The following is a 439,142-nucleotide window of genomic DNA, read 5'->3' as shown; positions in this document are numbered from 1 at the left end:
GGGTGTGGGAATGGCAGACATTGTGTGTGTGTGTGTGTGTTTGTGTGTGTGTGTACACAGACGCACATACATACAGACACATAGACACAATAGCTATCTGTTTGTGACTCTCTGATTCTATCTCTATATCACACTATCACTCTGTCACTCCATTACTGCATCCATGTATCCATGCACAATATATATATTCTTTTTATCTCTCTCTGTGACACACACACACACACACACACACACTGTTAGAGAATTTTAATTTCTCTGTTGGTGAAAAATAAATCAGAAGCTCTCACAGTTGACTGCATTTAGCTGATTCAAATAAATTTCTTTATATTCATATCAAAATATTTACAATACCATACATTCTTCTTTACAGCAACATAGCTTAATGAAGACTTCTTACAGAGAGATACAGAGACAAACCTGAGACTGAAAATTCAGCTTCTAACTCAATACTCTTTTTGCACAGACTCAGTAGCACTTTCTTCACATTGGCTGACTGAGTTACCACATGACTCTTCCTGCTCATGAATATTTCAACACACACTCTATCCACCTTCTAACTATTCCTCTCTGTCATCTCTATCATCTTTCTCTCTCTCCTCTCTGTTTCTGTCTCTATATTTATTGCATTATACTTCAGCTTCTAGACTTTATCCTCTATTTTTTTAAGTCACTGAATATTTTGCTGATTTCTTCAAGCCCTTTGAAGGAACTGGTTCCTGTCTTGGTAGCTATTTTCCTAACTGCAGTGCTATGCAACCTGCCATTGTCTCTTCCAAGGCCTTTTCTGTTGTTCAAGTGCAGTGAAGAACAGACTTGTGAAAGGAGGGCACAGATCATAATTGATTGGTCATCTTCAGTCTGTCATTCTTTACCAACCAATCCAGGTGGACGACAGTGCCTTTCTCCACTGCTGACTTAAAATTTTATCCACCCAATTTTAAAAATTAAGCCAGCATGAAATTGGCTGTCTCCATTGTCAAATCCCTTCCTTGCCTCTATCACTTCTCAGCTCTATCCCTGATAGTGATTTGAATTCCCTGAAAGGTAATGGGTGACAAAGTTTATTAAACTGCATATATCTTAAGGTTGCCTTGGACAGTATCACAATAAGGATAACTTACGGCAGTCAGTTTGGTATCATGGTTCAAGGCATGGCTAGAAACTGGAAGACTGTGAATTCTAACCTTATCTTAGGCACAAAATCAACTGGGCAATTTGTGGCCAGTTATCCATGCTCAGCCTTGAGTAGAAAGCGTTCTGAAAAATGTCAAAAAACCTGCATGAACTTGTCTAAGCAGTCAATAGGAATCAAGACAGAGTTGAAGGCATATAAAAAAGAGGATAATTCAACTCTCACTCATAGTTGAGGAAGAGCTCAAGGCAATATTATGAGAACATGGCAGAAAAATAAATTGTCAGGGCAGGTTTGGCTGTGGTTAAATGCAAGTGGGGAACAGACCATAGTGAGAAGTGGGTCAAGCAACAACTTCTTGAGTATTTTGTACAGAAATTAAAGTTATTTTAATTTTAATATTATTATGTGTGGTAAATCTACAGTTAGACTCACAATCTAAGACTGATGGAAACTTAATAATTCAAGTCCTAACTAAGGACAGGATGATTGTTTCTAACAAAGTTTGTAAAATTTTTTTTGTAAAATTACTTATTACTACTACTACTATTATTTACTACTAAATCCAGCCAGCAAGTGAATGTTCTATTTCTGCAAAGAGAAGGCAATGTTATCCTTTCAGATCTTTTTAAATAATTCATATTTCCACTGAATATGAATTCAAGGCAACTGAAAGAAAACACAACCAACTGTAATACCAAGATTAAAAAAATGACACAATTCTGCAAACATTATTATAAAAATAGAATTAACCCCCTGAGATATGTCAGTAAGAAAATCAAAACAAATCCATACACTTGAGGATAATGCAGTTTTTCGGGAAGCTGTTCAACAAATAGTGCTTGGACCAATTAGTTTTCCAGCACTGCTGTCCTTCTACAGAGAGTGCCAAGCGTTATGTTGCTATTTCTAGCTTACTTTATAAAGTTATACAAAAGCATTGAAACTCAGACAAAAATGCTGCTTTAGAGTTGTTTGAATTTGACCCAAGAAAAATGTATGGAAGCCCTCTTACAATTATTTTAAGCCAGAAATATTTGTGTTGTCAGTCCAAAGAAATCTAATCAGAATATCAGTGGAGGCAAAGATTGCTGACCCTTTGCCTGTGGTCTATTTCTCCATTTAAATTTGCTCTTTGCTGTTTATATTATACTGGAAAACACAAGATAGTGTATTTTGTCTGGCAAGAAAGAAGACAGCTTCGTATGTCATGGTTCTGACAGACAGAGATGAATAAGGAAAAACTTTACAAATGAGCATGGCTGCAGTCATTTTCCTTCTCATTTTAGGTTGCCAGCTTACAGTACATGTGTAGATGCAGATGTGTGGGTATTGATCAATGGAAAAAGCCTGCAGAAAGGAGTTACTGTATTTTTCTGTCTATAAGACGCACCCTTGTATAAGACCTCTGGCATGCGAGTATCTCCGCGCCAATCAGCTGTTCGGCGAAACGCCGAACAGCTGAGCTGGCAAATCTGGAAGTTCGGCCAGCCAACAATCTTGCCCCCTCCCCCCTCCCATTAGTGGCAAGCCCACAGGGGCTTGACGCCTGCACCAGGCGGCATGGCAGTGGCATGTAAATAGTGTCTTATACATGGAAAAATAGGTAATAACCTCCTCAGATTAGGAGCGCTCCAATTACCTCTGCAATGCTTTGCAGCTGTATTTTTGACTTAGGAGAGGGAGGGCTTTTAAACAATGCTTTGTGAGAAGTTTTATATCAAAATATATTTTATTCTTTATACTGTTTCTATCTTTCCTTAAAACATTAACAGAATCCATAATGGTCTGAGAATCAGAATCTCCATTAGATAATTGACAGCCAAGCTGAAACTAAATTAATCAAGTAAAAATAAGGAATGGGGGAAAATCTTTTACTTCCTCAACCCCTCCTAAAAGTTATCCAGATCTAACCCACATATCAAAGATAAAGAATAAGATCTGCAAACACAAATAGAGTTAATTAAATTAGGTCTCCCAGCGGAAATACATGTTTACAAGAATAAACATCATAAATATACCTACACACACACACATATACCTCAGGTATCACCCTAGAATCAGCACGTAGACACTTCCACACCAGGACAAGCTCCCCTAAAATAGTCTGTTGCTGTACCCTACTTCTCTGCAGCTGCCTCTAAAGGCAAATTGTTTGCTTTTAGGAATAAATATTTCTTCTTTCCTCACATCTGTCTGGATCTCATTTTTATTCTTGTGCAACCCCAATTCGAGTTGGAACCCCAAATTATCCTTCTGACAACTTCTTGAACAAAGTTTGTTAAAAGTGTATATTTCTTGTCCTATTTTGTTTAGCTCTGATATTTTGGTTCCAGTGACTATGTAGATTGTGGGTAGGAAGCCAATGTATTCCCCAGACCACTGGAAAATGTAATAAGAAAGCTAAATGAAACTCTTGATGTTTGTTGATGATGAATAGGATTTGGGATCTGCCATTAAGGCTGAACTTGAACAAGGAGCTAGAAGAATTCAACACAAATGAGATCACCTATGTTCAAAGTCAGAGGAATGGCTCAAGGTTGATGCCTGTCCCTGTCTGGACTCTACTTAATTTCTACATGCTCTATTTTCCAGAGAACAGCTCTGGACTAGAGCATCTACTTGTAAAGTGGCCCTTTTTTCACTTAACTGATATTTTGAGAAAGGATCTTATTAGATCACTCTCATGTAAAATTTACATGGCCAATATTTTTAACAGAAATATTAGCTTGGTAGCAGAACAAATTTTCTTGGGCAGAGGTCAGCTGGCTTCCAGTTGGATCAGTCCAACTTTGCTATCTGATGGGGAAGGAAGGGAGGGAGGGAAAAAGGGAGGGAGGGAGGAAGGAGAATGCAATCTTTTTAATATTCAAACAATCCTGGATCCATGCAGAGAAAGTCTCTGGATTCTTGTGTCAAATGAGTTTATCCCCTGTGATTGATATTCTGACATGGGTAACAATCTTTCATTCTAGCTCAGGTATTGAGGTAAGAACAAAGCCAGCAACATTTCCTTACTCCGATGGAGGTAATAGATCATTATAGTTAATTCTCAGGATATTACAAAATTAGTAATATTCTACAAGTTGAGACTGAAGGGGACATCAAAAGAGGAGATGCCCACTTTCTGCTTGCTTGACTAGTTATTTTATTTGTTTATTTAATTTATATGCTGCCCATCTCGCTTTTACATAACTTTGGGCACCTTACAACATGATGGCTCTGGGCAGCTAATAACAATATAGTATTGTATACACCTTTTCCTCTTGCCCTTTAGAGCCAATGGAGTTTTGGATATTGTTTTCATGCCCTTGAAAGTCAGAGATATTTACATACCAAAATTGTCTGGCCTGAGAATCATTGATTCTTGCATTGCCAGCTTCAGGCCTTACACTTGCCAGCTCCCATTTGCCCATTTTTAATTTACTATAGTTATCTAAAATGAAGATGATTTAAGATATCCCCAATTTATCCTGAAAAGAAGATTGTATTAAAATATGTCTACATTCTTTGCCAGATTCTGAATGAGTCTAGATTATTAATTCATTAGTTCCTTTCCCTCCACTCATCTGAATATCAATAACTGCTGTTGAAATGAATATCAAAGATGAATATTTAAATGTTTGTAATTGAATGATTACACGGGAAAGAAACTTTGGTTGCACTGTAATGTTGGATCATTGGGCGAATTTGTGGAATAAGGGATTGAAATTTACATTTGAAAGACAATTTTTACAAGATGATGTATCATTGGTACTTAACACCTGATACATTTTCAAATATGTAAAAGGATGTATCAAATGTATGCTGGAAGTGTAAACAGTCTGAAGTGTAAACAATTGGAATTGTAAACCATCTCTGGTGGACATGTAAAAAGGTTAAAAATTATTGAAATCAGATATGTGGAATATTGTTTTTGTATATGATAATACGAGCAAGTCTTCTCTGTACAATGGGAAAACTCATAATGGAAGAATGGATGGCGAAATTAATGGAGTTGGTGGAGATGGAGAAATTGACTGTATGGATTTGCAGAAAAGCTTCATCCTTGACCTGGAAGCCACTCTTGGAAAGAAATTTTTTTTAAAAAAATTGTGATTTGATTAATTAGATTGGTTTATTGATTGTAGAAATAGTGTATGTTATGATTTAATGATGTTCAAAAGATTTTTGTATTTTATGTTTATATCTGCATCAAAGAAAGTTGGAAGGCTTATTTTGCAGCTCTGTATGTCCAATTTTGCTTTTTTTGTTTCCTTACCCTCAAGGTTGTTCATTTTTTTTTGTATTTTATACTTTTCCTGAAATGCAATATAAATTAGAAAAAAGAAAAGAAAGCCAGCTTTGCAATTTTGTTATATAGTGCTTGAGACAAAATCCATCTTGAATTAGAATTTGTTTACTTTTTAATATTAGATTATACTTATAATTAATTTTGTCATATGGCCATCACTTTTCATTAATTTTTTCTACATATGAAATTTAAGGTGACAGGAATGACGTAATGTCTTTCAGACATTTTAAAGTGGGGACTGAATTACTATGCTTGAATTGTTTTAATCTCTATGGCTGTAAATTCTTGTACAAAGTCATTTAGCCATAAAATAAGTCAAATAAAAAATGGAACCTGTTACTGATATTCTCAAAACTGTAAAATAAAGTTTCTCAGTTATTTGAAATGAAAATGCATGTGGCAAAGAAAAACAATCTAACAGTATCACTTTCTGTTTGGTAAGGAAAAGCACATTTTTAATTTGTCATATCTATCAGATACAGTTGCTCTAGTTTTCTTGGACCAAATACTAAAGAACAGAAATATTTAAAGCTTTCTTTTAGATTTTTATGTAATGTAATACTCAGGAGACATTACAGGTAGTCCTAGACTTACAACAGTTCATTTAGTGACCGTTCAAAGTTACAATGGCACTGAAAAAAGTGACTTATGATTGTTTTCACACTTACAGTCATTGCAGCATTCTCATGGTCATGTGATTAAAATCCAGACGCTTGGCAACTGACTTACGTTTATTAAGGTGACTAACTTTTTTACAATGAAAAGGAGGACACAAATAAATTGAAGAAAAAAATATCGTAAATAAAAGAAACATTTTATTCATTGCAACAATAATACAGAATACACTATAATATGATAAATGCATAATAAAAACATTTGTAACAATAACATTTTATATTGTAATTATGCTTACATGCCATGCCCCCGCCCGCAGCCACCCTGCCAGCACTGCTGCCCCGCTGTGTAGAGTGGGCCCCGTGGCTCCCAAATCACCAGCTGCGCCGACTCTGGCCCCAGGAGGCAGCCCGCCATCGACACACCCTGCCTATAGCCACCCCGCCACCATCACCGCCCACCCTGTGCAGCCCCATGTAGAGCAGGCCCTGCGGCTCCCACAGTATGGGGGGCAGCTGGCTGCCGCCGCCCCTCACACTCCCACCCACAGCAGCTCCGCCGCCCCTGCCTCTTGCGCTGACAGCCATTATTGCCCTAGCAGGGCCGAAGATCAAGAGAAACTTACCGTGGCGTCGCCATTCCAGTCTCCTCAGGTATCTTCGGGACTAACTAGGAGATGGTGTAGTTGGGTAGCAGGGAGGGATGCAAAGTTCCTGCCAATTCGCCTTCGCTGCAGACAACTTGCATGTGCAAAGTTTGTGGGCCAGGTGTTTTGCCGCGCTCAGCAGCAATTCCTATTGGCTTTTGAAAGCCAATAGGGGGAGTAGCACAGCTCATGCAAAAGTTGAAAAAAAACCATCAAAAAAAAAGGTGCCGGATCGCCGTTCTGAGTGTTCTATGAGAAAAAAAAAGCCCTGCAGATTAGTCTTCAAATATCGAAAAGGAGGACATGTAGGAGGACACTTTTCGAGGGAGGACAGAACTTACAAAAGGAGGACTGTCCTCTCTAAAGGAGAACGGTTGGTCACCTTACATTTATGACGGCTGCAGTGTCCCAGGGTCATGTGATCCCGTTTTGCGACCTTCTGACGAACAAAGTCAATGGGGAAACCAGACTCATTAAAGAACCTGATTACTAAATTTACAAATGCAATGATTCACTTAGCAACTATGGCAAGAAAAGTCATAAAATTGGGCAAATTCACTTAACAAATGGTTCACTTAGCAACATAAATTGTGGGCTCAATTGCGGCTGTAACTTGATTAACTGTATAACTAATAGGAAAAGGAAGGATTCAGGGTGAGAGAAAGAGAAAATGGAGAACGGTGACAGTGCTAATCTGAAACTGTTGTGCAAGAACGAATTTATACTTATGACTCTCTTTGCAATCTGTGTTGAGCATTCTCTGAGGAAAAGCATAAAGAACTGATGACAAAGGTGGGTTCCTGGAAATATTACCCACCTGATCCAGAATGCAGTGGCCCGTGCAGTGTTGGAAACATGCAGTGCAAGTAGTTGGACTGAATTACACCTATTTTACATGAGCTGTACTGGCTCCCAGTTTGCTTCTGGATGCAATGCAAAATGCTGGCTATTATCTTTAAAACCCTACAAGGCACAGGACCCTTGTGACTACCTCTTCTGCCTGTCACACTGGATCAGATAGGATGGGTGTGCTCCAGGTCCCTTCCCTACCATAGTGCTATCTGATGGGATTTAGGAAATGTGCATTTTCTGTGGCTGTCCCTTCCTTATGGGACACTCTCCCCTGGCAATCTGCAGCCCCACCCTCCAGTCTTCTAGAAGGCTTTAAAACCTGGCCATTTACCCAAGCCTTGGGGATACATGAGGGGAGTCAGTGGATGATTGTGGGGCACTCTGAGAGGATGTTTGAAGCACTGGGCTTTTATGGTTTTTGTAGTTTTACTAGTTTTATGCTTTTTGTAGTTTTACTAGTTTTATGCTTTTTGTAGTTTTACTATTGTTTTGAACTGTGCGGCATTAAATAAATAAATAGATAATAAAATGAGCATGACTCATTTTGGTCTTGCTGCTCCCCATCTTCTGAATATGAATCCAGATATCCTATGTAGAAAATATGTGGATGGATGACATAAGTGTCTATGAAATTTGATAAGGAAGAAAATGTTGTTCAGAGGTTACAATGCTGCACTGCTAGGGAGCTAAGAAAAAGGAGAAGAAACTATCTTTTCACAAGCTGTTCACCAAAGCACCTGAGGGAAGGATGAGAAACAATGTTTGGAAACTGATCAAAGAGAGGAGCAACCTGGAATTAAGGAGAAATTTTCTGACAGTGAGGATAATCAACAGTGAAACAGCTTGCCTCCAGAAATTGTGGGCGCCCCATCACTGGAGATTTTTAAGAAGAGGCTAGACATTCACCTGTCTAGTATAGGTTCTCCTGCTTAAGCAGGGGATTGGACTAGAAGACCTCCAAGGTCCCTTCTAGCTCTATTCTATTATATTCAGATAACCTAGCTTCCTTGTTGTTTGGGGACATTTAACTGAACAGAGAACAGCTGGCAACAGAGAAAAATATTTTGGCATACTTATTACAGTGTGAGAACTTAATTGTTTTGAAACCTGTTGACCTTCTTGGATTATACAGAGCTCTGACTTTTAATCTTAAGAACTATTTGGAGAGAAAGAAAAAATTGACTTCTGGCTATGTTTGTCTGGGGGAGGTTTTTGAATTGTTTTTAGGGTGGTTGAACATTTTGAACACTTTGAACATTTTGGATTGCAAACTTTGGCTGATTGATAATTTCTGGATGCCTGAGCAGAAGAACTACTACAAAATATTGCTTTCAGTGGTGGACTTATATCCTGGAACCTATTGGATTATAAATGCTATATATAAAGACCAGAAGAACTAGATGAGATTTTGTCTATGGACATTAAGATTAGTGGTATTAGATAAGACTAGTATTCGGGGATCACAATAGTTTTGACAGAATATCTAGAGGGGGAAATAAAATTGATCCTTTATATATAGCCCAAACTGATAGAAAAACATACTTAATACTCCCATCTGAAGCCCCCAGCCAGGTTTACTTGGGATCTGCAGGAGCGATGCCTTAAGGAGAAGTAAACATTTTCCAGAAGGAAATACATTCTATATTACAATTAATTCAGGAGACAATTATTTCACATAAAGAAGATGCAAGAAGAAACCATGATGAGATTAAAAACAATTCTGATTATATAAATGAGCAAATCTCTAATTTAAACTTACAACTAGAAAGTTCCCAGAAAATGATTACAAAGAATGAACAAATAAGTCAGAAAACAGAAGATGAATCAGAGGAAACTGATCCAAAGCCGCAAGAAGGAAAACATAAATCAGCACAGAAAAATAAAAATCTGCAAGATTTAGTTACAACAATGGAAATGGAAAAGGTACCCTATTCTTTAGGTTTTCAAAATATACCTGAGGATAAGGAAGATTTTTAAAAATGGATTATAAAGCTGTTAGAGGAAATGCCAGAAATTGGAAGACAAAAAATGAAAAGAGAAGCTGAGGGAGAAGGAAAGTGAGAGTTGTTTAATGAGTACAACTGGGCAGAATTCCCCCTCAAAAATACCCTACTTAAATTGTTTTTCCCATCCCAAGCAATATTCACAAAAATAGAGGAAGAATTTTTTTGTCAATCTAATTACTTTGGCCTGGAAAACCAATTGGCAAAGGAAGAAAGCTAGAGTTAGACTCAAAAAACAGAAGATCTGACATACCAGATGGGGTATTATATGATCTAATATTTGATTGAATATGGTCAAAAGAATAGATAACCCATAGATATAAATAGATTTTTATAATAGGAAAGATATGATTTATAATTATTATAGCACCTTTTTTTGGATATGGGAATTATAAAAACACTAGGATGGCTTGTATAAATGAAATTTCCGGCTACACAAATGTAACTAATTTTGAGAAAATTATAACTGACAAAGATATTTTGAATACTGATGGGAAATTAAATTTAAATAAGAACTCAAAAAACAGGTCACTGATTTAATAAGGAGACTTTAATTGCAAATACAATTTAAATATAAAGTGGTTAGAAAAAAGGTTATAAATTGATACTATTGTTATTTGTATAATACTAGAAAAATATGACGAGGACGTGTATATCTAATTTTGTATGTAATAATAGTAGTAAGAATTGTATTTGTTCAATGTTGGGAAAATGAAAACACTGGGAAGATGAGAGGATCAGGGAAAAAAATACTGGATTGTGTAACATTGAACAGATTTATATTGAAGAAGTTATGATGCAACATTGAGTAACAAATGTACCCAGACATCATGTTGTTTACTAAGCACTTATGATTTGTAATAATAGAAAATGAATAAAACATATTAAAAAACCTAAACAAATAAAAATAGGATATTTTGTGAACACTAAGGAAAAAATAATGTAATATTAGTGGGAAACAATGACAGGTGGTGATTGATACAGGGAGTGCACAGAGTATAAAATATATTTTTTGCTTTTATTCAGTCCAACTATGCCTCTGTTATCAGACTGATTCAAGAATGTCAGTTAAAGGTTAAGTACAAGCCAGGTCCACAAAATATTGGGTATCATGTCTAGCCTTCTATGTTAAGCCAGTGGTAATGTCTGGTTTTCTATGAGAAGGCTACCGAAGAAAGACCTATCAGCTATTATTCAGTTTTAATATTTGAAAAAGTACACTTTAAATATTTGATGTACTATTTCTCATAATGTAAACTACCATGTGGCTTGCAACAATATAAATAAAATGCTGTGAAATAAAAACAATATATTAAAATGATTAGCCATAGGTGGGAATAAATGGCCACAGAGACTCAGTCAAACTCAGCTCTTTTCCCCAGTATAAATCAGCTTTCCAGACACTATCTACCAATAGCTTTCCTTAACATTACTTCACACTATTGTGTTTCACACAGCAACCCATAGTTGTGAGAGTTGGACCATGAAAAAACTAGACAGAAGTAAAATCAACTCATTTGAATTGTGATGTTGGAGAAGGCTCCTGTGCGTTCTTGGACATCAGAAGTGACAAACAAGCAAGTAACAGAGTGTATAATACTAGACACATGTTGGAAGGCAAAATCACAACATTACTTATTTTGGCCATGTTGTGAGTTCGTCATTGGAAAAGGCAGTTTTGCTTGGAATATTAATGGTAAAAGAAAACAAAGATGCCAAAAAATACAGTGGCTAGACACCATCAAAGTTGACACAAAACCAGCCAGAGCATAAAAGCCGAAAGAAGCCATACAAGATCAGAAAGTATGGAGAAAACTGGTCCACAGAATTGCCAAAAATCATACATAATTGAATGGATAGTATCATTATCATCATCAATTATAATTGTGAAGATTATATTATATCGCTTGCAAATCCAAAACTTTATATTTTGCTATGGACAGGGTTTGAAGCCAAGTAGAAACTTCAAAATCTTTGATGAAACATTTGCAAAGATCACTTGATAGTCTGGCCAGTTCAAAATTAAATCACTTGCTGGAGCTCCTGTTGATATAGTTTCAGTTTGTCTATATGCTCTTTTCAATGGAGGCTTAAGCAACCAATGATAAGAATTTTGTGAGTGAAACTTTTAATTTCTTTTTTAATACAAATGATGAAATAGAAGTAAAACAAAAACAAAACAAAACACCTGATTACAAATTAAAAAAAACCCCAAGGATATAAAAAGCAAATAAACCAGACAAGTAAACAATTAAATAAAATATAAAAATAGAGCAATGTGAAAACTGCAGATTACAATCTGAGTCAGTCACAGGCACCAAAGGTTTACTCTTCCAAACTTTTGGATTCATGCTAGAGCCCATCTTTAGGAAATTTTTCTCTCTCAGTGTGTACCCAGTGCACATATTCTGGAGAGAGAGAGACGTTCCATGAGAATGGTCTCCATCATGAATCTAAAAGTTTGGAAGAATAAACCTTTGGTCCCAGTGATCGATTCTGATTGGATCCTGCAACATTATACTGGGACACATGCATGTACTTCATTCGCAATTTGAAAATTACTTCACTTAAAAACAACAAATTGACTTAAATATTAGACATCTAGGAAAGTTCACACAATGTTTAGAGCCAAACGCTTGCCAAAATTTCAAAAAGTCCAAATGGATTTACACAGTGTGAGCTATAACAATCTACATTAAATATAATTTTAATTTCAGTGAGTAATAGCCAAAAGTGCTCAATGATGTGACTGAAAATCAGGAGTAATTAATGCTCCCATCCTATGTGAATGTTATTTTTGTTAAATAAAGTTATTATTTAAAAAAGCTAAGTAATTGCTAATGGGTGAATCTGCACTTGAATTTTGAAGTGATATATAAAAATACAAACCCTGAAAATTATGCATAGCCTCCATAAATCCCTTGTCATTTCTATTATATAATTAATTTGAAAGCTACTCTGCCACATTTCCATCAATAGGTGGACTTTGCAACCCTGTCATACAGCAGCACAGTCTGGTTTAGAAGCATCACTACTTCAGACAGGAAAGCGGTGCAGAGAGTAGTGAGGATGGCTGAAAAGCTTATTGGCAGTTGCCTCCCTTCCATCCAGGACATAGCACAGAAGCGTTGCTTGAGAAGGGTCCGTAAGATTATCCAGGACACTACACATTCTCTTCACAACCTGTTTTCCTTGTTACCTTCTGGGAGGAGGCTCCATGGTATCCGAAGCAGAACATCCAGACTCAGTCACAGTTTTGTTCCGTACAGTATTAATCTTGTTAATTATGTCCATTATGTATTCACGATGGACAATGATTAATATTTATAAGTTACTTATGTGTAAGGGTGTAGGTCTATACATATGTTGTACATAGTATTTATTTATTTATTTATTTATGAGACTTATATACTGCTTTAAGTGCAAGCACTCTCTAAGCGGTGTACACCAGTAAGCAATGTATATATTTTATTTATTTATTTATTTATTTACAGTATTTATATGCCGCCCAATCCCAAAGGACTCAGGGCGGCGTACAAAGTTAAAAACAATGATAAAACAGTAAAATAAAGCAGTCATACCACAGTCATACCGCGAGTCCGATCATATCCCGCCCCCCCCGGGGACATCAGCCCCAGGCCTGCCGGAACAGGAGGGTTTTAACAGCCTTCTTAAAGGCCGGCAGGGTGGGAGTTGTTCAAACCTCGGGGGGAAGTTGATTCCACCATATATTTACATTGTCCCCAACAATCTGGGTCCTCATTTTACCTACCTTGGAAGGATGGAAGGCTGAGTCAACCTTGAGCTGGTGAGATTTGAACCGCTGACCTGCTGAACACAGTCAGCTAAAGTGGCCTGCAGTACTGCACTCTAACTGCTGCGCCACCTCGGCTCTGTTTATGTTTAAATGTGTGTTATGTATGTGTACACTTTGAGAGCAAGCAACTAAATTTCATTTTTAATGTGTGCCATTGTGGCCACAGTAAAAAAATGACAATAAAAGTTATCTATCTATCTATCTATCTTATATGGGACTCAAATGGACACATCTTTGGAAGACATGAAGGACCAGGTTAGGACAGATTGCCATGGGGAAAAATCTGTGGTTGCTAAGAGTCAACATCTTGATAGCACATAATCAATTATACTGTTTCAATTTTCAGATGGGAACCTAACAATTGCCCTGCTTTCTCCCCATTCCCATCATGCCCATCTGATGACACGTCAATGAGGATTTTATATCTTCATGGCATGGGACTGGGTTATTTGAAGGATCACCTCTTCATGATTTCATATGCCTCCAGCAGCGAAGACATATTATAGGTTCTGTTGCCTAGAGAGCTACATTTGGGTGACCCTAGGCAGGGGACCTTTTCTGCTGTGTCATCTTGGTTATGGAATTCTCTCCGCCCTGAGGTGAGATTGACTTTGTCACCATTGAGCTTCTAGAGGTCTCTCAAGATCTGGTTATGCTACCAGGCTGGGGAACCCAGGGACCATATAAACTTGTGAGGTGGCTATGCTATTTTTAAAATCCATCTGTTGTTCTTTGTTTTAGTTTGGTTTTTATATTTCTTAATGTATTTATTAACTATTTTTAGTTCTGTCCAGAGTCATATGTTTGTGAGTTGGGTGGCTATATAAATTGGTTAAATAAATCAGTAAATATCTAAAGGACACAAATGATCAAATGGCACCTTAACAGGTATAAAGGCAGTATACAAATTATGATAAGTTTCCAAAGTATGATTTTCCTCATATATAGTAAAAGCTTTCTTTACATAATTTTCTGAATTAATATGGGAAGGTTCTTTCTTTTCCTTCTTCTGAGAAGCCTGAAGTATAGCCCTATTCTATGTAAAAGCTTTAAATGCATCCCAAACTAATCTCAGATTTGTTGATCATGTTTTTAATTTCAAAAAACACATCAATCATTTTGCTGTTTGTTAACAAACTATGGATCATCCATTACTTTATAATGATATATAAAAATATCACTGTCATGGTTCCGACTAATGAAACACTTCAAAGAACTTCCAGGCATGTTTATCCTAAAGTCTTTATTAACAGTGTAACAAATCGACGGCACATCATGGATGTTTATGCCAGAATCTGAATTTCTCTTGCTTGCATCTAACTTTTCTTTCTAAACCCCTCCCTTATTTTGCAGTCATAAGTCACATCTTCCAATTAGCCCGGAGGGCAAAGATTCACTTCCGTTCCTTTTTCCTGGGCTTTCCTTATGAATCTCCTCCCTCACTCTGTTATTTGAGTTAACTCTAAAAATACCAGACAGTTCTGTATATCTTGTCAAAACAATAATATCCTATGTTAACAGTGTTGACAATCACTTTGTACCAGTTTGGCCTTTCTTACAAAAAACCTCCCACTAATATTATAACTAAACATAATCAGATAGTGTAATGTAATTCATAGAACAATTAACAGTTAACACATTCACAATCGATTAAGTTTTTTTTAAAAAATAATCTGAATGGGAACAAATGCCATGAGGACTTAAAAGAATTTTGTTTACTCAAATTTAACTGCTCCCCATAGATCAGCCAATTTAGATTTCTGGATGTAAAGCCTGGAGGCCAATTATTATTTCTCTTGGACATGTTATTTTAATGTATTGGATGAAAGGCTAAATTAGACTCCCAGCCACTATTACATATTAGTTGATAACACTGGTAGCTAATTGTAATGGTTTTTGGGAATAGCCTTGAAAACAGGAAAAAGAAGAGTTGCAGCCAGGACAATGATTAGATAAGAGATATCTTGGTCCACAGAAGGAATGGGTTGTGGAAAGCATCTCAGAAGAGTGCTGTCAGGGCCCTGGAAAGTAAAGAAAAAGTGGGGGAGGGGAGATGTGCTTGTAGACTTGCAAGATTCTGCTACTGTAATCTTCCAATAAAGGTAATATTAGTACTCATGGTATCGGTTTCTTGTCTGGACCACCTTGAAGGCTTGAAAATAGTTATATTCTTTTGGGTCAAAATTAATTTAGCATCTACTGGGCTTCTGTCATTTAATTGTATAGGACAAGTTTAAATAACAAACGGTGGATTACCATCACTAGTAGACTGGACTTCTATGCTATGCTAGCTGAAGTTTTGGTACCTCCCTTTTGATCATGAGATGGAGACTGAGGACATTGAATTTCAGAATATGCTAACTCAAAACACAAGGTTTGGAATTATAGCAAAACAGTTCTTCACAGGCTGACAACTTCTGCTTTGGTTTCATGCTTTGATATCCTTTTTCTCAATATTTCTTAAGTTCATTATTTTTTTGTATTGCATCACATTTTCTTTCGAGCACCTTTTTATTATGCATAATTTTTAATTTTTTACATATTGATCCCTTTATGACAAGGAGCTCAGAACAGACATTTCTCTCTCTTGGCTCAATTCCAGATGCCGACTTGGGAGTTAAAAATGTTCTTTATACATCTCATATTTGATATTGAATCAGGCTGTCACCCTCAGAAGAATCTTCAGAAACAGCTAGATCAACAACTGGCAGGGATTTTTCTGTCTCCACTGAAGAAAGCATCACTGGAGTGGGTCAACGTACAGCAGGGAAGCTTGCAAGTCATATTATCTCCCCCAGATTTCAAAGTAGATAATGTTTCTACTTTCCAATAAGTGGTCTATATAATGGTTTTCAACACCTCACAGAGAAAATAATAAACTGCAGCTCATTAGGAAGTCTTACCTCAATGAAATCTAATTATAAACAAAATTGGAAAAGTTATACTGGCTAGACCTATGAGGGAGGAGCTGTATCTTACTTGCTGATTGTAAAGCTTTGGTATGCTAAGTAAAGTTGCACCTATTACAATAAACCCTACTATACAATATTTGCAGTACATACAGCTGACAATGGGAGATCTCTGTATAAATGTGTAACTCTTTATGAGGAAGAATATGAATGAGAGAGAAGCTATCTCCAAAAAGAGGGCAAGGAGAGAATTCCTTGTTTCTATTAGTTTGTGGAAAGGTTGGATTTAGTTCAAGTTGGTTCCATCAGCAGTTCCCCTCTCAGAAATGAAAAATGAAGAAGGAAATTTCTTACATGCCTAATGTAATGGAAACCCCCCCCTTTTTAATCCAAACTAGATATCAGTTTGGGACATTTTATAATGGGTGTCTATTTTTGTGACTGGGAGGCATGTATCAAGGCATTACTACAGTGTTCTATCTGTGGCAGGTCTCATTGACTATTCAAGTATACACACTAAATCACGAACATTTCCCTCAGAGTCACCAGGAATCAACTTGACTTGAGAAAGATTAATAAACCAGAGTTGTCCTGTGTTGCACTTCGATGGGAGACAATCAGGAAATTCTTGGGTGCAAACTAAGCTGGGAAGTTGAAAGATTACCAAAAAAGACAAGGACAGACCACTCCTGTATTGTTGCCAAGAAAACTACAAACATGCTCATGGAGTCACCAGGAGTTGAAGGGCCAGTTACTTTACGTCCAAGTTAGGTAGGATTGCTTGGTATTACAATGGCCCTGTGCCCTGTGTTTGAACATATCATCTGGTATTTGAAGGCATCCTTTAGTTTAAGATTTTTTTTTTAAAGAAGACAGAGATATTGAACCTTCAGTCAGAAATAAACACAGGGATAGTAAACTGGATAGATCTGGTTTTCAGCAAAGAGAAACTTGGGAGATTAACTGACTCACACGTAGCATTGCAGCTTCCTAATGAAACAACTTCTCTAATAGCTATAGGTAGCAAATCCTTGAAATGGGACAACCCACTACCACTAATAACTAATTCAGGTATCAATATGATATTTTGCTGAGAGGAATTCTCTAAAAAAAGGCTAAAGGAAACATTGACTATATAACTGTTTCTTAACCTTGGTAACTTGACCATGCTTCCAGGGGAATTCTGGCAGTTGAAGTCCACACTTCTTCAAGCTGCCAAGGTTGTGAACCATTGGACCATATCTGTAACACAGCTAATATGACTTTTTCCCGAGTTTTCATGGGGAAACTCTGTATGTACTTAGATGCATTTAAAGGCATTGTTTCTGAACTGGCTGACTGAACTGACTGTGACACTAACCTATGATTTTTCAAAGTTATTTGTAAAATTAACACTATTTCAGGTGAATATAGTATGCTAAACCATAAACAAAACCAACAATATTCTGCCTTAGAATCCAGACACTATTTGAGTACACAAAGAAGTAAGCACATGCTATACTTCAAGAGGGAAGGGCCCATTGTGTAGCGACCAAATAAGAACAAGGTGGGGGGGATACGATAGGGAAGAGTGATGCTAAAGGAGCAATGTTAGTCTGGAGTCAGCCCTGCACATTATCAGTTAAGACCCCCACCCTATGAGATCATTAAGATTTTGCAAAATATGGTTAAACTTTAAATATGTTTTTAATTATGTTTTAATAGTGTTTTAATTACATTGTTCTTATTGTCTATGAGCTACTTTGAGCACCATATGTTACCATAAGGATGAGACATAACCACCATAAATATATACGCTGAGATTCTGGATCAAGTGCGTTACTTGACATAGCTTTTATCCCTAGGGCTGTAGCTGTGTCTAGAGACAGCTGGATAAAGAGCCAGATAACCTTTTGCCTTTTTTTCTCCTGCATAGCACAGGTAAAGACTCTATTGCTACCTGTGTTGGAGGAAGTGGAGGAATCTAACCGGGGCAAAGACTAGCGAAGCAGGCCATTGCTAAAAAGTTATAGAAGGTTATTCCTGTAAATACATGGAACGGAGATGTAGAGATGAACAGACAAGGCTTAGCTCTTACCTAGCTGCAGCCCATCAGGTAGAAAGAGAGAATGAACATATTGTGAAGATCAAGGCAGCAAGGAAGCACCATGAGAATACCTAGTTTACTGACTCAGAGCAGGCAGAGTGAGATGTAATGTTAGCATTTGAGGCACTCCAGACAAGAAACACAACCACGAGTACTATCTTTATTGTAAGGTTACTTGAATAGAATCTTACAAATCCAAAAGTACTCCTCACATCTCTCACTTTTACTCCTCTGAAAATTAGAGAGGGTCTCTTCAGAGGTGATGCTTCTGTCTCCCTTCCTTCGGGCTCAGATATCATTATTTGCCCTTCCTTGTTTCCCCTGTAAATGAGGTGCTCTTAGTCTGGAAGATAATAACAATTGTTTATTGTGTTGGTATATGGTCTTTATCCCTGAATGAATTCCTTTCACTAACGTTTATAGTTTGCATCTTTAATCTGTTCTGTAGCCTAGTTCAAATAAGACAATAACTCATAATCTGTCTTGTTTAGCTTTGATTTAATCTATTGTATGAAACCAGCCATTGGTAGCTTACAAACCATAGTTTATCAAAGTATGTTTTGTGAACCATCTATTTGTGGTTTATTTAATATACCATGGTTAAATAAATTATGGCTTAATGTGATATGTGAACCTACTGTAGTTCATCTGTACATATATATGATTCATTTAGGCAATGTCTCATTTTCATAGCAAGCATCCACTCTGCTGTGTTTCTCCCTGTTAGGTTGCTTTTGAAAAATGAAAAGCAAAGCAAGCCCCCAAATATTGTATAAAAATAAAATGCATTAAGCCAAATAGATTCAGTAAAAATCAAAAGTCAGAAAGAACAGGACAGCTGAATGACATTCCAAAGAAAACTGGAAAGACTAAAGAACATGAAGAGCAATCCTTCATTTCACTCAGGTTTTGCAATGGATTTCTGACTGTGCCTAACCTTCAAATGGAAAGTATTCAAATTATTGTTTGCAGTATTTTATATAATTTATATAATGAGCTGTTTCCCCCCCTGTAAGTGCTTAATAAATACCAACTACATGGGGTACATAAATGCAGTCTATAGATCTGTTTGTTGCTTTAGCTGTTTAGAAAATTATTCTTTGGGAAATTATAGCTATTTGATGAATAATTCAAAGGAAGGAATAAAACAAAATCTAATAAAAGCTGTCTATGATTGAACTTTGACATTAATTCAGTAATGTGTATATATAAACTCCATGTTATCAGAAGATATATATTAAAGCTTAAAAAAAAACTAATTTCTTTATGGAGATGAGTAACACTTTAAAATTAAGTCATAGTTAATCCTGGGAAAGCTCCAAAGAAAACTGCTTTACAGGAAATATTTTTGAAAGGAAAGATATGATTATAAATCAGGGAATTATTTTGGGTATATATGTTTTTTTCTTCCTTGAGCTGCACAATAAAACTACAGTCTTCTTTGGTGTTTCTGCTCTAGGCTCTGAACTGTTATATGAAGTCCCCCCATTCAGACCTAGAACAAATGGAAATGTGCAGCAAATTCCAAACGCCCATAGAAAGATATTTTTAATATTAGTGATGACTACACATTAACATTTCAATATACATTCCATCCAATGAATTTGCAGTCTGATATGGAAATTAGCCCCAATATATAGAACATTAGAAACTGAACAAAAATAAATGTCCATCCACTTCCCAAACAATCTTTCAGGTATATAAAAACAGTTAGAACTATATTAGTCCATGTTTTTTAAAAAAATCAAAATTCAAAAATTCAAAATCAATAGTTGGGTGGTATCTTTATTAGGTTCAACCAAATTAACTTAAAAAAATTGTATAAGCTTTTAAGATGTTGAGAACTTTTCATTAGTCCAGTTGTTAAAAGAACAGCAATCTTTAAAAACTTGGCTTTTTCTGCAGGTCTTGGGTTAGATCAGGGGTGTCAAACTGCCGGCCTACGGGCCGGATGCATCATAGTGAAACCGCGCCCACCCCATTGCCGGCAATGGCAAAAAAGTCACGATACGTTGTGACACGTCACATGATGTTGTGAGTTTGACACCCCCCCGGGTTAGATCAGTGGTTCTCAACCTTTTTAATGCCACAGCCCCCAACCGGTCGTAAGTTGAGGGCTACTCAACCGGTCGTAAATCGAGGACTACTCAACTGTGCAGCACCGTTTGCAGAATGGGACTTTTGGCGGGCTCAGCAGTGCAGAGGCAGCCTGGACAATTCCTATTGGCTTTTGAAAGCCAATAGAATTAGACTCTATTCAAGAGAGTCTATTCTATTGGCTTTCAAAAGCCAATAGAATAAAAGGGAGTAGTACAGCTAAGGAAAAGGGGGAAAAAATGGCGGACTGCATTGTTTGGCGACCCCCATGAAATGGTCATTCGACCCCAAATGGGGTCCCGACCTACAGGTTGAGAACCACTGGGTTAGATGGATAGACAGGTCCTGTGATCTGCAAAAGATATAGGTGGAAGCCTTTAACTCTATGAATGACTGTAGTTTTTATTGATGCTGTTGTTTTGTACACTTTTGTTTTTAATTCTATGAGTTACCTACAGTCTTCTGAAATACAGCAGCTTACAAATTCAGCTAACTAACTAACTAACTAACTAACTAACTAACTAACTAACAACTCACTCACTCACTCACTCACTCACTCATTGGGAAGAAACTAGAAAGTCCAAAAATTAGACTAGATTTTTAAAGTAAAGGTACACAACATAAAGCCAGTCTAAGATAGAGTTTATGATCTTTTGTATAATCAGAGCTAAGTAGAGCCCTTTATAGATAGATAACAAACTTTCTTTAAGGAGGTTTTTTTAAAAAAGATGTCATTATTTGAGGACTTGTTTGCTTAAGAACACATAGCTTTTAATTTGCTGAAACAAACTCTACCTAGACTTAAAACAATTTATGCTGGGGATAAATTAAGTGCTAGATTTTTCATGGCGAGACTGTTAAGAATGTAAACAGCCAACTGCTACCATAAATTGAGTGTGGGAAATTTTAGATTAATTTACTGCCACTCTGGGAAAACTGAATAAGAGATGATACCTGATTTGAATAAGGAAATGTAAGTAGCACATGCAGCTAAGGTAAAAGATAATGGCTTTTTTAAAAAACTGATATTGGGAGAAGCACAACATAATAGCATCTGTTTTATCTTATTGCTTGCCATTTTCCTTTACAAAATTTAAGAACAAGATTTAAGTATATTGCTTGTGCACAAGAAAGCTTAAGCTCAGAAAAAAGGGAACATCAAAACATTGACACAGGGAACATCCTTATGAACTTCAGTGGTCAGGAGAGTATCCCATCATCAGTAATTAAGGATAGTGCTAGGCTCAAGCAGCTATTGTACTCATTGAATTATAGGCATTTAACAAGCCTTAAGATGTATAAAGAGAAAGAAATTCAAAGACTGAATATTTGTAGTCAGGCCATTTTTTTTATGCCACACCTGGGACATAATCTATTTCAATTCTCCTCTCAGGATGCAGCTACACGTATAGAGCATTGCATGCCAAAACAACTAGACTCAAAGATAGTTCCCCACCCCCCATGCCATTACTCTGCTGAACACTTAATTCCCACATCACTTTCTCATCTTTTCTCATTTTCCCATCTTTCCTACTATCTATTCCTATTGGTTTTTTATGATTTATCAATTATTTTTTTAACTTATGATTAATGATTGTAACTATCATTTATGATCTATGACCTATGACTTGCTGTTTATATGTACACTTTGAGCTTATTCACCGGAGGCAAATTCCTTGTGTGTCCAATCACACTTGGCAATAAAGAATTCTATTCTATTCTGTTCTGTTCTGTTCTGTTCTGTCTCGTTCCATTCCGTTCCATTCCATTCATCTTTGCTGAACTCCATCTGCTGGACTTAGTGTCTTCAGTAGAGGGGAAAAAAAATCCAGTACAGTTGGAGATTCATTGGAATAATAATGGAAAAATGAGGGGAGAATTCAAAGCTAGAAAAACAAGAAGGAAGAAAAACAATAGGGAACTAGCTTTGTTCTTGCTGCTGGGGTTGTTGGGCTTTTTTGGGGTAGTTAATTGCTTTATGCAATTAACTACCCCAAATAAGTTAATAATAATAATATATTATTATTATAATATAAGTTAATAATAATAATATATTATTCAATATTAGCTAGGTGCAGCCATATTTGTACAATATGAACTAAAAATTGTTGGCACTATAATAATTTGGATAACTTAAACCTTTATTGATAAGAAGGAAAAACAAAGTTTATTTCAATTAATATAATTCTGAGATTTTAATGAACATAAGATTGCTTAAATTATACAATGAAAACTAAATGTGGTATTGATAGACTACTGCAAAATGCATTTCATTTTTTTAATATAAAGATTTCTATTTCTATCTTTAGCTTGATACTTAATACAGAGATATTATTATTGTTGTGTAGGACTATTAAAAAGAGGGAAGAAGGATAAAATGAAAAATTAAATTAAAAAGCCACTTGGAAAAATAAATAACTTCCCTTAGCTTTATACTTTAACAGATATGCAGTATTTATAATTTTTTAGAGCATTTTAGAAACCATTCTGTAAGTGTATTGAGTTTCTGTGGGATATATTGTATATATGTTTTACAGATGGTATACAATTCCATCGATAATTATACAGTAACAAATGTTGAAAATGCCATGAAACAGAAGGAACATTTTACCACATGTTGTGGACATGTTTAAATACTCAAAAGTATTGGAAAGATATACATAGCACCATTCAGAGAATTTTGGAAATTAAATTTGAAATGAAACTACAAATTACCTTACTAAGTATAATTCCAGAATATATCAATAGAAAATATCACAATTTACTGCAGCACATGCTCAGGGCTATGAGAATAAACATTGCCCAATGTTGGAAGAAAGATATAACACCTCTGATTAGGAACACAATCATAAAAAAATACGCAGCAATGGCAAAATTAACAGCATATATCGACAGCAGAAGTTTAACTAAATGCTAGGAAGAATAACTTTCCCAATATTATAGACTTGACAGGAGAGCTCGTCTTTGCACTATAAATCCAAAATATGATAATTTGAGTCTGACCTTTATGCCTCAGGTGAGAACTCTAGATTGTTTTGTTCCATAATTTATATGTTTATTTTCTTGGCTACCCATGGTATTCTCAGGAGTCTTTTCCAATACCAAAGTTCAAAAGCATCAATTCTCATCCTGTTCTTCAGAGTTGAATGCTTCCATAGAGTGTCGCAGGGAAAAATATAAAAAATATCAGAGCAGATATAAAAACCAGAAATCACAATGAGATGGTCCGTGGGCCTAACAAATGTCATATTATTATTATACAGATTATAAGAGGATGCATGCATTTCATTTTGTAATATAATATATTCATATTTAACTTCTTAATGTTCCAACAGTATAGAAGACTGTTTTATTTATTCCCTTATGAATCCCTGACTTTAGGGGATTCAAAGCAATAATTCATTTCTTTCTTTAAAAGCCTTGTACGGTGCCCATCTTATGTGTCATAACTCAATGGCTCACAAAACCATAATCAATCCAAAGATAAAAATAAAAGTAATGCCCAAAAACATCCAAAACAAAACCTCAGACATAATTGTTGGAGTCCAGCTTCACCTTATCCTAGTTACCTGAGGGAAGATCAAGCTTCTTAAGCCTTTCAGAAGACTAGTACTGTTATGTCCCGAGCCTTGCAAACGGCTCGGGCGTTTGCAGGCAGTCCCGGGCAGGTGCAAAGCTGCCCGGGACCAGACAGGCTGTCGCCAGCGCCATGCACATGCGCGGGTGCTGGCGCGGGAAAAGTATCGCATTTACCCGGGAAATGTCTATATAAGAAGCTGGGAGGTTTTGGGAGCTGCTGAAGCCATCTACTTGTAAGCTGAACGCAGAATAAAGAAAACTGAGAACTCCAACTGCTTCTCGTGTCTGCTTTCCGCCAAGGACTCAACACTGGCGACGAAGGTGGGATCGCCTTACACCGCCTGGAAAGGAAGAAGTGTAAGCTTACCCAAGTGAGTCCGGCGGAACGGTGTCGACTCGGCAGCTACCCGCCAATCCAGTGCGCATTCGGGGGTAGGCTGGCTGATAGACCCGTCTCCTGAAGATGGCGAAAATCGGAAGGCTTTCGGAATTCGACGTCTCACATCCAGAGCGGTGGGAGTCATACGTAGCCAGGGTGGAGAACTACTTCAAGGCAAACCAAGTGAGGGAAGAGAGCTTGAAGGCTGCCACCCTGCTTTGTGTTTGCGGTTAAGACACCTTCGACATCGCAGAAAACCTTGCAGCACCTGTTCCAGTAGAGTCTGTCAGCTACGCAGATCTGAAGAAGCTACTGAAGGAGCACTTCCACCCCAAGATGTCCGTCATCGCATGGCGCCACACCTTCGAGCAGAGGGATCAACGGCCCGGTGAGTCGGCCAAAGAATTCATCGCCGCATTACGGAAGGCCGCCAAGCACTGCGAGTTCAAAGACCTCGAAGAACGACTGAGGGACCGATTCGTGTGCGGGTTAAGGCATCGAGATCTACAACAGAGACTTTTCGCTAAAGAAGAGTTGTCCTACCAAGATGCCTTAAGGGAAGTCACCGCAGAAGAAGCAGCAGGCGGCGCTGTCAAGAACATGCGGCCGATCAGAAACAGTCCAGAGGTTGCATCCGTGCACCAGGAAGACGTCCAAAGAAACTCTGAGGAGGATCCGGACGAGGAAGTCGACCGTCTCCACCCCACGAAGGAAGAAAAACAGAAGGGAAGCTCTTCAGCTCTGCTCAAGTGCATCGGCTGTGGAGGTCGCCACAGGAGAACCGACTGCAAGTTCCGCTCCGCTACCTGCCGGGCATGCGGCAAACAAGGACACATGGCAGCTGTGTGTCTGGGCCGACGAAAGGTACAACCTCAGGAAGAACTGCGCCTGAAAGGTACCAGATTCCCCAGCCAGAATAGGGTAGGGTTTTGCGCTTCGCGAAGAAGCATCCTTAGGACAGGCACACACAAGCCCATTAAGAAAAAGCTGTCACTCAAGGTGAAGCTACAAGGGGTTCCATTATCTATGGAACTAGACACAGGGTCTGCCTTTTCAATTATCTCCTTGCATACATTTAGGAAGATTTGTTCCGGTAGTGGAACTCAGGCCAAGTTAAGGCCTTCTGACATTGTGTTAACAGATTTTCAAAATTCAAGAGTGTGTGTTAAGGGGGAGGCCACCCTTAACGTGCAATACAAGAGTTTTGAAGGTCCACTAGACTTATTAGTAGTAGGGGTGAACGAACGAGTCTCATAGGACTCGATTGGTTTGAGGCCCTGGGGATACACGTCACAGGACTCAACAGTTTACAAACACTCGACCTACAGGAAGTCTGCAAAGAATTTGCAGATGTTTTCAGCCCCCAGCTGGGCACATTCAAAGGACCCCCTGTGTCCTTAAAGCTAGACCCCACTGTCACTCCCATTAGAATTAAAGCAAGAAGGGTCCCTTTTGCTTTAAAGAGTAAAATTGACACTGAGTTAGACAAACTGATTCAACAGGGAATCCTAGAACCTGTTGATTCCAGTCCTTGGGAGACCCCCATTGTCACGCCTCTAAAGGCAAATGGGGACATTCGCATTTGTGCTGACTACAAATGCACTCTGAATAAGGCATTGCAGCAACATGCCTATCCTGTTCCTGTGGTCAGTCATATTCTGGCCTCCCTCAAGGGGGGCGCGTTTTTGCAAAGCTTGACCTAGCTCAAGCGTATCAACAGCTGCCTGTTGATGATGATGCTGCTATAGCTCAGACTATTGTGACCCACAGGGGAGCCTTTAAGGTAAAAAGGCTGCAGTTTGGAGTGAATGTCGCTCCTGGGATTTTCCAAAGCGTAATGGAAAACACACTGCGGGGCATACCGGGGGTTTGCCCCTACTTTGATGATGTCTTAATTGCAGGAGACTCCACACACATTCTAGCTGAAAGGCTAAGGGCTGTTCTGTTAAGATTCAGGAAAACAGGCCTCAAGCTCAAAAAAGACAAATGCAAGATTGGGGTGCCTTCTACTGAATTTCTGGGGTTCAAAATCGATGCTGCTGGGATTCACCCTGCTGAATCCAAACTAACTGCTATTTTAGAAGCACCTAGGCCACAGGTCGGCAACCTGCGGCTCCGGAGCCGCATGCGGCTCTTTGAGCCTTCCCCTGTGGCTCCCAGCCTCCTCTGCCTTTGCAGAGAGAGACAGAGACAGAGAGAGTCAATTGCGCTTCCCTGCTCTCTCTCTCTCTCTCTCTCTCTCTGTATGTGTGTGTGTGTGTTGTTGTGTGTGTGTGTATGTGTAAAAGAGAGTGCACTCACATTGTTCTCCGAGGAGCTGAAAAGCTTACTGGGCGGAGCTCCTCCCTTTGCTGCGTCTCTGCAGGAAGCAGGAAGGGCAGGAGAGAGCTAGCTAGCCCAGCTAGGCTGACTCAGGAATTCTGGGAGTTGAAGTCCATGAGTCATAAAAGAGACGAGGTTGCCTACCCCTGAGATTGTTGGAGAACAACTTGAAGCTTGCCAGGTGAGCAGCAGATGGGGGGGGAGAAAGAGAGAGAGAGAAAGAGAGAGAGAGAGGGAGGGGGAGAGAGAGAGGAAAGAGAGAGAAAGAAAGAGAGTGGGGGAAGAGGAGTGGCAGACCAAGGGCAGAGAGGGAGGGAGGGAGAGAGACAGAGAGAGAGACCCTTTTGACATCTAAAATGAAGATAACACTGCATATATCCTTTTTTTACCTGTGTGTGTATGTAATTTTATTCTCTTAAAGCATTCTCTCGGTGATCATTGTTTTAATAGTATGGATATTCCCAAGAGTCATATTTTTACTTTTATTTTTAATGTGTGTGTGTGGTGTGTGTGTGTGTGTGTATACACACACACATACACAAACACTCTCTCTCTCTCTCTCTCTCACACACACACACACACACACCTATAATAAAGATAAAAAAGGATATATGCAGTGTTATCTTCATTTTAGATATCAAAAGGGTTTTGCGGCTCCCGGTGTTTTGTTTTTGGTGGGAAACGGGTTCAAGTGGCTCTTTGAGTGTTTTGGGTTGCCTACCCCTGACCTAGGCCAAAGTCCAAGGCCGAACTTCAGGCCTTCCTGGGCCTCCTGAATTTCTACAGCTAGTGTAGCTCTTTTCTTCCACATAAAGCTAGTGTAGCTGAGCCTCTCCACAGGCTACTAGACAAGCAAGCAGTGTGGCGGTGGTCACAGACGCATGAGGCCTGCTTTAACAAAGTCAAGGCCTTGCTCACTTCTAACAGTGTACTTGCACATTTCAACGAGTCCCTTCCTGTGTGCATCGCTTGTGATGCGTCCCCTTACGGGGTTGGAGCTGTCCTGAGCCACCTCAGGTCTGATGGAACTCAGGTTCCTGTTGCATATTACTCCAGAACATTGTCTTCTGCTGAGCGCAACTACGCTCAGATAGACAGGGAGGCTCTGGCTGTTGTTGCTGGAATTAAAAAATTCCGTGACTTTCTATATGGCAGGCACTTCATGGTCTTCACTGACCATAAGCCTCTGCTGGGACTGTTTACCACACGTAAGCAGACTCCCCAAATCATTTCCCCTAGAATGCTTATGTGGTCTATTTTTTTGTCTACATATGATTTTTCTTTACTCCACAAGCCTGGGAAAGAAATGGGCCATGCTGATGGCCTCAGTAGATTGCCTCTGCCAGTAGTAGAAGCTGACCCTGCGCCAGCTGTCAACATTCTATCAATCCAAGCCTTGCCCAAGCTCCCTCTTAGTGCCAGGGATGTTGCCGCTGAAACAGGTACAGATCACACACTTTCACGTGTCCGTTCCTGGGTTTTGTCTGGTTGGCCTGAGCACTGCCCTAGTCCTGAGTTTCAGAGTTTCTGGTCCAAAAGGAACGAGCTGTCCCTTTCTCAGGGTTGTCTGCTTTGGGGAAACAGAGTTGTCATTCCCACCTCAATGAGGACTAGGGTCTTAGAATCCCTCCACGAGGGTCATCCTGGCATTGTTCGTATGAAGGCTCTTGCGCGCAGCCACTTGTGGTGGCCTGGTTTAGATAAAGATATTGAGGCTAAGGTGCATGCATGCCACCTGTGCCAACGATCTCGCCCAGAGATGCCCCAAGCTCCCATGCATAGATGGGAGGAAACACAGTCCCCATGGTCCAGGGTGCACATTGACTACGCTGGGCCCTTTCAGGGCCAGTTCTTCTTGGTCCTTGTTGACAGCCATTCGAAATGGCTTGAGGTTGTACCTGTCTCATCCACCACCACTGCAAAGACTATTCAGGTACTGAGGGGGATTTTTGCTGCACACGGGCTGCCAGATGTCATTGTGTCCGACAACGGCCCTCAATTCACTTCCTCCGAATTCCAAGCTTTCTTACAGGCAAACATGATTCGTCATGCCACGTCTGCACCCTTCCACCCGTCCACCAACGGTATGGCTGAACGTATGGTGCGCATCACAAAGGACGCATTGAAAAGACTCACCTACGGGGACTGGCATCACAGGTTGGCTGACTTTCTCCTTTCTTATCGCACCACACCGTCCACTTCTACAGGGAGAAGCCCAGCTGAACTTCGTTGGGGGCGTCAACTTACTACTAAACTTGACCGGTTGCATCCGGACAGACTGCCTTCATCTACCTCACATCCTAGGGCACCTAGACAACTACTTGTGGGTGCCCCGGTTTGGGCTCGCAATTACGGGCCTGGTCATACATGGGTCCCCGCTTCTATTTCCAGGGTCACAGGTCCTCTCTCCTACGAGGTTGCCCTGGACAACGGTCGTGTCCTGCGTCGGCACATCGACCAACTCCGCCCTAGGCGGGACTTTTCAGATGAGACTCCTGGGTCTTTTCCAGGGGGGGAGGGGGACCCTTTGGAGCAAAGGGAAGGGCACGAGCTGCTGCCCATCTCCACTGATGGAGCCACAAACGGCCCATCCCAGGGTTCCGCGAGAGCTCCGAACAAGAATTCTATGAGCCTACCTAACTACCAGGCATCCACGCCTACTCCAGCCAGGGAGTCACCTCGGGGGCATACTCACTTTCCACACACATCACACAGCACTCCAGTCATGGAGGATACCCGGGGGCATCCCAACAAATCATTCCCCGAAAGAGAGCTGGCACACAATCCACAAGGTTGGCCTGACCTTACCCCAAATCCTACAGGGGGTCAAACATACAGGGAGGTGGTCGAGGAACCAAGTCCCGACTAAAACACCTCTAGCCCAAATCAGGGAGTAACTGAGTTTTGGGAAAGTACAGAAACCCACACAAGCCCGGACACAGAACGGGGTTCAGGGAATGGACAGCCTCCTGACAGGTCTTGGACGGACCTAGGAGGTTCAACAGAGACGCCCAGCAGTGGCTATCACTTCAAGGGGCCCGAGGGTCTACAGCTAGGCAGGTCAACCAGGTCACAAAGTGACAGAAGCCCTGGCCTGACGAGCCCGGTGGGCGAGCAAGCAGGCCAGGCAGCGGGGCACAGTCCTTGGAAGGCACCAAGGCAAAATAAGGAGAACAGGCTCACATCTCCCTCCAGTCCGGGAACTCATGCTAGTAACCCAGAGCTGAGAAGGTTACAGAGAGCAAAGAAGTCTCCTAAATACTTAGAGGATTACATAACATTGCTGGCTAAACAAAAGCCAGGTAACGATAGGAGCACTGAGAAGCAGAACACTGCATAAAATAAATGATTATATGTTGGTAGTAGTTTTAGCCCGGGGGAAAGGGGTGTTATGTCCCGAGCCTTGCAAACGGCTCGGGCGTTTGCAGGCAGTCCCGGGCAGGTGCAAAGCTGCCCGGGACCAGACAGGCTGTCGCCAGCGCCGTGCGCATGCGCGGGTGCTGGCGCGGGAAAAGTATCGCATTTACCCGGGAAATGTCTATATAAGAAGCTGGGAGGTTTTGGGAGCTGCTGAAGCCATCTACTTGTAAGCTGAACGCAGAATAAAGAAAACTGAGAACTCCAACTGCTTCTCGTGTCTGCTTTCCGCCAAGGACTCAACAAGTACAGTGAGGATTTCTGGATCTCAGGGCTCCCACTAGGTGACAATATTTAAAGAAAGAGACCTGGAGTTCACCCACCCATTCCTTGATGGAACAGATACCCTTCAGAAGAGGTGGTCCCAAATTGCCTAGCCTCATGCTATGCAGGGATCTAAAGAAGATGACCAGCACCTTAAATATCTGCATCCATAGTTTAGTGACCATGGCTACTGGATTCTCTTTCTGAATCCAGAGTGGCTATGAAATGCCATGATGAGATAATATAACATTTGAGCCTGTTATACTGTGCATTGTACCTGGTGCATTGTAAATCAAATGACAGCCCAGAACGATGTTCCTCTTTTATCATATTTACAATGATACTTCTGGGTTTACCTAATACTGGGCATGCTATTGGATATCCAACACCATACAGGTTGGAGTCAGTAACATTGTTAGACATACTATTGGAATGTTTTAATGAAAATTCTGTGTGTATCATCGCATCTCTGTTAGCAGCTCTCAATATGGTGCAGCTCTTGGATCATTATCATTACCAGATTTCACATACATAATGAGATTTGGTATCTTAGATCTTTAGTTCTCTTGTTACATTTAAAATTTAGAATAACTTCTTCCCACTCTGACTACTGAACAAATATGGAAATTTAAGTGTGCCTGCAAATATATTCAAATCTAATTTCATGCTGCTTTTTGTTCTTACTTTGGGGCTTTGGATATTTAATTTCTTTCATGCCACCTGAGAATTAATGTTTATTTCACTGAGCTGTGAGAATCAGCCTGCTTATTAGAAAAGGACCTGACATAAATGAAAATACAGTAAAATGCTAAGGAGGAACTGGCTGGCTTTCTAAAATTAGTGTTAGAGATCTCAGCCCAAGCGGATAAGTAAATGTTATCTTTCTTTTTTCTTTTTGGCTGTTGGAAATCCTAGAAAGCTCTAATTATAGTGAAAGGAAAAGGGTGGTCGAACAAGCATTAGATTAGAGATAACATAGTTGTCCTATTTTAGTGCTCCTTAAGATCAGGTCCATTATTTTTTAAAAAAACATTAAAGAAAGTCAATATTTCCTTCCTTGCAAATGGACTTTAAACCCTGGCTGTGCAGAAAAAAGATGATAGGAAATATTACAAGTGGGAATTCAATCCCATTTTGGGTTATGATTTAGGATGAGAGTATAAAAGGTAAGATTTGTAATCTAATTGTTGCCTGACAAGGCATGTGTCATTCATTTTCTTTCTTTATAGAGGCTAAGTAATGTTTCTGTAGTCCCCACCTTGGCTGAAGATGGGGACATTTTTCACTTTGAAATAAACTGTACATTTGTTATGTAAATTGGTAGACATGTAATTCGCTTCAGCACCTGTATGTCAAGTACTACTTCATTCAGCATGGTTAGTCCCACAGTGGAATACAACAAGTAGTACAGTATAAGCACCATCATCTTCTGAGTTTGAGAGGTTGCTTGTAATTAGCTAATGAACTTCCCCCCCTTTCCCTCCATTAAGAAGTGTCTTCAGGAATAAGACAAAACATATGAATACAACAGTTCCAGAAATGAAATAGTAATAGATGGCTGAGTTTCTCTACGAAAACCTTATGATATGATGTTGATAGTTTCCTTAGAAATTTGACTAGAACACATTCTGCTTAAGTGGCCAATAATGCAAAAAAACCCATATTTTGGCATGAAAGTTGGAACAGGCCAGGAGCCATCTCAGTCCAGTATTTTCTTCCTCATAATGGCCATTGAGATGCCTCTTACATATTTATTTATTTATCCATTCATTCAATTTCTATATCACCTGACTTCCAGCTTCTCTGAACAACTGGGATTAAGAGGCAAGCTTAAAGATTAATAGCTTGTGACAGACCTGTCATCTATGAATTTCAACTATCCTCTTTTAAAGTCATCTAAGGTAGCAATAGCAATAATACTTAGACTTATATACTGCTTCATAGTGCTTTACAGCACTCTCTAAGCAGTTTTACAGAATCAGCATATTGCCCCCCAGCAATCTGGGTCCTCATTTTACTGACCTGGGAAGGGTGGAAGGCTGAGTCAACTTTGAGCTGGTCAGAATCGAACTGCTGGCAGTTGGCAGAATTAGCCTGCGATACTGCATTGTAACCACTGCGCCACCACAGTAGCTACCATGTATTATGCCAATGAATACACTAGTTAATTGAAATCTTTGAAAATGTATAAGTCTATAGGAAAAAGTAAATCTTTAGCATGACCACGATGATATAATCATGTATCATCAAATGCAGGAGGATGTTACATCTCATTGTGCCATATCAAAAATCTTAAATAATGTTATCTAGTTAGCATTTTGGAAAAATCATTGAACTAATGTTGCTTTACTAATCTGTAGAAGATTTGATTTTTAATAGGCAACTTCTTCCACACACCATTTTCTTTGGGGATGCATTTTTAATCAGCACAATTATTTAAGTTCCAAATCAGAGGCCTCATTTCAGTTAGTGCAAAAGGGGGGAGAATCTGACTGTCTCGGCATTTGACAAAAAGTTTTATTTTGTGGCTTTGCTGGGAATCTGCAGCATCTGCATGATACACATGGGATCAGTTAGCTTCAGAAGAAGCTCCTTAATGTAAACTAAAAGCTGAAATGATGAGCCTACATCTGTTACATGGATATAATCTTGGGTGACATTACAAACTGAAAAGGGCACCAGGTTTTGGTTGATTGCCTGTATCATTTAAGAAATTATTACCAGGTGGAAATGAAGGTAAAAATGTATATAAATTGTACCTAGATGGCCTAAAGAATGCCACACAGGCTGCCTTGTCAGATGTCTTTAAATTAAGTTGCCCATTATTTATTTATTTTAAAACTGGATATTATTTTCAGTATGAATTAGCAGCTTACTTTAAAAAAACCCTATTTACATTAACCTTAACCCTAATCTATGATGAACATTATCTGAAATTGCACAGATAACTCAGACATTCCCAAAGAAAAGACCAGGATTTTCCTAAACCAGGGGTTCCCAACCAGGGGTGCTTGCACCCCCTGGGGGTATGAGACGATATTCTAGGGAGTGTGAAAACTTGGGTTTTCAAAATTATAGTGTATATGTATAATTTGTTGCCGTTATTTCAAACTTTTGTAAGGGGTGCAAGAATATATCAGAAGCATTTTAGTGGTGCAGGGTATAGAAAATCTTGGGAACCACGGATCTAAACTAGGGTGGAAACTATCAGAAATAGCACAAAGACAATCTAATGCCCAAGTATGAAATATTTGACTTAGGACATCCCACAGAAAATGCTAGTGTTCTTTCAAGCATAAACACTCATTTGAAATTGTACTTACTTCTTTTATGATCTGCATATTGCACTGGACTAATAATAGGTTACCCTGCTATTATTCCACACTGGCTCCCTTTGAAACTTTTATTCCCCAGCCTTTCAAAATGCATTTCCTGGTAGACTTTTAATATCAAAGTCTTTACATTTTCTATTTTGGGGGAGAAAAAACCCCACTTGCTTTATTTGATGACATTTCCAACAGGTGAAATCTGAGCTCAAGCGTAGGTTTCCCCAGGTGACTAGCTCAGTTAAGGTTCTCATCACTATATAATATGAATGTGCTTGATTAAAATCTTAAGTTGTAGATGGTATCTTGTCCTTTTGGAGCCTGATCTTTATATAATCTCTTCCAGGGAAAAATAGAGAGGCAAGCTAAGCACAGCAAGTTCATTTCTATTATGGTTTATGTTACCCCCCCTTCATATTTTAATTTTACTTTCTTTTCAAAATCGTTTTTAGCCAGATGGAGGCTATACATATTTGATTAATAAATAAAATGTTTTAAAATGTTATTTTTCCTACTTTCTTATCCTTAACAAAAGGAGCTGCTTTCATAGCATCCAGAACTAGATTCCTAACAGTTAAGATTTAACAAGCTAGTGACTGAGAAGGGGAAAAAAAAAAATCATATAAGCCCATCTAAACGAGCTGAACTGTGAACTGGGAAAGATACAAGTCAAACAAAACAAGAACATTTACGCTTACAGGTCATATGGGATGCAGACTACATGACAGCTCTTCTTTCAGCATGGCAAGAGCTGTGAGAAAGAACAGTGAGTGCAGGAAAATTTAATTTCAGGAACCCAAAGTATGTCAATCACAAAAGACAAATGCTTCTCGGGGTTCTTTTCCACTGCCTCCCATTAAGCTTAACGGGATGCAAAATACATCTTCACTTTGCCTGGTTGTGATAGTCTTCTCGAAGACAGAAGGGATGTGCCATGATCCTCTCAAGCCTGACCCAGGACGTTTTGCTATGTGGGGCAAAAGAGAGGATGGCTCTGCTCTCCCTCCTCAAAGGCATCCTCATAGCAGAAAAGACATTGTGCTTCAAAAGCTGGGGATTTTATAGCTCATACCAGTTGTGCAAATTGCATGATGCATGACATGCTTGCGTCCCATGCACTCTCCACACGCAGAGGCTGGCACTTGGTCTCTAAAAGGTTCGCCATCACTGATTTAGAGCATCAGTATGGCACATTTCAAAACAATACAACAACACCTTTAGTAGCACCTTTATTTCCAAAAAAGATTTCTGGACTCAAACAACTGTTTTAGAGAATAAAAATGGAGGGTGTCTGGATTTCAGTCTTTTTTATTTGAAAAAGAAAAAAGTCCATACATCCAGAAAGAGGACAAAAATAAACATGGGGGGGGGACAAAGAAAAAACTACTTGACAGTTGGCTAATTTGTGCTTTTGATTGGATATGTTTCCCAGGGCAACCATTTTGTGACTGGTCAAACCTCAACTCCATAGTAGTTTTCCAACAGTACAAAGAATAGGGTCTCAAAATCCCAAACATGCTTCCAATCCCCAATACTGTAGATTTTGGTTGTATTAGATATTTATTTATTAGATATTATCAAGGGACTTGTGGTGGAAATTATTTGAGAGACTGCCTGTCCCTGGTTACATATCCTCATTCCATCAAGTGTAGCAGGAGTTACTGGCCCCATCTAATGAGGAGTGTCATCTCACAGGACCCAGGAGGAAAACCTTTTCTACTGCAATGCTTCCCCTTTGGAGCATCATTCCCCACCCCAAAGTGTGATTGGCATGGCCCTGCTTACCTTGCAAAAGTTTCTAAAGACCTGGTTGTGTCAACCTGTCTGGGAATCTGGGGATGGCTTGGAGCTTCCAGACAGTTATATGGATTGACCCATGACTTTTTCTTGCTTGCCTTTTATGTTTCTTGGTTTTAATTCTAATTTTTAATTTGGTTTTTAATTTGGTTTTAAAGGGAGTTATTTGCAATTGATTTCTCTATTTTATTTACTATTTGGCTGTTTTTAATTATGTGAGCACCCCACAGTCACAAATAGGTCTAGTTAGATTTTAATCTTCTACTAATACAATAGTTACCTTGTGAACATATTGTATGTACACACAATAAGATATATTCATATGTTACAATTTTGTATGTATTATTTCTGTGACTATTAGCTGGAATACTCTTCTGTAGAATAAAACAGGAATGTGGAAGGACCCCTTCCAAAGATGTATATTTGGGAGGAAATTGCTAAGAATGCTGAATGAAATTTGCATCTCTGCCATCCTGTGTTGGATCAAACTTGGAGCTATAATTACTTTGGTTAATTCTACATGGAATCCAAGTGGATGGCAAGATTAGAAACTTAATTGCAAGCTTTGTTAAGGAGTGAGATTTCAGTGCATAAAAGCAGGCAAGGGTCTTTGATCAAAAATCTTCTTCTGTATTCATTCAAGATTCTATTACAGGCAATATATATGAAAACATTTATAAATTTATTCACGATATTTCCTTAGCATGTTCTCACTGCCCATTTGGTGAATCATACATTTTAACCAATGTTTTTTTTTTCTAGCTTTTTCATGGTTATTTATTTATATTTATTAAATTTATCTGCCACCCATCTGAATGTCAAGCAACTCTGGGTGGTTATTAAATTAGTCCACTGTTAAAAGACCAATGCTCTAATAAATACTGTTATCTTCTGTGAAATTTTGTGATAGGAATAGAAAAAGATTGTCAAGCCTGACATATCCCCTTTTGGGGCTTTCTAAGAAAAAGAGTCAGCTGTAAAGGCTAGTCGAGATCTAGTGTCAAGTTGTATCAGCTAAGAATAGTTCCTGATTCAGAAGGAAATTTTTAAAAAATCCTACGGCTTTTTGGATTATAGATTTTGAGCTTTTAGTTTTACAATAATTCTGTACCAAAAAAAGGGCTGTTCTTTCCAATGTCCTGACTGAGATTAACCTGGAACATTTAGAAATCCAGGATAAACGAGAGGAATGGACGTTGCAAACATTATTTTGCACTCATGTGAACAGAGATGTTTAGCAGCAGCGGCAGTACATTTCAAAAGAAAATAAAAAACAGTTTATATATCTAGGGAGTTGGATTTATACATTTTGATTCTTTTTTTAAAAAAGAATGTAGAATATGAACATGTTTTGAAGATAGAGATATCTGTTGCTGTGACTAAGTAAGAATCAAACCGAGAGGCAATTTGTTTTCAGTTTTTGATTTGTATCTGATTACAAATTCAGATGAAGACAGATAGAAACACTTCCAATGTGGGTTTATTGGGCTTTTTCTTTACTCAACTGTATTTCCTTTTCTGTTGTTGTATTTCATGGATCTCAGAATTAGGTACCATTAATGATAATTTTTTTAAAACTTTACTTCTGTTACAGAAATGCCATGATTATCTGGTTTAAAAATAAAGTCATATTTCAACTGTCTGACTAGATTGAATTTGGTCTTTATTTTCCTTCTCTGTAATCACGATCCTTCAATATTAAATCCACCAGTATCCTGCATCTTTTATATCAATGTGTGCTGTTTCCCAGCAACAGAATATTTGCTCTTTAAAATTACCAAAGATATCTACAGCCAGCTTTCTGTGTAGTGAGGAAGAGATAGTGTCCTCAGTGTCATTAAAATATGGCCATATTTTATTTAAATGATTAATTAATAGTTTCTAAAACTGGGTTCAACTAAATAGATCACCACCTCTGTCCCAGCATTTTATTACAGCTATTCGCCACTGTTACTTTTCTTGATTTGTATATTTGGTAACTGAGAACTATTCAGTTCCTGGATTTTATAAGAGCCATGATGGTTCAGTAATTAGAGTGCAGTACTGCAGGCTAATTCTGCCGAGTGCCAGCAGTTTGATTCTCATCGGCTCAAGGTTGACTCTGCCTTCCATCCTTTGAGGTTGATAAAATGAGGAGCCAGATTGTTGGGGCAATATGCTGACTTTGTAAACCGCTTAGAGAGGGCTGTAAAGCCCTATCAAGCTGTATATAAGTTTAAGTGCTATTGCTATTGCTATTTTGGAGGCATTCTGTAAGTTAGCTCATTTGAGGCATCTTGGTTCAGAAAATGTTCTCCCATAATGCATTGTTTTGCCCAGTTAATGATTACAGACACAATAATTTCAATAGTATTACCTGTTTTCTTGCCTATTCTACATTGTAATGAACCATCTTTTTTGTCTTTATATTACATATTTGCATCTTATGTGAACTTGAAGGGACCAGAGATTGGCTTCTGCTAAATAACTCCTCTTGCTTTTCTGCTGTAAGGAGGCTATTTTGAAATATATGGCATGAAGGAAAGAACGATAATGACTGTTTTCTGCTTGTTTTGTGACCATCAATAACAAGAAAAGATAGGGCAGGCAAAAGTAGAATAACCTTCACCACCAAGTTCTATTTGCGTTAGGAAAGCAATATCTCTTGATGCTAGTGGAAGGTTTCCTTCTCATCCCACTCAATGAAAAGAGCAGCAGGGTGGGGATATGGGTTGTAGGAGCAGGAAAAAGAAGAAAAGTCAATCTCTTCTCACCTTCTTTTACTAGTAAGCCTGATCCCTTTTCTTGGCCAACAGTAGATAAATTGCCCTTGCAGGTTTAATGTCAAGCCTTGCATGGCTCTAGAATGTTCTGAATTGCTTTTAGTATTCTTAGAAAGGGGGTTTCATAATGTCACACATGGCTGTGGTGGTAACAGCAGACTGGGTGGGACTAAAAAGTTCAATCAATCAATTCCACCTTTGCAAGATCTTTTTTTTCCTGCGAGAAGTTGAAATTGACTGATTGATTGAACCTCTTTTTTTTTTTTTTGCACATGGCAGCGGAGGCCTAAAGTGAAAAGGTTTTATAAAACCCAGCTGAAGGCCTAGGAATGGGGTGATGGCATGCGTGCCCACAGAGAGAGCTCTGAGTGCCGCCTCTGGCACCCGTGCCATAGGTTCGCCACCACTATTCTAGGATGTGTAATTCAGCGACACCCATGTTCGTGAGTGTGAGTATATGTGATGCTTCTGTAAATAAGCAGAGTTTGGATTGCGTGTCTTTATATTCAGCTTTAAAGGGATATGGAAGAAAGGTTTCATAAGAAAAAAAAGATACCAGGAATGTTAAATATTTCCATCATGTTCTTCTGGAACAGATCACACTGAGACTTCAAATCCTTCCAGGCTGTGCTCATTTTAAATGTAGGAAGCTAAAATATTTCCTGACTTGAGTTAAATGTTTTGTTGCTGTATTTGTTTGCCATTTTTTATGTCCTGAAGCAGTTATGAAACCAGATTGGAGACCAAAGAAAAATGGCCTATTGAAATTTAGTATATTATTAAAGACAATCACCAGTGCACATATAAGATTTGTTAATTGGACCTTAGAGGCATATTTTAATCACTTTTCAAGGCACCAATCTGTATTTTCAAATTAATTTTTAATTAAGTTTTTATTTATTTGTTTTATAAACTCCCTAGAAAGAAATTCCAAACTTGTTTTTCTAGTAACACTGTAACAAATCAAAACAAATTCTTATTAGAAAACTCTTTGTGATGTTTTTGAACACATACAATTATTTATCATATACCCTTTTCTTAAAATAACATGCATGTCTTACTGTACAGGGATCTTGCAGATAATATTGGGAATATACCTGTATTTTGTATAATTGTATACACATGCTTGATTTTTTAATCTTTTTTAGGTCATCTGGGGGAAGAGAAGTTTACATTATACAACCACAATCTGCAGGGGAGATTTCTCAGAAGGAATTTGTTTTGGAAACAATTTGTCCAGAAAGGAATGCTAGTGCCACCATTTTAATTCCCTTCTGATGTAAAGTTCAGACACCATTCCACTCTTCTGGGCAAAGTGAAAATAGTAATACTGAATTCAGCCACAGAAATCTAATGCTTCAATCAGTATAAATAAGAAAAAAAACCCCAAACAGTGATCTGTGTTGGCCTTTGCTGAGATTTTAGGGCAGGCCTGGTCTCCATTAGTTTAATGTATGTGATTGCCAGTAGCACTGATTCACCTAAGGAGAGTTGAAAGCTTCTGAGGAGTTAAGGGGGAGCTTGGACAAAGGACATTTAATGTTATGTTTTTTATTTACCTTCCTTTATAAGACCACCCTTCCTCTAAGTAGCTCAAGTTTGTATTCATGGAGGTTGTTTTATAAGTAGCTCAAGTTTGTATTCATGGAGGTTGTTTTACCTTGTTCCCCTTATAACTGTCCTGAAATGCAGGTAAAGCTGAGAAATATTGAATGGTTAAAATTAATTTACCCCAAAGTTTCCCTATTGCTCTCTTAATTTGCAAGGACAGTAATATGAACAATCTGAGAAGGATGATTTCATGTGGAAGCTGTTGGAAGGAACAGCAAGAAGGAACAAGAAAGGGTTTATGGAACTTTAAAGGAAAAGTCTAGATGATATTGTCCCACCATATGTTGGACTGCATCACTTGGATCTGTTACCTCCGCCATCTTTGTTATTTTTTATTTTCATGTTATTTTCTTGTTTTAATGATTTTTAAAATGATTTTTAAAAATTTGTAAACCATTCAGAGTCGCTGGGAGCTGGGCGTCATATAAATTTAACATATAATATATAAACAAATCACAGAAACCTAAATTGAGATCAGTTGATCTACTCCCCAATCTACTTCAAATGACTGCTGTGGTCTATATTGCTTTAGTTGTCAGAGAAATTATGGAATATAAATGTATAACAATGGATGATGATGATGTTTCAGGAATGTCCCTCTTTTTCCATATTATTTGCTTATTTTCTGTTTCAGACGAGTGCAATATAAATTAGTCCCTCAAGTAACAAACAATTTACTTTACGCATTTTGAAACCAGCCTGTTAGAGATTCTCATTATTAATGGGAAAAACAATTCAGAATAAATACTGGATCTTCCAACTTCCTGGTGAAACATGAAACTATTATGAGCAATAGCAATCTTCTTCTTTCATGTTTTTCAGGACACCTTTGATTCTTTCCATGAATAAAAAGAGGGACCATTGCAAACTTCCCAGTTAACCTAAATCTTATCAGAGTTACTTAAAGCTGGAGTTTCTTTTTATACCCAGTGTGATCTCCATGTAGTTAGCAAACCCAAGAAGTGAAAACTAAAACTATTTTAGAAGTATATTGAGTGCTAATCAGCATTAAAAAAAATCTTGAAAACGTTAAGAGTAAATTCCCAGGTGGACTAATAGAAAGCCAATTAAGTCAGAATTTGTCTTTGTTTACTTCCCACAGCCTCCACATTTGGTTGTGCTGTATCTTCTCACATCACTGAACTCTTTCTCTTCTATCTGCTTCCCAGAGTCTCTCTAACCAACTTCCAAAGTTTTGGCTCAACTCAATTACAAAATATTGCATCATCATCATCATCATCATCATCATCATCATCATCATCATCATCATTTTATGGTAATCTCTGTTCGATTGTTGCGAGCTGCCCCAAATCATTGAGAGTTGGACAGCATACAAATTTAATAAATAATAATAGTACTGGCTGATTGTGCAACAAATCATCATCATAATGTACTAATTACTAATGCTAATAATAATTATGGCTTTTTTTGTTCCACCTGAACAATGAATGATTATAGGAAGCATACAATGAATGATTGTTGGAAGGGAAATCAGCTTCTTGCTACTTTGCCTTCAGTCTTTAGGAAAAGGAAATTGATTGGGGAATTCTAGGAACTGAACTCTTGAGAGTTGTCAAGGTTGAGAAACACTGTGTAGACACTGCATAGCTACACAAATACTTTATTCCTCAAAGATACTGACAGTCCATTGCATTTCCACTTGCATTTTTGCAGCAGAATTGCAGAGAATGCTCAAAACAAATTATTCTGTCTGGAAGTTTTACCAAACTCAGTTAATATTTTGTCACAATGATTCTGAGTCAGCTATTCATTTGAACAAAGTTCTTCTTCACACTTCCATATTGCTTCTGAGTTCTTTGTGCATTTAATATTGACGGAATTTTTTTAAAAAAACCTCTGCTTTGCTCTTAGACACTCACATCCTTTTAATACTACAAAAAATATCTCCCTGCCAAGTTTGTGTTTCTATTCGCATAAATTGTCACCTCAAGTTCCATATAAAAACTGAGAGAAACATTTTTGGACCAAGTAATTAACAGTTTGAGAATTGGAAGTCATAGCTGAGAATTGGGAAACATTTTGCAACATAACAAAGAGCTTTGCTACTTCCTTATTGTTGGACAGACATCACAGTTCCCTGATGTCATCCAGACAAACATACCAATTCTTAAGGGACAGTAGGAACAAATACTAATTGTGAACATTACATTTTCTAAATAGATTTGAATGACTAAATCTGCAAGTTCCCTGTTTAGACAGTAACAATGAATTCTGCACAGATTCCTTCCAAAATTTCTTATGCATATGGAAATGAGACACATTTACATGCAGAGGAAGCATATAGCAATGATCATGATGGGATTAGGTGAACTTTCAGGATAATTCCTCCTGAATTATTTAATCTGTAGATTAAAATAAATATGACAAATAGTGATTAATCTCATTGAACTTACTCTGGATCCACCCTGTAGCTTCAAAAGTACAAAGAATTCAATTGTTCCAGGTCTTTCAGTAAAACACAACTAATTGGCTGCTTTAAATGCTTTACTAGCATACAAAAAGGATGATAGATAGGTAGGTAGGTAGGTAGGTAGATAGGTAGGTAGATAGATAGATAGATAGATAGATAGATAGATAGATAGATAACCTTTATTGTCATTTTTTACTGTGGGCACAATGGCACACATTAAAAATGAAATTTGTATCTGTACAGTTTGCTCTCAAAGTGTACACATACACAACACACATTTAAACATGATATATAAAACATATGTATAGACCCACACCCTTACATATAAGTAACATATAAATATTAACCACTGTCCATCTTGAATACATAACAGAAGGAGGACGCTTTAGAGTTCACAAAGTTAATACTGTATGGAACAAAGCTGTGACTGAATCTGGATGCTCTGCTTCGGATACCACGGAGTCACCTCCCTGAAGGCAACAAGGAAAACAGGTTGTGATGAGGATGTGTAGTGTCCCAGACAATCTTACGGACCCTGATATTTTTTTACAATTTAAAAATATTTTGTTTAATGTAGTTTTACATATAGGCAGGCCTCACTTACTGACTGCTTCATTCAGCAATTATTCAAAATTATAACAGTGCTGAAAAAAATAACTTTATAACCAATGCCCACATTTATGACCTTCATCATGTCCCTCAATCATGGCATTACAATCAGTATGGGTTGTCCTGTGCCTGATTTGTTGTTTTTGTCTCCTTCCCTTTCAGAGCAGAGAGATTTGAGATTGAAATATATGCCTTTTCATAGTAAGAATATATAACACATGTTTTAGGGTACACATGAAAATTCGCATGCTGAAATGTTGCAGCTCTAATCATATGGACAATAATGAAGTGCCAACTTTCAGTCCTTTATAGATGTTTTACATACTTCTCTTTTTTCCTGTGTTCTTTTTGAAATTCTTTTGCTGTTGCTTTCTTTGGTTTCACTATGAAGTCCTCTTGAATATATTTCCAAATAAATACCAAACCTCAAAATAGAGTATTCAGTACAATCTGTTGAAAAATTCTGCTAGGATTGAATGCAGATTTTCACCAGTGCTTCTCTTCTGTACTTCTTTAGGACTTTCTCAATAGCATCTTGGAAGGGAAGCAAAACAATAGAACGATATGCAAATACAAGCAAAGCCTTTTTAGAGACATATTCTCAGAATTAGTGTAGGTTTTTAAGATAACATAAACTTCAAGATTGTTAGATGACTATGTTGATTGATAGACAATGACGACGATGATGATAATGATGATTCTATATAGACAATAACCACAGAGCTTTAGAACTACTGGGACTAAAAAAATGTAAAATGTTCTTGATTTGACCTTGGTTGCTAATTCATTATACGCAGATTTGTGGGCAATACAGAAGGAGTCCTTGTTCACTGTCTTCTTCCAGTATGTTTTTTGAACTTTCCAGACTAGGTAAAAGTGTTTCACCCAAGCATTAACCAGGCCCAACTCTACTTAGCTTCTGAGAACCTTCAGAGATTCCTACCAATATCTAAACTTCTAAAAGTCTCCAAATGGAAATTTGTATTGGTTTAAATCCATACATCATATCAAGTCATCCATATCTTTGTTGTAGCTTCCCAAATAACAATCCCATCAAACAAAATAGATTGCAGTAAAGTTGATGCCATGGAGATCTCAAAGCTTCCAGGCTTCAAAACTATCTCACAGACCCTGTAAGAGGCATAGCTGACATAGCGTGTGTCTACTGCATTTTATATGGCATATTGCTGAGGACTTAATAAAGCACTGTAAATTCACTATGGTCCACATGAATATACCCTACTTACCAATATAAACTGGGGTGATTACAAGGGTATTTACTTGATGTTGGGCCAATAAGATAGACTGTTGGTGTACCACACTAGTTATTCTGTTATCTAGTAACCTTTCTAATTAAATTAGATGTGGTGGGGTCCCTAGCGTGGTATTGAATAACTTCAGTATGGTGATCTTGATTGATTGAACAGGGCCAATTCAGGACTTAATATCATTCATGATAATCACAGGTCTGTTCAAGTTGTCCCATAGAGCCAAGAACATCCTTGATTTAGTGTTTGCCTCAGACCAAGAGGAAATTGGCCTGGATAGTGGGGAAAAGTTATTGTGAAAAAGAGATGGATTTATGCATCCTCAAGAAGCCAAACATTAAGAAATTTGTAAATAAGGAAGGAATTTGCTGTCATCTATCAGATATCTGCTGTGATAGATTTGCAAGGCATTTTGAGGGTAAAAAAATCACTTGTCCTAATAATAATTTGAACCCTCCTTTTAATACAGAGTTATAGATGTGTCTAATGTTGTTTTCATCAGGCATTGGGCTAAAGTGTTATGTGATCCCACAATGATTGAATATTAAGTTTGAGTTGTCAACTTGTAATTTTCTTTGCTGGCTTGACACTTTTGATGCCATTGACCACATGAATTTCTTGTATGAGTCTTCTGGGACTTGTATGTGTAAGTGGTGGTGGTGGGCTGTGTGATAGTATCAGATTAATAGTACTGGATGACTGTATCTTTTGATCCTGGAAGCTTTGATGTGGGCTACACTGGGCACTATTTTGCTCCCAATGCTATTTAGCATCTGTATTAAACTGTTGCGGTTGACCTTTAGGAATCTGGGAGTCACCTATCATTAATAGGTTGAGAACACTCAGCTCTACTTTTCCAATAACAATAACCTGACCAGGGCAGTCTAGTGATGAAACTGTTGGTCTAGGATTGGGGCTCAACCATGATTGTTTCTGACTCAGGGTCCAATCTGGTTTCAACCATAGAAATTCATTGGGTAACTTCCAGGTAGTTGCTATCTTGCAGCCTAGTTATATGAACTCTCTTAAATTCCTGGAGAAAAGGCAGAATATACCATAATAGCAGAGACTGTGCATATTCTCAGAAGCTGTTCCTGGAATTTGGAATTTGTGACCAAAAAAGGTTGGATTAGTTCCTTCATTGTTGACTTTTTGCCCTTTAAGACTCTTCTTTTTAGGCAGACATTTAAATTCGTTTGTGCATTGATGTACAGTAGCTTTTAACAGACTGGCTGCTATTTGTTTTTTTGGTTGATGTGTTTCATACTTCTTTATTGTTGTGCTTCTCGCTGTTTGGCTTGATTTATTTCTGCTTAGTTTAATGCTGTTTTATTTTTATCAGCCACTTTGAAGCACCACGGTGGGAGAAAAGTGAGCTATAAATCTAATAAACAAACACAAGTCCTTTTCCTGGCTTCTTTTCACCTCTGTAATGAATTTTAGACTCAGCTTGCAGGCTAATCCTACATTATGGTCTCAGAAGCCTTTAGAACAGTGTTTCTCAACCTTGACAATTTTAAGGCATGTGGACTTCAACTCCCAGAATTCCACAGCCAGCAATGCTGGCTGTGGAATTCTGGGAGTTGAAGTCCACATGCCTTAAAATTGTCAAGGTTGAGAAACACTGCTTTAGAAGAGCAGTGTACAACAATACTGCCTCTGTTCCAAGGCAGAAAAAAAGGGTTCAACCAAGAAGAGAGAGAATCTCTGACTTAATGCTCTCCTTATGCATATTCATCTTGGTTCCCTTCTTCCTGAAAGGCCTGTCTTGCTCTGAAAGTGGTTGTGTTAGCAGGGAAGTGGAGATTTTGTTTCTTTTTTGTTTTTTTGCTGTGAAACAAAGTTTTTGGGAAGGTAAAGAATAGTAGATAAAAAACCTGTTGTGGCTCCTTTTCAAATAAAACGTCAGGCATATTGGCCTTTGAAAACTCTTTTGTTATTACCAAAAGAATGGAAACCCAGAGCTGACCTAAGATGATCCACTGCCTGTCTAGATTAGAGGATTCAAGAATGCCCAAATTATTTTGTCCCCTGAAAGAGAAAAAAACTAATTAATGTAGGAATTAAACTGTAGCAAAATAAATATAATACCACAACGTGACTGAACTTCTGTGATACTCTTAACCTGCTCTCTGAAGTGTCTCCTTTATCCTATTAAAAAATACAATAAAAGTGATTCTCATAATGATATTGCCAGAGAAGACTGTTAGCTTATAAATACAATTAGTCCTACCTGATGAACTTTATTATGGAAAACAATTAGGGTTTAATGTGTAATGGGAGGATGCTGAACAGTTTACAGCAGAGAGGCTAGAGATTATAAATGATTGGCAAGGAAATCCATTTTTAAAGACCAATACAATTATATAGCTGAAATATACTAAGCCAATACATTCAGGCCAATTAAATCTGGGGAATGCAAAAAATCATTTAAAAAAAGGATTTCTACACTGTTAACCTATAGAATACACATTCGTTTTGAATAAAACTAGTTAAAAATCTCATAATTTCTAAGCAAGCAATAAAAATTGTCATCATTAAGTGATCAATCTATAGCTATTTGTTTTATTGAACATTAAATATTATGTTCATGGAGAAAATCTATATGGTCACTAAGACTGATGGCACATAATCAAATACTATGCAGAAAATATCAGCCAAATTCAGGGTTTTTCCATATACACAGAACCATGTATTAGCATCCACCATTTTTTCCACATATAACTATTTTTTTCTCAAATAGCATGTTCAAACAAGATAATTAGCTGAAATATATATCCTCCCACATTTCAGCTTGTTATCTATCTTTTAATGCAAAGAACCATTCAAAAGTGTTAAAGAATGATAGCTTCATTAAAGCCACATTTAACTGGGGTTCTCTGAGATGTCACTAAGATTTCCACAAGAGATTGTGATTTAAAAAAAAATCTGGAAGACAGTGCAGCTTGTGTAGTGATACAGGATGGACAAACTGAGAGGTATCCAACACTAGATCATATGTCACTGCATTCTGGACCAGTTGTAATTTCTGGGTGGTCTTCAAAGGCAGCTCCGCATATAATGTATAATGTACACCTGTCGACTAAATACCTACGCCTGGGAGTGTTCTGTAAAAAGCTGGGCCCGAAGTACCTAGGGCCCTTCCAAGTTGTCCAAGTCATCAACCTGGTAACCGTGCGGTTGCGGCTATCCTGATTCCTGGGGAAGGTACATCCAGTATTTCACAGTAGCCCCCTGAAGCCAGCAGGAGGTTCCCAAGTAGGCCTGTGGGTGGGGCACCGGGTCCGGTCTCTGGGGAGCACTTTGAAATACAGGAAGTCCTAGACTCATGGACCCGTCATGGGCGGGTACAATATTTGGTCCGGTGGAAGGGGTACCCCCTCTCAGAGGCATCGTGGGTGAGGGAGGAGGACATCCACGCACCATGAGTAGTGCAAACATTCCACTGCTGACACCCTGGGAAGCTGGGAGGTGGGCCAACGGAACTGTCCACCGGGGTGAATGTACACTCATCTGATTCTCCTTGCCTTCTAGGTGGAGCCTTGGTAGAGGGAGCCACCTGTCAATCCCCGTGGGCTCGACATTCACAGGAGGGGGGACCCAAGCAGTCAGCCGCCAAGACAAGCAGCCAGTTGCTGGAATTGTAGCCGGCCGCCGAGGCAAGCAGCTGGCGCTGGAATCATCATGCAGGAGGAACAGCTGTTCTGGCCTGCACAGCAGCCCACTGGGCAGTGTGGGAGACTTCGGTGCATACCAGGATGGCCCGTTAGAACCTGGCTAGGTTGGCTGGTCGGTGCTTCGTTGTAGTCGGCTCCGGTGGCAGCAGAGATTCCCTGGCGGTGTGGGACGTGGTGCAGAGGCATCACTGATGGGCGGGGCATCCCGCAGAGGCTCCGCAGCCTGTGGCTCTTGCAGCAGCACCCGGATCAGCTTACAAGCGTGCGGGAGAGCTGGGACAGCCCAGGAGTCCAGATTGGTGGCCCAGGGTGCAGGATGCGTCCATCGGTGGCAGGGAGTCGGATGACGCCATTCCAGGCCGGAGCAGCCCGGAGTCGTCGGCACAAGGAATGGCAGGAGAGAGGCTGGGTGTTGGAATGCGGCTTTTCACCTCCAAGAACCGGATGCTGGCTTGCTGATTGGGGTGAAACTGCAGGGTGGGGGAGGCTATGCAAAGCACTGGGAGCAGATCACTCCCAGCGCTGACTTTATTACTGCAGAGAATAAACCTGCTTGTCAACTCGTTCCTGTGTTCCTGGATTTGTTCACACGGACGAAGAAGTACATCTGACAGTATTACATAAGCCCAGCCAAGAATTTGACTAAGTCATGAGTGAAGAAGAGCAAGGCCTATTGGTCCAGAAATGGATGCAGTTTGGTGCATGATACAAATTTATTCAAATCACAGAGTTCCCCACCCCCAGCCACAGCTGCCACTTGCTGCTCAAGCAACAGCCATGAGTCGAGCAGGATCCCCAAATTGCCCACCAGCTTTGTCCGAGGAAGAGTTGTCCTATCAAGGATTAAAGATGACATTTCATTAGACCCTAGGAAGCTCAAACTCCAAAGCTACTTTGAGAGAGTTGAGTCTGAGTCAATTCTTCCCCATCCAGACCCTTGTAATCTTCAGGCACTGGGTCAACATTGAAACATCATCACCTGACCAGGGAAAAGTATATACAATTGATTATCACCTGCACATTGATGATGTTGCATCCTGTACTGATAAATAATGTCACCCAAAAATTTCATGCAGAAATTAAAGAGAAATGAGACATGAGCCAGATGAGTCACATGTAGGCCACTCCCACCCTGGCTCCACAAAAGCAAAAAACATTGTGATACATCATGATACATCACGTGACCCGATCGAGTTTGACAAAATTAAAGCAAAATTAAAGATTTGGCTGACCATGCTGAATAAATGTGGAAACTAAACCAGTGGTTCTCAACCTTTTTAATGCCGTGACCCCCCCAACTGGTCGTAAGTCGAGGACTACTCAACCGGTCCTAAGTCGAGGACTACTCAACTGGTGCAGCACCATTTGCAGAATGGGACTTTTGGCGGGCTCAGCAGGGCAGAGACAGCCTGGACAATTCCTATTGGCTTTTGAAAGCCAATAGAATAAAAGGGAGTAGCACAGCTAAGGAAAAAGGGAAAAAAATGGCGGACTGCATTGTTTGGCGACCCCCGTGAAATGGTCGTTCGACCCCAAATGGGGTCCCGACCCATAGGTTGAGAACCACTGAACTAAACGAAGCCCAAAGAATGTTAGCCTTGCTGCTATGAAGGTTCTGAATTTAATGAGGTAATAAATCTCATGAGTGTCTGGTCACTCATGTCAGTATCAGAGACCTATCACACTAGTCAATTCTGAAAGAAAAAGAAAAGTTGCAATGTTGTATATTATTTATAACAAGCCCAGAAGCAATAGAAAAGCACCAAATCTGCAAAGTGCACCAAAATACTAAAAAGCCCTTAGAAGCCTCAGATTTGATTCTGCTTTGAAGCAGATCCCCATTTTGATTTGTGAATCTATTTCATAAGTGTGATTCAAACAAAACGTTAACACTTGTATTGCCTTATATTGTAAGTTAAGCTGTTGGTTATCCCTCATCTATTTGGTAGATTGTAGTTATATCCCACTGTAATCTGAAGTTGGTGAGGAGAGTCAGCCCGAATTGTTGTATAAATACTGAACACATACTCCCAATTTCAAGGGTGGGCAAAAAATGGCTAAGAGTCAATTGACTTGAAAGGGCAGGAAGAAAATATATAACATTTATGCTGGGGTTGACATTCCTATATCAGTATCTGTATCACTCAATTTCTGTGTTCTGTAATGGATAGATCTTCATATCATGATTTCTTCACTGACTGTAATAAAACAACTTATCAAACCGGTTTGTGTCTGAGAAGATTTTGCTGTTTTTTAGTTCCTGGATGTGCAATTCTGATCAGGAAGAGGTGAATCAGGAAGACTAAAAGGATGCATGCTGAAAGTCCAAGCTATACGCCTACTAAATGGCATAAAAACTTTGTCAGGCATAAAACTGATGTAGCTAAATTCCTGCTCTCAAAATGGGACGGGAATTCTTTAAAAAATAGTCCAGAGGAACAGGAGAAATTCTAGTACTGCCTCTTTCTTTTTGGCTTTTGCACCTGGCTGTAGGAGGGATTTTAGGAATGGTGGGACTTTTAACGTGGAAAGAATATCTCTCCTTCATTGTGTTCTCAACATATACTTTTGCAGATTTCTACTTAAACGTTTAGCTTTAGACACTGAATGATTGACTGTTTCCTTCTATTCCATGGTATACATGTAGAAATCTGCATGCCCAAAGACATACATACACCCAAATTTATGTGACTAAGAAAGTCCCCAGAAATTCAGAGTCCCTTAAGGCTGAAAAATATCCCTGCCTGACAGCAAGTTTCTAGACACTAAATTACATTTGGATTATAGCTTGATCCATCCTAGTGTCAAGACCTTTCTCAAATCCTTTTATCTACACTATATTTCACCTCAAGCCAGCTCTTCTTCTTGTCAGTTAAATCAAAATAATCAGCAGTGGCAGACAGGTGTCAGATTCATCTGGGTAATTTCTTGAATCCCAGTATATTCCATAGAGATTATTTGAATATGTTGAGAACATATTGAAGGAGAGAGAGGGTCCTATTCCTAGATATTAATGGAGTGTATGTGTGTATATGTATGTATCATCATCATCATCATCATCATCGTCGTCGTCGTCGTTGTCGTCGTTTTAGCCATTGTCCACTGCAGGATGAAGGCCTCTTCTGCATGTTTCCAACCAATATGGTCCTGAGCTTTCTTTTGCCAGTTGGGCCCACAATATTTGCTGATGTCATTGACCCATGTGCATGTGCATGTATATGCATACTGTATGTATATAGTTATAGTTATATTTATACTTGGTTTTTTTTTACAGGTCACATTCACATAAAGGAACTCTGCATGTTCACATAGTGTCATTCTACATTTAAAAAAAAATCAGCAAGGAGCTGATAATCCCCACCACCCTTTGCTTGTTGATTACACATGGACATGCTGTATGCACAGGACTATAATTAATTAGAGGCAAACAATATGCTAATAGACTGTAAACGTGAGACATTTTCTTTTATTGTAGAGTTTGGGGATACCATTGTTCCATTTTGTTCAAAGTGGCCTTGAGGTGGCCATGACTAGAAAACTTTTAATATTTTTTTTTTCATTTCCAAGTTCATTTGAAGAGCATCAGGAACCCCAGGTTAGGATCTAAGGCTGCGTACTGGGATTATTTATTCTTCACCTATTAAGTTTTGTTTTCTTTAAATCAGAATTCAGTCCCATTTTCTCCATCAACTGGCCTCATGTGAAGTCATTGTTCTAGTCAGCAAATATTGACCTTCAGTCAAATGGCATAAATGGGTTTTCCTTTCTGCCAGATACCAGTCTGGCTTTTCTCTGTGTTGCACACATCCAAAATACTTCTTCTACAATGGCTAGCAGGATGCTAAAGTGAACCATGTTTGGATCAATTCACCACCACTGAGCATGAATCTTATTGAGTGTTCTAGTTTCCTGTATAGAATTCTCACATGTGGCATTTGATTTGTGATTGAACTTGAATGTGCTCAACTTTCTGACTTCTGATTTCTTAAATATCCCCTTTCCTTGGAATACTTATTCCATAAATCATTGTATAATCAACTCAATTAACTATATTGCCATCTGTCAGGAATTACCCTGTGATTGGACACAGCTACAGCAAATTTTGATAATACCAAAATGTAGTTGATGTTGCCGTTGTCATCATCATCATCGTCATGATCATCTTCATTTTAGCCATTGTCAATCCACTGCAGGATGAAGGCCTCTTCTGCATGTTTCCAACAACAATGTCTGAGCTTTCTTTTACTAATTGAGCCCACAATACTTGCTGATGTTGTTGATCCAGCTTGTTTTAGGTCTCTTTCATGGGCACTTTTTTTGGTCCATTCTTATTGCTATATGACCAGCCCACTTCCATTTCAATTCTTTTCTCTTTTGATGATACCATATATTTTTGTTTATTCTCTAATCCATGTGCAGGTCTTTCTATCTTGTCTTGTAAAGCCAAGCATGTACCTTTCCATGGCTCTTTGTGCCACTCGTAGCTTTTGTATCGATTGTGAGGTTAGTGTCCATGATTCACCTGCATAAAGTAGAGCAGGTTAGAGCAGGTAGCACACACTGATGGAAAACTTTTCTCTTCAGGCTTAGAGAGAGGTTGTTCTTCAAAATTATGCTTAGCTTGCTGAATGCCTGCCAACCACATTTAATACACACCGTTCAATTTCCTTTATTGTATCCCCCCACTATGGAGATCCGTTGGCCAAGGTATCTGTAGTGGTCTACAACAGGGCTTTTCAACCTTTTCACCCATTGTACCACTTTTAGGATATGGCAATATCCGAGTACCACTAGTCGCCTAGCAAGGTGTCAAAAACTTGATAACCCCTCCCCCCAAAAAGGAAAAAAATGATTAAGTACAGATAGTCCTCGACTTACAACAGTTTGCTTAGTGATTGTTCAAAGTTACAATGGCACTGAAAAAAGTGCTCCCAAGCCACAGCCGAGGAAGACACCTGCCTGCCCACCCGTTGGCACTCTTCCTCCTGTCCGAGGTTTTCATTGTTGTGAGCATTTCTGTTGAGGATTGGCAGTGGGGGTGGGGTAGGGGGTGTTTGGTTTTTATTCCCTCCCATCTGCAGACAGTGACCCTGGGACACTGTCATAAATATGAATCAGTTGCTGAGAATCTGAATGTAAATCACAAGACCCTGGAGATGCTGCAACATTCCACCTGATTGGTGCTTCTTCTGGGCTCAGCAGAAGCACCAGGATCAGTGCTGCTTTCCAGCTGATTGGTGCTTCTTCAGGGCTCAGCAGAAGCACCAGGATCAGCGCCAAGCTCCAGCTGGAGCCTGGCGCTGATCCTGGCGCTTCTGTTGAGCCCTGACAGCCGTGTAGCTCCAGCCATCTCTCGCTCAGGCTTGTGCGGTGCTGCCACTGGTACAGCTCATTCCCCTCCCCCACTACCACCTTTCTAGGATGGTTGCGTACCACCTGCCAGGTGCCAATGTACCACAGGTGGTACCTGTACCACTGGTTGAAAAACCCTGGTCTACAACATCTAGTTCTTCTCTAGATATAATTTTTCTTTCTTTGGTGAATTTAGTAAACATAACTTGGCTCTCTTTCAGATTTATTTTTAAGCACGTGGCATTTGATTTGTGATTGAACTTGACTGTGCTCAACTTTCTGACTTTGATTTCTTAGATATTCCCTTTCCTTGGAATACTTATTCCAGCAAATTTTGATAATACCAAAATATGTGATGCTATAATTGTGCAAATGCCACAATTATGCACTTGCATCAGGATATCTGACACAGAGACATAATTCATGGCATTTACATGATTAGATTAGTTTGTACATATCATCATTGGGGCCCTGGGCCCCCATAGGCCCCCAAACCTCTATTTGATGTTATCTCTTTTATATCTGAAAGTGTATTTCAGATAGGTTGTAAAGACAAATGGCATTCAGATATAGGACTCCACTGAATCCAGAGGGAAAATGCTTAAAGGTCTGGAAATTTGCAATTATTCTTAAGACCTGCTACAGAAAATTAAAGGTTAACCTGATTTATATGTCAATCAGTCATAAGCAAGTACCATATTACCCAGAATAAAATAATTGATAATGAGTTTGTCTTTTCATTTGTCCATCAGGAAAAGATTTGCAATCTCTAATTTGCAATCTTTATGTGTAAGTTTCTCTTTGTAGTTCATGGTAAATGGTAATCTATTCTCTGTTCATAGATGCCGTATGCAGGAAGTACATATAAATTAGTAACATATTATATGTAAACACTGAACCTTTCACACAGGCAAATATTGTTATGTGCATTATCAATAAAGCCCATGCATCAATTTATATTTATGCACAGGTATTGACATAGGTGAGATATACATGCAGAAATTATCTACCGCTATCTAAAAATGGGGAGAAATGGCGGAGTAACCACCTACAACTTCAACTCATCCAATTTCTTTTTTTAAAGAAAAATACTTTATAAAAGCAATGATGCTGGGTTAGAGTTGTTTGTTTATTCCTCTCCTTCATTATTTTTATAAAAAACTCAAGGTAGTGAGCATATCTAATATTCCTTCCTTCTCCTATTTTTCTCACAATAACCACCCTGTGAGGTGGGCTGAGCTGAGACAGAGTGAATGTTCCAAGATTACCCTATTGGCTTGATCTTGGATATAATATTTGTAATATTGGAAAAGCAGAATGGAAGAAGACAGAGATGGAAACATCAGCATTTATGGAATCAGGAATGGAGATTGTGCTGTGGAAATGGTAAGCAGGACCTGGAAAGGCTGAAATGGGAGATTTTTGTGCTAGTGCAGGGGTAGGCAACCCAAAACACTTAAAGAGCCACTTGGACCCGTTTCCCACCAAAAACAAAACACTGGGAGCCGCAAAACCCTTTTGATATCTAAAATGAAGATAACACTGCATATATCCTTTTTTACCTTTATTATAGGTGTGTGTGTGTGTGTATGTATGTGTGTGTGTGTATATATGTATATGTATATGTATATATGTATGTGTATACACACACACACGTAAAAAAAAGGATATATGCAGTGTTATCTTCATTTTAGATGTCAAAAGGGTCTCTCTCTCTCTCTGTCTCTCTGTCCCTCCCTCTCTATCTGCCCTTGGTCTGCCACTCCTCTTCCCCCGCTCTCTTTCTTTCTCTCTCTCTGTCTCTCTCTCTTTCCTCTCTCTCTCCCTCCCTCTCTCTCTCTTTCTCTCTCTTTCTCCCCCCCCTCCTATCTGCTGCTCACCTGGCAAGCTTCAAGCTGTTGTCCAATAAGCAACCTCGTCTCTTTTATGACTCATGGACTTCAACTCCCAGAATTCCTGAGTCAGCCTAGCTGGGCTAGCTAGCTCTCTCTTGCCCTTCCTGCTTCCTGCTTCCTGCAGAGACGCAGCAAAGGGAGGAGCTCCGCCCAGTAAGCTTTTCAGCTCCTCGGAGAATACTGTGAGTGCACTCTCTTTTACACATACACACAGACACACACACACACACACACACACACACACACACACACACACACACACACACACAGAGAGAGAGAGAGAGAGAGAGAGAAGCAGGGAAGCACAATTGCCTCTCTCTGTCTCTCTGCAAAGGCAGAGGAGGCTGGGAGCCACGGGGGAAGGCTCAAAGAGCCGCATGCGGCTCCGGAGCCGCAGGTTGCCGACCTGTGTGCTAGTGGAATGAAAGAGGAACAAAAGCTTAAAAGAAACAGAGTTATTTACCATAATTATTACTTTGCACCAATTCCCCCCACCACCAAATATTATATATATAACTTTTGCTAAAGATGCTGGGGGGCAACCATCAATAAATGGACAGAAATCAGTTCAATGAATCGATAGCTAAAAACTAAATTTAATTTAAAAGAAATTGATATGGATCACTAAAATTTACAATTTATAGCAACTTTGGATAGGTCTCTGGGAGCTATAGTCAAAGCTTGTAAGATCACAGATTGTGAACCTCTGCTTTTGACCTTGACTTGAAAAAAAGTCATTAAAAGATGTAATGGGACTTGGAAACCCATTCTGAATCTTTTGCTGAAAAAAGAGGAAAATGAACTTGTAATTTATGGATTTGAAAATGAGAAATGGTAGCTTATGGAAAGAAGGAAATTATGAAGTTATGAGAAAGGGTAAAATATAAATGCATTTATAACTGCTGTCAAAAAGACCGGAAGCCTCTCCTCTCCTCCCCTCCCTTCCCCTCCCCTCCCCAGCTCAGGAAAAACAGAGGATTCTGGTTAAATGCTAAAACAAAGCAGAAAAGTGTTATAATAAAGAATGGACTTAAAAACCAAGCAAATCCCCAGCGATTTTTATAGTAAGCAAAACAATAAGTCCCAAAGAAAAAGAATATATGCATGCACACATGCATGCAAAAAGAACAAAAAGTGCTAGGTTTCCAAACTCAAGGGTAGTTACAGATTTCAAAACAAAGGCAGCCAATAAAATAGCCAGATACTTCAAGGAATAATTCCACTGAGTTCCAACTGGCCATGCATTTGGGAGATAGTTAAGCAAAGTATACAGAATAATAATAAAAAAATAACCTTAAGAGTTCTTAAATGATGCGTTACACAGATGATAGACCTTGCAACAGTATGGGTCATATGCAATTAATGAACAGAGCAGGATTTGTGTCAAGCTGCATCTCTGGAATGAATCCCTTCTGAGATACAAATGGTCCTCATGTATTTTTAAAGGCTCTAGAATAGAATAGAGTTGGAAGGAACCTTGGATGTCTAGTCCAGCCACCTGCTCAAGCAGGAGAACCTATACCATCTCAGACAAGTGACTGTCTAGCCAGGGGTAGGCAACCTTGGCTCTTTTATGATTTGTGGACTTCAACTTTCAGAATTCCTGAGCCAGCATGGCTGGCTCAGGAATTCTGGGAGTTGAAGTCCATGAGTCACAAAAGAGCCAAGGTTGTCTACCCCTGGTCTAGCCTCTTCTTAAAAATCTCCAGTGATGGAGCGCCCCCAATTTCTGGAGAGAAGCTGTTCCACTGGTTAATTGTCCTCACTGTCAGGAAGTTTCTCCTTAATTCTAGGTTGCTTCTCTCTTTGATCAGTTTCCAACCATTGTTTCTTGTCCTGCCCTCTGTTGCTTTGGTGAATAATGTGAACCCCTCTTCTTTGTGGCAGCCCCTCAAATACAGGAATACTGCTATCATCTCTCTCCTATTTCTTCTTTTCTTTAGACTAACCAAACCCAAGTCCTGAAGCTGTTCTTCGTATGTTTTAGTCTCCAGGCCTTTGAATTCTTTGAATATTTTCCAAACTCTCAAATCTTTTTTGGGATATGGTGACCAAAATTGGCTGCAGTATTCCAGGTGTAGTCTTACTAGGGTTTTATAAAGTGGTACTAATACCTCGCATGATCTTGATTCTATGCCTGTTTATACAACCCAGAATTATATTGGCTGAAATGCGACTCTTTGTCCAGGCCTTTGGCAAAGACACCTGAGGGTTCCTTCTTTCTTTTCCTTGTTTTACCTGGATTTTGGTCCTTTGTTGTACTACTTCTTCCAAGATATGAACTGTGATGCCAATAAGAGTGCAAGTCAGAAGTTACATGTATATGCACAACAGTCTAAGCTTTGTAATCCACGAAAAAATGAATTTTAATTGCATTTTCTTTAACTACTTTGCAGCATACTATCTGAACTGTCTAAAGCATGAAGAAATGTTATTAGAATTTCATATTCTGGATCAAATTAGTTTGGTCTGTCTGATCATCATGGTAAATGAACAAATAAGAGAGTGTTCCTTCATTTTATTAGATTCTGAAGCTCTCAGCTGTATGCGCTCTCATATAACTTAGGCAATTGTAATTTCTGACCTCTGAGAGCCACTGCTTATTATTTCATAGAACTGACTTAAACTGACCTGTGGGTGAGAAAGGGAGACAAACATAAATTGCTTGGGAATTAACCCTCTTCTTAAATCATTTTATACTGGAATGAAACAAGCTCTATTATATCTTATTTTGTGCCACCTAGTACCTAGCCTGTACCTCTGTTAATCAAATCAGGTAACATTAATTTAAGGAGGGATTTTTTTGCATTTCCCATGGGCTTATTCTGCTTCACAAAATAAGTGTTCTGCTTAATGGTATTTTATTCCCCTAATCCATTACTAGTAGAAAATCAAACTACTGGCCTTTATTACTTGTTGATATATTTGTCTTGAGATTCCCCTTTGGGGAAGAACTGAAATGTTAGAATCTTATTGATAATTTTGCTTGGCTCACCACCAATGTAAGTCAAGGTTATTTTTTGCTGTAAAAGCAGAGACTTCTTACATTATTGAATTGTTTGCGACGTACCTCATTGTAGCCCTTAGTTCTTGATCTGCAAGCTGTCTGCCTGAGTAGCAAATCAACATTAAGCAAAATTTAATTTGGTCTCTTCATAGTTATCATTTTTCAATATTGTGTTCTGTTCAGGGATTCCTTACAATAATAATGCAAATAACAAATGAACTACCCATCCCTATCACTAGATGGGGATGTATTCTCTCATTAGCTTTACTTTTTTGTTTGTATGCCTTCATGGAAGGATCCATGCAGTTATCTTGGCAAAACCGTGAAAGTAGCGCACCCTTATTTTTTTAAAAAAATCGTGCTTGGGAGGTGAATTTACATTTGTGTATCAAAAAAATATGAATTAGCTGCCAGTTCTTTCCACTACACTTCAAAGTTTAAAGTCTTGAAAATGGTTGAAGGAATACCAGACTGCCAGCTCATCTGTTTTTTTAAAGTTTGGGGCATGTTTAGATGAATTTGGAATATTTATCTCTCCCCCCACCCCAATTTTTCTGATATGCTTATAATCATGAAGATGTCTTCTTTTTTTCTGAGTTTAAACTTTAGCAAATCAATATTAACTCTAGCTGCATCCAAACTGGCCAACAGTTGAGTATCCTGGAAGCTTGTTCATTGGCTCTGCAAGCAAACAAACAAAATCTCTTGTCCACTTCCACCTCCATATCCCCTCTCTCTGTGTTTTGCTAGATTTGTTAAGAGCTGCAATTACAATGATAGAAAAGTCTTTCATTCAGAAGCCCTTGGAATGGCTGCATTCAGAGTAAGTCTCCATTATGCAGGTAGTTCTCGACTTATGACCACAGTTGGGACCAGGATTTCCTTTACTAAACAAGACAAATTATTAAGTGTGTCATGCTCAACTTTACGACCACTTTGTCATGCTTGTTAAACAAACAATTGCGGTTATTATGTGAATTGTGTGGTTGTTAAGTGACTCCGGCTTCCCCATTGACTTCATTTGACCGAAGCCAGCCAGGAAAGTTGCAAATGGTGATCGCATGACCCCAGGATGCTATAACCATTGTAAATAAATACATGCCAGTTGCCAAGTGCCCAAATTTTGATGATGTGACAGTGGGGATGCTATCACATTCATGAATGCAAGGATTGGTTGTAAGCCACTTTTCCAGTGCCATTGTAACTTTAGCTACTAAACAGATCATTGCAAGTTGAGGAGTGCCTCTACATGTCCATCTGAAGATGTAGAGCAGTGGTCCTCAACCTGTGGGTCGGGACCCCATTTGGGGTCGAACGACCATTTCATGGGGGTCGCCAAACAACACAGTCCGCCATTTTTTTCCCCTTTTCCTTAGCTGTGCTACTCCCTTTTATTCTATTGGCTTTTGAAAGCCAATAGAATAGACTCTCTTGAATAGAGTCTAATTCTATTGCTTTCAAAAGCCAATAGGAATTGTCCAGGCTGTCTCTGCCCTGCTGAGCCCGCCAAAAGTCCCATTCTGCAAACGGTGCTGCACCAGTTGAGTAGTCCTCGACTTACGACCGATTGAGTAGTCCTTGACTTACGACCGGTTAGGGGTCACGGCATTAAAAAGGTTGAGAACCACTGATGTAGAGGAAGGGATAAAAGAAGATCACGTATGAACAATGCATACATGACTATACAGATTAATGGGAGCTCCATAAATAAGATGCCAAACCTGCAGGGGGTAGAGAACAAAATGGATAGCAGGTGAAACAAAAAAAAAATCTCTTTTTATTGTGAAAGGAAATGCCAAGAGAGGGAGGAAGATGCAGTGATCACACACAGGAAGGTGTCTGTAGCCACATCTATATTTACGTTAATCACAGTTCAGAGAAGTCCGTGTAATCTCTGAATTCCGCTGTGGTCCCAACAGGTTGCCTTGGCTTTGTCCTCAGCTAATGAGCACGGCAATATAGATTGTCTCTGCTGTTCTAGTTTTAAGCCGGCAGTAAATGATTACTTAATAAACACAAATTAATAAATAAACAAGCAACGATGAACGTTGTATAAGATAATTATTATGTGGAAAATAACTGTTTTCTTTTGGGTAAATGTGATTGTTTGTTTGTTTGTTCCAGAATCAGATCAGTGAAATTGTTGTATATCAGAGTAAGAGCTAATAAAGGTTTTGATTCCTCATTCTTCTAAATATGTTGAAATGGTTCTTCTGGATTTATGACCCAGCTTTGACTGCCTCTAAAGTTGATTTATTTGTGCTTATGCATACAGTAGCACCCCATGCTGATCTCTCAAAGCAACAACTTCTTTTATATTTTGCTACCATGCCATAAAATGTTAAGCTTCACATTTTATTTCTCTTTATTATGAACCTGAAGTAAAATCTTACATTCTCTTTCTCCCCTATATACTGAAATCTGCAGCTCATTAGTAATATATTGCCATTTATTTCACAAAGTGGGAGCTCCAAAATCTTATCTGATGGCTCAGCCAGAGTATCATCCTTACGCACTGATCATTTAAGAGGTTGGATATTGTAAAAGACAAGATAGATTCTCTGATCATTATTGAGTGAAAGTGAAAGCTCTTGGCCATTGGTGTAAAGCTTCCAGCAAATCTGATGAACGACTGTGATCTTGACCTGGATAAAGGATGAATAGAATCATAGAATCATAGGGCTGGAAGGGACTTTGGAGGTCTTCTAGTCCAACCCCTGAAATACTGCTCAGTATTATCAATTTATGGAATTGAACCGTTCAGCTATAGATGCAGTGGGGAAAATATCCATCTGGTCCTCTGAACTTTTTCTATTATGTATATCAAGGTCTACAGCTGCATCCAATTCTTTTTGTATTTCTGGCCAGGGACGGGCCTGATATATAAAATCTTGATTCAGGTATGAAGATCAGGATTCAAAGATTTAAATAACAGGTTACATGTGTATTTAGGACCTTTAAATATGTATGACTTGAACATCACCCTTTCCCCCTCTCCCTTTGATGTACAATATTTCAGAATACAAAGGGGATGCCCCATAGGGTATAGCCTAATTTTTCCAGGGAGAGCAAATCACGTCTTGCTTTATCCGGGGCTCGGTCAGTCATAACAGGAGAAGTAGTGAAGTTTTTCTCCCTGTTGCAGATCAGGAGGCGAAATAAACTAAAACTTCACAGGCAGATCAAGGCTAATTATGGCAAACTGTCCCTAATCAGGCTGAAACACCTAACACATCTTTGTTCATCTACCTCAGTGTTTCTCAACCTTGACAATTTTAAGGCATGTGGACTTCAACTCCCAGAATTCCACAGCCAGCATTGCTGGCTGTGGAATTCTGGGAGTTGAAGTCCACATGCCTTAAAATTGTCAAGGTTGAGAAACACTGAGCTAGCTGCAGTGTTTCTAGACTTCCTACAAAGGACCTCTTTCTTCAGCTCAATCCTGAAAAGAAGTACCGTATATGCCAGCGTATTAGGCGACCCGGCGTATAAGACGACCCCCATCTTTATCGCCGAGCCGCATTCCTAGAATGTCGTCTTATACGCCGGAAACTACCAGTATTTCCAGCGTATAAGATGACTCGGCGTATAAGACGACCCCCTTCTTTGGTGCCGAGTTTAGCGCTTCCGGAAGTCATCTTATACGCCGGCATATACGGTATTTGCAGTTCCCAACCCAAAGGTTACCAGTACAGACTGGAGCAAACCTTGTGCCAATCCTAAACTACAAAGGAGATATGTCAAAGCATATATGTAAACACTTTTGAATATAGAGATGTTAATGATAGATTCACTTACAAAACCAAATTGCTAGATATAAATGGGAACTTACTACGAAAAGAAAAATAACTTCAAAAGACAGAAGGCAACAATTATACACAGACTTGCAAATGAAATCAGTACATTCATACCAACTAAACTAATTATTTAATATCTCCTTGAATTAACTCATAGTTTTCAGTTCATAGTCAGAGTTCATTGCAGAGAAGATGGTAGGAGGGTGACCTTCTGGGCCTCTCATTTGTATATTGTTAGGCAGATCCTTTTTGCTGTTTTGCTCCCCCACTTCCTTTAACATTTCTCTTTAATGAAATATTAATATTGCTTTGTAAAGCCTTTGTAAGACTGCACTTAAATACTGCATGCGGTTCTGGTCACCATATCATCATATGTTGAGACTCTGGAAACAATGCAGAAAAGAGCAGCAAAGATGATTAGGAGGCTGGAGGCTAAAACATATGTAGGTTGGAGGACTTGGGTATGTTTAGTCTAGTGAAAAGAAGGACTAGGGGTGATATAACAGCAGTGTCCCAATATTTGAGGGGCTACCACAAAGAAGAGGGTGTCAAGTTATTCTCCAAAGCACCTCAAGGCAAGACAGGAAGCAATGGATGGAAACTAATCAAAGAGAGAAGTAATCTAGAACTAAGGAGAAATTTCCTAACATTGAGAACAATTAACCATTGGAACGGCTTGCCTTCGGAAGTTGTGGGCGCTCCATCACTGGAGGCTTTTGAGAAGAGACTGGACAGCCACTTGTCTGAAATGATATAGAGTCTCCTGCTTGAGCAGGGGGCTGGACTAGAAGACCTCCAAGGTCCCTTCCAACACTTATTCTTTTATTATGAATATATAAGATCATTAAAAATTAGCCTCTTTGGGGGCTGCTTTGCCTGATTGAGGAAAATGTTCCGTCTCTGATGTCCTAGCTCTTATCAATCAGAAATTGTTTTACCGGTTAAACCCAACTTCCCAAGGACCTTTAATGGACTTATGATGATGCAGATTACTTTTCTCCAGAGCTGCCACTGTATATACAAACACTTTTATTTCATTTAATTGTTTCATTTATTCAGGCCTTTCTGCAGGAAGCCATGGACGTTAGAAAACACTGTGGGGCCATGGCAAAAGTCTCAGAGTCAGTGAGCTTCATGATTTAGTGAGGATTTTGAACCTGGTTCTTCATAGTTTGAGCCCAAGATTTTAACACTTAATTAGGCTGGCCTTTATGTTTCTTTCAAAACAGACTATTAATTATTTAAAGGAAATACCAAGTAAGTACAGTTGCAGATTTCTTCAATAACAACAACAACAACAACAATAATCCCCCAGTGAGGCACTATCTTGATGTGGTTGTAGGGCTTGTGTACTGTGAGGAAGATGAGAGCTATGCCAGAGGTTCAACCATACTGGACAGGTCTCATCAGAGGAATCAGACAAAGAGTGTCTCTCCCATAAAAAAATATGGTGAGACGTAAATTTCAGAAAGCCATACTGCTCGGATGTCGCCGGGGTTGATGAGGTCTGCACTAGATGTTGGAGTTCATGGATATCTGGTGAAAAATAGGCTACAGGACTCAGGACTGTTGGCTGAGCAACCAGGGCCAGCAGCTGCAGAACTATTGGAAGAAAAGGTGTTTCCTGTCACAAATACACAGTGGCTGAAAACAAAGAAATAATAATCTGTTATTACAGATCAAGTCCAACAAGAAGAGGATATCTGAAATGAATGCACCAATTCTGAAAAGAACAACATCCAGAATCAGAAATAACAGAACAGAGACTAGCAGATCAATGTTGATTTATATAATATGAAATAAAGTATTCACAGAAACAGAAGTGGATGAACTGCAAAAGTTTACCCAGGGCAAAGAAATCAAAATCCTGCCAGAAGTAACTCAGAATGTAGAGGCAAATCAGGGGGAGTTGGCAGTAGAGGAATCCAGCAGAGATATACTGTTTTCATTTGGAAACCAGGCATCTCTTCCTCAGGAAGAACAAAACCCTCTAACTAAAGAAATAAAAGAATTGAAACAAAGAAGAACTGAGCATCTAGAATAGCACAAAAACATATAAGGCTATCTGAATTGAAGCTTGTTCCAAAGAAACAGCTAGCACAAGCATTAAAAGATGCAAATACTGCAATAACAAGCATAAGCACCAATTCATTGCAAGAAACAAACCAACTAACGTACAGCAGAGCTGCAGTTATAACTGAATACCTGGGATGCAAAATCAACAAAGAAGGAAAAAACAAACAAACATTGCATCTCAAAATGGAAGCAGTTCAACAACATACTACAAGGAGGAGAAATTGAAAAGTTGCTAACAACTGGGAAAATCTGTCTGACAAAGAAAGATCCAGCAAAAGGGGTAGCACCAGGCAACTACAGGCCAATTACCTGCTTACCAACAACTTTCAAGTTGCTAACTGGTGTGGTAGCTGATGCAGTCCAACAACATCTAGTTGAAAACAATCTCTTTCCACTTGAGCAGAAAGGAAACTGCCCCAATAGCAGAGGAACAAAAGATCAACTCCTAATAGACAAAATGATCTTGGAATAGTGCAAGAGAAGGAAGACCAACCTGAAAGTGGCATGGATTGACTACAAAAAGGCATTTGACTCTCTGCCACATGACTAGATAATCAAAAGCCTAGAAATAACAGGAGTCAGTAGAAACATCAGAAAGTTTGTGCAAAGATTGATGGCACAATGGAAGACACAGTTGCAGTTCAATGCTGAGAGACTGGGAGAGGTTAACATCAAGAGAGGAATATTTCAAGGAGATTCACTATCACCACTACTATTTGTTATTGCACTGTTTCTTCTGTCAACATTACTGAATAACTCAGGCCATGGCTATCAAACATCAAAAACATCTGCCAGACTATCCCACCTCCCACCTACATGGATGATCTGAAGCTGTATGGAAAAACATCATCTAAATCAGTGGTTCTCAACCTGTGGGTCGGGACCCCATTTGGGGTCGAATGACCATTTCACGGGGGTCGCCAAACCATGCTGTCCGCCATTTTTTCCCTTTTCCCTAGCTGTCCTACTCCTTCTTATTGGTGGTCACACCTACTTGGGGGTCACCACAACATGGGGAACTGTATTATGGGGTCACGGCATTAGAAAGGTTGAGAATCACTGATCTAAATAGAATTGTTGCTCAACACTGTCTGAATATATAGCCAAGATATTGCTATGGAGTTTGGCTTGGACAAATGTGCCACGTTTACTATCAAACAAGGAAAAATAGTGAAAACTGAAGGAATCAAGATGCCCCACGAAAATAACATTAAGAATCTGGATTTTTTTAATAATGTATTGAATGTATCAAATGTATTGAAAAATGAAAAATAATTTTTTTTTTCAAAAAAAAAAGAATCTGGACGAGGAAGATTACTACAAATACTTGGGTATCCTTCAACATTGACAACATCAAGCACACTGAAGTCAAGAAAAAGATTAGAGATGAATACATCAAGAGAGTGAAGAAGATCTTAAAGTCCAAACTCAATTGAGGAAATACCATGAAGGCAATCAACACCTGGACAATTCCAGTCATTAGATACACAGCTGAAATAGTGGACTGGACTCAAGCAGAACTAAAGGCAATGGATAGGAAGACAAGAAAAATAATGACAATGAATCATGCCCTTCATCCACGCAGTGACCTTGACAGACTCTATCTACCAGGGCAAATAGGTGGACATGGAATGTTGCAAGTACATCAAATGGTTGAAGAAGAAAAAATGGTTTTGGAAGAATATCTGACCACTGGAGAAATCAAATTGGCCTACAAGAAAGACCAAATGAAAAACAGAATGGAGGCATGGGAAGACAAAGCACTACATGGCCAGTACATTAAAAAATAGCTGGGAAAGCAGATAATAAGACCTGGCAATGGCTAAGAGCAGGAAAGTTGAAGAAAGAGACCGAGGGACTAATTCTGCCTGTACAAGACCAAGTCTTAAGGACAAATGTATACAAAATCAAAATTGAGAAGACAGCAAGTGCCGTCTATGCAAAGAAGTTGAAGAAACAGTGGGCCACCTGGTAAGCTACTGCAAAATCAAACAGACTGACTACAAGCAGCGGCATGACAAAGTAGCAACAATAGTGCATTGGAAGATCTGTGAGAAATATCATTTGCCTGCAAACAAGAACTGGTGGGACCATAAAATAGAGAAAGTCATAGAAAATGAAAACGTTAAATTGGTCTGGGACTTTAGAATTCAAACAGACAAACACCCTGCCACATAACACCCCAGGCTTATCAACTGTCGATAAGAAAGACAAAAAAGTTTGGATAGTGGACATGGCAGTACCTGGAGACAGGAGACTAGAAGAGAAAGAACTGGAGCAGATAACAAAATACAAAGACCTACAAATAGAACGACTGTGGCAAAGGCAAGCAAGGGTAGTACCAATAGTAATAGGCGCCTTGGGTGCAATCCCAAAACAACTGGAGCCCCACTTGGACACCATTTGCATTGACAAATTTGCCATCAGTCAATTGCAAAAGGCGGTCTTACTAGGAACTACTTCCATCCTGCGACGATATCTGTAATACCATCAATTCAAACATCCACATCTGCCTATCCCAGGTCCTTGGTAAGGACTTGATAAGTAGACAAAAATGCCAAATCAAGTCTGAACATCTGGCTGACTGTGCGATGATGATGATGATTATTAATAATCAGTGCTTTTTTTGTCATAGAACACACTGGAACAAAGCTCCAGCACCTTTTTTCAATGGATTTTCCAAGTTTTAAAAGTACCTTTTGAAAATTTGATGTTTGGTCTATGTGGGCTTGAATCACCCTATCGAGTGTAGCAGGTCGGTGGCAAAATCATTAAAATGGGGCATGTGGGCTGTTTGTGTGTCGAGTCCGATGCATGCGTACTTTGTCCGCGCTGATTGTGATGGCATTGCTCAGCTTGTGGCACTGCTCAGCTTGTCATTGGTCGTGTGGTTGCACACTTATTGTGGGTGGCGACCATTATGTTTCGTTACACAACTGACATGTGTGGATGTATGTACAGTGATTGATTATGTGCAAAAGGTAAATAATTCCTTATTTTAAAAAATCTGTGAATTGAAAAATTTAGTGTAAAAGTGTGACCCCAAATTTAAAAATGAAAAAAAAAAATACTAATTACTTCTCAACCACCGGTCCTGCTAAGAACTGAATATATAATTTTTTAAATAGAAGATTAACAAGATGTGAGTTCCATCACCGTTTTTCTTACTAAAAAAGCACTGTTAATAATAACATTAATAGTGATAATAATGACAATGATGATGATAACAACAACAATAATAGAGGTAGAAGGGACCTTGGAGGTCTTCTAGTCCAATCCTCTGCTTATACCATTTCAGACAAATGGCTGTCCAGTCTCTTCTTAAAAACTTCCAGTGTTGGAGCATTCACAGCTTCTGGAGGCAGATTGTTCCATTGATTAATTGTTCTCACTGTTAGGAAATGTCTTCTTAGTTCTAAGTTGCTTCTCTTCTTGATTAATTTTCATCCATTGCTTCTTGTCCTGCTTTCAGATGCTTTGGAAAATAGCTTGACTCCTACTTCTTTGTGACAACCGCTGAGATATTGGGGCTTAATGTCCTTTCCTCCTGCTTTAATAGCTACCCTTTTCTAAAGTTCCTACTTTCTGATTTATTTTCCAGTTTTCTGACCAGCAGATGGCAAGGTAGAGCAGGGAGGATAGGTTGAAAGATTTTTTTTTTTTTTTTAATGTAGATCCAAAGTTTGGTTGTTCAAGTCAAATTGCAAATTCTGCTTTTCTTTATCAAGGGAAAAATGTGCAAAATCCCTTTCTGTTTAATATATACATAAATAATATGTGATCTAATGGCATGAAAAATAGGGATGCATATATAAATACACACACAGACACTATTGTATGTTAATCTAGGAATGAAGATTTGCAAGGGAGAAATACATATGTTTAAACATTGTTGTTATTGAACAATTCATTTCTGAAGATTTTTTTTTTAAAAAGTAATACAAGTCCTCACAAATGAAAGCAAATACAAGTTGTACTCTTTTATCTAAACTGGTTTGTGCAACATCTATTGTTTAACAAAAGCAATATAAAAGATACTTGTTATTCTTTGCTTTTGTTCATCAAGGAATAGCACACTCCAAAAAACAAACAAAAAGAATCACATTTTGGATCAGCGTTCTTGGGAAATTTGAATTCCAAACAGGAACCTGGGAATTATCCAAGTAGTATTGCAAGTTATAACATATACACAGAAAAGTTTATATGTGTGGAGATTGCGAATCTGCAGCTGATAGAGTTGAAATATTTAGTTTCTGTAAACCTTTTAATCTGTTGTTATTCCATCTACTGTGCCAATAACTTTAGGAATAAACATTGCAAGATCTCTTCCTATTTTAATTATTAGATCTTTATATTTTATATTTTCCCCCATTGTTTTTTCTCAATTCTCCTGGTGTGTTGAATTATTGTCACTGTTGTTACCTTTAAGAAACCATTTATTTATTTAAAATACTTAAAATTTATTTAAAATATTTTATATAGCTGCCCATTTTTCAGCAAACTCTGGATGCTCCTGATCAAAGATTTAAAAAAATATAAAATCATTTAAAAAACTATTAAACATATAAGCTAAAACATAAAATATTAAAAATAACAAAAATCTGGTGACAATCCCAGGCTAATGTACCATCATTAAATGTCTCAACGCTTGAGGAAAAACCAGGCCTTTAAAGCAGAGTTCCCCAACCTTTCTGGGTTGGCGGCCTGAAAGGGGGAGGGGGGAAAGTGGGGATATTGGAGGGCCAGGCGCTTGCACGTTGCTTGCGTGAGTAGGGGTCCGAGCACTTGAGACAAGTGAGGCATTGAGTGCCCACAATGCTCACGCAAATAAGGTCCCACAATGCTTGGGCGAGTGGGGCTATGCATACATGCACATGTGCACAAACCATTCAGCCATTCATGTGGCCTGGTTGTGAATAGGCCATGGACTAGTAGTGGGCCGAGGCCCCCAGGTTAGGGACCTCTGCTTTAAAGCCTTACAGAAGGCATAAAGAGGGGAGTCCTGTTGAACTTCTGGGCCCGGATGTTCCATAGGGCAGGGGCTGGATGGAAAAGGCGTGTTTCCTACAGGTAGTTCCCATTACATGATAATATTTGGGGGAAGGAACCAGGAGCATTCCCACCCTATCTAAACTGGATAGAAGTCCTTAGTGAAAGACAGTCCTGCAAACTATAGTTTTTAGCACGCTATGAATAGTTCTGCATTAGTGAGTACTCATAGGCTATAGTAATTGAATCCTTTTCTCTCTCAACCTCCACATTACAACTTCACAATTTCCTTTCTCCTGCTGCAAATAAATAATTGTGCACCATTTCAGCAGAGTAAACAATTCACCTGACTTAAGGACTAAGGAGGGAAACTGAAGATTGATTCGGCTAGGGCAGCGGTTCTCAACCTGTGGGTCAGCAGGGGTCGAACGACCATTTCACGGGGGTCGCCAAACAACGCAGTCCGCCATTTTTCCCCCTTTTCCTTAGCTGTGCTGCTCCCTTTTATTCTATTGGCTTTTGAAAGCCAATAGAATAGACTCTCTTGAATAGAGTCTAATTCTATTGGCTTTCAAAAGCTAATAGGAATTGTCCAGGCTGTCTCTGCCCTGCTGAGCCCGCCAAAAGCCCCAGTCTGCAAACAGTGCTGCAAGTTGTCTGCAGCGAAAGTGAGCTGTCTGGAAGCTTCCACCCCTTCCTGGTGAGCAACTACTAAAAATGTAACTAAAAGAGGGCCAGGGGTGGGAGGTGGGAGGCCGGCGGGTGCAGGGAGAGTTGCTGGCCCGCGTGGGGCCCGGGGGTGCCTTACCTCCCTTCGGCTGGGCCAGCTGGTGGCCCAGCCAGTGGTCGCCCTGCGCCGTCGCTGCCCCTTGCCAGCTACGCCTTGGCCGGCACAGGGGGCGGCACCACGGATGCGCGGTGCTCCCAGGCAGGGAAAGTCCTTGACTTATGACCAGTTGGGTAGTCCTCGACTTACGACTGGTTGGGTAGTCCTCAACTTACGACCAGTTGGGGTCATGGCATTAAAAAGGTTGAGAACCACTGGGCTAGGGATGTCAAACTGCTGGCCCGTGGACTGGACACGTCACGAGGAAACTGCGCCCATTCCATTGCCGGCAATGGAGAAAAAGCTCCGATATGTTGTGTGACATTACATGACGTCGTGAGTTTGACATGTCTGGGTTAGGATGTTCAGAGCTGGCTTGCAAAAATCCAGAAATTCCACTAGATGGAAGCAAAGAATTACAGTTTTGGTATAGCTTTGCTGATATCTAATGATTCTTTGAAGTTTTGTGTCCCAGATATGGTAGTTCTAGCCTCTGGCCTCTATAGTTCTAACACAATTTGCAATACTAAGCATGAGGTAGTCTGCTAGAAAAGGTTCTCTTTCTGTGGCCCATTTATCTGCAGGGCAGCATGAGGCTACAAAAAAACAATTTATCAGGGAGTTAAATATTTCCTCCTTTTTGCTTCAGAAGTTGTTAATGCAAATATTCCTATGTTTTAAATACTTTGAAGTTAATCACAGCTCTTTTCTGAGACATTCTAAAATTTATCTGGTCTGGCTATATCAAAGTCCTGTAGACAAAATTCAAGGATGATGTGATTACTTTCTTTTCAATGCATTTTGACCTTTGGTATTTAGGGAATAGAATTATTAGGCTCATAAGCGGATCCTGCATGTCAGAAAGTTAGATTTTGTCTGCAGCATGACAAACATGCTGTCTGATATTTCTCTCATACAGTCTTAAAATCTGCCACAAAGCAGAAGCCAGATAGATCAATCAGATTTTCATCAGCTTCCTGAATTTGAGAAGGGGCTGATTGCCCATTGGACAAAGTACTTTTCCAGAGGAGAGGAGCAGTGACTAAAAAGGCACACATACATGGCACCCAAAGGTAATAGTCCAATTAGGGGGACATCAAATGAGTCTGCCCTATTCATAGGGCAGGATGGTTTTGGAGGGGAAAGGTGGTCCTGCAGATTCAGGCTTTGAACCATGAAGGGCTTTAAAGGTGACAACTTATGCATCTATTGGAATACAGGTGCATCCAGAATTTCCTGAGCTGCTACATTCTGGACCAATTGCAACTTCTAACTTTTCAAGGACAGCTCCAGATAGAGTGCTGTAATGGTATGGTACAGTGATTAGAATGCAGTATTGCCGGCTAACTCTGCCCACAGACTGGCATTTGATTCTGACAGGAGTCAAGACTGACTCAGCCTTTCATCCTCCTGAGGTCAGTAAAGGAGGGCGCAGATTGCTGGGGGCAATATGCTGATATTGAAACTGCCCAGAGAGTGCTATAAAGCCTATGGCTGTGGTGGTGAACCTATGGCACATGTGCCACAGGTGGCACACAGAGCCCTCTCTGTGGGCATACATGCCATCACCCCAGTCCTAGGTCTTCAGCTGGGTTTATAAAACCTTTTCGCTTTAGGCCTCTGTCGCCGTGTGCAAAAAAAAGAGGTTCAATCAATCAATTTCAACTTCTCGCGGGAAAAAAAAGATATTGCAAAGTTGCAATTGATTGATTGAACTTTTTAGTCCCACCCAGTTTGCCGTTACTATCGCAGCCACACCCACCCAATGGGCCATGCCCACCCGGCACCCAACGATACATAAGTGGATTTTAGGTTGCAGTTTGGGCACTCGGTCTCTAAAAGGTTCGCCATCACTGGCCTATGGTGAGGTATTTAAGTCTAAGTGCTAGTGCTATGTGGGAATGGCCTTGGAAGACAGGGAAAAGTGCTACAGTCAAGGCAATTGGATAAACATAGGCCTGGCAAATATCCTTATTTCTTGGGCTGTGATGACAGAGAAGAAATGTATTTCAGACTTGCAAGATTCTGTTAATGTAACTTTAGAGGAAAGTAGAATTAGTGTGCTTCTTGTATGAACCACCTTGCAAAGCTCACATCAGTCTTGGAAGTCTGAAAGCACATTTCTCCCTGTTGCCTTTATAGCCCAAGAAACTAAGGATGGTCCCTTTCGAAACATTTGACATGTCCATATTCATGTTGTGCCTAAGATCCCTTTTATCTTTTTTTTAAATATAATGTTTTATTGATTTTCTAATTTTACATTTAAGTATTTAAAAAGCACCATGGCGGCTGAGTTAATCGATAATTCAATGACATACAAGTATCTTTACTACAAGTCTCAAACTACCACATTAAATATTTCCTCTCTTTTCCCCTTAGTATTTACTGTCTCATGTTTAAACTAATACAATTCTTATTATATCAATTAAATAAAAATAACATTTTTACATTTATCAATAATTTTTAGCTTATACATATCCTGGTTATTTTAACATTCAGTCTTTATAGACAATCAATGTCCTAATTGGTTTTTCCCAATTTTTAGTTTCCCATTAATATTTAAATTTAGTATTTAATATATATAATTTCCAAGTTTTAAGTAACCAAACTTTCCTTTATCACAATTCATCACAAAGTCTAATATTCGGGATACACGTCTTATCTATTTGAATATATTCTATTTCTCACTATCTTACATCATCTAATTAATAATACAGTATAACATTCTTATTTTCTATTAATTTCCAAATGTCTTAAATTTAGTAACCAAAATTTCTCTTGTTTCAACATCAAATACTTCCTCTCTTTTTCTCTTAATGTCAACTATCTCATATTTAAGCTAGTACAGTTCTTATTATATCAGCTAAGTAAAAACATGCTTATTACATTTATCAATAGATTTTTAGCTTATATATATCTTAATTACTTTTGCATTCAACCTTTATAAACAAATCAATATTCAAATTTTAATATTTATACTTCCAAGTTTTAAATAACCAAAGTTTTCTTTATCTCAGTTCATAACAAAATCTAGTGTTCAAAGTACACACCTTGTCTATTTGAGTATATTCTATTTTAAAACCCCAATTTTCTTCAGCCTTATTCTAGCTTTCTTTCTTTGCCAACTCGCCTTCCATATCCGTGCTTTTAAGTCATCAAATAGATATCCCTCTGTTATTATATATATTGTTTGAGATAAAAGAGGCCATCCAATCACCATTTTTTTGGAAGGTGTAACAAATCATCTCTCTATTTTTCCATCTTGCCGTAGTTGTCCTGAAATGTTTATCTTCCCTTTGGTCTGTTCTTCTTCTTGATCCTCAGGTTTCTTCTGGTTTATATAGAACATCTTTTCCATTTTCAGTGTTGTCAGTCCATTTTCTGGGTTTTCCGTTAACTATGTTTGTTGATCAGTTGAATCTTCTATCATAGTATTTGATTATTCCACTTATTCTATTATATTCTGTGTAGTTGATTTTTTAGTTGTAATCAAAGTTTGGGTTCGTATATCTAGGCTGACATCTTGCTCTTTTCTGTAGCTTCTTATTTCATCAGAAGCTGTAAGAATAGTTTTATAAATTGCTTTCAACATAAAAAGAATCTGTTCCTTATCTTCATCCATGTTCTCTTAAATTAAAAGCTTTACAATCAGAGAATGAAAATAATTTTGTCGCTGAGTATAGAACACAGCCGGGCTTCTCACAGCTGATATCTGCCAAGGTTGCAAAAGTCTTATCTGTAGTCTGGGCTTCAAGCCAAGTCTCTTTTAGACAATAACAAGTTGTAATATCAGGTTTAGCCACAGGATGTCACCCATACCATTTAAGATTTTTTTTAAGTCCAAAATTTTTATAATCCTTTTTCCAATTTTACTTCTTTTTTGTAAGTAAAAACCCAAATATTCAATAAGAATAAGAAATCTTTTAGTCCTCAAATTTTAGAAACATGGAAATCCAGTTAGAATCTGGTTATTTTTTCAGTGTTTTAAATCCCCCTGGATAGTCAGTCACTGCTGTTTTTAGAGGGTGGGATAGAAATTCCCTTCCCTCTCTCCACAGGGGGGAAAATACTTTGGGCAGCATGTACAGGTGGAAAAAATAGTTAGGACTGAAGAGAGGTTCAGATCTCACCCAGTCTCATCCGTGCTGCTTTATAGGTGCCTGGTGGTAAATTTTACTTCGGTTGTCTGCAGCCTAGTGACAGGCCATATTTCTATGGCTGGTCTTTCGTCTGCCGGTTTGGAGGGTTGCCCCAGATCGAGCAGAAGGGCTATTGCCCTCCTGCAATCAAGCGGGGGTCCCCTCCTTGCTTGTCACCCCTACAGGGCAACTGTTGACCATTTCCAGGGTCCCCCAGCGGTGTGAAATCGGATGTAAAAAACGGAACTCGCCTTCCAGCGGCCACGTCAGCCGTGTCGGCAAACTGGAAGTCAGCTGCCTCTTATCTGACTGTTGCCATGGCTGCAGCTCTTCTCCGTGTTTTAAGGTCATTCCCTCATCTTATTACAAGTGCAATCAGCTACAACTGATATCTGCTCCTTGAGCAAAAATTGCAAGTTGAATAGGACTCCCAAATTGTGAGCTGATTCCACACGATATTATTAACTCAGAGTTAATAATGAATGGAGACAACCAACCTCTGAACCCATAGTGACTTCAGCTTGCTGGAATTGAGTTTCAGTTTGTTCCTCCTGTCTTGACCTAGACAACCACCTAGATTGTCTGGACAGCCATAAAATGTCAAAACCACAAAGCAAGGCCAACCTGGTAAAAATGTCCAAACTGAATATTGATGTTCTGGGAATCAGTATGCTGAAATGAACTGGACTAGGTCACTGCACATCAGAGAAGCATCACTTTCTACTGTGGCAAGAAAAAAACATAGAAGAAACTAAACAACCCATGCCCCTTGGGTAATTGTTTCAAAGCTATTTCCTTACCTAAAAAGAGAAACAGAATTACCACAGCTGGGGCAAAGAGCAATGGGACCAGGAGCAATTTTCAACTTCTTGCTGGTTTCCCCATTGAGTTTCCTTGTGGCAAGCTGCCAGGGAGCATCAAAAAAAAACCTTACTCCCTCTCTCCTCTCCTCTCCTCTCCTCTCCTCTCCTCTCCTCTCCTCTCCTCTCCTCCCCTCCTCTCCGTTATTTTCCCTCCTTATCCATGTTCACAGGATTCACTTGTCACATAGTCCCAAATATTCTGTTTCACATTGACAATCTTTAGTAATTCTCTCATTCTTCATTAAAACAGTTAAATCAATCATGCTGTTGATATATTCTTTTCTATCTGTACAAATGAATAGGCTTACAGTAAGCTTTGAATACACACACATATATAATGAAACAAGCCTTTTCCTAAGCAAATTCACCAGTCACCATTTGAGTATGTTTTCACTTTTTCTGAACTCCCCCATTTCATTCCATTCTATTCCACCACACATTCATATCATTTAACAGAATCAATATTTCCTCAGGATCAAATTCATTGAGAATCTTGCACAATTTTCTCTAAAGCTCAACTCTGGCTCTTCTATTATTACCATCCATTTGGGCATAACATATTAATACAAGCAGCCCCCAAATTTCTACTTTCACATGCACCACACTAATCTATAGGACATCAATTAATGTTTTCTGACATACATTTTAACCTTTTCATTAAGCATTGAACTTACTGCTTAATGAAACTTAAGGTCAGACCATCTCCATTGAAACTGAGTACACATTATTTGCTCTAGGATGAAATCTCTGAATAACAGCATTTGTCACCCTGAAATAAAGTAGATTGTTTGTATGTATGTATGTATGCAGGCATGTATGTATGTATGTATGTATGTATCTATCTATCTATCTATCTATCTATCTATCTATCTATCTATCTATCTATCTATCTATCTATCTATCTATCTATCTATCTATCTATCTATCCAGTATATGTGTGTATGTGTATGTGTGTATGTTATAGCCACTGGTAGAAACTGGTTGTTCTTGTGGAATGCTGAGCCCATCAATCTTGATCGAATAGGAAACACTTTTATTCTGCAATTTTGGAAACATTGTGCAGAGTAAACAGATGGTTTCTAAAGCAATCAAGACACTTTGGTTTAGAGCAGTTAACGTTATTCAAAGCAATCGAAAGTTTTGCAAACAACTCATTATAAATTTATACAAAAGTGGAAAAAAGTTATCCACTGCTTAGAGGAAGCAAAATCATTTGGATTTTCAAAAGAGTTCTGAGTTCATTGCTGTTTTAAAAGCAATCTAGCCAAGGTGACACTTAACCTTTACTTACCCAAACTATTGTTTGGTTTGTAGGGTTTCTTATTGGCTCTGATGCTGTTTGTTGACCCAGGGATTCAGTATTCATGCTGTTGCTGGGAAACTGAGAGCAAGCAGATGGAAGAAATGTTATAGGTGCTAGCAACTTTAGAAAAAAAATCCTTTTAATAAAGCTTTTTGATGTTATGTGTATGGGAAGCCTGCACTTGTTCAAGTCTGCAGACCTATGAATACCAGGACATTTACAACACTTTGGATTTGCTTCAGGGAGAGTAGGAACACCTGTTTGCAACACCTTAAAGCTGCTATGTGATCTTAGGAAAAGATCCAGCTGCTTTAGGGTGGTTGCAAACAGGTGCTTAACATCCATTCTGTGCACCCCAAAGAACTATTTGGTGAACATATCTCCAGAGTATTGCATGGTGATCACAGACATGGAAGCAAATCCCGTCAAACTCAACTGGAGTTTGTAATGTAGGGCTGTATTTGCACTACACTCTGAACCATTAACATATTTTAGCCAAGCGTATGGAATTAATTTATGATTCCAATTCAGAAAACTGGTCTAATCAGATAAATCATGGTTCAGAAAACCACGGGTAACTCTATTCTATGAACATAGCCTATATGTAATCTATAATTACTGTTTCCAGGAAGATTTGAGAACTTAAAGATGCACATCTATGATTGGTACCAAAAAACATTTTAAAAGAATGTACATCTTGAAGCATCTGGTTTTGCTGGTTGACAATTGCTGGTTGATAAAACCTCACAGAAATTTTCCAAAATATTACTAAGAGTTAGATTTTCAGGATCCAATCTGAGACAGTCATCAGGGCCAGAGGTTTAGTCTTCCAAGCTTTTGGACTCATGGTAGATCCCATTCTTAGGGAACTTCTCTCTTTGTTGATTGGGGTGTTGATCGCAGGCTATTAAGTCATTAGCTATTGTTTCCTTGTGCTGCCAAGTTCCTTGGCTCCTAACTACCTGATAAATTGGTGGTAAATCATCATTCCTGTTGACTTATCTCAAAACCACTGTAACATATCTTTCAAAAATCCTGGAACACTGGGGAATTACCTGAGGATTGGAAAAGACCTGATGTGGTTCCCATCTTCAAAAAAGGAAAAAAAAACCAGATCCTGTAAACTACAGACCAATCAGCCTAACATCAATACCCAGGAAGATACTGGAAAAGATAATAAAAAAAACAGATCAGCAAACATCTAGAAATAAAGTTACAGCTAAAAGCCAGCATGGGTTTGTTAAAAACAGATCATGCCAAACCAATCTTATTTCATTTTTTGACAAAGTGACTAAATTAATAACTAGTGAAATGCTATGGATTAGTATACATAGACTTCAGCACGTTTACAGATTAGGTGAAATCTGGCTCAAAACAGTAACTGTGAGAGCAACCTTGGAGTCCTAGTGGACAATCACTTAAATATGAGCCAGCAGCCAAAAAATTTAATACAATTCTTGGTTGTATAAACAGAGGCATAGAATCAAAGTCACGTGAAGTATTAGTAATAGTAGTAAAGTTGGAAGGGACCTTGGAGGTCATCTAGTCCAACCCCCTGCTCAGGCAGGAAACCCTATACCATTTCGGACAGATGGCTGTCCAGTCTCTTCTTAAAAACTTCCAGTGTTGGAGCATTTACTGCTTCTGGAGGCAGGTTCTTCCACTGGTTAATTGTTCTAACTGTCAGGAAATTTCTCCTTAGTTCTAGGTTGCTTCTCTCCTTGATTAGTTTCCACCCGTTGCTTCTTGTCCTGCCTTCAGGTGCTTATCCTGGCTTAGTAAAACCATACCTGGAATACCACAGAAGTGACATGACAGCTGTACTCCAGTATTTGAGAGATTGCCACAAAGAGGAGGGGCATCAACTTATTTACCAAAGCACCTGTAGGCAGGACAGGAATAATGGATGGACACTAATCAAGGAGAGAAGCAACCTGGAACTAAGGAGAAACTTCCTAACAGTAAGGACAATTAACCAGTGGAACAGCTTGCCGTCAGAAGTTATAGGTGCTTCATCATTGGGGGTTTTTAAGAAGAGACTGGATAGTCACTTGTGTAAAATGGTATAGGGTCTCCTGCTTGAGCAGGGGGTTGAACTAGAAGAACTTCAAGGTCCCTTGTAGCTCTATTCTGATTGATCATTGGCTACAAATATCTGGGTGATCACTAGATAGCAGCGTAAAGTCTGTTTTTTATATTCCTTTACTGCCAGTTAGGTATGTTCCAATATTCCAAATGCACAAGTACAACATAGGTGGCACCATGCTCAATAGTAGTAACTGTGAGAGGGACCTTGGAGTCCTAGGGTACAATCACCTAAATATGAGCCAGCAGTGTGCTGCAGCTGCCAAAAAGGCCAACACAGTGCTAGGCTGCATTAACAGAGGGATAGAATCAAGATCACGTGAAGTATTAATACCACTCTTCAATGCCTTGGTAAGGCCACACTTGGAATACTGCATCCAGTTTTGGTCACCACGATGTAAAAAAGATGTTGAGACTCTAGAAAGATTACAGAGAAGAGCAACAAAGATGATTAGGGGACTGGAGGCTAAAACATATAAGGAACGGTTGCTAGAATTGGGTATGTCTAGTTTAACGAAGAGAAGGACAAGGGGGGACATGATAGCAGTATTCCAATATCTCAGGGGCTGCCATAAAGAAGAGGAATCAAGCTATTTTCCAAAGCACCTGAAGGGAGGACAAGAAGCAACGGGTGGAAACTAATCAAGGAGAGAAGCAACCTAGAACTAAGGAGAAACTTCCTGACAGTGAGAACAATTAATCAGTGGAACAGCTTGCCTCCAGAAGCAGTAAATGCTCAAACACTGGAAGTTTTTAAGAAGAGACTGGACAGCCATTTGTCCGAAATGGTGTAGGGTTTCCTGCCTCAGCAGGGGGTTGGACTAGATGACCTCCAAGGTTCCTTCCAACTTTACTACTACTACTACTACTACTACTACTACTACTACTACTACTACTATTACTACTATTATTTATTTAGTGTATGTCTAGCCTAAATTGCTAGTTAATTCTGTTCAGCACTTGCATGCTCTCCTTGGTGCACCACAGGGGGCAAACTAGCTTACACCAGCTGACTAGCAACACTTGGGTAGCTGGTTTGTCCAGGCTTCTCTATTGATCTTGCCTTGTCTTGCCTTGTGTGGTGTTGCCTCATGTCTGATCAGGTCTGGCACTGGCTTCAATTCTTTGTACACACAAATACAGCTAGTTTTTCCCCACCAAAGTGGTACCCATTTGTCTACTTGCAATGTTGCATGTTTTTGAACTGCTGGATGAGCAGGAGCTAGGGAGCGAATGCTGGCAGCTCACCCTAGCTCACAGAGCCTGACTCAAACTGCTGGAGTACAGACCATTTCTGCCAGTATTTCCAGTGACATTAAGCAGCTGCGCCACTGTGTCCCCCATGTTCCAATAGAACAGAATATATGTAGCTCAGAATTAAACTGTAGAGTCCTTGGTGCTTTTTGAGTTTTGTTGTTCGCTTGTAAACATTTCATTTCCCAACCAAGTAACAAAAGCAATACTAGTGAGTGTGGAGTTAGCTGCATGTTTATATACAGTAGCTTGCTTGCCAGTTTTGGTGGGGGTGTGGTTTTCTCCTTGGTAATACCTTGATTAGGGCACTGTTTTCTGCTTGATTGTTTTCCTGATATCAATTCTTCCTTATATGGGTGTTTGTTGCTGGAGAGGATGTGTTCTGATCTTTTTGTTTCCTTCTTAGCATTTTTATCATGTTCTTTGAATGGTGTGCAAATAAGGTTTATTTCTGTGTCTATGGATGGCTGAAGTCAATGTTTGTCAGCTTCAGCAATGTTAAGTGGTGTGGATTTCAACCCTCAGGATTCCTCAGACTATTCACCCAGATTAGACTTCAGCTATATACCCTTAGTGTCACTAGAACTCCATAATTACTCACTATTCATGCATACTCACAAACTACCATCCATTCACTAGGATGATGGATTTCATTCTAACTGCCCCACCTGCCAACCCCGTATAAGTAAGGACAATCAACCTTCCTGTATAAACTGTCTAGGAGCCAGCTGGAGTTCATAAAATTGATAAAATTAATTCATAAGGAATTATATTTTGAGCTGTACAGGTCTTCGACTTACAACCACAAATGAGTCCAAAATTTCTGTTGCTAAGTGAGATACATGTCCAGTGAATTTTGCCCAATTTACAACCTTTCTTGGCACTGTTGTTATGTGAATCACTGCAGTTGTTAAATTAGTAACATGGTTATTAAGTGAATCCAGCTTCCCTATTGGCTTTGCTTGTCAGAAGGTCAAAAAAGATGATCACATGACTTGGGCCACTGCAACTGTCATAAATATGAGCCAATTGCAAGCTTCCGAATGGTCATAAGTGTGAAAAACGGTCATGAATCATTTTTTCAGTGCTCTTGTAACTTCAAACAGTCACTAACCGAATGGTTGTAAGCAAGTACTACCTATACTAGATTTCCAAACTTGGAGCCAGTGGTGGGATTCAGCTGGTTTGCACCACTTCGGAGAACTGGTAGCTACTTTTTTGTTGCCCAGGCCCAGAATGGACTTCTGGAAGCAGCATCCACATAGAGAACTGGTTGTTCACATATTTGAATCCCACCACTGCTTGGAGCGTTAGGTAAACTGCTCATATGGTGTTGCTAGTAGACTCTTTCTATAGTCAGGTTTAATGTATTCTTCTTTATGCTCAAAGAAGAAGAAATGTAAAGAAGAAAACATAACATTCATGGTGTCTTCTGTTATGCATGGTGAATAGAGGTCAAGGATAAACATTTTAAAGGCCACCACTTATATTGGCTGTATCAACCAGCACAAGGAAATGTCAGTGGAAAAATAAAGATTTTAAACATTAATAATGAATTCTGAATGATCCAATTAAAGATTAATCTCATTCTGAAACAGCAGAAAACAACTATCTGTATGTGAAGGGTGTCTTCATTTTATGAGTTTTCTCGGTATTTGCTCTTTTTTATCAGCAGATCTATAATATATGTTAATTACCATAGGTGATTTCAGCTTGGTAGCTAATCCAGTACTTTATATATAAAGCTGTTGTAAACATCAAGAGTGAAATATACATGAATATTCTGAGTCTCCTAAACAATACAAAGAAAGCTAAAGAAAAACTGCACTGAGGTACTTTTGTGTGACCCACATTCTAGCATATTGTATTTTTCAGAAAAAAAAACATGAGAAAAAAATCTCTTTGGTCCATACTAAGTTGGATGCAAGTAACCACATAGGTTGGAACAAAGTGTTATGATAAAATAAAATGACAAAATATGCCTTATGACATCAGTTGCAAGAACCATTGTGTACTGATTAAATGTTGAACGAGGAGTGGAGAAACAAAGTTCCAGTCCACTCTCTGCAACAGAAACTCCCTCCTTAATTGATGGCTGATTTCTTTTTCTTAGCCTAACTTACCACACAAGAAGGTGGTTGTTATGGGAGAAAAGTAGAAAGACAAAGCAATATGGAGGCCAGTTTGGGCTCCTGTAAAAGATATGCATCAATACATAAATAAAATAGCTGCAGGTTTAAAAATTATATGGTTTGACCTAGTAAGATCTGAATGTCTTAATAGCTCTTAAGACCTTCATGAATTGTGTTATTGCTGGAAAATTTTCCATTTGAAGGTTATCAGAAGCTGTGAAAAGATGTCCTGGTTTTGCAATAAAACCAGCTCTGAAACACAGGGTGGCAGTTCAAAAGAAAACTGGGAGGCTGAATTGTGGTCATCAACCCCTCAGAAATCGCCCATTTCTGCACTAGTCCAAAGACAAATGGTTGGCTTACAGGAATGCTATAGTATGGAATGCAGCTTTTGTGGTTTTGGGGATCATGGGAACCCTTGAAATTCATTCTGGGAGTTTCAGTTCAAGTTAATTTAATGTGAAGGGAGACTAAGAAGAAGATGCTTATTTGGTCCAGGTTGATGGTGAGAGAAAGAGAATGTAGCTGTACCACCAGCCACCTACCTGTCAGCTTGCTTGTTTTCTACCTGTTGAAAACAGCTACCTTGCAGGATTTTGACTGTGTGTTCACAGCAAAGGCCATCAGCTAGGGAAGAGAAAACCAAGTGCTGGAGAAAAATTGCGTTGGAGTCCCAATACTTTTCAGATTAGCCTGGCTTCAACAATATCAGTGGTAGATGAGATGGAATTTTCTACAGACAAATTCAGGAAATCAGAGTACAAAATGTGGGTTGTTGACCACATCAATAAATACTAATATTACCCTTAACCAGGGTTTTTTTTACTGAAAAGTTTTATACAAGTTTTTAACAATATCCCCCCTAAAATAACCCCTTCCCTCCCTCCCCCCCTCACTTCCCAGAGCTGGTTACAGGGTTACAAATAAACAAACAAATTCTAAATAAACTTATCCAACTATACAAATAACAAAATCAATAATGTACTTTAATTCGAATACAAAACAAATTTAAGCAAATAAAATATATATAAAAAAACAAAACAAAACAAAACAAAAATAACAATATAAGCAATTCCAAATTAAAAAATTAAAAATTATTCATAATCTAAATAATACTTTTTAATCCCATATCAACTCTATTTACTCTACATGTAATTTATCCATCTTCTCCACGCTGAGGTGTATATTTCTTTTAAACAACCATTCATCCATAATAAACACAAAATTTTCCTTCCAATATAACCCAACCAACAAACTTACATTCGATAAACTTGGCTATTTGCTTTTTTTCCCACCCCTAAGTAAATCTATTAATATCCTCCTGCTTAAGAAGTTTCAACAAACCATTCATCTTAATCATTAAAATTCTCACCAACAGAGATCATTAGAATTTCTTTTACACATTTACCCATAATATCTCATAATTATTTTTATACACTTTAAATTAAAAATTTTATAATATATATACTCCCAAATATTTAAACTTTTCCACTAAATCGTCACCTTCTATTATTCTTTTTCTTTACATCTACATACTACACAAATCATTCACTATTCCTTTAAAACATCTTCTATCTCAAAAAACTACTACAAAAGTTCATCATTTCCTTTTCTTTATTCCAACATCCGCCTTCTGCTGTTCTTTTACTTTACGTCTATAGGCTGCACGAGTCATTCTCGGTTTCTTTAAAAAATCTTCTGTCACAAGAGACTGATGCAGAAGTTCAGCCTGTATGTCTCCTACATCCAATAACATAGCACCTTCAACCGGCTGCCCTTCCGACTTTTCTTCTGTAATCTCAGGTTGTAAAGATGATGGAGAGCCCGCCTTCAAAACAGAAGTGTAAAAATCTTTCGCCTTTGAAATTTCCGTCTCTCTCAGTATTTCTTCAGGCTCAGCCCCTAAAATGAAAGCTATATCTTTTACCATCACTTGTCTCAAATCCTCTTGCGTGTTTTCCTTCATTCCCCTTATTCTTAAAGCAAATTCCATGTCTCTATATTGTAACATAGTAATTTCATCCAGTATTATTTCCACCTTATTTTCTATTTTATCAATTCGATCTTCCAGTTTTTCAAAATTTTCCACAACATCATCAGTACGATCATTCAGTCAATCTATATGACCAACAAATTTTGAAACGCAGACACAATATCCTCTCTCAGTTCCCTAATTTTATTTTCAAGAAATTCCTCCATCTCTTCTTTAATCTGTCTTGCCTTATTTCCAAAGCCTCCTGTAAATCTTTAAGTATAGATGCTGGTAACGATGGAGAAGATGGTGGTAACTTAAACTTAGCTTGCTGAGCTGTCTGCATTACCGGGAAGATCGAGGCTTTAGAAACAATAGAAGCTCTGAGATGCTTTGAAGCCATTTTATTTTTAAGACCACTTGTTAAAAAGTCTACTAAAATCTTATAAAATCAACAAATACCAAAAAAGGGGGAGGAAAAAAGACAAAAGCCCCCTTAAAAGTAAAAAGAAGATTCTTGCATTTTATATAAATACAAAATCTGTTACATTGTTTCAAATAGAAGTTCCGGTCCTTTCACTCAAAGAATCAACATCTCAGCGCCATTTTTCACCACTCTTAATTGAAAAAAAAAAGGAAAAGATAAATTCTTTTCCAGAGTTAAAGTCTTGAAATAATCACCATTTTAATCTCTCCTGGTCTGCTCTGTCTGCTTTAAATTTTACTCACAAATTCATTTTAAGCGCAGATGTGGAAGCAGCATCTAGCTTTGCCCTGGATAAAATCAGGGCAAAGGCATCCTGGAATGTGGAGGACACCTCAGACTCCGTGGGAGCTCTCACCCTCCGACCACCAAAAAGAAAGCTTTGGGGTCTCGGGGAGCTCTACCACTATCTGAGGAAAGCTCACCTCCTCCCCTTTGCCTGGGGAGAGAGGTTCCAAGCCACGAGACAGCTGTTGCTCGCTGTCTCAGCTGGCTTTGACACATCCCAGGGCGGACGGCTGAAAAAAGCCACCATCGGCGCGGCCATCACCACCGGAAGTCAACCAAGGCTTTTTTTTTGTCATAGAACGCACCGGAACAGAGTTCTGGCACCTTTTTTCGATGGATTTTCCAGAGTTGCCTTGAACAAAATCCTAGTCTTTTAGATATACTAAAAATTGAAGGGTTTTTTTTTTTTCAACTACAAAGATAAAACTTGTAGGTAGGCAAGCCGGGTTGTATGATGTGTGTGAGTTCCGGCATTTTTTTTTTTTTTTTTTTTACAAAAAAAGCACTGCCCTTAACTATTAGTCTCTTACATTTTGGTGCACACTCACATTTATAATGTTCTTTGCCTTTCATCTCTTGACAGATTCCCAAATTAAAAATAATTTCAGAGGTAGGTAGTTAAAATTAAAACCCCTTCATGTACATATTTTCATATGGACATGTGTCTAATACTGTACATGTGGAAAACAGCAGAATCAGCCTGAGAGAGATAGCACCGGAGAATATTTTCTTGCTGGGCAGCCAAATCTAGGGAAAGGTATAAAGCTATGCCAGTTGAAACTTACAAATTAAAGCAATGTTTAAACCCAGACTTGATTTCAGTAACTTTCAGAATATTTTCAAACTTGGCATTCCCATATTACAAAAGAAGCTTAAAAAGATAGAATAGTTTATTTCACCAAGTCAATATATTAATATCCAAGCCAAGATTTGTACTGTTGCATTGATACCTTCTTAGACTTTGTGTTTTTTAAAAATATTCCTGGTCATCTATTATTCTGTTATTAAACAAGGAATACTATTACAGTACTTGTTTAGCTTCAAATATTTTCCCTGTACAGACACATTATTTTTTTTTTCAATAATTGATAAATGATTTCGTGCTGTAAACAAACTAAATGAACTGGAAGATGTCATCTGCTATATTAATCTATTACCATCAGTTAATTTTTAGCAAGAAAATCCACACCTTGCTTGCTTTGAGTGCTGACTGAACCTTTGGTCTCTTGATTTGTGTAACCTTTCCATTCTTTTCAAAAGAGACTTGCTTCTCAAGGCGTCTGTGACTGAATGTGCACATAGTGATTCTCTGCAGACCCTGGAAATCCCATTGTTTTATTGGCTGTCCTTGGAGAGCCTTCTTGATAACCTAGAACTTCCTCTGTGAACACTTGGAGACAGATTTTGCTTAGTTAGCAACATCAAGCAAGAATATGCTTCACTCACAAGAAAAATAAATGGTACTCTGGCTCTCTCTAGATGACACGTTTAGCTAATTAATTGAATGTAATCTGCCGAATATGCAGAGGTAAATTAAAGGCTATTTCTTAATTGAGATGCAACTCTTAATTTGCATACACAGAGTTGCTTTTCTCCAGGGTGAATTTTGAGCAAGCTAGAAGATTTTTATGGCCTTTGGAATCTTGCAAATGATTAGGGAGTTGTGGTACAACTGTTGCCCAAAATTGTAAAATTAAAAATTTATGAAAAATTAAGTCAGGAGGAGAACTTTTAATTTGCTTCATAGCAAAAATGTTGCCCTGTTCATGATTTTAAGGGGATGCATGTAGGTTGACAGCAGAAAGGGAAAATTCAAAGACTCCTTTTCTGTTCTGCTTATTTCATGACTTGAGATTTACATGTTTAGCATGAAAATTGCAGTGGGGGTTGTGCCTTAAGTATCTTTACTTTAATGCCCTTAGAACCCTATAAGGTTCCATCTGAAAAAGATGCCGGAACTCTGTTCTGAGCGTTCTATGAGAAAAAAAGCCCTGCTGAAGTGTAATATATATTGAAGCAAGTAGTTCTAACCAAGCTGTTAAATAGACCTCTCAGCACCCAGAAGGAGAAATGCAGATTGAAGCTTGGGAACTTTGTTGCATTTAACCAAATTGCACAATGTTATTTGTAGGATTTCTTAGAGCAGTGGTTCTCAACCTGTGGATTGGGACCCCATTTGGGGTCGAAAAACCATTTCACGGGGGTCGCCAAACAACGCAGTCCGCCATTTTTTCCCCCTTTTCCTTAGCTGTGCTACTCCCTTTTATTCTATTGGCTTTTGAAAGCCAATAGAATAGACTCTCTTGAATAGAGTCTAATTCTATTGGCTTTCAAAAGCCAATAGGAATTGTCCAGGCTGTCTCTGCCCTGCTGAGCTCGCCAAAAGTCCCATTCTGCAATGGTGCTGCACCAGTCGAGTAGTCCTCGACTTATGACCAGTTGAGTAGTCCTCGACTTACGACCGGTTGGGGGTCGCGGCATTAAAAAGGTTGAGAACCACTGTCTTTGAGGCATATCTCCTGTCAGAGCTGATCATTGTGGAAAAGGTTCTAAGGGACTTTCCCAAATCCATGGTTAGCTTGAAGCATATTTTACACATTTAAACTAGTAAGTAAGTAAGTAACTAGGTAAACAAACACATTCTCAAGGTCTACTAAGAGTTACCAGAAATAATAACATATATATTTTAGCCTTAATCAAATAAATCAACTTTATATTTCTTACCTTCACTATTGACAATCTTGATCCTTAATCCAAAATAATAAAGTGATCTAATCTTCTGATTTGTTATTTGTTACTTATTAAGACATCAGCCAGTTTCATTTGTACATCTAACATAACATCTTTTTTCATATCATTCTTCTAACCTAATATTTTTAAACCCACCATTGAATCAAGCTCAGTCTCAGTTGTGTCCAGTGAAACTTCTCTTCTATAACCTCTTTTAAATTCAGTTTTATGAGAATAGACAACCTTAAAAACTAACTTCTGAGTGTATTGTTTCCAAATATCATTCAATTCATCCAAAGTTGGAATATTTTGCTCTATTTTGTATTAGTGGGCTGAATTTAAGTGTTCTCCTTTAATTAAAATGTAGTTCTTTCTGGTTCCATCCAGTTTCCAATTTTCAAACTCCCATCTGATCATTTTTCCCCTAAGCAACAGAGTTTTCCACAAAAAGAATTGTTGTAATTAATATACAAATCTTATTTCTAGTCCATATGACCCTTAGTTCAGTTGCAACTTTCCAAAATCAATATTCTAATTACCCCTTTGCTGTTCATTTCAAAATAGGATTTTTTAAAATCCTTAAACTTGTATAAAATGTCTTTTGCTAGGGATTGAAGGAGATTCATTTGGTATAGTAAAACTGAAGGTTCTTAATATCCAAAAAGCTGTTTACAAGGAATTTCCAGAAGTGATTAAGAAATGAAATATTTGAACCCTTTGTCCATAAAGGCTCTGAACTCTGGCTTGGGCAATGATGGGAATCCGTTGGCTCCCAGATCTCTAAAGAGATTGTCTCTTATGGGGAAGTACTGTCTGGAATACATGTGGCTGATCCCAAGTCCTAACCAGAGAAGAATTCTGAGTAACAGCTCCAGTTGCTGACTTCTCGTTCTGCCACAATTGTCAGCTCCATTCACAGCAGAACTGTCTTCAATTCACCATTGTTTTCCTAGAAGTCTCCACAAGGAGAAGTTCTTACCATATGGGATCTTGCCAACCTTGTCCACCTTATAAGGAGGAATTAGCAGTCCTTTAGACCATTTCCATCATTTTACAATTTGCTCAGCTGCAAGTATTTGACTGGATAGTTTGCTGGGTTTTATTTTACTTGGAATGCTGACTAGTAGATTAAACAGAATATTATAATCCCCTGTGCTTGTGCTGTGAACCATTTTCATCTGTTAAGATAATTTTGTTGTCTATCATTATTGTTTTTAATGAAAATGGCAGGATGTAAATTATGCAGCCTTACAAGATGGGCTTAAGGGACTAAAGCAGTGAACATCTGTTGTAAAGGCAAACAGAGTGGAACCTAATTTTGTATTGGCAACAGGATGCTGTGTGTTTGTGTATTCTTAAACTTTTACATTTGGTAGAGTTGTATAATGCAAGCAACAAAAGTACAGGAATTAATAATCATTTGTCTTTTCTACAGCTTATACGAGGGCTATTTGGAAATAAACCTCCATTTGGTTATAAATGACAGACACTCGCAGATACAGAACTTTTATTATACACATTAGAAAACTAAATTACATAACTTTTTGACATAATCGCCATTCAAATTGAGGCACTTGTCATAACATCTTACAAGTACTTACAAGATGTCTTAGTAGTAATTGCTTGGCACCAAATCTGGGCTATAGGGGGAGAGTGATCAAAAACATCCCAACAGAACTGCTTCAAAAGTTCTTGGGTGCGACTAGCAGTGTGTGGGCGAGCATTATCGTGAACCATCATCACATTGGAAGTCAGCATGCCCCAATGCTTGTTATGGATGGCTCATCTGAGTTTTCGTAATGTTTCACAGTAGACTTCTGAATCGATGGTCGAACCACACTCCATGAACTTCAGTAGCAGTACTCCTTTGGCATTTTCACATTTGGAAGGATTTTCTATGGCACCACTTATGGTGTGGTGTTAGTTCACGATAATGCTCGCCTGCACACCACTACATGCACCCAAGAATTTTTAAAGCAGTTCCGTTGGAATGTTTTTTTTCACACGCCCCCCCAATAGCCAAGATCTGGCACTGAGCGACAACTACTAAGGAATTTTAAACCTTGTAAGACATTATGATAAGTGCCTCAATTTGAATCGTGATTATGTCAAAAAATAATGTAATGTTGTAGTTTTCTAATGTGTATAATAAAGGTTCTGTATCTGCGAGTGTCTGACATTGATAACCAAATGGAGGTTTATTTCTGAATTGCCCTTGTATATGGCAATTGCAAAAATCAATTGCAGGATGAACTAAAAGGTTAGTAGCATCTAAATATAAGGGGATGAGGGATGAAGCATTCTGCCTCTCCTCTGACCTTTGATTTCAGGCTCAGACATGAAGAAGGAAAGCCAATTTTTTTACAAAGCCCTGGTGACGCAGTGTTTAGAATGCAGTATTGCAGGCAAACTCTGCCCATAGCCAGGAGTTTGATCCTGACAGGGCTCAAGGTTGACTTAGCCTTCCATCCTTCTGAGGTCAGAAAAATGAGGACCCAGATTGTTGGGGGCAATATGCTGACATTGTAAACCACCCAGAGACTATTGTAAAGCATGAAGGGGCAGTATATAAGTGCTATTGCTATTGCTATAAATGGTATGGGAATATGGAAAAAGGAAGACCAAGTAACTTTAGTTTCATAGATTACCTAGTTGTCTATAGTGACCAGAGGAGTGATTTTATTTAAGGCTGAATGGGGCATTGACCGTGAAGCTATAACTCACATTTTATACCTAGGAGAAATCCCATTCAATCACTTGTCTAAGAGAATATGCGTAGGGCTTGCCTGTAACCACTGCTACCAGGATTTTAATCCATGATGTTTTTCTCCATAATTTGAAGACCAGACAGTCTTTCTTAACAAGATAATTCTAGACAAAATATGAAAATCAAGGAAATTGCAGCGTATGAAAAGTCCATCTCACTAAATTTAATGGTTTTAATTCTGAGCAAACATTCATAGGATTGCACTATAAAAGTGCCAGCCTCACTTCTATGGACCTGTGAGACTTGTTAGCATGAAAGAAGTGTGTGATGCCTTAGCAAGCTGCAAAAAGTCACAAAGGGGATATTGCAAAGCCTTGTCTTCTGAAAAGAATTGGTGCAAATGTTTTATCCATTTATGTAAATCCATGCTTTGTTTTCATTAATCTGTGAATTTGATCCAAAGTGCTTTAAATGTTTTGGGGGAAATGGCATTCTCAGATTACTCGGACAGACTAATTTGGATCTGTCACTTGCTGAATTAATTTTGCCTTTAACCTCTGGACAAAATCTATACAGAGAATATTCTGTGATTAATAAGCTTAAATAAATGGCTCCATAAACAGGTTGTGTGGCTTGGCTGGCCTTTTAACAAGCAGAGAAATGGGAATTCCCATGCAGCTAATCTTTCTAAAATTTCCTATATGTTTCTGAGTTTCAGAAGTAAAGCTAGGACAATGTTTAAAATTCTGACAGTAAAATTCCTTGTGATTTCAGAACAATATTGCCATGAACCCACACTTGTTTTCATTTCATGCTAGCATTTATCATTATGAGTAACACATTCTTTCCATCCTGGTGATTGATTATTTTTCCCGTGGAATATTTTAAAAATGCTCCATACTTAACTGTTTGTTCTTTCTTTGATTTCAAGAATTTGAATAAGACATCTCCAGAAAATAAGAATCCAATCCAATGGTAAGAAAAAGAAGCAATGTAGCCTCTGTTTGATACAGGAAATGGCACTGTTAGAAGTAAGTCTTCATCCTGGTTCATCCAAGCCGGGAATAAATAAGCAACATGGCGACTGCTTTGGGAAGTTTATTGAAGAAGCAGAAAGATGGTTCTTCAGGAAAGAGCAGAGGAGAGAAGAGGCAGAGCACATGGGCAGTAGGTTTTTTATACACTCTCTAGCCTTTTGTTTGGAAGTTTCCTGTTCCTGTGGCATGAACTTTGAGGCTATTTCCTGTGTCACATATTCTGACCTGAGCCTAGGTGTGCCTCTCTGGTATATTGATGGTAATGGGTTAGTCCTATTATGTCCCAAAAGTCATATCTTGCTTCCCTGGTGATGGGACTAATGACTTCTAGAATTTGGGTGGGGTATGCAGATTTTCTCTTTGTCTTCTGGAGTTCTCTGGCTCCAACTTTCTGATGGTTCTACATTTGCATTTGTATAGGGCTGGCTACTGCTTGGGGGCAGAGAGAGATTTGGGGCCAGGTTTGGCTTCTGCTTTTAAAAAGTCCTTTTGAGGAAAAATATTTTTCTGCCTTTTTAATATTTCTTTCTCTGGGGCTCTGACTTCTCTCAACACTTTAATTGAGCAGAATAATCTTATATTCAGTTGTGAAGGTTTCTGACTTCAGAAACTATATGCTCTCCAGAGAGTCATTTGTGATAGAATTTGCAGAGATAAACAGTGCGCTGGTTATTTCTATAGAGAGCTTGATGTCCTAAATATTGTGTTGTCAGTGACCTCATATTTTTCAATTTCAGAGTTCACTGACAAAATGCCCTATCTAGCCTTTCACTGCACAGTTTACCCAGGAGGAAGTAGGTTGCAGGTGGCCACTGTGATTCTTAGTTTCTCATCTGCTACCACCTCTCTGTCTAGAATAATAGGGGTCATCTGGAGAAGTGTCTCTATATCTCTCCCCTGAGTCATTTTATTGCACTTTGTTGTGAACTTTGATCAGTACTCTTATGAACCCTATCTACTTTTTCCTTTATTCTTAGCATACTAGTAATGGAGAATACTCATTTGTTTTATTGAAAGGTTGATTTTTCTAATCAGATAACTAAGCAAGGGAAATTGAGCTGATGTTTACAAAGGAGGTACAGGTCCTCCTCTTTGTCTCCCTGAGGTGGATGCCAATGGAGAAGAATAGAATATAGCTAGTTTCTCTTTGGTCCAATGGCTTAGCCACTCAGTGGCTTAACTCTTTCCCTGGCAGCAAGAGTTACATTTCTACTAAAATAGTAGCATGCTTACTCTAATATGTAGCTGCGATTAACCTCTCCAAAGAGTTAATCATGAGCTTCATTTAAAATTTGGCTGGCTACCTCTTAACAACTTCGAAATGACAGATCTCATGCTGTGTTGCCTTCCTTGCATAGTGACCTTAAGTGATCTTAGATAACCTTAAGTCTCCTTGGAATTTATGTCTGTTTAGCAACCCAAGATTGCCTAATTCCCATTTTGCATGCTGACCATCCAACTTCTCCAACTTCCCCAATCCCATGAGATACCCTCTCTGTGTGAAGCCCCTTTATCTGGTTCTTTTTCCAGGTTCAAACTATTAACCTACTGGTACAATTTGTATATCTGGAGAGTCAGTTGACAGGGTGGCAGAAAGTATTTACCTTTTCCATGTCCTAAGCATGAATACACTGGTTGCATGTGAGGATGAAGCTAGTGCTTCAAAGTGCCAGTTATCAGAGATATAGAAGGAACCCATGTTACGCTGGAGATGTGCCTCAGAAAACACAATAGCACAACAATGTTTTTCTCAGATGCAGTTATCCTAAAATATTTGTGGTGGGCAATGCCCAGTGTTCAGGGGGAAAGTGCCATGCTAGCAGTTTTATAGAGTGACAAGTGGGAGTGCAGCCGATGCCCAAGTTGACTGAAGTGCACAGAACCTGCAAATCTGGGCTTTCCCCCAGGACAAATCAGAAAACATCAATTTTGAAGCCAACAAAAGTCCATCACTGGCTGCCTCCTTGCCTAGAAAGGGGCAAGCTGAGAATGACATCACCCTTTCAAGTCCTCTCAATGCAAATGCTAAACTGCCCAGTTGCCATTAATAGGTGTATTGGGAAGCAGGAATAACCTTGAGGGACAGGAGTAAGAGCCATGGCCCAGAAAAATGGTCAGATAAAAGAAAGTTGAGTCTGGGGCAGAAATGTAAATTGAAAAAGCATGACTCTCCCTAGTTCTCATGAAGATAAAGGGAGAGGGAAAGCCCATTTAAGATTTTGCTTTGTAACTCTATAATAAAAATAGTAATATCAAACTTCTTAGCTTTGGTTTCTTAGTCAGGTCTACCATGAAAGACAGACAGTGGACCAAGAAGAAAAACTCATAGAGAGTGAAAGCTCCATATTGTCCATGTCTCCAAAGACAGTGTTTGAAATGGCACAGAATTGTAGTGAGAATCTAGGACTGGATTTCTTTCACTGTACCGTAAACACATAGAGGCTAGATTGAATTGGGAATACCACGTATGAGGAGAGGTTACATTAGTACTCTCCCAGCCCCCTTGGTTATAAAAAATCAGTTGCCATGCAAGATGGTAGAGTGGCACTTATGAATTAGTTTTACAGTAAATGTGGTTGGCCAGGGAACAATTTCTGCTATTGGCTTCATACATTGGAAACATGTAAGCTAAACCATCTAGAGTATTTTAGCCAGCTGGGAAGACAGTGACATGACCATCTATAATGCCTGTTAGTTTCCAGGGAGTCATGGCTGGTCTGGGATTGTGGAATGAGCCATTGGTATCCATGTGTGTGCTTGTGTTTGTGTGTGTATGTTGGAGGATGGTGGTCCTGCACTTGAAATCCCAGGTTTTTTGTTCAACATGGATCCAGGAGAGGAACTTCAACTATATTACATCTTAACTTTTTTGATCTCCTGCAGATGCTGTTAGAATGAGCTCAACACTTAACATTTCCTTTTTGCTAAGATCTGAATTTCCTGAATTCTTCTCACCACTTTCCAGCACCAGTCAATTATGTCTCAGTCAGGCCATTGTCTTTTCCTCTGAAAGGGTGACTAAACACTGATTAGGATGGTGAGTAAAAATGCTCTGTAAAACCTCACATGCAGTATAATTGTAGATAAAAATAGGTTTCCTCAAAGAAGCTATTTCTTCTTAACCTTCTAATTCTCCATAACAATTCATTAGAGATTTTTTGTGTTCTCAAAGAGTTTACTTTACTTATTTAACAGCTCAGTGTTACATTCTGTTGCAAACCTTTAGCAATGGCACATCATCGTATATATGGTCCTATGAATGTTTTGTGAAAAATCAAGTGCTGTCTTTCTACTGTCACACAAATTCTATATGGCTACTATATGTTCAGGACAATAGTTATGCTTGAATCCTCACTAAATTGAAGATCATCCTAGTAACTTCATGAACTAGTCCATGATGCTAATGGAAAACCTGTAAGGCATTAGTGGTAACAAAACCAGCAAACCATAGCTAGCAGAAACCAGTTTAAATCAATTTTGTATATTGTAGAGGACAAGTGCTTGTTCGGATACCCGGGATCAAAGGAGGGAGGACATGGGCTGAAATGGTCAATAGGAGGTGGGCCGATTCCAATCCTTGACTTCTGCAGCAAAATCATTATTGGTGGAATATGCTGAATTATAAATTTTGTTGGGAGAAAAGGGGAAATACTACTTTAAAACTGGAACAACTTAGGACATGGGTGTCAAACTTGTCGTGTTACGTGACGTGTCACGACGTATCACAACTTTTTTCACATTGCTGGAGCTAGGATGGGCATGGCCTCTGCATGATGCAACCGGCCTGTGGGCTGGCAGTTTGACACCCTTAGCTTAGGACAACTTTAAATTGCTTCAGCTACAGGTGGGAATGAGGCAAAGATTATATCATGAAGACTTTCTTCTTCTTCTTTAAATGGAGAAATAAAATAGAGTTGCAACAAAAAACCAATAGAAAAAGAAAAAAGAAACAAAACCAAAACTAGAGCCACAACCCAATTTTTATATAAACACAAATACACAGAATTCTCATACTTGTACATAAAATTTTATAAGAATAAAAATTACCATATTTTATTGTAATCATCTGTGCAGTTGCTTCCAGATGTGGAATATGTATGGAAAATTACATCATGATGATAGAATACGGGGATAGGGAGAAAGGGCTGTTCCAGAGTATTTTTTTCATTTCTCAATCTTGTCGATAGTCCAGCGATTTCCTACAGCTCCCCATAAGTGCTGCCCTAAATGACTTTGTCAAGATTGGCTAGCTGCTGTTACCCATTCTCAATAGCAAGTTTTACATATTCTCTCATTATGCTTCTGACTTTACATTAGATTTGTTGAGTATTGTTAGGAAGATAGCCCTAGTTTGGTAAAGAAAGTATTCAAATCCATAAAAAAGGTACGCTCTTTCCTTATCCATTCATGAGAAAAGGAGAAAGCTGTGGTTCAAAGACCTATACAATATTCCAGGACACAGGTATGAATGATTATGAAGAGCAGTTACATCCATTGGACTGTTCCTATAGCACTTTTAGTAGGTCCCCCCCAATATAAGAGAATAGAGTTGGAAGGGACCTTGGAGGTCTTCTAGTCCAACCCCCTACTCAGGCAGAAAATCCTATACCATTTCAGACAAATGGTTGTCCAGTCTCTTCTCAAAAACCTCCAGTGTTGGAGCAATTACAACTTCTGGAGGCAAGCCATTCCACTGATTGATTGTTCTAACTGTCATGAAATTTCTCCTTAGTTCTAGGTTGCTTCTCTCTTTGGTTAGTTTCCATCCGTTGCTTCTTGTCTTGCCTTCTGGTGCTTTGGACAATAGCTTGACCCCCTCTTCTTTGTGGTAGCCCTTTAGATATTGGAACACTGCTATCATATGTTCAAACTGACCAAGGCTATGCTCATGAATGATAGAGAGTTCCACTGAATATCATGCAACTTAGTAAAAACACAAAGAGCTGAGCACTCACAATAGGCAAGATTTTTAACTATATTACTTCATCAAATTGGTCAACTATTGGCCAGAGAGACAGAAGGGGCTGGAAGATGGAGATCTGCTTGCATAGATCTCCAATAATATTCCTCTTATGTTTCTATATGCTTATGATGGGAATGGAATAGAACCTTGCATGAATATTTCACAATGCTTGAATTGTGTTATACTAATACTAAGCAGGGATAAGATTGGCTGTTTCTTCAAAGGGCCTCATGGAGATTCTGAAGGTTTTGAAGTATTCCAACTATGATAGCAACCAAGGCAGATTTGGCTCAAACAGTTCCATTTTCCTTTTCCCTTTCTCTTTTTTTCTCCTGGATTTTTAATCAACTGGTCTTCTGAAGAATTCACAGCAGCTGAACATATATGCTATTCAGTACAGATTTTTTTTTTAATTGGCTCAGTGGTGATATAGCTTTAATATACATTTTAGAAATATTTTCTCATGATCAGCTAGGATGCCTTTGCTTTTCATACATCCTTTAAAAGTTTCTGACAGTCATTCAATATCATCCACATGATATTGAAGATGGCAGGCACAGATCTGAGAGATAATGACTTGTTGAAGAAATTCACTGCATGAGGAACTGGAGTAAAGTTCATGGCAAAATGGAAGATCTGACTCAAACAAGGTATGATTGCATTTTTCTCATTATTTGTTCCCTCATATATTATCATTTTCATACAGAAGTGAAAAATGGTTCCCTGAAAAATACAGAACTATGATAGTACAAGCAAAAGGGTAATGTGGAGAAAGGATTGCATTTTATATATTGATTATGTCTGTACCTCACCTTATTATGTAATAACAGCAAAGGTTACTGCTTTTTCAGAAGTCCTGCCTACTGCTAATATTGAAAGGCTGGCAAATAATATATATATGAAGAAGGAGGACAATCAGTTAAAGAACAAGCAGGTAATTTTATTTCTTGAAATAATTTTATGATATCCATAATGAAGTCACATCATTGGATGTTTTAGCAAAGTTCATATAAAAATTGTTACAATCCATATCAGTTAAATTCATCCCCTCCAATATTAGCAGCACATCTTTTGTATCTTTCTTGCAGTCATTGCAATGTGGCTTGTTTCGTTACATGCTCATTTACATCAGTCAGCAGAAAATAGATTTTTGTTTGTATGTTTATTCAGTTGGGTTAACAAAGGCATGATGAATCTAGCTCTAGGATCCTGATATAATTTGCAACGTATTAAGTAATGCATGCTATTTTCCATCTATGGATTATTACAAATGCAGAAAAGATATGTAGTTGGTAATCCTTTACATCTTCTATCCAAATAGGCTGTTGGCATATTGGAAGTTATATGAAAGCTTATCCACATGAAATGGGATGTAAGAAACTAAGTAAGGTATTATTCCTTTTCTATCTTTAAGAAATCAGTATCACTTAGCCAACCTGTGTACATGCTCCTTGGCTTGTTCAGATTTTTTTTAAAAATAGTCCCTCAATAGTGTATGGTCATTTATATTGTTCAACAGTTCCTGATATAGTGAAAATTATGAGAATCCTTTTAGACACATATTCACCCATCCATTACTGCTAAATTGTTTTTGGATATGTTGTTTTGCCAAATAAGTATCAGTTATGAGAAGTAGTCTCCTATAATATAACATTATTGCTTTCTTTACCCTTATAATAATTGATGGAAAGTCCATTTTTAATCTCTGGATGACTGCTTATATACGTGGGGGTAAGGCTAAGATTAATTTTATGAATTTATTCTGGACCATCTCTTAACTATTTTAGTTTACTTAAATGCCATCTGTGGAATTGTTTCAGCACAGGCTGAACTAACCAGCCTTCTTTTGAATAGAAAAAAGGAGCAAATGGCTCTCATTGATGTCATAGTTGTGGTTCTTGCTGATGTGTTTTCCATTATGATGTTTCAGTAAAACAGATGCCCAAATACTTGAAAGAGCTATCTTGTTCTGCCAGCTTACCATTTAAGGACCATCTATGGCCTTCTAGCAAATAATACTCTCTTGATTTTGGAATAATTTATTTGTAAGAATTCTTTTTAGCATAACTACCAAATTTGGTTAGGGTTCTTCTTACTCCAATTAAAATTGTCAACATGAGTACCATGTTGTCTGCATACAGTAATGTAGGACTTTTCTATTTCCGGTTGATGGAGTGCGAAAGAAAGGATTATTATCTACAATGTTGTTTATATAAAAGTGAAGGAGGAAGGCAGCCAGTATGCAGTCCTGGCAGCCCCCTTTTGTGGCTTTAATCTGCTTTGTTAGGGCACTGCTTTGACTTGAGCCATTGTTTTAATCCCCTGTAATTTTAACCTGTTTTTATATTTATAATTATTTTTACTTCCATGTGTTTTATTATGTTGTAAACCCCTCAGTGTTGCCTCGCACCACAAGAAATGTGGCATATACACTTGATAAACAAATAAAAAAATAAATATCTGTATTTGTGTATATCTTCATATCATTTGTATATTAGGAAATCTTTTATCCAGGTCAGTGAGTTAAAAACTTCTCCCGTCCGTAATTGTCCTCTATTTATTGTATCAAAGGCAGATAATAAGTCTAAATTACAACACCAGAGGCGATCACTTGGATAGTTGAATTGGACATCCAGTTATGAGGCAACTGCCATACCCCTGTAGAAGTTTTGCATATAATTATGCAGGTTGTGTATATATGTTTCCTTCTCATCTGTCGTGTTCACATAATACACTAAATAATAAAAGTTTAAATGACAGACATTTAAAGTCATTTAAGTTAGTAGCCATCAAAATGCCTTTTAATGAATCCCACAGAGTAATTACATACTGTGTGAAGAAATACTTTCATTCTGCCCTTCATCAGCTTTATTGAATAGTCCTTGGCCCTACTGTTTAGAGAAAGGGAAAAATAATTCCTGATTCACTTTTTAAATTAATTAATTAGACTCATGCTGCCATCTTGCCTTTTTCTAGGTTCATGCAGGATTCCATAGAGTTTGATCATATTCTCCACTTTTTTCCTAAGATTTCTTGTTTTTTTACAAGTGGTCCTTTGGGTTCAAAGAAGACACTGCATTGTGCAGTTCACCTGTGGACACAGAGATGACTATGCAGTCCTAGTACGGAACCCCAGAGCCTAGCACAATAGGGGAAATCCATTGTTGTAGTAACTGTGGGTGTTATTTTGTAATGCCACTCGTGGTTTTTTGACACTTTTTGGTGTCTCCTCTCTTCAAATCTGGTGGAGACTTCCTAACTCAGGGCGCACCAGGGGGTTCTATGTGCAGTTGCAGCTTCTACTTCCCTTGGCTGGAAATTCTTCCTGGAATCCAAAACTCTAAAGAGCAATTGGTGAGATATGTGGCAGTTATCCATTCAGATGACATGTCCTACCCATTTCATCTGGGCTCTGATAATCAGGGACTCAATACTGATGAACTCCACACAATCCAAGACTTCCATGTTAGATCCTTTTTACTAATTTCTTTTCCCTAATATTCTATTTATTCTAATATCTAGAATAAAAAGATTAAATATTCTAGTCTTTTTTTCATGTGGAAAGTGTTAAATTCCCTTGATCAATTTGGTGGTCCGCTTTTGCTCTATTACGCAGTATCCTTTTTCGAATAGGGAAACTCAGGGCAATGCCTAGTCTTTTAGATACAGATACATCATATATTTGTATGTGGACAATGCAATATTAACAGTTTTATTTTCAATCCACCTTAATATGCATTTATCTTTTTTATAGCTGGGACACACTGAATTAATATCTTCACTGAGTATCTTTTATGATAGGGGTCCCTAACTCCCCAGCTACGGCCCTTTGCCCGGCTGCAGCCCATTCAAAACTGGGCTACAGAAGTGGTGGGCATCCACAGACGTAGTTGTATTTGTGAAAGCAGTTCATGCACACTGCTCTCCCCTCCCCCACACTGCTGCCTTCTCCGCCTGTCTGCCAAGCTGGAAAGATTGAAGAAAACTGCTTTATGAGACCAAGATCATTTTACTGGCTAGTTACGAATGATTCAGACCATCAGTCCATATGTGAAGTCATGGTTTTTCATCTAAATGTACATCCCTTTACAATGAACCTTGCCTATTTGGTTGAATATTCACCAGTTTAAAGGGGTTCTTCTGGAGCGCTTTATAATCACTTTTGCTTTTCATTATCTTTTGTATCATCCATAAACTTGGCCAGCTTACTGCTTACTCCTAAGATCATATATGAATAGCTTAAGAAGGGCTGGTCCCATCACTCAAGCTTAAAAGACTCCTCCACTAGGAAATTGTCTATTTGTACCTAGTCTTAACCTTCTGCAGTTTAAACAGTTACCATTCCATAAATGGATGGATCTTCTTATTCCATAATTGTTAACGTTATTCAACGGCCTTGATGAAAAGCTTTTTGGATGGCCAGATATACAGTGTCCAGAGAGTTATCTCTATATGCCTATTAGCATTGTTAAAAAAACTCTAGAAATTTGATGATGATTTCCTTGGCAAATCTATGTGATTTTTTTTTTGTCAGCAAGGCTTATTCCTCTATATCAGTGATGGCGAACCTTTTAGAGACCGAGTGCCCAAAAACTGGCCCCGCCCCCGCTCTACCTCCTGCCCTACCCACACCCCGCCTGCCCGCAGGGCCACTCACCGCGTCCAGGGCCCGCCGCAGATCACTCAGGCAGCCCAGCAGCGCCATGGCAGCCACGCCTTCTCCCCGCGCCCTGCAGCATCAACTGTGCACGATGGGGCGTGAGGGCAGAGTCTTGTCTATCCTGCCTGGCTGCCATGTCCTTGGTTGCACTGCTCCGTGTGGGCCATGCTTGGGGGGCAACTCTCCTCCAGGGGGGCTGCTGGTGAGGGGGTCATGGGAGAGGCAAAGCTGGGGCAATGGCACGTGTGCCCACAGAGAGGGCTCCGAGTGCCGCCTCTAGCACCAGTGCCATAGGTTTGCCACCACTGCTCTATATGCTTAGCTATTATTTCTAAAGTCTCCTCTAGGTCCTTGATATCATTGGTGTCACTTTGGCTACCTCCCAGTCCTCTGCTACTAAGGCCAACCTGAGGGACAAATCAGATGTCTTTCCTTATTGGTTAGCAATTTAACACCACAAAAACTCTTAGGACTGATCAGGGTCTAATGATTTGTTTGTGTGAAAACATTTGCTTTAGTTGGTTTGATTCGCTCCTCAAGAATCCTTTCAGGCCCAAGCATCTATCCTAAATTGTTTGCGCAAGGGCAGATGTACTCAGTTTCTTTGTAATTTCCATATCCTTGTGTATTTCTTTTACTTGTCATTTAATGACTGAATTCTTCTCTTGATCACTTGTCTGCTTCAGACATTTGTCTTATATTCCTCAGGTTCTTCTACTATTTGTTTTGGTTTTGCATTCCTTATTATGACTTCTTCTGCCAAAGTTCATTCTTGTTATAACAGAATTTCCATTTCTTAAATTTATCAGCTTCCTGGATGATGCAGGAAAGTTATCCTGGCCTCTTCCTGGACTTGGATGACCTTTACTTGCATTGTGCAATATATTTCAATTGAGCTTCAATTATTGCAATGTGTTTTTTTTTTTAAAAAAACCCTCCAGGTATTATGAAAATATCATTTTTTGAGAGGTTTTTCCCTTTTGAAGTCAAATGTGGTTGTGTCAGGCCCTGCTGGCTTTGTTTGCCCTGATCTTGCAAAATCATTTGCAGCTTTGTCTCAAAGCTGAAGGGATATTTGAGTGTGATTCTTTTCCCCCAACTAAATCAGAAAGGGTGAATCACATCAGAATACACTGAATACATTCCAAGTATTAAATAAGCTTGCCTTTGAGTATATATCTTTTCCAAATTTTGAAAAGAATTTTTTTTAGATCATAGCATTTTTGGATAGATTATCTTGACTTCTTAAAAACAGTGGTTGACCCATAAATCTTTTCTCTTTCTCTTGGTTTCTGAGATAAGCAGAATGGTTATGCCACTGCAGTGTCTATTATTTTCTGTTGCAGCACCAAGAATATCAGATCAAAGACAATGGCACACAATAAAGCTTCTCCTGAAAAGTGCCTTTTCCTGCTAATGAGAGCTTCTGACACCATTTAGCAACAAAGGTTGCAAATTTGACAGCTCTCAGTCTCTTTTTGTGTAGTTTTTTTACAACATCACCTTGCAAAATGCACAATGTATAATTTTATCTGTGGGCATGCTTTACAGAATTGGCATGGAGATAAATCTGTTTCTGAAAATTTTATACTTCTTTATAATTTGTTGATCCAAGATGAAAAACAGAGAAATATAATGGTGAGAGTATAATGTACTGCATAGGATAATAGACTTTATGGAAGCAGGATCTTGGTTTTCCTAGTATAAATAGTGACTAGAACAGTGGTTCTCAACCTTTTTAATGCCGCGACCCCCAACTGGTCGTAAGTCGAGGACTACTCAACCGGTCATAAGTCGAGGACTACTCAACTGGTGCAGCACCGTTTGCAGAATGGGACTTTTGGCGGGCTCAGCAGGGCAGAGACAGCCTGGACAATTCCTATTGGCTTTTGAAAGCCAATAGAATTAGACTCATTCAAGAGAGTCTATTCTATTGGCTTTCAAAAGCCAATAGAATAAAAGGGAGTAGCACAGCTAAGGAAAAGGGGGGAAAAATGGCGGACTGCGTTGTTTGGCGACCCCCGTGAAATGGTCGTTTGACCCCAAATGGGGTCCCGACCCACAGGTTGAGAACCACTGGACTAGAACATATGACTCAGAATGAGCGTTCAGTTAGACCCACCATTCAGAGATACCTGCCATTTATGTTTAAAAAGTCATTCATATGATTTAGTTCCTAAATCAAACAGATATGTATATTAATGCAGAGATGTGCTGCCCCGGTCCCCCTTTCGTGACTTAAAGATGTCACCTCTAAAATAGAATATTAGAGATCTATTCTACAGCAATGTAATACAATACGAGTAATAATATATTCTACATAATAAAATTTATTAGAGATAAAATAGATAAGTTCTGATCTATTTTTTTCCATTAAAAAAAGTGCCACTTAAGGAAACTGAATCTCTTTTCACTCTGAGAAGTTGTTTGCAGATAAACTGTGGTTAACTTCACTTCCACCAACTTATTTATTTACTTATGTGCATTTATATGGCTATCATTGTGCATAAAGCAATCTCCCAGAGGATGAACTCAGTTAAAAACACTGATATAATAATACAAAATGAAAATATAATAAGGGCACATAACCAGAATACTTTAAAAAATAACAGCTGAGGATAGCTATTAGGAATCAACTCAGAGTTACCTAACCCCCAGACCTCCTTGCCTGGGAGAATAGCCAGGTTTTAAGGGCTCTCTGAAAAGCTAGCAAAGTTGGGGCCATTCTAATCTTGGGGGAAATGGTGTTTCAGAGGGCAGGTGCAACAGCAGAAAACTTCCTAAGCCCCACTATATGACAGTCTTCAATAGATGTGACCTGGAGTTGATCCTCCTGCCAGGTCTGATGAGGCAGGTAGAGACAAAGGCTGTTCCTGAAGCAATAACACTTAGACTTATTTATATACAGTTTCACAATGATTTATACCCCCTCTAAGCGTTTACAGAGTCAGTATATGGCCCCCAACAATCTGGGTACTCATTTTATCAACCTCAGAAGGATGGAAGGCTGAGTCAACCTTGAGCGCATCAGGATCGAACTTCAGGTTGTGGGCAGAGTTTGCCTGCAATACTGCATTCTAACCACTGCACCAGCAGGGCTCAAGGCTGACTCAGGATCAAGGATCCTGGCCCCGCCACAATATATGCTCAAAGGGTGACAATCGGATATTTGGATCCAGGGCAGCTCATTTAAAATGTGAAATCACTTCTGTTACATACAGAAAGTAAAGAAAAAGAAAACAGTGGTGTGGCTTTTTTTTCAAGGCAGCTGCTGCTTCTTTACTAAAGAGAAGGCCTAACTGAGCCATTCCATGTTGCACTTTGGAGCAACCCTGCTCCTTTTTGTTCCCATGATGGCACTCTCTTCGGAGAGCTGACATTTTCTTCTGTCTTGGCTGCTCAAACTCTGAAATCTCAAGATTTGGGTTCTGTAATTTGAGACACTCAAACTCTGGGAGGCAGCATTTGCATCTTTCTTTGGCCTGATGTTTCTAGGGCACCATGGAGCCCACAGCTGGGCCTGAGAGCTCTTTGCTTCTCAACTTCTTTTCCTTTTCTTCACCATTTGAGAATTTACCACACAAATCCAGACCTACGCTAGGTTCTGGGTAGGAGGATGCTGGAAAGAAGTCAAGTGGTGAGCTCAGAACAACATCGACAGTTCTTGTAGTACGGCTAGCGACGATAATTGCGGGCTATCTGAAGAACATGCTGAGCATTGGAAGAATATTTGTGGTAATAGTAGTTATGTGGAGGTGTCCTGACAAAATTATAATCTGCACTCCATACTTCGTTGGGGCTATTGAAGTGATGCCCAGACTCACCTTGAACCATGAGATGGGCAGCATATAAATTTAATAAGTAAACAAATTTTGGTGGAGACTGTTGAAACACAGCACAAATGCCCATCTGGAAGTGTTCCTCAGGTTTTAATTATGAGGAGATTTCAGCAAGGTTTTGCGAGGTCAGCTAAGGTTTTTAGACGAATGAGAATTTGGGCTGGTTATCCAGCAACTTGACCAAAATAATTTTTTCCCATTTACTACTAAGGGAAGCGGTATGGTTCCAATAATTTGTGCTGCAGCAGATGGAGAAGTGGGCGGTAGGTAAAAAGTCTGGATATATTGCAGCGGCAGAAGTTGAAACTCTCAAACATCTTCTCAGTCATGAAAACGACTCTTCACAAGTAGAAATTTGGAAATACTCCTCTTGAATTTTTTAGACCAGAAATAAAGATATGTTTGAAAGGTGATAGTTTAAACAAATAATGATATTGCATAATAGGTGTATAAATCATGTTTGTACAGTAATGAAAAAATACAGGAAAATTTGTGCGCTCTTGTACAACATTATCTGATAAAACAGTTTTCTTTACAAATCCCATCAAAAGAGGTACTGAATTTTCCTCAAGGAAAACAATTTCTAAAGTAAATGGAAATTTCATTGAGTAATACATTTTATGTTATAAAATCTAATGTTCATAAAGTACTTCATTAACCATCAGGGACATTAGTGTCCTTTAAAACTGGGGACATGAAAATAATGGTGGATACTCCTTTGGTACATGTCTGATTTGGACAAAGTGGAGCACAAGGACTGAAAACAGCTCTATATTTCCAATTTTAATTAAATAAAAAAAATGATAGAAGATTTGACAATCAGGTGGATCTCCAGATATCCTGCTCCTGAATTATTTAGAACTTCAAGACTAAAATAATCTCTCTCTCTCTCTCTCTCTCTCTCTCTCTCTCTCTCTCTCTCTCTCTCTCTCTCTCTCTCTCTCTCTCTCTCTCTCTCTCCCTCCCTCCCTCCCTCCCTCCCTCCCTCCCTCCCTCCCTCCCTCTCCTTTTCTTAAATATGACAGTCATAATTCTTGAATGTCCAGCTCTTGGAGGAAAAAAAAATAAGTTCCAGGCACCTCTCTGTGTCAAACAGTTGCTTGTTCTTTCAGAACAAAAGCTTTTGAAAATGATAATCTGTCTCTGTACCTGGGAGCAATTTATGCATTTCATCTTCCAGATCAGAAAATCAGCTGCTGAAAGACCTTAATAAGCCTCCAGCTCTAGTTGAAGAGATATTTTGATTGTATGACAGAGAAGCCATTCAACAAAATTAGATCAGGCTAATATCTAAGTGATGTCGTCATAAAGTGGAAAATCAAATGACCATAACTGAGTTTACAATTTTATTTCAGTTTTCATTTCCCCCCATTCCTTATAGCCCTTTGAAATGCACCACACAGCTCTGGGATAATTAGCAGGAAGGGAATTCCTGCTAATTCACTGGAGAGAAAGAGATTACAAGAAAGTAAATAAGCCCACAATGGGGAAAACACATTGAAAGAAATGTAGTGATGCTGGCAGCTCTGAGCATGCATGGGGCTTATGGTACTTATGCTCATGTCATTCATTCATTCATTTATGATTAGTTTTTTTATGCTGCCCATCTCACTGATGCAATGATTCTGGACAGCTTACAATATAATAAAGAAATACAAGGCAATTAAAATTAGGAGATTTAAATAGGAAAGCTAAAAATATAGATGTTGGGCAGACTGGGGATGGGGATCTTCTCTACCCTATCAGTCACCCCAAGGCAGCACTTCCCTATTGGGACCTCAGACCAGATGGCAGAGCCAAGGTATCAGGTTCTTCAGGGAGACCAGGACTGTGATAGTGGACCTTACCTCTAGTGGGAGAATATTCAGGAAGGTGGGGGAGGGGGCACAGCAAAAAAGGCTCTCCTCCTGCATCCTGCCAGCCAAAATGCTTTGGCAGATGGGATCTGAAGTAGGCCTCTTCCATTGGAACAAGTGGAACGGACTAGTCCTCAAATACCCTGGATCCATAGTATAAAATAATCCCTTCCTATCAAATCTCTCCGCTCTGTGAGGGATTAAAAAAGAAAGGAAAAAACTGGTTCAGGCACAGGAACTGGTGAACAAATAACAAGAGGCTGCAAAGGTCATAAATGCATGCCTTGGTCACAAAGTTATTTTTTCAGCACCCCTGTAATTTCAAATGGTCACTGCATGAGGCAGTCAGTAAACAAGATCTATCTATATATGGAGCAATGTAATAATATTTATTTATCAAATTTATATAGCCACCCGTCTCACAAAGAAGTGACTGGGCAGCGAACAACAATGAGAAACTGACTTGAATTGTACCTTCTAAACAGGGGCAGAGAGAACGTTGTGAGAAAGCTATTCTCTGTGAAACAGAAAAAAAATAGGTATATAATAATTGGCAATTATAAATAAGTGCCACACAAGATGACTAGCTTTCAATCTGCTTAGTGGAGCCAAATCATACCCCTTTGTCTCCTGATATGCTTTCTTTTAAACCTGAAAGTAGTCTGAAAAAAAAACACAGCAATTTCAGTATCTTTTATTCTTATTATTAAATTAAATTTATTTGCCACCCATCTCACCATGGGACTACTCTAGGTGGCTTAAGACAATTAAAAAAACCCCAAAGCAATAAAACATAGGTTTAAACAAAGAGAAAGTAAAATAATAGAATAAAATAAAACAGAACAATAAAATAAAATAAAACAAAAACAGAGAAAATACATCAATAGGACTAGTTCAGTGTTAGGCAACCTTGGCTCTTTTATGACTCATGGACTTTGTTGTGTCCTGAGCCTGTGAAGGCAGGCTCGGGACGTTGCAACAGTCCCAGGCAGTTGCAAGCTGCCCAGGACCAGACTGGCTGGCGCCAGCACTCGCACGCATGCGCGAAGTGCAAGCGCGCCAAATGTTGCTGTTTGGTCCGGGGATCGTCTTTAAAAGGAGCAGAGGAACTTGGGCGTTGTTGGCGTTGTAACCAGTATGTTGTATTCCAATAAAGAGGCTCCTGAGAACTATCAACTGCTTCATGAGTTATTTGCCATTCGCTGAGGACTTAACACTGGCGACGAAAGTGGGATGCCTTACAAGACTGAAGACAAATTGTAAGCTTACCCTGGAGTCCTGAGCAGCAGGAAACGGCGTTAAATTCAGCAGCTGCCTGCCAATTCAGCAAACGTTGGAGGTAAGCTGGCTGATAGACCCTTCCTGTACTACTGAAAGATGGCAAAGATAGGTAGACTTTCCGAATTCGATGTCATGCACCCAGAAAGATGGGAGTCTTACGTGGCCAGAGTAGAAAACTATCTCAAGGTCAATCAAGTGAGAGAAGATAGCTTAAAAGCCGCCACCCTGCTGTGTGTTTGTGGTCAAGATGCATTCAAGATCGCTGAAAACCTAGCAGCACCTGCACCTCTAGAATCTGTTACCTACACAGATTTAAAGAAATTGCTAAAGGAACACTTCCAGCCCAAGTTGTCTGTCATCGCTTGGCGCCATACTTTTGAACAGAGGGACCAACGGGTTGGCGAATCAGCTAAAGAGTACATTGCTGCATTGAGAAAAGCCGCTAAACCGTGCGAGTTTAAAGATTTAGAAGAAAGGCTGAGAGACAGATTTGTATGTGGATTGAGACATAGAGAATTGCAGCAGAGACTTTTTGCTAAAGAAGACTTATCATTCCAAGATGCCCTGAGAGAGGTTACTGCAGAAGAGGCGGCAGGTGGCGCAATCAAGACTATGAGGCCGATCAGAAGTACTCCAGAAGCTGTGTCCGTGCACCAGGAAGGAGTCCAAGGGAGCTCAGAAGAGGATTCTGATGAAGAAGTAGACCGTCTCTACCCAACGAAAGAAGGGAAGCAGAAGGAAGGCAAGGAAAGGTCTTCAGCTGTCCCCAAGTGCTTCGGGTGTGGAGGTCGCCACAAGAGGACCGACTGCAGATTTCGCTCTGCTATCTGTAGAGCATGTGGAAAGCAAGGCCACATTGCAGCTGTGTGTCTGGGCTGTCAGAAGGTACAACCCCGAGAAGAATTGCACCTGAAAGGTACCAGGGTTCCCAGCCAAAACAGGGTGGGTTTCTGTGCTTCGCGAAGAAGCATCTATAGGACAGGCACACACAAACCCATTAAGAAAAAACTGTCACTTAAAGTGAAGTTACAAGGGGTTCCATTGGTCATGGAACTGGACACTGGGTCTGCACTTTCAATCATTTCCATACATACATTCAGAAAGATTTGTTCTGGTAGTGGATTTCAGGCCAAGCTTAGGCCTTCTGACATTGTGTTAACAGACTTTCAAAACTCCAGAGTGTGTGTTAAGGGGGAGGCCACCCTTAACATACAGTATAAGGATTTTGAAGGTCCATTAGATGTATTGGTAGTAAGGGGTGAGCGAACGAGTCTCATAGGACTCGATTGGTTTGAGGCCTTGGGAATACATGTCACAGGGCTCAATAGCTTGCAAACAGTAGACCTACAGGAAGTCTGCAAAGAATTTGCAGATGTCTTCAGCCCACAGCTGGGCACATACAAAGGACACCCTGTGTCCTTAAAACTAGACCCCACTGTCACTCCTATTAGAATAAAAGCAAGAAGGGTGCCTTTTGCTCTAAAAGGGAAAATTGACACTGAATTGGACAAATTGATCCAGCAAGGAGTTTTAGAACCTGTTGACTCCAGTCCTTGGGAGACCCCCATTGTCACGCCTCTTAAGGCTAATGGGGACATTTGCATCTGTGCAGATTACAAATGCACTCTGAATAAGGCATTGCAGCATCATGCCTATCCTGTACCTGTGGTCAGTCATATTCTGGCTTCCCTCAAGGGGGGCGTGGTTTTGCAAAGCTTGACTTAGCTCAGGCGTATCAACAGTTGCTTGTTGACGAAGCTGCTGCTGTAGCACAAACCATTGTAACCCACAAGGGGGCATTCAAGGTAAAAAGGCTACAATTTGGAGTAAATGTGGCTCCTGGAATTTTCCAAAGTGTAATGGAAAACACACTAAGGGGTATACCAGGGATTTGCCCCTATTTTGATGATGTCTTAATTGCTGGAGACTCTACCCACAACTTAGCTGAGAGATTAAGGGCTGTTCTGCTGAGGTTCCGGAAAACGGGCCTCAAACTCAAGAAGGACAAATGTAAAATTGGGGTGCCTTCTACAGATTTTCTGGGATTCAAAATTGATGCCAATGGGATTCACCCTGCTGAGTCCAAATTAAAAGCTATCATGCATGCCCCTAGGCCAAAGTCCAAGGCCGAACTACAGGCTTTTCTGGGCCTTTTGAACTTCTACAACTCTTTCATTCCAAACAAGGCTAATGTAGCTGAACCACTTCATAGGCTCCTGGACAAACAGGCAGTGTGGCAGTGGTCACCAAAACATGAAGCAAGTTTCAATGAGGTTAAGGCCTTACTCACTTCTAACAATGTGCTTGCACATTTCAATGAGTCCCTTCCTGTGTGCATCGCTTGTGATGCTTCTCTTTATGGGATGGGAGCAGTACTAAGCCACCTTAGGCCGGATGGAACTCAGGTTCCTGTTGCATATTACTCCAGAACCTTGTCTTCTGCAGAGCGAAATTATGCTCAAATAGACAGGGAGGCTTTAGCTGTTGTTGCTGGAATCAAAAAGTTCCATGATTTCTTGTATGGCAGACAATTCATGGTCTTCACTGACCATAAGCCTTTGTTGGGGCTGTTTACCACACATAAACAAACCCCCCAAATCATCTCCCCCAGAATGCTGAGATGGTCAATCTTTTTGTCAGCCTATGATTTTTCTTTAATTCACAAACCTGGGAAAGAAATGGGCCACGCTGATGGCCTCAGTAGATTACCCCTGCCAGTAGTAGAGGCTGATCCTGCTCCCACAATCAACATCCTTTCAATTCAGGCTTTGCCTGAGTGACCTTTAGATGCCAGGGATGTGGCTGCTGAATCAGCCACAGATCTCACACTCTCTCGTGTCTTGTCTTGGTTTTTATCTGGATGGCCAGAGAGTTGTCCAGGTGCTGAGTTTCAGAGTTTCTGGCTTAAAAGGAACGAGTTATCCATGTTCCAGGGTTGTCTGTTGTGGGGCAGCAGAGTTGTCATTTCTACCTCAATGAGGACTAGGGTCTTAGGTTCCCTCCACGAGGGTCATCCTGGCATTGTACGTATGAAGGCGCTTGCGTGCAGCCATTTGTGGTGGCCTGGGTTAGACAAAGACATTGAAGCTAAGGTGCATGCATGCCACCTTTGTCAACGCTCACGCCCAGAAATGCCCCAGGCTCCTGTGCATAGTCTCCATGGTCTAGGGTGCACATTGATTATGCTGGGCCCTTTCAGGGTCAATTCTTCTTGGTCCTAGTTGATAGTCATTCAAAATGGCTTGAGGTTGTACCTGTCTCTTCCACCACCACTGCAAAGACTATTCAAGGGGGGTTTTTTGCTGCACATGGGCTTCCTGATGTTTTAGTGTCTGACAACGGCCCTCAATTCACTTCCTCCGAATTCCAAGCTTTCTTACAGGCCAACATGATTCGTCATGCCACCTCTGCACCTTTCCACCCTTGCACCAATGGTATGGCTGAACGCATGGTACGCATCACCAAGGATGCTTTAAAGAGACTGACATATGGAGACTGGCATCACAGGTTGGCAGATTTTCTACTTGCTTACCGCACTACACCTTCAACTTCTACTGGGAAGAGCCCGGCTGAACTGCACTGGGGGCGCAAACTGACTACTTAGCTTGACCGGTTGCACCCGGACAGACTGCCTTCTAAATTCACACAACCAAGGCACTTAGGCAACTGCTAGTGGGTGCCCCGGTTTGGACCCGTAATTACGGGCCTGGTCATTTGTGGGTCCCTGCCATAGTATTCAAGGTCACAGGTCCCTTGTCTTACAAGGTTTCCCTGGAAGAGGGTCGTGTCCTGCGACGACACATCGACCAGCTGCGCACAAGACTGGACTCTTGTACTGAGACTCCTGGATCTTTTTCAGGTGGGGAGGGGGACCTCTATGGGCAAAGGGAAGGGTGTGGGCTGCAGCCTGTAACCAACGGGGAAGTCACAGATAGCTCATTCCAAGATTCCGCGAGTGCTCCGAACAGGAATTCGTGGGGACCAGCTAGAACACAGGCACCAGTGCCTACTCCAGCCAGGGAGTTACCTCGGAGGCATAATCACTACATACCAGCACCATTCAGTACTCCAGTCAGGGAGAATAACTGGGAGCATCCAAATAACTCACACCCTGCAAGAGAGCTGGCACACATTCCGTCTAGTTGGCCCAACGCTGCCACTGTTCCCAGAAAGGGGCAAGCACACAGGGAGGTGGTTGAGGAACCGAATCCCGATCACGACACCTCTGGCATAACTCAGGGGGCAACTGAGTTTTGGGACAGTACCGAGACCCCAGAGAGCCCAACTATGGAACTGGGAAGTGGGGGAAGACAGCCTCTTGATAGGTCTAGGGCAGACCTGGGAGGCTCTACAGAGTTGCCCAACAGTGGCAGCCCTTTAGAAGGGCCAGAGAGCCTGCAACTAGGCAGATCAACCAGGTTAGGTAGAGAACAAAGTCCTGGCCTGACGAGCCCGGTGGGCAAGCAAGCAGGCCAGGCGTTGGAGCACAGTCCATGGGGACCATCAGGGTCAAACAAAGGGGGCAAACATATAGCACCCTCTGGACAAGAGGTGCTTGGAGGGTACCAGGAAATTCGGAGGTCACAGAGAGCTAAAAGATCTCCTAAATATCTAGAAGATTTTGTAACTCTGCTAGCAAAGCAGAATTAATAAGAGAGTCTTCCTATGTAAGTTGGGAATAATGAACACTGGGGGATGGAAGCCAAAAATTGATAACGTGGTACATGGAGCTAGTGTGGCTCCCACGCTCGTGTTGAGGTCGCGTGTGACTATTCATGTAGTTGTAGTTTTAGCCGGGGGGGGGAAGGGATGTTGTGTCCTGAGCCTGTGAAGGCAGGCTCGGGATGTTGCAACAGTCCCGGGCAGTTGCAAGCTGCCTGGGACCAGACTGGCTGGTGCCAGCACTCGCGCGCATGCGCGAAGTGCAAGCACGCCAAATGTTGACGTTTGGCCCGGGGATCATCTTTAAAAGGAGCAGAGGAACTTGGGCGTTGTCGGCGTTGTAACCAGTATGCTGTATTCCAATAAAGAGGCTCCTGAGAACTACCAACTGCTTCATGAGTTATTTGCCATTCGCTGAGGACTTAACAGACTTCAACTCCCAGAATTCCTGAGTCAACATAATTGACTCAGGAATTCTGGGAGTTGAAGTCCATGAGTCATAAAAGCTGAGGTTGCCTACCCCTGGATTAGTTAAAAATAGATGGGGGGGGGAGAGAGGAGGCTGCTGTCAATCTAGCAGCCGTTTCCAGAGTACAACCAGACCATTGGTCCCTAGGACAACTGGCAAAACCAGACTTTAGGCTCTTAGAGAAGATAGAAGGTTGGGGGTAGATCTTATTCTGGAAGGAAGTGAGCTTGTCAGTGAGGATAAAGGGTGCTACCAGTTTACATAAAGATTACTTCAGATTATTTTTTGACAGTTGTGTAGCCAGCACGTTCTTATGGAAAGAAGACCAGTTTCCAGAGGCAGAAGCTGATTTGGAATACAGTTAACAGAAGGGACTAAATATCCCAAGGAAGAAGCTGCTGCTAACTGGTTCTTTGACCACAAAGAGAATTATTTGATAACACATTAAGGTTATAGGGAGGAGGGGAAAAACAGAATAGCTTTGGAACTGAATAGCTGCACATAAGTGATTTTATTACATTTTTTGGAAATAAGAAAAGGTAATTAGAAAGATTCAGCTATTTCCTTTGGTTCCCCAGGGGCCCAAACTGCTTTCTGCATATATTTGCATCCTTCGAGAAGAAAATGCTTAGTCTGGGATGCTGCCTGGGTGTCAATTACTTACGATGCATCTTTGTATATGTTTCCTTAAATTTTAGCTTCCCATCAGCTTGCCTCATCATTCCGGAGAATGCCCCATCTTTCATTTTCCAATGGTTTGCTTATTTAGAGAAAAGTTGTTAAAATCCTTTTCAGTCCTTAAGTAAAATTCCTTTTAATTTAATCTTTAACTCTTTAAATAAAGCATTTTATTAATTTATGAAATGTACTGGTGGCTACACAGAGATAATCCCAGACTGAGAAGGTTTTTGAAGCAAATTATTGGACATTTCCCATCTTAGTTCTCTCCAGATGTTGTGGACCGTAATTCCTATAATCCTTGATGGCTTGATTGGAGAAGATAGGAATGGTTGGATGAGGCTGGATTAGACAAATTCCCAGGGAGAGACACATCCTGCCAATGCACCAAAATACAGGATGAAAGTGTATATGCCAAGGGTAAAGTAGAAAGACTGGTGCTTTTGCATAACTTTCTGAGACTCCATGTGGATGTGGTTTGCCATTGCCTTCTTCCAAGATTTTTTTGTTTTGAGTTTCCAGTTTAGCATGCAATCCTGACTTTTCCATATGGTTTCTTATCCAATCACTAACAAGCTTCAATTCATCTTAGGTTTTTGAGGTCAGATGAATTGGATTTTCATTGGGATGGTAGTATATGGGAAAGAGGTTTGCTATAATTTTTTTGTGTCCTGCTGCCATAATGCCACTTAAAATCACTCCCTTCTCCTCCTCCTTGTGCAGCAATTAGCATACAAAACTAAGCTTTTATTAGCACAATATCACAATGATATGTGAAATCTCTATAACCTATTTTTAGAACTATGCCTAGTTCTCAAACTCTCATCGATCAAATGAAGATATAATTACAAACACAGCAGTATGAAACAGCAGTGCCAAACCTATATTGGGGAAGATAAGCAAATGTTTCACTGATAATTAGTTAAATTAATCTAAGTAGTCATTCAAGGAAAACAGGTATTTCTAGAAATTTTCTAAGTTAAACCTCAGAATGTGTACATCATAGCAATAAATCTGATATATGTATGGTACTTAGTAGAAATACATGTTTGAAAGCTAAATCAGTCACTAAAAACCAATTAAACTTATCATTAAACACAGATGGCTAATGAAGAATGAGGTAGTCATAACAGTTTTATGAGCTATGATAGGAGAGAAAACCTGGAGGGAGAATTAAGATTAAAGATTTGCCATGGATTGACAAACAGTTTCCAAGCCAAATACTTTGGAAACAGAAGAGGAAGTGTTTCAAGAAATGCCCTTTTGGAAGACGTGCTGGGACACAAATAAAGCACTCTAGGAATGTCAACATGTTATAGATTAGGGATACTGATTAGAGCATAAGCGATTTAGGGATTTATAGTGACAAGCTAGAAGGGTGAAAACAGACACATAGCAGCTATGATAAGAATAGCAGAGTTAAAGCATATGAGTCCACCAGAGTACCTCTGGCCTAATCAATGAGAATCAGAACTTGAGAAGTGACAGACCAAACTGTAGCCCATGATGCTAAAAGTTGCAATTATTCTTTTATTGTTTTGCAAAATATTTTGAAAGTTTAGGAAAGAATCATGAATATGAAGCCATTGGAAGCATGATGTACATTGATTTGGCTGTGGGTATGTCTATCTATCTATCTATCTATCTATCTATCTATCTATCTATCTATCTATCTATCTATCTATCTATCTATCTATCTCTGTCTGTCTGTCTGTCTGTCTGTCTGTCTGTCTGTCTGTCTATCTTTCAAGTTTTAAATTGAAATCCAGTGCTGTTTTTCTGTAGAGGTAATACTTGCATCATTGAAAATATTTCTTCAGTTCCTCAATAAACTCCAGAGTCAGCTCTGAGGGTGAACAAGAAATTCCATTGCATAAGTGTTGAACTACCTTAATTTGCACTTGAGGCTTATTTACCTGTATTCAGAATGCTGGAGAGCAAAGAGCTTGAACAAGTATTTTGAAAATTATTTGAATTGACAACAACTGCCAGATGAGATTCATTGACAAATAGGATTAATTGTAAATAAGTGATACAGCTGGAACAAAGTATGTTAGCTTTACTCATGTACACAAGTGGTGCCTGAACTGACAATGACTAATTAAGCTATAGTAGGTCAATCTGTAGTAACTACAGTGAGCTACTGTATATGTGCAGGTGTGCAGGTGTAAGAGAAATTAGGAAATGATTGAAACCCCAAGCAAAGCAAGTGATTTGAAATGATTGTTTTCTATTTAAAAAAGAATAGGATCTGACTGCAGAAGGCATTTGTACATAAGACCAAGTGTTAAGTACTGAAAGGAGCTGGAACAGTAAAACATAGCAACAGTACTGAAAACCACCACCACATCATAGCAATGGTATGGCATGATTAGGGTTTGAATATGTCTCTGTTTCTCTGAGCCTCAACAGTTGTACAAAATAGATATTAGGATAGAAAATTGTAGAGTAAAAGGAAACTGATCAGGATTATTTAAACACTGATATTCCCTCTAAACCAGTGTTTCTCAACCTTGACAATTTTAAGGCATGTGGACTTCAACTCCCAGAATCCCACAGCCAGCATTGCTGGCTGTGGGATTCTGGGAGTTGAAGTCCACATGCCTTAAAGTTGTCAAGTTTGAGAAACACTGCTCTAAACCAAGAGTGTCAAACTGCCAGCCCGTGGGCTGGTTGCATCATGCAGAGGCTGCGCCCACCTGGCAATGTGAAAAAGGCCACGATACGTCGTGACATGTCGTGTGACGTGATGAGTTTGACACCAGTGCTTTAAACCGAAACCAGATGGAGCCTTGCAACTGCCTATAATAGGATAAAAGCTATGGAACAAACATTTTGCCAATATTACGTTGTGTTGATCTGATATCCCTGGAACTAGAATAGCTCTTTCCAGTTTCATCCTGACTAAATGGCTGGGAAGGCTGCTCAGGTTGAGAAATTATATTGAATCAAACAAACCAAGAAGGCTGGCAGACATTGCTTTTTTTCTGTATACCATAATAAGTAAAGTGGTTCAATCCAAAAAACAAACAAAACAAAAGAAAAAAAAACAGGCCATAAAACACATTCTGAGTGAATAACCACCATTAAATGCAGAGGTACTTACCTCTGAGTAAACATGAAGAATGTGATGTAAATTGTTCTTTCAATGGAATAGCCCATGCAGTGCTGGTTTTTTTTTCTTCTGCTTAGAAAACAAACCATCTTGGTGGATTTCATTTTTGTGGCACTTCACCCAGCTAATTTGAATGAATTTAAATGGATAAATTCTGTTCAGTAGAGCTGAAGCAATTTTTAAATATAAAGAATTTAGGGTTGACCTAGACTAGGAATCTGGCTGTTTTGAATAGTGATTGCGCTGCATTGGATCATGTGGTTGGTGAGAAGTAATATTGCAGCCCTCCTTCAATCTTCCTCCAAGAACTGGTTAAAAATAGTTGGCCTGAGACTATCTATCAGTCTGTTTTTCTTGTCCAGAGGCTTTCTCACCCAGAACACTTTCAAATCAGCATCTGGATGTGAAGGTAGCTTGGAAGTACTGTAGGCTAAGAAGTAGGCAGAATCTTGACAAGATAGAGATTCTATGGATGAATGATTCTTGGGAGTAGCAGTCCACCTGTTGACTTTTTTTAGTATCTGGCAATATTAATAACTTCCAAAAAGTGAAAGTGGGTTACTCTTACATAGGGGTCTTCAAACTTGGCCCTTTTATGACTTGTGGACTTCAACTCCCAGAATTCCTCAGCCAGGCACGCTGGCTGAGGAATTCTGGGAGTTGAAGTCCACAAGTCATAAAAGGGCCAAGTTTGAAGACCCCTGCTCTTATACTTGGATTACAATCTTACACATAAAGATGTGTGATGTTTTCTGGATATAATGATGTAAATTTATTTATTTATTTACTTCCTCCCCCTTAGAGGCTTTGTGAAGCAATAGGAATACCAAGCCTTGCCTGTCGGGTTGTCTTTGAGGTATGGTAAAAGATCCTCTAGAATGCAGTCTGGATATACTGTATTAATTTCATCTGAAACTATTCAAAAAACTATAACAGAGTATGTCCCTCTGAAATTCACCGGGGTGACAGGACTGGGCTCTTACTGTGCTTTCATTGTTCCTTTAGGACTGGAACTTTTGCAAAATCACCTCAACCATGCATTATTTTTCATTGATGTTGTGCATTGCTCACATAAAAGAGGAAAAGGAGATGTAAAAGGCTTGGAAATACTAAGGGTAAAGGGAATAGCAAATAATTTATTTCTTCTCTTTTTAGCTTTCCGATATTCTTCAAAGTTTTTTCTTATTTCTAGTAGTAGGAAGCTGCATAAAAAGGGAGGTGGTTTATATGGATCCCTGGTAGGCTTCTTGGTGCCATAAATGATATTTAAAGAGTGCTGATTCCCCAGATGGAGCTATTAACTTAAAGAGATTAATATCTACTCACAGTTAATGTTTATGGCTCTTTACAATGTATTTCCCTTTTAGGCATGCTGATCTCAGAATTGTTGCCTGCTTCATGTTATTCTTCTCACCCATCTACTTTCTTGCTCTATGTTTGTCTTTTTCTTCACAGAGAATTTTTTTTAAAAAAACCATGTCCTTCTCTAAGTTATTAAACATACCTGTAAATTCACAGTTTTCCCTAACACTCCAAAATATGGCACCACTGCTTTCAGTGTTTGCTTGCTTGTTTGTGGGATTGAGATGTACAGTTGGGTATCATCCATACATTGATAATACTTGATCCCAAATGATGGATCACTGCATCATGTAGATACTAAGCAGAAAGGTTGAAAATGCTGAATGCTTCAGATTTGACTGGCCCTGACCACAGAGAAAGGAGTAGAATCACCACAACATTGTTCTTCTCACTCCTAATTCCAGGACACAGGTCAGAACAATGTTATTATTTTTTAAAAAGATATTTTATTGGTTTTTTAATTTTTAAGAAAAAGTACTCAGGACACCCTATGATGTTTGGGTAATTAGACATTCAAAAGTAAAAACATAAATAAACAACTTAATACATTCACTGTCCCCTCTCTATTTCCCTCAAATAACATAATACGTTTAAAATATTCCATTTCTAAATTAAATTTCTATTATTACTAAACCTGTTTTACAGTTTATCAGTTTACAATTACCATAATCAAATTTAACTTTAAATCAACAAGTTATCATTTCAGGTATCCCTTTCAGATGTATTCTAGTTCTTAATCTTGCTCATCCCTCCTTTTATCACCAATCTCATTTATTTCTTCTTCCACTACACAATAGTTATCTTAATTAAAAAATAATGTTAAACCTTAATTTATTTCAATTCATTACACAAACTTCAAATTTCATCCAATTAATTATCATACCTTATCACATCTATGTTATTGTACAAAAAGATCATCTAACTAATTTAAAACACTCCATTAATTATTAAAACCATCCCAATCTAAAAAAATATTTTTTCAATTCCAATACATAATTTTCATCAAAATAAATCTATTATTTATAAATCTAATATATTTATATTTTTTCTAGTTTCTAACTCTAAATCATAATCCTTAAAACAATCCATAAGTCCAACATTGTCTTTTAATCCATTACACAATTTTAAATTTATCTTTTCAGTCTAATTCTGGCTTTTTTTCTGTGACAGACAGGTTTCCATAAAGACGCTTCCCTTTCAGCCAGTAGATCTATTTTTGTTGCTTGCAGTAGCCTTTGAAAGGATAGAAATCCCATCCTCTGCATTAGAGATCTATTTCTCTCCTCCTTGAAGCATCGTTGCTTTGTAGTTTGAAATCTCAGTCTTTGCTTCTTCTATTCCTCTAAGTTGCAGATGGAAGGTTTATAAGATAGAATAAGTTCCTTTTTTATCTCTGTTGATTCCTCTTCTAGTATGTTTTGATTTATACCATAGTCCGGTGTAGCCTGGACATCCATTTGAACGTTTGAAGTGAAATTTCTTGATCTTAGTTCTGTAGTAAACTTTTTCATTGTAGCACATATTTCTGCAGTAGCCTCATAGATCTTTTCCAATATAAGCGTAAAGTTTAATTGTGACTGAGGTTTCTCCATTTTGATAGTGAGTAAAAAGAGTCTCTTTTTTTCTTTTTTGTGGAGGCTATATTTGATATAATTTAGGAAATATCCACTCCCACAGTTCCCACAGCTGCACAGCTTATCTTTTCTCTTCAAAATTATTTTGAAGGTCAGGTCTGTTCCATCTTTAAACCAAGTAACTAGAAGTTACAGTATTAAATTTTCACCATTGGATGTCCTCAGTAAATTAAAAAAGGTCTTTTCCAGACACCATTTCCTTTTTTCTATCTTTTAAAGTATAATGTGAAAAAGAAATAATCTTCCAGCATAGGCTGATAGTATAGTTCTTAGAAAGAGAGGAAAAGAAATTTTTTTTCTGTACCCCCAAAAACATAGAAGTAAAATATAGTCTTTAAAATTTTGTTCTATTTTTATAGAACACCTTTCTTCCCAAAGAATGTAGAAGCTGCCTTTTCAAGCCAGGGAAATAATTCCAACAACGCTCTTTCAGGTACCAAAACCAAAATAAAATAGAGAGAGTAGCAAAGAAAAATCTCACCTGATTCACCACGGGGGCTCTTACAGCTTAGATGTTCTTTGACTTGCGGTTTGAAGCAGCAGGGTGATCGGCCATTTTACTGGCAGATCTTCTTCTCCGTCAGCCCTCAGAGATGGCTCAGATAGCTGAGGGAGCCACCTCTCCTCATCAGCCAAGCAGAGCCTCCTCGACAGAAGTCGCACCCTCCAGGGTGACTTTTGACCCACATAAAGGTTTACCGGTGGAGGGAAGGCTAGCCGACGAGGAGACGAATCTATTTGTATGACTAGAGACGCAATGAACCGGAACCGGAAGTCAGAAAGACTTATTATTTTTGATGGAACTGAAAGATTTTGAGAGATCAAGAAGAACCAAAATACTTATATTACCTCTGTCCCAACTCTATCAGAGTTCATCAATATATTGAAGCATCTGTCCTTTCCTATAAATTGACAATGGCGACTGCGTATAAAGAAAATATGTACAAAATGTTTTACAGATGGCACATGTCTCCTGAAAGATTAGCTAAAATGTTTAAGGACAGGTCTATGAAATGTTGGAAATGTCATCAGATACCAGGTTCCTTCTACCATATGTGGTGGACGTGTGTAGAAGCTAAAACTTATTGGAATATAATTAGAATATGGATAGAAAAGATGATACAACAATGTATAGAACTAAGACCAGAAATATTCCTGTTGGGTATTCTACCAGAGAAATACAATAAAGAAAAAACATATTTAATTATTCATGTAATTACGGCAGCCAGGATTGTGTTTGCACAAAATTGGAAAGCACTGAAAGCCCCCCCCCAGAGGGAGAGGTGATTGGGAAAATATTGGAATGTGCAGAAATGAATAGACTAACAATGACAATTAAAGATAAGACAGAGTCAGACTACTATGAAATTTGGGGAACTTTTTATGATTGGCTGAAAAGAGAATGCGGTTAAAAGATAGTTAACATCAATTTAGATGGAAGAAGAAGGAGCAGATAAGGAGGGAGACCCAGGCGACACAGTATTGAATAACTGCAGGCTGTATAAACGTTTATAGAAGTATATACCGAGAAGGTTAGATAAATAGAAGTATTAATCTTATTGTATATAATACAGATAGGGAAAGTTGGAGAGAGAAGTTGCTCGGACATTACCCCTGAATTGTATCTGAAGAGGGATGAAGAAAGGAGAGGAGAGAGAAAAGAGTAAAGGAGGGGAGAAGGAAGTAGGAAGGTTGGAGGAAGAGGAAAGGGGAGGAGAGTGGTGAAGGAGAGGAGAGGAAGAAGAGGGAAATAGGGAAGAGAAGAAAGGGAGAAAGAAGGTAAAGAAGAAGGAGTGTGGATACGGTGAAAGGGGAAATGGGTGAGCAACACCAAAGTTATGTGTATGTATTTATTTCATTTTGTTGAAAGTATCTGTATGTGAGTGTGGAGGGAATGTATGTTAATATCTGATAAGTATTACAGTATATGTATGGGGGAGAGTTTGGAAAAATAAAAAATTATTAAAAAAAAATATTGAAGCATCTGTCCTCTGGAACATCTTAACCTCTGAGGTTAAATGTCTGTTAGAATGGGCAGCTAGAATAAATTTAATGAAATAAATAAATAGGTGTGGTCCTGATGGCCTTCTGCAAAGCACTGAAGATCTGAATGTGCTCCAGGGATATGAGGATTGGTAGGTTAGATTGCCCATGAGATGTCATTGTTAGTTGTAATAGTGTGTGGGAATGTCCTTGGGAGACAGCAGGAAGAATTGCAGATCAGACAGCCGTCATGCAAAATCCCACAGAAGAAAAAGGGCAAGGGAAGCTCCTCAGAAGGGACCTTCCCTAATTTTTTTAAAGGTAAAACTAAAGGAGGGGAATAATGCTTTTATGTGTCTTGTCTGTACTATCTCAAAGAGCTGACATTGTTGAGTGTTGATTGGATTTGTTCCCAGTGACCATGCCAGGTTTTATACATTTACTAATATTGTTTTATGTATTGTTTCTAAGGTTAGCTGTACAAAATTGCATCTGTAAGATGGGCAGCCATATAAATTGATTAAACAAACCAATAGCATGACTGATGCTGTTTGAGAACTATACCCTGGCTTGAAGTCTGTCTAAAAGAGGTCTACCTAATCAGAAATTATTTTGCTATTTTAATTACCAATAAGGTATGAACTTTTGGTCATGTCTGGTTAGATTCATTCTTTGTCTTTCTCCAACTGTGTTCTAAGTAACTCTCTGATGTTTCATTTCCTGGCCTTCTTCAAAGAGCAGCAGAGATCATAGTAAGAGGCCATCTAGGAGAAATGTGATCTAAAGCCCTCATCTGCTCATTCCAATCAGCCAACAAGGCTATAGCTGAACTACTCACCAGATCTTCAGGATAACTTCCAGGTTCTCTCTGGAACTCAAAGGGTCTGTTAATCATCTGTGGCAACCAATCTAATAGGTCCTGCCTCATAGTGGTGATGGGGGGGGGGAGGAGAGAGAGCAAGCCCCTAAATAATCAAAGTATCTGCATAACTTAAAGGGCATTATATTATAGGAATATAATATTTACTTATTTCTAATATGGCCACCCATTTCATGGAAAGTGATTCTGGGCAGCTTACAATAATCAATAAAAAGAGTAAGTAAATAAGACACATGATTTAAAACCATTATATAAAAATTATTTAAAAGAATAAGAAATTATAAATGCAGAGCTAAAACAGGAAAAGGGAATGATAGATGGAGGGACATTAATAATAAGGGAGTCAACTCATGAATTCAGTCATCCCCTGGCATCCCCAGGCCTGCTGGCATAACCAGGTCTTGAAGGACCTTTGGATGTTCAGGAGTGATGAGGCCAATGTTATCTCTGCGGGAGAAGATTCCACAATATGGGGGCCACAGCAGAAAAGGCCTGCCACCTAAGGCCTGCCAAATGTGGCTCTGTAGATGACTGAACTGTAATATGCTTATTCTGTAAGATCTGGTGCTAGCTATTATATTTGAAGTAAAGGACCTGAACAGTGAGAATTTCATGAAGAATTGCTTCATTCAATACACAGCTAAACTGATGAGTTTGCTCTGTGTTATATGCAGACCAGTACTTTGTATGATTATAAAGATTGATCTACAGTATGGTTAGTAATTATTGATCATAACAGCAGTCTATTGTCAACAGACCCATTCTTCAGAAAAATGGATAAAATGATGTGACTGTGCTTGTCTTGCTTGTCCCCCCACTCCCGAGGGAAGCTTGATGGCTCTTGTGGGAATAGAATGCCTGACTCAGTGGTGCCTTTTGACTTAGGTGATGTCTGAATCAGCAGAGCTCTTGTTACACTCTTATGAACTGCACCTAACAGAATAACAGAGTTGGAAGGGACCTTGAAGGTTTTCTAGTTTCTGCTCAGGCAGGAAATAGTATACCAAATGGTTGTCCAATCTCTTCTTAAAAACCTCCAGTGTTGGAGCACCCACAGCCTCTGGAGGCAAGTCACTCCATCAATTAATGGTCAGGAAATTTCTCCTTGGTTCTAGGTTGGTTCTCTCCTTGATTAGTTTCCATCCATTGCTTCTTGTCCTGCCTTCAAGTGTTTGGGATAATAGGTTGACCCCCCCCCCTCCATTACCTCCTTTGATGAGTGATTCAGTTACCACTCAGAAATATAGAGAATACACCGACTTGCTTTACGGAACTTTTAGGCAGAATACAGTAAACAACTGAGCTTAGTTGTTGAGGTGGTGATGTTACCTAGTCTGGTAATGAAACATCTGCAGGCAAATAACAAGCTCAGAAAGTAACTGCACTCAACCCTGAGTTACATGTGTTCTCTTCTATTGGAATAAACAATTATTTGAGTACTTAATTAAGCCCTTGCTTTTTCAAAGCAATGAGACATCAAGTACCTCCTATCAGCTGGACCAGGCTCAGGGTATACATTGAGAAAGAAAAACAGTTAAGAGTGTATTACTTCATTCAAAGCTATGATAGTAAAAACGTTTTAAAAGACAACCGTGTTTGCACCGACAAATTCTTCTGCTGCAGATTTGACATCCAAACATTTTGCAAATCCAATAATTTGTATTTGTTCAGATCTTGTCTCTAGATGTGGAATGACTGAGGTAGGGTATTGTGGGGGAGACACGAGATTTCTTTCATCTTACTAATTTCGAGAATGTAGATGGAGTTCTGGGCAACTTAAATGTGGAAAGCTGCAGGCTGAATCCCTTCTCCAGCTTGCTCTTTTGGGCAGTAAAGTGTGAGGTGGGCAAGTGGATTCAGGGCGTGGTTAATGCTGTCAGAATTTGGCTCAAAAGAGGAGCTGATACAAACACATTCGACCAATAGTAAAACATTGAGGGGGTCTTATCATCATCTCTACAATACACTAGTGAAGTAGTATGATTTAATATTATATACACCGGCTTGCTTTACGGAGCTTTTAGGCAGAATACAGTAAACAACTGAGCTTAGTTGTTGAGCTGGTGATGTTACCTAGTCTGGTAATGAAATCAGAGTATTTTTCTATGTATGTATAGAGTAGTGCAAAAAATATAAGAAGTCAAGGCTTACCCTACTTAACTTTCTACCCTCTTATGTCCTTTTCCTTTACTTTCTGCTTGTAATTGTTGTTGATTATTTCCATTGGAACCTGCTAGGAGGGAGCGAGATTACTGCAATGTGTACTCTACTTGCTACTAGAAGTCCATCTGGACACTTCTGCTTGTGCAAAGTGTAGCGCCATGCACGTTGGCATGTGAAAGCCAATATTATGGGCACGGCATTGACTGTCAGTATGTTCCTAGGAACAATTCAAAATTATCCGGCATGCATCCTGGATACTTGTAGACTGTTTTCTCCAGAGAGAAGCCACCCCATCCTGTTCCATTAGCCCACAAAGGCATTCTCAGGTTTTCCTCCCTCTGTGAGATCAAGGAGGGATGGACATGGAAAAAAGTTTCTCTCTGGACTTCTTAGGGCAGTGGTTCTCAACCTGTGGGTTGGGACCCCATTGGGGTCGAACGACCATTTCACGGGGGTCGCCAAACAACGCAGTCCGCCATTCCCCCCCCTTTTCCTTAGCTGTGCTACTCCCTTTTATTCTATTGGCTTTTGAAAGCCAATAGAATAGACTCTCTTGAATAGAGTCTAATTCTATTTGCTTTCAAAAGCCAATAGAAATTGTCCAGGCTGTCTCTGCCCTGCTGAGCCCGCCAAAAGTCCCATTCTGCAAACGGTGCTGCACCAGTTGAGTAGTCCTCAACTTATGACCGGTTAAGTAGTCCTCGACTTACGACCGGTTGGGGGTTGCGGCATTAAAAATGTTGAGAACCACTGTCTTAGGGCCTCCATACCCCTCTCATTTCATAAGGACACAAAGATCTGGCACTTTAGTAAGGCCTGCGTCACAGGTTATTTTTCCACTTCAAAGATTTTAATGGGTATTATTTACATTTTAATGATGTGGGTGTGCTTTATTATTTTATTGTGTTCATGTAAACCATTTGGAATGTGGGAACAAGGTAGGTTTATTTATTTGTTTAAAAGATTCATATCTCATCTTTGCTCTAGAAGCCAAAGTGGAATCCACATACACATATAGGATTCCTTCCTCCAATTTCTCCCACAGCAACACTGTGAAGTAGCTTAGACTAAGAGTGACTGTCCAGAAGTCACCCAGACTGTCCCTGGCTGAGGATGGATTTCAACCTGGATCTTCCCAATTGTAGTCCAACTCCTTAACCACCATACTACACTGGGTTACATATAATTGTTATATATAACAATATCATATGAAACATTCATATAATCACTGGCTCGCCAGAAGTGCATTTCTTTTTTAATAAACGCATTTTTAGTTGTTAAACTAAAACAAGGAGTGGAGTCCAAAACAGGGCTAGGATGCAAAAGTCATTAGGATTAAGGTAAGATTTGCATCTAGATTTTATGATAATCAAGATAATAAAAATTCAGGAATTTTTAGTTCAGCCAGAGAGGGGAGGCTTAAGAATAATCTAGCAATTACATTTTGATCCGGAAGGATCCGATTCTGCCTTTCTGGAGTGGAAACCATGATATCACGAAGTGCTATATGGATATAACACACACAGAAAGCAAAAGCCGTCTCCAATTAGAGTTTAGGGGAGGAAAAAAAATCAGACGACCACTCTCCTTTTTAAATCAGGAGAGTTCAAGATACGGTACGAGATTTTTTTTGCAGAAGAATCCTGAGCGATTCCAAATCAAGCGACCTGTGTGCCGGGTCTCTTTCTAGATAGAAGAGCAGGATTTTGAGCGTTGGGTGGAGGGAAATGCTCAGGATCCCTCAGGAACCGCCTCTTAGCTGGGCTGAGGGAAAAGTGTCCCGAAACCGGAGGAGGCTGCAGAGTTTTTGTCTCGGCCGGCAGCAGCTGCTGTTGCTGCTGCTGCTGCTGCGAGAGTTTCCAGGGAGAGCCGCCGCTAAGCCCGGGCGAGGCGAGGCCGTGGCAGGCTCGCGAGCAGCGGCGGCGGCGGCAGCGGCGGCAGTTCTGTCAATCAGGCGGACTTCCCTCCTGCACGCCCCGTGCTTTCCAGCAAGCCGCCTGCTGGTGTCTCTGCTGTCTTCGTCGAGGCTGAGCGCTGGAGAGGAGCGGATGAGCCAGGGCAAGGAGCCGCGGGGCTGAGGTTGCCTGGTGGTGGGCTAGAGGGCGGTGCCGGCCGCCTTCAATGTGGCCGGAGCCCCCTGCAGCCAAGCTGAAGGCTGGGGTTGGGCTGAGCTACGCTTGCCATGGCTCCTCTGGCGGGGATCGCCTTGCTTCTCGCCTGCTGGGTCCTCCTTTTGGCCCCGGGGGCCCCGCAGAGTCCCGGGGAGAAAGGTAAGTGGGCTGCTAGGGTTCCCTCGCCTTAAACTGCCCTGGCCGGCCGGCTGGGATTAGCCAGCCGCCCCCCTCTTTGCCCGCCTCCCCTTGAGGCTGCCTGTCTAACTTCACCCACGAGCGGAGGACTTTTTGCCCTCTAGACTTCTCCGCGCCACGCCGGAGTGCTCGGTCCGAGGGCCCGAGCGCCCTCCCCGCCGCCACGTGTGGCGTTGTTTTCCGGAGGGTGTGTGTGTGTGTGTCTGTACTTTCTTCGATTCTGCTGAGCTGGCGGGGGGGGGGGTGCCTTTCAGCTACAAACCAGGGAGGCTGGAACCTCGGTTGAACTCGGACGCGCGGGGCAGAGCCGCCTGTCGAATCGCCTGCGTCCAGCAAAACCACCTGGCAGGGACTAAGTTTTCCTTCGGTCTGTGTTGCTTTGGAGGAAGGAAGCGAAGCCAACGGAGGCAGCTCTTCTTTAAAAAACAAAACAAAACAAAACAAAAACAAAACTTTTCCAGGGCAATCGACGTCCCCATTCTTCAGGTTCAGGAGTGACTGAATTTGGAGGAGCGTGGCTGGTGGCAGAGTTTGAAAGTTGATGCGCCAGGTGTTCGCTCCCGATATCCTCAAGCAGATTGCTTTCAGAAACCTTGTAGCTTAAGTTGGATTTATTCAGCTGAGGGAGCGCGCTTATGTTTCTAGTCCCTCTTGCCCAGTTGCAGGGAGACAGCATCTTGACCTGTGTCCATCCCTAAATACCTTGCCGTGCCTGCCACCTGGGCTTTCTTAATAACAAACTGGAAAGTAAGGCACCAAGTGTCTGCCTTAGTATTTTCCTTTCCTTAACCTCGCGGACCAATGAAGTATATGTCCCCGGCCAGTAGTAGTCTTAGGAGTCAGGTATTCAGCCCGACTCTGATTACTCATGATTTTCTTTCTTTCTAGATTCTATTTTGGGAAATCTAGAAGAATACAGGCTGGTCATCCCAACTAGCACAGACTCAAAGGGCAGGTTCGTCTCCAAAGTCGTGTCGGGAGCACCAAAGAGGCGCTTCCCAAGAAACACCAGGGATCTTCCTCTGGATGCTGCAGGCAAGGAAATTTTTTACAATGTCACTGTTTTTGGACAAGAATTCCACTTTAGATTAAGGCCAAATTCCCAGCTGGTGGCTCCTGGAGCAACTGTGGAATGGCAGGAGGATTCAAACATCACCTACACTGAACCGCTTCATGGGGATTGCATCTATGTGGGGCATATCACGGACTTGCCTAATGCTTCTGTTGCCATCAGCAATTGTGATGGGCTGGTAAGTCTTTCTTTTTTTTCTTTCTCTCTCTCCCTCCCTCTCTCTCTCTTTCTCTCTCTCTCTCTCTCTTTCTCTCTTTTTTATATTATCCTTTCCCCTTGGGGAAAATTTGCATTTTCAGCATTTAAAAAGGACAGCAGCAAATCACATCTAATTTGCTATGTTAATTGTGAAATCAAATAAGGAAATGTTCTCTTACATGATGCAAAGTGTGATGAACCAGTGAGCCTGTTGTATAAAGAATGGAGAAGCAGATTCACCCTGAACTGGCACATAGCTGCTATGACAAATCACTAATTATCAACATGAAAGTCTCGATCGCCCTCTTGAAGCTTTTCAGTGCGTTGAAAAATAGTGACCTACGTCAAAAACAGTGACCTAATGCTGTCACCTGCATGTTTCTTAGCTGTCTTCTGTTTAGTAGAGCATCTGGAGACCTAAATGTGTTTTAAAAAAGAGATGGTATTCAAAACTAGGCTCCACTGCCAATGGATTGGCTCTAGTTGTTAGAAATTAAAAGTGTTCAGAATTTTGGGGTTACCTTTGAGAAAATGTGTCTCACCCATGATGCCACTTCTCATATTTGTGCCAGCTTCCTTAACTTTGAATGCACTCCCATCACCCCAGCCAAACAGAACTACTGAAGGGGATGATGATCTTCTAGTCCAGTGTTTCCCAAACTTGACAATTTTAAGGCATGTGGACTTCAACTCCCAGAATTCCACAGCCAGCAATGTGGAATTCTGGGAGTTGAAGTCCACATGCCTTAAAATTGTCAAGGTTGGGAAACACTGTTCTAGTCCAACACTTTGGGAATGAGCTCCAGGGCAAGGAAAGCTCATTTTAATCAATCCTGGACAAATCTGAATGATAGAAGGGTCATTGTGGATTTTCAGGGTAAGAACCTAACAAGGTTATTTTAAGAGTTCTTCATCTGGAGATATCTATTATTCTGTCTGTCTGTCTGTCTATCTGTCTGTCTGTCCCTCTCTCTCTCTCTAATTCACTATTTCACTCCAGACCATAGCAAGAAAAGTTGAACTACGTCTCTTAAATACTATATTTTAAAGTCCAACTGCTATGTTGCTGAAGTGTACTTTGCTTAGTTTTCCTTTAGGGAATGAACATCTAATTATATCCAACATCATCTTATTTATATTGTTTGAGAGAGAAAACAGCTTGCTAACATACAGCTGGTAGCACTTATAAGATAAATGGATTTCAGTTTAGATCGTGACCTTTTTGTTGCCTGAATTCTGTCCAGATTCTGATTAAAAAATAAGAGGCAAGATGGGGTTGCCAACTTTCTCTTTTTTTGGGCAGTATTCCAGTGCCTCTAATAATAGCTTGGCCTACAAGTACTCAATAAACAAAATTTTTGATACCATTTCATCTATTGTTATATTTCTGCATTTTGGGTAGTTGTTAATACTACAGATGCTTGCCAGAAATTAGTTAACTATCTTAGGTTGAGGTCTTGGTCTTGGTGATGTCCAACAAAATAGCTCTACTTGGACTTGAACTCATGCCCTTGTTCTTTCTATGTGCTGATGGCATCAATCAGCCACATCAGGTTGATTCATATCCAATCAATGATGGGAGGGGGGAGGGTTTGATGCATGTCTGGGTGCAGAGTACAGACTTATAAGACAACAGAGAAATATTGGAGAAACTTGTCTCTGGTGTATTTGCTATACTTCTCATCCTCCCCAGGCAGTATTATGGAAGTTTTCATCCAAAACTTCCATCAGAAGACAGAGCTGAAGAAAACTGAAATCAAGAATGCATGCACAACTAGTGTATTCTCAAGGGACATTTGGTTCTCTTGACAATGTCCTTGGGGCTAGAAGTCCCTTTTGCTATGGCTCTATGGCTATGCAGCATTTCAGATTTGAAGACACAAAAGCTGTTCTGGAGTGCCTGGGTGTGTGTGTGTGTATGCGTGCACAGAGCCTGTCTGCAACCCCTTAAATCAGTGGTTCTCAACCTGTGGGTCGGGACCCCATTTGGGGTTGAACGACCATTTCACGGGGGTCGCCAAACAACGCAGTCCGCCATTTTTTCCCCCTTTTCCTTAGCTATGCTACTCCCTTTTATTCTATTGGCTTTTGAAAGCCAATAGAATAGACTCTCTTGAATAGAGTCTAATTCTATTGGCTTTCAAAAGCCAATAGGAATTGTCCAGGCTGTCTCTGCCCTGCTGAGCCCACCAAAAGTCCCAGTCTGCAAACGGTGCTGCAAGTTGTCTGCAGCAAAGGCGAACTGTCTGGAAGTTTCTACCCCTCCCTGCTGAGCAACTACTAAAAATGTAAGTAAAAGAGGGCCAGGGGTGGGAGGTGGGAGGCCGGCGGGTGCAGGGAGGGTTGCTGGCGCGCGTGGGGCCCGGCGGGTGCCTTACCTCCCTTGGGCTGGGCTAGGTGGTGGCCCAGCCGGTGGTCGGCCTGCGCCATCTCTGCCGCTTGCCAGCTACGCCTTGCCGGTGCAGGGGGTGGCACCACGCATGCGCGGCACTCCCGGGCAGGGAAGTCCTCGACTTACGACTGGTTGGGTAGTCCTCGACTTACGACCGGTTGGGTAGTCCTCGACCTACGACCGGTTGGGGGTCACGGCATTAAAAAGGTTGAGAACCACTGCCTTAAATCAAAACATATATTTTTCCTAGACTTATTCTGCAGCCGGGGAAGGAAGATGTGCTTCCAGAAAAAGATGCAGCTACTTTAAGGAATTGCAAATGGGCTATGGGAGCAGCTTGGCAGGTTCTAAACCACTTTTTTTTTTTTTTTAGATCCAAGGTATCACAAAGGCACTGGGACCTCCACCCAAAGGTGGTGCCATGTAGCATGTAGTTGCATATCATGTGATGTGTATGTGATCACATTCAGAGTTGCTAGGGCCTGGAAACTCTGGGTTGGGTTCTGAGGCTGATTCCTCCTGGTCTTCTTTTGTGAAAGAGTTTCGAGACAAGACATGGGAAAACGCTATCTTTGTATGCTGCCTTAGGAAGAAAATTATCTTGAAAGGAGACTAAGAATTTGATTTAGCTGAATAATAAAACATGTAAATAATGCAATTTTATGGAGTCATAAAACATTAAAAGGATTCCCAGGACTATCATATCAAGAAAGGTTTCAGATAAATAAATAAATAAATAAATAAATAAATAAATAGGGAAGGCTATTGGACATAGGAGGATGTAGAGGCATAGTGGCACAGTGGTTAATGTGCAGTATTGCAGGCTAATTCTGCTGACTGCCAGCAGTTTGATTCTGAGCAGATCAAGGTTGACTCAGCTTTCCATCTTTCTGAGGTCGGTAAAAAATGAGGACCCAGATTATTGGAGGCAATATGCTGATTCTGTGAACTGCTTAGAGAGGGCTGTAAAGCACTGTGAAGTAGTATATAAGTCTAAGTGCTATTGCTCTTGGTATGTAGCTTTGGTGTTTTTTTTTGAAAATGTAAAATATCTCCCTCTAGTTTGGCATAGTTATCAAGGTATCAGGCTAGAAACCTGGAGACCATGAATTCTAGTCCCATTTTAAGCACAAAGCCAGTGGGGTGAGCCAATTACTCTCTCTCAGCCTTAGGAAGGAGGCAATGGTAAAGCACTTCTGAAAATCCTTGACAACTGCAGCAACTTGTCAAGCATTCTCTGAGAATCAAACACATTTCAATGGAAGGAAAAAAAATTGGGCTACCCTCCTTGGGATGTCCTTCCAGAAGTTACAAGAGTGTATGGGGAATGATATTGGCATTGGGATGTTTATTTATTTACTGATTGTGCTGATTTGATTTTGATTAAAAAAACTGTACTTTGGTAAGTCACCAAGAGTTGGCAGCATATCCATTTTAACGACGACAATCATCCTGTTTTACCAGCTGTTTGATCCACATTCATTTGTCCTATATATTTAGTGTCTTCCGCTTTCCATGACTTTGGAACCAAGCGAAAAGGATAAAAGCCTCTTAGTATAACTCATAACTTCCTAGCCACTGCACGTACCATTTTGGAATTGTGCTGGTTTCTTTGTGATGTTGTTTATGGCTTCATTATATTTGTTTACAAGAAATAAAAGGGGGATGCTGGCATCCTTTATTTAAAAAACAACAACCACAACCCTCAAGTAACTAAAAGTGAAGTAAAATCTGAATCTGTTTAGATTAAATTGATTTGAAATTCAAAGAAGGCTCTACTTTTCCTACTTTCTCCTCATTCCTGTCCCTAATACTTTGAACAAATCATAGCATCTACTAATCTGAAATTTGGACACAGAAGTCTTGAAAATGACAAACAAACAAAAGATACAGTTTGATGATTTGAATATACTACACTATACTCCATATAGCATATATGGAGACTCAGTATACTAAACTAAGCTTTAGATTTTGCTGCCATTCAGATGAGTGGCCTTTAAATCAATTCAAAGTAAAGTGGCTTATGTTTTAAATTGAAGAATGTTGTTTATTTATGTCTGGTATAAGTTGGATTTGAGAAACATTCTATTCAAATACAAATAGAATGAAACATGGAAAAAGCATCTTATGATGCTCACCTAGTAGTTAAATGGCATCAGTGCTATAAGTGAACTTAATTGGAATGTATCCCATTGATTTTCCTTTAAGTGAAGGAAGTTAAGCAAGAATGGGGCTGAAAGCTTGCTGGTTGCCTTTCCCATTCAGGTTTGCTTTGCAGATAATCTTGCTTCGCTCCTATCAGCTTGTGAGAGTAAGTCTTCTTTTAATAATAATAATTTTTATTAAAGTTTATAATTACAGTGATAAAAAGCAATGCAAACTAAAAATATTAACAAAGGAAAAGAACAGTAGAAAGTGCAGAAAAGAATATAAAGAAAAATAGAAAAGGAAAAATAGAAATATAATAAAGAAAACTAAAAGAAATATACAAAGAAATGAGTTCCTCTTTTATCAAGCACATATAACTCCAGTAACTTATTACCAAAGAACATGCAACAAAATATCTCTTCCTCTTATATCTCATCTTTTATCTAGAAACTACTTCTTTAAACCTCACTTTGATTCTGGTTAGCAAAAGTCCATTAAAGATTACCAGAAATAACAAAATATACATTTTAAACTTGACCAAATAAACAAACTTTGCATTCTTTCCCTTTGCTTTTAACAATCTTGATTTTTAAGCCCTATAAATAATATCCTAGATTTCTTTTTATTTTCTGCTTGTCTCTTTCAGAAAATTCTTCAAAACTTTGACAAATCTTTTTTTTTTGTAAATCCAAAATTATAAAGTTATCCAACTCACTCTTCTAGTTTGTTATTTTTATATCCCTTTTAATTATTAGGATATCAGCCAGTTTCATTTTTATATCCAAAGTAACATCTTTTTCTATATCATTTTTATAGCTTATTTTTACATCCACATTCAAATCAATGTCAATCTCAGTTTTGTCCAATGAATCTTGTTCTTCTTCTATAAGGTCTTTTAAATCCAGTTTGTTTATAACAATAGAACACAATTCTAAGATTAATTTTGAATGCATTGTCCCTAAATAGCCTTCTAGTCTACAAAAGCAACAGTATTTTGCTTCATTCTATTCAGTCAATTTTAATTGTTCTTCTTTAATTATAATGTTTAGTTCTTTCTGCTTTCCTTTAGTGTTCAACCTTCAAAGTTCTATCATTATGTTTTTTCCCTAAACAACAGCATTTTTCCATGGGAAGATACCTTATAATTAATTTCAAAATCTTCATTTTTTAAATAAAATTCAGAACAATGACATTTTTCCACAGGAAGGATTTTTATAATTAATTTCCTAATCTTCTTTCAAATCCATCTGGATCCTTAGTCTATTTTTTCCCCAGAATCAATGTTCTGATTGCCCTTTTGCCATTTATTTAAACTTGTATAAACTGTCATTTGCTGGACATTGAAGAAGATTCCTTTGGTGTGATAAAACTGATCAAGAAAGGAAATATGCAACCCTTTTATATATAAATGTGCAAATTGTAGCTTGACAAAGATGATGATCTCTTGTCTTCTAGAGCTCTAAATCCACTGGAGACCACTGAGCTACTGTCTAAAGAACTTGGTGATCCCAAATCCTTTTCATATCCAGAGAGGAATTCTGAGGAACTGGTCCATTTCATATTTGCTGCGTTCTCAGTGAAGCTGTCTTCTCCATTGTCTATGGAGATTCTCAGTCATCCAGGTCATGGTTGTCCCAAAGATGCTTTTTTCCATGAAGCAGCTGGATGTCCTTGTTTTTCTTTGAAGATGTTTTGCTTCTCATCCAAGAAGCTTCTTCAGCTCTGACTGGATGGTGGGGAATGGCAGGATTTATACTCCTTGCAGACAGCTGGTCATTTGCATTCTTTTAGCGAGCCATTGAAGCCCTTGGAGGCTTATCTCTGTCGTCAGGGTCACCTGAGTGGTGCAAATGGGTGTGGAGCCTTCTTCAAACTGTTGAAAGGACGGTGTTGTATTCTACAGATAGATGATGTCTTCTCCATTGCTTCCCTGGAAGTCCTATGGAAGTAAGTCTGATTTCTTGTATGCTTATCTTCAAGTGGTTTGCAATCACTGCAGCAATCGTTCCAAAACCAGCGCCACAAGACAGCATAGTTAATTCCAACCCAAGAAAATTTCAGTGGGATCCATCCAATGAGTCCTTAAGGAGAGGCCTTGAGGTATCATCCTGAGAGGCTTTCTAAATTCCCCCCTCCCCCAGGTTAGGGCTTATGAGAAGTAATATGCCAGACATCTTGTTCAAGCTGTAGTATCTATCTGACCATAGCTAATCTTGGGGACTAGGCAGGATGGAAGCAGATCTTTTTAAAGAACATAATGCAACATAAAATAAAAACATTTTAAACAAATAGCTTATTCTTGGCTAGATTAGGAAGTTGAAAAATATCCCAGAAGAAGGTTTTGGCAAACTACTTTGTAACATTGCCAAAACTCCACATGGCTGTACAGCATGCATATATTAAAACAGCTCACCCAGAGCAATTGGCCAGCACAACACTTTCTTTCTTGGCTGTTGGTTGTGGTGAGAAGAGAAATGGAGGAGTGATAGTAATGAGAAATAATGGTGGCTGTGATTAGGAAAAGGGGCAAGATGTGAAGCTCCAGGGCAATCAGATGGGTGATTTGAATGTGATAATAGCCCCAAAAGAGATATCTGGCCTTCCATGTTTTCTGGCCCGAGTCCCCTCAAATCCAGTAGTGTCTTTCTATTTCTGTAATGGACAGAAAGAATAGTCCTGAGACCATAAGCAAGGCAAATGGTTAGATAAAAGAAATTTGGGTCAGGAGAAGAAATGCAATTTGAGAAAGCGTCTCTGACACGGCCCTCCTCAGTTCTCATGAAGATAAAGGGAGGGGGGAAACGCACTCAGGCTTGCAAGATTCTGTTACCACAACCTCGTAATAAAGTAGTAGTAGCATTCATAACTCTGACATCCTAGTCTGGTCTTCCTTGAAGGACTAACACTTTCCATCTCTTTCTTTAAATTCCACAGCTGGTAACGAATCCCTTCACTTTTCACATGATCTTTTTTTTAAATCTAGTAATAATGATCTTTGTGCCTATAATGAAGTGAAAAGTGCCCAGCTTTTGTGGCTGAAGAAGTTGATCAGGAAATAAAGAAGTAAAGAAAGGAATGAATGGCCATTCGTGTATGGATTGAAAAGTTTAAATGTTTGCCTTTTTTTATTCCTTCAGTCTCCATAGCTATTAGTTTTGTGGTTACCACTTACACATTTTTGGCACCTCCATACAATGGAAAGGTCAGATTTCCACAGCTTAATGACAGGTAAGATTAGCCGCTATATTAAAAGCTTACAAGAGGAAACTATAGGATGGATTTAATAGATCTCATTAAGGTCCTTCTATATGTGGATGCCCCCTTATCACAGGAGAGGGGCTTAATGTAGATTAGTTTGGTCTATTGTGTTCCCCATAGCTACCTGTGGTTGTGGAACGTGGACCTTAAAAAAACAAGACAGGAAGAAAATCGACTGTTTGAGCTGTTTATTAGCAAAGGTGACTAATAAGCACTGGAGCACATAATATCAGACATGTCACAAAAGGCAAAATCACAAAACTTCATCTAAATTTATTTTGGCCATATCATGCAGGGGAATTCACTAGACAAAGCAACCAGTTTTTTGAAAGAGTTGGTAGTAAAATGAAACCAGGCCATCAGAGGACATGAGGGCAGTACACTATCAAAGCTGACACCAGCCAGACCATAGAAAAATTCAAAGAAATGGTGCAAGTTCAGAAGGTGTGGAGAAACCGGGTCCAATGAATTGTCAAGAGTCAGGCTCATCATCGTCATCATCATTGTCATCACCACCATCATCTGTCCTCTGCTAATTTATATTGAGCCAACACATTTGAGGAGGACTCCCAGGGCCTGTTTGGGAGCTGAATTTTCTTCAAGGATGACTCTGTCATTTCAGATTGTTGAAGAAAGCAAGCCACTTGCATCAATGCAGGCAGGAGGGGAACTCATCCTGCAGCTACTGTTGCACAGCCTCTGACTTTCTTTTTGCATATCTCACATGAGTAGGGCAGGTGGGCAGCAGAGATTTGAATGCTGCTTGTTCCCAATCCAGGGACTGTCCAGTAGCAACAATGATCTTAAACAGTGGAAATTTCATGGCAGGAACTAATGTGACTGTTACCTGTTTCAGTAGCAAGTTGAAGTAGATGGGACATACTTGATGCCAGTCTGGAACAGAAATCAGAAATCAGGACAGTAGTTGCACTTTCCATAAAATGCACCATCATAAATCAAAGGAGAAGGTGTACACCTGTATATAATTTGCATGTGCTGTTTTGCAGATACTCCATGTAGTCTTAGACATAGTTACTGTAATTTAAATACAAGTAAAAACCCTGTATCAAATAAGACTATGACTCAGTATCTTATCTGTTTGATCCCTCTGTTTGACAGGTACTAAAATGGTTAAAGCTGTTAATAACAATGATTTTCCATATATGCCGGCTCTTCTGCTTAAGTTAATACAGTAGTCAAAGCTGCTAATAGAAACACATCTATTAACAATAACATTTGACTGGGGAATAGAATAGAATAGAATAGAATAGGAAAGGACCTTGGAGGTCTTCTAGTCCAGTCCCCTGCACAAGCAGGAGAACCTATGCCATCTCAGACAAGTAACTGTCCAATCTTTTCTTAAAAACCTCCAGTGATGGAGCACCCACAGTGTCTGAAGGCAATCAGATCATTCAGACCAATTTGGTTGAGAAACCTGTGATCTTACAGAGGTTGCTGAACTGCCTTTCCTAGTAATTTCCATTCTGGATACAAAGGTTTGTTGCAAATAAGGCAATCTTCTTAAGATGGAAACATGTCTATCTAAAGCCAGCAAATTGTTCATAGTTTGTTTTGAATGATGCTTTCATTAGTAATCACCACATAGAACATTTTTGTAGCACTTCACACACGTCTGTCTATCTGTCTTCAGGTTCTCTGTCGCACCAGTACCATTTTGTACCACACTTTTCATGTATTCAGACAGTTTCTTCTTGTTAATATTTGGTGAAATTCACCCAGAATACTAGTTTGCAATGTGAACTTTTAGAATTTACAATAAATGCGCCTCGTGCTCTGTTTTGTATTAGCACTCTCAGATTTTTCCTTTGCAGTAAAGGAGTATATGTCAAAGGCTGTCTCATGATTCTAATGGGTATTTTGTTTCATGCCCGACATGTGGTATAAAGTGTACATAGTTGTATCAGATGAGAATCATAGGGTGAATGCATTTCAGCTTGTCAGAACTTCGTACATCTCTACTTTTTTCTGCTCACAACAATCACTGGAAAGAAGTGGAAGCCTGACTTTTTTTGTCATGGTAGTATAAAGCTTTGAGTTAAGCTCAACTTGGTAATTCTGTCCATACAGTTTTTTGGGGCAGCATTGTGAAAGTGCTTTGTCACTGGCTTCTTCTGGAGTGGTTTTTCTCCCCCAGCTTTCTACTCTAGCCTGAGTTATTAATGGAAAAACACTGATCTGGAACAGAATTACAGATGAGGCTTCCCGCCCTTCAGGTACCTCTGTGGTGGATGTATTTGTGACACGTGCATGCTTATGCATCTGCTTGGTCTTTGGACATTGATCTGAAAGAAATACAGCTCTCACGCCCTAGATGTCCGGCCATACAAGGCTTTAGAGTCTAACCAGGTGGAATAACAACGAACTGTATGCTAGTATGCAACTTGCACAGAATAGGTGAAAACTGGAGAAAATTTTAGGGGTGTGAATGGTGCTCTGGATTTCTCTCCTGCCTATAATCAACTCTCCAACCCTTTATTTTTCTTCTTGTACATTTCCTTCTGGTCTTTGAACCTGTCCAGGAGAAAATCCTGTGACTGTGTGGAGAGATATAGAGATAGATAGATAGATAGATAGATAGATAGATAGATAGATAGATAGATAGATAGATAGATAGATAGATAGATTAGACCAGTGGTTCTCAACCTTTTTAATGCCGCGACCGCCAACCGGTCGTAAGTCGAGGACTACTCAACCGGTCGTAAGTCGAGGACTACTCAACTGGTGCAGCACCGTTTGCAGAATGGGACTTTTGGCAAGCTCAGCAGGGCAGAGACAGTCTGGACAATTCCTATAGAATTAGACTCTATTCAAGAGAGTCTATTCTATTGGCTTTCAAAAGCCAATAGAATAAAAGGGAGTAGCACAGCTAAGGAAAAGGGGGAAAAAAAGGCGGACTGCATTTTTGGTGACCCCTGTGAAATGGTTGTTCGACCCCAAATGGGGTCCCGACCCACAGGTTGAAAACCACTGGATTAGACGGACAGATGATGAATGAATGGAGTTTCCAATGAAAACACTGGGGAGGGGACCTTTTATGAAATCAGACTTAGCTTTTACGATTTTTTGGGCAGTGATATTAATTTCCCCAAAGATGTGCCTTTATCACAAGGAATTTGATTTACAGATGCAAAAACAGCTTTAATATTCTATCAAACATGCTGCCATTGTGATCATTGGTTTCTAAATTAATAAATGATAGTTTAGACGTACAGCCAAATGTTCAACATGAATTGAATAAAATAAAAAAAGACGAACAGTTTCTGTTTTCATTCAAGCTAGTCATATTTTCTTGGTGTTGGAGATTTGGGAATTAGCCGAGAAATAAAAAAAAATGTTAAGTTTGAGACCCTGAAAACTTGTTGTTTGAATTAATTCAGCATCACTGCAGATTCTAAAATGTAGCTTATGATTTAAAATCAGGCACTTCTTTATGTTAAATTAACTTAACAGACTCTGTAATTACCATGCTTGATCATGGTCATAATTTTTTACTTCAGTGCAGATTTGTATGTTGGTATTCCAGAACTGCAATTAGATTTGTTACAGAAGAACTGCTTTTCAAATTCATATTACCAGGTATTTCAGGGTGATTCTGTCAATGATTCTGTCAATGAAATATTAAGCATGCTTACTCAGAGTTAATCCCATTGAATCAATAATCCTTACCCTCTTGTAACTCTTGTAAGAGTAGTTAGGGTTGCATTTTAGAATCAGCGACCTCGGCATTTGAGTTATGTGATTATTATTAGTAATGCAGGTAGGAAGGGAGCATGCCAACCCTGAAATAAAGGCCACATCAAGCAATGTAAGTTTCACAACTACATTCATGTGAAAATAGCTTTGACAATTAGGGTTTCATCTGTGTCTAACAAACCAATCTAATGAACTGTTTAAGAGAGAAGTCATGTGAAAGGACAGAAACAGAACCATTTATTCCCATGCTCCAAAGTGCTATGTTTAAATGGCCTAGGTTTCAAACAGAAAAGATTGTTCAAGTGAAGAGCAAGGACAAAGCCATTAGATACAGTGCTGGTTTCTCACCTTTCATATTGGAGTTCACAGTCCTGGGGCATTTACTAGAAATATGTGCCATAATTGGAGTCTCCAGGAAATGCTAACTGCCCTGTTGGCAGCAATGGAGAAGGTGAAGCTGATGGATGAAGTGGGTATCTAAAAGACAATGAACATTGGGAGACTTGTTGAAGGTACTTCCACAGTTCTTCTCTCCGCCAAAGTAGTGGGAGACTTCCTGGCAACTATTAATGAAAAATCATTCTTACCATGATTCATACTGATTAGAAGTGATCGCAGGATATTGCTCCTTCTTCCTTTTCCAGCATGATTTTTCTGTTTGAAAAATCTCCTTTTATTGTCTCAGGTTGTGTTAAGAAAAGTGGTTTTTGTATGGGGCTACTGAATGTTTGCTTCTATTTTAAAAGCACAATTGGGTTTGTGCTTTAATTTCAATTTTAGACTGACTTGTAAGATTGGTTCACACACTGATAAAGAATCAAATGACTACTGGGTAAGCAACCAGCTGCAGTTTTCCTCAATTTCATTTAGAAGAAGCTCTTCCTCTTCATTGCACATAGGTTATGAGAAAAAGATTCAGAAAGTCAAATTTACATGAAGATAGTTCACTTGCTGGAATTCTTCCATTGTTATTCCTTTCACATTAATAAATCTTGCTAAAGAGAACTTTGTTAAAGTTGTGCTCAGGAAAAATAAAATCATTTTCGATTCAGGCAGCTAGCTGCCCTCAGTCTAATGTGGATTCTCTTCTTGTGACAAAATGTTTATATATTGTTTGACACACAGTGTCACAATGTGCTTTGATTTATGATGTTTAACTATTTTCCCTGCAACTAACATGAAAAGTATGAAGAGCAGATCGACTGGCAGACCTTCTTATACTAGCAGTAAGCAGTGAATGGGTAGTAGGACACATTCCCATGTTTGGAATGTGCATCAGCCCTGAAATTTTAATTTTCAATTAACTTAGTAACTCAACATCCACAGCCAGAGGGATCAGTGTGCAGACTGGCTAGAATTTTTGGGATTATAGTTCTATTCCATGTAGAGGGCACCAGATGCTGGAAGGTACTGTAGATCTGCATGTTTGCTGAAGGGAAAGGTTGATGTAGCATCACTGTAGCTGTGGTAAATAAGATCGCCACATAAACTATCAGGATATTGGGAATAAAACCTAGAAGGGCTTGCTCTTTCATAAAATCTAAACTTTTATTTTATTTTTATGCTCTAACAGATCCCTTAAAGAAATTTAAGGAAAACTAAAGGTTTGGCTGCTTTCCCAGATTCTAATTTGCCTAAAAATACCAGTAACAGTAGTGCTGTTTCAACTTCTCGAATAGGAGAAGTGACTGAATTTCAAAGCACATTATGACAATTTAATGACAATCAGTGCTTGCAACCACTCATTAATCTTTAGAAGGAATCTGAGGGGTGGTTCCTCTGGCTTTAAGCTTGTATGTCCAGATCTCTAACAAAACCATTTAATGTGTGATACATTTGAGTGCATCTTCCTCTTGGGAAGAAATAATACAGAAAAGGAAGAAACAACAACTTTAAGTTGTTTCTGAATGTTATGAGAAGTAGCAATTGCATTTTAGTGAAGTCATTGGAGAAATGGATTTGAAATATGCCCTTCCCACTGGTGATTTTTGGTCATTGTGTACAATGTTTTGGGGGGACAGGTCTGCCTACCATCTTGGAGTGATGATGTCCATTTATAACAGTAGATAAGAGACCGACACACCTGAATCAGCCCTTGCAATGAAATGATGTAGAAGGTGGTATTTGTGTGATGATATCATTGTTTTGGTGTCATTGAGGTGTGCTGTAGACCAGTGTTTCTCAACTTTGGCCACCTTAATAATGTGGACTTCATTCCCAGAATTTCTCAGCCAGCCATGCTGGCTAGTGAATTCTGGGAAGTTTAAGTCCACAGAGCTTAAAGCAGCCAAGGTTGAGAAACATTGTTTTGTAGACTTAAAACTGAATTGAATGTAAACTGACAAGAATACTTCTAAGATATTAAAATGATTTCCCTTTTCAGTCATAGTTCAGTGACAACATTTTCCCCTGCTTGGATAGGGACTTAATTAAGACTTTTGGAAACAGTCTAAGTTTGTATATTTTCTGGTTGAGTTATTTCCCTAAAGTTAATGGAAATCTTCTAATAAAGAAGAAGCTGGTGTTCCTCTGAAATGGAAATAATCCTTTGTTGCCTTACTTATATTTCTTGTTGATTTTCAACTTTGCTGCCCTGGGCTGAAACAAGCCAGATTGTAGCCATATTAGTAGACTGTTACCATTTGGTGGTTATGCGGTCCTCATTTTAATTTGATAGAAAGTCTTTATGGATTAATTTATTTTGTCTTCATTTGCCTAGCTAGCATTTCAAGACTTCAACTAAGCTGTTAAAATGTGTATCTGCTTGATGTTTCCCTTGTTCAGCAATGCATCTTTCATGACATTTATTCATGAAAAAAAAAAGAGAGATGACTTTCCTTTTTAGGGTTGCTGTGTTGCATGAAAAACAACAACACCAATTGTCTTGATGTTTTAGTTAGTACAAAGAGTCTAAGGTGAGCATGGAAACATTGTTTTGAAAATGCATGTCATTGCTTTGTAAAATGCTGTGGGTTATTTGAAAGTGGGGATCACATCCTTGGTTTATGACTCCCAGAATGCTAATAAGTTGAATTTATGACTAAAAGAGAAAGTGAGCCTTTAGGATTCCGGAAAAGAGAATCCTAAATTATTATGTCTGCATGCATATGTGAGTAGAATAACTAGGAATTATTAAATATTTATTTCTTGATTATGTCTCTTAGAATGCCTTTTTATACAGAGAGTTTTTGTTATTATTATGGATATTTCAAACACCATATGTAAGAATATAAAATATAGAGAAGAGGATTGTGCAGCAATTTCAGAGGACCTTGGTGGAAGTGAATTATCTGGATCCCTTTCAGACAGGGTTCAGGCCTGGGGATGGGATGGAAATGGCACACTTTTGGGTGACTTCTGGCAACGGTGGGATGGAAACCCACATGTTTCCTTATCATGCATCTTTGGTGCTGGTTGGGGTTACATTGCCCCATTCTGACCCATTGTAATGGAATGTTTCCTGGCTAGTTTACTAGGAGGGATGACACCTTGTGTACAACCTGGGACTCCTCCTAGATACACAACTCTAGCTAGATGAGCAGGTGATAGACATGGCTAGGAGGACTATTGCACAGCTTTGTCTGTGTGCCAGTTGGATCCATTCCTGGATTGGCAGGCCTTGCTCATAGTCACATGCCCAATGGACTATTGCAATGTGCTCTACATGGGGCTGCCTTTGAAGAGTATACAGGAGCTTCAGCTGCTACAGAATGTAGCAATGTGGGCAGTTATGGATGCTCCTATAACATGCATTTATACCTCTGCTCTGCGAGCTACATTGATTACCATTTTGCTTCTTGAGTCCAATTTGAGATGCTGTGTTTTGATCTATGAAACCCTTTATGGCATGGGACCAGACTATTTGAGGGACTGTCTCTCCCCAGCTATATCAGCTATCACTTCATTATATTTGCCACAGAAGGCATGCTACGAGGGGTGTGTGTCTAGGACAACTCACTGTGGCCAACTCACCATGGCCAACTTGCCATGGGACAACTCACCATGACTAGCTCACTATGGGACAACTCACTGTGGGACAATTCAACACTATATTAATCATTTCATTCAGTTATTTTTATTATTGGTGACATGTTTTTGTCAAAATTATTGTAACTCTTGTATTTCTGGATTGACTTTATTTTGTTATTATTGACCATGGTTCCATCAAAATTAATTTAACTTTCATATTTGTTGAATTGTCCCATGGCGACTTTCTTGAGATGAGTTGGCTGTGGTGAGTTGTCCCATAGCGAGTTTCCCATGGTTAGTTGGCCGCAGCAAATTGGTTGTGGCAAGTTGGCCATGGTTAGTTGTCCCTTTCCGTGCTGTGGGTACCATTAGTTAGAGCAGGGCTTTTCAACCTTTTCACAGATTGTACCACTTTTAGGACATGACAATATTTGAGTACCACCAGTGCTTAGGAAGGTGTCAAAAACTTGATAACCATAAATAAATAAATAAATAAATAAATAAAAAGGGGGAGGATTTGGGGTTTTACTGATTAGATTCATTTGTTGTTATAGAAATGGCTAGCTTATAATATTGTGCAAAAGTAAAAAGTTGAGGTTCAATGTTAATACTTCCTTCTGCTGCAACAGAGGAAGTCTATTCTTTTTCCCTTCTCCCCCTCACTCCCCCCCACTGTGTCCCACTATTTGCGTTTGTATTTTATTCTATAATCTAATAAAATGTTACAAACTGTAGAAAAAAAGGAAAAAAAGTACCACTTTTAAATTTCTTCGGTGGCAGTTCCTTTGCTGAATCACTTTCCCTTTGCACTGATAAATGTATGATGAATTTATCCATATTTATTAATATGTACCACTACCAGCTGGCTGGTCAGCCCTTCTTCCTCTCCCCTTCTCCTCTTCTTCCTCCTTGCCTTCTGACCTCTCCTTCCACAGTGTAGTAAGAATGCACCCCCTCAGTCCCTTCACCGTACCCCTAAAGACACAGGAATCAAGCGCAAAGCAAGAAAGACTTACAAAAGCCTCCCAGAATAAAGAAACACTGACTACGTTTTTTTTTCTCTTTAAGCTGCCTCAGGTGTGTCTCAGTTTAAACAATGTAGCAACCAGGCTCCGGCAATTGTGAACAGTGATAACTTTAAATTAAGCCTTTTTACCTACAAAGAAAACTTGCTAAAAGCCATAGACAGACTCAAGATAGACAGACTCCAGTTCACCTCCAACTGCTTCCAGAAGTGCCAATCAGCTGGATCCAATCAGCTGGAGCCCTGCCAGGGCTCCTGGGGTTCCTGCCAAGCCCCGACAGTCCTGCAGCTACAGCTGCCTCTCCCTCAGGCTTGGGTCGCTTCAAGCTCATTCCCCTCCTCCGCTAAAACTTCTCTAGAATGGTCGTGTACCACCTGTCACATGCCAAGTACCACTGGTGGTACGCGTACCACTGATTGAAAAGCCCTGAGCTAGAGACCTTCTCAGCTGTGGCATGTGCCTTATGGAACATTCTTCTCCTACAAGTTAGATTATCTCCATTCCTTTTGATATTCCAGTTGACCCTTAAGATCTGAGTATGTCATCAGGACTGGGACTCCCGGGGAATAAAAGAAATGTTTGGATGGCTATTTTGATTCCAGGGTTTGTATTTCTGTTTTTAATAATACTTTTATTGTTATATCTGTGGTATTTATATGTGGTTTTACCATTTGTGGTCCTCTGCCCAGATGGGATGGGTGGCTATATAAATTTCATAAATAAATGTTATAAGCTACTGTTAGATAAATCATAACTTAATGTAATATGTGAATTCAATCATATTTTAGAATGATGCTTGAAAGCCTAATTAGGATGATATGTGCTGTATTATGCTATGTAAAGTCAGCTGAGGTTTAATTTTCTTAAAGCATATGTTTAAGTAATATGGCAGTAATTGTATATGAGAGAGAGAGAGAGAGAGAGAGAGAGAGAGAGAGAGAGAGAAAGAGAGAGAGAGATTGGGAGAACACAGTGGCAAAACACTTTGGTTCTAGCGCCAAGAAGACAGAATAGATGTATCCATAAATGCAGATGTTTGTATATGTGTGTGTGTCTGTATCTTTAACCAGTCATTTCCATTCTGCTGAGGATGTTTCTCAGAACCCCAAAAGCTTGCACGTGGGGTTTCAGTTTTATTAAATTAATCTGCTCTAATATCATCCTGGATAAATGCACTTTCAGGATATTAGGCTAAGGGTCCCACTATTCTGATTGATCAGATATATTAAGTTGATACCTGCCCAGCATCATGTTTACATAAACACATGATGATAACCACAGTAGCTATTCAGTTAAGATTCTGGCTGGAGCATTTTATTCATTGTATGAAAAAAGAAGACGACTGCATCTTGTTATTTCTGTCAAGCTGTAAGTTTTTTTGTGTGAGTATGTTTTGAATGTATCATATTCCCACCGGCTTTTCATCTGAGAATGGGATGGAATAATTTCCTACATCGAACAGGTGGATACCATCTGGACAGACTGTTCTAATGCAATCACACTGGATATCTTAGCATTATGCAGCGAGTTTTTGGATAAAACAGTAGGTATTTGTTACTTCGATATCCTTCTCTTGTGTTATATCACTATGGTATCACAAATTGACCTCTAAGCTATAGAAGAAGTAATTCTCTATCAAACATTTTGACAATTATCATTGTTTAAGGCCTCTCTCTATAGCCTACTCATTATCAAACTAGATTCAAGGTCTTCCTAATTCAAATACTTCTAAAGATAAATATTTGCCCTTAGTCAGAATTACCACAGTAGATAAACAAAATATTGGCTCCAATCTTCAAACAGCTCCTGCTTTAAATTTTGTTGCATTTATTTTGCTAAGTAGGTTGTATTTTTTATGTATTGAATGCATTTATATATTGCTTCATATGCTGAAGCATCTTAAAATAGTTAAAATATATGATAAAACAATATAAAATATTGTTTTATAAAAATATAAAAACAATACCCAAATCTCCAGTTTATGTATCTCTATAATGCACAAACTTTTAAAGGTAAAGATATAGAACAAAGAATTAGTATTCATACCAGGAGGAAAGTGAGGGTGAATAAATTCTTTTTTAACAGCGATCTAAAAGATAGTATCTATAGCAGGTGCCTTCCGAATTTCAAGAGGAAAGAGAATTTTAGAGTTTTCAGAAACCATTTGGCAGCAATATCTCTCCAGATGCTCTCTGTGACCAACTATGTGAAAATCAACCTAAACAACCTACTACTTGATAAGATAGAAAGATGAGGGTTAGACAGCATCACCACCAGATGGATTCATAGCTGGCTGACTGGCTGTACTCAGCGTGTGGTCCTGAATGGAACCGCATCTACATGGAGGGAAGTGTGTTGTGGGGTGCCCCAGTGCTCTGTTCTGGGCCCAGTGCTCTTCAACATCTTCATCAACAATTTGGACGAGGGGATAGATGGGGAACTCATAAAATTTGCAGATGACACCTATCTAACAAAATGAAATTCAATGGTGAAAAAGTAAGGTTCTACATTTAGGCAAGAAAAACCAAATGTACAGGTATAGTATAGGGGTACCTTGCTCAATAGTAGTAACTGTGAGAGGGATCTCGGAGTCCTAGTGAACAATCACTTAAATATGAGCCAGCAGTGTGCTGCAGCTGCCAAAAAAGCCAACACACTTGGAATACTGCATCCAGTTTTGGTCACCGCGATGTAAAAAAGATGTTGAAACTCTAGAAAGAGTACAAAGAAGAGCAACAAAGATGATTAGGGGACTGGAGGCTAAAGCATATAAGGAACGGCTGCTGGAATTGGGTATGTCTAGTTTAATAAAGAGAAGGACGAGGGGGGACATGATAGCAGTGTTCCAATATCTCAGGGCCTGCCACAAAGAAGAGGGAGTCAAGCTATTTTCCAAAGCGCCTGAAGGCAGGACAAGAAGCAACGGGTGGAAACTAATCAAGGAGAGAAGCAACCTAGAACTAAGGAGAAACTTCCTGACAGTTAGAACAATTAACCAGTGGAACAACCTGCCTCCAGAAGTGGTGAATGCTCCAACACTGGAAGTTTGTAAGAAGAGACTGGACAGCCATTTGTCTGAAATGGTATAGGATTTCCCGACTGAGCAGGGGATTGGACTAGATGTCCTCCAAGGTCCCTTCCAAAATTATTTTATTATTATTATTATTGTTGTTGTTGTTGTTGTTGTTGTTGTTGTTGTTGTAATTATAATAAGGCTGTTCTTCTCTAGGAAAAGGTATAGTTGAGATACCAACTGAAGCTGCAATAAGTATTCCCAACCATGAAGGTTATCTGGGTCTTCAGTGACAATAATGAGCTGGAAACAGTTTCAAACTACCAGCATGTATAGTTCTTTTTAAGGAACTGCAACACTACTTAGAATGGTGACATTTCTAATTCCTGAACCTGGGATCTACTATCCATAAACTGTACTGGGAACAAGATAAAGGATACAAGAAATTAGGACACAAAGATGTAGGCAACAGATGGTAGAAGCTTGACTCTCAGCCATGCAAAGGAATGGCTGCTTAAGAAGCTGGACTTTAGAAAGCAATGGACTCTTTGTGAATAAGTTCCTCCTCACCTATCACTTTTTTGATTGTTTGCAGATAAGCTTTAAACTAGGAATGAAAAATTCTTTTGGATTTCAGGTGCCTTTTTCTCTTGCTATGTTTGACTCTTAAGTTTGTGGGTCATCATTTTTTCCTTTTGGCAGCAGTGGCATCCCTTGTCTTCTGCCATTCTTCACCCCAAACTGCAAATACGGCACTACCTTGCACTGTAACAATTGGAAGATCTATTTCAGAGAGGTACTTTGGGGGCAGCTGCCTAGTATGGTAAGCTATTGCCAGGAAATTGTATACCTTGGGTGCAATGTGCATACTTTTCTGGGTGGTGGGTTGATAGCAATATGTAAAGCTTGTCCTAGAATCCAGTCAACTATCAGTTGGAAAGGATGTGACATCTCATCCAATCCAACCCCCTGCTTAATGTAGGAATCCATTTAATCACCTCTGACAGGTGATCCTTCAGCCCCTAATTGAAAACCGCCATTGAAAGGGAGTCCATTGCTCTTCTAGTATTATTATATTGCTTATTAAGCTTTATAATCAAAACTTCATATTTTACTATCCTATCCAGTATATTTTAGCTCTCTTCTCCCCCTCCCCATTGCACATCCTGTTGTCCTATTTTGAGATTTAAACAATTCACTCTTGGATGAATAAGGCTACAACTTTGTTTTTACTGACTATGCCTTCTGCATTTTTATTTAAAAAGAATCCACTTCAGCTAAGAAGCTGACAGTTCAAGAGAATTTAGTATAACAAGGGTATATTCAAAATTCCCTTTGCTCTTCTCATCAGGAAGCATGGATTATTCACAACAGTGCTTGTGTTTTTGAAAAGATTCACGTAAAATTTGGCAGCTTCTGTCCAGTGAATTTTTACCAGTGGTTTCTGTTGTTTCCCTTCTTGTTATCATCTTCTTGAGCCTCTTTTTTATCACTTTGTGAAGATGTCTTCTAGACCAGAGGTCCCCAACTTTTGGGCACCAGGGACCGGTTCCATAGAGAAAGGTTTTTCCGCGGACTGGAGGGTGTGCGGTTTTGTGTGCTACCTGCATCCTGCGATGGGGCTTTGCTTGTTTGTGTGGACTGGTTGCTGGCATGCCACGGTTGGGAACCCCTGTTCTAGACCTGTTACCTAGGCTATGTAGGATAGTAGATAATATGGACTTAGAATGAGAACCTTTGCTCAAATATACACTTACATACCATTAACTCTCAGTCTAACATACCTCACAAGATTGTTAGCAGCAGAAAATGATGTAGTTTCACAATGCTTTCATGCACAACTTATAAAAAAGGATATGTTTGAAAGTAATTCTAGGTTATTTTATTTTGTTCACTGACCTTTTTATGAATGAGGTTTATTTTATTTTGTTCACTGACCTTTTTATGAATGAGGTTCCTTTTGAAGGAACCAAAGCAGAACTTAGTTGTGTTGTAGCTAGGATCTGTTACAACAAGAAAAAAAAACATTCCAAATTGTCCACATCCTTAATAATTAAGTAATGACAGATGGAAAGAATATGTACAGAAGTCAAATTCACATATAAATAAATGAAATTATGGGGAAATTTTCTGAGAACATTGTTATCTGCCATAGGAATTTTTATGCTGACTGGCTTTTTAAAAATCCTGTTTCATTTAAGGATCTAAGACTGAATGTTTACAAAGTTGAAAATAAACAGGCCAAAAGTTTAAATAATGTTCTTTCTATGAAGACTTTAAAGTTGGCTTAAATGCAAACAGATACCTATCTGAAGAATATTATTTGAGAAAGAAAATCTTTCTGCTTATTAAATGATAGGAGACTTTTCAATGTGCAGAAGTAAACAAGGATTCACGGATGTTTGGCTCCATGGTTTTAAGTAATCCTTCCTTAATTGGATGCCCTCAAGACGTCTTGTTTAGTTTTGATAATTCTGAGCCTCCAACACCAAAATTATAATTCCTTGTATTGTAATCAGCTGCTGTCTTTTGAAAAGTCAGCATGTTTTATAAGAGAATGGAAGTTTGAGGGTTAAATTGAGGAATTATGATTGGGTTAAAATGGTCTTCCCCAATTAAATACTTTTCAGATGTGTTACATGTTATTTGGGAATTATGGTAGATAGTTCAGCATATCTTAAAGGCATCTATTTGCTAAGGATTGATTAGGACTATTAGTGTGATGTACTGAGTGCATATCCTGCATGATATAAATAACAATGTTATATTTTAAGACTTTGTATGTTGGCATAAAAGTAAGATCTATTGTAGTGTGAGGATGGGTATTTGTGAAAAGCAGTAAAACTGGCTATGTATAAGAATGTTCTTCCACTCACATTATATGAAAGTGAGAGTTGGGTATCGCTGGAAAAACATGAAAGTAAGTAAAATACAATGAGAATTTAAAATGTCTGGTAAAACAAGAAAATAGAATCAGGAATACTGAAGGAGTATGGCTTGAGTATAGATAGTCCTTGGCTTACAACAATCCATTTAGTGACAGTTCGAAATTACTATGGCACTGAAAAAAGTGACCTATGATTGTTTTTCATACTTGTAATCATGTGATCAAAATTCAGATGCTTAGCAATTGACTCATATTTATGACGGGCGCAGTGTCCTGGGGGCATGTGACCACCTTTTGTGACCTTCTGACAAGCAAAGTCAATAGGGAAGCCAGATTCACTTAACAACCATGTTACTACCTTAACAATTGTAGTGATTCACTTAACAACTGTGGCAAGAAAGGTTGTAAAATGGGACAAATATCTCACTTAGCATCAGAAATTTTGGGCTCAATTGTGGTTGTAAGTTGAGAATTACCTGTACTCATGTGAGAGATTAATGTGAAAGAAGTACATTGAGGTGGATTGTCCTACAGCAAGAAATAAGGAGAGCTGAATTACAAAATAAAAAAAAACATACAAAAGAAGAGGGGCAAGAGGAAGACAAAGACTGAGAAAGTCTTGATTAGATGGAGTTGATGAGATCCTTAAAAAAAGAGAAATGAAAAATTAAAGCAATGTATAATGTGATGGAAGGATGGGTTGCAAGAAATAGAATAAGGAAGAGTGTTGAAGTAAACTAGATTTATTTGGTTTTTCTTTTTTAATCTTTTACTGCCTATCTTTAAATGATTTTGCTCATTACTTCCTAAATCAACCAGCAGACAATAGTCTCTGCCACCCACTCCAGGTAGCCATGAAAGGGGTTTATGTCTGAGCAGATGAATTAAGGCCTGGGGTGCTCTCGTTCTACAGAGCTGCTGCTGCTGCTGTTTGAATCGGTGAGTAGCCAGATTTCAAGGTAGCCAGATTTTGTGAGAGAAGTACCCACATGGCAAGGTCTGGCTCTGAGATCACAGCAGCTGCTGCCAGTTTTATCCCTCTCAAAGGGCATGATTTGTCTTTTTGTCCCCTCTTCCTCTGAACACATCCATTCAGACAAAGTAGACTACAATAAAGCAGCAAGTGGGCCTTGCAGTGGAAAAGAACAAGGTATCCTCAAAGGACCCATAACATAGTAATTTTTCCTTGTTCTTTAAAGGAGTCAGTTTGATTTGGTCTGCAATTCTCTCACAGGAGCTTTGGAGTTAAAGGTTTTGAAAAGCTATCAAGTGTAACAAAAGGACATGCCCTTTTGAGATCTCTACCATGCTAACTACCGCACAACATAGGAGAACAAACCCATCAGGACAAGATTCAGCAGTCCATCTCCATTTAAAAGACAAATGCCACTCTTTTGAAGACAGCAAAGTCTACATTTTGGACAGAGAGAACCACTGATTTGAAAGAGGGGTCAAAGAGGATATCTATGTCAAAACTGAACAGCCCTCTCTCAAAAGAGTGGGAGATATACGACATCATCTATCTTCAGTCTACAATACAGTCCTTTCAGCAGTTCCAGGAAGGCTCCACACCCATTTGCATTACTCAGATGACTCTGACACAGATAAATCTTCAAATGGCCTCAATGACTCTCTAAAAGAATGCAGATGACCAGTTTCTGCAAGGAATATCAATCCTTCCATTCCCCAGCATCCAATCAGAGCTGATGAGAAGTGAAACATCTTCAAAGAAAACCAAGAAAGTCTTGTTGCCTCTTGAAAAGCACCTTTGCGACAACCATGACCTGGATGACTGAGAATCTTCATAGACATCATTACCAGCATTTTGAATTGTCTTTATCTGTTTTCTTTCTGATATATTTAAAATTACAATCACGATCAACTTTGAAGGAACACTGACAGCTTGAAGAGGCCTGCATGATACTGGATTCTGAGTGATAAACATCAGTTTTATATTACATAAGGGGCACGATGATTCAGCAGTTAAAGATGCTGAATTTGTCAACTGAAAAGCTGACAGTCTGTGTTCGAGATATGAGCATTGTCCGATGGAGTACCCTCCCATTATTTGCCCCAGCTCCTGCCCATGTAGCATGCAAATGGAGTAAATAAATAGGTACCACTTCAGCGGGAAAGTAACAGTGTTCTGTGCGCCTTAACATATAATCAGGTTGGCTACATGACCATGGAAATGTGTTCGGACAACACTGCTTCCTTGGCTAAGAAATGGAGGTGAGCACCGCCCCCTAGAGATGGACATGACTTGACAGGGGAAACCTTTACCTTTACACAATTTATGAAAGTTTATCCTGTCTTACCTTGCATCTCTGTTCCTGGTTCAGTTTAGCTTCAGAAAGAACTCAGTTGTTGGTCTGAGAGATAATGGCTGACCCAGGAATATCCTGTGAACTTCACAAGAGAGAGAACCGATATTGCCTTGGCCCTAGTTTAATTCTCTAACCACTGCATCTGCTAGTGCCATTTGGAAGTTGGTTCTCATTTCAACTGACCTTGTAAAACCTACCCTGAGCAGATAGAAGGAAGGTAAAAGGCTGTGTAACCAGACTGGCGGGCGGTGCTTGATTTGAAGCAACATTATTTCAGCACAGTAAGATAGCCAGAACTAGCATTCATTCCCAGTTAGCTTCAGCAATTAAGCTTTTTTCTGTGCTGTGCTTTCAAACCAGAACAGTTTTTTCCCCCCTACATCCACTATGTGGGTAGGTGTAGATTCAAACATTTCTTCCATAATTAATTTGTTTTTGATTAAATACTAATCTGAGTAAGAGTTATCAACCATTAACCAGCAGGCTTTACATGAAATTGCTGACGGAGGGTATCACCTCTGTTGGCAAGAGATTGTATGCCAGGCTTCCTTCAGCATCTAAATAGCCAGCAATGTTATCACCACTGCTATTAAGTAGAACGTGGCTTTGGGAGAATCTGAGTCAATTTAAACTTGAAAAGAATGGCTGAAGATAGGCTTGTTGCGCATATGGGTGTACGAGTGAGTTAGTGTGAAATAATAGAATGGATTTTTTTCAGCACTAGAGGTGTAATCTTGAATTTTTATGCCCCTCCCCTAATGCATATGAATGTAAAAAGGATACTTGTTGGATCCTATCTGAATGTCTCAAAGGTGCTTTTTCAAGAGGCAACTGGACTTTCTTGTTTTTCTTTGAAGATGTTTTGCTTCTCATTCAAGAATCTTCTACTTTTTTTAAAAAAATCTGTTTTATTCTTTCATTGAGAAGTTGGAGCTATGCTTTCTGCAGGATGTTTTCTGCCCTGTGTCCCTTTACTGTTGAACACAGGTGCAGGCTGTTGGGTTGAGTCTGTGTTGTCTGCATCTCAAACTGAAGTGCAAATGTTTTCAAAGAAAAACAAGAAAGCCCAGTTGCCACTTGAGACAATCATGACCTGGATGACTGAGAATCTCCATAGACACCCTGTTTCAATGTTTACTCAGGGTTTTCTTTTAGGGTTTATCTCTTCTCCCCATCATAGATTGTGATAATGTATTGTGCATGAAATTTGAAGATTACTACTTCGAAAATGCAAGCTGATATAATTTGAAATATTTTTTATGGAACAAATACTGATCTCATTATGATAAGGTGACTAACCGTCCTCCTTTAGGGAGGACAGTCCTCCTTTTGTAAGTTCTATCCTCCCTCAAAAAGTGTCCTTCTACATGTCCTCCTTTCTGATATTTGAAGACTAATCTGCAGGGCTTTTTTTTTCTCATAGAATGCTCAGAACGGCGTTCCGGCACCTTTTTAATGGTTTTTTTTTCAACTTTTGCATGAGCTGTGCTACTCCCACTATTGGCTTTTGAAAGCCAGTAGGAATTGCTGCTGAGCGCGCCAAAACACCTGGCTGGCAAACTTTGCACATGCAAGTTATCTGTATTATTGTTGCAATGAAAAAAATGTTTCTTTTATTTACGATATTTTTTTCTTCAATTTATTTGTGTCCTCCTTTTCATTGTAAAAAAGTTGGTCACCTTAATTATGAAGACTTTTAACTTGAAGTTAGGTAGATAGATAATGCCTAAAACATTTTTGAAATGCATATTCACTTTAAAATTAGATGTTTAGCTAGGATGGAACAAAGTAGAGTTTTTGCAAAACAACATGGAGCAATACAGCAATAATCAGATTTATGGGATACTCCAAGATTTGTTTGGAATCATCAATTTAATGTAGTATTTTACTGCAAAAGCATGAAGCATATTATACTACCATATTAATTTGCAAATTGTAAGAATGGATATGTACTGAGGCAAATTAATTGTAAATTGTGTGTGTGCGTGTGTGTGTGTGTGATGGAAATAGAGAAACATCAGTAGACAACCTGACATCCATTAGATATTTTGTCTACAGCTTCTATAATCTTTTGTCATTGTATATACTGGTGGCTGATGGGAATATCCCAAACATATGGAAGACAACAATTTGTCTGTCCTGGACCAAGTTAGTTATGACTTACTGATTCAGGTAAGTATGTATTCTACTCTAGTTGTCTCTAAAAAAGTGTCGTCCCAAAGGTTTTGATGACAAAGCCTGGGAATTCAGAAGCAGTAGTTTCTACTCATCTGGGTGTGAGAATGGAGAAAAGTGGGTTATTGGAATATGAATAATTTATAGTTTTTGAGATGCTTTGTGTACCGTCGGTATTATGTAGCCAGCTTTGGAAGAGTGGTACCTTGCATGCTAAAAAGTATCAGCAAATAAAATGTCTTAAAGATACAGAATCTTCTCTGATTGAAACCACACTTTACACTTGATGTAGCAAATATTTGCGGTACATGGCAGCTATGTAGTTGGATAATGACTAACGCTGAAAAGTACACACGGGGCAAATCAGTGCTTGGGAGCCAGTGATGGCTGTTCTTTTCCTTAGTGGCAGGTTTCTTTTAGAATTAATTAATTAATTTCTGTGTTTAGAAATTTGTTTTTGTATATTGTTTTCCAAGCATTTCCTCTGTAATGTTAGTATTAACTTCTTTTGGCTTCTTTTCTTTTAATGCCATTTTCACAAGATGAGCTACAGGAATGCTATGCAGTGGTCTGGAGAATTTTATTTTGGGGTGTTTGGTCTGGCTTAGTCTGGCTGGCTGGGTGCTGAACTATCTCGGGGCAAATGAATTGCACATAATGTGGGAATGCAACTGAGTGATTTGACTGAAGACAGAAATTTGCCTATTTGGTAGACAATCTGATGCCGAGCAGAGTTCTCAAAAACTCTCTGATTTCTAAAGGATTACAAAAGGGAAGTAGTCCAACTCAAGTATAAACAGTATATTCCTGAATTATATGTTTTGCCCCTGAGTTAATATTTGCTGGGATTTTATAAGGATGATCTGTTTTTGCTCACACTTCATGGGCTGTAACAAAATCTGTGAGACCAGCTAATATATTTCTATAACATTGTTATGTGAAATATTTTTAAAATTATACTTTGCCCTCATTTCTGTTCTTATGTGTTTTTTGTCTGCTTGGAAAAATTTAGCCAAATTAATTCATAGAGAAAAATTCTGGCAAGATCAAAGCTAGATGCTAGCAGGAAAAATAATCTCCTGCATTGTTTAAAAAAAAAATAATCAAAACAGTTGCCTAAATCCTTGCCATTGCAGGTAGCTCTATGGCTTTTGATAAATTAAGGCTGTAGCTCCCATCATCCACAAAGAGCACTGTCATTGCTGATCAAGTTTTGTGATGCTAGGAGCTGCAATCCAATCATCAAAAGGAAATTAGTTTGGAAAAAGAAGATTTAGATCAGTTAATCCTCCCTAGTTCCATAGGAACTTCAATAATTTACAAACCAAAATCAAATATATAGCAAATATGAGCAGGGAAATTATTATTTATATTATATTGGAGAGATTTCAGTGGAGAGTCTATTCACAGTTAAGAAAAGGTCTAGATCAGGGGTAGGCAACCTTGGCTCTTTTATGATTCATGGACTTCAACTCCCAGAATTACTGATCCAGCCATGCTGGCTCAGGAATTCTGGGAGCTGAAGTCCACGAGTCATAAAAGAGCCAAGGTTGCTACCCTTGATGTAGATGAATACAGTTGGAATCCTTAATTTGCTAACCTTTGAATGGTCTTCAGAATAGACCTATGTAGAGAAGGACTGTAAAAGAAGCACATAGGCATTTGGCTGAACAGAATAGTACAATAGCCTTGGTTGCATAACTGAAATCTCTCCACTGTAAATGAAACAAAATGATGTTTCTTTTATTGCGAGAGTGCTTGCTGAGACTTTCCACCCTTCATGCCCCTCAAGAAGTAGGGTGGGAGAGACTCAGAGGCAAACATTTCCTGCAAGAGAGTTTCCTCTTTCAGGAATCCCCCACCACTGGTAATAGATTCTGTTAGAATTTTCAAGGGCCTTCAGGTTGATGGAGTGAGGAGTAATGTATCCGGAATGTAGGATGCCACTATCCGTACCAATGCGATTAACCGTTTGTTATAGTGGATGAATAAGATTTTTTAGAGAGATTATAGATTATGGCATGGATAGTATTTTGGGCATTTTTGACATTATTATAATTCTGTATTATACTGGTTTTTTTCATGCAAACCATTTAGAGTCAAAAGGATTGAAGCAGTACAGAAGCACTTGAAATAAAGTACAGTATAACGTACATGAAATAAAGTACAAATAAAGCAGTACAGAAGCAGTACACTCAAGCAGTACAGAAGCACTTGAAATAAAGGGAAGAAAAAGAAATGGAGAATATTACATTCTATATAGTTAACCCTGTGTTTTTATTCTTTTTGTTTTGTTTTGAGGAAAATACATTAGGCTTCAGCTTTAATGGATATAATTTTACAATATTGACAAAGTTTTAATTTCAAGGCTGCTGGGGGAAGCTAACTCTGCCCCCAAACCTAAGAGAAACCACAGGAAAATATTGGAGGATAGGAATCATATTTATTTTCAGATAGCTCCTCATAGAAATTAAACCTCTGCATCTATATCTGTATTATGGTATTTGCCATCATTTGTCAACAATGCTTAACTAAACAAATTGTCCAGCCTCTAAACAAAATGATCAATAGACACAAATCAGACATCAGAAGAGACAACTTGTTGATGTTCTCTAGAACATTCCAGTGCTGACCTTCTTGAAATAAATAAAGAAAGGACTAACAGCAGAGCTAGAATTGAACACTATCAGGGTTAGATATATTTAGTGATGGGATTCAGCTGGTTCACACCATTTCGGCAGAACTGGTAGCTAATTTTTTGTTGCCCAGGCCCAGAATGGACTTCCGGAAGCAGCATCCACACAGAGAACAGGTTGTTCACATATTTGAATCCCACCACTGGATATATTGGTAAGTTAAAGTTCTCTATGGAACCACAGCTGAAGGGCCAATCAACATTAATACAAACGCACTTCAAGGAGTGCTTGGCACTTGTGAATCCATCTGCAAGGTTTACTCAGAAACGTATTCTGTCCAATACAGCTCCCCAATTGTTACTGAACTGCAAGCCTCATCATTGACTACAGTGATTTGGGAGTTAGATGTGAATCCATGCTTCTCATCTATCCCAGCCCCTCTCTAAGCAGCAACAGTCAGTCAATACTTCCTTCTAAAAAAGTATTGCTTAGTAAGAAATATTAACCCAGCAAGAAGTATTACTGAGCTGAAAATAGTAATTTAAAATTGTGTTTGGACGTTGTTCAGTTGAACAGGACAATGTTATTTGTAGTTACTCCTCATTAACCGAAGGTGACCTTGCAATTCTGTCTTGGAAATGGGGGAGGGGGAATGATTGAGTTCAATGTTCAAGGACCTTATTGAACATCTTGTTATATAGCTGTCTGCTTCATTGTAGTGTTGCCCTTAGGAGCCAGACCACATCCATTTATATAAACCTCAAATTAACTAAGCATGAAAACAAGCTCCACATCCTTTTATTGCCTGTTGCCTATAGTTGTTAGCTTTTGTTTGGCAGAATAAGCTGAAAAAAATATTTACTAAAGGAGATTCCATTACCTGCACATTTGTTTCACTGGTATATGTAATGACAAGGAAACAGAATCATCTCTTTATATAACTTATTGGTAACTGAAGCCTCATTCTTAGATTTATTTGTGCCAAGTGGTAAGATCTGTACTTCTGCAAGATGAATGTTGAGCATGAATACACTGGTGTGTGTGTGTGTATTATTGTTGTGTCTTGAGCCTGCAAAGGCAGGCTCGGGATGTTGCAACAGTCCCGGGCAGTTGCAAGCTGCCCGGGACCAGACTGGCTGGCGCCAGCACTCGCGCGCATACGCGAAGTGCAAAGCGCACCAAATGTTGCCGTTTGGCCCTGGGATTGTCTTTAAGAGGAGGAGAGAGGCTTGTGTGCCTTGGTGTTGTAACAGAGCTGCTAGACATCAATAAAGAGGCTCCTGAGAACTACCAAATGACTCCTGAAGTTATTGCCTTTCGCTGAGGACTCAACAATTATCACCTGATTATTATATATGAATATGTCCATTAGGGCTTCACAATGCCTTGAACATAATTCAGAAAATGGCTGGTTCTGATGTTTATGTCATTTTCATGATAGCAGTGTAGAAGTGATTGACCATTTATTCTTACAGATGTTCTTCCTGATATTTGCTGCTGGTCTTCTCTCTAAGTGGCAATTAGGTCCAAACCTGATTATCTTTTTGAGACCATCCACTGTCAGATAGATGCTGCCATATTGATAAATATAGATATCAAGGTAATACATTCTGTGATTTTCAGCCATATTATCCTGACAATGACTAAGTATTAGTCTATAGTAAAGGCAACTATGTTTGGGTCCAACCTGTAGTGATTCTTCAAATTCCCCTGATTTTCCCAGTTGTTGTCTAAAAATGTATGGTAGATGAAGACCTTAACTATAATGTTGGAATCCCTGAGCATGTCTTGCCACATTAAAAAGATTTGGACTCCTCATATATCCAGTGTATCCAGCTTTCTTAAAATAATGTTTTAAGAGCTCCTTCCTTTACCATTAGCCGAAAATAATTATTTCACTGAAAAAGAACAAACTGTGGTTTCTATAGAACAAGGGCAAGCAAAGAATTTGAATAATCAAAATATGGTGTTTGCATGAAGTGCTTAGAGCACAACATATTGGATGTTATTCCTAGTTATGTATACTAGGCTAAAGGGCAGCAGAATTCATCTGTTCCTAGCATATGGCAGGACCTTCAAGGCTATTGTGCATAAGTCTCCTCTAGCCTGATGTATTTGTGACTAACTTCCAGAATGCTCTCTAGTCATGCTGAAGGGAAATCCTGATAGTTAGGGTGCCATCACATTGGAAGGACTCCAAACTAGGAAGGGCATACATTTACCAACTTACCTAAGTTAGCAACTTAGGTATTTATTTCCATGGCTTACTCTTCTTGGAGTGTGCTACTGCCATTTGAGCAAGGATCGGTGGACATCTCTTTGTAGCGATGATGGGATAAATGGATGTCTGCAAAGAAGCAGTTTCATCCTCTTAAGTAAACATAGACCCAACAATCAGAAATACTTGAAAATTATTTAAAGGGACTTTAATATTCCCAGACCTACTGGTATATAGGTCTGACTGGTCATTCAAGAGATCCTTCTTCTGCCTGGAACTTAACAGTAGAGATCAAAGAGAATGTCTTCTTGAAGAATGTCTTCATCCCAACCCACTTACTCCTCCCATGTACTGCTACTGCATGTTTCATTCTGAAAACTGAGTGATTATAATGATATGTCATTGACCTTGAAAGGCAGGAGGAAAATTGCTACGAGGGCAATCAAATAAAAGTGGTCTGAATCTGGAGGAACAAAATAACTCAGACAAGCCCCCCCTTTAGTTCACATGGAGATGAAAGGAGGGAGGGGAAAACACATTGAAACTTTCATGATTCTGCTGCTATAGCCTTTTACAATAAAAGTAGCACTAACTTATATGACATTGGTTTCTTAATCTGGACTACCTTATAAGGCTAATGTTAATAATTTTATACGCATTACAAATATGTTGATTAACAAGTGCCTTCTGGTTGCCAAATTGGGCATGCTGTGTTTCAAAAGGTGACGGTAACCATTCAAATAAATTGGGTATATTGAAATATGGCTTGAGGGAGAAGGAAAAGGTGTTATGAGTCAAAGAACAAAAGTTCTAACAGTTATACATCAAACCAGTGTTACTATCTTAACAATTATGCAACCTTGTACTTTCTTTATGTCCACAACTAAGCCAGCATGGATTTTGTTTTTGCTAATATTTGTATTAATTAATTTGCTATTAATTACTGATGATGCTGAAATCTGCTAACATTTGAATGAAATAAGCAGAGCATGAATAAATGTTAATTTTTTTCCAGTGGGATCAAGATAACTTCTTCCAGGGTAGGTGTACTAAAGCCCTCTATAGCAGTGGTTCTCAACCTTTTTAATGCTGCGACCCCCAACCGAGGACTACCCAACCGGTCGTAAGTCGAGGACTACCCAACCGGTCATAAGTCGAGGACTTTCCCTGCCTGGGAGCGCCGCGCATGCGTGGTGCCACCCCCTGCGCCGGCTGAGGTGTAGCTGGCAAGCGGCAGAGACGGCGCAGGCCGACCACTGGCTGGGCCACCAGTTGGCCCAGCCCAAGGGAGGTAAGGTACCCGCCAGGCCCCACGCGCGCCAGCAACCCTCCCTGTGCCCGCCGGCCTGCCACCTCCCATCCCTGTCCCTCTTTTACTTACATTTTTAGTAGTTGCTCAGCAGGGAGGGGTGGAAGCTTCCAGACAGCTCGTCTTTGCTGCAGACAACTTGCAGCACCGTTTGCAGACTGGGACTTTTGGTGGGCTCAGCAGGGCAGAGACAGCCTGGACAATTCCTATTGGCTTTTGAAAGCCAATAGAATTAGACTCTATTCAAGAGAGTTTATTCTATTGGCTTTCAAAAGCCAATAGAATAAAAGGGAGTAGCACAGCTAAGGAAAAGGGAAAAAAAATGGCGGATTGCGTTGTTTAGCGACCCCCGTGAAATGGTCGTTCGACCCCAAATGGGGTCCCGACTCACAGGTTGAGAACCACTGTTCTATAGAGTGTTTTTCTATAAGTATTAGATGAGGCATGCTATTGTTGGGAAATTACTACCGGAAATTTTCAACATACTTCCAATCAGTCCCTAGATCCAGTTCAAAGCAAGCACACTTTCCACTCAGTTAAGCTATAAAAAATATACCTTGATTTTATTTTGTATTAAACAACATGCAAGAATGTATTCTATCTATCTATCTATCTATCTATCTATCTATCTATCTATCTATCTATCTATCTATCTATCTATCTATCTACTCTCTATCTCAGGCACAACATTTTTCAGAACCATGGGAAACAAAATTGTGGGTAATTGGTATGGATCTTCCCAATGGGAAAGGCCTTTGGTCATTCCAATTTTAATTTTCTTCTGTATTTAATGGCCACAGAATAGAGAAAGAAAATGGGATATCTGGTGATCTTTTCTCTGTTATCCATCATTAAAGTAACAATTTGAAAAATGGGGCTGATAGATACTGATGCAACTAATAATGTAAATATTTTGTGAATAATAAAATGTAAGCACTGATTCCCACCAGGATTGAAAGAGCAAAGGAGAAGAACACAGGATACGGAGTTAAAGAAACTCTAGTTTGTTATCTATTCTCCTTTCTAAACAACAACAGCAAAACTTTAAAATATTAAAGCAATTCACAGAGGGGCAGCTGTGCTTTCTGCCCCTGTTCTTCCTTGGCCTGTCTTTTTTAGCCATTTTAGCACTTACAAAGTTACCAGCTAAAGGGAAAACAGAAGTGTGTTAAATAGCATGAAAGCAAGTTTTGAGACTTGAGTATTGTATCTTTCAGTTATAGTACAATGGGAAAGCACTCCTTGAACCCTTCTTGCCCTACTTTACCAGGAATTTAAAGGACATAAAGGGCAAAGTGAGACAATTGATCCAAGAAAAGAGAATTACTTGTTGAAGTCAGTTATGCAAAACTTATAACATAGTTATCTGTATAAGATAGAAAACTAAAAAAAAAAAAAAGCATTTAAGTGCCCATACCAAGCTAGACTACAGCAAGCCATAACTCTTATATAAATCCTTTCCCAATCATAATTCCTATTTAACCTAGTGGGGATTACCTCTGAGTAGACATGTATAGAATTACACTATAATTTGACTATTACTAGTAATAATAAAGTATACGTCAGCCTAGGCCACCTAAAGGTATAGGTGCACACTGTGGCTAAATTCTTCTGAATTTCATACCTGTGCTTGCAGGGCCTAATACACAGAAACATCCCATAATCAGTCATTCTTTTCTGTGCAACAAAAATTCAAAGAAAAGGTCCAAGAAAAATGTTTTTAGTCGAATCTAAGAGAAAAACTGGCACAACGCAACTGCTTTCTGCATAGTATATAGCAGGAAGTGAGGCTATTCAGATCCAACTGCCAAAAATTACTGGATACTGAATGCTAATTGAAATGTAGGTGATTGTATTTTTTGACCTTCCAATAGGCCTTGAGGGGACCCGGGGTTAGCAAAGCATTTGAAGCTGAAAAGAGATTAGGGATTTTAGCAAGGAAATAGTTCAAAATATACTTCCAAGAATCTATAAGAAAGAGAGAAAAGATTTGGAATGAAGTTTACAGTTTCCAGACTGGAATGTTAATGAAAATCTATGAGGACTCTTCAAACTTGCAGTTCATGCAAAGAGGCCTAAGAATACTTCTGAGTGACAAGACTTCTGCAAGGAAAAATAGAGGAAAAGTCTAAAAGTAAGAACAGAAGGACTCTTAACTGGCCAGAGGAAATATTTAGAAGATATTATTTCTGCCAAAGGAGTTGTTGTCAAAAACTCACCAGAAAGATGTCCAAAGCTCTGTGCCTGTCATATTCACTGTACAGGTAGTACTCAACTTATAGTACTTCATTTAGTGACTTATGACCCTTTTTCACACTTATGGACTGTTACAGCATTTCCAGGGTCACGTGATCAAACTTCAGACATTTGGCAACTGATTCATATTTATCCCAGTGCAGTATCCCGGTATCCCGGTATCATGTGATTACCTTTTGAGACCTTCCGACAACAAAGTCAATGGGGAAGCCAGATTCACTTAACAACAGTGTTTCTAATTTGGCAACTGTGGTGACTCACTTAACAACTGTGGCAACAAAGGTCATAAAATGGGGCAAAAATCACTTAACAAATGTCTCGCTTAGCAACATAAATTTTGGGCTGAATTGTGCTCATAAGTCAAGGACTATCTGTACTTAAACAATAAATATGCATTCAAATTTCAGAAAGATTTAATATTGAAATTTGTATCATGTTAAGATTGTGTCCTTTCTGCTCAGTGAGAGATTTCACTGAAACATACAATTTGACCTAAACTTTGCATCCAACTAAGGAGCTGACTAAGGATTCTCCATTATTATTATTTTTAATTCCATTGATGAACTAACTGTAATATTTTTAAAATCAACCATCAGAGCTATGTATTTGATCATTCTCAAGAGGTTTCAGAGGTTCCAGAGGTTATACTGATGGAGTTTATACTGATCTGTCTACCAGAGATGCAGTATGCTTGCCAGGCAAAGCGTTACTAGAGCTGTGTAACTGATCGCCCATTTGCATTCATACATAGAGTGTATGTTTTGGTTTTTCTTTCCTAAATTAAGACAGTTTTGCACAAACTCAATATAGTCTATATAACAGGTACCAAAATTTATGGTGTTAATATTTTAATAATTTTTCCCTGGTAAGCTGAATTTTAGGTCTCTGCATATTGAGTGTAGGTTCTCCTTTTATAATCATATTGTGAATTTCATTTAAAATGAACTTTCACTGGAATATATATTTACTTAAACTACTAAGCAGAATACTAAGGGAGATTGAATAATATTTTAGTATTTTAGCATTATGGAATATTTCTGGAATTCAGCAAGTGAGTTGCCAAGGAAAACAGTATTTTTTTTAGGCTATCAACACAATGTCTAAAGAGGGCAATCTTTTCTTTTTTGGAAAACTATGTGAAGGATGTTTGCATTGTAATCCTTGATTTTTTTCCTGATATTTCAATATCCATCAGCCTGACTCTCTGTTACATAGTACCTCATATTATCACTTATGAAAAAAGGAGTAGTTTTACTGTCAATAGAATAGAAATTCCTCATCTTGTTATGTATGTTGAATAGTTAAAGCATATTAAAAGTAAAAAAAATGTTAGGCAATAATATGTTTGTTCTTTTAAAATCTTTTATTTTAATGTTTGCTAGCTTTGCAGGGTCATATATGAGTGGGTTGGCATATAAAATACAATAAACAAAAGTAAAAAGATGACTCACAGGTATTATTTAATCTTAAGAATATTTAATTGACCAGTTTCATCGATATATGACAGAAGCAAAGGGAACTGTGCTTTCCCCCCTCTCCATCCAAGAGGGAGCAGGAAAATATTTTGAAAATATGGATCAGTGATGGCGAATCTTTTAGAGACTGAGTGCCCTAACTGCAACCCAAAACCCACTTATGTATCGTCATGTGCTGGGTGGGCATGGCCCGTTGAGTGGGTGTGGCCAATTGGGTGGGTATGGCCCTTTGGGTGGGTGTGGCTGCGGTGGTAATGGCAGACTGGGTGGGACTAAAAGGTTCAATCAATCAATTCCAACTTTGTGAGATCTTTTTTTCCCCGCTGACTCAGTATCCTGCCCATTGATCTTGTGATAGGGCCATCCGTCCTAACTGGCTGTAATTGCCTCAATTGTCCCGCCTCTCCTTGCTTGCATTCCAGTTTTTCAACTTTCTTTCCTCCCGTTGTTCCTTTCCTTATCCTTCCCATTCCTGTCAGTCTTGCCTTTCCTTGCCTTGTTCCTATCACAAGATCAATGGGCAGGATACTGAGTCAGCAGGGCTTATAAGAAAACTCCCCAGCTCCAATACTCACTCTGATGACGCTGGCAGTGGACCAGCGAAAGCTAAGATTATTTTAGATTTGTCAATAGTTGTTTTGTTGTTTTTCATTGTTTTAGCAATAAACAGCTGGTTTATATAATCCCAGAGTTCGAATGGAAGGGACCTTGGAGGTCATCTAGTCCAACCCCTGCTCAGGCAGGAAACCCTATATCATTTCAGACAAATGGCTGTCTGAATATATAAAATATCTGTTACCTGATTGTGGCTTTTTTTCCAGTTAATTTGTTCACTTCTAAATATGGAGGCTAGGTAACATAAAAAGGATCTCTAAGCGAATTCTCCCCCCCCCATGTATCATTTTGTGCTATTGTGAATTATTTTCACATTTCTTTTCTGGACTAGATATTTTCCTAGAGACCTTTGTGCTGTATAAAAAAGGACATTTCAGCAGGTGAAGTTGCCGTGGCATTATGATCCGTTTATAATCGACCCATCTCTTTCTACCACTGTATATATTTCCTTTATCATTGCAAAGAAGAAAAAACACCCTCCAAAACCTAAAGCAAAGGGAAACAATAGACCAGCAGGTCAATTTTTTAGGAAGTGTGGGATCATGTGGATCATTTATTGGAAATGCTGTAACTTTCTCTATCAATTGCTGTGTGTTTTGAGTTCAACAAAGCAAATTCCTTATCTGGTATTTTCTGAATTATTGAAAAAGGAGATAACCTTATTGAATAAATAGAACAGTGTGCACAACAATTCTGGGCAGCTGACCATAAAGAATATGAAGAATAAAAACAAAGATCAAATAGTGCAAGAAAACCACTACAGGTAGTTCTCAACTTACAACAGTTCATTTAATGACCGTTCAAAGTTACAACGTCACTGAAAAAAGTGACTTATGACTGTTTTTCACACTTAGCATTCCCATGGTCACGTGATAAAAATTCAGATGCTTGGCAATTTATGATGGTTGCAGTGCCCAGGAGTCATGGGATCACCTTCTGACAAGCAAAGTCAATAGGGAAACCAGATTCACATTACAACTTTGTTGCTAAGTTAACAACTGCAGTGATTTATCTAACAACTCTGGCCAGGAAAATTGTAAAATGAGGCAAAACTCACTTAACAAATGTTTCACTTAGCAACGGAAATTTTGAGCTCAATTTGGTTGTAAGTTGAGGACTACCTGTATAAGCATCTACAGTGTTGGGCTTAAAATTTACCTCACACATATTAACATATACTGATGGCTCCCACAACATCCTAGCCCAATTGGGGGAGGGGCTTTTAGATGCCAGCAGAGCTGGACCCATTTGGATCTCTGGGTAGGGTAGGCAGGGGGATATGCTATTTTCCAGGCAGGTGCACTGTCATAAAAGGCACACATCACTATTTTATAAATAGGACCCAGTGTATGCCAATCCTGTTTGATCTTATTAGGAGGTAGACTTGTAGCCAAAAGCCTATTGGTAGGTAGCATAGCTCATGCAATACTATTACATTGGTGAACAGAGGAGTATTCATAACTAGTTTTAGCTTCTGAGTGTTCTTCAAGGGCAGTCTAATGTAGAACGTATTGAATGACTTACAGATTACTAAAATATGACTGACTTGTGAGTATCACCTACTGATCCAGCAATTGGTATAACTGGCACGTAAGATGAATTTTGTGCAAAGATTCTCCTAGCTATGGTTGCCAGCTGCTCCCCAAGCAGAATCTATGACTCCAGGAGAACTCTCAGATTGTGCCTCAAGGGATAGTTCATGAAAGGGATAGTTCAGTCCTTTCCATAATTAAAGATGGAAAATCTCCAAAATCCAATGACTCCCAAATGTATAGTCACTTGTTTTTGCTAGGGTTGAGACTGAGTCTCTTCCCCATCCAAATTTAAAATTGCCACTTTTATTGCCCCATTGTAGATCTTAATATAGGCTATGTCTGAATGAACTTGATCACAGTCTTCCTCCATTGGTGCTCCAGATCTATTTTGCCATTTCATTTCCCTGATGTCTTCTGAGAATCAGAGGAGTCCATGGATCCATGAGCAGGGGAAAGACTCACTAACCCAATACAATCTAAGGCTGATGTCATTTTTTCATTTTAAGGCAACTCAGCTGAATTGTGTATTAGATTCTGATGGATTTCTCTAATTCTCTTTGAAACTGAATAGCTTCCATTAATTCAGCCCAGCCTTCTTATAGTAGGGAGTAGCAGAAAATATCTCCAGGGCAATCAGGTTATAACAAAAACAAAGGCAGATGTTAATATCCTCCCAAACCAGATCATGTCATCACTGCTCTGAGATAAAAGCAAGATCTAATACAGTTGTGATTCTGATGTGTGTCAGGGCCTCAATGATCTGGTCATGGTTCTATGGCTATAAACTCTTGAGATGCTACAGACTTCATCCCTAAGGAAGGTAGATTAAGTTCCTCAATTCTGTAAGTCTGGGAGTCTATGGAGATTCTCAGTCATCCAGATCATGGCTGCCCAAAGGTGCTTTTTCAAAAGGCAACTGGACTTTCTTGTTTTTGTTTGAAAAGAAAAACAAGAAAGTCCAGTTGCCTCTTGAAAAAGCACCTTTGCGATGTAAGTTTGGGAAACTCCACTGCCAATCCTGATACATATCAAGCAGCTCTGAGAAAGAAACCAAGATGTAAACCTACAATTCTCTTCCCATGGCTAAGTTTCTTTTAACTGGATGGTAAGAGCTGTCAATCAATGGAACAGATTATCACATGGAATGGTTTCTTCTCCTTTACTGGAAAGTTTCAAAAACTGCCTGGATAATCATGTATTAGAGATAGCAAATCTAGTAATGTGCAGGGAGCTGGACCTGATGACTTTGTAGAACTCTTCCAATTCTAAAATTCTATGACTTTAAGGGACTAATCACAATTTATTTTATTTTATTTGTTTGTCAATTTGACATTCTCCTTAAAGCTGAATTGGCTATTTCAAACATGATCAGAATAGATGGCCAGGTCAATACAATTTCTGTTTCATATCATAGCTAAATCAGACAGTATCAAAGTGAGAGTAGGTTAAAAGCCCATTTATATATCAAACATGTCAGTTACTGGATTTATCTTAATATAAAGCAAAGTGCAGCACTTGCTTCAGGCAACAGAGAATGTTCTAACTCGTAACTTTCAACCTTCTGCCAGGTTTCATTAAAAATCACTTGGGGATGTCCTCTCAAAGGTTTGCTTCAAATAGAAATACTTGGAATAATATAAAAGATTAACTAGAAACCTATCAGATGCTGTTGCCTGACCATGATGCTAGCATAAATGTGCTGTTGGCATGCATTTCTGGCCTTTATCTTCCTTTCTCCCCACCTGGGAAACATTTCTCGCTGCCCAGTCCACTGTCTGTCTCTGTCCTGCATTCCTTTTGTCCCAAAGACACTGAATACAGGTATGTCCTTTCTTCAATATCGTGGTTCTCCGCTCAACCCCAACTATTCTGAAGGATTCTATTTGTTATATGATAATTACATGAAAATTAGCCTTCACTGATCATTGTATATACATTTTCCTACCAAATGTATTAATTATGTAAAAAGGCAGGATAATGTATTGAAATAATACAATGAAATCAATTACCCAGAAATCCTGCTTTATTCACAGTATGAATAAAGCTATTAGGTTTTGTTTATAATGCCAGTATTGCGCCTTTTGGACCCCTTTAGAGTTCTACTAAAATAAACCTAAATATATTAACAGCATTTTAATACAGTATGAATTTTAAGGTTTTTTTAACACGGGGGGGGGGGTTGTTTTTCAGGACTCTTGACATCTTTAAGCCCCTAAGATTTGAGGCACGCATTTTTCTAGATATGGCTCCAACTGGGTGCAATAACACTCTAGTCACATTTACTGCACATGCATGTCATTGAAGGTAGAGCTGAAGTCACTTAACCTGAGAAATCTTAATTTCTAACCCTTTCAACAGATTTCTTAGGAAAAAGTCGTATCTTCTTAGTTGAAAGGAAGGTTTTTGTATTGCTAGGCTTTTTTTTTCCAGGTTGTAACAGAGGGTATGCAAGGAAGCACATCCGAATCCAAGTTGCCACTTGCTTTTTCGCTCTGAGCAAAGATTTACCATTGAAACATTTTCATATTCAAATTGATAATGCTGCTTATTTGGATCAATCGATCTCCACTGGCTTTTAAGTCCTGTAGCTGACTTATGGTATTCTGGGAATGTTTGTGCATAAGTGGGTCAGTCATAAATGTAGCCCCAAACTTAGATTTGCATTCACTTTCTCAGCTTCTTTGTAAGGTTGTGCCAAAAGAACACCAACAACAAAAAGTTCTGAGCTCAGGACAAAACTTTCATACCCAGAAAATGGTTTTGAAGTTACAAAGCTCAGAATGTTCTCAGTATTTCACCATAGGGAACAACAGGAACTTATAATATTCAGACTGCCTGGTTTTTGTGTCTTAGGGTCACAAAAGTAAGTGGGAACGATAGTCATTCTGCTGCTACCCATTGCCTAACTTGCAGAATATTCCTATAACAAGCAATATAATTGAAGACCAAGCACACTTTCTACATCCTCCACCTGAACAAACCACCATAAGACCGAGCCCAATAAAGAATCAACAACAACAATGGATTCATTTCGCTACTGACCAGAAACAACATAGTAATAACAAAAATAAGTTATGTATCTCAATAACAATTGCCACAAACCACAACAAATGCGACGCTTGGGTACTTTGAATCTGACATTTGGCATCACCGCACATCTTATAACTTGCCCCCTTGCAGATCCTCACAGAGATTGGCTTGAGGCTTCTTTGCTCTGCACACATAAAGTGTACACTTGGCACTCTGTCAACAACCCCGGCCTTTCTGTCAAATCTCCTTCTGTTGAATGTGGGTTCCAGGTAGTGCTTTAGAACGGGGTCCCCAACCCCCATCCGTGGACCGGTATCGGGCTACCAGCAACCAGTCCACACATACAAGCAAAGCCCCATCCACGGGATGCAGGCAGCATACAAAACCAAGCACCCTCCAGTCTGTGGAAAAACCTTTCTCCACAGAACTGGTCCCTGGTGCCCAAAAGGTTGAGGACCTCTGCTCTAGAACTACTCGCTGGTGTGGAAAGCATGTGCTTCTGGCTAAGCATGTGTTTCTCATCTTCATGGACACTTCTTTCCTTAGAGTCTTTCATGGAGAGAAGGATGAATAGAAAAATGAGTCCAGTTGGTTCTTCACCCTCATGACTTTAATTGCCTGTCCTTCATGCCAGTTGCCCTATTTTGAATAGAAGAATTCAGGTAATAAAACTCCTCACCCAAAGGTAAGAGTGGTGCAATGAGCTGCTTCACAGCATACCAGACTACATCCTCTACTTTGTGTTTGAACCAGTAAACCTTTTTCTCTTCTTCAAGGCTTCCCTGGCTGATTTGAAAGCTGCTCCCAGGGGTCTTCACAGGTACATTCCTCTGGAGAAAGAGGCAGCTGCTTTAATGTTTTGAAGAGAGGTGGTTCATATATGCTTGTACAGTCCTGGTAAAGGATTTCTAGATTGCTCATTTAACATCCTATTCTATTTTGAAAGAGGCATCAACATTCCAGATACCTCATGGCATTTGTTCCCATGAATTGTTTGCTAACGTTGTTCCCAATTGTTCAGAGCGAATGTATTGTTTCTTAAAAGTGAGATGCTGGATCATCATCAGCAGCACCATCATTGTCATCATCATCCCAATACCTGATAAATGTTCTTCGTTTGTTCGTGTGTTTTTAAAATGAAAGTGACTCCTGCTAAAGCCTATAATTTCTTCTGCAGAAAGCATACTGTGTTTCTCAGTTAGAACTGTCTGACTTATCTCATTCTTGGCATTATCCCATTTTCAACTAAGACGTGGCAGTAAAGTATTCTGTGGCTTTTCCAAAGAGAGATTTTTGTAGGAAAACATGTTTCTTGCATGTTAAGTTAAACGCTTTGAGTTGCTAGTGAATTCAACTATATTTGTGTAAAACGTTTGTGAGAAAGTGGTCAAATGAACATTTCTTTGATAGGATTGAGTTATCTGCGAACTTTAAATGTCAATTATTAGAGAAAAGCAATGCTGGTCTGTAAATTTACAGTTACTTCTTAAATTTTAAAATTATAATTTTCAGCTAAACTCGGGGATACGTACATTTAGCCTTAAGGGTAAAAGCATTATAAGATTGTTATTCTTAGACAAGTGACTAGAGCATAAATAGATAGAATTTTGAATCATCTGATAATCATTCTCATGGAATTAGTCTATCTTGAAATTCTCAAGAAATTAGTACTCTTAGTATTTGCAATAAAAATGAAAGTACTATTCATTGCAGTTATAACCTCCCTTCTCTCTGGGACTTGAAGGTGGCTTGCAAATGGTGATTTCACCTCCTTTTATTCTCACAACAGCACTCTGAATGAGGTTAGACCAAGAAGATCTTATCCAAAATCACCTTGTGAGTTGTATTGTTCAGTGAATAGAAGCTGATTCTTCACAATTTTAGCTGAGCATTTAACCACTAAAATGTATTTAGCAAATAAATGCTAACTTTATTAAGTATTTAAAAATTATATATAATTGATATTAGGTAACATTTCTATTCATTGAACTGCTTTCAACTGAAGGTCAAAAAACAACTTTAATGGCTTGACAGACTAATCAATAACTTTTTAAAATTATCAATGTTTTTATAGTCATTAGGTTTTTCTCTTATTTCTCAACTATGTAACTACATTATCTTGTTTTTATTATCATCTTTCACTGGTTTTGCTTGCTAAATGATGGAATCATTAACACTAAGCTTACTGTGTTTATGAAATAAGAATTGAAAGAGTAGGATGGGTTATAGGAAATTGGGGCGGCAGAAAAAAATTCAGAGAAATTGGAAAATAAACACATATTTTAAGTCAAGCATATGTTTTTGCTCATAAGCAGGCATTTTGTAGAGCTGATTCACACATTGTCAAATGGGAAAGGATTAAAAGCAGATCTCTGTTGCCTGCTTGGACTTCGTAAAAAGTGGGAGAAGGTTCAAACTAAATGAGACATGATAGACTCTAGTTCAATCTCTTTAAATATTTGCAGCTGTTGGGGCAAGGATTCTGGACTGGTAACCTGAATCAGTCTCCTTCAGCAGGATTTATCTTTTTTTTTTTTTAAAAAAAAAATGAGTTGTCATATTCCATCTGAAATTGTAAAAAATATGGTTGCTTGTGTACATGTAATTTTTTTCAAATTAGCCAGACCAAAAGTGGCACTAAAGAAAGGATTAAGGTCTCAGTGTCATGGCATTGATTTGAGAATTGAAAGCTGAGCTCTGAAGAACAAATAAACACATTTCTTTCATATTCTAGAGCTGCTATTATGGGATGCCAGATCCGGGGGAGTCCATAGGGTGGGGAAACAAAAATGTCAGGATGCTAGCTAGATCATTTTTTTTAAAATGTTGCTTAGTTCTAACATTCTCTTTGTACAGATATATTGGGATCAAAGACTATAATAATCCTCATTGCTTTTCTGCCTTTATGTGTTTGTGTTTGAGGGAGAGAACAAGAACAGTTATAGGTGAATTTATATTGTTCTTATACTGTATATGTGAATTTCTTCATGCATTCCTTGATTAACGGCTTTAAAGTTTGTACATATTCCTCTTCCATTTAGCGGATGTTTTTCAGCAATTTAAGAGTTTTAAACAACCTTAATTAAGATCAAGTTTTAAAAAATGCAAAAAGGCTCCAATCTTGCTAGTCAGCCAATTCCTAGGTTTTTTGTTTTTTGTTTTATTCTGAGGTCCTTGCAAAGAAAAATAGCATTTCAACAATTCCCATCTCTCATGAGGTCTTGTAGAAGATTGTCTCTTGCAAGATATCACAAGACTTGGGAACGTTTTCATTCCAGTTTCATTAGAGTTAGTGAACTTGTGGATTCCCTGTATTTTTGGACGAATGGAAAAGTTGCGCTGTTGTATGAGTTTACACAGTGGTATCCAGGACTGAAAAGATTGCCCAGAGTTCTTTAAACACTGTTTTTTAAAATAGTCTGTAATTGTCGTTTTTACAGCTAACAGACTTAGGTAGCATTTCAAATGGCAAAAAAAGTATAGCTGCAAAACAGAAACAAGGAGAGGTCTTTGAAATAGCTTATACTTGACTCGGGCAGATAGCAAGAAACCCATTCCATCTCCTCCAGGGCGAGAGATGGGAGGGGACTTTATACAAACAATCCACTGCTTGGAGGGCCAGAAGTGAGCTTCCCAATGAAAAGGACTCAGATGGGGGAAAGAAGAGAAGAGTTCAAAGTGCTATAGTATTTCCAAACATGTGGATTTTGTTAGATACATACAATCCAACAACCATGTGGAAAATAGGGAAGGGCAGAAAGCACGTGGAAGGCAAAGCAGAGGAGAAAATTGGCCTTGAGTTATCAGTCACTGCATTTGTGGCTGGAATTTTTTTTCTTCCTTTTGAAAGGAGCTTATCAGAGAAGTATTCCTAAGTAGTGTTTTCCCATCATATTCTTAAATAAATGCTGAGTTTGGGATGGTCTCTTATGTTGATCTCTGTGGGAGAAAATGACCATCCTCCATCTCGGTATGCAGGACCCAGAGCTAATGACATATACAGAATGTGGGATTTGGGTTTATTTAATTACTAAGTTTTGCAACACATTTGTGAACCATGAACTTCAACTTCTTGATAACAAAGATTTTTTTTTTAAAGCACCAGCAATAACTTTTCAGGCAGGCAAGCAGCTGTGAGCAGTCTTCTAGCTGGCCACACACTTCAGTGCTGTTGTTTCTCATTACATCATTCCTTCATCCCTTCAGCCAGTCTAAACCAGTAGCAGCAGAGATGTGACTGATCCATGTTGCTCTGCTAGATAGGCTGGAAGTAGGTTTTTTTGGGTGGAAGGGAGGAGGAAACTTAACTCACTCATAACTACAAAATGAAAGACCTTCATAGTATTGAAACAACTGAAATATTCATAAGAAACCCACTGGAAGTGGCCATGAATCTGTTATTTAAAGCAAGTTCAGAATACTTGAAACAAGACAGTTTGACCATGAAATATTGCAAGGTTTCACATCCTCATGCTTTCTAATGAAGAGTTCCCAATATCGTGCCCTTTGGGTGCATTGGGATTACAGTTCCTATATTTCCTAATAGAAGAATTGCAATAATTGCCAAGAGTACTATTCAGCTATCTATATGCTGTTGTTGGTACCAAATAAACTGAATGATTGGATGGGGTGTAATTATTAGGAATTACTAGCATACCAATAGAAATGTTATTGTTGTTCAGTTGCTAAGGCATGTCCGACTCTTTGTGGTCCCATGGACCATAGCATGCCAGGCCCCCCCTGTATGCCACTCTATCCCAGAGATTGCCCAAATTTATATGTATTACATTGATAATTAGATAACCTTTATTGTCATTTTTTCCTGTGGCACAACGGCACACATTAAAACTGAAATTTAGTTGCTTGCTCTCAAAGTGTACACATACACATTTAAAACATACTATATACAACATATGCATAGACCTACACCCTTGCATATACTGTAAGTAACATATAAATATTAATCACAGTCCATCTTGAATACACAATGGAAGGAGGAAGCTTTAGAGTTCACAAGGTTAATACTGTATGGAACAAAACTGTGATTGAGTCTGGATGTTCTGCTTCGGATACCACGGAGCCTCCTCCCAGAAGGTAACAAGGAAAACAGGTTGTGAAGAGGATGTGAGTTTACCAGACAATCTTACGGACTCTGCTCAAGCAATACTTCTGTGCTATGTCCTGGATGGGAGGGAGGGAATTGCCAATGATCTTTTCAGCCATCCTCACCATTCTCTGCACTGCCTTCCTGTCTGAAGCAGTGATGCTTCTAAACCAGACTGTGATGCAGTATGACAGGATGCTCTCAATCATCCCTCTATAGAAAGTGGTCAGGACAGGGGAAGGAAGATGTGCTTTGCTCATGTGATGCAGAAAATACAGGCGCTGCTGTGCCCACTTCACTAGTGTTTCACTGTTGAGCGACCAAGCCAGCCTACTTGTTAACTGCACACACAGGAATTTGATGCTGGTAACTATAATACTATTGGAAGTGCTATTGGGCCCATTATATTGAACTGAGAACATTTTAATGTTTATTATTTATTGCGAACATTTCACTTTGATAAAACTAAATGAAATATTTTATATTTACTGTAGATGTTTTATATTGTTGCATTGATGATGCACATTTTATTTTTTATAAGCTACCAAGAGTCAAGTTAAATTGGTAGCATATAGAGATGATAAATGAATGAATGTTTGTTTGTTTGTTTGTTTAGGTGTATCCTGTTAAGATGAACACACATTCTAGAAAGTTTCTCTAGCAGTTTTTAAGCTCAGAAAAATACAAGATTTAGAACATTTTCCATTATAAACTGTTAATGTCAAACGGGGCTCTTAACTTCATTTAGGCAGATGTGTCTTGAGATAAGTAACTTTATCCATTTAGCTATTACAGAAAATTAATTTAAATTTACTTAAAGAATAACCTTCAGGAAGGCATCCAGTGTTGATTAAACTTTGGATGATGGAAAATCCATGGCCTGTGCCAATGCTCAATCATTGCCCCATTAACAAAATAATCACTCCTGTTTCTCATTTACATTTCTCCACCCTATCTTTAAGCCAACATTTTTTCTATATTCACTGTGGAACTTGGACTTAAATAGAACCCAGTACTTTAATACTATAAATATACGTATGCCGTATCATTTTCCTTCTCTGAACTCAGTTTAGTCAAAGGCTGAGTTAATTAATACCTTTTTCCTCTCCAACAGTGGTGTCCCAAATTCCAGGGGTTTTGCATAAAGTAGTGATGAGAGAACTTGCCCAGGCACTGTTTGAAAGAAGGCAAACAGGGAATGGTTAAAAACATAGTTTCTCTACCAAGAATTCTGAATTCTATTATAATAGCTGCTGCATATGAGCCTTTAAATTCCCCCTTCTTGAACCAAAGCCTCTGATCATCTGGCATCTGTTACTGAAATTACTGCCACAAATACTTGTATTTGACTGATGTGGTTGGACACCTCTTCCTGCATCCTTCCCTTGCAGAGGTTATTTCCTTTTCTCCTTCCCCTTTCCCATTCTCATCATATTCTGTGTTTTCCTCTCTTGATGCTTGAAGTGTTTAAAGAAATGTCTCAGGTTCTGCATACTGTAATATACAAACACACACACACACACACACACACACACACACACACACAAACTGGCTCCTGGAACCTAGAATACTACTATAAAGGGAACTTCCATAACGCCACTGTTTTCATTCCCCAAACAGGAATATTTTGAAGCTAACCTGCATTTGTTTTTCAAACCCTTCAGCACTCCCTCCATAGGCCCAAGTGTTTTTCTTCGGTGGGTAGTTTGTTTGTTTTAAAAAATACCACGATTGTTGTGATGACCATTCCTTTCTCTATTCATTGCAAATTATTTTCAAAAACTCTGTAAGTGCTCACCAAGAGTGGCAGAAAGTGCCTCCTGAAGGGAAAATGTCCTATCCCTAAGCTGGGTGGACTTGTAGTTGTGAATGCTACAACTGAGCTGGAAACAAAGTGTCACAGTGGTAAGGATTAGAGCTGTACAGTGCTGACTTGGGAGCAGTGCCAAAAGCTTGCTGGAAGCTTGGCTTTGGATGAGGAATAAGCAAGATCAGAGGAGAAAGAGAAGAGGTACACCTTGTGCCTCTCAGCTCTACTGTAGTAGTAGCAAGTTGGGATGGGGGTGGGAGCAGGAAGAGAAGAAGAGAGGACTTATTTTCAGGCTCTTATTAAAACTGGAGCTTGCAATTTATTTGAAAGAACCAGTTTGGTATAACGCACCGTGTAGTAACTGGGAGACTTTGAGTTTTAGTCCACCTTAGGCACAAAGCCAGCTGTTACTGTCTCTCAACCCTAAGAAGCAGGCAAGGGTAAACTATTTTCAAAATCTTGCGATGAAAAACGCACTGACTTGAAAGAGTGATGACTGACTTCAAGGGACAGAAAAAATTGTCTCTCTCCCTCCCTCTCCCCTCTCTCCTTCTCTCTTCCCTCTCTCTTCTATCTCTCATATCCATCCATCCATCCATCCATCCATCCATCCATCCATCCATCCATCCATCCATCCATCCACAGATTACTTGATTTATTACAGTCCCAAAAGCAAAAATTTAAAACATATAACGAATCCTTGATTTAGTGAATTTTAGCAGACTAGGTGCAACAGAATAAATTCTGTTTGACAGTCTTCTCAAACAATGGACATGTTCACTGGATCTTAAGTACTTGGAGTGAGACCGTTAAATTTACCTCAGTGTACCATAATTGTATGCAGTAATATCATTATGCAGAAAATGCAAATGGTATTATTTGTGCAACGACACCTTTACACAAATGACCTAATATGCTGCAATGATGTGCTTTTGAGTGAACAGTTATTAGGGACTAACAGATACCAGATTTGTCTCAAAGAATTGTTAAAATTACTTTACTTGATATTACTAATAGAAACAATTCAAAGGAGAGCAACAATAGTTCTCCTTGGTCTTGCATCTCTTCTCAGCTGCCCTTTTTCATTTATTCACTATCACTCAAATCATGGTGGGAATGTGAAGTAGTTTTATTAGACAATTTTTAAATTTACACCTTAAATTTGAGCATTACAACAGTCTGCATAATTCCCAGATGCCTGTATAGAAGAGTTGGTTGGCAAAAATAACATGCATTTCATAGAGCATGCAGGGAGAATGAAAAACAAACAGTGAAGCATCCATTCTGAATAAAGAATTACCCTTGCAAATCCCGTCTTCTTTGTATACCAGTTGTGTGCAGCTGATCGAAGTGGACCAGTTTTCTTTCACTGATCAAAGTCTCCTGTCTTTGGTTCTTACTGGCTTACTGAGGTCCAGGGGGATCTCAATATGTGTTCACAGTTATACTTGATGTGTCTGGCCATTGGGATGGCTTGATAGAGATTCCTGGAGCTTACTCAGCTAGTAAAAAATAGAAGTGTGTGGATAATAATGAGCTTAACTGCCAATGTAAGCTTTATCTATTGCTACACAGGATTTTACTAACCAAAAAGCTAAGAAAACCAATCCAATTTTTCAGAAGCAAACATTTAAAAACAGACTAACCTTTACAAAGCCACTCACAAAACTGTGATAATACATCCCCAAACATGTAGATGTCCAAGTCCATCAATATTTCCTGTACTCTATAAGGCTACAGTGCCAATATTTTATGGGTCTCTGCATCATAATGGTGCTGATCTGGGCTACAAAAATCTGGATCACCACAAGATTTCCTCTATCACTTTGTTCGCACTGAGCCATCTTACAGCCTAATCTCAGAGCAGTAGGGGAAAGTAGTTGGTTGATTGGACAGTAACCCATCCTAAAGCTTCTTGGATTAGAAGCGGAACGTCTTCAAAGAAAAACAAGAAAGTCCAGTTGCCTCCTGAAAAAGCACCTTTGGAAAACCATGACCTGGATGACTGAGAATCTCCATAGACATTTAGCTATGCATTTTGGGATGAACACCCTTTGAATGATGCGGGAGTAGGAATGGATTTCCAGAAAACATTGCAAACTACAGAAACAGGGCAGAAAACATCCTGCAGCCAGAAGGCTCCGCACACATTTGCACTGCTCAGATGATCCTGAGAATACAGATAACTTCCAAATCGCCCCAACAACCTTTAAAAGTATGCAAATAACCAGCTGTCTACAAGGAATATGAATCCTTCCATTCCCCACCATCTAGTCAGAGCTGAAGAAGCTTCTTGAATGAGAAGTGAAATGTCTTCAAAGAAAAACAATAAAGTCCAGTTACTTCCTGACAAAGCACTTTTGAGACAACCATGACTTGGATGACTGAGAATCTCCATAGACAACCCATCCTAAATGCTCTCACTGAGTAATATACCATATTTTCTGATCTTTCTATGTCAACATTAGCACCTTATTAAAACATGGCTAGCCTTCCTGCAGTTATTTAGGATAAACATCCTAGAATATCTAATTGCATTCTCTTTCTCTACAATAATAATCTGTTCTCCTCCCCCCAAAATTGCTGTGTGTGTCACTGGAATATCAGGGAAGAACCACAATCAAGCTTATGTTGCGAGTGACTTGCAAAGCTGATGTGGGTTGTACTGAGAAGATATCTTTAGCTGAAGGAAGAGCATTTGTATATCGTATTTCTTTTTTATATGATATTCTAGCAATTTGTCACATAAAGCCAAATAACAATATGCAGATTACTCTTAGTTGGAAATACAAACACGTAAATATTAGCTATGTTGCATCAAAATGTCAGTTCTGATATTAAAAGAAATATCACACAAAGGTTTTTTTAGGTGTTTAATTTGGTGGAGGAGAAAGGAAGGATGGGTCCTTAATTAGCTACTTGTAATCCTTATGACTCTCTCAATGGGAACTAATCTTCTTAACAAGTGATTTGTAGTAGTGTTGCTGGGTGGCAACAGGTGATAAAATACAGTAAAAGGGCTAATAATGTCATCTGCTCACTATCAGATTCCCAGTTGCTAATTCTTATTTGGAGTAATATTTGGTGAACCCTCCTACCTCAGGAATGTCTTCCAACAGCGTTACAAGGTGGCAATGGTTTGAGAGAGGAGTAAAGAGATCCATTTATCCAAAGTGGAAAATCCTTCCCACAATAGAGTTGGAGGCCTCAAACACAACCTGTCTCCCATTTTTTATGCTGTTCCAGGGAAGATCAAGAGCAGTTCAAAGGTTCACCCCACATAGACAAAAGGATTTAGCAGCAACCACACTTAAACACTCTTTGCCTACTCACCTAAGGAACCTATCCAGATTAGGGGAGAAATGAAACCACCCTCAAGGACATATATATATAGGGTCCCCCCCAGTGGTGGGATTCAAATATGTGAACAACCGGTTCTCTGTGTGGATGCTGCTTCCGGAAGTCCATTCTGGGCCTGGGCAACAAAAAACTAGCTACCGGTCCTGCCGAAGTGTTGCAAATTGGCTGAATCCCACCACTGGGTCCCCCTAACCAACATACTGAGACTGAAGAAGCTACTTGGATAAGCAATAAAATATTTCAAACCAAAAAGAAGAGAAGCCCAGTTGTCATGACTCAACTTGCAGACATACAACTTATGATTATTCCAAACTTGCAACTTGGCAAATAAAGACAGTCCTATTTTTCTCAGTTCTGAAATTCTGATTCATTGTTTTAACCTTCCTTGCTATGAAACAATGGTATTGCTCACTTACTCATGTTTGATGTGGTATTGGCCACAACTAAATTTCATGTGTTGAATGCAGAACTAACTGAAAATACACCCTGCTCTTTTATTTCTATTTTTTTTAGTTGAAATTTTTATAAACATTTTACAATAAAATCCCTCCCCACCTCTCTCCCTTCCCCTCCCACTAACCCTCCCCCCTTCCCAGAGCTGAATACAGAGCTAAAAACAAAAAAAACATAAAAAATTAAATAAACATCAAACAATTATACATAAATCCTAAAAAAATGTTAAACCCCTTTAACTCCATTACAATAAAATCAACAAATCTAAACATAACAACTTTATACAATAAGTTATTCAAAAGCTAAATAATACTTTCTAATCCCATATTTGTTCTGAACAAAATTTACCCATCTTTTCCATACAGAGTTGTATCTCTCTTGTGAGTGGTCTTTCAGATAAGCCAATATTTTTGCCATTTCTGATAAATAAGAAACTTTAAGAAACCATTCCTCTAAGGTAGGCAAAGAGTCTTTTCTCCAATATTGCCCAATCAATAACCTTGCTGCCATAATAAAATTCAACATTAAAATAATCTCTTTACCATCACAATCTTCAATAATACTTAACAAAAATAATTGTGGTGCAAATTTTATCTTTCTATTAAAATTTTTTTGTATATTCCACCAATTTTGATCCAAAAAGCCTTTATATTTCTACAAGACCACCAAATATGATAATAAGTTGCATCCATACAACCACATCTCCAACATTTGGGCTGTAATTTAGAATACATACGAGACATCTTTTGTGGATCAAGGTGCCATCTATAAAACATTTTATAAAAATTTTCTCGTAAATTTTGAGCTTGGGTAAACTTAACATTCCTAACCCAAATTATCTCCCATGTATCTAATAGAATCGGCTCTTCAAAATTTTGAGCCCACTTAACCATACAATCCTTAACTAATTCTGTTTCTGAATCCAATTCCACCAAAGCATTATAAACTCTTTTTATATGGGCTCGATTTTGATCTCTGATTTGTTTCACCAAATTGGCGTCTTCCACAATAAAACCCGTTTTTTGATCTATACTCCATCTTTCTAATAACTGCCTATACTGAAACCAAGAATAAATAATGTTTTCTTGCAATAAATCCTCCAGCGATTTTAATTGCCACTTATTCCCTTCCCACTTAATCAATTGCTTATAAGAAATCCTATCCATTTTCATGCCTTTCCTTATCCCTTCTATAGCGTGTCCAGGAATTCCCCACAATGGTATTCTAGAATTTACCCTATAATATTTCTTCCAGACACGCAATAGAGCAATTCTTAAAACATGGGACTTAAAGGCCCTATCCATCTTTTTATTATAAATTAAATACGCATGCCATCCAAATAATAAATCCCATCCTTCCAATTAGAGTCTATCTAAATTTGTTAAGTTAACCCAATCACTAATCAAAGTCAAAACCACCGCATTATAATACAATTTTAAATTCGGCACCTTGAGTCCACCTCTCTCTCGAACATCTTGAATAATTTTGAGTTTGACTCTTGGTTTTTTCCCAGCCCAAATGAATCTATTAATCCCCCTCTGCCACTCTTCTAAATTTACCTCTTTCTTTAAAATAGGTATCATTTGAAACAAAAAAAGAAATTTAGGCAGAAGATTCATTTTCACTGCAGCAATTCTCCCTAATAAAGATAATTGCAATTTCTTCCAATCATTCAAATCCTTCTGCATTTTAAGCCATAATACTTCATAATTATTTTTATAAAGTTTTGCATTAGAAGCAGTTATATAAACCCCCAAGTATTTTACCTTTTTTACAATTTCAAAACCTGTCAAATTAACCAACATTTCCTTATCCAAATCAGATATATTTTTTGTTAAAATTTTAGTCTTATTGTTATTAACTTTAAAACCAGAAACTCGCCCATACTGGTTTATAATCTGCAACAATTCTACTACTGAGTCAACTGGTTGAGACAAAGTTACAACCAGATCATCTGCAAAAGCTTTTAATTTGTATTCTCCCTTATTAATCGTTATTCCCTTTATTTTAGATGATTCACGAATTTTAATCAGCAAAATCTCTAATGTTAGAACAAACAACAATGGAGACGGAGGACACCCCTGTCTTGTGCCCTTCTCAATTTGAAAAACCTCAGATAAGCCTCCATTAATTATAAGTTGCGCTGATTGTTTTTGATAAATACTTCTAAAGGCTTGCAAATTTTTTCCCCCAAAATTCATTTCTTCAACCAATCTCAACATAAATTGCCAATTCAACTGATCAAAAGCTTTTTCCGCATCTAAAAAGATCAAACCCGCAGGGATCTGGTTGTTTTTATCCAAATATTCAATTAAGTTAATAATTTGTCTAACATTATTCTTCATGTACCTCCCAGTTATAAAACCAGTCTGGTCTGTGAACACACCCTGCTCTTTAATTCCTTTTTTTTTTTTTTTTTGCTTACATGGTACGGATCAGTAATCATTTTATGCAAACAAAAACATGATCAAAAGTTTTGTTGTCCCAAGGAATTAATACACCCTGCTCTTTAATTCCTTGGGACAACAAAACTTTTGATCATGTTTTTGTTTGCATAAAATGATTACTGATCCGTACCATGTAAGCAAAAAAAAAAAAAAGTAAAAATTTGATGCAAAAAATAATGAACGTGGAAAGTCTGCCTCCTACAGATCTTAGACCTTTTTCTCTTGTGGCCTTTTAAAAATATTTTTGCTTCTTGTGCCAAAAGATTAATTTAGGCATTTCTTTATTTGTTTTATACATGTACTTCAACAAAATCCAAAAATAACTGTCAAAAGTAAAATAACACGAACATAAATTACAGCAAGTCTAAAAAAAAAAATCACAGCATATAAAATAAAAACAGTTAATTAAAGTAAATAAACCCTAGGCTACATTAAAGGAAGGAGATTAAAATGTATAGAAGATTAAATAACTAAGAACATTAGGTTTTTGTCCATTGATATCAAAGGGATTATCATCTTCCCCCATTTAGGAATGTGTATCATATCTCTGATCTTAATTATCATTTACTCTTATACTTCTAGGAATGTTTAAGATATGCTTTGCTCCACATTTGGAAGTGAATCAAAATGAATTGTATCACCTGAAGGACAGGGAAGATTAGAACACAGTTAGCTTTTTGATGTCACACTTCTCTGAAACGGGATAAAGTATTTGTTAAATAAAATGTATCTAAAATTGTTCATTCCATGGGGATCAATGTGGCAATAAAATGAACAAGACTGAGGAACAAATAATGTACAAAATGGAACCTGGCCAATGTTAAAGTGATTTATATGTCCTTAAGTATCTACATCAATAATCAGTATAATTTAATTAGTCCTAAATTTGTAGTCTTTTTTGCACAGAAATTAAGACCCTGGGATTTTTGCACATATTCCTCTGTAGGTTTCAAGTAGTATATGCACATATGGATTAAGAAAGTACATTTCTCAATGGGAAAGTGAAATACAATACTGATATTTTTAAAAAGATGTATTCATTTTATAATGTCCCAGAGAGTATTAGAGATTTTATATTTAGAAAACTAATTTTAACCAATGTATTTTTGCTAACTTAATGCAAGTTTAAGAAAATCTATTTCTTTTAAGATCTATTTTTCTTCTGGGTTATTAACTTATACCTTAACAATGATTGAATCATTTCCATTAATGATTCCCATGAGACTTTCATTCTCAGTTTCAGGCAGACTTTTTTTCAGGTGTGGCTGATCAGAACAATTGTCTGGGGTTATCCAGAATGTTGAATGCTTTCCTTTTGTTGAGAAAAAAACAAAACAGTTTAAGAGGATCCATTCTTAGCAATTTGATTGCTAAGGACTCACAGGATCCAGCCTTCAACAGTTTCAACAACTTTTATTAGAAACAACAGTGTCAGATTGCTTTTCCTGTTTAACTCAGTGGTAGGATTCAGCCAGTTCGCACCACTTCGGCAGAACTGGTAGCTATTTTTTTAATAATATTTTATTAATTTTCCAATTTTACATTTAAGTATTTAAAAAGCAACATGGTGGCTGGGTTAATCAATAGTTCGATAACAAAATCTTTAGTACAAATCTCAAGTTACAACATCAAATATTTCCTCTCTTTTTCCCTTAACATTTACTGTCTCTTATTTAAGCTAATACAGTTCTTATTATATCCACTCAGTAAAAAGATCATTATTACATTTATCAATAAATTTTTAGCTTATACATATCTTAATTAATTTTTACATTCAATCTTCATAAATAATCTATATCCTGTTATTATTTTTTCCCAATTTTTAGTTTCCCATCAATATTCCAATTTAATCTTTGACATTTATAATTTTCAGGGTTTAGATAACCAAGATTTCTCTTATCTCAATTTATAACAGAATCTAATATCCAAAATACACATTTTATCTATTTGAATATAATTTTGTTCTATTTCCTAAAAGTTATCTATTTCCTACCATATTAAATCATCTACTTAATAATACAATATTCCCTTTAATAAATCAAAACTATTGTATATATTACCTGGTTAATCAATAAATCAAACATATTCATAATAATTTTTTTTCTTTTAAAACTAATGTTTAAATATTAAACAGATAAAATCCTTATTTTCAACTAATTTCCAAATATTTTAAATCTAATGACCAGAATTCCCCTTATCTCAACTTCTCCCTTTAACCCTCTAATTAATAATATAAAATCCCCTCTAATAAATCAAAACCCCAATTTTCTTCAGCCTTATTCTGGCTTTCTTCCTTTGCCAACTAGGCTTCCATATCAATGCTTTTAGATCGTCAAATAGATCTCCCTCTATTATTATATATGTTATTTGAAATAAAGGAGACCATTTAATTGCTATTTTTTGGGAAGGACTAGCCATTTGTATTCATAAAGTTGCCTCCCTATTATTCCAATTCCCCATAATTGCCCTGATATGTTTATCTTCCATTCAATCTGTTCTTCTTCTTTCTCAAATTTTTTTTCTTCTAGAAAGTCTTTTCCATTTTCAATGTTGTCACTCCCTTTTCTGGATTTTCCATTAACTTTATTTCTTGGTCAATTGAATCCTTTGTCTTAATATTTGATTGTTCCATTTCTTCTGTTATCTTCTGCATTGTTAGTTCTTTGGTTGTAGTCAAAGTTTGGGTTTGTGTATCTAAGCTGGTATCTTGATCTTTTATGTTAGGTCTTATTTTATCACAAGCTGAAAGAATAGTTTCATGTATTGCTTTCAACATGGAAAGGATCTTTTCCTGGTCTTCATCCATCTCTTTCACGTGTTTATAAATAGTCTTTATAGTAGAAGTCATTTGTCAAGCAAGATTTTATAATCCAAGGTATTTCATCATCTCATATAGTAACCAATATTCCTCAAATGAAGAGATAGGAAGGCAATTCCCCACATATAACTCTGAAAGTCAGTAAGGGTTTACATTCACAGTTCAAGTGAATGCTTAGCTGGTAGCTAATTTTTTGTTACCCAGGCCCAGAATGGACTTCCGGAAGCAGCATCCACACAGAGAACTGGTTGTTCACATATTTGAATCACACCATTGGTTTAACTATATTATTTTTCTTTTCATGTTTATAGACTGCTTTGTCCTGTGAAATTCAGGGTTGGCCATTCCATTTTATAAAGGCTGACAGATAGGGATGGGGAGGGGAGGAGGGATGAAGTGTTAGAAGCCAGTTATTTATTTCTCACACCCTAATCCTCAACTCAGCAAGTTAGCCTGATACTTCAAATGTCTCAGAGACAAATCCAGTGTTTATATAGCCAAGTCACAATTATCATTGCTTACCTTCATCATTATTTAAGTTAATACCACTTTGTAATGCCTTGATAAGACCACACATGGAATACTGCATCCAGTTTTGCCCACCATGATGTAAAAAAGTTGTTGAGACTCTAGAAAGAATGCAGAGAAGACTTCCTAATTTCCTAACTCTTATCAGTAAACTTATTGAATTAGCTGCTTAGTTATAGCCAGTTTATATAGAGCAACCCTAGTTGTTCCTTATTTAAATTTGCCTGATACTTTGATGCCTAAACTTCTGAATTCTATCTGCCTTCAAATGTTTTTATTTCAATAGCTAGACCCTTTCATACTGTTAACAGAGTAACAGAATTGGAAGGGACCTTGGAGGTCTTCTAGTCCAACCTCTTGCTCAAGCAGGAAACCCAAAACCATTTCAGACAAATTGTTGTCCAATCTCTTCCTAAAAACCTCCAAGTAAAGTAGCAGTGATGATCCTTTGGATTTTTGGGAAAAATCACAAAACAGAACCACTGTTTTGGCTCAGCGAAACAGTACTTAGTACCAAAAACTTTCTTGTTCTGAGAGCTCAGTGTAACCAGTGAACATTGCCACAACTGACTGTGAATAGAGTTTGGGTTGTCAATAGGCATGGCTATGCTTGGCACCTTGCCATCTCTATCATCATACAATAAGTACTTCTTCTACCCATTTCTATAATTCATATCTATTTATCTCTCATATGTTGATGATACATTTTCCCTACTTCTTCTCTTTAACATATACATCCCCTCTAAATCTTGGGCAAATGAGGATGAAATGAGCATAAGAGATTTAGGAAATGCATTAGAAATAAATGCACACTTGGAAAAGTTTATTAAGAATATGCAGATTTCAATTGAAATTAAAACAGCAAAACACAAAGAACAGGAAATAATGATTGCTTGCTAGTGCCCTTTCAGGCCAATTTATATATTTCTTAATTAGGATTTTGCCTCTTGGGTTACAGAATAATTGGGTAATTTAAATAAAGAAACAAGGGAAACACGATAAAATATTTTTAAAAGTGTATTTTTCATTATCAGATACTATGAAAAATAACCAAAAATCTGTACTTTCCTGGTATAAGCTTCAGTAAAGCAGTGATTTGCTTTCAGGCTGAATGACCATGGCTTAGTTTTATATTGTCCTGACATATCTCCAACAGATGTGGCTAGCATCTTCAGAAGTAGAGTGAGCTACTTTGTGACATACCCCTCACAAGTAACTGAACAGAGACTGACTAAATTCTTGCATTTAAACCTGATAAGCTGATCTGCGCCTTGTCTAAGTAGATACATAATTGGTCTATTTTGAAATAATTCTGAAAGAACTGGTTCCTTATTGACCTGTCCTTGAGCCAAGCTGCTGATTGATTCTTTTTATAGGTGGATTTCTAATTGATCTATTTTGGAGACTTTTTTCCTCCTTCCTATGGAAGTTGTTGGAATGTTTATAGATCTTAATAATCTCTCTATCTAGTTACACATGGTAATTTGATGTTGTTGCTAGTACATGTGTGTCTTTGAACTGAAGAACTTCATAGGAAGGAGGAGAGTTTGAAAAATCAACAAAACATGGATCCCAGCTGTATGCCAAGTTTAAACAGCCCTTAATTAATCAAAGAGAATCTGCAGTAGCCCTATCAGAAAGAAGACCTAGCGGTATCATGACTGAAAGACACACCAATCAAGATTCAGCTCTCTTCAAATTGTAAGAAAACTAGATCATGACCATTCAACCGGAAAGATCCTCACTGCTCAACACAGTTTCCTGTATTCATATACAATGGAAATTACTTCTCAGATAATTGGCTTTTTTTCTCCCTATCATACCATCTTCATTATTCTTTGGCGATAGTGAAGATTTTTTGCTTTTGGTGATCATGCTGAAGACTTGGTATTCTAATTAAAAAGTTTAAGCATATGATTATTTTTAAGACACAAACATTGGATAAATAAACAATGCCTGGGAAATTGAAATGTGTCCAGATCCAAAATATTGAATTTCATTTTTTTTCATAGCCATGAGCACTCATTTTGGTCTAGTTTTGATTTAGGAAGGTATCTATTTGTGATTAGCATGCTGAAACTTGGAGTGCTTCCATGCAGAGGGGCATCTCTTATGACCAGTGAAAAGCCATTGCACATTTATTCTGTTTTCTTCCTTTCAATATTCATTGTGGTGGAAAAACTTGAGTAATTCCAAATTAAAGTTTTAATCCTCTGGGCTCCTATGACTGGGGAGGGATAATTGAACAATATAATTCTATTCATACCTTGGTGTTTTTCGTGATTGGTTCTCTCTTGGATGATTTTTAGTTCTTTGTTTTTTTTATTGTGTTTTTCACTGTGTTTTATTGGTTTAGGTTTCTACTGGATTTTTATCAGGAGTATGCACTGCATTCAGTCAAATCCAGAGTTAAATCAGAGCACCTCAGATTGATTCTGTGGCTTTACAAAGGTGGAGCTAGAATGGCATCAAATGATTGAATCTGTATTATTACTGATACATGTAGTTCAATGCTTCTGTATGCTGCAAAAAGGCAGATGTGAAACTGAAATGTATACACATACATACGTGTGTGTGTGTGACTAATAAAGTTAACTTTCAGTAAGACCTGCGGTGATCAAGGAAGAAGAGACTGGACAGCCATTTGTCCGAAATGGTGTAGGGTTTCCTGCCTGAGCAGGGGGTTGGACTAGATGACCTCCAAGGTCCCTTCCAACTTTACTACTACTATTATTATTCTTTTCCTATAGTTAAAATAATATAATTTTACTAAACATACCCAAGTTCTAACCCCCTCTCTGTAGGTTTTTAAACACCAAATTTTAAAGAAGCTTACCTCCAACTACCCTTCTCCTGTCTTTTCTTAATTTGAGAGACATGCTTACCAAGGGGGACCTTTACATGTCTTTAGTTTCACAGACATTTCCTGCAAAACAATTCTAAGAATTCATATAGGTTGGGAATAGTTTTACTACTGCAACTTTTAAAAAGTGTTTTGAAGTAGATAGGCTTTCATTATTTCTAGCAGCATCTCCTCTCCATGTGCAAATTTCATCATAAACTATTAGGCCCAATTGTGTTTTTCTATTCTGGGCACAAATTTCACTTTGGTTTCAGCTCCAAGTCAAATGGGGTAATAGTCTTTGGTTTGTCTGAGGTCAAACTAAGGTATTTTCTCAAGTACTCTTATGTGTATGAAGAGTTCTTCCTTCGATTAAAAAGTGATGGGGAGACTTTTTCTAGTTGTCTGTTTCAGACTAGACAATTCTCTAGAGCTGAATTTGGGAAAAACATCTTAATAATATGGAAGTGCTAAAAAGCCTTCACCAGTCATGCACACTGTAGCTGTGAGATGGATGTGTCACTAAGTCTCCTTGTGTTTAGTTCGCACTTTACCTGAGAATTGGTTGGAGCTGTCAAATACTTTCTCCAGTCTTGGTTCCTTTGAGACCAGGCCTATCTTAGGCTAGGTAAATTACTTTCATGGTTGTTCAGACTGTTTTGATTCAGACCAGCAAATCTTGACCTAGGATATTGATTCTTCCCAGGTTTTCATCTTTCCTGAACTTAAATATTCATTCTGTTTCATTCAGTTTGTGAATTTTCAAAAGACGTCAGAGGGGGATGTATTTTATGCAAACTATTTGCTCTGCACCCTGCACTTCTGTGTGCTTCTGTGTGACATTTTCCTTAATAGATGAGCTTTGCAAGTGATTTTACCAAATATAATAATTTCTGTGCTCAATCTATCATGTATCTGCGCTTACTTGCGCAGAAGTAAGGATTTTGGCATGTAGCAATTTTCCAGCATTTGAACATTTGAACATTCTATACTTAATGAGTTTTCACCTCCATCTATTTGTCTACACACACACACACAGAGAGAGAGAGAGATATTTATATACACACACAGAAAATGCTATAAGCTGTGCTATATATAAAAGAACCCTCATAATCTTTTGTATTAAATACGAACTCTAATAAATTCATGCTTTAGATATGTTTACATTGCTCGAGATGGGTTCAAGTACATAATTATGCATAAAAGGGGGATCTGCCATAAAATGTTGCAGTAGAACCATCCATTTCAAAGTTTCAGTCAATCACCTGTTTTCTACAATATCCCATTTCTTTCTCCTTCTTGATTTTCAGTTCCTTTCTCAACATCCATGCTCGGTCATCATGTTGAGTCACTGCCATGAGCAAGGTGACCATAGAGATGTTATATATGTATAATAGATATAAATAAAAAAATAAATATAAAATATATAAATAGGCTTTTTACAGGGATGTCCTATTATTGTTTTAGGAATTTTCACTTTAGTTCAGCTGATTTTCCTCAGGATAGTTTTTGTGTGAAATTATTGCTTCCAGATTTGCTAAAAAAATCAAGAAACAACCTCCCACTCTCTTTAGAAGAAAAATAAATTAAGGACAAGGAGCTGTATGGTTGTTTTTTTAAAATAGTAGTTAAGAAACAAAGACAGCCTTATAATGAAAAAAGAAAACTGAGAAGCACATGCCGATCAATGCTTTTCTGATTGCTGTGTGCTGTTTTCATTACTGAATCAAATGGAAGCATTATTAAAGTAAGTTATGAAAGCAAAGAGCTGTATAAAGAAGCAAATCCCCAGATGGAAAAAGAGATTGTTAGGAAGTCCTTATATTCAGAGAGCTCACTCGAGGCATCAAGAGTATTCCCACGATTTGCTTTCTCGTTCAGAAGATATAATCCATTCAGGAGACATAATTTGTTCAGAAGACATAATTTGAATAGCATGGGAATGTCCTGGAATTCTACCTGGTACCAATGGCACCAAACAATAGAGATACTTCTTTTCGTTCAGGGGTATGCAGTTAGTAGTTATCCAGATCTTGCTGAAGTAAATGTGCAGACTACCTCCCCATTGGCTGTACATGCAGTCCTCGACTTACAACCACAGATGAGTCCAAAATTTCTGTTGCTAAGCAAGACATTTGCTAAGTGAGGTTTGCCCCATTTTATGACTTCTTTGGCCACAGTTGTTAAGTGAATCACTGCATTTCTTAACTTAGTAACATGGTTGTTAAATGAATTCCTGCTTGTCAGAAGGTCACAAAAATTGACCCAGGGACATTGCAACCTTCATAAATATGAGTCAGTTGAAAAGTGTCTGAATTTCGATCACATGTCCATGAGGATGCTGAAATGGTCGTTAAGTGTGAAAAACAGTCTCAAGTCACTTTTTTCAGTGCCATTGTAACTTGAACAGTCACTAAATGAACTGCTGCAAGTCGAGGACTACCTGTATAGTAAGATCAAGGAGGCTACAGAAACCCTGTTTAGTTAGTTACAGATGCTGTATAATTCTAACCTGGTATCCTCAGGTTTGTTTGGACTGTTTACCTCTGGAAGTTGCAGCCATCTAGGACATAAACTTGGAATGGAGAAATAGCCAAGAGGGAAGAAGTGAATTCTTCCTACTCATTACCCCTTTTGTGAGGCTTTTCAGTTGAAACATGATCAAGCCAACCTGTAACTTTTTCCTTAGTTCTCCGAATTCATTGTCTCTGAGAGGCATTATCCCATGAGAAATCCATTTACCAGCACCTCTGGACATGAAGAGACTGGACAGTCATTTGTCCGAAATGGTGTAGGGTTTCCTGCCCGAGCAGGGGATTGGACTAGATGACCTCCAAGGTCCCTTCCAACTTTACTATTATTATTATTATTATTATTATGATGATGATGATGATGATGATGATGATGATGATGACATGACATGGCCACCACCTAGAGCAGTGGTTCTCAACCTGTGGGTCGGGACCCCATTTGGGGTCAAACGACCATTTCACGGGGGTCGCCAAACAACACAGTCCGCCATTTTTTCCCCTTTTCCTTAGCGGTGCTACTCCCTTTTATTCTATTGGCTTTTGAAAGCCAATAGAATAGATTCTCTTGAATAGAGTCTAATTCTATTGGCTTTCAAAAGCCAATAGGAATTGTCCAGGCTGTCTCTTCCCTGCTGAGCTCGCCAAAAGTCCCATTCTGCAAACGGTGCTGCACCAGTTGAGTAGTCCTCGACTTACGACTGGTTGAGTAGTCCTTGACTTACGACCGGTTGGGTGTCGCGGCATTAAAAAGGTTGAGAACCACTGACCTGGAGGATTGTGTAACAGAGTGCATTGCTTCTGCATCTGGAGATCCTTCAGCCATCTCATCTGGTGGATTCAGAGAGACCCATCTGTGCCTTTTGCCTCCTCCACATTTAAAAACACTCCACTTGTAGCCTTTGTTGCTTTTGGGAACATGGAGAACGCAGCATTTTTTTTTTTTTTTTTACAATTAAGCAAACTCAATGCCGAAGGTGCCATTTGGTGCATTTATACAGAGAACTGCCATAGAGGACACTGCCAGTCTTATTTAACAGATTTTTTTTTTTTTTTTGCTGAACCTTAGCTAGCTAAGTAGAGTCAGATATTTAAATTGGGAAAAGGAGAGCAATAATCTCCAAAATGATTTTTCAAAATTGAGGCAATAGGCCTATAGATGGCAAGCAAAGTTCAGTGTAACTAATGGAGTGTGCCTGCCTGTCTCCCTGTCTGTTTTCAGATCAGTTTTTGACTCCCCTAACCACCTGGCCCAGTCCCTGCAAGGTTTTTTGGGAGCTAGTTTGCTATTGGCCACTTCCTAGGGCCAAGGAGGAATGACTGGCCCAAGGTCACCCAGCTGGCTGTATAATTAAGGTGGGACTAGAACTCATAATTTACCATTTTCTAGCCTGGTGCCTTAATAATAACAGCAAACTGAATTTGGAGTACACCATCAAAAAAGCAAAATCCATTTTAGGATCATTAAGAAATGAATTATGTCAATGTCATAGGGACTTTGGAAATCAATAGTGTTTAGAATACTATTACAGTTCTGATCATCATTTCTCAGAAAGAATATTGTAGAGAAGGAAGTTTCAGAGAAGGGAATTGCTCTATGTCCTATGAAATCAAAATGGGACGTGGATTGGCATTCTTTTTCATACTTTTTCTTTTGAAAGATGTTGGGATTTTTAGCATAGAGGGAAGGAAAAGGAAGATAAGAAACAGAAAATAATTGGGAAGGGTTCTTCCACTTCTCTTGTATAATACTAGAATTGAGGATCATGAATGAAAGTGGGTGATAACGGCATTTGTGACAAATGCATGGGAGTACTTCTTCACGTAGTTCATACTTACAGTTTACTACAGTTTACTTCTTCACGTAGTTCATACTTACAGTTTACTACTAGATAATCTCTTCCAAGATAAAATTATCAACTGATGTTCATATAGGTTCACCAGCCTTATAAGCATCTAAGTATCAGTTTGTTTGGGAATATGAATGATAAAGTTCTGTTATGTTCACTCCTTGCTTACTGGAAACAATGTGCTGAACAAAATGGGTCTTAAATCCACTCCAGCATGTTCTTGTTATAGACTTAGAACTCCCTGGGCATGCTAACAAAGTTTTTATTATTATTATTGGGTGTAATACAGTGGGATCTTGATTCTAATGTACCTAATAATTGAACAGTGGATTCTAGAAATGAATTGTTAGGTAAAGGAATGAAAAAATCCCACTATGAAGACAGAGTGTGAAATTAGTCCTAAATATTTTGGGTACCTTTTGGGGGGTGGGGGGAAGGTTTACATCTAATGCTATAAGATTCTGGCTCATTAGCTCAATAATTCAAGTCATACCATTATGTCTGCAGTTTGAAAAGTTGAGTGCTGTAACCAGTGATATGACTTGAATTATTGAGTTCCTGCTTTCATGAAGGAAAAGCTGGTTATATTTATAAAACACTAATGATGCATCTTCATAATTGGCTGTGAACCTTCATTGTTACTTATCCCTAGAGAAGATACTTGATCTGGCAAGAATTATACTTTAAATGATTATTATACCTAGTGGCTTCAAATTAACAGGCTTTTTCAGATTCTTGATTTATTTATAAACATCTTATCATTAAGTAGAAAAAAATATTGCAGGTATAATTTATTAAATTTCCATCTTTTTTCTTATTTATCTTAATACTATGAGGTTTATATTACATTCATTCATTTTGTATTTATTGATATAAAAAGCAGGGTATTAGAGCAATAGTCTTCCCTATAGTGATGTATGGGTGTGAGAACTGGACATCAAGAATGGCTGATCGAAGAAGAATTGACGCCTTTGAACTGTAGTGCTGGCATAAATTATTGTGTATACCATGGAAACCAGAACAACCAACAGGCACGTGCTGAATCATATAAACCAGAAACATCACTAGGAACTAAAATCACAAGACTATATCTGATTTACGTTGACCCTGTCAATTGTGCAAATTCATTGGATAAGTCAATAATGCTAGGAATGGCTAGTGGAAGAGGAAGAGGTGGCAAGCAAAGAACTCGCTGGCTTGATATGTTCAAAGCTGATACATCTAAGAAAATGAAAGAAGTGGTGCATGACAGGGTACAATGGAGAGCACTTGCCTATAGCGTCACTAATCATGTTTATGTAGTGTACATTGAAGGTAGTTACCCTTTGAGAGCTGAATGCAATGACATTTCATTTTAATGTTGGCTGATTAGTGTACATTTAAAGTGACAATAAAGTTATTCTATTCTATTCTGTTCTGTTCTGTTCTGTTCTGTTCTATTCTATTCTATTCTATTCTATTCTATTCTATTCTATTCTAAATTGTGTAGGCCTACATCTGTAATATGATGTGAAACCTTGGGTTTAGCAGCCTAAAGAATTATCTTCAAAATACATAATGTATGTATTTTGGTGTGTAGCTGATTTTGTGTTTTTTTTTTTTTTTAGTTTTGAGGAGCTACAGAATGTAATACAATGAGTCTGAGGAAATACAAACCAGTTTGCATTGGTACTATCATTTAGGCTTGTTATATGAAATCTCTCCTTTTTACGCATAGGTTGATGCTTATTAATACAACTTTAGATTTGCTCTATGTCTTCACTTATTCACCACTAGTTATCATCACATCTGCAAACAACTGTGTAATAATTGCTAATGGGAAAAAGTTGAAACATTAAAATAGTTTGTACAGGTCATAGAAAGGTTATAGAAAGCCCCGGGAGAGAAACAGATTATGAAAAGTATGGGTTATAAAAGTAGATTGTGCAATCACACTTCTGAAATTTTAAAACCTGAAAGAAGTAAAACAGAGTCTTCAAGCAAGGAAATAATATTTTGGATGGTGTCTAAAACTGGAAGCATTGTTTTAATGATTGTTCTAATATGTTGAGGATGCAATAGAATGCCTAAATAATTTTGCTGTTTGTCTAGAAAACATTAAAGTCATAGGAAGCAGCAGATGTTGAAATAAGTTGGAAATCGTGTTGAATAGAGATAATTAAACAAATTATCTGTGACCTAATCTATAAAGAAGATCAATAGATAGAAGGAAAACACTTTTTATAAAGAACGAAAAGTCTTTTTATGTAAATAAAATTTCTATACTGTGAAACTGAAGGTGATACTTAGAATATTCATTTTTTATCAAAAGAAATCCTAATATATTATAAAATGTAAGGGCCCACTTCAAAACCTCATCCCAAGAAAGTAGGACTCTTGGAACAGTTTCTTTCCAAAAGGAACTTTTATTAGGAGAAGCTGATAGCAGGCATGATAGGCAGGATCTGAGGGTTTCCTGCTCAGATCAATAGGCTAAAAGAGTCCCAAGCAAAACCCTACCCCAATAGTTCATCCGGTCAGTTTGAATGGGCCAATCCCCAGGTGTTAGGTTTGATGTGGGGAAGGAGCTGATAACTGAGTCCTTTCCCATGCTTGTGAAGATGTTGTTGGATCTTCGCAGCTTCCCTTCTGCAGCGAGTGATAAGCCAGATGGCCGGAGGCACATTCCTTTCTCACCCCAAGATAACATCAAGAGAGAGACAGTTCAAAGAATCAGCATGCAGGAACAGCGGAAAGGATAAATTGTAGCAAAGCAGAATAACATGCCGTGGAGCCTTCCCCCTCCCCCTCGGGGAAATGGCAGAACCCGCAGAAAGTAAGAAATAAGAAAGAGACAAGATGGATCCTCCCAGGGGAAAATGGGTTCTGACAATAAACTATAGAGTACTGATTCACACACACATTCATACAGTATATACACACCTATGTTGGTGCTATATTTTATGCAAAAGTTGTTAAGCCCTTATCACAATTGAGATTTATTTCAGCTGGGAGTTACTTTGTAGCTATTTTATGAAGTTCAGAAAGAATTTTGGAAAATCCTGTTTTGCTTATAGTTAAGCAAAAGTGTTTGTTAGCCTGTAAGATCATGAACAGACATGGGAAGGATCAATACATGGTTGCAAGGAAAGAGGATTGTTTATGCAAACTTTTGTTTGACTTACGTTTGAAATGCTGATCATGTAGAGCAGGCATGTCAAATTCGTGATGTCATGTGACGTCGCGTGACATATCGGAGCTTTTTCGCCATTGCCGGCAATGGGCTGGGCGTGGCTTCGGTATGATGAAACCGGCCCGTGGGCTGGCAGTTTGACATCCCTGATGTAGAGAAAGGAGATTTTGGGACAGGAGTTACAGATGCATGTAATAATAATAATAATAATAATAATAATAATAATAATAATAATAATAATACAGTAGGAAGGGACCTTGGAGGTCATCTAGTCCAACCCTCTCCTCAGGCAGGAAACCCTATACCATTTCAGACAAATGGCTGTCCAATCTCTTCTTAAAAACTTCCAGTGTTGGAGCATTCACAGCTTCTGGAGGCAGGTTGTTCCACTGGTTAATTGTTCTAACTGTCAGGAAGTTTCTCCTTAGTTCTAGGTTGCTTCTCTCTTTAGTTAGTTTCCATCCGTTGCTTCTTGTCTTACCTTCAGGTGCTTTGGAGAATAGCTTGACTCCCTCTTCTTTGTGGCAGCCCCTGAGATATTCTAACACTGCTATCATGTCACCCCTTGTTCTTCTCTTCATTAAACTAGACATACCCAATTCCAGCAACCATTCCTTATATGTTTTAGCCTCCAGTCCCCTAATCATCTTTGTGGCACTTCTCTGTACTCTTTCTAGAGTCTCAACATCTTTTTTACATTGTGTTGACCAAAACTGGATACAGTATTCCAAGTGTGGCCTTACCAAGGCATTGTAAAGTGGTATTAACATTTAACGTGATCTTGATTCTGTCCCTCTGTTAATGCAGCTTAGCACTGTGTTGGCTTTTTTGGCAGCTGCAGCACACACTGCTGGCTCATATTTAAGTGATTGTCCACTAGAACTCTGAGATCCTTCTCACAGTTACTACTATTGAGCAAAGTACCACCTATTCTGTACCTGTGCATTTGGTTTTTCTTCCCTAAATGTAGAACCATACTTTTTTCACCATTGAATTTCATTTTGTTAGATAGTGCCCAGTGTTCAAGTCTGTCCAGATCCTCCTGTATCTTAAGCCTATCTTCTGGAGTGTTGTCTATTCCTGCCAGCTTGATGTTGTCTGCAAATTTGATGAGTTCCCCATCTATCCCTTCATCCAAATCATTGATGAAGAGCACTGGGTCCAGAACAAAGCCCTGTGATCTGCAGATAGGTGGTATTGAAAGCTTTGGGATTTAATGAGATCATTTAGGATCAGAAGTAATTCCTGTAGATCCAATAGAAAACATGCAGATGAAGGAAGCACTCTGGAATCCATTCTGAGAACTCCAAGGATTTACTAATTTATATTGACTTTCAAATGGCAGTAATTACTTTGCCTGTATCTGGAACGTCATTTGGAAACAGTATAGTATTGCAAATCTCCTGCACCAGTTTATTGTCAAACCACTGCAGGTGGAGCATGCTAAAAGGGGGCTTCATATGCATGGAGAAGAAGGGAGGAAGGTTGCTACTGTGAGGAGTGGGAATTGCCCTTGCCTTCTGTTTATAACAATGAACCCTTTGCTTACATAAATGTGAAGTCTGCACACTTAAGTAACTATGCTTTTGAATGTGATTGCGATGCTATCATTAGAGGAGGATTCCTCTAAAGAATGCAACATCTTGTTCCAGCATCAGAGCTGTTTTGCAGCTTTTGAATCGTTGTATATGTTTATTTATTAAGGAAGAAAACAGATATTTTTTCTTAAAGTAAAGGCTGCCAAACAACTGTGTTCCTTTGTCAAGGCAACTTATTATTGTACAGCTACATTAAAGCTGCCAACATGTTTCCTAGTGTAAAGAAAGAGGAACAAATCTTGCCTATACAACTGTATGAATTTTAACTGCTAACTTTAAAGAACTCATTTTTCAGTATTCATTCCTGAGAATATTAAGTGAGATTTGACTGCACTTCTTCCAGGAACTTCAATTCTCAGATTTACAGAGAAACTATCAAAAGGATATATTCTGTCAATTTTGGGAAGTAACCACAAACAGCTCCAATCTCCAGTGGCTCTGTTTTGTGCCAGGGACATGTTTGCAATTTCAGACTATCATGATGCCATCCCTGAATGGCTGCGAAGGAGACCTGGCTCATCTCTAAGGAAACAACTTCTCCATTAAGCGTATCTCATTTATTTGTTTATCATATTTATGGGGCGGCTCGTCTTGCCATATGTTTTGATCCCACAAAACATAACAGAATGTCTGGTTTTAATGCACAGTTGCCAATACGCTGCATTGCACAACCACATTTTCAATGATGAGAAGCAAAAGCCAACGAATGTTCCCCAGATTATGTCTAAATGGTTGTGTTCTGCAGTTGCAATTGATCTAGAAATATATGTGTGTGTGTGTGTGTGTGTGTGTGTGTGTACAATTTGCCAAATGTCAAATTCTTGCAGAATAAAATCATTATGTGCCCCCTCCTCTTCTTTTGACTTTCATTTACTGATCAATTTAAAAACTAATTAAGAGTACCATCTTTATTACAACAGCATCAACTCTTAAGGTAATTTAGCCTTACTACAGCAGTAATTCATGATGAAATGGATTTTTGGATTAGGTATAACATGATATTTTTAATATTACTCGCTTATCTTTTTCAAGATACTCTACAATACATGGAGCAAATTATCCATGTTGATTCTCAATTCCACTGTCAAAGAGATTATGAGTAAATGTGAATGGTCTCCCAAAATCTGAAAGATGATATGCTGAAGAAAGAAAGGTTTATAAATAAGTGAAATAAATATTGACATACATGTTTTAGTTACAGTAGACCATACCTACAGAGAATAGAATAAATAGAAAAATAGAGTCTGTCTAGAGCATAAAGGTTTAATTTAAGAACGGATTAGTTTGCAGTGCCTTCAGGTAACTTCCTGTTTTTTCCAGGAGAATGAATATATATATATATATATAATTAGTTTTTAAATTGATCAGTAAATGAAAGTCAAAAGAAGAGGAGGGGGCACATAATGATTTTATTCTACAAGAATTTGACATTTGGCAATATTCTTTTTCCCCTTCTTTGAATAGAAAGTTGAAATGTCAAAATATTTCATAAAAGAGTGCTTTGCAAATGTCTTCATTTGGAAGTAACACCATGGGAAATGTCAGGAATTTCAGTCATTATTCACACTGTGTGTGTATGTGTGTGTGTGTGTATGTGTTTTGTAAAAATTTCAGGGTGACTTTTTTGCTTTTAGAATTATCACTAACAAATGCATGCATCTCTTTAAAATTTACCCTTTCTAGATGATAAATGTGGTTTCAGTGAAACTACATTTTAAATACAACATCTGCTTAATTCAAGTTCAATTTCTCGGTATTGAAATTAGATCATTTAAACTGTTGCGCGTCTGCATTAAATTAAGTTTTAAAACTAGAGGCTTTCTTTTACCAGAAGCCAATACATTAGTCAGATGGGGGTAAAAGACAAATAGCATAGAGATGAACAACTGATACCACCTGCCATCACCCAATTTCATCCAGTGACCAAGCGCATTGCAGAATCACCGGAACCTATACTGGATTTTATGAGATCTGGCATGAGAAATCATAAAATTTTGTCTTTTTATTACCATTTTGTATGTCTTCAGTTTTCAAAATGGCCCTACGTGGCTTGATAACACACACTGATAAACTTGCAGATAAAAATCACATAACAAACAATAACAATACAATAAAAGAAAGCTCCAATCTCTTAGAAAAAACTCCATTTGTGTCCTATGGAACACATCCCAAAGACTCTGAAAAATAAGAAGGGGTGGGGTGGGGTATTCCTGCTTTTGAAAAAGACAAGAAAGTGTCTATATTGTGGCCTTTGGAAGGAGCTATTCCGTAGAACAGGGCTGCTATCAAGGACGACTGCCTCCATGCTTCTCTTCCACCAGCTTCTTTGAAGCATCTTCCATCTCTATTTGGTTTTCAGAAATAGGCTACTGATGCTATTATCACTGATCTCTGTATCTATTACAGCTTCATACTTTTTCTCCTCTATTCAAATGCATGCAGGGAAATAAAATCAACAAAGCATGCAGTTTCCATATAGGAATGGAATTATGTCATCAGTCTATCTATACAATGAATTCATTAAAACACCATTGTACGTTCTTGTCACTTTAGAAAACACAATGAATTAAAAAAAAGGCTTTACCTTGTTAATATACCTCAGCCCATTTTATCTGCATAGAAAACATCTGGTGTAGTACATTCTTTTATCTTCTTGTTTATTGGTGATTCTTAGATAATACCATAGCATTTTACGGAATAGTCCAGCCAAAACTAATGAATAAATCATCATCATCATCATCACCACCACCACCACCAGCATCATCATTATTTTAGCATTGTCTATTGCAGCGGTTCTCAACCTATGGGTCGCGACCCCATTTGGGGTCGATCGACCATTTTGCGGGGGTCGCGAAACAACGCGATCCGCCATTCCCCCCCCAGGGGGCGCCGCCGCGCATGCACGCCGCTCATGGGGCCGGCGCCGTGCATGCACGCCGCGCATGGGGCCGGCGCCCACATGCACGTTGCGCATGGGGCCGGCGCCGCACATGCGTGCCGCACATGGGGCGGTGCCACGCATGCGCACCGCGCCACGCATGTGTGCCGCGTCCGTGTGGCGGGGTCGCTGTCACACGAAGATTGAGAATCGCTGGTCTATTGGATCCACTGCAGGATGAAGGCCTCTTTTGCATGTTTCCAACCTATACAGTCCTGAGTTTTCTTTTACCAATTGGGCCCATGGGCCCAATGAATAAATATATAGATAAAATGCAGGCTGCCTGCCTCAAGGAAATTACAGTGACTACATTTAATTTCATTTCTATTAGAAGATCCATGGAGAAAGATAATAGCATTAAGACTGTGCGGTGCTTTGGATATAATTGGTAAGAGATGTTTGGCATACATAGGAGTGCAGATCTAGCACTTGATGAGATTTCCTAAATAAGCTTTGTTTGCAACTGTATAATCTTAGAAGGTGATGGCTTTCTTTAAAGTTTGCAGACCTCTGCAACCTTTGAGCTCCCATTGAATTTGGAAGCATCTTTTCTCAACTGAATCCAAAATTTTGCACGATTGTAAGTTTGATTCCAGATATGCACATAATGCTAAAAATCAGAAACAAACTGGTGTACAGGTAATCCTCAACCTACGATCACAGTTGAGCCCAAAATTTCTGTGGCTAAGCAAGACAGTTGTTAGATGAATTTTGCCCAATTTTACGACTTTTCTTACCATAGTTGTTAAGTGAATCACTGCAATTGGGAAGTTAATAACGTGGTTAGTAAGTGAATCTGGCTTCCCCATTGACTTGGCTGGTCAGAAGGTTGCAAAAGGTGATCACATGATCTCAGCACACTGCAACTGTCATAAATATGAACCAGTTGCCGAGCATCTGAATTTTGATCATGTGACCATGGGGATGCTGCAGTGGTTGTCAGTGTGAAAAACGGTCATAAGTCCTTTTTTTCAGTGCTGTTGTAGCAATAGCAATAGCACTTAGACTTATATACCACTTCACAGTGCTTTACAGCCCTCTCTAAGTGTGGTTTACAGAACCAGCATATTGCCCCCAACAATCTGGGTCCTCATTTTACTGACCTCGGAACTATAGAAGGTCACCTTGAGTTGGTGAGCCTTGGCAGTTGGCAGTAGCAGAAGCAGCCTGCACTACTGCATTCTAACCACTGTGCCACCATGGCTCACTGAACTGTCACTAAATGAATGGTTGTAAGTCGAGGACTACCATATTGAGCAGAATGTAAAAAAGTAAAAACTTGTTCACCTTTTAAAAAAGTGTATGTGTAGGAAATAGGAAATCTAATGCACTATATATACAGGCTAGTTGTATTTGTTGTGCCCTGAAGCTTCCATCTGAATCATTTCTTAGAAAGCAGAAAAACAAATCTTAACATCTGCTATATAATGAATGAGCATGCATTTACTTGGATGACTCTTTTCTTATCTATGGAAAATTTCTAAGGATCACTGGAAGACAAATGTTTTAAACAGTCAAATGTGTTCAATAAACCTTTTAAAGCTATAGTGTGAAAACTGATACCAAGGAACAGGCTTTTTGAAACATATTTTTGTTAATTCCTTGTTTTCCATTAACATATCTTCCTCAAAGACAGTAAATTATTCTTGATTTATCTGGTCAAATTCATACTGTAATATTTACTCTTTCTTTGCCAAAGCTAGATAGATTTAGTTCATATTTAGCAGTGCTTGTTCATTAACGCTATCACATTTTTTTTAACTTGTAGACATGCTATCTCATTGAAGAAAGGTATAACTTTACTTAAACTATTTAAAATATGTATCCTGAAGATTAGACTCAATGAAACAAATGTACTTAAGCAGTAATCCTTTTGTAACAACATGTCACTGCTCTGGGTTATTTTATTCTTGCTGTGTGTTTTGCAGAATACTGTCTCTTCATATTACTCATAAAGTTGTTCTGATGTTTTACAGCAACTATACTGGGAAGGGAGTAGAACAGAGTTCCCCAACCTTTCTGGCTTGGTGACCCGGAAGGAAAGGAAGCAGCAAGGAAATGTTTGCATGTGCCGCCCGCGCATGCATGCGAAAATGGGCCCATGCACGACGATAGTGCTAGCGTCTGTGTGCATGTGCAAGTGGGCTGCACACACCAATGGTGCATGCACTGGCACCTGTGCACATGCACAAACAGACTGTGGGTGCCCCTGTGATACTGGCGGCAGTGCTAGTGTCCCCACACAGGTGTAAATAGGGCTGCTAGTGCCCACACGGTGGTGCTACCATGAGTGGGCAGGGTTCGCCAGCTATTCCGGGGCCTGGTGGCCAAGAGGCCACAGCCCAGAACCAGGCCACGGACCATAGGTTGGGGATCCCTGGAGAGAAAGCTAGGGCAGAGGTACAAACCATGTTAAGAAAAGGAGGGGGTGCTAAAAGACTCAATTTCCCTAGGATTGCATGGAAGCTACAGCTTTTCAGATTTGTCCATCTCTCATAATGGTTGGGGCCGGGGGGGGGGATGAGTTGTAGTTCTGAAATGTAAGGAAGAGTTGCAGATTCCACACAAGCATTGGGCAAGAGAGAGTTATAAAATGTTTTCACACACAGGCAAATGGGGCATAGTGAAAGAACACAAAGCACTCTGATGGCAGACAGCACAGTGTCAGGATTTCAGAGTCTTCCTATTTCAAACTCTCAGCACTATATCTAAGTTTTTGCTTAATTCAGTGTTAGATTCCCACAGTCTCTTACTTCTGTGTCTGAATTAATAGACGAAACTAGCTCCCCATTTGTTTTGGCCTCCTTCATTAATGGGAGGCTTCATTCTCCCAAGCAGATAGCTATTATATATCTGTAGATAAAGATTCTCAGCTAATAGGAATTAAACAGCTTTTATACCACTGGCCAATCTTTATACTGTAAGTTAGTCCAGTATTGTGCTTTTTCACAAACAGGTAAGATTAAAAATGATGATGGTTCTTCTGATTCTATTGCATCTATAGTTTTTCTAGCTGCTTTCCCAATCTCTAGATACAATAAATAGGAAGCTGGATCTTGGGGTGAGCATTATATGAATAGAATTGCACAATGGCATTTGATGTTGTTTACATTATAGTTTCAAGCACTGTAAAACTTTTATCAGCCTAATAAGCAAGTCATAATTTATACTGCTTTCCGTGCCATAGGAATATTGCTGCACATGTGGTTTTCTTATGGTTTTCCTCCATGAGATGTCTGGATTGCTTTGGACCCAGAGCTGAGTTCTTCATGATAGAAGATACGTAATTGGGTGGCCTAATATTTCCAGCTTGAAATTTGTAATGCTGTATCCACTTTGTGTATTTGCCATGGATTTGTACATGGTTGATGGAACAAACTCATTAATGCATTCAAAGTACTTTAGGGCTATCTTTATGGCAAGGATAATTTATGCAGGAAGGAGTGATTCTATATCTACCACTGGTGATACACTGGGTATTGAGCCTGAAAGAGGTTAAGGGACACATAAATAGTCTGGCATTGTGGTCTGGACTAATCACTTTGCATCATTGGGAACATTTTAAGATGCATTCTTTGCATGCAAGCTTTGGAACGTTCTGTTTCCCCAAGTGTTTTAGGATGATCCACAAATAATTATAAAAATATTTTGGCAGTCCAGTAAATTCTCTCAAGACTGCATTGGGCACATCTTTAAAGTAGATCTCATCTTTTGAAGCTCTTCAATATTCTTATGAAGTTGAGCCTGTAGGAAAATGGGAATAATACAATTAAGAAATAGCTTAATTCAGAAGTGCTTCCAATGGTGTAAAGAAGAATTGAAAAGAAATTAAATTCTGTGTCAATACTTGATTGAATTAAAGATTGTTAGAAGTAAAAGGAAGGAATATAAAGTTGATTTCCTGGATAAGGTTAAAATAAAGTCTTTTTTTTTTTGCAAATTTCTGGCAACTCTTTATGGATTTCTTTGCTGACCCCAGGGTTGAAAAGTTGATATTTTATGGATTTGCTTATAGTTAAGGGTGGAATATGAGATGAAGAGATGTCTGTTTAATTTTATAGAGGGTGAAGAGTTGTTAAATTTCTTTACACATCTTGTGATGAATGTGGAAAATCATTTCTTTATATATTTCTTTTATTTGTATGATATATTTCTATTTTTGTTCCTGTACTTTTTTGTTTTTCCTTTCCATTTTTCCCTTTGTCTAAATTTAGTTTGCATTAGTTTTTAACATTGTAATTAAATTTTTATTAAAAAATTACACACACACACACACACACACACACACACACATGTCATTCCACAACAAAATGTTGTTGGTTAGAAAATGGAAAGCCAAAACTCCAAGAAATATGTAGGACAAATCAAATAAGTATGGATGAGATGGAGGCACTGGAAGTGTTCTGGATTTATTAGACATTGGGGACATTTAGATACAAATAAGCCTCATGTAAAAAAATAAAAATTCCATTTGAACTGGCATGAAACCAGAATGTGCTGAGTAATATTACAAGAGTCCAATTTAATTGATCACAGGGATAAAGTTATTGAATATTTAGACTCTTGGGGATAAATGTAAAATATTTCTGTGCAATTTTTATTTTGACTGCAACAGTTACAGGTTATTTATTTTCTGGCTTTCTTCACTTTCATGCCTCATTTTCTTACTTTTATATCATGATATCTCCCATCAAAAGTGTGGCTTTCAGCTACAAAAAAGTTATTTAATCCCACTATGCAAGCTCCCTGTGTTATTAAAAAGGGAATTCTAATCAATAAAAATTTAATTTTGCATTTGTGTTACTCAGAAAATAATTCTGTAATCTGAGTGTATTCATTTAGAAAATGAATCTTAGATCACATCTGAAATTAAGGCATGTTATATCATTCCTTACTAAAAAAAACCCAGTCTGCTTAAACATTTTCCTGAGAACGCAACATTTTGCAGAGGTACTTATGAAAAATGATCATCTCTACTTTAGGTCATGTAGATTGTAAATAGAATTTGAATATTTTTGTGTTTATCTGGAAAAGATCAGAAATACTTCCTGAGGGAAATGTGGGAAAAGCACAAGACGATAAAGAAAAATAATGTGTTAGTTAACATTAAGTAATATTATTACTGAAATATAAAAAGCAATGTGTAGAAATTGATGATACCATCTCGATTTCTTTCCGTGCCTTTACTCAGGTTATCATTTATTTGGAAATGGCAACCTACAACTTGAAACTGGAAAGAAAGAGAGTTGGCTAGGTATGTAATGACTTAGAAAAGAGACTTAGGTTTAGCACACAACTGATTATTTGATAAGCCAGACTAATTCTTGCTCAAAACAAAGTTCTGGAAGGTTTTTTCTTTTTTTTACTCTGCAGGCAAAGCTTAAATCTCTTTGTGCTCAAGGAAAAGAAAGAGAGAAAGAAGGTTCTCAAGATAAATCATAATTTGGTTTAATCGTAATTCATTGAACAAATAACAAGCAGCAGGGCGAGGTTCAGAAGAAGCAAAATGGCAGGTGTGGCAATGGAATCAAAGTTTCCCCTCTTTTGTATGACTATCAAAAGTGGTGCCTTGATTGTGACACTATGACTCCCAGGTTGCCTGTTTTCATCCCCCTATGGATACTGTTGGCTCATCTATATTTTGGAGCAAGCCAGAATCCAACAGACTACACTATGATATAGCATATGAACCCACTGTATCTATGACTTGTCAGTTCTTTACAGATGTTATATACATAGATGGAATGGAAGAAGAAAAGCAGGTTATGTCTTGAGATTGGGATTTGCAGGATTCATAACCATTGCTAATAAATATCTTGAACAATAGTTTCTGAATAGTTTTTAAATTCAGCCTCATGTAGAATGTGCTACTGTAGTTTAATCAGTTGGCAGAAAGGACGTAAGTTACTATAGCTAGGTAAGGTCAGGTCAGTTTCTAGCTAGGAACCACATGTCAGTGTTAATGAATGGGACAATAATTTTATCCTGCCCAAGTGTGTCTATGGCAGATTTGAGTCAGTGAAGACATAAATTTAATTTATAATTCAACATATAATAGTTGAATTACTCAGTTATGTGTAAATCTATAGGAAGTGTAATTAATTAGAGAAAAAGTCTATTAGATTGTTCTGTTTTTTAATTGTCAGGGATATAATCAAGATCATGTGCAGTGTTAATACCATTTTATAATGCATTGGTAAGACCACACCTGGAATATTGAATCCAGTTTTGATCACTACCATATAAAAAAGATGTTGAGACTCTAGAAAGAGTGCAGAGAAGAGCAACAAAGGTGATTAGGAGACTGGAGACTAAAACATATAAAGAATGGTTGCAGGAATTGGGTATGTCTAATTTAATGAAAAGAAGGGCTAGGAGTTATATGATAACAACGTTCCAATATTCAAGGGGCTGCCACAAAAAAGAGAGGGTCAGTGTATTCTCCAAAGCACCTGAAGATGGGACAAGAAGCAATGGATGGAAACTAATCAAAGAGAGAAGCAACCTAGAACTAAGGAGAAATTTCCTGACAGTTAGAACAATTAATCAATGGAATGACTTGCCTCCAGAAGTTGTGGATGCTCCAACACTGGAGGTTTTTAAGAAGAGATTGGGCAACATTTGTCTAAAATGGTATAGAGTTTCCTGTTTGAGCAAGTGGTTGGACTAGAAGACCTCCAAGGTATCTTCCAACTTTGAAATTCTATTATTCAGTTTCCTGAAGATTTCTAGTTACACAACATGCAATTATCCTTATATTTTAAAAAAATTCACATTTCACTGCTGCACAAGAGTTTTTAACTCCAACGCATAATGTGATTCTGGTTTTTCTAGTGGCTAATAAATCTGTTAAAAGCAAAGGTATTGCATGAGCCTGAATTGGGCTGCAGACATCTGGTTTAAACAGCTGCCAGAGCTCTGGGTTCTGGAAGCATGCCTATGTGCCTCCTTCAAATGCTGCTGCTATGGTTTAACAAGGTAAAGTTGCTGACAAATTGAGTCTGACTCCTGGTGATTATATTGATTTATGAATCTATATAGTTTTCTTGGCAGCAATACAGAAGAAGCTTGTCACTGTGTTCTCTCTTCATACTTTAGCTCAGTTTATCTCAACCTTGGCAACTTTATGATGTGTGGACTTCAATTCCCAGAGTTTCTCAGCCAGCATGCTGGCTGGGGGATTCTGGGAATTGAAGTCCACACATCATAACATTGCCAAGATTGAGAAACACTCATTTAGCCTATAGCCCAAGAATTTCTTAGATAACTTCCATCCAAGTACTTACTAGATTCAGTCATACATAGTTTCAAAGCCCAGACAAAGTTGGCTCTGTACCAAGTGTCTGCTGAACTCAGCTCCATGGCAACTTGTGCTATCTGTGCTGCTATGTTGCCTATTTCCTTTTCCACGAAAGAGACAAATAACTTTCCTCCTGTCCCAAGAAGACAACAGAAATGGTTGCACAAATCATAGCGAGACCATACCAATCAAGAGAGGCCTGGAAGTCGTAGCCAATCCTGGTAGTATTTTCTTCACCAGGAATGTTGGGAGTTGTGGTCCTAGCTTTATCACTAATAGAAATCTACACTGGTACAGTCTGATCTCGCTGTTGTCTTTCTTATCAGGTGAATTGTTAATAGGTGATTTGCTGGGGAAAGAGGTAGCAAAGGCTATAGGAGGCGCCAAAGTAGTCATTTTTCAGGTATTTGCAATCTTTTGTGATTATTTGAATCATGCCCTTGGCAAAAAAAACCCTCATATTTTTGTATTATCTGCAATAGCATTATTATTTCCAGGAAATATTAACTCTGCCAGATTCTGAGTTTTAGGAAGACTGCTGGCAGACTTCTTTTATACTTACTTTTTAAATGTGTTTTTTTGCCCTTGTATTTCATAATTGGTTTTCAACAATTTGTTATCAATGGTTGTCTTCATGTTTTTATGACACAGGAATTGGTTTCCTGTTTCTGAATCAACCTCCATCAATTTTCGGAATGATACTACAACCTTTCTCCTAATAAATAAATAACTATGTAGACACAGCTATTAGTGTTGACCTTCAATCATAAGAATTTGTTTCATTTTATTTCCCTATTCCACTAGGAATAGAAAGATGGCAACTGCAAACAAAACAAAAAAGGTTGAGATGAATTAAGATCTTATAAAAAGATTGTACATAACCTGAGGAAGAAAAAAAATAGTAGAGATTGTTAATTTGAATTAATCCCAATTTATATATATTGTTGCCATTTTAAAAACTGCATAAATGTGTATGCAGGTAATCCTCGGCTTACAACAATTCATTTAGTGACTGTTTGATGTTACAACTGCACTGAAAAAAAATGACTTTTTCACACCTACAATCATTGCAGCATCCCCATGGTCATGTGATCAACATTCAGATGCTTGGCAACTGACTCATATTTATGACGGTTGCGGTGTCCCAGAGTCATGTGATCCCCTTTTGCAAGCAAAGTCAATGGGGAAGCCAGATTCACTTAACACGTTGTTACCAACTTAACAACTATAGTGCCAAGAAATATCATAAAATGGGCCAAAACTCACTTAACAAATGTCTCACTTAGCAACAGAAATTTTGGGTTCAATTGTGGTTGTAAGTCAAGGACTCCCTACACACACTTATGAATCTTACATATTTATTTATTTATTTATTTATGAGACTTATATACCGCTTTAAGTGCAAGCACTCTCTTAGCGGTGTACACCAGTAAGCAATGTATATATATATTTACATTGCCCCCAACAATCTGGGTCCTCATTTTACCTACCCCGGAAGGATGGAAGGCTGAGTCAACCTTGAGCCGGTGAGATTTGAACCTCTGACCTGCTGAACACAGTCAGCTAAAGTGGCCTGCAGTACTGCACTCTAACTGCTATGCCCTGCTGGATGGGGTTTGTTTTTTTTTGCTTCAGTGTATATATGTATATACTTCTGTAATCTTAATATGCTACTTGATATATATGAAGCAACCTGTTTCCCTTCTTTTTTTAATGAGATTTTTATTCTCTTTTCTGGGCTAGTGGTTTAGGTTTGGCTCTTTTATTATTTGGGGTCATTCCAGGACTAAGACTGTATTCAGTTGTATGTGGTATGGTGACAACAGCACACAAAAAATTGGGTCACTAAGAAAAAGTAGATTGAACCAAAAGGAAAACTAGACAAATGATTTAAATAACTGAATTAGTCAAATAAATATTCTGGCCTTATTCTAGGTAATCAGTGTTACAGAGATACAGACAAAAATTACAAAGACAGAAAAGCGTCTTTTCATTGTACTTTGCTTGAAATGGAAGAGAAATAGTTTCAAACCATGTGTTTAAACACACACACACACACACACACACACACACACACACACACAAAATAGTCACCACTTCTCCAAAAAGTGAATCTGGTTGCATTGTCACAGCATGCTTGGCCTACTTACTGAGTTAATCTATTTGCTGGGGTTGCAAAATATGTAGAAAAACAAACTCACCCAAGATAATAATAATAAACTCACTAAGTCATGGAAGGACTGACCAAGGTTAAAATGAACCAAGATTAGCATGATATTTTAGGGCAACCTCTCAGCTTTAAACTGAATTGCTAAAGTGAATTTCATGAACATGTATGTATCTTGGATTCCCGTACATGTGTGCCAAAAAGTAAACTCTGTGAGCACAATGTGATTTATACATAGATTGGTAAAAAAAAAAAGTGCAAATGAGGTTTGCTTTCCATTGCCTTTAATTTTTTTCCTTTCACACTCCTATGTTCTTTCCTGCTTCTGATACCCAAACTCTGCTGGGGTTTGTCTCTGTGTTTTGTTTCTTCTTCTTGAAGGGTCAAAAACTTCTCATTACGGTTGCCATAGCAGAGATGGTATGCAGAAAGACTAATCTAACAATGTAAATCCCTTCATTAAAAAATTAAATTAAAAATGAAAATGAAAACCTTGTCCTAAGCTGCAGTATTAGGACTGTAATTAGCAGAAGAACTACGACTTTGGAAGAAACCAGGCAATGAAGAACATAAAAAAAATGGAGCCTGCAGTGAAGAACTCAAATAAAGAATAATCTTGTTTTTATTTACCTCCTTATTCTTCCACCCTTTATTTTTTTGTTTCCCACTCTATTGTGCTTACTGGGCATGTTCAGTCATGAATTTACCTGGCTGGGGCTGATTAAAGCTACATTCTGAGAATTGAAGGGATACAGGTTGCTGTCTCTTGGTTTAGTCCAGGGGTAGGCAACTTGGCTCTTTTATGACTCGTGGACTTCAACTCCCAGAATTCCTGAGCCAGCATAGCTGGAAGTCCACGAGTCATAAAAGAGCCAAGGTTGCCTACCCCTGGTTTAGTTCAAGGGCATACTCAACCTGCAAAGATGAAGGGACATATCATAGAGGAGTGGCATCCTTAGAGGAGGAAAATGCACACACTCATTCTTCGTTGGTTCTGCAAGCATTTTCTGGCTGCTGAATTGAGATTATGGATATTGTAGTCCTCATATTTGAAACTCAAGTACTTTGGCCACCTAATGAGAAGGAAGGTCTCACTGGAGAAGAGCCTAATGCTGGTAAAGATTGAGGGCAATAGAAGAAGGGGATGACAGAGAATGAGGTGGCTGGATGGAGTCACTGAAGCAGTAGGCGTGAGCTTAAATGGACTCCAGAAGATGGTAGAGGACAGGAAGGCCTGGAGGAATGATGTCACGATGGGGTCACAATGGGTCGGACACGACTTCGCAACTAACAACAAGAAGTCCTCATATATCTTGTTAGGGGGGGTTGTCTTATAATCTTGCTGACTCCAGTAAATAGTTGAGCAGACTCATGTCAAATATGCATATTTGATAACACAAGTTATCTTCCAATCCTGTAATCCACATGATTTTAATCTTCTATGGATCATGAAGAGGGGAAGGTTTCACTGCTTATGTTTATATATTTATTTCTTTGTTAGTCATGTTAAATCCCCTCTGGGTTGAAAGGCAGGAGATAAATCAAATGTGTAGTAAGAAATCAGTTCTTGAGGCCTAGACATACTGATTAACTTTTCATCATATTTAGATTATATGAGGCAACACGCCACCCCTGTCCTATATGTTTATGTGTATGCATTTGGAAGGAAAGAAGATATATCAAACTCTAAACTCAACCTATAACCCAATAGAATCAAAAGTAATCAAACTTTACAGACTTCCATAGTTCTTTGAACTGAAAAATGAAACATAATCTTTCCCATTTCTCATATTTATACTCACATCCCTAATAGGGGCAATTTCTCAGCCTATGTTCTGAACTGTTTTTGGAGGGTACTTATAATCAGAATAGAGCTGGAAGGAATCTTGGAGGTCTTCTACTAGTCCAGCCCTCTGTTCAAGCAGGAAACCCTATATCGTTTCAGACAAGTAGCTGTCCAGTCTCTTCTTAAAAACCTTGAATGATGAAGCACCTACAATGTCTGAAGGCCAGCTGTTCTACTGGTTAATTGTCCTCACTGTTACAAAGTTTCTCCTTAATTTCAGGTTGCTTCTCTCCTTGATTAATTTCCATCCATTGTTTCTTATCTTGCCTTCTGGTGATTTGGAAAATAAGTTACCCCCTCTTCTTTGTGGTGGCCACTCTAATGCTGGATTCCTACTATCATGTTGCTCCTAGTCCTTCTTTTCTCTAGACTGGCCATTCCCAAATCCTGCAACTGTTCTTCATATGTTTTAGGCTCCAGGCCTTTAATCATCTTAGTTGCTCTTCTTTGCACTTTTTCCAAAGTCTCAACATCTTTTTTTTTAATGTGCGGACCAAAACTGGATGAAGTATTCCAGTTGTAGTTTTACTAGGGTTTTATAAAACGGTACGAATACTTTGTGTGATCTTGATTCTATGCCTCTGTTTATACAATCCAGGATTGTATTAGCTTTTTTGCCTGCTGCCGCACATTGCTGACTCATGTTTAAGTGATTGTCCACTAGGACTCCAAGGTCCTCTTACAGTTACTGTTTTCGAGCCAGGCTTCACCTAATATGTACTTGTACCTTTGGTTTTCCTGCCCAGGTGTAAAACCTTGCTTTTCTCCACATTAAATATTATTTTATTGGATAGGGCCCATTGTTCAAGTCTGTCAATTATTTATGGGTAATGTTTCTCAACTTTAGCAAAGATGTATGAACTTCAATACCCAGATTTCCCCTACATCTTAAAGTTGCTAAGTCTGAGAAATACTGTTTGTAAGCTATAACAGTGAAGAAGGCAGAGCAGTAGATGATGAAGCTGATTAAAAAGAATTTAGTTGCAGAACTAAGGACAGCTCCTAGTAATGTTTAAGCCTCTACAGGTAGTCCTCGATTTAGGGACACAATTGAGCCCAAAATTTCTGTTGCTAAGCAAGACAGTTGTTAAGTGAGTTTTGCTATATTCTGGAGATGGAAGAGCACAAGTTTGTGAGCACAAGCTCACAAATATATGTGTGTTATATGTGTGTTTTTCTTCCTGAATGAGTTCTGAATATATTGAGCTATCAGTATTGATATATTTCTGTGGTGACCCATTGGGACTTCCCATGTTCGAGATGCTTAAAGACGTCACTGAAATCCATACCCTATCCCCCCCCCTTTTCTTGAAAGATTTTTTTCAGTCCCCAAATGGAGGGACTGAATGTTTGGGATTGCATTGGAACACATTTGGAAAAAAATTGGGTGGTTTTACTAATAATCAGGTATTGATACAGAATAGCTTTTTAAATTCCTTTCATTGGCCTTGTCAATTTGTAGTCCACACACAATTAATCCAAGCTGTAAATTTTCAGTGCATCTCAAACATTTATAAAATAACTGTGCATGTAAACTGGGGATAATCCATTGTATATTGCACCTGTAAAGGCATCATGTAGAAGACACACTCTTCTTCCCCTTCTCTTAGGATATTTCCAGCTGATTGTCAGCATGCATCCATAACAACCACACATTTATCTCATAGAATTTCTAATTATTGTAGCAGGGGGCAGCCTACAAGTCAAGACCCTTTTGGGGAAGAATTGTTGTATAATTATACAAATTACATGTCTAGATCTCTCTGAAATTAATCCCTCTGATTTATGAGTGTGTGATCTGGTGTCAATGAAGATTTAGCCTTTGGTGCATTTGCATATATCTGGATATTATCCTGGATTTCTGTAGTTTATTATGACTGCAAGATTTAGATTTCCACAATGCAAAGTTTGGAGTGTCTTTCAGTGTAGGATAAACAGATTCCAAGCTGAGTGCCAAAAGGTTTTGAGATCTACCTTCATTGGAAAGCCTAGTTCCCTTGTCACTTTAAATGTGAATTATTACTGACTGATTCAAGAGGCTTGTGCTGGCAGAGAATACTATGGTTTGGATTACAAGTTACTGGACTATCCTGTCAAACCTCTGTGGCTAAGAGTAAATTTTCCTTAAAAAAATCCAAAGACATAGCCCAGCTTTAGTCATTTTACTTAATTTGCTCAGGGTTGTTCCCTACTTTCTGTAGAAATCAAAACAAAACAAGAGATAATGCAAGGATACTTTGGGAGATATATTAATAATATGCAATGTTTTATTTTTCAGTCTTAAGGGCATTCTGCAAATGTAAACATTGGCTTTAAAAGCCTGAGTTTACAGAACTTTAAATGAAATAAAGAAAGCACCTTTCTTAAATTTAAACCTTCCTGACTGGACCCTTCCAGCCGAAAGCTGCATAAATGATTATAGTTCTAGGGCAGGGGTGTCAAACTTGCCACGTGTTGTGACGTGGCATGTTGCGATATATTGCGACTTTTTCCTCCTTGCCAGAGCTGGGGTGGGCACAGCTTCCACATCACGCATCCGGCCCATGGGCCGGTAGTTTGACACCCCCCTACTCTAGGGTAATAGTTAACTTATGATCAGAATGCAGCAGATAGTTGCAAGGTTTTATGCTTATTTTTCAGTGTTTCTTTTACACAAAAAGAACACAAAGTTGACTATTATCCAGTTTATTCCAATTTTTTGTTCTTTTGGGTAGGGCAGGAGTTTGAGAAAAATAAATAATGTGCAGTACTTTCAAACTATGTTTAGAAGTGTATGAAAGTGCATTTTGTAAAAATAAGACTGTTAATTTCATGCTTACTTCATTTAAGCAATATGCATGATTTGGTTATATTGCTATGTATTAAAGTGTTAGAGCCCTGCACACTAATCCTGCTACCAGCATTCCCCACTACCCCCTACTGAATGTGACTAGAAACCTCTATTCCAGAGTTCCCCAAGGTGGTCGACCCTCAAGGGACTATGCAAAAGATCAGTGTTGCTGTTGCTATAATTATGATTATCCATAGCATTTATTCAATTATTTTCATGTAGCAGAATTCAATCTGAGTCAGTCACTGACTATATGTTTATTCTGTCTAAAATCTGCAGTGGGTAGTTCCAGGCATAGTATTTATATGGTGTCTGGCTGTATATAGTTTTTAGTTGTTAATTAGAGTGTTAATGGTTGGCTATTAAATCACTGATTGTTGTTTCCTTGTGCTCTAAGTACCTGATAGGTTGGTGCCTATAAATCAGCACTCCTGTTGACTGACAATAAAGTGAATTTTCACATGGTAAATGTTTGGCTGTCAGTGAGCAATCTGAAACTTCACAAAGGGGCTGATGAACTGAAGTGCTTGGGGATCCCTAATCTACATGGCAACATTTTTCAAGATTCTCACTCATGCAGGAGGAGGTTCAACTTGTGTTCAAGCCATTACGAGAAGCTCTTTTACAGTCCATGTTGCTCAAGACATGGGTGGTGAGGAAAATGAAGATGCTGCTACCAAGGGCATGACAGAGACACTGCAAGCAGCTTTATGCCTCTTAGTTATTCCAGAGCACAAAGATGTAATGAAACGCCCTGGGTGGGATGTAAGCTTACCAGTTATTAAGTTGCTATAATCTAAACCAGTTTTCCAAAGAGCATGTCCTTAAGAATTCAATGGAACATTTTTCTGAGTGGTCATTTAGAAGATTGTGTCCGAAGTGAATTCAAAACCCAACAATATACAATGCAGATATAATTAAATCCAATTCCATGGGAAGAGGGGTTGCATTATTCTTGATTGAAGGTTTACTGTTAATGTGATTGTTTAAAGCATACTGATAATACTTTAATCACTATTTCCTGCAATCCTAATTTTTGATAGTTTCTTTTATAAGTATGGATTATCGAGAAACATTGTTATTCTCAGAAATGCTTGTTATCTAGCATCTGAGCCAAGAAAGGTTGTATAAAACATTGCCCTTACATCTTATTTATTACTCAAAGTGCATATATAAGACCTATAACTGGCGGTGGTGCCATTTTTATGGATAGTGACAGGAACTGTGAGACATCGGAACAAGAAGCTTGAATCTGAGGCATAGCAGGCAGTAAGTCCTGTCCAAGGTAAAAGCAGACAGCAAGGCCAAGTTTACATTTATTTCTAAATTTATTAGAAATTTATTTGAAAGGACTCATGGCACTTTGCCACATTAAAGTGAGAATATTTCATTCAATTTACTTAAATGATTAATATGGCTACCTGTCTCACAATGGTGACTCTGGGAAGTGTTCACATGTTTGAAATGCAAGAAACATGGCACACAATCTCCAGCACCCAAGGATAAAACAACCCATTCATCAAGAAACTCATCAATAGCAGCAGACCTCACTTAGGTTCCTGTCATAGATTCAGTCCCTTGAGGAAGGCTAAGAGGGTTGGGATCATCTGGATCTACAGGGAGATGCTGTTCCCTAAGGCAGCCACTACCACTCAGAAAGCATGACTCTGGATTCAAAAAGATGATTATTTGATAGAAGGGACCCAGAAGATTGCTAGATCTAGTTATGTGAAGACTCAGCTCTACGGAAAAGACTCTTAATGCTGGGGAAAGTAGGAGGAAGAAGAGAAGAAGATGACTAACAGCAAAGTAGATGGACTTACAGTGGTAATAAGTTCACTGTTGGAAAACCTGAATGTCCAGATTAGGAACAGATCTTCATGGCAGAAATCTATGTGGTCACTAGGAGTCAAGAATGATTTGATGGCACTAATGAATCAAGCAAAAACTTTTTCATTTTTTAAATGAAAGATGGCAATCTCTTTATAAATAGGGCATCTTTTGGGGCCAAACTACAAATGCCACAATTCATATTTAATTGATTTCCTTGAACTTTCATTTGCAATTTAATATTTGCAATTTATGCTGCCTGCCATCCTTCTTTTGTGCTAAAACTTGCTTACAGACGTTTGTAGCAAATTTATCTCTAACGGGCCTTATAACGCTGCATGTGTGCTGATTTCCCTTTTCAAGAAAGCTGCCATTTTCAGGTTTCACAGTGGCTCAAGGCAAGGCTCAATTAGATGTAGTGGGAAATCAAACAGTATCTCTCTTAGACCCAGCACTAAATATTAGAATGGAAATCCAGAACGAATATCTATCATAATTTTAACTAGGATGCTATGGTGCTATAAGCAGTGACAGAATCATATATCTTGGACCTAAACATAGTGACTCTCAGTTTCCATCTTTTGACCATGAAGATTTCTGTTTATACTGAATTTATAATCTGGTGTTGAACCTGGGAATTTGCTATTCAATATATATTTTGTTGAATTCAGTTCCTTACAGAAAATTCACTGTAAAACTTCAAAGGAGCTTTTTTGTTGTTGTTTATTTACAATTGAATCTCCACTCTTCTCTAGTCAACAAATCATGGCCACCTTACTGATTAAATGGTATCATGACCACTTAGTCAGTAGGCATATTACTGTGTTGGTTAATAATAATAATAATAATAATAATAATAATAATAATAATAATATCATTTGCCTGTAAGCAAAAACTGGTGGGATCATAAAATAGAGAAAGTCATAGAAAATGATAAAATTAAACTGCTCTGGGACTTCAGAATTCAAACAGACAAACACCTGCAACATAACACCCCAGACTTAACAATTGTCGATAAGAAAGACAAAAAAGTCTGGATAGTGGACATGGCAGTGCCTGGAGACAGCAGAATAGATGAGAAAGAACTGAGAAGATAACAGAATACAAAGACCTACAAATAGAAATAGAAAGACTATGGCAAAAGCAAGCAAGGGTAGTACCAATAGTAATAGGCTCCTTGGGTACAATCCCAAAACAACTGGAGCACCACTTGAACACCACTGGCATTGACAAATTCGCTATTAGTTAATTGCAAAAGGCGGCCTTACTAGGAACTGCTTCCATCCTGCGACGATACCTGTAATACCATCAAACATCCACATCTGCCTATCCCAGGTTCTGGCTAAGGACTCGATAGGTAGACAAAATGCCAAATCCAGTCTGAACATCTGGCTGACTGTGCGATGATCCATAATAATAATAATAATAATAATAATAATAATAATAATAATAATAATAATAGCCCCAATAGCAGAGGAACAAAAGATCAACTCCTAATAGACAAAATGATCTTGGAAAACTGCAAGAGAAGGAAGACCAACCTGAATGTGGCATGGATTGACTACAAAAAGGCATTTGACTCTCTGCCACATGATTGGATAATAAAGTGCCTAGAAATAACAGGAGTCAGTAGAAACATCAGAAAATTTGTGCAAAGATCGATGGCACAATGGAAGACACAGTTGCAGATCAATGGTGAGAGGCTGGGAGAGGTTAATATCAAGAGAGGAATATTTCAAGGAGATTCATTATCACCATTACTATTTGTTATTGCACTGTTTCCTCTGTCAACAATACTGAATAACTCAGGACATGGCTATCAAACATCAAAAACATCTGCCAGACTATCCTACCTGCTTTATATGGATGATCTGAAGCTGTATAGAAAACCATCATCTGAAATAGAATCGCTGCTCAACACTGTCCGTATATATAGCCAAGATATTGTAATGGAGTTTGGCTTGGACAAATGTGCCACACTTACTATCAAACAAGGAAAAATAGTGAAAACTGAAGGAATCAAGATGCCCCACGAAAATAACATTAAGAGTCTGGATGAGGAAGAGTACTACAAATACTTGGGTATCCTTCAAGCTGACAACATCAAGCACACTGAAGTCAAGAAAAAGATTAGAGGTGAATACATCAAGAGAGTGAAGAAGATCTTAAAATCCAAACTCAATGGAGGAAATACCATAAAGGCAATCAATACCTGGGCAATCCCAGTCATTAGGTACACAGCTGGAATAGTGGACTGGACTCAAGCAGAACTAAAAGCAATGGATAGGCAGACCAGAAAAATAATGACAATGAATCACGCCCTTCATCCACGCAGTGACATTGATAGACTTTATCTACCAAGGCAAATAGGTGGGCGTGGAATGCTACAAGTACATCAGATGGTTGAAGAAGAAAAAATGGCTTTGGAAGAATATCTGAAGAACAATGATGAAGATGCACTGAAATTAGTATATCAGGAAGGCTTACTGACTACTGGAGAGACCAAACTGGCCTACAAGAAAGACCAAATGAAGAACAGAATAGAGGCATGGGAAGACAAAGCACTACATGGCCAATACATTAAAAAAATAGCTGGGAAAGCAAATAATAATAAGACCTGGCAATGGCTAAGAGCAGGAAAATTGAAGAAAGAGACCGAGGGACTAATTCTGGCTGCACAAGACCAAGCCTTAAGGACAAATGCATATAAAGTCAAAATTGAGAAGACAGCAACAGACAGTAAGTGCCGCCTATGCAAAGAAGCTGTAGAAACAGTGGACCACCTGGTAAGCTGTTGCAAGAAGATTGCACAGACTGACTACAAGCAGCGGCATGACAAAGTAGCAACAATGGCGCATTGGAAGATCTGCAAAAAATATCATTTGCCTGTAAGCAAAAACTGGTGGGATCATAAAATAGAGAAAGTCATAGAAAATGATAAAATTAAACTGCTCTGGGACGTCAGAATTCAAACAGACAAGCACCTGCAACATAACACCCCAGACTTAACAATTGTCGATAATAAAGACAAAAAAGTCTGGATAGTGGACGTGGCAGTGCCTGGAGACAGCAGAATAGACGAGAAAGAACTGGAGAAGATAACAAAATACAAAGACCTACAAATAGAAATAGAAAGACTGTGGCAAAAGCAAGCAAGGTAGTACCAATAGTCATAGGCTCCTTGGGTGCAATCCCCAAACAACTGGAGCACCACTTGAACACCATTGGCATCGACAAATTCGCTATTAGTCAATTGCAAAAGGCAGCCTTATTAGGAACTGCTTCCATCCTGCGACGATATCTGTAATACCATCAAACATCCACATCTGCCTATCCCAGGTCCTGGGTAAGGACTCGATAGGTAAACAAAATGCCAAATCCAGTCTGAACATCTGGCTGACTGTGCGATGATCCATAATAATAATAATAAAGTTGGAAGGGACCTTGGAGGTCATCTAGTCCAACCCCCTGCTCAGGCAGGAAACCCTATACCATTTCAGACAAATGGCTGTCCTGTCTCTTCTTAAAAACTTCCAGTGTTGGAGCATTCACCGCTTCTGGAGGCAGGTTGTTCCACTGGTTAATTGTTCTAACTGTCAGGAAGTTTCTCCTTAGTTCTAGGTTGCTTCTCTCCTTGATTGAGTTTCCATCCATTGCTTCTTGTCCTGCCTTCAGGTGCTTTGGAGAATAGTTTGACTCCCTCTTCTTTGTGGCAGCCCCTGAGAGATTGGAACACTGCTATCATGTCCCCCCTCGTCCTTCTCTTCGTTAAACTAGACATATCCAATTCCAGCAACCGTTCCTTATATGTTTTAGCCTCCAGTCCCCTAATCATCTTTGTTGCTCTTCTCTGTACTCTTTCTAGAGTCTCAACATCTTTTTTACATCGTGGTGACCAAAACTGGATGCAGTATTCCAAGTGTGGCCTTACCAAGGCATTGTAAAGTGGTATTAATACTTCATGTGATCTTTATTCTATCCCTCTGTTAATGCAGCCTAGCACTGTGTTGGCCTTTTTGGCAGCTGCAGCACACTTGCTGGCTCATATTTAGGTGATTGTCCACTAGGACTCCGAGGTCCCTCTCATAGTTACTACAGTTAATGTTTGAAGAAGTTTTCAAAATAGTATAGTTCTATACTATAAATTACTTTATTACTTACCTATAGTTAGTAATATTGGGATCAATCCTTCAGGCTAAATCTGGGGACAATCATGGTTGGAACTTTCCAGTTTGTTGTTTGATTTCTCCGCTAACCTTCATCCAAAGTCATATGCAAAACAATCCATTCTCCAGATCATCTTCATAAGAGACAACCTGTGAGGCAGGTTGGGCCTGGAGAATGAGGGGACAAAAATCTATATGTTAAGCATAAATTTGTGAAAACAAATAAATCCATTAAAATGGGATTTAAAAATGAAAGACCCAAAAAGGACAAGTCCAAAACATTAAGTAACATTTATGAACAAAGTTACATGTTCTGTTGGAAAGGATGCACCACACGCTTCTATCTTCATGGTGGAAATTTTTTTTCCTGTGTGAGATGGGTTGAAGTGAAGAGCCTAATCACCAGTCTTCCAATCTGGGGACAGCAGCAAAATGATAAAGGGAAGACCAATTGTCTTCTAGTAGTCAGAATGATAAAATGTCCAAATATTCAATGCTTCTGGAGTTGCATCATGAACAACTCCTCCAAAATACAGGTTTTTCCTTCCAATTACACTCTCCAAAATAGTTTTTTCCTCCTCATTTTAAAATTAGTCTGAAATTACTTATATTTCCTTGCTGTGCTGCTAGTTGTAAAAAAGCAATGATAAAACTCTGAAAAGTGAAAAACAGTTATATTCACTTGTACTAATGAGGAGAAAGTGAACGTCAATTAAAGCTGAAGCTATAGCTTTAAGAAGCAGCTGTAGAAGCTAAGCAAGCTGACTTTATTATGGGTCTAGAACATGAAGCTGTGATATGAATGTTAATAAGGAGACAATTAAAGCACTTGCTGAGTGTTCAGCTAGAGGAGACACTTAATTAGTGATAGGACCTCAAGCTGTAAAACCCGGAGATGCCTGTCAATTCCAAATATGCTGGCAAATTAAAACTTTTAAGAAAAGTCACTGAAGACATTCAAAATGACCAGGTTGAGGGGGGAATATCAGTTGTGTCCTCCTCTTTAATGCAATGAGTTGCAGCCCTGATTCTGTTTTAGGAGAAATTGGTGGTGGAAAGATGTTAGTCAAGTGAGGGAATTTCTCTGGACCGAAAAATGAGAAGATGTGCACCCTTGAGCTAACATCAACAGATCTGTTTCTTTTAAGGGAATATATTTATAGATTTGACTATTGGAACTTTAAAACTTTTAGATGGCTTTGAAACTTAAAATAGAAGAGGTGTCAACAATCAGTCCTACCACCCAACACCAAAAAGAATTGTCAGAGGTGAACAGGGAGAGTTGTTAATATTCAGGAGCCTTTACTAAACCTGGTGCCCTTGTGTTTTGGCATTGCAGCTCCCAGCATGGCGGAACATTTTAAGAGTTGTACCCCTAACATACTTTGAGCGCATAAAGTTGAGTTAATCCAATGTATTATCCCAAAGGTGCTTTTTCAAAAGGCAGCTGGGCTTCCTTTATTTTTGCTTGAAGATGTTTTGCTTCTCATCCAAGAAGCTTCTTCAATTCTGGCTGAATGAATTTATATTCATTGCAGTCATCTGGTTGTTATCACTCTTTCTGAGAGTCATAGAGGCCACTTGGCAGTTTATCTGTGTCCTCAGGATCACCTGAATAGTGCAAATGGGTGTGGAACCTTCTTGCAACTCTGAAAGGACTATGTTGTAAACAGGAGATAGGTGGTGTCCTATCGCTTCCTTTCTGTTGAGAGAGGGCTGTTCAATCTTAATATCAATGGCCTCTTTGACCCGTGTTTCAAACCAGCAGTCCTCTCTGTCCAGAATGTGGACTTTGCTCTCTTCAGAAGAGTAGCCTTTGTATTTCAAATGCAGATGGGCTGCTGAATCATGTCCAGATGAGTTTGTTCTTCTATGTTATGCCGTGCGTTTGTGAAGTGTTATTTTGTTTCTCCAATGTACAGATATGTACATGTCTCATTGCATTGTACTGGTTCCATACTCATTTGCTGAAGTTCTTGGATGAGAAGCAAAAATGTCTTCAAGGAAAAACAAAGTCCAGTTGCCTTTTGAAAAAGCACTTTTGGCACAACCATGATCTGGATGACTGAGAATCTCCATTGATAATATCCAACTAATTTCCCTAGAAATATTAAAGTACTTGTTCCATTCTTTTCCCTTCAATCATCATTTCAAAAAGATGAACTTCTAAACAATATGACATGAAATCATTCACACCCATAGTTAACTCAAAAAGACCAGCAGAGATTACTGAGGTAAATGGGCATATATACTTGAAGATGTCTTGTGGTTTTACTGTCTATACAATCCCTTCATTAAGTGTCTGCTTGGTGAGCGATTAGGGTGTTGGTCCAGCACTTGGGAGACTCTCAGCCATGGCAACTCACAAGCTGAGCCAGCTAGTCACAGCCTCAATTCAAAATTCCTCACTGGGTTGTTTTCATGGAGGAAAATTGGAAGAGACAATGCTATGTCTGCTGCCTTGAGCGCATGAAGGAAAGAATGGACATCAATCAGTCAATCTTACAAACAGACAAACAACATGAATATTCAGGACAATAAAGATGGAATAACTTAATAGAGTTGAAAAATGTGCTGATTGTCAGTAAGAATTTACTAATGCCAGGGCTTTTTTTCTCGTAGAACTCCCAGAACAGAGTTTCAGCACCTGTTTTGAATGGAACCTTGTAGAGTAGGCAAGGCGGGTTGTATGACGTGTGTGAGTTCCGGCACCTTTTTTTTTTTTTTTGAAAAAAAGCACTGACTAATGCTAAATATTTCTTTAAAAAATACTTGGATAATCCTAGCTTTCTCATTCAGTATTTTTTTTACCCTGCAAAAAGTTGATTCTTTTCTACATTTTTTTTTCCCAATGAATAAAATACTTGCTGTAAAAATTCATAGCTAAGCAGGGAGATCACCATACTATGCAAGAGATGGCTTCTGAGTTTCATTTTAAAAGTCCATGGACTATATTTTTCCTCATTTTTCTCCTGAGGAATGATCACCCAATAATACAAATTGAAAGGTTATATAACTATTTCTTAGAAAAACATAAACTATAGCAAGTCCTTGATTCACTGGGCACATGAATGTGTGAATATGCAAATATTGTTTAAAGTGAAAAGAAACAGAGACATTGCCTTTGGCTTTCTCCAAGCTAAGTAGCCTTCACTTCCCTTGTTTCTGTATATTTTCTTTAAATTTGCTTCTTGTTATGTTGCAGGTGCTTGTTTGTTTGAATTCTGAAGTCCCAGAGCAGTTTAACTTTATCATTTTCTACGACTTTCTCTATTTTATGATCCCACCCGTTCTTGCTTACAGGCAAATTATATTTCTAGCAGATCTTTCAATGCACCATTGTTGCTACTTTGTCATGCTGCTGCTTATAGTGAGTCTGTGCGATCTTCTTGCAGCTTACCAGGTGGTCCACTGTTTCTCCAGCGTGTTTGCATAGGCGGCACTTACTGTCTGTTGCTGTCTTCTTAATTTTGACTTTATATGCATTTGTTCTTAAGGCTTGGTCTTGTGCAGCCAGAATTAGTTCCTCGGTCTCTTTCTTCAATTTTCCTGCTCTTAGCCATTGCCAGGTTATTATCTGCTTTCCCAGCTATTTTTCTTTAATGTATTGGCCGTGTAGTGCTTTGTCTTCCCATGCCTCTATTCTGTTCTTCATTTGGTCTTTCTTGTAGGCCAGTTTGGTCTCTCTAGTAGTCAGTAAGCCTTCCTGATATACTAATTTCAGTGCATCTTCATCACTGTCCTTCAGATATTCTTCCAAAGCCATTTTTTCTTCTTCAACCATCTGATGTACTTGCAACATTCCATGCCCACCTATTTGCCTTGGTAGATAAAGTCTGTCAATGTCACTGCGTGGATGAAGGGCATGATTCATTGTCATTATTTTTCTGGTCTTCCTATCCATTGCTTTTAGTTCTGCTTGAGTCCAGTCCACTATTCCAGCTGTGTATCTAATGACTGGAATTGCCCAGGTGTTGATTGCGTTTATGGTATTTCCTCCACTGAGTTTGGACTTTAAGATCTTCTTCACTCTCTTGATGTATTCACCTCTAATCTTTTTCTTGACTTCAGTGTGCTTGATGTTGTCAGCTTGAAGGATACCCAAGTATTTGTAGTACTCTTCCTCATCCAGACTCTTAATGTTATTTTCGTGGGGCATCTTGATTCCTTCAGTTTTCACTATTTTTCCTTGTTTGATAGTAAGTGTGGCACATTTGTCCAAGCCAAACTCCATTACAATATCTTGGCTATATATACGGACAGTGTTGAGCAGCGATTCTATTTCAGATGATGTTTTTCCATACAGCTTCAGATCATCCATATAAAGGAGGTGGGATAGTCTGGCAGATGTTTTTGATGTTTGATAGCCATGTCCTGAGTTATTCAGTATTGTTGACAGAGGAAACAGTGCAATAACAAATAGTAATGGTGATAATGAATCTCCTTGAAATATTCCTCTCTTGATGTTAACCTCTCCCAGTCTCTCACCATTGATCTGTAATTGTGTCTTCCATTGTGCCATCGATCTTTGCACAAATTTTCTGATGTTTCTACTGACTCCTGCTATTTCTAGGCACTTGATTATACAGTCATGTGGCAGAGAGTCAAATTCCTTTTTGTAGTCAATCCATGCCACATTCAGGTTGGTCTTCCTTTTCTTGCAGTTTTCCAAGATCATTTTGTCTATTAGGAATTGATCTTTTGTTCCTCTGCTATTGGGGTGGTTTCCTTTCTGCTCCAGTGGAAAGAGATTGTTTTCAACTAGATGCTGTTGTACTGCATCAGCTACCACACCAGTTAGCAATTTGAAAGTTGTTGGTAAGCAGGTAATTGGCTGTAGTTGCCTGGTGTTGCCCCTTTTGGTGGATTTTTCATTATTAGGTAGGTTTCCCCAGTTGTTAGCCACTTTTCAATTTCTCCTCCTTGTAGTATATTGTTGAACTGCTTGGCAGTGAGTGGGTATAGAACAGTTAGATGTTTCAACCAAAATCCATGCAGTTCATCTTCACCTGGTGCTGATCAATTTTTGATCTTCCTTGCTCTTTTTTCTACCATTTTTGTTGTTGTTACTAGTTCTTTCATTTCAACTTCTGTTTTATTTGCATCCACCTCTTTTAACCAAGCCGCATCCTTGTTGTATTTCTTTGGGTTATCCCATATCTGCTTCCAGAACTGCACTGTTTCTTCCTTGTCAGGTATTGACTGATTCATTGCAGTTTCTCCATTGATGGATTGGTAGAAACATTATTATTATTATTATTATTATTAATAATAATAATAATAATAATAATAATAATAATAATAATAATAGATGCTGTGTTATAGTGCAATTGTAGATAATTTGTTTTTGTGAGTTGTTGGCAAAACACCTACCAGGAAAGTCCTCTTTGATATTTGTAGATTTTCTAGCTCTAATCCTGTCTGAAATTTTAATAATCAAAGTTTCACTGGTCATTGTAGTTTCATTGAGTTATTCCAGAAGTGTTCATTCCTTTACTAAGTTTGACTTTTTTAGATCTAAAAGCAGAATGAACATTATTCAGTTTTATTCATCTAGAAATCACCACTGCTATAATGTTATAAGGGACAGGAGTAATATTTAATCTATGCATTTAGTAAGGATATTATGTCTTGTACTAACAACACTGTGATAAATATGGAAGAACAAAGGAAGACATTCCATAATTCATCCATTTTGTCATTCTCCGATTGCTCTACAAGGTGCATATTTCTGCATCAAAAATATTTCTGTGCAACAGGACTGAAAACATGGTACTGCCTACCGTTTGCTGCACATTTGCCCAATGTATTTCAAAATTGCATGTACAGCATATCATCTTTAAAAAGAGCCTACTTTTTGTTTGCAGTAGTCATTAAATAAATGGGGAAATAAATCAATGCAATTTTCTGGTACTATGTAAACAATGCCCAGATCACAACTTTGTTCTGACATTAAACCAGTAGAAAATCTCAACTATGTAGGAGCTAAGAACTGTGCTTGTTGGCTCTACCCATTACAGCCCTCTCATTCCAAACATTTCTGTCTATTCTGCTCTTGGCCTCCCTATGCTGAGATTATCCTACTTAATCCATCTAACCCAGTGGTTCTCAACCTTTCTAATGCCGCGACCCCATAATACAGTTCCCCATGTTGTGGTGATCCCCAACCACTTATACATCAGCGGGTGCCAGGGGCATGGCCAAAGAAAAGGGGGAAAAAATGGCGGACAGCCTTGTTTGGCGACCCCCGTGAAATGGTCGTTCGACCCCAAATAGGGTCCCGACCCACAGGTTGAGAACCACTGATCTAGCCCATCAGTCAAGGTTTTGAATTGCTTAGCCTGTTAACTATCTTCCTATTTTGCTTCTGTTCTTTTTCTTTAGAAGAAGCTCATGTGATCTCCCATAAATTCCTACAAATAAACATAACATAACATAAGTGTGATATAAAAGGGTATGACTATGAATGATTCACGATCTCCTTTGTATTAGCTGCCTTTTTATATATGGGAAAACATCATAAAGTGCCCCCCCAAAAATACTTAGGAGAATGAGGAACCATTTGAGGAACGAGGAACGATATGTTCTGAATTATCTCCTGGCTGGGATTTAAAGGAAGAGATTTGCTTGCTGTCATGTGAAGATTGAAATTATTCTTAGACTGTGTTTGAACTTTATGCACAGATTTGCATATTTGTTTCCCCTCCTGGTATGGAAATATGAAGCCAAATTAGTTCCAAATTGATATTACCTTTCCTAAGTTTTGGGAGGGGAGGCGAAAGCTAATCTCCTTTTTCAGTTTACCACTTGTAAATAATTCTGATTGGTTTTGTTCGGTTTTCTGTTTTTCTGTGTTTAATGTGAAATCTACCTAAATTAGAGTAAGAAGTTACATGACAGAGTTTTAAAGTGCAGTTACCTTTATGTCACTCAGTACCATAATGAAAGTAAAGTAGCAGTGCTAGCTTGATATCAACTTTTTTTTGTAGCCAAAAAAGAAACATTTACCGCAGACAATCAAAGAAAATAGAATTGTTGTGTCCTGAGCCTGCAAAGGCAGGCTTGGTCCGTTGCTATGGTCCTGGGCTGTTGCAAGCTGCCCGGGACCAGACTAAGTAGCGCCAGCCTGCGCGCATGCGCAAGGCACGAAAGCGTGCCATTTTCTCATTGTAACCTTTTTTGCCCGGGAATCCTTATATTAGAGAGAGGCCTGCGAGCCTCTGTGTTGTTGTTGGAGTGAGCAGAAGAAGAATAAAGAACTGTTGGCTACAGAATGCGTGCTCTTCTTTCGCCATTAACTCGAGGACTTAACACTGGCGACAAAGGTGGGATTGCTTGCAAACTTAAAGAAGAAAAGCTGTAAGACTTATCCAAGGAGTCCTTGAGGAAGGGAAGACGGTGTTAAATTCAGCGTCTGGCCTGCCAGTACAGCGTCGCTGGAGGTAAGCTCGGCTGATAGATTCCTTCCCAGACATAGAAGCAAGGATGGCGAAGATAGGGCGTTTGTCCGAATTCGATGTTGCTCACCCAGAGAGATGGGAGTCCTATGTTGCTAGAGTAGAAAATTACTTTAGGGTGAACCAAGTCAGAGAAGATGGCTTGAAGGCTGCAACCCTGTTGTGTGTCGGTGGTCAGGATGCATTTGAAATTGCGGAAAATTTGGCGGCCCCTGCTCCTCTAGAATCTGCAATGTATACAGACTTAAAGAAGCTATTAAAAGAACATTTCCAGCCCAAGATGTCTGTCATTGCATGGAGACATACGTTTGAACAAAGGGAACAGAGGGCAGGTAAATCAGCGAATTTAAAGATTTGGAAGAGAGGCTGAGAGACCGTTTTGTATGTGGTTTAAGGAACAGAGCTTACAACAGAGGCTCTTTGCAAAAGAAGATATTTCATTCCAAGATGCTTTGAGAGAGGTGACGGCTGAGGAGGCAGCAGGTGGGGAGGTCAAGAACATGCGGCCCATCAGGAACAACCCAGAAGCAGTCTCCATGCACCATGAGAGAGTCCAAGGAGGTTCGGATGAAGATCCTGAAGAAGAGGTGGATCGTCTTTACCAGTCCATGGAAAGAAAACAGAAGGAAAGCAAAGAAAAAGCTCCAGCTGCATCCAAATGCTTCTGGTGTGGAGGTCGCCATAAGAGAGCCGACTGCAGGTTCCGTTCCATCATCTGCAGAGTGTGTGGCAGGCAAGGCCACATAGCATTCCTCTGTCTGGGCCTCCAGAAGGTACAACCTCAAGAAGAATTGCATCTGAAAGGTACTAGGGTCCCCAGCCAAAACAGGGTGGGTTTCTGCACGTCGCGCAGAAGTATTTGCAGAACAGACACACACAAACCACTTAAAAAGAAGCTGTCACTTAAGATGAGGTTGCAAGGAGTCCCTTTGGTCATAGAGCTGGACACTGGGTCCGCTCTTTCAATCATTTCCATTCATATATTTAGGAAGATTTGTGGCAGCAGTGGGTTCCAGGCCAAACTTAGGCCATCCAACATAATCTTAACAGATTTTCAAAATTCCAAGGTGTGTGTAAAGGGGGAGGCCATCCTTACAGTGCAGCACAAGGATTTTGAAGGTCCATTGGATGTGTTGGTTGTTGGGGGTCATTGTAACCTTTTTTGCCCAGGAATCCTTATATTAGAGAGAGGCCTGCGAGCCTCTGTGTTGTTGTTGGAGTGAGCAGAAGAAGAATAAAGAACTGTTGGCTACAGAATGCGTGCTCTTCTTTCGCCATTAACTCGAGGATTTAACAAGAATAGCCATATGATTAGAGGTATCTAGGGACAGAATGCAAATTCTCTTTTTTTGTACCCAAAATGACTTGTAAAATAGAAATTATACACTGAGTGAAATGGACAAATAGCCCTAATGTCTCTGGAATTCTGGCACTCTAGCATTATTTCTCTGTACCAGTGCAATTAAGGTGTCTCTTAATTTCCAACATCCATTTCAATGGCACATTCTGGGTCCTTTCAATTAAACAGTGTCATCTTCAGCAGGACTGAAGAGGTGTGCCTCCTCTGTCATGGTGTCTACCCTCTGGAATGAGGTCCCACCCGATATCCAAGTGGTTTCCACCCTAATGGCATTCCAGAAAACCCTAAAGCCCTAGGCTGTTTTCCCAGGCTGAGATAGGGTGTTGGGCCCTCTGTCAGACTGTTTGATGGTGAAGGTGTGGTTAGCTGTATTTGCTACCCATGCTTGCTTTTTCCTTTCTTCTTGCTCCTTTTATAATAATTATATCACTTAATTTTACTAATTTACTTACTAATGTATATTGCCCAGTGTGGGTTCAGAGTCAGGCAATGTCTAATTCGAATCAATTGAATAAAATTAATTAAATTTCCATGTATGAAATCTCGGGGGACTAGATCGAGTTAGTGATGTTGAATTGCAACCCTTCTGTTTTTACCAGTACTCGTAAGTTCATGCTCAGCTTGGTATGGTTTCTAATACCAGAGCTGAACTAAAGTCCTTTCTCATAAACCTAGTGATAGAACTTAGTCCGTGACCCAATAGTAATTTTCAATCTAATTAAAGTTTCTTTCTGTATTTAGAATGCTGTTGACTCTTTGATTTTCTTTCATTATTAAGGCGAAAGGTCCAAACTGGGAGTAGGACCACAGTGTGCAGGTTGGAAGAAGTTAAATCTTCCTGCCACATCTGCTTCATTTCAGAAACCATTTACCCCTTCTGTGCACACTAATTGAAAAGAAAAAGAAAAGAAATTTAGTTGCTGACCTTTCTTCCTTGCCTCATGTCTAGTTGCCCACATGGGAAGCAGAGGCTCTGAAAGGTGGCAAAGTTATCATGGAAAGTTTAAGTGTCTTGAATGCAGACATGCTGGTTCCAATATGGTTCAGAAGTGCCTGCCTTTATATTATTATATTTAAAAATCATCAGTCCAACATCTCAAACAAGTGAAATGCCTTGCATTTGTACTCATTAAAATTCTTACGGAGCATATAAGTAGATTTTTTTCCCTCAATGATCTATCACCAATCTGGCCCTGGACTGTATTACTGTTATCCTTCTCATCTTTCCTATTACCTACTCTTATTGGTATCTTATGACTATTACTTTGATGGTTGTATCTTATGATTTATGATTGTATCTTATCATTTATGATTTATCACTTTGTTGTTTGTATGTATACTGAGAACTGATGCACTGGAGACAAATTCCTTGTGTGTCCAATCAGACTTGGGTAATAAAGAATACTCTGCTCTACTCTACTCTACTCTACTCTACTCTACTCTACTCTACTCTACTCTACTCTACTCTACTCTACTCTACTCTAGCCACTATAATTTTGACACATAAGTGAGCACTAGAGCAAGATTACAAAAACATGACTTCTCTAAGTACTCTCTCTGTGTTGTTCTGTTTTCACTCCTGTGGGCAAACAGACAAATAAAATGGTGCAGAAAATGGAAGTTAAAATTTCATCCATCCCATCTGTAACTGCTGTCAGCCCAATCCTCTTCTTCCTCTTTCTCTTTCTTCTTCTTGGATTGCAGCCAAGATGTCTCCACCCAATGTAATTGGGCTGGTTTTGCTATTTACTGGTAAAGTCAGTCTGAAGGCAACCAGTGCAGAAATTGTCTCAGAGTTTTCCCTTTCAAAGCCTGTGTGCCATATTGGTGCCCAGATGCCATTTTAATGCACTTTACTGCTATAACTTCATGCAAATGACTATTATACATTCTTCGACTGTAGTGGTGTTCTGATCATGACTCCCTCTCCTCCTATACCATAATCCCAGCTCTTGTTAATTAGTTTCCAAAAGAAATCCCTTTAGTCTAATGCTTTACTGTTGCCCTTCCTTGTCAAGCACAGACACTGATGTTGCTCTAATCAGGAATTCATCTTGCTTACTCTCTGCATCCTAACTGCTCCCCGGAGAAGGCTAAAGTGTGCTTACGCATATTGTAAAGATTTATTCAAAATGTCTGCAGCATGGGCAGTAATTTGAAATGTTCAATCTTTGCCCTGTCACTTCAGGCTGGCATGATTCGCACAGACAAGGACGAGTATTTCATTGAACCTCTGCAGAAGGGGAAGCAGGAGGAGGAAGAAGGAAGGACCCATGTGGTATATCGCAGGACAGCTGTCAAGGAAACATTTCACAGAGAACATCCAGACACCCAGCCTAGAGGTAAGGTTACAATGATCCTGAAAAGTGATGGCCGAACACTTTCAGCTAAAAGCATGTGTTCAATAGCACCATAGGTAGAATTGTTCATTCATACCATTGGCTTTACATCCTTGAGGAACAAGATTCCTTCTTTCTGGTTGTTGTGCTTCAACATTTGTTGCTTAAATGAAATAGAAGACCTGAAAGAAATGGGTTTAGGTTAATTAAGCATCCCAGCATTAATTATTGTCCTAAACACTTTTTGGGATTGTTCAGGCAATAAAACAGGCAGCATAGGCCAATTGTGGCAAGTCTGAACCATGGAAAGGAGATCTTTAAAACTGGGGAAGATGCAGATCAATTTATATAAATTAACAAAGAATGCTGGATGAGAATCAATCAGGAACCTCTGTGTGAATAATATAGATATGCATTTATTATGTTAGCACTACTCAGGCATTTAGCTGATCTTGGAAAATTGCAAAAAGTGTATGGAAAGGCCTATGTATGGGCTTCTTGTGTTCCCAGTGGCCCCCTGTGCATCGCCCATTCCCTCCATTTTTGATATGGAAGTCAGAAAGGAAGACACTGTTTATGCATCTAAGTGCAGCAAAAAAATGCAAGTGGCATTTGCTTTCAAACCTGCACACTGAATTTGTCAGGATCAAGAGTTGACCTAAACCAGCATAGGCATCTCCAGATCCTTCTGAATCCCTTGAAGGGTTCCATGTTTAGATTTAATATTTGAACAGAATTGTTGCAAAAGTTTGTGTGGCTGAAACAATCAGCCTAGCTTGAGCACTCCAGATTGATGTGGTCAGACACATTATTCAGTAAATGCTGTTCACACCTTTAGATATTGATTCTGAACTGTTGCATAATCAAGTGCTGATAAATCAAGACTCACATAATATGCTTGAATTGGCCCTTAGGGCTTTGTCCAATTTCAGTATTGATGAATTGTTTCCAGAGCCTTGTAATTATTTAGGACTATAAGTATATGTTTGCTTTCTTCATAATATTACCTTTATTCCTGAATGTGCAAAAGTGTGTGTGTTGGAAAAGCCTTTTATCTGTTCTGTCTTTCCTTGGATTTGAACATTCTAGCATCCTATCTTGCTGTTAAGAGTTGATCAGAGTTAGACTTGCAAAAGTTGTATAATAATAGTTGATTTATTCTCTGTTGTACTTTTTATAGTGCTCTGAGATTTTGAATAAAATAAGCATTGTCATACATGGGAAGGGACAATAGCACAATAGTCATGTTCATGGCATGGCATATTGAAAATACCACTCCCAAATTTGGAACTCCCAATGAATCATTTCAAATGATACATAATGGGAAAGATTGTTTTGGGCTTGATGGATGAAAATATGATAACAAACAGTTTCCTATATTTCCATATTCTAGTAGTAAATTCACAAGAACTGTTACAAAGCAAACGAGTGAGAATCCATTACGCTTTTCCTCCACTGTACAATACAGGCTCACAGGATGTTGGAGGCACTTGGGTTTGCTGAGAAAGTGTCAAAGCACAAGTTACAAAGGGTCAAGCTTGGCTTTATATCAGAGAGAAAATACTGAGGAGGCCAGGGCATTTCCACACCATTTAGCTTGATCTTCCCATCTTCCCGTTCATTTTGGCTGAAAATGAGATGGATGAAGCGGATTATCTAGACCCTTTTCAATCTGGCTTCAGGCCCGGCTTCAGCACAGAAACCGCTTTGGTCGCGCTGATGGATGATCTCTGGCAGGCCCGAGACAGGGGTTATTCCTCTGTCTTGGTGCTACCTGACCTCTCAGCGGCTTTTGATAGCATCGATCATGGTATCCTTTTGCGACGACTTGAACGGGTGGGAGTGGGAGGCACCGTTTTACGGTGGTTCTCCTCCTACCTCTCTGGCCGGTCGCAATCGGTATTGGTGGGAGGGCAGAGGTCAACCCTGAGGCCCCTTGAATGCGGTGTGCCACAGGGGCCGGTCCTCTCCCCCCTCCTATTTAACATTTATATGAAGCCGCTGGGTGAGATCATCAGACAGCACGGGGTGAGGCTTCATCAGTATGCTGATGATACCCAGTTATATATCTCCTCCCCGAGCTCTCTCAGTGAAGCGGCTGATGTGATGGGCCGTTGCCTCGAAGCCGTGAGGGTCTGGATGGGGGTTAACAGACTCAGGCTCAATCCTGACAAGACCGAGTGGCTTTGGATGTTGCCTCCCAAGGATCATGTCGACTGTCCAGTGTTGACTCTTGCGGGGGAAAATATATCCCCTTCGGAGCGGGTTCGCAACTTGGGTGTCCTCCTTGATCCACAGCTGAATTTGGAACATCATTTGATGGCTGTGGCTGGGAGGACCTTTGCACAAGTTCGCTTGTTGCACCAATTGCGACCCTACCTGGACCGGGAAGCTCTCCTTACAGTCACTCATGCCCTTGTCACCTCACGTCTGGACTACTGCAACGCGCTCTACATGGGGCTACCCTTGAAAAGTATTCAGAGACTGCAGTTGGTCCAGAATGCAGCCGTGTGAGTGATAGTGGGTGTTCCTCGATACACCCACGTTACACCTATCCTCCGTGAGCTGCACTGGTTGACTATTGGTCTCCAATTCAAGGTGCTGGTCATTACCTTTAAAGCCCTATATGGCTCAGGGCCAGGCTATTTGCGAGACCGCCTACTACCTCATAGTTCCCTACGTCTGGTTAGATCCCACAGGCTGGGCCTCCTTCAGGTCCCGTCGGCCAAGTAGTGCCATTTGGCTGGGCTGCAGAGGAGGGCTTTCTCTGTGATGGCGCCCACATTTTGGAACCAGCTCCCCCCGGAGATTAGGACCGCTCCCACCCTGTTGGTTTTCCGTAAACTGCTTAAGACCTGGCTTTTCCGGCAGGCCTGGGGTTTATAAAATCTGACCCCTGGATGACTGTTCTTGTACTATTTGTTTTGTTTGTTTTATGTGTTTTTTATTGTTAGCCACTCAGAGTCCTCCAGGAGTGGGGCGGCTTATAAATTTTAAAAATAAAAATAAAATAAAAAATAAAAATAAAGACAGAACAATTTGTGTCTCATGGACTGTCCTGCACACCTGGAACTAGAACCTCACTTATAGTGAAGGGCTTTGTCCCATAAAATAAGATTTGACTACCAGTTTTGTTTTCTTCTAAATGGGGGTAGATGGAGGTAATGTCATCTCATCCTTTACCTAAAGCAACTAAACAAGCTAGATAAACATTGAACAATAAAGGTAGCCTATAGCCCTAGAGCCAATCCTGTCTAGTGTTTTGTTTTCATGAATCAATCAATCAGCTAAGTCAGGGGTTTTCAAACTTGGCCCTTTTATGACTGAGGAATTCTGGGAATTGAAGTCCACGTCCTAAAAGGGCCAAGACCCCTGAGCTAAGTGCTACTATCTGCTGAGGGCAGACTAGGATTGCACATGATAAATAACTGTTCCTGATCTCAATAACTTAACTGTACTTAATTTACAATGTGAGAGGGTGAATTGAAGAATCAAAGCTTTGAGTAAGTGTTGCTGTACAGGGTGATTAGTCCTTTGGTATGTTTTTTTAAATATGTGCTTGCTTTCTAAAGAATTTTTTGGGTGTGACTATCTGATTTAGCTGCTTTGTTATTTATTTATGAAATGTATATAGCTGCCCATCTCATTTGTGTGTACTAGTGTACGAAAATGACTTTGGGAGACAGACAGAAGACTAAACAATGGTCTAATGAATGAAATCTGAGTCTAAAGGAGAGTTGGGGGTAGAGAAAGCATCTCAGAAGGGATCTTTCTTAGTTTTGGGGAGAATAAAAGTAAGGAAGGGGAGAGGTGCTTTCAGACTTGCAAAATTATATTCCTGTAACTTTGTTTGTTCATTTGTTTGTTTGATTGATTTGACTTGATTTGAACTCATAGACTTCTGTTTTCCAGCCTGGTGCTTTAACTACTAGACCAAACTGGCTCTATCTTACAATTAAGGTGGTATTAGTACTCTTCTTGTCTGGACTACCTTGAAGGGTTGACAGAATGTGACTTGGGCAGTGCACACAACTAAAACAAAACCATTCAAAATACAAACAAAAATACAGGAGAGTGCATTCAAAATTGCAAGGATTTCCTTAAATTCAGTAGGTTTGGGGCAATCTCACCTTGAGGGGGGATGATGTTCCACAGGACAGGTTTATGTCAACCATGAGTTTTGCAAAGTTTGTCTCTCTTGGAAAAGTAGTAGGGAGAAGAGAGACATAGCATTAATTGGGGGTCCTATTTATCTATTGCTTTCTAGCTCATCCCTGCAGCCCTAATGAATGCATATGAATCCACATTGCTGCTGATGAAAAGATACTTATCCTTGAATGCAGTAGGATTTGAAAGTGAGCAGAGGTTGGGCATGCATGCTGGCACTGCATTCAGTTAAGTCTAACTATGTTTTTAGATGAGAGATCTAAAGCATAATAAATTATATGATAACACACTTCTTTGGATGTTACAAAGGCCCTGCTTTTACAGGATTCTAGATTTCATGGGTTGCGAGCGTAGATTATTTAGACTTTCTGCTTAATTCTTGGAGATCAGAGAACAAAAGAGGTGAAGTTGCATGGGCAGCTCTCATACCTACCTAGTTTTAGACTGTTACACATTCAAGCAAGCTTCTGAAGAAGGTTTCTAATCCTTTAAATTTATGCTGAAGCCAAATGATCATGTAGCACATTTTTGTTATTCTTCTATTGCAGATTGTTGGGTTAATAATGTGTTGATGCAAATAATTTCAATGTTGGAAAAATATTTAACTGCCACATATTTTTCTCTGAAACAAAAGAGCTTGAACATAATTCATGCCTTATGGCATTACTTTTAAAAATCTTAGTTGTTAAAATAAACAGAAACAGCACACAGAAAACAGAAATTCCACAAAACAGTAAGATTTCCTACTGCAGTTGACTGAGTTGGTCAATATAGTCTTTGGCACAAATGTCTCAGAAACAGTGGCTGAAAACCAGGGTATGGAATGTAAATTATTCTCAGAGTAATTTGGACTGCTCCCTCATTTATTAATGTCCTGTTGGCCAAATCTTAATCCTGTTTCCTTCAGGCAAAGTAGTCCGAAGCCAACGATGCTACAAATCAAGCTGAATACTTTTCCTGTGTACAGTTGATGAAAAAAAAATAAGAAGACTAGATCAGACCAGAGCTCTCTGATCAACAAATAAACAATTAAAACAAATAAACAAAATGCAGTGAATGCAGTTCCTTCCTGCTTCTGACACTCTTATCTGCAGTTGGTATGCTGTGGGAGTTGTGGTAGTCCTCTAATATCAGGTTTATATGCTCCATTTGTTTTGTTGTTGGTTTCAGTTCTCAGCTGGGCTATTCATTTCGATGTTCTTGTATCAGTTAGCATTGTTGAATGGTAATTGCCATTAGCTAAGACTTGCCTAAGATATCTGGGAACCAGCAATGGATCTGTGTGGAAGAAATCCAAACATCTGTCTAGCTATGTCTTGTGCAGGAGCTTGAAGTTTAGAGTGTCTCCTGAAGTAAGGTTACTCATAGTCAATCTGGAATGCAGATACCTCCTTTTTTGTATCTTTATAATTCTCATAAGAGTTAATTATGACACATTTCAAGAAAAAGTAACACAGTAGTACATTAGACTATTGTTCAAAAAAGGCAATAGTGAAAACTGACTTTTCCACCCAAAAGATCAGGCTAGGCAGCCTTTGTAGGGTGAACATGAGAAGGTTTGAATATTGATTCTAAAAGTAGGGCTAGCTTCTATAATGTAACAGTGGACTGAATTCTTTCATTATGATTTTCTGTCTTTTCTTCAATAAATATTACTTATCATAAATTCTTGGATTCTTGTGTCCTTGTCTAACTGATTCCAGTCTGGGATAATTTTTCTATGAGAAGAAAGGTTAAAAAAAAGGGAACACTGTATTTACAGTATCAGAACAACCTGTTGAAATTGCATTCTTCAGCATAATATAGTAACCAGCGATATAAGATAATTCCTTCTGAGCTCCAATTTTCTATTAATCTTTTCAAATCCAGATAATTAAATAGAAATCTGGTCACCTTTACAATGGAATACTTTTTCAGTTTTGATCTTTCTGGTTCCTTGTTTTTATGGTGCTCCTTATCTATTTAGTTAGGAATGAAGGAATAGCCCGTAGCCACAACCTTAAACTGAGACATTAGATCAGTGGTTCTCAACCTGTGGATCGGGACCCCATTTGGAGTTGAACAACCATTTCATGGGGGTCGCCAAACAACACAGTCCGCCATTTCCCCCCCTTTTCCTTAGCTGTGCTACTCCCTTTTATTCTATTGGCTTTTGAAAGCCAATAGAATAGACTCTCTTGAATAGAGTCTAATTCTATTGGCTTTAAAAAGCCAATAGGAATTGTCCAGGCTGTCTCTGCCCTGCTGAGCCTGCCAAAAGTCCCATTCTGCAAACAGTGCTGCACCAGTTGAGTAGTCCTTGACTTACGACCGGTTGAGTAGTCCTCGACTTACGACCGGTTGGGGGTCGCAGCATTAAAAAGATTGAGAATTACTTCATTAGATATTTTACTTTTTTTAATCCCACCTTTATTATTTTTACAAACATCTCAATGTTTATAATCTCAATGTTTACATCTCAATGTCATCTCAAGGCATTGATTATATCTAATACTCCTTTTTCCTCCTATTTTCCCCACAACAACAATCTTGTGAGGTAAGTTGGGCTGAGAGAGAGAGAGAGAGAGTGATTGGCCCAAAGTCACCCAGCTGTTTTTCATGTTTAAGGCGGGCCAAGAACTCACAGTCTCCTGGTTTCTGGCCTGGTGCCTTAACTACTAGGCCAGTGGTTCTCAACCTTTCTAATGCCGCGACCCCATAATACAGTTCCCCAAGTTGTGGTATACATCACTGGGTGCCAGGGGTGTGGCCAAAGAAAAGGGGGAAAAATGGTGGACAGCCCTGTTTGGCGACCCCCGTGAAATGGTCGTTCGACCCCAAATGGGGTCCCAACCCACAGGTTGAGAAGCATTGTACTAGGCTAAACTGGTTCTCTACTAGGCTAAAACTAATGGGAATGCAGCACTTGCTTGCAAAGATTTATTTATCTGTCCTTCACTATCTTTTATTAGCTTATGCATAAAGCTGAATTCTATCTGTTCCACAGAACTTCAGTGAAAATACAAGCAAATCAACAAAACAATTCTTATTGTTGACTTCCAGACATTTTGTCTTTGAAAGAAATGTGATGTAGTTGAAGAGAACATACACTAATAGAATGGCATGGGATTGTATCAGTCTGGAAATCATTTTAACTTCAATCAAAATGTTTTATGAGATAAAAGAGAAAAGTAATGTACATTGGCAAGGCAGTCTGTTTTTGGTTTAAGGTCAGTAAGAGGCTTAAGATTATAACGTTTCCAGGATATATCATACAATAGTATTTTGTTAGTAGGCTGGGGAATATAAGCATCCCAAACAAGTACCATTATTAATCGTTCAAGTGCAACACTGATATATTTATGCCAAACATAATATTATGTGGAAAAATGAAGTGAAAAATGATCTGAAAGCAATAGTTGCATTAGTACCTAGCTATAGTAGTCAAATGCACTGAACAAAATTATGTTCCTCCTCATAGGTTCTGATATAAGAACCACTCCAAACTTTGAGTCTCTGCTAGGGAAAGGCAGCAGTGAATTAAGAATGGCATTTCTAATTCTTCCTATTTGTTTTTAAAAAAGAAAGAATTATTTCGCACTGCAAGCAATAAGTTTGTGTCGTTTAGTGCATATGTCTTCTAGTTAGTGGGATGCATGTCACACTATTTGGCTAGCATGGTAGTCAATTGCTCAGTGATCTAGCTTGCATAGACTAGCATGATCCTGCACAGAGCAAAACTGCACTTAATTTGTGCTTGTGGCATTCTAGCTAAAATGTGCCAATACTAACCAATTCTGTTATTGTTAGAAGGGTCCACGTGGTATAGGTGTGACTAAGACTGGTAATGGAATCTGCACCTGTATCCTGCTAAAAAATATTATATGAATGGCTTGATTGAGCATTGATTGGATTGAAGAGATCAATACATAATATAACAGAAGCAAAGACAAATATAAGAAAAAATTGTAGAACTTTCTAAGTGACTAAAGAGCAATAGCAATAGCAATAGCACTTAGGCTTACTGGTATATATGACTTCACAGTGCTTTTACAGCCCTCTCTAAATGGTTTACAGAGTCAGCCTATTGCCCCCAACAATCTGGGTCCTCATTTTACTGACCTCAGAAGGATGGAAGGCTGATTCAACATTGAGCCAGTGGGAATCGAACTGCTGGCAGTCAGCAGAATTAGCCTGCAATACTGCATACTAACCACTGCGCTACCAAGGCTCAATAAATCATTTAGGGACCCAAGTGTTAATGAGAATAGTGACTGCTTGATGAATATCTCTGTAAAAAAAAAAGTAATTTTAGATACTTGGTTTAATGATGTCAATTGATATGTACATATAGCATAACAAATGAATGAATACAATAAAAATAAATGATTTATGTTATTTTTTATGATCTATAATTGAGAAAATTTGGGATACATGTGTGACAAAGATTCAGAATGTGAGCTTAATTGTTCAACACTGAACAGGAAATAAAACAAGGATTTGTGATGTCTCCCTAGGTAAATTTTAGTATAAGAAAAGCCTGTCATGGTAGCAGGGATATTTTGATTGGATATATGAATGATATGCAGATGGTGTCATGTTGGCTGAGAAACCAAATTATTTTCAGCAAATTTTATATAGATTGTATAATGCCATAAGGAGAATTGATCTGAAAATTAATGCATTGATTAATTTGCATAGTTGTGATTGATATCGAAAATGGACCGGACAGTTGCAAATTGCACTTGAAAGGCAAAAACTGGAACAAGTAGATGAATTTTGTATACCTTGAGAAAAGTACACAAATTAACAAAGATGAGAAAATGATGGAGAAATTTTTAGAGGAGCAAATGCTGATTGGAAAGGTAACATGTGGTCTCTTGTGAAGAATGAAGGTTTACTGAAAAAAGTAAAAATGGCTTCTGTTCACTTTGTTGAACAGCAAAGAGTTGGGTATGTCAAGCAAAGCTTTTGTGCAGTTTCAGTGCAGTTGGAATGGGATAGTTAAGAATTGTGTGAGATTAAAAAAATTAAACATAGGGTTAAGAATGAATGGGTGCTGAATGAATGTAGATTGAATACAAAAATAAGGGATCAGTGACGAAAGAAGTGTGTTGAGGTAAAATCTCAGCAAAAGAGAATAAATGAGAATCAGATTTCAAAACAACTACATGAAAAAAATATATGTAGATTTACGTTTTCTGGAGGAAAAAAGATTTCAGAGATTTCTAAGAATAATTTGCCTCTTAGACTGTCATCCTGTGTGTTCTTGATTTCTCTGGGGTATTTAAATTACTTTTTTGGAAAACAAATGCATATATTTTTTTCCTTTATTCCTGTGGAATTCCTGAAATGACTCATAAATTGGCTGCTAGCCGTTCTAATTTAAAGAAATTCTGGCAGTTACCTTTAAAAAAGGAATTACTCCATTAGAAAACTGATGTTTCTTCAAATCCAGTCAATATTTCCCTTTCAGTTTATAGTTCCAATGATTAATGAGAGTTCTCTTACTGTGCAGTCAGGAAAGAAACAATGACTTTTTTTTTGTATGGCATGTGCATGATAAATACATCTGTCTTTTCCCTGATGTCCCCTCTCCTTTTTGCACAATCGTATAGATTTTCTAAGATGTGATGGATGTGAATTTTACTGTGAATTAGCTCCCTCATGTAAGAAGCATAGGTGTGCACTTCTGAGGACATGAATCTCATGTGATTGTTAGACTAATCTTAACCACACAGTTGGGTGACAAAGCTTTTTTTCCTAATAAATAAATCAATAAATAAAAATATATCATTAGACATTAGATCTATCACAGGAGCTTTCTTTTCAATTCATACAGTAGGTGAGTTGATTCTTTTTGTCTATTTATTTTCTCCTTCTGAGCAAAAAAACATAAGCAAATAAAAACGTTTGATAGATCTTCCCTGTTATTTTTACTACATTAAGAAGTAAGATCCATAATCAACGCTTATGTCCAGGTTGCACATTATGTTAAACTTAGTAGCTTAGTTCAAAGATACTGCTGAGCAAAAAGATCAACTACAAAAGGACTAGGTTCGCACAAATAGACAAAACCAAACAAAACTTTTAATATGGCAGGTGAACTCAGCCAATGACGTGACTGTCGGGTAATGAAATGGGATCCTGTATGAGCCAATGATAGTCAGGCATTTTAGAGGTTATAGAAACTATTTTATGGGCTGACATGATTGCTTATAAATAAAAGGAAAGAAACAGAAAAGGGGTTTCATTTTCTCTGTACCATAAGAAAACATAAGAAAAAAACATATAAGCTACTCGTTGCAATTTATTTTTTAAAACTCATCTTTGGTTTTTTTTTGGTCAGTTTGTAAAGTTTATTAGAATTAGATTGACATCTAAGATCAATTTAATTTATATCTTAAGGATCTATAATTATAATTTCCAGGAAACAAAACTTTCTCAGGTAAAACTGTAAGACCCATGCTCTTAATGGCTAAATTTATTTTGGAAGATTACTGCATCCCATGATAGATTCAGCCACTCTCTCCCATCAGTATGAAAGAGATGGGATGCAGCGGTGGCATCCATCCAGGTATCTGCCCTTGAGCATTTAGCTGCTGGACTTCCTGTAGGAGCCCTCATGAAACGTTGTGCTCCATATAATGAAGACTGGATGATCTTTCATAATGGCTTGTGTGACTGAATAAATTTTACTTAACAGATGTGTAATCAAGATGGAGGGCAAGAAAAAAGGGATTGTGTAGCTCATCTGTAATTATATGCTGGCACTGAAAGATCTAGCTTTGAATTCTACAACTGAATATTTATTTATTTACATTTATATGGCCACCCTGCTTGCCAAAGTGATCTGGGCAGCAAATAGAGTATAAGAATTATAAATCACCATAACCCCCCTACCCCTACAACACATAATCTATACAAAAATGAAGAAATTGCAGCCAAGAATAAAACCTCAGAGTAATAACTAATTACCCAGGCTTTACTAATTTCCCAACCCCCATGCCTGTATAAACAGGTTTTTGGTGCTTTCCTGAAGGCCAGCAGGTTGAGGCCAATTTGATATGGTAAAATGGCCATACTGTGGTATTTCATACTGTGGGGCCTACCAAGGAGCTTTTGCGATGTGTCTGAAGGGGTTCTAGCCATAACACTATGGAGCTCTTCTGGTTCTCAGTGCCTGGAGGAAAATTTGTTCTTTGTTGAGCTGATAAATAGATTGTTAGCTCACCTCATCATTCTGGGGGACCTAGGCTATCTAGGACTCCCTAGCCTTGTGCTCATGTTGCACAGCTTATTATTTGCTACCACAGCCAAACCCACTTGGTGATGAAACCTGAATATATATATATGAGAATGAATTTTGAGAATACAATACAACAGCAGAGACTGGCTCCTGGAAGGCACAGATCTTTGTTCCCAAAAATCCGCTTGCTAACATGGCTAATCTCTGAGAAGGGGCTGCCATCTACGCTTGTCTGCAGAGTTGATTTGGGAATTCTGTTTGCATGCCTGGCATGGATGATAGGGGAGGATCTGATCTGGTCAATCAGTATTATTTGATAGGTCATGCTGGTCCTGATTGTGGGATGTGGATGACAGAGATATGTCCTGAATTGCTTGCCAGCATTATGGACCCTTTTCCTAGACTTATTTTTATTATTTTATTTTATTATTTTATTTTATTATTTTATTATTTTATTTTATTATTTTATTATTATTTATTTTATTTTTTTACTGTTGGGATAGGAGTGAGTTGGAAATAGTTTTCATTTTCTGTCCCTTTGCACCTTCTTTAAAGGCTTCACTTTCTTTGCAAGTGAGTGGACTTTTTCTGTGAACTGTTTTGGTATCTAGGCAGGGATCAGAGTCACAAAGAATGTGGAGCCAGTGGCTGCTTCAATGGGCACCATCCACTGGATGGGAAGTTGCTGCTATGGGAGGTGAGATGTGACTTTTAGTGGGTTTTTATTATGCGGTGGATTTTTAAAATTTTTATAAGTTGCCTGGAATCATCAGTATGTGAGTTGGGCAGCTATATAAACTAGAGATGGATAGATAGATAGATAGATAGATAGATAGATAGATAGATAGATAGATAGATAGATAGAAGAGAGGGGAGGGAGGGAGGGAGGGAGGGAGAGAGAGAGACAGAGGAGAGGAGAGGAGAGGAGAAAAGAGAAGAGAAGAGAAGAGAAGAGAAGAGAAGAGAAGAGAAGAGAAAATGCACTGAAAGCCTGAATGGGATCAGTACTTGGAGTTCTGCAGCCTTTGAGAAATTTTTTTTTCTTAGCATAAAATCTTTCCAGTATTCTTCTGGTCCAAAGCAGTGTTACCATGCATGGCTGCAAAAATCCATACAAGATGGCATAAGAATTAGACTTTTCCTTACTCTTTATTGCTATGTGGTTATTTCTAGATATTTTTTTTTTAAGCTCAGAGATATATTTGCCTTTTTGCACGGAATAGCATCTCTTGCTTCTGGTACTCCTCCTCTTCCTCCTCCTCCTCTGGGCTTGCTTCTGCAATTCTCTACATTATGGGGAGATGATTCTTCTGTCAGTTTGTTGCCGTGCTTTTTTTTTTAAAATTCAGTAAAGCTTCATCCTTGCCCATCAGCTGAAGTGAGGCCACCTGCTTCTCCAAATCTTTGACTTTTTCTTGAACGCCTGCACAGTTTCTCCTTCCTGCCAGACTCTTCTCAAGCAGAATCACAAATAAGTCATTAGCATTACAGGTCACAACTGCAGGCTTCTGTCCTTCTTTACTTTTGTTTCATAAAGATCCACAGCAAAAGGCTTTTTTCCCCTTCTTTTTATACTTTTTATACAGTTATTAGGAACATTCTCTTTCAATTCCCCCATCCAAAAACAAAAACAAAAGAACCCAGAAACATTCTTAAGCCTCTGCTTGCTCACTTTAATTTTTTGTCCAGATTGTAGTTGCAATTATTTTATATGAGGGTGATGCTGATAAAAAAGATGATAACCATAAATAGGTGTTGGTGGTCCTGATGAAAATTGCACACCATGTGTCTATTTTTAATCTCAGTTTCTGTTGGTGCCAATGGAGCTTTCTTCATAGGTTTAATGGTATGTAGGTCAGGAATGCACTTTCATTATTATTATATACACAAAATAAAAGAACACAGCTGCCAGTTCATCACAGTTGGTGTTGGTCTTCGTATGCATCAAGTGCTTTCCAAGAACATAGGGTGTTATATAATGTATTCGGCATAATATATGTGCTGATCCAAGCAATATGGCCTTTTGTAATTGACAGATGGAAATTTGTATTATTATGGTTCTTCACATTGTCAGCCAGATGTTTAGACTGGATTAGGAACTTTTATCCACCTAACAAGTCCTTCCTAAGGATCTGGAGCAGGCAGATGCTGTTTGATATTGTTAAAGGCGTCATTGCAAAATATAAGCTATTCCAAGTAAAGTTGTTTTTTGTAATTGACTGATGTGATTTGCCAGTGCCAATAGTGTTCAAGTGATGCTCCAAATGTTCTGGGATTGCACCCAAGGTGCCTATCACTATTGGTATTATCTTTGCTTTTTTGCCTCAGCCTTTTTACTTCTATTTGCAGGTCTTTGTATTTTATTATTTTCTCCAGTTCTTTCTCTTCTATTCTGCTGATTCCAAGTACCACCTCATACTCTATCCAGACTTAAGACAGTTGGGTGACTTTGGGCCAGTCATGTTCGCCACCTTGAATTACTTATAAAGTAATGAGGGCAGGATAAAAATCTAATAAAATAATGAAAATAAATAAGTAGTTAAATCTAGAGAGTTAAGTGGCAGGGTTTTTTTTGCAGAGCAACAAAGAGAACAAAGCTGAGATAAATGGTTGCAGGAACTGGGTACATCTAGTCTAACAAAGAGAAGGACTAGGGGTAATGTGATAGCAGTATTCCAATATCTGAGAGGCTCCTACAATGCTTTATATTGCATTACTAAGGCCACATTTGGAATACTGCATACAGTTCTGGTCAGCACAATACAAAAAATGATGCTGAGACATTAAAATGTCCAAAGAAGAGGAACAACATGATAAAGGATATGGAGGTGAAATTGTATGATGAACAGTTGAGGAAGCTTAGATATGTCTAACCTATTGAAGAGAAGGATTGGGGAGGAATGATAATTGTTTTCCAGTACTTATGGGGCTGTTACAGAGAACAGGGGTCAACCTATTCTCCAAAGCACCAAAGAAGTAAAGGATGGAAGTTTGTTAAAGGACAAATTTTCTGACAATGATAACAATTAATAGTTTTCTTTCTGGAGTTTTGGATGCTCCATCCTTTGAGGTTTTCAAAACTAGACTGGGCAACCATTTTGGGGGAAATGGTATAAGGCAGGGGTAGGCAACCTTGGCTCTTTTATGACTCGTGGACTTCAACTCCCAGAATTCCTGACCCACCATGGATGGCTCAGAAATTCTGGGAGTTGAAGTCCACGAGTCATAAAAGAGCCAAGGTTGCCTACTCCTGGTATAAGGTCCCATGCAGAGGTTGGATTAGGAGATTTCTGAGGCTCCTTCCAGCCCTATGATTCTTTGTTCTATGCTGCATAGACCCATAGATCCATTGTGATCAGTATAGACATTTTGGCTTTAATGCCAAGTGAGCTTCCTCTTCCCAGCTATGCTTATTATAATTATGCTTAATATTAGAAACTCAGAATTACACTCAGAACATAAGCCCAAATGCAGTAAATTACAGCAAGGTAGGAAACAGTAAGAAGGAAGGAATGCTCAGGAATATGCAGCAAGATGCAAAAGATAAACTTAAGAAGGACAATGCTAGAGAGCTATAATGCTAAGGAGAGAACCTGAAATCCTAGAACAGTAAGGGCAGGGGTTATATTACATTGTTGGTATTACATGGTGAAAGTGGAAATACTATGTCCAATACTGATTACCACAATACAAGAAAGATTTTGAGGGCTAGATAGAATACAGAGAACAACAAAGATGACAAGGGGCCTGGGGATCAAATCCTATGCATAGTTAAAGGAACTGAATATCCAATTGTAGTGAATATATCAACTCTACAACAAACCTGGCTGCAGTCATCTTGCTCGTTCTAGGTTACCACATGAAAGGGAGGGGGAACAGAGTATCTCTCTTAATCTAAAAAATATTGTGTCCTGTGGGAACCAAGGTCATTCTGTCCCTGGGGAGAAGGGAGTTAGGTGTTTTGTTAGAAAGCCTGCCAAATTATTCTATTGGGTAGTGTAGTTATTGCATAGCCCTAAGGTGGGAACATTTGCTTTGTAATAGTGTAACTCTTTGGATGGAATTTCAGACTTGGTTTCACTTTTGACCATGCCGATATTTTGTATCCAATAAACATGTTCTTTGAGGAAGATTCAAGCCTCGGATTTATTCGGTTCTATTTATCGGAACCATAACAGAACATATGTAGCTCAGGTTCTTGCTGTTCTCTGCAGATTTTCATTACAGTACCAGGATAGTTATTGGTGAACCTCATCAGTGCATCATCATATACTGATGATGTTATCTAATCTGGCAACAAAATGTCCACAGGAAAACAACTAAGCTCAGAGAATACCAAGCCCCTAATTGAATTTGGTATTCTTGACTCTAAGAAGAGAAAGCAAAAGGGAGACATAATGGAAGTGTTACAATACTTGGGGTGCTGTCATAGAAAAGAGAATGTCTGTTATTCTCCATGAGTTGCTTTTCAGAGTGAGCTGGGTGGCATATTAAAAAATGAAAGAAGGAAGGAAGGAAGGAAGGAAGGAAGGAAGGAAGGAAGGAAGGAAGGAAGGGCAAGAACTACTGGGTAAAAGCTTTACAGAGAAAGATCCAAACTCAAAGTGAGAATAGCTCCCGACCACAGGAACTATTAAGCAGTGGACCAACCTACCTCTTGGAGTTATCACTGAAGGTTTCAAGCAAAACTTGAACAATCATTTCTCTGGAATGATCTGAGGATTCCAATTCTGGGAGAGCATTTGAACTAGAAGGTCTCTTCTTACCCTTAATTCTTTGATATATTCTTATCGGCAGAAATTTTGAGAAAGATTTGTGCTGATTTGATTGGTTCTAATGTGTACAATTCTGATTTCAAGTCAAAGAAAATACTTCAGTGCATAATTAATTGGTCGAATTTAATTTCACAAGACATGTTGATGACCATTAGCTGAAGTGGCAATCTGACAGAAGCCCCCAATTGTACATTGATTTGATGGTTATGAAATGGATCTACTGTTTAAAACCTGTATGATTCAACACAAGTATCAGTTCTTATGAGGTAACAGTAGAGAAGGCCTCTTGAGTGTATGACTTGCCTGTGGCTAGTCACTGATAAGTGGGTCATTTGTATAGTTAAATTGAACTTGTGTTATATTCTCTTTATTATCCTGTCTTGCATTGCTTCATTCTCCTCTGTATCCATTTGCTGTAGATTTCTTTTCTAGCTATAAATGTGGCAACATTTTACTGTTTTTTAAGAACTTTGCAGGAACTACTTGCTGACTTTGAATGTCATGAAATGCCAAGAGATGGTTTATGCCTGGAGCAGCTACATCCTAATAACTCTGTTCAAAATTCATCCTCTCTGCCGAACCATTCAGGAAGAAAAAGAAGCTAGATCCTAGCTTCTGTCTATCCTGCCAGCCCTCATCTTTTTTTTAGTGAGAGCTCTGGTTTTTAAAGCAGTAACATTGTTTTTTTTTTTTCCTTTGCCAGATTACTTATTGCTTTAAGCATTCAGAGCAGTAGAAGGGCATGACTGCGTTTCAGACTTTTAAGGAAAAAAAGCCCCCCCCCCACCCTTCTTAAGCCCTAAAGCAATGAGATCTCTTTTACCTGCCTTTTAAAAATGAAACAAAATAGCACACTAGACATGCTGGCAATGGTACATTGTATGCAGGCATGGATCTAAATAATCTCTAGTATTTATGAACTGAAGCCATTACCTTCAATTATTTTTTATTTGTAGTCTTCAGGTGTTTTTTCCCCTCCTTTGACAAGTAAGATTTCCGATGTTCAGAGAGCCAGATTGCATTGATATTTCCATGGCAACTCTGTATGACATTTCAGAGGCTGACATGGAGTCCTTAATATAATTTAAATATCAAGTCAATATTATATAAAAAAACACCTCTTGGTTCTCATGAAAAGTTTTTGAAAAGCAGTAAAAATGCTCTTAAAGTGTAATTGAAAAAGGTTAGCAGTGTAAATATTGCCACTTAAAATTAAAAGCTGTTTAATAAAACAGTAATAAATGCTGTTGGATAAAACTGAGTTTTGATTATGCTTTCTTTGATTTTTATATCATCTGAAATTTGATTATCCAGTTCAATTACTGGAAGTGTCTTGTGCATCTCCCCAAAATGCTAAGGTCAATATAGGTCTATAAAAGCAAGTGACAAATGTCTGGCTATATGAATTTTTAAAAGCCTTCTCTTGTTTGTGAATAAGTTAAAGTTTATTTAAATCAACTTTTCCTAATATAGTCTCCTCCAGATGTGTTGGAACTGCAAATCTCAACATTCCACATGGATTCTGGCTCAGAATTCCAGGAAATAGATACACAACTCAGGTTAGGGAAGATGTCGGTAGAAATTCTAGTCTGCAGTAGCAGGAAGATAGTGGGTTTTTCCCCTCTTCTTTTTTCCTAGAAAAAGGAGTAGCAATGTGAATCTTTCTGTGTGATAATGATTGGTGGGTGGGTGGGATAAAAAGAATGGCTTGCACGTGTAGATAGAGATCAATTAATTTTGTAAATGAGATAACAAATTTATTTTTCTTTGCCTTGCTCTTTTTTGGAATGTACACAAGCATCCATACACATACCACACAAGTGACTTAAATGCATACATCCTGCATATTGAGTGAAGGGAGAGCCCTATGACTACTTTTGGTTGAAGCATTTGTGTGTGTGTGTGTTGTGTGTGTGTGTGTGTGTCTGTGTGTATGCACGCAGATTAGCATTCTTCTGGATTAATATGGGCCTGCTGGACACACCAGGTCTTTGTGACCTTCTGAAAGACAGCTGGGTGGGACTATGTGGACCTCAGGGAAGGACTGGCAACAAAGAAATCTAGTTTCTGGAGTACTTATGACATTTTGGGTGGGAATTATGTTAAATTGAAGACTGTTTCCTTTAGGTAACAAGAGCAGATTGGAAATATAAGATGGGAAGAAGAGTGAAGCCAATGTTGTCTTCTTTTGTCATGCATTACTTTATTATAAGACAGATTCCTTGTGTGTCCAATCACAGTTGGCCAATAAAGAATTCTATTCTAATTTTATTCTATTCTAGAGATACATTAATGCTCTCTGAAACACTCTACAACAGATTTGAACAATAAGAAATCAAATAGGATGCTTAGGGTTAAAAACTGTCTTACATGAGTGTGACAAATTTTCAAACCCTGCAAGGCATTTTCACAACTTGTTTCAAGGCAGCTTTGTATCCTCCACCCAACTGTACCTAATCTTAGTTCTCAAAAGGCAAGAGGATAGTTGAGAAAATGTAATCAGACTTGGGGCATTAACAAAATGCAGTAAACTACAGGTATTCCTCAGCATACGACCACAAAGGAATCCAAAAGTTCTGCTGCTAAGTGAATAAATTTTGTCCTATATTATGATATTTCTTGCCACAGTTGTTAACCGAATCACTACAATAACCCAACTGTAAAATTAATCTGGCTCCCCTATTGACTTTGCTTGTCAGAAGGCATCATAAATATGAGCCAGTTGCCAAGCATCTGAATTTTGATCACATGACCAGGGGATGCTGCAGTGGTCACAAGTGTGAAAAATGGTCACAAGTCACTTTTTTCAATGCCGTTGTAACTTTGAATGATCACTAAATGAATTGTTGAAAGTTGAGGACTACCTGTAGTAGGGTTAGAAAAGATACAGTGAAAATCCATATTAGAGGGATTTTCTACTCTCTTGTGAAAATTTCCTCTTTTTTTACCTGTGACACTGATTTTTTTGTTCCTTTTGTTTTATCTGATGTACCCTTATTTTGATATTTTAAAATGTAAAATGTAATTTAATATTTTAAATTGTTGACAAATTGTTATTATATCCTTCAAAAAAACATGTGCCATCATGTAGTTTTCAATTCCTAGCGATCACATCAATAGATTTTCTCCCTGGTGATCTATCTAATATGGTCTTTTAAGTCTACCAAAGGTCTTTTAGGTCTTGCAGCTGATCTCCTCTTCTTCTCTTTCCTTTGATCTTTCCCAGAATTAGAGCTTTCTCCAGAGAGCTAGGTCTTTGCATAATGTGTTGATATTTTGCATAAACAGGATAGTTTGAACCCGCTTAATACTCAGTGAACATTATAATTGAATAATTTTGTATGGATATCATTTCAGAAATGAATACCATAAAACTGCAATCTGAACATTTTTCTGTATTTACTGTAACGCTGGTATGGGTCCTTTGCATAGCTTAAGTCAGAGTCACCATATTGCATATAATCCAATATTTGTAGGTCCTTATCCCACATTTTTCTTATTATGACAACTCTAGTTTATCCAGATAAATTTGACATATTACTATTACATTCCTGACATATTTCTTCTCTTTTGCGTGAATTTTTTTGCATATTTTCTCACCATATGTTTACTCATCAGGTTTGTCTACACTCCTGCAATTTCATTTTCCTCCTGTGTAGATGCTTTCAGGGGTATTTTTGGCCACAGACTTTTGGTTCAGAATGCTATATGTACCAAGAGGTTTCTTGGAGGATCTAGGAAATGGTAGATCTGCTTGAAATCATTGGCCAGTGTGTGCCCCCTTGCAGCCTGTGGGAATCAGGTTCATTTTGTTAACTTTGGACAGCATTTTTTAAAACATGTATGGCTGGACACTATCTATTGGGCATGGCTCTGTAGAGGAGACCAGGAGTTCTGTTTATAGTCCTGTTTTGTCAAAATCAATTTGGGTATTACAAGCTGACAAAATCATTGTGGAAAATATATGTATTGCATTACAACTAACTCTGTCTAAGCCTGGTTGATTCAGCTACCAACACATAAATTCATAACCATCTTTAGAGAAAGCATATTAAACTGCTGACTGTTTTCTGTCAGTGTGAAGATGCAATTCTTTCCTACATCCACATCAATTTAAATCTGTTGATCTTCTTTTCACCTCTCTTACGTTTCAATAGATGCTTTCATTTTTTGCTTCACAGCCTTGAAGATAAGTGGTTGTTGGTTGTTATCAACTGACATCTGCTTTGAAAACAGCTGATCCCAAGCTTAATTTTCACACATGGGAATAGATGAAACTGATTTCATCTGCAATGATTAAAATTTGTGGATCTCTTATCCTCTGGGCAAGGGTCATGCTTGAATTCACCTTTATGAAAGAAATGTATTGACAGCGTGGATGAAAAGTTGGCATAGAGACTGATTTTCAACAGGAAAAACTAGAGTGCCATGTATGCTATATAAAATAAAATCTAGGAGGATGACCTTATCCAGAATAAGAAGCCCAGTACCACCTGTTTTCTGAGAAAGGTGGTGGGTGACGTTATTCATACAGACTAGAAGTTGTCAACCTTTTCCACGAGTCATTCTAAGAAATAACACTGCCATAAAAACAGATGCTGACATGACCTGTTATATCATGTTCAATGCTTGAAAAATGCTTTATGCTTAATAATTCAAGTCAGAAATAGTGTCTGGATTTTCAGCTCAGAGGTTTGGCTTTTGTAATATCTCAGGGTTCATTATCATAAAACCCTTTGTTGTTGATGATGAAGAAAAATGTGAAAGAAATGATGAAAGCTTTCCAAGTAGATACTTGGCCTTCATCATAAACTTCAAACTCTACATCTGCCTTTCTCAGACAAGCTCATAAATCTATCCTTTTTGTCCACTTTCTGGAAGATTATAGACTGATGGGGCTTATTCCCAGTGAATAAATAGCCATAGTATCGAATCCCAAATGATATAAATTTAGATTATGTGTTTCACTGTCAAGTAGTATTCCAATTTTGATGGCCATGAAATTGCTTTCTCTGTGAATATGCAGAATATATATACTCTATGTCATGGGCCCCCAACCCCCGGTCTGTGGACCAGTACCGGGCCACAGAATACCAACAATTGGTTTGCACAAACAAGGAAAGCACCTCCACAGGATGCAGGCAGCACACAAAACCACACACCCTCCAGTCTGTGGAAAAACCTCTCTCCCTGTAACCAGTCACTGGTGTCCAAAAAGTTGGGGACCTCTGATCTATATGTGTGTGTGTATGTGTGTGTGTGTGTGTGTGTGTGTGTGTGTGTGAGAGAGAGAAAGAGAGAGAGAGAGAGAGACCTAATACTATTTGAATCCAGTAGTTTCTGATGGCTTTACCTTTTTTATAATTTATCTTTTGTATAACATCTGTTCATATGAACATCATATGTGATGAAGCCTTTCCAATGTTCCTGTTAGGTTATGTGTCTTTTAAATTTATTTATAAAGCTTGCTTTTTGCTCTGGAATAGAGGTCCTTTCAACTTTCTTTCATTTATAAGGATACAAATATAAATCTGCTTGCTGTGATCTAAAGCTTGCTTCCAAATTGTTGGCATAAGAACTGCATTATATAAAGGCAGATCTATAGTATATATGCCCTGAAGTACTATATATCTTACCAGTGTCAACAAAGCTTATCCATAGGTAATTGGATGACTATCCCACATGAGAAAATTGGATGAAGATGTGATATTGGGAAAGAGCAAAAGTTGATAGAACCCTATCTCTGTTCTGAAAATCACATCCTCAGCAGCTGTCATGGTTCCGACAGACAGAGACAAAGAAAGCAGAACTCCGAGGCTTGCAAATTCCTGAAAGAATATGTTTATTAGTTACAAAGTATCAGCATGTCAAAAGTGAAACCAAGTCTGGAGACACACATAAACAGTTCCCCAATACAAAGTTAAAAATCCCACCCCTAAAACTATGCAAGCAACTACGTTCCTCAATACATCATCTTGGTGGGCTTTTTACACAACACCCAGCCTACAGTCTTGGGAGCAGCTGATGACCTTGGTTCCCATGGGATAAAAGTTTATTTAGATTAGTGAAGCACTTGGCAAAACCCCCTCCCTCCTTTCTATGTGGCAACTGAAAACGAATGGTGAAAATGGCTGCAGCCATGCTCATTTGCAGAATTGACAGTATTAGGAGATATTATTCAGAGTCTGTAATGAGGTGCCATCGGAAACTTCAAGGAACTAATTTATTCCTTTCACCTATGTTTGGTAATGAGCAGAATAAGAATGAATAAATTGCAACTAAATCCAGAAAAACCTAGGTATTGTTGGTCAATAGAAACCTCAATTTCCCACATACTAGCAATATTGGGATTCTAAAAAGTAGTGGCCTGCTGGTTTCAGCCACATACATCCACACAGAGTTTTTTGGGTCATTTCAATTTACTACTACAGTAGGCTGAAGAACTTACAGTGAAACAAGGAATGCAAATGAAGCACAGAATGTAAACAAAGCTGAGGCTTGCCTGCAAGGTTTGCTTTGGGAACAGGAACATGCCAAAGAATCATCCAGAATATGTCCAAGGTTTCAGAGTCAGATCAAAATTGTCCAAGAAACAGAATCCACATATGAAGGTCACACATGAACCAGATGTTAAATGTTGTCTGTAGCAAAGAAAAAAGATGGGCAATGTACAAGCTTAAGTTGCAGGAGGTGGTGTCAAGGAAGAACTTCTTCCAAAGGTGCTTTTTCACGAGGCAACTGACTTCCTTGTTTTTCTTTGAAGATGTTTCACTTTTCATCCAAGAAGCTTCTTCAGCTCTGACTGGATGGTGAGGAATGGAAGGATTTAGCTATGTACTTTGGGAAGAACTTCTTGTTTCATGCCTTGCCTTGGTGGCCAAGCGCAAGTGGTGTGTGGCTTAGAGGTAAAGATACTCGCCTCCCACTTAGAAGGTTGAGAGTTCGATCCTAGGTACCAGATAGTGCAAAAAAAAAAAAAAAATCTACTGTAAACTCCGCCTGGCATCATGAAGGGCATCCAACCCGTAAATGCTCAGCTTCATCCAGTTGTCTTGACTTTATGCTGAATTAAGGGATTACAGGTTGTAAAAGGGAGGTTTTTTATTTTTTTAAAAAAGATATTTTATTGTTTTTTTTAATTTTAACAAGAAGTACTTACGACACACCGTGGTGTTTAGGTAAACAAACATTCCAAAGTAAAAAACATAGATAAACCGCTCAACTTAATACATTCACTGTCATCTCTCTATTTCCCACAGATAACATATTAAATTTGATATATTCCATTTCTAGCTTAGATTTCTACTACTACTCAACCTGTTTTGAAAACTTTATCAATTTACAATTACCATAATCAAATATTGTTTTACATCAACAAATTATTACTTCGAATATCTCTACCAGATATATTAAAATTCTTAATCTCTCTCATCCCTCTTTATATCACCAATCTCATTCATTTCTTCTTCCAATAATAACTAACTAAATTAAGAAAAAAATGTTAAACCTTAATTCCTTTCAATTTATTACACAAACTTTAAATTCCATCCAATTAATTATCATACCTTATCAGATTATATTGTTATACACAAAAATCACCTAATCAATTTAAGCACTTCAAAATTCCATTCTCATAACTGAACGTTTTTTCAATTCCAGAACATATATATATATATATATATATATATATATATATATATATATATATATATATATATATATATTTCTAAAATTTGGATTGCTAGCAAAGAATTAAGGGAGAACTGGAATAGCTATTTCGAACTCTTTAGCTTTTTTCAACCAAGATTTCTCTCTCCCATATTTGGGCAACAAGGTGTAACATACAGCATTCTATATATATATGATTATATATTTTTTATCTTTAATACAATCCATAAAGCCAAAGTTCTTTTTTGTTTTTGTTTTTTCCACTCTAATTTTAACTTTCATATTTCTGTACCAAGCAAATTTCCATAAAGCAAAACAATCATCTAACTAATTTAAACACACATGTATATAATTGAATTTTTCTTACTTCTACCACTAAATCAGTGGTTCTCAACCTGTGGGTCGGGACCCCATTTGGGGTCGAATGACCATTTCACGGGGGTCGCCAAACAAAGCTGTCCGCCATTTTTCCCTCTTTTCTTTGGCCATGCCCCTGGCACCCGGTGATGTATAAGTGGTTGGGAGTCACCACAACATGGGGAACTGTATTATGGGGTCACGGCATTAGAAAGGTTGAGAACCACTGCTCTAAATCATTATCCTTAAAACAATCCATAAAACCAGCATTGCCTTTTAATCCATTAAACAGTTTTAGATTTCTTTTTCAGTCTAATTCTACGTTTTTTTCTATGCCACACAGGCATCCATAAAAGCGCATCCCTTTCAACCAATAAATCTATTCTTGTATCTTGTATTAATCTTTGAGAAAGTATAAATCCCTTCCTCTGCAGTAAACATCTTTTTTTCCCTTTCAACCAATAAATCCATCCATAAAAGGGGGTTTTTATTGTGGAGAATTGGGAGAGTAACAGAAATGCATCCTCAGTTGCTGATTAAAGGGCTTTAATACATGCATGCTGTTAGAGAAGCACTAGCATGAAAGACGATGATTGTAGATACCAGAAGGGGGTCAGAGGTGCTGTAGAATAGGGCTTTTCAATCAGTGGTACGGGTACCACCTGTGGTACATTGGCACCTGGCAGGTGGTACGTGACCATCCTAGAAAAGTGGTAGCGGGGGAGGGGAATGAGCTGAACAGTGGCAGCACCGCACAAGCCTGAGTGAGAGATGGCTGGAGGTGCAGGGCTGTCAGGGCTCAGTGGAAGCACCAGGATCAGCGCCAGGCTCCATCTGGAGCTTGGTGCTGATCCTAGCACTTCTGCTGAGCCCAGAAGAAGCACCGATCAGCTGGAATGTTGCAGCATCTCCAGGGTCTTGTGATTTACATTCAGATGCTTGGCAACTGATTCATATTTATGATGATCACAGTGTCCCAGGGTCATATGAAGTGACTAAAACCTGCTGCAACCACCCAGCAGACAGTGGGAATAAAAACTAACCCCCTCACCCCACCCCTATGGCCAATCCTCAACAGAAATGCTCACCACAATGAAAACCTCAGACAGGAGGAAGAGCGCGGCAGGGGGGGGCAGGCAGGTGTCTTGCTCGGCTGTGGCTTGGGGAGCACTTTTTTCAGTGCCATTGCAACTTTGAACAGTCACTAAGCGAACTGTTGTAAGTCAAGGACTACCTGTACTTCATCACTTTTTTCCTTTTTGGAAGGGTCATCAAGTTTTTGACACCTTGCTAGGCGACTGGTGATACTTGGATATTGCCATATCCTAAAAGTGATACAATGAGTGAAAAGGTTGAAAAGCCCTGCTGTAGAAGGTGTTGTAGAATGGCAGGCAGTGATGTTGATAAATTACAGCTCAGCTTGGATTGCTCTGGATCCTAATTATTCTGTCCTGACATTCATCAGTGACTGCATAGTCCAGTTGGACCAGGTAGTTCTTCTCCATTCCTGAAACTTAATCAGAGCAGAGATTATTTACAGGCTGACATTCCTTTTAATCCATTAGTTTCATACAGCATCAAACCACATTTTAAAACTACTGCCAGAATAAAGTGAAAGGGATATTCAACGGATTCTAACATCACTCGCAAGTGCTTGTTTAACCAAAATTCCTCCAGTGGTCCTTTTAGCATTCCAATTAATTTTCCATTTTCCGTCTTTCATGCATGTTGGATTCCAAACTAAAGTCTTCAGAGCTTCAAAATTTACAGTTGGACTGAAAAAGTAAAGGCTTAGTTCCAGTTTTCTCTCACTCTTGTATTTTCCTAAGTTTCATACGTGATGCAATAATAAACACGAATAATGAATTTAAAAACACACTTGATTTAAGTGATTAGGAAGAAGAGGAAAGCTTCTCTCTGTATTCTAGCCCATAATTTGTAACTCTTATTCTTCACTGAAATGTGGTTGTTTTTTTTTAAGTTCAGTAATGGGTTCACTTTTCTTTCTCTTTTTAGTTTCTTGTGGGGCTGAAGCTGTATAATTGATCCATGTGTTGATAAAATGAAACAAAGTTACTTTCCTTATAATTTTAGTTGTCTTCCATGCTTTCCTTATTAAGTCCTCCTCAGATTAAAGCATAAATGTTTGCTGCTGTAATTTGTTTTTAAATAAGCCAGGATCTCTGTGTCTCATAATATTATTACAGTTTCTGTTGTTTAGTAGCTACAGCTTTTTGAGTGAAATAAGCAGACATTACCCATTGATGAGTTTTTGATGTTTTAAAAATACAGCATGTGTTGCTAATTTTTTAATGATAGCAATTATAATTTGGGTTATGTATCATTGAATAATAACAATGGTAATAATTTGAAGATGTTAAAAATAGTGTCTCCTTTATGCATTTTGTAATTATTTTCACATATGTGGCCTCATCTACTAGACAAAATATACATAAACATATGTATACAATAAATATACATAAATAAGTGTATATAGATATACAATAGATTGTGGTGGACTGATGTTTTAATCATGTTCTTTCCCCGCTAAAAATTTAAGAGGATGATAATGATAGTAATAATTTATTAAATGAATAATACAATAACACTTAAACTTATATACCACTTCATAGTGCTTTTCAATACTCTCTAAGTGGTTTACAATGTCAGCATATTGCTCCCAACAATCTGGGTCCTCATTTTACCATCTTCAGAAGGATGAAGGCTGAGTCAACCTTGAACTGGTCAGGACTGAACTCCTGGCTGTGGGCAGAGCCAGCCTGCAATACTGCATTCTAACCACTGCACAACCATGGCTTCTGCTATCCAACTTTCATTGATGTATTCTAATTTATTGTAAATATGGAAATTATGAAGAAAAATGTATACATCGTACTAGAGTGTATTAGTTTTATCTATTGACAACTTGAAAGTGCAGTAAAGCTATCTAATATAAATGAATGATATTATTTGTGGGAAAGACTGGATGCATAAATCTTTCTCTGTCTGCCTTTTGTTTTCACTGAAGGAAAAAAAAAGAGAAAGAAAATGTTCTCCTTGTAATAAGCCAAATATAAATCATTGTGTTATGGTGTATGCTAACTACAACATAGTAAATGATGCCAGTCACATATATCCAGTTTATTGCTTTAAATGGATGGTTCAGCAAATCCCAGCCAGTTAAATCATGTCAACAAGAGCTGGCGAGAAGATAAATTAACAGAAGAAAAGTCAAATATGTTGCATAATGAAAAAAAAATAAGAGTGAATGGCACTTACTAATATTCATATGCATTTTTCTTCTCTTTTAGCATACAGTTGGAATAATATAATAGTAAGGTAGGGTAAGGAAAGGCAAGGGAACCTTCCAAAATAGTCCTTGCATTTACCTGTTTTCCTTGAAGAGAGAATACCTTTCTTGGAAATCCATAAGTCTTTTGTCCTCAAAGACCCAAGATGTTAGCATACCAATTAATGATTCAGTCTAGTATTAGGTATAGTAGAAAGCCTAACCCACTTCTTATTATATATGCTATAGGAACTGGAGGCAGAAAAAGTAATTTCCTCCTTTCAAGAGAACAGCCTTTTCAGAAAATTAGCTATCTTTTGTGTCCAACAACATCTTGATTTCTTTTTTTTTTATCGAAAAAGTTTTATTAACAATTAACCAAAAAATTTTCTAACCCACAAACCCACCCACCCCCACCCCCCTACCCCACCACTTCCCAGAGCTGAGTACAGGGTTATTACAAACATATTAAACAAAATCTAATTAAATTTAACAAATTATACAATAACTAAATTCATACTTAACCCTTAACTCCCTTTAAACCTTAATATCATAATATTATAAACAAATCCATTTTAAAACAATTATTACAAAGAACCATGATAACAGTAAATAAACTAAATAATTTCCATTATAAAATGCTAGTAATAATAATTATTATTTAAAATTTAATCATAAAATAAATGGAACTTTTTAGTTCCATATTTAATCTGAATATAATCTATCCATATTCTCCATACCATAATATATCTTTCTTGTGTATGATCCTTTAAATAAGCAGAAATTTTAGCCATTTCTGCTAAATTAGAAACCTTAAGTGTCCATTCTTCTATAATAGGCAACGAATCTTTCTTCCAATATTGACCTACCAATAGCCTTGCTGCTGTTACTAGATTCAACATTAAAATAGTTTCTTTAACATCAAAATCCTCAAAAATCCCTAGTAAAAATAGTTGAGGAGTAAATTTTATCTTCCTTTAAAAATCTTTTGAATGTTCCACCAAATCATAATCCAAAAAGCCTTAATATTTTTACAAGTCCACCAAACATGAAAATAAGTTGTGTCAGAACTACCGCATCTCCAACATTTAGGCTGTAAATTAGGATACATACAAGACAACTTTTTAGGATCCAAATGCCACCTATAAAACATTTTGTAAAAATTTTCCCTTAAATTTTGAGCCTGTGTAAATTTAACATTTCTAATTCAAATTATCTCCCATAAATCCAATTGGATCGGTTCCTAGATATTCTGAGCCCATTTAACCATACAATCTTTAACCAAATCCGTTTTTGAGTCCAATTCTATTAACACATTATAAATTATTTTCTGTGGTGAGTTCAGGCCATTAACATTCCATGTCAGAAACTTTGCCATCTCTAGCAGCTTGAAGCCTCTGAAGCATAACTTGAAGATCAGCTGTTGATGATCTTTTTGGTCTTGCTCCTCCCACAGACTCTATAGCAATGGTTCCTTCTATTATTTCACTGGTCTTCTGCTTCTGATCTTTCTCTCTACGTTTATGCGCAGCACAAGTCATCCTTTGTTCTTTTATTTCCAGACTCTGTACAGCAGGTTCCACTTGTTATTCTCTAGCAATCAATGAAGTCGCACCTCCAGTTGTTTGCTCTTCTTCAGTTTTACTAGCTTGTGGAGATAAGGGTGAACCTGCTTCAGAACGGAGGAATGAAAATCTTTTGCCTTTAAAACTGTATTTAATCTATAACGCGTTCCTGCATGATTCACCACTATCCCAGCTGGAATCTCCCATCTGAACTGAATTTGATGATGTTTAAGCTCCTAAGATAAAAAAGCAAACTCTTTCCTTTTTCTTAAAATTTTTGGAGGTATTTCTTTTAAAATTATAACATCTTGAGCTGCAATTTGAAACCTCTGTTTGTAAAAAGCTTGTACAATTTCATTACGAATTGATCTTCTGGAAAAATAAATGACCACATCTCTAGGTAGATTTCTTTATCTGGCAATCCATGAGTTAACCCTAAAAAAATTTTCAATCTCATTCAGGATTTCCTCTGGTCTCCATCCCAAATTAAAAGCAATATCTTTAACCACTAACTCTTTTAGGTCTTCTTGCAGGTTTTCTTTCAAACCTCTAATACGCAGTGCAAATTCCATGTCCCTATACCATGAGATAATTAATTCATCCTGTGTCGCATCTATCTTATTCTTAACCTCATCAACTCTGCTTTCCAATTTCGCTGCATTTTCCGTCACCTCATCCAATCTATCATCAAGTCTCTCAATATGCATCCCAAGTCCTTGAAATGCAAACACTATGTCCTCTCTCATTTCTCTATCTTTTTCTTCCAATAATTCTGCCATTACAGCCCTCTCCGAAGTCATTTATTATCCAAAAGATCAGCTACCTCCTCTTTAATATCTAAAGCAGTTTTTTTAAAGCTTCTTGTAGATCTTTAAGTGAAAATGCAGGTGGAGGAAGAGAAGGAGGGGGTGTCTTTGGCTTAGGCTGAGAGACAGTCTGTGTTATCGGAGAGGAAATAGAAGCTTTAGGGACTGAGGAAACAAAACGTTTTGAAGCCATTTTTATAAATTCACAGTCTTATATTATAAAATCAAAAAAGGAAAAAATGAATTCCTAAAGACAAAAAAGAAAGTTCTTGCCTTGTATGTAGAACAGTCTATTAACTTTGTTGCGAAACCTTCAAACAAGAAAGTTGAGTGCTATCTTTAACTTCTATCACTTTCCCTTTCTTCAAAAAAAAAAGAAAAAAAAAAGAAAAAAATTGGAGAAGATACTTTTCAGGAGTTAAAGTCCCAGATAATCACAAATCTTATTTCTCCTGGTCAGCTCCGTCTGCTTTTAAATACTCATAAGCTTACTTTAAGAAGCAGATGTGGAAGTGGCGTCTAGCTTTGTCCCTAAATTTTGGAACAAAGATGACCTGGAATGTGGAGTTAAACTCGGGCTCCGAGGGAGCTCTTACCCTCTGACCTGCCTGAAGTTATGGGGGTCCAGGGGAGCTCTACCTTTACCCAAAAGCTGTCCTCTTCCTCTTCTCCCAAGGAAAGAGGTTTTAAGCCACGGAACAGCTGATTATCACTGTCTCCGCAGACTTTTACGCGATCCCAGGGTGGACAGCTAGAAGAAAGCTTCCATTGGTGCGGCAAACTCCACCGGAAGTCCAACATCTTGATTTCTTGATATTTTCTTTATTTGTCTCTGCAATCTTTACTTAGCCCTGATTTAGAACACGTATCCCTCTGACAGATGATTTTTCAAAGTTGTCTTGAGTTTCCAGAAACATCACATTCATGACACCAGAAAAAATAAGAATGTATCATGGAGTAAGTTTCCTTAAACTGTGGTTCTAGTCATCATCCAATAAAGTACATCCGTCCAGAGACATACCATTTGAGTTGAGTGACCTTATGCATCTTCTTAATCATACACAAATAGATGATCACATTTAATTACAAGTACTTTTAATGGTTTGAAGTTATGACCATGTGAAAAAGTGACTTATGATCAGTCCTCACACGTCTCTGGGGTCATGTGATAACATTTGGGCATTTGGCAACCAGCAACTGTTGCAGCATCCCAGGACCACTTGATCTCCATTTATAATCTTCCCAGGGGACTTCTGATAAGCAAAGCCAATGGAGGAAGCCAGATTCATTTAACATTCTCTTAATGATTCATTTAATGGCTGTGGCAAAAGGCATCATAATATCGGGCAAAACTCACTTAACAATCACATCTCTTAGTGGTTGAAATTCCAGTCTCAATGGTAGTAAATCAAAGACTGCCTGTATACAGTATGTCGCCACTTTAAGTTCATCTTGGAAAATGTGGTATCCTTGGTGCTCTCATCTTGGAAAGCTACATTGTTCTGGCCATCTTTAAAAACATGTTGCTATTTTATAACTATTTTTTTGATGTTTATGTGAAGTCCTCCAGGCAGCCTTCTGTGATCTCACACCTCCAAATGTTTGGGGCTATCACACATTACTGGCAAAAGAATAGTATATATATTTAATTGCAAGATAAGCTAGTAGGTGACATTGTGAGGTCATATCATAGTATTGTCAGAGTAAATAAGGGGTCAGATTCAAGAGCATTTCCATTTCCCAGGGCAGATGCTAATCTTGAATGAAGATGTGTCATAAAGGTTGCAACATGAAACAATTGGATTACAGTTTCTTAGGAAGTTGTTTAGATGATGCATTCCTTATATAATTCAATATGCAAGTGGAAGTGTATATTATCATCTCTCCTTTCTAAGGTTATCCTGGGGCATAACTGAAGAGCTGTTCTCTATAAGTAAAGCACGATTACTTGCAGAATTCACAAACATTCAAAGACTTTCACATTTGTTGGAACCCTGATAATTCAACACATGTAGAAACCTTCACATAAATACACAGATTCCCCAGAGCAGGCAGTCAGAGGGTACCCATAGAAACCAGATCTTGAGTGATGTATCCAAGATGCTCACTGCTCCTCACACATTGAACATTATATGAGAAAATATAAACTAAACAGGTTTCTTTCTTCTGTGACGATAGGCTTATTCTTTTTTAAAATCACACTATTGTGTAAATGTTAATCAGAATGTTTTCTTCCAACAACAGTTTTGCAAATGGCTACATTTAATGAAGTATTGTGAGTTTCCCTCTAGAAATTCAAATATGCTGTATTTCCAAATATGGATTATGATATTCCATTTGACTAAATGTTATCTGTTTCTAGGTATTATTGATGTTGTTAATTACAATGTGTTTTGTTTATTAACACTTAGATAATGTTATACACACATATACAATCTGACAACCACCAGGATCTACTCTTTTTCTATTTCATCGCATGTGAGGTATGGTACAGAATTGGTTCAATATCCCTTAAAGTTTTACAGATACTGTGAATTAAATTTTAATATCAGCTCCTAGTCCTAATCAGAGATTCTAACCACCAGCCTTAAGGCATGTTCTGGTCCCACTTTTTGTTAAGTGATGATCTTTAAGTGTGTTGCTCAATTCTTCACCTGCTATTCCTTGTCATGATCACAATGCTTCAGAGATGGTAGATGCTGTAATTAACATTTATCTTCTTTGCAGATCTTAAATGTATGTTAATCCTATCCAGCTCTGGACTCTTGGTAACTTGTAACTTTGGCTTCCTCACTCACAATCTCTGAATTTTCCTTGTTTGCTTACTTACAATGGTACACAATATCCTTTGTAGGATTTTGAAGCAAATGGTTTTCTCTCTCCTAGTGAAAATAAACACACACAAACACAAATACATCCAAGTTGTTCTAATGCCTTACACCTATAAACACCTTCTAATCTTTGCTATTTTTCCATAGTGCCTAAAAATAATCTCCTTATTCTGCCAAATGGTAGGGCAGAGCAAGCAGTTTTTAGCTAAAACTGAATCTGAGCTCTAATGAGAACAGTTTATTTTTTAGTTGAACCTCTGGAGTGACAGAGGTTTAGGAGAAGACAATCAAAAGCTATAGAAGTTGCTCATCCTACCTTATGGTGACACAAGGAGCAGGGCTGAAGCCATTGGTTAGAAATTTTGTCAGGATTAACTCTGCCTTGTTATTAATATTATTCTTGAATAGTTTCTCTGTTTCATGTCAAACAGCTGCATATTGAGTTAATTGAAACCACCAAATTGTCTCTATTATGCATAAAATTCAGATTCAAATAATGTCAACAATCTTCTCCCAGCAATGGTGAAATGGAAAACAAAGCAAAAAAAAAGTTTTATTTATTACCCATTTATATGTAATTATAATAAATCATGATACTGCATAAGAGTAGCTCAGGAGGGAGTTAGATTAATCCTTTTTTTAAAAAAAGAGTTAATAAAATTCCTGTGGTCTTAAATCAGACTTTGCTAAGCCTATTGTTATTCACAAGTATTCCATTAGTTGGCTGTTGTTTGTTTTGGAAACCATTTGATCAGAGGAGAAACTTTGAATTGTCTAATGTGATTTGTGACTTATTCAAGGGAGGAGAGTAAAAATGTAATCTTGGCTCTTTTGATCACTGAAAATGGCACTTTAAATTGGTGACAAAACATTAAAGTTTGGCACTTTCAGGAGCATTTAAATGAATGAATATTTCAACATTTTGACTGTGATTTATTGAACTTGGTCCCCAATTCTAGCAAAAGCTTTATTCCAGAAAAGGACAGTTTTGACCTGAGGGCTAAATTCAGCCATCACAACAGTCATCCTTCCTTCTCCCTTCTCCAAGATGCCTCTTCATGCCTAGGGAATATAGCCATGCCATCTGTTTAGGAAGATAAATTGGGAATAGATTGAGTCAATTCAGATTAATTGCTAGGGCAGGTCTAGGTGACCAGTGTTTCTAAGGTTTGTGATCTGAGGATAATGTGCAACCCAAATTGATCCAGACAGTTTGGATTGCTTGAAGCTCAGCTTTTCATTTGTTTTAAATAAAAATATATTATTAAAAAAAAGTGCTTAAAAAGTGAAAAAAATACAATAGATTTTTTTTAAAAAAAAACAATGTAATGCATTTTTGTGTTTTGGTCCATTTTTGTATTATTATTTTAAAAGCAATAAAACTATTTTTAAAAGCTGAAATTGATCATCATTAATTAGCAAAGGCTTGTTGCTTGCTTGGAGAAAACAACTACCATTAAATAGGGAGTTACACTATTCTCCAAAGCACCTGAGGGCAGAACAAGAAGCAATGGATGGAAGCTAATCAAGGAGAGAAGCAACCTAAAACTAAGGAGAACTTTCCTGACAGACCAGTTAATCAGTGGAATGACTTGCCTTCAGAAGTTGTGAATGCTCCATCACTGGAGGTTTTTAAGAAGAGATTGGACAACCATTTGTCTGAAAAGGGATAGGATTTCCTACATGAACAGGGGTTGGATTAGAAGGTCCCTTCCAACTCTGTTATTCTATTAAAAGAAACAATGGACATTTATCAAGATTTTATGCAACTGCAAACCCCTGATTGCAGTACTATTTAATCACTAAGGTCTCCCAAACAAGATTATGTCTTAGTCCAATAACCTGTTTATGTTTTAAAAATTGAGACATACAGATTTGATTATTGAGCATGCTGTGGAATATAACTGAGTTTATATTCCACAAATGCCTCTGTGAATTAAATCAATTTATTCACTAAACTGCTAATGGATTATTTCTGGATATTTTAATAACCTACAAAGCAAATTATTTCTAATGTTAATGTGATGCTGAATGAATGTTTTGTGATAATGTGTTTTATCCTGAGTAAATCTTGCAACTGTATAGATAAGCCTATTAGAGCTAACGTTACTAAATTTAACAGCTTACTGTTAGTGAGAATAGGACTGTAGCTTTAACTATATACATTTCAATTGAGATTAGTAAAAAAATAGGAATATATCACCGTTAATTTCTCAGGAAAATTGTGAATTTAAATAATTGCCACATGATAAGACACTGTCTAGAGAAAGCAGATAAACATTGGTTAGAAAGTGTTTGTAAGTATTTCCTTCAGCCTTTTCACATCTCTCTCCCTCTCCTTCTCTCTGTCTTTCTTGCAATAAATCAATTGGAAATTTCTCAAAAAAGAGGGTGGTGCCCATGGAAATATTACTTTTGGAAATGTTAATGTATGATTTTTTCCCCACATGGATGCATTTTTATAATTTGCTCTATTTACTGATTCCTGTGTTATCTCAAGCCCATTTCCCTCACATAACTAAGACTTTATACAATCATGCATTTTATTTAAATGTATACATAAAATAGCAGGAAAACAATAAGATCAAGTGACAAAGGAAATTTCTTATTGTATTATGCTTTTTTGATTAAAGATATAATTGGCTGCTTATAGAAGGCAAATTTTTGTTCTTTCCACATTGTCCCCGTTTACCCAGTTTACCAGATGTGGACTATCCCCTCTTTTGCTTATCTTCATTAGAGATACTAGGAACTGAAGTTGAATTGTATCTGATTTTCTGCATACAAACCCATTATGTCACCTATACATTTTAAGAAAATAAACTATAGCAGTAGGAAGAAAAGTAAGTGTCTAATTTATTAATTCTCTTTTTCTGTATTTATATGCCAAAATGGCACTTGAAAAAATTGCCGATCCAAATGCCTATCCAGTCACCTCTAATCCATACCCAATAATTGGTAAATATCAAATTCTTTAAAAAGACTAAACCTTGGTTGATTTGGATGGCTCTCTTCACATCCCTCTAAAGCTGGTGTGTGTGTGTGTGTGTGTGTGTGTGTGTGTGTGTGTGTAAAACAATGTCCAAATTTTGAAAATTACATGAAATTGAAAGAATAATATTTTCATTAATCAGCTGGCCTTTCTGGGTTGGTGAATGGAAACTTTAATCAAAGAAACTGTTTTATCTGTCAGAGTGTAATTGTCTCGGATGATTTCTTCATCTCATGTACAGCTTCTTTGAAATTGTATTGGTTATGCTCCCTATCAAAACCTAATAAATCTTGGCTCAATATGCCCAGGGAAACATTCATCTTGACATTAAGCACAAAGGACATCATGTAATAATTTCTACTTATTTTATGAGATAAATATTATTTTGTTTGCTGTCACGTGTGATGAGAGATCTCACACATAACTTCTTCCAACAGGAGATATCTATAAAGCATTATTAAAGAACAAAATCTTTTTTACCCTTGTTTAGCTTTTGCTAAAATAACTGAGGCTACGTGAGGACATATAGGGTCCTTAAAATGAGTTTCTGTTCTGATGAAGTAAGTAAAAAAAAAAAAAAAAGAATTCCAGCATTGTGTTAGCGTGTGGCTGAAGCAACTATGGGAAGGTAGAGTGTATATACACTTTTTTAATGAGATAAAGATATATGGCGAGACATTTCAGGCTGCTCCCTCATATCCTGAAAATTCTCTTCGGTGTCCTTCATTTTCAAAAAATGAATAGGTCTTTCATTTTCATGACTAGATAGAGTATTTTTAATATCAATTAACAGACAAGAAGTAATTTGTGGTTTGCTTAATAAACAGCAACTAATGCAGTCAACACAATATACCAGTTATTATTTCTGTGTTCCCTTCAACAATGGGAGAATTAGGGATATCATAGTCAGCACCCCTTGATCCAAAAGGTTTGAAGAGGACAAATCAGTAGCAGATGATCAAAATCACACCTGACCACAACTTTCATCTGCTGGTCTAGCAGAAGACTGAGCTAGATTTTTTTTTTTGTAGACACTAAAATATCAACAATGATTAATAGATCATTCATAAACTTACTCTGTTATTCTAAAGGCATGCTCAAATTAATAAGTATTGATTAGCTGACTGTGACTCATAGTGGAAAAAAAGCATTTGATCTAGAGGACATGCTGCTTTTTTATTAGTTTTCTGACAGGATTTGTGCTCTCTGTCTCTCTCCCTCACACACACATATGTTGTATCTCACCATCCACAGTTATTTATGAAAATCAAAGCAATTAGATTCTCTAAACTTAGTTTTATGAACAGTTATCAAGAGATGACCAATCAGTAGCTTAACTTAGCAATTGAATTCTAAAGTAATTTATTCTGACTAGTACATAATCTCATTTATGAGAGTTATTATGGAAAAAGGAAAGTTATTTTTGTTTTCTGAATAGTGCAAATTACTTAATCAGTATTTTTATACATATTTTTATTACTTAATAGTATTTTAAATGATAAAATGTTATTTTTAAAAAGCATGTACAAAGAGCTGTGCATCAGTTTCATTATAATTTCTCTATAAAACTCAGTAATTTTCAGCAGAAGATTAACTAAGGGCCAAACATCAGAAGAAGAACTAAAACATTTAGATAGGGGAAGGAAGTGAAATATCCATGGTTAGATCAGCCAAAATAATATGGAATGAGCTTAATGATATGTTGGAAGTGTATTTAAAACACAGGCCAAATTTGTGGATTTTGCCCAGCTTGAAAATAAGCTGTAAATACATTTTTAAATTTGGATGTTATGAAGTAGATGCAGGTGCATTCATGAAGCTAAAAAAAATGCACATTCAGATGTTGAAAAAAAGGCCAGAGAATATGATTTTTATATCTTAGTGCTCTGCAGGTTCCTAGACAGATGGAGCCACATTGAGGATCACCTCTCCATCTGTCTTTGATTATTTGTAGTTTCTCGTTTGGTTTTTCTACAGGTTTCTAAAATTGTTTTTCTGCCTACGCAATGTCCATTCTGCAGTTCATAATGAATACATATTCTAGCACTGCTGTTCTCCAAGAAGCATTCTTGGGACACATCAAGAAGCTTTTAGCATCTCTTTTTTGCCATAATTAATTAAGAGCTTCCAGCTCTTTTTCAGAAAAGGTAATGTTCCTGGGCTGTGCAGTTCTGTCATGATGAAAGCTAGAGACAGAGGCAGAAGGGATGAGAGATGTCACATTATAGATAACTCTTTTCAGTCTCCAAGGAAAGAAAGAAGAGGGAGAACCAAAAGCAAAATCAGAGTATGCCTAATGAAGCCTCACTGGCTTTGAAAGACTCCTGATACCATGAACTTCACAGTCTTTGCACACTGTATAGTTCCAAATTCAGTACAAGAGTCAGTCCCATGTTCTTCTTTCTTGACGTCAGAAGCAAATCACATCTTGCTAGTCTGCTTTTCTAATTAGCTAGGTTTTTTTTTCAACCTGTATATAAGTATTTATGCATGTATATCGTGGTCTTTTCTTATTTGTAGCCTGTCCACAGTGTCAAGGAGTCAGGCAGCCTCTAAATTTTGAAATAAATAAGTAAGCCAGTACATCAACACTTGCACAATATTTGCAAATTCGTATCCTTCTTGGAGGCGGGTCTTTTCTTGTCTTTTTTTTTTTTTTGGTCAAGGCCTAAAGAACAATTTTAGATAATGCATCCTCTTTGTTACTCTTCAGGTTCAGACTTAGGCTTAAATCTTTCCTCTAGAAAATGGTTCGAAGCAAGGTCATAATCTGCCTGTCTCAAAAGTGCCCTGATGCTCACTATTTAAAAAATAAAGAGAGAGGTTTCATTATTATGCTGAATTGTTTTTTTAGAAATATTTGGGGCTAAGGCTTTTAAGGCTATCTAATGCCATGTCTCTCCCCCTCCCCAGTGTACTATATTCTAACTGAACTGAAGAGCTGTATTTCTTTCCCCACAAATATTGTGCTCCCTTATTCATTGCCAATAGAAATGTTTTAAACAGGTTTCTACCTACTAGTACAAACCTACTAGTCCCTTTTTTTTACTCTCCAGGACATTACTTCAGGCTTTTCCAGATGGTGCCTATAAACACTAAGACTCCCCTTGTGATGCTCATGTAGTATTCCAGGTTGACTAAGTCGTTGAAAAAATAATCACCCAGAAAAAGGAAACATTTTTCCAAACCTTACTATAAGTACAGTGGGAGGTTGTAATGTTGGAATAGGAAAAGAGGTAACTATGAGTGCAAAGAAGGAAAATGGGTCTGCATGAGAGGATGTAAGGCCAAAAGAGCTGAACCTAAGGACTGTTTGTGTGTATGTATATGGGATAGATGGATGAGGTTCCTGTTTGAATTGATGTGCATACAATGTGTATATATAAAGATGTATAAGATTTGTATCAGAAATAGCAAGATAAAGAATGTGTAGTGTATGACCTTGACAGAAAGGGATGCTTATTTTGGGGGTGATTTGTAGGGGAAAAGGTGTATTCCTTGGTTGATTGGTTGTTGATTATCTGGGGAAGAGAGAAAGGGGGAGATTCAAAGTAGGTTCTTCTGATTCTACTTATATATGTTAAATCTGCAATATATAATAATATTTCTTATTTGTTGTTTCCCATTTAGAAGATGTGCATTTTGTCATGCAGAGTCAAATATATGGTCTGGTTGTTGGGTTCAGAAAGTTTAGGAGTCTCCTCTAAACAGATAGCGAGCAATTAAGAATCTATGGATTTTGCAACCTATCATTGATCTTACCGGTTGGTTTCCAAAGCAGTTACTATAGCAACATCAAGTTTGCACAGTACAGTTTGACTTCCAAAGAAATGGCTCTTAACCATTGCTTTCCAGAACACTTTGTAAATTGAGTTTTTCCTCTTTTTTTCTGCCTGTGGCTCTAGATTCACCAATTCAGCAATCCCCTGGGGTAAACTAGTTGCAGTTCAGTAGTTAGAAAAATCAGCCTACTGCAGTGTTTCCCAAACTTGACAATTTTAAGGCATGAGGACTTCAACTCCCAGAATTCCACAGCCAGCAACGCTGGCTGTGGAATTCTGGGAGTTGAAGTCCACATGCCTTAAAATTGTCAAGTTTGGGAAACACTGGGCTACTGGATCTGGAAATTTGCCACCCTTAAGACTGTTTCATGGGACATTTCCCCAATCAGAGTTAGTATGCAGCTTGGGGGTTTTCCTGTATTTGAAGAGCAGGTGGCAGCCATCTTTGTGAGGATCTTTACATAGATTCTTCTTCACACCTGTTCCTAGAAATGGAAATCCTGCTCATGGTAATTCATACCTTGGATAGCTCCTATTTGGATTATTGTAATGTGCTCTACATGGGGCTGCCCTTGAAGAACCTGCTGCTAATTGTCATCTGTAAAGGCTTACAAGGCACAGGTGTAAATTATATGTGGAACTGTCTTATTTCCCATCATCTCTGCTTGCTCTACCAAATCTAGTAGAGAAGGTATGATTTGAATTCCTTCCATGAAAAACATTATTTTCTTGGATCCTGGAGTCTTCTTTATGGCAGTACACACTCTGGGAAAGCATATCTCTCTGGAGATATGCCATCCAGAATCACTTTAGGAAGATGGCTGGGCTTACAGACCATTTAAACAAACAAGCAAGCAAACAAATCTGCAATATTCCATGCTAGAGCCCCCGTGCTAATACCCGGAGGAGAAATGGGGGTGGAAGAGGAGAATCACCATCTCAGCCTGATTGTGAGTTTCTCGTTGTTAATTGTATGGCATAGAATGCTACTGTCATGGTTCCGACTAATGAAACACTTCAAAGAACTTCCAGGCATGTTTATCCTAAAGTCTTTATTAACAGTGTTACAAATTGACGGCACATCATGGAGGTTTATGCCAGAATCTGAATTCCTCTTGCTGGCATCTAACTTTTCTTGCTAAACCCCTTATCTTGCAGTCACAGGTCACATCTTCCAATTAGCCCAGAGGGCAGAGATTCACTTCCGTTCCTTTTCCCGGGCTTTTGTTATTTCCCCTCCCTTTTCTCTGTCATCTGAATTAACTCTAAAAATACCAGACAGTTCTGCATATTTTGTCAAAGCAAGAATATTCAATATTAACAGCGTTGACAGCTACCCTAGGTGGACTCTTGGGCTGATCCAGAATGGCTCTTCTGATGTGGCAGAAAATATTATTTCTGTTGAAAATAAATCTATATTCAATTTTCTTCATTGTCCTGAGTAGATCTCTTTATATTCATTTGAATTATGAGAACCTTTAAAAAAATGTTCCCTTCCTAAACTTTGCTCTATTGTTGATCCGCCTAATATGAACAAGAAGGGTGAAGAAATGAACATTTGTAATGAAAATATTTAACATCACCACAGAGAAGGTTTCAAGAAAAATAATTATGGGGAAATTAGGAAAAGTCCATAAAATATATTCTGCTTTTGAGATCTGTAACAGGGAATGCAACTGTTGCTTAACTTAAATTTAACAAATGTTTAACCTAGAAATGAAATAACAAATTTCATCTTTTATATTTTCAGAACACACCCTTTAGTTGTAATAATATGAATAATATGCTCTGTTGACAAGAATCTTCTTGAATTGTTTCCACACTCAATGTGGAATTGCTTACTTTCTTTCCAGTTACTTGAATTGTCAGAGAGTTTAGCTCTTCTTATCATCCAAATCAAAATGATGGTGGGTCATAGCAATTCTTGTCCTCTTAATGCATTGAATAACTGTTGACACTTTCTGTTCCTCAGGTGCAGAAATGAAGGTTGACTAATTACTGATTCTCCTCCCTCTCCCTCTCTCTCTCCCTCTCCCTCTATTTATTTATTTATTGATTGATTGATTGTATTTCTTAGTTACCCATCTCCCCACCTTCCCTCCTCTTCCTTGTATTAAAATAATTACTGAATAGGACAGTGATGGCGAACCTTTTAGAGACCGAGTGCCAAAAACTGGCCCCACCCCTGCTCCACCCCCTGCCCTGCTCCCGCTCCACCCTACCCCGTCTCCCACCCTGCCTGCCCACAGGGCCACTCACTGCTCCAGGGCCCACCACAGATCGCCCAGCAGTGACATGGCAGCCACGGCCTCTGCCCACACCCCGCAGCATCAACTGTGTGTGATGGGGCGTGAGGGCAGAGTCTTGTCCATGCTGCTTGGCTGCCATGTTCTTGGCTGCACTGCTCCGCATGGGCCACGCTCAGGGGTGACTCTCCTCCAGAGAGGCTGCTGGTGAGGGGGTCATGGGGGGAGGCGAGGCTGGGGCGACAGCACGTGTGCCCACAGAGAGGGCTCCGAGTGCCGCCTCTGGCACATGTGCCATAGGTTCGCCACCACTGGAATAGGACTTACTTAGGAACTATTTATTTCTTTATTTAAATGTATTGATCATCCAAGTCCAGTTGGATGAGAAACTGGAGGCCTCTGCTACAATAAAAGATGAAGCAGCCCTTTTCAGACAGTTGGCACCATTGTTCAGTTTTATGTAACTTCATGAACTCTAAAATGCATCTCTAAGTTGAATAAATATTAAATATATTAAATATATTTTATATAAAATATACTAAAATGTAAAATCATTAAGATCTTATATAATAACACCATGTTTTTTTCAAGATTTGACTGGTTCATAAAATTTGGGCAATTTTAGAATTGCCTGAGATAATGTTGTGGTTATAGGTATCATGATGCTCTTGGATTTTGCATTGTTGACTTCTGGAATATTTAATTACTTTGGTTGGAATACAACATTCAAAAATCCAATTGTAGGTATTAAAAACAAAAACCCATGGAGCTGATGGCCCTTGTAGGAGGGAAATAGCTTCTACACTGCCAGCTTTTTTCTTGAGGAAAAAAAAGTTTAGACTTCAGAAGTATTAATACTTATTATCTTTTTATCCAATCTTGAATATTATGACGAAGAAAAGTAAGTACTGAGATAATGCAGTTTCTAGCTCATCTTAACATATTTCACAAGTCTGCTCTGTTTCTTAAGGTTTTTAACATGCCTTTCCTCCCTTTTTCTGTGACTGGAAGAGATTACTGTACTTTGATATGGATTGATTTTGAACATGTGTTTGAAATGGTTCATAAAAATGCAAGACCATTGAAAGAATTACTGTTTGCTGTGAGGTGTGATGCCCAAATGAATTTAATTGGAATCGACTTGTTGCTATAGTTTCAAGTATAGAGTTCATGGTTTCAGAATAATGGAAAGACAGGCTCCACCTAATGATGGTTTAAAAATATGTCATAATGTTTGGCCAACATGAACTCTCAGGTCTTCGAGAAAGGATCACAGGCATTGCTGGCTGCATTCAGGAAGTATCTTCTTCCTTCTGTTTTTCATCCAGGCCACTGCAATAAATTTAGTTAAAGTCTGGCTCTGAACTAAAGGGGGGGGAGATGCAAGCTCTGGGGCATTTTCTTGTGTCCCCAGCCCATTTCAGGGTCCAGGAATACTTTTGCACCAGGATAATTTATTTAAAACAATCAAGTTAAAACTACATGTGGACTAGGATGATTTCAAAGCACTCACTCAAGGGAATGATTCTATAAAATGATTCCAAGGAAATGATCATCAAGTAAGATTTAAAGATGTGATCTAATTTCTTAATAAGAAAAAAACTTATCCCATCTGGGGACTGGGAAGGGAATTCTCTAGCTGGGAATTAAATAAACCAAACACAACTTTGGATTCAGTATTCAAAGCTGCCTTGTATTATATCATTCTATAGATGTGTTTGATACCCAGTATTCTCTACTGTGATTGGCAACGGTGGGTATCGGGCACAAGATATTTCAAATTTTGACACTTGAGATGCTGAAAATGTTGAACGTAAAACCTTCTGTATGCATTAATTCTAGTCAACATATTGAAAACATTAAGGTAGTTTACGCAACTAATAAAAATACACAATATACACAATATAAATGTAGTGTATGTAGATAATGGATTTATACAATAACAGTATTATCTAGCTATGGGTGAATCAGATTACATTCCAATATACTTTGGCAAATGCTTATAAAAGATATATAATCAGATTAAAATGTGATTGTTTAATACCGTATATTCCGGCGTATAGGGCAACCCGGCATATAAGACGACCCCCGAGTTCGACACCAGGTTGCAAGACAATCGACGCCGAGTGGCAAGACGATCAACGCCAAGTCGCATGCTTAGAAAGTCATCTTATACGCCGGAAACTACCGGTATTTCCAGCGTATAAGACGATCGACGCTGAGTCACATGCCTAGAAAGTCGTCTTATACGCCGGAAACTATGTTATTTCCAGCATATAAGATGATCGATGCCGAATTGCATGCCTAGAAAGTCATCTTATACGCCAGAAACTACCTTATTTCCTGCGTATAAGACGACTCGGCGTATAACACGACCCCCGAGTTCGGAGGCTGTTTCAACGCTCTCAAAAGTCATCTTATATGCCGGAATATACAGTAATCATAAAGTTTTGATGTAATTTTTTTTATAGGGATTTCAAAGCATCTAGCAATTTAAAACAGCAGTTTAAAATAAAATCCATTTAGATTCGATCCAATTAGATATTACAGAACATTATAACAATGGTAAATGTTAAAATAATTTAGAACACTCATGCAAATAATAAAATAAAAAATAATATTTCAAAAAGCTTGAGCAAATATATTAATTTTCAGCAAGTGGAAATGGTGAAAAAAGAATGCCAAGCAATAATTTTAGCAAAAGCGATTCTGAAGGGTAAATGGGCAAATATTTTCCATGCTTAATTTCTTGGTTATACACTTTATTATTTATAGTCTGTGACATTATTCGTCCCCATTATTCTGCCCTGGATTTGCCAGTTGCCTTTAGGAATAGTTAATGCTTGGATATGTTCTATATTGGAGTTAATTGTTTTGTAGAATATCTCGTCAATGTGTATTGTACTACTGCACTATAATGTGCTATAGATATAATTGGATACAATATACTATATACTACTGTACATTGGGTTTATAACCTGATTGGTTTCAAAATTGTGTTAGTTCATCTGTATCAGTCTAAGTTGGGTTGCATGACTTTTCAGCAGGCAACTCTATTTCCTTAATGAGGATAAGAAAATGAACTTTTCCACTTCAGCCTGTAGTTTGTCAAACCGTTATAAATGGTAGCTTGTATCCTTTACCAGTTACTGGAGAGCACTTTCTTAATTCATCTCTCTTAGGCACTGCCTCACAGTTTTGTCCCAATTAAAACACCCACCCACAATGCACATACAGAAATGCATAAAAAATTGATAAAGACACCCTTAAACTGAGTTCAGTTCTTTGTCAGTGCATCCTTGTTTTGTTCATGACGAAATGAGAGAGGGTTACCCTTGACTTTTACGGGATTTTTAAAAAATTGCTTCTCATTTTAGCCAGCAGCACATTAGTTTTATCTTTAAATTTGCTTTAGAATTTTGAGGCCAACTTTTCTTTGATATTCTAGAATCAGCATAATCTTTGATAGCCTAGAATCACTTTCATTATCTTAAAGAATCACTTTCTCAGACTTAAAGAATTACGTTAAAGAATCACTTTCTCAGACTTAAACATTCATGTATCTCAAGATATTGATAAGTAAGAAATGTAGTAACTATATTTATGTATTAATGTATTCAAACATTCAGATGACAACAAAGCAGAAGGTATTATACTGAAATAATTTATGCTAAAATATCTAAGTGATTTGAGTTTTTTTTCTTTGAAAATGACTTTATAAAGTTTTGTTTCTAATTCTGTTCCAAAGTTAATCTTAGCACTGTTTCAGTATGATTGACAAGGTATTCACAACTCACAGGTCTTAGTTGGATTAATTTTTTATAATGGTTTCTGTAGCAAGTAGAATTCCCAAGAACTTTGAAAGGGGGGAAGTGATAGCTAGAACAATAATGACAGGACACCTGTGCTTCTTGCATATATTATTTGAAAACATAATTTTTCACAGTATATTAAAATTGCCCTGTGACAGTTTTCAGAGTTCTGTAATGTATTAGTGAAAATAGTTAGTAAATATCCTTGGAAATGCAGATAATATGAAGTAGACAAAGTATTGTGGGAAAATATGCATCATGCTTCCTTTCATGCTCATAATATTGGAATAACTTATTCCTAAAGAGTAGAGAAGAGAATCTATTACTAGTAGATTCCAGATGTTTGCTTTAGGTGCCATACGTCTGCAAGGCCAATTATCTGGAAGTTGAATCAAAACATCTGGAGATGATCATGTTGTCTATCCCTGGGTTAATTCATGCAACATTGTCAAATATTTTATGCAATTAAAAATAAATATTATTGTTCACATATATTGCTATGATTTATGATGCAGTCGGAAGCCAAGAAACACTTAGCAAACCACAAAGTGAGATTTATTGGGCATTATTGAGTTGTTCAGAATACTAGAGCTCTATTAGTAAGATAGCCGTATTAATTATCATCAAAACTAGGATACTTTTAAGAGTGAAACTAGTACTAAAAATAATTAAAATTTCACATATTTTGGAATACTTATTGATAGACAAGTGGTTTTATATTGATGAACCTATAAAATAGTTCTGTTCAAAAACTTGGGAAAATTTGAATAGTTTTCTTTCTTCTTAAAAAAATAAAAAGTAAAATTTCAATTATATGAAACCATCTTTATATTGATTAAATAAACATTAAAAAATAGCATTTGCAGAATAATTATAATTGGTATATATCCACATACTTTAAGCAGTTTCTTAGCATATCTGTCTCTAATGCTACGCCACTGATATTTTTCTGAAAAATGTTTCGTTTTACAGTATTTTGTTCATTACTGCAATCTTCTTCAATATTGAAACTTATGGGTAATAAATTCAAAATTATTGATGCTTTCAACTAATTTTTTCTATAGACTATACTATTTTTTATTTGTAATAATATCTTTGCTAAAGATGCTGAATTACCTGCTAAGCTCAAAGCAAATTCTGCTAAATGTCGGGTAGTCTTAATTTTTTTTATTGCAGACCTTCTCACTTCCATTCCATTACAGTACACATTATATATTTATCCATCAAAATATTCTTCCAATTTATAGAATTTCAACATTAAATCTTATATACCAGTGATGGCAAAACTTTTAGAGACTGAGTGCCCAAACTGCAACCCAAAACCCACTTATGCATCATCGAGTGCTGGGTGGGTGTGGCCCATTGGGTGAGCATGGCTGTGGTGGTAACGGCAGCCTGGTGGGACTAAAAAGTTCAATCAATCAATTCCAATTTTGCAAGATCTTTTTTTTCCCCGTGAGAAGTTGAAATTAACTGATTGAACCTTTTTTTTTTTTTGCACACGACGGCGGAGGACTAAAGTGAAAAGGTTTTATAAAACCCAGCTGAAGGCCTAGGACTGGGGCGACGGCGCACGTGCCCACAGAGAGGGCTCTGAGTGCCACTTCTGGCACCCGTGCCATAGGTTCGCTACCACTGTTATATACCATTTGACTCTTGTTCTTTATTTCTTTTTTATTCCTCTCTTGATTTGTAAGGATGACTTCCTGTTTGAAGTTTTGTTTCCAATAACTGCAATTCACTGAAAGCTTCAAAATAGGAAGTGTTTTGACATGAATTTACAAAACAAATTCAGTACTACCACAGGATGTTAATAACATAGCTCCTTCAGCCCATTCCAAACATTTCTAAAATCTGACTGATGATGGGCAGTAAAGACAAAAAGCATGCAGTGCAATGCTGAAGTATTTTTTTTATTCAAAATCAGTTTTTTTACAAAAAGTTTAGTTACTCTACGGCTTCTGTTTTGATAGGTAGAATATCAAAGCCTATCTGTACATTATTATACATTAGGTGTTCATTTCAATCAGTTCTAAGTATATTTCTGTTCTATAGCTTCTGCTCTATGTAGTAAGAACATTGTTTTTACTATGATATTTGGGCTCCACCCAAATTATATGTATTCATATAATCACCATAAAAATATTTTTATCTTCAATCTTAACTTACAATAGCATTTGCAATAATGTCAGCTGTTTTAACTTCGACAGAATGAACTTCTGAAAGTCTTACTTTGAGTTCATAAATTAGATGCAAAAATTGAACTATTATTAGAATTAATTTTTTTTCTATTTGAAGCATATGATGCCCTTAATTTACAAGTGGTATCTTTGAACTATTTACGAAATTATTTTTCTGCAGTGGGGCTATACATTAATAACTGCAATTTCACTTTTCATATATCCACAAGAAAACTTTAGCAAAATTAGCAAAATTAATCTAGTAGAACAATTTTTGATCTAAATGAAAAGTCATGCTTCTCTGAGGGATATAGAAATGTACCTTATTCAGCTGCTTTATCTTCAGGCCCAATTATCTTAACAACTAACTTTTGAAGTTCTTCAGGAAGCTTGTGTTTGCTGATTTTCATGTGGTCAGTGATATTGCAATAGTCCCTGTGGTCGATTGTAAATATTGACAAACATTTTATGCAAATTACATATTCATCATTGATTTTCTTAGAAATGGAAAAATGTGGTTTAATTTTTAATTTTTCATTAAACATGACTTTCATTTTTTGAGCTTATTGCTGCCAAAAATATTACTACAAAATTAAAAAGTGCTGCCAACAATTAAGTAAATAATTTTGGAAGCACAACATATCTGACATTAAATACATCATAATTGACAAAGGCACATTAGTAAAAGTGTTCAACTTGCTTTCTCTATATGACAGGACTCTTTAGCCTGTATTTGATTTCCTAATTATATTTTTTCCATCTTTCCCATTTACCTCACTTTTTGTTTCAGAAGCACTTTTTGCAATTCTGGCTTTAATTCTTTGGTGAATATATAAACTAGCTGGGATTGATGGCTCAGAGGAAGCAGGAGTTCAACACGCTTTTCTCCAGATATTATTCCTTGACTACCAACTCCTTCCTTTTGCTTCTAGCATTCTAAACATTATTTGTAGAGATGTACACATAGGACTGCACCCAATGATGACTTCTATGGAAAACTGTTCCATCAATACAAATCAGGCATCAGTTTTTTATTTGCCAGTTATTCTCCTCTGTGACACAAGAGCAGTGCACTTCACAGAGTCCTTACTTAGATTTCAGGACACTTTTCTTTTAAAATTACTCCTTGGCAGTAATTTTCTCAGGTTTTCTAGAACTATGGAGATTGGTATTAATTTGCTCTAGGGCCTAGGCATTTCTGAAAGCTTATGAACATTTGCCTTCAGAAATTGTGGGTGCTCCATGGCTGAAGGTTTTTAAGAAAAGATGGAGAGCCATTTGTCCAGTATGGTATACGGCAGAGGTCCCCACCTTTCTGGCTTCGCAGACCGGCAGTGGTGGCAGCAGGGGAGGAGACAGCATGCACCTGCCACTTGTGCAAATGGAGCTTTGTGCACTTGCATGCTCAGCCACCGCTTGCACAGTTTGATTCCCATGGGACGTGCACCAGTACCAGGCCACGGACTGGGGTTGGGGACCATGATATAGGATACCTTGCTTGAGAAGGGGATTGGACCAGGAGTCCTTTCCAACTCTGTTATTCTGTTAATCTAAAAGACTAACTTTATCCTGCCTACAATGCATAAGAGAGCTCAGTGGTAGAAATACATCATCACTTGGTGATTTTCAGGTATCTTATAATAGTAAGTTTATAGTTTTTCACTATAATTGAAATATATCATTTGGAGCAATTTGATTACTGATTCTTTTGCCTTCAGGCAAAGTATGTCTCTGAAGGATGAATGATCACTGTGAAATGTATTCCTGTTTGATATGTGTGGGCTTTTTAAAAAGAAATACTTAAGAAATTTCCAATAAATAGCTTAAGTGCAAGTAATTACAATGGTTCAGTATTCTGTACAGGAAGAAATTAATGTATGAGGTGAAAATGTCAAAATAAAAGGTCAGAGAAATGAATTGAGAAAGAAAATTGAAGTTAGTTAAATGAACTTGTTTGCTGCTAGAAGCTCCCAGCAGTATTAAAAAAAAGGTTAGGAGGGAATATAAAAATGGCTGAGTATTTCATACTTCATTAAAATTTTACATAAGATAGCCAAAGTGTCCTGTTTTATGTTAAAATGGGACAATTAATATAATAAAATACTCATTGCCATAGGATTTTTCATGGAATAATTCATATGGCAAGAATTTTTCAGCAAAGATAATTGCAGGAGACAGTTGTGAAATAGATTCTTACAGAAAATCTATTTAAATATATATAAAGTATGGCACAAAATATAAGGAATCTTTGTAAAATACTGCTGAGGCATAGTATTAACCATTGTGCAGATATGGGAAGGAAAAGGATGATTAATACATATACCATTCTCAATAATTTGTAAATGAAAATGAATATTCAGAATATGAATGTGTCTGAAGAAATAAGAGCAATTATGGGCTGTATCACACAAGAGGAGAAACTTTGACAATCTTGGCCACAAATCAAGCAATGATACATCCTGGATCCTGACCTTCTCAACAATCTGTTTCTCTTTTTTCCCCTGACAATCTCTTAAGCTTTATTTTCTGATTGGAAGAATAGCTGCTCAGCAGATTTCTCTTCACCCTTACAGCCCTGATGGGCAAGGGCAAGATCCTTTCAAGGGATCTGCAAAATTGAATTAATAAATATTGACATTTCTCAGTTTTTTTATTTTTAATATAGTACATAATTTTTCAGAATGATTGAGGACCCCAAAGAGTTTTGATTTCTGCAGATTATGTCCTACAGAAATCAAAACTCTTTGGGGTCCTCAATCATTTTGAAGAATAGCTTTAGCATTAGCTGTAGCATTTAGACTTACAGTATATACCACTCCATAGTGCTTAATAGGACTCTCTGGGCTGTTTACAATGTCAGCATGTTGCCCCCAACAATCTGAGTTCTCATTTCACTGACTTTGGAAGGAGGGAAGACTGAGTCAACCTTGAGCTCATCAGGATCAAACTCCAGACTGTGGGTAGAGTTAGCCTGCAATACTGTATTAAGAAGGTAAAGGAATCCTGAGACTAGATGTTTGAGAACTATGGGAAAGTGGGCTAGAGCAGCTTACAACAGCTTGCTGATTATAAGAGCAGATAATGTGATAGATTCAATAGTCTGGTTTTTTTTGACAGATTATTAATAGTGTTACTGTCAGATTGTATAATATATGAATTTGGAACTGGCAGACTGGTGCAACCTAGGGGTTCTTCCTTGGCTGATAGTTTCTTCTTAATGAGCAGTTGTAAGGTGTGGCCAGGAAAGCCTTTGCACAGCTTCATCTTGTATGCCAGTTGTGCCCTTTCCCCGATCAGTTAGCATTTCAGACAGTCACTCCTGCTCTAGCCACCTCACAGTTTGACTGCTACACTTCACTCTACATGGGGTTGTCTTTAAAGACCATCTGGAATCTTCAAATGGTCCAGAATGCAGTGACACAGTCAGCCTGCATATGGAATGGGAATTCTGAGACTTGAAATCCGACATATCTGCAAAGCACCAATCTGGGGAAAGCTGACCTATATAAAAAAGACAAGCAACAATCCAGTTTCAGGCCTTGTAAGCTGAATAGAGATCCGTGCTTGGTTATAATGCTGTTATTATAAAATAAATGCTACTAGTATAAAATTAATGCAAAACTTTCAATGAAGTGCCAGATTGGAAAGATTTATCATAAATTTCAATAACTGAAAAAGCAGATATAGGATAGAATCAAGATCACGCAAAGTATTAATACCACTCTACAATGCCTTGGTAAGGCCACACTTGGAATACTGCATCCAGTTTTGGTCACCACGATGTAAAAAAGATGTTGAGACTCTAGAAAGAGTACAGAGAAGAGCAACAAAGATCATTAGGGGACTGGAGGCTAAAGCATATAAGCAATGGTTGTTGGAATTGGGTATGTCTAGTTTAATGAAGAGAAGGACGAGGGGGGACATGACAGCAGTGTTCCAATATCTCAGGGGCTGCCACAGAGAAGAGGGAGTCAAGCTATTTTCCAAAGCGTCTGAAGGCAGGACAAGAAGCAACAGATGGAAACTAATCAAGGAGAGAAGCAACCTAGAACAAAGGAGAAACTTCTAATTGTTAATTAGAACAATTAACCAGTGGAACAACCTGCCTCCTGAAGCGGTGAATGCTCCAACACTGGAGTTTTAAGAAGAGACAGGACAGCCATTTGTCAGAAATGGTATAGGGTTTCCTGCCTGAGCAGGGGGTTGGACTTGATGACCTCCAAGGTCCCTTACAACTTTATTATTATTATTATTGATCATCGCACAGTCAGCCAGATGTTCAGACTGGATTTGGCATTTTGTCTACCTATCGAGTCCTTACCCAGGATCTGGGATAGGCAGATGTGGATGTTTGATGGTATTACAATATCGTCGCAGGATGGAAGCAGTTGCTAGTAAGGCTGCCTTTTGCAATAGCGAATTTGTCAAAGCCAATGGTGTTCAAGTGGTGCTCCAGTTGTTTTGGGATTGCACCCAAGGCGCCTATGACTATTGGTACTACCTTAGCTTGCATTTGGCACAGTCTTTCTATTTCTATTTGTAGGTCTTTGTATTTTGTTATCTTCTCCAGTTCTTTCTCGTCTATTCTGCTGTCTCCAGGCACTGCCACGTCCACTATCCAGACTTTTTTGTCTTTCTTATCGACAATTATTATTATTATTATGGATCATCGCACAGTTAGCCAGATGTTCAGACTGGATTTGGCATTTTGTCTACCTATCGAGTCCTTACCCAGGACCTGGGATAGGCAGATGTGGATGTTTGATGGTATTACAGGTATCGTCGCAGGATGGAAGCAGTTCCTAGCAAGGCCGCCTTTTGCAATTGACTAATAGCGAATTTGTCAATGCCAATGGTGTTCAAGTGGTGCTCCAGTTGTTTTGGGATTGCACCCAAGGAGCCTATTACTATTGGTACTACCCTTGCTTGCTTTTGCCACAGTCTTTCTATTTCTATTTGTAGGTCTTTGTATTTTGTTATCTTCTCCAGTTCTTTCTCGTCTATTCTGCTGTCTCCAGGCACTGCCACGTCCACTATCCAGACTTTTTTGTCTTTCTTATCGACAATTGTTAAGTCTGGGGTGTTATGTTGCAGGTGCTTTTTTATTATTATTATTATTATTATTATTATTATTATTATTATTATTATTATTATTATTATTATTATTATTATTATCCTTCAAGTATAGAACTTAATTAGAAGTTTTGCATCTCAGTTTTTTGGGGAATAACTATAGGACTGATCTGTCCATTCCTTTTAGCAAAGCTAAAACATTTTCCTTCTTCTTCTTTTTAAATAAATAGGTTTTGCTATAGAACTGGAAGTTTCAATGAGTAGGTGTATTTAGGAATTCTTTCCCCTGCTTGCAAGGCCTCATAAGGTCTGGCTCTGCCATATTAAAAATACATTGTAACTTCCTGAATGGAGAATCTAACAAAAACCCGACAAGATTATTGGTTTCTCTGACAGGCTCCAGATTTCTGGCTTTTTATGTTTGGCAAAGCCAAGCAGGACTCTCCTGTTTTATGATGGTTTGGAATTACAAAGCAAACTGCAGACCAGTGTGTTCTCTGCTGCTGGGGCAGTTTCAAAGTCATATTTTTTTTCCTTCTTCCAAATTTCAGTGACCCAGTTCCAACTGTTTTCTCATTCCTGCTCATTTTCAAATGGTTGACAAGATTCTCAGCTTGTTATCTTTCTGATTCAGTATCTGGCACCAAGCCATGGACCTTAACTAGATTAAGATTTTAAATTCAAGTCTTAGCAGGGTTTTTTTTTCTGTCCATCAATTAATTTCCACTAATTCATAAAAACTACATTGTTATAGATAGAAAGGCTTAATCTGGAAGGAGCCAATATAGAACTTGATTTAGGATATATGAATAAGCAGAGGGAGAATGCATTTGAAATGAAAACGTCTTATTGAAAGCCAGATCCTCTTTGTGAAGTTTTGCTCTCTTGCTCTTTAAATCATTTATTTCATAATACCTTAAAGATGACTTACTAATAAAGAGCTTGAAAAATTAAATCACTCATGCTAAGGCAGATGAATTCTGACATCTTGTGAGATGTATGTATGTATGTATGTATGTATGTATGTATGTATGTATGTATGTATGTATTTTTCCAGTTGAAATCACTGGCCTATTCTCCGTGATGTAGAAGAAAGCAGTTTGACAAGTTGAGCATAGCACCAACATTAGGTTCATGTATTCTGTTAAATGTTGAGTCAGGCATGGAGGCTTCAATAAAGGATTAATGGAAATATACTGAAATTTTAATTAGTTATACCATGGTTGTCCAACTTCACTGGTCTGCACTGAGTGAAGAGGAATTGTCCTGGGCCACATATAACATATATAATACAGTTAATGTATATAAATAACAAACTTTATTTTTTAAAACATTTTTTTATTATCTAGCTGGCAATATTACTAGCTGTCCAGGACCACATGTGGCCCCCAGGCTTCAGATTGGACCTATCTGAGTTATACCCAACTCTTCCATACATTTGTCAAAATTCTACAGGGAAAATTATGCCTTGTTCAGATATAATTAAAATCGAGGTACCCATATGCCTCTCCCTTTCTTTCTTGTACATTAAGAGCAATTTTAAAGAAGACCTGGGAATTTCATATTGTGGTTAATTTGGCACATTTATTTCATTCTTAGCAAGTTAAGATATTGTTTTCTTAGCAACAAAATTGACTGTGACGATAGACATAAGACACATCTGAGTGAAATGTTCAACAAGATTGTGGAAGATCTTCGCTTGGGAAGAAATAATTGTGGGCTTGTTCATGCAGTTGACTTGTGCCTGTTTGGTTCCTCCACTATAATCATCTGTTTGTGTACCCAACCCATTACCCTATTCCCTTTTGCAGTAAACAATATTGTGCAGAATGCAGAAAAGGAGTGGGGAATCATAAGCTAAGGAAATTGAAAGCATACTATAAGAAAAGGAAAATATCTAGTGATGATTTATACCAGCACCAATTATTATAATTATGTTACTTCATAGATTGTCTTTATTCTTTAAATTTCATGATTTCATCAGTCTCATCCTAGGAATTTTTCAGTCTTTCCTTTCCTCTTAATGCACTCAAGTCTCTCTTTATGCATTTGTTCTGTAATTCATTCAAATGAACCCTCATTCATTTTTATTGATATGACCAAACAGTTTAAACTTTCTTTTTTCATGCTGTTTATTAATTTTGATGCTGAATTAACCATTCTTGAGTCCATATGTTCTTGTTTTTTTTAAAAAAAGTTTTTATTAGGGTTTTTCCCATACATTCAGTAATAGTTTTTCAACAAACGTACTATCTGAGTTCACATTCGCTAATACATATTTAATTCCTAATCCTTTATTCTTTCCTCTAGCCGTCGATAAAATAAGTCCCAAGTTTGGTAATATTCCATTTCTTCTTTTTCTTTCAGTCTCATAGTCAGTCTATCCATCTCTGCGCATTCTAGTATTTTTTTAATTATTTCTTCATCTGATGGTATTCCTTCATTTTTCCAATATTTTGCAAATATAATTCTTGCCGCTGTTGTAACATGCAAAATCAAATATATGCTTTGTTTATCAGTCTTTTCTGGCATTATACCTAATAAAAAAAGTTCAGTTTTAAAATCTACATGTTCTCCCAACATCTTTTCTAGCCAAGCATGTATCTTTTTCCAATAACTCTTTACTTTGTCACATGTCCACCAAACATGATAATAAGTGCCTGACTTATGTTTACATTTCCAACATCTATCTGACATGTTTTTAAACATTTTTGCTAGTCTTGCTGGTGGCAAGTGCCATCTATGAAACATTTTATATAAATTTTCTTTGTAGGAAGTTGACATTGTCAGTTTGTAATTTCTTTCCCATAAATTTTGCCATTTTTCTAGTTCTATATTGTATCCAAAAATTTTCACCCATCTTATCACTGTTTCTTTAACTTGTTCGCTTTCCATTTTCAATGTTAATAGAAAATTATACATTTTCTTAATCAGTTTCTCATCAGAAATTAACAATGTCTTTTCAAACACAGTTTGTTCCTTATAAAATCCATACTGTTTAACATCTTTACCATATCTAGCTTGCATTTGTAACTGTGCCCACCATGATAAATTGATACCCCGATTTTCCATTTCTTGTTTAGATTTTAAATTCCCTTCAGAGTTTAGAACAGGGGTGTCAAACTCAATTTCATTGAGGGCTGCATCAGCATTGCGGTTGCCCTTAGGGGGGCGGGTGGGGTGTGGATGCAGTGGGTGTGGCCTACTGGGTGGGCGTGGCCAGCTCTACATCATTCGCGTTAAGGGTGCCTGTGGGGGCCTGGGTAGGAGTGGGACAGATCTGAGGGTCTCTGGCAGAAAGGGGTGGGACCAGGGCAGAGCCCATCAAGCCGGATATGTAAAGTAGGCGAGGGCCATTTGCTGGCCACTTCCAAGCGATGGTGCATTTCTTCATTCCTCACAAAGGGTGACACCTCCCAGCATGCACCTGGAGGATGGGGCCGATGCGGCAGGAGCTGGTTCCTCGCTGTTTCCAGATGGCCTTGTGGAGCTAAAACTGAATGCATTTCAACATAGATGGCCACCACAAAATTGTACATTGGCTCCCAGCCGGCCTGGGCCAGGGCAGCAGGGGCCGTTCCCTCACTGTTTCCAGGATGGCTTCGCGGGCCATATGAAACCATTTTGCGGGCCACATCCGGCCCCCGGGCCTTGTGTTTGACATGTCTGGTTTAGAATATCTCTATATGTCCATTCTTAAGTTCCCCCTTGTAACCCCATGCGGCCTTTCCTTCCTTCTTTCTCAGTACTGAACCACTCACTAAACATTTCATTATTCTTACATATCTTTTACTTTCATCATACATATGATCTTTATTGCATTCAATGACCAACCTTCAACTCCATATTTATGCAGAACATTGCATTCTTCAAGCCTCCTTATTGTGTCCTGGGCCTGATGAGGGAACTCAGCAGCCCCAGAAATGTTGCAAATGGTCCCGGGCAACCTAAAAGCTGCCCGGGACCAGACTGGCTGATGCCGGACTACTGCGCATGCACAAGGCACGAAGAAAGAGGGATTCCTATTGGCAGGACTGCCTAGGGGTTGGAAATCTATAAAAGGCCTGCGTGCCTGTTTTGCAGTTGCTTGGAGTGGAGTTAAGGAGAAATAAAGAAGTTTGCTGTATGATGTGTCGTGTTTCAATGCCTCGAATCCCGAAACACAAAACTCCTCACTTTATCATATTTTTTAAAAAATTAATAAAGTACAATACTTTCATCTTCACTTTCCTACATTTCTCAGAGATATGATAGGGAGCAAAACTATGATCCTGATACAAAACTGCTTAATCCTTGTCATTTCTCACACTCTTTTGATCAGGATTTGGTCAACACCTTTCAAAGTATATTTAACAAATTAATCCTCATGTATCAAAATAATTGTGGGTACATTGTAGTGTAAGTTTGCTTTTAGTTGTTGCCTGATTTGTGTTATACATACATACATGAATGCTGCATTATGAAAAATCTCTGAATGCTGTTTACATCAATATCAATCAAAAATCATACTGCAATTACATTTTCTCCCTTAACAAATTATTAGTTTAAGAAGGTGATTTTCACCTCCTCCAAATTTTTTTAAAATTAAAAAATAAAGGCGATTGAAGAACAAGTCATTTCCCTGGGAAATTCCCCAAACTCCATAGTTTAGTGAGGCTTATTTATGCTTAAAATCTTGCAAAATTTTAGAATTTCTATAAAAGTGCAATTGGTTATTTTCCATATGCTGTTTTTGTTACTAAATTGTTTACAAGGACTTGTATTACTTGCATGCCAATTTTACAATAGTGAAATATAATTTTGTTTTTCAGGGAAAGAGATGGTTTACCTATAAATAAGATGATCACATATCGTACTTTTCTGTTGTCATTGAAATCTTATACTGAGCCTTGGCATTTTATTCTTCTCAAATTGAAAATGAGATTGTTAGCGATGTCACTCACAATGCCAAAAGGTTGCCTTTCATTGTCATTAAATGGGTTAATTTTCTGTAATTTAGTAATAGTAGTAAAGTTGGAAGGGACCTTGGAGGTCATCTAGTCCAACCCCCTGCTCGGGCAGGAAACCCTACACCATTTCGGACAAATGGCTGTCCAGTCTCTTCTTAAAAACTTCCAGTGTTGGAGCATTTACTGCTTCTGGAGGCAGCTGTTCCACTGATTAATTGTTCTCACTGTCAGGAAGTTTCTCCTTAGTTCTAGGTTGCTTCTCTCCTTGATGAGTTTCCACCCGTTGCTTCTTGTCCTGCCTTCAGGTGCTTTGGAAAATAGCTTAATTCCCTCTTCTTTATGGCAGCCCCTGAGATATTGGAATACTGCTATCATGTCCCCCCTTGTCCTTCTCTTCGTTAAACTAGACATACCCAATTCTAGCAACCGTTCCTTATATGTTTTAGCCTCCAGTCCCCTAATCATCTTTGTTGCTCTTCTCTGTACTCTTTCTAGAGTCTCAACATCTTTTTTACATCGTGGTGACCAAAACTGGATGCAGTATTCCAAGTGTGGCCTTACCAAGGCATTGAAGAGTGGTATTAATACTTCACGTGATCTTGATTCTATCCCTCTGTTAATGCAGCCTAGCACTGTGTTGGCCTTTTTGGCAGCTGCAGCACACTGCTGGCTCATATTTAGGTGATTGTCTACTAGGACTCCGAGGTCCCTCTCACAGTTACTACTATTGAGCATGGTGCCACCTATGCTGTACTTGTGCATTTGGTTTTTCTTGCCTAAATGTAGAACCTTGCTTTTTTCACCATTGAATTTCATTTTGTTAGTTAGTGCCCAGTGTTCAAGTCTGTCCAGATCCTTCTGTATCTTAAGCCTGTCTTCTGGAGTGTTGGCTATTCCTGCCAGCTTGGTGTCGTCTGCAAATTTGATGAGTTCCCCATCTATCCCTTCATCCAAATCGTTGATGAAGATGTTGAAGAGTACTGGGCCCAGAACAGAGCCCTGGGGCACCCCACTACACACTTCCCTCCATATAGATGCAGTTCCATTGAGGACCACTCGCTGAGTACGGCCGGTCAGCCAGCTACGGATCCATCTGGTGGTGGTTCTGTCTACCCCACATTTTTCTATCTTGTCAAGTAGTAGGTTGTGATCTACTTTATCAAATGCCTTACTGAAGTCCAAGTAAATTATGTCCACAGCATTCCTCTGATCCACTAATTTTGTCACTTGGTCAAAGAATGCAATAAGATTTGTCTGGCATGATCTATTTTTGACAAACCCATGTTGGCTTTTAGTAATGACTTTGTTTGCCTCTAGGTGTTCGTTGATTCGTTGTTTGATTATCTTTTCCAGGATCTTCCCAGGTATTGAGGTCAGGCTGATAGGTCTGTAATTTCCTGGATCCATTTTTTTTCCTTTTTTGAGGATGGGAACTACATCAGCTCTTTTCCAGTCCTCTGGTAGTTCCCCTGTGTTCCAGGATCTTTGAAAAATATAGTTCAGTGGCTCCGATATCACATCTGCCAGTTCCTTGAGAACTCTGGGGTGTAATCCGTCTGGTCCTGGCGATTTGAACTCATCTAGGCTGGACAGGTGCTCACTAACGATTTTCTTGCCTATCTTAACTTGTGTTTCTGTTTTGTTTTTTGTGGCACTATTTTTGATAGGTTGGTCTGTTTTTTCCCTTTGTGTAAAGACAGATGCAAAAAATGAGTTAAATAGTTCTGCTTTCTCCCTGTTGCTTGTCACCTTCTTGCCACTTCCACCCACTAATGGACCAATCATTTCCTTCACTTTTTTCTTGTTTTTTACATGTTGAAAGAAGCTTTTTTTGTTATTTTTGACTTTGGTCGCAAGCCTCAGTTCATTTTGAGCCTTGGCTTTCTTCACTTCATCTTTGCAGGCTCGGGCTATTTGCTGATATTCTGACTTAGTTATGTTCCCCTCTTTCCACTTTCTATACTTGTCCTTTTTATCTTTCAATTTGTCAGAGAGTTCTTTATGCAGCCATGCTGGTTTCTTTTGAGAGCTGTTATTTTTCCTCTTTGTTGGTATTGTGCTAGACTGTGCTTTTATTATCTCATTTTTCAAAATTTCCCAAGCTTCTTGAGTTGTTTTCCCCTTGAGGATTCTCATCCATGGAATCCTTCCCAAGCCCTCTCTAGTTTATTGAAATTAGCTCTCTTGAAGTCCAAGACTCTAGTTTGACTGTGTTCTATTGGTTGTGCTTCTATAATGTTGAATTCTAATATTGCATGATCACTTCCTCCCAGGGTTCCTATGGCTCCAACACCGTCTATCATTTCATCTCTGTTAGTGAGAATTAGATCCAAAATGGCTAATCCCCTAGTTCCATTCTCTACTTTTTGGGAGACAAAGTTGTCTGCTAGGTTTGCCAGGAACCTGTTTGATCTTCCACTTGGTGCGGAGTTTGTCTCCCAGTTGATGTCAGGGTAGTTAAAGTCCCCCATTACTATTGTGATGTGCTTCCTACATACCTTAGTTAGCTGACTAGCAAAAAGTTCATCTATTTCCTCTGTTTGGTTGGGTGGTCTGTAGTATACACCTATGGCAATGTCATTCCCCCCCCTTTTATATTGACCCAAATGCATTCAAGACAGTTTTTATCATTGTTGTACTCTATTTCTGTGAAGATGTAGTTATTTCTTATATAGAGAGCAACTCCACCTCCTCTTTTATTTGGTCTGTTTCTTTTAAATAATTTAAATCCCTCTAGCTGTGTGTTCCATGTGTGAGTTTCATCCCACCATGTTTCCGTAATGGCAACAATATCGTATCTGCCCTCATTAACCTGAATTTCTAGTTCACCCTGTTTGCTGTTCATACTTTGTGCATTGGTGTATAAACATTTGAGTCCTTTGTGGGTGGCCCTGTGTTTCCTTTCTACATAACCTGTGTGGTGCCTGAGTTCCCCTATTGTCTTACCACCTATTTGGTTAGTGCACTTTATATGGCACTCGCTATTAGAGGCTTCATTTTGATTGGTAGCAAGGTTGGTATTCTTGTCCACACACACATCTATGTATTCTTGTCCACACACACATCTGTGCTACATGGACTGATAGCCCTATAGTTTTTAAATTGCCGGGGACAGGGTTGTTCCGTATCAATTAACTCCCTGTCCCCGCTGTTTAGTTTAAATTTCCCTCCAGAAAATCTGTGAATTTATAGCCGAGTAACTCAGTCCCTTTTTTTGATGGATGCAAACCATCTCTTTTGTACATCTTTTGATTGGACCAGCTACTGACATCGTGACTAATATATCCAAAGCCTTCCCCTTTACACCATTCCTTTAGCCACATATTGAATTGTGCTATGCGCTGGCCTTTTCCGTTTTGCTCCTTATACACTGGTAAAACCTCTGAGAAAGTAAGCCTACAGCCTATTCTGCTAAGTTCCTTCCCCAAGCTCTGGAAATCATTCTGCACAGAGAGTACATCTTTTTGGGACAGATCATTAGTGCCAAGGTGTACAATAGCCTCCACATCACAGTCCTTGCTGCCATTCTTGATTATTTTAGAAATACGCTTCTTGTCCCTACTGGCAGTAGCACCTGGAAGACACCTGACCTCTTTCAAAGCCTCTGTGTCCTTTCCTAAATTTACATCCCTTATAATTGAATCACCTACCAGAAGGTAGCTTCTCTTTTTGGGAGCCTTTCTATTCTTGCATGACTGATGTGCAATACCTGATTCACACTTCTCCCTATCAAAATCTAGTTCTTCATCTCGGACCACAATCCCCTGCTTATTTGAGTTATCTTCACAAATACCTTTACCAGTCTCCTTAATGTCCCTATTAAGGTCAGCAAGAGCACTGTAGCTGTTGTGCAGGGACACAGCGAAAGCTTTGTGTTTATGGTTCACAGCTCTCACCCTGCCAGATCCCACGGTTGTCCACACTGCCCTTTTCCTGCAGGATCTTTGTGGTAAAGGGGGCTGATAGCAGGGAGGCTTACTAGAGTAGAGGGGCTGAACTGGACACCTAATTTCTGCCCGAAGAGCACGGATTACAGACCCTAGGTAAATGATCTGTCCTTGTAGGCTAGTGATTTGTTTACAGATAGGACAGTTTCCAAGTTTGAAAAGGGTACTGCGAAGGACGGCTGCAAAGCAGGTGTTGCACTGAACTAAGCCGGACATCTTAGATACAGGGGATGTCAGACATCTTTGTCATGTCATCTTTGATTGGTGAATAGATGCAGCATTGGCAGAGGTTAATGAAAATAGCCCTGAACATATTCACCTTACGAAGCTGGCATAAGAAAGTGCCTTTCCCCAAATCCTAGTCAGGTAATAAGGTAAGGCATTCATTGTAAAATCGACAGGGAGAGACAATAGCTTTCCATTTTTAAGCAGCTTTCCCTCTCTTCTGCCTGCCTGGTGCCTGCTAGCATGACTTCCACTTTTCCTAATCAGTTAACCAGAAGCTACCTAGGAATTCTGGGAGTTGTAGTCCCAACTTATCTGGACAACATCATATTTGAAAAACTGTTTTGATTATTCATTGTCTATTGATTTCACTGAGCAAGTAGTTCAGTCAGATAGAGAAATAAATAACAAATAGACAACTTATTAAAAGCTGACACAAAAACAAAAGAACATACTACTGATTGTTATCTACAGGTGTGGACCCCAACCTTTTGGGCACCATGGATCAGTTCCATGGAGAGAGGTTTTTCTGCACACTGGAGGGGGCGTGGTTTCACGTGCTGCCTGCATCCCATGGATGGGCCTTTGCTTGTTTGGGCGGCCCCGTGCTGGTCCATGGATCAGGGCTTGGGGACTCAATCTGCAGCTCATAGCTAAAATCACTGAAACACATTATCAGTATGCTACGACCCATACTAGGTAACAATATTGCACTTTCCTGGGTGTCAGTCCCACACTTGCATACAAACTAACAATAGAACAATGGTGTTAACCTAGAAATGAAAATTGGAACAAACTCAAATGTCTTTACTTTACATATACATCAATAGGCTCAGCAGAGGCCCCAAAATCTTCACACACAAGATTAACATGACATATTATCATCTGCTACCAATGCAGATTCTGTATCAAACAAACAAGCCAGACTTTGCACTCAAGAATTAATATATAAGTTTGGCATCAGGACCAAAACAAAAACAAAGTAATATTGAAGCATTGTAACTTCCTAGGATTGTCCACTACAGCTATCAGCACAATTGGGCCACAGATTGCTGAACTCACATGTGACAAAAGTTTTGGGGCGAACACAGAAGGTCTCAAAAAAACAATGGGGTTTTAAATACATTGCAATTGTTAATTGATAACGTTCTTGCAGTTGTCTCACATGTAGCCAACATTTGCATAACCCTCCTGACTTGCCCTTCCCTTTTTTTTAGCTCCACACCTCGTTTAAATCCTATATCAGTTTAGCCAATCCATGCATCTGAGGAGCTGTAGTAAAATTTGTTAGCCTGAAAACATGATATTAATTTTTAGCTAGCATAGACGAACATGGTTCTCTTTCTAAACTAGAAAGTAGGAGAAATAGAATAAGTTAGGGTGGTAAATCCTAATGTACTGCCTTCTCATAATTTGAAAACTTTTGAACTCAAGACTATCTGAACTCATGGGGGGGATTACTCTTGTGTAATTATGAAAGTTGCAGAGAATATTTGAAAAAGGTTACAATTTGATTCATTCTAAACTTTCAAGGGTTATAATAATATACAGGAATCACATAAAAAGATGCACTTCAATCTCTTTGTTTTGCAGAGATGAAATGGTATTTTGGTGCTATAGAACATATAGAACTTATTGCCAGAACAATGGTGGAAAACATGTCATATAATTAGATAATCGAAGTGATGCAAGAGGAAGAAGCAATGTTTTCTGACATCTTTGGTTTTTAAAAAATAATATCTAAGGATTTTCTATGGTCAGTTCTATGTCATAGAACAAGATGATACTGCTGAAATAAACTCTAAACAAGTCAGACATATTAGATTTATAAAGCAGAGATACCATATAGAAGTGGGCATATTTGTGACCTGGGTGCCATCTAAACATGGCCAGCAAATTGTTCCAGGTCTTTTTTGATTTTGGTCATGCAAAATCTCTGTTCACAGGTTAACTTTAGACAAAGTCTGGGATTAATGGCAAAGAATGGTCTAGCAGCTGGAGAATAGATCTGTTCTGAAAATTAGAAATGTAAACAAGCTCAAGAAGTAACATAGCTGAGTGGTTATATATATATATATATATATATATATATATATATTATATATATATATATATATATATATATATATATATATATATAGGACTATATATATATATCTATATTTTCTGAGGTTTTTCGCGGGTATTTGTATGTAGGTCTTTGGTTGTTCGGGTTTTCTCCCGCGTAAAATTGGAAGTGTCTTGGCGACGTTTCGACGAAGTCCCATTCGTCATCTTCAGGCTGGTGTTTTCAGCTTCGTGCTTCGAGCAGCAATGTGTGGTCTTAGCTGTTTCTTCCTTTTAACTGCCAGTGGGGGTATGAACTGATTGGGTGGGAGCTTGGCTGTGTTCTGATTGGGTGGAGGTGTGTTCTGAATGGTTAGGGGCTTGGCTGTGCTCTGATTGGCTGGGGGAGTGTTCTGTTTGGTTGTGCTCAGGTTAGTCTGAGTTGCAGAGGGGTTTAAGATTTTGGGCTGCCTTGCTATTTTTTGGCTTTGCGTTCGTGGTCGTGCCTCCTCTTCATGGAGGGTGTCAGTTTGCTTCATGTATGGATTGGAGGGGTTTAAAGTGGCTAATGATGCAGCTGTGGTCTGGCTTCTGGTTTGTGGTCGTGCCTTGTCATCGGTGTGGCTTTGGGTTTGTTTTTTGCGTGGATGTGTGGTGGTGACATCCTGTGTGGTTTTTGTGAGTGTGGGTCTGGTATCATTTTTTGTGTTAGGGAGTCGTTTGTCAATAAGGGCGGGTTTCCAAATGGCTGGTAGGCGGGAGGTATCATCTCGCTTGTTCATGCTGTGTGGGCGTTTTTCTATCTCGATGGCTTCTCTGATTATTCTGTTATTAAAATGTTCACTTTTGGCAATGGTTCTGGTATTTTTAAAGTCAATTTCATGTCCTGTGGCTTTAAGGTGTTGGACCAGGGAAGATGTTGGTTCCTCTTTTTTGACTGAGTTCTTATGTTCTTCAATGCGTGCACTTATTCTTCTGTTGGTTTGTCCGATGTATGTGGTGGGACAAGTGGTGCATGGGATTTCGTATACTCCTTGATTTTCTAATTCAATTTTATCTTTGGGGTTTCTAAGGATGGTGGATATTTTTCTGTTTGTGCAGAATGCTGTTTTGATGTTGTGTTTATGGAGGATCTTACTGATTCTGTCTGTGGTGCCTTTTATGTATGGGAGGAGGGCTTTGCCGTTTTCTTGTTCTTTGTCTTGGATTTTAGTGGGGGTTTCTTTTTAGATTAGGTTTGTAATCTTATTTCTTTGGAATCCATTGGGTGTTAGTACATTGGTGAGAGTGTGTAGTTCAGGTTTTAGGTGTTGTTCGTCAGCTAAAATATGTTCGTCAGCTAAAAATATGATCCCTGGGTATATCCATATTTAAAACCAAGCAAATAAACGTGAGCACCAGGGAGTTTTTTTAAAAAAATTTAGTAAAATTTAATACAATACCAATAAAATCACCATAAAGATTAATAACTAACTATTAGTTATTAATCTTTATGGTGATTTTATTGGTATTGTATTAAATTTTACTAAATTTTACTAAATTTTTTTTAAAAAAACTCCCTGGTGCTCACGTTTATTTGCTTGGTTATATATATATATATATATATATATATATATATATATATATATATATATATATATATATATATATATAAAATTTGGATTATGATTCTGAAAACACACAACACATAAAGTTTTTTTTCAGGGTTCACATCCAGCCGAAGAAGCTGGAATAATTTACAGATCGTCCTGATTGTTTTATGGTTTAATGGAGTCCATTTTTTTTTTTTAATTTAACATTTTTCACTGCATATTTTGTCTCCAAATTTAGGGTTTGGGAAGCAAAACAGCTAGCTGTAAAAACACATATGTCCCACAGCAGAACATTTGTAGTTTATCAGTGAGAACTTACAGAATAGCTTTATTCACCCCTCCTCACCCTTTCCCTCTCATTTCTACACTCGTGGAATGGCTGCAGAAGGTCTGTATTTTTGCCAAATTGGGCCTCAGAGGAGCCTACTATCTGATTTACATGAAAGGCAGACATGAATATTTAACTGCCTTTGATTCTTGTTATCAGAAGTTTGATTATATTTCAGAAAAGGCAGGCACAGCCTTTTGGACTGGTTAAAGCCCCATTAGACTTCATGTGATTTATAAGTCAGAGTTTCCACAGTTTGGAGATAAATTTTTGACTGTGCACGTCATAGGTCCTTCCAATAAGGGATATTGAGAGAGAGATAACCTTTTTATTGTCATTTTTTTAATGTGAGCACAACGGCACACATCAAAAATGAAACTTAGTTGCCCGCTCTCAAAGTGAAACATATACATGACATACCCTAAAAACATACTATATACAACATATGTATAGACCCACACCCCTACATATACATAACAAATAAATATTAAATACTGTCCATCTTGAATATATAACAGAAGGAGGAAGCTTGAGAGTTCACAAGGTTAATGCTGTATGGAATGAAACTATGGCTGAATCTGGATGTTCTGCTGCGGATACCACGAAGCCTTCTCCCAGAAGGTAACAAGGAAAACAGGTCATGAAGAGGATGTGTAGTGTCCCAGATAATCCTACGGACCCTGTTCAAGCAGCGTTTCTGTGCTATGTCCTGGATGGGAAGGCAGGAACTGCCAATGATCTTTTCGACCATTCTCACCACTTTCTGCACCGCCTTCCTATCTGAAGCAGTAATACTTCCAAACTAGACTGTGATGCTGTATGACAGGATGTTCTCGATTGTCCCCCTGTATAAAGTGGTCAGGACAGGGGAAGAAAGATGTGCTTTTGTCATGCAATGCAGAAAAAGCAGGCGCTGCTATGCCCGCTTTATAAGTTTTTCACTGTTGAACGACCAAGCCAGCCTACTTGTTAGCTGCACACCCAGGAATTTGATGGTGGTAACCATCTCCACTGGTGAATCATTTATGCAGAGAGATGTGTGGCTGTGCCTGCCTTTTCTGAAATCAACAATGATCTCTTTGTTTTTTCCGGTATTTAAAACTAGGCTGTTTTCCTTACACCAGTTCACCAACCCCTCAACCTCCTTGTGGTAAGCTTCCATCTTGTCATCATGAATAAGGCCCACTACTGTTGTATCATCTGAGAATTTCACAATATGGTTGGTGGCAAACCTAGTACAACAGTCATGGGTCAACAGGGTGAACAGCAGCGGACTTAAGACACAGCCCTGAGGAGAACCTGTGCTCAAGGAAATGGTATTAGAAGTATTTGTTCCAACTCGTCATAGGTCCTTCCAATAAGGGATATTGGCAACCGGGCAAGAATTAAGCCCTTGAGTACAAAAAATGGCTTTATTGTGCAGTTAAGTACAACATATACAAGACACTTTATGATTTCTTTTTTGCATCAAATAATTTCAAGTAAAATAGGAAGGAACAAATTCTGAAAAATTAAAAAGGTTATGGTTTACAATGATACTGTTAGATTCTGTTTTAGCTTTTAATCTTTTCCTGTACTTAATCACCTCTTTCTATACCTGAACATCTAATCCTTTATTGTTTCACAGCTTAACTCTGTGGATTTTTTTCTATGATACTATCTCTTCTCTCTCTTCCTGTTTCCTGTTTCCAGAAACATTTGTTATGCTGCCCTCAGCTTCTTCTGAGACCTGGATCAGAGGTTGGTTGCCCTCAATAGGACAAGGATTGCTTGTCTTCTGCTGTTATATAATGTCACTTGTCTCTCTCTGAGCCTTCACCTTTCTCTCAGTGGCCTCTGTGGAAATTATTTTCTGGGTGAATGGCAGAGGAATTTCTTTTGGCAGCTCTCTTCTTGTTCTGGCCTTTGCCGATCCATTCATTTGCTTTCCACCCCTTCTTTAGGACCTAATAAAGTTCGCCCCAGCTGGCCTTCAGTCTTCATTCTGTTCACAAGTGAACAATGGACCTTTATCCATCACCCTGTCCTTATTTAAAATACATCTTGTATATGCATAAACTTCTTTTGACTTCAACAATAGCCAAACACATGTTCAGACATGTTCATATCAATGTGTTTTCTGAATCAGGATGGAATAAAGGAACATTTGTCAGCATGCAATATATAAATATTAAGTTGAAACTTCAGTTTGGCTTCACCTCCCAGAACCTCCTCTGCAGTTGAGCCTACTGGATTTGCCTAATTTTCTGATGCATGATATATAGCCATGTTGCTGTGAAAAGAGAATTTATAAATTATGAAGAGGCTTACTCTCTTAGAAGGAAATGCACTGGGTAAGATAAAAGACAAGTTGATGTGTTTTGGATATAATAAGAAATAAGAAAAGGTACAGATGAACAATGTAGTAAAATTATCATTAACAAGACTGAGAAGGAGATGGAATTAATGACTAGCAGACTTCTATTATTACAATGCTAGCAACAGGTCAAAACAGCTATGCAGTAGGGTTACATGAAAGGGAATCTTCAGACGATGAACTTTGACTATAGATATAACTAACCAATGAGGAAAGAAAGAATAATTGTGGAGTTCTCACAACCATTTCACTGGTTGAGTTCATTTCTGGTCTTGGAGACCATGAGGTGACAGAGGGTTGGTATAGAGGAAGACAAAAACCAATTCAGCATTTCCTTCTTCCTGTGGTGTTTAAGCCAAGGATTATTTTTTAGTTCTCTATTTTATTGCTATTTGATGATGCTTGTCATTCATATTAATCAATTACTAGGACACATATGTCTCATTGTGTAAGCAGCTTCCAATAAATATGGTACAAACAAGACAAATAACAAAACTGGAATGTTAAATCAAACCAATAAATCAGTAACATATCCATAATAACACATAGTTTTAGGATCTTTCTCTTCTTTACCAGGAAAAATATTTCTCTGCTGCCACTCACTGTGGTGCTGGTGTAAATTACTGCACATACCATGGATAGCTAGAGTAACTAATAGAGAGCTTTTAAATTGTATAAAACCAGACACATCACTGGAAGCTAAAATCATAAGACTACGTTTGATTTACTTTGGCTATGTTAGGCGTGCAAATTCATTGGAGAAGGCAGTGATGCTAGGAATGGTTGGTGGACAAAGAAGAAAGGGCAAGGAAGGAATATCCTGTCTTGATAACACAAAATCTGATGCAAAGTTGAATATCCAACAATTGAAAGAAGCTGTGCTTGATAGAGTAGCATGGAGAGCACTTGTCTATAAAGTCGCCAAGAATCAGACAAGAATAAATGGTTAAAAGCTAACAAACAATGCCTGCTCATAGCCCAGCATCTTGAACACTGTAGCATTTGGGTTATCAGAATTTTTTTATTTTAGAAAATCATTTTTCACTACTCTTTCAATTTAAAAGATTTTCCCCTCTCCAACTGTTTGTCTTTCAGATATATTGTATATAAAAACTTATGTATCCAAACAACATGGCCAAAATGTCTGTGAAATCCTGGTTACAATTTCTTATTATACCAAGTCATATTATTTATGCCGCTTTCCTATGTTTTTCATATCTGATTGTAGAGCAAGGCACTAATGTAAAAAGTAAATCAAATTTATTAGCATAGTAGTTGGATTGTTAGACCAATTAGTAATTCTTTCCCATTCTACTTCATAATAGCAGTGTGCACTTCTGACTGCCTGTCAATATGTTCATACATATTAATATAGAATGTGCTTTTTAAAATACACACACACACACACATGCTGCCACTAGTTTATTTGGCAACATTGCTCATAAGGAAATCATGCCAAATTATTCTCCTTTTAGTGGGCAATATAAGAACATTATATACTTGGATTACAATTCACAATCCATATCTACTATCCATAATGTAATATAACATAATATAAAAGCTATAGTTTGACAAGTATAAATTATCCAGTTGTTACAGATATAGCTTAGATATTGAAGAAGATTAATTTAATTTGACCATTTCTGCTGTTTGTTTAATTTTATCTTACAGTAGATGTTTACATCCATGTTTAATGTACTCCTGTTCTGACATTCTATGACTTCCTGTATTATGAAACATGTTGGCTAAAAAAAAATCTTTATTTTATGAAATTCTATGGTTATTTGTGTGCAAACATATAAAACCAAACAAATAATTCCAGAAATCAAAATCACAATCAAATCATATTCACCATTAAAATCTTAAACCCTAAATATTAGTTGAAACAGCAATAAGAGCTATTAAACCACCACTAAAAGCTAATTTGAAAAGATGCAAGTGGATAGTTTTCTGAAAATAGAAAAGAGGGCATTACAACTCCCAAGGGAATCTATACAGAACTTTTGAAATAACTCAAAGAAAACTGATTCATGCATATAATAGGTGGAATTTCAAATGTGAAGGTCTCAGTAGTACATTCCCAACAATTTCCACATTACATGAGGAAAAGGTGCTTTAGATAGCCGTGCTGAAAATTGTTTGGTCTATAAAAGTCAAAGTTTTGAACTGAGAGACCATTAAGGCATTTGATAATATATAGCCTTTACAATATCAGTATCATATGACCTTTAATCTTCTGTATTGGTTGGCAGTCTAGCACTTGGCAATTGTAGCTGTATGCAAAGTATATTACAGCATCTAAATGTTACATAACCAAGACAGGAACAGCAGTTAAATAGTATGTGTGTTTTGAAAAATTAAAAAAAAGAAAAGAAAAATGAGTCAATCTAAGGTTACTAATATGTGCTGGATTCACTGAAGTTAGATATGGTATTTTGTGTAAAAACCTCTTGGGTTTTACTTATTTGATCTTGACAAGCTCTATAGCAGCCTTCTCCAAATGGTCTGTTCCAGATGTGTGGGGGACTGTATCTCTCAGAATTACCAGCTTCTATAATCAATGGATATTACAAGCCAAGCAAACTGGATGTTTCAGTCTCACAACTTCTGGAAAGTGCCACGTTATGAAAGAATAAGAAATGAAATCTAAAATTCCAACACAATTTTTCATTTCAATTTCTTCTAGAGGCTGATTTGAGCAATCTAGACAGCCTGTTGTCTCTATTGAAAGAAGAAATCAGTTCCTCGAGGAAGAGGAGGAGATATCCAAGACATGCAACTGATGATGACTACAACATTGAAGTCCTTCTTGGAGTTGATGACTCAGTTGTACAGTTCCATGGGAAGGAACATGTTCAGAAGTATCTTCTGACTCTGATGAACATTGTGAGTATCTTATCACTTTTTACTCCCAGAGACTTGAGTCCAGTTGGATTACTTAACAGATCTTGCAAATCTCTATTGTATTTATTTATTTTGATATCAAGGCTGTCTGACTCCTTGATTACTCTGGATGACTTAAAAACAAATGTGAAATAATGCATATAAAAAGAGAATACGGTTTGACCAAAAGAACAAGCATCTGTCTTATACCAGACAAAACTAAAAAAGGGACTTCACAACCATCCTATCCCAAGGCCTGAGAGAAGAAAAATCTCAAACATTCAGATCATTATCTCTGGATCAAACTGTGAAGGGTACTTTAGCATTTAAGTAACGCTTACATCATCTGCTTCAAGCACTAGAATATAAACCAGTGGTTCTCAACCTGTGGGTCGGGACCCCATTTGGAGTCAAACAACCATTTCACGGGGGGTGCCAAACAAGGCTGCCCGCCATTTTTCCCCCTTTTCTTTGGCCATGCCCCTCGCACCTGGTGATGTATAAGTGGTTGGGGGTCACCACAACATGGGGAACTGTATTATGGGGTCGCGGCATTAGAAAGGTTGAGAACCACTGATATAAACCAAGTAGACTATAGTTCTATTACATTCAACAACAGAAGTTCTTTACAGTCAAACCTTTTCTACTGCTTCCAGTAGAAAGAGAGGGACCTCGCACAGAATAGAGCACTTTAGTATAGCCAAGACAGAAATAGAAAAACCTGTTCTTGAAATCTTAAAGAGTTCTCACCAGTTAATAACAAAACTAGATGGACCAATGTTCCAGTTCAGTACAGTGCAGCTTTCTATCTCCCCAGGGTTATTCATTTTGGTCAAATAATTGCAACGAAGGTTGCAATCCTGTAAACACATAATAATTAAATTCACTAAATGCATTCAGTTTATTTCTGAAAGTGGTTTTCAGATTGTATTAATAGGAAATGGTTTGGCAATTAGCTCTAAAATGTCTATATAAGAAAACACATATTTTAAACATAGATGCAAAATTCAATGGAAGCCCTTACTGTTGGAGTTCAAATGGAGCTCATTTGCTTCAGTACCACAGCTTTCCATGCGAGTGATTTCAAATAGACTTAGGAAGAATTAGGGAGACTCTTGCACAAATGGGGCAAGGCAAAATAAGTGACCTCTCTTCGTGGTACTGTCATGCTTTTTGTGTTACACAGTCATGCTTTACAGTACCCTCTGCTGACTCCCTTGTTCAAGGCAGAACTATGGATACTTTAAGAGAGATGCAGTCTGGATCAGAAGGGGGTTTAGTAAGAAAGAGTCAATTCAACACAAGACTGAAAAGCCTGTGGTTGACATATTCTAAGTTAGACTGTTAAAAAAGTAAAAAGAAAGGTATGGGTTTTTCCAAGTAAAGAGTCCTGCTAAAGTCCTAATGAGAGCCAGTTTGGTGTAGTGGTTAAGACACCAGGCTGGAAACGGGAGACTGTTTAAGCACAAAGTCAGCTGGACGACCTTGGGTCAGTCACTCTAGCTCACTTAGAAAGAAGAAGGCAAGAGCAAGTCACTTTGGGAATCTTGCCAAGAAAACTGCAAGACCTTGTCCAGGCAGCTGTAAGAAGTCAGCAGTGACTTGGACCCAAAAGTCCTAGCAGAATAACTTCTGGATGGCAATCAGTTCTAATATGTCTACTTCTAAATTTCACAAAAGAAGGATAATAGTGGTCCATTGAGACCAGTTATAAGCAGGAGCATTAATGAAGGGTGACATGACTCCAGCGTAAGCCACATCAGTGATCCATGTGGAACTGCTTTAACTTTTTCCTTCTCCCATTCTTAGATAAGAATGTTACCAGATTCAGACAGGATTCATTAATCAAAAACTTATTTCTGTATCTCTCAGTCAATCCCATGCCTATCTTCCTTAACCACTGTCATCTTATCCAGCAGTGAACTCTGGAAAACCCAGAAGCTTGCAAGTATTTTGAAATGCTCCATTTGATTTAACTTAAATCATTCTGGATTTGGTTTCCTCAAGACCCTTATTTGCAAACTTAACTTGTCAGTCTTGGGATTGATAGGTGTTTATAATACTGAATCCAGTAAGATTGAATATGACCCTGTAGGAACTGATTATTACAGTATACAATATCTTTATATTATACAAGAAAGAGAAAGATTTCAAAAGGAAAATGTTAAGAGAGATGTGAATATTTTTTAGGATCACTTCCCACTCCACTATTGCACTGCATATGTTAAGCATTTTTTGTTTCTTAGTTATTAGAAACAGAACCTTTAATCTGAAATACAGAATTGTTGGTCTCTGGATTCCCCCCTTACCATTAATCTGTCAAAACTTCAAATGCTGAGATTAATTCTCTGTTCTGATTGTAATAAAAGTATTAAGCCAGTTTTCTGGGTTCTTCCCTCATTAACTCAATACATTTTTTTTTTCAATTTACCATGATGATTTTGTGGATGCTTGATTAGCGTATCCACTGTGCTGATGGACAGATCTTGGAGTCAGAATAAATTAGGAAGAGAGATTCTTTGTTAAATAAAATTTTAATATTTTAACATTTGTCTTAGTGTTGCATTTGAAGACTGCACTAATCTTATTAAAGAATTTTACTTGATTGTGGGACTGAATGTATGTTTATGATTGTCTTTACATTTTTCCTTATATTAATTATTCCCTTGAAAAAGAATTAACAAATGACTTCAGATGCAGATAGATTAAACCAAGAAAATCCTTGCAGTTAAATGTGCAGTTGAAACAGATGGGTTTTTTTTACATGTACAGTTTAAAAGAAGCCATATAAATTCCACATAGAAAAACAGGTTTTTGAAAAGAAACATTTTCTTATCATGTCTCTTAAATCTATTTTAAGATGTATAGTTCCTGTAAGGAAGTTATACATTTTCAGTAAACTAACCAATGTTTTCATTAAAGAAACCATAACCTAATTTAAATTTTAAATCAGAGGTTTTGCAGAAATGCAAAATATTACTTTGTCTGCCTCTTTTTCTACCTCAATAAGAATTTCTAGAAGTCCCTACACAATGAACATTCATTCTCTCAAATGATTTGAGGAATTATTCCTAATCTTTGATACCTGAGGGAATCCTTTATCCTAGGTCAGTGGTGGCGAACCTATGGCACACGTGCCAGAGGCAGCACTCAGAGCCCTCTCTGTGGGCACACACACCATACCCCAGAGATGGCAACCACTAACTCGCCGAGGTCCCATGTGGCCAAATGCATCCCAGCACGGCTGGTTTCCCTCTCCCCCTGCCCCATCCCTCCTGGCCTCGCATGCTCTTCTTTTCCCAGGCACGACCCACTGCATCGCCTCCTCAGCTGTCGGCTATCTGTCCAGCTCAGAGGCGGCATCTCTGAACTGCTGGTGGTGGGCTGCAGAGCCCAGAGTGTGCCAGTTGAGCTGGTAGGCTGTGGCTGCTGATGGACACCATCGGCCCCCATGCACTTGCTGGCCTCTGTATGCAGGGGCCGATGGTGTCAGGCCCCTGCCTCACCTTGCCCTGTGACAATGGTACCCCCGCCCTGCCTTGCCTTGCCTCACCTCACCCCACAGGATGAGTCTCCTGCCCACTGCCCCACCTGCCAGACATCCCCTGGATCTCCTCCAACCCTGCCTGGTCCCCACAGGCGTCCCTCCCCACGAGCAAAATAGAGGTGACCATGCCCACCTTGGCCACACCCACCCAGTCTGCCATGACCACCACAGCCACACCCACCCAGTGGGCCATGCCCACCTGGCACCCGGCAATAAATAAGTGGGTTTTGGGTTGCAGTTTGGGCACTCGGTCTCTAAAAGGTTTGCCATCACTGTCCTAGGTATATGTTGAAGACTGGGTCACAGTTTGCCAAGCCTTTAGTCACCATGGGTAACAGATACCCATAGCTCCCTTAGTTCCTGCCTAGGATTCATATTTCATTCATATTTATCATCTATCAGTCTCTCTCTGTGTCTCTGTTTCTCTCTCTCTCTCTCTCTGTCTCTCTCTCTTTCTCCCATCTGCAGTCCTCTAATTTAAAAAAGAATGAAGCAGAAAATAAGATGCTACATAGCCAAGTACCAATCTCTAGTGTAATCTTTACTGCTAAAAATTATTCTGGCTTTGGAGATACTTTAGAAGGTTGTTAGAAAAGTAAAGTAAAGTAAATGACAGGGCAATGTAGAAACTGCTCTATTTAGAAGTGTGTCCATTTACTCAGAAAGAGGTAAGCTGAGCTGGTTGAGAGACTCTGGCAAAGCTAGAAGGCATACTTTCTGTTATGTCCTGAGCCTGTGCAAGCAGGCTCGGGGCATTGCAAACGGTTCCGGGCAGGTGCAAGTTGCCTGGGACCAGACAGGCTGTCGCCAGTACTTGTGCGCATGCGCAAGTGCTGGCGCGCCAAAAGTTGCAGATTGACCCGGGAATGGCCTATATAAGAGGCCAAGAGTTTTGGGCGTTGTCGACGTCTTGTACCTTGTATGCTGAACTGAATAAAGAAGTTTCCTGAGAACTACAACTGCTTCTCGTGTCTTGCCATTTCGCGAAGGACGCAACACTGGCAACGAAGGTGGGATGCCTTACATCGACAGAAGAAAGGTGTAAGCTTACCCGAGTGAGTCCTGAGCGGCAGGAACGGCGTTGACTTGGCAGCTACCCACCAATCCAGCAAGTATCGGGGGTAGGCTGGCTGATAGACCCTTCCTTTCTACAAAATGGCAAAAATTGGAAGGCTTTTGGAATTCGACGTCTCACATCCGGAGAGGTGGGAGTCCTACGCAGCCAGGGTGGAAAACTATCTCAAGGTAAATCAAGTAAGGGAAGATAGTTTAAAGGCTGCTACCCTGCTGTGCGTTTGCGGTCAAGACGCATTCGAAATCGCTGAGAACATTGCAGCACCTGTTCCTCTAGACTCTGTCAGCTACGCAGATCTAAAAAAGCTACTAAAGGAGCAGTTCCAGACCAAGTTGTCCGTCATCGCATGGCGCCACACCTTCGAACAGAGGGATCAACGACCCGGAGAATCGACCAAAGAATACATTGCCGCGCTGAGAAAAGCCGCTAAACACTGCGAGTTCAAGGATCTCGAAGAACGACTGAGAGACAGATTTGTATGCGGACTAAGGCATAGAGAGATACAGCAGAGACTTTTTGCCAAAGAAGACTTATCATTCCAAGATGCCTTGAGAGAGGTCACTGCAGAAGAAGCAGCGGGTGGTGCCATCAAGAACATGCGGCCGATCAGAAGCATTCCAGATGCTGCGTCCGTGCACCAGGAAGGAGTCCAAAGGAACTCTGAGGAGGATCCTGACGATGAAGTGGACCGTCTCTACCCCACGAAGGAAGGGAAACAGAAAGGAAGCTCTTCAGCTCTCCCCAAGTGCCTCGGTTGTGGAGGTCGCCACAAGAGAACAGACTGTAAGTTCCGCTCCGCTATCTGCAGAGCATGCGGAAAACAAGGACACATTGCAGCTATGTGCCTGGGCCGTCAGAAGGTACAACCTCAGGAAGAATTGTGCCTGAAAGGTACCAGGGTTCCCAGCCAAAACAGGGTGGGGTTTTGCGCTTCGCGAAGAAGCATCTATAGGACAGGCACACACAAGCCCATTAAGAAAAAGGCTGTCCTGTTAAGGTTCAGGAAAACGGGCCTCAAGCTTAAGAAGGACAAATGTAAAATTGGGGTGCCTTCTACTGATTTTCTGGGATTCAAAATTGATGCTACTGGGATTCACCCTGCTGAATCCAAACTGAAAGCTATTATGCATGCTCCCAGGCCAAAGTCTAAGGCCGAACTACAGGCTTTCCTGGGCCTTCTGAATTTCTACAATTCCTTTCTTCCACATAAGGCTAGTGTAGCTGAGCCTCTTCACAGGCTATTAGACAAACAGGCAGTGTGGCAGTGGTCACAAAAACATGAGGCAAGTTTCAATGAGGTCAAAACCTTACTCACTTCTAACAGTGTACTCGCACATTTCAATGAATCCCTTCCTGTGTGCATCGCTTGTGATGCTTCTCCTTATGGGGTAGGAGCTGTACTAAGCCACCTCAGGGCAGATGGAACTCAGGTTCCTGTTGCATACTACTTCAGAACCTTGTCTTCTGCTGAGCGTAATTATGCTCAAATAGATAGGGAGGCTTTAGCTGTGGTTGCTGGAATTAAAAAATTCCATGATTTTTTATATGGCAGGCATTTCACGGTCTTCACTGACCATAAGCCTTTGTTGGGGCTGTTTACCACACGTAAGCAAACTCCCCAAATCATCTCCCCCAGAATGCTAAGATGGTCTATCTTTCTTTCTGCCTATGATTTCTCCCTATTTCATAAAGCTAATGGGCCATGCTGATGGCCTCAGTAGGTTACCCCTGCCGGTAATAGAAGCTGACCCTGCACCAGCTATCAATCTTCTCTCCATTCAGGCCTTGCCCGAGTCTCCTTTGAATGCCAGAGATGTAGCCGCTGAATCAGGCACAGATCACACACTTTCACGTGTCCTTTTCTTGGGTTTTATCTGGATGGCTAGAGAGCTGTCTGGGCACTGAGTTTCAGAGTTTCTGGTCTAAAAGGAACGAGTTGTCCACTTTCCAGAGTTGTCTGCTTTGGGGAAGCAGAGTTGTCATTCCTACCTCAATGAGGACTAGGGTCTTAGGTTCCCTCCACGAGGGTCATCCTGGCATTGTACGCATGAAGGCGCTCGCGCGCAGCCATTTGTGGTGGCCTGGGTTAGATAGTGACATTGAAGCTAAGGTGCACGCATGCCACCTTTGCCAACGCTCGCGCCCCGAAATGCCCCAAGCTCCTGTACATAGATGGGAGGAAACACAGTCTCCATGGTCTAGGGTGCACATTGACTACGCTGGGCCCTTTCAGGGTCAATTCTTCTTGGTCCTAGTTGACAGCCATTCAAAATGGCTTGAGGTTGTACCTGTACCACCACCGCTGCAAAGACTATTCAAGTACTGAGGGGGATTTTTGCTGCACACGGGCTTCCAGATGTCCTCGTGTCTGACAACGGCCCTCAATTCACTTCTTCCGAATTCCAAGCTTTCTTACAGGCTAACATGATTCATCATGCCACCTCTGCACCGTTCCACCCGTCCACCAACGGTATGGCTGAACGCATGGTTCGCATCACCAAGGACGCCTTGAAGAAAATTACCTACGGAGACTGGCATCACAGGTTGGCTGACTTACTCCTTTCTTATCGCACTACACCGTCCACTTCTACGGGGAGGAGCCCAACTGAACTTCATTGGGGGCGCAAACTGACTACCAAGCTTGACCAGTTGCATCCGGATAGACTGCCTTCTTCTTACACACACCCCAGGGCACCTAGACAACTCCTTGTGGGTGCCCCGGTTTGGACTCGTAATTACGGGCCTGGTCATTCATGGGTCCCTGCTTCTATATCCAGGGTCACAGGTCCTCTGTCTTACGAGGTGTCCCTGGACAACGGTCGTGTCCTGCGTCGACACATCGATCAACTTTGCCCTAGACGGGACCTTCCCGCTGAGACTCCTGGGTCTTTTCTGGGGGGGAGGGGGACCCCTTTGGGCAAGGGGAAGGGCATGGGCTGCTGCCCATTATCAATGAGGAAGCCACAACGGCTCATCTCAAGATTCCGCGAGTGCTCCAAACAGGAATTCAAGTAGCCCAACTAGATACCAGGCATCAACGCCTACTCCAGCCAGGGAGTCACCCCGGGGGCATAATCACTACTCACCTGCATCACACAGTACTCCAGTCAGGAAGGATACCCGGGAGCATCCCAATAAACCATTCTCCGCAAGAGAGCTGGCACACACTCCTTCTAGTCGGCCCGACACTACCCCTGTTCCTAGAAGGGGGCAAACACACAGGGAGATGGTTGTGGAACCAAATCCCGACTACAACACCTCTGACTCCACTCAGGGGACAACTGAGTTTTGGGACAGTACTGAAAACCCCACAAGCCTGGGGACAGACCGGGAACCAGGGGACAGACAACCTCCTGACAGGTCTTGGACGGACCTTGGAGGTTCTACAGAATCGCCCAACAGTGACAGTCACTTAGAGGGGCCAGAGAGCCTGCAGCAAGGCAGGACAACCAGGTCAAACAAAGAAAGAAGCCCTGGCCTGATGAGCCCGGTGGGCAAGCAAGCAGGCCAGGCATTGGAGCACAGTCCTTGGGAACCTCCAGGGTGTAATAGGGGGGACAGATACCCATCACCCCTCAATCAAGGGGTACTTGGCTGGTACCCAGAAGTTAGGAGGTCACAGAGAGCCAGGAAATCTCCTAAGTATTTAGAAGATTTTTTAACTCTATTGGCAAAACAGAGTTAACAGAGGGAACAGAACACTTAGACTAATGGAAGCAAAAGTAATACCTGGCATTGGGTAGTATGGCACTACACTCGTAATGGGTTATGTGTTACTATGGCATGGTTAATAGTTTTAACCCGGGGGGAAGGGGTGTTATGTCCTAAGCCTGTGCAAGCAGGCTCGGGGCATTGCAAACGGTTCCGGGCAGGTACAAGTTGCCCGGGACCAGACAGGCTGTTGCCAGTACTTGTGCGCATGCGCAAGTGCTGGCGCACCAAAAGTTGCAGATTGACCTGGGAATGGCCTATATAAGAGGCCAAGAGTTTTGGGTGTTGTCGGCGTCTTGTACCTTGTATGCTGAACTGAATAAAGAAGTTTCCTGAGAACTACAACTGCTTCTCGTGTCTTGCCATTTCGCGAAGGACGCAACACTTTCTGTCTATGACATCCTGTGGCATCCAATCTGAGAGACTGCATTCCTCTCTAAAATCTATCAAATATCCAGATGTGTTTAGCAGCCCCAGGAGGTTGGGGAAAACTAAATTAAGGTATAATGAGGATTGCTATTTGTGGATTTGTACAATTTGTAAACTCTCATTTTATTAATCGAATCCCTCAGTATTTATTGAGATCATTGTTAAAATTGGTCTTGACCAAGACCTTTTTGGTGAATTCATTCCTTGGTTTTCCAATGATTGATCTAGTGTGAGAAGGATTAGCCGGCAAACAAAGTTGCTGTTGCCCAGGAGATGCCCAAGTGTGGTTTGAAATATTGATCCATAATATTTCCCTGAATAGGTTGAGGGTTGGAGCGCCTAAGTGTAAAGCCAATATGCTCAAGTGAAGGTTCTTAGCAGATAACAGCATGCTATGTGAATATGGAGAGACGCAAAGCCTGGTCCATCTGCTGGCATGTCGGCTACTACCAGAAACATGTATCAATAATAACTTATTTTTGGCCAACGACAAAGCCAAGAAGGTGGTTTCATCCTGGCATTTTAAAGTTTGATCTATACATGGAAGAAGAACAAGAATATTAACCAAATCATGGCTAATCATTTTCTGTAACACCCCCCCCCCAGGGCAAGTAGAGATGTCTCCACATGCCTCTTATATTAGTGAACCCAATTATCATTGACATTAATAATACAATATTTCACAATACTTAATAAGAGTGTATTATATATTTCTAAAAAGAGACTATAGCAGAGTACAGTTATATAAATATAAAAGGATAGTTACAGTGGAAAAGTACATAGTACAATTTAAAAAAAAAGCTTTGAAAAGGTTGCTTGGCAAATTATATTAATATCTAGGGGAGCCTGTCTTCAAAAGCAATAGAAATCACAGTCAGATCATTCTAAATGTATTTCCAGCCAAATAACCTTCTCTTTATTTTTTTCAACAAAGGGATGAAGTTTGGAAAAAAAAAAAAGTTGAGAAACTGAGGGTTTACATAGCATCAACTATTTCTCAGAACAAGTTAGTTTTTTTCCTTGACTTTATTTAGGATTCCAAAGGACTTTTCCCTGACTGGTCTCATTCTCTTCCTTGGAATCATTCCAAATATTGTGAACTAAAGTTCATCATCATCTCCAAATCAATGCATCTCGAGAAGGTCTGGGTTTTGACTTTCAGGTGGATATCTCTTGCCTATCAATCCATTCTTCAACTAGTTAATCCAGACCATTGCCTGTCAATAGTATCCAGATCTATTTAACAGTTCGTTCATTCTTTGACTAAGGATGCAAAGAAAATTATTTCCTGGGTTTCAAAGAGTCATCCTGGAATGAAGAAATGAAACCCAGCTTTATAATTTTTAAGTGGCATTTATGCAAACTGCATCCATCAATCCATTAAAATAAAATCTGAAGCCATCTGTGTAGTCTGTTTTTTATTTAATGCATGTGTTTTATATCGCGTGACCAGAATCTATCGTAAAAACGTGTATGTCCAGGCATGCATGGGCAAGACAGAAAGCAAGCTTGATTTATGGTTGAAGCCTATCTTTTAATTTTGAAATGAAGTCACCCTCTCAGAGAGAGTAGTGACCCCAAAAGATACAAGCAAGTTCCAGAAGTTTTTCAAGAAAGAAAAGCAAACGCACTGTGGTTTTAGCTTCTGTTTTGAACCATTTCTTCCAAGGCCAGATTTCATACTTCCGTTCCTTTTAAAATGACTGTATTGAAAAAAAGGTGCCTACTATTTAGGTTTTTCAGTTTTCTTAGCTGAGGAAGTGCATTTTGGGTCCAAATGATTGTGTTATTCAGGACACACAGATTTGTTTTGCTGTAATATTGTCTCCAAGGAGATTGTTTTACTGACTCCCATGGTAATGAAAGTGATCCTTATTGAATGTCCTCACTTAGCGACCACAATTGGGAGCAGCAACTCAGTAATTAAGTGAATTCAGTTGCTTAGTGGTTGCTAAGTGAAACTATAGTAAGTGAATCAACTCTCCTAGGATCTTACTTCAGCTTTCCTTTGCAGACCTGCAAGATTTGGTCATAAAGTTACTTTGTCATCCGTCTTGTAATTGTGAATGGTTGTTAAATGAGGCAATTGCTAAATGAGGACTACCAGTACATACTACATGCCCTCAAACAGAACATAGTTCATGGTTCTTTCATCCATGACTTGGCAATATCATGGAAGTGATTTGGGCCTAAAAATTGGCTTCTGCTGCTTTCCATGGCATGTCTCTTTCCCCAAATGGACAAGTTCAAAATGTTTCTCTTTTGAACTAAAGCTGGGAATATAAGTAGTAGAAGTGTTCCAGACTCTGCAAAGCCTGTTAGAGCTGCTCTCTATCATATCATAGACAAGTCCCAGTTCCTCTCACATCTTCCTGCTGTCAGAGTCATGCTCTCATAGATGTTTGCTACTTGTGGTCCCTCAGATCAAGATAGGGGTGGAATAAACTAATAAATCTCTTGCAGAATCAAGTTACTTGGAAGCAATTTTCTTAGTTCATCTTTTCCCCCCACCTTTGATATATCAGTTCAAGGCACAATATGTGAGAATGTTTCTTTCTCTGGATGCTTTAATACAGCAGGTTTTCCGAAAGAGAGGAAGGAAGGAACAGCAGATGTTATCAACATCTTTTGTTGATAACAAAAGACAGGAATGCTGGCTTTTTCTGACAGTTTCTACAAAATTCATAAAATAAATTCTAAGCTGCTTTGAGGAAAAGAAGATTATGAATGATACATATTTTTCTTTTACTTTTTTGGCAGAGTCACAGTTGAAAACTATGCCCTGAATTCTGAAGCCATAGAAATAGTATCAATAAAATTTAAAAGAAGAGATTATCTCCGCTCCTTTAAAATGTTAAGGCAACTTGCTGATTAAGGGGAGCCAATTGGTGCATTCAGCTATTAGTAGCAGTGCAGGAAGATGGGAGAAGTGCACAAATCTCTCATTGGCTGCCCAGTTTGTCCCCAGAATGAACGGTGGGCTTCTTGCAGAGCTGTATGATTATACTGAGTCAGCCTCTCTCTCTCTCTCTCTCTCTCTCTCTCTCTCTCTCTCTCTCTCTCTCTCTCTCTCTCTCTCTCTCTCCCCCCCCTCCCTCCCTCTCTCTCTCTCTCTCTCTCTCTCTCTCTCCTAGAGAAATACAGTGAATACAGTGAACCACGTTCCTGCATACAAAGTGCATAATTCAGATTTTAAAGCAGCTTATTTGCATCACATTAGGATAGGCAGTTATTTGAGATGACTCCTATCACAGTGAATGAGGAAGACTCATTCAGGAAACCTTTCTTAAGTTGGACAAAAATTGGTCTGAAATGGTATTGGGTCTCCTGCTTGAACTAGGAGAACTCCAAAACTCCCTTCCATTATTCTCTGTGGTTTTTTTTTTTATTCTGCTGGTGAAGTGCCTCAAAACTTGCCTTATATTCTTTATAGAGCCCTTATTTAATCCAGTTTGTAAACTCCTCCAATTTACTTTATTACTTTTCCACCCTGTATTTTCCCAGTCAGGCAAGTATTATATGTTTCTCTTTTGAAACAGAGCTGGGAATATACAGTAGGTAGGGAAACCTCACAGATATTGTATAATATGTTGATACTCAAGCCAGCATTCATGGTTTTGCAACCATGACTGGGAATTCAGAGAATTACAGTGTTAAACTGTTGCATTATAGAATAGTAGGTCAGGGCTACATCATACTGGCTTTCCATGTGCTTCCTAATTAGCCCATTTCCATAAACTGTAAATAGTCATTTACTAATCATGATTAGCAGTAGGTGTGAACTTAAATGGACTCCAGAAGATGGTAGAGGACAGGAAGACCTGGAGGAATGTTGTCCATGGGGTCGTGATGGGTCGGACACGACTTCACAATTAACAACAACAACAATCATGATATTCTTCTATCAACAGATTACATTATATGGAGACTGCAGTGGATGCTGATGGAAACAGTGTTTATACATATTTTAGGGATTTTTTTTTTGTGTGTGTGTGTTGTAGCTCATAAGCAAAAGTTGAGAAGGCCAAGTAGCCTGAGGGAGGAATTCAGTAAATTGTAAATTGGTCATGAATCCAGAAGAGAGTCTGTAGCCTCTGACAGCCAATGTTGCTGTCAAAGAGGAGACAAAGAATTCCAAACTAGCTACTTTTGCCAAGGCATCTAGTTTTTTTTTTTTTAAAAAAAAAAGTTTGATTAGCAGCTGATAGGATGATTTGTTAGAATGTTTACAGAACACTCATGAAAGCAAAAGTAATGTAGTCCACTGAGATTTTTGAGACTTACGTATATTGTACAGTGGTTTCTGCTGAGAACTATTATGTCTTTCCATGCCCTTCCTGCAGTCTACCTTCCAACTGAAAACAGAAATGAAATAGATCTGGCCTTCTGTTAGGTCATACTAGCCCAGTTGTCCTTCCAGATTGTTCAGGGCTCTCCAGAGCCTGAAGCCCAACTTTTTCTCATTGCTTTCTTTTACTGGAGATGATGGGGATTGAACCTGCAAAGCCAATGTTCTCCCCCAAGAGAAATGGGGTTCTCAGATATGGATTAGCTCTCCTTTGCTCCCATCACTTACAAATGGATAGCAGAGTGTATGGGGTTGCATGCAGAGGGTTAAAGGTTTGGATGCCAACTTCCCCCCCCCCCAAAGTCTTAAATAGATATTATTAAGAAGAATCTTTCTGAAAGAACTGAGGATCCTGTTGGCAGACAATGCCAGACAAGACGGCAAATACTCTAATAAGATATTCATATGATCCACAGTCAGGATCCAACCTGCTTTAAAGTACTTTTAATTGATTTGCCTCTGTTTTCTGCCTGTATGTTAATGAATTCATTGGTGAATCAGAGATGAAAAGTTGTACTTTATAGCCCACCTTGAGGGGAATGCTGGAACTTGCCCATGGAGCATAGGTTCAGGCATGTTTGAGCAGGTAATGATAATGATAATGCAATCCCATCTCTCCCGTTTTAACTCCAATCATGTTTCTTCTGCAGTATCTGGGGAGTTGTAGATTGCTAAACCTATTGAGGATTATCTGTCTAAAAATCCACAGTCATCCTCAAAGAATTTCAGCTTTCTTAATTCCCAGGAGAGATTGAATAAGTATTAAAGGTGTTTAAATCAACATGGTAATTATGCTCCCCTTGGAAAAATACACATCATTCTATTTGAATGAACACCATATATTTGCAAAATGATATGTAAATTTACTGATTTGTAGTTTAACACAGCCAGAGGGCATCAGATTCAGGAAGGGGAGATACAAAGGATTATTAGTAAGCATGGTGAATTCTGGACCAAACCTTCAGCTGAAAAATGCAAGCATATACGCATACATACAGACATACACATGTAGAAGCAGGGGAAAAAAGATTTTTTTCAATCATTTCTGTTTATTGTACATGGGTTTGCTTCTGGAATCCCTGTGGAGAAAATGTTCAAAGTTTCTGGACAAAAATTCTTGTTACATAATGTTATTCTCAGTCTAGCAGGGAATGGACTTTTTCTTTTTACCCAGATTAATTTATCTAGTAGCCATATCTCATGTATCTAACGCCAGTATGTTATTCAAGGACAATCTAATGGAAACTCTCCATATTTTTAGGTCAATTCCAAGACTCTTGCATTTACAACCAACCATAAACTATGTTTAATTTGTACTTTGCACTGAGACATGATTTATTTAAACATTGTTATCTATTTTTTCAGTATCCTTGAACTGAGTCTTACCTAAAAGCTTATTACCTGTTATCTGATTTATTCCCTATTCTCTGATGTTGCTTTTGCATTGCATAACTTTGGCCTGCAGAATTGATCTCCCTAACTGTATAATTTGAACCTCCAGCTTGGAGCTGTAACATTGCACACAGTATTCTTCTATTGTCTCACTTCACCTTTAACTCTGTCAACTTGATCATTGCTCCTGCAGTGCGGATAATCAAATTGTTCCCTAAGGACAGCTACATAAACCCACCTTTATTTCTACATATTTAGAACTGATAATCAAATAGGTGGATAGCTTCTGCCTTTTAGAATCGACCATCAACAATAAGGAAGCAAGCAGTCAAGAAATATGCCCCAGGCCATGGCTACCACTTGGTTGAGTAGTCATGAAGTCCTTGGAAAATATATTCATATATCATGATATGTCTGTACCTACAAAGGTCAGAATAGTGCAACCTATGGCATTCCCTGTGACAATCTATGGAAGTGAAAGTTGGACTTTGAAGGATAGGAAAAGTATTTATGCTTTTGAACTTTGATGTTAGAGAAAACATCTGAGAATACTGTATATAGTCAAAATAAATAAATGGATCATCAAACAAATCAACCCAGAGTTCTCACTTGAGGTGAAAATGTGAGTTTTATCTACTTGAATGCATTTTGCAAAGACCTAGGTCTCTAGAGAAGGCAGTAATACTGAGAAAAGGAGGAAAGAAGGAGAAGATGATGATCAGCACAAATTGGATGGACCCAGTTACTGTATTGATTAGTGTACTGTTGGGAGACCTAAAAGACATGTTAGGGATGTCTTAGAAAAAAATCTATTTATGGAGCCAATAAGAGCTTGCCCTGATTTGATGGCACATAATCAAACAATCAATCAATGTATACACTATTTTCCACTATTATACGGAGTCTTGTTTGTGGGGAAGGGATTTGTGAAGACTTGGTAGTTCTCAGAGATACGTAATTCTCCTCTTTAAAAGTAACAAACAAATTCCACAGCCATGCTAACAAAAGCATGAGAGTCACAGAATGGATGGTCTCTTTGTTCACTAAGATAAAGCATACTTCTAGGTTTATTCAAGCATTTTATAGCATTTGATATATATTCATATATCATGATATGTCTGTACCTACAAAGGTCAGAATAGTGCAACCTATGCATGTGAGGCTAAAACTCTGTAGGATGAGAGGCAAAGGCACCTGTTCAACCTGAGTCTTTTAAGGAAGCTGGTACTAGGCAAAAATGGCTGGTTCATGATCCGGCTCTTATACCATTGAAGACAGACACCTCCAAGTATTCAGAAACTTGATAAGGTACAATGTCCTTACAATCCATAACCTTACGAGGCAGGTGAGTCTTACCCACCACCATCACCTTTTTATAGTTTTGTACCACTATTCATCCCAAAAACTAATGGAGTAGGAAAATTTTCTTAACAAATTATAACCTAAGCATATCAAATGTGTTTTTTTTTTTCTGTCTTAGCAATAATCTTTAATGTTCTTCTCTGGTATCGGGGAAATAAAACAATATTTCAAAATGTCACAGCTAGCATTTTATTTCCAGGGTTTTAATTTAATGCAATGTTGCAGCTTGATTGTTAGGTAAATATGCTATTATTAAGTAGATTTTGAATTAAAAGTTTTTATCATGTGGCTTTATCCACACTATTGTCATGTTACATGGATACTTTCACGTTCTGTTGTAGGTTAATGAAATCTATCATGATGAGTCTTTAGGTGCCCATATTAATGTTGTCTTGGTAAGAATCATCCTGCTGAGCTATGCAAAAGTAAGTATAATTTTAGTACCAATTTCAAACATGATTGATACATATTTTTGTCATTTGCATGGTTTTCTTCATATAAGACTATGTCTGATAGTGTAATGAAACAATCTGTGAGTTGACAGTAGTTTGGAAAACGATGCTTTCATGGGCTTCCCAATCCAGAAGGCCAGAGAAGACTTCCCAAAAAACTTCTGGAGTGTCTTCCAGGGGGATGACAAGTTTCCAACAACTTCTGGCCACTATTTGCTTTTTACTTTTCTTCAGCCTCAAGTGACCAAAAGAACCATTGCCAATTGTATCACTTTTCAGGATGATGATGGCAGTGATGCTCATTATTAATTTAAGTAGAATATATCACATATATTGTTCAACACAACCAAGACATTCCATAGTTGCATAGCAACTAGTTTCTCTATGCTTAGGGAATTTGTTAATGCAGTAAATTAGCTTTCAACACAGTAAATAATTGTCAGTTAATTCAAGCTAGGCATTTTATCAAACATCGTTCCTTGAAATGTTTATGACAAAGAAAATGGACAAAGTGCATGTTAATTAAGCCCAATTCCTAGCATTATTAATAATGGCCTTTTGAAAATATTCAGTAAGTTGAAAGTAAACCAAATGTGCTTGCTACTTGTCTTAATGCTTCTAAAAATCAGTTGCATACATCCAGTGTATACTTAATAAGGGTAAGAGGTGAAGCTGACAAGTTAGGAACTTGTGTTATCTAGACTACAAGTTCATTATAAAAATATTAAGCAGATGTATTCCATTCTCAAGGCTTTATAGTTATCTATACTATTGCAAGAAAATGCAAACTTTGTATAGGTTTTCATTGACTATGGAATACTTTGAATTAAGCAGCAAATTAAAATTTAAGACCCTGGAGAATCAAAATGACTTTCTAAGTTTGCAATGGTTCACCAGCTTTTTCTCTCCATTAATCTTTGGGAATAATCTGATCAGCTTTAGTCTTGAATGGTAGCTTCAGTTCACAGAAATCATGGAAAGAGATTCATTTCAATCTCCTAAACCCCTCGCAAAATTTTGTATGTATTCTCGGTGAGCCATGCTTCATAATTCACATTGTATATCTCAGGATATTTTTCCAAAGTAAATTTTGAGATTTCTACAGAGTTCCAAATAAGGGAGCTTTACGTTATGTTATTTTTAACATAATTTTGAAAAGTTTCAAAAACTTTTCCTATCCCTCTTTAACTGAATTGTTTCGAGAACATATATAATATATAATGTGCTATTCTCTTTCGGAGTAAGTGTTTATAGAACACAGAAACTGAGTAAGACAACGAAAAGAATGAGATTAGAAAAAGAAAAGGAAACATAGTTAAAACCATATTGTACATACTCCATTAGCTGTAATTCCCCATAGCATTCTACTCTCTAAACAAATCTTACTTACATCACACCCATATGTTAATTCATACCGTATGGTGAGTTTTTTTCTTTAAACTTTTGTCCCTCTCTAAGGATCTCATCAATTCCAGAATAATAGAGGAACAGACTTGGAAGGGATCTTGGAGGTCTTCTACTCCAACCCCCTGCTTAAGCAGGAAACCCTATAATATTTCAGACAAATGGCTGTCCAATCTCTTCTTAAAACCTCCAGTGATGGAGCAGGCACAACTGTTCCACTGATTGATTGTTCTGTCAGGAAATTTCTTCTTATTTCTAGGTTGCTTCTCTCCTTGATTCGTTTCCACCATTGCCTCTTGTCCTTGTCTTGTTCAGGTGCTTTGGAGAACAGGTTGACTTTCTCTTCTTTGTAGCAGCCCCTCAAATATCAGAAAACTGCTATCATGTCATTGCTAGTCCTTCTTTTATTCCCTCTTTTATTAGACTAGAATTAGCCTTATTAGACTAGACATACAGTACTCCATCTAGCTCAGCGGTTCTCAACCTGTGGGTCAGGACCCCATTTGGGATTGAACAACCATTTCACGGGGGTCATCAAAGAATGCAGTCCGCCATTTTTTCCCCCTTTTCCTTAGCTGTGCTACTCCCTTTTATTCTATTGGCTTTTGAAAGCCAATAGAATAGACTCTCTTGAATAGAGTCTAATTCTATTAGCTTTCAAAAGCCAATAGGAATTGTCCAGGCTGTCTCTGCCCTGCTGAGCCCACCAAAAGCCCCAGTCTGCAAACGGCACTGCAAGTTGTCTGCAGCGAAGGCGAGCTGTCTGGAAGCTTCCATCCCTCCCTGCTGAGCAACTACTAAAAATGTAAGTAAAAGAGGGCCAGGGGTGGGAGGTGGGAGGCTGGTGGGCACAGGGAGGGTTGCTGGCGTGCGTGGGGCCCGGCGGGTGCTTTTCCTCCCTTGGGATGGGCCAGCTGGTGGCTCAGCCGATGGTCGTCCTGCGCCGTCTCTGCCACTTGCCAGCTACGCCTTGGCCAGCGCAGGGGGCGGCACCACGCATGCACGGCGCTCCCAGGCAGGGAAAGTCCTCGACTTACGACCGGTTGGGTAGTCCTCGACTTACGACCAGTTGGGTAGTCCTCAACTTATGACTAGTTGGGGGTCGCAGCATTAAAAAGGTTGAGAACCACTGATCTAGCTAATTCTTTTCCTGTCATTTCCTTCAGTCCACATATGTTCAGCATCTATTCACACTTGTTGCCATTTTTTGTTTGTTTTACACCACATGCATCTTACGTAACCCATTCCCACTTTGTTCAGCCTATTTCTCATGCATGTTCAACTCTCACTTCCATACAATGGAATGGACAGAAACATTCTTAAATACAGTCATTTTCTTTTCACAAGTATTAATTCTTTATCCAAATATTATCTACTGTCATTCTACCTGTATTAACGTATCTTAAAATCCAGCCACTTTCTGATGTTCAGTAAAGATTCTAGCAAGGTGAACCCATTTATTTACTTGAATTATTTTTATCATGTATGTATAAGTATGAATGTTGTGAATATTGGATTGACTGCAAATTTGATGAGTTCCCCTTCAATTCCCTCATCTAAATCATTTATGAAGATATTGAAGAATATTGGCCCTAATACGGATCCTTGTGATACCCCACTGGTTACTTCTCTCCATATGGATGTAGTGCCACATGTAGTGCTATTGAGGACTACTCATTGAGTATGGTTTGTCAGCCAGTTACAGATCCATCTGGTGGTGATGTTGTCTATTCCACCTTTTTCTAGCTTATCGAGGAGTAGGTTGTGATTTATTTTGTCAAATGCCTTACTGAAATCTAGGTAGATTATGTCCACTGTGTTTCGTTGGTCTACTAGTTTAGTAACTTTATTGAAGAATGAGATCAGATTGGTTTGGCATGATCTATTTTTAACAAACCCATGCTGGCTGCTAATTATGACTTGGTTTGCTTCTAGTTGTTCGCAGATCTGTTTTTTTATTATCTTTTCTAGGATCTTCCCAGGTATTGATATTAAACTGATTGGTCTGTAGTTTCCTGGGTCCTTTTTTCCCCTTTCTTGAAGATGGGGACCACATCAGCCCTTTTCCATTCCTCGGGTACTTCCCCGGTGCGCCAGGATTTGTGAAAGATGTGGGTGTAATGATTCTGAGATAACATCTACCAGCTCTTTCAGAACTCTAGGATGTAATCTGTCAGGTCCTGGTGATTTGTATTCGTCAAGATTGGATAGGTGTTCTCTTACCATTTTCTTGCTTATTTTGATTTTTGTTTCTAGTATGTCTTTTGCAGTGGGTTTGGGGGTGTGTTGGGCTATGGTTTCTTTTTGTGTGAAGACTGATGCAAAGTATGAGTTAAGCAGCTCTGCTTTCTCCCTGTTGTCTGTAATTTCCTTACCATCTTCTCTCTTTAGTGGGCCTACAGTTTCCTTGACTTTTTCTTGTTGTTAATATGCTGGAAGAAACTTTCTTTATTGTCCTTGATTTCCATTGCGAGTCTTTGTTCGTACTGAGCCTTTGTTTTCCTGACTTCTTCTTTGCATGCTCTGGCTGCATGCTCTGACTGCATACTCTGGCCATGGTTATGCACCCCTCTTTCCATTTTTTGTGTTTGTCCTTTTTCTCTTTTAGTTTGTTAGTGAGATCTTTGGGCAGCCATGCTGGTTTCTTCCTGGATTTCTTGTTTTTTTTTCTCAATGTTATTGAGAAAGAATACTATGTCCACAGCATTTCGCTGGTCTACTAATTTAGTCACTCTGTCAAAGAATGAAATAAGATTGGTTTGGCATAAGGTAGCCATCCTCAGGATTGGAGATAGTTTTTTTTTCAGTTGCCCCCTTTCTTTGGAATAGCATTCCCCAGGAGATTGAGATAGCCCCTACTCTGGATTTAAAAAGTCATTGAAAACTGGCTTTTTCATTAGGCCTTAGAGATGGGAATGTTGTGAGTGGCTGTGAACTCTTAGATCAATCATGCTTTTATGTTTATTACTCTGCATGTAGACATTTTAGTAGACATCTGTTTAAACCATGTATTTAAAGCAGGCAGAGACTCATAGAACAGTTATTCCCATGTATTCTTGAATATCTATCTGATCCAATCACATTTTCTGTAGTGTCCCATCAATCAAAGTTTTTACATCATACTTTTTAGTAAGATAGAGAAGGTATCCACTAGGTGACCAGCGTTAGCTATATCCATATCAAAATAATAGCATTCCTTACTGAGAATAAGAATAGAATTGGCATGTTTGGACAATTTTGATTTGGATATTCCAACTGCAATCAAAACCTACTTTTATATAAAGTGTGGCTCATGGTATTTTATGCAGGCTATGACCTCTAATCTATAAAGGATTCTGGACATAAAGGAATAAATAACTACATTTAATAATTGCATTTAGAATTACAAACATTCAGTGAATATTATTGATGGGAAGTAAAATATTATTCTTATAGTTTTCTCTATTAGTTCTTTTCCCTTCCGTTCTATATAATTACTTTCAGATTTTATGAAACAGGGAACAAGCCATTTTTTAAAAAAACAAAAATCTAAATTACATATTTCTTTTCAGATGTTCCTTTGGCTTATATTTACTCTGGATGTACTATTTCTCCTACGCATATATAATACTGTGTTATTAGAGAGAAAAATCTAATAAAACATTGCCATGAGATATTGCTCACAGTGCTTTGAAAGCAAAATGCCAATTTGCTCATTGAGTTTGTTGATGTTGGTATTGTTGATTCTGTTACCATGGTACCAATAATTGTTTTTCTTTTCTTGTTTTTCTCCCCCTCTCCCCCCTTTAACAATAACTTGCCTAGCTCATATGACAGCGTGAAATAATCTAATCTAAGTAAATAGTTTGAAGGAAAATATTTTGAAATGCATTTTTGGTTGCAGTCACTTTTGACAGCAAATGAACATACAGTACTCAGATTGCCTCATACATGCATGCTGGGTTACTTTTACATTTGTTAACTTTGCAATGTCCATTTATAAATCTAACAAGATAACCATTTCATCCCCAGTAGGTATAGATGTGTAGAACTGTCTGAAGTTATAGCTGGAGCACCATCTAATGGATATCTCTTGAAAATTTCCTTTTTAAAGCTTCAATAAAAATATTGCTTCTTGGCCTTTTGATTAACAAGTGCAGCATCTATCCCATAAAATATTTATTTAATTTACTTTCTGACATTAACCAATACTGAATAATCTGTTTGTACTCTTCTCTATCAGTAAATCTAATCTCTTTATTTAGCCAAGCAGTATCATCAATGGCCCCCACTTTGACACTCTTTCATAAGACCCTGAAGACCTGGTTTTTGCCAACAGACTTGGGGAACCCAGAGTGGGATGGAGCCCATCAAGTGTCTCATCTGATTGCTTCTTGTCACCGGGAGTGGGGTGGGGGTTACTGTTTTTATTATTTTATTCTTTATTCCAATTAATACAGAAAAAGACAATAGTTATGGGAAGGCAGCTGCTTTTAAAGGTGAAAGGGGAGGAACACCTTTACAGGCATTACCTTCTGAATAAACTGACTGGTTAATCAAAATTTTGCTAGCCATAGAGTTGCTGCCATTTAAATCTTATAAACAAACAAACAAGCAAGCAAGCAAACAAATAAATAAATTCAGAAACAGCATCAGTAAACTTAAGCTCAAAAGCATTTCTGCAAATAGATTTAGGGGAAAAAGGGAAGTGACGCAGATCAACTCATTGAGGACTAAATATAGTTTGAACATGAAGCATTGACTATAAAGGAGATGAGAGAGAAAAGGTAGAGGACAGAAATGGAGCCTCCTTCAAAAAGGGCATGATTGCCTGGAATTATGAACAGAAACACTCAGCAAAGTATGAATTCCTAGTTGACCAGCTTTTTAGCCATACTCCCTTAAATGGTTCATGAACAAAATCCATAAAATGATACAATCCAACCACATTAAAAGAACAACCTTAAAAGTACCATTAAACATAATAAATAGAACAGACACTTGAAAGCAATTTTTTTCACCAGTACAAAGATAACTCAACTCAGGAAAGAAGGAGAGCGGGAGAGATGAATTTTTCTAAACAATTTTTCCCCCAAAAATGATAGCAGCGCATTTAACTGAAAGCGATTTCAAAAGATCGTCTCTTGCGAACTTTGCATTATATTTTAGTGGGTTCTATGAATTTTGAAACAGATGTTTCAAGTTAGTGATCATTAAGGTAAGAGAATGTGTTCCTTTAGGCAACCATTTCCGAATGTCCAAAATCTCTGTTACAGATCAATACACTTTCTTAAAGACTGGGATAATATGATCCTTTAGTTATTTTTGTCAACTGTCTGACCACAGCAATCAAGATCTGGTGGAAGTTTTTGCTAGATTTTAAAGGCAGGCCAACCCAAAGTACTGTAATCTAAGCTGGAGGTCACCACAGCATGTTTGGCAGAGTTTTTGTTAACTCAGATGCTGCAGCTGTTTAGCCAAGCAATTTATAAATCAAGTAGCATTGCCAAACCCATGGGCAAATCTTCTCTTAGCAAGGCATAATAGATTGGACAAATCTACTTGTGCCAAATTGATTGGTTCACCATTGCTTCTCCGTTTTTTTCTCCCCCTTTTCTATGATCTCCGGGACATATTAAGCAACAACCAAGCATTCCATTTGAAATATGTTTACTATAGATGGAGACACTCATCTGTATTCTGTCTGTGTCACTTTACCTGTCATTGCTCAAAATCCTACTTTATTTTAGATATTATTTTACTAATTCTGAGACTCTAAGAGTTGGGTGCCAATCAGAGCAGGTGGCACAGCCTAAATAAGCAAATAAATGTTGAAATGTATGCTAGTACATTTTAAAAATGATTAGTATCCATGTTGTTTTGTTTCACTTTCTCATTCCTTTCAGCCTGATCATAATGATTAATTTTGTATCATAATAAACATTTTTATTAATTTTAAGAAACTCTTGGAGTGCAAAGAGGGATGTGATCCTGTTAAAATGTGTGGATCTATACAGATTTGTTTATGTTATAGTTTCTCTAGGTCAGAAATGTCAAACACAAGGCCCGGGGGCTGGATGTGGCCCGCAAAGTGGTTTCATGTGGCCCGCGAAGCCATCCTGGAAACAGTGAGGGAACAGCACCCTTGGCTCTGGCCCAGGCCAGCCGGAAGCCAATGTACAATTTGGTGGTGGCCATCTATGCTGAAACGCATTCAGTCTTAGCTCCACTAGGCCATCTGGAAAAAGCGAGGAACCAGCCCTGCCCCCTGGTGCATGCTAGGGAAGTGTCACCCTTTGTGGGGAATGAAGAAATGGACCATGCCTTGGTGCTTGCCCCGGTCCCACCCCCTTCTGCCACAGACCCTCAGATCTGTCCCACTCCTGCCCAGGCCCCCACAGGCACCCTTGACGCGAATGATATAGAGCTGGCCATGTCCACCCAGTAGGCCACACCCACTCCATCCATGCCCAACCAGGCCGCAACCCCCAGCCCCTCCCCAAGGGCAATCGTAATGCTGATGTGGCCCTCAATGAAATTGAGTTTGACACTTCTGCTCTAGGTATATCAGAAATGTGTTAGTCACTCAGAGGCATGTTTTCATTTTATCTGAAATCCTTCCTCTGCAGTAATTGGTAACAACAGCACAGAGTGCTAACAATTCCATCAATAACTGTTCAGATTTGATGTACTAGGATATAATGTCTATTTCACTCCAAGTTATTTCTCAGGCATGAATTTATTATCACTTTCAAACAGAGCTTGTCTGTCTGGGAGTTCATGTAAGATGGCTAAACCATTTTGTCACAGGATCCTTCCTTTACATTAAATAAGAATAATCTGTTATCAAATTATAATTTCAATATAAAAGGAGGAAAGTGTTACATACATGACTGAAATTTTATTATTTGGTTTGAATGAGCTGTAAATGTAAACTTAATCAAATTTACTTTTCATCCTAGTTTCCCTCTCATTAATTCTGGGGGTGTTGCTCTTGGCAAACTACAACACTAAAAAACAACTATAACTTTTAGCTTTAGAAAAAAATTTTGGAAAAAAAAATATATGCTCCAGCTTTACACTTATAACATCTGAAAGTTATTTGTTATGGAAAACATATAGTTCTAGACCTACCTACTTATTTCTATTGTTACTTGATACAAAGCTATGAATCATAATTGTGTAGTTTACTTTGTGTCATTTACTTTTTCTTTTAAAATCTGTGACATCAAAAGAGACATGATTCTCAATAAGACCATATTTTCAGATCCAGAACATGCATGACAATAGGAAATTCATATTGTAAAGTAGACTAAAATACATTTTACAGTATATTGGTATCCTTCATGTTTCATTGCTAAATCCTTATATTTAAATTATAGGACTGTGTAGGCCAGGGGTAGGCAATCTTGGCTCTTTTATGACTCGTGGACTTCAACTCCCAGAATTCCTGAGCCAGCCATGCTGGGTAGGGCATTGAAGATGCTTCACTTCCAAACCGATTTGGTTGATCTTCTCTTCCCGTTCTGTTTGAAACTTTTGATTTGAAGTGGCCATGCCACATTGATTTAGGCATTAAAATGGGTTTTTCATAAGGTGACCAACTGTCCTCCTTTTGGGAGGACAGTCCTCCTTTTTTGAGTTCTGTCCTCCCTCAAAAAGTGTCCTCCTAAATGTCCTCCTTTTCCATATACCGTGCTCCATTTGGGAGGACAGTCCTCCTTTTGTGAGTTCTGTCCTCCCTCGAAAATGTCCTCCTAAATGTCCTCTTTTTCTATATTTGAAGACTTATCTGCAGGGCTTTTTTTTCCTCATAGAACACCCAGAAGGTGTTCCGGGACCTTTTTTTGATGTTTTTTTTTTCAACTTTTGCCTGAGCTGTGCTACTCCCCCTATTGGCTTTCAAAAGCCAATAGGAATTGCTGCTGAGCGCACCAAAACACCCAGGCGGCAAACTTTGCACGTGCAAGTTGCAGGAACTTTGCACCCCTCACTGCTACCCAACTACACCATCTCTTACTTAGTTTCGCAGATAGCTGGAGGAGACTGGAGCGGTAAGTTTCTCTTGATCTTCCCTGTTCGGTTCTACACGGGGATGCACAGGGTAGGCGGTGGTGCTGGGGGGTGGCTACAGGGTCGGAGCCAGCGCAGCTGGTGCTTTGCGAGCCATGGGGCCGGCTCTACGGGGATGCGCAGGATGGGCAGTGGTGCTGGGGGGCGGCTGGGGGGACAGCTGCAGGGCCGGAGCCGGAGCAGCTGGTGCTTTGCCTTTGCGAGCCGTGGGGCCGGCTCTACGGGGATGCGCAGGGTGGGCGGTGGTGCTGGGGGCAGCTGGGGGGGTGGCTGCAGGGCCGGAGCTGGCGCGGCTGGTGCTTTGCCTTTGCGAGCCGTGGGGCCGGCTCTATAGGGATGCACAGGGTGGCCGGTGGTGCTGGGGGGCGGCTCAGGGCTGGAGCTGGCTCGGCTGGTGCTTTGCGAGCTGCGGGGCCGGCTCTCCATGGCAGGGCAGCGGTGCTGGTGGGACGGCTGTGGGCGGGGGCGCGGCAGGCAGTTGACCTTCCATGGGCTGCGCCAGCTGGTGGTCTACACAGTGCTGATCTGCGCTGCCACCACCTCACCCTGCGCATCTACATGGCCATCCTGGAGCACCTGGCTCACAACACCTGCCTCCCCTGCCCACCCCCGTGCAGTCCAGCCGTGTAGATTTTTGGACAAGTGAGAAATCGAGATTGAATGTTGATACTCTAGCTGCAGCACTTGCCGTAAAATTCAATATGAAGGATATTTCTTGTTCAGATATTTCCAATATATTGTTAGAAGATGATACATTGACAAAAAATATTCATTCAATGGAAAAGTACTCATTTAAATAATTAATAGGCATGTAAGCATAATTACAATATAAAATGTTATTGTTACAAATGTTTTTTATTATGCATTGATCATATTATAGTGTATTCTGTATTATTGTTGCAATAAATACAATGTTTCTTTTATTTACAATATTTTTTTCTTCAATTTATTCGTGTCCTCCTTTTTGTTGTAAAAAAGTTGGTCACCTTAGTTTTCAGCATGTGCCAATGCCAATTTCCCCAATTTGCATTAGGCCCGAATGGCTGATCAGATCCAGTTGACCCATTTCAATGGTTTGATCTGAAATGTTGAAGCAAATCAATGATTTTTTTTACTTTAGTTGTAGAATTACTTTGAAGCAGATGCCATAAAAGGACATAAGTCATATGTACCATAATGGTTGTTTTGAAATCTCTACTTTTGGGAAAAATCAAGTGTAGTATCTGTTCTTATCAGACATATGTCCTAATAATATGGTTTTCATAGGCAGAAGGTTAGCGTTCTCATTTTTAAAAAAAGTTATGGAAGGTAGCAGATGCCACTATTAGGCATTCAGTTATAACATTCCATGTGTAGTAAGTTTTGTAGTAGTAAATATTTGTTCTTCTGGGAATATGGCAAGGTTTTTCAGAAGTGGTTGCTTCCTTCCACGGGCTGACAGAAAGTGACTGGCCCTAATCCAAGGTGGGACTAGAACTCAGTCTTTTAGTTTTCTAGCCTAATGCACTAACAGTTGCTAGAAAAGACAAAATGTAGTATTATAACAACATCTGTAGACACCAAAGACGGAAACAAAAATGGAAAAACAAGAGGAGCCTTCCAAAAGATCTCCAATTTTGAAGATCTCCAACTCAGAAGGAGATTTCAAACTTACTGTATGCTAAAGGATGCCAGTGCATTGATAGTAACTGATTCAAAAGGAGATCAAACAAAGATGGAAAGGATAATCTGGAATTTCATGAAGTAGAAATTCTTAGAAGATATTCCTTACCTAAATAACCTCTAGTACTGAAAATAGATCAGAACTATGGTCATTATCAAATTAAAAGGCTACAGGAGTTAATGCAATGGTGGGATTCAGCCGGTTCGCACCACTTCGGCAGAAGGCCCAGAATGGACTTCCAGAAGCGGCATCTACACAGAGAGCTGGTTGTTCACATATTTGAATCCCATCACTGGGTAAAATTTATACACACAGGAAGCCAGACAGAACTCTGCTCCAATGTAGAAGTTGGTTGCTTAATGCCAAGTTAATTCTATAACATGGAAGTAAAGTACATGTGCGAATAAATGGACAACTGAGTAAACAAATCAGTACTAAGGGGGAAGTGAGATAACAGTACATGATGTCTCCTTATTTGTTGTGTAATGCTTGTATGGGTACATACAAGGAATGCTTTTGATGAATTTAAGAATTTGGATAATGGGGATAATGGATATATGTACAGTTTTGAATACAGATATTACCTTTTTGGTAGCTGAGAACTTAAATGATTTGCAGCAAATGCTAGGTAGATTGCGTGACACCATGAGGAGTATGTACCTGAAAATTAATCAAAGATTGTTGCTCATGCTTATTTCCGGAAGATATCTCAAACAATAAATCTAAGTACATAAGCCTATCTCCTCAGCCTCCCACCCCCAATCTTTGCCTCCAAAATACAGACATTAGTACTATTGTGTCCATTACAGTGAGGGGATGAATGAGATATACAGTACATGCCAGTTAGGATGTCAACTATTTAATTGATTACCTTCTTTTCTGTCATGTTTCCCCACCCCACCCTGCACCTCCATGCAACAGTATGATTTTTGCTAGATATTTCACACAATGTCAAAGGACTGCGAGACCAAGTGAGGAGGGGAAATTAATGGGAGAGAAACTGGATATGCAGCCTGCTGAGAGTGATTTGGCTGAAGCGCAGCTGCAGCAGGACAGCCCTGAGGCTTCAGGTGGGGAAAGCATGCAGCTGCAGCCAGTCACTGATGAGGAAGAACTGCCTTCTGCACCTGATCCAAGAACATATAGGAAAGTTTTTCTTCCACATTCAGACAACTTGGAAATGGAATTGATTATGTTTTGTGACCATAGAAAACAACTCTTTATTGTGTAAGGGTTTTTGTAATCAATTACATAAGGTGCTATGTTTCCAAACCATGTGATAGAGCTTTTGGTATCACAAGAAGTCACAAGTGTTAAATTATTACTGTCTACCAACTTTAGATCAGTTCTCAATTTTTTTTCTCTTCTCTACAGTTAACTACGAAAGTGAAATGTATAGTTTTACTTTAAACAGGTAGATACACAATTGAAAGTGAATAGGTCAGTATGCAACTTATAATGCCATTTTTAAATATATCGAAAATCCAAAATGCAATAACATGATAGACTGCTATAGGAAATCAAAATAGCTTAAAATAATCAGTCAGTCCACATTAAAAAAACAAAAATATCCATTTGACCATAAAATGCATTTAATAAGCAATAAGGAGGTGGTTTGCTTGCTTATTGTTTATTTGGTTTAGTTCTTGTTTATTCATTTATTTTAATTTCTTCCAAGCCAATATGGATATTAAAAATGTAACATTTTTAGAATGCCATAAATAAATCTTTCTTGACAGAGAATTCCATTCTCACACTGCAGAGAAGGCTTTCTATTGCATTTGGGTCAGTTTTGTGTCTGTCACTTCTGAGTCACAGAAAAATTTCTGAAGCTTGAACAAAAACAAAAAAACAAAAAAAGGAAGCTGAACTTGATTACATCAACTAAGCAGTGCATATTCCCTTTAAGCCTTTTGTGACAAATATAAATATTAATTATCTCAATACAAACAGGATGAAATTGACAAATGGAGGTTCAGCGCATGCAATTGGCTTAGGTAAACTTGACTGAGGGAAAAGCAGTAGTCACTAAGCAAAACTGCAGAAGTGCCATAGCCTAATCCAGGGGTCTTCAAACTTTGCCCTTTTTTGACTTGTGGACTTCAACTCCCAGAATTCCTCAGCCAGCATGCCTGGCTGAGGAATTCTGGGAGTTGAAGTCCACAAGTCATAAAAGGGCCATATTTGAAGACCCGTGGCCTAATCTCATCAAGATTCCACTCCTTGGTATGAAGAGCCAGTGGCTATTTCCAGTGCTGTTGCTTCAAAAAAAAATAAAAAATGATTGGCTTACATTGACGAAGAATAATCTGGTTTCCTTCCTATGGTTTCAGCATCTTAACAGCAAATCAAAGACCAGAATTTTCCAGCTTCACAATTCAAAATTCCTAGGAAGAACATATACATCTATTCTGCTCCTCTTTTCTGTAAGATGGAACCCAACAATTATTATTTCAATAAAACATATGATCTTTCTCCTTAGAGTTGTGCTCCAAATTTTCACAATACTTCTTTCACAAACCACAGTAGTATTCTACCAACATTTGAGCATGTAACTTGTCCTCAGTCATAGATTGCAGAAGAACATAGAGCTGTTTCAACTTATTGCAAGAAGTTTTGATCAGTTTGGCTTTTCAGGTTAATAATCTATCCATGCAAATGTCATCTTTCAAATAGGAAATACTGCTTCTTTTGTGAAACTGCCATTACTCCTACTACTATAGTCCTTGTAGCAGTTTCCTCAACTAGTAATATATTAAGGGCAAACTAGGTATTTTATATAATTTTTATTGTGTTCATTTCCATATGACTCCATAGATTAAATTAGGGTAGATAAGAAGGGAGGAAATAATTATAGCACAATTATTCTTCCATTTTGATAGGTGAGCTGGAAAACACAAGTTATGTTCTTTTGCCTAATTGGTTTAGAACAGCTATTCATATACTAATAGACAATTGAGGCCTGCCTGCTACATCAATTGTACTAAAAGTCATGATGCAAGTCTTATTTATAAACTGTTCTTTCAGAAAGATACACCAAAACAGCAGTCCTTCCCCCTCCCAAATTTTAAAGATGTAAAGAATAAAATATGCCTTTAGCAATTGATGTGGTATGTATGCAGCATATTTTTTTGCTGCGCTACGCATGTCAGAACATAAACTCTGACTAAGAAGCTGCTCTTTGTCTCCGACATAATTATTTTTAAAAAAGCAAAATGTACGTGATATGCCCTCATATTTATGTTGTTTCAGAACAGATTTTTTAAAAAATACTGCTAAGTATATATATAAAATTCTGGTGATGCTATAGAACTGAGATTGCTACATCAGTATAGAACTGAGTTGAAAAATAAATTTTCTTTTGTTTAATATCAGCTGTAATTCTATTTCCTGTGGAATTCCTCATTCAGAGAATAACAAATTATTTGTACCCACCAGGTATCTCAGTCTGGATGCAGCATTACCATAACAGGATAGCACCTCTGTATTGGACCAAATTTGAATCATCTGTGCTTTACTGAAGAAGTTAGTTAAAATCAATATAACTGCTCTTCTCTTTTCTTTTCTTTTCTTTTCTTTTTTTTCTTTCTAGTCCATGAGTTTAATTGAGATTGGCAATCCTTCTCAAAGTTTAGAGAATGTGTGTCGTTGGGCTTACCTACAACAAAAACCTGATACTGGACATGCAGAATATCATGACCACGCAATTTTTCTCACAAGGCAGGACTTTGGACCTTCTGGAATGCAAGGTGAGCTCTCTGCTATCAATCACCTCATCTAACTTGTACTGTTAACCAGGCCATTCAGTGAAAAACAAATCTCAATTATTAATACTTTGCTATTGAGCACAGATGGACAATTGACATTCTAAAGAACCTATGCAGGCCTCCATTATTCTCCCACTGAGGCCCTGGAGTTGCTGTGCTAGTCCTCCCCACCGTTTAGCCAAAGAGCCATGCAAGGAGTCTCTGAGACAGATATGGTCTGCCCTTCTCCACACCAGCAGCTAAAACCTTTGAAGGCTAAAATACTATTGGCTGTCACCAACATAATCTTATCTTTTAAATGGCCTCACTTTCCTAGGTTTCGTGTTCAGGGAGAAGATAGTTTAAACAAATAAGGAATAATTTGCCTACATCAGCCATCTTAACATGGGCACCTTCTCAATTTTTTCCAGAGAGCATGCTGAGTGGGGAATTCTTGGAGTTGACTTCTGCATCCAAAAGATGACAAATTGGAGAAGAGTGTCTTATGTGAATACTCTATGAAGGCCCACTAACTAATCTATTAGCTCAGACAGTACTTGAAGGCAGGATAATAAGTGTCCCTCCCACTGGCTTAAAAGGAATATTCAGCCCATATCTGTTTCTCTGTAATTGGCCTCTGTCAAGTTGTTTCAAATTTATTCTTCAATGTTCAGGGATTTCTTAACATTTTTCTTCTTAACAAATCCAAAGTAATCTTGCAAGTTAACAGCCTTGCCAAATGCAGTGCAACTACTTTGGGACACACAGATCTTAAATGTTTTAGTTGGAAAGCATAGTAATGTCTTGAAATATATTTCTGAACGGAATATATTTCATTTACAAGATTTTTTTAGCAGTGCTATGATGCCCACATATTTGTCAAGGAATATAAAAACAAAAAGGAAATAAAGCACCATACAATTCAGTCCTTTATTCTCCAGCTAAATTCATGGTCGGCTCAATTGGTTAAAAGTTAGCAGGGAATTCATTCATAATTAAGTGCTGGGCAACCTGCTGTTTCAATTTCAGTTATCTTTTTTAAATACTTAATTTGTAGGAAGGGTTTTAAGAACAATAATAAGAACAACAACTGCAAAGTAAATTTGAACAGAAAGAATGAAAAAGAAATAATAGGAAAAATTAAAAGTGCAGTAAGACCAAAGGAAAAAAATAGGGGGAAAAGCAAGATATTAAAAAAGATATAAAGGAGTAAAGAAGAGGCCTCTGATTCTTCACAGCAGCTACTGTATAAATACAATTATATTTTAACTTCATTCTCTAAAGTTAAAACTTTCTTATTTATATAATCTATCTAATCACAAGTTCATTTCTTTTCCTTTTTATGCAAAAAAAAAAATCTATAAGGGTTTCCAGTCACCAATAAATGTGGATATTGACTTTTCTTTATTGTTGTTTCAGTTATCTAAGTTGCGTTCAAAATTTTGTGCATTTCCCTGAATGCATGTTGCACTCAGTACTGTAAGGTCTTCAGATTTAATTTCACTCACAAGTTTTTTGTTTTCTTGGGAGTGATTTTGTAACTTAGTTGCATAATGATGATTAGATCAGTCTATTCTCATAAAGGCCTGCAGCATCTACACGTTTTATTTTATTCCTGAGAATAAGGAATTTGGTTCATTTTGCTGATTTACATAACGATGATTGTTTGGACAATGCAAGGTATATAGTTCAGTTGCTGAACAGTGCTGGAATTGGAAGCAAATTAGTCATCGTGATAATAATATTAATAAAGTAACTGCTGAAGAAAAGATTGGGATTATAGTAATGGGTAATTTAGTACAGATGCACATCTTTAGGTGAAGAACTGGATTATTATTCAGCGAATAAGATTTCTTTGGAAGAATGTGGATTAGTTGGAAGGACAACAAATTAGGAAGGTTTTCTAGCCACAGAGATTCCTTCAGTCCATCGATGATCTTCAGTATTATTCCTGTTCAGATAAGCAGAAACTAAAGAGATCAGAGAACAGAATATTCCAAAGCCAAAGAAGTCTTACCTGTAGGTAAAAAATATCAGTCACTAAACTCTGTTTTTGTGCATGTTTTGACATTTTCCATATTAGGATAGTGAAGATTTTTTTTAAAGGTACTTTATATGACATTCTGTATCACTGTTACAACCCTCTATTCTGTTTATTCTGAATAGGGTTGTGATTCCCTTCAGCAGTGAACTTCTCCCAAAGAGTTTTGATTTGGGAATATCTGATGCACATTCCTAATTTCTGATTAGGTTCAGTTTTGTACTCACTCATTTTATAGCCATTGCATTTTATTTCCTTAATTATATTTCAACTGTACACATTTCTTCCTAAAATATTTGTCGCTTTACCATATTCCTGTAAAATAGTTTTATATAAACTCTCTCTAAAACATATCTTTGTTAAAGATTTTTCATAAAAAGCTCATCTGATCTATTCATATTCTAAAAAGTATAGCTTTCTGAGTTTTTTCTCCATTCAGAGCACAGCATCCATTCACTGTAATGAATTTCATTTTCGCTTTTGCTTTTATTTTTATTTAGGTAAGACTTCTGTGGCAAGATCACTGGAGACTAGTGCTCTTCAATAGTTATTTGAGCTTAATTTTCTTTTCTTCATTAGAGTCTTATCTGCTCCTTAATAGGCTATGCTCCAGTTACTGGCATGTGTCATCCAGTTCGAAGCTGTACACTTAATCATGAAGATGGCTTCTCCTCTGCATTTGTTGTAGCCCATGAAACTGGACATGTGTAAGTAGAGCTTCCATATAGTTGTCATGATCCTGCGTGTTATATGATTGGTGGAACATGATTTCAGTCACTTCAGTGGAGAGAGTCAGAACGTACAAGCAAAAGTTGCAGATTAGTTTATTTTATATATACAAGGAGTTGTCTTCAGGAAGAAAAAAATGATTTATAGAATCTTAGAATATATGAACTGGAATGGAATTTAAACATCATCAAGGCAAACCCCTGCTCAGTGCAGAAAATTCACTAAATTATCTATAACAGGTGACCATCTCTCCCTTATTTGAAAACCCCACAGTGCCCTCACTGTGTTATAATTTAGGCATAAAATATAATCTGCTATTTTTCTTCATTTCTTCTTCATTATTTATGTGTTCATTTTAATAACATTACATTTTCACTAAATTGATTTTTAAATAACCTCTAATCAGATTGTGGCCATTATCCGCAGGAGTATAGCCTGTGTTTGGAATAGGGCTTAGAACTCTTATTCCTGTTCTTCTTACTTCTGAGTATATCTGAAGTAGGGAGAGGTCTATACATCAGATTTAATATTCACAGGAATAGATTCTTATCTAGATGCAAATTATTTGCGCTCTGAAGTTCAGTAACTTTGCCCAGCCAAATGGATAAGATAGTGATAGGGTTCCCTTGGTGATGCTATGCATGTGCACTGAAGGTGAAGAAAGGAACTCTTTCTTTCAGTCCTATAAAAATAACTCTCCAGCCTTTGCAGACTATTTCATGTTTTGAATTCTTCTCTAGCCAACAGTGGCATCGTAAAATATTTTATTATTGAGAAAGGAAGAGAGTGGAGATAAACCCTGCATTGTTGGAACAAATGTGTTGTATTTTTTTTTTCTCTTTCTCGGAAAGACACAGAGTCACCAGTGCACAAGGGAGAAAAGACGGGAATGAGTCCGCCCCCTCCATCATATTCCTGACATTTGTTTTCTGTTTGGGAAGATGAAGATTTGCAGCAGGGCATACTCTTTCCCTGTGAAGACTCCCAAGCTGGGATCTAAGTCAGTGTTTTCAAATTTGACAACTTATGACATGTGGACTTCAACTCCCAGAATTCCCCAGCCAACTTTAAGAGTTGTCACATTTGAAAAACATTGATCTAAATAGAGATGGAAGTCTCCACAAACTGACCCTTGTTGCATAAATTCTCTTCTAGTAATGAGGGAAGAAAGGAGAGCCACTGACTCACCTTATTTCCCCCCCCCCTTGTTTAAAGATAATCAGGTGGAGGAAAGTAGACTGCCTGGTAGGATACTAGTAAAGCTGCCAAGCTTCTTCCCCCAAACACTGGTGCCCTCCTCAACTAAAGGGTAGACCAGTGTTTCTCAACCTTGACAATTTTAAGGCATGTGGACTTCAACTCCCAGAATTCCACAGCCAGCAATGCTGGCTGTGGAATTCTGGGAGTTGAAGTCCACATGCCTTAAACTGTCAAGGTTGAGAAACACTGGGGTAGACAGAGATGATCAGAAAGTTGTCTTTAGAACAGGCCTGCATTTGTATTCATAAGATTAACCCCAATTTGTGGTGAAGTGCCAGGTTTTCTTAAACCTTTATGCTCTATGCAAAAAACAAAAGGGGGTATTAAACACTAAGCTGTAAGGAATTGACCCACTCTGGTGGATCATGTATTTTGCAAGATTTTTATTTTTTGTTTGCTTGATATGGAAAGAACTTGTGGTCACAGCTTACCAAACTGCTTAACTTGCTCAACGTTTATCCTCACCATTCTTGAGAATTTGAACCTGAAGTTCTCAGGCAGGATTTTATTGTACTTTAGAATTTGCTTTTTTTGTTTCCTGGATGAAAAACCTTCAAGAGGGTGGAAACTCCCAGAATATATTTCTCTCAACACATTCTAATTAGTGGATAGATGTTGTCTTTTTATATTATGCACTGATTGCTTCCTGTCCTTTTAAAAATCCTGATTTATTAGGATTCTTAAGATTGTATCTGTACATGATTTGTCCTCTTTCTTATCTAGCATTTGTAATTATTTATGTCTGAAAAGTGAAGTAAACAAAACAAGGTCAAAAGGGAGATGTCATTTCCTGTGTTGTCACAGGTGTCAGCAATATTAGAGTGCAAGAATTTATCCTAAGAAGTCACCATTAGAATTCACATTAAAGTCTTAGGGTGTGCTCCTCAACAAGGAATAATATAGGCAATGTTGGCACATTATTAGATAAAGTTCTTGGTCAAATGAGGCAGTGCCCCCTCCACACCATACATGAATGACTATCAGCTGAAGCAATCACACTCTGATTATGGGATGCATAATAAGAGCACTAATGGGCTACCCTTACAGTCTTAATCAGCTGACCAACAGTATTTTTAAAAGCTACCCAACAAGCAAGAGAAGAGACTAACACTGCAATATTTTATAAAGGCAGAACAGTAGTGGAGTAGATTGGGTGATAGTAGTAAGGGTAAGTGGGGCATTAGAAGGCATCTTAATAAGGACATCTTTGATCATCCTTACTGCTTCAGGACATGATAATTCCATTGAAGCTAATATTCAAGATATAGACTTGGATGGCAGACCAGTGGGAACTCCCACCTTTGACCTCAAAGTAAATTAAGCCACTTTTCACCTCATGTACAGACTTCACAGCAGAAGTTATGATGGCTACAGTAGTCAGGGGGTGAGTGGGTTGTTCAAGTTTGGGAAGGTCAGACTAACTATGAATAAATGCATTGCAAGAGGAATAAATAGCTGCTTTTATTCATTGCTTTTAAAGCGCTCCCCTTTGTTCCGTCTCATCTTCTAGATTAGGCATGGAACATGATGGTCAAGGGAACCGATGTGGGGATGAAGTGCGGATGGGAAGTATAATGGCGCCGCTGGTCCAGGCCGCGTTCCATCGCTTCCATTGGTCTCGCTGCAGTCAACAGGAACTGAACCGATACCTGCAGTGAGTACAATGATGGAGAAGGATCACTTCTGTTGCAAACATTTCATAAGCTAGAAAGCCTGATGCTGAATTAGAAAATTCTTCTTCTAGAAAACGGCAAGGGGAGCATTTTAGGGTCAAAAAATTAAGTGAAAACTAATGAAACTTGTTATCCTGAACTCATTTACTTGCTCTGAATGAAGTAAGATTTGGTTCTAAATAAATATTCACTGGATTGCTTTGTAAGGATGTACTAAGGCAGGGGTCCTCAACCCTTGGTCCATGGAGCGGTCCCGATCCATGGCATGCCAGCAACTGGTCCGCACAAACAAGCAAAGCCCATCCATGGGATGCAGGCAGCACACAAAACCACGCACTCTCCGGTCCGTGAAAAACCTTTCTCCACGGAACCTGTCCTTGGTGCCGAAAAGGTTGAGGACCTCTGTACTAAGGCTAGCTTGTAAGCAGTTACGCCTTTTATTTTTTCATAATAAGCTTCTTCTCAGTTCTGGTTTTTTTAAATCAATTTTTTTATCCTATGTGTTTTTTTATTAGTTAAAACACATAGGAAAAAATACACATTTATAAAATCCTTCTAGTCCTTTTTGTTATATTTATTAAATAACAAAACTCTGTTTGGGGGTTTATGTTTTTAAAAGAACATTGGCAAAGAAAAGGGTCATTGATGAATAAAAGTTGCCTCTCTGACAGCATGGTGCCTTCCTTCAAAGATGAAGTAGGGATAAACCCTGGTAATTGGGATTCTTATAATTGCCATCTCTGTTTCTGTGTCTTTAAGGAGTCACTTTTGAACTTACTTCCCCAAGATTCAGGCAATTGATATTGTTAGATAAGTGGATTGGTCCTTGTTACTAAACTCTTGGTTAAATAACACATGTTAGCATAATTTTTGAAGTGAAAATATAATTAGGGCTTTCTGTTGCATCAAATATGCTCCATTTACTAAGCTTTTGTCATTATGTTTATTTTTTTTCACTCTTATATTACCTTTCCGTTAGCAATATGTACAAAAAAATAAGAAGAAATGAGAATCACACCATAAAACTGAAGAAAGGTTACAGACATAATGATATTATTATAGCGATCATTTTTATTTAAATGAAACTGCTCCATTAAATGTCAGTCATTTTTCACTAAACAGATGAATCTAATAACAGCCAATAAATCAGTTATTATGCATATGGAAATATTTTCATCTGTATTTATAGCAGCTTCTTTTTTTAATTATTATTCTCTTTTCCAGATGACTCTCCCAAGGTATTGATTATAGAGAGAGAATTTCCATGCAACTAAGGGTCATAATGGTGAACATAATAGGATCTCTTGTTTCAGAGGCTAATTTAATAGAGTAGATGCTGGGTTTGATATACTTAAGTAGGAAGTGTGCTTTCTGAACACATTTCTTAGAAAGCATGTCCTCAATTATGCTTGGAACAATCGTGGACTGAAACTCACAAAGCTTAAGACCTCCCACATCCATTTTTGTGACAGTGATTTGTGTCCATTGCAGTTCCTACGATTGTTTGCGTGATGATCCCTTTGCCCATGACTGGCCTTCCCTCCCTCAACTGCCGGGACTCCACTACTCCATGAATGAGCAGTGCCGCTTTGATTTTGGTTTGGGCTACATGATGTGCACAGCTGTGAGTATTTGATCGAACTATGGTGGCCCTTATCCAGGGCCTTTGAAAGCATCCCCAAATAACTTTAAAAGGGAGCATCAGAAGATGGACAAAATGGCTGACGGGCACAAAGCAAAGCTTACTGGCAATCTATGAGGTGTCTCAGAAAGTTGTATAAACATCCTGTTTTCAAAAAACTGGAATTCTAACAATTATGATACTATAATTTTATTAGAGCATTTTGGAAATAGAAGGCCTATGGAAAAAAGAGACTTTTATTACAATTAATTCCCAGAGTTCCAAGGATTGGTTGCATAAGGATTTCTCTTCTGTGTTATGAAGGAGGGAATTAGATGCATGTACGATCATGGTTATTTTGTGAGTATGGCTGTTAACTACATCTGTGGTACTTCCGTACATGTACTATCTAGCATTTCCAAAAGCAGAAGACTTGATTTATCTATGCCCAGCCTTCTTTCCCCCAAACCCTAAGAAATTTACAAAATGATAATTGGATAATTGAAGACAATCCTCCCATTTAAAACAATATAGAAGCTGCAATGCAAAAGGTGTCATAAATTTAAAACATTTTTTATTTTAAAACATTTTTATGTTTTAAAACAGTAAACTAAAATTACTACTAAAAAGAAAGGGCCTTCAGAATCTGAAAGCAGCAAAGCAAGAAGGTTTTCCATGGGAAAATTGTCTAAGCCAAAGCTGGCCACCAAAATCTTTTACTAGATATAATATTTTCTTCTGGTTCAGGGTTTTTTTTTTTTTTTTTTTTTTTTTTGAGGCTTTCTGTGGTATGCAAATAATTGAAACAGGGCTTCTTGTCCCCAACCCAATTGTAGCCAATCAGGAAGACAACCTCTCCCAATTCTGGCATGGAATTAATTTGATTTTCAGGGAACGGTAGCATCCAGATGAAGAGCACTCTCTGCAAAACATATGGCGTGTGTGTGTGTGTGTGTGTGTATAATGGCTTCTGTTGAGAGAAAGTGACCATGGATTTTCCATTGTCTGAGCAAAAAATCCTGTTGTGATAAGTAATCTTTGTTCCATTTGATCATCTTCTGTTTTTGGATGCTCTAGATATTTATAATACTAATATAACAGCCATGTCTGGTTTAAGCCTGTAGTAAGCAGTAAAATATTCTGCATCTTCAAAGCCATCAGTGTCTTCCTGTCCCAGATAAGGATGATAAGTAGATAGATATGTAGATAGATAAGAAACATTTTCTAGACTGTTTAGTCCTCTCAAAGTAGATAACGCATTTGCAAAACTCATAAAACAAACTGATAATGGAAACAAACAAAATTCACAGAAAGTCCAACTAAAGAATAGTTAGTTGGGAGGGTCCAACTAAAATAATAGCAAAATGGGAGTTGCTATCAGGATACTTGTAGATCTACATTCCTTCCAGCATCCATCTTTTTATCTGTTCAGTTCTAACTGTCCTATATATTCAAGGGTAGCCTCCAGTAATGTATTCTAATTGCCAACAGAAATTTAATTGCTAGCAAGCTTTGAAGAAGCAATTAGTAATATAAATACATTTTTCTAGTTCCGCACCTTTGATCCTTGCAAACAGCTGTGGTGCAGTCATCCTGATAATCCCTACTTCTGCAAAACAAAGAAAGGACCTCCATTGGATGGAACTATGTGTGCTCCTGGAAAGGTAAGAATCTTTGCTCAGTAGAAAAAGAAGAGAGAAAGAAAGTTTAATATCCTCTTCAGGTTTAATGGGAAGCTATCTCCATCAGAAAGAGTTAAGAGATCAGGGAATAAAAGGACAGAAGAGTTTTAAAATATTTGCTTAATATTTGCTTAATGTAGAGCAATAGCAATAGCACTTAGACTTATATACTGTTTCACAATGCTTTACAGCCCTCTCTAAGCAGTTTACAAAGTCAGTATATTGCCCCAATAATCCGGGTTCTCATTTTACTGACATCAGAAGGATGGAAGGCTGAATCAGCCTTGAGCCAATGAGGATCGAACTGCCAAATTGTTGGCAATCGGCAATCAGCACAATTAGCCTGCAATACTGCATTCTAACCACTGTTCCATGTATATGTGAGTAAATATGACAATAACTAAAAATATGAAGTGCAAGCAATTAGGAGTTTAACTATTTAAAATGAATGTTATGAACTCCCAGAAAAATTGGAAGACCATTTTTTTTTAAGTATTTGACCTTAGTTTACCAACTCTGTATGTAATGGACAAAAATCAAGCCCCATTCACCACTTTACAGATGCACAAAATCCTATTTGCTATGTTTTGCTTATACATAAAATATCGAAAATTCCATTCAGCTTTATCAGCCATTTTGTTTTTATGAATAGCCTTTCCTCATTATTAGTGCATTAAACTCAAGGAATTAAAGGAATGGTACTTGATCATTTCCCCAGTTTGCAACTCAGGTTGTATACTCCAGGTGGCATACAGGATTTGAAGAATCTGTTGCTAGACCTGAAATCACCCTCCTGCTAGCCTTGCCAAGTAGAACAGACAGGAAACGGGACCAGATAAGCTAATTCTGCTTTATTGTAAAGTTACACAGATTTTGCAAGTCTGAAAGTTCAGTTTTCCCGCCGTCTTCTTTACAGCCCAAAAAAACTAGAGTAGGTCCCTTCTGAGTCTCTTGCCTCACCCACTGTCTGGCGGGGGCTATGCTGTCTCTTATTTGACCATTTGCTAGATGGCATCTCTTCAACCCCTTTCCCAGGTTCTTTCTCACAATGCCATTATACTCCTGAGGTTTCCCTTTCAGCAAAGATTGAATGGGTAGATCTTATCTGATTTTGCTTTCATCCAAATTCCTGTCAGTTGAATTGCCTGCAGGTAAAGCAAGGATGAAATCTGGAAATCTGAGGATCTTCATCTCTGAAATAAACTTGGGGTTCTACTGGGGGAAGGAGGAGTCAGCAGAAATGGAAATGAAGGTCCTATTGTGTTGGTTCTAAAATAGCCCTTTTATTAAACAATTTAATAAGAGTATTCTGAATACTTCTGAATTCTTTAGCAAAGCTTTATTTTTATTTTTTTCCACAATATACCCGTTAGAACTCCTGCAGATTAATAAAAGAGTCTCATGGCTTATTAAGATCCTCAAGAAGAAGAAATAAACAGAAGTAATGAGGGTAATAAAAGCAAAAATAGCAATGCAGCATTTCCTTTTGAGGGGAAATGTATTTATTGCTATTGTACAGCACAAAATTGTTATTTCAGATAACAATATTATGTCCTTTTTCAAAAATATGCTGAAGAAGAAACTATGAACATGCTGAAGAGTAAAATATACAGGAACAAATTTAAATTATCAGTATAAGATCACCAAGCTCATCTTGAAGGACTTTTTAACTTTTCACGTATGTGATTTCTTATACGCCTGGATGTATGCATTTTTAATGATGTTATTAGCTGAATAAATGGACAGATGGGAAAGAGAAGAGGGGAAAAGAAGGAAGGAAGGCCTGGTCAAGATGAAAAGATGAGTTCCCCTTGCAAATGTACCTTTCATTTGGTGCAAAGCACCTGTAAGTTGGAAATATGTGTTGATGGATGAGCTTCAGTCATTCCCTAACTCAGTCAGAATAGGCTGAGGGAAAAGATCAGACTACTTTTTAGAAAATAAAAGTTATTTTATTTCAACTTATATTCAAAGTCAACTTTGTTTGTCCTCTAGAGGTAAACCAAGCCCCTATATTCATCCGGCTCCCCACTTAATTCTTCCTACATTTATTTATCATTCTTTTCCTTGCTTTTCTTCTCATTTATTGGACTGACATTTTGGTTCCAAGAATAGCAAGCCACTAAGAGTGGGAGAGTCTGTCCTTTTTCCTATCATAACTGAATTCAGAAGGATCACCCTATCTTTTACATATTTACTTGTTTAATATCTTTTTAACCTTTATTTATATTTAAGACATATGAATAAACTTTATATCTACCCTTAAACTTACATATTAAATCATCAGCCTATTAGTAAACATTTAAACATTTTGTTGCTATTAGTCCTAATGCATGTATTAGGCTTCCTACTATCTCTCAATCACACCAGTCTCCAGGTTAACATTATCCCACATTATCTTTTCTCTTACAAAGAACAGAGTCTTTAGACTCAATTTTCTTCTACTCCATTATTGTGAATACTTTACATTTCCTGGGATTACTTATGGTATTACTAGCCTGTAGCCTCCCAGAGATCTATGCTTCATTATCAACCCAATTCTTCCTGAAAATTTTCTATATAGAAGGAATAAAAAAGATGGTTGCGGTTTAATATAATATGATAAGCTTGTACATGCAGTAAAAGTGTATGTTAATTGTAATGGCTTATTTGATATTTCAGCTACGTATGAAATCATGTAAACTAGTAACAAGCAAGGACTACCTTAGGTTTATAGCAAATGGCAACATGGTTCTTTCTGTTTTTGCTTGCAGATCAGTATCAGTATCTCTTGGCAAAGATCTACTTCTTGCCAAAGTAATATGTAATTTATGTAATGTAGAAAAGTAATTCTTTTCCAAATGATATCATTTCAGTTTGAAGAGTGATGATTTACTTAATTTGAGTGGAATTCCTTACGGAATAGTTCCTTGCATACCAAAAACTTTCATGTCAGGACAAATGGTTAAATTAGATTTGCTTTCTATCTGACCTCTGGTGTCTTTGTGGTAAAACTTAACTTTTATTTGGTATATCATGAATCACCGTGCCGTGGGAATGGCTGGCGAGTTGCACTAGCGGCCCCATTTGTGCATGCGTGGGAGCGCTAGCGCCGCCCCCAGTGTCACGTGGGCCCATTTGCACATGTGTGTGGGTGTTAGTGGACCACATGCACATGCCATAGGTGCCAGCGCCACCATCAGCACCACTGTGGGTGAGTGTGGCCGCTTGTGCATGCATGCGCACGCACGCACGCGCGCGCACACACATTTCCCTGTTCCTCCCTTTCTGTCTGGACTGCCAACCCGGAAAAGTTGGGGAGCTCTGTTCTAGTTCTATATTCCACAGAAATGAGACCCCAGTTATAGAACAATGGGAGCAGATGGAAAATTGCAATGGAAAGAAACACAATTAGATTTGATGTGAAAAAGAAGAAAAGTAATTGATTACTTCTTTAAAAAAACACAATCCTTTAAACTCACTCCCTCACATTTCAAGTGAATTTGCCTATAAACTCTTTTTCCAACCAATGGGAGACAAATATCAAAAGTCAGTACTGTAGTGGCTCTGGACATACGGTTGAGAAATATTCTTCTAAAGGATTTTTCAGACATTTTTTAAATTAACATGATCCCATTCAGTGAATTGAATGACAACATTTTAATGGGAGAGATTGAAAGAGCCCATTTGGCATAGTGGTGTTGGCCTAGAACAGTGTTTCCCAAACTTGACAATTTTAAGGCATGTGGACTTCAACTCCCAGAATTCCACAGCCAGCAATGCTGGCTGTGGAATTCTGGGAGTTGAAGTCCACGTGCCTTAAAATTGTCAAGTTTGGGAAACACTGGCCTAGAAAGCAGGACACAGTGAGTTCTAGTCTCCCTTAGGCATGAAAGCATGAATGACTTCTTAGGATGAATTAGGGCTAATCATTCTCTCTCAACCCAACCTGTCTCAGAGGGTTGCCAACGGAAATAGGAGACAAGTATCGTAGGTATGTTTGCCACCTTGAATGTTATATATACTGTATATAAATGAAGGGGGGGCTGAAAACCTAATAATGCCATTTATTATTAGTCTAATATGTCAACCTCCACTCGAATATCCCCAAAAAGTCCAGGATTACTTTTATTTCTGAAAAACTTACTGTTTTATTGAATAAGCAGAGGTTTCGTTTCTCTAACTAACCCATTTGAAAGCGCCATCTCTCCCTCCCCCCTTATTCTAATGGCAAGATGAAAACAAAGAGGCCCGTAGCTGACAAATTTTCACACTTGACAGCTTTCGTTCCTAGCTCTGTTGGCTGTTGCCAGTACTATTACTTGATATTGCTTTGTATATATGAAATCAAATGAATTTCATTCCTTGGATCACTTTATTCATTAAAAAAAATACACACAGAGGCTGCAATCTTATGTAAACTTTCTATCCCAGACAGTAATCAGAAAACATATTATTGCTTTAAAAAAGTCTGTTGATGAGGAAATTGATAGGGAGACCACTATCTTTCCAAAGCTAAATGAGAACTGTTTTGATATGAACAAGATTCCATAATACAGTAAGTAACAAATATGCTTTAGATACAGTTGCCAGACCCACACATTGTCTCTTTTTACTGTGCATTTCTTATTAATGGTAAGCGTGCCTTCAGCTGTTAACTAAAAAGCAGAGACATCACCCTGCCAACAAAAGTGTGTATAGTCAAGGCTATGGTTTTCCCTGTTGCAATGTATGGCTGTGAAAGTTGGACCATAAGAAAGGCGGAGCACAAAAGAATTGAACCTTTGAACTATGGTACTGGAGAAGACTCCTGCGGGTACCCTGGATGGCAAGGCGATCAAACCGGTCAGTCCTAGAAAAGATCAACCCTGACTGCTCTTTAGAAAGCCAGATCCTGAAGTTGAAACTCAAGTACTTTGGCCCCCTAATGAGAAGGAAGGACTCACTGGAGAAGGGCCTAATGCTGGGAAAGATTGAGGGCAATAGAAGAAAGGGATGACAGAAAATGAGGTGGCTGGATGGAGTCATTGAAATAGTAGGTGTGAGCTTAAATGGACTCTAGAAGATGGTAGAGGACAGGAAGACCTGGAAGAACGTTGTCCATGGGGTCGTGATGGGTCGGACACGACTTTGCAACTAACAACAAAAAATAGTGATCATTTTCAAGTATTCTGAATGTTTATAAAAGCAGATCCTTCCGTTAAGTTCATGAAAGAAACAAATAGCTCTCTGCTTCAATGTTGTCAGATGTTTTGCTTGGAACACTGTTAGTGAAACAGAATAGATGATAATCAATTAAATGTGTGAGTTCAGAAAAACAACCATTCCTCCTCTCTCATCTACAAACATGTAGTTATTGTGATTTCATATCCCTATTCCCAATGCCCTTTGGTAAAACACACGCCAGTCTGAGCATGGTTGACGTGTTAAGAAAATAACTTGGCTTAGCAACAACTGAGGAAATTAAGTGCCAGAAAAGCTTTTTTGTGTCGGTTTTGTTTAGTTTGCTTTAGCTAGCATAAGCCTTCACTGAAACCTTCCCATCCATAAATTCTTGAATGGGGTAACTAAATTCCATATTTATCAGCAGTCAAATTCTGTAAATAATGAAGAGAAGAATTATCGCCTGAAGAATTCCCTAAGATTATGAGACGGGGAGATTTGTTTATCTGCTCTGACTGCTTTTGTCCATCATTATGCTGAAACTGTGGCTATTTCAGCAACAGCTGGATCATATTGATTGACCAGAGGATTCTGTAAGGTAGCTGGATAACATCTGGCCAGAAAATCTTTTGGAGTGTGGATATTTCTGGAGAGGCTGGTTGTAGAGGAATTAATATACTGACTGTATGCTTGAAATATGGGAGAAATTCATTTTTGTCCTGATCTGAGGCCAGCAGTCTATTTCCAAAGGACAAGTTCACATGCTACTACCTGCATCTAAGTTAATAATTCTAATAATTTCCAGAGAACTCTGAGGGGATGGCTTTTTCAGTTGGCATAGTTCTTTCCTTATGATGCATTGAGTTGATCTGGACAGTTGACGCAATCATTCTGAAGACATTTTAGTTTTTGCCAGAGTAAAATTTGTCTTTCGGAATTGAGGGCAACAATGCAAACAGGATGCCAATAGAAATTCAGCTAGTGTTGAATCATGTCAGATGGAAAATAGATTTTATTATTAACACTGTTACCACAGAGAGCTACTGCAGTTGCTGAAGGAGTAAATATATATTGGATTTTGATCCTGAATGGTAATGCGTTATGACTTTGATGGCTTGCTGTTACCAATTTTCAAGACCGTTTGAAAATAAAATTGCTTACATCTATCCATGATGTGTACTGCTTGTGCAGTTACATTAATAGACATATCAAAAGCAGAATTATTGAGGCGAGGTTGCTAAGACCTGAAGATGAAGACAAAGACCTCCAACTGCTTTCATGTTTGATTGTTCTCCATCTTAGCTTGTAACATCTAAGAAGAGCTATTTTCCCGCTAGCTATTTATAGTATGGCACTGTGGACAGTGTCTGAGCCACACTACTACCATTATGGTGATCTAAAGCCCATCTTCATGTCTGATACATTAGCACAGCAATAGCTACTGTAGATGGTGCTGTAAATCACCAGTGAAGAAATGGTCAAGAAGAGATAACCGGTTGAGTCAAGGAGATTATATTTTGCTCCTTGAGAAAGAGATACCAGTCAAGCTCTTACTAGAGAAATTTAATCTTAATCCAGAAGTGCCGGATAATTACTGACTGATTTTTAGCATTTTCTTCATGGGCAAAATGCTTAGCTAAATAATTGCCAACTAACAAGTATGATGAATTTGATTTATGAAATCCATTTCGCTCTGCTAAAGACCTGATTTGAGGAAGATATTTTCTTCACTTCTCAGAACATGAGCTTCTTTGCTTCTTTCTAAAAGTGAGATCTGCCATTAGCGAAAAGGAGAAGAAAACCTTTGATTTTCTAAGACTTTAATTTTCTCAGATAAAGACATTCTTTTAATAGCTTTACTGGATAAAGAACAAGCACTTGGTCTGTGATGGATAGTATTACATGTATTGGTCTCCTTTTACATATTTTTTTCTGTTATTTTTTTTTAATTTGCCAATTATATTTGGCAATTTAATTATATTTGGTGATTGCCAAATATTGAGCATATTAAAAAAATAATGTAACATAAATGGACAAATAGATAAAATGAACGTGGAATATATATAAGAGAAGGATTGGAGGATAAGGGCTCCTATTAGTGTTAATGCATTTCATAAAGTAAAATAAGATGATTAACCATTAAAAAGAAAAAAAACAATTTTGTGCTTTTTATTTTGATTCACAGAATAAATGTTTCCTAAGAATTGTGCATTTCAGAATTGGCCTTTAATCTGTTCCAATACATTTATCCTACTGAGATACTACCACATTCAATTTTCATAAATCTTGTGGCAGTGTGTCTTTAAACAGCAGGACACTATGATGCGTTTTGCATTAAATAACTTTCTGTGCCTTTACACAAACTTCTCTGCAGCCAATGGCTGTTTAAAACCCTAACTGTGCAGTCTTACGTCTCTATTTTTGGGAGCAAGCCAAGTGTTGAATTTAGTTGGACTCTTGACATAAAACTCAGTCTTCATTTTGCCTACTATAGAAGAATGGACGCTTAAAGTGTCAAATTTAGCAGAAATGGCGAAAATTTCTGCTTACTTGAAGGATCATTCACAAGAAAGATACATTTCGGTCTGGAGAAGATGGATAGATTATATTCAGAATAAATATGGGACTAAAAAGTTCCATCTAGTTTATGAGTAAATTTTAGAGTATTATTATTATTATTATTAATAGTTTATTATAGTAGAATTTGTATTAGTTTTATTATTATTTTTAGTATTAGTATTGTTAACAATTTGGATATTGTATTGTTTAATAATATCGATTTGTTTATACTATTATGTTTATTTTTAATTTATTTATACCTATGTTAAAGGGGAGTTAAAGCGCATTATGGACTTGGTTATTTATATAGTTGGTTAATGTTAGTTAGAGTTTGATTATTATATTTGTAACCCTGTACTCAGCTCTGGGAAGTGGGGGAGGGAGGGGGGTTTAGGGTGGGTGGGTTTTGGGGTGTATACTGTAATTTTTATAAAACTTTTCAATAAAAAAACTCAGTCTTCATGAAGTGTTATCTTCATTGGCATGTTTTTTTTTTCAAAAAGAAATGATAACATTTCTTTTGCAGGTAAAGGAACAGTTTGACTGTTGTATCTCTCAGTTACTCTCAGAATAGACAGCTATGTGCCTTAAGCTTTGGACCATTTCACACATTGCAATGAATCACACTTGATCTTACCACAGTCAGTTCATTGACTGTGCCCTTAATAATGTGCCCTTTTTTTGTCACATTCATATGCCATATACAGTTTTTTGTTTATACCACACTGGATTTTAGAAATATGAAGTAAGATTCAGTGAAATACAGTTTGAAACTAAGACTAAGCCAGACAGGTTCTGAAGTTATCGTCTTAAAAATGAGGATCTTCCAAAATGGGTTGAATTAATCTAAATCCTCCTGAAGCATTGCTAGCAATTTGTAAATTCAGAGGATTGTCCTGAGCATTACATATTTCTCATTATTTTCTTCATATAAGTATAAACCACTGGATGTAGTTTTGCAACTGGCAACTGGCATTTCTACTTTTAAACTGCAGAGAATTATTCTACCATCACTGTCAGTGATAATGTTTTAGGGGATGGACTCAGGGACTTCTATATCACTGAATCCCCTCAGTATTGAATTACTCTTTGCTATTCTATAACATGTATGAATTTGCCAAAAGCCATACAGGTTTTGGCTTGTAGGGAACATTTTTTGCTTGTATGCTTTTCTGAAACTTTTCCTTGTGTACCAATCTGTTACCCATTTTTTCCTCCTCCGTTTCTTTTGCTCGAACATATTGCAGTTATCAAGCAGGGGAAAAGATTGGGAAAGAAGAAATAGGGAAAATGTGAATTTCACAACTGAAATCAAGCTCATAATCACCAAATGAGACTCACTTTAAGTTCAGTATCTAAAATTACCTTGCTTTCACCCCTGCAGGAACTATGTTGAGTTGTGTGATTAAGATTAAGGGTGAGCTCAATCCATAATCCATCCAACATCTGATTCAATACAGAAGAAAGGAACTGTGGCCAGAGGCCAGAGGAACACCATAATTCTTTCTCTCTTCTCCACTGTATTTTTATGTAGATTCCCTTGTATCCCTTTCAGTTTAGTTTCTCCTCACAATACTTACAGAATTAAATATAAGCATTCCATAAAGGAAATTAAACAGGGGATATTTATTTTGCCAAAGACAATTTTCACAGTCCAGATGATTTCCCTCTGAGAAAGCTGACCTCAGCTTCTCCCAGACATGAAACAGATGGATAAATATGTGCTGTGTTAGTCACCACAGAGACAGATCTTGGAATATTAATGAGAAATTGCATGAGTTCCACAGTCTTTTTGACAGGTTTCACATGCAACCATTCTTCGCACATTAGCGCATGCAATGGTATGGACAAATCTAGTCACAGCATAGCTATGTCATGAAGAGACAGAGAAATAATACCTCTTTGCAAACAGGATTTGACCACAAGATCAAACATCTGAAAATGTTAAAATCTGGAATGGAAAAGAACTTCAGATATTTCCTGATAGACTCTAATTACATCAGATAGGCTGGAATTTATTTCAGTAAGATAAATCATTTAAACTCCTGTCCCCATACGTATTTCTAGTGCAATAGCATTCTCAGATCAGCCCATTACATAAATGGAGCTGTTTATGTTAAATAATTTGGGAGAGCCAGCTTATATTAATCATAATGTGATATAATAATAATAATAATAATAATAATAATAATAATAATAATAATAATAATAATAATAATAATAATAATAATAATAAAGTTGGAAGGGACCTTGGAGGTCATCTAGTCCAACCCCCTGCTCGGGCAGGAAACCCTACACCATTTCGGACAAATGGCTGTCCAGTATCTTCTTAAAAACTTCCAGTGTTGGAGCATTTACTGCTTCTGGAGGCAAGCTGTTCCACTAATTAATTGTTCTCACTGTCAGGAAGTTTCTCCTTAGTTCTAGGTTGCTTCTCTCCTTGATTAGTTTCCACACGTTGCTTCTTGTCCTGCCTTCAGGTGCTTTGGAGAATAGCTTGACTCCCTCTTCTTTGGGGCAGCCCCTGAGATACTGGAAGGCTGCTATCATGTCCCCCCTTGTCCTTCTCTTCGTTAAACTAGACATACCCAATTCTAGCAACCGTTCCTTATATGTTTTAGCCTCCAGTCCCCTAATCATCTTTGTTGCTCTTCTCTGTACTCTTTCTAGAGTCTCAACATCTTTTTTACATAGTGGTGACCAAAACTGGATGCAGTATTCCAAGTGTGGCCTTACCAAGGCATTGAAGAGTGGTATTAATACTTCGCGTGATCTTGATTCTATCCCTATGTTAATGCAGCCTAGTACTGTGTTGGCCTTTTTGGCAGCTGCCGCACACTGCTGGCTCATATTTAAGTGATTGTCTACTAGGACTCCGAGGTCCCTCTCACAGTTACTACTATTGAGCATGGTGCCACCTATGCGGTACTTGTGCATTTGGTTTTTCTTGCCTAAATGTAGAACCTTGCTTTTTTCACCATTGAATTTCATTTTGTTAGTTAGTGCCCAGTGTTCAAGTCTGTCCAGATCCTTCTGTACCTGAAGCCTGTCTTCTGGAGTGTTGGCTATTCCTGCCAGCTTGGTGTCATCTGCAAATTTGATGAGTTCCCCATCTATACCTTCATCCAAATCGTTGATGAAGATGTTGAAGAGTACTGGGCCCAGAACAGAGCCCTGGGGCACCCCACTACACACTTCCCTCCATATAGATGCAGTTCCATTGAGGACCACTCGCTGAGTACGCCGGTCAGCCAGCTACGGATCCATCTGGTGGTGGTTCTGTCTACCCCACATTTTTCTATCTTCTCAAGTAGTAGGTTGTGATCTACTTTATCAAATGCCTTACTGAAGTCCAAGTAAATTATGTCCACAGCATTCCTCTGATCCACTAATTTTGTCACTTGGTCAAAGAATGCAATAAGATTTGTCTGGCATGATCTATTTTTGACAAACCCATGTTGGCTCATTTAAGGACTATTCAGCAATCTTGGCTACCTATTACCTGGTGCTGTCAAAGCAACAGAAAGATCTAGAGTACAATTATTAATCAGCCAAAGTCCAATTTATATGATTCTCAGTGATTGCATGATAATTTTAACATACCTGTAGTTGCCATTCATTATATATTACCGATTCTGATGTAAAAAAGAGCAATCATGACAATATATGATTTTACTTTAATTTAATTCAATTCACTTGATAGATTATCTGAACTATGTATTATAAACATGTCTCCCCTGAAAGGTAAATATTGCTTCCAAGTTGCTTTCCTTGTTATATGATAGCTTCAAAAGTCATGACTCTATTGACAATACTTGGTGAAGCAATTCAAATAGGAAACATTTTCACCCAACAACATCATTCTTCCTTTTTTCATTCTAAGACTTGGGAAACTGGACAGATATTTTTGTAAATAGGAAATATGGAAACTTTTTTCTTTTTACTTTGTTGCTATATGAAATCAAGACCCCATGAAGATTTTGTATGGCGCTATCTCCAGTACAAGTCATAGGGCATTGTTTTCTGTTGTCTTATTCTGATGCCGTACTGCAAGTTGAGCTGCGTTTGCATGCCAGCCCGCCACTCACATGGCCCGGTTGCGAATAGACCATGCCCTTGGTAGTGGGCCATCACCCACGGGTTGGGGACCCCTGCATTAGAGCAACAGAGAAAAAGGAAGGTGTAACTCCATAGCATTTTACGATCAGTTCACCTTCAAAAGTATAACACATAACTTTTGTAAGTCCAAAATAAGAATGTTGTTCTGAGATGAAATCCACAGATCCAAGTCACTCTTCTGATTTATTATTTGTGTGTCCCTCTTAGCTATTAAACATCAGCCAGTTTCATTTTTAGGTCCTGTGTATTATCTTTGTCAATATCATTCTTGTAAACTCTCTTTTTAAAATCATATCCAAAAACAGCCTGATTCTCAATTGTATCCTCTTCTATCTACTTTTTTCAATAGTAGCAAACAATCTTAAGAGAAATTTCTGAGTACATTGTTGCCAAATATCCTTGAATTCTTCCAAAGTTAAAATACTTTTTTCCATTCAGTATTTTTGAGTCCTCTCCTTTAATCATAATCTTTAGTTCAATTCTGATTGCGTCTAGCAACCAGCCTTCAAAGTCTCCTCTTATCAAGTTTTTCTCTAATCTATAACATTTTCCTATATAAATATTTTTAAGATTCAAAATCTTCACATATTTTTAATAGGATTTTAAACACATCAGAGGAAGGAGTCTCATTTCTTATTTTCAGTCAGTCTGGTCTAGTCCATTTATAACTTTCCAGAATCAATAGTCTAATATTTTCCTGCTTATTTCTTAATTTTTTTTTTTAAAAAAATAAGTTCTTAAACTTAGATAAAATTACTTTCACTGAGGATTAAAGGAGAATCACCCAGTGTAATAGAACTTGTGCTTCAGAAGATTCATAGTATTCAAAAAATAATTTACAAGCCATTTCCAGATGTGATTAAGAGAGGAAGTGGGCAAACCCAGTGTCCATTTAAAGTCTCCAAATTTCAGCTTGGGCAAAGCTGACCTTCCCAGCTCCCAAAACTCTAAAACCTGCCAGAAAACATTATATTACAGACTCACTGTAGGGAGCATCTGCATGTAGCACTAAAGGCAATCTCAAGTCCTCCCCTGTATATGGAGAAGAATTTTAAGGCGCCAATCCATTTGTCAGCTTCTTGTGCTTCTACAACAGTGGTTCTCAACCTGTGGGTCGGGACCCCATTTGGGGTCGAACGACCATTTCACGGGGGTCACCAAACCACGCTGTCCGCCATTTTTTTCCCTTTTCCCTAGTTGTCCTACTCCCTCTTATTGGTGGCCACACCCATTTGGGGGTCACCACAACATGGGGAACTGTATTATGGGGTCACGGCATTAGAAAGGTTGAGAACCACTGTTCTACAATCATCGGCTCTACTAAAAGCAAAGCCATCTTCAGTCTATTATTGGTTCCTTGTAAGCCAAAGATTGGGAACAAATATTCCAGAAGACTTTTCTTTTCTTTTATTTAAAGTTAATATACATTTTAAAGGGAAAGGATTCAGAAAGATGGGGAGAGGAAGTTTATTTTTACAAGCTAGAACTTTTTTTTTACAAAGCTGTAACTTTGGTATGTATGATGTAACAAATCAGAATGAAATTAGATATATGCAGAAGATAATGAAAGCTTTGAATACAATTGGCTGGGAAAAACTAATTCTAGGGGATGATTTAAATATTGATGCAGGTACACTGGGGGATAAAATAGCTTTTCATAAAAAATAAAACACAACTTTACTCTCTGAGACATTGCAGACATTAATGCAAAGGTATGTGCTCATGTTTTTGATATTTGGAGTATTATAAATCCTTCAAAAAAGGATTTACATATTATTCAGGTAGGCCTCAATCTCATTTAAGGATAAATTATATTGGAGTTTCAAAAACAATTTCAATCGATTGGGCTGAGCAGAAATTGCACCAATCTGAATTCCAGATCATGTCTCAGTTATTATTGGATATAACTTAGAAAGCTCCCATTTGCTCATTTTTGGCATTTGAATTCTATATTGCTTTATAATCTACAAGCGATGCAATATCTGTTCAAGTTTTGATAAGCTTTTAAAATAAAAATTGTGTGGAGCAAAGAACAAGATGGAACGCCATGAAGGCAGTAATAACAGGGAAATGTATAAGCCAAATGAACAGGATCAGAAAGAAAACTACATAAATGATAAACATATTATATTCAGAAGAAGAATGTAGACTATATGAGTAAAGATAATAGAACAAGAGTATGCATTAGAAAGAAAAAAGCTGGATATTTCAGATATCAACACCATTTCAACACAATGTTTTCAAGATAAAATATTAGGAAATCTCATGAGGTAATAAGCAGGGTTGCCCACTATCCCCTTTCTTATTTAATTTTGTAATAGAAACATTAATAGTAGCACTTTGTGGTAACATTAAGGTAATAACGGGAGCTGAAGTTAATGCATTGGCAGGCTGAACTATAGCCACTGTTAACAATGGCACTAAGAGGGTCAGATCAGCAGGAGAGAACAAAGATCTCCAGAGTTATGGCCCTTTGTGTGAGGTTTTATACTTTCTCAGGGATCCCCAGGACTGCAGTTGAAGTAGAATGAAATGCAAGTTTTTTGGGGGCTCAATGAAGAGTGCAGTGGTTGGAGTACAGGAACAACATGAAGTGTTGGATGACATTTTTCTATGAGCCAGGTTAGGAAGAGGGAAGGAGGGAGTGGTGAAGAAAGAAAGGGAAGCAGAACTGATTTGAAGTAGTTTCCTTGAGTACGAGGGGAATAGTCTGAAGATTACCCTATTAATAGAGAAAGGATAAATGGGGGGATGGGGACTTTCAGATTTAGATGTAACAGTGGGAGAATGTATTCTTGCCAATACTCTGTTGGTTTGTGTCAGCTTTTTGAGATTGTCTGTCTGTCTGCTGTCTGTCTGCTGTCTGTCTGTCTGTCTGTCTCTCTGTCTATCTATCTATCTATCTTCTATCTATCTATCATCAACCGAGGTGGCGCAGCAGTTAGAGTGCAGTACTGCAGGCCACTTTAGCTGACTGTGTTCAGCAGGTCAGCGGTTCAAATCTCACCGGCTCAAGGTTGACTCAGCCTTCCATCCTTCCGGAGTAGGTAAAATGAGGACCAGATTGTTGGGGGCAATGTAAATATATATATACATTGCTTACTGGTGTACACCGCTTAGAGAGTGCTTGCACTTAAAGCGGTATATAAGTCTCATAAATAAATAAATCTCTATCTGTCTGTCTATCATATCTATCTATCTCTGTCTACATCATATCTATCTATCTATCTATCTATGTCTGTCTGTTTGTCTATCATCTCTATATCTGTCTGTCTGTCTATCATCTCTATCTATCATCTCTATCTATCTATGTCTGTCTGTCAATCATATCTATCTATCTATCTATCTATCTATCTATCTATCTATCTATCTATCTATCTATCATATTTGTCTGTCTGTCTGTCTGTCTGTCATCTATCATCTATCTCTATTTATAATATATATTGGCTATCCATCTTACCATAGAGTAACTGTGGGAGGTTTGCATTTATATATACAGTTAAAACATAAAGAATTAAAAAGTTAGAGAAGAAGTACATCTCCAATACTAGGTCTATTACAGGTAGTCCTCATGACCATAATTGGGACCAGAATTTCCATTGCTAAACAGGGCAGTGGTTAAGTGAGTTGCACCCAATTTTAAAACTTTTTTTTGTCAAGGTTGTTAAGCAAATCACTGCAGTTATTAAATGAATTGTGTGATCACTAAGCAAATCCAGCTTCTCCCATTGACTTTGTTGGAAGCTGGCTGGGAAAATTGCAAATGGTGATTACGTGATCCTGAGAGGCTGCAAAACCATTGTAGATAGAGACCAGTTGCCAAGCTTCCAAATTTTGATCAAATAACTATGGGCATGCTGAGGTCTTATGTGTGAGGACTGAATTTAAGCCATTGTAACTGCAAACATGTTTGTAAGTTGAGGACTTACCTGTACACTATCAGAACCTTGCAAGTACAACTCTTCCTCCCTAACTTTTACAGTCCAAGAAACTAAGGATGTCTCTTCTGAGACCTTTTCCTTGCCCATATTCACTCTGTGGACTCAGTTCCTGCTTGTCTGACTGTTGTCTAGTGTGCAGCTCTTGCTCCTGTCTCCCAAAGACCCAAGGACCAATCAGTTTAACATCAATACCTGGGAAGATCCTAGAAAAGGTAATCAAAAAACAGTTCTGCAAACAACTAGAAGCAAACAAAGTTATAACTAGCAGCCAGCACGGGTTTGTTAAAACAGAACATGCCAAACCAATCTTATTTCATTTTTGGATAAAGTGACTAAATTAGCAGACCAGCGAAATGCTGTGCACGTAGTATACTTACATTTCAGTAAGGCATTTGATAAAGTAGACCACAACCTGCTCCTTGGTAAGCTAGAAAAAGGTGGATAGACAACATCACCACCAGATGGATCTGTAGCTGGCCGGCAAACCGTACTCAATGAGTAGTCTTCAATGGCACCACATCCACATGGAGAGAAGTAAGCAGTGGAGTACCACAAGGTTCTGTCTTAGGCACAGTACTCTTCAACATCTTCATCAACGACTTAGATGAGGGAACTGAAGGGGAACTCATCAAATTTGCAGATGACACCAAACTGGCAGGAGTAGCCAACACCGCAGAAGACAAACTCAGGATCCAAAAACATCTTGACAGACTTGAACAATGGGCCTTGTCCAACAAAATGAGTTTCAATGTGGAGAAAAGCAAAGTCTTACATTTAGGCAGGAAAAATAAAAGGTACAAGTACAAATTGGATGAGACCTGGCTTAAAAACTGTGAGACGGACCTTGGAGTCCTAATGGATGATCACTCGACTATGAGCCAGCAGTGTGCAGCAGCAGCCAAAAAATACAATCCTGGGTTGTATAAACAGAGGCATAGAATCAAGATCACACAAAGTATTAGTACCGTTTTATAAAACCCTAGTGAGACCACACCTGGAATACTGCAGCCAATTTTGGTCACCATATCACAAAAAAGATGTTGAGAATTTGGAAAAAATTCAGAGAAGAGCAACTAAGATGATCCAAGGCCTGGAAACTAAAACATACGAAGAACGGCTGTAGGACTTAGATTTGGCAAGTCTAAAAAAAAGAAGAAATAGGGGAGACATGATAGCAGTATTCCAGTATTTGATGGGCTGCCACCAAGGAGACAGGTCACGTTATTCACCAAAGCACCAGAGGGAAGGATAAGAAACAATGGTTGGAAACTGAACAAAAAGAGAAGCAACCTGGAATTAAGGAGAAACTTCCTGACAGTGAGGACAATTAACCAGTGGAACAGCTTGCCCCAGAAATCATGGGCGCTTCATCACTGGAGATTTTTAAAAAGAGGCTAGACAGTCACTTGTCTGAGATGGTATAGGTCCTCCTGCTTGAGAAAGGGGCTGGACTAGAAGGCCTCCAAGGTCCCTTCCAGCTCCTATTCTATTCTATTCTATTCTATTCTATTCTATTCTATTCTATTGTCATTCTTGTATACCGTTACAGTTGATAAGGTGGATAATTGTTAGGTGGATAATTGGGAGAATATGGGTAATTTGGTTTTTTAATCCCAGTTGGCATCTTGATTTACTGAGGATCTCAAGGAATCAAAAGAGGTAACAGCTCGAGTGCCAGTGGAGTAAAATGAAAAATATATCTTATGGAGTCTAGCTACATGCGCAAGTGTGAGTTTACCTGGTGGCATTTGGGAGGCAAAGTGTCATTACATCATCTCAATAGTAGTAACTGTGAGAGGGACCTCGGAGGCCTAGTAGACAATCACCTAAATATGAGCCAGCAGTGTGCTGCAGCTGCCAAAAAGGCCAACACAGTGCTAGGCTGCATTAACAGGGATAGACTCAAGATCACGTGAAGTATTCATACCACTTTACAATGCCTTGGTAAGGCCACACTTGGAATACTGCATCCAGTTTTGGTCACCACGATGTAAAAAAGATGTTGAGACTCTAGAACAGTGGTTCTCAACCTGTGGATCGGGACCCCATTTGGGGTCGAACGACCATTTCATGGGGGTCGCCAAACAATGCAGTCCGCCATTTTTTCCCCTTTTCCTTAGCTGTGCTACTCCCTTTTATTCTATTGGCTTTTGAAAGCCAATAGAATAGACTCTCTTGAATAGAGTCTAATTCTATTGGCTTTCAAAAGCCAATAGGAATTGTCCAGGCTGTCTCTGCCCTGTTGAGCCTGCCAAAAGTCCCATTCTGCAAACGGTGCTGCACCAGTTGAGTAGTCCTCGACTTACGACTGGTTGAGTAGTCCTTGACTTACGACCGGTTGGGGTCGCGGCATTAAAAAGGTTGAGAACCACTGCTCTAGAAAGAGTACAGAGAAGAGCAACAAAGATGATTAGGGGACTGGAGGCTAAAACATATAAGGAACCGTTGCTGGAATTGGGTATGTCTAGTTTAACGAAGAGAAGGACGAGGGGGGACATGATAGCAGTGTTCCAATATCTCAGGGGCTGCCACAAAGAAGAGGGAGTCAAGCTATTTTCCAAAGCACCTGAAGGCAGGACAAGAAGCAAAGATGGAAACTAATCAAGGAGAGAAGCAACCTAGAACTAAGGAGAAACTTCCTGACAGTTAGAACAATTAACCAGTGGAACAACCTGCCTCCAGAAGCGGTGAATGCTCCAACACTGGAAGTTTTTAAGAAGAGACTGGACAGCCATTTGTCCGAAATGGTATAGGGTTTCCTGCCTGAGCAGGGGGTTGGACTAGATGACCTCCAAGGTCCCTTCCAACTTTACTACTACTACTACTACTACTACTACTACTACTACTACTACTACTACTATTATCTCCTTTATTCTGTCAGTAGATTGTCGTCCAACATCTTTGTTTAGAGCCAGATTGACTATTGTGATAGATTAGCATAGCATATTATCAAAGAAATATTTTAATAAAATAACAGAGGTAGACGGGATCTTGGAGCACTTCTAGTCCATCCCCCTGCCCAAGCAGGAGCCCCTATACCAGGGGTGTCAAACTGCTGGCCTGCAGGCCGGATGCGTCACGCCAAAACTGCGGCCACCCCAATCCCAGCAATGGGAAAAAAGTCACGATACGTCAGGACACGACACGTGATGTCACAAGTTTGACACCTGTGCCCTATACCATTTCAGAGAAATGGTTGTCCAATCTCTTCTTTAAAATCTCCAGTGATGGAGCATCCACAACTTCTGAAGGCAAACCACTGGTTAATTGTTCTCCTTAGTTCTAGCTTGATTGTATCCTTGATTTGTTTCCATCCATTGTTTCTTGTCCTGCTTTCAGGTGCTTTGGAGAATAAGTTGGCCCCACATTCTTTGTGGCAACCCCTCAAATATTGGAACACTGAAAATCAAGTATTGACTTTTGATCGCCAGTGTTGGGATCATTTATCTTTGAACTTACAATTTACCATAAACCTATGACTTTCAGTGATTTGCAAGAAAAAAATTAAAACATATATATATATTTCCAGTGAGTGGTGGTAGGGAAAAGCAGGGGGGGGGGGGGTTGGAGCCATTGGGATTGATGGTTAATGTGATTTTTATAACCGTTAATGTGTTATTATGTCTATTTGTTGGCTGTTTTTTTATTTTGTGGATATTGTGTTGTTACTTTTACTGATGTATGAAAACTGATGAAAGTTTCTTTTGATTGTAACAGGTACAAATCAAATAAATTTTTTTTCATTATTTCAGAAGGAAAATCAGTAGTGGATAAATTCATTTGGAAATATTGTTAAATGTTCCAATAAAATATAGTCTCATAAAAGTTTGTGGCTAAAGTATTCAACCTTATCCAAGACAGTATTGGTTTCAATGAGAGACAAGCACATGTTGGACTGCTGTTCTGAAGCTGTTCTGATTCAACTGTGACAAATATTTATATACATACAACTTTCCGTCAATAAATTCAGGCTTAAGATGTAAATTAATAATTGTTAGGAAAAAAATAAACTCACTAAGCACACAACCCATAGCAGATTTATCCCATAGCAGATTTATTTTCTTTGTTGTGTTCAGAGTCCCCTTAAACTGCCCACTTCCAGTTTTCATATTTTGAAGTTATGTGATAATGGAAACTTATCTTGATGTAGGCTATTATATTGAAGAGATTCTTGACTTTAGTCATCTGTTGATCATACAAATCATGGGTAATGTTTTCTGTGTAGCAGGTGTACAAATTATGGTCTTTTCTCCTTTTTTTATGAGGTATCTAGCACATTTTTACTTATTTCCCCTTGCTAAAGTATTCTTCATTCTCTGTTTAAAAGACATTTTGTATTATGCACCCTTCTCTGTTTTTGCTGGTGGTGGGTGTCTGTTTAGCCATGTGTTTCACATATAGTTCCTGCCAAATGACTAGAATTGAAGGCTGATCAAGTGGCACCACATTTGTTATGGAAATGATTATTAGGAAAACTTAGTGAATGATTGTGTATAGCCATCTGTGCCTATGTCTTTATGCCCAGATTCTTATACTGACAAACCATTCATGCCCAGGATCTACAATTACATCCTGGTATAAAGCAGTAATAATATATTATGAAAGTATTTCTAGCTTCATATTTTATTAGAGAAGGTTCATGTGAATGGGATTGTAATACAGTAAGCCTTCCCCAATATCATAGTGCCAAAGGGATTGGGATACAGTTTTGATCAATCCTAGCCACATAAATTATGGCTGGGAAGGAGGGAACTTGCAGACAATTGCAACTTAACACATTAGGTTTAGCTTTATTTGGGCATTATTTAAAAGACTTATATAGCTATCCATTTTATATACCATAACCCTGGTTAACTCATAAATAATAATAAAAATTTAAAAACTATATATATAACTATAAAAATTATAAAAACCAAACAAAAGCTCCTGATGCTCCAAGATCAACACACTCTCACTCACTCTCGTTCTCAGGCCTACATTCAGCTGCAGGAGATTCCGGCCTCACTCTACCCAAGGATACAAGAGGCCTCTATAAGGTAGATAGGTAGATGTATGTGTATATATATATATATATATATATATATATATATATATATATATATATATATATATATATATATATATATATAGAGAGAGAGAGAGAGAGAGAGAGAGAGAGAGAGAGGAGAGACTATAAGGTAGATAGGTAGATTTATGTGTATATATATATATATATATATGTTTTCTGAGGTTTTCGCGGAGAGATCCAGCAAAGAATCATTCCCAGAGAGAAATCATCCAGATGCCCTAAACTCTATGGTCTCCCCAAGATACACAAAGAAGGAACCCCACTCAGACCTATAGTCAGCTCCATAGGCTCACCTCTACAAAACCTAGCCAAATTTCTCGCCAAACAACTACAGCCCTATGCAGAATCCATCACCTCACACGTAAAAAACTCATTCCAGTTTATAGAGATCATAAAGAAACAAAACTTACAGCCCAGCGACCTACTAGTGAGCTTCGATGTCATATCCCTCTTCACCCAAGTGCCTATCAAAGAAGCCTTGACAGCTATTCAAAACAAATATAACCCCCCCAAACACATCTTAGATCTGACCAACCACTGCCTATCCAACACATACTTCATCTATAATGGACAAAAATACAAACAAACAGAAGGAGCACCCATGGGATCACCCCTCTCACCTGTCATTGCCAACCTCTACATGGAACACTTTGAAACCCAAGCTCTAGAAAAATCGGATCACAAACCCAAACTCTGGCTCAGATACGTAGACGACACCTTCATAATCTGGCCACATGGGAAAGAAAAACTGGACAACTTCCTCACACACCTCAACAGCCTACACCCCAAAATACAGTTCACCATGGAAACAGAAGCTAACAACCAACTTCCCTTCCTGGATGTCTTAGTCTACAAGAAATCCAATGGCTCCCTAGGACACACCATCTACCAGAAGAAAACACACACAAACCGCTATCTGCACGCTCTCTCACACCACCACCCAGCACAGATCAACTCTGTAGCCAAGACACTCATCTCCAGAACAAAACGCTTAGCTGACGAACAACACCTAAAACCCGAACTACACACTCTCACCAATGTACTAACATCCAATGGATTCCATAGAAATAAGATTACAAACCTAATCCAAAAAGAAACCCCCACTAAAATCCAAGACAAAGAACAAGAAAACGGCAAAGCCCTCCTCCCATACATAAAAGGCACCACAGACAGAATCAGTAAGATCCTCCATAAACACAACATCAAAACAGCATTCTGCACAAACAGAAAAATATCCACCATCCTTAGAAACCCCAAAGATAAAATTGAATTAGAAAATCAAGGAGTATACGAAATCCCATGCACCACTTGTCCCACCACATACATCGGACAAACCAACAGAAGAATAAGTGCACGCATTGAAGAACATAAGAACTCAGTCAAAAAAGAGGAACCAACATCTTCCCTGGTCCAACACCTTAAAGCCACAGGACACGAAATTGACTTTAAAAATACCAGAACCATTGCCAAAAGTGAACATTTTAATAACAGAATAATCAGAGAAGCCATCGAGATAGAAAAACGCCCACACAGCATGAACAAGCGAGATGATACCTCCCGCCTACCAGCCATTTGGAAACCTGCCCTTATTGACAAACGACTCCCTAACCCCAAAATCTTAAACCCCTCTGCAACTCAGACTAACCTGAGCACAACCAAACAGAACACTCCCCCAGCCAATCAGAGCACAGCCAAGCCCCTTACCATTCAGAACACACCTCCACCCAATCAGAACACAGCCAAGCTCCCATCCAATCAGTTCATACCCTCACTGGCAGTTAAAAGGAAGAAACAGCTAAAACCACACATTGCTGCTCAAAACAAGAAGCTAAAAACACCAGCCTGAAGATGACGAATGTGACTTCGTCGAAACGTTGCCAAGACACTTCCAATTTTACGCGGGAAAAAACCCGAACAACCAAAGACCTATATATATATATATATATATATATATATATATATATATATATATAGAGAGAGAGAGAGAGAGAGAGAGAGAGAGAGAGAGAGAGAGAGAGAGAGAGATACTATAGATACATTTACTTTCCTAGGCTTCTGGATTCCGTTCCACAAGTTAAAAGGAATCTTGACTGTTGCATTATTCCTTTTCTTCTCTCCTTTTTCTCAGGAGAAAGGGGAACATTTTTCTTTGTAAACTCATTCTAGAACCTCTTTCTAAAAATTCACTTGAATGGAGTTATGGTCAAAGAAAGCAGCTAGAGAAAAACAATCAATGCAGGGTTTCCTGCCATAGCAAAAAAGCAAGAGATTTAAAGATGTAGCACACACACACACACACACAAATGTAAATGGAGCATATGATGAGGGGACCACTTGGCTTTGGCCATACTGTTTTTTTTTTATCCTTACCAAAATGTTGAGTTCAGGTAGCCATTGGGGGTTTTTTTCTATATGTTCACAGACTTCATAGAAATATCACAATAATTATTGCTTCTAATGTTCTCTGAGGCCATAAATGCTACCATACAAAGAAATATTCCTTCTTCCCTCCTGCTTACTATAAGCCCATATTAGCTAAAGCCCTTTCCTTACTTGCTGTTGTAAAAGCTTTTCCTCAGCCCTGCAATTAAATTGTTCAGACTTCCTTTTAGAAATCACAACTGAGAAAGAAATGTAGATTTCAGCTGTTGAAACATTACCACTCTGACTTTAATTAAATAAAATCCATTTGTGTAGGGTGGGGAACAACATTGTATTGTACTGATGTAATGTGTGTTTCGCTGTCTCTGTCTGATCTTATTGTGAATACAGTGGACCACATCAAACTATGCGTTTCTCCCAAAACTCGCCTATTTCGTGTACACAAGCAATAAATACCTGTCTCTATAATTTGACAATTATTGTGATATATTAATTTTGGCTTTTCTCAGATTCGTATTTTTGTAAATCTATCAGATTAGGGTCATCAACATTTAGTGCCAATTTTTGTTTACATTAAACTTGGGAATGATTTAGCTTATGTGTCCCCAAAGAGAAATATTTACATTTGTGATTTTGCTTGTTATATTCAGCTTTTCATTGGGTGTAAAACAAATAATCCATTTTAACATTATTTTTCAAGGATATTAGGTGGGAGACCATGAGTTCTGTTCCTATCTTAGACATGAAAATCAGCTGGATGACTTTGGGTCAGTCAGTCTCTCTCTTAGCCCAGCTCTCCTCACAGGGTTGTTGTTATTGTGGGTAAAATAGTAGGAGAATGATGCATTGGATATGTCCGTGCCTTGAGGTATTTGTAAAAATAATAAAAGCAGAAAGCAAATAAATAAGTCCTTGACTTACAACAATTCATTTAGTGACCGTTAGAAGTTACAACGGCACTGAAAAAAGTGACTTATGGCCATTTTTCACACTTACAACCTTTGTAGCATCCCCATGGTCATATGATCAAAATTCAGATGCTTGGCAACTAACTCATATTTATGACGGTTGCAGTGTCCTGAGGCCATGTGATCTCCTTTTGCGCCCTTCTGATAAAGTCAATGGGGAAGCCAGAATCACTTTGTAATGGTTCTGACAGATGAAACTCTTCAAAGAACTTCAAGGCATTGTTTCCCTTAAAGAACCTTTATTCGAGAAGCATAGCATTGGCACTTACATAGCCAAAGCCAAAATCTGAATTCCCCTCCCCTGAGCATATAGTATCAAAGCACAATTCCCTCCTCTAATTTATAATCATAAATCACATAAATCACATAAATCTCCAATTAGTTTGAAATGCAGACTTTCCCTCCAATTCTCCAACCTGCCAATTCTTATCATCTCTTATTTCAAAAACCTTGGTTCTCACACTAGTTACAGTATTGTTATGTCTAACGAAACTCCCATGCACATTCCTCCTCCCCCCAGTATCATCTAATTCTAACTCTAATTCTAAGAGTAAAACATAAGAAGAAAAATGGTTGCATCTCCATATGTTGTCAAACAAAAACATCCGACACTTGACAACTGTGTTACTAACTTAACATTAATTCACTTAACAAATGCGGCTAAAAAGTCGTAAAATGGGACAAAACTCACTTAACAAATTTCTCACCTAACAACATAAATTTTGGGCTCAATTGTGGTTGTAAGTCAAGGACTACCTATACTACACTTTTCACATGTTTCCCTAGGATGTGCTGTTGACTGACAACCTGCTTTGAAAATTTGAAAAAAAAGTGTGAATTTTGAATAAGATGACCACTTTTTTCTGTCTCCATTTTATCATTGCTCCATTGCACATTTGTCTCCCTGCAGCCCTCTAGGTCTACCCAAGCAATTGACATGGTACAATAGGGGAAGATTTTATTTATTTTTTCCTGCTGGAGATTCAACCACATAACTGAGGAAGTTATATCTGGGTTACGGATGGGTAGATATGAACTGATGTGGATTGGACCAAATGAAAGGCAAAGTATCATAAAGTCTAGCAGCATTTTTTTTCAATGGCAGCAGTTCAAACATCTGAATTTGAATAATATATGAGAAACGGCTATATGAGAAACCAGTGGCCTCTTTTGGGATAGTATTTCTTTTTAAACAGCAATTCCTTTCAACCTAGGCCAGGGGTAGGCAACCTTGGCTCTTTTATGACTTGTGGACTTCAACTCCCAGAATTCCTGAGCCAGCATGGCTAGCTGGAATTCTGGAAGATGACGTCCACGAATCATAAAAGAGCCAAGATTGCCTACCCCTGACCTATGCTCAGTTACTAGGAAAATGAAGTTGATGAATTTCAAAGATATGCATTCCTGTATATTTTTCTCTTTTAGCATTGTTTTAAAGGTCACTGTATCTGGTTAACTCCAGATATCTTGAAGCAAGATGGAAACTGGGGAGCATGGAGTAAATTTGGTTCCTGTTCCCGAACGTGCGGAACAGGATTGAAATTCCGGACACGCCAGTGTGACAATCCACAGTAAGTTGAACCTAATCAAATTATGCTCTTTGGTAATGAATTTTGTTCTAGATGTCTTCAATGACTTTAAAATAACATTGTTAAACTATCATAAAATATTTTTAAAATTGCTTAGTTATGATTAGGCCACTGCCTTGCTCTTGAATTTGTTTCACTGTGAACCTTTTGGAAAGATAAAATCCAACAGATTATGCAATGTCGTTGCAGACTGTGTTATTGTGGTTCCTTTTAAAAGAATAAATTTGTTGAGTTTAAGATGTGTAATTTAATAAATTTAAATTTGTTGTGCATCCTGTTTGGGAATTCTAATGAATGAAAGTAATAGTGATGCAATACATTTTATAAATGAATATTGGCTATGATCAAATATAACCCCGCTATACTTTGCCGAGTCACTGACTTTTTTTTCCTAATAGGCATTCTGCATCCAAATTTATAAACTGCAGAATAGTTTAAGATGCACTTTATCTATACACTTTGTGTTAAAACAAAAAGAGACTTATTGGATTTTGTCTATGTGTGAGATTTCCCTTTCTAATATAAGAAGCAGATATGTGGTGTTTGCCTGAAGATCAGTGTTTCTGCAGATTCACACTTATTTCATGTTTCACAAGGCAATTCCACTGATTTTACTGGAAGAAACAATTTTTTGCTCTATAGATTTCTTTCTACCAAATTTGATTATAAATCTATAATCAATTGTTTGAAATGAATCATGAAATCATTTTATAGATATCATGTTTTTGTGTTTACTATTGAAGCAAGGGATGATATAAGAGAAGCTTATTTTTGCCAGAAAGCCAACTTCTTGAGCATTCAGGGATTTAAAGGAATAGCACTTCTGGTGCTATTTTTAAAAAGAAATATCATTATTATGGATTCTTCATGTAATGTAACAAAATCTAAAAACAGAATAAAAGGCAACATGAGAAAATACAGGCTTAAGTTAAAAGGTAATAAGATAAATATTTGGTGCATAACCTCCTTAATAAATTACAGTAAGATTTAGGAAATTAAATTATCCAAGCAATAACATGAAAAATTTGAACTGGGTATTACCCTGTCGAGGAGATACCATAATCACTTCTAGTACTTAATCTCTCTAACTGCTGAAAACTGCCATGAATTGCCATTGACTGCAATGGATACATAACAATAACAATAACACTTAGACTTATATACTGCCCCATAGAGCTTTACAGCACTTTCTAAGTGGTTTGCAAAGTCAGCGTCTTGCTCCCAACAATCTGGGTCCTCATTTTACCAACCTTGGAAGGATGGAAGGCTGACCTCAAGCCCCATCAGGATCGAACTCTGGCTGTGGGCAGAGTTAGCCTGCATTCTACATACTTAAGAAATAATCTTTACTTCTTCCTGCTTGCTTGATTCCCCACATTCCCATTGAAAAGTTCCTTCTGACTACTGCCCAAATTTCTGGTGTGGGTTTTAACGTTACTAGGGGCTACAGAAGGGAAAGGACAATTTCTCCCAGCTTTACTTATAGGATCTCTTTTTTAAGCATGAAACCTACATTGTATCTCACCCACAACTATTTCAGCATTTATGTAGTATATGTTCAGAGTTTCATATTTATCCACATATCTCATTAGATCATGGTTAATTTTTTTATATTGCATATATTGAGATTAACAGCACATAACTGTGCCTTCCTACCTCATACATGTCAAGTATTCTAAATGGAGCTTATAGATTTTGGAAATAATTGGAAATTAATCCTGGGCTGGAACAATAAATAAGGGATAAAGAATCTGTGGAATTGTACACACTGTTGACTGCAGTTCTTTAAATCCTTGAAGTTTTTTGCATGGAGTCCATGGGAATTTGAATCTAATATCTGGAGAGGCACCACATTTCCAGCTCCAATAAAATGCAATGGTCTATTACACTGTTGATCTAAAATCATTCATTAGTATTACTTCTTCTTTTCCCTAGCCCTGCTAATGGAGGCCGCACATGTTTTGGGCCAAGCTATGAGTTCCAGCTATGCAATAGCCAGGATTGCCCTGATGATAATGAAGACTTCAGAGAGGAGCAGTGCAGGCAGTGGGATCCTGTTTTTGAATATCAGAATATGAAGCATCACTGGCTCCCATATGAACATACTGATGGTTTGCACAATTTATCTTTTTCATTTCATTATTAGCAGAGCAGACCATTATTAGTCTGCCCAGTTTCAAAAAGTGGAACGCCCTGTATGCAGAAATACTGCAATTCATTATTATTAACCCTCATATCAGGGGAGGGCAACTAGTCCCTCTTTAGAATCTATGATCTTCAATTCCCAGAATTCCTGAGCCAGCTATGAATGAGCATGCAATTCATATTAGGAATGATTTAGGCTGCTGCATCACTCAGTTTAGCCATAGTACTTTAATTGAATTAATATATATGCTATGCATGATTGACTGTAATAGCAAATAAAGCCATTTTTGTAGAATTGTATTTTAAGGGTTGATCATTAAGATGGTAGAACTACTTTCTCTCACTTTATGCCACGAGGCATATTGAAATTTCAATTCCCAAATCTGTAGCCAGCATGGCTTTTTGATTCTGCTAACCTAGAACTCCTAACCACCCCTGATGAGGATGAAGTGGGAAAGCTGACACAAACTATAAATTTTCCTATTAAATATTTGGTTTGCAATATAGTCCCAATTTCTAGAATATGGCTCTATTTTTTTTTCTTTGGACAAATTGCTTGGAATTTTTGACCTCACCACAATATTGAATCAACATTTAGAAAATTATCCATTGAGAAGATAAATTTTGCAAATATTTTCCCTTATAGCTAAAGAAAGGTGCCACCTGTACTGCGAGTCCAAGGAGACTAATGATGTGGTGTATATGAAAAGATTGGTACATGATGGAACACGTTGCTCCTATAAGGATTTGCACAGTATCTGTATGCGAGGAGAATGCCTGGTAGGTTATATGTGTTTCAGGAATTTCTTTTTCCATTTTTATATCTGTAAGAGTAATATTAAAATTATAATGAGCCATGGTGGCGCAGTGGTTAGAATGCAGTATTGCAGGCTAATTCTGCTGACTGCTGACTGCCAGCACTTTGACAGTTCGATTCTGATTGGCTCAAGGTTGACTCAGCCTTCCATCCTTCGGACGTCAGTAAAATGAGGACTCAGATTGTTGCGGGCAATATGCTGACTCTGTAAAGCACTTAGAGAGGGCTGTAAAACACTGTGAACGGTATATAAGTGCTATTGCTATAATGGGCTAGTTTTTCCCCTTCTCCGACTAATTTATATAAAGATTCTATAAACTATAGAAATGAAATTGAAAAATGATTTTAAAAGAAATCAGATGTGTAGTACTTTACTATTTTATTGGAAGTGGCAGAATATTTTTCAAATCAACATATTTATTATGAGTGAATTTAATCCTCAGGAGGGGATTGTTAGTGTGAAAACAACTATTTAAAAGGAACATATTGGTTGAAGTGCAACAATTTTTAAAGGGGAAAAAGTAGAATGCTTAGAAGGTTTAGAGATTTAAGATGGCAGGAAATGAAATGGTGTGGTTAGAGACACAGTGCTGTGTTGTGAATGCATTACTTAGTTTAAAATGGCTCTTAAGCATTTTCTAAATTTATTTAAGGAAATCATGATTGCCATCTATAAGCATATGCACTAGATCAAGCATGTCAAACTCGTGATGTCACATGATATGGCGCGACGTATTGCGACTTTTTCCCCATTGCCAGCAATGGGGTGGGCGTGGTTTCGGCATGACGCATCCGGCCCATGGGCCAGCAGTTTGACATGCCTGCACTAGATGAAAACATAGATCCAGTAGTCAACTAGACTATTCTTAAACTCTTCTTTTAAAACTTTTCTTTTAATTTCTGGTGCATGTTGAAATGTTCCATAAATGTTTCCAAATGTTTAGAAAGAATACCTGTTATTTAGTGAATTGTTCATGTTCTTCTAATGGTACTTTGAGCCATCACAGCATACATGATTTTCTTGAAGCACTCTGGCAATTCCCAAAGTTTTACCTATACCCCAAGAAAAGTGACTCTAATATAGATAAAGATTCAGTGTTTGCCATGTGATACAGTCATTCTAGATACACGTAGGTACAATTTTCAGCAATTCTTAATCAGAACCATATCTACCATTCAGTTTTCAAGTTATCTGCTTGAAATAAACGTTCATGATATGTAACTTGAGGAAAAACTTGCTGAAGTGTGATGTCTTTAAACTGAGAGAGAGAAAGAGGAACATGTGGTTGTTTTTGGTGTTATTTTCTCAGGGATTGTAGATATGAAATTCTAGATTGTAGATATGAAATTTTCACTATCTAAAATAGATATGAAAAATATAAAATATCTACTTAAACTCAAGTTCTGAAGAGTGTTCTTCTGTTCTTGAAATAAGGCCCTGTGAGACTACCAATATATTATTTCAGGAACATACTTATATTTTAGTTCCCAATATCCTGCTTAAATATCCTGATTTAGTTATCATTCAAAAAAAAAGGAAGAGTCTTACAAACGAAACAAGTGGATTTGTTTTCTTTGTTTCAGAAAGTCGGCTGTGACAGAGTAATAGGCTCATCAAAACAAGAAGATAAATGTGGTGTGTGTGGTGGAGACAACACCCATTGCAAAGTGGTGAAAGGAACATTCTCCAGGGCACCAAAGAAACAAGGTTGTTCTTATTTAAATATAATATCCTTGCCCCAGAAAAGTATGCATTTAATTTTAAAAGGATTTCAAAAATTCCTTTAACAGCCTATTTCCTTTGCTGCATCAAATGCTACTCTTAACTAGGTTCTGATGGAAACATGTTTTTTTTAAATAAAATCAATATACAAAGAATACCCTAATGTATGTGTCTGAGACATGTTGTCATATAATGATGTCTTGGTGTACTCAAATCGTAAGATAGAATCCTATGTAAGTCTACTCAGAAACAGTATTTTGAATCTGACTCCAAAGAAGTGAGTTTCAGACAATAGCCTTAATTTAATGCAGATATTACCATATCTCAACATCTTTGAGGAGATTCTATCAATTGTCATCTTAAAGTGAAGCAAGGAATTTGGTATGTCTAATTTAATGAAGAGAAGGACGAGGGGGCACCTGATAGCAGTGTTCCAATATCTCAGGGACTGCCACAAAGAAGAGGGAGTCAAGCTATTTTCCAAAGTGCCTGAGGGCAGGACAAGAAGCAATGGATGGAAACCAATCAAGGAGAGAAGCAGTCTAGAACTAAGGAGAAACTTCCTGACAGTTAGAACAATTAACCAGTGGAACAACCTGCCTCCAGAAGTGGTGATTGCTCCAACACTGGAAGTTTTTAAGAAGAGACTGGACAGCTATTTGTCCAAAATGGTATAGGGTTTCCTACCTGAGCAGGGGATTGGACTAGATGACCTCCAAGGTCTCTTCCAACTTTATTATTATTATGGATCATCGCACAGTCAGCCAGATGTTCAGACTGGATTTGGCATTTTGTCTACCTATCGAGTCCTTACCCAGGACCTGGGATAGGCAGATGTGGATGTTTGATGGTATTACAGATATCGTCGCAGGATGGAAGCAGTTCCTAATAAGGCTGCCTTTTGCAATTGACTATAGCGAATTTGTCAATGCCAATGGTGTTCAAGTGGTGCTCCAGTTGTTTTGGGATTGCACCCAAGGAACCTATTACTATTGGTACTACCCTTGCTTGCTTTTGCCACAGTCTTTCTATTTCTATTTGTAGGTCTTTGTATTTTGTTATCTTCTCTAGTTCTTTCTCGTCTATTCTGCTGTCTCCAGGCACTGCCATGTCCACTATCCAGACCTTTTTGTCTTTCTTATCAACAATTGTTAAGTCTGGGGTGTTATGTTACAGGTGCTTGTCTGTTTGAATTCTGAAGTCCCAGAGCAGTTTAGTTTTATCATTTTCTATGACTTTCTCTATTTTATGATCCCACCAGTTTTTGCTTACAGGCAAATGATATTTTTTGCAGATCTTCCAATGCACCATTGTTGCTACTTTGACATGCCGCTGTAGTCAGTGTGTGCAATCTTCTTGCAACAGCTTTACCAGGTGGTCCACTGTTTTTTCAGCTTCTTTGCATAGGCGGCACTTACTGTCTGTTGCTGTCTTCTCAATTTTGACTTTGTATGCATGTGTCCTTAAGGCTTGGTCTTGTGCAGCCAGAATTAGTCCCTCGGTCTCTTTCTTCAATTTTCCTGCTCTTAGCCATTGCCAGGTTTTATTATTATCTGCTTTCCCAGCTATTTTTTTCATGTATTGGTCATGTAGTGCTTTGTCTTCCCATGCCTCTATTCTGTTCTTCATTTGGTCTTTCTTGTAGGCCAGTTTGGTCTCTCCAGTAGTTAGTGAGCCTTCCTGATATACTAATTTCAGTGCATCTTCATCATTGTTCTTCAGATATTCTTACAAAGCCATTTTTTCTTCTTCAACCATCTGATGTACTTGTAGCATTCCACGCCCACCTATTTGCCTTGATAGATAAAGTCTATCAATGTCACTGCGTGGATGAAGGGCATGATTCATTGTCATTATTTTTCTGGTCTGCCTATCCATTGCTTTTAGTTCTGCTTGAGTCCCGTCCACTATTCCAGCTGTGTACCTAATGACTGGGATTGCCCAGGTGTTGATTGCCTTGATGGTATTTCCTCCATTGAGTTTGGATTTTAAGATCTTCTTCACTCTCTTGATGTATTCACCTCTAATCTTTTTCTTGACTTCAGTGTGCTTGATGTTGTCCGCTTGAAGGATACCCAAGTATTTGTAGTACTCTTCCTCATCCAGACTCTTAATGTTATTTTCGTGGGGCATCTTGATTCCTTCAGTTTTCACTATTTTTCCTGTTTGATAGTAAGTATGGCACATTTGTCCAAGCCAAACTCCATTACAATATCTTGGCTATATATACGGACAGTGTTGAGCAGCGATTCTATTTCAGATGATGTTTTTCCATACAGCTTCAGATCATCCATGTAAAGGAGGTGGGATAGTCTAGCAGATGTTTTTGATGTTTGATAACCATGTCCTGAGTTATTCAGTATTGTTGACAGAGGAAACAGTGCAATAACAAATAGTACTGGTGATAATGAATCTCCTTGAAATATTCCTCTCTTGATATTAACCTCTCCCAGTCTCTCACCATTGATCTGCAACTGTGTCTTCCATTGTGCAATCGATCTTTGCACAAATTTTCTGATGTTTCTACTGACTCCTATTATTTCTAGGCACTTTATTATCCAATCATGTGGCAGAGAGTCAAATGCCTTTTTGTAGTCACTCCATGCCACATTCAGGTTGGTCTTCCTTCTCTTGCAGTTTTCCAAGATCATTTTGTCTATTAGGAGTTGATCTTTTGTTCCTCTGCTATTGGGGCAGTTTCCTTTCTGCTCAGGTGGAAAGAGATTGTTTTCAACTGGATGCTGTTGTACTGCATCAGCTACCACACCAGTTAGTAATTTGAAAGTTGTTGGTAAACAGGTAATTGGCCTGTTACTACTACTACTACTACTACTACTACTACTACTATTATTATTATTACTATTATTATTATTATTATAAAAACCCATACCCCAAACTGGGGGAACATAGATATTTTCAGACCTGCTTATATCTCTGTTCCCTTTCAGTCTTGCCTATGGCTTCTGTCCTTCCATTCTGGCCACTGTTGTGATTCTTTATATGAGGGATTAAAGGGAAGCAAATCAGCACTGCATTCAGACCACATTGGCTCTTGCTGAAATACTTGTCTGTCTTGAAACCTCATCCTTAAAACCAGAGTGTTGGATATATGCAGGCTTTCAGCTTTCTTGGTTGATCATTCTAAACTAAAGTTATTGTCTGGCTCTACAAAATTTTTCCATTTTGCATTATGTCTATTTTTCAGGGAGGGTGAAAAATCTTGTCAAAGAATTGTCCTTCAAGATGGAAAACAGCCCAAAAGACACAACTAAACAAATAAACTGAAATCCATGCATAAAAGGATCTTCATTTTAAAAGGAAAAATATCAGCTTTCCTTCGTTACCCAATTCTGCATGCTCAGGAAAAAAGATGATAGTGAGCCTTTAAAATAGATGAAATGACTAAAATTGTGCAGTGATCTTGATTCAAAAAGGAAAAGCTAATTGGGAGCAAGCAGGGATGTGCACACCACAGCTTTTGGCTCCTTGTTGTCTTTAAAGAGTTGCCAACAGATGTGATGTGGACATCAGCGTGCACTCTGAATCGCCTCTCTTTTTTGAGTCTGGTTCAAATGCTCCATCCGGTATTTACAATTATTACTTTTTTCCTGTTTTTAGTTTTCTAGGGAATACAAGATGATTTCTATGGTGCTACCCTATTTTATTTTTACAGAAGCCCTTATTACTAGGTTGGAGTGAATTGTATATTATGCATTTACATTCTCTTGTTCAGTTTCTCTACATCATCAGTATGCCATGTTTTTACAAAGAGAAGGGGAAAACCAGATATCAGAGGAAATAAAGTCAGAGTCTCTATTTAATTAATTGAAATATTCCAATAGTTAATATGGAACACCACTTCCATGTTCTTTGTATAGCTCCTTTATACTCTGTGCTGTTAGGCTGTACAGTTAAAACGACATGGCAACATTGAAGGGGGTTTAAAGGAGGAGTTCCAGGATGATCAGAGAGCTAAACCTTTTCGTTGAAGGAACTGCAAATGTTTAGCTGCCAAAGAAAAGACCAAGGGTGGTGTATTAACAGCCTACAAATATAGGCTGTTGATACACTAAGTTGTGGTGGCACAGTGCTTAGAATGCAGTATTGTAGGCTAACTCTACCCATTGTCAGGAGTTCAGTCCTGACCGGTTCAAGATTGACTCAGCCTTCCATCCAGCTGAGGTTGGCAAAATGAGGACCCAGATTGTTGGGGGCAATATGCTGACTCTGTAAACTGCTTAGAGAGGGCTGTAAAACACTATGAAGTGGAATATAAGTCTGATATTGCTACAATTATCTAAAAAAATAGTCATTTGGAAATGTGTTGAAACAGGCTCTGTGATAAAGACCAATGGGCTGAAATTAAGAGATTCAGGCTGTATATTAGGAATTTCCTGATGGTAAAAGTCATAAAGCAGTGGGTGAGTAGTGGGCTCCCCCATGCTGGAGGTTTTCAGGTGGACTCTGGATGAAGTTCTCAGGGATGATATAGTTGATTCCAGCACTGAATAACAGAAAGGACTAGGTTATTTGTAAAGTCCCTTTTAAATATATTGTATTGATTTTATTCTTGATATTTTATTTTTTAAGAGTATCTTGTGATTTTAAAGTGTTTGTAAACTCAGATGAATAAACCTGGTTTTGAAAGGAAGTATCCACATTCTTTAAAAAAGAAACAAAAAGTGGCTTAGAACTCACAAGTTAAAACGGGCAATTTCTTCATGGCTAGAGGTTGCATGGAATATTTGTGGGGGGAGACTGAGAGAATCTTCTCAGTGGACAACATAATGGTGCAAAAAACAATAACAACTATATGAAACCAGTCAGAGCTCAGATTGTCATTTTTATGCATTTTCTGATAGTAAACAATGCCACCAATCTTTGGCAATTGTGATTTAAGTCAGTTCTGGAGCTACAAAAATCTTTAAAACGGAGTTAGATGGCATCTGTTATATAAAATAAAGTAATAGCTATAGCAAATATTAATGATTTTTTTCTTTTGCTTATAAAGGTTATTGTTAATAGTTTTAATGCTTTCTTGCAGGCTACGTCAAGATGTTTGACATTCCAGCTGGTGCAAGGCATTTACTTATACAAGAATCTGATGCCACTGTTCATAATCTTGGTACATATCGTATTGCATCATATTCAGCTTTGAACTTTACAGTATTAAGTATCTTAGTACCTGCTCTTTGAAATAGTACAGTGGTGGCAAACCTATGGCACGTGTGCCAGAGGTGGCACTCAGAGCCCTCTCTGTGGGCATGCATGCCATGCCTCGGAGATGGCAACCATCCCTATTCAACCAGCCCCCCACTTACTCGGCGAGGTCCCACGTGGCTGGATGCATCCCAGCACCCATGCGCTCACTGGCCTCTGTGTGCAGGGGCCGATGGTGTCAGGCAGCAGCCGCCCCGGCCCTTGCGTCACCTTGCCCTGTGACAATGGCACCCCTGCCCTGCCTCGCCTTGCCTCACCCTGCAGGATGACCCTCCTGCCCACAGCCCCACGTGCCAGAAATCCCCTGGATCTCCTCCAACCCTGCCCGGCCCCCATAGGCATCCCTTCCCACGAGCAACATTGAGGTGATCATGCCCACCTTGGCCACACCCACTCAATCTGCTATGACCACCACAGCCATGCCCATCCAGTGGGCCACGCCCACCTGGCACCCAGCAATAAATAAGTGGATTTTGGGTTGCAGCAAAATCCACCCAGCAATAAATAAGTGGATTTTGGGCACTCAGTCTCTAAAAGTTTCGCCATCACTGAAATAGTATGTCCAACTTTCCTAAAACTTGGCTTTGAAATAATAAAAGCCCAGAATCACTTGGAGTTGGGCAGCATACACATTTAATAAATAAATAAATACATTTTACTCAATATAATTGTGCAATAATTTCCATATTTGCTGCAGAGCCCACATTTCCCATGGATCAGATTCACCAGATGTGTTTTTGCTTACATCTCCAGCATCTATTCTCTTGGTCTTTCTTTCTTGTTCTAAGCCAGCTGCAGCAAAAATGCTCTCAGTCTTTATAGTTCAGTGAATCAATAAGAGGCATTGTCTTGTAGGCTGTAATTAATTAGAAGCAGATTCGTGTCCACTGACCTAGTAACTTTGCTATGAATCATCCAGGTCTTATTTTAAGAGATACGTTTCTGAATTGCTGTTCTCCACAGCTGTCTGAGATTAATAATGTTTATTGCACAGACATATTCCTTACATTAGACAAACTGTTCCTGAAAAACCATGAGCAAGATGTAAAGCTTCTGTTTTTGTAGAACGTATAGATGCTGACAACACAAATGAATCTTGAAGCAGTTGGGAAGGAGGGCAGTAAGTGTACGAGGCTGTCATCTCTGACTATTATTTTGAAAGATAAAATATTCCTTACATGTTTTAATGTAGAAGTGGGCCAGCAAATTTAGCGGTGACAAGCAGAGAGATGCAAAGACTGCTGCTGAGCTTGTATATGAAAAGAGGGAAGATGAGTGTGTAAAATCCTCCTGTTCGAAAAGGCTGGTACAATCAAATCACCTTTCATGGAGAAAAGATTTGTCATATTTAACACACGTGCTCTTAGGTCATTGATTCTATTTGCTGATTACTTAGGTCATTGATTCTATTTGCTGTCGTTGAAATTAAACTATTTTCCTTTTTCAAATCAGCCAATAATGAAGCCTACAAATGTGGGGCCCTACAACTGCAATCAATATATAGCTAATTATCCAAGAATAGTAGCCAATTTTGATCTCATTAAACTGCAGTTTGGAGGAGGTGGGAGGATTACAAACATCAGTCTCTGCTTTCACCCCTCTCCCCTTCACAGATTTTGCTCTGTTTCTCTCATTCTGACACTTCTCTATAAAATTCCTTCTTTAATGGAATGTTAATGATAAAAATAATCAGTGCTTTTTTTGTAAAAAAAAAAAAAAAAGGTGCCAGAACTCACACACATCATACAACCCGCCTTGCCTACCCTACAAGGTTCCATCCCAAAAAGGTGCCAGAACTCCGTTCTGGGCGCTCTATAACAAAAAAAAGTCCTGAAAATAACAATAAAGAAGACTGTGGCAAACTGTAGATTTTCCATATAGATGGAAGACTATGTTGTCTGGACCCCTGTATAGTTTTGTAAATCAGGAAGAACCATTGCATAATAAAGCTTTATCTGGGGGACAATCTTAGGATATCCTAATAATTCTAGCAGGGAATATAATTGGAAGTTTGAAAAGCCAGGGAGAATCTGCCGCATCCCTGTTAGGTTCTAAGAAAGCACAACAAGCCTTGTACTATTGTCTAAGGTGAATAATAATATAATTCATAGTCTGCCATATTTAGAATCACATAGTACACTGCCTTGAGACTTTTGACAGTTAGGCAACCTAACAAATAATAATAATAATAAATCCTCATTTTTCCAAAACTCTGGGAAGGACATATTTTATTTTTGTTAGTACTAAAATGTTTATAGAAACTTTTCTGGTGAAATTTTTGATGAATTCTCCAAGTAAAATAAACAAAGCAAGCAGTCACTTCTGTGACTTCTATTTTCTTTACTCGCTGGATTATAATTAAAAATTAGAAGGAAGGGGAAGCTTCCTGACATCTCTTGACTTCATGTTTCTCATTTTGTTTTTAGCGATCAAGAATCGAGAAACAGGGAAATATATTCTAAATGAAAATAACTACGTGCCAGACTCCAAAACTTTCATCAACATGGGTGTAGAATGGGAGTATCGAAATGATGAAGACAGGGAAATGGTTCAAACGATGGGCCCTTTACGTCATGGTATCACCATTTTGGTAAGTTCCTTGAAGATGAAGGTGCGATGCGACAGTGAGCTATGCACCCTTTATTTGATATATAGTATCAGTTAAGGAATCAGTTTTGAGGATGAAAGCCAAAACTTAGTTTGTGCCTCCCAACTATATACCGTGCCTCTTTCGTTCGTGAGAGCTCTAGGGATATGGATTTCCCTTTTTTCAGAAAACAAGATTGGGGATCTTATGGGGTAAGGTGGTTGGTAGAGTGGCAGAGGTGAAATGAAGAGACTGCCAGGACCTGGAACAAGACCAGAGAATCACAGAAGCCTAAATCTTGGTTGGAATCTGGTTTTGAAGAGATTTTAGAAGTGATGTTAAAATGATCTTCCTGAAAAGATATACATTATCTGTCTAACTAGGTAATTCCTCATGGTAATGGAAAGATTTCATTGACATACAAATTTATGATCCATGAAGATTCTTTAAATGTTGATGATAACAATGTCTTGAAAGATCCTGTACCATATGAATGGGCTCTGAAAAAATGGACCCAGTGCTCAAAACCTTGTGGAGGAGGTAAAGATGTTGATGACTGCATTGACTTTTCTGTCTGTTATAAAAAAAAAAAACTCTGTGTTTCTAATTATGCTTTTAAGTATGCTTGATGGTTTAATATGGCTTATAGCTGAATCTGAGACAGGAATCCATGAACTTAAAATGGCTTAACAGGTTTACCTGTAGTTTCTTACCTGTGGTACTGTAATTCATTCATTCAGTGCAGCACATTTGATTTTTCCAAACAATCATCCATCAGTCTTTATTTATTATCCAAAGTGTAATGATCAGTTACATTTTAATATGAAAACGTTTAGTTCATAGGTAGAAAAATACATTCCATGGAAAAATTTCTGTCTATTAGTCGTAACATGCTGCACATCTAGAAAATGAACAGTAGTTAAAAAATAAACAAATGGCAGGAGACAAAATGCTGCAGTGTAAATGTTCACCAATACCTTGCATTTCACATGTAGAGTAGACTGAACCAACACAGTACTTAACCAGTAACATGTCAGTTGTTTATTTTTACAGAAACATGCAAAATTGTTCTACATTAACTCATTTCCCAACCCCCAGAATTCCACCTGCTCTGAAATTTGGAATCAGTCTCAAACATTTATCATACTTACTGCCTGTTAACTACAATAGCAGAATTGCTGAACTGTAGGGGGAAAAGCTGGGGGTCTTAAATCTCATCTCCCAGAAGTATTTTAAGACTTCATACCTGACCATCAACTCCTGTTCCTTTTATAGGACTGTCACTATCATTCAAGGGGTACTTACCTCATGTCTTCCCATTAACTGTGGTGTGTCAAAGAGAGAGTGCTTTCACATCCTGCGCTGCCTGACTGTGATTAAATAGTGAAAAATACAAAAGCTGAAATAGTTTCTACTTTGCTGCCTTCTTGATCATTAGAAGGATATGACCAGAAATTTCAGTCCTTGGATCTCCTGTTGGGAGACTGACCAGAGATCAAGGAAATCAAATGTTATGAGAGAGAGAGAAGATGAACGATAAAAATACTTTCTAAATGTAAATATAAAAATGTAAACATTCAGTAGAAAAGGAAAATGATTACAGGGTTGTTCAAAGTATGGGGAAAAGGCAGATTTTAAGAGTTTATAAAATGTGTAATGCTCCTGGCAAACCACAAAATGCCATGATTTGCTATAAATGAGTATTCTGCCAGGATATTTAGATTTAGATTAATTATTACAGATCAAAAAAGATTTTAAAATTGGTTATTTCATAATGCACATGTTGCCTGATCTAGAAAGCTAAGCAAAATCACTCCTGGTTTGGTGGAAGAGGACCTTTTAGGAAACTCAGGGTAGTTGACTATACTGAGAAGTCAAACTTAAAGGCAATACCAAGTGATAGGAATGCATCTGTGTAAATTATCAAGAATCAAGCTTGACTCCAATGAGATTTTACTTTACTTTTATATAACTGGAAGCTAATTTATAAACCATTAACAACTCTATGTGCTTTCCTGGATTACTGAGAGATGGACAAGCATCTGAACAGGCCTCCAAGCAGAAGAGAATTATTCTATTATCTCTGGTTTAACTGGTGTAAAGAAGTCATAAAATAGTGCAGAATCCAATCTGGTCCACTGGGTCACAGAGGTTTTGTCTTCTGAACTTTAGGACAGATGCTGGAGCCCATCCACAGGGAACTTCTCTCTAGAAAGAAGATGGGCTCCAGCTGGGAAGACAAAACTTCTGTGTCCTGGTGGACAGACCCAGATTGAATCCTGCAACATTACCCTGGGACACGTATATTCGCCTTCATTCATAAAATAGTGGCCAGAGTATTTTTAATAGGGGGGAAATAAAAATATTTGAATTATGTGAAAGTTCTTTGCAATGTTGAAGATAAACTAAGTTTTTTTTTCCCCTAAGGCTACCAATTTACAAAATATGGTTGCCGGAGGAAGAATGATCTGAAGATGATCCGTCGCAGTTACTGTGAGTCTATCTCAAAACCCAGGCCCATTCGCAGAGTGTGCAATCTCCAGGAATGTTCCCAGCCAATGTAAGTGGGTCTCTCTGAATATTCACTGCCATTAAATACTCATCTCCTAATGGAATATTGCCTTGCTTCAGATGATTTTGTCTTAATGTTCTTCTCTTTCTGTTGCTTTTTTTGGATCAGGATTGCTCTGATATTTTTTGTAAAGTTATCACCTTAGGAATTACATATGATGTAATGTGAAATGATGAAATTAGCAATATTAAGATTAGTTTAAAAATCAGGTAAATAAGGATGTGCCCTGATTGCAAAATGAATTTTGAAGAGGATAAAGGTGGGGTTTTTTTAAGAAAAACATCTTAGTAAACATAGTAGAATAAGTCATTATTGAACACGTATAAGCACCTGAATTTTTGAAGGGGAAGCACATAGAATTTATATCAATTGATTTTCAGTTCTTTAAAAATATGTACAGGCCATTATTGAAAAATATTCTATTTACTAATGCTAATCCAAACAGCAATAAAAACTGTAGCATAACTTTTAGAAATGTTGGGTTGTTGAAGAATGGTGGAAAATGAGGATTTTCTGCTTACAAAAAATTTAGATGTAAGCATTATATGGTATTTTTCATTTATATAGTTACTTCTGGTAATTTTAAACAAATATTACACTCCATGGTTTGGATTAACAGGCATTGTAAAGATAGAGGACCTGCCTTTGTTCCTAATCTAACTAGAGACTAGCAATTTAAAAAATGCATAAATAGGACTATCACTTTTTGAATCTCATACATGCTCATTCTTGATAAACCAGGATTTAGCATCATGTCCCAACCAAATTAGTTGATGTGTCTGTAGTAAGTTACAAGGCTGTGCATTCAACTACCACTTAATTCACACCATTGGTTGTTAGCAGACTTTCAGTGTAGTAAAACAAACATACCTAGAAGGAAGGAATATCATACAGCAGCCTTTTTGTAAACACATTAATTTGAAAATCCTAAAATCATAGATGACTTGAGAACAGTGTCCACTCTATAATTAATTTGCTTTTCACATTCCTTAGTTCATTGTGTCCTAACTAAAAAGTGAAAGGGATATCTAGGTATTTCTTGGAAAGAGCAACTATTTAATTTTAAAGAGGAAAGTCTCCGTAGAGGTTGTTTCTATTTCACTTACTGTAGATCAGAGGATATCCCAGCCTGAGCACAGCCTATTTGTGAAGCATCTTGAGCAATTCACTGCTGGGAAATGGAAATGGTGTTAGATGGAATATCGCAAAAGCGAAGAGTCCAGAGTTTTGCAACACTTAAGTTTTTAGTATTTACAGGTATAGGATTGTCACACACTCTGTGATTATCACAGATGCAAAAATAGTTAAACATTGTTCCCAAGAGAAATGGTTCTATTACTATGAAAGATTTACAGTGACACAACAAACTGTGAAGCTATGGCTTTCATTCTTTCGTATGGTACTTAGCTGACTTTGAATTGTTGGCAAAGCGAAAGTAGCAAATTTATTTCTAAGAATTATGCTGCTTCTGTGCCAGCTTCTGATAACAACACTTGTTTTAATAGTTGCTCTCTCTGCTGGTTTCCATATTAACTGTTTAGAGTATTATGAATAGATGATCTTATTTGTCAGAAAAACTAGAAGGAAATTCTGTCCTCTTAAGTCTGGCACATCCACATTAGGATAGTTCAATAGTAGAATTTATTTATTTATTTATTTATTTATTTATTTATGAGACTTATATACCACTTTAAGTGCAAGCACTCTCTAAGCGGTGTACATCAGTAAGCAATGTATATATATATTTACATTGCCCCCAACAATCTGGGTCCTCATTTTACCTACCTCGGAAGGATGAAAGGCTGAGTCAATCTTGAGCCGGTGAGATTTGAACCGCTGACCTGCTGAACACAGTCAGCTAAAGTGGCCTGCAGTACTGCACTCTAACTGCTGCGCCACCTCGGCTCACCTCGACCTTATTTTAGGTCATGTTTTTAGCTCTGATTTCTAGTACAGGTAGTCCTCGACTTACGACCACAATTGAACCCAAAATTTATGTTGCTAAGCGAGAAAGTTTTTAAGTAAACTTTGCCCCATGTTACAACATTTCTTGCTATAGTTGTTAGGTGACTCACTGCAGTTGTTAAGTTAGTAACACGGTTGTTAAGTGAATCTGGTTTATCCATTGACTTGGCTTGACGGAAGGTCACAAAAGGTGATCACATGACTCTGGAACTCTGAAACCGTCATAAATATGAGTCAGTTGCCAAGTGTTTGAATTTTGATCACATCATCATGGGAATGCTGCAGTGGTCATAAATATGAAAAACGATTGTAAATCGCTTTTTTTCACTGCCATTGTAAGTTTGAACAGTCACTAAATGAACTGTTGTAAATCAAGGACTACCTGTATATTGGGATTTTATATATTTATAAATTCGTCATTCTTCTCCTTTAATGAAAATTTTTAGTTTTCTCTCTTGTCCTATTATTTTTTTAAAAAAATCAGAAAAAAGCATTTTTTTGAAGGGAAGAATTATTTACAATTCATTCCAAAATTTTATTTCAACCCTTAGTCCATTTGTAGCTTTCTAAAACTGAAGTTTTAACGAATCTTCTGCTGTTTATCTTAAGATTTTAAGCTTGTAGCTAAAACTTTTTTTGTTAAAGCATTGAAGACAAACTTACTTGATACTTTCAAACTTGCTGATCCAAAGATTTCTAATAGCTGATAAGTAGTTAACAAGCAATTCCTTCTGTGAACTTAGTATCCTTTCAATGGAGCCAATTGTGCTTGAACAAGATGACTATTCCCTCATCTCCCACTGCTGAAAGTCTGCTAGAGACCACCCCAAAAGTGCTTTTTCACTAGGCAACTGGACTTCCTTATTTTTCTTTGAAGATGTTTCACTTCTCATCCAAGAAGCTTCTTCAGCTTCTTGGATGAGAAGCGAAACATCTTCAAAGAAAAAACAAGAAAGTCCAGTTGTCTCATGAAAAAGCACTTTTGGGATAACTTGGATGACTGAGAATCTCCATAGGTTGCTGGGGCCACTATTTTGCAGTATCCTTACGTGGAGCACTTGTGGGCAATCTCTCCCCTGTCCAGAGAGGCTTAAAGACCTCGTCTACTCATCAGCTCTTTGTTCTTCATCACAGTTGTCAGCTCTGCTTTTCATGGACCTGTCTTCAATCGACTATTCTTCTTCTTAAGTCCCAGATCAAGTGATACTCATTCTGGAAGTACTCATACTAGACAGGAGCCTATCCTGTGGTCCCATTATATATTTGACTTAATTGTTTTTAATTGAAACAGATGGGTGACAGGTGACTGGGAACCTTGCAGCAAAAGTTGTGGGAAAACAGGATATCAGGTGCGTTCAGTACGATGTATCCAAACATTGCACGACAACACAAACCGTTCTGTCCATACCAAATATTGCAGCAGTGATCGTCCAGAGGGCAAGAGGGTTTGCAATCGAGAACTTTGCCCTGCACTGTGGTGGATTGGACCCTGGTCACAGGTAAGCAGATATTTGTATCATGGTTCAATTTATACAGGGGGACTATCCATATCCATGTGCTTTCTCAATCAAAATAACTGGAAAAGTCTCTGTGCCCCTTCAGTTCCTGTATCTTGGAGATACAAAATGGAATGTATAGATGTTACATTTATATAACAACACGGCTCCACGTTTGCCTTAGAGCAGTGGTTCTCAACCTGTGGGTTGGGACCCCATTTGGGGTTGAATGACCATTTCATGGGGATCGCCAAACAACGCAGTCCGCATTTTTTCCCCTTTTCCTTAGCTGTGCTACTCCCTTTTATTCTATTGGCTTTTGAAAGCCAATAGAATTAGACTCTCTTGAATAGAGTCTAATTCTATTGGCTTTCAAAAGCCAATAGGAATTGTCCAGGCTGTCTCTGCCCTGATGAGTCCGCCAAAAGTCCCATTCTGCAAACAGTGCTGCAAGTTGTCTGCAGCGAAGGTGAGCTGTCTGGAAACTTCCACCCCTCCCTGCTGAGCAACTACTAAAAATGTAAGTAAAAGAGGGCCAGGGGTGGGAGGTGGGAGGCCAGCGGGCGCAGGGAGGGTTGCTGGCACATGTGGGGCCCAGCGGGTGCCTTACCTCCCGGGGCTGGGCCAGCTGGTGGCCCAGCCGGTGGTTGGCCTGCGCCGTCTCTGCTGCTTGCCAGCTACGCCTCAGCCGGCACAGGGGGTGGCACCACGCATGTGCGGCGCTCCTGGGCAGGAAAAGTCCTCGACTTACGACCGGTTGGGGGGTCACGGCATTAAAAAGGTTGAGAACCACTGCCTTAGAGTCATCCAGAAGTTTAGAAAGTTGGAAGAAGAGTAACAATACTGTGATTGTTAGCGCTAAGTAATTGTGCATGTGTATAGGTGAAAGATATAAACCAAAAATGCATTTACAAAAGAGAATCAGAAGCCCATTTTTCTTTCTTTGCTCTCCAGTGTTCCGTAACCTGCGGTAATGGCACCCAAGAAAGGCCAGTTCTCTGCAGGACAAGAGAAAATATTACTGGCTTATGTAAAGAAGATAGGCCAGAAACAACAAGGCCCTGCAGGCTACCTTCATGTTCTAGTGAGTGTACACATTTTAAAAACTCTGACTTCTTGAGTCTTTTGGAGAGGCAGGGAAGGGGAAGGGCTGAAGTTGGGAAGACTCCTTTGTAAAATGCCAACAAACTATAGAGGAAAAACAGTCATTATTTTCTATTTTATTTCTCTATTGTCAGAGTAATCTGTCCCATATTCCCAGTATTAACAGTTTTATCTTTAATGCAGCTGGAGAAGAAATTTGAAAAACACTTCTTAAAGAAGTCTGATTTTGGGGGGAGAGGGGGGAGCTCACTGCAGATGGTGGTTTGGGGGAAAAATGCTAGCCCGCTAGTATGAAATAATAAAGAAAGCCAAAATGATGAGAATCATTCTTGACAAGAATCTAAAAGCATTGTTTCTTCTTTGTAGATGACAGTGTTTTTCAACTTTGACAGCCTAAAGATGTGTGAACTTCGACTCCCAGAATTGCCCAGCCAGCCCTGGGAATTGAAGTCCACACATCTTCAAGCTGCCAAGGTTAAGAAATGTTGGTTTATGAATTACCAGAGGATCAAACTCCATTTTGGAATCTTTAATAGTTGAGACTAGGTACTGAGATTAGTCAATTATCACGTTTTTATTTTTTCTCACTGCTGTTTGTGTGTTCTGTAGTTCCACCATGTCTATGTCTTCCAATCTAGATCCACAATAGTCCACAATTGCTCTCCTTAGAGTTGTTGCAAGCCCTAATCAACCCCTGTCCCTGTTCTACTTGTTCAAAAGTACCCTTTCAAAGTTTTAATTGCACACCTAACAGCCCGAAAGTGTAAAGAAATCCTAAAATGGAAGTAAACTTCTCTAAAAACATTTATTCACTATCTTCATTTGTACTGTGTTAGCCTTTCTGAAAGCATGCCACATTGTGATACATCTGAACAGAAGGGCTCAAATGATTAACTTCATTAAAACTAAAAACACTGGTGTTTTTCTAACTATAGTTTTGGCTTGTAAAATATTTTCCTTTTTGTGATTAGAATGGGGTCTATTCATTCAGCTTTTGGATTGTAAAATGTTTCTTAAAAACTACAGAAAGTGCTCATATTTTTCCTCCTTTCTGCCCCAAATCTTTCTTTCTCCTTCAGAAAATTCATCTGATACATCCAAGAAGACTTATATGATACAGTGGCTGTCAAAACCGGACACGGATTATCCCATCCAGAAAATATCTTCAAGTAAAAGACCCATTTATAATTCTGCCTTTGCTTTTAACTGCATGCCACATCAGATGTGGACTTTGCCTTCTGCTCTATTCTTTTTCCTATATGGAACATTTTCTTGAATCTTCAGAGTTTTATCTTGAGATGAATCTTTTTTTTCCCCCTGCACTGGGTTGCAGTGTCCAATGTCTTGCTTCTCTGGAGATTGAGCAGCCCTTCATTGCTGCAGTGGAGGTCATCAAGGGGTTGGGTGTGTGAAGCAGAATATCTGCAGTTTGTTGTAAGTCCTCTAAAAAGTGAGCTGATGTCGGTTTGCTTGTTGGTTAGTGATGGTGAAAAAAGGCTCTTAACTGGCTCATGATTTGAGTTTGATGGTGAAACTGACAACTTATTGTGAATGTGATCACATCACAATAATGACAACTTGTAGTGCTAAGGTTTTCCTTTCCTCTAACTCATGGCAGATAAGTAAGTCAGTGTCTTTGCAGGGTATTCAAGCAGGGCAAAAGCAACCATTCCATCTTTCTTTATAGCCTCATTGCTTCTCAATCCATGAGTCACAATGGCTTTAAAATATGTGTTTGTTACCATGAAAAAAACCTTATTATTCAGGAAGATGAGACTTCTTTTTATATATAGTCCATCAAATGCTGCTGCTACTATGTACTATGCTTCAAAGGAATCTTTGTTTGGTTTTGTAGCGATTTCCAAAAGTAGAAAAACACAATTTTATCAGAGTGTACTTTATGTTCCTTTTTTTCTTTTTCCTTTGAAAAAACAATTAGAAAAACAACATGGCAGAACATGTACTTATGCTACAAGTTGTGGTGTGCAGTATTGTAATATTGTTGAGACAATATGGCATTGACACACAATGTAATGTCAAAAGTTGTTCAGCAATTAATTCTTTATTCATCATTACATTCATCAGTCTTTTTTCACCATATGCATATTTGGCTTGACTGTTCAGTTTTTCTATTTGTGTGTGTGTGCGTGTGTGCGTGTATGATCTATAGATGTGTGTCTACTGGCAAGCATAATAGTGTGAACTACAGAATTACCTCAATTTTTATTGATTTGTTTTATTTTGCTTAGGGAAGAAGAAACTATGTTTAGAAAAATGCCTTAAACTTTAATTGCATTGGCATTAATCTCCAGTTCCAGCTTTAAATAAGTGTACGGGTATCATGAATTGATATTCACGTACAGAGTATTTTACTTGAATGATTAAACACTGGAAGGAAATTTGCACAGTCCATGTATGAGGAAGAAAAAAGGATCATTACCAAATTGGATGAAAGAAAAGTATTTTGCAACACTTAATTTGTTTCATTGCAATTTATTCCTTCAACAGACTTTGTATTGAAGATCTAAAATTTATTCTCCCTGGACCACTCATGCAATATCAAAGAATAGAAAGGCATTAGTCCTGGGGTACCATAACAATTTTAGTACTCTCTTTCCACTAACATTTCAGATACCTTACAAAAGTGACCCTGTGGATTTTGGCAATGTAGCACTTCAAAATGGTCATTATCATGTGATCACATATTTAAATTTTGCTGTTATTATTATTATTTCCCGCTGCAACATGTTAGTAATTACACATGGCAACATAAAAGGCAAAGACGTGTTATCTGGCTCTAAATACTGTTATGTAAAATAATTGGTGTATAACTGTTATCAACTTACTTATGACTGTTAGTTACCTTTCAATAGACAACTATTAAGTGATGTTTGACAATATGGGTGGCTCTAGAGAATGGTGCAATAAGATACCTGGGCATTGCGCACAGTTCTGTATGCACTTTGGTTTATCAGGGATATTTTATCAGTGTTTTGTATGTATTTAACACAATATTAAACGTGCCAATTCAGTTTGCTGTTCAATATTTTCTATCAGGCCAGTTGAAATGTGTACCAAAGTGATTGTACAAATAACTATTTTTTTCTTACTGCTGAGTTAAAGACATACTTCCAGTCTATCATGCGTATTGAAAAATAAAAGATTAAAGTTCAGCAGGTCTGGCAGTTTTGTTGCAGGAATAAACACCTATATTTATCCTGATATATACAAGTCACAAGCTTAAGACAAACAGGTGCAAAGACTTTTGCACCTTAAAATCAAGAAGGTTAATGGTTGCCTTTGTGCATGCAAGTGGCTTGCAATCCAGGAAGTGACTGATGCCAAAATGAATTTGTTACACCTTTAAACTGCCACAAATCTTGTTGATGCTCCATGGCTATCCCAGCCCACCCCACCCCACTGTGGAAGTAAAGAAGATATCTTTCTATAAATCCTTAAATATAAATGAAATGCATTTTAATAGCATCATAGGACTCATTTCACCTGACTCTATATGTAATCTACATATTTTGCATATTTTACTGTGAAAAATAAGGCATTTTTCTAAAGCTGTTTCAACAGGCTCCTTGACTGAACAGCCAAATGTTTCTTTAATTAGTTTGAAAATTATGTTTAGTTGAAAAATTAGTTTCAAATATATTTGGAAAAAATCAAATATAGATCATTATTTTGCCATTTTTAAATTTCTAGACATATTTAACCCTACAGTTGTTAAATTAATAGTTTTATATATAAAAAACATTTGATCTCGAACCTAAAGAATTTAGGCAGTTATTTCCCTTGGAATATATTTTATGAAATCAGCACAAAGTCAAATAACAGCAACAAAATTTGTTTGTTTCTTTCCCATAAATATCTGGGAACTTTAACTTTTATAATGCTGCCATACAGTTATATTTGTATAAGTATTAACATATGCTAGACTGATATATTTGCCAATTAAACACATTCATGCCCTATATTTTAGAGGATGAGTAAAGAACTATTATATAGCCTTTCTGAAGTCAACGACTGCTCCTGAATTAGAGTGGGCTGTAATCTGCAATGCAGTTAAAAGGCTATTGCCCCCTAATCCCTGTGCTACCATATCTGCATGCAGCTTCCTTCTAAGTGGCCTGATGATCCTGTCATACCATCCTGATTGTTAGACATTTGCAAAGATGCATCTGAAATTTCTTTCTTTTAGAACACAGAAACATGGCAAAAATTTAGCGCATGCACACACACACACACACACACACACACACACAGCACAAACTACACTCTACCACAACTTTACCAAGGAAGGATTTGTAGCATGTATATCTAAAATTGTTGAAGCATCAAGAAATTCACATGGTGTCTTGCTCTCAGAAATTAAAGTGTGTATATCTCTTGTCTTCTGTTGACTACAGTGAAATGATTGGGGCTACATAAGAATATTGCTCTATGCTTCATAGCTCGTATAGTTTTCAGTGAGGCAATTTCTGGAAACTTTCTTGGTGTGGTTTACCATATGAGAAATTTCAGTCCTTATTTAAAATATGCTTCCTGCATCCTGCATTTACTTCTACTTAACTTAGTTTTCAGATTGCTCATTCTCTCTCTCTGCAATGCATACTTGGAAACCTAGTTTGAATTTCAGTATTGATTTCTTATGTAAACAAGGGTGCTTCAGAATTTTTTTTTTTCATGCTTTATAAGCAGGGGGAACATTGATATTTCTTCAGCATATATGATTCCTGGACTTAACCTGTTCTTATTTACAGTAGGGTAGCAAAAAATGAATTAATAATTCAAGCAACAAGGCCATATTGCAACCAGATGTAGTATGAAATTAAATACCATGTTAACTGTGCCTCCAAATTAATATTATCACCAGATGGCAATATGGATGTGTTTCTTCTCTTCCCATCTGGACACATAACGCAGCAAAACTCAGAGTTGTTCTGCTGCGTGCCCAGGCACTTGGTCTCTATAATGATCCAGCATTTTATGCTAATCTCTATCTTCCTCAGAACGTTTCTTCATACAAAGAGATGACATTAACACATCTGTCCCTTGTTTTCTTTTACAACTTTCCACATTTTGAAGGCATGATTAGGCACACATAGATGTTGAGATAAGTACATGAATCATGCAAGAAAGACAATACTGGTTCTCGGAAGAAATGAAGTTTTTGAGCTTGTTGGAGAGTTTTTGTAAATGTTCAATTCCCATGACAATGAAAATATGTACAGGTACATAATGTAGATATATGCAGGTACAAAATGGCCAGTTATTTAGCGACTGGTCAAAGTTATGACAGATCTCTCCAAGTCTATCTCCCAAGTTCTTGCAACTTACCACCCAGCTTTGAACTTCCAATGGCCTCCAGCTCTCCCGTGGCCCCATGACAATTTATAATGTTTTTTGTGTTTTTTTGCTGGAAACTGGTGTTTACTTCTGGTTTCTGCCAAAAATGCCCATTGTGGACAATGGATTCACTTAACAACTGTCATGTTCACTTACAACTGCAGTGATTCACTTAATGATCACTGCAAAGAATATTGTCAAATTGAGTGCAGTCACATAATGGCATGCTTAACAACTGGCATGGCTTTCAGCTGTAATTCCAAGCTTAGTTGCAGTCATAAATTGAGGACTACCTCAATTTATTACCTTCTCTTGATGCATCAGTTCCTACAAGGGAGGATTCATGATTTATCTAAACATAATGTTGTGCTTTTTTAAAAAAAAAAATGATGGGATCTCAGTTATATAGAGGACAATCTTTTTTAGAAAGTGAGACAATCAATTGAGAGAACTGCTTTGGTTTTTGCCTTTAATATGTTCCTGTCTAACGGCTACCTAGTAATGTTCAGCAATGTATAGAAACTCAGAAAATGGTGCACTCCTTATAGACGAAAGATTCTGTACATATGCCAATTAAGTCTTTAGCATTTGAATAATGGCATGGTATATTATGGGGCAGGGCAGCTTGGCTGAAATAGGGGAGACATGACAGCAGTATTTCAATATTTGAGGGGCTGCCACAAAGAAGAGGGGTCACATTATTCACCAAAGCATCAGAGGGCAGGACAAGAAATAATGGTTGAAAACTGAACAAAAAGAGAAGCAACCTGGAATTAAGGAGAAACTTCCTAACAGTGGAACAGCTTGCCTCCAGAAATCATGGGCACTCCATCACTGGACATTTTTAAGAAGAGGCTAGACAGTCACTTGTCTGAGATGGTATAGGTCCTCCTGCTTGAGCAGGGGGCTGGACTAGAAGACCTCCCAAGGTCCCTTCCAGCTCTATTCTATTCTATTTTAAAAGATGCTGGGCTTGTCAGGTGGAAAGCCAGCAGTCCAAGATCGATACCCAAGTACCACGCAATGGGATGAGTTCCTGTCCTCACCCCAGTTCCTGCCAACCTAGAAGTTTGAAAGCATGCAAATGTGAGTAGATTAATAGGTACCATTTTGATGGGAAGGTAACCGTGCTCCATGATGTCAGGCTGGCCACATTGACTGTGGAAATGTCTTTGGACAGTGCTGGCTCAATGGTTTTGAAACAGAGATGAACACACTCTATAGTCAGCAACAACTAGTGGAATAAAATCCTCAAGGACTCATTTAGTTTTTTATGGTATATTATTATAAAATAGTAGAAGCAAAAATGATGACGCACAATGAATTTGCTTCTTTGATAGCAATTTATCTTGATATCCGGGTGAGAAAGAAAAAAGACAATAATTTCAACTCAGTGCCTGTTATTACATAGCCAAAACAATGCCCAAGAAAAACTGTAGAAAAACAGTTAACACTACTCTCCCCATCAAAGACCAGTAAAGATTTAGTGTGCTCAGTGATTGTATAATTCTCAGTGACTTGTGATAGTACAATCTGAAACTTTCATGACAAATAATATAGTGAATGGAGTCTTTAAATGTGTGTGTAACATTTTTTCTCACCACCAAGGCTCTGTTTACATCATTGCCAATGTATATTTTGTTCCAGTTATTAGTATTAAAACAACAAAATAATAAGATATAATAAACAAGTGCAGGTATAATATAATATAATATAATATAATATAATATATAATATAATATAATATAATATAATATAAAATAATATAATATAATAAAGTTGGAAGGTGTGTGATCTGTACTATGCCAAATGTAGTAACTTCCTGTGATCAGATTAACAGAATGTATGAAAATAAGTCAGAAAACTGCTTCTTATATAAATAATTTTCATTCCACTGATATACATACTCAAGACAGGCTATTGACATGAGCTTAGGAAAATCCAGCATGTAACCAGGGTGATCCAGATGACAGGTGGTTCTAACAATTTATTGTATCTAAAAGTTATATCCTATATAATTTTAATGTGTGCATTTGGGAACACACAAACGTACATGACTCAGGAATTGTCACTTTGTTCCATGTCCTCCAAAAGTTGAATTGATGCATGACATTTGTTTTATAGCTTTAGATTACTGCAAAAAACATGAGAGATTTAGTTAAGAGCACATATAATACCTTATTTATGCAAGGATCTCTTAAAAACCAAGTTTACTTGATTCTGTTTCAGGTGTATAGCATATACTTAAATTTATTTTTCTCTTCCAGCAGAACATTGCAAAGAAGACAGATCAATGTTTTGTCGCATGGAAGTTCTTCACCGATACTGTACCATTCCTGGATATAATAAGCTGTGTTGCAAGTCTTGTGGTATGTACGCTAATGAAACAGGACATGGCAACTCAACAGTTAATGATATTGAAGAGAACATCACTCCCACCCTTACAACATCTGTTGAAGATCACATACCACATAGAGCAACAGGTCCACCAGATGTTGCCAAGGTAAATACCTCCAGTTCTGTTGTGACCAAAGAGCAGCCAGAAGGCAACACACTGGATGCACCCTATAAAATCCATGAGGCAGAAAATGAAGTGCCACAACACAATATCATCTGGAGGAGGAGACCACTATATGAAAGGATAAAGAACCAAAGAATTCAGCAGTTGATTGCAGAAAAAAAGAACAAAGGAATGCTCAGGGAATTGCGTTAAATTGGAACTATAACTCAGTATACATATATATATATTTTCTCTCTTATAGAGATGTTACAGTACTGCAGTAATGCCCATGCCACCCTAGAGGCTAAGTTTTTAAATAGTGGTGCTATGGCAGAAATGCCTAATGCTATAGCTTGCAATAAATAAACATGTAGGCTTATTTAATTAAAGAAAAGATAAACAGCATAACAAATGTTGGGGTTACAAATACCCACTGAAAATGGTACAATAGCATCATAGCTTAACTGCTATGCAACAATGATACATACAGCTAGTCCTTGTTTAAAGACTGCTTTGTTTAACAACCATTTGCAGTCATGATAATGATAAAAAGTTACTTTACAACAAGTCCTCATATTTATGACCTTTGAAGTTCTGCAAAGTAAAAGAAATTGAAGTAAGATCAGAAGCATAGTTGCAGTTTCATTTAGCAACCACTTTGCTTAATGAGTTGCTGGTCCCAATTGTGGTCATTAAACAAGGACTCCTTGTAGTGAATGTCAGCAGGGTTGTTTCTTTTCATTTTTCATCTTGCTCCATCTCTGTGTATGTTTGAATCCAATGGAATCTATCTGGGTAATACAATTTGTATCAACAAAAAGGTCTAATCAATTGATCCAAAATACTTAATAAGCCTACAAAACAGCTTATAGAATTTCAGTGGCAAGGAAGTATATGTCTGTTTTTTAAAAATCTGATTGCCATTTATTTGGACAGATCAAATTGCTCCATGTACAACAACTGTGATATCCATTTGCGCTGAACTCAAGCATACCAGACTTTCCATTGAATTCAGAGGTGCTACTTCTACACTCAGGGATGACAAAAATGTCTAACCGAAGTGTTGAGGAATTAATTCAGTCTGATTTTGGGATCCAAGCCCAATTAATTGCATTAACCACTTGAAAAGCACACTTGGTGGTGTTATGATGTTACTGTATAAAATCCAGCTGGAAAATAAATGTTTTTCAGAAACAGTAAAAGAACATTTTAAAAAAGCGTTCTAAGGCAATCTCTGTGCAACTATCCAAGTTTCCCATCTCATTCATGAAGAAGTAATGTTGGAACCATAGGTTCACAAGATTTTTGAGCCTGAGGTCCACATTTTTCCTTTAGCCAGCACTCCAGAACAAAGGGGCCAGAACAAAGGAGTGGGCAAGGCCAGGATAAAAATGCAAAATTAAATTAATTTCATGTATATATAATTAAAATGCAACACAACTAATATGATTATTCCCCAATAACAGTTTTTTCTTTTAGATTAAAAGTGACATGCTGGTGCCCTTTTTTGTAATGATGCTGGGAACTGCACCTAATCTTTCATGGACACCATGAGGCTGTGGGCCCCAAGGTCTATATCTTTGACCTAAGGATTGCAAGTCACTTCGAATCACTGTGTCTCTTTTCATCTTCTCACTTAGAGACCAAAACAGCCTTCTTATTTATGATATACCAATTCCTTCATCAACTTCCCCAAATTGTGATGAAGCCTGAAGGAGATACTTGGTGGCTTCATTAACCAAATGCCATGCTGACACTCTTGAATTCAATCTCTGATTCAGATATATAAATGGCAATAATTGTATGTTGATGTTGCACCAGTCTTGTCATTTCTCTCCTTCCCATGAATGCCCACACTAAGCCCATCAACTTCAGATAGATGTCTCACATACCAAATCTAGCTCCGCTATAAAAGTATGACTTGTACTATACATTTAAATAATTAACTTGTAATACATCTTGGACATGTTTTTAATATGCAAATGTTTCCCAAAAGTGTGCTTAGGCCACAAATGTTGATTTGGGACTCCATTCAATACTTCAGACAATAATCACTCTGACTCAGAATGAAAAGAGGCTGCCAATTTGATGCAGGCTTATTCTAAAACTAGAGTCAGTATAACTTCCCACTGAGAAGCAAAAATGAATATTATTACTTTTTGCCAGAAGTGATGAACTTTATAGGTACAATAGAATCCTCTAAGGGTTTCAGTTTCAAAAAGAGGTGCAGTGATGCCCTTTTGTTTATTTTTTTTACAGTGTCAAAATTAGCAAGCAAAATCTAACATTCATTCTTGTTTTGTTGGGATTCTTGCATAAAATACAAGTTTAAGGTATTCTTTAAACAAGTATTTTGGTTAGATGATACTTGATAGGAACAACTAATGTTCTCCTTTGGCAAATATTTTGATTTGGAGATCTCTTTAAAAGCTTACAATGAACACTTGGTGGTCTCCAAATTTCTGTAGGCAAGGATTTCTACTTGGAAATCCCCTTTATGAAGTCATTCTGTAATTTGAGGGAAGATGGGTCAGTTTCTTGACTCTGCTCTCCTTTCCTTCTCTCCCCAGTTTGGTGGTTATGGAAACAAAACAATAGATTTTGCAAACAGCTTCTGTCTCCAGCAACATGAAGCATTCATAAACATGCTCACTCAAATTGACTCTCCTTGCATGGATCTTCCTTGACCTTAATCGCAGATTTGGCCATGATTTGGAGTTTATCTGAATCACATGTGCAATCCTCATTTACCCGTGAATCACATTTTCAAAATCTATTTGAAATAAAAATGTATATATTTACTCACTGGAAAGCTAAATAATCCTAATGTCACTGTTTCCCTTTTATACTCTTAAAAGCTTGTAGTAAAATGATTGCTTTTATTCGCAGTCTTAATGATTTAAATGACTGGATTTTCTTTTTTTATTTCAGTTGGTGCTTTTTGTCTGAAGAAAGTGTAGCTTTTGTTTATTTCCTACATGTTGCACACATCCACTGGGGTAGTGAACAATTTGGGTTATCAGCAGGTAATTTGGTGTACTGTATTGTCGCAGAAGGGAACAGATGTCATTATGCATATAAATGCATAACGATACTGAATCTGCTTAGATTTTAACAACCTCAGTTTGTCAGCCCTTTGAGTACTGGTTTCCTCTTGCACAGCACTTTCTGAAAGCATGCATGGATATCAGCAGCAGCACAGGTAACACTACTGCTCACTTGGTTTAAAAAGAGAGCTGCATTTATTCATGGGTAACACCCTCCTCCCCCAGAATTTTTTAGTAAATGTGCTTATGAGTACAGCTTTGCTTTGATTGTAGATCTTTTTACTTGCAAACAAAAGCAGGCAAACAAAAACATTCAAAGCCATCTTGATGGCTAGACAGTAGGTATCAGCATAAACTGGTGGCAGGTTTAAAAACAGCTTACCTCAATGGTTGGTGAGAAAGACAGGCAAATAGTTTGCATGCTATTCTCAACAACTGATGGTTCTTTCATTACATTCCTGGACACTTCTTGCCCTGTTGATTGAATTGATAGACTTGTCTTTATCTGAGCAATGCATACAAAAGAAATTCTTTGCTGTCCTTTTTACCCTCAGAATCTAACTGAAGAAGTACCTGTATTACTGCAGGTTTTAAATAAATAATTACTGAAATCTGTTCTGTTTCTTTGTTTATTTTCTTTGGTTGGCTGATATTGTGCCTTTCTTCCAGGAGCTGAAGGCCCCTTACTTAGGACTCTCCATTTTATTCCCCACTATAATAAAATTGTGAGGAAGACCAGAAAATGGTTGGTTCAAAGTTTGCTTAAACAGATCAAAGTTTATTGTATAGCATACCACCTGTATCTAGGGATTCACGTTATAGCCTATTGAATGAGATCAGCCTGGAAGTATCTGATAGACAGGTCAGATAGGTGGAAATAAAAAATAGTGAATGCTAGATATAGGCAGAATCTGAAAGTCATCAAATTGAGGAAGTTAACAGTTAACATAAGATTGATTCCACATTTGAGCAATACAATATCCCTTTTTAATGTTTATTTGTCATGTTCCAATTCTAGTCATTTGCCACACATCCCGGCATTTGGCTTTGCATTCTATTAAATATAGGAAGACATTTAATCATTTGAGTAAATATGGCTACACTCTTGCACTTGCTTCTGCATGTATATTTGGTGCTTATTTATAGGGCAGCTTCTGTACAAAGGCATCTTTGTTGGATTGTGATGAATATCCAATGAATAAAGATGGTGAGATTATCCTTGCAGAACATGAGAAAATGCAGTAAATCATAATGTATCTCTGTAGAGGAATTCATATTTATGTCTTCTATTCATAAATGTCTTCTATTCATATATTCTTAATTTAAAAACATACACCCAACCACTCAACATTCACTCCTTGTCCAAATTATTACTGCCACTGATCATTTTTTCCCTGTCTATGGTAATTTGGAAAAGGAGTTTGTCACCATTTTACTGATTAATAAACTAGCAAGGACAATTGCAATACAGATTCATCGACAAGAGTATTTTAGGAGTGAGTTCCTGATCAGATTTGAACATATTTAAAACCTGAGCATCATTACAACAGGCACCTAGAAGGTTTGTTTGTCATGCCTTTTCATTTGGGAACAGTCGTGAATGTTTCTTAAGTGAAATATTTGACTCTCATTACACATCAGGAAATCCTACACAAGTATCTTTGTGGCCAGACAAAAGCTTTTGGCTGCCAGCATATGTGCAACCAATTTTCCACAAGAAAGTCAATCTGAGTAGAACTGTTAAGTGCAGATGCTATATGGCCAATGGTTGTGTGAATTGGTCCACAGAAAAGCTTGTTTGAAAGATACCTAAATGTTACTTTTCCAGTACTCAAAGGATTTTTGTGATTGACTTTTATTGTATAATGTATTTTATTTACTCACCTATAATGCACAGTGTTAGCTATCTTTGAATGATACAGCCAGTTACATACAAAGGCTTAATGTCAGTTGCAATGCATGCCATGAATTGTTTAATAAAATGTATATACAAATTAGATCTTTTACTTTTATAATTTATTAAAATCAAGATATTTGGGCTCTCTAGCAAGGAGTACAACTTCGTTGACTCTGTTTCAACTTTTAATAAGGTGCAGTAGTATACACTCAGTGATTAAAATGTAGATATTGTTCTATACTAGTGGTTCTCAACCTGTGGGTCACGACCCCATTTGGGGTCAAACGACCATTTTATGGGGGTTGCCAAACAACGCAGTCTGCCATTTTTTCCCCCTTTTCCTTAGCTGTGCTACTCCCTTTTATTCTATTGGCTTTTGAAAGCCAATAGAATAGACTCTCTTGAATAGAGTCTAATTCTATTGGCTTTCAAAAGCCAATAGGAATTGTCCAGGCTGTCTCTGCCCTGCTGAGCCCACCAAAAGTCCCATTCTGCAAACGGTGCTGCAAGTTGTCTGGAAGTTTCCACCCCTCCCTGCTGAGCAACTACTAAAAATGTAAGTAAAAGAGGACCAGGGGTGGGAGGTGGGAGGCCGGCGGGCACAGGGAGGGTTGCTGGCGCACATGGGGCCCGGCGGGTGCCTTACCTCCCTTGGGCTGGGCCAGCTGGTGGCCCAGCCGGTGGTCGGCTTGCTCTGTCTCTGCCGCATGCGTGGCACTCCGTCTCTGCCACATGCGTGGCGCTCCTGGGCAAGAAAAGTCCTCGACTTATGACCGGTTGGGTAGTCTTTGACTTATGACCAGTTGGGTAGTCCTCGACTTACGACCAGTTGGGTAGTCCTCGACTTATGACCGGTTGGGGGGTTGCGGAATTAAAAAGGTTGAGAACCACTGTTCTATACCAAGTATTCCTGAACATTCCTAAGGCATCTTTCTTTGGCAAAAACATGGAAATGGATTCGAATTGAGATTTCACATAGCTTTTCATGTGAGATTAGCTTTCCTTTTACAATTATATAAAATCCATCATTAGAAGTAATAGGATACATTTGCTCAGAAATGCAGTTTTTCAAGAAAAGATCCTACATAACAGAATTTTTCAAATTGTTTCCCACAGAACCCACAAGAACTTGATGGAGTTCCACAAGGCACTAAGGGAAAAATATATTTTTAAAAGAAAACATTGACTCAAATGCAGCCAATTTTTCATTACTAGGGTTTTGCCTCTTGAACACTGGTTCAGCAGACTTTATTTTTAAGAAACAGATTCCATGGACAGAAAAAAATTGGAAAACTTGGTATTTAACATATTTTTACTCTTTTACATACTTGATTTTTTAAATAGAGTCCATTTCTTGTGAAAAAAATGAAAAAAAAATAACAACACAAAAACAAAGAATTCTATATTGTTACATCATAATTATTATTTTTATTTTATTTATAATAAATATTAAAGTACATGTATACTTATTTCTAATATATGCATATAACTATTATTCCTCTTTAACTTACTATATTTTGCATAAACAAGTTCCATATTTTATTATATTTGTCCATACAAAGTCTATGTCTATAGGCAATCCACTCATAGGTAGCATATACAATCAGGTCCTCAGTCCAGTGGTGGGATTCAGCCAGTTCGCATCGGTTCGGCAGAACCAATAGCTAAATTTTGCTGAGTTCAGAGAACAGGCTGAATGTACACTGCTTCCGGAAGTCCAGTCTAGGCCTCAGAGGCCTGGAGGATGCCTCTCAGGCTTAGAATGGCCCAACGGAAGTGTGTGGATGCCACTTCCAGAAGTCCATTCTAGGCCTCAGAGGCCCAGGCCTGCCTCAGTCCATACATTTATTTTTTCCAATGCTGCAATACCAGTCTTTTAGCCATAGTAATACACAAATAATCCACTTACATTGTCCAATTGTCAGTTTCTATGTTATAAGTATACAATTCAAAAGAATATTATCCTCTGAAAAACTTTATTTTTAATCCCACTCTCATATAATCCACTATTTTCTCTGAGGATTTAGTATGTATAGCACATTGTAAAAACATGTTTTTAAAGAAGCATGATCTCTATTCCATTTTCAACAAAATGCTGCCATAAGCAGACCTTTTCTATACAAAAGTAGTGAGGACCAATCAATCCTAAATAGTATTTTGTGTTGTACAAGTCATAGTTTAAGGTCCACTGGCTCTTTTGCTATAGACGTTAAGACACTCTCCCATTAGGCAAAGGAACCTTTAATTCTTCATACCACTCATTTCTTAATATCTGCATACCAAATTGGTTTATTGATAACACATACAAACTAATAGTAGGGCGTTTTGTTTTAAAGGATTATCACATTGTTCTACTATCTTGTGTGCCTACATAGGTAAAAATTCTGCTGGTCCAAATAATGTTGTGAACAAATGTTGTAGCTGTAAATATTGCCATAGGGTTACATCTGATAGATGATATTATCTCTTAACACTGCATATGTTAAAAATTCATATTCATCATCAGTTGGTGCAAAGTCAATATCCTCACTTCCATCCAATTTTTCCATTTTCCATGTCACCATATTTTCACCAAAATGGAAAATTGACATCAATTATTGGTTTCCAGTATTTAATACTTCACACTAGGTAAGCAAAATGACATAGCTCCAGATTGAGAAAACCAAATTCTTCCTCATTAATTCGTAGTTGCGTTTTCTGTAACCATATTCTTAGAGTCAATAGCTACATACCATTTTGTGAATGGCAAGTCTCTTGAGAAAAACAAAACCAAGCATTTATTCTCAAATTTCCAGTACTCTCCCTTTCACACAGTGACTGTGTATACTTAATAATCTATCAAGCCACACTTAGGAGTTGTGGCACACTGGAGATGAATAATTCAGGAGTAAATAATGTTATGTCTAACAACCTAAGGAAAGCTTCAGTGTTGCTGGTCATCTTCTCAGAAATACTGACATGATTTGTTTAGAAATCTACTTAGGTATGTTTTTAGATTAGAGTTTTTCAAAAATATATCTTCCCATTCTTTGGAGGTGATAGAGAAGCATTACTTGAAGAGCTGTGGAGGTGCAATGGTTACAATGCAGTACTGCAGGCTAACTCACTGCTCACTGTCAGGAGTTCAATTCTGACCAGCTCAAAGTTGACTGAGCTTTCCAGCCTTTACCAAGGTTGGTAAAATGAGGATCCAGATTATTCGGGGCAATATGCTGGCTCTGTAAAGTACTTAGAGACGGCTGTAAAGTACTATGAAGTGGTTTATAAGTCTAAGTGCTATTGCTATTACTTCGCCATTCCTTTCTAAACCTTGAAAGACTATGATCTAGCCTACCATACAAATATTTGTTACTGTCTTGTCTACTGAATCTCTTCTATGCACACCCTGATTTGTGAATCAGTACCTTAAATGATGCACCTTCAGATTTAAATATAGATAAAGTAAGTTTGCCATTGTATGCAAAAAAGGAATTAATTCTGAGTAAATAAAATGTATTTGTAGGACTATAAAACTGTAAATCTGGGGCTTATTTTATTACTCTCCAGTGTTTTTAAATATCTTTCTAAATATTAAATGGTATTTGAGAAATGGAAAGAACAAACCCACTCATGTTGTACTTAAAATAGCTAACATTTTTTGAAAAATAAAAATTGGACACAGATACAACTCAATTTGCCTAATTAAAAGCAAAGCCTGGGCAAAAAGCTAAAGAATTGTTCACTGTCTCCTCTTCAGCCACACAGATGCCAAGGGAAGATGCTTCTTAGTTTAACTATTACATTTTAAACTACAAATGGGCTTTGCTATTAAGCGGAAGGAACCAGCCTGTGGCCTTCTATTTGATCTGCATTTGATCGGCCTCAGAATATGTCAAGAATCACTCACTCACTCACAGAATTAACCAACTGTGAAAAATGAGAATGTAAGTTCACTTCAGATTGTTACAGGGGGACTGAAAAAGAAAATGTTTAGTTTTTATTTAGTTCCTATTCCTAAAGTAAAAACATCTCTTCGTGACTCACAAGACATGAATGACAAGTCAAGCTCAGTGAACTATAAGTCAAGCTCATGACTTGGTTTTTATTTAGGTCAGTTTGGTTATGTTCTTGAATATCTCTTCAAATCTGACAGGAACCAGTAGCATCTTTTTGCTTCTTCCAGAGCAACAGGTTTTCAAAAGACATCTGGATTATTTATTGTTTTGTGATTAGGATTCTTTGGCAGCTATTTTCCTATAATAATGGACAATTTAAAAACTGGGCACCTACTTTGCCAAACCGTCATCTTATTATAAACATTATTCAATTAGTTACATACATCTCTGTCTGAAAGCAGCAAGCTGCTCTGAGTTTGCCCACATTTTGCTGAGAGAGTAGCAAAACAGTGTCACCATCTGGAAAATATGGGCAAACGCTTATATGGCAATAATTAAAATAAAGTAGGGAAGAAAGCTGCTGCTGATCTCAGTCTTTTGCACAATATCTGTTCCAACAAGAAGACAAAAAAAATGTCCTTTCATGTGGTTGTGCCCATGTTTAGCATATTCACACTTGTCACACTCTCTCGCCAGCGTTTCTAGTCAAGGAGTCAAGGAAAGGAGTGACCTTAGCATGAGACTACAGAAAACTGCTACAAGCGTAGTTCGGTTAGACAGATTAACAGGCTGCCATGTCCCTAGTAAGTTTTTCTTAATAATTTTACTATATTTTGATAATATAAAATACAAATGGAAATAAAGATAGCAGGAAAAAGGGAAAAGGGGAGGGAAAGAGAAGTGTGGAGTGGTAAGAAAAGAAGAAAAAAGTGCTAACTACCAACTTACAGCTTCAACGTTTTACTTTTAAATACTTAGTATGCTAGTAATTTCTAAAACAACAAATTTATCTAATCAGCAAATCTCAAAATCTCAATTTCATTTTTTTTTCTGTCTTTAACACAAGCTCCAGAAGCAGATTCCAAGTAGAAACAAAACTGGTATATTCTTTTTATTATTATTAAAACAGTTAATTTGGCCATCTCTCCTAACTCCATCAGTTTTTCCATGTACTCTTTCATTGTGGGGTTTAATATATCTTTCCATTTTTGCGCATAAAGAATACTCAATGCAGTAACAAAGTTCCAGATTTTTTTTTTTCAATTTCCTTGTCCAGAAATCCTAAAAGAAAAGCTTCTGGTTTCAATTTTATATTCTGTCCCTAGATATGTTGATAAAAAGGAAAGAGGATTATTCTTTTAATCAAGATATAAATAGTGGAAAGCTTCTAGTTTAAGTTTGTCAGAATGTGGAAATAGAGACAGGAAATGTTTAAAAGTGTGATAATATGGGACATTGCATATTGGAAAAATAGCATTTGGCTAGTTGACATTTATATTATAGCAATAACACTTAGACTACTATACTGCTTCATAGTGCCTTACAGTTCTCTCTAAGGAGTTTACAGAGCCAACATATTGCCCCCAACAATCGAGGTCCACATTTTACCAACAGAAGGATGGAAGGTTAAGTCAACCTTGAGCCGGTCAGGGTCAAACCTCTGGCTATGGGTAGAGTTAGCCTGCAATATACAACATTCCAACAACTATGACATGATTCCTGAGTTTTCATGGCTTAATTTCATGGATGTTTATTTATGAGGAATTGCTTTGAAATGTTGCTTTCAATGCAGATAATTTTCATATAAATGTGCATAGGTTTTAGCTTTGGAAAAGGATCTTAAAAGCTTGGGTTGTTGTATGAAGAAGTAAAAAAATTACTGACTGCAGTGATACAGTAAGTAATACCCCGCTTCTTCAATTTAAGCATCTGAAGAGGGAAATGTTATCGTTCCTTGATAATGAAGACAACAATGAATTTAGTCAGCATTTTTACAGTTCCAATCATCTCATTATATACACTTTGTTAATAGCAGAAAAGAAGTATATAGAACTTCTTGATTCTATGGAATTCCTCCTAGCTTCATACAAACATTGTAGTCTACTTTGATAAAGATAGCATTTCTTTCTCACTCTCAGAGGCCATCACCTAAACCTATAATCAATATCTTCTCCTATTTAATAAAAATAAAATAAAATAAAATTGAAGGATTGGCAAGCCTCATCCCCCACCCCATTTCTTAAATAGATCCACTCTGTTCATTGAAACTCTTTTGCCAATGTGGATTTCTGCAAATCCATCTGAGTCATATGAGAGCCTAGCCAGCAAATGAAGGCAATAAATATTTCAAGGAGATTTCTTAATACAAAGCTCAATTCTCAGAAGACTACTCAATTGGTCACTGGATGCAATAAATCTGCTGCTTCATTCTTTTGCATAAAGATACTGTAACTAGAATTGTCTGCCCAATGTCTTTCATTTCCAAAGAGTTAAAATGGGGCAACCAGATCTGGGCTGCAAAATCCTGAATAGTGACTATATGGTTGCCATCTAGTAAATGTCCAGATTTTTTGCAGCTCTTATCTGATAGCTTTATTGAAAATAGACATATCTCCAGTTTGCACCAGTTTGGCAGAACCGGTAGCTATTTTTTTGTTGCCCAGGCCCAGAATGGACTTCCATAAGCGGCATCCACACAGAGAACCGGTTGTTTACATATTTGTGAACAACACTTTTTAAATGACCCATTCCCACTTATTTCATTTAATCATTCCAACAAGCATCCATTTGTATAATTCCATACCTTGGGAGCTAAAGGGAATGGGTGGGTTACAAGAGCTAAGATAGTGATTGCATTATCATAATGAAAATCTCACTTTTTTGTATGTACATTCACTGTTAGTGCATATGCAAATGAATTGCAATGCTGCAGCCACAGTCTTACTTGTTTTGATCTCCACTCCAATTGCTGTCTGGCACTCATATTTCATGTAATGCTTTTTAGAAAGAGAAAGTAGTGATCAGCTTAAGAATCTTAGTTGCCCATGTGCCAACTGCAGCATTCCCTCTTAATGGTAAGAAGCATATTGGACAGTTTTAGCATATTTTGGAAAGCATGCCACAAGTACAATCAAAATCCAAGCATTACACACTATTTGATGCATGCAAGGATCTCTAATCTAGATGTTACCTTGCAAACCAGCATAGTGTTGCCAACTAAAACATACATGTGGTGTACTGACAAAGATATAGAATATCTCTCTGTGGTAGATACAATAACAATAATGTTGGAAGGGATCTTGGAGGTCATCTAGTCCAACCCCCTGCTTATTACAAAGAGGAAAGCTTTGATTTTAATTATAGAAACTCGGGATAAATTAATATAAAGAATTACCACCTTGGAAAACTATATCATATTCACATGTAAGGCTCACAAAAAAAAATCCTTAAAATGAGCATATTACAAAGTTTAAACTAAGATATATTTTATTCCTTCTTGCTGCCTTTGTTCCATAAAATTTAAATCACACTGTGGTTATTCTAGGAATGCTGAGACCAAGTGGACCGAGGGAAAAACGGGCATATTTAAGATAGAAATGTGTCAGCAACATCCCACAGAACCATTTCTTTGCCACGACAGAAAAGAAAAATTAGCAGGCTGTATGGAATAACTCCAACACAGAAAAGACACCCCTAGGGGCTCCAGTTTTAAGGGCAATTATATCATTTTGAACCAGAAGTGTAAAAGCCCTGATGGCTGAAGGCTGTTGTTTACTGTTTGTCAGTAGAAGAGAGCAAAAATTTCATCTGATCAATGAAAATAAGCTTTAGGAAATGTCAAGAAGTGTTCATACTTTAGAACCGAGCAATGTTTCTTGCTGATATTTAGGAATAGGACATTTCGAGATTTCCCCTTGGAGCTCTGCTGGTGATCATAGGCCTGAGACTTCTCAACAGTACTGGAGAAGTTATGCATCTTTTCAGGAAAACATAATTAATAAACTTCCTGCATTCTTGGTTCTTTCATGGAAACAGGTTTGTTGACTCTGTTTCTTTAACTGGAACAAATGGATTCTTGAGCAAGAATGTCAGAGCAATGTCCAGGGATAATAAACAAGCTTCAAGAAACACAAACTATAGGTAGTCCTCGATTTAAGACCGTTTGAAGTTCTGACGGACCTACCTGGGAGGATATTTATGATCATGATCTGAAGTTCCAATGGTCAGCCCTTCCCTGCAGTCATGTGACTGTATTTCAAGCACTTGGCAGTAGGGCTGCATTTATGGCTATTTGAAACACCCTGCGGTTATATGTCCAAAATGTGGACTTTGCGGACAGAGAGAACCGCTGGTTTGAAAGAGGGGTCAAAGAGGCCATCTATGTCAAAACTGAACAGCCCTCTCTCAACAGAGGGGGAAGGATCCAATATCATCTATCTCCAGTCTACAACACAGTCCTTTCAACAGTTCCAAGGAGGCTCCATGCCCATTTGCACTACTCAAGTGATCCTGAAGACACAGATAAGCCTCCAGGTAGCTTTAATGACTCACTAAAAGAATGCAAATGAACAGCTGTCTGCAGGAGTATAAATCTTTCCATTCCCCACCATCCAGTCAGAGCTGAGGAAGCTTCTTGGATGAGAAGCGAAACGTCTTCAAAGAAAAACAAGAAAGTCCAGTTGCCTCATGAAAAAGCATGTTTGGGATAACTATGACCTGGATGACTGAGAATCTCCATAGACATGATTGTGCTTTATGATGTTTTAGTTGCAACCTTGCATTTACTTCAGTTTTTTGGTAAAACTGCAACGTTAGCAGACCATTGGTTTTCTTAACAACTGCAGCATTCGCTTAATATCTGTGCATTTGCTTTATGACTGCCACAAAAAGGCCATAAAGTCTTCTGATAATTCATAGACCAATATTTCTTAACCTTGGCAGCCTGAAGAGGTGTGGACTTCAATTCCCAGGGCTGGCTAGGGAATTCTGGGAGTTGAGGTCCACAAGTCTTAAAAGTTGCCAAGATTGGAGACCCTTGTCTAGGGGTAGGCAAACTTGGCTCTTTTATGACTCGTGGCCTTCAACTCCCAGAATTCCTGAGCCAGCATGGCTTGTCCTACAGAATGAACTGTTCATACACGACCGAGTCAACTCCCTAAAGCTGCAATAAGTTTCAAAAACAGAGGAGGCAGCAACAGAAATCAACTCTCCCTGCTCACTTGCAAACTGTTCACAGCAAAAACTGTCTCAACCTCCAAGAATTGCATATGCTTTTGTTAGTTGCAGGAAATAAAATTCCAGCTGGACAAAATGCTATCCAAAGAAAAGTCTCTTTCTTTTATTTCTTGCTTTCTCACAAGTATTCTTTCTTCTTTAAGTTATAGGCTTGACTCTTATTCCTTCTATTTTCATTGGCTGCTCCTTTCTTGGTTAACTGTTTCCTTTTCTCTGCCCTTAGCCATGCTCCCAAACTAAATTTGTTTGATTCCCAGGGAATGCCTTTTCTCATGATGTCTCAGTGCTCTTAGAACTCCTTAGTTTCACTCTTCCAAATGTTATTGCTTACTTCTGGCCCTTTAGGACACCTTGCCAGAGATTCCTTGTTTGGACTGTCTTTAGGGTTCAAAAGAGTCTAACAAAATGTTTCTTGTAATTTCCTTTTACAATACCTCTAACTGGTTAAAATACAGTATTGCAGGCTGACTCTGCCCATAGCCAGGGAGTTCGATCCTGACCGGCTCAAAGTTGAGTCCGCCTTCCATCCTTCCGAGGTTGGTAAAATGAGGATCCAGATTGCTGGGGGCAATATGCTGACTCTGAACACCGCTTAGAGAGTGCTATAAAGCACTATGAAGCAGGTAGATAAGTCTAAGTGCTTTTGCTATTGCTATCTTTGAAGATCCTGTTTCTTTTGTTTCTGACTTGCAACCAGTCTTTAGGATTAGTAAATAATTTCCTTGCATGTCCTGGTAACCTTTTGTCAGTTTCCATCAGCTTTTAATCCCTTTATTTCTTTCTCAGTTCTACTATAGCTGGATTACACACATTTGCAAGTTTCTGCCGCAGTAAAATTTGTATTCCATGAAATAACACACATTTCATATCAGAAACATCACTGTAAATAGAGGATAACTGGGTGTGCATATCTGAAAAGTTTCTGTCTTCTTTTCCCATCCACCAGCATGAAAATAGTACAATTTAAGCAGTTCAAAACTGCATACATAATTGCCGTTTAAACTGTTTCCCTGCAGGCAGAGATGATGTCTCTTTTACATAGCAAGGTAAGCAACCAGTTTGATTAAAATGTCATTTGCCAGGTCCTGTTTTAAAAAGATGTGATGAAGCATTAATCTAAACACCCATGTCCCCATGCTATTCAAATCAATTTTTTTAAAAAAACCCTCAAACCCTCAAACAAAGCTAGGCATCAGATTTCTGCTTTAATGCTGAATTTGGGGAATGGAAGCTCTGCAATCAAACAGCCACTAGATGGTAGTACCTGAATTTAAATGATGCCAAAGAAAGTACAAAACTGCTTTTTATTTAAACTAGCATGTCTTACACTTGAACCAAACTGGAACTAAAGAAACTTCCTGACCGTCAGAACAATTAATCTTTGATCTAACAGAACATTAAGACTACAATCCTACCATTTCTTTCCTAAATGATGGAAGCTGTCTACTACTGTACATTGGATCTTACTAAGGATCTCCTCAGACCACCTGAGTAGCAGTAGTGTTACCACTTCAGGATTTCTGGGAAGAAGAGGGGAAGATGGTGTGATTAAAGCTTGATAGAAGTGGGGGCAGTTTTAAGACTCTGCCATCTGTCAAACAGGTAAAGCTCCCTAGGAGCTTTACCTGTTTGACAGGTAAAGCGAGCTGCATACAAAGCATATTGCTATCTATTGGCAATCATGTTTATGAGATGTGTCCAGCTTTCAGGCTCTAAGTTCTGCAGGCCCCTCTGGATGATAAAACCAATTCAGTGAGCTAGTTAGCTATTGAATTTGGCTAATTAAGAACAATACATAATGTAAACACACACCCCACCCTTTTTCCAAAGTTCTTTCTCTTTAGAATATTTACATTGTCCAGCATTTTCCTTTCTCTTTCTCCCAAGGCAATTCCCCCCCCCCCCATAAGAACTCATTGGACAAGTCTAGGCAAGTTCCTTCCTCCACATCCTTAAGTCATGGATTTTAAACTGACCGGGAATCCCTCTTGTTTCACCAAGGCAAGACTGGGGGCTGATCTATGCCAGATCTATGCTGGATCTCTTGGTAATTTTCAGTAGCATTTTTGGGGGGAAGAGGTACCTTTGACTCAGCTTTTGACCCCTGGTAACTGCCTGGACATGTCTATGCAGTTTTCCTGGCAAGATTTCAGAAGCAACATTTTTCTCTGGAAGAATGCTTTGAATTAATTAAATATATAATTAAATCAGTCAGACTCTGCTCCTCATTTTTGATATTGCAGAATCCTATTGAGGGAAGTCAGAGCCCCAGAGAAGGAAATATTAAAAGGGCAGGAAAATATATTTTTCCTCAAAAGGATTTTTAAAAGCAGAAACCAAATCTCTCTGGCATCAAATCTCTGCCCCAAGCAAGAGCCAGCCCTATACAAATGCAGATGTAAAACCATCAGGAAGGTTGGAGCCAGGGAACTCAAGAAGACACAGAAACTCTTAAGAGTCATTAGCCCAGCCCCAGGAAAGCAGGATATGACTTTTGGGACATAATAAGACTAAACTACAGATACTAAGGCCTAGAAAAGCACTCAGACTCAGTTCAAAGTTCATGCCACAGGAAGAGGAAACTATTCCAAACAAAAAGCTAGAGAGGGTATAAAAAGCTACTGCCCACGTGCTCAGCCCTTCTTCTCTCCTCTGCTCTGTCTGCTTCTTCAGTAAACTGTATCTATCGTCCCACCAGAGTCACCATGTTGCTTATTTATCCCCGGCTTGGATGAACCAAGATGAAGACTTACTTCTAACACTATCCCAAATCTTTTCCAGTCAAAGTTTTTGTTTGTCTTAAAGGCAAACCAAATGCCCAGTGTCCACACCAGAAGGACTTCTTCTGCTCATTCCATGAAGCCTGTATCAGAATGACTGTTACAGCTTAATAATAATAATAACAACAATAATAATAACAATAACAATACAGTTGGAAGGTACCTTGGAGGTCATCTAGTCCAACCCCCCTGCTCAGGCAGGAAACACTATATCATTTCAGACAAATGGCTACCCAGTCTCTTCTTAAAAACTTCCAACTCACCACTTCTGGAGGCAGGTTATTCCACTGGTTAATTGTTCTAACTGTCAGGAAATTTCTCCTTAGTTCTAGGTTGCTTCTCTCCTTGATTAGTTTCCATCCGTTGCTTCTTGTCCTGCCTTTAGGTGCTTTGGAGAATAGCTTGACTCCCTCTTCTTTATGGCAACCCCTGAGATATTGGAACACTGCTATCATGTCCCCCCTCGTCCTTCTCTTCATTAAACTAGATATACCCAATTCCAGCAACTGTTCCTTATATATTTTAGCCTCCAGTACCCTAATTATCTTTGTTGCTCTTCTCTGTACACTTTCTAGAGTCTCAACATCTTTTTTACATCATGGTGACCAAAACTGGATGCAGTATTCCAAGTGTGGCCTTACCAAGGCATTGTAAAGTGTTTTTAACACGTCACGTGATCTTGTTGAAATTACCTCTCTTAAAAACCAAGATTCTAGTTTGGCTGTGTTCTATTGCTTGTGCTTGCATAATGTTGAATTCCAGTATTGCATGATCACTCCCCCCCAAGGTTCTTGTGGTTTCAACACCTTCTATCATTTCATCTCTGTTAGTGAGAATTAAGTCCAATATGGCTGAACCCCTAGTTCCTTCTCTACTTTTTGGCAGACAAGTTTGTCTGCTAGGTTTGTCAGGAATTTGTTTGATCTTCCAAAATCTGCCGAGTTTGTCTCCCAGTTGATATCAGGGTAATTAAAGTCCCCCAGTACTATTGTGATGTGCTTCCTACATACCTTAGTTAACTGACTAGCAAAAAGTTCATCTATTTCCTGTGTTTGGTTGGGTGGCTATAGTATACACCTATGGCAGGGGTGTCAAACTGCCGGCCCACGGGCCGGATGCATCACGTGGAAGCCGCACCCACCCCATTGCCGGCAATGGCAAAACTGGCCCGATATGTTGCGCGACGTCATGTGACGTCACAAATTTGACATGCCTGACCTATGGCAATGTCATTTTTTCCCCTTTTATATTGACCCAAATGCATTCAAGACAGTTTTCATCATTGTTGTGCTCTATTAATGTAGAGATGTAATTATTTCTTATATAAAGAGCAACTCCACCGCCTCTTTTATTTGGTCTCTTTCTGTTAAATAATTTAAATCCTCTTTTAATAATAATGGGACAGCTTGTCTCCTGGAGTTGCTGGAAATTTTCAAGAAAAGATTGGACAACCATTTGTTTGAGAGGGGAAAAAGGACTCCTCCCTAGAGCTGGGGATTGGACTAGAACAGGATTTTTCAACCAGTGGTATGCCTAACACCCGTACTACATTGGCACATAGCAGGCGGTACGTGGCCCTGCCCACCCCAGCCCAGGGTAGCGGGGGAGGGAACAAGCCAAAGCGGTGCAGTGCAGGCTTTGCCCTGAGAGAGTCTTCAGGAGCTTCAAGGCTGCTTGGGGCAAGGCAAAGACCCCAGGATTGGTACTTCTGGCACACCCAGAAGAGAAAGGAGGAGGAGGGGGCAGAGACAGGAAGGAATATAAAAGGAGGCAGTTTGGGTGTGAGGAAGAGGAAGAAAAAAATGACACAGCCTTGAGCGGAGGAGGAAGAGTCAGCTGGAGCTGCACCGAATGTAAAAGAAGGAGGAGGAAGAGGGGCGAGAAAGGAGAGGACAAAAAACAGGCTAGGTGTGCACACAGGTGGCAGGGACAAAAAGGTAAGAAATGCAGCTGGGGAAGGGTCACGGCATGAGAGTCCATGTTACCTGCGCTACACCACCCAGCTCCCCCTAGCTTGCCCAATTTCGGCAGGCAGCAGCATGTTCTCCTCACTGTGTGGAGAGGCCAGGCCGAGTTGGGCTGGGCAAGGCGAACCAGTGACAAACTGAACCTGCCTAGGTATGCCAGAGGTGACGATGAGCGCATACGCCTGATGCCTGGCATCCCAGGTGAAAGGGAAGCACTCAGAACATGGTCAGCCTGCATAACAAAACAGTCACCCAGGACGCCAGGTGCCAGACACATGCGCTCACCACCACCTCTGTGCACGGCCAGGCAGGTTTGGCAGGTCGCCACTTTGCCTCATTCGACCCAGCCGCTCCGTGCAGTGAGGATAGCACGCATCTGCCAGCCGAAACCAGACTAGGATCTGGGTGGCATAGCGCAAGTAACATGGACTCTTACGCCGTTTGTGGTGTCCTCTCCCCCAGAGTCCACAGGTGTGTGAAGGGGGCAAGGACCATTTGCTGATCTCCTTCAGGGGATGCCTGTTTTTTTCTTTCCCTCATTACAAATATCTTTCTGCCACTTTGCTTTAATGCTGTGTGACTCTTGTCCAGCAATTTACAGTAGCCTTTCAAGCCATGGCCATCGGCAGAACAGCCACCAGATGCGCTGGCGGCCTGTCCCCCTCTCCTTGACCCTTTCTGGGCACAGAGCAAGGGAGGGAGGGACAATGGGAGGGAGGGAGGAAGGGAAGGGAGGAAGGGAGACAATGGGAGGAAGGGAAGGAGGGAGGGGGAAGGAAGGCGCCCACCCTAGTCCCACCCCCTTCCACCAAAGACCCACAGATCCCCCTCACAGCCCCACCTGAACCCCCCCCCCAAGTATCCCGTGACCTGAGTGATATTGAGCTGGCCATGCTCCCCCTGGTCATTGATTTCGTTTGTCAAAAAGTTGCAAAAGGTGATCATATGACCCTGGGACACTGTGACTGTCATAAGTATGAATCAGTTGCCAAGCATACAAATGTAAATCACATGACCCTGGGGATGCTGCAACAGTCATAAGTGTGAAAAATGGTCATAAATCATTTTTTTCAGTGCTGTTGTAACTTCGAACAGTCACTAAATGAGTTGTAAGTCAAGGACTACCTGTACTTATCACTTTTTTCCTTTTTTTTTTTTTTTGGTCATCACATTTTTGACACCTTGCTAGGTGACTGGTGGTACTTGGATATTGCCATATTCTAAAAGTGGTACAATGGGTGAAAAGGTTGAAAAGCCCTGGACTAGAAGACCTCCAAGCTAGAAGACCTTCTAGCCCTATAATTCTATGTTTCTATGTTCTGCTTTCTCTTTATCCTACTACTAAAAGAGGCATAAGTTAAAATCTTTGTTTAAACAGTGTGAAAATATACCAGTTAAGGAAAGTTTTTGAGCAGTTGAGCAGAATGAGTGGGTATATTCAAAGTTAAGTTGGAAGGCTGCCTCTGTGGCCAGGGAATATCAGAGTTTAGTTGGTTGGGTCTTCTATTGAAGGTCCATTATTATAACAAACAACCTTGTTATACCTACAGAGAAATTAATGAGGAATTCTCCAATTATCTTTCTTGCAAAAGAATAACTTTCTGATATCGGTCTGTGTCCCTGGTGATCTTTCGAGCCCACTATTTCTGTTATTAGCAGCATGTTTTGAAGCCTGGTAAATTGTTGCCCAAATATATACAAATAAACAGCCACTGATAACATTTCATAGCAATCGCAATCACTACTGGACTTGTGACCTTTAAAGTTAATATAGCGTGTAATTGGTAAACCCACAAACTCTATGTTCTTTTAATACATGGTATTAACCTGGAGAAAAAAAACATTTTGTTTCAGTCATATTGGATTTTCAAAGGATTAGTTGATTTATTAGTTTATTTAAAAGGATTTTAAAAATGCATTAAATATATATAGAAATAAACAATAAGAAATATTTGGGCAAAGACTGACATTTTAATTTAAAAGCAGTGCTAGAATTATTTCTCTCTGCAAAGAGAAAGAAAGAGAGAGAAATAGAGTCATTTGCACATGCAGGAATGTCTCTTGAAGAAATATTCTGAGCTTGGAATAATCTGTCTGAGAAAGAGGCCCCCTGCTTACCCCATCTTCTCTCCTCAAGCTTGACTTGGGTAATGTGTAGGCATGTCTGAGCATGCATCAGTGTAAAATGGGAAGCTGTCAGTGTCTTAGCAACATTTTCACTGAAAAGCTCCAAAGCTAATGAAATCTGGGGTCACATTAGTGCAATCAGCTCTATATGGTCCGTTAAGCCCATGTATCCTGTTCTGCTTACGTCACTAGGCATAATTAATTTAGGGACCCCTAAGGAGTGCACACTGCTGATGAAATCACCTTGGAAATAACTGAAAGCAGTAGTGCACTGGTGACTTTCACCATGTTCAGTTTCATGCCTCTGAATGTTGAATTCACACCTGCCTATATCCAAGGATTTCAGTGACACCAAATTATGAACTTAGGTCAGATTGGGAGCTAATTCATTGGGACAGCTGATTTCCAAACTGATTTATTGAATGTCGTTCACTTTAAGGGCCATTTCTGCCACTGAATCTAATCCCCTCTCAGCTTAGTGCAGGGATCTCAATTAAGATGATTGTCCATTCTGGGTTTGAACCTGCACAGTAAATAGGAATCAACTATCTCTGTTAGTAATTGACTCTCCTGTCAAATTGTATGTAGCATTAGAAATTGTTTGCAGCATTAGAAGCTTTTCCTGATAGGATTCAGTTGCAATCCCATGGCCTAAGACTAATATTTCTGATCTTTCACTCTAAGATAACAGAGAACAGGAATTGATTTTCAGCGTAATACTAAGTCATGTATTTGACAAAATGTTGTCCTATCTCCTCAGTCATATTTTCTCCAAGCTAAACATATATTCCCCTCTCCCCAATCATTTCTGTTGTCTTCCTTTGAATTTAGTGTCCAAGGTGAACAGATAAGCTGGGCTCTAACCAGAATTTAGTAAATCTACTTCTATTACTGCAGCCAAAAATTGTATTTCACTTTTTAAGCAGCCATTTCATTTTACAGAATTACATTCTGCTCAATTACAGTTCCAAAATCCTTTTCACATGTATTCTATTCATCCTGTCCACTTGTTCACTCACTGAAGAGCTTGTCACTTGTTTTTCCTTTATTCAGTCTCATTTTATTATTTTCAACTGACTCCTCTAACCTCTCAGATCAATTTTATGTAATGCTGTTCCTTTTCTAGCTATCTCCTTCAGCTGCGCCATTTGAAAAATTGAAAAGATCAGTGTTCCTTCTATTTCTTCACCTAATCATTAGGAAAAGATTGACTGGTTAGGCCTGAGAACTGTGGCATCTTATTGAAAACCTCAGTCCTGTCTGATGAGAGACACCTGATTGCCATTCCTTGGGGGGGGGGGAATGCCACTCAGCCCATATTCAATTATCTTACTGATTCCAATGTCCAATGGTCACATGTTTTACTGGAGTTAACAATAACCAGTACTGACATAGTTTTTCTCAGGAAAAACTCTAGACAAATATTGCCTAAGATTAATCTGGCAAGACTACTGTATGTAGTATGTGAGAAATTACCAAATTGTTTTCAATGTGATTATAGATAAATAGTTTTGTGTGCTGCTTTAGGATCTTTCCAGGTATCAGTGGCAGATTACAGCTTTCTCAGTCCTCTTTTCTGCCTCTTTTTAAAAATAGATACCAAATTTGCCCTCCTGCAGACAATTTGTTCAGGATCCTAGGATGCAATCCATCTGGTCCTAGAAAGTGGAATTGAGTAAAACTCCTTCTACCTGCTCTTCAAAGTTTCTTGAAGCTCAGATTTAGCTTCTCGAGAGAGTGATGTCTTAGAAATCAAAGACAGTGTATGAAAAAGAAAGGACTGATAATATCATTTGTTCTCTTTTATATTACCAGAATAAGAGAGTTGAAAGGGACTTTGGAGGTCTTCTAGTCCAACCTCCTACTCAAGCAGGAGACCTTATACTATTCTGGCAAATGGCTGTCTAATCTCTTCTTAAAAAGAGGTTGGAGAATCATAGTTTTAATCATTAAAATAGGATAGCTTTCTTTCTATTTTCTTTCAAAATACTGTATATTCATAATGATGTATTCATATTTTGGTCACTCTTCCATCCAGAGAGCTGGGTGGATAATGAAATCTCTGTAAAACTGTCTGCTATTTGCTTTCTAATTTTTCTTTCTTAGGACATGAGTTCCTGACAAGAAGGTTAAAGCTGAAATTTTAAATCAAGTTTTCAGAACAAGCTATTAAGTCAGACCCCAATTCAGAGGATAAAAAAAAAAAAACAATTGCATGAGACTTTGACAGATAAAAGGAATAATTTTTTCTCAGTGGCATTCACTCTCCGGGGCCTTCTAAGCCCAGAAGGATTCTATTCTTTGTGTTCTTCAGCTGATTGAGTGCTATAAGAGCTCATCTTGTTTCAGATTCTATTTGATAGCCATGTGAAACTGCCAGATGAGGTTATTTAGAGATCTCCAAGTCCTTTCTATTATCCTATCTATTATTTGGAACATGGAGTAGAGATTGATGTATGGTAACAGCTGGATTTCATTAAGAATGCAGAAGCTGAGGTTGAAGATGGATCTAAACAAAATGAGGTTATTATTCAGTGAGCAATCTGATAATGTCACAGGAAGGAGCAAATTTACATCTTGGGAATTTGCAGGATTTAACCCTAATTTTGGATGCCCAGGAGATTGTGGGAGTCAACACTATCTTTTACCGTCTTGGTCTGCTTTCTGTTGCACTCAGCATTCAAATATACAATACAACATACACTTATACAATCAACTATTGTATAGGTATATTGAATTATGTCACAGCATTGTTGTGCTTGATGCTTATGTCATAAAAAAACTAGCTAATGTATTAAAACAAAATGTGATCCACTGGAGAAGGAAATGGCAAACCACTCCAGTATCTTTGCCATGAAAACCCCATGGACAGTACTAAAAGGCAAAAAGATATGACGCTGGAAGATGAGCCCCTCAGGTTGGAAGGTGTCCAATATGCTACTGGGGAAGAGCAGAAGGCTAGTACTAGTAGCGCCAGAAAGAATGAAGCGACTGGGCCAAAGCCGAAAGGACGCTCAGCTGTGGATATATCTGGTGGTGAAAGGAAAGTCCGATGCTGTAAAGATTTTTTCTCTATAGGAACCTGGAATGTAAGATCCATGAATCAAGGCAAGCTAGACGTAGTCAAAAAAGAGATGACAAGACTGAACATCGACATCTTAGGAATCAGCGAACTAAAATGGACAGGAATGGGTGAATTTAACTCAGATGACCATCAGGTATACTACTGTGGGCAAGAATCCCTCAGAAGAAATGGAGTAGCCTTCATAGTCAATAAAAGAATAGGAAAAGCAATACTGGGATACAATCCCCAAAATGACAGAATGATCTCAATTCGAATCCAAGGCAAACCATTCAATATCACAATAGTCCAAATCTATGCCCCAACCACTGGTGCTGAAGAGGATGAAATTGACCGGTTCTATGAAGCCCTATAGCACCTTATAGAATTAACACCAAAAAATGATGTCCTTATCATCATGGGGGATTGGAATGCTAAGGTAGGAAGCCAAAAGATAACCAGAATAACAGGCAAGTTTGGCCTTGGAGTACAAAATGAAGCAGGGCACAGGCTGATAGAATTTTGTCAAGAGAATACGATGGTCATAACAAACACTCTTTTCCAACAACCCAAGAGACGGCTCTACACATGGACATCACCAGACGGTCAACATAGAAATCAGATTGACTATGTGCTCTGCAGCCAAAGATGGAGAAGCTGTATACAGTCAGTAAAAACAAGACCAGGAGCTGACTGGGGCTCAGATCATGAGCTTCTCGTTGCAAAATTTAGGCTTAAATTGAAAAAAGTAGGGAAAAGCACTAGGCCACTCAGGTATGAACTAAATCATATGCCTGATGAATATACAGTAGAGGTGACAAATAGATTTAAGGAATTAGATCTGATAGACAGAGTACCTGAAGAACTATGGATGGAAGTTCGCAACATTGTACAAGAGATAGCAACTAAAACCATCCCAAAGAAAAAGAAATGCAAGAAAGCAAAATGGCTGTCTGAGGAAGCTTTGCAAATAGCTGAGGAAAGAAGAGAAGCGAAAGGCAAAGGAGAAAGAGAAAGATACACCCAATTGAATACAGAATTCCAGAGAATAGCTAGAAGAGATAAGAATACCTTCTTAAATGAACAGTGCAAAGAAATAGAAGAAAACAACAGAATAGGGAGGACCAGAGATCTCTTCAAGAAAATTGGAGATATGAAGGGAACATTTCATGCAAAGATGGGCATGATAAAGGACCAAAATGGCAGAGACCTAACAGAGGCAGAAGAGATTAAGAAGAGATGGCAAAACTACACAGAAGAACTATACAAGAATGAGCTTAACATCCCAGATAACCACAATGAGATGGTCACTGACCTCGAACCAGACATCCTAGAATGTGAAGTGAAATGGGCCTTAGAAAATCTGAGCAACAACAAAGCTAGTGGAGGTGACAGTATTCCAGCTGAGCTATTCAAAATCTTAAAAGACGATGCAGTAAAAGTGCTACACTCAATTTGCCAGCAAATTTGGAAAACTCAACAGTGGCCACAGGATTGGAAAAGGTCAGTTTACATTCCAATTCCAAAGAAAGGCAATGCCAAAGAATGTTCAAACTATCGCACCATTGCACTCATTTCACATGCTAGTAAAGTTATGCTTAAAATCCTACAAGCTAGACTCCAGCAGTATGTGGATCGAGAACTACCAGAAGTGCAGGCAGGATTTCGAAGAGGCAGAGGAACTAGAGATCAAATTGCCAACATACGCTGGATCATGGAGAAAGCTAGGGAGTTCCAGAAAAATATCTACTTCTGCTTCATTGACTATGCAAAAGCCTTTGATTGTGTGGATCACAACAAATTGTGGCAAGTTCTTAAAGAGATGGGAGTACCAGACCATCTCATTTGTCTCTTGAGAAACCTATATGCGGGTCAAGAAGCAACAGTGAGAACTGGACACGGAACCACTGATTGGTTCAAAATTGGAAAAGGAGTCCGGCAAGGCTGTATACTGTCGCCCTGCCTATTTAACTTATATGCAGAGCACATCATGAGAAAGGCAGGGCTAGATGAATCAAAAGTTGGAATTAAGATTGCCGGGAGAATTAAACATCAACAACCTAAGATATGCAGATGATACCACTCTAATGGCAGAAAGTGAAGAGGAACTAAAGAGCCTCTTGATGCGGGTGAAGAAGGAGAGTGCAAAAGTTGGCTTGAAACTCAACATTAAGAAAACCAAAATCATGGCATCCGGCCCTCTCAATTCCTGGCAAATAGATGGCGAAGAAATGGAGGTAGTGACAGATTTTATTTTTCTGGGCTCAAAAATCACCTCAGATGGGGACTGCAGCCAAGAAATTAAAAGACGCTTGCTCCTGGGGAGGAAAACTATGGCAAATCTAGACAGCATACTAAAAAGCAGAGATATCACCCTGCCAACAAAAGTACGTATAGTCCAGGCCATGGTTTTCCCAGTTGCAATGTATGGCTGTGAAAGTTGGACCATAAGAAAGGCTGAGCACAAAAGAATTGAGGCCTTTGAACTATGGTGCTGGAGAAGACTCCTGCGAGTCCCTTGGACTGCAAGGCGTTCAAACCGGTCAGTCCTAGAAGAGATCAACCCTGACTGCTCTTTAGAAGGCCAGATCCTGAAGTTGAAACTCAAATACTTTGGCCACCTAATGAGAAGGAAGGACTCACTGGAGAGGGGCCTGATGCTGGGAAAGATTGAGGGCAATAGAAGAAGGGGACGACAGAGAATGAGATGGCTGGATGGAGTCACTGAAGCAGTAGGTGTGAACTTAAATGGACTCCAGAAGATGGTGGAGGACAGGAAGACCTGGAGGAACGTTGTCCATGGGGTCGCGATGGGTCGGACACGACTTTGCAATTAACAACAATGTATTAAAGCAGGCTATTGATTAGATTTGGATCAAAACACATAAACTATATTTACATTAAAGCTCTGACATTAATACAAAATCCAGAAGTTAATTAGATATTTCAATTAAGCTTGGACTAACAAATATCTAAAATCAGTAAGCAGAAAAAGAAAGAGAAATATGGATGCAAGGACATTATTGTCTGATCACAATAAACCAACTTTTCACACTACAGATGTATTGCATGGGTTTCAATTTCCAAAATTTCCCTGTTTTCATGCCCCCCCCCCCGATGAATGTTCTGAGAGTTGAAAGTTGAAAAGCTTCCAGGAGGAGAAAGTGTGAGGTAACTAAGGGAGCAAAGATTCAATACAAGAAAAAAAAATCTTGACATAATAATATTATTGAATAAATACTTAAATATTCCCAATCCACAATTAAAATTTAGAATAGAATAGAATGAAATTCTATTAAGAATCAAATGAGAATCTTGCAAAAAAAATGGAATATATTATTGAAATATCCTGTTTTTAACAAGTCAATGGGATAAAAGCATGAAAGAACATTAAATGTGCATCCTATCTGAAGATTTAATGAATACCACAAAAGATTCTTGTTTGTGTCTATTGGACACCTCAGATGACATGTAATAGAGAATTGGTTTCTGCTTCTTGGATAAACTTTAGAGGAAACACTGTTTCACATGTTTTAGACTTCTTCTAAAGTGACATTGTTTGGATTTCTTATTCATAAGGTTATTAATCAATATTAATTAATTCCTTGAATTTTTGGCAGTTTTCGATACCCTTGGCCATGATATCATTCTGAGTTGGGCTCTGTGGGTTGCCACAAGGTTCTATCCTCTCTCCCCCTCCTTTTCAATATCTACATGAACAACATTCAACATCTGCTGGATGAGCTCATCTGCTGGTTTGGAATTTGATACCATCAGAATGCTGGTGACACCTAATTACATCTTTCAATTATGGGCTAGCTAAGTGAGGCTGTTGAGATTCTGCCCCAATGCCTGGAGGCTGTGTGAGTTTGAATAATGAGAAATTGTCCCTGATTTGATCTTACCAAGGCTAACTAACTATGGACTGCCAAGATCTGGGGCTATTCCAGCTTTGACCGAGGGTGTGGTTGCACTTCCCCTTTGAAGGGTGGTGGTGCACAATTTAGAGGTCTTCCTGGACTCACAGCTCCTGTTTGATGAGCAGGTGGCAACCATGGCCAGGAAGGCTTTTACTCAGCTTCACTTAGTGCATCAGTTGAGTGCTTTCCTAGATTGGGGAATACTTCAGAAAACCATACATCCCCTAGCTTGATTACTGTAGTACACTCAACACAAAGCTGCCCTGGAAGACCACTTGGAAGTTTCAGCTAGTCCAATATACAGCAGCATGGGCAGGAATGGGCATGCTTTGGTATGCCTATATAATATCTCCACTTTGTGAACTGCATTGGTTCTGGTTTGCTTCCAGGTATGATTCAAGGTGCTGGTAACTATCTATAAAGCACTATAGGGAATAGGACCTAATGGTAGAAGAACAATCTGTCCCCATGGTCTCTGCCTGACCTATTCCATCAGGAGGGGTTGGTACATGATAGGTTCCTTCAGTTAAACAATATAATGTACAGTGACCCCTGAAGCATGGCTTCTCTGCCCTTTGGAATGAGGTTTAGTCCAAGATACAAACAGTCCCCACCCTACTAGTATTTCTAAGCTTCTAGAAGGCAAGGATGACTGACACCTTTTCTCTTCAGTTTCCTTGTTTTCCTTTGGGTTTTTCCATTTTTGTTCTTTTGTCTTCTTTCTTTTTCTTTTTCTTTATTTTTAACATCTTTTTAACAAGTTGTAAACCATGCAGAATCTCATAAATTTTGATGATGACGAGTATGATGAAAGACGCTTATTGTATTTCTTTTCTTTATAATATTTTCATTTATACTTTTCTGTTCCATTTTTATATTCGGGTAATATTAATGGCCTAGAACTTGGAGTCTCCAAACTTGGCAATTTTAAGACTTGTAAACTTCAACTCCCAGAATTCTTCATCCCCCAACATGAGGAATTCCTGTAGTTGAAGTCCACAAGTCTTAAAGTTGCCAAGTTTGCAGACCTCCTAGCCTAGAACCATTTGGGGAAAGAAATGGGTGTTTGAAGCACCCCAAATGTAAAGCTCTCATTCTCCTACTCAAACTCTCCCAAATACAAAAGAAGGCCAAGTTTGGATCCAGTTGATCTGGAATGTGGTATGGGTGAAAGGGGAACAGAAAGACAAATCATGGCAAGCTCTACCTGAGCTAAATTGTCTCTTGATATTCATGGTGTACATATTTTCTATTCAAATTAAAGGATACGGTGTTCATCTTAAGAATGTATCCTTTACTCATTTACCAAAGTGGTGCTTAGAAATCAAAGCCAATATCTGCAAAATTGCAAGTTAAAGGATAGCCCCATTGTTTCAGGTCTATTAACTAGTTATCTGCTTGTTTGAACCAGCATGGCTTAGGCTGTTGCATTCCTGCCATTAGTACTCAGGCTGATTTATTGTATTCGAAAAATGTATAAATACTGATACTTTCTTCATATTCAGGCATTAAGACAAGGAATTTTTCAGAGGTTCAATCAACTATTCTGATGATCATTTAAAGAAACCAAGGAGAAAAGCTGAGGTAAATAAAAGCCTCTTTTATTCTAGCTGGAAAAAAATTGCTTTGAATGCAAACAGAATGCCTTTTTAAATATGCATGTGACTAACAACATTTAAAAATGCTTTTAGGCCATCAATAATTAAAAGAAGCAGAGATATATAGAGAAAATGTTTCATTATTTTATATGTAATGCATTACTTCTGAATGCAGATCAATAAAAAATATATCTAGGGCAGTTATTCCATCCTTTAATCAATTAATGCCCATTTGTATACTCACTTAATGGACATAAGCCCTACTCACCTAATGGACATAAGCCCTACTGAACTAATTTGAATTTACTTCTGAGTAGACATATGTAACACTATGCTGGAATTATGTTGCATATAAAATTACATATTACCAAAATCTTTCTAAATCAGGGGTGTCAAACTGCTGGCCTGCAGGCCGGATGCCTCATCTGGAAGCCGCGCCCACCCCATTGCTGGCAATGGCAAAACAGTCCCAATACGTTGCACGACATCACATGACATCGCAAGTTTGATATGTCTGTTCTAAATTTTTTAATAAGAAAAAAACTTATTTTTTTTCTAGTTTGGGAATTTCAAAAATCACAAAATGCCAGGAAAACAGAAAACATGTTCAAAGCAATCTGCATTGTGGGAAATTCATAGGGTAGCATGTTTGTGCACATGTCATTAGATAATTCCTGTGATTATGTACATTTATCCCATCATCTGTCACTAGTTTGGATGTTATAGCATTGTGTGATGATGTCATCACAAATATTTTACCCATGAATTTTGATTAAGGATGTATTTCAAATGAGCTAAACTAGCTTGATGAAGCTCACAGACCTTAATGTCTAAAGAAATTCAAAATGATTTCACCTTGAGATGAAAGTACTTGCTAGCAAATAGGAAGACTATGTCCAATCCCACAATATTGTACAGGAAAAACTATTTCAGAATATAAACAATTCTTGGTTTTGGATTTGTGTCAAAGAGATGAAAATGTAGATTCTAGCTCATCCACCATTTTGTAGCAAGAATTAACCTGTTTGAGGCTAAATCCTAAATGAAGAGATCCAGGCATACAAAAAGTTGAATCATCAATATTTTTCAGAGCTTGGAAAGGGACAGAGACAACAAAAAGTGAAAATGGGGAAATGGGGAGAGTCAGAACATTGGGAAACAAAAAAGAGGATAATTTAGCAGACAGTGGCTGGGACTTTGAAGGCTGGAGACCAGTGTGATCCCAAACTCCTTAAAGATAACATTCTATTTGTTATAGCCTATATAATATTAACAGATTCTTTCATATCTGAATGGTAAGATTAATTTATATGGGCACTCTGTTTACAGATTAGGAAATACAGTGACTTTAGTCCTATCCTATTATTTAATCATAGAAACAGAACACCTGTTAGTTACATTTTTTTAAAGCAATGATGTTGCCTTACATCTGCTGATGGAGCAGTCTGGAATTTAGCTTGATGCATTACTAACTGCTTCCCACAGATGCAAATGCAGTGCACATAAAATCATTCCCTTTCTGGTGCGCTAGACCTATTGAATAATTCAGAGCATAAAGCATAACCTAATGCTTTTATTGTGCCAGGGGACAATGATTTATTTTCATGGAGATTATCTGAAAGTTGTCTGCCCAATTTGCTGCTTCGAGTCTTTCCAGTAATACAAGGCACTTATCAAATTAGAATTCTTAGGGAATAGAATGACATATACCAATCTATATTTAGCAACCACAACCAAAAAGCAGCTGAATCAGCTGACTGGAAGCCACTACCCTGATATTCAGTCTTGGCTTAGACAGCACATATTCAGTACCGAAGTGAAGGAGAACAGACAGTGCAGGAGAGACTCTGAACCTGAAGATTTGCAAACAGCCAAGCTGTATTTGAAACAAACACCTCCAGGTAAGAAAGAAGGCATTTCAGTGGAATCTGTGCTCAAATTCTCATAAATGTAGTGATTGGAATGAAGAGCTGAAGGAGAAGAAATACCAATTTGAGGTATGGACACTAATGCCACTTGGGTGTGCTGGCTATTTGTGTGGCCAAGGCAGGAGGAGACCCAAGGGAACTTCACTCAGCAGACTATTTGAAGAGCTCCCATGCTTGCGTGCCTTTGCTTTGTCAGTTCTGTGAATTTCAGAATGGCTTATGATTACAGTCTGTGCTTAATACAGGATGTGGAAAGATCAATTAAGCCTGGGTTAGAGCAGTCACCGTGAATGAATGGAAGTGGGTAAAACAAAGCGATGAATAGAACAGATTCAGTTTCTTTTGAATTTATTCTTTCCATTGCCAATATTATTAGTGTTGCTCATCAGACTATTTCTTCATCACCAAAGACAATTACTATGTACCAATAAGCATTTTTAAAAATTGGCATTTCAATTGTCTAGTGAAAATATCCTAACTGTCTCTGTTCTGTCATAGTTTGGTATTCTATAGTCTCTTAGACCAAAGCAGGTAGATGAGAAAATACCACCTAGTTGTGATAAGCCTTTTCTCCAACTCAGCTGGAGAGTTTAAATGGCAGAGCCAAATGTCATCTCAGTGAATGAATTCTGAAGGTTTCCTAAAGGCAAATGGTGGCTTTCCTTTAAATAATAAAAAAAGAGGAAGTTTGACAGTATCAAGGTCAAGATGCTTCAAAATATCCCTGGACCAATGAGTTTGTGTTCACCTTTGAAGAGTTGAGGGGGGGAGTTCTTCCTCACAACATGAACATCCTTTGAAAACTGCCTTTTCTCCTTTTCTTTGTGGCATTTCCTTCTTCTCATCCCCACACTCCATCTGAGGCCTATTAAAGCTATTTTCCCTAGTTTTGTCATGGCATCCTTCACTAATAATGCAAACAAGAATTGGGATTTGCCCAGCTTGTCCTAAATATCTGTCTGTCTTTCTCTTTATTAGAATTTATATCCTGTTCATTGCTGGAGTCTTTGAGTGATTTATTGGCCCCAGAGCCAATTTAGGCTACTACAGGCATACCCCTCCTCTCCATGGTCATTTTTGACCAAACACCTGGGTATCCACAGGTGCATTTGTTCACAGAATACCTGATTTTCCAAAGTACTTGATGGTTCTTCCCCAAGCTCCTTAGAAACATTACTTTACTACCTCTTGAAAGAGCTGTAGGTTTGCTGTACAGAAGAGCCGATTTAAACAATTCAAGAGAACTGGGTGTTTCTAGTTCTGTCACCAATGGATGCATTATTTCCATTGCTTTCACTAAGAGAGGATATTAAATGGCCTTACTCTTTGTTGTTTTCATTACTTTGTGAGGGGGGCTTCATGTTGTCTATAATATTAATGATTTGTTATTAGACAAGGATCAATCCTCCTGATTGCCTGCTGACCACTTCTGCAGAACCCTCTTCTGTCATTTTGTGTCAGGACTGCCATTCTCCTGAGGCAGGATGTGTCAAAAACAAAAGTTTCTTATAATCATGATCTCCCACTGCATCCCAGTCTCCTTGCTGCCTATGATCAGGCTATTTTAGGTTGTTAGTTTAGAGCTTTTTAAGAAAAATGCTAGACTCATGTTAAAAAAAATATCCTGGCAGGTTGCTAATATGGAAGTAGAATTCTGCCATGCAGGAGCATCAGAGGCATTTTTTCATATCTTAAATGAAATTGGCTTTCAGGAATGATTTTAGAATTTTGAGATCAGGCTTTTATTATATAGCTGATCTGCCTCATTAATGGATTGTTTATTATTCAATTCCTTTTATCTATTAATTCTAGGAATTGTATGCTCAAAAGCCCTTCTAGGAACTGTACTTTGATGGCCCTGTTGTGTTTCCCCCACCCCCCTTAAATGATTGAATAGGTTAATATTTCCAGATATTGGCTGCTGGTATTTCTGATTCATACCTTACTCATTTCATCCCTAAAATCTGCTCAGCCTTTTCATATATTCTACAATTGCCCACCAACTATTGATACTGCAGGTCCCATGATTCCCAGCTAGTATCTCCATATTACAGAAAGCTATAGATATTCAAAATGAATTGAAATAACCAAGTATTACTTCTAGATAAATAGATAACAACTTGTTTTTTACTCCTAGCAACCACATACATAGATTTCTCCATGACAATCTGTCCCTAAGCTGGTCTTCCAGATCTTGCAAGAATCACTGTCACTGAGTCCATCCAACTTGCTTCCTGTCATCCTCTTCTCTTTCCTTCCATCTTTCTCAGCATTACAGCCTTCTCCAGGGAGTTAGGTCTTCATATAATATGTTTAAAGTAGATTTTTAGAACAAACAAAATGGTTTTGGTAGAAACCCTATGAATACTGATTGATTAGTTATTAATATTTAAAATATTCTTCACCCTACCTACATGATTATTTCTTGGCATAATCCTAAGGAATGAACTCAATTCTATGAAGCCAGAATTAGTTTTTCAGTAGGATGAGAATAACACAGTTGGGGAAGGAAGGAAGGAAGGAAGGAAGGAAGGAAGGAAGGAAGGAAGGAAGGAAGGAAGGAAGGAAGGAAGGAAGGAAGGAAGGAAGGAAGGAAGGAAAGGAGGAAGGGTTGGTTTGTGTATCAGAGCACTGAAGGCAGTGGTGGGATTCCGCCAGTTCGCTCCACTTTGGCAAAACTGGAAGCTAATTTTTTTGTTGCCCAGGCCCAGAATGGACTTCCAAGAGCGGCATCCACATAGAGAACCAGTTGTTCACATATTTGAATCCTACCACTGACTGAAGGGTATTATGGTCAAATGAGGAATGGAGAAACATTGCTCCCTTAAAAGTGTGGGATTTCAAGTTTTAAAGAATGCATGTAGAACATGCCAGGAAGATGAATGAAACAATTTCTTTTTATATGCAAAAATGTATTCAAGCCTAATGGTTTTATAGCACCTCCTACTAATAAAACTATTAATAAATAAAGCTTGATAAATCAGTTTCAGTCAGTGGCATCACACAATTGTGTAATGGGCCTCTGGTTTGGCTTCTCTAAAAGGCAAAGCATGCAGTTGTTAGGTGGGAGTGTTCTTCCGAAACCTGGTGTCATGGCATGTTGCCCTGAACCACACATCTGCTGAAAAATGTACAAAAAAATGTTATCTTGCCCCCTTATAATAAAATTGCCTACCCAGTTTTAAGAGAAATATTCCTGGAGAAGGAGGAAAAAGTTATTTTAAAAATGTATATATTCACATATTTACAAAAAAAAACATGTAGGCTATATATATGTTTTTAGCCTATAAAAAGCTTTCTCTAATAAGCAAAAAAAGGACTTGATACTGAATAAAGTTATGTAAAAAAGAGTAAAAATAATAAGACAAAGGCTTATTCTAAATGAAATTTATTTATGCTTACAGCTTCCATAAGAACGAGGTTTACATTAACGTAATATATTGCTTACAAAATATAATGGTTTCATTAAATCTTTAGGATAGATTCACATTGGTTAATGATATCTCATATATTATTTTCAGTAATGGCTCCTTGGATAAGACTGAGCTTAGCAAAGCCTCTTCCAACCATCAGTGAAGCCTTTGAGGATATTCTAGAAGACATAACAAGCAACACAAATGGTTTTGAAAATGTTTACATGAATCCAGATTCTTGTTCAGTTGAAGACCACTGTCAATCAAACTTCCAACTAGCAAAATCGACTTTTCTAGGATCTCTGGAGAGCAAGTATCAATTCCAAGACAAAGAGAGATGTGGAATGCCGCCCAAGGGTCAAACAATCTTAAATTTATCTGAGTCACCAAAAATGGTTTCTAGATGCACTCTTCCTAAAGTGTTGTCATTACAACATAACAGTTTCATTCATGATTATATCAAAACCTACTCTGCTTCGGGCAGGAATGCATTAGAAGACTTGTATGAAGGAACCCAGAAGACTTGTGGGTGGAAATGTCCTGTTGGCGGTGAGAATACAGGAACTGATTGCACACAGTCCAATTTTCACAGCACCTATGTAGTCACACCTCAAGGAAAAATGAGCAAAAAACAACATGGGACTAGCTTACCAAGATACCCTTCTCCAAGACCATCACAAAGAGAAAATGGTTGCCAGGAACAAAAATATAGTTTCAATCAAGACAAGGTGCCAGCTTTGGAAAGCAGCTCCAATCCAAACCCTCTTCCTGGTAAATCAATCTGGCTGCATCCTACCAGAGAAGCACCACTGAGTGCCAGGGATTGGCGATCTTCACAAAGAGGGCAGCATAATTTGAAGACAACAGGATGTCCTGAAAAAGAACTTCTGAAGTCTTCTACTCATAAACAAACTCTGAAAGGGGAGGCAGATAACAGAAATAGCTGGGTGGAGTATTTCCATATTGATAAGAAAGTCACAGGTCGTGATTGGATTGCAGAATACCAAAGTGCTTGGAAAGAAGCCAAGGTTAGAGCATGCCTACTCCCTGCCATAGAAGAGTCATAGTTTTCTTTTTATTTAACAGCAACAAAAAAGATATAAAAATCTTTACTTCCCTGTTGTGAAGAGCATCTGTAGCATTCCTCCTGTTAATGGCACAGAAATGCTTTATTACAATTCGTGTACATGGCAGATAACCTTGTGCAAATGACTAGGAAGATATGTGCATCTTCAGACAATCAAGAGGAATAAGCAGCAGTGCACCATAGAAGACATGATGAAGGTTCTGTATCTTAGGCATTCCGATAATAAGCTATCATTGTTAAACGTGTTTCTAATATCTTGTAATTTTGACTGTAGAAACAGTCATGAGACATTCCAAACACATCCAGTTTGGACATGCTGGAACTGAAGTCTATCTGAATTTAGCTAAAGAGCACTACAAAATATACAACAGAAATAATGTTTGATATATTAATAGTAGGATAGGATTTATTCTGTTAGATTTTTATCATAATCAAAAAGAGAGCCTGGAAGAATCCAGAAGCAAAGATCTACTACTTCAGAAGAGCACAATGGCTCAGCAAAAGCTCAAAATCCCTCCCATTCTGTTGCCTCCTTCCCAGCATCTATATTCAGAGTAACTAAATGTCAAGGCTCCAAAGAGCCACTGATCACATTATAATAACTGATTACATTATTTGCCCTGAATTTTATCTGCTTCCCTTTTAATTCTAATTAATTGGAAAGCCATTGGTGTATCTTGTTTATCAACACATCCCGTATGCTATCTATTGCAAGAAGATTTTGTTTGCCTTCATCTCTGGGTTCACTAGAACACTATTGTTGAACATTAGACTATAAGCCAACTCTTATTATTAGCTTTTGTCATCTTTTTATAGAAATTAAATGTCTTTCCTCAACTGCAATTTCTTAAAAGAAAGTAAGAAATAACAAAATATTGTTTTTCGTTTGACTTTTATTGTTGTTCTACTTTCATAATGATGAAACTTTCATTGTTTTGGCTTTATTTTTTTGTGTTTTCCTTTGCTTTCCTTTTGATTGTTCAGAAATATAAGTTGCTTGTGCTTATCTAAGAAATAACAGGGGAATTTAGGTCCTCTTATAGGAAGTGTAGTCATAGGCAATCACTTCCTGGCTGAACAAGTATATTAACAATGTTAAAGGTCATCAATAACTATTGAAAAATACAGTGCCTTTCAATCAGAGCATTTCATTTTTGTCATGCATTTACATTATTTTTTTCTCATGAGTTTTTGTTACATCATTGTACTGTGATATATCGTAGTTTTTATGACTCTTATACTTTATTCCTGAATCTAGCATTAAATAGGTTAAAATACTTCTACTAAATGAAAAAGACACTTGATATCAAACTGGTAAACTAGTGATATGTTTGTAAATTAGCTGCCCAGAGAGGAAGGAAGGAAGGAAGGAAGGAAGGAAGGAAGGAAGGAAGGAAGGAAGGAAGGAAGGAAGGAAGGAAGGAAGGAAGGAAGGAAGGAAGGAAGGAAAGGCTGCTTGGTTCATTAGGCCTGACAACTCAGCTCTGCTCTCAACTGACTTGTAAAATTCTAGAAACTTTTGCAATGGTCTCTTGCAAGCTGGTATAATCCACCTCCAGCACATGGCTGTAGAAAACTGAATTCTCTTCTAATTTGGTAGGGCTAATTTTTTTCCCCTGACATTAATTGAAATCCAACTGTCTATACTTGACAAATATTTTTGCTTTGCTGCATTTTTGCTGGTCAGATGGCAGCATGTCATTTAAAAAAAACCCAAATTGCACTGTTTTCTTGAAATGCATGTTAAAAATCATCATATTTAATCATTAGTGTTCATATGAAAGCAAGAGACTGCTTTACATATCATTATATGAGATAGCAATTATGTCACAATTCAGTTGTAATAGTCTACTACTTGTGACTGTGGTATGCCAGTCTTTCTTCTTATTGTAGGTAAATGTAATGTGGGCTGAGGATTTGCATGAATGTATACATACACAACAAACTGTGTACAGTATCACTTTAATTAACTGCTGAATATAGTTTGTGGTGTACTATAGTGGTGAAGGAGATGGATTAAGAATGGTGAGATCCAGGTCTAAGTCCATCCTTAGCCATGGAAATTCACTGAGGATCTCAGCCTAATATTCCTCACAGATTTTTATTGTGGGGAGGAAATGAAAGGAGTTCCATTTCAAAGCCATCTTGAGCTCCTGGAGAAAAGGCAACATATATAGCAAATAAATAATTATATATATCCACTAACTTTCTGAGGATTGAAAGTGGACCTGGGAGGAACCATATGCTTTTAGTTGTTCTATATACATCAGGGGTTGCATGCTGTGCACTAAAGTTATTCTTTCATGGACCTCCACAAATTTCCATTTTGAGCTTTACTCAGGATCCAGTCATCCTTATTAAGCCCTCCTATTTCCCAGGGAAATTGCATTTCCATCACTATAAAATGCTGTGTTGGTAATCAGGAAATATCAGAATCAAACAAACAAGTAGCACAATTCTCTTTCATGTTCACTCAACAATCCATCTTCCTCAGCTACATTCATTGGGAGAAAAACTATGCTTTCTGTAGTGGCCCACAAAGAAATATCAGCTCACAGCATATCCTGTAAAGACAGTAGAAGTATTGTTCCTGGTATGTTATTTTGGAAAATCATGATATAGATATATATATAAAACTTTGCAAAAGAATTTGACAACTCAGTATGAAAGGTATGGTGTGAGCTGTACCTGATGAGGAAATTAATTATTTCTGGAAAATGTGAGCTACATGATGGAGTGACTTACCAATGCGTAGAATTTCTTCTGCCTCCAGCCAGTCACTACATCAGCTATGGAAAGTTGGGGAACATTCAACAATGTTAGTTAGAGGATTAACTTTGGTCAAAGATTTTTTTTAAAGTCTTGTTTGTTTTTTAACTTCTTGGAATAGAAATAGAAAGCTAGTCAGGAATAAAGAGAAAAAAAATCAAGCTTTTATCCTTCACATTCTGGTTTGCTGTAACTCTAGATTTAAACTGAGTGCAAACGAAGGAAAGAGGAAAAATTTACCTTCTTTTCATCTTGGATTCAGGCAAATATTTTGTTAAATATTTGTTAAATATTTTGTTCTTAATTCAGTTAATAGCTGCACTTATTTATTGTACAAATTTGTGGTGAATCAGATGATTGCACAAGGATCAGATATTTGTTTCTCGCCAATGCTTATACACTAAAAAAATACTTGTAGGAATAAATGTTCATCCAAGTGTTTGCTTTAATCAAAAATTAAAGGGAAAGGCAAAGCCTGTTCCAACTCATTAAAGTTTGAGAAGCTAATACCCAGCATTTATATTCCTGTCATGTTTGTGCTTTAATTGCTCAAGACTCTCTAAGGAAACCTAGTTTTTGTCATGTGCAATGCTGTGAATTGTCCAGTGAGGATTTTGTCACAAACTGAATGGTGGTGAAAATGCAGATCAATGTTATGTTTTAAAGCTTCAGCCTAGTGAAGAGAAAATACCATGATAATTAATATAAGATACTCCCAAGTACAGTAAGCTTGCCTAGGATTACTGGGAACTAAGCCGTATCAGATTTCCAAATAAAGATTCTTTTAGGATAATGATGTAATTCTCATGAAGAAACACTGGTAAAGATGTTTTGAAAACAACATTGTTATGAAAAAAATAGCTAGAATCTATGGCAGCAACAGAGGCATCATCAACTCATCCATAACCTAATGAAAAGGAAGGTTTTTAAGCATGTTTGAATATTTTTCAGTTGGTGTCAGCACCACATGGATAGATGTCTTTTATCCCTGGACCTGTGACCCTAAGCACACTTATTGTCCAGTGGGCAATATTTATAAAGACTCATTTTACATGAGAAGTATATTGGAGTACTGCTAATCCAAATGGACCTTTAGCATCTGAGAATGGTTTTGCAACAAAGCAGAGTGTTTGTGGTGACCAAACCCTAACCCTAAGTGGAATTTTCCTCCAATGGGATTTTCCCATGTATTTTACCAGGAAACATAGATAGGGCAGCCTAATTAAGTTACTTCCCTCCTAACCATACAAAAGCAGTCCAAGTGTGTTGGCAATGTCCATTTTGCTCTATGAGTTCATGGTGACCTAACCCTAACCCTAAGTTGAATTTTCCTCCAATGGGATTTTCCCATGTATTTTACCAGGAAACATAGATAGGGCAGCCTAATTAAGTTACTTCCCTCCTAACCATACAAAAGCAGTCCAAGTGTGTTGGCAATGTCCATTTTGCTCTATGAGTTCATGGTGACCTAACCCTAACCCTAAGTTGAATTTTCCTCCAATGGGATTTTCCCATGTATTTTACCAGCAAACATAGGTAGCGCAAGCTAGAATGGTCAGTGCCCTCCTAACCATACCCAAGAACTCCGAGATTGTCGGCGATGTCCATTTTGCTCTATGAGTTTATTGTGACCAAACCTTAACCCTAAGTGGAATTTGCCTTCAATGGATTTTCCCATGTATTTTACCAGGAAAAATAGGCAGCGCAGGCTAGAAAGGTCAGTGCCCTCCTAAACATACCCAATCACGCCCAGTTTGTTGGCGATGTTCATTTTGCTCTACGAGTTCATGATAACCTAACTCTAACACTAAGTTGAATTTTCCTCAAATGGGATTTTCCCATGTATTTTACCAGAAAACATAGTTAGGACAACCTAGAAAAGTAAGTTCCCTCCTAACCATACCAAATCACTACGAGTGTTTTAGCAATGTCCATTTTGCTCTTTGAGTTCATGGTGACCTAACTCTAACCCTAAGTGGAATTTTCTTCCTATGGGATTATCCTATGTATTTTACCAGGAAACATAGATAGGGCAGCCTAGAAAAGTAAGTGCCCTCCTAACCATACCCAAGCCTCCGAGTGTGTTGGTGATGTCCATTTTGCTCTATGAGTTTATGGTGACTAACCCTAACTCTAAGTGGAATTTTCCTCCAATGGGATTTTCCCATATATTTTACCAGGAAACATAGATAGGGCAGCCTAGAAAAGTCAGTGCCCTCCCAACCACACCCAAGCACTCCGAGTGTGTTGGCAATTTCCATTTTTCTCTATGAGTTTATGGTGACCAAACCCTAACCCCAAGTGGAATTTGCCTTCAATGGATTTTCCCATGTATTTTACCAGGAAACATAGATAGTGCAAGCTAAAAAGGTCAGGGCCCTCTTAACTATACCAAAGCACTCCGAGTTTGTTGGTGATGTTCATTTTGCTCTAGGAATTCATGGTAACCTAACTGTAACACTAAGTGGAATTTTCCTTCTATGGGTTTTTCCCATTTATTTTACCAGGAAACATAGATAGCACAGGCTGGAAAGGTCTGTGCCCTCCCAACCATATCCAACCACTCCGAGTTTGTTTGCAATGTTCATTTTGCTCTTCGAGTTCATGGTAACCTAACCCTAACCCTAAATGGAATTTTCCTCCAAAGGGATTTTCACATGTATTTTACCAGGAAACATAGATAGGGCAGCCTAGAAAAGTCAATGCCCTCCTAACCATACCCAAGCACTCAGAGTGCTTTTGTATGTTTAGGAGGGCACTGGAAGTTCTAGCATGCGCTACATTTGTTTCCTGGTAAAATAAATGGGAAAATCCCATAGGAGGAAAATTCTACTTAGGGTTAGGGTTAGGTTACCATTAACCCGTAGAGCAAAATGAACATCACCAACACACTCATAGTGCTTGGATATGGTTAGGAGGGCACTGACCTTTCTAGCCTATGCTATCTATGTTTCCTGGTAAAATACATAGGAAAATCCAATAGGAGTGCTTTCGTATGGTTAGGAGGGAATTGACTTTTCTTGGCTGCCCTATCTAAGTTTCCTGGTAAGATACATTGGAAACTCCCTTTGGAGTTAAATTCCACTTAGGGTTAGGTTACCATGAACTCGTAGAGCAAAATGAACATTGCCAACAAACTCGGAGTGCTTGGGTATGGTTAGGATGGCACTGAATTTTCTAGCCTGCGCTATCTATGTTTCCTGGTAAAATAAATGGGAAAAACC

The 439,142-nt window shown here is 38.3% G+C and overlaps 2 protein-coding genes and 1 long non-coding RNA gene across 5 annotated transcripts; all 3 read left to right on the top strand.

Annotated features, from left to right (window-relative positions):
• The first annotated feature begins 126,101 nt into the window (after positions 1-126,101).
• ADAMTS2 (ADAM metallopeptidase with thrombospondin type 1 motif 2) lies at positions 126,102-400,876 on the top strand. Of its 3 annotated transcripts, XM_039340803.1 has the most exons (23): positions 126,102-126,644; positions 127,572-127,933; positions 232,528-232,681; positions 303,579-303,778; positions 319,981-320,064; positions 334,803-334,959; positions 337,599-337,704; positions 340,497-340,640; positions 342,151-342,283; positions 343,831-343,944; positions 369,567-369,712; positions 371,666-371,841; positions 372,522-372,655; positions 374,277-374,400; positions 379,460-379,540; positions 382,062-382,225; positions 382,606-382,762; positions 384,650-384,782; positions 388,051-388,258; positions 389,210-389,339; positions 390,439-390,528; positions 396,982-397,217; positions 399,785-400,876. In XM_039340803.1, the coding sequence occupies exons 1-23, from the start codon at positions 126,557-126,559 to the stop codon at positions 399,899-399,901; spliced, it is 3,438 nt and encodes a 1,145-aa protein (XP_039196737.1). In that variant the 5' UTR covers positions 126,102-126,556; the 3' UTR covers positions 399,902-400,876. The 3 variants fall into 3 exon arrangements, with proteins under 3 accessions (XP_039196737.1, XP_039196736.1, XP_039196735.1); XM_039340802.1 differs by having other exon boundaries at positions 396,985-400,876; XM_039340801.1 differs by having other exon boundaries at positions 396,982-400,876.
• Positions 130,517-138,261, top strand: LOC120306849. The gene is made up of 3 exons (XR_005556403.1): positions 130,517-130,689; positions 133,949-134,440; positions 135,428-138,261. It is a non-coding gene; the product is annotated as an uncharacterized LOC120306849 (long non-coding RNA).
• Positions 400,877-428,505: 27,629 nt separating the features above from the next.
• Positions 428,506-434,495, top strand: LOC120306846. Its single transcript, XM_039340798.1, has 2 exons — positions 428,506-428,622; positions 432,171-434,495. The coding sequence occupies exon 2, from the start codon at positions 432,173-432,175 to the stop codon at positions 433,127-433,129; it is 957 nt and encodes a 318-aa protein (XP_039196732.1). The 5' UTR covers positions 428,506-428,622; positions 432,171-432,172; the 3' UTR covers positions 433,130-434,495.
• Positions 434,496-439,142: the final 4,647 nt, after the last annotated feature.

This window comes from Crotalus tigris, unplaced genomic scaffold, assembly GCF_016545835.1.
Source record: "Crotalus tigris isolate CLP2741 ecotype Arizona unplaced genomic scaffold, ASM1654583v1 scf7180000017754.2947050, whole genome shotgun sequence".
Taxonomy (NCBI): domain Eukaryota; kingdom Metazoa; phylum Chordata; class Lepidosauria; order Squamata; family Viperidae; genus Crotalus; species Crotalus tigris.
This window is presented reverse-complemented; position numbering and strand designations above follow the sequence as displayed.

Coding starts and splice junctions, on each gene's coding strand:
- LOC120306846 (XM_039340798.1), top strand. CDS start 432,173: ATGGCTCCTTGGATAAGACTGAGCTTAGCAAAGCCTCTTCCAACCATC.
- ADAMTS2 (XM_039340801.1), top strand. CDS start 126,557: ATGGCTCCTCTGGCGGGGATCGCCTTGCTTCTCGCCTGCTGGGTCCTC. Junction 369,713..371,665: donor CGCCAGTGTGACAATCCACA/GTAAGTTGAACC, acceptor TCTTTTCCCTAG/CCCTGCTAATGGAGGCCGCA. Junction 382,763..384,649: donor CTCAAAACCTTGTGGAGGAG/GTAAAGATGTTG, acceptor TTTTCCCCTAAG/GCTACCAATTTACAAAATAT.